Source organism: Notechis scutatus, chromosome 3 (genome assembly GCF_049901735.1).
Source record: "Notechis scutatus isolate UNSWTSFEM ecotype Mainland chromosome 3, rNotScu1.2, whole genome shotgun sequence".
NCBI lineage: Eukaryota > Metazoa > Chordata > Lepidosauria > Squamata > Elapidae > Notechis > Notechis scutatus.
Genome location: NC_142011.1, coordinates 75155450 through 75732165, shown reverse-complemented (window position 1 = coordinate 75732165; position 576716 = coordinate 75155450). Strand labels below are relative to the sequence as shown.

Genomic DNA, 576716 nt, shown 5'->3' with positions numbered 1-576716 from the left:
TAATGTACTCAGTATTAAAACTTGATTTTTAAACCTAGCATGGAATTACTCAATTATTTTTCCAATTAGTCATTTCAAGCTCAAAGATTAAAACAGTGGGTACTAATACCTTATTATATAAAACTGCATAGTTCTGCCTTACACAATATTAACTGGTTTCCAAAGAAAACTGTTTTTATAAAGCAGATATAATTTCTTAATTTATTAGGTAATTCTATTATAAGTGAAACTTCTATTGTAATTGTGACGTTTGTATTTCTGTCATTATGACCTCTCATTAGCCTCAATAAGAATAATTAAAGAACTGTAGTGTGATGATTTAAGAAGTTTAAGATTATCATGAAATACTGAACAATAAAATCCTTTATGTTCTCTTTAATCAAACAACTTGCCTATTTCCATATATGCTGGATATGGTTGCTCTTTCCAGTTAATTCATATCATAATAATGTTATGTGGATAGACTTGTAAAAAGTTTAACAGGACATTCTTTCCACTTGGTGCTATCAGGCAAATTCTTCTAAGCACAAACATATTGCTTCTTTTCATCACCCTTTTCTTGCTGAACATTCTTTAAAGACACTGTTTATGATGTACCCTCATCCACATGATGATAAAAAAAAAATACTGCTGACTTAGAGGATTTTTATTATTATCCAGTCCTCATTGATTCAGTGGTATTGAATTTCTAATGCACCTTATGGCTTAATATTTAAACACTGAATGTCAACATATAGTGCATTATTCTCCAATAATGTAAAACAGTGCTAGATTATTTTTACTTTAATTAAAATAAACAAGGGTGTGCAATTTATGATAATAACTTCTACAATCCCAATTTCCTAATGATTCCCAAATACCAGATGTTTTTCCATAACTTATGTAAGTAACATTAAACTGTATGCCTAATTTGTATCAAGCACCAATCCAAAATGTCTTTAAATATTCCATATCATACTTATTCAGGAAAAGCATGTGATTCCTCTTGGAATAAATAGAACAAAACCATTTAGCTGATGAAACTATAGTTTGTAGTCAGAAAACACTGCAGTGTTAAATAGTAAATGAGAATGAGAATCATTTATACATCTGAATTAAAATTAAATTTTATCACATATTTCATGGAATTTGAAAATAGTCATTATATTTACTTTTTAAAAATATTTATTTATATTTCATACTTCTTTGCCAATCATCTCCCTTGGTGTATATGTGTGTTTGTGTATACGCACAGAGCTCCTGACATGCTCCAGGTCAAACTATTCTCCATGGTATTCAGCCTAATGATTGGTAATGTTTATCCAGGATTTCAGAAAATAATCTTCCTCAGTTGTCTCTAACGGTGCAGAATATTGAATTTGGAACTTTCTTCATGTATAATGCTGCTAAATTACAGCCCTTCAATATTTAAGAAAATAATGGCCAAATATTATGCCAATCCATGGTTAGAGACTCATGGGGTGAATTAATTCCAAACATACACAGTTAACAAAGGATGACTTTAAATGTGCTTCCTGTGCATTTTTGCTTTTGCAGTTTTTAGGCTTTTATAATTCTGTAACCAAGTACAAAAAAGCAACAAATTTATAATAAAAACAGTGGGCTTGGGCTTGGGCTTGCCAAGCAGTTCATTAGGGTTGAAGGTCATGCCGTCATGGTTTCGTCTTGAATGAACCTTATATGCTTCTTAGATCATGCTAAGCCAGATCCAAATAAAACAAATTATGATTAGCACAATGTGTGGGTTTGAACCATTTTAAACATACAGTAGTTTGCTGGGGTATTTGAATCAAGCTAATAAAATGCTTTCTTCACAGAAGACTAGACTGAATCTCTGCCACATATTTTACAATTTGTTACCCATAAATAACAAATAACAGAGTTGGAAAGGATCTTGGAGGTCTGCTACTCCAACCTCCTACTTGAGCAAGTAACCTTATATCATTCTGGACAAATGGCTGTCCAAACTCTTCTTAAAAACCTCCAGTGATGGTGCACCCACAACTTCTGAAGACAATCGGTTTCACTAATTGTCAGGAAATTTCTTCTTAGTTCTACGTTGGTTCTCTCTTTGTAAATTTTCACCTTTAACCTCTTGTCTTGCCCTCAGATGCCTTGAGAATGGATTGGCTCCTGTCTTCTTTGTGACTGGTAGACTGATATCATGTGACTCCAGTCCTTCTCCTTCATAACACTAGACCAGGGGTGTCAAACTCGATTTCATTGAGGGCCACACTAGGGTTGTGTTTGACCTTGGGGGGACAGAGTGGGTGTAGCCAGGGTGGGCATGGCCAGCTGGGTATCACTCATGTCGGAGGTGCCTGTGGTGGCCCGAGTGTTCTGCCAGAGAAAACAGGCCCCCGAGTTCCATTTTTGGCTGCGATGACCTCCTGCAACCCTCTGCCATTTTTGCTGGCAGAGGCACTGTAGGCCAGTTCTTTGCTGTTTCCAGGGCAGCCCCATGGGCCAGGTCTAAGCACCCCATGGACTGGATCCAGCCCCGGGCCTTGAGTTCAACACCTTTGCACTAGACACACTCAGTTGTTGCAACCATTCCCGGTATTTTACTCTGTAGCCCTAGCCCTAGTTCATCTTATTTAAATATTGGGGAAGAAGCCATGTAATAAACACTTTAGTGGTAAGTGCAAACTTATAATATGGGTGGATTTACAGTCAAAACACAAAGTAGCCACTTGAATTTTGGTTTTGCTTTGATAGGAAAAAAAACTTTCCAACTGTTTCAAGAAACGTTGGGGGTCCCTTCATATTGCTATATCTTTGAAGGGGCACATTATTTCATTACAGCTTCAAATGGAACAGCCCTTCAAAGCAAAGTTGTGATGCAGTTCACGGTTCGCATCCACACTCTTCTCTGTGACACCCTAAGTCCCATTATCTAAGGAATTGGTTGTCAAGATTAAAAAGGAAAACAAAAGAAATCATAACTTCCATTAAACCATCCTGTGAAAGCTTGGCATATTAGTCAGCATCCACCCTCATCTTGAAAATGTATCATTATACTCAACCCAAGATCTTAAGATACTATCCCAGAACAAGATAAGCAATATATAACATGACAATGGAAGTGGCTGAATGGTTAAAATCTTACCAGGAAAGGAGTCCAGCAAATGCAAGAGACAAACATTATACCCAAGAGTTGAATGATCATTTCAAAATGATGAGATCTGCCCTGTCTATGTAGACTCTTAAATTTGACTCTTAAAAGTGTAATTCCTGTCACGGCGTTGCACAAAAGGGAAATAACAAGGGCCAGCAAACCCAAACATGAAAAAAGTAAGAGGTAAAATCTATCTTCCCAATTTTCAATACCCCATGTTCGATAGAAGCACCAGGTTCTTGATGCTTGAATTGTATACTTTGATGTCAGTATGGGCAGCAAGGCTATGAAAATAGCAAAAAGACACACCATAGTTAATATCATTTTTACATGGTTAAAAGTCACTTTTGTTGAATGAAATATTGGTTTTGTCACTCCAATGCAGCGTTCCACAGCCATCACACTGCCCAGAAAAAGAGGATAAAGTCCAAAAAACACCATGCAATTACCAAAAAAATTGCAAAATATATCTGATGGATCAAATTGTTTCCATTTTTTATCATTTGCATATACAAATACTGCAATAGTTCCAACAATGAAATGGCCCATCATGTCTGTGATAACCAAGCTACTGGCAAAAAACAAAAACAATGCTTTTGATTTCTGCCTAAACCTCGTATATGCTTTCATGAGAATTGCTATTGCGAGGCTGTTGGATAAAATCCCAGCAGTCATGAAGATGACAGAAAAGAATACATTGAAGCTTTTTTCTCCACCACAAGAAGTATTAGAAATTCCAGCCAAGGATGATGATTGTGAACCATTCATTGTTAGAAAGAAAATTTCAACATTCAAAATATCTCAGTAGCCAGGAAATCACCAGGCATCTGTAATACAGTAAAAAAAAAACCTGTGTAAATAAAATAAATAATATTATACATTTAATCTTATGTGCTTGCAATACAAAGATAAGCATAATGTAGATGAACATGCATAAACACCTGTACATGAGAATACAATTAACAAATTATAAAAATGATACTACAATAGATCAACTAAGTTAGTACAAAGTAGGAAAAAAGTAGAAAGGGGAATATTTAAAATTTGAAATACTTAAATGTTAGCATAAATACTAATGGGATATTAAATTATCAATATTCAAGAACATTTGTTCCAAAACACATATCCATTATCTGATACAGCTTTCTTTTTTAAATTATATAACTAAGAGCGTGTTATATGCATGCATGCATTTTTTCATGTTCTGGAATTTGATTGTCTAAGGTGTTTTTTTCAGCTTTTTCCATTTTATCTTTGCTATAATCTCACAAATCAATTTTCACTCACATACATTGTTGGCAATAACACAGGAGATAGATAGATAGATAGATAGATAGATAGATAGATAGATAGATAGATAGATAGATAGATAGATAGATAGATAGAGAGACAGACAGACAGACAGACAGTGCAATGAACAATCAGGTGACTAAAGATATCAGCTTTATATGTAAGAAAATAAGTTTAGTTTTAATAGTAATAATGATTTATTTTGCCTAACAATTGGTATAAGACAAAGACTAATAAAATGATTCTATTTACCTTCAATCTTAGGATCCCTTACAGAAGATAGCCTTTCCATTGCCCAAATTTAAGAGTTAATCAAGTAAAACAGAGTAAAGTGTGAGAAGACTCTTTTCCTCAATCTTTCCACAGAATCTTCTGGAAAATAACACGTTTTCTTCTATTGAGGTCTGCAGCACTCAGAGAACCAATAGGTGATATAAACTTGCCCTTCCTGGCTAATAGATGAGCACAGAAGTATCTCGGATAATTAGTATTCAACTGCTGGCAATGAACTGAATATATTTCTTTATACTCTCAGTTTGGTCTATTCTTCCTGAACAGTAGAATAAAGTAGTGTTTTCTATGCCCAGCACCCTGGTGCATATCTCCAGATTTCACTGGTCCATTATTTTGCTCAAATTGTCACACGTGTAACAAGAAGAAATTGGAAGTAGTAGGAGAGTAAATAACCACTGATTAAACTGACTGATCAATTTGCTTCACAAAAAATGTGAACCAGTCTCCTACATTAATTATATTGTTTCTTGTCCTGGAAATAAGTGTAACTTAGAACTTGAGGTAAAGATGAAATGCCTGTAGGAGTCTACAGTCTATATTTAGGTATATGCAAAGGAAGAGTTATGATATTTAACTGCACTTAGTAAAGCAGCAGAAAAATGGGCAAAACAACTTCAATGCCTGCTATTTTTCTTGAAGTAGGGATATTCTACGTATTATGCAGCCTCCAGATGCTGCTGTTCAAGATCTGACATAATATTCCTTCTATCAATGCAATATTACAGTTAGATTTTACCATATTTAATGCATAGATAGTAAATTCAGCACATATTATTTCTCTGTTATACTACATACCACATATACATTTACCACAATGTTCATGTACTCTTTACTATAGCACATGTTCTTATCTATGGCATCAGGAAAACAAACTGAGAATATAGAGCAGAAACACAATAGATCAAACTAAAAACTCAGCTTATTTCAGGTAATTGAGGAAATACTGAATAATATAGTTTTTTCAAATCTCCAAATTATAGGAGAAATGAACATCATATTCTACATTTGTTAGGAATTTGGAATTCTGTTCAGTGGATTTTATTCAGTATCCAAAACATTTTACTATATGAATCTGAATCCAACTGAAACTTTTTTATAGAAGAAATATGAATGTAAATATAAACAGGGAGGGGGAAATCACACACGAGCACATTTTTCTCCCATTTAAATGCTTACATTGATTTTTCTTTTATTGTCATTCTTTGTCCCAAATAGCATTTAATGATCAAGCAAAGTCTCTGCATGGGTTGGCTGGGACATTTCACTCAACCAGTCCTTCATTTATCAGCTCATATACACTATTTGATTCTCCCTTTTTTATTTCTTAGAAAACAAAGTTATACCTTCTGTATAGCCTTATGCTAGTAAAAGCTCAGCATAAAAACAAGGTGATCTTAGTAAACTTTGTAAAATTTGGTTACCTGTACACCCATGCCAAATATTTCAAAAATCAAGAGTCATAGTTTTAAAATAAAGACTATTCAATGGAGGAAGAATTCTATACAAATACACTTGAAATAAAAAAATAATATTTTGGCATTACACCAGACATGGTGATATAAATCTGAGCATCAATATACTATAGTCTAAGTTGTCTGATAAATAAATATTCCTGTAACTAATACTAAGCCAGTAGGAGATAATGTAAACAGATGAAAAGTACATTACGTAAATAGAGGAAAAGCAACATATATAAGTATGCATTTTCATAAGCTATTCCAGTTTTGCTTCTGTTTGAATAACTTTAAAAAATTAAAAGTATTCTGTATAAATGGCTAATTTTAAATGTAAATTCAATTTTTAATTTGAATTCAAAGCTGTATGCAACCTAATTAAAATGTCAAGCATTATCTTAGCAAATTTCATACTATTGCAAAAACTAATGCACAGAACAGCACGTTTAAGCAGACTATTTAAGTTGACAAGCATCTTTGGGGTAAAAATGACCACAGTTATCCATATATGTGAGCTACGGCATGCTCTTGAACAGACTTGTTTCATATAGTTCAGTAATATTGCAGCAACTAGTCCAAATCCCAGAGAACACTTATTTTGATGGTAAAAATAGGTAGTATGAAGTGATCAATAATTACAATGTAAGATGGACAGACATGGATAACAATGACTGCATGAACAAAATTGGAACCTATTCTAAATTGCTGGAATGGGTAAAAATGGAAATCACTGTTGGGAATACATCAATGAGGTACTTTTGAAGTGACAGTAAACATTGCCAAAGGGTGAAAGATTTCAGGATTCATTAGTCTGCATAATGAAGGTCTAGACTCTATATAGTCCTTAAGAATCAACACCAATCTGATAGCATATAATCGATCAATCAGCCATTATTGTAGAAGTCTATCACATTTAAAAAAAATATTAATGTGATATGAGAAAGTGAGGAGCTATTGAGCAAACGACAATCAGTTAGTCTAGCAAGCTAAGTGATGGAATAATGGTAGTAAAGGGATCAAAATTTAAAAAAAAATCTAGGAAATAAAGAAACAGGTCTGCAAAAGAAAAACAGAAAGGAAAAGTAGTAGGCAACCGAAGAATAAGTAACTGTGAACTCTGAGAAATAAAGTAGACTATAAGACGTTTGGATGGAGACAGGAGAAAATGAGATTCTCTTCTATAAGATAATTAATATTGTTCTGTATTCCTCCACTGGAACAATTGCCTGCACAGAAGCCACAGAATTCTATTAAATTCAGAAGCCACAGAATTCTATTAAATTCAGTGGGATTCTTTTCTTAGCAAGCGGAATTGGATTACAGTCTTGATTCAGCCAATTTGATTTGAACTTAGCCTTAATATTGGATCCTCTTATACCCTCAAGCGTCTGACCAGGTAGGGGCAGTTGTCTCTTTAGTCACCCAATCATCCAAGTCTGAAGAAGGTAAAAACAAAATAATGCACACTTACAGGCGGGATTCAAAGAGCCAGCCGGAGACTAAAATCATGCGAGCGCTTTCCACCGCACTGATTTTAACAGTAACGCAGCCACGTTTGATGTTGTACCGTCACAACCACTGCTAGATGATCTTACGAAGCCTTGGACGGGCTAAACTGGAGAGCCCGCAAGAGCTACGCAGAACTGCACAGTTATTCCTAAGTCTTCCCCACCCCAGGACGACGAAGGCGTCCGCTTTCTTCTCCAAAGCCGAACCTCACCTTCCTTTTCCCCTGAAAGTTTGGGACTGCGGAGCTTGGAGGACAACACGAGGAAGCTCTTTTTTACCTCAGGCTCTGGGGTCCCGCCAGCGGTCGCGCTCCTGCCTCGCTCTCCGGGCATCGCCGTCACCCACCAGATCGCCGCGGCGACAACTCCTTCCCACGCTTCCTGCCCACCCAACTAATAAAGACTGAGGTAGGCTGCAGCCCCGTTCGCTCAGACCGCCGGCCTCGCCCACGCTCCCGCCCTTTTCAGCTGACAAACAAAAAACACCCCGTCACATGTGCCACCGGCTGGCTCTTTTCCCTGACTTCGGTCTCTTTTAACAACCCACTGCAACTTTCCCGTGGGGAAAAGGGTAGCCCTTTCCAAGAAAGCTTCCGCCCTCCTTTGGCTCTGCCAAAGAACCAAGCCCTACACCTGCAAGAGGGAAGGAAAGAGGTTTTGTTTTTCTTCACCACCAAAATGAAAAGAAAAGGGGGGGAAAGCAACCAAGCATTCCTGTTCTTTTCCAGGGAGATTTAAAGCCTCGGTCCACAAATAAATCTCAGAATCCTGTTTTCTGCCACGTGGCATGTCTTAATCCATAGGTGTCTATGGAGGACGAGAGACAGCAAGAGAGGACAACACAAGGACTCATATATCTGCATCCAACATTAGGACACATGCACAAAAGGAGATGGGGAAGAGTTGTGTTATAATGTAATTGCACATTTGCATTGTGGTAGCTGGCTGTGGTCAGTTAGGGCTCAAACTATAACTGAGAATGAAGGTCAATTTAGCCATCCAATGTTAAAACAGTATTTTCCCCTTTAAGAGCCAAGATACAGTGGCAGCTTTGCCATGATATGCTTCATAACCTTTTAGTGGATGCCAACATTAAATGGGGATGTAGTTCTGGACTCATCCTTTATGAGTTGGCTGTTATAATTTGAGCGTTAGCGAGAATTTGTTCATTCAATCCTCGTGTGGCTAAAGTATCTGAGGAGAGGAGAAACATGTCATACGGAAGGGTTTCCTCTTTGAAGGGGAAAAGATAACTCACGACAGCCCAATGCTTCCAACTCCCCAGCTCACCAGAAGCCATGACAAAGCAGCTAAAAATGCATAGTTATCTACTGCCTGGAAGCTCTTCTATGAGTATGAGAAATCATTTTGAAATCCTAGCCCTAGATTACTGCTCCTACAAGCAGAGGAAGCTGATAGCTAAGGAACACAGCCAAGTGGACAGAGCTACTAAACTAGCAAAGCTCACCAAGCAAACAACAACAACAACAACAAAGGAAAGTCAACTGATCTCTAAGAGTTGGGATCAAGCTAATTGGGTACTTCAGATGAGAGTAGACAGACTTTCTCATATTCTGCCACCAAGAGTTGCTTTGCAGGGCCATTCTGCTTCCATCAATAGGGGAATTCAGCTCTTTAAAACCAACATGTCCTCCATACACATCTGGTTTCTGAGATGGTCTCCATTTTAATGACCTTGATCAGCAATTGCCTGTCAGAAACAGTAGGTGAGTGGGAATGAAGGTCTGTTGCAGTGTGAAGTTGGAAAAGAGAGATGCACCTAACACTGTACTTGTAAGCTGTTTGGGCTGGGAAGAGAACTGGAATTTGAATCCAAAAGTAGCCCATTACAGATGTTTTACCTGGTGCATTCAAAGGTATCAACCCAACAGCTGGGGGATTGGGGTTTTAGTGCTACTTCACAACAACATTAATCCTCAGCAAGTCACTTATTATGAGCGTATAGTTTGGCTACCTTTAAATATACCTGCACCAACACTTATTTCAAAGTGCATCCCAGGCCATGCTCATTATGTATTAAAGAGGCTGATTAATAGATCTTTTCCCATTTCTAGTAATGTTTAGAAGGGAGGGAACATAGTTAGAGAAGTATATTAACCCTTGTTCTTTAACATATCCTCTATGTTGGGATTGTGTCTATGGCACAGTAAAGATTGCCCCAATGCAACTACATCTTACAGTATAACTCTCTGATGAACTAACATAGTTCTCTTCACACAGAACACAACCTGAAAATCCAAACATCAAATATCACAGGAAACTGACCTTGATTTAACATTTCTATATAAACAATATATCAATAGCCTGGACAAACAAATCTAGTTTGCATGATACCTGTGTCTGATTAATAAGAGATTTTTGCCCTCAATGTGATACCAATGAAGAGGTATCTCACAGTCAATTATCTTGAAAGATTCTCAGCTACCCTAATTGCACTGAGAAAATAATTGTAAGGAGATTTTAAAAAGAGTAAGAAAGTTCCTTGAGCTGAGACAGTTTCTGTTGAAATAAACCCTACTTCCAGTTTTACCAAGCTGATTGTAAATTTAGCTGTTACACTGCAGTTGGTTTAATTCAACCCTGCTGGATTCAATGACAGTCCACTAACAATAAATTATGGGCTATAGTGTTTCAGAAAGCTTTTGCACTAGTAAATATGCAAATTAAAATCATCAGAATTTGAGTCAGTTTGCATGAATAAGTGCTGATAAAAAGGAAGTCATACTTAAATGGGTTAAATTCCCAAGGTGTATGATACACAGAATATAATACATGCAATTATGTCTGTTTTAATGCAATCCTAGCTTTAGCTTTGAAGATTACTCAATGCATTGTAAATTAAAATCGATCACTGAGCAAATGCTCACCATTCTTCTCTTTCAAATTATGAACTTTTCAAATGGATGATTAAAGTGTCTTTAAATAAAATTAATATATCAACACCCATTTTCACATACACAGATTCACATTCGAAAGGTTACATTCTTTATTTTTTCTCTTTTTCCTCCTCCTCCTTGAATGCATTCTGAATTTTGAATTGCATTTTAATTCTCCTTGAATTAATTAAAAGGAAAGGGGAATGAAATTACCATAAATGTATACTACAAACCACCCAAGGAAACAGAGAAAATAGATGAATTAATTAGCTAAGATGAGCAGGAAGCACACTACACTAGTAGCAGGGGACTTTAACTACCTGGGCATCAACTGGGAGACAAACTCTGCATCAAGTGGGTTCTTGACAAACCTAGCAGACAACTTTGTCATTCAAATGGTAGAGAAGGAAAGCAGAGGGTTAGCTATACTGGACTTAAGGGATGAAATGATAGAGGGGATTGAAGTTGCAGGAACTTTGGGGGAAAAGTGACCATGTCATATTGGAAGTCAACATAATACAGATAGAAGTAATGAGTGTCTTAGACTTTAAAAGAGCTAATTTCCACAAATTTAGAGCTTAAGAAGGATTTCATGGATGGAAATCTTAAATGTGAAAACAATTCAATAATCTTGGGGAACTCTGAAAAATGAAATTATAAAAGCCCAGTCTAACACAATACCACTGAAAAAGAAAAAAATAAGAGACCCAAGACCAGCATGATTCCATAAAGAGCTCTCTGATAAATTGAGAAACAAAAAGAACAAGTATAAAAAATGGAAAGAGGGACACATTACTATAGCAGATTTAGCAAATAGCCTGAATCTGCAAAGACCATTCAGGAATACTAAGGCGAGGAGGAGGAGGAGGAGGAGGAGGAGGAGGAGGAGGAGGAGGAGGAGGAGGAGGAGGAGGAGGAGGAGGAGGAGGAGGAGGAGGAGGAGGAGGAGGAGGAGGAAGAGAAAGATTATTATTCTTTCAATGTATAAAAAAACAAGAAAAAGTCATGGAAACAATAGTCCACTAATGAGAGAAGATGGCAATGAGATGATGGGTAGTAGGGAGAAAGTGGAACTGCTTAATTCTTTCTTTACATCTTTTTTGGCACAAAAGGAAAAAATAGTCCAACCTATCAAAAGCAGTACCATAAAAGACAGAATAGGAATTCAAATTAAAATAGGAAGAAAATGGTAAAAGATCTACTTTAGACAAGTTCAAATCACCAGGAGCATTTCAGGGTTCTGAAGGAGCTAGCAGATGTGTTCTTGGAACCATTGAACAATATCTTACAAAAATCCTGGAGCACTAGGGAATTACTAGAGGACTGGAAAAGAACTGATGTGGTTCCAGTCTTTAAAAAGGGGGGAATGGATTTAGAAAAATACAAACCAATAACTTGATATCAATACCTGGGAAAATCCTGGAAAGGCAACAGATCTGCAAACGCCTAGAAGCAAGCAAAGCTATACTGAAGGCTATACTATGGGTTTGTCCCAAATAGACCATGCCAGACAAACCTTATTGCATTCTTTTTTAAAAAAAATAATATTTTATTTCAATTTTCCACATTTAAAACAAAAGACAAAAACAAAAACATATTTTTTCAGTGAATAGCATGATTCAGGTTTTCACCTCTCCATACAGACATAGCTTTAATTACATATTCATATTTTATATTTAATTTCATATCTTACCACTACTTTAAGTATTCTCTATTATTTTTCTCAAATATTTCTCTCAGACTTATTTTATAAATTTTCCATACATTTCTTAACCTATCTTCTTTATTTTTAAATAATTCTCATATTTTCATGTTCATTATATTTATACTTTTATCTGTCATGTTTACAATTTTGTTGGATATTCATATTTCATTATTTCAAAAATTCTACCTCAGTTCAAACATTTCAAAACAAAGATTTCCCCCATAATTGCCAATTACAGTATGCCACCCTTATAGCTTATAATTAATTCCCTTTCAAATCCCATTAAGCATTCAACTTTTAATTATCCCCTTAAAAATTTATAACAATCATCTCTTAACAACTACATAACATATATACCTTTTCAATCAGATTCCACATAGTACTTTTCCCTTCAGTTACCTCAGATATATTTCTACTTTCAACAAGAAACATTAATTTATTCGATTTATCATAAAAATTGATATTAATCTAATTAGAACCATTCTTATAGTTCATTTCATATTCTGTAATTCATTAAACATAATTAATAAACATATCATAATTGTATTTACTTACTTTAGCATTTGACAAAGCAGATTATAGCCTACTTCATGATAAGATAGAAAAATGTGGGATACCTCACTGCATGCTTCACTCCATGTAGACGTAGTTCCATTGAGAACTATGTGTTGAGTGCAATTGGTCAGCCAGTTACAAATCCAGCTGGTGGTGACAAACATACAGTGGAGAATATGGACAAATATTGACAAATAATATATTCTTTTTTTTTTAAATAAAATCTTTGCTCCAGTAGATCAACATATCAACTTGAGGGGCATAGTTTTTCTTCATTTCAACATTATGGTGAAATATATTGTAGTTTCTTCTGCTATTACATAAATCTGTATCTGGTTAAATAAACAGTTGTATTACTCAGCAAATCTTTGTTAATAGCACTGTGTCAATTTCAACCAAGAACTTTTGAGAGGCAAACTGTGGACTTTGTTCTAGGCCCTCTTCATTTTTTTATAAACAATCTGGGAAAGCATCTGCTTCAAAACCACTTTTTTCATTTAATAAATGTGATGTCTTTACCATTTCACTTAGCTCCCACTGATAAAGTGACAGAAAAGAGACAGAATGAAAAGCACAGCATGTATGGACAGGAAAAACAATGAAGTTCCTTTGCATCCTGGTTCACATTTGTCATTTTAAATGGACCCTGAATTTCAACCAAACTCTGCCTCCTGCTAGCACTTTATTTAAAAGAGAAACTGATGATAAACCATAAAGTATTGATTTTCCAGCTATATGTCAACATTCCTTTTTTAATGTTGATAGGTTGGGAAATTTATATGGAGAATCTCAATCATCCAGGTCATGGTTATCCAAAAAGTGCTGTTTTTTCTCAAAAGGAAACAACTTCTTTTTTCTTTGAAAATATTACAACATATTTTTACTTGAAGTCAAAAGAGTCATCAAACTATATGTACCATTAACAACTCCCCAAACCAGAAAAAACAAATTACCCAAAACAATAGGGAAGCTTCAATCCAAAAAGAAATCACTTTGGCAGAAAAACAAATCTGGTCACGTTGCCAACTTCAAAAGCCGATACGAAAATTTATGCCACCAGATAAAAACTGTACCAATTATCACATTAAACAAGAAGAAAACCTTCTACGCACCAATTCCACCCACGCTTTCTACAATTTTGTAAACAACAAACTAAAAGACTCAAGGTCCATCCCACCCCTGAAAGGACCTAATGGTAAAGACTGCAACGATGACACTATTAAAGCCAACCTCTTTAACACATTCTTTGGCTCAGTATGTGTAAATAGCAATGGATCATGCCTAGTATTTCCTAGTCGAACCACAGACAGCTACAATGATCTAATACATATCGATTTTACAAAAGACAATGTTGAAAAAGCACTACGCAATCTAAACCATCTCTATCTATTGGACCGAATGGAATATGTGCCTACTTCTTAAAAAAGCTACCCACTGCCATAGCTGAACCTCTAAGCATAATCTTTGAAAAATCTTTCAGGATCAGCTCCTTGCCAAAACTATGGTCACAAGTCACGGTCATCCCCATCTTCAAAAAGGGAGATCCCAGCTTAGTTGAAAATTACAGACCAATCTCTTTATGCTGCGTCACCTGTAAAGTCATGGAATCAATTATTAACCAATCCATCATCCTCCACTTAGAAACAAACAACCTACTCTCTAATAAACAATTTGGTTATAGGAAAAAACTATCATGTAATCTGCAACTCTTACATTGCAAAAACATATGGACTACAAACTCGATCAGGGCAAAGCAATAGACACAATCTACATAGACTTCTGTAAAGCCTTTGGTTCAGTGGTACACGACAAACTACTCCTAAAACTAAAATCTTACGGTATCTCTGGACACCTGCATAACTGGATAGAAGCATTCCTGTCAAACAGACAACAAATGGTCAAAATTGGGAGCGTCCTATCAAATTCTGTACCTGCCAACAGTGGTGTCCCCCAAGACAGTGTTCTAGGACCAACTCTTTTCATACTCTACATAAATGATCTCTGTGATCATATCAAGATCAACTGCGTTCTCTTCGCTGATGATGTAAAGCTATTCAACACCACAGACAATACTGCTACCCTTCAAAAAGACCTTGACTATGTATCAGAATGGTCAAACTTCAAATCTCAACAAATAAATGCTCTGTCCTACATATTGGCAAAAAAAATCAGAAAATAAAATACAGGCTGAATAGTCAAGACCTTGTTGATGATCCAAATTCTGTCAAGGATCTTGGAGTACTCATCTCAAATGACCTAAGTGCTAGAGCCCACTGTAACTACATAGCCAAAAAGGTGTTAAGAGTTGTTAATCTAATCTTATGTAGCTTTTTCTCTGGTAATATTATACTAATAACTAGAGCATACAAAACATTTGCTAGACCAATACTCGAATACAGCTCATCAGTCTGGAGCCCACATTAGGTATCTGATATTAACACAGTTGAGAAAGTCCAGAAATATTTCACAAGAAGAGTTCTCCACTCCTCTACTCGTTGTAGAATACCTTATGCCACCAGACTTGAAATTCTAGACCTAGAAAATCTAGAACTACACCGCCTTTGGTCCGATCTAAGTATAGTGTATAAAATCATAAATTGCAATGTCCTACCTGTCAATGAATACTTCAGTTTCAACCATAACAACACAAGAGCAAACAATAGATACAAACTCAAGGTTAATCGCACCACACTTGATTGCAGGAAATACGACTTCAGCAACAGAGTGGTCAATGTCTGGAAAACTCTACCTGACTCTGTGGTTTTTTTCCCCAAACCCCAAAAACTTTAGCCTTAGACTGTCTACTATTGACCTCACCCCTTTCCTAAGAGGTCTGTAGGGAGCGTGCATAAGCGCACCAACGTGCCTACCATCCTATTGTTTCTTTATCCAAGAAATTTCTTCAATTCTAACTGATGGGGAATTCCTTTAGATTCTTTACTTTCTTCTCTCATCTTAAATATCTGTTTATTTAATACAGTATTTTTGTTGAATAATGACACGAAAGTTCATGATTATTTGTTGACCTGTTATGTAAGGGGAGGAAAACCTATCAGTTTTTTTACTTATTTATTTTTCAGCATATAGCTGGGATGGATTCTTTATGTTTAATGTTAGATATATTTGACTCTTGTGGTTTTCCCCCCTTTTCCTTTGTACACAAATATTTTTTCTCTTTTTCTTTGTTAATCTTGGATATTTCTGTTTTGTATTTTGCTCTCATTGATAAACAAAAATAAATACTTCTTGGATGAGAAGTAAAACATTTTCAAGGAAGAAAAAAAAACCAAGAATGTCCAGTTGCCTTTTAGAAAAGCACCATTGAGATAACCATGACCTCCCGGTCATGGTTATCTCAATGGTGCTTTTCTAAAAGGCAACTGGACATGATTGAGAATTTCCATAAATAATTTCCATTATTAAGCTTCTTGGATGAGAAGTGAAACATTTTCAAAAAAACAAAAAACAAAGAAAGTCCAGTAGCCTTTTGAGAAGAAAAAAAAAGCACCTTTGGTATGTTGGCAAAGTTTTTAGATAATAAAATATTTGAATTATAAGGCCCCCTACTTTGGAATAATCTTCCAAATTCTTCAAGGGTAATTTTTTTTTAACTCCCACACATCTCAAAGCTGCCAAATCTGGAATGCAAAAATCTGTATCTTTGTATTGCCATATTTTTTCATATTTTTGCAGTTCATAACTGGTGTATCTGATATATCCCAAATCAGAGAGAGAGAATTGTATCAATGTATTAACTTGCAGTTGTAGTTAATTGTGTATTTAGGATATTAACTTGCCATTATCTAATGGTATATTTGTTACTCAAGCTTTCATTTTGTAGAAAGTTTAGGCTTCTCCACCTTTGGCCATTTACTTTTTCACTCACCTTTTTGTTCCTTATGTCATCTGAATAATTGTTGCTTTTACTGTAGTAGTTTACTATAATTGTTGTTTTTACTGTAATAATTCTAACTACTACAAGGTAGGTAGAAAGTTTGAATTTTCAGATGTTCATGAGGAAGTTTCATTTAACTGTTCGTCCATTTGATTCATACTGAAATTCATGAGTACAGGAAGTAGTTGAGATGTTAGTAACCTAATGTCAACTTAAATGTGTAACTATAATAGTAAAAGCTGTAGTTCTTATAAAAATTTATAAGTTATTTAATTATAAAATGCAAGTGAGGCTTGGAAGTTGTAACCATAATTGGCTTCCTTAACACAATGAGGATTTTTTTTTTCTTTCCAGATAGGCTGGCCAATTCATTCCTATGTATTATTTGCACGGAACACTGCTTATTTAGTACAAGCCAAGGACTTCTGATAAGATGAAATGGTAGTTATTGAGCTATTCATGAAATGGATTGATATTATAATCAAGATCAGGTTCCTAGTGGTTTCAATAATTTTGAAAACAGAACACACCATAAAACACAGAATTAAACAATAATCAATAAAATATGACAGTACATAATTCTGGTGCCCACCTTACTAAAAACAGCAGCCATTAAACCTCAAGCCATGAGCTTCACTGTTACAGCTTTTCAACAATATGTAAGTATACGGAGCAAGCAAATCTTTCTTAGTCCAAACTTCTATTGGAGGATTGTCTGCTTTGGCAAACCTTTGAAATGTGGCACATCAGACACACTTTCAAAAGCAATGATTCTGGAAAGGAAAGGGTTTGGGGAAGAAACCACAGAGTCAGGTAGAGTATTCCAGACATTGACCACTCTGTTGCTGAAGTCGTATTTCCTGCAATCAAGTTTGGTGTGGTTAACCTTGAGTCTGTAACTATTATGTGCTCTTGTATTGTTATGGTTGAAGCTGAAGTATTCATTGACGGGTAAGTCATTGCAATGTATGTTTTTATTTACCATACTTAGATCAGACCGAAGATGGTGTAATTCAAGGTTTTCTAGGTCTAGAATTTCAAGTCTGGTGGCATAAGGTATTCTACAACAAGTAGAGGAGTGGAGAACTCTTCTTGTGAAATATTTCTGGACTTTCTCAACTGTGCTAATATCAGATACGTAATGTGGGTTCCAGACTGGTGAGCTGTATTTGAGTATTGGTCTAGCAAATGTTTTGTATGCTCTAGTTAGTAGTGTGATATTACCAGAGAAAAAGCTACATAGGATTAGGTTAACAACTCTTAATGCCTTTTTTTATTTGTGATATGAAATCAGAAGTCTAGTAATTCCCCATTTCCCCCCTCCCCTCTCTCTCTCACACACACATACCAAAACAAAAATCCCCCAAAACAACCTCCGTAACCCTCACACTTTGAATAACACTTTATGGCCTATAGCTTGTATTTACATGCTTGCTTGGAGAAGGCTGAACTCAAATAGAAACAAAATACTTTTGCTATTTCTCCATCTAACTTTATAGAAGCAGTTCTCTTATTTTTTTTATAGTTACTGTAGATGTTATATATTATTTTTATAGACATGAAAGTATAATTAATAGCAGGGCTTCAAAAATTTTAGCAAAGGGTTCTCTGCCCAATTGATGCATGGGTATGGCCATGGTGGGCGTGTCCTAGTCAGCCTCCTGCACCATGGCGGGGGGGCATTTCCCCCCCCAGCTCTGGAGGCTTTCCTTGAGCGTCCAGGAGATCAAAAACAGCCTCCCCGGGCTCCAGAGGCTCTCTGGAACTTCCCAAACTTCTGCGAGGCCCATTTTTTGCCCTCCCCAAGTCTCCCCACATGCCTCGCATTTACCTGCATACAAAATGGGCCGCATGTCAGGACTCCTGGCAGGGTCGGTGCAAGGTGGGCGGGACCAGCCAAGAGTAGGATTTGGGGGTTCTCTGAACTGTGCAGAATCTTAGCTAAGGGTTCTCCTGAAACCCCGCAAATCCCCAGCAGCCCACCCCTGATTAATAAACATCTCAATTATCAGATGTCATATGCAAAGGGGTCTCTTTCTATTCCAGAAAAATAATTTTATCATTATTATTTTAGACAATCTATATTATGAACTATCTTTTTAGTATTTTTGAAGAATGGTATATAAATGTCTTTTTTTTTTCAGAGAGTGACTTAGTGGCTAGGGCAGTAGGCTAGAAACCAGGAGACACTGAATTCTAGTCCCTTCTTAGGTATGAAAGCCAGCTGGGTGACTTTGAGCCAATTGCTTTCTTTCAGCCCACAACATCAGGCTCAGGTAACAAGCCAGTTGGTCAATTCTTGATACAACCAATGGGTCAAACTTGTGTGGTGAAAAAAAAGCAGACCCTGCATTTTGAGAAAAATTCTGGGAAGAGAGAGAGAGAGGAAAAGAGATAGGAAGGGAGGGAGGGAGGGAGGGAGGGAGGGAGGGAGGGAAGGAAGGAAGGAAGGAAGGAAGGAAGGAAGGAAGGAAGGAAGGAAGGAAGGAAGGAAGGAAGGAAGGAAGGAAGGATATAGAGAGGCCTAAGAAAAAAATGCTGAACCTTGATTCTGAATTTAAGGTTCACTTAGTTATGAAACTCAGAACCTCAATGCTGCCATCTTTTCTCTTTACTGTCTATTTTATGGAAGAGTAGGGGGGGAAATCACTAGTAAAAACCAGAATAATCTAGACACACGTTTTAGAATATATCCATTATCATGCATATGAGTACTTAATAAAAAGCTTTTCCATTAACATGATTATGAATACATAATAAAAAGCTTATGTGAAAACATTTTTGGGAGCAGAAGCTGTGAGATCCCTCAAAAATCTGCAAAGCTAGGAGACTCTCCAGGTCTATGCAGGAGTTGGTGCTAGAAATTACAGTGGGAACCTCATTCGTCAGCTGGAGTGTTTATTCTGTCCAAGTCACTTTCATGAATAGAAGGAGTTACACCATGCATGGAACAGCAGGTCCAGATATAATTCAATATATTCTTTATGTTTAATTAATGTTGGGTTTGTTCCTTCTCTGGAAGGAATGTACTCCACTCCTCTTTAGTTTAATATCTCGAATAGTACCAGCTATAATAATGCTAACACAAAAATATCTAGGCAATTGCCTTAATATCCATTCTGTCACATTTTATGAAAAATAAAACTCAGAATTGATCGATACATGTTGTCTGTTAGTAAACATTTTGTAACCTGTAGAAGTTATGTCCAATTTAATAAATGAATTATTCAATAATCAGTTCATTAAAACAGATGACAAGTCTGGCAAAAGAACATAATCTTGTCATAAACTATGAAGAAAGTGCAAAATGTCAAAACTGTATTAGATACCAATAAACTATAAGCTAAAATACTTTATTTCATTACTACTTAACCTTAAAGAATTAACACAAAAGGATATAAACCCACTCCCAAAATGTCAAAGAAGCTAACACTTGCCAGATAAAGAATGTAATGCAACACTATATTTGTGTTGATGAAAATTCCATTCATATAGGCATAAAACTGGATAGATAATTATATAGATAAAGATAATACTTATAGCTCAGGGTTGAAATAAGGGATCCTTAGTGCTCTCTGTTTTTGTTTTTGCAGATGTTTCATTACCCAAACTAGGTAACTTCATCAGTGTCAGTGTTGGTGAGAGTAGCCTTGGAAGTTCTTTGGTTGGGCTGTTTATTGTTAGCTTATTTCTTGATCGTTTCTCTGATGTTAATCTTGGTGTTATTAACATCAAGTGGTGTGAGGAAAGGAAAGGAAAGGAAAGGAACGGAAAGGAAAGGAACGGAAACGAAAAGATGATGTGTGTGTCCATCTGTGTGTATGTGCGCAAGTGTCCATGTGTAAAATAAAATAATATCCAAGCAGTCACCATTGACACAAAGATATACAAAAATATTAAACTTTGAAACTTGTCTCAAAGTCAAGTGAATATGTGTGATGTCCCCATATTAGAAATAACTATTCAAGGAAATTGCAAAATAGATATTAATGAATTACATTCATCTTGCTTTTTCTGTAGCAATATGCAAGGCCTTATTTATTTGTTTTTGTATGACCGTCTGTCTCCCAGCTGACTCTGGGAAGCTTGCAACAGTGAAATCCGACATAATATTCACCACGGCAATAAATACATAATTCGTAACGGAGATAAAAACATCCATCAACATCTCATGGCTCTGCCAAACCTTCTGACTGCCCCCTAGCCAATGACATAGTTACATCTTCAAAGGCTTACAAAAGGCCAACAGAGTCAGGGCCAAGCTAATATCTGGAACGATTATGTTCTGAATAGCAGGTGCCATAAGAAAAAAGGCTGTCTTCCTAGATCCTGCCAAATGGCACTCTTTAATAGATGGGACCAGTAGCATGGATCTGTTGGGATAGACAGATACAGTTGGAGAGAGGCAATCCCACAACACATCTATTACATCCTTCCCCAAATGTGTGTCTGACAGTTTATTGAATTTTATTGGACTGGCTCTCAAAATTCTGAGCCAACTAATCTGGGAGCAACAATTTAGAAGGACAGGTTTGTTGTTACAGTTAGAAATGGCTTTATAATTCAGATGTAATCATATTGCAATGGAAAAAGCATTTGGATGAAATAGGAGTCATATCAAGCTACGAGCAATCAAAATAAGGTCAAGGACAGAATCAAAATGGGCAGAAAAAGGATCAGATTATCCTTCTTGGGGAAAAAATCAACATAATTGATCACTTTTTCCTGTCCTTTTTTTGGTACACTGTTTTTTTTCTTTTTTGTTGTTGATGTTAGGGTTGGATGCATGTTTTTGTTTTGTTTCACTTTGTTTGTTTGCTTTACTGTTTTGTATTTCATTTTCTATGATAAAACAAGAAATAAAAGGAAATCAAGCAAATTCTTGTTTGTTTCTGTTCTTTATTCATCTTTATTTTTATTTTATCTTTTTTGTGTGCGTGTCTGGATTAGCTCACTTGCTTAACATACTGAGTTTGTGTGTGTGTGTTTGTGTATGTGTGTTAAAAATTGTTTCCTCAGAATTTTTATTCATTAGTTTTGTATTTTTCTTAAGTGTTATTTTTGAAGATACTCAGTTAACATTGGTGCTTTGCTTTGCTTTGCTTTGCTTTGCTTTGCTTTGCTTTGCTTTGCTTTGCTTTGCTTTGCTTTGCTTGCAGAGTCAGACAAAAGTTCTGTGTTCACTACTGTGGATTTCACTGTTTACCTTGTTGCAGCCAATTTGCCCAGTTGTAAAGGGGGACTGAGCAGATTCATTGAGCATCAGCTACAGGGAGTGTAAATATTTGTGGCTATTTAAAAGTTTCCTGATTCAAAAACCATGTCTTAATATTACTGGGAAACCTCAGATGAAGGGAGTTATCACGCTCTAATCCAACTTTGTCAGCTTCCCAATTACATCCACTTGCCTACTATGTATCATAAAAACCTTGATGAAATGGGCCAGAAGAAAACACTTTTCTTGTGTTTTCATGTTCTTATTCCCAGTTGTCTATTGATCTATCATGAGAATAATAGATACAGTCAGAGGTGGTGTTCAGCAGATTCTGACCAGTTTTGGAGGACCGGTAGCAGAAATTTTGAGTAGTTCAGAGAACCGGCAAATGCTACCTCTGACTGGCCCCGCCCCCATCTATTCTCTGCCTCTTGAGTTCCAGCTGATTGGCTGGGTCTTCTTTTGTTGCTTTGCACAGGAGAACGGAGCTGGAAAGCAGGTTAGTGGGGTGGGGAGGGAATGGGGATTTTGCAGTATCATTCTCCTGCCATGCTCACCAAGCCACACCCACAGAACCCACAGAACAGTAAAAAAAATGAATCCCACCACTGGATACAGTATATCTCAGGACAGCCAATTATATATTTTAACTAAGTATTATGTGACTCATTTTTTTCCATCAAGGTTTCCCACCTTTATGGGATGAACCAGTTTTAGGAAAGAGAGGACAACCCATTATTTTATTCATAATATATATAATTGTATAGTGTTCAACCATTTCTTGCTTTTAACTTTAAAGCTTCCAAATATTGTAACATTTATGAGAATTGTTTCAAGTTCTTGATACTTTTGCTTGGGTTTTTTTTAATTACCTTCCAGCTGTGCAATATTTCCTTAGAGACATGGTAAGCAGAACTGCCCACAAGCATAAATATGTATGAAGGAATGTGAGATGTGGGCAGCTTGATGTCTTTTCCTTGCTTAATAATTTCTAACCTTGAATTTTCATTTCTTTTACAGTAGCTCTTATACTTTCTGACAATTACTTCACCTTAGATGCCATTTGCCTTTTAATGGAGATAATTATTTTACTGAATATTGACGCATAATGAGCATGTTAATACTCATTCCTACATTTGGAGAAAACATTCTTAAATTTTGTTGTATTATTTTTGTTTTAATTTCCCCAAATAATTAGTATCATTCAACTTGATTATCATACATATCATGTCTAAATTACTTGTGAAAAAGTTTAAATCCATAAACCAAATACAAATCACAGAGGATGTTGTGGGCTCAGTACAAAGATGGTGACAAGGAATCAGGAATCAAGGCAATAAGTGTCATTAGGAATTGATAGTACATTGGGTTTCATGTAGAAAAAGGTTTTACTGATTGAAAGGGAGCTTTCCCTCATTGTTATTCCAAATAATTATCTACTGTAAATCCAACCTGGGTTCTTCTTTCTCTCTGTTACAACAACTATTCTAATTTCTATATAGCTGATTCTAATATATTTATTAGAGATTAGGCTATATGCTTTACTGTTTTGTTGCCTATTTAATTATTTTCTAATTCCTACTTTATAGTGTTACTGCATGCTGATTCCTATTACTTTGTTCCAGCTGACTTAGTTCCAACTTGTTATTGATCCTACAAATTATCCTATCATTCCTTATACTGTTGGAAGAAATGTCTATCTGGTTCAATTCCAAGTGGAGAAAAAAAACACTGGAAGCATGGAAGCTGATTGGAAAGATGGTTTATTGATGAACAGGACCACATGGGTTTGAGGTCCTGGGCAACTGAACATATGGAGTGAAGAGTGAGAGGTATTTGTACCTTCTCTGGGCTTTGAACTTGAGCTTCCTGTTCCTGTGGTAAGAGCATGTATTCTATTGGCTGCTGTCAGACTCCCATGGGGCTCTGCAGGGATCACGTTTGTCTTGGTCAAGTTCGGTTGAAACTTGGAGGTGATGATGTAATAAAGGGGCTTGGTTGTGCCATGTGGTGAGCTCTGCTGATAAATAATTCTATTATGTCCTGGAGGGTCATGTGTTAATCCCATCACCCTGGAGTTGAAGGTCTAATTGTCTTGTAGATAGTCTGGCCCAGTCCTGCTATTAACAAAGGGAGGGGCTGCTTTCCAAAACCATGTTTCTCCTTTAAGGAAATATAATATTCTGCCTCTTTAATATTTTTCAAAATATTTCATTCTTCTGGGAGGGGTGGGTGCTAACTTTCTACAATACTGTATATATATTTGAATACATGTGGATTGATAAGATGGACAGATAGATCTTTTGGAGATTCTAACCCCTCCATTTACTCTAACTCCCTCAGATTCCTCCAGCATCCTAGGCTTTCTTCCAACAGGTGCTACCAACCTGGGTTTTGATGGGATACCTGTCAGCATACCTTGAATTACGCCATCTTCGGTCTGACTTAAGCATGGTATATAAAATCATACATTGCAATGTCCTACCCGTCCAATGAATACTTCAGCTTCAACCATAACAACACAAGAGCACACAATAGATACAAACTCAAAGTAAACCGCACCAAACTTGATTGCAGGAAATACGACTTCAGCAATAGAGTGGTCAATGTCTGGAATACTCTACCCGACTCTGTAGTCTCTTCCCCAAACCCCAAAAACTTTAACCTTAGACTGTCTACTATTGACCTCACCCTTTCCTAAGAGGTCTGTAGGGGCGTGCATAAGCGCACCAACGTGCCTACCGTCCCTGTCCTATTGTTTCTCTTATTCTTTTATTTTTCTTATATGTACCCATTTCATGTATCCACAACTATGTATACACTTATACTTACTATCTTGTAAACAATTGGCAAATCAAATAATTAAATAAATAAATAAATAAAATAAAATAAATATATACTTGCTAATACTCTGTAAACATTTGCAAATATTTCAGACTCAGTGCAACCACTTGGGTTGTTCAGGCCAATTTGGTGTGGCTTTCATCATCTAAGGATGTCAGCACCACAAGCTCCTTTAAGGACTGCTACCACCCTAGATATTCATACTATTTGTTTGTTTATTGAAATGTAGAAGCCATCTAATTTCAGGACCTATTGATCACAAAGAGGAAATGAGGTTTAGATTAAAAGTTAAGGATTTGCCCTTATCCCCACTTCTATCTCTCTGCCGGCTCTTTGTCTATGAGATTGCTAATGCTAATATAAGGTCCTGTCTTGCTTTTCTTTCTAGGTACACAAGGACAGAGAATATGTGCAATGTACATTGTTTACACAAAGACAGTGTACCTTCTTCCTAAATATACAAGGACAGGGGACATGATCTTTTTACTACTCTCTTGAAGAATATAAGTAGTTGGGTAGCTATTCCTATAATGTATAATTCCATTTTCAGTTGTAGTTATAAAAACCCGCTTTACTATTTTTTTCTCAGATTAACTTCCTGTTCATACTCGGAGAGAGAATGCTTCAACCACTCCAACATTTAGGTAAGGAACAGAGCTGGGTGTTAATTGCTTGCTGAAGGCACTCCACACTCTGAAGCTCTAAATGACCTGGTAGTTCTCCAGTACTATGTTTCATGCTGATCCTGCCAGAAAGAACTGTATCTATTGTAAAACAATGCCCTCTCCCCAATCCTGCCAGATGGTCCAGAGGAATAACATGAGCAATGGTAGCAACAAGTGATTTATTCCAAAAAAAAAAAAAAAAAAAGAGCAAAGACATTTAAAATTAACAGTGTTCATAATTAGCAGAGCTAGCAAGTATTTATTTTTATAAAAGTGAATCTTCAATGCAGGATAACCCATTTTTCTATCAAATTTATGACAGAAATAGCTTAGTTCATGGAAATTCTAGGAATGTTACTGCCATTTGAGTAATAGGAGATTTGATTAGGTAGGAGGTAGGTAGGTAGGTAGGTAGGTAGAGACAGAGACAGAGAGAGAGAGAGAGAGAGAGAGACAGAGACAGAGACAGAGAGAGATATAAAATTTATTTAACAAACCATTCAGTAAGTTTGCTCAGTTAGATCTACAGATGTTTAGAATACTGGAGAATCTACAAACCTCAAAGTCCTCAAGGACCATTCTTGTGGTTATCTTGGTAACAAAACAATGCAAATAAAATTCTTTGATTAACTCAAGAGGTTGAACTGGGATTGTGTTTAATATTTTGCAAATGGTTTGCAAATAATATTTAAACGAATAGAGAATTGTTCATTTTCAGTTTGTCAGTATGGTTTAAAGTGTCACGTGTTATCATTTATTCCCAGTTCCATCTGAATTAATTTTGCTCATCCTTTGCATTTTCTGTTGGAACAAACTGAAATTGAGGCTCAAAAATGTTCCATAGACCTCACAATTTTTTTTTTTCTTTACCTGCAAAGGCAGGTTTGGGACAGGAGAAACAGTATATTAAATGGGCTAAACAGGGAATCATAGTAGGTTAAATTAAGTCCTCTTTTCCATCTTGAATAACCTGCTTTATATTACATGTCAACTATTCTTGTATTTCTGTGTTTAAGATATTTCAGCATTTCACTTTCCAATTTATACTGCTCTGGAAATCAACTTTGCAATAATATTACAGGTTTTGAAAAACAGCATAGTGGTTCTAATAAATATGGCCAGTTTCTTGTAGCTGCAGTGACTGCATGCCAACAAAACTCATAAATAAAATATGTGGATTAGGAGAATTTAACTCCTACCCATTCTATGAACTGTTGGTCTTATCACAGTTATTCTTTTCCTTCTTGTCTCCCCTGCATTCCATTTGTCAGATACATTTTGATGTTATAACATGGAGCAGAACAGATTTCCTAACAAGGAAAATTTGAACAGGTTAAAATGTTGCAGGTATCACACGCCTTTACAGGACAATTTTTTGGGGGGGGAAAACATGTAATATATCTTCTAGTGGACAGATACATGAAACATACCCCAATAATCAGAGTTGCATCTTGTTTATTCTGATAGTGTGACCTATTTTTCAGAATAGAATATCAGGCATGAAATTTAGAATTAACTGATTTTATACATACTGTAGCTGTTTTGCTGTGTGTGTGTTTTTTAATCTCCCTATATTACTCACTCCTAAATTTTCATCTTTTTATTCAATGGATATTAAACATTTCAGCATTATTCAGGCATTCTATTCAACAACATTAATGCTGAATATAAAAGAAGAACAAAAATTTGGTTTTGGTCCCTACATCTTCCAATTTAGCACTTCACATTACTTATGCACATATAAGGAGAGGCACACAAAGTGGCAAGACTATAGTAATTGCAGATATTCCTCCAATCCTGCATAATCCAGATTCAAAATGATGAAAATAACTTATATACAATCAGCAGACTTCCTGTCAGACTTTTCTCCAGTGAATGGAGTTTGTGCAACAACTGCCATCAACACATTTTAGCAAGAGTGAGTTGCTGACAGGTACAGTCCTATTTTCCTTCTCTGTAAAATGTTGAACATGTGGAATAAAATAGTCAAATAGAATCATCTTCAGGATCTAATCCAACATATGTAAACTTTTTGCCTTGGCGGAGTACAAAAGTTTAAAATTAAAAGCTGCATAGCCATTGTTTACATTTTGAAATCTTTGCCCAAACAAAACAGGAAATTAGTTGTTAAAAGGGATTTTCTTCTGAGAAAATACTCACAAGACTGAGCCATTTGTTTTTGTGATAAACAATGTGATTGGAAGTGACTTCTAACCCGGAGAAAGGCAGGAGATTATGCTATTGAATGCTGCAGTAATCTCTACACTATTACCATCTGCCCTAATATTACTGTATTTCTTTAATGATTAAATTCATAGTCTGTTCTGCTGCCTTTCTTCCAGCAGCTCCCCTTCCAGGTTTTCGCCACAATATATTTCTGAAGCAAGGCTGAAAAACAATGAATGACCAAACTCACCCAATGAGTTCCATACTCCCAGTCACAGTTCAAGACTTTAATCACTATTAGCTGTTGCAAGCAATCTTTTTATTTCTCCTTGTGGAAAGGGAACTTCATGAGGACAGTGGTGACACCCAAGCCGGAAAAGCCCAAAGGGAACATCAGGCCAGCCATAAAACAAACTTGCATAGGAAAAGAGATTTAATAAAAGGTATTGAAAGAAGGCCCCTAGACAAAAGCCAAGTAATTAAGAAAGCTAGGGAAACAAGAAAAAGAAATCCCTTACAAACAACAGGTCATGCCAAATCAGCAAAACAAATAGACAAAAGACACGAAATAAATTCCATAGCAGACAGGAGATTGCCACAAAACAAATATAAGAAAACATTAGGACAAAACTGATAATCCAATCAAAGCACCCCGCAGAGTTTACCCTCCGGCGGAAATGAAGACAACCCCTGACAGGATTTAAAACATTAAGAAATACAAACACAAGCACTCACACACAAAAGGAGAAAAAAAGTATAAAAATCAGGGGTTTTTATAATCAACCAACCCACCCCCCCCGAACCTCCCCCCCCCCGAAAATGAGACACCCTGACGGAAAAACAAAAAATACAACAAGCACTCACACACAAAAAGAAAAAAAATATAAAAAATCAGGTTTTATGCAAAGCTAGCTAGCCCTGATTCCTGAAAAATAAAAAGAACCAGCTTTCAAGCAGTTGTCTGTATCCTTGCACCGGAGCCCTCCCAGCAGGAAAATCGAATCCTCAGAAGAAAGGCATTTTCCAAGCCTTTCAACATCCTCTTTCAGAAAAAGAAAGTAGCATAGCTACCTTCTTATAACCTAAGACAAATTGACAGATCAGATATGGCTGATCCATTCTGAGCTGGCAATATGCATGCTGGATAAATATATTTCTGCTCATTTCTCCTAATCTTTCCTGTTCATTTGAGCAGTTTTTCATAAGACCCAAAAGATCAATATAATACACGGGTATACAAAATAGATGCACTTCATTCATTTTATGTGACATACTGTATGTAAATAACCCTGTTTGAGGAAGTCATAAATGTTTGTCATTATGAAATATATTATATAGCTTGAAGATGGAGATACAGACACAAACATTTTTCACATAATTGAGTGATTTGTGGGTGCTAATGCTAATTTCTAATAGCTAGGGTTTTTGCTTTATTTTAAAGAGCTTGGATGATGACTTTTGAGTTTTTCAAAGCCTAAATTATTTTGGGGGCTTAATTTTCAGCAATGCTTCTCAGAAGTACTCTAGAAGCTGGGGAGGGGAAGGAAGTTTAGGTGCAACGATTGTCTACGATTGCCTAAAACAATTTAAAACTAGGAATCAAAATTAGATATCCATAACAAGTAAAAACCACTTTTTATAAAATATATAATAATATTTGTGCCACTCATCAATGTTTGACTTCTTCCTGCTTCTTATTAGTGTTATTATTCTAGATTTTCATATTTCTCTACTGATCAATTTGCTAGTAAATCTCTTACACTCTTTTTTTTTTCAATCAGTCCATGCAATTAACCAATTCACTAGGTGAGAAAAGAAGGCAACATTTTTAATAGCTTGGTAAAAAATACAGTTGCATTTGGAAATTTTTCTTTTATATTTTCTCTTCTTTCCCAAAATGAATTTATAATAGATCATATTGAATCTGTCTCCAGGTCATGACTTGTAATGGGGAACTCACATTAACTCAAAAATTCCTGGCTGAAAATTCTGAAATCTAAAAAAAAATGCAACCATCGATTATGCTAGTTCAGTAGAAAGAAGATCTATGAACACATCAATGTATCATATATGATTTGGAGCACTTCATCCTACTACAATATAAATTTCTGGAAACAAAGTTAAAGGATTGAAGCTCAGAGCTAAACGCGTTTACCAGGAACACTAGATTTTTTATTAATGTTGGCCTGGAACTACTTCACATCAAAACTCATGTCACCATGCAATATCATGCCTCTGGGCTTATATGGAAGAAACTAGATTGTGAATAATGTCTCTGTGACCCAGCAGTGCAAATGTGAGAACACTTTTAAAAGATGAAGAATTGTGGTAATAAATGTTCCATTAGAAATTATATAAATGCCAATTCAGCAACAAAATAACGCATGAGAAATAATAGGTTACATAACTAATTTTATGGCTGTCATGAATGAAGATAACTTTTATAAGATTACCTTTAAGAAATACATTTCATTTCTAGACAAGAAGTAATGTTTGCATGCAACCTGAACCAAAGGGAAAAAAAGACTGTTATATTTAACTACGTAAACTCCACATTTCTGAAATTTATTTATGTATATTTCCTATTTCTCAGTGAAATAACACTAAATGTCAGTTTGCATGCTGTAAATAAATGTGTAATTAAAAGCAGTGCTAATTAGTGCTGAAAAACATTTTGGTTTGCATTAGATTCAGAAGAAAATGGACAAAAACACACTTTTGCTGAAGAACTCATGTTTTAAGTTCATTATTAACTTTTTTCTTTTGATTTGATTTTGACTCAGAAAAAAATAATATTGATAACAAAAGAGAATAAGGAGAAAAAGAATTTATAATTGAAATATGAATTTTAAGTAGCTTTTTCCATAGAATTAATTGTGATAGTTCTGAACAATGTTTTTTTTTTTTTTGTCTTTTAATGACCCCGTAATCCCTTGCATTGAGGTGGAGTCAGAGCAAATGAATGGAGTTGAGTGTTTACTGGCCGGATGCCCTTCCTGTTGCCAATTCAAAGTTCACAGCAGATATATACTCACTGTGGCCAGAGGGAGAGAGAAATATCTGCCGCTACCTAGGATCAAAGTCACAGCCTCCTGATTGTGATTTCTCAACAATGTACCTGAAAGTCAGTTCAAAGATTACCTAAAAGCAACACGAAGGGGGTTAAAAACAGTTCATACCTTTCTTCTTCCTTCCTTCCTATTTATTTATTTGTTGGTTGGTTTATTACATTGATATTACTGCCCATCTCACTTGCATGCAAATCTAGGCAGCCTGTAATATACATATTTCAGATTTAATCTTCCACATGACAAGAAATTCTATCTCATCTCTTTTTCATCAAAGTTCTAACTTTAGAAATTAGTTCAGTTTAGTCTCCAATTGTCCAAAGTCAGCAGACAAAATCTGCACCATTTTTTGCATAGTAAAGTTGCACTTACTTTCCATAGTGAACACACTTTAGTAATGTCTTTCTACTGTGAACATTTGTGCAAAATGATAATTCATTGATAATTTTTTTGTGGGTAATTTTCTGTGAAACATACATATATGCATATATGTTGCATACAAATGATCCAAATTGTCTTAAAGATATTCATTTTAGCATATGCCAAAATCCAGATCCAAAAATCCATAATAACTAAAAATCGTGATGTTAATTTTTATACAAATCTACCATCCCCACTCCAGCGATCACAGAAAAGATAGATTTCAATACTAGCAACCAACTAGAGATCAACAGCAGTTGAAAGACAACAAAAATAGCACAGGTTCAGGGATTTCCGGTTTGCTAGCCTTCGGCGGTGGCAGGGATTTGGGACCGCACAATCCCTGCTGCGTTCGCCGCCAAGTTTCCCCCGATCCATTTGGATCTGGGGGATATAGCTGCCCCGTAGAGGCAGCTGAAGACAGGGGGGATCCGGCAAGGGGTTTGGGGGTGCCGCAAACCCCCTCCCCAGCCGGCTAAACTCCCTTTTCCCGAGGCGGAGGAACGGCGGTCAGTAATGGCTGCCACGAAGAAAGCTGCAGCCAGGTAAGCAAGTGCAGGAGGGAGAAAGCTGGAGAAAGTGAAAGGTGCTTTTAACCGGGACAAGACGGGAGAAAGTGATTTGGAACCTTGAAAGCTGTTAAGGATATATTGTTCCTTGTGAGAGCCACAAGCTGCGAATACCCTAAAGGGGAAAGTTTTTTTTTCTTTGTTCTACTCTCCTTCCTAAAGTGACAGCGGGGGGGGGGGTTATCTTTTTGGCTGTGAGTGGGAAGGGAGAGTGAAAAAAAATCAGAGCAAAATTTGGAAATAAGGAGAAGATTGCCTAGAATTGCAAAGAGTTTAAAAACTTCCAAAAAATATATTTGAAAAGGATTTGTGATTACTTTAACCTCAGAAAGAAAAAGTGAAGAAGAAGAAGGTATTTAAAAGAAACAGTCTGTTTGGATTGTTTGGTGATTTTGGAACCTTTGGAAATTATTTCTGATTAAATCATCTGGGTGGTTGTTTGGAAAAACTTTTTCTCTACACAATGGCATCACCTGTGGATGGATTGGAACTTATATATCAAAAATATGAAAGAGAAAAACAAGGAGGGGAAGATGGACTTGGCACTATTTTTCAATACTTAGAAATGGCGGTTTATATTTATGCGAAGCAGAATGAGGATGATGGGGACAAAGAAGAAGAAGAAGCCATCTTTGATGAAAAAAGAACTTTGATTGGAGACGGGAAAAAGCAAGAGAAAAAGGAAAAGAGGTCTTTAAGATCTGAAAAAACAGCCCAAAAAGAGAAGAATAAGGTGAAAAAGGGACATTATATTAAGAAACAACAGAAAGGGGGAAAGCAGAATAAAAGGGAGGTGGAGAGACAAGGGGTTAAAGAGGACAAGGAGAAGAAGAAGCAAGGGAGAAAGGAAGGGATGAGAAGCTCTAATGGTGGGGAGCAAGATATTAAGAAGCAAAAGTTTTTCAGAGATAATGGATAGATCTTATTGTTAATGGGATTCTAGAAAGGTACATAAGATTGCATTTTTATATCTGTATTTAGAAGTAATTATAGAAAATTAGAAATAATATGTAACTTAAAATGTGATAAAATATCTAACATAAATAAGTGAAATTTTTGTTAAGAAAAAGAGAGTACTGTAATGAAATATGATTCAAGATTGTGATGTGGGGGGTAATAATCGTGGAAAGCATAAGTGTTCCCACAAAGGCATGATATTCAATTGAAATGGATAAAATGTTTAAGATATAAATGATTGTTAAAATTAATGATTAGAACATGGTATACTAGCAAAAAAAATTGTGAAATGAGATTTGAAGTAGAAGAAGGAGGAACATTTCAATGAAATATTGAGCTATAATATGTGATGTGGGGGGGATAATTATGGAAAATAGGGCTCTCATAAAAGTATGTGATTTAATTGAAAAGTAATGAGTTAAACGTCTAAGATATGAATGAATATCAATACTAATGAATAGATTTGTATTATTTTTGATAATATAGTATAATTTTAGAATGTACCAGACAGAATCCCAATGTATGTTATGTATTTTATATTAGGTACTATAAATATAAGGGAAAAAGATAGAGGCATCATACTCCATATAGTGTACAGGAGAAGTATTTCTTCTTTTTTTTAAAGAAGAAAAATAAATGATTGGCTGGAATAGAACAGACAAAGAATAATAAATATTAGGATATGAATTGAGAGGAGAAAAAAAAATTGAGAAAATTTAAAGGAGAGGAGAAGTTATATAGAAAATTGAAAATGTTAATAAGATATGAAATGGTATGTAAAATGAATATGAAACTGAACTTGTGTCTGTACCAAGAGTTTTAACCCGGGACTAAGCAACTTTCAGAAAAGAGATTTTTTATGCTTTTATGTTTTGTGTTTATGTGTATTTATGTATTGTTTGTCTTGAAAATAACACTTGTTTTTTAAAAAAATAGCACAGGTTCAAAAGAAATAACATTCTGATATAAAGCAGGACTTTGAAAGAGGGGAAAAATGATAAAAAAGAAAATGACAATCTCTTAGATTCATTAAATCTATTATCAATTCTGAAATATGAAAGGTAAAGGTTTCCTTCACACATATGTTCTAGTTTTTTCCAACTCTAGGGGATGGTGCTCATCTCCCTTACAAAGCCAAAGAGCCAGTGCTGTCTGAAGACATCTCTGTGGTCATGTGGCCAGCTTGACTAAACACTGAAGGCGCATGGAACACTGTTACTTTCCCACCAAAGTGGTCCCTATTTTTCTACTTGCATTTTTACATGCTTTCAAACTGCTAGGTTAGCAGAAGCTGAGACAAGTAACAGGAGCTCACTCCATTACGCAGCACTAGGGATTCGAACCGCCAAACTGCAGACCTTTCTGATCGACAAGCTCAGCCTCTGAGCCACCGCGTCCCTGAAATATTACATGAGTTCAAACATTAAGGAAACTCACACTATATAATGCATAGATTTCTTTTCTTTGGCGTAAGTTAGAGAATTCACAACAATAGTTTTGCTACAATATTTTTCTCATCATTTCAATGAATAATGTCATTTACATGCACAAATAGGCTCCTTTATTCAAATTTATGGTACTATTATGCACATGCACATACACACACAAATTTACCAAAACTATTGAAGTCCTCTGCATGAATTTACTGTACATTTGCATTAGACTCCATGCATTATTGCAACCTAAAACACTTTTATTTTTTGTGAGTGTATACTGAACTTCAGCAGAGGACTTAGGAAACTTTTTTTTATTAAGATTAAAAATGAGAATGAGTTATCCTTACTTGCTCCCTTTCCATCCTCACTACTAATTATGAATCTTGGTTCACTGTCTCCACTTAATGGTCTCTAATAAATTATTTAAGTCAAATGCCAGCACACTATGTACAAGTTCTTCTAAGGGAACTTAGGTTAATCTTCTGCAACATCAACTGAAACAAAAGTGAATATGTGTTTTGATGTGTTGGATGATAATTACCCTTCCCTTGATGTGGTCAAGAAATTGTTGGATATGTTAGATTACAGGTTCCTTGTTCTATATTATGATGCAATTGTGTTGATGTTACCAAGTCAGTGTTTACTACATTTAATTATAAGTTATAATGAGTTATACAAATAAATAATTAAATAATTCACATCCTTAGAGCTCCTTTCTTGCTTGCATTTGTCTACTGTCTCCAGGGATTAGGGAACAATTTGATATTCATTCATCCATCAATTTCTCCTATTAGAGTCCATAATTTGTACCTATGTCATGTTGTTTTTTAGAAATCATATTTGTATATAAGTATGCATTTATATCCCACCTTTGATTCACCTATGGTGAACATACCTAATAATTCTTTTTCTCCTATTTTCCACACAATAACAACCCTATGCAGTGGGTTGGGCTGGAAAAAAATGGCTAACCTACAGGCTTTCAGGCTTTAAGATGATACTCGAACGCACATTCTCCCAATTTCAGTCTTCATCCCTTAATCATTGGATCAAACTTTAATATGTTGTTTAACATATTTAACCCTTTAGTTCACATGTTTAACCCTTTGGCTGAACAGTACAGGTAAATTTGTAGCTCAAATGCTATATTTAGCAGGCAATATACAATATCAGCACATTCCTAGAAAATTGTTTGGAAGAAATTGAATTTTCAGATACAACAGAGTATGCAAAGAACTTTAAGCACTCTGCTTACCTCTTTCTTTCTTCAAAACCTTCTAGGCTTTTTTCTAATTCTATGTCAAAGTAAAATATCCTACATCTAATCTAACCAAAGATACACACACACACACACACACACATACACACACACACACACACACATACACATCTTAGACTGTAAGTTATCAAAAATATATTTATCACATGCCCAGGTTTGCAGCTTTCCTATTCATGTATGCAAATTTATGTTTACACACCAAGCTTCCTATAGTTGCTTAACTATTACAGTAATATTAAATGTTATTATAAATGGCTGTGTTTCTACACATAGAGATAGATGATAGTTCGATAGCTAAATAACTAGATAATTGGATAGGCAAACAGACAGGTAGATACATACATGTCAACTTTCAAATGGCTTCTTTGTAGTCCCCTCCCCCCCAAAAAATCCCAAATCCAGATGTTTGAGGAATTCACTGAAATATCTCAGCCTTTGAGAACTGTGGAGTTTGGCTTTGGTTTGTGTGAGGAAGTTTGGCCAAGTGTTTTCTCTCACACTGGAAATCATCAGCAGGCAGCCACATCTGGATGTTTCTCAGCCAAAGATGAGTAACTAAGCAGTAATGAAATGAGAAATATGTCTTTATTATGCAACTAAGAGTTGCTAGACAGAGAAATGGACAGCATATAAATTTAATAAATAAAGTAAGAATATCTTCCATAAGCATTGCCAATTTCTCTGTTCTTCACCTATTTTTGTTTCTTATTACATAAGTTGGTTAACAGCTCAACCTTAGCATACTATAAACTAGTCAACTTGTCTTCTCTAACATCAATAGAATACAACAAATGGTTTAGCCCTGAAGACACAATGAAACTTTTGGATCAACTGTTACAAGATCTGTTAAAACAATGAAATATAGCTTTTTTTAAAATGCTGAATGTTCCCATTAAACAACTAGTGCTGCTCTAACTATATTTAGCAACCCTGGTCAAAAAGAGAACATTTCGACAATGTAGAGATGTGCTGGAAAGGGATAGTGTCAATCTCACTTTCTAACTATTGCCAAAGTTTTCTTTTTCATCATGCACAAAAAAATACCAGTTGATATTTCTGATGGCTAGGAAGTTGAGAGAAATATAGCAAAGACCCATTCTGTTATTCTATATCAGCCTCCAGTGTGCATCCCCTTATCTATCATGCTGGAAAAACCCTTTATTTCTTCAGAATTTGTATTCAAACCAGAAATTCTATATTTAAATTTTATGCACCAGTCATGTCTCATAAAACACAGGTGGATGTTTCACTCAGCATGGTGGGAAAAGATACCTTTTAGGTCATTTCCTTCTTTGTAGCTCCAAACCAGCTCTGAAGAATCCTTGACTTCTTGGGGTACATTTTAAGACTAAAGGAGTCAATAAGGAATTATGAATTGCTGAAAATCACATTCTTCCCCATGCCTTTGATGAATACTCGTTATTCCCTTTTTTTCACTAATTTAATTTTGACAGTTAGGTTCACCAATAATAATAATAATAATAATAATAATAATAATAATAATAATAATGGAACAAAATTGCACAAAATGATTACAATGCGAGACATGACTGAGTTGCTAAATTAATCCACAGGTCATTATGTAAAAAATATTACTTACCTGTGTCCAAAAAGTCATGGGAACATAAAGAGGAAAACGTTATTGAAAATGACAAAGTGGGGCTTCTGGTTTGAGCTTCTTTGGTGACAGACCGAAACCTCGTCTCTGCGAGGCTTCGATCCGTGCTCGCCGCTGGAGCGCCCCGAGCCTGCTAGTTTGAGGACTAAGTCACCCTGTAGAGGTGGTGAAGAAGGGGGAGACTGCCTGCAGGGTTGTGGAGAGCTGCAGCTCTCCTCCCCAGCTGGCCATTACTCCCTTTCCCGAAGGCGGTTGTAGCGGTGGTCAGAAATGGCCACCACAAAGAAGAACTTGACCGGAAAAGAATGTCAAACAGCAAAAGCAACAAATAAGGTACCCTGGAATTTAAATTTAATAACATGGTTCCCAAAGAAGATTTTGAAGCTGCGAAGGAGAGAGAGAAGGGAAAGGATTAGGTGTTTTTTTTCTTCCCTTCCTTATACTGACAGCTAAGAGACTTAAGCAAGAAATTGAAAAGAAATCCACTTTGACATTAATAGGCATCTAAGCTGAAAATAAAAGTCAAAGGGATAATAAAGATTTCTGGATATTTAAAAGTTTTTAAAAACAGGAAAGGAGAAAAAAAAAGAATAAAAGGGCAGGATCTGGAAAAATGGAGGAGACTGCCTGGAACTAAGGAATGGAACTGTAACTAAAAGGAACTTACAGTGAAATTTCAACAAGATTCCTCAAAGATACATCTTAATTGAAACTTGGTAACAAAATAATAGAACCCCAGGAAGAGAAAGTGGAAAAAAGAAGCAGAAAGAAACAGCCTTGGATTATTTGGATTACTTGGTGATTTTTGGTTTTTGCATCTGGATGACTAAAATTAACCGGGTGGTTGTTTAAAAGTCTTTAAAATGGTATCATTCTTAGAAGAACTGAAAATGGAACTTTAAAAATGGAAAGAAGATGCACAAGAAGGGAGAGGTTCTTTTGGCTTCGTATTTCAATTCTTAGAAATGGAGATCTGGAATTATGAGAAACAACAAGAAACGCTTGCAGAACAAGAAGATTGGGACAAAGAAGAAGCCATCTTTAATGATCAAATAATTTTAAGTGGGGGGGGAAGAAAAGGGGGGAAAGAGAGTGAAAGGTTTAAGACTAGAAAAAACAACCAAAAAGAAGAAGAATTTGAAAGATAAGTATATTAGAAAGCAACAGAAGAGGGGATTACAGATGAGAGAGTTAGAAGTAGAAAGACGAGGGAGTAAAAAGGGGAGGGAGAAGAAGGGGGGGAAGAAGGCAAGGAAAAGAAGTTGTAAAAGACAGAAACAAGAAATGGCTAAACAGGGAAAAGATATAAGGATTGTAACCATAAGCTTGTTTAGAGATAATGGGTGAAAATTTAATTGCAAAAGGGATTCTGCAAAGGTACATAAGATAGCATTGTTATATTATAAACAGAAATAATTTTAGAAAATATGATTAAAATGATGGATAAAATGTTTACTGTAATGTAGTTGAATGTTTGGTAATAAATAAATGAATTAAAATGATTGAGAGAATTAAATGGGAACATTTTTAATTATTAGTAATGATTTATAAAAATATAAGTGAGAAATATGGGGAAAAAAGAATTAACTATGGAAAGTTTATAAGTGTTCCCAAGGAAGTATGATATTTAATTGAAAAGAAATGTTAAAGATGTTAAGATTTTAATGAATATTAATGATAGAATTGAATTGGAATGGAATGTGTGCTTTATTTACATATATATATATAATTTTTTCTTTTTAAGAATATAGTATGTATTCTAAGAATGTATCAAGCAGAATTCGATTGGAAGTTATGTATTTTATTGAATGCTATAATCTTAAAGGTATACATTGAAGCTTAAATAAGAGTTTGAATGGATAAAATTAAAAGATATAAAGGTGTCATACTCCAATTGGTAACTACGGGAAAAATTTGTTTAATAAGAAAAGATAATATGAAATTGAAACAGGACAGACAAAAGTATAAATATAATGATTTGATTGAGAGGAGATAATTAAAATAAAGTTGAGAAAATTAAAGGAGGGGAAAAATTATGTAGAAAATATAAAACGGTAATAAGATATGGAATAGAATATAAAAATGAGCATGAAATTGAGTTTGGTGTCTGTATGAAGAAGTGATAACCTGGGACCATGCTATTTTCAAAAAAGATGTTTTATTTGTATTTTGTTTTTGTGAAAACCTAAATAAAACTTTCAAAAAAAAAAGAAAATGAGAAAGTGGGACTTGTGAGACTTTCGAACACAGATGGATCATCATTTGGAACACAACACACCAGATATCACAGTTGCCGAAATGTACTATTTATTGATATTGGTACCAGGAGACACCAGAGTCAGAGAAAAGGAACTGGGGAAAAATCACAAAATATCGTGACCTGGCCATCGAAACTATGTGATTATGGATGAAAAATGTAACAGTGATACCCATTGTCATCAGAGCACTTGGTACCATGTCCAAGAATTTTATAAAATATATCAAGAAATTGCATCTTCCTGCAATAATACCAGCAGAACTGCAAAAAACTGTGCTGCTTGGAACATTGTACATCTTAACAAGGTACTTGGTTGATACCTAGGACGCTGGCAGCAACCCGAATCAACCATTAGCACCAGTCAATAGTATTTGTGATGCATTTTTGAATGTTCAGTTGACTGAGTTTCATATTTAATGAATAAAGTATATAATAATAATAACAAAAATAATAATAATAGCATATTCATTTTTTCTTATACATATTATAGGTTTCATGTTTAATGAATAAAGTATACAACAACAATAACAATAACAACAATAACAACAACAATAATAATACTATACATTTTTATACATATTATGAGTTTCATGTTTAATGAATAAAGTATATAATAATAACAACAATAATAATACTATTAGCGTATACATTTTTGTTATACATATTATATATTCAAAGACCACGTCCATATTATTTCTTTAACCTAATTTTTTAGATTTATTTATTTTTCAAAAATTCACATTTGTCCTTTATTTTGGTCATTTAACTTTTACCATGCATCTGGTACCAGTTATTGCACAGGAATTTTTTTGCAATGGTCTTTTAAAAATAAATTTACATGTATTGTTTGGTTTTAGATATTTTTGTTAAACAAAAACTAAAGTTTTTCTTGGTTTTTCCTTTGCAAAGAAAAGTTCTAAACATAAACAGTTAAAACTTTTTACTCTTAAGATCTTCTTTCAGATTTGCCCATTTTTTCAGGTTTGTCCTTTATATTTTTCCAAGAAAATATACTATATAGCAATTATTTTATATGTATACTAAGTAGCTTCTATCATTCTATTTCTAATCTTATAGTATGACCCATTCTCTCCTAAGTCAGGCCTTATATAGCTTACTTTTTGCTTCTATTCCTACAGCAGAAAAGTGCTATTTATACATATCTCACCGAATCTGTTTTTCTTCACTTCAGTTTCTGTAACTGAAACTCCATCCCGTTCCTACACTGCATGGAATTTATTTCTTGCCATTTTTTTATGTTTTTATTTATCCTTAAGCAACAGTTACTGGAACTTTAATTTGCAATGCTTGGCCTTGACTCATCTACCCTAAGTTGTAAATCAAGCTATATCATAACTATTTTCCGTCACCAATTACCAAGGCTAGGTATTCTGCCACAGAAGTAATACTACTGGGCATTTCTGTGTGCTCTTTCACAACTCCTAGAACTACATTCAGGAAAGACTAAATCACGGAATCCCGTGTCATAAATCCCCCAAGAGCAAACCTACACTTCAAGCAGATAGTTTAAGCTATGTAGTTGTTTTGATTTGTTTTTAAAAGATATTCTTGGCACACTCAGAACCCAGAAAATTAATTACAGCCTAGATGCATCCCATCATTCATGAGCAACTCTTTCCAATAAGGATAGTAACTATATGAATTAAGTCTGAATCTGTGCTGCCCCTGGGACAAGCTTTCAGGGTTTCAGTTCAGAAATCTGAATTTCTATCATTCCCTTCGATTTTTATTGTAATAAACAAAGAGTTTGGTTTGACAAGTTTTAGATGAATTAATCCAGAAATTTGTATGTAAAAGAAATCCTTAAGGAATTTAAAATAATGAAAAATAATGAAATAATGAAAAATAACATTTTTATTCATTACCCATGAATTTTGTGGGCAACATTTAAAATAACTTTTACCGTATAGACTGCCCTATTTGAGAAACTTGCAGCTTTGGCACAATTCTTTTTTAAAATAATCTTATTAAACTCTGCAAATATAAAGATTAAAAAAACTAATACAAGCTAGGAAAAATATAAAAAAGAAAAAATGTGCAAAGAGATAGAAAAAAAGAATAAGAAAATATATATAAAAGATAACTCTTACCCCTTCCTTCAGATAAGTATAAACAGTTTCAGTAATTTAACACTTTCTCTAATATTTCAATTAAAAAGAAAGAAAAGTTCTATTCTTCCCATATCTCAACCTGTATCAAAAATCAGATCAAAGCACGTCATTCAATCCTAATTAGCAAAGTCTATTAAGAACTACTAAAAATAATATACTGTATATATTTTAACTTTTGCAAATAAATCTGTATTGTATTCCAATTTATCGCTTTTTCCAAGAAATAAAACAAAAGTAATCTCTTCTCACTTATAAACAGAGCTTTACAATATTGTTATTCAGTCCTGTCAAAAAGAAACCCCATTAATGGGACTTCCGGTTTGAGCTTCTTTGGCGACAGACCGAAATCCGCGATCATGCATGGTTTCGATCCGTGCTCGCCGCTGGAGTGCCCCAAGCCGGCTGGGTTTGGGGCTAAGCCACCCCATAGAGGTGGTGAAGAGGGGGGAGACTGCCAGCATGGTCAAGGAGAGCCGCATCTCTTAATATACTGTATATTATATACTGTAATATACTGTATCTCTTAATATACTCTTAATATACTGTATACTGTATATTCCTGAAGGCAGTTGCAGCGATGGTCAGAAATGGCCACCTCAAAGAAGAACTCAACCGGAAAAGAATGTTTAGGAGGAAGATAAGAAGAGAAAGTTTTGGCTGACCAGGTCGAATAAAAAAAGCAACAACATAAGGTACCTTGGAATTTGAACTATAAAGAATAACATTGCTCCCAAAGAAGATTTTGAAGCGGCGAATGAGAGAGGGAAGGGAAAGGATTTGGTGTTTTTTTTCTTTCCTTCCCCATATTGACAACTAAGAGATTTAAGTAAGAAACTGATAAAAATCCACTATGACATTAACAGGTGTTTAAGCAAAAAATAAAATGTCAAAGGGATAATAAAGACTTCTGGATTTTCAAAAACCTTTAAAAGAAGGAAAGGAGAGAAAAGGAAAAAACAAAAAGGTGGGATCTGCAAAAATGGAGGAGACCACCTGGAAGTAAAAGGAATTACAAGTGAAACTTTAACAAGATTCCTAAAAGATACATTCCAACTGAAACTTTGTAACAAGATAATAGAACCCCAGGAAGAGAAAGTGGAAAAAAAGAAGCAAGAAGAAACAGCTTTGGATTATTTGGATTACTTGGTGATTTTTGGATTTTTGGTTATTGGATCTAAAAAACTAAAATCAATCGGGTGGTTGTTCAAAAGTTTTTAAAATGGTATCACTCTTGGGAGAACTGAAAATGGAACTTAAAAAACAGAAAGAAGATGCTCAAGAAGGAAGAGGGTTTTTTGGCTTTGTATTTCAATTTTTAGAAATGGAGATCCTGAATGATGAGAAACAACAAGAAATGCCTGTAGAACAAGAAGGGTGGGACAAAGAAGAAACCATCTTCAATGACCAAGTAATTCTATGTAGGGAAAGAAAAGGAAAGGGGGAGAAAGAGAGTGAAAAATTTAAGATCTGAAAAACAACCCAAAAAAAGAATAGTTTGAAAAGTAATTATAACATTAGGAAGAAACAGAAGAGAGGATTACAGAAGAGAGAATTAGAATTAGAGAAAGGGGTCAAAAAGGGAAGGGGGAAGAAGAGGGGGAAGAGGGAAAGGAAAAGAAGTTACAAAGGACAGAAACAGGATATAGAGAAACAGGGAAAACGTACAAAGATTAAAGGTATAAACCTATTTAGAAGACACAGAGATAATGGGTGAAAATTTAATTGAAAGAGGGATTCTGCATAAGATAGTATTGTTATATTAGAAATAGAAATGAACTTAGAAAATATGAAACAAGTGTGATTAAAATGATAGATAAAATACTCATTGTAATGCAATGGAATGTTTGTTAATAAATAAATGAAATAAAGAGAATGAGAGAATGAAATTAGGAAAGGATGGGAACATTTTAATTATTATTAATGAGTTATAAAAATTTAAGTGAAGAGGAATATGAAAGAAATATAGAAAAATTATGGAAATATTATAAGTGTTCCTAAAGAAGTATAATATCCCATTGAAAAGAAATGTTAAAGATGTTAAAGATTATAACTAACATTAATGATAGAGCTAAATTGGAATAGAATAAGTATTTTATTTATTATTGTTTTATATATATATACTTTCTCTTTAGGAACCTAGTGTGTATTTTAAGAATGTACCAAGCAGAATTCGACTGGAAGTTATGTGTTATATTGAATGTTATAATTGTAAAGGCATAAATTGAAGTTTAAATAAGAGTTGAATGGACAAAAATTAAAAGATACAAAGGTGTCATACTCCAATCAGTAACTACAGGGGAAAATATTGTTTAATGAGAAAAGAAAATATGAAATTGAAACAGGACAGACAAAAGTACAAATATAATGATTAGAAAGATATTGAAACTTAGAAAAAGATATGTATGTATAACTGAATTTAGAAAGGAATGAGATAATTAAAAGCAAGATTGAGGAAAACTAAGGGAAGGGAAAAATTATTGAGAAAATGTTAAAATAGTAATAAGATATGGAATAGAACACAAAGATGAATATGAAATTGAGTTTTTGTCTGTATGGAGAAGTGATAACCGGGAACCATGCTATTCTCAAAAAAAAATATTTTATTTGTATTATGTTTTGTGAAAATCCAAATAAAAATTTTACAAAAAGAAAAAAAGAAAGAAAACCCATTAATAACTATCAGAACACCAAAAACACACATATTTTTAACTCTGGTCAAATAAATTCACTTCATATTTATTCTGTTTGCTTTTAGAAAGCTTGATCTGTAATCCCACCAAATGATGTCCTACAAAATGATTTCTTATCATTTTCTCTTTTTGCTCCTTTCAGGAACAACTTTAGTTGTTACTTCCCACATGGGCTCCTACATGAATTTAAAAGCTCAAAACACTAAACCTTTGGTCCCAGTGACTGACCCAGATTGGATCCTGCAACGACTTGAGTAATTTGACATATACCCTTTGTAAATCCAAAATAATAAGCTTTCCAAATAATTGTTCTAATTTATTATTTATATGTTCTCTGCAGTTATTTAGTATCTGTACTGTTACGTTTGGAGAATAATGGAGACCAGACATCTGACCAGTGACTTCAACTCTTTAATAACAGTAAATAGAATAGAACAGAGCAAGGCTATGGGCAGCAGTAGCCCCTTTTATAGGTTGGCTGCTACCCTACTAACCAATACTAAGCGCATCAATTCAAACTAATAACCAATAAGAAGTGTCCTAAGCTTGGCCAATCAGAGGCTTGTTATGAACCAATCCTTGTTTGTTGTTTAAGGACCAATCAAATGTGCAAGTTTCCAAAACCTGCTTTGCATTTAGGTTTAGTAGTTTTTATTCATTCACAACACCCCTCCCCCTTGGGTTCCGTTTGAGGGGAGCTGTAACAAAATCTTCAAGGTAGACAGGCCGTTTGGTCTGTCTGGATGATTTCCGTGGCTCCACCAGGTTTGTTCTCAAGTCCGGTTCCGGTGGAGCATTTGGATGATCTTTATTAAGTTCCGTTTCGCTGCATGGTGATTCCGTGCTGCTTCCGTTGTTGTTGTCTCCGCCAATCAGTGTTCCTTCGGGGTTTCACAGTTCAGTTTCCCCCATGTTCAAGTCCCATGGAAAAGTCAACTCCCTCCCCGTTTCAATCCCCGGTACTTCGCTAGGGTTTCCGTTGGCCTGCTATCCGTCATATCGAAGTCAATTTCCTCGATATTTCCTCCCCCTCAGTTGGTGAACCCGGGAGCCATGGGCGCTGGGTAGTAATCTCGAACGGAGTTGGTCTATGTGGCGTTTCCACACCCTACCATCGTCTGTTAGCAGGCGGTAAGATTTAGGCCCAGTGAGGTGGGTAACGTTGCGGTATCCATAAAGGGTCGCCGGAGAAGTTTTTGGCAAAGATTAAATTGCCTACCTTAAATTCCCGGCATTTGCTGCTGGAGCCAAAAGGTTTTTCGGGGTGCGTATGCGGGGTGGAGCCGGTCGAGGTGCGATCGTAGTTTCCACCCCATAAGAAGTTCGGCGAGCGTTTTGTTGGTAACGCTGTGGGGAGTGATGTGCTGCAATAATAAAATTCGATTGATTTTCTCATCGATGTTTCCGAATTCCATTTTGTGGAGGGTCTTTTTACAAACTGTACCATGCGCTCTGCACGCCCGTCGCCGCAGGGTGCGCGGGCGAGGTTAGCGCATGGCGGATGCCCTGGTCAGCAAGATATTGTTCAAATGGTAATGCTGTGAACTGTGGGCCGTTATCCGAGACAAGGACGTCCGGAAAACCATGTGTGGCAAATAATCTGTTTAATTTGTTGATAACTGAGTCCGTTGTAGTTGTGCTCATTCGATGGATCTCGAGCCAATTTGAATAGGCATCGACTGTAATAAGGAAAGTGTGCCCTTTTGTAGGCCCCGCAAAGTCAATATGGATACGGGACCATGGTCCTCTAGGAGTTTCCCATTCGGTTGAGCTTGCTTTAGGTGGGGCGTTGCTGACGTCTTGGCAACGTTGACAAATAACGACCCAGGCCTCGATTCTTTTGTCGATTCCGGGCCACCAGGTGTAGCTCCGTGCGAGTGCTTTCATCCGCACGATGCCCAGATGTCCGTCGTGCAATACCGCTAAAACAGTTCGTTGCAGTTTGCCCGGAATTACGACTCTATCGCCCCACAAGATGCAGCCCTTTTGAGAAAACAGTTCGGTTTGGCGTGCTTTAAAAGGCGCCCATTCAGGTGATAGCTGTTCTGTTGGCCAACCACGCTCAACCCAGCGTAGGATGTGTTGCAGGACCGGATATCGTTTTGTCTCGAGAGCAATGTCTCTCGCCGTCAATGGCGGCGCGTGTAGAGTCTCAATTTGCAACGTTGTGATGGTTGGGGCTGGATCTTCAACCGATTCTGGAAGCGGTGTTCTGCTCAATGCATCAGCGTGGAGAATTGATTTCCCGGCGGTGTTGCAAGGTGTAGTTACGCCGCCAAGAATTCAGACCAGCGGGTCATTCTGGGGGACAATATATACGGGGTTGGTTTATTACCCGCAATAATCCCCAGTAGTGGTTTATGATCAGTAATTATTGTAAACGCACGCCCATACACATATTCATGAAACCTTTAACTGCCGCCACAATAGCTAAAGCTTCTTTATCCAGCTGACTATAATTTCTTTCAGCTTTAGCTAAAGTTCGTGAAAAAAATGCGACGGGAGCTTCTGCTCCGTTCGGTAATACGTGGGCCAGGATTGCTCCAACCCCAAAGGTGAGGCGTCACAAGTAATAGTTAACGGCAGAGTCTCGTTGTACTGCATAAGTACAGAATCAGAAGTTAGCAATTTCTTTACTTGTTGGAAAGCGTTTTGTTCACGTTGTCCCCAAACCCACGTTGCTTTTTTATCTAAGAGTCTATGTAATGGTTCAGCTACGGTTGCTTTACTGGGTAAGAAAACGTTATAAAAATTGATAAGTCCAAGGAACGCCTGTAGATCTGCCTTGTTCCTTGGAGTGGGGGCCTTCTTAATTGCCTTTAGTTTGTCCTCCTCAGTGGGATGGATTCCTTGACTGTCCAGGAGGTATCCCAAAACTCCACCCTTCGGTACATAGCTGGCATTTATTTTTTTAACTTTGAGGCCTGCGTTTTGGAACCTTTGTAAAACTATGCGGAGTCGTTTTCTAGAATGTCCCTGTTCGGGCGGCGATGAGCACATCGTCGAAACACGGTACGACCCTCTTATCCCTTGTAACAGCCTTTCCATTAAGCTCTGAAAATTCCTGGAGCAACGCCACCCCGAACTGGAGCCGGTTGCATTTAAAAGCGCCCCTATGCGTGACGATAGTTTGCGCCTCCGCGTGGCCGGATCTACAGGCAATTGTTGATATGCCTGTGCTAGGTCTAGTTTAGCGAAAACTTTCCCGCCGCCCAGGGAATGGAGCAGGTGTTGCACTACCGGCACTGGATATGCACTTTGCTGAAGTGCGTGGTTTAGGTGGCCCGGTAGTCTCCGCAAATTCTCAGTGACCCATCAGGCTTGATAGGCATCACTATTGGGGTTTCCCATCGGGCGTGGTCGGTGGGCTCCAGCATGCCCTGTTCTATTAGCTTATCGAGTTGTTCATCGATTTTAGGTTTCAGGGCAAACGGCACCCGACGCGGCTTAAGGTGGATGGGTGCTACCTCGGGGTTCAAGTTAAATGAGATCGGGGTCCCCTTGTACTTGCCTAGTCCGTTCGCGAAAACGTCTTGGAATTCTTGCACGAGGGCTTCCTCCCAATCATTGCTCTCGGCACGGTGGACTCCAGCTACAGTGATTCCAAGCGGTCTGAACCATTGAAGGCCTAAAAGACTAGGCCGGTCACGGTCCACGACAGTCAGTGGCAGTGCGACGGTGCGGTCCTTGAAAGAGACCTGGAATTGGCGGGGCCCGACAACGGGAATTCGGTTACCCTGGTAATCTTTGAGGATAACCCTTGAGGGTTTAGGACTTGGCGGCGAATCGTCGGGATGAGCTGTTGAAGCGTCTTCCAGGACACCATCGAGAGAGATGATCCTGAGTCCACCTCCATTACACAAGGTTTGTTTTCGATAGCGACCTCTTACTCGGATTTTCCGGCATCAAGGGATGTAGCGTGGCCTATGGTAATTGTTTGGTGGGTCTCTTCCGCCTGGTTTCTTCACGCCTGGTGGAAGTGGTGGACGGTTTGTTTCTGTAGGAGTGGCTTCCCCATTGGTGATTCAGTTTGTTTTGGGGTGTGCCGAAGAATTCTGAAGACTGGCATTCGCCTGTCGGGGTTTGGAGTTTTGTTTGCTTCTGCAAACCTTTGCGATGTGACCTCTTTTCCCGCAAATGCGGCAGAGTGCGTCGAGGAATTTGCAGCTGGATCGTGGGTGATTCGCCCACATCCTGCACACGGTCGAGATGAGGGTTGTGTGAACTGGTCTCGTTCCGTTCGGAGTCGGTTGACCTCTTCCTCATCGCTTTCTGATGGGGATTCTAGGTCTTTGTGGTGAGTCGATACCGGTGTCTCTCTGAGCGAGGCGAGGTATCTTTGGCGAGTTGACGTAGCGGTGTGTTGGTGCGGCGCATTCAGGCTGCCGACTTTTGGTCGCCTCCGCTGCAGTGGCTTCTTTAAGGGCATCGGTGAGGCTGATGTCCCCCTTAGCCATAATTTTGCTCTGGATCATGCCGTCTTCTAGGCCCAGAACCAGGCGGTCTCGGAGGGCTTCTTCTAAGTCAGAGAATCCGCAGAGGCTTCCAAGGTTGCGGAGGTCTGCGATGTAGTTGGCAAGGCTTTCGCCTTTCCGTTGGTCCCTCTGGTAATATTCGTGTCTTCTGACTAAGGTTGGCACGGTGGGCGCGTAGTGGGCCCGTAGTAAAGGCTCGAGGACGTCCCAGTCCATCTCTTTTACTTCGGCTGGCTTGGCAAGTGATTTTGCCATTTTAAACACGGTAGGCCCGCAGTGAGTTAGAAATATAGCTCTTTTTGCCGGTTGTTGCATCTTTCAAGTTGTTGGTCTCCAGAAACATCTGGAATCTATCCATGTACGACTCCCAGTCTTCGGTTTCTGGGTTGAATGGAGCGGGTGGTACAGCACCGCTGGCCATGTTGCCGTTGATGGTGCGTGTTCGACCACGTGCTCTGTTTGTTGCTCTGTAAATCAGTCAGCTCTTCGGTCTCCGGATCCCATCCTCGTCGCCAGTGTTACGTTTGGAGAATAATGGAGACCAGACATCTGACCAGTGACTTCAACTCTTTAATAACAGTAAATAGAATAGAACAGAGCAAGGCTATGGGCAGCAGTAGCCCCTTTTATAGGTTGGCTGCTACCCTATTAACCAATACTAAGCGCATCAATTCAAACTAATAACCAATAAGAAGTGTCCAAAGCTTGGCCAATCAGAGGCTTGTTATGAACCAATCCTTGTTTGTTGTTTAAGGACCAATCAAATGTGCAGGTTTCCAAAACCTGCTTTGCATTTAGGTTTAGTAGTTTTTATTCATTCACAACATGTACCAGGGGTGTCAAACTCAATTCCATTTCGGGTTGGGAGTGCCTGTGGAGGTCCTAAGCTCTTTGCCTGTGAAAACAGGCTCTCGAGTGCCACCCATGGCCCTCACGAGTTCCATTTTCAGCTGTGATGGCCTCCTACAACCCTCTGTCATGAAAACGGAGCTCTGAAGGGTCACATGCAGCCCTCCTGAGCTCCATTTTTGCTGGGAGAGGCACCACAGACCAATCCTTTTCTGTTTCCAGGGTGGCCCCATGGGCCAGATCTAAGCATCTCCCAGGCCGGATCCAGCCCCGGGCCTTGAGTTTGACACCCCTGATTTATACCCTGGATCTGTTTATATAATATTAGGCAAGTAATATCTTTTAAGTAATTTTTAAGTACACTATTCCCAAACAACTTTAATTAATTCTATAGTCAAATAATATTGCTCCACTATATGAATGGGTCTCTTCTTTACTATAATTCTTAGTTCTCTATTGTTCCCTCTGGTCAACCTTGAAAATCCCCTCTAATGAAATGTTGATTTTCCAATTAATAAAACATTTCCACGGAAAGATTTGTTACACTTGATTTCAAAACCTTCTTACATTGTTTTATAAAAATTTTAAAAACACACAAGAAATACTGTTTCAGGTCTTATAATTTAAAGCCTTTTAGTTTAGCCTTTAAATTTCCAAAATCAGCATTCTAGTTTGCCCTTTTTTTCTTTGCAAAAATTAAAGTTTTTCTTTTTAACCCTTAAACTTACAGAAAACTTCTTTCATTTGGGGTGGAAAGAAATTCTCCCAGTGTGATGATATTTGCTCTTTGGAAAGTCAATGACAAGCAGTTTCCTAAAATAATGAATAGAGGAAATGAGTAAACCCAATGTCCATTTAAAGGCACCAGGCAGGATGGTTTTCTTTCTACTTCCACAAATCCATTGGAGATAACTATTTTGTAGTCTATTCACAGGCAGTCTCTGTATAGAATAAACCTGTGAGTGATTCTAGTTCTCTCCTTGATCCAGAGAGGAGTTCTGAGGAGTTGATCTGTTCACCAGCTATTCACTGTCATTGGTTTTGCAGAACCATTTTCAGATCACCATTGCTTCCACAGAAGTCCAGAAGAATGACAGCTTTTGATCATAGATATAAATTTTGACGTTTGTTTTCTGCTCAGTTGGTACAAAAGTGTCCGAAAATGTAAGAAGGAAGCCATGAAACCTAAAATTTCTCCCCCTTCCCCCCATGCATTACCAATACACACAATCTCAACACTCAATACTGCCTTATGCTCCCATAGAGCATCTGCAGGATTCAATATTCTTTGTATTAGAAGAAAGAACTCACAACAATTGAAATCATTAACAGATCTGCATGTTTTATTCAACATCTCAAAGCACAGCTAGCATTGTCAATCACAAAAGTTAATTTTACAGTTAATCAGCTAGACAGAAAAGATGAAATTCCTGTTGTGTCTTGGGTAATGGCTGTAGAAAATCATTCTTAAATAGCATTGCTGGAAAGGAAGGAAAAAACTCATTTCCCACCCATCTTTCTTCCAATAAGCCTGTCCAAGATCATTGGTTCTTGTAGCAGGAAAAAAATTGGTCATTTGGAAAAAGGAGACCTTGTTCCTCCACCTATTGTCATAGCAGCTACATTCAACATAACTGAAAAGAAGGAGATTAATGAACTGAACACTGGTTTGTAGTGTAAGGTAATATTTTCAAGAAAGTGTATAACTATTGAGATGGCAGCCAAGAATATTGATAAGAAATATCTAATTATGCATGTTACTATCATCCATAAATGTAACTGATGATCTCAAATTGCTTATCAAAATCATCTTTCATATGAATGCTACTTGGAAAATTTCTCTCCTAATTTCAGCTTACACTTTGAACACCTTCTTGAGAAAAACTTCCAACTTGTTTATGGTATTGTGGAAATTAATTAATCCATTAAAAATTTTTATTAAAATTTTATTTAAATATTTATTTATTTAAATATTTCTTTTTAAAAAGGTTATTGAAAATAACATTTTTTTAAAAGACCACACCTGAAATACTGCATCCAGTTTTGGTCATCACACTACAAAAAAGATGTTGAGAGTTTGGAAAAAGTGCAGAGAGAAACAATCAAGATGATTAAAGGCCTGAGACTAAAACATATGAAGAACAGTTGCAGGATTTGGGTTTGGTTAATCTGGAGAAAAGAAGTACTAAGTGGCGACCTGATAGCAGTATACCAGTATTTGAGGGTCTGCCACAAAAAAAGAGGGGGTTAACTTGTTTTCCAAAGCACCAGAAGGCAGGACAAGAAACTAATCAAGGAGAGAAGCAATCTGGAATTAAGGAAAAATTTCCTAGCAGTGAGAACAATTAACCAGTGGAACAGCTTGTTGTCAGAGGTTGTAGTAGGTGCTTCATCACTGGAGGTTTTTAAGAAGAGACTAGACAGCCACTTGTCTGAAATGATAGAGGGTCTCTTGCTTGAGTAGTGGGATGGACTAGAAGATTTCCAATGTCCTTTTCAGCTCTATGCTGTTCTATTCTGTGTCTACTTCTCCATTTTCTTCGTATGGGAAATTAAGACAATGCCAAATGAATTCAGAAATATTTAGTATAGTTCTTTCTTGGTTATACAGAAAATATTTCTGTGAGTCCTGTGAAGTCTTCTGCCAGATTTCAGATGCAGAAGTCAAAGATACATACAAATTGTATAATTAAGCATATCTCCCAACAGAGATGAAATTCACCTACCACTATAAAGAAATAACCATGGGCCTGTCAAATGACATAGAAATAATCCTGTTTTTCTTATCTACATTAAAAATTTTAAACTATGAATCTATACAAACCTGGTAGTTCACTGCTGCACTCAGATTTTGCAAATTATCTACTGGACAATAAAAGAGAAAAAATATGTTCTGATTTGCTAATTGAAGCATAGTACTTCAAAATTCATTCTGGATTCTATCTGCTGAGTTCAACTCCAGATAGTGAGTACTGAAGTATTCTCACTCCATAAAATAAGCAAAATCGCATTGTTGATGGCCTAAGAATCCTAAGAAATTGTTGTGAATCAATAAAAGTGAATAACCTGAATGCAAATTAGGGGTTGAAAACCTGCACACTTGATTGGTCCTTGTACAACAACTTGGGATTGGGCCAGAACCAGTCCCTGATTGGCCACTTTGGGACTGTTCTTATTGGTTAGTGGTTTGAACTAGTGCACATGTTCATTGGTTAATAAGGCAGCAGCTAACCCTATAAAAGGGTTACTGCTGCCCATAGCATTGCTCTGTTCTATTCCTATTCCTGTTATTATTAAAGAGTTGAAGTCACTGGTCAGATGTCTGGTCTCCTTATTCTCCAAACTTAACAGAAATCCTCTTCCTTTGGATCTGGTTGTCTAGAATTTTCTTTTAGTAAGTTTTTCCCCCCATAAATCAGGTCCCTACTAATTCAGAACCCTCTTCCCCACAATTGGTGCCACAGCCCCTCAATATAATTCCATTACAGTTGATGAAATTATTGACATTCAGACTTAACTAAAGAAAAATTTAGGAAGTAAAAATTCAGCCAAAGTTTTACAAGATCAAGTCTGCTTAGGATATATCTAATGCTATCTAATGAGGTAAGGTGGACCAAGTAGTCCCCCAAAATGCCTGCTTCAGCCAGAATTTAAGTTGGCAGAGGCTTACTTGAACCTCCAAAGGAGATGCAACCTAACTGTAGCCAAATTAAAGCTTTAGACATTGATTGAGGGATATGCATGATAGTTTTTAGAAATACACATATTTAACTGGTAATTATGAACAAGTAAGCACCATATGGTGTTACACTCCAAATGTTGGCTTTAAATACTGTAGTTTGGTAACTGCCAATAAATAATTATTTCTGTATTGGCTTGCAAATTTAACAAATTAACAGATTGATCTGCTGAGTTATGTTGTATGATTTTTGTTCTTTAGAACATCAAGGAAAAGATTTATCGGAAAACAATTAAATTAAAGATGTAATGTGCTATTGTTTTGGTGAACCTGTGATAAATTAGTCACATCAAACAATTAAGCAACAAGCAATAGCTTGAATAGTTGAAGGATTTGATTCAGGGGTGATATTCAGCAGGTTCTGACCAATTCTGGAGAACCGGTAGCGGAAATTTTGGATAGTTCGGAGAATCGGCAAATACCACCCCTCTGACTGGAGATTTTACAGTATCCTTCCCCTGCCACACCCACCAAGCCCCGCCCACAGAACCAGTAGTAAAATAAGTTGAATCCCACCACTGATTTGATTCCTCATCCAATTATTAGGCAGCCCACCGGAGACCATATCTTCGTAATCCAGTGGCAATAAATCTTTTCTGACTTCTTAAAAATATGTCATATGTATGAGACACCCAAAGTTCAGATTCATCTCTGTAAAGGATAAATAATTTTCCTGTTGATTACATAATACATATTTATGTCACACAAAAAGTAGAAAAATTGGAATACATTGAAAGAGAATTGAAAATGAAAGCTTAACATGCCAGAGTTCTGTAAAAAAGAATTATTAATATGGGTTTCCTGCTTATCCAAAATGACTTTTATTATTAAAAATAATTTTGTTTGCAACAATTATGTTTCAACTGGATTGCTATTTAAGTACTAAATGCTCACTGGAAAATATGATTCGTATTCTACAATGGCAATCCATTGCAGGCTTACTCCATCAGTACACATTGCCAATATAATAAGATTTATTATAAAATAATAAATGACTATAGAACTACATGGATCTTCTTTGTGCCAGTAGTTCTCCACTTACGACTATAATGGAGCCCAACATTTCTGTTGAGACATTTGTTAAGTGAGTTTTGCCCATTTTACGACCTTTCTTGCCACAGTTGTTAAGTGAATCACTGCAATTGATAAGCTAGTAACTCAGTTGTTAAATGAATCTGGTTTCCCTATTGACTTTGCTTATCAGAAGGTTGCAAAGGGGAAAATCACAAGACCCCCGGGACCCAGCAAAGGTCATAAATATGAACCGGTTGCCAAGCACCCTGAATGTCGACCACATGATCATGGGGATACTGCAAAGATCCTAACTTTGAAAAATGGTCATAACTCCGTTTTTTTTTCAGTGCTGCTGTAACTTTGAACGGTCATTAAATGATCTGTTGTAAATCGAGGGCTACCTGTATTCTTTGCTTGTTTTATTGATGTTCCCTTATCTAAGGCTAGTTTTTTGCTCCCTTGCCTTCCTATTAATAATGACAGCAGGAATACCTCCAGTTCAGTGAGGGGATTCAAAAAATTTTTACTACCTGTTCTGTGGGCATGGCTTGGTGGGTGTGGTGTGGTTTGGTGGGCATGGCTTGGTGGGCGTGGCAGGGAAAGGATACTACAAAATCTCCATTCCCACCTTACTAATCTGCTTTCCAGCTCCGTTCTCCTGTGCAGGGCAACAAAAGAAGAGCCAGCCAATCAGCTGGGACTCGGGAGGCAGAGAATAGATGGGGGCGAGGCCAGTCAGAGGTGGTATCCTAAACTACTCAAAGTTTCCACTATCGGTTCTCCAGAACTGGTCAGAATTGTCCTAGAAGATTTTTCATCGAGCTAAAAAGACATATGCCAACAGTGTGGTAGGTAAAATTCTGTCGTATATGATGATAGAGATGTTTCAAATACTCTTTATAACCACATTGGATATTATATTACTGAAACAACTAAAATACTTGGAAGAGAAAATGATGGTTGAACAAAAACCTTAGAATTTCATCTTTAAATGCTTCTTGATAAAAGTAAATTACATGTGATATTATTAATCTCCAGTTTGTAGTTTCTCATGCAGATATATCTGGGGTATCATTATATTATACAAACCACACATGTGATAAAGTGGAAAGCTCATGAGTAGTTGTGGTGTATACTAACTTCAACTAGAATCTTATTGGTAATTGTAATCTGTGATGACGTTAAACAATCAAGAGCTGCAGATGTCACCACCCTTCCAGAAATGTTACCTAATTTCATCAGAGAGGGTTAAATAAGAGGCGTCAAACTGGTGGGCCGGATGCATCATGTGCAGGCCATGCCCAACCCAGCTCTGCAAAAGGAAAAAACATTGTGATACGTCATGTGACAGCAACGTGACACCCGTGAGCTAAACCTTCCATTTTATAGCATTGTCATCTGATAATCCTAGGGAGGGATTACATTGAAAACTTCCTATTGAAGCAAACACCATTTTAAGTACTTTTGACATGCTATGTTCTGACCTAGGCTTCTTTAGAAAACATAAAACACAATCTTAATCTTGACCAAACCTCTTTTATTTCCACAGCTGTGAATTATGTTTATTCACAGCAGCCAGGCTTCACAAAGAGTCTGTCAGGGGAATGTTTATAAACACGCACCTTATCACATTTGGAACGTGGCCAGAGAACTAATTGCCAGATGCAGGGCAAAGCCAAACTTGACACAGAGTCAAACAGAACTTTTCAAAGCTTGAACCGACCAAATGAATTAATTGCTTCCTGCAAAAGCTCATGTCCCGTTCGCTCCTCTTTTATGTCCTATGGGAGGGTCTAAGTTTCAAATGGACATGTGTATAAGTGCAGGCTTGTGCAAAACACTGCAAAACAAGGTATGTTTTATTGGCATGTCCAGCCCCATTGTATTTGGGTGAACAAGGCATGTTGTGTAAGACAAGTTTTTACAGATAGTCTTTGACTTATGAAGAGTCGCTTAGTGATTGTTAAGTTACAATGGGCTGCCTCAGGGCTACTTATGACCCAGATCCAATATTCTGAGAGCCACCCTCTCTGTTACGTGATTGCATTTGGGCAATCAGGCTATTTTATGGCCATTTGCACATGACTGCAATTTATGTCTTTGGCGGGGGGGGGGGGCGCACACCAGCATTTTCTCACAGTTTCCTGGCAAAAAAAGCCCATTCAGCATAATTGCTTCATTTAATGATTGTTGTGTTTACTTAACAACCATAGTGATTAAGTTAATGATCTCTGCAAAAAAAAGGTTGTAAAATGAGGCACAGTCACATGGGAACACATTTAATGACCAGCACAACTTGCAACCATAATTTCTGGCTCAATTACAGTCATATGTCAAGGATTACCTGTAGTTACATATACTATATGTAAACTTATGGAAAGCATACCCTGCAAGTGTAAACATCTGTCACTTATTTAAGGAGAAATGGGTTACATGCCCTAAAAAAAATCTGGCACTCCTGATATTGATTCTGCTTTAAGTTCTGTATGCTTTTGCAAAATGATAATAGTTTTGAAGCTGAACATCTTAGATCAAAAGGAGAGTTTAATTTTCTACAAATATTTTAACATCATTGGAGACACCTTCCAGCACCTGCAGCAACTCAGGATTGCCTTAGAACAGATTAACAGAGTTGGAAGCTCCGTTGTAGGTCATCTAGTCCAACCCCCTGCTCAAGTAAGAGACCCTACACCATTTCTGACAAATGGCAGTGCAATCTCTTCTTGAAAGCCTCCAGTGATGAAGCTCCCACAACTTCTAAAGGCAAGCTGTTCCATTGGTTGATTGTTCTCACTATCAGAAAAATTCTCCTTATTTCCTTTTTTTACCTTTGGGTGCCTTGGAAAATAGTTTGATCTCTTCCTCTCTGTGGCAAATATTCCCCTCCCTCAAATATTGGAACACTATCATCTCTCCCCTGGTCCATGCCCAGTTTGTGTAACCATTCTTCATATGTTTTAATCTCCAGTCCCCTAATCATCCTAGTTGCTCTTCTCTGCACTTTTTCTATAGTTTCAACCAGAAGTGGTATTCAGCAGGTTCTGGCCAGTTCTGGAGAACCAGTAGCGGAAATTTTGAGTAATTCGGAGAACCAGCAAATACCACCTCGGACTGGAGATTTTACAGTATTCTTCCCAGGGGTGGGATTCAAATTTTTAACAACTGGTTCTGTGGGTGTGGCTAAGTTGGTGGGCGTGGCTTGGTGGCCAAGTTTTTGGCTGGGCATGGCCAACTCAATATCACTCACATCGAGGCATATATCTCCTCTCCTGGCCTCTCATGGGGATGCTACAATAGTCGTAAGTGTGAAAAATGGTCATAAGTCACTTTTTTTCAGTACCATTGTAACTTTGAATGGTCACTCCACACAAGCAAAGTACCAGCAAAGGAGGGGAAAAAAACTCCAGAGAAGTTCCTGAGACAGGAAGTCTAGTCCTGCCAAGAACGTGATAACGTTAACAGAGAGGCAGTTTCTGTAAGCAATACCAGAATGTTTCCTTCCTGTCTTCCTTACAGGATTAGGCCTGTATTTTCTTCTAACAACCGGTTCTCCAAACTGCTTAAATGTTAACAAGCGGTTCTAGCAAATAGGTGTGAACTGGTAGAATCCCACCCCTGATCCTTCCCCTGCCCACCAAACAATGCCCACAGAACCAATAGTAAAAAAATTTGAATCCCACCACTAGTCTCAACTTCTTTTTTTATAGTGTGGTGACCAAAACTGGACGCAGTATTCTAGATGTGGTCTTACTAAGGTTTTATAGAGAGGTATTAGTATTTCACTTGATCTTGATTGATTTCCTCAACACTTGCTAAGATAGAGCCTTCATGGAAAGAGTAACAGCTGATTAAAAATTGTAATATCTGTTGTTGGAATTTTGATGGTGAAAATTATTTCTTCAGGTCAATCTTGTTTGGATGTCTTAAGTGGTGTTGAAATTCTAATGAAGATGAGGAGAAACAGAGGGAAGTGGAAACAATATCATGTAATAGTTACTAAGCAGCCTGTGAAATGATAAACAGCCCCATTTTGGGAAGGAGAGTAAGGAAACCTGGGAGATAAATAGGTTTTCATTTATTATTATGTAAAAACCACAAGCTAAATGTCACCATAAAGGATTTTAATTATATTTTGCAATTTTTAGAAAGCCAGCAAATCAAAAAAAGGCCACAATTACGTTATAGTGGTGAGTAAGAGAAGACTACGGCACAAATTCTCCATACTTCTAGCCCAATCAGTGCCATTAACCATTACAGTAAATTATGTCTTCTCTCCAACATCCTTCTTGTGACTGTGTCTTTAATTCATGGGATACAGAAAAGTGTGTGTATTATAAAATGATGTGTCACAATTTTTTTTTTAATAGGGTGGGAAGAGTTTGCAGCTGAGGACCTAGAAATGACCCTCTGAATATTATCTATAAAATTCTATTTTTATGTCAGTGTGGGATAATTTTCACAGTTTTTCAATAACTTGAAATGTTTAAAGTGTAAAGAGCATTTACATGTAGGAAGTTATGGATTTAAATTCCTTAGTTCAGGAATATAGAAAGCAGTCCAGGAAATGAGTCAAGACCTAACTTTCAGAGTAAGAGTTATGCTCTTCATAAACCAACAAAGGTCAATTTTCCTAGTAATAAAACAAGTAACATCTAGTCTAGAACAGCAATGACAAGCTAATGTCATAGATATTTCCTCATTTTTTTCAAAATAGTATTTGAAAACTATTCTCAAAAATCCTAGGGAAAAATTCCATTTTATTAGTGAAAATAAAATGCAGGAATGTAAAACATTCTACTAGCTTTTATTCTCCTTCAAAAATTAAGCTAGGTCCCAATGTTCACTTTTTTATCACTTGCTGGTGGAAGTGTGTATGTTTTGTCACATAAGCTTTGCAGAATTATGTGCATATTTAACTTTAAGAGAAGGCAAAAAACATATTCTCTTGCATTTAAGTTGCTGGGTTTGTTTTTTTAAAAAAAAAGCTCAACTCAAATAAAACCACATTAAAGCTTTATTTATTTCTAAAATAGTCAGAATGTTGGCTAAAAAATACACGTCCCAATGTTACCAGAGGCCAATGCAATCAAATGGAAGTTATATTAATCACTACTCATTAATCATTAGGATTGGCAAGTGGCCTTTCCCAATGAGATTAGGTAGTATATCATATCCAATATGGCTTCTGTTCTGTACAGTCAATTTACATACTGTAGCCCTGCCAAGATTGACACAAGCGCCGGGCAAGCATCGGATTGGTCGAGCGAAGTCAAGCACTGATTGGCTCAATAATCCCCGCGATTGGTGGAAACTAATCGCGGGAGATTCAAGCGTGCCATTGGTCGCGCGCCATGCGGCTCGGAAATAAAAGCCGCAGTCTTTCCCTTCAAGCTTAAGCTGTATCCGGAGCCAATAAAGAGCTGAAACCAAGTCACTGACTCCGAGCTTCCTTCCGCCGACGGACACGACACTGGCGACGAAGGTGGGATCCAGAGAATAACCACCGAGCATGTCCCGAGGAAGACAAAGACCGACGAGATGGCCAGCATGACCCCACCAGCACCCTTCAACCCAGCTACCGAGGACTGGGAATCGTACACGGATAGATTCCTAATGTTCCTCGAAAGTAGCAATTTGAAGGATGCGAACGGGCAAAAGAAAAGGGCCGTTTCTCACACACACGCGGGCCCGCAGTGTTTAAGATGGCCAAAGCCCTCGCGGCCCGAGGATGTGAAGGCAATGGACTGGGCCGATCTCGAGCCACTCCTTCGAACCACTACGCCCCGCTGTGCCCATCCTCATCCGGGCGGGATGAGTTCTATCGGGGAACCAGCGGCAGGACGAGAGCATCAGCGACTTCATAGCCGCCTTGCGGACCTAGGGGATGTGCGAGTTCAGGGACCTGGACGATGTCCTCCGAGACCGCGTGGTCCTAGGCCTCAGGGATCAGGCACTGAAAAGTTGACTGATGGCAAAAGGCAACATCGACCTCGGGACGCCCTGGCCGAAGCCACCCGGAAGTCAGCAGCCAGACTTCGAGGGCAGACAACGGGACCGCACTGAAACCCCGAGACAAGCCGACGAGAGACCACCACACACCACGGGACCTGGACTCCGCCTCCGATACCACAGACGAGGAGGAAGACGTCCACCGACTACAAACAGGACGGGACCGGCGAGATCAACGGGTCATAAGTCGGGAACCAGTGCGCCGGTGCGGGGAAATCACCTTCGATCAGAATGCCGGTTCATCGACGCGATCTGCCGGCATTGCAACAAGAAGGGCCACATCGCCCGAGTCTGCCGACCAGAAAGACACACAGCCCCGCCGGCAGAACCAAGCAACCGGGACGCAGACGACACTTCGAGGACCAGAGATCGCCAAGCCGACAATCGCTGGAACCGAGAAAACCGAGGACGACGGAACGGGAAGGCCGCCAGAGAGAAGAAACCCACCAGACGGTCACCATCGGCCATGCCAAAACCACGGATGCCCGGAAGGTCTACGTGGAGGTGAGCATCGAGGGCGAGCCATGCCGGATGGAGGTAGACTCCAGATCCTACCTCTCCATGGTCGCCTGGAAAGAACTCAAGCGACTGGTGCCAAACATCCAGAAAAGAGGACTGGAGAACCAGAAGCTGATCATCAAGGACTATCAGGGGAACCGCATCCCCGTCATTGGGACCGGACAGTTCGAGGTGACTTTCAAAACCGCACCGCGAAACTTCCCCTGACTATCGTGGACCGAACCGACCCAGCCTCTTAGGACTCCAATGGTTCGCGCCACTTGGGATCGAGGTCACGGGAATAAACCACACCACAGAGGCCGACTGGGAGCAGAAACTGGCGAGGGATTTCCAAGAAGTATTCGACGGCACCCTAGGCAAGTACAAAGGGCCCCCTATCTCTTTCAGCCTAGACCCAAATGTCGCCCCCATACGCTTAAAACCCAGACGGGTGCCTTTTGCACTGGAAGAAAATAGACGAGCAGATTGACAAGCTCGTCAAACAGGGGTTTTGCAGCCAATCGACCACGCCCGGTGGGAGACCCCTATAGTCACCCCAGTCAAGCCAGATGGGTCAGTAAGGATCTGCGGGGACTATAAGGCCACCCTCAATTGCGCCTGCAACAAAGCGCCTACCCCGTCCCAGTAGTGCAACACCTATTACACTCGCTGGGGGCAAGGTCTTGCGAGCTCGACCTGGCGCAAGCCTATCAGCAACTGCCGGTCGATGAAGAAACCGCCGAGGCGCAAACAATAGTCACCCACCGGGAGCTGCTGTAACCGACTCCAGTTTGGAGTCAGCGTAGCCCCAGGAATTTTCCAGAGCCTCATGGAGAGACTGCTGCGAGGAATCAAGGGGTGGTTCCCTATTTTGACGATGTATTAGTGTCGGCAGCCAACCAGGAGGAATTAGAGGGTCGCCTAAGGGAGGTACTAGAAAAATTCAAAGGGGCCGGGCTAAAGGTGAAGAAAGAGAAATGCCAGCTATGCACAGAGCAAGTCGAGTTCCTGGGGTACCTCCTAGACCGACATGGCATCCACCCAACCGGAAGCAAAATCAAAGCCATAAAGGAAGCCCCCACACCCAAGAACAAAACAGAGCTGCAGGCATTTCTGGGACTGCTAAATTTTTACAATGTGTTCTTGCCCCAAAAGGCGATCATGGCGGAGCCCTTGCATAGGCTCCTGGACAGGACGGCCAAATGGACCTGGGGGAAACGGGAGGACACCGCATTCAAGAACACCAAAGACCTGCTCACCTCGGATGCCGCCCTCATTCAGTATAATGAGACCCTACCCATCGCCGCCACATGCGACGCCTCACCATTTGGCGCCGGCGCCGCCCTCAGCCATACACTTCCGGACGGAAAAGAAGCACCCATCGCTTTTCGAGAACACTCAGCAAACCCGGAAAGAAACTACAGCCAATTAGACAAGGAGGCACTGGCCATCGCCGCAGCGGTAAAGAAGTTCCACGAGTACCTCTACGGCCACCGATTCACCCTCATCACGGACCACAAGCCACTGCTGGGCATCCTGGCGGGGAACAAGGCCACCCCGAACATCCTATCCCCCAGGATGACAAGGTGGTCCGAGTTCCTCGCCTCCACGACTACCGGCTCACACACAGACCCGGTAAGACGATCTCCCATGCAGACGCGCTGAGCCGCCGCCGCTTCCCGACCTAGACGACGACCCAGCTCCCACGACGACCACCTCAGCATAGAGACATTGCCCGATCTACCCATAACCGCGCCAGACATTGCCCGAGAGACTAATAAAGACAAGCGCCTGGCGCGGGTATTACATTGGGTAGAAAAGGGATGGCCAGAGAAAGACAACGATGAAGCATTCAGGACTTTCCGAAACCGCAAACAGAACTGTCACTACAGAAAGGTTGTTTGCTATGGGGGACAGGGTGGTCACCGGAAAAATTGCAAGGGAAAGTATTAAAATTATTACACGAAGGGCACCCGGGATTGTGAGGACTAAAGCTTTGGCCAGAAGCTATGCTTGGTGGCCAGGTATGGACAAGGAGATCGAGGCCTGGGTAGCCAAGTGCTCGCTGCCAAGAAACCAGACCAAATCCCCCGCAGCACCAATATTAGAATGGGAAACGCCCAGGGGGCCATGGTCGAGACTCCATATAGATTTTGCCGGGCCCACAAAAGGGAACACATTCCTCATCACGGTGGATGCTTACTCCAACTGGCTGGAGGTAAGCAACATGAAGATCACCACAACAGATGCGGTAACCAAGGTCTTAAACAAGCTTTTCAGCAACCCACGGCCTCCCGGATGTCATCGTGTCAGACAACGGACCTCAGTTCACCTCGCTGAATTCGAAAAATTCCTAGCGGAACGAGGCATACGACACGCACTGACAGCGACGGCGCATCCGGCGGCCAATGGTAGGGCAGAACGGATGGTTCAATTTACAAAGAGAACCTCCAAAAATCGAACACGGGACATACAAGAAAAATAAATAAAATGCTCCTAATACAACATATAACCCCAAACACAATGACAAACAAAAGCCCGGCAGAATTACTGATGGGGAGAAAACTAAGGTCACCACTCGACAGACTACACCCCACATACAACCCGGAAAAACCCCGGACTCATCAAGCAAGCACCGGTTTTTGCACCAGGCGACGCAGTCTATGCAAAAACCTTACCGGAGACCCACTATGGGTACCGCAACTATAACCCAACTGACAGGACCCCACTCCTACCGGCTACAGACAACCGATGGACAAACATGGAAACGCCACATCGATCAATTAAGATCAAGAACAAAAAACACAACCGACACGCAACCAAACACAGACAACCCCGAGGGGAGGGAAGATACAGGGGATCAAATAGAAAATAACCAGCAATACTCACCAGTCAACAGCCAGCCCGAAGTCTCACCAGGAAGAAACAGCCAGGCCAGCTCAACCAGCCCGGAAAGACCAGGCAGGAGCGGCGAAAGTCGCAGCTCGACCAACCCGGGTAGACCGGGAGGAGCTGCAACAAGAGGCCCAGCGACACCTTCCAAGGGGTTCCATCGACAAGGCCAAGAGAAACAGAGGTCCCGACCGAACCGGCCGGGAGCCAAACAACAACTAATCTGCGCAAGTCAAGTAGGCAAGCATCGGAAGCCCTGCCTACCTACGGGACTACGCTACGTAGGACCGAACCAAGAGGGGAGGGGTGTTCTGTACAGTCAATTTACATACTGTAGCCCGCGTCGCGATTGGCTAAAGCGCGCGGCGACCGGATTGGTCGAGCGAGCCGCACTGATTGGCCGTTACAGAATCCCCGCGATTGGTGGAAACTAATCGCGGGAGATTTGAAGTGGTGCCATTGGCCGCGGCCGCCGCGGCTCGGAAATAAAAGCCGCAGTCTTTCCCTTCAAGCTTAAGCTGTATCCGGAGCCAATAAAGAGCTGAAACCAAGTCACTGACTCCGAGCTTCCTTCCCGCAACGGACACGACAGCTTCTGACCTGGTATTATTAGCATCATGTTTATTTGGTTGATGTCACTGAATAAAACGAATGCTAAGCTTCCTAATATGCAACATTACATGCCATACCTGATCAGTTACTCTTTGAAGTACCTTAAAATATGATCTTTAATCCATTTGTTGTATCTGTATTCCAACTTTTCTCCAAGAGCTCAGGGACAGCAAACCATAATAATAGGTTCATAAATCTTTAGTAAATACTTAGTTAATAAACAATAATCATATGTCTGAATATGCTATTTGAATCCAGTCAATTGTAAACAATGTCCCGGCTCCCAAATTTCACTCCCAATTTATCCAATTTGTGATTCCCAACTTTCTTCAACAGTAATCCAATATGTCTTGCCAAGAATTTGATGTGTTCAGGCTTGCTCTTATTTGAAGGGAAAGAGGATACCATAGGCTAATTATTTCCATGCAAATATCAATCCCAAATAGTTTATGTATCATCAGGTCAGCTCTAACCTCTGGCAAATGAATGAATAAATATTGCCAACCCAACCACTCAGTCTTTAATAATAACCCATAACTTATCTGATTATATTCCAGTAATCTCTTTGAGTAATCACTTTGATTCTATCCATCCCTTTATGTCCAAAATATATGAATGTCATCATTGTTTCAAAGAAGGAGTCAAGCTTTATTTGATCCAGGACTGACTGGTTCTTCTTGCAGTCCATAATATTCCTAGAAATTGTCTCCAAAGCCATACTTCAATACAACTTTTTACTCTCGTTTTTTTTTCAACGACCAGCTTTTGCTACATGGAGATCACATGTGCCGAATGAACAATAGTCAACATGTTATACTTTAATGCAAAAAAAGCTTTACTACCATGTTAAAAACTATTTCATCCAAAATCCAATTAATATTTTCAATGCCTAAATAAGAACTCACAGCATTTAAAGGCAAAACAAAACAAAACAAAACTCTGGCTAAGATTGCTCAGTTTCTAGCTAAACAAAACCAGGAATTGGATCAAAACGAATAAAGACATTTTTGGCATCAACTATTAATTCTCATAATTGGCATCAATAATGGACTTTTCTTCTTCTTAGAAACAGTATTAAAAAACACAGACAAACAAATGGACTTACATAGAGGCATATCAACTATGCAAACTTTTAAAAGGTACTGAATGTCATTTGGAATGTACTAGACAAGTCACAGTCTGAATCTTTTCTTGGATCATTTTTATGTCATCCTATTAAAGAGTCTAGAGATTAAAAAGAGGGTAAACACTCAGTATCCAATCTACTTTGGCCCTACATCTACTTTAAATAAGCCAAAAATATATCTATCACATTTCATTTTTATTGCTTTCATGCTGTCTAGTTTCAGTGCAAACTGAACAGTAATAAACATCATATTCAAATGGAAAAGATTGTCTATTGAATTTGAAATCTATGATGGTAAAGTTCTCTGTTTCTGGCATCAAATGAAATATCATTTGTTGACTAATTAATAATGAAATGTAAAGGATGACTAATGCAAATGCATACATATAAGCCTGTGGATATACTTATATGGATACACTGACTGACTATTCAAGGCAACAGAAATTGTTTACTAGAATGCAAGCACATTAAAGAAGTGAGTAGATTAAGTCACCCTTTCAAAAAATATACAGTAGTTGGCTAATTACCTAGCAAGGATGCAGAATCTCCAGGCTGATCTGGCCTGCTGATTAAGCCCATTCTGTCAAAGACTAAACTAAAAACTTCCTTGAAGTTGAGTTGAGTGCAATTGCTGCTAGCTACATGGGAACACCGCTGTAATTTTCCTAGCATTATGTTTCTCCACAGTTTTTTTTTCAGTGCCCTACTCAGCTGCAGAAACATCTTTAGAATCAGAGGCTTTCATCCAAATGACGTAACCAGTGTTATACTGTCAGCTTTGACTCTGTACATGCAAATGACATTGTGACATACAAACCAAAGGGACAAATGTTGTATTGCTTCTGTCACTGCCCTTCTGCTAATCTCTCATTTCCTGAGGGCTTGTCATTTAAGAACTAAATTGTCTGCTTAATTTTTCAAGTTCAGCTAGATTGTTGTCTCCTACCTGGGCCCAACTAGTCAGCACTAATGCTAATCAGCACTAATGCTTTATCGCCCACTGTCAACTCTATTGTGGGTTATCTCTGCAAGTACCACAGTTATAGGTATCCCTAACCAAATGCTCTGAATCATTTTTCTTTCACTGAATTCATGTTTGTGAGTGCTCCAGTTAGGCTGAAAGGCAAAAACTGGATTGTGAAACCTGGGCTTTCAGGCCTTTCAGCTTTGCCTTGGCTATTTTGAGCTGTCTCTAATGCAATTGATGGCAAACCTTTTGGCCTTGTCTTTTGAAAAATTCAGAAAGTAACGGGAGAGGGCGGAGCTGGCATCCCGGCGGTTGGATGGGAGATCTTGATTCTCCAAAATCACCGTCGATATCTCAGCTGCTGATCAGTCCCCATGGACCTAAACCATCCCGTAGAGACAGTGATTGACAAGGGCACGTCCTGTTGATCCCAGGGACATCACAAAGTCCCTGGTTGATCCAGGGAAAGCCCTTTTTGCTAGAGGCGGAGAGGCAGCCTCCCAAGCTGTTGAAGCTGGGACAGCTCCGGAATGGAAGAGATTGGAAGAAAGTGTGTCAGCTTGGTGAGATGAACTTTTACTTATTATTTCTTGGAGAGAACACCCTGAAAAAATGAAAGTGGACTAAAAGTGGAGAGGAAAGAGTTTAAGTGGCGTGATTAATTGTCAAAGTGAAACTTTTTTCCTTTTTTCCCCCCTTTTTATTGGAATTTTGAACTTGGCAAAGCTGTTTTACTTTAAGCTGGACTGGTACTTTTTAATCTTTTTATTTCTGTTTGTATTTCTTTCTCTTTTTTTAACAATCCTTTTGAAAATTGTTTTTTGATTAAGACTCTTCTGCTTGATTTAAGATTTATTTTTCTCTCTTTAAAAAAAAGGGGGGGATTTTACTTCTTTTTTTTCTTTTAGTTCCTGGTTGTAGATTGAGGAGGGGGAAGTGAAAGTGAAGGAAAGTAATTGTAGCACTGCCGCCCAGAGGCTTGGATACATTGTTTCTTTTTCCTTTCACTAGTTTATATTATAATCAAGGACTCTGAGCTGTGTATTGGAAAAGATAGAAATGAGCATGGCAGTTTGTTTATTCAGGTGCTCATTTCTGAACAGATAGCTGGAGTTTGGAGTTGAAGTTGAAAGAAAGAAGATTGAAGTGACCTTGAAAAACTCTGAGCTGCTTTATCAAAGAGCCTTGGATATTTAGTGGCAGAGGCTTGTTTTATATTAGAATTGCTTTTTACCTTTTGCCTCCCTTTCTAAACCCCCCACTAGTGGTGCTCTTTTTTCTTTAATTGGATCTTAACTTTTTAAACCAGGAACTACAATGTAAACCTTTTATTTTGGTTTTGTTTTTGTTTATTAAGAGGAACATATGGAATATTTTTGTTTTTGCCTTTTTATTTTTTATTTTTTACATCTACCATTGCAAATAATTGGATTAAGGTATACAAGTGCCTGAAGAGTTTCTTTTTCCTTTTTTCCTTTGGAGTGGCAACTGTTTGCCCTCATTGTTTTTCCCCCCCCTTTTTCCTCTTTTTTTCCTTTTTTCTTTTTTCTCTCTCTTTCTTTACAGATAAGCATTACAAGATGAGTAGAAAGACAACAGCCCCAGCTTCTTCGATACCAACTCCCTCGTCATCTGGAGGACAACAATCTATACAGACAATATTACAACAGGAAAAAGAGAAAGAGAAGGAAGTGACATTACAGATGATCATGCAAGGAATTCAGAAAATTGAGCAAAAAATTGAAAAAACAGATGAAAAAGTGGAAAATATTCAACAGATGATGATGAAATATGAAGACAGATTCAAAAAAATTGAAGAAGATATACAAAGAGATAAGAAAATTGGAGATATTGATATTCGTTTGAGCGATATCGAAAAGGGCAGGGGTGAATCATTAGGATGGGAAATAGGCAAATCAGAATTTTACTTAAGATTTCAAAATATAGAAGAAGGGAAAGGTGAAAACCTTGCTGAAATAATGGCAGAAATATTGGCAGAAGCACTGGAAATAACTAAAGAAAAGATGATGGATGGGATGGATGAAGTGTTTTGTCTACACAAGATATACAATGAGGAATAGACTACCAAGAGAAGTTCACATCAGATTTACTAAGAAGATTAAGACACAGATACTCCAGGTGGCGAGAGAGAAAACACTAAAATATAAAAGTAAAGAAATTGTGGTGCTGAAACAGATACCAAGAAGAGTAAGAGAGATGAGAAGACAATATTTATTCTTGACTAAAGAGCTACTTAAAAGAGGAGTAAACTACAGATGGCTGATGCCAGAAGGCCTTTTGTTCACTTGGCAGGAACAAAGACACAGAATTGACACAGTTGGAAAAGCTGAGCTATTCTACTTAGAATACTTTAGAGAAAAGGAGGAAGAAAAAAGGAAGGAAGAGTCACTAATTGAATTCCAAGAGGAGTGTATAGCAGTAATTGAAAAAGAAAAAGAAGAAGGTGCAGTAGGTGGTGAACCCAGAGAACAACAAGAATTGAGATCTACTACAGCAATAAAACCCTCTTATAAAGCTTAATATGGATGAAAGAAAACTGATTACGATTAACATAAATGGATTTAATTCGGCTATTAAAAGAAGGAAAGTATTTCACAAATTAGATAAATTAAAATTTGATATAATCTGCTTACAAGAGGTACATATTAAAAAGCAACATGAATATACACTAAAACAAGGAAAATTAGGGAAATTATTTACATCGCTGGCACAATCGAAAAAAAAGAGGTGTGGCATTATATATTAAAGAAACAATTTTGGCAGAACTAATTTATACAGATGATGATGGAAGGATTTTGAAGGTGGAGATAATGGATAACACCGTTAAAACACTTTTAATTGCAATTTATGCCCCGAATGATAAACAAGAAGAATTCTATAGGAAATTACATACAAAAATAATTGATTTGGACTATGTTAATATCTTTATGATGGGTGATTTTAATGGAATAATTAATGACCGATTGGACTATAAAACACAGAAAACAACAAAGAAAGTTGGAAAGATACTACCAAAATCCTTCCTTCAAATAACAGAAGAATTTAATTTAAAAGATGCATGGAGAGAGAGAAATGTGGAAAGTAAGCAATATACTTTCTATTCAAATAGACACACATCCTGGTCGAAAATAGATATGATATGGATGTCAGCAGAATTATTGACTAATGTACAACAGATTGAAATAGAAACAAGTACATGGACAGATCATAATCCAGTATCAGTTATTTGGAAAGGATACAAGAGGAGATCTAGATGGACTCTAAATAATACGATTCTGAAAGAAAAAGACTTTAAACAGAAAATAGAGAAAGAACTTGTTTTCTTCTTCAAAGAAAATAGAAAAGAGGATACATCTTTACAGAATCTCTGGGACACGATGAAGGCCTACACAAGAGGCTTGATAATAGATTATACTAGGAAAAGAAACAGAAAACAGAAAAAGATATTTAAGACATTAGAGGATGACTATAAAAGACTGAAAAAAGTCTTACAGAAGTCCCCACCAAAAAAAGACATTAAAAATAAAATGGATATAATTAAACATAAAATGGGACTAATGGAAAAAGATTTTAAAAAATTAAAAGTGCGAAACAGAATTACTTTGAAGATGCAAATAAACCAGGCAGATGGCTAGCTTATAAATTGAGAAAGGAAAGGAAAGCAAAAAGAATTAGCCAATTGATAAATGAGGAGAAGAAAAAAATTATACAAGATTACTATGGAAAACTATACTTTCAAGAGAATATTCAAGAAGAAAAAAATCAAGCAATATCTTCAGAAAGCAAACTTTCCTCAGATACCCAAAAATATTGAAACAATGTTAGAAGGAAGTATAACAATGATGGAACTAACAGAAGTCTTAAAAATACAGAATGCTGGGAAAGCTCCAGGTCCAGATGGGTTGCCAGCGGAATTCTATAAGACTTTTCAGGCAATATTGAATTTTCATCTTCTAGAAGTTATGAATGAAGTTATATTAAAGAAAAGAATACTAAAAACATGGTCAGAAGCGTACATTACACTTATACCGAAGGAAGGTACAGACCTGCAGCAAGTTAAAAATTATAGACCTATTGAACTCAGACTATAAAATCTTTGCTTCAATTTTGGCAGAAAGACTAAAAAGATGCTTAAATAATTTTATTCATACTGATCAAAATGGATTTCTGCCAAAGAGACAAATCAAAGACAACGTGAGAATCATTTTGGATACTCTGGAATATTATGAAGCACACCCTGATTAATAGAAAAAATAGAAGAATATGGAAAACTAGCAGGTTTGAGAATAAATAAAGACAAAACAAAGATATTAACAAAGAATATGTTAACAAGACAAAAGAAAGAGTTGGAAGAACCTTTAAAAATGCAGGTCACGAACAAGGTTAAATACTTAGGGATTTATATTACACCAAGATGCAGTACCCTGAAGGAAGATAACTATGTTAAACTCAAACAGCAGATTGCGACAGACTTGATGAAATAGGAAAAATTGCAACTATCATCGATTGGGAGAATATCCACAATTAAGATGAATATATTACCTAGAGTTTTATATTTATTCCAGACAATTCTTATTTTATTAGGGAAAGAGTTTTTTGAACATTTAAATAGAATTGTGTTGAAATATATTTGGCAGGGTAAAAAAGTAAGAATAAAATTAAAGCTGTTACAAGATGCAAGAATAAGAGGAGGGTTTGCCTTGCCCAGTTGGGAACTGTATTACCAGGTGACAAGTCTGATGTAGGTAAAGGAATGGATAACACTATGGGACAGTAGATTATTGACTTTAGAAGGCCATGACTTGCTGCTGGGATGGCATGCCTTTCTCTGGTATGAGGGAACTAAAAGGTATTTTAGAAGACATTATATTCGTGAGGCATTGCTTTTGAGTTGGGACAAGATTAAAAGACAATATTACTTAAAAATTCCAACATGGATATCAACTATTGAAGCTTTTTCTCATCCAATAATATATAAAAAGGAATAAACAGTTAGATGTAGGGAGTTATTGAATGAAAAGGGTGAACTTAAATCTATGCAAACGTTGCAAGAACAAGGTGTAAAAATGAATTGGTTTTCTTATTTGCAAATACAATCTAGGTTTGATAAAGACTCCAAGGCAGAAGGTATTTATGATAAGTTGACTGACTTAGATAAAATTTTGATGGGTACCAATGAAAAGGTAATTTAAAAACTGTATGGACATCTATTAGAATTTAAATTGGAGGAGGAGCAAGTTAAAGAAACGATGATTGCTTGGGGGGGGGATTTTGGATATGGGATTGATTTGGAAAAATGGCAAAAATTGTGGTCTCAAAATTATAAAATGACAATGTTAACTGCATATAAAGAAAATTTGTATAAGATGTTTTACAGGTGGCACCTACCCCCGACAAGACTTGCGAGAATGTTTAAGAATAAATCAAATAAATGCTGGAAATGTCATCAGATACCTGGTTCATATTACCATATGTGGTGGACATGTTCAGACACAAAGAAATATTGGACTAAAATCCACACATGGTTAGAAAAAATGATAAAACAACATATAGACTTTAAACCAGAGATCTTTTTATTGGGAGTCATACCAGACATATACAATAAAGAACTGAAATATTTGATTGTAAATGTTTTAACAGTGGCTAGAATTGTATTTGCGACGAACTGGAAAAATGACAAAATACCTATGCAGGAGGAAATTATCAAAAAAATTATGGACTGTGCTGAAATGAGTAAACTGACATTTGAAATTAGAGAGCAAGAAGATAAGCAATTTTATATTGTATGGGATTCGTTTTATCAATGGTTGGATAAAAAGGCATATAATAGACTAGATAATTTTGTGATAGAAATCTAATAGATTGATATAAAACATAATATAGATATATATAACCACTGGTTGAAAGTATAACATAAATTTTAAGATAAAACTTGGAACATCTCATATAAAACTATGGAATAAATAGTTTAGTCATGGATGATTAATAACTGATAAATATATAAACATGTTAGTTTGACAATGTGAAGACTGATATAAATTGTGAGTAAATGACTAAAAAAGTATCGCACAAAAGATACATAACCAACTGACACACCGTATGTATATAAAATGGAAGAGGATTTTATGTTTTTATGTTTTTGTATGTGTATGTTTGTGTTTAAAAATAAAAAACTTTATTTAAAAAAAAATTCAGAAAGTAATTTGCCTCTGTGGTCACACACACCTACTCCAAGCAAAAGAGAAACAACTCTCTATCTTTCCACACATACACACCACCATTTTAGGCCAACCTGAATAGCAGCACTCTGCAAAAATGTTGAGGTTGGGCCTAACGTCGAGATCCAGGCCTTGACTTCAGCCCAGGTGCCACTACTGCCACTCAAAAAGCCCACCTTGTGCATTCCCCAAAGCATGCAACCCTTTAAGAATTGTGCAATGTTTTCTTTCTAGTAACAAGCCCCTGTAATCTACTCTAGGCTGCTCCAGGTCATATAAGGCCTTCGTTCTTGAACCAGCTTCAGAGAATGCTTTTCCGTGGCTGCTGTAGCCTCTGAAAACCACATGAAAGCATGCCACCTTCTCACACAATTTTTCAGAATCACACAAGAGCACAGTTCTCTTGCAGGACCTCCAGAAAGTCCAGAAGCCACAGAAGGGCACCTCATTTTCATGCAGTGTTCAAAAATTGTGCAAGAATATGACAAGCTTTCAAGAATAGTTGTAAGTTTTGGTGAAAACTGGCATAAATGCTATTTTGTCACCCAAAATGTCATGGCATGTTAGTTTTGACACCTGTGCCATAGGTTCACTATCAATGCCCTAGTGTGAAGAATTGATGATAACAGGTATCAGGCAAAGCTAGCCTTGTAGCTATTATACTTCAAATATCCACATAATTTTGTCTTATAAGTTTCCCTTATAGTTTCCCCTGATAGAACAAAACCTGAAGTAACAAGCTTAATTGAGGGTAAAAAAATTACATGTTTAAGTCCAAATAAGGGATCTGTGAAAGAGAATTCTAGAATCAAAATGTCACTGTTGAAAATACCTTATATTGTTGCTATATAATAAATGTCTTATAAATCTAATGTCATCGAGACATTACCCTATTGAATCTTCATATGTGGACTTACATATAAGGGAAAAAATGTCCTAAATTATTTCTTCTATGTTTGTCTCAACACTATAATAACAGAAAGCATAGCTTCTTTGGAACTGGTGTTATGTGCTTCTGTTAAACTTTCTTTAACTGAGCTATCAGTTCTGGTTTCATCTCAGTCCTATATGGCAGAGCACACAGAAATAATCCACTTTTCAGTTTATCAATGAATGTATCATTATGGCCAGCCTATCTCTATCTAGAAGCAACCGGAGCTGGTAAGCCAGACAGAGAAAAAAAAAACATATTTCTTTTTCTGGAGACTAGTTGGCCCTCCATTTATAAAAATGTACCCCGATTCCCTTCAAAGGGAAACTGTTGAGGTAATTCCACGTTAGGAAAATGAGCGCATACAGGGAGACGTATTTGAGAGTAGTGTTTGAATAATACACACACAGAACACAGATACACTGTACAGTAAATGTAAGTTTTTACTTCCAGAAACGTTAAGCAAAGTCCAAAATAGGCAGTCCAAAGTCATTCACAGGTAAATCAGTCCGTTTTTCAATCCAGGGATAATTCAAATATCAAAGTCCAGTGTCAAAAAACAGTTCAGTATCAGACTTACATCAAATCCAGAAATATCAGTCAATTAGAAGAAATGGAGGAACAGCAACATTTTCCAACAGAAGGAAACAGAGATACTCACTCAGACACACTCTCTTCTGAGACTAAGACTAAAACAATCCAGGTTTCTGGCTCCATCTTATGGCCATTTGAAAAACCACACCCAATTGCAGTTTTTGCAGTCTCTTAAAGATATAGTACTAAAATGTTTATCCTGGTTTATATATTTCTAACCCAAATACCTGTTAGGTGACTTATATTCCTAACAGAAACTAACCCTGTTCAGAAAACTGTTAGGAAGTAGAAAAGTTTATAGTTTTCTGATCAAGAAACTTTTCTATCCACAGGGATTTTATGATTTTGACATAGAATCACAACTTATAAATTCTCAGACAACCTGCCTTTGCATGCAATGTATAGTCAAAGATTTGAAAATAATGTAGGAATATGCCAACATGTTTCTGTGAACAGAAATATGTCAAATATGAGAAGATTTTAATTAGGAAAAGAAAACATGCTATTTTCTCATGCAAAACAGGATTATTGCTTAAGAATGATTGGGAAATACCTCTTCTTGCAAGGAAATTCTTGATTATGACCAGTCATTTCCTAACATTTTAAATATATGTTTTGTTGGATAAGCCTGTCAAATTGTAAAAAGCAACTGGAATCTTGCTTTTTTAAAAGAATCATTTAATTAACTTAGTGTATTTCTAACCCTGACCCAGAGATTTATAAAAGTCCCAAGCTATACCTAGTGAGAATCAAATTTCATTTTCATTAAATGTTGTGCTACATAAAGCAGTAACTCGTAGGTTTATTTTTTGCTAAATTCATATTTATGTTAGTTATTTAATGCAGCATTATGGCAGCTGGAGACCTTTAATTCATTTCAGTGACCTCATTTATTGACAGATTTCCATTGCAAAGAACAGCTTGTGAATGCTAGTCATGAGAAAGACTGGAAAACATCACATTGTTTAATTATACTGTAAGTTCTCTGCATTTAATTAAAACTGTTTTTCCTTGCATCTGAATCACATATCCATTAACAGAGTTTCATTATTTGATAATGTGAGCAATTATGAGCCAATATTGTTACACCCATGAAACAGTCCTGGTCTGCAGGCTGTATTGGTTACAACCAATAAGTTTCTTGGTGCAAGTAAAATGCTGCCTCTTCTCTCTGAAACCCTACATGGCACAAGTCCAGTTATCTGAAGGCTTAACTAGTGTTGTGACCCGACAGGAGCCATTAGAGCTGGCAGCAGATTTGGACAGTGAAGAAATTGGGGAGGAACATGGGCCAGTCCTGAAGTCTGGGGAAGGTTCTGACAAGCACTCTGTGTCAGAGGCAGAGATGGGGCCGGGGCCGTCTGACAGTTATAAGCTGTCTTCAGAGTTGGACATCAGTGAGGCAGAAGAACAGCTAGAGCCCGTTCCCAGTATGCGCATGCGCAGAGAAGAAGGAAACAGCTGAGCCACATGTGGATAGTGAACGGTCCCTCCCCTAGAGAATAAAAGAGGAGCGAAAGGGGAGTGGGGCTTTGCAGGAGACAATTAGTTCATTCTGGCATGCTTGCCAAGTATTGCGGTGTCTGAAAGATAGCAACCTGGCCACTCTCCAAGCCTGATAAAGGTCTGTAATTGGGAACTATCTTGATAGACTGTTGGCCGGGACTTTGCTGGAGAGGAATTCATTGTAAATTAAATAAAAGGGGTTTATCAGGATGAGGACTTGGCTTCATGCTGTTGGGGAAGCCTAGGTCAGAACAACTATCTCCCATGGTTTTTCTCTGCCCTGTGCAATCAGGACAGAGATGGCATGCTCCAAGTCCCATCAATTAAGCATTGTCATCTGGTAGAATTCAGAAACTGTGCCTTCTCCATCATAGTACCTGCCTTCTTGAACAGTATCCCCACATAAATTTAAACTGCCCCTACCCTGTCTACATTTAGTAAACCCTAACTCTTTCCTCAGGCCTTGAGTTAGGATGGTTTGGGACCCATTTGGGATGTTGTTTGAGGAAGAGATATTTTATTATATGCTCTGAGCAACTATTGTCCTTTGCTGAAATTCAACCAAATCAGCCATCAATATTCAAAAATTCAGACAAATCAGAATTTCAGACAAGATTCAAAAATTTAGACAAATTCAGATAAGTCAGCCATCAATAAATATATAGAGATAAGCCATATTCACCCATCTTTCAAAATAAAAAAACCTAAAAAGAAGGCAGCCTCTCCAGCAGCCAATACCAAGATAAGCAAGAATTAATACAAGATATTCAAGCAGAAAACAATCCCCTAATCCAGGAACTACCAAGCAGAAAACCAAACTTCCACAAACACTGACAGAGCAAGCTATTGTATATAAATGGGGAGCAAACCCTACCTGCCTTGCATCAATGATGTTACCAAGTTGGGTAATGAACCATCAGTAAGTAAATAAGCAAAGTCAGCATCAAGGGTGACACAGTTTGCTGAATCTGCTATGTTTCTTGCCTTTTTAAATTTGTAACATGTCCAAAGTCAATCTGGAGTCAGACAGTCCTAGAAATGTGCTAAATAAATAAATGTCTGCCTAGTGGATTAGAAGCAGGAATGATTGCAAAGCTAGAGAGAGTGAGAAACAGAATGCAAAACACATGGTCAGTCACTGCAGAGGCTGACAACAAACACTGATGAGCTTGTTCGAGAAGAATATTTGCCCAGTGCATTTAAGATGCTTAAATTGTAGTGAACAGAGACTTCCAAAAACAACTCTCTAAAGGGAGTTGAAGTGAACATGTATAACAAGTGGTGAGCTCTTAGTTCTCAGCATAAGCCTCTCTGATGTAAGAAAGAGAAGAGACAACAATGAATGTTGTAATGTTGCTTGAAATTATTTTCAACCTTAATACTTTTCTAATCTTTATATAATGGAAGCCTTTTGAATAACAGGGATAATGAATCTCTTACTCTTCACAACCCAGGCTTTACTTGATTTCTCATGAAGAAAATGAGTATTGTTATCAAACTCTTCACAATCAGGTGAAAGTATGCTCAACACTGGAAGAGCTGGAAGAGTCTATCTAGCAATCTTGGAAAACTCGGTTCTCAGTCCTAGGAGCACTTCTGCTTTAACGAATTCAAACCCACCATTTGGAGTGTAGTGTGGATTGGTTTTTATTCCAAGTTAAGGGCACTTTTTATGGTTGCTATTTTTATTTGTTTTTAGTCTGCTTTTCATTCTCAGTCAACCACCCAGAGTCGTCTGCAAATGGCAGCCTTAGAAACTGACTACATAAATAAGGCAGGGGTTATCCAGGTGTCAAGTTAGAGCACTGAAACAAATATATGAGCTAAATCATACAGTAGCACAATGACTGTTGTTCTAATTTAGAAGTGAGGAACCCTATAACCATTCATAACTATTGGCCATGCTGATATAAGCTATTGGTAATTGATCTAGTAACATTTGAACGCAACTTGTTCATCCCCAATTTAACATAGAAACAAAGGCAACCGGTATATTATTGTGAATTAGGCATGACACTATTTCCAATATAAACATCTTTGCTAAGCAGCAGAAAAGAATGTCATTTTTTTAAAAAAAGCAAATGCAGGAGAGGAAGCACCGGTAGTCAAAAATAAATGGACAGATTATTCTGTCCATTCAGGGGATCATAGCCGGTAGAAACAGAGAGGTTTTTAGTGTTCCTAACAAAGGACCTGCTATCCAAACCATCAGAATAATTGATGTCCTGGCACATTGTGAAGCATCTCCCCCTATTTGTTCTGACCATAAAAGAGAAAGTATTTGATTTCCATTTGTGACAATAGTTGAAAGCATCAACTGACTGTTGATATGAAGAATATCCATCTGGCAGCAGAGCACGCATATTATTCTTTTCCATTGGAAACGCCCAATGTATTCTCCAATATCTTCTGTAGAGAAGTTGGAAGACTCTTTTGGACACATTTAAAGAGCTTGGAAAATACAAAGATTAAAATACAGAATCCTACTGGGTGAAAAGCTAGTAATTTACACTTTCTTGGATGTTTTCTTACTTCAACATATCATATCAAAGAGTATACAACAGTACCCTATAGACTTTTGTGTAGAGTTATTGCTTTAATATTAGTTTTAGATCCAGACCCAAAATATTTGCTTTAAAATGTTGCTTCATTATCAAAGATAGTTTGTAGTTTATTCAACATTGACTAAATTAGTAGACCAGCAAAATACTGTGGACATAATATACTTAGACTTCAGCAAGGCATTTGACAAAGTAGACCACAACCTACTTCTTGGTAAGCTAGAAAAAAATGGGATAGATAGCATCACCATCAGATGAATTTGTAACTGGCCGACAAACCGTACTCAACAAGTAGTCCTTGATGGTACTACATCTACATGGAGGGAAGTAAGTAGTGGAACACCACAAGGTTCTGTCCTAAGCCCAGTATTTCTCAATATCTTCATAAATGATTTAGATCAGGGGTCCCCAACCACCGGGCCCCGGACCGGTACCGGTCCGTGGATCATTTTGTACCGGGCCGCAAAGAAAATAAAAATAAAAATAAAATAAAAATGGTGGCTTTCTTCGCCTTCAGTGAATGCTGCTGGGATCAGGGATCAAGCACACAAAGGAAAGAAGGGGAGGGAGGAAGCAACCAAAGCCTGTCCTGTTCTCCGGCTCAGTGGCTTCAGTTTCCTCCTGCCTCGTTCCTCTCTCAGTTGCTCTCTTGCTCCTCCACCAGCCCAGGAAGAAACTGCTTCAAAGAAGCTGGCAGGGTGGCTTTTCCTGTTGGCGCAGCTCCTCCGAAGCGCCTGTTCACCCCCACACAGCCGCCCGCAGTTCAATCCAGTGCTCCATTCTACCTGCCTGCCTGCCTGCCTTCGTTTCTGGTTGTTTCGGAGCAGCTTCGGCTGAGAAAAAGAGGCGAATAGTTATTAAAGGGAGGGACACACCTGAGGGATGAGGCTGAGGAAGGCAGGGCCAAGAGGCGGGGCTTCTCAGCCATCCTGCAGGGACTTGTCCTGAGCCGCGGAGACAGCCGTGGGCCGCCACCCAGTGCTCAGTTTTGAAGGCGCTCCTCAGCCAGGCGCAGTTCCTGAATCTGCAGCTGAAACCCTCCATTTTAAATGTCCCAATAGAAGAGAATATCTGTCGCTCAGGGTTGCAATGAGGAGGCCTTGGCGCTCCCTGAACTTGGTGGTTTGCTGGTGGACATTTTATTACCCGACTAGGTAACAACATCAGATGTTACCTAGTCAGGTAATGAAACGTCTGCAAGCAAACCACCAAACTAGGACTCCACCCCACCTACCCGGTCCTTGAAAAAGAGTTTCTGCGTGAAACTGGTCCCTGGTACAAAAAAGGTTGGGGACCACTGATTTAGATGATGGAATAGAAGGGGAACTTTTCAAATTTGTGGATAATACTAAACTGGTAGGAAGCCTTAGTAAGACCATACTTAGAGTACTGCATCCAGTTTTGGTCACCACACTATAAAAAAGATGTTGAGACTCTAGAAAGAGTGTAGAGAAGAGCAACCAAGATGATTAGAGGACTGGAGGCTAAAACATACATTGAACAGTTGCATGAACTGGGCATGGCTAGTCTAGTGAAGAGAAGGACCGGGGAGACATGATAGCAGTGCTCCAATAATTGAGGAGCTGCCAAAGAGAGGAGAGGGTCAAGCTATTTTCCAAAGCACCTGAAGGCCAGACAAGGAATAATGGATGGAAACTGAACAAGGAGAGATTCAACCTGGAAATAAGGAGGGCCAGGGGTTGGACTAGATGACCTACAAGGTCCCTTCCAACTCTGTTAATCTGTTAGCTGGTTGATTAGTTTGATGTAATACTTAAGGAATCAGGCTACAAACTAGGAGACCATGACTTCTAGGCCTGCCTTAGGCACAAAGCCAGCAGGGTGACCTTGGTCCAGTCACTTTCTCTCATCTCTGGAGGCAATGGCTAAACACTTATTAGAAGATCTTGCCAAGAAACAACAGAATTGGATATGATTGAACAGAAAAAAAAATAGATATAACTAATATATAACACTTCCTACTTTTATTTAATTCCAAAGAATTGTAAATAGTGTTCCACTGTACTAGAAAAAATTGGTATATCAAACTTAAATAGTCTAGATTTATACATTTACACATTAGGTATTTTTCATTATAGTTTGTTAAACAACTCATAGTGGCTTATAGCCTCCTATCCTGCTTGCTGGTACATAAACATTTATTTCCAATTGTTTTGAGGAACATAACATTTCATCCAATCCCGCCTAGAACCATTCAGTGAACCAGATGTAAAATTAACATCTAGTTTGTCTCAACTGGTAGCAGCTCACCCCTGGTTTTCCCACTGGTAAGTGATGCTTGGAGAAAATGTTAGGCAGTGATTCTTCAATCAGTCCCCTGTAAGTAGCCCAGTTAAATTGTATGAGAATAGTAAAACTACCCTATATGTAAGAGCAGCAACAGTATCCAGACTGATTGCTGAGGTGTGATGAAGAAAAAGTGAATTATCTTGAAATACTTTCCTTCTATCTCAAGAAAAGCATATTGGAATGACCATATTGGATTGGCCAGTGGGATGGCTTTGCTTCAGTCACTCCCTCTTAGGACAATTCACCTCACAGGGTTGTTGTTCTAGGAAAAATAGAAGGATGTTGTGTTGGATATGCTTGCTGCCTTAAGTTATTTGTAAAAGTGATAAACACAGGGAAAAAATAAACAAATAAAAAATAAAATAAAATAATCCCTATGTTCTAGTCTATGGTTTACACATGTTCATATATCATGCTAAGCTTAAAAAAAACACTAAAAAGCATAATCTAATGTGGGAATCTAAGTTTTATATCTACTTTATGCAGAACTATATAAAATTATTAAATAGAATAGAATAGAATAGAATAGAATAGAATAGAATAGAATAGAATAGAATAGAATAGAATAGAATTCTTTATTGGCCAAGTGTGATTGGACACACAAGGAATTTGTCTTTGGTGTATATGCTCTCAGTATACATAAAGGAAAAAAATAAAAAATACATTCATCAAGAATCATAGTCATAAGTTACTGATAAGCAATCAAATCATACTAGAAAACAAAAAATATAAATTGTAAAGATACAAGCAACACGGTTATAGTCATAAGTGGAAAAAGATAGGTACTAGGAAGGAAGAGAGGAATAATAGTAATACAGTCTTAGTAAATAAGTTGACGGTATTGTGGGAATTAGTTGTTTAGCAAAGTGATGGCATTCAGGGGGAAACTGTCCTTGTGTCTAGTTGTTCTGGTGTGCAGTGCCCTGTAGTGTCGTTTTGAGGGTAGAAGTTGAAACAATTTGTGTCCAGGATGTGAGGGGTCTGTAAATATTTTCACAGCCCTCTTTTCAACTCGTGCAGTATATAGGTCCTCAATGGAAGGCAGGTTGGTAGCAATTGTTTTTTCTGCACTTCTAATTATCTGTTGAAGTCTATGTCTGTCTTGTTTGGTTGCAGAGCCAAACCAGACCGTTACAGAGGTGCAGATGACAGACTCAATAATTCCTCTGTAATTACAAGATACACATAGAAATTATATAGAAAAACTAAGTTTTCAGATCTCTTTCAGATCTTTACTAAATAGAACTGCTTGCTTCCAATGATACTTTGGGAAAGAAAGAAATAGGAAATATTATAAAGATTGATGATTGATTTTAAATCTATTATTTCTCTCTTAAAAGCTACCAAGGCTAGCAAATACAAATAAAATCGTGTAAACTAAATTGAAAAGAAAGGCAGGTTAAATTTAAACTGCCATCTCTTTATTTTATAAATTCTCTGTTAGATCTGGGAGAGTGGGCGCAAGAACGGAGACGAGGCATCGAATAGTGACTCCAACTCTTTATTAGTGACTTCAGAACAGAGCGAAATACTCAGACAGCAGCAGCTCCTTTTATAGAGCTGGCTGCTGTCAAAACAGCCAATGATTTGAGTTTGCCGCGCTTGAGGCTTCCAATTGCGGCGACCCGTTAACTAGCCAATCGGATTAGTCTAAAACGACCAATCACGATCAGCTATTCACGGACCAATCAAAAGTGCAGGATTACGAACCTGCCGTGGAAGGAAAACAATTTAGAGTTTCAGGCTTACGAGGCTGCTAGTTCGGAACACCCCTCCCCTCTAGGTTCCGTCTCAAGGGTGGGGTGATGTATTCTCGCAGGTAGGCAGGCCGTCACACCTGTCTACCTGACTTGCGTTGCTCCACCAGTCTTTGTCCGGGCTCTGGTTCCGGTGGGCTGTTTGCTGAGTCCAGCTGTAAAGGCGACCTGACTTCTACGCTGGGCGACTCGGGGGTGCCACCAATACTCCCTTCAAGGCTGTCATCTGGATTCTCTGGGCTGGCTGATCCCGCCTTGCTGTTTCTCGGAAAGATGGCCATCTGCCATGGCTCCTCTTCAATTGGTGAATATTCTGGGTTTTGTTGTACTGACTGCGGGGTTTCGTGTACTGAACCAGGTGTTAGTTCATTTTCAACCCCCTCGATTTCCCTTCCCCCCCTGGTTTGGAGTTCAGGGTGTGTGAAAGGGGTAGGTGTCATCCTTGAGCGTAGTTGGTCAATGTGGCGTTTCCACAACCTCCCATCTGTGGTTTCTAATAGGTAGGAAAGGGGCCCGTAAGTTGTGTTATTTTAGCAGGGACCCACAATGGGTCACCGGTAAAGTTTTTTGCGAATACCAGGTCGCCTACCTTAAATGTGCGACATTTGCTGCTGGAACCCAGGGGCTTTTCTGGTGTGTAAGCAGGGTGCAGACAGTCGAGATGTGATCTAAGTCTCCTGCCCATCAGGAGTTTGGCTGGGCTTTTGTTCGTGGTGCTGTTTGGAGTAATATGTTGGAGGAGAAGCATCCTGGTGACTTATAAAATAAAGTAACTAAATTACAGTTATCTCGCTTAAGTATGAATTAGTAAAATTATAGTCAAATGATTGTTTAATAATGATATTAGGATATATAATTGTTGATCGATAATATGAGTTATTATGTAACATAATTATTATGATGACTATGAAATGGATGCACAAAAAGGAGTGGTAAACCAACCGATACACTGTCTGTAAATATATGAAGAATGATGATGTTTTTTATGTTATGTTTTATGTTTTTTGTGTTTTTGTTTGTCGTTAAAATCAATAAAAACTTTTATTTAAAAAAAAATGTGCAGGATTACGAATCTGCTGTGGAAGGAAAACAATTTAGAGTTTCAGGCTTACGAGCCTGCTAGTTCGGAACATTCTCCAGTGCATTTTCTGCAAGTTTTTCCTTTAAATCTGCACTGAAATAGTGTATGAATCTTTGTCACAATGTTGGCAATCTCTGTATACCATTGGAAGCTTATTTAAATTTGCTTCATCCTTGAAGGAAGTTCTGTATATCTTTAGCGGCTGTTTCTCTGGAGACAATTTCAAATACTGCCTTACATGTTAAATCTGCCTGTCTTAAGAGGATTTTCAAAATGCTTTTTGTCAGATTTCTAGATCCCTCAAAACATCATTTGACTCTTTAGCAAATTTGTAATGTTCAGCAGCTTGTTAAGATAAACTATTTATGCTACAATAGATTCTCACCTCTTTCTATTTGCACTTATCAAACCTGAAATGCCCTGAAATCAATATAATAATGATTTTGTGCCAAATGTTTCTGCATTATTTTTACTAATTCTGCAAAGCTGAACTATGAAGGCTTTTATGAAGCAATGATCCTTTGCCATCTATAACACTCAGTAAAACAGATACATTCTTTAAAAAAAGAAGTCACCATTACATTTGTCTCAAAAATCATTCAATTTTGTCTTTATACAATGTTTGCTTAGCTGTAACAATATCAAACATGTTAGACCACACAATATAGGCAGTAAGACAGGCCGCATCCTGAAGTTTCCTTTCCCTCCCCTTTGTCTTTATTCTCCATGAATGATTCAATATTGCTGTTTATTTGCTTGTTTCACTGTCCTTTGTTTTATTTTACTTATTCAATTTTGGGGCCATCTGAGTGTGCCAATACAACTATAATCCAATATACTACAAGCGGGGCACATACAGGATTCTCAGGAGTGACCACACCACTGAATCCATCATGTTGGAACTTGCTGTGTTTGACAACCTATAGTAGCAGAGAGCAACTCACCTCTGTTAAGGCTTTCAGACAGAGGTGGTATTCAGCAGGTTCTGACCAGTTCTAGAGAACCGATAGCACAAATTTTGAGTAGTTTGTAATACCACCTCTGACTGGCCCGCCCCCATCTATTCTCTACCTCCCGAGTCCCAGCTGATCGGCTGGGTCTTCTTTTGTTGCCCTGCACAGGAGAACGGAACTGGAAAGCAGGTTAGTGGTGTGGGGAGAGAATGGGAATTTTGCAGTATCACTCCCCTGGAGTGGGGTGGGAATGGAGATTTTTTAGTATCCTTCCTTTGCCACGCCCACCAAGCCATGCTCACAGAACCAGTAGTAAAAATAAGTGAATCCCACCACTGCTTTCAGACAGTGAGCAGATGTACTGCATTCTTCCTCATTCTCTCCATTGTGTAATTGGTTTATTCACAGCTTAGTTTCATCTCATAATGTTTATTACAATGCACTGCACATGACTTGACTTTGAAAAGTGCTTAGAAGCTCAAAATTCTACAAAAAGTAGTAGCTAGGTTACTAATCAACACATTATTATATTTTATTATATTAAAAGAAATCCACACTGGCTATCAGTTGTAAATAACTTAGGGCCTGCCTATCAAAAATGTTGTTTGTAATGTTCAGAATTCTTCTAATTATTATGATGTGTAGGAGAGGTCTTTCAAAAGCCTTATTCGTTACCAAATCCATTTTTTAGAGATAAGAAGTCCTAAGTTATGCAATGCATAGGGTAGAACATTGCACTTATTTATCAAATTTATATACACTGCTCAAAAAAATAAAGGGAACACAAAAATAAGACATCCTAGATCTAAATGAATGAAATATTCTTATTAAATACTTTGTTCATTACATAGTTGAATCTGCTGACAACAAAATCACCCAAAAATTATCAATGGAAATCAAATTTAGCAACCCATGGAGGTCTGGATTTGGAGTTACACTCAAAATTAAAGTGGAAAAAAACACTACAAGCTGATCCAACTTTGATGTAATGTCCTTAAAACAAGTCAAAATGAGGGTCAGTAGTGTGTGTGGCCTCCACGTGCCTGTATGACCTCCCTACAATGCCTGGGCATGCTCCTGATGAGGTGGCGGATGGTCTCCTGAGGGATCTCCTCCAATACCTGGACTAAAGTATCCCCCAACTCCTGGACAGTCTGTGGTGCAACGTGGCATTGGTGGATGGAGCATCCCAGACATGAGATGTCCCAGATGTGCTCAATTGGATTCAGGTCTGGGGAATGTGCGGGCCAGTCCATAGCATCAATGCCTTTGTCTTGCAGGAACTGCTGACACACTCCAGCCACATGAGGTCTAACATTGTCGTGCATTAGGAGGAACCCAGGGCCAACCGCACCAGCATATGGTCTCACAAGGGGTCTGAGGATCTCATCTCGGTACCTAATTGCAATCAGGCTACCTCTGGCGAGCACATGGAGAGCTTTGTGGCCCCCTAAATAAATGTCACCCCACACCATTACTGACCCACTGCCAAACCGGTCATGCTGGAGGATGTTGCAGGCAGCAGAATGTTCTCTACAGAGTCTCCACACTTTGTCACATCTGTCACATGTGCTCAGTGTGAACCTGCTTTCATCTGTGAAGAGCACAGGGTGCTAGTGGTGAATTTGCCAATCTTGGTATTCTTTGGCAAATGCCAAATGTCCTGCACGGTGTTGGGCTGTAAGAACAACCCCCACCTGTGGACGTCAGGCCCTCATAACACTCTCATGGAGTCTGTTTCTGACCGTTTGAGCAGCCACATGCACATTTGTGGCCCGCTGGAGGCCATTTTGCAGGGCTCTGGCAGTACTCCTCCTGTCCCTCCTTGCACAAAGGCGGAGGTAGCGGTCCTGATGCTGGGTTGTTGCCCTCCTATGGCCTCCTCCACATCTCCTGATGTACTGGCCTGTCTCCTGGTAGTGCCTCCATGCTCTGGACACTACGCTGACAGACACAGCAAACCTTCTTGCCACAGCTCGCATTGATGTGCCATCCTGGATGAGCTGCACTACCTGAGCCACTTGTGTGGGTTGTAGACTCCGTCTCATGCTACCACTAGAGTGAAAGCACCGCCAGCATTCAAAAGTGACCAAACCATCAGCCAGAAAGCATAGGAAGTGAGAAGTGGTCTGTGGTCACCACCTGCAGAACCACTCCTTTATTGGGGATGTCCTGGTAACTGCCTATGCTTTCCACCTGTTGCCTATTCCATTTGCACAACAGCATGTGAAATTGATTGCCAATCAGTGTTGCTACCTAAGTGGACAGTTTGATTTCACAGAAGTGTGATTGACTTGGAGTTACATTGTGTTGTTTAAGTGTTCCCTTTATTTTTTTGAGCAGTGTAGTATATTTATATACCTTATTTCTAATCTTCCTACCATTGGTGGGATGTAAGATATAAGATTTCTGCTATGTCTTTATTAGTTGTTATGGCTTACATCTTTGATTTTGTATTTTTGTAGTCTATATTTAAGTTGCTATTAATCACCTTAAGTATTGTGGAAATAGAAATTGAAACATAAATCAAATAAATGTTTTAGAAATAGAAAAATTATTAAAAAATTGTTAGTGGTTTTTGGAGGACAAAAAGAATGTAAGCAATACATTTAATAGTTCTAACAAAGTTCTGTAAAATTAGAGCCTGTCTTCAAAAAGAAAAAAAGAAAATCCTTGTCTTGTCTGCTCATGAGGCCCACTGCAAGCTTTATTTATTCTTTTTTTAATATATTGTTAAAGTGTGGCCCTCCTGACAAAATATCAGCCTCACAAGATAGACCGCTTAAGAACCATCAGCCTATAAACAACACTTAATAACCAAGGAACTGAATTTATAAGAGAGTATGAAACATGTTTTTATGAGGTTATAAGAAGTCAGGATTTAATTAAGGAAAGACATTCTTAAGAATATTTGTGGTTTAGGGAAGTTTTTTTCTTATTAAATATCATCTTGCATTGCAATAGCTTATAAATAAAGCCAGCTGATACTCATTTTTTTTCCTAGAATGTTTCTAGATTACTACAATATGCAAAATTTAAAAGACTTACTGTATCTCTGACATTTCAGGGAAGAAAATGAGTTTCTCACTAATGATACTCCATTTATTTGGCACCAATAAGCTTCAGTTCAATAAATCTTAGTATTATGTTTGGGGATAATATTTGTTATTGCTATAAAAAAGGAAAGGCAATGCTACAATAACCATGCAAGGCTATAACTAAATAGCTACTTCTGAAGGTGCACGTTGTAGAGCATACTCATATCTGTGTTAATTTTTAAAAAAAACCTATCCAAGGACCTTCTCCACCATCTTGGTAATTCCACCATGTCATGACACTTGGAAGTTATTTTTTGTTTAATTTATAAGAGTCTTCCCTCTTCCATTAAGAAGGAAGTTGTAGGCAACAAAATATTGCTAAGAGGTTGGGTTTCAACCGTTTCATTGTGTTGACACTTACTGGCTGATAGCCAAGCATCAGTTGGCTGAGACATCTCTGTTCACATATAAGCCAGAAAGCACAATATTCTACCTAATTATTAGTTCTCTGCAAGTGCTACTCCTCTGGATATAGAAAAGCCCATGCTGTTCTTGTAATTTTAGACAGCTCACTCAAGCTTCAATTGTGTTTCAAATGTGAAATCGCAAAATTTGGGCAGTACAAAGCCTTGTGGTTGGAAGTAACCTTTAGGGCACTAATGGCCCAGATGTAAAAAATACTGGACATGAAGTACAGAAGCAGCCTTAAAAAATAAAAATGTACTTTCTCTTGCCTTGTCCCGGTCGAAAGCCACTTTCATAATTCTTCCAACTTTCTCCCTCCTGCACCAGTTTGAGAAAGTGCCCTGGAATCTTGAAGGCTGCTAAGGATACATTGTTTCCAGAGAGAGTTACAAGCCGCGAATATCCTAAAAGGGAAAGTTTTTGGTTTTTTTTTCATTTCACTCTCCTTCCTAACGTGACAGCGGATGGAATCATAAGAGAAATCCGAAAATCTGCATTGGAGGTAATTGAATGCTGAAGGGATAAGGATTTCTGAACATTTAAAGGGGGGAAAAAATCTTTTTGGCTGTGAGTGGGAAGGGAGAGGGGGAAAAATTGGAGCAAAATTTGAAAATAAGGAGAAGATTGCCTAGAATTCTAAAGAGTTACTAAACATCAATAAGACTTCTAAAAGATATATTTTAAAGGGAACTTTGTGACTAAACTTTAACCCCAGAAAGAGAAAGTGAAGGAGAAAGTATTTAAAAGAAACAGCTTGTTTGGATTGTTTGGTGATTTTGGAACTTCTGAGAATTATTTCTGATTAAAAGCACTTGGGTAGTTGTTTGGAAAAACTTTTTCTCTATACAATGGCATCACTTGTGGATGGACTGAAACTTGTATACCAAAAATATGAAAAAGAAAAGCAAGAAGGGAAAGATGTCCTTGGCACTCTTTTTCAATTTTTAGAAATGGCGGTTTGTACTTATGTAAAGCTGAATGAGCAACAGGATGACTGGGACAAAGAAGAAGCCATCTTTGATGAACAAGTGACTTTGGTCGGGGAAGGAAAAAAGAAAGAGAAAAAGGAGAAGAAGACTTTAAGACCTGGAAAAACAATCCAAAAAGAGAAGAATAAGGTGAAAGGGGGATATTATGTTAGGAAACAACAGAAAGGAGGAAAGCAGAATAAAAGAGGGGTGGAGAGACAAGGGGATAAAGAGGACAAGGAGAAGAAGAAGCAAGGGAGAAAGGAAGGGATGAGAAGCCTTAATGGTGGGGAGCAAGATGCAAAGAAGCAAAAGTTTTTTAGAGATAATGGATAAATTTTAGTGAAAAAGGGATTCTAGAAAGGTACATAAGATTGTATTTCTACATTTGTACATAGAAATAACCATAGAAAATTGGAAATAATATGCAATTTAAAATGTGATAAAATATTTAGTATAATTTAGTGAAATTTTTGTTAAGAAAAGGGAGTACTTCAATGAAACAATGATTTAAGATATGTGATGTGGGGGGAATAATTTTGGAAAGCATAAGTGTTCCCACAAAGGCATGATATTTAACTGAAATGGGTAAAATGTTTAAGATATAAATGATTGTTAATATTAATGATTAGACTATGTTATCCTAGTGAAACTTTTTGTGAAATGAGAGATTTGAAGTAGGAGAGGGGGAACATCATAATGAAATAATGATCTATAATATGTGATGTGGGGGGGAATAACTATGGAAAATAGGTGCTCCCATAAAAGTATGTGATTTAACTAAAAAGTAATGTGCTAAATGTTTAATATATAAATGAATATCAATATTAATGAATAGATTTGTATCGGTTTTGATAATACTGTATAATTTTAGAACGTACCAGACAGAATCCCAATGTAAGCTATGCATTCTATATTAAGCATTATAAATATAGGGGAAAGAGATAAAGGCATCATACTCCAATTAGTGTACAGGAGAAGTTTTCTTCAAAGAAGAAAGATAAATGGATAGCTGGAAATAGAACAGACAAAGAATAATACATATTATGATTTGAATCGAGAGGAGATAAATAAAATAAAATTGAGAAAATTTAAAAGAGAGGAGAAGTTATATAGAAAATTGAAAATGCTAATAAGATATGGAATGGTATGTAAAATGAATATGAATTTGAATTTGTGTCTGTACCAAGAGTTTTAACCCGGGACTAAGCAACTTTCAGAAAAGAGATTTTTTATGCCTTTATGGTTTGTGTTTCTGTGTATTTATGTTTTGTATGTCTTTAAAAATTAATAAAATTTGTTCAAAAAAAATAAAAAAATAAAAATAAAAATGTAATATATTGCACTCTTTGGAAATGAGGGAGACTTGGAAAAGCACGGTATTTATAACAATACAGTCCCGTCTTGAATTCTGCATTCTATCAAGTCCCAAGCATCCCCTGAAACAATCAGCAACATTTATAGTTCATAGGTTACAGTCTTAGTCTCCATGCATAAACAATTAGTCCTTCTCATTGAGAATCCCCATATTTAGCAAAAAAAAAACATTCCAGAGGAGAATGTAAATTTCACTTGTTTTATTATGAAGGAAATACTGAGATGTTTAGAAAAATACCACCGCTGATAGCCTATAAATGTATACCAGATTAAGAAAGAAGAAAATGTGCTTCACTCAATTGCTTTATGTACTTGTTATTCAAGACAATTAAACAATATGTGATGAAAATCCCAGGTGTTCTTGACTCTTTAAATATGATTATAAATTCAAGCAGATTGCTATGTCATCTTAATAGGATAAGTAATCACTGTATCCTTTGCAAAATGTGATTAGGGACAACTAGGAGAAGAAAGAAAGATCCCAGTTCAGACAGCTGAGTTCCTTTGGACTGCAAGAGAAGTCATAGTGTGGTTTAGCCAAATTATTACTTAGAAGAAAACTAGGCAGTGCTTCTAGATCAGATCAAAAATCTATTTCCACTAGTATGTTTCCCAAAGTGGCTGATCAGAAAACTCCAGTAGGAAGACAAGTGTTCTGTCCTCTAAAAACACCTCTGGCAACCCAGGCTCCATCCAGATTTGAAGACTTTTTACACCTTTAGTGTAAAATAGCTGCAAAACTGAAAGGCCTTCAAACAAATATGTGATGTGGCCACATTAAAAAAAAGCGTATTTAGCTGTGGGTTTCGTATGTCGATAAAGGATATTAAGGATGTATTGCACATTGCTCTGTTTTTAAATGTTGCCTTTAGTTCTCTCTCTCTCCTCCTCCCTCTCCCTCAACCCCTCTCTCTCCCTCTCTTGCTCACTCTCACATACACACACACACACACACACACACACTGTTGATGTCACTTGAATCACCTAATGCATTTTTCCAAAATGTTAATTTGCCAAAGCAGGTGCCAACTAAATGTTAGAAAAAGCTTCCTAAAAGGGCAATTTGATAGAATAACCAATTATCCCATGAAGTGATGGGCTCCCCTTTTGCCGGAGGTGCTTAGGCAGAGGCTAAAAAGCCATCTGTCTAGAGCACTTTAATTTAAATTCCTGTAGTGAGCAAGTATGGTTGGGCTTTGTGTTAAATAAACTTGTCAATCCCTTGATTCTATAACATTTGATTGTTGACACATATAGCAGATGTAGCTAGTAAAACACTTAACCTCTCAGAATTGCTAAGCACAAAGACAGCCCAAATAGTATTACAGAGTAGGATACTTGAAATTGCCGCTAAGTAGAATTAGTTTGGATTGTTGTTGTTGTTTTACATTATTTGGTCAAACAGATAACAGATAATCAGAGTTGGAAGGGATCTTATAGGTCATCTAGTCCAACCCCCTGCCCAAGCAGGAGACCCTACACCATTTCTGACAGATGGCAGTCCAATCTCTTCTTGAAAGTCTCAAGTGATGGTGCTCCCACAACTTCCGAAGGCAAGCTGTTCCATTGGTTGATTGTTCTCACTGTCAGAAAGTTTCTCCTTATTTCCAGGTTAAATCTCTCCTTGTTCAGTTTCCATCCATTATTCGTTGTCTGGTCTTCAGGTGCTTTAGAAAATAGCTTGACCCCTTCCTCTCTGTGGCAGCTCCTCAAATATTGGAAGACCGCTATCATGTCTCCCCTGGTCCTTCTCTTCACTAGGCTAGCCAAGCCCAGTTCTTTGTATGACTTAGTCTCCAGTCCCCTAATCATCCTGTTTGTTCTTCTCTACTTTTTCTAGAGTCTCAACATCTTTTTTATAGTTTGGTGACCAAAACTGGATGCAGTACTCCAGGTGTGGTCTTACTAAGGCTTTAAGTCAATTTATATCTGACTATTAAATCCACATCTGAATTTAAGTGACTTCACAGAATAATAAATCTGGTCACAATTTGAGTCTTGTGTATTTGAGAGTCCATTTTTTCCATATGGATAAAAATATTTTAATGAAATATATGTTGATAAGAATTTTAATGTTGATTTTGTAAGCTTAATTTATTTGTATCTGTTTGCATCCAACTGTACCATTCAAAAGTTTATTATATTCTGGATGGTATAATTTCAACCCCATGTGCACCATGCGCACAAACAGGGGCAAAAGGAACAACAAAGAAACAAACATTGCAGCATCGTGACTCAAGTTTCTTCCTTTGTGTGCTTCACAGCATTGCAAGGAAGGACAAAGCAAACAGACATCTCAACATCCAATTCATCATTTTGAGAAAACCAGCAGATTCTGCTGAAGTTCTTTCTTTAACTTGCAGCACAGCAAAGTAGGAAAAAGTGCATTAAAAATTGTACCAATTTCAATATACATAAAAAGATCACAATCAAATTTCAGCCAAAAATAATAAAATTCAGTACAAAATGTCAATAAAACTAATATATCCCAATAAAAAATTAAAAATGTACAGATTAAACCCCCACCATTTGACTTCATAATAAGTAAACAGGAAAGTAAATTTTGCAGCTGGCAATTTTATTTCATGGTCTGTGACAGCCTCTACCAAAGAAATAGAAAAGGAAGCATATATGCCAGGATAATGTATAAGAATCAGCATGAAAAGTGATGAGTATGCATTCCTATAATATTGGCAGCTATTGGGACATAGCCAATTGACTGCACTTCTTCAGTCATATGGACAAAGCTATGAGGAAAAATAGAGCCTAAAACTATTGAAGATATTGCATTATATACCATATCAAGAAAATATATTGTTAGATATTCAATGGGGAAAAGTCAGCGATGTCAGACTTCCCCCATTGGTTTATTTTCCAGGCGGGAAAATGAACAGCCATCAGTGGCTGAAATTGTGGACAGCAGCCTGTAAAAAGAACACCAGGCACACCGGGCGGCAGTCTTTTGTTCAGAGCTAAATAAAGAAACCCTTTCCTTCTACCGTTGTCCTGCCTCTTCAACCCAGCCCATATCTAACACTGGCGACAAGGACCGCCTCTACAAAATGGCTAGAACCCTAGCTGCTCCCAAAGATGTGGAAATAATGGAATGGAAAGAATTACAGAAGATGTTAGAACATTATGCTCCCACTGCATCGTCACTGGCTCACCGACTTGACTTTTACCACAGAGAACAGAAACCAGATGAGACCATAAATGATTACCTTACAAACCTACGAGATATTGCTGCAGGCTGTGAGTTTGAAAATGTGGAAATAAATTTAAGAGATAGAATTGTAGTTGGAATGAGGGACCTGAGATTGCAAAGGAAGCTGATAACTAAAAAGAGCATCTCTTTAAAAGAAGTAATAGAGGAAGCCCGAGCAGCAGAAATCTCAGAAAAACCAGCAGCTAAAATTGAGAAATCCGAGAGCACTCACTCAGCATGGGGGATGACCAGCAAATATCAGGGAGAGGGGGAGATTGGAGAACTCTCCGAAGAAGAGGAGGAAGAAATATATAGAATAAAACCTGATAGAAGATCAGGGTCCCAAGGGATGAGCCAGAGACCCCTATGGTGTGCAGGCTGTAAAGGGAACCACCCCTGGGCAGTTTGCAAATTCAGGGATACAATCTGCCGCTGATGCGAGAGAAGGGGCCATATTGCTGAAGCATGCAGGGTAAATCTGCCAGCCTACCCCAGCCAAAGACAAGCAGGGTTCCCTAATCATCCACATGGCCCACAACAAAGGGGATTCCAGAGACCTCCTCATTCAAATTACAGGAGGGAAGAGAATAGAATGGAGAAGGACAGAGACTATGAACATACAATAGTGGGGCAGTCTGATCACCATAAATCAAAGAAATTCAACATCACAGTGATAATAGGAGAAAAACCTTGTGATATGGAAATTGACTCCAGATCCTACATATCTATGGTGTCCTGGACAACTATAAAAGAAGCAATCCCTGGCATAACTCAACAACAACTAAAACCACAATAACTCAACAACAACTAAACAACAACTCAACAACAACTAAAACCACAATGTTTAATACTAAAAGATTTCGAAGGGAACAGAATTCCCGTGTTAGGAAGAGGAATTTTTCCAGTAAAATTCAGAAACTTCACCGGTGAATTGCCTTTAACCATCATGGACAAAGAAGTATCAAGCCTCCTCGGAATAGAGCCATAGGAGTGGAGATGACCATCCACACCACGCAAGCGGAGGAGGAGGACAATCAAATGAGAGAGGACCTGCAGACTGAATTCAAGGATTTGTTCGATGGAACCCTAGGCAAATATAAGGGGACCCCTATTTCCCTCAACCTTGATCCAAAAGTTCCCCCTGTCAGAATAAAACCAAGGTGAGTCCCTTTCTCCTTGAGACCCAAAGTGGATGAACAATTAAATTAACTCATAGCCCAGGGAGTACTTAGAGCCAGTTGATCATGCTAAGTGGGAGACCCCTATAGTCACTCCAGTTAAGCCAGATGGGTCAATTAGAATCTGTGCTAATTATAAAATTTCACTTAATACTGCATTGCAACAGAGCGCATACCCAGTGCCAATTGTACAACATCTATTGCATTCAATAGGAAAGGGGAAATTTTTTGCCAAATTAGACTTGGCTCAAGCCTATCAGCAGTTACCTGTGGATGAAGAAACAGCAGAAGTTCAGACCATTGTAACACACAGGGGTGCTTTCAAATGCAAAAGACTGCAATTTGGGGGCAGTGTAGCCCCTGGACTATTTCAAAGCTTAATGGAATGCCTACTACAGTGTATTGTGGGGGTGGTACCTTATTTTGATGATGTACTCGTGGCAGCAGAGGACAACTAACAACTTAAAAAAAGACTAAGGCTAGTCTTGAGCAGATTTCAAGAAGCTGGCCTTAAACTCAAAAAAGAGAAATGTCACATAGCAGCACCAAGTGTTGAATTTCTGGGATATCTAATTGATGAGACAGGTATACACCCCACTAATAGTAAAATAAAAGCAACTAAGGAAGCTCCCACTCCAACAAACAAAACAGAATTACAAGCTTTCCTGGGACTTTTAAACTTTTACAGTATTTTTCTACCACAGAAAGCGACAGTTGCTGAACCACTTCACAGACTTCTTGATAAAAATGCAGAATGGACTTGGGGGCACAGAGAAGCAACTGCATTTGAATCCATAAAAGGACTCCTAACTTCTAAACAGTGTTCTAGTACAATATAATGAAGCATTACCTCTTTCACTAACATGTGATGCATCTCCTTTTGGGGTAGGGGCCGTTCTCAGCCATAAATTCCCAAATGGCAAAGAAGCACCCATTGCTTTCTACTCAAAAACTTTATCCAAAGCTGAACGGAATTACAGACAGATAGATAAAGAAGCACTGGCTGTAGCAGCAGGCATTAAACGTTTTCACGAATATCTTTATGGGAGACAATTTGAATTAGTCACAGACCACAAACAACTCCTAGGCATCATAGCAGGAAACAAACCAACACCAAACATATTGTCCTCTAGAATGACAAGATGGACTGTTTTCTTAGCTGCATATAACTATCGCCTTATACATCGACCGGGCAAGACCATAACTCATGCAGATGCACTCAGCTGTTGCCCACTTCCAGAATCTGTTGAAGACCCAGCTCCAGCCACATCCATACTCCTCATTGAAGACATCGCCACCGGCCCTATCACAGCATCAGAGATAGCCAAACACTCAGCCAAAGACAACACTCTGGCGCATATTTTAAACTGGGTGTTGAGGGGATGGCCAGAAGAACTGTCTGTAATTAAAGGGTATTTGTTGTGGGGGGATAGAGTTGTGATACCTGAGACGCTGAGAGAACAAGTCTTAAGAATGTTGCATGAGGGCCACCCAGGGATAGTAAGAATGAAAGCATTAGCCAGAAGTTATACTTGGTGGCTGGGAATGGATAAGGAGATTGAAAAATGGGTTGCAGGTTGTACGCTTTGTCAGGAATCTAGACCTGCACCCCTTTCAGCACCAACCCTAGAATGGGAATCACCAAAAGCACCTTGGTCTTCAGGCAGAATTTCAATTGATTGGATTCACAATGTAAAGCTCCCTACTTTACTAGGGCTTATCCCAAAATCTAAACTTAGATGCACAGTATCAAACTACAGTTTAGCATTATATCCTAGTATTTCCACTCATTTGAAATAAAATGGTTAATATCCTTTCACATCAGCTATATAGATCGGTATTAAAATTGGATTGTTTGCCTGATTTCTTTGTTTATTACAGATGCCACAGTTATAATTCCCATGACACTGCCCATATTCTGCAATGATTTTAATTGTGTGACAGCCTGTTTCTGTTACTCATAGAATAAGATCATTTAAAATATTTTTCAACATCTGTTAGACTGTCATTCCTGCAAAGAATACTGTTTTCCACAATGTTTTTTAATTTAAAATGAACTGCCCATCTTTTCCTATTCATAATAAGCTATTAATTAAAATGATTAAAATATAAAACATGTTCATCCCAGTAGTGAAGGCGAAATGCAGCCTGGAAGACAATAATCTTATTGTGAGAAAAATTACTATAATTATAGTGAGTTATAAGAACATTCCAAACAGTCAACTGTTTCATAGCCTGCCTTCCTGGCCTTCAGACATTTTTTAAGCATCTTCACTTATCCTCATAGCATAACAATTTCCTTTGATCTAACCAGCAGTCCTTCCATCCATGGCTAACAGTGATGGAGGGAACAAAACATACCAATCAGAAAACACCCAGACCCCACTTTTCTCCATAGCACATACAGGTATTTTTGCCAAGAGGTGAAATCAGCCATTTTGGACAACCCACACCAGCAATAAGTGATGGGAGAAGAAGGTGTCACAATGCCTTGGCATCTTTAGAAAGGGTCGATATCTCTCTAGATGCCAAGAAGTGAGACAAAATGGGTGTTTCGGACAATAGGCAATCACTTACTTCATGGGAAACATTACACAACTCGACCAGGGCAAAGCAATAGACGCAATCTACATAGACTTCTGTAAAGCCTTTGATTCAGTGGTACACGACAAACTACTCCTAAAAATAAAATCCTATGGTATCTCTGGACAACTGAATAACTGGATAGAAGCATTCCTGTCAAACAGACAACAAATGGTCAAAATCGGGAGCGTCCTATCAAATCCAGTACCTGTCAATAGTGGTGTCCCCCAGGGCAGTGTTCTAGGACCAACTCTCTTCATACTCTACATAAACGACCTCTGTGATCATATTAAGAGCAATTGCGTTCTCTTCGCTGATGATGTAAAGCTGTTCAATACCACAGACAATACTGCTACCCTACAAAAAGATCTTGACTATGTATCTGAATGGTCAAACAAATGGCAACTTCAAATCTCAACAAATAAATGCTCTGTCTTACATATTGGCAAAAAAAATCAGAAAATAAAATACAAGCTGAATAGTCAAGATCTTGTTGATGACCCAAGCTCTGTAAAGGACCTTGGAATACTCACCTCTAATGATCTAAGTGCTAGAGCCCACTGCAACTACATAGCCAAAAAGGCATTAAGAGTTGTTAACCTAATCCTACGTAGTTTTTCTCTGGTAATATCACACTACTAACCAGAGCATACAAAACATTTGCTAGACCAATACTCGAATACAGTTCATCAGTCTGGAACCCTCATTACGTATCTGATATTAGCACAATTGAGAAAGTCCAGAAATATTTCACAAGAAGAGTTCTCCACTCTTCTACTTGTTGTAGAATACCTTATGCCACCAGACTTGAAATTCTAAAACTAGAAAACCTTGAATTACGCCGTCTTCGGTCTGACTTAAGCATGGTATATAAAATCATACATTGCAATGTCCTACCTGTCAATGAATACTTCAGCTTCAACCATAACAACACAAGAGCACACAATAGATACAAACTCAAAGTAAACCGCACCAAACTTGATTGCAGGAAATACGACTTCAGCAATAGAGTGGTCAATGTCTGGAATACTCTACCCGACTCTGTAGTCTCTTCCCCAAACCCCAAAAACTTTAACCTTAGACTGTCTACTATTGACCTCACCCCTTTCCTAAGAGGTCTGTAGGGGGCGTGCATAAGCGCACCATCGTGCCTACCGTCCCTGTCCTATTGTTTCTCTTATTCTTTTATTTTTCTTATATGTACCCATTTCATGTATTCACAACTATGTATACACTTATACTTATTATCTTGTAAACAATTGGCAAATCAAATAAATAAATAAATATGCTCACAAAGAAATCATATATAAGTACAGTGGCCATATTTTCTTGGAACAAAAACAAAGGACAAATTTGAAAAGGAGGAAAATTTGAAAGAGGTTCATAAGGATAAAAATTGTTTGTTTATATATATATATATATATATATATATATATATATATATATATATATATATATATATATATATATATATATATATATATATATATATTCAGCTTTGTTTGGGTATTTTCCCACGTCATTATAGTTGTGCTTTTAAAGTTGTAGCAACGTTTCAGCAGAATCCCATCTGCCATCATCAGGCTTCTGTATTGTGTATTGTATTGTGTTGCTACAACTTTAAAAGCACAACTATAATGACGTGGGAAAATACCCGAACAAAGCTGAAGGCCATACATGTAAGTACCCGCGAAAACTTAAGAAAATATATATTAGAGACACCAATCAAGCAGAACACAGCAAACTCCGAGACCAATAAACACAGACCAAGACTCCCAACCAATCAGGATGAAGAAAAAACCATTCTGGCACAGCAATAGGCTGCCCCAAATTTAAATCTGAAACCACTGTAAAAGTCTGACTCACAGACGGACACAATACAGAAGCCTGATGATGGCAGATGAGATTCTGCTGAAACGTTGGTACAACTTTAAAAGCACAACTATAATGATGTGGGAAAATACCCAAACAAAGCTGAAGGCCATACATGTATATATACCATATAAAACTTAATATATAATATATATATATATATATATATATATATATATATATATATATATATATATATATATATATATATGTCTTAAGTTTTTGCGCTAGCAAGGCTATGCTAGGACATACGTTAAATGATCCATATATAACAAAGGAAAATTCAACAACTTTAGGAAAACATATAATAAAAATATTTAAAATCAAACAATATATGTACATTTATTTTAAAAGACCATTTCATTTCCACATTTTTCACGTTGAAGACTGTGCATTAAATGATATTATTAAATTTTACAATAAAAGTTAAATGACCAACTTAAGGGACTACAGATTATATAATCTGCAATGAAAACCAGAAACAAAGGAAACAATTTCTGTATGAAAGTGTAAAGTGGCTTTAGTAATTGACATTTTATAATATATTAAGAGCAAAAACATATTTTAAAATTTGTAATTTTTCATAAAAACATGGATGACTATTTTTTGAAAAAAAATGTTACGTCATGGACAGTATGATTATCTCATCAGAGCAGGACATGAAATAGTTACAGGCACAAATATATGGATATTACTAGAAAGAAATATCAGTTTTTTATGTATTTGGACAAACATTTGGAGTCTACATAGATTTTAAACTAAATGCATGTCAACAAGTTGATTTTTTAAAAAGGAGTCAGCTTATTATTAGAAAAATAAAAATAAAAAAGCAATTTGCTTTGGAAAATGAAAATCTCATCAAGACTGAATAATAAGAAGTAGATGAGGTTTGCTTTAGAGTACTCCTGTTAGACACATAATGGCACTAAACTACACTTGGCATATTGGCAATGGTTAATGCTGACCAGTGGTGGGATTCAAAAAATTTTATTACCGGTTCTGTGGGCATGGCTTGGAGGGTATAGCAGGGGAAGGATACTGTAAAATATCCAGTCAGAGGTGGTATTTGCTGGTTCTCTGAACGACTCAAAATTTCCGCTACCAGTTCTCCAGAACTGGTCAGAACTTGCTGAATACCACCTCTGATGCTGACGTTATTTTTTAATTCCTGGATTCTAATAAATAATTTCACGGGTCTCCATCAGTGTGTTTCTCATGCCCTAAATTTGTCATGTACCATTTAATTCAGAACACCCTGTCCTGACAACCAATTTTATGAGAAACCTCAGATTTTCTTACGCACACTTCTTTTCTGTCAAAAGTACTTTTGCTATCAAAAGTAAAGGCAGCTGAAAATAAACAATACTACTAGCCAAAAATATTAATGGTTGAACGAAAAACTACATCAAGCAGATATATTTCCCAAGCCAGTACGTACACGCCATTTTACTGGCTGAAAAATAAGTGAATAAGCAGAGTACAAATATAGTCTTCCACATGGAATTTATACATCATGCTTTATTGAAAGAATATACCAGAACAAACCACGCAAATTGCAAAGGTTAGAACTAAAAAAAAAAAAGAGAACTATTTTGATGTCCCTTTCTCTGATCTTTTTTCTTTTACATCACTTCCAGACAACTCCAAGGTAATTGCGCAGAATATTGATGTTTTTTAATTTAAAATGAACTGCCCATCTTTTCCTATTCCTAATAAGCTATTAATTAAAATTAGCAGTCATCAGCATCTATTCAATGATGTTGCAGAACATGTGCAATCACAGCAGGTTGCAGATTCCCCTTGCTCAGCTGTGAACTTTTTTGGAAACAAGAATGCCCATTTGCAAGGGGCAATTGTGATTGCAACTTTGGATCGATTTTTGCTTTGATCTGACTTATTGGGGCAATAGCTGAGTGCCATCTCTGCTCATCTATTGGCCAAGAATTCTGATAGACTGGCAGATCTCAGTAACTGATACAAATTTAGAGAATATGCACCCCAAACAACACGATACTATTCAGAACAGCCCAGTTAAGATCCACTCTCTTTCAAGGCTTTGTTAAGTGGAAGTACATCATCCACAAGAAAAGCTATTATTACAACACAGTGAAACTTTGGCCCTGTCATTTTTAAGAAATAAATCCTGCTTAACTCTTAGTTGTCTTTGAATGAAATACCTACCTCCTTCTACAAAAGCTAACATGAGCAATTAACCAGAACACTTTTAAGTATTTAATTTGTGTTTTATTGGACTAGAGAAGGCCTATCAAACTGGCAGAGCAAAGGCCAGATACAATCCGTGCGGGCCACGCCCACCCCGGCTCTGCAAAGGCCAAATAAATCCCAATAAGTCACGATATGGCCCGCAATCAGATTTGACACCCCTGGTCTAGAATAATACTTTTAAAATTATTAAAATTAAAATCAGCCTTTAGAAATACAGACACCTTTTCAAAATTCCACTTACTCCTGAAGGGTTCCACTGAAGTAAAGAATTAAAGAAATGGCAGCAATATTGTGTATAAAAAAGAAATGCTGAACTTCAGATCATTGTGATAGGCTTACAGCTCTCTCATATGTGAGACTTAAGGCTGATTTAGAGTTGACTGCAACCAGCGGTGGGATTTAGCTGGTATGGACCAGTTCGGACGAACCGGTAATTCTGGCGATCAGTTAGCCCTGCTCACCCTTCCTGAGCTAGTCAGTGCTATATTTCCTTTGTTTGAAGCCCAGCTGATAGATGCGGCAGAGAAGATTGCCTTACTCACCGGAGCTGAAGTAGAAGATAAGTTTTAGAGCTGTTTTCAAATGCAGTGCATGAAGTGCACGCTCACTGAACCGGTTGTTACACCAGTTGAATCCCGCCACTGCCCGCAACTGCCTGTAGCCATTGCTGCATAGCTATGATGCAAAGAGGTTGGTGTGTGGATCCCAACTGCACATTATGTGGAGATGAGCATCATGTTAATTGGTTCAGAATTCCTGCTGGGAGATAGAAGATAAGGCAAATTCAACAGCCAAAATGGTGCATCTAGAAGAGAGCCTCTGCCGAAGAAGTGATGAGATATAAACATTTATATGATGTGAGTCAGTGGTGGGATTCAAATTTTTTTACTACCATTTCTGTGGGCATGGCTTGGTGGGCGTGGCAGGAAGGATACTGTGAAATCTCCAGTCAGAGGAAGTATTTGTCGATTCTCTGAACTACTCAAAATTTCCACTACCGGTTCTCCAGAACTGGTCAGAACCTGCTGAATACCACATCTGATGTGAGTGATAAGCATTACAAAAACCAGGAATTAACAGCCAATGCATGGAGGAAAATTGGAAAAAGTTTGGAGGAAGATCCAGACAGATGCAAAGAAAAGTGGAAGCAATTCCAAAACAACTTAGTCAGGCTAAAAAAAATAATGAAAATGATGAGCAGAAACCCTGGGCCCTGAGGACAGATTCCTGTCTACTATATAATGCTGTTCTGACTGGAGGGATTTATAAAACTTCTGGAAACCCAAAACCAATTTCAATGTTGCTGTGCCATAGAGAATTATGTCAGTGGTCTCTTTTGACCTGTGAAAACACTCCTTTCATGTTTGGAGTTTTAGAGTCAACAATAAGCACCTTGGTTCTGAACAGATAGCTACACACCTTTAACAGATAGCTACACACCTTTATCTGGAAAGTAAAGAGGGGCAAACAACACCATATTATTAAAGTATTCTTAACATACTGTGAACAGTGCTATACAAATAAACTTCACTTATTCACATTACATTTTCATATTAGTTACATTGGTGGGTTTAAAAGGATTGTGTATCTAACCATGTATATGTCTGTTTGGATAATTATTTGGGCAAAGCCGCCAGGTCTTTATTCTCACTGTCTGGAGAGATTACGGGAGGCAATAAATGATAAAATGTGCACTGCAATGTTGCAACCCAAGCTCCACCATTTTGTACTTGTATTATAATGTAATCAAATATGTCAGAGACAAACCCTGAATTGCTGCAGACACGCTGGGTGCCTACTCTCAATTACTTCATGCTTATATATTGGTATACAGTGTGAGTTATTCTATCACTATCTCAGATAGATAATCCAAAATGTGGTACAACCAGTGGTGGTATTCTATGGGTTTGGCCCAGTTCTGGCATACCGATAGGGCCGAAGATCAGCGGAGACCAAACCTGTTCTCTCTGAGGAGCTACTGTTGGGCCATTGGCCTGCCCAGTCTCCCATACTGACCTTTATTCCCTGCTTTTGAAGCGCAGCTGCTTTGCGCAGCACAGCAGATTGCCGCACGCCAGCTGATGAAGTGACAGTGAGAGTGCAGGATTGCAGGAGGTGAGTCAGAAAGCCCCTGCGCCTGTGCAAAGTTCTTGTTTGGCACGCATGCCCGAACTGGTGGTAAACTATTTTGAAATGCACCACTGGGTACCAACCCTTATAACCACACACTTGCCTTTGACTTAACAGTTCTGACCACAAGCAGAGAAGCTTGGCTTTAGGGTCCAGCCACAACTTCTAAAATAGAGGTGCATGCAACCCAGACTGAGTGGTCATTTTATGTTTCAGTGTTGCAAACACCTAAAATACTTAGTCTGTTGAGTAAACAAATGTGGCCTTTCTTGTTTTCTTTTTATCTTGGATGTTATCCAGCCATGCTGTGACTTAAGTCTTCCCAAAACACAACAGGCTGTTAAACTCCCCAAGTTACATAGCTGGAAAGGACAGCCAAGCACATTGAGTTACCACATGCCTTATTTTAAGCAATAAATGGGCTGTCCTTTTCATCCACTGTTTGGCTTTTTTGTTGTTGTTAAATTAAACTGGGTCAGATTAAAGATCATTATTTCACTGCTTTGCTGATGAACTTTAAAACAATGAAGCATTTTTATCTCAAAAATCCAATACTTACTTTTAGTTTTACTAGTTAGAGAATTTAAGACCTAAAAAAATAGGAAAGAATTAAACGCTGTAAAATACTTTCCCTTAATTATTGAAGAATGGCAGCTACAGTAAGAATGTTAAACAATTATGAATCTGATATTCATTAAAGTTTGGTTTTCAGTTATGCATATAATCATAAAATAGAAAAACAAATGTGTGAATAATTTTATATGCATAGCTGAAAGCCAGATTTGAACTAAGAACAGGCCAGCAACTACACTATTTGCATTTTCACTTTTATGTACACTCAATTGTGAGGTTTGATTGTGTAACAGATTGAAATACAAACTAGCCAAGCATAGTTTGGCATAGACCACTGTCATGATACATTAGTAGAATCTAGCACTTTCATTTACACAGTAATCTACTTTCTGTGCATTAAATTATTTTAGTATCTTCCTAAAGGCACAAAAGAAATTATACTCAATGTACTGAAATGGAGAGTGTCTTTCTCTAAAAAAAATTAAATTATATAATTTTATAACACTTGCAAGACTATCTGATTCATGTTTCTTCTTACAGAGTTATGGAGTTAAGAAGAATGCACAGTATGTCAAGTTTCCACAACATTAACTTTAGAACTAAATTCTGCTATTTTTTTTTCTAATGTGAAATTTAATTTCCTGCAAGAGGCAAATGATTAAAAATAAAGGTTTCATTCACTGGTCTCAGAAACAAATAGTTATTGGAGATCCTGTCTCTAATTATTTCAATAAAATTTCAAACAATTGATATGAAACAGACAGATACAACATCTACTGAGTTTAGAAGAGATTTTCCCCTGAATTACATTAAGGATTAACCACTGAGAAGTTTTTTCTTATTTTTTTAAAAATATTTTTAATAATAATTTTACATAAAAAGCAAAGAGTAAACAAATTACCAATAGTAATAATAATAATTGGTACAAAAATATAATGTCTAAGAAAGCTTTGTAGTTCATGATTATGGGACAAACCTAATGATTTCACATATTTTATAGCTATCTTAGAATATCTTCTCTCCTAATTGGTCCAATACTAATAAATTCTCCTAATAAATTTCCTCAATTCCTTCCATTTAGCAATCATGTCAGCAAGCATTTGAGAGAAAGCCACAGATAAACAGAAGATCAAGCAGCACTCAAGAGAGCCATTTTGATGTAGTGATTAAAGGCATAGGATTAGAAGCTGGGAGACTATGAGTTCTAGTCCTGCCTTAGGCATTAAATTCAACTGAGGGTCTCAGGGCCAATCACTTTCTCAGCCATAAAAAGAAGGTCCTGATAAGCCAGCTCCAAAAATGTTGCCAATAAGCTGCATGCATTTGTTCTGTAGTAATCAGTCAGCAAAATAAGTATTAGTTCCATCCAGTATTATTTGTATTCTAGCCTTAGAAACACCCTGGTACTTCTTTAATTAGATCTGGATTGTCTATGCAAGTTGAAAATATATAATCAGGCTGAAGCTGAGTCTGTGATTGATTGTGGAGATTTTCCCCTGTGGGCTACCTGTCTGTTATTGATCATGCAGGATGTGTGTTTGTTGTGTAGTCAAGTATAACTCTAGTTATTTGTGGCTTTTTGTAGTCTTTCCATATGAGCAAGAGTGTTCTGACTGTCTTGTAAATAAAAAACAGTGGGAATAATGAGACAAAAAAAAGAAAAAGTACTAGTTAAGAGAAATTCTCTTTTATATGCATTTAATTCAACCTCACTATACCCACACATTCATCTCTTAATTGCATAAGAGCTCTGGTCATCACAGGAAGCAAATTACATCCAAAAATGTTTGAGATACACTGCATGAAAGACAAGATTTCCAGAAATTAAAAAAAAAAAGCTAATGAGGGTAGGAAAACCTCATGTCCACACAGCAGATGGTGTTTAATTACAGGGAAACCCAACAAGAAGAGTCAGAATAAACTATCCAAATAAAAGTGGGACATTCAGAAAAGGGTTGCACTGCAGAAAACTTTCACAGACTGTTCTAGTCAATCAGTTATATCTTCCTGACATGATATTCTATTCCTTCTTCTATCTAGTTTTTCTCTTGTAATGGTCAGTTGCAATGGTGGGATTCAAAAAAATTTACGACCAGTTCTGCGGGTGTGGTTTGGTGGGCATGGCAGGGGAAGGATACTATAAAATCTCCAGTCAGAGGTGGTATTTGCCAGTTCTCCCAACTACTCAAAATTTCTGCTATTGGTTCTCCAGAACTGGTCAGAACCTGCTGAATACCACCTCTGGTCAGTTGGTCCTCGTTACAATGTTTTGGGGTTTTTTTAAGTTTTTTTGTCCTGCTGCAAACCCTGGAGTTCTTTCAAGCATGTTTGATCCCATCTGTTGATGAGAAAACAAAACTGAGTGGATATAGGATTGTGCTTTAAAATCAGTGAAAGGTATGGCTTGTTCTAAATAATTCCAAATTGTAGAACACAGGGGAAAAGTTACAAAGGTTTTAGAAAGGCAAAAAAAAATTAAAATCCTAAATTTTAACAGGACTAGTTTGACAATGAAATCAGTTATCCCAGGGGAAAGACTCTTTTTCAAGGGTTCAAGTCAAAGCTAGATTGCAAAAGGAAGTTAGATTTGATAGCCTGAGTTTATGTCTTATAATTTTCTGAAATTATGAAACTTCTATCCTGCATGCTGTCAGCTTTGGAAACCTTATTCAACGCTGCCACATAGCTTGAGAAAGTGGGAGAGGGGTGATTTCAATTGAGTAGCTCTAAGTAGACAAAATAGAATTCTTTTGTTAGTTCAAGGTCATGAAGTGTGGAGCAGGAACAAAAAGGATCTTATTTTGGGATTGGTTCATGTGATGGGATGATGGGGGAAAGGGGGATGGGTTGTAAGTTGGGATATTGTGGAAAGTTCTGGGGAATTTAGTTCTGAGATTCCACAGATGTGCCAGGTGCTATTCTAATAAAGGTACTTTTGAGATGACATTTGTCTTGGAGTTACTGACTGGAATGGAGGTTTGTTGGAACGCTGACACATGCAAGGAATACTTTATGTATTTACGCTTGAAAATCATCAGTCTCAACATCAAATACCTACAGAATACTCAAAATACCTACATTTAAGAACAAATTACAAGAACATGTATTGAATGCCATAATTCTGCAGAAATACATGATTCTTCCAAACTAGGTAGTAAACCAGCTTCTCACAATGAAAAATCTTACAATGCTCATGATTTAAATTTTCAGTTAAACATCAGATTTTTCTAACCTGATGCTCTACTTTAATAGCAAATTATGAACTTCATCATCCCTATTCACCATAATATTTAGGACATATTTAACATGTTAGAAGAAAATGTTTTAATTCACTAAGGAAATTGTATTTCTTAGGTAAGTCTGCCTGTATTCAAAATTTACTAAAAGTAGTAAAATCAAGTTTAAAACATTTGACTAAAATGACAGCTTTTAAAGAAATAAGACAAAAATGATATATGATCATATCACTGCAAAGTAATATTATCATGGCATATGGTGGCAATGTATACTAGAAATTTTCCTAGGTTCATCATAGTAGCCAATATTACAGGACAAATAGATACTTTAAAAGTATGATATAAATGTAAATAATTTATAATAAACTAAAGTTATTTAGTAAAATAAATAGTAAAAAAGATGGGAAAAATGGTACCTTCAACACACAGGATAATCACTCAGAACCTAAATGTACTTACAGGTAGCCTTCATTTAGTGACAGCTTCCTTTAGCAACTGCTTGCAGTTATGATGGTGATGAAAAATGATCTTCATGACATCAGATAATCTTCACATTTACTACCTTTGCAGTTCTATAATGCAAAGCAAACCTGAAGAAAGATCATAAGCATAATTGTGGCTTCACATAGCGACCACTTCACTTAACAATCACATTTTCAGTTCCAATTGTGATTATTAAACAAGGACTACCTGTACTAAAGGGCCTTAGTTTTATATACCACAGAAGAATAAGCTAGGGTGAACTGTTACCATTTCAGAGTAGTAGGAGGAAATGACATTTTTTATGCTTCACTGTGCGCAAAACTACTTGCCAGATACATGTTGTTTTTTTCTTTAATCCTCAAACTCTTCCTGACTATTCCATATTTTTTTAACTAAACAGAACTTATAATTAAGGAGGAAATAGAAAAATATAATTATTCTCTGAGACCTGAAGTTGTGGCCCAACCCAAAGCTGGGTAGTTTGTTTCAGGTGGTATGAGTTAGACAATACTCTCACAAAAGTGGGTGGGAACATATTAAAAACTTTATTTGTGTGCAGAAGTAAAGAGCAGGAAGCATTTGCATCCCCTCACAACAAGTATTTATACATCTTATAGAGTTCATCATCAATTCTGATTGATTGTCCACATTTACCTCACAACACTTAATTTGGGGATGGTTTATTGAATAGTCATAAGACCTTATCAGTAACATAATATAAATATATAACAAGACAAAATACAGATAAGTTAGATATATAAGAATACAGTAATAAAAACTTATGTGGAAAACCAGGGAGTCAAAAATCGGATAATAGATCACTCTTGCAGGATACACCAATTTGTTCAATATATTGAGTTCTGAGGACCGTTGCCTTGATTATAAACTTAGCAGTCCTACAGACAATGTGTACATTAGAAGCACAGAGGAAATATAACAATCTGTTCTCATTTCTCCTAATAGCTGTGCATGTTCCTCCACAAGCCTGTGTAAACAAGGCATTACGAACTCTTGCTGATCAAATTATGAAGGCTGACACTCTGCATGATTCACCTTGTACCTGCCTACAAACAAAGACTTAAAACCATTAAACCAACAATTAAATCAGTGAAGACTTGGTTGGATGAGGCAAAGCTGAAATTCCAGGCCTGCCCTGATTGCACTGATTGGAATGTTTTTGAAGATGCCTCTGCAGACCTAGATGAGCTCACAGATCCTGTAATATCATATGTTAGCTTCTGCGAAGACTTATGTGTACCAACAAGGAACCTGCAATAACAATAAACCTTGGTTCACAGTAAACTTAAGCAGCTACATCGTTCCAAAGAGGAAGCCTACAGAAAAGGTGATACAACCAGGCCAGAAACATATTAACAAGAGAGATCAGAGCAGCAAAAAGAAGCTACTCTGAAAAGTTAAAGAATCAATTCTCAACAAATGAACCAACAAACATGTGGAAAACTCTTAAAAACATCACTGGCTTCAGCAAACCTCCTTCCCAGGTAGAAGGAAATCAACAACTAGCAGATGATCTGAATGTGTTTTACTGCAGGTTTGAAAAGAAACTACAGCCACCTATCTTCACAACCCACATCTCAAATACACCAACAACAGCCAAGCCTCCTACAACTAGCCCCAATCCATTGGGCTCACAACTTCTGGTGATCACAGAAAAAGAAGTGCAAGATCTATTACACAGTCAGAAGCCAGGAAAAGCACAGGGCCAGACAAGAAAAAGTCTGTGCTGACCAATTGGCCCCCATCTTTACCCAAATCTTCAATAGATCACTAGAAATGTGCTATGTTCCTTCCTGCTTCAAACATTCTACCATCATCCCAGTGCAAAGAAGCCCTCCATCAAGGAACTGAATGACTACAGACCAGTTGCTCTAACATCTGTAGTTATGAACATTTTGAAAGGCTTGTGCTGTCCCACCTGAAAACCATCACGGATCCACTGTTAGATCCCATGCAGTTTGCATACCGAGCAAATAGATTGACAGATGATGCTGTTAACATGGCTCTGCATTACATCCTACAACACCTTGAATCTCCAAATACCTATGCAAGGGTCCTCTTTGTAGACTTCAGTTCAGCATTCAATACCATCATTCCAGACACTCTTCTAAGTAAATTAAACCAACTAGCGGTACCTGAACACACTTGTAAGTGGATCATAAGCTTCCTCACAGACAGGAAGCAGCAAGTGAAGCTAGGCAGAATCACATCCGATACCTGTACAATCAGCACAGGGGCCCCGCAAGGCTGTGTGCTATCTCCACTTCTCTTCTCCCTATATACCAATGACTGCATCTCAAACGATCCATCTGTTAAAATACTGAAGTTTGCTGATGACACAACAGTGATTGGTCTCATTCGAGACAATGATGAATCTGCATACAGACAGGAGGTTATACAACTTGCCTCGTGGTGTAACTGGAACAATCTGGAACTGAACACACTCAAAACCGTACAAATGGTGGTAGACTTTAGAAGAAACCATCCCACACTACCACCTCTTACAATACTAGACAACACAGTATCAACTGTAGAGACCTTCAAATTTCTAGGTTCTACTATATCACATGACCTAAAATGGACACCTAACATCAAAAACAGCATCAAAAAAGCACAACAAAGAATGTTCTTTCTGTGCCAACTCAGAAAGCTCAAACTGCCCAAGGAGCTGGTGATACTGTTCTACGGATGAATTATTGAGTCTATCATCTGCACCTCTATAACTGTCTGGTTTGGTTCTGCAACCCAACAGGACAGACACAGACTTCAGAGGATAATTAGGACTGCAGAAAAAACAATTACTACCCACCTGCCTTCAATTGAGGACCTGTATACTGCATGAGTCAAAATGAGGGCTGTGAAAATATTTACAGACCCCTTACATCCCAGACATAAACTATTTCAACTCCTTCCCTCAAAACAACGCTATAGAGCACTGCGCACCAGAACAACTAGACACAAGAACAGTTTTTTCCCAAAAGCCATCACTCTGCTAAACAAATAATTCCCACAACACTGTTCAATTATTTACAAAGTGCACACTACTATTACTGTTAATCTTCTCATCACTCCTTATCACCCATCCCCTCCCACTTGTGATTGTAGGACTGTAACTTTGTTGCTTGTATCCTTACGATTTATATTGACTGTTTCCTAGTATGATTTGATTGTTGATTGTACCCTACGACTATCATTAAGTGTTGTACGTTATGATTCTTGATTCTTAATGAATGTACCTTTTCTTTATGTATACTGAGAGTATTTACACCAAGACAAATTCCTTGTGTGTCCAATCACACTTGGTCAATAAAGTATTCTATTCTATTCTATTCTATTCTATTCATTAAGCTACAGGAGCCTAACAGTTATGCATTGCATCACGGTAGCTGCAGAAAGTCCTTAATGGTTACTATTTATCATCTACAGTATGCATCTATAGCAACCAATTGGTTCAGTAATCAGACAATTTTCTAACTGCCATGAAGAAATTGCTCCATAACCCTAATTAGCATTTTTGGGTGAAGAGTTAATAAATCAGTTAATTAAGGTCATTTCAGGAGTGCCTTTTCCATTTTACTGAATACAGGCATGCTTATTGTACAATAGAGATCTGACATCTACATATTTTGTGCAAAGTGTAAAAGAAGTTTGGTATAATAGCAATAGGAATAGCACTTAAATACCGCTTTACAGTGCTTTACAGCCCTCTCTAAGCAGTTTACAGAGTCAGCATCTTGCCCCTAACAATCTGGCTCTTCATTTTACCCACATCAGAAGGATGGAAAGCTGAGTCAACCTTGAGCCAGTGAGAATTGAACTGCCAAACTGCTGGCAGCTGGCAGTTCGGCAGTTAAGCTAATGGTATAATAGTAATGGTTAAGGTACTAGGCTAGAAACCAGGAGACCATGAGTTCTAGTCTTGCCTTAGGCACAAAGCCAACTGGGTCATATGTACAATAATAAATGAGAGTAAACCTGTGAATACCTACCTATATTTGCCCCACAGTTGGGTATGCTCACATATTTTAACCTGATTACTCATTTATTTATTGTCCAGTTTGCACTACATAAACTAGTGTATTTGGTTCACTTCAACCTGAGCTATAAAAACAAACTGATGTTAATAGTATTCAAGTTTAGCATCAAAACCTAACAGATTTGATAAAATACATTGTGTAAACATGGTCTTTTCAGAGCAGGTTTCTGAGATTCTGCAGCATGTTTACAAATTACTGGCAACCTACTTTGGGAAGACAACTATGTTCATTCTGGTTGCTGGAAAAGGACTGTGGAACAATTTTAAGCAATTGGTCACTGGAAAAGAGAAGGAATAATACATACTTTCATCATTCCCGGTAATTCTCCTCAAAATTACTGGTTTATCGCTGCCAGGAAATTAATAATTTGGACATTTATTGAATGGTATGTAAAAACCTTGATTTCCACACAGAAAAGATGAAATACCTGTTGTACTATAAAATGCTAAAATTCCTTTATACTACTTTTGTCGGAAGCTAGTTGAATTGGGCTGTGAAATATACCAAATCTATATTAAACTATTACACATTCTCAGTTTCCCAAGCATTGCTAAAGAAAGAGAACTTCTCTATCTATACAGGAGGCAGCAAGCAGCCTAGGCAGCATGGGAAGATGACCTAGAAGAGTTATCAATTGCAGAGTTGATTTCTTTTGTGTGAAATTAGAGAATTAAATTATATACAGAGAAGCAGTTACAGTTTATATAGACACATACCCTATATATAGTTTCATTGTAGGATGAAGAGAGGCTCTGTTTTTGAGTACCTTAGCAATTTCAAGCTATGACTTCCTCAGTTTTTTCCTTCTTCTTGACCCATTCACTTTGCTTTCTCATTACTTTTCTTTCACTTTCATTTCATATATTTGTTTTACAAGTTAATTAATCCTTAATATGACCATATCACCTGAGATGACATTGCTGAAAATTAGCAAGGAGTTTGTGGTGTAGACTTGGTTTCCTCTTTGTACATCCAAGAAATATCTGTGCAGAAAACATTATTTAACTAGTGGAGGCTATTTGAATACATTTCCACATGGAGATTGTGTCATTGTTACAATTAATCCCTCTACCTTGCATCTTATCTGAGTAAATGAGATGATTATCTGAATGAGACAATTGAAGAATTTATAACACGCTTAAAATTAGAGTAAATCTTATGATAGAAATACAACCAGGTTTACATCCTTTGTTCATAAATAAACAACACAGTGTCATCTGCATACAAACCTACATGCATATTCATAGACCTGGCTGACACAACTGTAAAGTCAGTGCAAGTATTGTTTATGCATACATTCATAAATAAACAAATAGAGAGATATCACACAATTTTGACATTCCCTTCTTTCTATTGAACTATTCACAAACCATTATATTTATTCTAATGCCTATTCTTCAATCTATATTTGAGCAAAATGTTCTATAATTTAGTTTCTTCAAGGTCCTTCAGCTCACAAGTTTGCAATAAACTTTTTAAATATATTTATACATTTAGAGCCAAATTCTGATTTGCAACCATATTTTACTTCTCAAGCTAAGCCCACTGTTATGTTTCAAGATCTTTAAGTAAAAATTCTGACAAACAGTTTCCTATGCATGTTTAATAAACTAATCCCTCTATGGCTTTAGAATCCATGCTTGTTATCTTTCTTTCTAAATAAAGGAACAATAGTTGCATTCATTCAATCAACAGGCATTGTTTCAGTCTTCACACACATGTTAAACAAATCATTCAGCATTGCATAAGCAATCATATTTTAAATGTGTCTAGTTACACCATCTATACCTGCAGTGTTACAATTTTTTTAATACTCCACACTATTTATGATTTCCTTTTCATCATTTATTTTTCCTTGTAACTTTTCAGTTCCACTCTTCAATACAACACATTCTCATATAGATTTGTGAAATACTTCTTCCATCATTATCACCTTTTGTAATATAATTATTTTTACTCTGTTCTAAACAGTTTCCATATTCTCTTATGTCTAGTTTCATCCATTCTTTTGGAAGAATGAACTGGGGATTTTTTTATTTGCAAGACAAATGCTGTTCCCTATTCCCCAACAACTCAGAGGAATATGGTTGCAGTGGCATAACTATCATAAACCATGCATTCTGCCATTCAGTGCTGCCATTGTCCAACTGTAACAAGCAGCTTCAGATCCACCGCAATGTTCTTTATAACCACTGACAGTGCCAGTGGCACTGAAAATGGGACAGCTGACAGCCCAGAAATCTCTTGCAGCCATAGATATGACAGAGCAGAAAGGTTTTGGATCAGTGGCACAATGCATGCTGGGACAGTACAGGATGTACCAGAGGAATGCTGCCACCGTGTGGAGAAGAAAATGTCATCCTAGAGCAGAGGTCACCAAACCTTTGGACCTCAGGGACCACCAACTCATAATTTCAAATCCCGTGGACAGTTAATATGAATTTTGACTGACAGTAGCTTGCTGATATTGATGGGAAAGTCGGTCCCATATTCCAGAACTACAGTAGTCACAGGACTGGCCTGTGCACCGGCCTGCCATGGATAAGCTGCTCCGGGATGACCAAAGGGCCAGTCTTGTGACTACTGCAACTCTGGAATATGGAACCGACTTTCCTACCAACGTCAGCAAGCTACCCTGGGGTGGATTTCCCTCTCCCACCATTGGTCTTACCTTCCAGTTTCAGTTTGCGTAGCTCTACTCAAAGTAAGGTTTGCACTTGGGCAAGTGGGCGGGACAGTGGGCGGTGCAGCCTGGTGTTCCTGCGCAGCCTGTATTAATTGCTTTTGGGGGGTGCATTTCTCTGCAGATCACCAAGATTTTCTCGTGGACCACCAGTGGTCCCCAGCCCACCGGTTGGCACCCAAGCAGATAAATCGGGCTTTTCAGCACACATTGGGACAGAATCAAGACCTGACTCACTTTGGGTAGGAAGTGATTCTTCATTGGGCTGAGAGACATATCTGCCTCTTTCTGAGCAGACAGACAGGAGAATTTTTATGAATCTGTTATCATTTTTGTGACATGTAACAAATGCAAAAAATGTGTCACATCACAAAAGCTATGGTTTACTTAACCTTCACTGAAGAATAAGCATAATTGGTTGAAAATGCACAACATACTAACCCGTGAAACATGATGTATTAAATACTAGAACAGAGTAGCATGCATTTCAATCTCCTTTGAATAAACCCTCTGTTCTCAAGAATCATAAATCAGAATGATGTGATTAGCATTCTTTCTATCTCCATTTTTCACTGGGAGATGGGGATTTACCATGGATTTACAAACTCAATCCCTTGATTTGGGGTGAAGTCGGGGTGACTGAATGGAGCTGAGCATCACCAAGATTTTGGCTGGATGCCCTATGCAAGGTTCACAGTGGATATTTTCTCTTTTCACCTTAATAAACATATGTCATTGCCTAGGATTGAACTCTCAACCTCCTGAGTGGAAGGCAAACATCTTCACCTCTAAGTGCACTGCTCAATTGGTATTAAATGATTAAATAACATAAGAAACAAAAATAAAACACCAGAATGTGGTGTACTACAGGATAAACTGTGGCTAGCAACTGTTTAGGAGATAGTTACAAACAGAAAACAAATGAATACATCTGGAATGTGGGGGAATTATCTGCCAGAGAGTGATATTCATAAAAAGAAGACAAGCTAACATAAATTATGACATAATAAACACGAAAAATGACAGCAGTTTAATTGAAAAATAAATGTTCTGATTTACTACCTCTTTATTATGCTTTCTACCAATACTGCTGGCAAATGTCAATGAATACTGAAGGTGAAAAACAAGTTTTATAGAGGATAATATGCTGTGGAAATAGGATATGGGATTAAAATGGAAATGTGTTACCAAGAGTTAAGAAATCTACATCTTATTTATTTATTTATTTATTTATTTATTTATTTATTTATTTATTTGATTTGTCAATCGCTTACAAGATACAGGTATAAGAATAAACGTAGTTTTGAATACATGAGATGGATAAGAAAAATAAAAAGAAACAATAGGACTAGGGGTGCGCTTATGCACACCCACTACAGGCCTCTTAGGAAAGGGGTGAGGTCAATAGTAGACAGTCTAAGGTTAAAGTTTTTGGGGTTTGGGGAAGAAACCACAGAGTCAGGTAGAGTATTCCAAACATTGACCACTCTGTTGCTGAAGTTGTATTTTCTGCAATCAAGTTTGGTGCGGTTAACCTTGAGTTTGTATTTATTGTGTGCTCTTGTATTGTTATGATTGAAGCTGAAGTATTCATTTGCAGATAGGATATTGCAATGTATGATTTTATATACTATATTTAGATCGGACCGAAGGCGGTGTACTGCTAGGTTTTCTAGGTCTAGAGTTTCAAGTCTGGTGGTATAAAATATTCTGCAATGAGTAGAGGAGCGGAGAACTCTTCTTGTGAAATATTTCTGGACTTTCTCAATTGTGTTAATATCAGATACATGATATGGGCTCCAGACTAATGGAACCCCTCAGATTTAATCAAACCCTTCAGATTTGGAGCCTAAGTAATATTTCATTAAGTTGTATTGCCAGTTACCAAAAATAACAACAACAACAACAACAACAACAACAACAACAACAACAACAACCAAAACCAAAATCTGGTTGGGGGAGATTTGACTTATACAGCAAAGTGGATATAACGTTCCTATTGTTACAACACTGGTTCCCATTATATTTTATTCTTGGCCATGCACTTACAGCTGAACTGAGGTTGTACAACATTTGCAGTGTGTTTTACATTTTCTCTGCCTTATAATCTTTATCCGTAAGGCTTTTGGTATCTGATCTCATTTCCTGATGAAAAGCACTAGAGGTTTTCATGAGGTACGCAGCAACTAGAGTTTGGCTGCCTGCTCTCGGGAGATTCACTCCTCAGCTGAACATTTAAAACAGAGTCTCTGGCAGACCATGGGAAACTTGCTTGCAATATAAAGGTTTTCTTTTTGTCCTATCACAGTTCTGATTCTTTCCCAAACCTACTCTGAAGTTTTTGTGTGTGTGTGTATGCATGTGTACATGTGTGGGTTATTGTTTTGAAATTAAAATGGCTTGGGGTTATTAGATCCAGTCAATCATACAACTGTTGCACAAAACTGGTAATAATTACATAGCGTGCTTTGGCTTAATAAGCAGAAGGTATTACAAATGCCAGACCAAATTAAAATCATACTCAGAAGTTATCCTATTGATTGCAAGTATCTGGAGAGTAATGCTGCAACCTTTGTTAATCATGTTGGAAAATCAGCCAGGACCTAATGAAATATGAAAAGCCTGATTCAGTATTTATTGATTTGTTTGTGTTTTATGGCTCTCATTTCTAATGTGCAAAATTTTAACTGTAAGTTATTCCAACAATTAATGCAAAAAGATATATGAATACAATACTTCTATCTCTAACCCACAGAGGTAGGCAGGGCTCCCTCCTTGAAATAGTTGCATTGGTGCTTCCTAAGAATATATATAAGCACCCATATATAAACACATACAAAGACACATACATGTTGTTATGTTTGGAGAATAATGGAGACCAGACATCTGACCAGTGACTTCAACTCTTTAATAACAGTAGATAGAACAGAACAGAGCAAGGCTATGGGCAGCAGCAACCCTTTTATAGGGTTGGCTGCTACCCTATTAACCAATAATATGTGCAACAAGTTCAACTAATACCCAATAAGAAGTGTCCTAATATGGGCCAATCAGGGACTTGTTATGGACCAATCCTTGTTTGTTGTTTAAGGACCAATCAGGTGTGCAGGCTTTCAAAACCCGCTTTGCATTTGGGCTTAGTTACTTTTTTATTGATTCACAACACATGTATGTACCAAATGAACAATAAGAAGCATCTCAATTTCATTCTCAAAGAATGAGAATTGATATTTAGAACAAAAAAAACTACGTTTTTTGGGGGTATGATTAAAAATATAAGTTCCCATTATAGAGAATATGCATAGTTCAGGGCTGAGCTGTGGGGTTCTCGGTGTTCTTTGAGTTGGTTATTTTCCTACAGATGTTTCATTACCTAGTCTGGTAACAAAACATCTGCAAGAAATCAACCAATCACAGAGAACACCAAGAACCCATAAAAATGCATGAATTAACAGCTCAAGGATTCGAGAAGCAGCAAAATCTGTAATGATTCCAACATTATCCATCCCCATTTCTAATTCCTTTTAAAGTGCATTCCCAGACTAGCACCATCCTCATTATATCTCTACAGCTGGGCAGCATCACCTAACTGACCCCAGCTCCTCCTGAAAAGCAAAGCAGTTCAAGGCTTGAATGGAAAACCATCCAGAAATTCATGAGTAGTAAGATCAACTGGAATGTCAAAAAGATATCCTGAAAGAAAGTGTTGATAAGAAAACTTTTGTACAGTTGTCACGAAAACAGCATGAACTTCTGGGAAGTCACTAAGAGTTTGGTATGGAAGAGTTAATTAATTTTTTATTCTATTTAAATGCCTTTTCGGGAAATATTATACCACAATAACCAGGCAGGTTGTTGTAAAGGGCTATGTTGCAACAAAAAATGACTAATAAACTATTGTAGTGTCTGTTCTTTGAAACACCATACCCCTGAGATCTGGTTGGCCCCAAATCTTGCTAGTTTTCCAGAAAACCTTAAAAACATACGGTTGTTTTCCCAGGCATGGGGAATCAGAAGGTTAAGGGGCTTGTGGGATTATAGTTAGGGAGACAACTGCCATTTTCTCAGTTGCTATTAAATGATTATTATGATTCATTTCTTCTTGTGTTCTAATTCTGTTAGCTGATTAGAGTTGCTCTTGGGCAGCTGTTTAAATGGACTAAAATATATTCTTTCTTTAAAAAATATTCTAATTAGCTATTATGGAAATGTCGTGGTAGAGTGCATAAAATGGAGTATGGTGCACATAAAGAAGCAATGATGAATTTCTTCAGTCTAGGAGCCAAATCTTCTTTTAGCGTTTTCAAAAAGCTGAGCACACAAACTTTCAGTGATGATTTACTACTTGCCTCCCTGTCCCACATCTGCAAATAAAACTTGGGGCTCAAAGGGTGAAGAACCTTTCCAACAGAGAGCAGGAAACAAAAAGAAAACCCTGTTTTGTGGCAGAAAAAAAAAGAAAAGAAAAGGCATGATAACATGAGCTCTCTTTTTCCCCTTTCTTTGTCCAGGGTGGTGTGAGAAGGCAGGCTTCTTACTTAACCAGTTGGCATAAGTGACACATCTGTCTGCCAGTGAACTAATAGCTAGAACATTAAATGAGATAATCTGGTCTGGACCAAGCTGAAAGCAGGAGTGCAGGAACAGAGTTTATAGCTCTTCAAATCCTCTAAAGAACAAAGTGCAGCCACCAGATCTTTCCAAAGGTTGCTGCCAAAGGTTGTAATTCTTCTGATGGGAAGAGAAAGTCATTATATGTGTGAATAATCATATTAATTGTTTTTCACGTGACCAAATACATTTTCATAGGGAAGGATTCCAGATATTTGCCCTTTTTAAAGAGAGATCAGAGCGAAACCATTATCGATAAATGACTGTTTCAGCAACATTCACATACTTACTGACATAGGACAATCAGAACAAATGCAATTCAACAAACGCCTAGGATGAAACAGTGAAATTTGAAATCCACACATTTTTAATGGAATGACCAAGTGCCTTTGGCATGATTGATATTACATTGCATTTCCAAGTAACAGTCACGCTAGTCAGCTTAATTTAATTAGAAAAGAAGGAAAAGAAATCCATCTCCAAACAAATACTGTATGGGTCTTAAAGTGAATATTTTCCCAAAACAATATCAAAGATACTTTATTTCATTGAACTGCTACCAAATGTTTTGTACCCTATACAAAACATTTCAGGCATAAGATAATTGCAATACAGGTAGTCCTCAACTTATGACCACAATTGAGCCCAAAATTTCTGTTGTTGAGACATTTGTTAAGTGAGTTTTGCCCCATTTTACGACCTTTCTTGCCACAGTTGTTAAGTGAATCACTGCAGTTATTGTTAATAACACAGTTATTAACTAAATCTGGTTTCTCCATTGACTTTTTCTCAGAAGATCGCAAAAGATGATCACATGACCCCAAGACACTACAACTGCCATAAATACGAATCAGTTGTCAAGCAACAGAATTTTGATCATGTGACCATGGGGACGCTGCAACCATCCTTAGTGTGAAAAACAGTCATAAGTCACTTTTTTTCAGAGTTGTTGTAACTTTGAACAGTCACTAAATAAACTGTTGTAAATGAAGTACAACTTGTAGTGGGTAAAAAGTATTTCAGACTGGTTTTGTCTGCTACCTTGTTCCTCTTTCCAGATGCTCCATATATACATTGCTGAAAAATGAAGTTCTGGTAAAGCAAATATTCCAATACTGAAATAGATCTTGTCCTAATGAAATTAAGAAACAAAAATACCCCATGTTAAGTAAAGCAGTGTGCAGCAGCAGTATGCATATTGTGGGCAAAATTGTGTATACTGGAAAAATGCATAGCAGAATATATGATTTTTAAAAAAACTCAACCTTCTCTGGCAAACAGGAAGGTAACATTAAAAAGAAATATCAACATCAACGTATCTGTCTACCATCCTAGGCCTGGTGCATTGCTATAATAGGGAATCACATGTGCATCGGTGAAGATAAAAATTCTAATTTGTTGCCTAAAGTAGTTTCCTGTGGAATAGACTCCATATATTCATGCCATCTTCACAAAATATTTTTTAACCCTATGGCAGTCAGTTTTGTATATCCTTTATATAATTCCCAAAGGCAGATTCAAATTTTGATTCTTCCATTACCTTACTGGAGATGATAAATAAATAGGATAAACTTTATAACAAATCCTTGTGTTCCAGATGCTACTGGTAGATTTAAAAAAACATAATGATTCAAGTTGACCAATGACTCTGCAGACTTGCTGACTCCTTTTGTTGGACTGAAAAGTGCATTTTTTGTCCTGTAAACTTTCTTTAAACCACAACTGAATCAGCCTGTTAACATTGGTTCCCCCATTCCAGGCATTCCAGGCAAAAGTTGTTTACATGTAACTTTTTGCTCCTTCCTTCTTTGCCACAATCCACTAACTAAGATATGAGTCGCTCTTCGACCAGGGGTGGGATTCTACCAATTCACACCTATTTGCTAGAACCGGTTGTTAACATTCTAAGCAGTTCGGAGAACCGGTTGTTAGAAGAAATTACTGGCCTAATCCTGTAAGGAAGGCAGGAAGGAAACATTCTGGGGTTCCTTACAGAAACTGCCTTTCCGTTAATCCTTATTACATTCTTGGCAGGACTAGAATTCCTGTCTCAGGAACTTCTCTGGAGTTTTTTCCCCCTCCTTTACTGGTACGCTGCTTCTGTGGAGTGACCATTCAAAGTTACAATGGCACTGAAAAAAGTGACTTATGACCATTTTTCACACTTATGACTGTTGCAGCATCCCCACAGTCACAAGAGGCCAGGCAAGGAGATACGTGCCTCGATGTGAGTGATATTGAGTTGGCCACACCCAGCCAATAACATGACACCAAGCCATGCCTACCAACTAAGCCATGCCCACAGAACCAGTTGTTAAAAAATTTGAATCCCATCCCTGTCTTTGACTAATTAAAATCACTGAAAAAATTGTAATAGTATAATCTAATAGTATAAATGCGTATCTTATTTGTTTCATTTACTGAAGTAACTTTCCCTTGTGTCGTAGGATGAGAATGAGAACTGCATATTAAAAATCAAAGGGTTGAGAATAATGAACATATATACCGCTCTGGTGACATATCCAACTCTTTAAGCAATCTCTATAGCTGCCCTTCCTCTAAGAATTTATTAACAACTCTGCTGAAGCAAGCCCAGGCAGCATGTTGAAGCTATATTAATTATACCAGCCTTGGTCATGGCAAAGCTGATCAGCAATTGATCACCCAGAAATTCACACCTGTGACAAATTATTGCAGCACAAACATCCTCTCAATGACTACAGCAAACATGAGCCATCTTACCTTCTCTACTAGACCTCTAAATGTCCAGAAACTCTTTCAAAAAGAGTTGGCACAGGTCCCTTCCCCAAAGTACTGACACAACCGTACTATTGATTCTTACATTCTTGGTAAAGAGGAAACTGTCTCCATTAAATATCTTTTAATATCTTTTTAAAGTATTCTTTAGTATTCTTAAAATATCTCTTTTAAGAATACTTATTCTGTCCCAGTTTAGCTATAAATTTATATAACAACCTCTAAAACTGAAGGTAAAATATAGAAGTATCTGCTTCTGTTCCAAATATAAAGACTAATTCTTCTCAAGAGGACTGCAGATATGAGTAAAGCCATAGTATTGATAGCAGTATTTTTAACTAGGGTTCTCATCACATTGTTATTAGCTTATAATCCATACTGTGCTCTTCTTGGCCATGCTGTTAGCCCAGACTTTTGAATGTGAATTACTTCCCCCTTATTACTTCCCAGATGATTGTGATAAGTTGGCAGGTGCAGCTTGTCTGATGGATAGTCATAGAAAAAAATACTGAAGGATCACCAAAATAGTCTCATCACCTGGCTATTCTTCCCTCTTCTTCAGCAAAGTAAGGAAGAAATAATTTCAGTCAGAAGTTGTAGAACAGGACTGTCAAACTCTCAGCCCGTTAGTCAGATGCATCACATGCCGGCCACGCCCACACCCAGTTTAGCGAAGGGGGGAAAGTCCCGATATGTCATATGATGCCGTCGTGACAATGTGAGTTTGACACTCCTGTTGTAGAAGGAAAGAGGACAAAGCTTCCTCTTCCTCCTTCCATAAAAGAAGTCAATCAGCAGTATGCTTGAAAATCACTGAAAAGTTTTGCAACATCCCTTTCTTGGGTTTATTTGTTTTCATAGTTTTTCCCCCTCACAAACATATTTATAATTTGCATTTATTTGTGGAGTTTGTACATTTTGACCAACCAAGAACTGAGTCTGAACCTTGAGATTAGAGAAACATGGCTACCATTAAAGAAGTTTTCAACAGGCTTTATGATAACTGTTGTGGATGGAGTCATCCATCATGTTTTTTTGTAACTGTATTTTAGGGGCTCTTTCCATAACCCAGTTTTATATTCCCATGTAACTTTTGGTTCTTACATATTGGAGACTGCCAATGTAAATGGATTGTTCAGGGACTGATATGGCAACAAAAAATTGCCACATTCCTCAATTCCAGATGGCAATGTTTTTTAAGGAACAATATGAGGACTTCAGTCCCAAGAGAAATTCTTATTAATGTCAACCAATTTTTATTAGAATAATGCTGCATGAATAAAATATTTTTCAATGTCCTAAAAGTATTATATCCTGGAAAGAAGTAATTGCATATATTGATTTGATTTTGAAACAAAGTTTAATATTTCATTCTTCTGAATTGCATACCTTCTCTATAGAGATTGACAGCTGAATAATGGAAACAGAGCCTCTGCACTCTCATTATTGCCAAGGGATTAAAACAAATTTATGGCTTCAATTATCAAGACCTGATGTTACTTGGTACACATGAACAATTGCAATGAAACACAATTAATGTTACAGAAAGTTATGTTAAAAAATCATATATACATACAAGCACATATACATATCAAAAGCTCCTACATATACAATTGATTTTAGGGCATTTACATTTTTTTTCTTCCTTTTTAGTTTTTATACTTTTATTCGTATTTCAGAGACCCCCTTTCATGCAGGTACTTGATTAAGGTACAAGGCTAGAAACTAGGAGAACCTGAGTTCTGGTCCTGCCTTAGGCCCAAAGGCAGCTGGCTTGGTGATCTTGTGCCAGTCACTTGTTCTCAGCCCTTATAAGCAGGCAGTGGCAAACTGCTTTCAAACATCTTGTCATTAAAACTGCAGAGACTAATCCAATAGGTGTCAACACTGATCCAAAAAGAAATAGCTTCTCGTATTCAATATGTTCATGTTCACTATTGAACTGTAGGGAGGCTATTAGTTAACACTTGCCATGAATCTTTCCAAAAATAGTAAGGAAAACCGAAAAGCAGCCTGTAAAATAATTTCCTTGACCCAATATAACTGGCAAAAAGACCTTCCTTCTAGATATTTTCTTGAATAGGTATGATTCCATTCTTACCTAAACTCATGACCAATTAATGTATTTTTTAGAAGAAAAGACTTTTTATGGACTTTTAGGTTTATGTCCCTCCAATTTCTCCTCAGAGGTGTTTACCAGGCCTAATAAAAGCTAAGACATATGATTATTCAATGATTCACTTCTGAAAAAAAAAACCTATACTTCCCTGACATTATAAAAGCACCTGCTACAACTACCATTTCCTTATAAAGCAGATAAACAGCACCATTTCTTTCATGCACAGATCTCTCTTCTATGTATTTCCAGAATATCGATGGATTTGAACATCTGACAAAAAAAATTCTCACAAGTATTTATCACAGATTTTGTGATGAAAGATCAGCCACTTATTTACAATTCATTTTTGACTTTTGATTTTTTTTTCTGCTCATGGTACATGTAATTCTAGTGGCTTTTTTCACCAATTATACTATACGTTTTATTTTTTATTGCTTCACCATATAGAAAGAGACAAAAAGCAGAACAGATTAACGTTCCTTTCCCAATTGTAGATTCACATTTGGCCCAAACTTGCTCCAATAGAATCAACCTAATCCTAAATGTTAATTAATTAAATGTTGTAAATAAGTTTACATTTTAAAATATTAAATACTGTATCCCTAAATATTAATTAGTTAATATTAATTAACATAAGTTGTGGGAGCTTCATCACTTGAGATTTTCAAGAGATTTGACTGCCATTTGTCAGAAATGGTGTAGGGTCTCCTGCTTGGGCAGCAGGTTGGACTAGATGACCTACAAGGTCCCTTCCAACTCTGTTAATCTGTAATCTAACATTATTCACATTTTTCAACCGTTGTCTGCTTTATATAAAACCAGACTGAGCAGGATGGATGGTCAGAATTTTGGTATCAATATTTCACTTACTACTTTCTCGTTTAAAGAAACAAATCTGTCCTTCATTTAAAAAAAAATTCTGTTTCACCTTATCCATTGCAGATTTTATCTGCATAAATTCAGTCTTTATAAAAATATACAAAGGAGTTTTTTAGAGATATGAAATTCAACCTTGCTGTCTTCATATGTTATATCCTCAGCTACATTCTCTTGTGACACAGGACTTCAGCTGTTCAGCTACAGGAAATGTTTTCCTTGATATGAAGCAGAGTGATTCCTGCTTCCTCAACTTCAGATAATAAATTATCTCCACTGAGCACTAGTTAAATTAGGAAAGACAGTTTCTATTTATCATTTTAGCAAGTTAAGGATAGCTCTGGCAAAGAGCCAAAATCATAAATTCAGCACAACATTTTTAACAACCTGCAGTGAAACCCAGCCATGTTGTCACTACTTGTCTTCTTCATATATTAGGCATATAATATGGACAGACACCCTAAATTAATAGGGTTCTTTACAGCCAAAATGCCAATCAGTTTTGATCTGTAGATTTCTAATATGAATGAGAGCAAACAAAGAAGGTGAAATATCTTATGGAAAGGGCTTATTAGATCAGTAACAGTTTATGTCCTCAATCTGTTCAGAAATTGTTTAGTCAATCACCTCTTCCTCATAAATCACAAATCTGTGAATAAGCTTCTAGTTTGTTTCTACATCCAACTCCTGTTGCTGCTATGAACAGTTGAAGTTATAACTTGAGACCACAGCACCTTCCCTTGTTTTCCTATTTGAATGTTATTATTTAGGGCAGGGGTATTTAACTTTGGCTTTTCAGGAGGGCAGCAGAACTGAGGAAGTTCATTGTAAAGGAGATGGAATGTTGAGGTCCTTAGTAGATGGAGGATGGAATGTGGGGGTTTCTCTAGATTTGCAACACCATTGTTAGGGCTGTCCTTGGTTGGGCTTTTTGAGCTTATGACCAGGCTTCTATTTTTTGGTCTGATGGGATTGAATCTGGGAACAGGGAGGGTCACTCTGGGATTAGGCAAAGGGATGACCTGGTTCTGTCTAAAAGAGGAAGGAATTTTTTTTTCCCTAATGTCTTTGTTTTCTTCTCTACCATGACAAAGACAGCATTACAGACAGCCTTACTCAGGTCATCATCATTATATATATTTGTTTTTGTAGATTTTCACGGGTACAGGTATGCAGGTCTTGGTGTGTTTGGGTCTTTTCCCATGTAAGATTGAGAATATCTTGGCAACGTTTTGACGAGGTCACTTCATAGAAACAATAAAGAAACAAAACCTACAACCTGGCGACCTACTTGTGAGCTTCGATGTCATATACCTTTTCACCCAAGTACCTATGAAAGAAGCCTTGACAGCCATCCAAAACAAATACAACCTCCCTAAGCACATCCTAGATCTGACCAACCACTGCCTAACCAACACAAACTTCATCCACAATGGACAAAGATACAAACAGATAGAAGGAGCACCTATGGGATCACCCCTCTCACCCGTCATCGCTAACCTATACATGGAACACTTTGAAATCAATGCTCTAGACAAATCCAAACACAAATCCAAACTCTGGCTTTGATATGTAGATGACACTTTCGTAATTTGGCCATACAGGAAAGAAAAACTGGACAACTTCCTCACACACTTCAACAGCCTATACCCCAAAATATAATTCACCATGGAAACAGAAGCCAACAACCAACTTCCCTTCCTGGATGTCCTAATTTACAAAAAAAACAATGGCTTCCTAGGACACACCAACCGCTACTTAAACGCACAATCCCATCACCACCCTGCACAGATCGACTCCGTAGCCAACTCATCTCCAGAACCAAATGCCTAGCTGACAAAGACCACCTGAGAACAGAATTACACACCCTCACTAATGTATTAATTTCCAATGGATTCCAAAGAAACACAATTTCCAACCTAATCCTAAAGGAGACACCCCCCAGAAACTGAGACAGAACAGGACAACGGTATCGCCCTCCTCCCCTACATCAAAGGCACCACAGATAAAATCAGCAAAATCCTCCACAAACACAATATCAGGACAGCCTTCAGCACTGACCAAAAAATAGCCAACATCCTAAGAAACCGCAAAGACAAGATCCAACTAGAAAACCAAGGAGTTTATGAAATACCATGCAACAATTGCCCAGCCACATACATTGGACAAACCAACAGGAGAATAAATGCATGCATCGCAGAACACAAGAACACAGTCAGAAAAGAAGAAAATATTTCCTCCCTTTTCCAGCACCTTAAAGCCACAGAACATGAAATTAATTTTGAGGGAACCAAATTAATCTCCAATACTGAACACTTCAACAAGAGAATAATCAGGGAAGCCATCAAAATAGAGAAACACCCCCATAACATGAATAAACGGGATAATACCTCCTGCCTTCTAGACATCTAGAAACTAGCCCTTATCAACAAATGAGTCCCAGCCACGAAAACCAACACCAGACCCAAAACAACACATGGCACCACCACCAATCTCTCTCACCAGACTCAAACCCAAACCCACCCCATAGACAAAAGGCAACCACCATCCAGAAACCAGATCACGGCTGCATCACCAGCTGCCACATACCCCAACCCCCAAACCAAGCAAACTGACACATGCCATGAACACATAGCCAGGCCTCAAACTCGGAGCCAAACCAAAACCCAGAATGTCATCTCACAGCCACCCACTCAGGATATCACATCATGGAACTCAGGAGGTTACACCACAAAACTTCAGGATGTTACAACACAGCCCACAAGCCAGGAGATTACAGCACAAGACCCAGGATGTCACAACAATAGAACTCAGAAGGTCATCACACAGCCCATTACCCAGGTCAATACAACACAGGAGGCTGATAGACACACAGCCAATACCTCAGCCACACATGTTCTTATGAAAAAGCCAGCCAATCTGCAAACATCAACTCCATCAACCAATCAAGAAATGACAACACAGCCAATCTCCCCACCAGTATTTATAGAGAGACGGCAGCTCCAATCACGCTTTGCTCGCACAAGCATGAAGCCGAAAGCACTAGCCTGAAGATGGCAAGTGGGACCTCGTTGAAACTTTGCCAAGATACTCTCACTGCCAAGACCTGCATACCTGTACCCATGAAAATCTACAAATATATATATATAATCAAAATGAGCATACTTTCTTTCCTTCTCTTCCATTTTCTAAGTATTTTTTTTTCTTTAGCAGAAGGAGAAAAAATTCCTTAGATTCTTGGTCACATATAAGAACGTATCTTACTCTGAGAATCTTGGTAGATGTACAGTAGATGGAAAGCTGAATGCTACACTCATATTATTTTCCATCTGATGTAAGCAGCGTGGTATTTCATAGGAGCTTTCATTTAAGAATTGCATGTGGCTGGTGAAGTTCAAATCTATAAATAGTTTCTGTGTTTATACATGGACCAATGCACAGGAGTATTTAATATATTTAATCAGATGATTGTAATTAAAATGCCACAGACCAAACTGCCCTAGACATTTTTTACCATAGTGCCTAGATCCATATAATCCAATCTTAGCCATGGTACCTCACTGCATGGTTTACAATCAGTTACTGCCTCTCATCCTAACCCAATTCATTTGTTGGTGTCAGGAAAAATGGGAGGGAGTCTGTACATTTCCCTTGGATGAAAGTCAGGCTATAAATTTAATGAATAAATAAAGAAAATAAAAATAAAAGACACTGAAGTAAGAAAAGGCTACTTTGATAATATCTACCATTTGCTGTTTCTCTCAGAGAATAGATTCAGTTCGTGAATCATTTTATATTGTTATACTTTTACCTCCACATGAACCAGCAATATTTTACAGATCATGCACAGGGAGAAGGAGAGAGATCCAGAATTCCACAATTTGAACATTCTGTGCAATAATTATAACATTCAGGAATACTTTGGGAACAATTAGGGCATTTGGGAATAAGGACATCTGCTCGACAACAGCACACTGTAATTTTCCATGTCAACATCTGTACTTTTTCTTGTTCTGAAAAAATATTTAGTAAGCATTTTAAAGCAGTATTTTTATTAGTTTTCTCTGCTATTTTAATTCAAAGTAGTACTATTTCCAATTAGGTTTCTCCCTAATACCACGTTGAAAACTGAGCAAGTTTTTGAAAGCAAAGTAACTGGTATCAGTTTAGTTTGTAAGCAGTGTTTAAATTTACATATTAGAAAACAAGATTTGGTAAGAAGTACACAAGTAATTATGTGAAACAAGTAGGATAACATACTGCTGCTGATTTCATTTCATGATTTGGCTCAGAGATGGTAGTCAGCAGATTCTGACCAGTTCTTGGAGAACTGGTAGCAGAAATTTTGAGTAGTTTGGAGAACTGGCAAATACCACCTCTGACTGGCCCCGCCTCCATCTATTCTCTGCCTCCCGAGTCCCGGCTGGTTGGCTGGGTCTTCTTTTGTTGCCCTGCACAGAAGAACGGAGCTGGAAAGCAGGTTAGTAGGGTGGAGAGGGATAGGGATTTTGCAATAACCTTCCCCCAGGAGTGGGGAGGGAATGGAGATTTTGCAGTATCCTTCCCCTGCCAAGCCCACCAAGCCAAGCCCACCAAGACTATCACGCCCACCAAACCACACCACACCCACCAAGCCATGCCCACAGAACTGGTAGTAAAAAAAAAAAAATGAATCCCACCAGTGATTTGGCTGCATTATTATAGCTCTATTCATAATAATTAGTAATTGTTGCATTTTTGTGAGCTCTGTCATTAAAAGCAACAGCAAATGTATTGCCTAAACTCCAATGGGTGTAATTGCAGACATGAACTTTAAAAAAGTATTGTTCTCCCTGTAGTTCTTTCTGTAGTTGCAGACAAGCAGTAAGAACCTTATTAAAAGTTAATGCTTATTTGAAGGGTTCTAGATGTCCCTTCTCTCCACCATTTAAGCAATATTGAATTAATTTGCTGGAGAGAAAGAGCTTTTGAACAGATGACATGACCACTATTAAACCATCATAGGTCATACCACAGACTGTTAGTATTTAGTTCTTATCACATTGCAAGATACATAGGTTGGTTCAAGATTTGTGAAAAGTCCATGTGATGAGTTTTCTATAGGAACCAATTATTATAACTTACTCAGCAAGCCATGGGTTTAAAATCCAAGGTTATTCTGCTTAATTTAAACTCAAGTAATGAAGCAAATATAGACTCTAAAATCTGTTTATGTTTGTGAGCATCTGGACATCCTCATCTTAAAAGTAGCTCTAGTGTTTGGATTGCATGTCACGATGTAGAAAACCGTCATATGCACAAACTTTCCCACCAATGAAAATCCTAAAAGAAGATATAACATTTTTCATCTTATTTTTCTTCTTCCGTTTATAAAGGAAGTCAAATGGAGCTGGCATCCAACTTTGTAGAATTTATTTGTATATGGTTTTGATATTACTAATTTGCTCTCAATGAAGTAGGCATTTGTGAAATGAATTGTTTGGTTTGTCATAGAGGAAGGGTCAGAACTAATTCTTGCCTTCTGCTGAGTTTTTAAGCTAAATTTCTTGTCCTGTTGGTCTAAAACCAGATCCCCCTTGTTGTTTTTCATATTTCCTTTTTTTATATTAACCCAAGACATTAAATCACATATGGAAACCTACACCGTGGTGAATGATTCCACTGTGCAGTCTCTGTAAATAAAATATTTTATTTATTTTTATTTATTTATTTGATTTGCCAATTGTTTACAAGATAATAAGTATAAGTGTATACATAGTTGTGAATACATGAAATGGGTACATATAAGAAAAATAAAAGAATAAGAGAAACAATAGGACAGGGACGGTAGGCACGTTGGTGCGCTTATGCACGCCCCTACAGACCTCTTAGGAAAGGGGTGAGGTCAATAGTAGACAGTCTAAGGTTAAAGTTTTTGGGGTTTGGGGAAGAGACTACAGAGTCGGGTAGAATATTCCAGACATTGACCACTCTATTGCTGAAGTCGTATTTCCTGCAATCAAGTTTGGTGCGGTTTACTTTGAGTTTGTATCTATTGTGTGCTCTTGTGTTGTTATGGTTGAAGCTGAAGTATTCATTGACAGGTAGGACATTGCAATGTATGATTTTATATACCATGCTTAAGTCAGACCGAAGACGGCGTAATTCAAGGTTTTCTAGTTCTAGAATTTCAAGTTTGGTGGGATAAGGTATTCTACAACGAGTAGAAGAGTGGAGAACTCTTCTTGTGAAATATTTCTGGACTTTCTCAATTGTGTTAATATCAGATACGTAATGAGGGTTCCAGACTGATGAACTGTCGAGTATTGGTCTAGCAAATGTTTTGTATGCTCTGGTTAGTAGTGTGATATTACCAGAGAAAAAGCTACGTAGGATTAGGTTAACAACTCTTAATGCCTTTTTGGCTATGTAGTTGCAGTGGGCTCTAGCACTTAGATCATTAGAGGTGAGTATTCCAAGGTCCTTTACAGAGCTTGGGTAATCAACAAGATCTTGGCTATTCAGCTTGTATTTTATTTTCTGATTTTTTTTGCCAATATGTAGGACAGAGCATTTATTTGTTGAGATTTGAAGTTGCCATTTGTTTGACCATTCAGATACATAGTCAAGATCTTTTTGTAGGGTAGCAGTATTGTCTGTGGTATTGAACAGCTTTACATCATCAGCGAAGAGAACGCAATTGCTCTTAATATGATCACAGAGGTCGTTTATGTAGAGTATGAAGAGAGTTGGTCCTAGAACACTGCCCTGGGGGACACCACTATTGACAGGTACTGGATTTGATAGGACGCTCCCGATTTTGACCATTTGTTGTCTGTTTGACAGGAATGCTTCTATCCAGTTATTCAGTTGTCCAGAGATACCATAAGATTTTATTTTTAGGAGTAGTTTGTCGTGTACCACTGAATCAAAGGCTTTACAGAAGTCTATGTAGATTGCGTCTATTGCTTTGCCCTGGTCGAGTTGTGTCGTCCATATGTTTTTGCAGTGTAAGAGTTGCAGATTACAGGATAGTTTTTTCTGAAACCAAATTGTTTATTGGAGAGTAGGTTGTTTGTCTCTAAGTGGAGGATGATGGATTGGTTAATAATTGATTCCATGACTTTACAGGTGACGCAGCATAAGGAGATTGGCCTGTAATTTTCAACTAGGCTTGGGTCTCCCTTTTTGAAGATGGGGATGACTGTGGCTTGTGACCATAGGTTAGGCAAGGAGCTGGTCCTGAAAGATTTTTCAAAGATTATGCTTAGAGGTTTGGCTATGGCAGTGGATAGCTTTCTTAAGAAGTAGGCACATATTCCATCCGGTCCAATAGATAGAGATGGTTTTAGATTGCGTAGTGATTTTTTAACATTGTCTTCTGTGAAATCGGTATGTATTAGATCATTGTTATTATCTGTGGTACGGCTAGGAAATACTGGGCATGATCCATTGCTGTTTACAAATACTGAGCCGAAGAATGTGTTAAAGATGTTGGCTTTAATGGTGTCGTCGTTGCAGTCTTTACCATCAGGTCCTATCAAGGGAGGGATGGACCTTGAGTCTTTTAGTTTGTTGTTTACAAAATTGTAAAAAGCATGGGTGGAATTGGTGCTTAGAAGGTTTTCCTCTTGTTTAATGTGATAATTGGTGCATTCGGTCTTTATCTGGTGGCATAAATTTTTGTATCGGTTTTTGAAATTGGCAACGTGACCAGATTTGTTTTTTTTATATTTAATATTTATAATCCCTTTATGTACCTTGCCTGTGTTCTTTCACTTAAATTTTCTACTTCCACCAACCATTTCCGATGCAAATCTTTTTTCACAGTAAATAAAAGTTGGCCTGACACGAGGCATTCACAGTTTTACTTTAATATTAAATCAAATTATCGTAAGTTAATGTTATTCAAAATAATGAGTTACCAGTTCAATGGATGGCATTCAAATTAGCTTTCGTGCTATGGTTGCTTGCTGTCCATTTCCCTAAGCAATATCATTGGTCAATTGACATTAAGCAAACCTCTCTGTTCTGTTATTACTTTAAAGATATTAGTCTGATTCCCTCTGATGAGGATTCAGCAAAGAAAAGACCTTTTGTTGCTTGAAAGTCACTAAATTCTCATAGCTCAACTGTTTAGAATTGACAAATCTGTTCTGGAAGGCTCCATGCCCAACAGACCCCTTTAGCTTCTGCTTTTGGTGATTTCCATTCTTTATTGACATTCAGCTATTTCCTTCTGACACTTTTTTCTGGTTCAGCATGCTGGGGAATTCTGGGAATTGAAGTCCACACAGCTTAAAGTTGCCAAGGTTGTGAAACACAGGTGGAAACTCCCCTCTTTCATTCTTTTCGCTTTTTCCTGCCAGGCTCTAGCATCCTAAGATAATTTTGTTTAGAAAAAATTTTGTGCCCACCTGCCTTGATCTCACAGGTTACATTTTGTCATTTGGGTTGCCCTACAATTAAAACCCAAGCCTTTGGAGATAGGGCACTGCTCCTACTCCTTTTTCAACCTATGAATATCTGACCTGGCATGACTTTTTAATTTCATGAACAACTGTTATTACAAAATAATTGCAACAGGCCAAGAAGACTTTCTATTTGTGGTTTACTTTAAAAATACTATTATACAAAACATGGTTAGTGCATTGTGTGAATCCAGTTTTATTGTAGCAACATGGACTGCCTTTTTTATTTAGTCTTGGAAACCTATATGATAAAAGATAGTATTAAATCATATGGTTTAATGACATTTTGCACAATTTTTATTTCAGCATATTCTGATCTCCATAGACCAATTGATTAGCATAAAAAGAGCTATTAATGGTTTAGGGCAATTTCCCTTTTATTACCCACAATCTCAATTCAAAAATCTTTAATTTTCTACAGAAGATCTCAAAGGAGTGCCTCCAGACAGTCTGGAATAAAGATATTTTTGCCCTGGGAGATATTTAAATGCCCACATTTTTCACACTGAAGTATTCAGTTGGCAGCAATCTGACAATGACCTATTTTCATTGTTCACTGCTTATATTAAATACAATGTTCACAACATAGCTTTTCTGCTATAATATTGAAAAGTGCTTTGGAATCAACAATAAACTTCAGCAACTAGACAAAATCGTATTAGGCCCAGATTTTAAAAAAGTAACAAAATTTTATAATTACCTACTAGAGACAGAATTAGAGGAAGAAATTGTCAAAGGGAATATGATAGCCTGGAGTAGGAATATAGGACATAGTATCACCTTAACAGAAGGGGAGAAGGTCTGGAGTAGAAATAATAAAATCACAAAATCGGCAGCGTACAAGGAAAATGCCTATAAAACGTTTTATAGATGGCACCTTCCCCCCTCGAGACTAGCGAAGATGCATTCCAACATGAGTCTGAATTGCTGGGAATGCAAAAAAAAAGGAGGGAACATTCTTCCATATGTGCTGGTCTTGTACGGAGGCTCAAAAATATTGGCAGAAAATTAGAAAATGGTTGGAGGAAATGACAATAGAACAGATCAAATTCAAACCAGAATTCTTTCTATTAGGGATCTTTAATAAACAATTCCCAAAAAAAGTGAAGTATACAATAGTACATATTTTGACAGTGGCCAGATTGACTTTTGCACAATGTTGGAAACAACCTCATGTTCCATTAGAGGAAATGATTATTCAAAAAATTTCAAGTTGTGCAGAAATGGACAAATTAACTTTGGCATTAAAAGATAAAGAAACATCAGTGTATTACGACAGCTGGAACTGCTGGTACAAATGGATAGACCAAAGAGAGATTACACAATAAAGGGCAAAAGAAGATATGTTATAACTGTAGTAGGGAATATACATATACATACACACACACACACACACACACACATATATATTTATATATATATATATTCGCATCAAAGATTAATTGTGCATATGGCATAAAATAAGGTTAAATATAAGGTCCCACAAACTGTCGAGGATGAAAGTGTTTTTAATTGTTTTCTGATTTTTCTTTCTACTCTTTTTTCTTTCTTTCATTTTCCTTTGTCACATTTATGTACGTGTTATTTGTCTATTTTAATTGTAAAATTAATAAGGTTTATTAAAAAAAAAAAGTGTTTTGCAGCCATTATTCCTGCCTGCAGTAAATCACTGTGTGTTTGCTGTGTTTCTTATTGTTCCAGTTTACAAATGAGACATCTTAGTTAAACCAAGTGCACTTAACGCATTAATGGCTGTCTGAAATTTAACCAAATATGTTTCACCTACAAGTATTTCTTACTCTACAATTTTTCTTACTATGAAACCTTTACGTTTTAGTAGTCGAATTCCAACTTGTTGGTATATTTCATTCTTTGAACCATGTGATAGTTCAGTGACATCCAGTAAAATAATTTGTGACAACATCTGAAAGACCCAGAAGAGAATTTCAAAGAGATTGGGATGGGGGTGAGGTGGGGGTGGGGATATAGATGGGGGTGGGGGTGGAGGTGGAGATAGAGACTGTAGATATAGATACTGTGGATAGGATAGATAGATAGATAGATAGATAGATAGATAGATAGATAGATAGATAGATAGATAGATAGATAGAATACAGAGAGAGAGAAAGAGATGGAGCTATGGAAAAAGAGAATGAGAGACAGAAACAGAGAAAGACAGAGATATAATAGAGATAGTGATTTGGCAATGAAAAATAAAATAAGCAACTGAAACATAATTAAACAGGTATAAAAATAACAGTTGTGATTAAATAAATCTATACAGTTTATTATATTATATAACACTCTGGTGTGTATTTGTATGTTCAAAATTCAAAGTTTTGTATGAGAGCTGGTTCTCATAGTGTGAAAAGTAATACACATTTCCAAAACAAAAACAGATACGTAGTGCCTTGCCTTCACAGAAAAGACAAGCATCTTCTTCTGCTTTATTTCCTTAGGGATAAACAATGAAATAATACTTTGAAAGGACCTATTTTCTTGGACAGTACATCCATCAAGAACAAATGCACAAGTGCCTACCTTTTGTTGTACTTAATAGCTTAATATTATAATTTTTGAAGGTCGGATTAGGTGGGGGCAATAAATATGGAATAATAATTGGCATTTTAGTAATCGGTTCAGTCTACAGTTTTTTTATCTTTGTTGTTGTTGTTGTTTGTCAGGTACAAGGATCAGGGATGTAACAAAACAATTCCCAACATTTATTGAAGCCACTGATCATTATCCCCTTCCGCTCATTGATGTAAGAACAAACACTACTACAGAAAATCAATATGAACATTAAAGATCTAGAAATGAATTCAAGACCATATCAATTCAGTTGCGGTTTTGAGCTATCCTTCCAGTTCAGGGAATGTGACAGAAAGTGAAAGTGAATGATTAACTTAGCAATAGTGCTAATTGGAGCGATCTGGTTTCCAAAACACTCTGTTATATGGAAGATTGGAATTTACAACAAGATGCATTGAATTCTGAAGCTGGAGATAAAAGATCTACAGTGAGGATATTACATAAAGGTTGTGCACTCTGGAAGTATTATTATAATGAGCTCTCTAAAATCATTTAATGAAAATTTGAAAAAAATATTGGCCCATAAAGTTAACAGTCTTCATTGTCCCTTCCCAAATGTTCTGAGTATAAGAAATAAACAGAATGACATAAAATGCTAGTAAAAGAAATCAGATGTGATTTAACATATATAATAAAGATAGAGGTGGCCTTATTTTAGACCCTCTACTACCGTATTCAATGTATTTATAAATGATTGGGATGAAATGCTAAAAATATGGCAATCAGATCTTTAAATGAAAAATAACTAAAAGCAGGAGGACCTTAATGAGCTGGATCAATGCAATAAAAATATAATTTCAACAGTAAATGCAAAATCCTTCACTTGAATAAGAAAAAAAGAACCCGAGCAGGACTTCAGATTAGAGGAGATTATACTGGGAAGCAATACCTGAAAAAAGGAATGGGTTGCTAGTGGATCCGAAATTGAATGTCCACTACTAATATGATGCAGCTTCCAGTCTATCTGCAAAAGAAAATGTAATCCTAGGCTGTATCAAGAGAATTACAGAAGTCATTACTCCCCTCTATGCTGTATTAGTCAAATAATACATAGAATATTGTGTCAAGATCTGAGCACTATATTTTTAAAATGGCATTGATAAACTAAAATATGTCTTTAGAATACAGCAGCCAACCAATGCTAAGGGATCTGGAAGGAAAAAAATAATATGGGAAACAAGTAAAAACATTAGGAATGTTTGGCCTCTAAAAAACTGAGGAAAGCCTTCAAATACCTATCAAATGGATGACAAGTAGAAAATATGCCATCAGTTCTTTTATATTTGGCGCGCTTAGAAGAAGAGACGGAGGCAACATAAAGTTCTAATAGGCTTTATTGTTGACTTGTAGCTCAGCTGCGGCTAGCCGCGGCTCACAGCAGCAGCTGAGAGAGAGAGAGAGACAGCTGATTCTGTTTGACAGCTCCTTTTATACCAGAGCTGTCAAACGGTCCAGCCAATCAGGGACTTTCCCGGCTCCTGCTTAAACAGTGGACCAGAGTGAGGGCTTGCTGGCCGTAACACTCCTTCCCCCTGGCTCTGGAGCTTTTTCCCAGGGAATGAAGCAGGTGCTGAATGATAGGGACAGAATAAGTGTTTGGTTGGAGACCCTTGTTTATCATGGACTTGTAGTCTGAACAAATTCTTATGGAGCCATCTTTTTTTAAAGGTATTACAATGGGAGTTTCCCTTTTAGAAAAGTCAGTTGGTTCCAAAACCCCTTGCGAAATCAATTTGTCAAGCTGGGCATCCACCTTAGCCTGTAATGCCAATGGCACTCTGCAAGGTTTGAGGCATATAGGCGTAACATTAGGATCCAAGTTAAGGGAAATAGGAGTGCCATAGTAGCAGCCCAGTTTGTCATTGAAAACTTCTGAATAGTCAGCAAGAAGTTGCTGCACGTTGTGGGGGGGTAATAGCATGTACTCCAGTTACTTGGAGGCCCAGGGAATGGAACCAGTCCAACCCCAGTAAGGTAGGTAAGTCCCCAGTTATGATAACTAGTGGAAGGTGACCCTGAAAATTGTTGTATTGAATATGGAACTTGCCTGTTCCGAGGACAGGGATGGATTGTCCTTGGTAGTCTTTCAGTGTCAGATTGCAGGGGCTCAGCTGATCCTTGTGGAAGCCTGGTAGCAGGTTCTGTAGCGTCTTCCAGTAGATGAGGGATAGAGATGATCCAGTGTCTACCTCCATCTGACAGGGGTTACCTTCTAAGAGAAGATCAACATTAATTTTATTAATGTTAAAAGAATAAGTTAGTGACTCACTCTTGGGAATGCTTTGTTGATGGCATAGCATTCCTCTTTGGATTTGAGGTTTCTAGATTGTCTGAGATGTTGAGATGGGAGGATTGTGGTTTTAGGTGCCTGGCAGATTCTAGCTATGTGGCCTTTCCTCTGGCACTTTAGGCAGACAACGTTTCGGAAACAGCAAGTGGCTCTCAGATGGCTTCCTCCACAGCTGAGGCAAATCAGCTGTGGTGTAAGTTGTTTCTTGTCAGCAGGAAAACTTTTTCTCTGCATCGGCTGGGAAGTTTGGAGGTGATTGATTGCTTCTTCCTCTTCAAAGTCATCATCTTCACCATAGGTGTCTTCGTAGTGGACCGCAGTGCTGGGTTTTTACCCCAGGGAGGCTGCTTGGTTTTTTTATTTCGGCTGCCGATAAGTTGCTTAATTCAGCGGTTTGGGCTTCTTTGATGGCTTGCTTCAAGGTGAGGTTGCCTTTAGCCAGCAGCTGTTATTGAAGTCGAAGGTCTCTCACCCCACAGACGAGCTGGTCCAGCAGCATATCGTCTAGATGATCTCAGAAACTGCATTGCAGGGCAGCTGAATGAAGAGCCACCATGTATTCACTTATGGACTCACCTTCTGCTTGGCTTCTTCTCCTGAATGCATGGCACCGGGTGATACGTGATGGCTTTGGGGCATAGTGGTTACCGAGCACCTCTTGTAGTTCTTCCCAGGGGACCGCATTGACCGTCTGAGGAGCCAGCAGCGCAGTGGTGGTGTCGAAAATAGTGGCCCCACAGAAACTTAGGAAATATGCTTTCTTCCTATTAGGAGGGATGTCAGAAAGGTTCGCGGCGTCCATGACGCATTCGAACCTATTGATGTACGATGTCCATATCTCGGAGGTTGGCCGAAAAGGTGGAAAATTTGGCAGCGGCACCATCTCTTCATTCGATAGTGACTCTTAGTGACAGCTCTTTTGGTGACAGCTCTTTTTGAAGTGACTTCAGCCGTGTGGTGCTCTCTCTTTTGCCTCAAGAATTGCCTCAGTTCATCAGCATCCCACCTTCGTTGCCAGTTTTATATTTGGCGTGCTTAGAAGAAGAGGCGGAGGCAACATAACGCTCTAACAGGCTTTCTTGTTAACTTGTAGTTCAGTTGCGGCTAGCTGCGGCTCGCGGCAGCAGCTGAGAGAGAGAGACAGCTGATTCCGTTTGACAGCTCCTTTTGTACCAGAGCTGTCAAACAGTCCAGCCAATCAGGGACTTTCCCGGCTCCTGCTTAAACAGCGGACCGGAGTGTGGACTTGCTGGCCTAACAAGTTCCCAAAACAATAATTATTGAATAGCTATTATTATGAAATTCTGTGTGATTTTATTCAATCAAAATCTGCTTCTTTGTAATTTAAATAAGTTGTTGCCTGTTCTGATTTCTGGAACATCTACCTTGTCACCTACAATACTATAGTCCCCATCTTCAAAGGAATAGCAGGAAACAAAGAATCCCTGTAAATATAGACAAGACAATGCCAACTGATATCTAAGAAGTTTCTGGAACAGATAAGTAAATAATTTATATGTAGGCATTGAAAGCAATGAGAGAATTATCAGAAATCAGAGTGCATTTGTCAAGAATAAGTCTTTTAAAACACATTTCTGTGAGATTTTGATTGCATAATTTATAAATTGGAGGAATTATATAGCTATAATATATCTTGGTTTCTATACAGCACTTAACAAAATACAATATGACATTTAGATTGACAAACTAGTTAAGTGTGGGCTGGGTGGCATGATAACTAAACAGATACACAGCTGGAGGCAAAGTCATTCTTTTATCAAGTTCACCAATAATTATCCCTTTTTGCTCAGGATATGCTCATAATATCAAATTGGATGAGATGTAAAATGTTGAGAACTAAGATGATCATGGGATGAGAAACTAAGTCTTATTTTAAAAGTGTGTAATAATTGGAAATGTTTAGCCTCCGGAAAAGTAGTCTGAGGGAGATGTCATATTTTTCAAATAATAATTTTTTATTATTTGATAATTGAAAAATATTATCCAGCAGCAGGTCAAGATTAAGTCTCCATTGTTCCAGACAGCAGGCTCTGATATAATGTGTTTGGATTACAAGAAGTTCTTAATAATTTTTGGGGGGAGAAAAGATCTTCCTATCAGTAACAGTAGTTGGAAAGAAAGACTTGGGAAGCGATGAGTTTCCCTTTTCTGGTTCTTTTCAAGTGGACACAAGTTGGGTGATGAAGGATGATTAATTTTTGATTCCTGCATTAATTCCTGATTAGATCCAATAGCCTGTATAGCTACTGGCTATCTAATTCAATGATGGCTATGTCTTTAAATCCCAATTGAATTTTCTTATACCTAAATTAAGTCTTGGATCAAATCAAGGCATATTTATAAACAATTATTGATCTTTGCTTTCTTCCAGAACATCCTATTCTGCTATATTTTGAATGATGTAAGAGTTTGAGATTGTTGCCAAACATTTATATTCCTTCAGGTCACTGATGAGCAATTTATTATCTAACTTTTATGATGCATCAAGGGCTGTTCTTCATTAATTATTGAGAATGAAAACAATAAGTTTTTATTTACAAATTAAATTCATGGAAACTTTAAAACATGCTTTAAAAGAAAAATACTGGACAGGAATTTTTATTCTTTCTTTTATCCAGTCCATATCTAGACACTATGATTAACTTGAAATTATATATTTGCACATTGTAAACCAGGGGATTATTTGACTCTGAATTCATGGAACTTATTTGGATAGAACTTAACTGGATAGAAGCATTCCTGTCAAACAGACAACAAATGGTCAAAATTGGGAGCGTCCTATCAAATTCAGTACCTGTCAATAGTGGTGTCCCCCAAGGCAGTGTTCTAGGACCAACTCTCTTCATACTCTACATAAACGACCTCTGTGATCATATTAAGAGCAATTGCGTTCTCTTCGCTGATGATGTAAAGCTGTTCAATACCACAGACAATACTGCTACCCTACAAAAGATCTTGACTATGTATCAGAATGGTCAAACAAATGGCAACTTCAAATCTCAACAAATAAATGCTCTGTCTTACATATTGGCAAAAAAAATCAGAAAATAAAATACAAGCTGAATAGTCAAGATCTTGTTGATGACCCAAGCTCTGTAAAGGACCTTGGAATACTCACCTCTAATGATCTAAGTGCTAGAGCCCACTGCAACTACATAGCCATAGTTGTTAACCTAATTCTACGTAGCTTTTTCTCTGGTAATATCACACTACTAACCAGAGCATACAAAACATTTGCTAGACCAATACTCGAATACAGTTCATCAGTCTGGAACCCACATTACGTATCTGATATTAGCACAATTGAGAAAGTCCAGAAATATTTCACAAGAAGAGTTCTCCACTCCTCTACTCGTTGTAGAATACCTTATGCCACCAGACTTGAAATTCTAGAACTAGAAAACCTTGAACTATGCCGTCTTCGGTCTGATTTAAGCATGGTATATAAAATCATACATTGCAATGTCCTACCTGTCAATGAATACTTCAGCTTCAACCATAACAACACAAGAGCACACAATAGATACAAACTCAATGTTAACCGCACCAAACTTGATTGCAGGAAATATGACTTCAGCAATAGAGTGGTCAATGTCTGGAATACTCTACCCGACTCTGTAGTTTCTTCCCCAAACCCCAAAAACTTTAACCTTAGACTGTCTACTATTGACCTCACCCCTTTCCTAAGAGGTCTGTAGGGGCGTGCATCAGCGCACCAACGTGCCTACCGTCCCTGTCCTATTGTTTCTCTTATTCTTCTTTTATTTTTCTTATATGTACCCATTTCATGTATTCACAACTATGTATACACTTATACTTATCTTGTAAACAATTGGCAAATCAAATAAATAAATAAAAATAAAATAAATAAATAAATTTAGGGAGTGGAACATGGATGGCAGAGAGGGAGGAAAAAACCCAAAGATAAATTTTGACCATTTAGAAGTCTTATAATATAATGATAGGCATAGAATACAACTGTTTAGAAGTGTTACCAAATTGCCTAGCAACTGTATTAAGCTAAGGAAGCTTGTTCAGGGTTTCTTTTGTGGTTTAAGAAAAAGCCTCACCTGTTCTGTGCTAGGACTTAGAATTCTATGTTAAAGAAGTGTTATTGAGTGGGACAACAATTGGTCCCTTAGCAAGTGAGAGGTTGGGAAAGCTGAACAGCAGGAAACAGGGCTATTGAGATCAACACAGCTTGAAGTTGCTTCCTGCTGTGTGAAGCCACACTTCTTCCCCTCCATTGTGTGGGCAAGGGGATGCAGTGGCTAACCTGGGGCTTAGACTTGGTGCTTCTGGCTGACATGACAGGTTCCCTCATAGTAGGGCTCTAATATTTCTCTTTTCTAAGCCTATTGCCCACCCCACCCAAAGCTAAACAGATTTCCCATCCTAAACAGAAAAGAGAGGGAAACGAACAATTTAGACTCTTTCTTAAGTGCTGTTATTGTCTTACTTTCGTTCTGTTTTCTTAGTTTAATATGCCCAATATTTTTGCTAGTTTGTTTGCATTTTCAAAATGATCATTAGATTCTTAAAATGTAAAAAACTGCCACATCTGGACATCCCAAAGGTACTTTTTCAAAGAGGCAACTGGACTGTCTGTTTTTTCTTTGAAGACATTTCAGCTTCTTCAGCTTCTTGGATGAGAAGTGAAACGTCTTCAAAGAAAAAACAGAAAGTCCAGTTGCCTCTTGAAAAAGCACCTTTGGGACAACCATGATGTGCATGACTGAGAATCTCCATAGACTCTTATCTGGACAGTTATAGTTCCATTATTAATGCATCTTCCTTTCCATCTAACCTAAACTTTAAAGCTTAAAATCCTGTTTCGAAACCTGCTCTAAATACTCTACCTGAGAGAAAGCCTTCTTAGTATGGTTACCTAGTTGTGGGTCATCCTTCCTCAACATTCTTTACAATCATTTTGGCTGTAGATCTTTAATTCTCTGGAGACTAAAATTAAATTAAAATTAAAATTCAATTTAAAACATCAGGTATAATTCAGGCAGCCATATCATTATTCAGCTCATAATCTCTAGCTGTGTTTTGTTGTGGTTTGCTGTTGATTTTAATTTTTGCCCTTGCTTTGTAAACTGCCCACAGAACAACACTATTGAGTAGCTTATGTAAATGCCATCAATATACTGTATTTTCAAATTGACAGTTAGAATTTATTATATAGTTAACTTTTTTTTTTGCAAAATGAATACCATATTTATTGAAAAGAAATATGATCCTATAATTAAGATGCCCTTGTCTCTGAGAATAGTAGATTTTCAAAACCAACACAAAATCCAACAAATTGCTGTATTTTAATTTTCAGGGACAATATTGTTAATATATACATAGATTCCTATAACTAAATAATAAACTAGGAAACCTATTAAGAAAAGTCACTTCCGCAGTAGTACTGCAAAACAATAAGCCTGTGACTTAAACTGACGAGACAGCTTCATGATTTCTTTTATATTTTCCTTTTCAATATTTCAGAGGTAAGCTGTTTTAAAGATGCAATGTTCCTCTTAAGTGGTTTTTTTTGGGGGGGTGACTTGGACAGCATTGAAACTTTCCCTTTGTTCACTTTATCCAGTTCTGCTAGTAGTTTTCAATTTCTGGATCCACTGGCAGAAATATTTTCCCACTTTTAAAGGTTTAATTTTGTCCTGTTTTTAAACTTTGAAGTTGTCTCTTTCATTTATTACACCCTTATGATCTTCTCTTGCATTTTCCAGTTTGAAAAAAAAGGGGGTGCTGTTGCCTTCTATCTGCTCCTTGCATGTTTATGTAACAGTCATTGCATTATTAGTCTATTACACTTTTGCCCATAAGCTAGTTTGTTTTCTGTATATGTCATTTTGGATTCTAGAACAGGTGAAATACAGATATATTTAATACAGATATATTAAAAAATAGAAAATAAATAATTCTGATCCACAAGCAAAAGTTTAAGACTCTGGATTTCCCCTATATGCATGCTATTTTAGCTTATCAAACTATTTTCCCTCACTGACCAAAAGCATAATTATGTTCACTTTTATATGTACTGTTATGTCCTAGAGATTTTACAATGTCTTCTGTAAATACTCCTAGAGAAAGTATATAACCACTTTAGAAAAAAAAAAATAAACTTTTTCCTTTGCTGTTCTCTAAAATCAGCTTCAAAAGATTTGAAATATTATCCCATACAGAACATCCATTTCAGCACATTTATTGCACCAGAAAAGATTACATTGTGTGTATAATAGGACTCCTAAGAGTTTTTATTGCAACAGACAAATATGGTTAACCTTTTTATTTATTTATTACTTCCCACTTTCTTGATTGCTTGGCTGTTGTTTTATTTATTTATTTATTTATTTATTTGATTTGTCAATTGTTTACAAGATAGTAAGTATAAGTGTATACATAGTTGTGAATACATGAGATGGGTACATATAAGAAAAATAAAAGAATAAGAGAAACAATAGGACAGGGACGGTAGGCACGTTGGTGCGCTTATGCACGCCCCCTACAGACCTCTTAGGAAAGGGGTGAGGTCAATAGTAGACAGTCTAAGGTTAAAGTTTTTGGGGTTTGGGGAAGAGACTACAGAGTCGGGTAGAGTATTCCAGACATTGACTACTCTATTGCTGAAGTCGTATTTCCTGCAATCAAGTTTGGTGCGGTTTACTTTGAGTTTGTATCTATTGTGTGCTCTTGTGTTGTTATGGTTGAAGCTGAAGTATTCATTGACAGGTAGGACATTGCAATGTATGATTTTATATACCATGCTTAAATCAGAGCGAAGACGGCGTAATTCAAGGTTTTCTAGTTCTAGAATTTCAAGTCTGGTGGCATAAGGTATTCTACAACGAGTAGAAGAGTGGAGAACTCTTCTTGTGAAATATTTCTGGACTTTCTCAATTGTGCTAATATCAGATACGTAATGAGGGTTCCAGACTGATGAACTGTATTCGAGTATTGGTCTAGCAAATGTTTTGTATGCTCTGGTTAGTAGTGTGATATTGCCAGAGAAAAAGCTACGTAGGATTAGGTTTACAACTCTTAATGCCTTTTTGGCTATGAAGTTGCAGTGGGCTCTAGCACTCAGATCATTAGAGGTGAGTATTCCAAGGTCCTTTACAGAACTTGGGTCATCAACAAGGTCTTGACTATTCAGCTTGTATTTTATTTTCTGATTTTTTTTGCCAATATGTAAGACAGAGCATTTATTTGTTGAGATTTGAAGTTGCCATTTGTTTGACCATTCGGATACATAGTCAAGATCTTTTTGTAGGGTAGCAGTATTGTCTGTAGTATTGAACAGCTTTACATCATCAGCGAAGAGAACGCAATTGCTCTTAATATGATCACAGAGGTCGTTTATGTAGAGTATGAAGAGAGTTGGTCCTAGAACACTGCCCTGAGGGACACCACTATTGACAGGTACTGGATTTGATAGGACGCTCCCAATTTTGACCATTTGTTGTCTGTTTGCCAGGAATGCTTCTATCCAGTTATGCAGTTGTCCAGAGATACCATAGGATTTTTAGGAGTAGTTTGTCGTGTACCCCTGAATCAAAGGCTTTACAGAAGTCTATGTAGATTGCGTCTATTGCTTTGCCCTGGTTGAATTGTGTCGTCCATATGTTTTTGCAGTGTAAGAGTTGCAGATTACAGGATAGTTTTTTTCTGAAACCAAATTGTTTATTGGAGAGTAGGTTGTTTGTCTCTAAGTGGAGGATGATGGATTGGTTAATAATTGATTCCATGACTTTACAGGTGACGCAGCATAAGGAGATTGGTCTGTAATTTTCAACTAGGCTTGGGTCTCCCTTTTTGAAGATGGGGATGACTGTGGCTTGTGACCATAGGTTAGGCAAGGAGCTGGTCCTGAAAGATTTTTCAAAGATTATGCTTAGAGGTTTGGCTATGGCAGTGGATAGCTTTTTAAGAAGTAGGCACATATTCCATCCGGTCCAATAGATAGAGATGGTTTTAGATTGCGTAGTGCTTTTTCAACATTGTCTTCTGTAAAATCGATATGTATTAGATCATTGTTGTTATCTGTGGTACGGCTAGGAAATACTGGGCATGATCCATTGCTGTTTACAAATACTGAGCCGAAGAATGTGTTAAAGATGTTGGCTTTAATGGTGTCGTCGTTGCAGTCTTTACCATCAGGTCCTATCAAGGGTGGGATGGACCTTGAGTCTTTTAGTTTGTTGTTTACAAAATTGTAAAAAGCACGGGTGGAATTGGTGCTTAGAAGGTTTTCCTCTTGTTTAATGTGATAATTGGTGCATTCGGTCTTTATCTGGTGGCATAAATTTTTGTATCGGCTTTTGAAATTGGCAACGTGACCAGATTTGTTTTTCCGCCAGAGTGATCTCTTTTTGGATTGAAGTTTCCTTATTGTTATGGGTAATCTGCTTTTTGTTTTGTTTTGGGAGTTGTTGTTGGTACATATAGTTTGATGACTCTTTTGACTTCAAGTAAAAATATGTTGTAATGGTCTTCAACAGTATTGCATCCAGTGAATAGAGATTGCCAATCAAGGGATGAGAGATCGTTGTCTATAAGATCATAGTTGCCTTTTTGAAGTTACAATTGGGGATTACATCATTGTGGTGATTTTTGTGTGGGCGTATGTTGAGACAAAAGTCAATCATATTGTGGTCACTGCTGAAAAGGGTTCTTTAGTTTGTATTCCGTAAATTAAATTCAAACTATTGCAGAAGATGAGATCGAGGCAGTTGTTTAGTCTAGTGTTGTTGGTTACTAGTTGTTCCAGTCCCAGATTTGTAATAGCATTGTAGAAGGTTGTGTGTATGATTTCAGTTGTACATTCATTTAGGGTCCAGTCAATATGAGGTAGATTGAAATCACCAAGAAAGATAAAAGGGTATGGGCAGGATGCAGCCCATGTTAGTAATGTATTTAGCTTGTTTACATGTTCGATGTCATAATCAGGTGCTCTGTAACATAGTAAGAATCAAATTGTGATATTTAAGGATAGTTCACAGATGATGGTCTCAGGAAGAGCAAGCTCCTGGGTAACTTGGATATTTTTTAGATGTAAGGACTTTTTATAGAAGATACCAACACCACCTCCTCTACGAATTTCACGATCTGATCAGTAAACATGATAGTCTCTTACAGTGGTAATGGAGTCAGGGAGAGATGCATTGAGCCATGTTTCACAGACAAATATAATGTCGAATTTAGCCATATTTAGTAGGAGGAAAAATTCAGGTATTTTATTCACGAGGCTTCTTGCATTGAGTAGTTTGCATTTAAGGCCAGCAGTAGTTGGAATTGAGGTAGTTAGGGGCGTACATGCCTAGTCTTGGGTGATGGTGGATCGGTTGAGGTAGGGTTGTGGTTGAGGGTTAAAGCTGAGTTGCGGGTTGTGTGGCTTACTTTTGATACAGTCAGCATGGTAGTCAATGTACAGGTCCTTCTCTCCATTGTCTAGACGTTTTTTGAGTTCAGTGCGGAGTACACGGGAGCGGGCACGTTGCTGTATGGTTAGGTCAGGGCGACAACGGAGGTTCTTATGGTTGGTGTTGGTTTTGGCGAGTGAATTTATAGTGTAAATGAATTTACGTTTGCTTGCTTCATTTTTGCAAATGACCCTGCACAAGCGTGGGGCCACAGAGCCGTCTCTGTTTTTGAGCTCTCGGCCAATGCGGGAAATGTCAAGTATTTCATCAGCGGAGATGGTTGATGCTTGATAATCACTGATGATGTTTCGGACAGTTGTGATGTCATCATTGTCATTGATGTCCTCTAGACCAAATAAGATGGCGTTTGCACGTTTCCGTTCACGCTCAACAGCTTCTCTGATGAGGATTGGGATATCAATATTTGTCTGGGTTGTGTTTTTTTGTGGATTGGGTTTTGGATTGGGTTGTGGTTGTTGGGTAGAGATGTGGTTTGTAGCTATTGGATGTTCAGGTTTTTGCGTTGTGTCTTTTTTTTTCAAGGTTGGATATTCTTTCTTTTACGGCGTCCAGGGATGCTACTATGGTGTTAAGGGATGTTTCAATGGTTTCAATGGTATCAACTCTTTCCAACAGATCCAGTTTGGGTTTGCATGATTTGCAGAGATATGAAAACTCATTGGATGATTCCAGGTATTGAATAAATTGCTTGGTTAATCCCAAGCAGTCATGATGAGCGTATTTTTTACACAGAGAACATTTGATGGAGTTTTCATTATCCTTTAGATTTTTGTAGCATTTAAGGCATGTGCAGGAGTCTTGTGGTTCATTGGTGGGGATTATCTTCTCTTTAGGTTGTGGTTTGGCATTGGATTTTCTTTTTGGCATGGTAGGTTTGTTAAGATAGTACGTTGATTGAATTAATTAAAGGAACAATTTTGGGTAATCTATATAGCCAATATCACACCAATCAATCAATTGCAGTAATCTCTCTAGTCAGATAATATTCCTGAGCAACAATCAGCCTAATCAATTAATTACTCTAATCACTAATCAATTAATTACACTAATCATTAATCACACTGTTCATTTAAATTCACTAAATCATTGATTTTACTATTCAATTAAATTACATGAATCTTGATCTTTTAAACTAGTCAGTAATCACACTATTTGCACTAAACACTCTAATCACACTAATCAATTAAAACAATAAATCAATTAAACCATTAATAAAATATTTTATAGAAATTGATTATCTAATCGTTGATATAGGTGATGAGGTAGAAAAGTTGTAAGTTTTGAGGTAATGAATTAATCAGTGTTTGATTAAAGTAATGAGGTAGTATTAAGAGTCTGCAAGGAAAGGGTTAATTGTTTTACTAGCAGCTGTAGTTGACTGAATGAGAGGAATTTATTGCTCTTTGTAATAGCAGATTGCTATTACTCTGTAAACAAAAGGTTGTAACACGATGTTCAAAGGGTTTTTGAAATAGAGTAAAACTTGCTGAATTAAACACTTTGACTACAATCAATATGTCTCTGAATAAGATTGTTTTGCAATAGTTTCTTAAAGCTCTTCAAGTTGAGTAGTAGTAAAAATACAGTCCAGAAGTTTGGGTTAACCAATCCAATCTGTCCTTTACTTTTAACTAAATCTGACAGTAACTCCAGATCGTTAATCGCAGCTATTTTCCTCCTTAGAGTCCCACTTTCCAAGGAAAATTCCACTGCAGAAATTGGAGTGATTTTTTACCAAGATTAAGCACGCTGTTACAAGATCTTTCCTTTCTTTTTTACTTCTGTCACAGCTTTGATTTAGCCATGCTAAGTCTCTTTTTAGTTCGGATGGAGAGGTTTTCTTTGAGTCAGTCTCAAAAGCATTCCTCTGCCGTCCAGGGTGACTTTTGGCTACTAAGAGCCTCAGGGCTTTTTCCTCCCTTGTTTTTTTTCTGCCAGCTGACCGATGTGGCGGTGAAAACTGCGTGGGGGATATTAAAGGAAATGCATTGTCTGGCGTGGAAGATAACTTCTATCAGCTGTGTGAGGGATTTAAATGAAGGTAGGTTGTTAGCACTCCATGAGGCAGGCTCCGAGTGAAGGAAAGGGCTTCACTTCTCTGGGGAAGGAGAGGAGGGCTCCGGATCTGTTAGCAGGAATATTTGGGCTCCACAGCTTCAGAATCTAGCGTTTTTGGGCTTGTTTTTTGGACTCAGGTTTACTCACGGTTACTGGTGTAACAGCAGCTTTAAAAGTGGTTTCTGGTGCAGGTGATGGCTTTATAGGGAGATAGTGGTCCAGGAGCGAGAGCTTCACCTTCCTAGTTGGGCGTCGCCATCTTCATATGCCTTTGTTTAGCAGAGGTTATAAAGGCGAGCAATGATTACAGAAACAGTTTAAAGACAGAAGGTAACTTTATAGCAGGCCTGGCTGGATGATTTTTTAAGCTTAAGGCCACACATGTTATTAAAGTGTTACAGGAAAGTATGATTGCATATGCTTTGTGCATATATACCTGTATGACGAGAGCTGAAGAAAGTGAACATTTTTATTTATGTTATTTTGTCAAGCGATTATTAGATAACAGGTATAAGTATAAACATGGTTATGAATACATGAAATGGATACAAATAAAAAAAGAAACAAAAAAAGAATTTGTTAACCATAAGTTAACAAATTCTTAAACAAATTCAAAACATAGCAGAATTAAATCTAGTGTTACATAGTTCAAAAATCTCATATAATAAATTATACTACGGACCATTGATGTCCAAGAAATAAAACACACCACAATACAGTGGTCCTTTGGTACTCAATTGCTTTGAAACTCTGCACATTTGGCATTCAATGCATCTTGATGTGAACATTTTCTTCTGGAAGTCATCGCATAAGTTAGAATCTGTTGGCGTTTGCTGCCTTGTGATTCACTACACACTACATTATGGGAAAAAATTGTTTGGTACTCATCGTTTTTGTTCTTATTGCACCTTCTGGAACCAATTAACAGTGAGTACCAAGGTACCACTGTATATGGCACTTGGGTCCAATTGGTGCATGAATATGTTTCTGTAGCTTAAATTCTACTTTGTGTTTTATGTATTCCACCTGGACGTATATTTACTTAGCTTCAAGGCAACTTTTTGTCTTCATTTCTAAGTATTAAATGATACAGCTTGTAGTGACATGGCCAAGCTCATAGGATGAAAGGTTATCACTACCACCAGGGGCTTCCAGGGCACATTCTCACTAACCCATGTGTGAGAAGGATAGACCTCTCACATACTTTTTCAGACACATTAAAAGGAAATAAATGAAAAATAAATGAAATAAATTCTATAAATTCTCCCGGAGGTTAAGGTAATTATTCAACATGCATAATCCTAATGGCACACTTGAAATATTATCCATTATGCTTATTGTATAAATATGTCTTTCTTTTTTAAAAATCTGCTGACAGGCTAGGGGGAAGGTAAGGTTTGTGGAAGATAAGTTATATGAGAGTTGTTTGGGTTTGGTGTGCTTTGGAGGTTGTAAAAAAAATATTCACAACACACAGTGAGCAGCAAAGTGGCCCTTTTAAGACTCGCTCTAGATACAAATTACTTCTCAGGTTTTATTTAATAATGCTCATTTTCGTTGAAGACAGAGAGAGTAAGAGATGATAGATAGATAGATAGATAGATAGATAGATAGATAGATAGATAGATAGATAGATAGATAGATGATAGATTTAATCTGAAATTATTACAAAGTTATTCCTCAAACCAAGAAAGGAAACCTAACATTTTTGAGAAAATATTTTATTTACTTAACATTCAGGTATAAAGCAATTTGTAAAAATGTAGTACAAGTATGTTCAAAGTATTTTACTCTAATGACATATTTGGTGGGTTGTGAAACAAGCTTCACTTTACTGAGACTCAGCTCAACATTTGTAACTTCTTTCAGACCAACCCTGGGGAAAAAGGGGTTTTTTACGCTTTTTGAGCACAATCAAAACCTACTTGATTCATAATTGAATTAGAATCAGAATGAAAAAATTAAATATTTTATTTTAAGAGGGAGTAAGAATTTAATAGTATAATACAGAACAAGGCATCATATCTCTGTGTGGTATATATCTAAAACGTGTATATGAGAGAAAGAGACAAGAATTAAAGTTGGCAGCATGTTCTCATTTAAACAGATTTTCTACATCAGTCAATTCCAATCAGTTTAAAGCAAAATGATTAAAATAGTATCCTAATTTTACATTATATCAGATCTACTGCAATATAAACTTGCAGTGATCTTGCCAGTAAGTTTTTCTGTAAATGCATTTGGCAACAAACCAATAAGGACAAGAATATAAGAGGATAACTTTGAAATTAGCTTTAATAAATATCCATCCCTATTTCTAGATATTGTAAGATTATAAAAAAGACATAGTTCTATTATACAGTATTAGAGGTTCCAACTTTAGTAAGGTCACACAAAAACTATATTTATATAGGAAAGTCCACTAGAAATCTCAGCAATATCTCTATGTTCTCTTGACAAATGAGGATGTTTCATGGAATGTAGAAACAGGTTCATAGTTTAACGCAGGAAATTATAGGTGGAAGGTTTTTTTGTTTGCTATGGTTTGATTTTTTGATGCCTTCAAGATATCTTTTGATTCTGGCAAATGTCTGGACAAATCCATGCAGGTTTTTTTGGCAAGATTTTTGGAAGTGTTTTGCCATTGCCATCTGTCTAGGACTGAGAGACTTTGTTTAATAAATTTATAAGGCCACCTAACTCACACACAGCCACCCAGGTAGCTTTGGGGAACTGCAGTACAAAATTCTGTTCACTTCTCTGACATTGAACATACTTTAACCTCTCTTTGATGCTATTGGTCCAAATTTAAAACAATGAAAAAAGTACATTTTATCCCATGCAGCTGGTTAGTCATTTTGTATGTCTGTACAGGTAGTCCTTGACTTACAACCATTTTTTAGTGACCATCCAAAGTTACAACAATACTGAAAAAAATGACTTATCACCATTTTTCAAACTTATGACCATTGCATTATTCCCATGGTCACATAATCAAAATATGGGTGCTTGGCAACTGGCAGGTATTTATGTACATACAGAGAAATTACTTGAATTCGACAAAGATTTCAAGTGAATATGTCAAATTAACTGCAATATTGGGCTAAAAGCTTTGTAAAGATACATTCCTACATTCATGTAATTTGGTCAGATTTATAAATTTTAAATAGGTCTTTTTAGAATACTTAGGTCATACCCCATTCCATGTACATGATTACACAGTGATGTGTCCACACAGCTGTCACAGTACTCTAATACAATTAATGCCTCTCATTAACATCACCCTTTCAAATTATCTCCTATGGCTCCCCATACATCAAAGACAAATTCATCTGGAAATGCAAAATCTCCCAAAGCTTCATCAAGAGCTACTGCAAATTCATCAGGATTGCTCTTGCCTTTTCCGGCTTCTACCATTGTTGCAGCTAAATCAAGACAGGGAAAGAGGAAAAAAAGAGTTATCGATTATTTTTGTAGGCACATCAACATAAATTATAGTAGTTGTATTTTATATGAACAAACTTGGAATAATTGCATTTTATTTAAAAATGTAAATTAAAATCAAAAGATCTGTAAACTTCTTTACTTAATTATAAAATGAAAGTTTAATAAAAAAAATATGTAGAATTGATTTAAGGCCATTCCAACTAATCCTCTTAAGAGTTCTTATTTTCTTAAGGATTAAAAATTCAACCCTACTTAGGAGAAATATCATCATCAACTTCAGTTGGAGAATAACAAAACCTGAGAACACAAGTGCAAATTTGTTTTCTGCAAGAGGTCTATCATCTTCCTTACAGAAGAGATCACCAGAGTAGGGCTAAAATTGTGTGGTTGGCACTTAGTAGTGCCTTATGTTTGATTCTTCAAGAACCCAATTCAGATCCTCTTTCAATCACAGCTTAAACATCATGAACTTAGTGTTATTTAATTTACAGGATTACTCATATAACAAGAGACAAGAGGAACAGCAATATTTAAGCAGTCTTCTTCATTTTTATTATCCCCATGGGTACCATAAACCTCCTACTGGAGAACTGGGACTTTCTGGAATGTTTTTGTTTTTTGAATAAGGACTATTTGCCCATTGCATGTTATAATGAGTCAGAGGTGGAAGAGGGAGACAGAAGAAAGATAACTTTGTTTTAATTTAATTTAAACTTCAGAAATGCAGTGGTATATTTTATATTCTAATAACACAATAGCTTTCTTAAAAGCAAATGTCTTTAACAGCTTGGGCATGTGTGTGTGTGTGTGTTGGACTAGATGACCTATAAGGTCCTTTCCAACTCTGTTAATCTGTATCAAAAGGTGAATCCCACCGTAAATGTTAGTAGAACTGAAAACCTAAGCACTGTAGTAAGGTTTTCTAATCAAAGTCATTTATCAACAACAACAAAGTATTAATTATCACCATTGTCTTTATTGTAAAAATTGTTTTGTTATCATGCCCTTTCTCATCACATTGTCAAATTCTCTGTATTAACAAAAAATATTATTTTCAGCATTACAGTACACCAATATAGAACAGTCATATACTGGCCTCTAATGGCTGTTAAGAAGAACTACTAGAAAATATTACAAATTCCTATTACATATTCGGCTTTTTAAATTAAATACATATTTCATAATACAGATATCTATAATTACTCCAAATAAAAATATACTCACAATTATGCCTGATTGATTATTTTTACAATTGTGGTAAGGCATCACATAACAACTGATGCTATGTTAAATAACATATTTGAGATAACTATTTGTAATTAGGTGGGTCTAGGAGTTTATAACTATGCTTTACACAGAGAGGATTTACTTATAATTGTTAAAGATTCTTAATTATAACATTGTGATTTTATTGCTTTGATTTATATGCCTAATCTGTGCAGAGATGATTGCACAGATATACAACAAAATACTTTGAGTAATTGGTGTATGATTGCCCTCTGGTAAGAAATTGATCTTCAGAATTTCAATCATATACATACACACAGAGATTAAAAAATAAAAAAAGCAAGAGACAGAATTTGATCTTAATGTTTAATGACAGGCAACATATATGCTTCAAATTGCCAATAGAATTCAGGTTATTGGAAGGAGATGTATGCCTACAGTTCATAACCATTTGTTTGAAATGAAGCTCCATTAAACTGAATGAGGCTTATTTCCAAGTAGATATACACACAATTGCCTTAATAGGCGAACACATCGCTAAACAGGAGTTTATGCTTCTAAAGCCAATCATAGCAATCAACCTTTCTAGTCAACCATGCAGTCTGATATATTAAGATCTGTGCTTTACTATGCTAAGTAGTATAATGAGTATCCTAATATAATATATATACAGCCTGACATAAATAGATAATGGGTGCAAGTTTCAACACTGTACAACACTATTTTGCACATATAAGGTCAGATACGGCAATCTAAACTCTTCATGAAACAAGTTTTTCATTTCATAATCATTCTTGCTGGCTTGGAAGTCCTTATCTTCAATTGTTTAGAATAGGGTTTCTTTTGTTTTAGAACCAGCACTGTGAGCAAATATTGGAATCCTGTTGTCATATTTTATATGTTTAAGTGGATGTCAAATGGTTTAACATGGTTCCCAAACTATTAAGATGTTGTGGGTATCTATCACATCTTAATAGTTTGGGAACCATGGTACATTAAATCATTTGTCATAATACAAAATGTTTTAAATTCAAGTTAAAGCTACGGATATGTATCATAGTTCCACAGGCCTACCACACTGTTTTGGCTGGCAAAAAAAATAAGAAATAATATATTATATCACATTCAGAATATGTCTATACTGAAGTTCTGGCAGCCCCAGCAGAACTAGAAATGAAGGTTTGTTACCTAAATACTGACCTAGTTCAAGATCTCTTATTCCCATGTACATTTCCAGAAGATCATCCACTTTTTTGGTAGCCTTTTCTTCAACATCTGAAAGCTTCACCAAAAGGAAGGAAGATATATAAACTATAATAGAATATATAAACTATGCAATGAGTAATGCAAAACAGATTAATTATAGTACTTAAAAATCCAAGAAGCTTCTTCAGCTCTGAATGGATGGTGGGGAAATGGAAGGGTTTATTTTGTGACAACACAGTCTTTTCAGCAGTTCCAAGAAGGCTCTACACCCATTGGCACTACTCAGGTGATCCTGAGGATACAGATAAACCTCCAAGCAGCCTCAATGATTCTCTAAAACGGACATCTCAAACACAAAGCCGCGGGCCGGATCTGGCCCATGATATGCCCAGAGTTGTCCCGTGTGGCCATCCTGGAGACGGCAAGGGACAGGCCCCTACTGCCCCAGCCCCAGTCTACCCTGGCCATGCCCATCCTGGCCACAATGACCAGGCCATGCCCACCCCAGGCCGCCAAGGTAAACAAAATCCTGATACTGTCTGCAATGGGATCGAGTTTGACAACCCTGCTCTAAAAGAATGCAAATGATTAGCTGTCTGTAAGGAATATAAATCCTTCCATTTGCCACCAAGTCAGAGCTGAAGAAGCTTTTTGGATGATAAGTGAAATGTCTTTAAAGAAAAACAAGAAAGTCTGGTTGCCTCTTGAAAAAGCTCCTTTGGAAGGAACTAGGACGTTTTAGCCTTGAGAAAGGAACACTGAGGGAACAGATACCTGAAAGGATCTTACACAATTAACAATGCCAAGATCTTTCTGTAAATGCATTCCTTTTTTAAGAAGCATGGTATATTACAATGCCAAGGCAAAGGTATTTCTACCAATACGCTTCCAGTTTTCCAGTTTCAAACATGAAATACCATAAAGAAACCAAATTGAGTGCACGTATCACAGTAAAGAGCATCACAATCTTGTGACAAGAGATTTTTTATCTGCAAATAAATTCCTGTCTCCTTTCCACTTCCTTTTACTTTTTGCTTTAAATTTGTACTTCTTAAGCTATTATTTTTAGTCAAATCTCAACCTGAAATCAATGTTTTAAGGAAAATTGCTGTGCAACTTTCATTGCTGGAAAATGTACAGATGGCATAATAGGAGCAGCAACAGCACATGGCAGAGTGGGAACAGAAGAAATGAGGCAGATGCTAAATTCACCAGAGTAAAGGGAATATTTGTGGTTATAGCTGTAGTTTAAGGGCTTCATCCAAACAGAACAAAAATCTGCCTTCAGGACAAAGATGTATGAATTAAAAACTCACCATTTCTTCTACTGTAGCAGAACCTTTGGCTCTTAGTCGAAGAGTCTCTCTTCCTCGGCAGATTTTTTCCTCTGCAAAATATCCACTTTTTGACCTTGGTTCAATAATTTCTGGAATAAATATTATGTTTTCCTTTTTTTAAAATATATATATATATATATATATATATATATATATATATATATATATATATATATATATATATTGTTTAGAAATATAGATATCAAACACAGTGCGACCGTCCTGGCATTCCTCTGCCATACATACTAGAATAGAGCTGAACAACTAACATACATATTATTGATACAATATTGATTTTGTTACAATTCTTTTGACCACCCTATTCTTTTAGATCCTCTATAGTGTCACATTCAATGTATGCTTTCCTAATTCCAATTCAACTCCAAATATAGTTACCGTATATACTCGAGTATAAGTCGACCCGAATATAAGCCGAGGCACCTAATTTTACACAAAAAACTGGGAAAACTTATTGACTCGAGTATAAGCCGAGGGTGGGAAATGCAGCAGCTACTGGTAAATTTCAAAAATAAAAATAATTAATTTGGGAAACGATCTCACTATCATGAAAGGTTTAATTGATTCACTAACCCAAAAGAAGAAGATGATGATGACAGCGGGAGGCAGGAGTCACTCTCTTCCCCTCCCTCGGAGGCCCCTGAGTCAGGAGTTACTACCGCCGGAGCGGCCCCAGTCCCGCCGCCTCGGGAAGGGAAAGGCAAAGCGCTTTTGCCTTTCCCTTCCCGGCTTGGCTGTTGGGAGTCGCTGCCGCCGGAGGCTGCGACTCCACACCATTTTTTTTTCAGAGGGGAATCTGACTCGAGTATAAGCCGGGGGATTTTTTCAGCACAAAAATGGGCTGAAAAACTAGGCTTATACTCGAGTATATACAGTACTCTTCTTTTCAAGATGAACAACATCAAGCCCAAATTTAGGGTTCATAGAATGAAGTTTGGCAATCTATTAATTAAATTCAGAACTGGATTTAATCTGGAGATTACTTTAACAGAGTCATGAGTAGAGTAGAATAGAGCAGAGCAGAGCAGAGCAGAACAGAACAGAACAGAACAGAACAGAACAGAACAGAATAGAATAGAATAGAATAGAATTCTTTATTGGTCAAGTGTGATTGGACACACAAGGAATTTGTCTTCGATGCATAAGGTCTTAGATATTTTTGAAAAACTGAAAAAAGACATTTTTCATAAGTCCAAGACCCACACATTTTAAAAATGGGTAGATTGGGAAGTTTATGTTTCAATCAACAATGACTAATTTACAGTAATTTTAAGACAAAAATATTTTGCCAGCCAAGTGTCTATAAAAACCATCATATTAATCAATGTGTCTATCTCACTCATAACTGTTTAAAAATAATTTGTTTTGTTCTGAACTGTCCTATTATCTAACTAAACTGATTCAGTCTCAATACTCTTTTCAAGGACATCAAAGACTCAATAGAGTCCAATGCATATGATTTCACCACATCTGCTGTTAGCGAATACCAACTTAATTTCAATGTGCTATTTCATCACACTATAGCTTTGGGCTTGAAAATCTACCCCCAAAAATTAGTTGGCAAAGGCAAACTAGTGGAGATGCAGCTGCAATTCTCATTGAACCTCTCCTCTTAATTTTGTACTTCCACAAAATGTAAGGTGTGCTTCCAGATGTAAGACTGCCCAATTAACTGCACATCATTATAATTCTCATCCATCAACGCTTAGACCACAAAAGAGTTGTCATAGCAAAAAAATACCTGCATCTCCTGAAAAAAAAATGATGCTGCTCCATTCAAAAGAATCTAATTTCCCACATTGTCTAAACTCTAAAGTATATTTATATATTTATTGAAAATTTGAAATTTCCGCAACTCAGATCCAGTATGACTGTGTAATTGAATATTAACTAAATTACAAGAAATGGTAAAAAGTGAAACTTTCAATTCAATTCTCCTTAAAGGGCAGTAAAGATATACATAGTGGGGATTGATTGAAGTAGATTTGCAAATCTGAAAAATCATTACCAAGAGGGCCCTAATCAAATCAAACATTTATTGTCAATGCACAACATGTGTACAATGAAATTGAAATTATGAGGATTTGAAATTGAAAATGAAATTGATACATCTGAAACGAGATAAATTTGAAAGCATATTGCTTCATCATTTTCTTTAATTTGTGTCTTTATTTTAAATCAGGCTGCACAACAAAATTAAATTTAATACATCCCATGAACCATGTTGGGCTTGATAACCCCTTTTTGTATGTGCCTGAAAGAAATAAAGTTTTTGAGCTTCATGTGAAGTTGTCTGTGTAATAATTAGTGTAATAGAGTTTAAGGTATGGAAAGAAAAGCTTTAAACCTTATGATTAAGTAGCTTAATTATGATGATCATTGAGGATAGTTTTACTTTATTGCAATAAGATTATCAGTATGAGTTTTGGTGGATATATTCCACTCACCAAATGATTTCATAGGTTCTATCAGTTTTAATGTAAATGTCTGACCCTTCTTCAACTCCTTTAAATTCTTAGCAACTTCATAATGACGATAGCCTGCTACATTTTTTCCATTTATAGATTCTATGTGGTCACCAACACATATGACTTTTATTTGGTCAATAAGACTTCCTGCTTTTATTCTCTGCAGACAAAAACAATTTTACATATATCATGATGAATGCAAAAAAAAGGTCTGGTTCAGAAAATTATGAACTACAAATATGAACATGAACAGTCTCACATTTTTTGCCAAGATCCATCTATCCAAAATCCAATGGGAGATAGGCAAGAGAAGAGATTTTCATTCTCTTTATATCCAGGAAGTTAAAAAGAAGAAGACAGTAGTCTACTGTGTCCATCAACTTTACACTAATCTCCTCTAGTCTGCTCTTACTGTCTCGAAGAAATTTTTAGGAGATTTGGAAGTATCATTAGAAAGAAGGGCAGGAAAAACTAAATGATGAAACATATAGTTATAGTTAACATCTGCAAAACATACAAGGCAGTTCAGAATCCATATTCCATAATTTCAAACAGCTGTAATAATAAATGTACAGTACTCATCAAAATCTTATGTGAAGGCTTTGCTTTCATTTGACAAATTTAGAAAAGGAATAATACTGACTTGCCTCCATTTTCAGAATTCTGATTTTTTAAAAATTGTATCTTTTAAGACAAATGTTAACAATTTCCTTTGGCTTTTGTGTAAATTACTTCTGAGGATCAGAGAATATAATCTAATTTTCATTTCCTCCTCAAAGATAAAAATGACCATAAGGAGGTTGTAATCATCTAAATCTTATCAAAGCCAAAATTCTGGAATAGTTAATTCACTCTGTTTCGTTTTTCTGACCTACAAATACACATGATGCCCAATATCTGATCAAATTGTATAATATTAAAAAAAATGAGAAATTAACAAAAATCAGTATTAATCTATGAAGCTAGCAGACATATGATTGACAGGGAGATTTTTCCACTCTCCAGCCCTTATCAACTTCCCTCTCTTGGCTTCTATCCAAAGGAAGGTGACCAGGATAGGGATGCTCAGAGGAAAAATTGTTTGACAGCAAAATATAACTGACATGAGAAATGATGGACTTTTCCAGAACAAATAGTAGTGAAAAAATGCATATAACAGTTATTATGCAATAAAGGGGAAAAAGTATGCTATTTCTCCCTCGTCTCCCCTCTGAGTAATATATAACATATGTTTTTGCTGAAATTATGGGCTAGACTATGTAGATATGCATAATGTCCACGTGTGTTTGAAGGACAATTAAAAATGATCATGACAGAATAAGGATCAAATGCATACAAAATACAGCATACAAGCATATGGTTTGTCATATGCTGAAGTGCCTTGCTCATAACTTTTTAAAAAGAAATGGTTCTATCAGATATTCATTCTCCTCTAAGTGTTCACTCAAGAAATAGTATCAGTATTAGACTTTCAAGCCATTCATTTCAGGACTTAGTCAACAGTTTCAATGCTATCACCACAAATTAATAAAATAAATTGATATTCTGTTCATGTTTCTCATACAGGTAGTCCTCGACTTACAACAGTTCATTTAGTAACCGTTCAAAGCACTGAAAAAAATAACTTATGACCATTTTTCGCACTAATGACCACTACAGTATCCCTATGGTCATGTGAATTACATTCAGATGCTTGAAACTGGTTCATATTTATGACGGTTGCAGTGTCAAGGGTCATATGATCCCCTTTTGCAATTTTTTGACAAGCAAAGTCAATGGGAAAGCCAGATTCACTTAACAACATGTTACTAACTCAATAACTGCAGTGGTTCACTTAACAAATGTGGTAAAAGAAAATGAGGCAAAACTCATTTAACAAATTTCTCACTGAGAAACCTAAATTTTGGGCTCAATTGTGGCCGTAAGTTGAGGACTACCTCTATTCACTTCATCCCCAACCTACCTTTATGAAGGCACATCCATTTCCATTATCAGTAATGGTAAGTCCGAGTGAATCTTCTGATTTGAAAACCTCCACTTCTTTTTTTATTCCTTTGACATGAGCAAATATAAAATCTTCAAGACCAATTTGTACACCCAAAAGCTTGTTCATATCAATTTTGTGTGTATTCAATGTGCAAAACATGATCTAGAAAACCAAGAGGAAAATAGATGTGTTTTAATTACTTTAAAACAAATATTCTTTTATGAAATCATAGGAAACCTAAATAATTGTCCAATGGCAACAAGCACAAGTCACAATATTCTATAATAGTTACCATGCTATGTATTACTGTGATTTCTTAACTCAAATGTGTATTAATTATAAAATCCATTCAATGCCCAAAGCCAGTAACTTGTTGCCAAGGTTTATTTCAGGAAGCAGAATGATTGCCATTCGATATAAACAGAAATAATTCAATATAATGCTGCTGTAAAAATTGTAAACATTTCATAACGAGTCCCCAAATTCCTATAAGAAATACATCACAAAGTAAAAAACATGCTATTTGAAATAAGGTCCTTCTAGAGCACCAAAAGCCAACAATTTCTCAAATAATATGCTGCATGAGAGTTCCTAGTCTAGTACCATTGCTGAGTGACATGTCCCTTAGCCCACAGGAGCCAATGGTATGATTCCTATGGTATAGTATAGAATATATTGAGATATTTAGACTATATGCCTATTATAATTATTATAATTGTAATAACATACCATTGGGAAGGATCTGATAGGCAAACTAAAATGCCAAATTCATTCTGAACATCTGGCTGACTGGGTTGAACCAAAATAATATAATAATATTGTATAATTATTATACTTAGTATTTAAAGATACAACTTTGGAAAATATAGATGCATTTATAACTGCTATGTAGAAGAACGGAAGACACTTTCTATTTTTTTCCTTTTCTCTTTCTATTCTGTCTTTTCTATTTCTTTATTTACATCACCTTTCTTTAACTTGTTCACTTTTCCTTTTTTTAAAAAATGCATTGTTTTTATTCTGTACAAATTTTTAATTAATTAATAAAAATTAAAACTGTTTTGGATGTCTTTTTTAATAATATTTATTAATGATTACATTCTACAGATAAAATTAATACATGTTAAAAAAATAAAAAGTGCAAAGAAAAAGAGAAAAATTTTAAAGGAAAAGTAACTTCCTCCTTTGTCCCAGTAAGTATAAACAATTTTATTTGATTTGATTTATCATCCTCTTCCACCCAAAAAAGTTTCAAAAGTTTTAGTTGACAATAATTTAAGTTTCCTCTTCTGGCCAATTTTGTTTACCATAGTTATCAAAAAATGTCTGCCAGTTTCTATTTAAAGAAATAGCTTGTTTCTTACTCAATCCAATTTGAACTGGAAAATTTCCAGAATCCTAAGCCTACTGGAATTTTTCTAAATAAGCTTGTAATAATTCTGACAGTAATAATTCTTGTAATAAGTCCAGCTGCTCCTGTGGTGGGTGTCAGATGCTTTAAATTGTGCTAGCTTTTCATGTTGTTTTTGTATTCCAGAGTTTGCAGTCTATTTGTTTTTCTCAAAATAATGTCCATATGCTCCCTGTCAAATACCTGATCTGATAAACGTTCTTTCGCTACAATGTGAAGGATCTACAGGGGAGAGTGGCCACATGATCGTGGCTCTTCACTTCCACTCTGCTCCTCTTTGCCCATCCTCGGTGGACACGAGACAGGAATCAGGTAATCTTTATCTCTTCAGAAGGACCGGGGTGGCACATCAAGGAGGGGGGTGGAGGGCATTGTTTTTTAAAAACTATCATCTGGGTGACATGTCACTCAGCCCACAGCATCCAAAGTCCATCAGACAGGAATGGTTCTGCTCATGTTGCACTTGAGCTGCCCCTAGTAGTTGTTGATTGCTTTCTTCTCATGAAAGAAATACCTTATCCACTTCCCTGTATATAGTATAACCATTTCTCTACTGGACTGATATGTTTCCCTGCCCCACAACTGGACGATGAACTCCAACAGACTCTCTATGAGTGCGTTCTTCCTCTGTCTCGTTTTGTGTTCTCTCCCAGGGACTATCAGCTAGTGTTTATCTCCTGGCTGTTCAGTTGTTCACCTTCTTTGAAGATGTAGGAATGAAGGCACCCTTTGCCAGCTTTCACATGTTCCATGACTGATATGATCCATGAAGGGTGCCATGCTGCAGTCTTAGATGCACTCAAATAGTTGCCCATCAAACTCAGGTACCCAAGTTGACATGGAACTGGAAACAACTAAGACACTAAATTTTAAAAAATATCCAATACTGCCACAAGAACTTCAGGTAAAGCAAAAGGCAGTGCCAAGTTTTTATGTAGGGGGCAGAAACAAATCATATGATGCATTCTATATATGTGATATATCAGAAAGCAACAAATCAAACAGTGAAAGATATTGATTTGACATCAGAAAAGATAGACATCGTTAAAATATGATGCATCTCCTCCTTTCCCTTACAAATCTGTTGCTTTTGACACCTGTAACAATCAAGGACTTCAGAACACAACTCTAATGCGTGATCAGCAGTCCCTGAAAGGGCTAGTTTTTGCACATCAAAGGAAATGGCTTTGGCACAAGGGAAAAATATGGTTTCATGAACTTCAAAAGGAGACATGGACTGCCATGCTAAAATGCCAATATAGCCTTTATTAAAATGCTAATAATAAACCCAAAGTTCTATGTAATTTCTGATAATTAACTCCAACTTTTTATATGCCACATAGTATCAGCACTTAAGACACTTTTTAGTTCACAACTGTTACAATCTTACATACGATAGGTAATGAAAATCTTTAAGTAGTGGCTTCATAATTGTATTTATTTTTATTATTGAAAAGGAACAGAATAAAAATGCATTTAATTTAACTACATCACATTTCACTCCAAAGCTTCAATGTGTTACGTTTAAAAACAAGGTATTTCACCTGAAGTTATCCTTCAACTAGGGCTTTTAATCTGCATTAAACTTTGTACTTCCTGTAGTAAATCATAAAGTGTTGGAGTTGTTTATTTAAAAGGTTCTATCTTTTCAAAATGAATGACATACTGTACATTGATTTCAATATGAATCAAGGTGTGTACATACTTCAAAGGAAAAAAAGCCATCTTCCTGCCAATCCACAGCTCTACTGTATAAACGATAACCTTCATTGTGCATACCCTACATAGCTTGGATTTTGATAGGCTGCGTTATTTCTCCCATGCCACAGACAAAAATTGATTCATTCATTGCCATAAACCCCAAATCTTCATTATTTTATCAGTGGCATTATATGTACTAATTGCTTCTCTCCCCTTCATTTTTCTTAGTTTAACACTTATGTGTTTAAATTTACCAAGTTATAAATACACATTAAGGAATATTACTGGATTGGTGATTTCTGAGAAGACAGGAAGCACCCCAAATTTATTTTCAAATTTGCAAAGTATATTGGAAAAAAACCTCTAGAGTTATAGCAAACCCATTTAGTATTTAGTTATGGCATAACAAATTGTGAACTATAGTTCATCAGTTGCTTAAAGAGCAGTGTTATATCTATATCCATATCTACACTGCTCAAAAAAATCAAGGGAACACAAAAATAAGACATCCTAGATCTGAATGAATGAAATATTCTTATTAAATACTTTGTTCATTACATAGTTGAATGTGCTGACAACAAAATCACACAAAAATTATCAATGGAAACCAAATTTAGAAACCCATGGAGGTCTGAATTTGGAGTTACACTCAAAATTAAAGTGGAAAAAAACACTACAGGCTGATCCAACTTTGATGTAATGTCCTTAAAACAAGTCAAAATGAGGCTCAGTAGTGTGTGTGGCCTCCACGTGCCTTTATCACCTCCCTACAATGCCTGGGCATGCTCCTGATGAGGTGGCGGATGGTCTCCTGAGGGATCTCCTCCCACACCTGGACTAAAGTATCCCCCAAGTCCTGGACAGTCTGTGGTGCAATGTGGCATTGATGGAGGGAGCGAGACATGATGTCTCAGATGTGCTCAATTGGATTCAGGTCTGGGGAACAGGTGGGCCAGTCCATAGCATCAATGCCTTTGTCTTGCAGGAACTGCTGACACGCTCCAGCCACATGAGGTCTAACATTGTCGTGCATTAGGAGGAACCCAGGACCAACCGCATCAGCATATGGTCTCACAAGGGGTCTGAGGATCATCTCGGTACCTAATGGCAGTCAGGCTACCTCTGGCGAGCACATGGAGGGCTGTGCGGCCCTCTAAAGAAATGCCACCCCACACCATTACTGACCCACTGCCAAACTGGTCATGCTGGAGGATGTTGCAGGCAGAACAACGTTCTCCACAGTGTCTCCAGACCCTGTCACATCTGCTCAGTGTGAATCTGCTTTCATCTGTGAAGAGCACAGGGCACCAGTGGCAAATTTGCCAATCTTGGTGTTCTCTGGCAAATGCCAAATGTCCTACACGGTGTTGGGCTGTAAACTCAACCCCCACCTGTGAACGTCGGGCCTTCATACCACCGTCATGGAGTCTGTTTCTGACCGTTTGAGCAGCCACATACACATTTGTGGCCCACTGGAGGTCATTTTGCAGGGCTCTGGCAGTGCTCCTCCTGTCCCTCCTTGCACAAAGGTGGAGGTAGCGGTCCTGATGCTGCGTTGTTGCCCTCCTACGGCCTCCTCCACATCTCCTGATGTACTGGCCTGTCTCCTGGTAGTGCTTCCATGCTCTGGATACTACGCTGACAGACACAGCAAACCTTCTTGCCACAGCTCGCACTGATGTGCCATCCTGGGTGAGCTGCACTAACTGAGCCACTTGTGTGGGTTGTAGACTCCGTCTCATGCTACCACTAGAGTGAAAGCACCACCAGCGTTCAAAAGTGACCAAACCATCAGCCAGAAAGCATAGGAACTGAGAATTGGTCTGTGGTCACCACCTGCAGAACCACTCCTTTATTGGGGATGTCTTGATAACTGCCTAAGCTTTCCACTTGTTGTCTATTCCATTTGCACAACAGCATGTGAAATTGTCAATCAGTGTTGTTACCTAAGTGGACAGTTTGATTTCACAGAAGTGTGATTGACTTGGAGTTACATTGTGTTGTTTAAGTGTTCCCTTTATTTTTTTGAGCAGTGTAATTTGGAAAGTTTGAGTGGTATAGTCTTTAAAGTGCTGAACCAGAACCAGGGAAATTTCTATTTATTTATTAAATAGGTATATATGACCACCCAATTGACAAACAGGTCCCAGATAAAGTATAATCTTGAGCTTGGAAACTCCTAGTCACGCCTTCTCAGCTCAGCCTACTTTAGTTGGGGAAACCAGGAGGAATGTATGCCTTTAATCACAATGAATGACAAGCAGAGTATACATCTAATACATTTTTTAAAAAATCAAAGTAAAGGATGTATTATAAGGTAGTTTACCTTCTTAACAATGATAATCACCTTATTAACGGTAAAGGTTTCCCCTGTCATGTCCAACTCTAGGGGGCAGTACTCACCTCCATTTCTTAGCCAAAGGACTTAGCGTTGTCTGAAGACATTTCCGTGATTGTGTGGCCAGCATGACTATACTCCAATGACAATACACATGGAACGCTGTTATCTTCCCACTGAAGTGGTACCTATTTATCTACTCACATTTGCAGGCTTTCGAACTGCTAGGTGGGCAGGAGCTGGAGCAAATAATGGGAGCTCACCATGTTGCACGGTGCTTGGGCCTCAAACCTAGCTGTCAGCTGAAAAGCTCAATGTCTTTAATCACTGAGCCATCACACCCCCTTTAATCATTGCATTAACAGTCGCAATTATTAAAATTGTTAATAATGTTAATAGAGGAAACTCATCAAAATATTTAGAATAGGCTCAAGCATGGCGCAAAGCCGTAATCTTATTTTCATTTAGTATATCATGTGAATGGATGATTTATAAAATATAATTTATAGATTACTACACTGGATAAATATCAGGCATGTTAGGAGGCAAATCACAAAAGGACTTTTATTGCTCTAGAGCAGGGGTGTCAAATTCAAGGTCTGTGGGGTGCTTAGATCTGGCCTGTGGGGCTGTCCTGGAAATAGCAAAGGACCAACCCATAGTGCTTCTTCCAGTGAAAATGGAGCTTGGAAGGACCACGTGCTGCCTATCCTGGCTCCATTTTCAGTGGCAGGTTGCAGGAGGATACGCCCAGGCCACCAAAGGTATCCTGACAGGACTGACATCAAGCTGGCCATGGTCACCCTGGACAGGCCCACCCCAGCCATCCCCATCTGGGCCCCTGAGATCAAACTTAACTCTGATGCAACCCTCAATGAAATTGAGTTTGACACCCCTGCTCTAGAGCAGCAGCCCCTAACCTTTTGGGCACCGGGGTCCAATTCTGTAGAGAAAGGTTTTTCCATGGACCAGACAGGGTATGGTTTTGCATGCTGCCTGCATCCGGCAGATGGGGTTTTGCTTGTTTGCATGGACCAGTTGCTAGCATGCCAGCAACTGGTCCATAGACAGGGGGTTGGGGACCTCTGCTCTAGGGTATAATTGAATCTTGAAAGCCTGCCAGATTATTCCTCTGCTCCCTTTGCCCCCTTCTCTGCCCCCACTTATAACAAAGAGATTCAAAGTGGGATTATCTTGAGTTTCTTTCTCACCCCTTTTCCTTGTTCAGTGCCAAGTAATTGTTTATCCAGAGGTTCTTGCATTCCTTCTTTATAACATACTTTCTCTCGTGTTTATTGTTCTGAGCCAAAGGTATGGGCAAAAACCACACAGTGATATCCTAGTGTTTATAAGAAATACAACTGACCAAGATTTCAAATAAAATAAACGATATGAAAAGTTAAAAAGAAACAGAATATCTAAGTCCAGGTTATTCTCTGACAAAGAGAATAAACTAGATATCCCATTAGGATTCATTTATGGAGTCAGAAACAACAGACATCACTAAGTTTGATAAAGTTGTAATCATTAGAATTTTAACAAGACTTCTTCTGTTATTTATTTACTGATATGTAAGTTTCCCTTTCAACTCAACATGTAATAAATTGACTTAAAATGCTTGCTACAAACTTTCAGTGTGGGTCCTTTATGAAAATTAGGAGTTTCAAATTTAAAAACATAACAATATCATAGCATTAAAACACGGTGTCCATTTTAAAAAGAAGGCAATATTAATATTTTATTTTACACTGCTTTAGGGTTTTGCAATACAGATTGCAGAACATAGTACTGCCTAAATGGCTTTAAATAATACATTTCAAATTCATCATAACACCAAAGGGCTAAAAGTAAGAAAATATGGTTAAAAATTACTGTTTTAAAAATCAAAACTTTCAAAGGAATTCAATTTAAGGAGTTAATTTGAAAGATGCTTGGCTTATTCATTTTAATTGGAATATTTTGTTTTAAAATGCTATATTTTGCATATTATTTTGGGAAAATATTTTGAAAGGCAACTGAGATAATTTTATACTTATGATTACTATGCCCAATTAAAAAAGAAAAAAAAACTTTACAATTTATTTTTAAATACAAAATGTTTAAATATTTCCAGTATCATCCCAAATGAAAGGTAACAACTTTTCTTTTTCACTTGTTTTGCAGAGTTAAAAAGCAAGGTTCTCATGTAACTTGCATATTATACATACAGTACATATTAGATATATCCAGTATGCTAACTTGTAAATATTTTTGAACCGTGAATCTGAAAGATAGGGTGAAGCATCAAATACTACACTGATAAACTAATAGGAAGGATACAATATTCAGTTTCCAAGTTTCTCAAATGTTAGTGTTACAAAGCTCTAAAATCCTTATTAATATGATTATATTTCCAATATCTTTTTTTTAAAAGAGAAAAAAGCTTTCTCTGAATGTTGTCTTTGTCAACATGATAGTGTAAGTAATCATCTTCTAACTAGTTTGACCCTTATGATTAGATAAAACCAGCAATAGAACAGAAATGTGATATTTAGAAATCTGAGACGATGGAGCGCTATTTAAAACTGCAACAGAGCAACATAAACTGACTTCAGCCTCCGCATGAGCCAATTTTATATACTTTCCTCTTGGAAGGGTTTCAGTCAAACAAGAACTTTGATTAGTAGTTATATAATTGCTGCTGAGTTCCATTTTTATACAATAATGATAAATAAGCAAAATATTTTTCTCCACACTCATACCAAGTAATTTAAGTACAAATTGTTCTGAGAGTCAAGCTTTCAATCAATCAATGTTTTAAAACATAGTGATCAGTACATTCTCAGCCTAGCTGGCTGCTAAATTGCTGTCATGGCCCCGTCAGAGCTCGGGTCTGAGGAGGAGATGGAGCCAGGGCCAATGGAGGGGGTGGGGGCAGTCCCTACGGTCGTTGAGGAACAACCTGGGGATGAGGACGGGGCAGTCCTGAGACCCCTCAGGCCTCACAAGGGTAGGCAGGGAAGAAGAGAGGGCACAGTCTGACTGAGGAAGGGGGGAGGGAATGGAAAGGGCAGGTAGCAGAGGAGTGGCAGAGTTCCAGAGACTAGCAAATGCTTCTCCTGCCCGATCACCAAGTGCGAAGAATACAGAGGAAGCAGAATCAGCTCAGGACGACCCGACTACTCGGGAGGAGGGCAACCTGCTCGACCTCATGAGGATCACCTGGAGAGTAACGCTTAAGGAGATGCTGTGGGAAGGGGATTTTATCTGAGACAAGTGTCTTTCGCGGCAACACTCTCCACGGCTTCTGGAAGAACTTTGCTCCAGAATCCTTGCTGTTGTTCACTGAGGTTTGATCCTTTGCCTTGATGTCGGTGGACTTCCAGTGCCAAGAAGTTAATGGATAATCAGAGTTCGAAGGGACCTGTAGATCATCTAGTCCAAGGGTCCCCAACCACCAGGCCGCGGACCGTTACCGGTCCGTGGAGCACTCTGTACCGGGCTGCAAAGAAAATAAAATAAAATAAAAATGGCGGCTTTCTTCGCCTTCGGTGAATGCTGCTGGGATCAGGGATCAAGGACACAAATGAAAGAAGGGGAGGGAGGAAGCAACCAAAGCCTGTCCTGCTCTCCGGCTCAGCGGCTTCGGTTTCCTCCTGCCTTGTTCCTCTCTCAGTCGCTCTCTCGGCTCCACCAGCCCAGGAAGAAACTGCTTCAAAGAAGCCGGGGTGGCTTTTCCTGTCGCCGCAGCTCCTCCGAGCGCCCGTTCACCCCCACCCGCCGCCAGCCGCAGCGTTCAATCCAGTGCTCCGTTCTGCCTGCCTGCCTGCCTTCGTTTCTGGTTGATTCGGAGAAGCTTTGGCTGATAAAAGAGGTGAATAGTTATTATTCTCAGCCGAAGCTGCTCCCAAACAACCAGAAACCAAAGGCAGGCAGGCAGGCAGAACTGAGCACTGGATTGAATCCGCTGTGCGCAGCGGTGGGGTGAACGGGCGCTCGAGGAGTGCGGCGACAGGAAAAGCCACCACCACCACCGCTTCTTTGAGCAGTTTCTTCCTGGGCTGAGATGTTAGAGGTCCATCGTAGCTCTGAATGATCCCTAAACAAGGACTACAGGAGCTTCCTAGGGAAAACACACTGACTAAATGCTCCTCATTCAATTCCTGTTTTCACCAAACAGAGATAAGAGAAACATCTGCATGAAATTTTGTAGCTACACAGCTGGGCAAGACCTAGAACTAGAGAGACTGCAATCAGGTGTCTTTAATGCTAGTTGTAGGGTAAACATAAAGTTTTGGGAATGGAAAATAGAATCATCTCCCCCACCCCCGCCGGTCCTTGAAAAAGTGTTTCTGCTTGAAACTGGTCCCTGGTACAAAAAGGTTGGGGACCACTGATCTAGTCCAACCCCCGCCCAAGCAGGAGACCCTACACCATTTCTGACAGGTGGCAGTCCAATCTCTTCTTGAAATTCTCAAGTGATGAAGCTCCCACAACTTCCGAGGGCAAGCTGTTCCATTAGTTGATTGTTCTCACTGTCAGAAAGTTTCTCCTTATTTCCAGGTTGAATCTCTCCTTGTTCAGTTTCCATTCCTTGTCTGGCCTTTGGGTGCTTTAGAAAATAGCTTGACCCCTTCCTCCCTGTGGCAGCCTCTCAAATATTGGAAGACCGCTATCATGTCTCCCCTGGTCCTTCTCTTTACTAGATTAGCCATGCCCAGTTCCTGTAACCATTCTTCATATGTTTCAGTCTCCAGTCCCCTAAACATCCTATTGTACAAAGTTGCACAAAGCAAGTGCAGGAGTATGGATTTGAGCCTTGCCCTTGGACTGTAGATGTACCCTGTGGGCAGAGACTTTGGGGAATGGACAGGGAATTGCTGGATTGTGAAGATTTGGGGTGGGGGGGTTGAATAAAGGCTGACAAGCTTTTGCCAAGCTTTCGTTGTTTGCGTGCCAACCCTGGGTCATAACACTTGCATTGAATTATAGTGTGAGGGAATAACAGAATAAAAAAGTTGGAAGGGTCTTTGGAGATCTTAGTCCAAACCCCTGCTCAAGCAAGAAGCCCTATACCATTTCAGACAAATGTGGTTCAGTGTGGTTTTTATGGGTTTTGCTTTGCCTTTGTATGAACTCAACTGTTGTAGTTTGTTGGACAATGCATAGGTAAGATAAATCATAGCTTTTAGTCTCAAAATGTCAGTGTTGTTCTTAAGATGAGACTGCAAATTATTTTATAGATAGTATAATAAGAACATACAAAGTGAAGATATTTGAATAAGAAACTTTATATCTCTGAAATAGAAGTATGTGATATATCCTGCAAATATTTATACACAGAGCAGTCTTAATTCAGCTGGAAGTTCCAAAGCCTGAAATAGAATATCCCATTCACAAAAATGTTTAGCCCATTGACAAATCATTTACACTGGGCTCACAATATTCAGTAATTAAAGTACCGCTTCTAGAAGATTGACTTCTTCCTTCCTAACTTGAGCAGATAGTATATTTTACATCTGAACTGTTTTAAATGGCTAATTAATTCAAATTATATTCCCCCCTCTATTGTTGTAATATAAATCATGTCTCAAATTTTATTTATTTTATTTCATTCAGTGTAAGTACCTGAGTTATTCTGGTGATGCAATCTAGAGTCTTAGCTTGGTCTTTATTGAGCGAAATATTAAAAAAAATAAAACCTTTCCACTTGTAATTTGAACATAATAACCCAAAAGTGAACTGCTAATCAAATAAATCACAGAACAAAATGTACATGCATCAGTTGTTTGTGGTAAATTCAAGACTACTTCATATCAAACACAGAAAAATAATTATTGGAGGCTGAAGAAGTAAGAAGGTGAAGCAAGAAAGGAGAAGAGGAAAGACAGGTGTATTAAGGGAATGAAAGCAAGACTGTTTAATTAACTAATGGAACTGAGTAACTAGACAGATTGTTTTCCACAATACATCCACTCTTGCTTTTATAAAGAATTAGTAACATGTTAGTAAATGCAGTGATCCCTGCAGGATACACAGGAATCCTCATTTATAGTAGTAAAGAATTAAACCAGAGTTATTTGTACTTTGCCTTAGTAATAAAAGTTGCATGTAGCTACTGTATTTAAAAAAAGAAGTAAAATTATAAATGTGTCATGAAATCATATATGAAATAAACCATACATAAATCAACCTGAGCCTCCAATAGGATCATGTTAATTAAAACAGGTGACTGCATAAATCTTTCTAATTTATATTTATTTCCAATAAAAATAAGAACATTACATTAAAAAAATGAATCCTGTATTTGAATTAAAAAGTAAGCGCAATCTGCTTCATATACCAGGGATCTCCAACCTTGGCAACTTTAAGACTTGTGGACTTCAACTCCCAGAATTCCTCAGCCAGCTGGCTGAGGAATTCTGGGAGTTGAAGTCCACAAGTCTTAAAGTTGCCAAGGTTGGACACCCCTGTCATATACTGTTCTAAGCAATGGTTTGTTCATTAAGTCACAGTCAGTTGGTCTCACACATTACAATATTCCAAAACCAAGCAAATCCATGGTGACAATATATGGATCCAGCCTAATCACTCTGCTAAGTCTAACAATTCTCAAATGTGTACAGTGAAAATAGTACAGCACATTCTGACTAATATGTCTCATATTCATGCAACAATTGTCATTTGCACTAACATATTTAATACTATAAATGTAGCTTTAACATTTCTTCACATCATTTACTTTGAAAAAGTTGGAATTAGACCTTGCCTTATGTTTCAACATTCCTAAAACAAGATGGTGAATAAAGTAAATGGGATTATTTGCTTAATTCAGCATTCCAATGAAGGAGCGCTTGCTTCGGTAAGAATAAGTATTTTGAAAGAGAACTGTATTGTTTGTACATACAAACAGAGGAGGCTTGTTTTGTTTTACTGATAACATCAACATGACAATTATCCAAGATATGAAATTGTAGCTGAACAGATCTGAACATGGAACTATCCCAATCTGGTTCAGGAAACTAAATTAAATATTAAAAAGGAAATATATACACAAGGCATATAGCAGCACTTGCCTAACCTCCTCTTTTTTATTTTTTTATTTTTTTGCTGAGGTTAATCTCACAATGTTAATGTTCAGTAATGTCATGTGCCTGTTTTGCTGAAATTCAGATCCCTTTTCTCTTTCTATATGATTGAAAAAACATACCTCATCACGCATGTATTACATGTGACATACTCTTAGTTGTCTCAATTACCTATCTGCTGTAATCAAGTCTGTGTTCAGACCATCCAGCTATTTCCATTGGTCTTGCTTGTGCCTCTAGAAAGAACTGTGAGACTCAGGTGTCCCATTCACCGAACACAATTAACTGAGTCTATTTCTCTTTGTATTTAAGCAATTATGCAGCAATGGATGATCCAATGAGATATTTAGTTATCTTTGCATTGGTCATCATTTTCTTTGTAGTGTGCCATTTAATTCTTTTTTTTTTGAGGGGGGGGGGAGAAATAATAGAAAGTAAATAGCAATCAATTTGTTATGTACAAGCAAAAAGAAACAAATAGAAACAAACAATTTTAAAACATTTCTGCAGAGCCTCTAGTCGTCTCTAGGTCAGCCAACAAAGCCAGTGATTAACTGTGTATTAACATTCTCTAGAACATTCATAAACACAGAAGGGCCCAATCAAGGTAAAATCTACCATTGTTCATTATAAAATAAATCACTCCAAGAAAATTCTGGTTTTCTGTGTCTGCAAATTATGTTAAGCTTTACAAACATTGGTACCCACTCTGCTGATACAAGAACCAAACCCATTTATCACGATTTTGAACGTGCAAGCATTTACACCATCAAAAAGTTTCTTGCCTTGATGTGCTTAAGGAGTAAAACCTCCTATCAGTCAAGCTGAATTGCTAATGTTAATGTTTGCACATTTGTATGTTAAACATTAAAAAAAATGATTTAGCCCAGTCTTATACTCCAAAATAAATAATGTGTGACCAAGTACAAAATTTTTGTCAATCTCTAGTAAGTAGGAGAGAATATTTGTAGCTCAAGGGTGAACTGTGGGGTCCTTGGCCCTTTCTGAGCTCTCTGAAGAGCTAATCAAGGAACTAGCAAGAAGGCTCCCACCAATAATGACAGGCCAAGCCGTGTGCATATAAACTCTCTTTCTAGCATTGATTATATCCAGTTAGGTGATAAAATGTCTCCAAGAAAACAAGACAGAGAGTACCTGAGACCACATAAAAGAATTCATGTGGATATTCATATCTAAATTCTTGTACCCTTCTCATTTTGAATGTGGGGGGATAGATTTCTGTTCAAAACAAATGTTTCTGCCCAATAGTGCAACCCAAACAGTTTTATCTTGATCTCTCTCAACTGTCACAAATGAATGTTCAAAGAACAAAGCTTGGTATTGTTTTTCCCCCAAAAAATGTTTTATCTACATCTCATAAAAATATTAAGCATCAACTTATTGATTCCCTTTACTCTAGCTTACTAAGAATATCAAAGGAAGGGGCTATTTTCATTTTGTGTGCATGAAATTAGGTACAACAATGCCATGTTCCAAACTGGTGTGAAATACCTTCTGAACATTTTTATCAATAAAGAAACTTCTCTCTTTCAAAGCTTTATTGTTCTTCATGAGAATAAATAAGATACTATTGTAAGTGGAATGCCTAGGGTAAAATGATACTTGTATCTAGGAATATAATTACATGTGTTAAGAATTGCTTCTTTTACAGTGCTCTGAGCCACAAATATAAAACTACTGTAGTAATCTGAATAACTCAAGAAACAATTGTGTCTAACTTTTGCAACCATTATAGAAAACAGTTCTGTAAAATAAAATGCAAATCACTCAGCGAGATATTGAATAATACAATTGAGTATCTTTCTATTACAACAAAGCTACAAAGCTTTAGGCAGGATGAATCAGCTTATCAAAAGCAACAGATTCAACAGCACCATTAATAGTACACAAATTAATCAAAGTATTTATTACTGTATGGATTAACACCAGGAAACACTACAAGAGAACTGTTGTAGCACTTTTCCAACTAACACACTTTACAGAAAGAATAACTTTTGTGAACTATAGCTCACTTCATCAGATGCACAGAGCAGTTGAATTAATATATTACTTAATTTGAGACAATGTAGGATAGGTAGATGGAAGGGAGGGAAAAGAAGTTGTTGTGTTTTAATACGTAATTGTATTTACTGAAGTTTTGAGATTACAATATTCTTCAGATTTTCATAATAACTAGGCTTCAGTACTTCCATTCAATATATCAGGAGTGCGTGTGCATGTGTGTCCATATGTATGCCTTCAAATCAACCTTGAGTCCAGACAATTACATGGAGAGGTCCATGCAGTTTGCTAGGTAACATTTTGGAAATGGCTTGCCAGTACCTTCTTGGTACTGGCCCAAAGTGATGCACCTGGCTTCTGTGCCTAACTATAAACATAAAAACTCTGTTTCCCTCTCCTAGTAAGTCTTCAGTGCTAGATGTTATATTAAAAAAGGTGGAACAAAAAAACCCTAATAGACGGAAAACATATACATATACGACAGACAGAAATCTATATGGAGATGTTCGTAAATTACCAGGATTTAAACTCCACTTGAGGTAAACTTGACTTTGTGATTATAGTTGAAATCTGACGGACCCCTGGATTACGGTAATGCAGTAGAAAGGACTGGAAATTTAAGACCTGGGTGAGCCCCAGAGAAAAGCGGGAAGGGAAACCTTCCACCCCACACTCCGCCCCACCCGCGGCCACGTACCTCGGCTGGGGCAATGCGGAACGCCTCGGCGATTTTAGCGTAAAGCTCCTTCACACTGCCAAAGCCTTCTACGCGCCCGGTGGGGCTGCCGTGCGCCAGCTGCGTGTGGAAGACCAACCGGACGGGACCGCGCGAGGCTGCGGAACCCACCGCTCCGGCACGAACGCCGGCCCCGACCTCGTCGTCGCCGGGCCCTCGAGCTGGGGGAGCCTCTCCGTCCACCAAGGTGGAGGTCTCCTTGGACTTGCCTTTCTTCTTTCTCCTCAGCCCCAGAGGCATCTTCCCAGCCCGCCCACCGCAAACTAGCGGCCAGAAACACCTGTGCGGCGTGGCTGCTCTTTCCAACTTGGCTGAACTCTGCCCGCTCGGACTCCGAGCTCTCGCCGCACTTCCCGCTTTAGCCGTCGCCCGGCAGGTGGGACAAGCAGGTGGCAGCCAATGGGCGAAAGGGGCTTTGGGCCCGGGAGCAATTTCGCGCCCGACGCCCGCGGGCTTCTCTTTTCCTCTTCAGTGCTGTTTGTCAGCCGCTGAACTGTAGAGGGTCGTCGCGAAGACCCTGTGGCATAAGATTTATTCACAGGTGCGGGGTTTTTTCTTCTTCTTAATTGTGGCCGTCCATCTTCAGACTACAACTCTGGGCAACTAACCAAAGATTTTTAAAAATAATTTAAAAAATACAAGTACAGTGTTAAAAAATGTCGAGGCCAACCAAAACGCAAAGTTGGCTGCTGAAGACATCATGCTTGCCACAAGAATTGGGCTCAATTAGTCCCTCATCCCCAGGAAAACAGCCAGATTTTTAGGGTTTGTTGGCATGCTTCCTGGGTCTCCCCTAGATGGCAGTTCCTACTACAATGCAGATCTACAACACCCAGAGCCCCTTACTTGACCTAGTGGGATGGGCATAAGTAGATGGGGTAAGCCCTTCACAAATTCCCTAGGCAGTCTAGTGATGGCGAACCTTTTTGTTATGGTGTGTCAAAAGCGCGCATGTGCCAGCACTCACAATGCAATGCGCCCCGCCCCCACGCATGCGTGCACAACACCCCCCCCGCCCCATCACCTGCACTGCGCATGTGCATGCCTCCCAGCTGATTTTCCGCCCGCTTGAGGCCATTTTCGCTCTCCCAGAGGCTCAAGGAAAGCCTCTGCAGCTTCGGGAGGCCAAAAAACAAACCTTCCAAAAAATACTGGAAGTACCCATTTTCAGGCCTCCAGGGGGGCTCTGGAACTCGGGGGAGGCAGTTTTCACCCTCCCAGAAGCTCGAGGGAAGCCTCTGGAGGCTGAAAACAGGCCCGTTTCAGCACTTTCGGTATTTCCAGAAGGCCCGTTTTTCGGCCTCCCAAGCTGCAGAGGCCTCCAGGAGGGTGAAAACTGCCTCAAATCAGCTGGGAGACGCGCGCATGCTCAGTGCAGGTAAATCAGCTGGGAGACGCGTGCATGCTCAGTGCAGGTAACCCTAGGCTGGGGCTCACTTGCCTGCACAAATGACTCTGCATGCCACCTGTGGTTCACCATCACGGCCCTAGACCCATGTGACAAAGTGCCTTGAATTGAACCAATACCTTGAATTACACCCAGAAGTAAGGATAGGCAGCTACCTTTAATTTAAGCACACCTACATCGGCTTTATTTCAAAATCAATCATAGGAATTTATTTGGATGACTGCTTCCTCAGTTCTTTGGGGATTAAATTTCATAGAAATCAAAGTCTTAACCTTCTTAAAAACGATCATATTTGTAATAGCTTAAAACAGAAGGGTAGTTTTATACATGCGTTTTACTATGACTTTCAAAAAATATGTTTGAGATGTATTAAACCAAGCAAACTTATTTTACTATTTCTAATGCAAATCTGTGGGTGCCTCTTTTGCACTTTCTTCAAACAGAAGGCTTTTAGTTTGAATTGTTATTTTGCAATTGCCTTTTCTGTTGCATAAAATGGAGGGGAGAAGCAAAAGTGAAGTTGACCTTTCTAGGTTTTATTTAAACATCTGTTATGGAAGAGGTGGAATGATTGCACAATATAACTTGACCGTATTAACAAGTATTCAGAAGCAAACATTGAAGGCCAAAATTAATTTTCAGCAAAATGAGAAATTCTCTGAATCAGTAATAAAGAATGGTATAACTAAATTTATAATTAGCAGATCAGTGATGCATAACAACAACAAAAAATGCTCCCAAAAGCCTTGGCTACAGTTCTTAAAGCCTTCCAAAAATGTTTTGGGAAACATTGGAAGGTTCTATTTTTCCTTCTGAATTATACTGATCTAGCCTTTCTTGATTTAATCCAATATTAATCTTCCCAGCAATAGCTAGACTGGTGTGGTCTAAAAGAAACATCGAATATTCCAATGTTCTGTGGAACATTCCATTCCCGGAATTGTACATTTTACAGAATTCCCAAAATTTTTCATATGATTTGCATATTTCTGCTAGTTATTTTGCATCATTGCAGTTTTCTGTTCAATAGTTTTTTCATTTTAATAATGTCTTTATCATTTATTTATTTTCATTAATCAAACTTGTAAAGCCAGGTCACCATTACCTCATCTACTGCTAGAGTATGCTCATGCTGCCAGATCTGGTGAGATAGGCTGAAACCACTGGGGAGAGGCAGACCTGCCAGTAACGTAATCCCAGATCATCTAGGGCTTTAAAGGTGACAACTATACCTTGAATTGTACCCTAGAACTTGCAGGCTCATGTGGCAGTCATGTTATGTGCATGCACCACGATGTGGCCAATGCTGCTCAGCCTGCTGCATTCTAATCCAACAGAAGGTTTTTCAAGAACCACCCAATGAAAAGGGTGTTAGAATAGTCTGATAAGGAGGTAATTAAGGCATGAGGAAGCACAGGATTTAAATGCAATAAATAAAAATGTAGGCATTATATTCAGGACAAACCAGGAGCTTGTTATAGAATATTCACCTATCATATAAATTCTACTTCCACAAAACATTACCCTTTATTTAGATCAGATGATGACTGTGGGATTATCATATGGTCACTTTGATAGTTATACAGTCTCTTAATACTAAAATATATTAATGAATTTACATCTAGACAAAATAGTTTTTGCGAGAACACAACCACTGTAGTTTGCAAATCATGGATTATAGTCTAGTATTATGTGTAAATACAACTGATTTATGCAACAAAACAGGAAACTTTAAAATGGTCTTATTTTAGTATAACATATAAATACATTCATTTAATATACAATCTTGAACTTTCTTATCTTGTTAATACCATAGGTTTCGCTGGGATTTACTCTTAATAATAGAATAGAGCAGTGTTTCTCAACCTGGGAAGCTTGCAGATGTGTAGACTCCAACTCCCAGAATTCCCAGAATTGAGAAACACTGGTATGGTGCATTATGATTTCTGTACTGTAGGTACATGTTATGTTTCAAATGTCAAACACAATTTTCCATTTGCTCTCATGCATCAAATTGACAATTGGAGGAAAAAAATTAGAAATAATAGTTTAATGTTTAAAAATATGAAATGCAATACATTATCATAAAGTATATTTAAATACATTTGCAATATGACAAAGAAAAAGTAGTAGTTTTCTTGTTCTCATTTTTAGAATCATTAAAAATTGTTTCATAGATTCTTTCTAGTTTCAGAAAGGGGTGTTATAAGGTGCTCAAAAAAGGTTTTTTGCAGAACATTTTAGCATGAATAACATTTTGCTTCAAAGCATTAAAGTAACGTCCTTTGCAAGGCACATGCAACTGGTCTGAAAGCAGTCTTTGCTTACTCCACATGCTGGTGTCCCAGCAAAAATGTTCTGTGTATGAGCATGCAGACAACTGGGAAGTTTCTGAAGAAGCTATATGAGATTTGAAAAGAAGACAACTGTTTTAATACTTTGAAAACTGCTTTGTGAAATACCTTTTTCAAATGCTTTCCATAGCCCTGGTTTAAGGTTGCACATCTTGTCAGTTTACAGCCTTTGTACTAAATTCCATAAAAAAAATTCCCATTCATTCAGGAGTCATTTTTAAAGTGTGTCTTCCCACTATCAATTACTGCACCTGTTTTGGATTTTAGTATATTAGTTTTAGAAACTTGGCATCATTAACTTTTTACATAATTGTTAAACATCCTGTCACTTAGAAGTGCTATCTAGCACATTCTGACTTAAAAATATGAAGCTTTATTATAATTGAAGATAATTTCACGAATGTTTCCATTTGACCATATTACAAGATAAGTAGTGTTGTCTTAATTTTAATACTGCTCAAGAATACTAGTTGGGATATGTACATCTTTGCAAAAATAAAGTTTCCTTGCTTTTTCTTCAAATAATTAATTACATATTCATAAAAACTTCAGTTTCAATTTACAGTTCACAGAATTTGCAAGAATACTAAACTTGAGAAAGATTGCAATCCTGACTGAATTAGGCTAATTATTCAGTTGATGCTTATAAGTATGCCGCTTCATGAAATATAAGTTCCAGAGAGCATTAATGCATTTTCACAATTTCTACCTGGAAATCTATTAGGCCAAAAACAGTACGCCATCAAATTTTATTTTCTATTAGGTCACTATGTTTACCACCAGGATAATGGAGTAAAGGAATTCACAGACTAGTACAATGTAAAATTCACTTCTTCTTTGGGCTCATAAACATTTTAAGTGATATTACTTTCTTGCTGCTGTGCAAAAGGTAATGCAGCTTAGAGTATATACATAAAATAAATATTGCAAATGTTACACAGATTCATATAATGAATTCTAATACTGTGATGTTTTAACTCACAGAGATAATCAGGATTATCTGAACTAAAGTGCTTTGCAAAGTATGCACTTTATTAGAAATACAGATGGAGGTGTTCCCTTTTTACCCATGATTACATGGACACAGAATACTGGATAAAGTGTTTTGTAAAGAAAGATTCAACACACAGTAAGTATTATTAGCCTTATACTTGGTTGCAAGTCTTTTGTACTCCAATTCTCATGCAACACTGCATAATTCACTTTCCTACCTGCGCACACAAAAGAAACGTTCAACAGTTATAGACTGTACTTTTACAGCATTAACCTGAAAGTCCTTGATGTTCAGTATCTATTAGGAACAGTTCACTGACGTATGTTTCTTATGATACAGGAAGATTTCTCCTGAGTACTTCTTTTGAGGCTGGAGCTATATTATCTGGGAAAATTACTTCAAATTCTATAATTAAGTCACCTCGTTGTTCATTATTTTTAGGAAATGGTAAACCATATCCTATAATTCTTCTTCTCATTCCAGGCTTTACAACTTCATTTATTGTCATAGGTATTGTTCGGCCTTCTATAGTTGGTATATTGATTGAGGTGCCACATAAAGCCTGGAAAATAGTAAATTGAAACAATTAAGAGCAGCATATTTGTTATTTCTTCAGGCTTCATAACGATAAATAATATTTTTAAATAAATGTCAGCATAATTTATTCAAATGTAAATGCCACTATGTTGTATCTTTTTTTGTAAGTGGGGAGTTGCCATAAAACAGTTGAACAGTTCAGTATATAAATACCATTTGCAATAAAGAGAATATAGTACTTTACCATTTAGCAAAATGTGCAAAGGATGCCTAAATGTAAAGACAGGAGACAGAAACATTGCCAACAATATATTTTCTTTCATAGGTATATTCTGTGTACATGACACAAATTTCCACCTCTTACATTTTGATTAATGAAACAATAGTGGCAGCTATATTCATCCCATTTAATAGGAATATCCTGTATATTTAGCCTTGGAATGCAATTGATTGCTAGAACTGTTGGAATGTTCTAACCATGGAATATCCATTTTGATCGTGAACAGGTGTTCTGACAAAAGAAGACAATATTTTGAGGTCAGAATTTTTTAACCTTTAAATATTTGGCACGTATTTCCCTAAGCTTAGGGAAGCCAATTTTTCAAACTGATTTTAAAACATTTCTGACATAGTAAACAGCGTCAAAACTTATCAGTCAGTTATTCTTGCTGTGAAATAATATTCTAGAGGTGGAACACTTTATCTTTTTAAAATTCACAATATAGATGTAAATAATGTTCTCTAAGATGTCATTTGCTACCTCTGAATCCCTGCCCCTAGCTCCTTCTAACAGCCCAGCAAGGGAAACATTTCCTGGATCTAAGAGATTGTTAATGTCTCCTTGTGACATTAACCCTAATCTTAACACCAACTCTTGTGAAAAGAGACACATAGCAACTTTAAAGCTACAGGTACTGAACAATTAGTGCCTAGACTTCAATCTTACCATTTGTGGGAAAATTATAGAGACTATGGTGGGATCTCAGAGAAACTCCCAGAGCATTAGTCCAGGGTCTGCTAAGGGTGCACATTATATCTGTACTGCAAGTTCTGCATTGGTTGCCATCAAACTTATGGATGTAATTTTAAAGTTCCAGTGTTAATCTATAAAACCCTACATGCATATTTACTTGCAGGACCACAATTGTCTATCCAGTTTGACCTATCCTGGAAAAACTATTACCATATTTAGTAAGGTAAATTTAGGGAGGTCAGGAAGGCCAAGACTTGTTAGCAATATTGTTCTTCACTTAAAGTGCTGGTCCTTTGAAACAGCCTCCTTGTTAAGATCAAACAATGCTCCAACAGAACATTCTGATATGTGCATTAAGAGTAACTAAATGTGTATTCTGCTACCTTTATAAGGCAAGTGATTATTACAATGGATACATCCTAAATCTATTCATCTAGTTTGCATGCTCACAATAAAAAGTACCAATAAGCATACCTTCTGAGATGTTTTACTGATGGGATAAGAAATTCTATATAATTTTTTTTTAAAGATTTCAAAACATTTATACTGGGCTTATATTGGATAATTTGATGGCTTTGGTATCTTTTTAGATATAGATATACTTTTAGGTAAAGGTAAACATTTCCCTCGCACATACATGCTAGTTGTTTCCGGCTCTAGGAGGTGGTGCTCATCTCCATTACAAAGCCAAAGAGCCAGCGCTGTCCAAAGACGTCTCCATGGTCATGTGCTGGCATAATTAAACACCGAAGGCGCGAGGAACGCTGTTACCTTCCCACCAAAGTAGTCCCTATTTTTCTACTTGCATTTTTACATGCTTTCAAACTGCTAGGTTGGCAGAAACTGGGACAAGTAACAGGAGCTCACTCTGTTACATACTGCTAGGATTCGAACCGCCGAACCGTTGACCTTTCTGATCAACAAGCTCAGCATCTTAGCCACTAAGCCACCATGTGTCAACTATAAAAGGTGTATACAAACTGCCAAACTGAGTAACTGCTGGAACCCTGACATCATGTCCCCTTGGGATATACTTTTACTGTATAATTATTTTGTATCTGGTGACTGAAAACTAACAATATATTATTTTTTATTTTGACATAATGTTTGTCTATACTGAACTGACAATATAGACAAACATTATGTATTTGTTTGTTATTTATTTATTAAACTTATCTGCTGCCTATCTTGCTTGGAGACAACTTTAGTTGTCATATAAATATAATTATATCAACATTATATCAATGTTATGATAAAATATATTTGAAATCATTAAAAATAACGTGACAGATCAGCATAGATCAGCATGCTCACACAAGCAGAACACTGCTCCTTTGTTCTCACCATAGTGTTATTGTTTTTCTGTGAAAAACATTTCTAATACTTGATGATACATTTCCTTCTACTAGCATTCTGATTATTTTACTTCATAGTGAATTGTTTGCAATTCTATTTGAGGAATGTTCAAGGACAACATATTTAGTAGTACAACATCACATCCTGATATTGCAAATGCCATAAAAATGAAAAGTGCAAGAAAAAGCAGTCTGGAAAACTGGCAAAGTTGGATGATTTATGTGTATAATCGCAGGAGGAAAAAGCAAGGCAGGGTTCAGAGGTAAACCATTAATTGAATAGACAGCTAACAAGATTGGAGTTAACTTTGTGGGAGAAGGATAAAATGCTACAGACTATATTATTTACCATATTAAATTCTAAATTTACATGCCATATTTCCAAATTAAGCTATCAAGACTTCTTATACAAAGTCTTGTATTCTTAAAGAACGTTGATCTATGTCCCGCTGATATATGTCCAACTCAATTGAAAATATAAAACAATATAAATACAAATTGTATAAAGTATTAAAAATCCAATTTTAAACTTAAAAGGGTACTTACCTCCCGTAAACTAATCTTGACAGGGTAGATTATATTTGAACCATCTCTCTTGAAATGAGGATGTAATTTATCTTTAATAACAAACACAATATCAGCTGGGATGGTGTTGGGTGTTTCATCGCCCTCTTTGGGGAATGTAATTTTGGTACCTTCTTTCCATCCTCTTTTAATATCAATCGTAAGGATTTTATCTTCTGTTCTGACACTTCTACCATCTGGATTGAGTCTTTTTCGGGAAATTCTCATTCTTTTTGTACAGCCCTGATAAATCTCTTCCAATGATACTTTCAGTTCATGAATAACAGGAGGATCTTGTTTACGACGGGGTTGATTACCAACCGTGTTTCTTTCTCTTGGAAATCCATTCACACTAAAAGTGGTAAAGGAACCAAATGGATCGCCATCCACTTCCATATCTTCAGTGTCCCTGCCACTAGCCATCCTTCTACCAAAGAACATTTCAAAGGGGTTTGCGCCACCAAAAAATGCTGCAAATGTAGCATGTGGATCTCCATGAAAAGAATAACGGAAAGAACCTCCTTGACCATCTGGGCCACCAGCCCCTCCTTTCAAACCTACAGAAACGTAAGAAATAATAACCAGCTGAAATAATTATATTCATTAACAAAACAATATTGGGCTGAAATCCAGAAAATAGGAAATCAGAATGGCAAGATGAGGGGGGCAGATGACTCTGTCCTTTTTACTGGAGGGAATATTTTGTCTTTTATCAGCTTGAGAAAAAATAATTTATGTTTTTGTGACATCAGGTGGGAAAACCTTGTAACAATAATGCCCTTGTTTATATAGCTAAACTCTAATGAACATAGTTCTATTTCTATATAAACAAACATAGAAGCCTAGAATTAGTGCCATGTTAGTTTTACAGCAAACAGAGTCCTGTAGAATGTTAACAACTCATATAAACTTTTAGTTTAGTCCAAATCTTGTCCTGTCCTGCAAAAGACAAATTATATGCATACATAACTGCTTGGGAATGTGGGAGAAAGGAAAGGAAGTAAGTCTTGAAATACTGAGAGAAATGCTTTAAATATGATCAAACATAAAGTAGTTCGGTGGGTCATAGCCAAGGATGGGATTCAACTGGTGTAATAACCGGTTCGGTGAGTACACAACATTTGAAAATCATCTTCTGCCGCGCAAAGCAGCTGTGGTTGAAAAAGTGGGAAATAAAGGACAGCCTAGAGCAGGGGTGTCCAACCTTGGCAACTTTAAGACTTGTGGACTTCAACTCCCAGAATTCCTCAGCCAGCTTTGCTGGCTGAGGAATTCTGGGAGTTGAAGTCCACAAGTCTTAAAGTTGCCAAGGTTGGACACCCCTGGCCTAGAGCCTGGGTGGGCGGGTGAGCCAAACAGAAGAACAGAAGATTGTAGGAGCAAGCTGGTTCTCTCTCAGCTGATCTTCAGAGGTACCGAATCGGTAGAATCCCACGTCTGGTCATAGCTATTCTTTCACTAAGTTGTAATGTCTTAAGGAATTCTGAATCTTTGTTTAATCCACAAAGAAATTAAATCGCTGAAAAAATAAATAGGATTGGGCTGCTCATCAAATATATAAAACAGATTTACTGTTATCCCTACTTATTGGAAATAAATCCAACTGAATTTTAGAAATAAAATTATTGTGGAAAGGAGTCCACAAAATATTTATGTATTGCAAACCCAGTGAGTTTTATAATGAGATTTTACAAAGCTATGCTACTACAAAGTTATGTTACTTAACAGTAACTTCAATTATTTTAAGCTTGCTTATCTTCCTACATTATGACACCCACCTACATTCTGTGATTAATTTCTCCTACACATCCTTCCTAATTTTAACCAATTTCTCATCTTTTGCTATATCTTTAAATCACTTAAATAGATGGTTTGGATAAAAGGCATGTTAACTCTGCAATCTTTTTTTTAAAGCATTCTTAATAAGTTACCTGAGCTGTATATTTCAAACCAATAGTTGCCATACTAGGTATGAACGATCACAAAATATTAATTTACCAGAAAGCTTACGAGCTTCCAAAATCTTCTTTTTTTAACTAGTGGATAATTACTATTAATGTTTGCTTGATATTTTTAAATGTTCTTTTAGACACAGACATACTGTAATATGAACTCTGATGTATACTAAGAGGGCACTTGAAGGAACACTGCCTTTCATTGGCACCATATTCCTATTGTCATTCAAGATGGTAGTGCCTACTTCTTTGGGACAACATTACTGAGCAGTCATTATATTCTTTTTCTTTTACAAATTATTTACTGAAATCCAAACATTTCCATATTCAGAGAATTTGGATTCTGTAGAATTTAAAAATTACACGTATGTGAGATTAGACAGCAGATCAGAAAATGTATTTTACCAATCTCTGGGGGGAAATAGGCATTTAACATATAATATGTGTGTAAAGTCTCTTAAATATTTTTCTTTTAATATTGAAGCAACTTATTAAACCATCAATTTTCCTGATATAATTTAGAGAATTTTTAAAATTTACAATGGTGAATGTCCTATACCATTCACTTTGGTTATGAAATTAGACTTTCAGAATATCAAGGTTCACACATTGTGTTAATCTATTATTTCTTTTGTTGGATTGTACTTTACCATGATATAAAATCAAATATATAAATCATGGCTTCTTACTCAGTATCCTATGTGATGAACACCATTATGGCTTTGTTTACATATCATTATTAAAATAAATGAAAACATATCATCATGCGTGAACCCAGCTTACACTGTAAAACTTAACAGAACTACTATGAACACATAGGGCTATCTAAATTATAAATGAATTCAAATTACCAATCTTATTTTATGTTTATTTAGAACAGGAACATGAAATAAAGAGTACTTAATTTAAGTCCAATTGATTTAAGCCTAATCTTCATGGGTCTAATCTAAATATGACTAAATCTGGATCCATCCCAATGCTAAAAAGTTCAAAATATATTAAGAAATGTTCTTTACTATAAAATTGATATTTCGAAGACTAGTTTCAGCCATATTTTTGAATAAGTGTTTATTTATAAAAACAAGGTTATAAATATTCTAAATATTTTATTCCAATATTTATACCTCATGTTCTAGTGTCAGAATCATAAAACTTTAATTTTGAAGAGATAGAAAATTCAATATGTTGTCCTCGACTTACAGCCATTTGTTTAGTGACCATTCAAAGTTACAATGGCACTGAAAAAAGTGACGAGTTTTCACAATTATGACCACTGCAGCATCCCTACAGCCATGTGATCAAAATTTGGGCATTGACAACTGACATGTATTTATGAGGGTTGCACTCTCCTAAAATGGTCTGTCACCATTTTTAACCTTCCCAACTAACTTGATAAGCAAAGTCAATGGAGAAAGCCAGGTTTGCCTAACAACCACATGATTCACTCAGCAACTGAAGAGGTTTGCTTAACAACTGTGGCAAAAAGGTCATTAAGTGGGACATTTAACAATGGAAAGTTTGAGCTCAATTGTGGTTGTAAATCAAGGACTACATAAATTAATAATCTCTGATACAAATTTTGGGTAAAAGTATTTCTTGAAGCAGTGAGTTTACTGCCTTGCAAACTACTCCGGCATAAGCTACACATGATCACTACAGCATTTCAGCAGCTGATATGTTGATCACATGCTCCTTTTTTTCCTCTTTTTATTAACCTATGATGAGATCAATTTCGATAAAAGATAGTTTGGCTGCCTCTGTATATTATTGTACATTACGGTTAATATAATAACAGCTATTTTTCTGCTGGTTTTACCATGTTTGAATAGTGCAGCAAACAATATGTCAAAATGGTTTAAAATATGTATTCTGAAGTATGGCTTAAGTATGCATTATTGGCACTCTTCCTGCTTATTATATGCACTGTTTGTAAATTGAGTGTTTATTTACTAAGCCTTAGCAACTAAAGATGTAGAAGTAAAGGATGTCAGGTTTGATAAACTATACCATGTATTTGGCAGAATGCTTCCCAAAATAGATAATGGGTTGATTGTGCTCAAAACGTATCAATCTCATGTCTAATTAAAAGTCTATCCATGATCTGAACAACAATCTCGAACTATGACTAAATCAATTCATTAGATATTGTCCATAATGCTATACATTGACTCATGATTTAAAAATAAGATTCTATCAGCATATCAAGGTCTTATAAATTTCCCATGAATACAGAGAGGCAATACTTAAATTATAAATTACTACTTAATTTGAATTTTTACACAGACATATGCATTTATGAAAAACATGAATTTCTTACAAGATAATTATTAAATACTGATGCATTTTAACTCTTATATTTTCAGCCCATCATATTCAATATATGAATATTTCTATCGCATTGAGGGAACATAGGATTATAATGTAAATAACAACTTCATTAGCAGAACAAAAGCTTTTTCTAAATCTTAAATTAGATTTTGAAAGAAAAAGGCAGTAGCTGAATTCTAAAAACTAGGTCTTATTTCCTTGATACATTAATAGCTAGAAAGTAAGTTGAAAACTTGTCCTGGTATTTTCGTGACATTGGGCAAATTCTTTCCTTTTTAGACAAGATTCCAATGTAAGCCTAGTCTGGACACCTGGACTCTAGTTCAGAAATACCATCATTCTATTGCAATCTTTTTAACAAAAATAATGTATACATTTTAATTTTTGTTACTGTAAAAATAGGACAAAATAAAAATATTCAGCAACTATCACAGCCAAAAGCAACTTAATATTCCTGAAGTTCTTGCAAACCAAAATTAAGAATGCTGCCCTGCATAATAGAAAATAAAATTTCATAAGCAGGACTTGCCAATTTAATGAGTGTATAGGTACTGAAATACAATTTAGCTAAATTCTCAGATTAAGTTCTTACAGCCAAATGCTCATTCCTTCTTGATTTGAATTAATTATATTTAGCATGTTATTTCTATTAATAGCTAAAAGGAAACTACAGAAATTATATTACCTTCTTCTCCAAACTGATCATAAATTTCTCTTTTTTTGGGATCACTCAATACCTCATAGGCTTCTGCAATCTCTTTGAATTTTTCTTCTGCATGGGGAGATTTATTCTTATCTGGATGCCATTTAAGGGCTTGTTTTCTGTATGCTTTCTTGAGATCTTCATCAGATGCTCCTTTTTCAATTCCAAGAACAGAATAGTAATCCTTCCCCATTTCAATGTTTAAAAAGTATGCTTTCTTTTGTTATGAGTTCTGTGTCTCAGCTATGCAATGTTCCTAAAAAAAATTAACAAGAACTGTAGTTCTATTAAGCAGCCAGAAGACTGTTGCCACCTTCTCTTTGTCCTTGATCACTTTATACAAAGATTGAACTGGTAAAAACACTACCACCCAGAGCACTCCCAATTACACTATGTATCTCTGCTCTTTCTAGAACAGCAAATGTTATAAGACGTCATTTCCCAAGCTAGCTACTGCCAAAACTCTGTCGTGTTCTATCTTTGTACATTTAACTGTTTACTGACTAACTTCATATGAAAATATTTTTTTAAAACCTTAATTGTGGAATTATGTAGCCATTTAGTATTGTGTGGATAGTTAATTACAAATATAGGCTTGTTTTCTATATATATTGTAAAAAGATGTGCTACAGGAAACCATTTCTTTATATTTAAAATAAAACTGTTGCTTCTACTAGTAGTAAGAAATACTTTATAGAACTGAGGGTGAAAGGTTTAAGATTTCAGAAAATACACATTGTAAATTGTAATTGTAAATTTTTAACTTAGAATATTTGTTCTCCTACATTGAATATACAACCCTTAATTCAATTTATTTAAAAATGCATGAGTAGCAATAATAATTGCCAGAGGGACAATAGGGACAATCAGGTATGCTCTAGAATGATGTGCTTTGTGAGACAGCAGCTATGCTTGCATGTCATCAAGATCATTAGCTATCTGCAAGCACCTCTCACCGGGAAAGTAGTTTCTGAAAGTAGGGAGGTAGCACTGAGAAGTTATTCAACAGGAAAAAATGAAACTAGGAAGTGGGAGCTGTTAGTTGGAGAATGGGCTGTAGTTTGTGAGAGCAACCCAATAGTGAACTACAAATGGTTGTAAAGAAAATAAAAGGAGACAAGATATGGGAAAAACCACATAAACTTATTTCCTCAAGAAGCAAAAGGGCAAAATCATGAGCTGTGAAAGGGAGGATATTGCTAGAGGTATGGATGCGCATATGTATCAGCATTACAAGAATGGAAATCAGCAAACAGTAGATTCGAAGCTGAAATCAAATTGTGAGATTCTCTTGGAAATCACCCATCTGAACTCTGATATATGGGTACTGTTGTTTTAAGAGACATCTTGGGAGCGTCATTTTAAGAGTAGCAGAATTGTCTGATTTCAAGATTGTGACAGAAAGAACATTCATCATAGATTACCAGAATATTCTGCAAGTTAGAAATATAAATAATGTAGAAGTTAAAACCAGAGAAAAATTGCACCTACCCAACATGATGCTAAGTAAGGGTATGACCCTTCTGCAGGTATTTCAAATTCTGAGGATTCCTACATTGGATGAACCACTCCTTTTAAGAAATACCTCCATTGTTGGAACATGGCTTTTATTGATAGGTAGTCTATCTCAAACATCATAATCCCACCCAGCTGGGAGGAGTCTAGAATAAGATGTACAAGGCAACAGATCCTTAACCTTTGAAAAAAATCAGCAATCAAAACAGTTTGAACTATCAGTTTCCACAATAAGGCAGCTGGGATCAAGATAATAGAGTAGTTTGAGACAAGACACATTTCAAATCCTGAAAGGCTGCTGGTTCTCGAATAAAATTGTGAAAGTAACTCAATTTGTTGAATGGAATTGTCACAGGCAGTTCTAAATTTCTGCATAAAATTGTTACAGTTGACCAGGATGGCACATTGATTTCAGTCTGAGAGAACAGCCTACCTGACTGTTCCTTCATTCAAAAAGATCAGAAAAAAAAGGTCCAAATCTGTAGGAAACACTGCTGGGTTGCCAGTCATAAATAGTGAATGTTTGGGAATCTGTCCTGAGGACCCTCCCTGAACTTCTCCAGAAGGCTTCGCAGAGAACAAAATATCACCCATTGGAAAGCTGCCTATAGGGCTAATTCAAGTTGAGGCAAGCTTGACCAAAATGCTGTACTACATCATAACATTCTATAAGCTCATGATTTATGTATCTATCTACTGTCTATGCTGTAATAATGGCTCAACAACTTGTTCTGTAGATAGGAGGTATTTCAAGGATCTCTAGCCATGATTTAAGTCCAGAATTCAGAATCCAATCCTCATCTAATAAAAGAAAAACAAGGCTCTTAAGATTGTTGTAAAGCCCTTCAAGTTTGCTGGATTCAGTAAAGGAAGAACCATTTATTTTGGAAATATTTTTATTGCTAGCTGGATGTTGTAATATAATCTTAGAAGCTTGTCAAAAACAATTCTCGTTTATACTTAGTGTAATTAAGGCCAAAAATTAGATACCAAGGGTCATTGTGAATGCATCAATTGGGGAGAAAGAGATGCTAATATTTCTAAAAGGACACTGAGTGTGGCATCCTTACGGGCCTGATCAAGGACCAAGTTATATTGGACAACTATCATCTACTCAATAACCTTTCTTTTTGTATGCCAGTAATTACAAAGAGATCTGGAAGAAGGGGTAGTCTACCCTATTATAATTAAGTCTTGGTGTTTCTGGACACAGAACAAAAATTAGAGGGATTGTTCCATGGCAGTTCAATTTCTTCCTGAGTGGATACTTCCAATGAGTACAGGTAGTCCTTCACTTATAATTAACCTCAAAATTCCCATTGCTAAGCAAGACAGTAGTTAAGTGATTTTTGCCCCATTTTACAACCTTTCTTCCCAAAGTTGTTAATTGACTCACTGCAGTTATTAAATTAGTAAGTGAATCTGGCTTTCCTGTTGACTTTGCTAGGTTATAAAATGTGAACAAATGACCCTGGGACACTGCAACAAGCCTAACTACATGCCAGCTGCCAAGTGTCCAAATTTTGATCATGTGGCCATGAAGATGCTGCAACAATGGCAAATGTGAAAAATGGTCATAAGTCACTTCTTTCAGTGTCGTTCAGTGTTTAGTGTCCTTTGAAAGGTCACTAAACGAATGGTTGTAAGACTACCAGTACATGAGATGCCACAAGATTCAATCCCTTTCACATTTAACACCTACATGTTAAATGGGGGAGATAACCCAACAAATGGGGTTTGGTATTATCTCAGTTCTAGGCTGTCAAGATTGTCAGAAGGTTTTGTCATGAGTCTGTAAGAATCTGGAAGAAACAGATTTAACCCTATCAAAGTAGATTGTCATGTAATATCAATATTGTAGGATTTTCTTTATTGCTGGTTTGTTTCCAGAGTGCTAGTTATAGTCTTTGAAATCCTTCATAGCTTGAGCGCTGCAAGACTGCTTATTCCAAATAGAATTTGCTCATTTAAGATGTACTTGTACAGAGTGCTTTCCTAGAATTCTCACTTCCCATGAACTGTACCGGGAAGACCTGAGTGGATTATATTCTCAAGCAGTTCCTTTCCTGTTGAATGCCCCCCCCCCCCAAACATGTGATAATGTAATAAACTGGTATGGTATGGACAAAAGAAACTTTATCAGTACTATAATTTTTATATTCTATTTTTAAAAACAATATTCCCAAAGCAGTTCACAAACAACTTAAGTAACTATAAGTACAATGAATATTATTTTAAAAGAAATTAAATTTCTAGGATGTTTCCCACAGGGCAATTGAGGATAATAGAAATGTGGAGAAGAGAGTACAGCTAAGCAGATTTAAAAGGTAGTTGTTTGCTTTCCTTCCTCTCCCTTCTGGGACCCTTTCCACAAAGCTGTTGATGGTAATAATCTCTGGAGGGAGGGAAGAGATGAGTTCCAAGCAGAGTGGAAGAAAATTCATACTAACAATACTTTACCAAAAAAGGACCTATGTGCATTTCAGATGTGGACATGTGTTGTATTCCAGGGGGTGGAGTACGTTTCCAAGTATCCATGCCAGATATGCTCAGTCTTTTCTCCACTAACACATTAGAGTATGACTCACACTGCTAAAGTTAAAGTTAACAGCCAACCAACTCTCTTGCACCGTTCAATAACAGCTGGATTCAACAGCTTGAAACATATATATATATATATACATACATACTTATATATACACATGCACACACACACACACACATATATATATATATGCGCACATACATATATATACAGAGATAGATATAAAATAAAAAACTGATTATGTTCAAGTATTCGTATATTAAAAATAATTGATATGCAACATAGTTCTTTATTAATCCATTAAATCAATAACAAGACAATACTCTGTGTTTAAGGTTATTACAATTTTTGACAGTGACAGCCTTAGCAAAAAAAATGATTCTCTAAGCCTCAAGAGTTACTCTGCTGCCAATATTACTGAACGAAAAACTAAATTTCAGTTATGGTACATTAGTGAAATAAAGGTATAATTCTTTTTCATGGACACCATGAAATCTGCCCACATTAAGGATATCTGTAATAGAAAGTCCATAACATATTCAAGGTGATAGGTCAGATAATTAATATTGATACTCTAATCAGATTTTTTTGTCTTGCAAATGAGACAAAGATTGCTTACTAAATTGCTAGCTATTTAACTTCCACAAAGGGAGGAAAAAACCCCCAAAAGCAACCTCCCTCCATAATCTTAAACTAAAACATTTGCCTAGTCCTAACTGACTGCTATACAAGATCAGGAAATTTTATTTAGAATTTCAAAGGTTAACTCAAAACTCCTGCATTTTCTGAAATAAAGATATCATTACAAGGAATGATGCAGTATAGCTCTTAATATGCAAGCTGTATTGTAGCTTCTTCACCAAAGCAAACTGCTCTTAAAAACTTCAAAATATAAAATGCAACAAGCACTGAACAGTTCATTAACAAATTTAGTAGGAAATGCCTGATTTGGATGGGAGTTTTGTCAGGAAGTAACAAACTTGTAGGCTACATTAGGACACTAATACTTTCCTGAAAAAAGGCAATGAATATTACTTCCATTTTGTTGCCAGGAAAACTTCATGTCTCCTTGTCTATGAAGTCATCAAAAATGAAACTAGATTTCAAGAACATTTTAATACCCAGCTTATTATTTTCCACACAGAAAAGCTATAACCACTAGATGTCACTGACAACCTGTACAAATACAGATACTGTAACCCTGTTTTTTTAGCTGTAAACTCATAGCAAAAATACTATATAAAAATACTATAGAATTATTGCATCAAAGTATTTGATACTAAGCTTTATCCCCCAAATAATTAAGACTGGCAATAATTGTTTAATCCTTTCTTATATTAATCTCATAAATTAATGATGTACAGTAGTTAAATACTACAGGATTTCAACCTAAATCAATGACTTCACATTTTTATTAACTATTCTAGTTTTGTGTTTTTTTAACTATTAGTAATCTGAAGTGCTTCAAATGAGAAATGCTATCAGAGCCAGTATCCCAAGAAAAACCATTATAAATTATTTCAGCATCTTTTTTATGTTGATTTTATCAGCTTTGCTCAGAAACAGAAAAAAATCACACAAACAGTATCTAATTCTGGTATCAATCTGTGCAGCAACTGACATTTTCAAAAAGAACAGAAAATGAATAAATGTTTCTTTATCTGATTTGGATGACCACCACTATCTTTTTTTAATCCAACAAAATCTTTCAACAAAACAATGATGATATTGGCAACATGTAGCCTATCAAATTTCGAATGTAAATTTATTTTTTATTTATTTATTTATGTATTTTTATTTATTTTTATTTATTTGATTTGCCAATTGTTTACAAGATAATAAGTATAAGTGTATACATAGTTGTGAATACATGAAATGGGTACATATAAGAAAAATAAAAGAATAAGAGAAACAATAAATCCATCAAGAAAATTTACTGAAGAGGACAATGGGGGAGCAAGAGATGTTTGCTCGGCCAATTAACCTCTCTACCTTATATGAACTATACCACCAAGTGTTTCAAACAAAAACTACAAAAAAATGAAAGATAAAATTATAAGAACAGTGGGATTGTGTAGAGTGTTGCTGCAGCTCGTCTTCATACCTTGCAGTAAAAATTATACCCAGAAATATAAACGAAAGAAATTGTGCAGAAATGCTAATATAACGACAAATTACAGAAATAATTTTCTAATAATCCCAAAAGTCCATTTTGTAGGAAGCAAGCCCCGTTTATTTATGTTTTCATTCATCTACACCCTTAGTAACTCTTACAATGGGAAATGGCCATAATGAATTTGGAAATTCATCGTACCTACCGTGGATATTAGGACATGACGCCCTCCCCTCCAACTTTTTATAATTTTATTAACGCCTCAATGATAAAGCTTAATTCAAATTCCCAGTAAAATTCGCATCAGATTTTTGAGCCTTGCAAGGCCACCGACTTTATTGCTTTTATTATTCTACGTATATCGATTAAGGGGCGAATGCTTGTGTAAAAAGCACCTTGTTTTGAAGGGCGGGTGGTAAACTTGTTATATCGTTGAAATGTATTTGAATATAAGTATTATATTTGAATGTATTACCGTATATTCAAATATTGTCATATCGTTTCAATTATTTATTATATCGTTGTATTCAAATATTGTTAGATCGTTTTAAGAAGAAACCGGTACGAGATACATAAACGGGTCGTTAGATATGCTTTTCGCCGAAGCGGGTAGGCGGCATTTTGGAGGGTTTCCCTTCGCCTCAGCATACCCCCATCGAGAATCAACCCCGTTGCTTTTTCTGTGCCTTCGAGAATCAAAGGCTCCATTACAGACATCCCCTCAGATTTACCCGTCCTGAGAGACTCACTCGCTAGCCGGCAGGTTGTCGCCACCACTGACAGACGCTCCTGACAGGCGACAGCAAGTACAGTACCACAAATCACTTCCTTTCACAACTGTCCAAATATGTCGATTGGGGGGAAGGGGGAAATAGATATTACTTAACCAACTATCGCGAGATACACCCTCCCCGAGAGGCTATCGTCTTATCTAACCCAGGAAGAAATCCTGCGCGCGCCGCCCTTCGCGTATCCGTTTAACGATCTACAACACACACACCTTCCCTTTCGCACCCTAGAAAGCTCTAGTCTAGAGTATTCTACCTCCTGCATACTAAGACTCTTATCTCGCGAGAGTTAGCTTGAGGGTGGGGGAGGGGCGAAGGGAAACCTTTCTTCCCGCCTTCATCATCTCGGTTTGCTCTGCTCAAAGTCTCGCGTCTTTTGCCTAGATGTCTCGCGAGGGTATTAGTGGCCTCCCCTCCTCCTCTCGCGAAACACGATGCGACGCAAGAATGTGAAAGAGTCCCGCCCGCCGCCATTTTCTTTCTTTCTTGGCAGGCTGGGAGGACGGTAGGAAGTAGTGGAAGGAGACATGTCGGATTATTCTACGGTGCCTCCTCCTTCTTCGGGAGCACCCGGCGGAGGCGGAGGAGGTGGCGGGGCAGTCAATGATGCTTTTAAAGACGCGCTGCAACGGGCTAGGCAGGTGTGTATTACGAGCCCTGAAGGGATTTTTTCCCCCCTGACTGGCTCCTCAGACTTCCAAGTAGGCCGCTGGCTTCTCTCATTCACCTCTCGGCTTCTTTCACAAAGGGAAACAAACCTCCTCACATTGCGGAGGCGCTAGGAGCGACCACCCACTTCGAAGGGCTGGGGTGGCTTTTATTTCGGGAAGCTTTTTCAGAACTCGGCGCAGGTTTTTTGGTCCTACAAAAGCGCGGAAGGCCAAATCGCCTGGTATCCATTATGTTGCCACTAAGCGGTGGAAGGCGGAGAAGGAGGGGAGAAAAAGGATTAGGTTGAGATTCAAAAGAAATGGAATGAGTTGACTTTTTAAACTCGCGTTTGACGCAAAGTTATTTCCCTAACATCTTTCTACTTCGCCTTCTGGAAATGGCGGTGCCTTCGTTTCTTTAAGAAACAAAAATTAAAAGGCAGTCGGGTCTTTCCGATTGTCTGAAAACCCCCACGCCCCTGTCCATTCATCCTCTTCCACTGCAGAGGGGCTTACGTTGTGTGTGTGTCCCCCCTCCCCGCCTAATGCTGACGTGTTGTGCAATATTTTCCATTATATTCGCTTGCATGTGGCTCGCGGGAAAATATCGGTAACTGAACTGTCGGCGTTAGAGAGGATTCCTCGTAATCTGGCGCCCTCCGGTTCTGTTAAACTTCAACTTTTCCGTGCACAAACTTAAGCTGCACACTACCTGTAATAGTTTCTTTTGTTTCTGTAGGAAGGCCAAGGAGGCACACACACCCCCACCCCCACCCAGCTTTCATCTGGCCCACCCATTTTCCCAATTAACCAATAATGAAACGTTGTAGAGATGATGCTAGTTAGGGTTTCCAGGTAATCTTCAGTTTGGGCTTTCTATGACTAAAATAGGTGTTTAGCCTCTTGATGTTGAAGGTATTTGGTGCTGTTCTTCGTTATGGAAAGCAAAGGTAAAGGTTGATTAGAATTCTTTGCGTTTTTATTCAGAGAAAATTCACATAACAAAAAATGGGCTAAGCAGTCTTGCTGAAGCATTTTAGTGAAGATGGGCTCTTGGCTTCTGTGAGCTGTTATATTACTGAAGAGATAAATGATTTTAAAATAATGTAATGTGGGGGCTTTCTTTCCTGCTTCCCTTTAGGTTATAGTTAATGTTTTAAGAAAAAGCAATTTCACATTTTTAAAATGTGATCCATTATAGAAACAGAAAAGCATATATTTATGCAGTGGAAACCACATGCAGTACAGTTTTCCAAATACAGAATAACTTTCAGTTAGTGCATCTTAATCTTAAATGGGAATAAAATCACAGTTCCTTTAAAAAGAGATAAAATACATGGTTAGGCTTAGTGGAAGAAGGGAAGGGAATAGATGACAGTTTAAAACTATAATAGCAATACTGTTGGGAGTTAAATAATAGGACAAAAAACCTTAAAACGGATAGGGGTTAGGGTTCCCAGTGTTATATGCAGTCCCAGTGCCAAATCAAGTTTGATCTATTGGATAGACTTAAACATGGCAAGTACCTTCAATTTAATCAGTTCCTTATTTTACTCCTACTACTTTTGTTTGAATAGCAGAATAAGAGAGTTGGAAAATACTTTGGAAGTCTTCTAGTCCAAGTTCAATCCCCTGATCAAGCTGGAAACCCTGTATCATTTCAGTCAAATGATTGTTCAATCTCATCTTAAAGACTCCAGTGTTGGAACACCCCCAATTTTTGGAGGCAATTTGTTCCATTGATAAATAGTTTCCATCCATTACTTATTTGAATTGGAGTTGGATTGAATTTGAAATTGAGTCAATTTGGATTTCAACTCAAAATGTCATGTACTTAAAGGCAGAAATAATTGTTTCACATGGAACAGAAGGGGAAAATGAAACTCAAAGCTGAGCCACTGAAGAGTGAATTTCATACTATTTGAGAACAAAATATATATGCCTATAAAGTTGGGGATAAAAGAGTAGAAAATAGTGCAATCAAAGAGATGTAGTGGTAACAGTTATTTTTGAAGTTGTCTGACACTTCCACATTGATGAGCAAATTATTACCGTGTTTCTCATATAATAAGGCAGGGTCTTATTTTTTTTGAGCCGAAAAAATGGCTAGGCCGTAAAACATGCTGGGACTTCCTATTGGGGGAGGCCGTATTGTTGGAGAAACAGGGTACATTTTACCTTGGGGTAGGCATCAGGTTAGAAACCTGCAGACAAAGCCATTTGCATGACCTTGGGTCAGTCTCTTTCTCTTAGCCCTAGGAGGAAGGCAATGGCAAACCACTTCTGAACATCCTTGCCAAGAAAACTGCAGGCATTTGTCTAGGCATTCTGCGAGAATTGGAGATAGACTGAAGGGAGAAACCTTGTATCAACAAACAATTGTACTTTGATACTTCATCAAGATTATTTTAAATAGCAGTAAGTTCTGCTGAAGTACTCTGAAACAAATGGGATTGACTTAGGAAGCATAAATAAGATTGGAGTGGTGATAGAAACACATTCGGTGGTCATGTTTTAAAAAGAAGGGACTTATTCTAAAATTTAGAATATTGTAAATATGTAGTACACATTCCTAGTCTGTTAACTGCAAACAGTATAGCTCTGTATTCTTGGTAGTCTAGTGATATTTATTCAATTCATATCTCCCCTTTGACACTTATGGAGGATCTACACAGATTGATAGTTACTGAGATGTTCAGCCAAAGTTCTTTCAGTTGGTAGGCTCTAAAAGAAGTAAAAGGATTACGAGGATTTATATACCAAGGTATAGGTTCTTTCCCAGTTCCTTTTCCTTCAATAGTTTAGACAAAACAGACAAGCAGTTAACTAATAGTAATTAGTGTGTTAAGCAGTTTGATAAATAATATACACTAATGCCTGCAATAAGTATAAAACAATTATCAGTAATGATTTCTTTAATAAAAATACTTCTTGTATAGATGCGAGGTATGCTTTATTAACAATTCAGTAGTACGATGTAATTCTGTTGGTAAAAGTAAATATGTATCTTTTTTCCAGATTGCAGCAAAAATTGGAAATGAATCAGGGACATCTGTGAATTCAAATGATTACAGTTATGGGGGACAAAAAAGACCTCTTGAAGATGGAGGTATGCCGCAAGATGCTAATATATACTTTCTCAAAATTGTAAACTGATTGAAGAGTGTGTGTGAGAGCTTGTGCAGTTTCTGCTTAAAAGACGAAATAGTACATTTTAAGCATATACATGATCTTTAGATTTGACTAAAGCTAGCTAGGGTACTCGTAAAAGTAGACAGCAATGATGTTTACATTTTAAGAATCTGGGAAGGTAGGTAAATATTCTTTGAAAACTCATTGTTTTAAAACATTAACAAATTCTATAGTGAATTCAAAACACTCTTGAATTACTTTTTCAGATTTTGCATTGTGCAGGTGCAACATTTTAAAATGGAACTTAGTTTCACCAAAATTACAAATGTACAATTAGATTTTGGAGAAAATGTCTTCTAAATTGTTTGAACCCAGATAAGATGATGCTGTGACGTTTTTTTTCCTTCTACAATGTGTTAGCGAAATATATAGCAAGCTTAATTTTTAGGCTCATGGGCTTAAACAAGTTTACTGTGTTTATCTTTTAAAAGTGTGTAGTATTTTTTAAATTCATGACAGATTTCTGATCTTGGAAGAGATGTAGGCTTTGAAGGAATATAATTTTGTTTGCAGAACATTTTCAAGGCTCTTGACAAGGAGTACTTGTGTACTTTAATGAAGTGCCTTTTATTAATGGTGAGGCTTTTAATATTCAAGATTGAGCTAATGATGCTTCAAATGATGTATGTAATGTATTCTTTTTATTTTATGTGTAGATGGCTCTTGGACAAGTCCGAGCAGTACAACACACTGGGAGGGAATGCCCTCTCCTTTTAAAGGCAGGAATTTTTATTTATTACCTGTGTTTAGTATGTAAACGTGAAATGAACTAGTGAATCTTTTGCAATGGATGACACACACATTTCTTGGAATATGTGTCTGACTTTTACTGCACTTAATCATGGTGGTTCGTGTATTCCTTAATATGGGGTGGGAAGGAAACATTTAAAGTAATTTTTATCAGATTTTGGTTATCTACGACTTTCACTCATACTAAACGAATTTGGATAGTAGCTATGGTAGTGGTTTTGAATCTCCTGTTTGAAGTTTTATGCTGTGAAATTTTCAGTATTTGAAAAGGAAGCTTGAATGACAGTCCCCAGTTTGAGATTGTATTGCTATGTGTTGGTTAAATTTTAAACTTTGATTTTCTGTTCAATATTGTGGTTGTTGTCAGACTTAATTGTAGAATGATTATTTCTCACAATGGTGGTTGTTTCAGTTTTTGTTACAGAAGCATCATTAGCTTTAGTGTCAAATTACTAATAATATAGTTAAATGTTTGTTACATTTTAGTGCCTGGATATCCATGATACCGTTTTTAAACCTGTGTGTTTTTATTGAACATGATACGTGATAAATGAAAGTACTTTGCATTTTTCCCCAATTTCACTAACCAAATGTTAAACATGTAAGATTTTTCTTTGTTTAGATGATCTATTCCCTGAAAATTCAAAAACATGCTAAAATGCACTGGACAAGTTGCGTTCTGAACTTCTGGAACAGCCATTTATTTAAGTTATCTATATTTATGACCCAAAACATTTAAAAAATTCTTAATTTTGCAGATCAACCAGAACCTAAGAAAGTTGCTCCCCCAAACAATGATTGTAAGTATTTATGATTTGCTGTAACATTATCGTACTATTTAATATATACTGTACACAATGCTGCTGTTTTAAGTTGTGTATATCGATCTATTCTGATTCTCTCCATCTGTAAGAGCAAGCATTTCCAATTTTCTTGCTATGTACAGGATTCTGCTAGGTGGTACTAGCAGGAATATGAGCAGAGATCCTGTTAGTTTCTGATGATAAAAAATCAGGAATCTGTTACAGGTAATCGTCAATTTACTACCACAACTGGGCCCAAAATTTCTGTTGCTCAGCAAGGCAGTTGTTAAGTAAGTCATGTCCCATTTTATGATCTTTTTTGCAACGGTGAAGTGAATCACTACAGTTAAGTGAATAATACGGTTGTTAAGCAAATCTGGCTTCTTCCATTTACTTTGCTTATCAAGAAGCTCCCTAGGAAGATTGCAAATGACAATTCCAGGACCTTGGGACACTGCAACCATTGTAAATACCAGCCGGTTGCCAAGCACCCAAAGTTTGGTCATGTGACTGGATATGGTGCAATGGTCAAAAGTGAGAACTGGATATAAGTCACTTTTTTCAGTGCTGTTGTAACTTTGAATTGGCATTAAATGAATGGTTATAAGTCAAGGATTACCTATATCACTTTTTCCAACTAAGTTTTTATTAAAAGATATAAACTTTCATGAGCTATAGTTTATCAGCTACATAAAGTGGTTGTCCTGCACTGTAGACAGATTGCTGATTTTTGCTACTAAGTAGTAAGACATAAATAGGAAAATAACCTTAATGAATAACAAGTAATCAATGCCGTTTGATTTTAAAAATAACCAAAATTGAATTTGGTTTTGTGTTAGTGAAACGGAATAATAAAAAGTTGTTTATCACTTTTCCAAATAATGGGTTAATGTTAAACTTTCAACTGACATCTTTTTAGTCAGGAGTCTTTACTAATCTACTTGGGGATGATCTATATTCTAATAATGATACACAAGATTTCACCTACAGGAGAAAATAGAGTTAAAAGGATATTGCACAATTCAGTAGTTTAGATATTTTTTTAACACAGTTCCACTTTGAAAGTTATATTCTGGCAGGAGTAAGTATGTGCAGTTGTTTGGATTGAAAGAAAACAAAATGTTTTAAATTTAGCATGGGTCACTCACTTTTGCCATTGTCTAAGGTTGCATGGTCTTATTATGGAGTTTAGGGGGGACTACAGATGCAACTTTCTGAGTGGCTGTTTTTAAACCATAAGTATTTTCAGTTGTGGGGGGTACAGTGATCTTTGAGTCAATCTTGATTCCTATGTACCAAGGAATCCAGAATAACTATATTTTAACAAGGTTTTAATTAAAAGACATTGGCTAAAGTCACATCGGTTTAAAGCCGTAAAGCAAGATTTGTAATACTGGTTATAGAGTTTCCATACCACTCTAAGCCAAAACCTAACAAACATATATAGAATATGACTTTTATTTATAGTTGGTTTCTTAGATTAGAGTTGACCTTTCAAGATTCTGGTATAAAAAAACTTCCTTTTCGAATAGAATACAAGGTATTCTACAGCTGAAAATGTTTTAAATAGTCACAAAAGGTAATGAAACATTTCCTTGAATTTTTATACTAGTTAAATAGAAATAATGGAACCCTGTAGGTAGACTATTAAAAATAATAGACATTATTTTGTTTTTGTTTTTTTTACATAGTAAGATTATAAAGTTTAGCAATATAAGCTGTTTCTCTCCTGTAAGTTCTTAGTAGTGTTTATTTCCTTTTTATTATTGATGTACTGATTCCAAGCCATATTTTGGTAGTATACTGTGCTACCTCTGTAGAAATGTGCATGATACTGCCAACAGTTCCTTTTACCGTGTTAAATCATACTGTCCCAAATCTTTTTTTAATTCCTCATATCCAGAAGTAAGGTCTACTGACTTACAACCTAACCTAATGTAATTTAGGTAGTTAGATTTAGTATTGCAGCTGGAATAAAATTTAAGACTGGCTGTTTTTGTTAAATCTGTTCAGCAGTTACAATTACATTGAACCATATTGAAGTACAGAGTTATTAGGTTTAGTTGAATAATGTCTTTATTGTTATTCCTTCATACGTTTAGCTTTTTCCCTATAAAACTTGGTTTCATTTAAAAATATAAAAAGTTAAAAATGAAACGAAATTCAAAGTTTCAATTAACTTTGAACGCTAACCAACAATATTTTCTTGAAAAAACAGAATTTTTTTCCTTTTTATTAATTGTTGATAGTTTACAGTTCAAATGATTGCATGGTAGTATTGAACACAACTATCACTTCTTATGTTATGAATTTGCATTGTAATTTGTACATTATATGAATAAAAGCCCTAAATGCAGCGGCTATTTTTGCTTGAAAACCATATGTATGACAAGTAGGGCTTTGGTTTATGTGGTTCTTCCTGCTTCATATTCAGGTATACACTGAGTGTTTAGGGGAGTGGAAGCTCATTAAAGTATTGTGTGATGCAGGAAAACATGTGGAGTAAAAAGAAAGAACATGGGCGGGGAAATTTTAAGTGAAAAAGCCCTAGCCCTTTCCCAGAATCTAACAAATCTTGTTTGGCCTTAGAACTAAGCAGGATCGGGGCCTTTTAATAAATTGAATGGAAGCCCTATAGATGCTATCAAATTGCAGACTATAAACACTAGAAACTAGTTAAAAACAACTTCTAGGTGCTGGATATCAAACTTGATTTAAAGGAGACTTTGCCTTGGTATTATGTGTTTTTTTTCTTCCCTTTCACATTTTTATTTCCAATTTACATAAGCTTCCATTTGCCTTTACTTGCAAAATAGTAAATTATTTTTGCTTGCCAGGACTTGAAAATCATAGCTTGTCAGTTGATCTAGAAATAAACTAAAGAGAAGGAAATAACTAAACTAAGCATATCAGGTGGAATTGACCAAGCCAAATACTTCCTCTGTGCTTTTTTTTTAAATTAGTACCAATTTTGAGCTCCCTCATTAGTGATATATTTCTGAGTTAATGATATTTTGGCAAAATATGTAATGTTAGTCAAATGCAAATATATTGAAGTGAAGCTAGTCCTGCATGTTTTTGCAGTTGTGGGTTATATGCCATTGTAGATTATTTGGTGAAATTGTCAAAGTATGTAATATTTCATTTTAGCTTTTGGAAATCAGTTACCACCCATGCATCAGCAACAGAGGTAAGGTTTTATTTATCTTTAATTTGATCTTTATACAAGGTAATAACTTTTATTGGTTTGTTTTAGAAATTTAGAAATTGTTATATTATCAGTATCAGAAATGTGCTTTGGAAATTGTCCCTTGTGAGCAGACCAAAAAACTGTTGGTTGAAGGTAATGTTCATACAGTTATTTCAATCAGTAATTGAAATAATTATAGCTTCAACTGATTGGGGAATTTTTATTTACTGTTTGCCAGGTAATGTTCACCATAGGTGACATTGAAGCAGATGAGGTAATTAGTTGAGTAAGGGATAAAAGATTAGGTCTTTAAGTCACATGTTAAACAGTATGTAGTGAAAATGCTTGTTTTTATTATGCTACTTCAGTGAAAATTAATTGCATTTCTTTTAACACACATTTCCATTACACTCAACAAGATAGATCCACTTTTCTCCATTAGTTTGAGTTCATATTGCATAACTTGGGTTGTTTCTCACACTTTTTTGAAGTATGCCTATTCAGCATGATTCAGGCAAAGTATTTTCTCTTTGTTGCAACATTTGTTAAATATGTATGTTGTATATATCAAAAAAGTAAATGAAAAAGTAGGATGGGCTGCATTAGATTCCGCTGTCTCCTGAAATTTTGTAATTGTACTTTCTTTGAATTATTAGTATAAAACATTGCCATATATAACTTAGAATTAAGTGTGTTCATTTGAAAAAAAAAACTTAAGGTTCAAAATGTTATGAAATAGTTTTGGTGAAATTTCCTAGCATTTTATTTCCCATTTATGTTCTTGGTACATATTTTGCTTTGTGTGTGACTTTTAACTTTACTAAAAAAATGAAATAATATTATGATGCATCTTTGAAATGTATATAAATTGCAATACGTTTCCAGATTCATACATTATAAATGGCTTCAGCATTATTAGAATGTTGACATTTTAACTAATTGGCTAATGTTTGACTGCCTATGTTAAATTATTAATGGGCTATGTTATTTTTTAGGCATAGTGATTTAAACAAATACGGAAACCAAAGGACCTTAACTGAGTAGAAGTAAAATTAGCATACATATATATATAGAGAGAGATATATATTTATGATTTACCTCTTTATTTGGAGAAAATACTTTAGTTCTAACTAGGTACAAATACTAGCTTGTAATGTGTTTCTTTCTCCAGGTCTGTAATGACAGAAGAATACAAAGTTCCAGATGGAATGGTTGGATTCAGTGAGTATAAATATTTACTATAGTATATTTAAATCTGTTGGAGTACATGGTATTAATTCATTAACTGATTTGTTTGTCCATTTCTCAAGTAATTGGCAGAGGGGGAGAACAGATATCTCGCATACAGCAAGAATCTGGATGTAAAATACAGATTGCACCTGGTAATTATTTTATTTTCTCTATTTTACTAGGTTAACAGTTGGAACATAATTTATTGTTGCATGCAGACAAATTAATTTTATTATCTTAAATTGTCAGTTTATATCAGCAAAATTGAAACCATTATGAATTAGTTGAGTGATCTGTTGCTAAAAATCTTAAAAGCAAATTACTAATATCTGCTTGCTAATGTTCATTCTATGCTCTTTACATTTGTAGATAGTGGTGGGCTTCCTGAAAGATCTTGCATGTTGACTGGAACACCTGAATCAGTACAGTAAGTTTCTTCACAAATGCTTTCAGATCATGTTGAAATAGTTTTTGTTAAGAATTATCTTTCCAAATACGTGCACTATTCTAACTTTGCCTAATAAAAGTGTCCCAGGCTGTATGCTATTGCACATGAAATATATCTAGCTCTGACTGAAATATGAACAATCTGCAGTGCAAAAGTTTCTGATTTTCAATTAAGTGATTACTGGTCACTGGAAAATACTCTTCCAGGTTGTTTGGAAGATTCAGTAGCTCTACTGAGGCTAATTTACAGGTAGTCCTCAACTTAAAACCAGTTTCTTAACAACCATTTGAAATTATAACAGATCATGAAAGAAAGATAACCCAGATTTGAAATTTAAGTGTTTGCCGTTCTAATGTGGCCATATTTTGGGCACCAGCAACCAGGCCACATATGCACCACCCCATAATCAGATGACAGCAATTTACAATGTTTTTTTCCCCCAGAAACAAGTACATACTTCCAATTCCTGAAAAAAACATTGCGTAGCAAATAGTGAATTTGCTTAATAACCAGTGCAAAAATTATTACGAAATAAGGCACAATCACATGATGACCCACTTTATAATGCTATTATTTTAAGAAAAAGTGCAATAGGTACACAACATGTTTACTTTTGAAGCATGCATTCACAATGATTTGTTGAATAGTCTTTTAGCAATACTTGTACATTCATGATCAGCCAAGTATCAAAGTTTTGGCTAGAATTCAAGTTTTTTCAAGTTGCACACAGCAGGTGACATGTACTATTAGTTCAGTGTGGCTATTAGTAGTATGAAGAAATCATATGCATTCTCATTTTTTCTACTTTTCCCATTTAATGTTGCTGCAAATAACACATTTCAAAAGTTTATAAAATAGATGATTTCATGGTTTTTAGTTAGCAACCACCCTAAATATTCTGTCAATTGCTGATTATGTTATTTTTCATACATTTTTAATTGCAAATGCTTTTTATTCATTTTTTTTTTTTTGCAAGATCTGCAAAGAGATTGCTCGACCAGATAGTTGAAAAGGGAAGGCCTACACCAGGATTCCATCATGGTGATGGCCCAGGAAATGCTGTCCAGGAAATCATGATTCCAGCTAGCAAAGCAGGATTAGTTATTGGAAAGGGTGGAGAAACTATAAAGCAGCTTCAAGTAAGTTGACAGATTTTATTTTCTAAAAATATGTGTGAACATTTAATATTTTTATGATTTGAATGCATTAATTTTATTAAATAGGAGCGTGCAGGTGTTAAAATGGTGATGATTCAAGATGGACCACAGAACACTGGAGCAGATAAGCCTCTTAGGATCACAGGAGATCCTTACAAAGTCCAAGTAAGAACAGATTTTAAATGTTAAATTGTATTTCTCCAAGAGGAATGATTGTAAAATCATTGTATCTTATGTGTACTAATTTTTCTTTCAGCAAGCAAAGGAAATGGTTTTAGATCTAATTCGTGATCAAGGTGGCTTCAGAGAGGTACGAAATGAATACGGATCAAGAATAGGAGGCAATGAAGGCTTAGATGTGAGTATGATGAATTTTTTAGGCAAATTTGTACTTTAGGCCTGTGTTCATCCATATCTATGGACAAACATACATTTCCTATTCCTTTCACTAATTTAAATCATCTTGATTATGATGCTTTACTCCCTGTTAAATACTGATCATAAAATTGGCTTTAAAATGCTTAAAAATACTGCAGACTATCTAATTTCTCCTTTGAGTATTCCTGCTCAATTGATTACTGTTGAGTATAATGGTGTTTTTCATCAGTTACATATTGTATTGATTTGCTTTAAAGTTCTTATTTAATATTTGTTAAAATGTATTGTGTTTCTTAAGGTACCAATACCACGTTTTGCAGTTGGTATTGTAATTGGAAGAAATGGCGAAATGATAAAAAAGATACAGAATGATGCTGGTGTAAGGATTCAATTTAAACCAGGTAGAGTTCCTTCATCGGAAAATACACCAATTGCATGTTTTTATCTATAATACTTAAATACTTATAAAAATACTTATTGCTCTTGTAGATGATGGAACAACACCTGATAGAATAGCACAGATCACAGGACCACCAGACAGATGTCAGCATGCAGCTGAAATTATTACAGATCTTCTTCGAAGCGTTCAGGTTGGTTAATAGTCAGTTAACAGCCAAGTTTTTAATTATTCTTATAAAATACTGATACTCTTAACCTTTATGAGGAAAACATATGCATGAACATTTTTCTGTTAAAACTAATTGAGATGCCTGCAGCTTATAAATTTGTATTTCACTGGTTCTGTGCCTCTACTAGTGAGTTTTATTCTGCAGTAATGCATTGAAACAGGGCTGTCAAACTCAATTTCATTGAGGGCCGCATCAGAGTTGTGTTCGACTTCGGAGGATCAGAGAGTGGGGCGTGGCCAGGGGGAGTGGCCGTGGCCAGGGGTGGGTGTGGCCATGGTGGAAGTAACACGGGACTCATGTCAGAGGCACCTGTGTCCAAGTTCTAAGGCAGGACTTCCCTGAGACCTTCCCTCACTCTCATAATCTTCCTTCCTTCCTTCCTTTTCATTTTCTTTTCTTCTTCCTTCTCCTCTTTACTTATTTTTCCTTCCTTTTTCTTTCTTTCCTCTTTCCCTTTCTCCTTTCCTGTCCTTTCTTGCATGCTCAAATGCAAAAGGGGAAAAATTTCTCCTTTTCTCTTGTTTTTAATTTGCTTTGATAGCTCTCTGCCAGTGAAAATGGAGCTCCTGCAGCCCTCTGCCAGCGAAAATGGGATATGGGGGGTGGGCACATGCGCCTCCCCAAGCTCCATTTTTGCTGAAAGAAGCACCATGGGGCAGTCCTTTGTTGTTTCCAGGGCAGCCCCACGGACCGGATCCAGTCCTCGGGCCTTGAGTTTGACACCCTTGCTTTAAAAGCATAGCATTGATTATAAACACTGTAAGATTTTTGAAACAAAGCCAATTTCTTAAAGAAGAAAGATGCTTGGATATTCCAAAGGTGCTTTTTCAAGAGGCAACAGACTGACTTTGTTTTTCCTTGAAGACATTTAGCTTCTCATTCAAGAAGCTTCATCAGTTTTTTGATGAGAAGCAAAGGGTCTTCGAAAGTCCAGTTGCCTCTTGAAAAAAAGCACTTTTGGGATAACCATGACCTGGAGGACTGAGAATCTCCATAGACATAAAGCTATTTGGAAATTGATAGACATAATTTTCAGTTGAAAATGATGCTAAAATTATGTGCTGTGCCATGATCCTTACATTAAGAGTCATTGTGCTATACCTGCAGGTACCACAGTTATTTGTGGCTTTCCCAAATGTTTTTGCATATACCTCAAATTGTATGACTGAAATAATGTGGTACTGCCAATTAATTGGTGTTTTCACTTAATTTCCCCATGTCCCTTGCTCTTAGGAGTGAGATAGAAATCTTACAAGCGATAATGGCTTAGAATGATTTCATTTATATCCCACATTTTCTCTGGGAACTCAGACTGGTAAATTGTATTTGATTTTCATAGCATGAGCCTTCCCACAATAGGTTGAGCCAAGAGTTGATGAATATTCCAGAATTACCAAGTGATGTTCATAGTCAAGTGGGGGCTTGTACCTATGTTACTATAGAGTTAGTCCAGATCCAGATTGTAAGCGAGCCTACTAGGAAGAAGAAAAATCAAGATTGCATTGTTTTGTTTGGAAAAGTTTCTTGGTTGAAATGAAATAGTTTGGTTGTTTTCATTGGTTGTTCTGTGAAGAAAAATGACATACTGTTACTTTTACAAAAGTCTTATCTGTCCCTGTCTTTTAAGGCAATTGTATTTGCTATAAATGCAAAATAGAAATAATGGTCTCTGCAAAAAAACAATATTTTTTCAGTATTGCTAATTACAATTCTTTTCACAATTTAGGCTGGCAATCCTGGAGGTCCAGGGCCTGGTGGTCGTGGTAGAGGAAGAGGTCAGGGGAATTGGAATATGGGACCACCTGGTGGACTGCAAGAATTTAATTTTATTGTTCCCACTGGAAAAACTGGATTAATCATTGGGAAAGGTAAAAAGCTTGACTTGCTTTTCATGAGAGAACAATAAATAAACTTATTTTCTTGTTTGAAGGCAGGAGATGGCATATATCATTAAGTAGCTGACTTCCTGGTCCTTGTTGAAGTGTCTCCCTGATAATAAAATCTGGCTGCAGAACTTTTGTCCAACTAAATAACTAAGATACAGCAAATGAACTGTACCCAGTTATAGTGTTACTGTCTTTAGCCACCTAACACTGAAAGTTACTACTTCTGAAAATGGACTCCTCATTATAAATATATATCCTCATTATAAATAAGCCTCTTTCTATTCTACAAATCAAAACATTAGGATTTATGATACCTACATCCTAGGAAAAATATTGGCCCATACATAAAGTCTTACATATCTAGTAAGGAATTGAAGTTAGACCTCACAGCTAACTTTGTTCTTTGGCTTTTCTTCAGTGATTTCTAATTAGGTGTAATATCAATTGCAGTTAATTTATTTCCCTAAATGTTTCTTAGAAAGCAGTTTAAACTGCTTACTCACTATCCATTGCTATTCCTGAAATCTGTGCATTGTTTCCTGAATTACACTTAAACATTCTAATTCTTTTCCATTTTTTATAAAAGTGTTCCATTTAACCTAGTTCTTTAGGTAAGACATTAATCACATTGACTGTCCAGATGTCAACAAAATGTGTGAATCAGCTCAGAAATCCTTGGTTAATTCATTCACTAATAAAAACCTTATGTGATTATTTCAGTTGAAGCAATATTTGAAAATATATTCTATGTATTTTTCTCTTCGTTCCTGCTACTTTGTAAACTCATTTACTAGTTTATTGAATGCCTCATACAGAAGATGAAAGTGGAACTTTTGGGTTACATACTGTTCTGTTTTCAGATACATATGTTGCAAATGTATCTCTGGGCTTCTCTGATTTCTTAAAGCTATTCAAGGATTTCCAGAACCTCAGCTATGAATTGGAACTGTGGAACAGCTTGTGCAGTTGAAGACTACTGTATAGATGACGACACGAAATTACATGGTTCCTAATCTCCCAAGAAATAAAATTAACTACAATTACAACTACAACCAAAAAATGGGCTAAAAGTCATGCAGAAAATGTTTATAACTATACATGCTATATCAGTAGTAATGTCGTCAAGATAGTTCTGTTTGCACTTCAGCAACAAGCAAAGATGATTCTTATTGTTCTTTCAAATTAAAGGTATTAACTTATATAGATTACAGTATAATACCATTTCTTTGTAAATTCAGGTGGTGAAACTATCAAGAGCATTAGTCAGCAGTCTGGTGCAAGAATAGAACTTCAGAGAAATCCTCCACCAAATGCAGATCCCAACATGAAATTATTTACTATTCGAGGGACACCACAACAGATTGATTATGCTCGGCAGCTTATAGAAGAAAAGATTGGAGTGAGTTCTGGAAGCAGCTCTTTGTTAATGTTTTTGTTATACAAACAGCTGGTTAAGTACAGAAAAGGATTAGCTTTTTAAATTTTCTCTTTGTTCAGAATCCTTACGATATTGCTTATTAGTAGCTTTGAACAGTCCCATTTAAATGACAATTGTCAAATTTGTTGCCTATTCTTAAAGACTAATGAGATTTAAATGGAGGATTGTTTGTTTTGCACGGTCTACTGAATGCTGAGAATTTAACATATTCATTGAAAAGTATAATTAATATAAAATACAGAAAATTAATAATTATGGAAAGTGCATTTTGTGAAATGTCTGTATAGATACCGTGTTTCTCACATAATAAGGCCGGGCCTTATTTTTTTTGAGCCTCAAAAACGGCTAGGCCGTCTTTTCGGGGGTAACAATTTCCCCCTTTCATCTTCATCTAGAGCGCCCGCTGGCAGCCTCGCCACCAGCTGCTCCTAAGGGCGATCATGGCGGCGCAGAGAGCTCCCTACTCCCACCAAACACCTTTGCTGCAGACCCAAGACCTTTGGCACCTGCCTCTGTTGCTTTCCTTCTGCCCATTCCGCTGCCGTTTGGAGTGCCGTTGGAGCTGCTGCCGCCGTTTGGAGCTGCCTCTGCCGTTTGGAGCCGCCGCCGCCGTTTGAAGCTGCCGCTTCGCGTTTGGAGCACTACCGCTGTTTGAAGCACCACCGCCACTCCAAACACGGAGCGGCAGCTCCAAACGTGACGGCGGCACTCCAAACGGCAGAGGCAGCTCCAAACACGGAAGCGAGCCACCGCCGCCGTTTGGAGTGCCGCGTCACGTTTGGAGCTGCCGCTTCCGCGATTTGGAGCACTACCGCTGTTTGAAGCACCCCCGCCACTCCAAACACGGCGGCAGCTCCAAACGCGGAGCGGCAGCTCCAAACGACGGCGGCTCCAAACGGCGGCGGTGGCTCCGCTTCGTGTTTGGAGCTGCCTCTGCCGTTTGGAGCCGCCGCCGCCGTTTGGAGTGCCGCCGTCACGTTTGGAGCTGCCGCTTCTGTGTTTGGAGCTGCCGCCGTGTTTGGAGTGGCGGTGGTGCTCCAAACAGCGTAGTGCTCCAAGCGCGAAGCGGCAGCTTCAAACGGCGGCGGCGGCTCAAGCGGCGGCAGCAGCTCCAAGCGACAGAGGCAGCTCCAAGCGGCAGAGGCAGCTCAATGGTACTCCAAACAGCGGCGGCAGCTCCAAATGGCGGCGGTGGCTCCGCTTCCATGTTTGGAGCTGCCTCTGCCGTTTGGAGCCGCCGGCGCCGTTTGAGTGCGCCCGTCACGTTTGGAGCTGCTGCTTCCGTGTTGAGCTGCCGCCGTGTTTGGAGTGGCGGTGGTGCTCCAAACAGCGGTAGTGCTCCAAACGCGGAGCGGCAGCTTCAAACGGCGGCGGCTCCAAACGGCGGCAGCAGCTCCAAGCGACAGAGGCAGCTCCAAACGGCAGAGGCAGCTCCAATGGTACTCCAAACAGCGGCGGCAGCTCAAATGGCGGCGGTGGCTCCGCTTCCGTGTTTGGAGCTGCCTCTGCCGTTGAGGAGCCGCCGCCGTTGGAGTGCCGCCGTCCGTTTGGAGCTGCTGCTTCCGTGTTTGGAGCTGGCGCCGTGTTTGGAGTGGCGGTGGTGCTCCAAACAGCGGTAGTGCTCCAAACGCGGAGCGGCAGCTTCAAACGGCGGGCGGCTCCAAGCGGCGGCAGCAGCTCCAAACGGCAGAGGCAGCTCCAAACGGCGGCGGCGGCTCCAAACAGCAGAGGCAGCTCCAAACGGCGGCAGCAGCTCCAAGGGCACTCCAAATGGCGGTGGTAGCTCCAACGGCACTCCAAATGGCAAGTCCCCCCACCCTTCCCCTATTTTGCATGTTTTAAACTAGGCCTAAATTTGGGGGGAGGGGCTTAATTTGATTTTATGCCTAGAAAACATGCTGGGTCTTCCTATTGGTGGAGGCCGTATTGTTGGAGAAACACGGTAGTCCTCAAATAACACTGGCAATTGGGATTAAGAATTTCCATCAATAGATGAGACAATCAAAGTGTGATGCAAGTCCCAGGCAGCTTGCAAACACGCAGTAAGTAAGTGGCTGCTGCTAGGTGGAAAGGGAGCAAGGGGGTGCATGGGTGGTTGGGATTGCGTGATACAAGAGCAGCAGAATTTGAGGTGGCAACTGCTGCATGGGAATATATGCAAGAGTCTGGGAGATCGAAGGTCTGATTATGTTCACTCATTCAGCACAATCATAACTTTGAACTAGCGGTCATTAACCAAGAATTATCTGTAATTTAAATAAACTTTCCTTTGATCTCTTCTCTGCCCTCATCTGTTCTGATGTGAGGGGGGTTGCAAGCTAAGGAGATAACAGTTAGAGGTTGTCTTCAGGTTATGACCATTTGTTCAGTGACTAAAGTTATGATGGCACTGAATGAATGATACTTCAGACCAGTCCTTGAAATTCTGGCTGTCCTGATTTGCTTGTCATGTGGTTTGCACTTACAATGGTTGCAGCATTCCACATACACGTGACTGTAATTTGTGACCTTTCCTATCAACTTTCCACAAAGTTTTCCTTGTCAAGCACAGTGTTTTTAGGAACTGTTGAAAACAGGCTGTATATTAAAAATGTATATCTTTATTGGTTTATCAGTTTGAGAAAAGAACCCTTCTGCCAGTTTTAGTAATAGCCCGTTTGAACAGGTGAAACTCAAAAATTAGAATATTGTGCAAAAGTTCATTTATTTCAGTAATGCAACTTAAAAGGTGAACCTAATACATGAGATAGACTCATTACATGCAAAGCAAGATAGTTCGAGCCATGATGTGACATAATTGAGATGATTATGGCTTACACCTCATGAAAACCCCAAATCCACAATCTCAGAAAATTAGAATATTGTAAAAAGGTTCAATATTCTAGGCTCAAAGTATCCCACTCTAATCAGCTAATTAAGCCATAACACCTGCAAAGGGTTCCTGGGCCTTTAAATGGTCTCTCAGTCTGGTTCGGTAGGAATTACAATCATGGGAAATACTGCTGACCTGACAGTTGTGCAGAAAATCATCATTGACATCTCCATAAGGAGGGAAAACCTCAAAAGGTAATTGCAAAAGAAGTTGGATGTTCCCAAAGTGCTGTATCAAAGCACATTAATAGAAAGTTATGTGGAAGGGAAAAGTGTGGAAGGAAAAGGTGCACAAGCAGGAGGGATGACTGCAGCCTGGAGAGGATTGCCAGGAAAAGGCCATTCAAAAGTGTTGGGGACTTTCACAAGGAGCGGACTGAGGCTGGAGTCAGTGCATCAAGAGCCGCCACACACCGATGGATCCTGGACATGGGCTTCAAATGTCGTATTCCTCTTGTCAAGCCGCTCCTGAACAACAAACAACATCAACCTGGGCTAAAGAAAAACAGAACTGGTCTGTTGCTCAGTGGTCCAAAGTCCTCTTTTCTGATGAGAGCAACTTTTGCATCTCATTTGGAAACCAAGGACCCAGAGTCTGGAGGAAGAATGGAGAGGCACACACTGCAAGATGCTTGAAGTCCAGTGTGAAGTTTCCACAGTCTGTGTTGATTTGGGGAGCCATGTCATCTGCTGGTGTTGGTCCACTGTGCTTCATTAAGACCAGGGTCAACGCAGCCGTCTACCAGGAGATTTTGGAGCACTTCATGCTTCCTTCTGCAAACGAGCTTTATGGGGATGCTGACTTCATTTTCCAGCAGGACTTGGCACCTGTCCACACTGCCCAAAGCACCAAAACCTGGTTCAATGACCTTGGGATTACTGTGCTTGATTGGCCAGCAAACTTGCCTGACCTGAACCCCATAGAGAATCTATGGGGTATTGCCAAGAGAAAGATGAGAGACATGAGACCGAACAATGCATAAGAGCTGAAGGCCACTATTGAAGCATCCTGGTCTTCCATAACACCTCAGCAGTGCCACAGGCTGATAGCTTCCATGGCACGCTGCATTGAGGCAGTAACTGCTGCAAAAGGGCAAAACCAAGTACTGAGTACATATGCATGCTTATATTTTTCAGAGGTCCGATATTGTTCTATGTACAATCCTTGTTTTATTAATTGCATGTAATATTCTAATTTTCTGAGATTGTGGATTTGGGATTTTCATGAGCTGTAAGCCATAATCATCTCAATTATGACAAATCACGGCTTGAACTATCTTGCTTTGCATGTAATGAGTCTATCTCATCTATTAGTTTCACCTTTTAAGTTGCATTACTGAAATAAATGAACTTTTGCACGATATTCTAATTTTTTGAGTTTCACCTGTTTATAGGGGTTGCCCTTAAGTCCAGTGTTCTTAAATTGCAGCCTATCTGTACAGTGTAATATTATATTTGCTGTTGATGTAGAACAACTTAACTATTATAACTTATCTCAACAGGGTCCAGTAAATCCTTTGGGGCCTCCTGTACCTCATGGGCCTCATGGTGTTGTTCCTGGGCCACATGGACCCCCTGGGCCACCTCCTGGGGCTCCAATGGGACCTTACAATCCAGCTCCTTATACCCCTGGTCCTCCTGGTCCTGCACCTCAGTAAGTATTGTACACTTATAGATATGTTCGCAGAGTTGTGTGTTGATAGATTGGGATCTGGATTTCATCTGTGGATTCAATGCAATTTTTAAATGTGTTTATAACCAAATTCTTAGAAGCATTCATTTTAGAGATTTCTTTAAGTGAAATCTCTAAAATTTAACTGAATATTTATTCTCAATTAAAATGTATACTATAAACTGTTTAATTCATATTAGGTGTGCTGTAAATCATTAACTCTGAAACGTACATATGATGGGATTCTTGTAGGCTTTCCAGGCCAGTTCTCTTCTTTATGGAGGTAATCAGAACATTCCTAGATTGCAATCTAGCTTTTGCAGCAGACTTCAAGTCACCACTAGTTAAAAAAAATAGCTATTATAAATTATTTTACTACTTGATCTAATTATACATTACATTTTCATTTTAGTGGACCTCCAGCACCATACGCTCCACAAGGATGGGGTAATGCATATCCACATTGGCAACCACCAAATCCTCCAGACCCTGGTAAGTATAAGCAAATATATAAATGGCCCTAGTTTGCAATGAGATACACATTAATCATATATTTTACTAAAGAAAATGTGATGAAACTAAATCATTCATTAAGCCATATTCATTTCGCCAGTCTAATAGCAAATTAAAATTGAAATGCTATTTGTGGATAGGATCCTTCAAAAACATTAAGACACATTTAAACACAGATAGTTGTGAAAACCCATTCTGTAAGTTATGTTTACGCATAATCCTTGACTAACAACCACAATTGGGATGGGAATCTCAGTTATTGGGTAAAGTGGTCATTAAGCAAGACACCCATTTGACTGCCTATCTCAACTACTGCGATCTCAGCACTCCTACTTGTGGTTGATAAGCGATCTTGCAGGTTATTAAATGGAGAGGGTCCCAGATAAGGAGATTGGGGTGCCTCAGGAACAGAGTAGACCTTGAGAGTCTCGGGCTCAAAATCTAAGCTCCTGAACAGAGAGCCACACATGGCCTGCATCAAACTGCCCTGGGCCTCCCCTGCCTGCCTGAGACACCCCATACTCCTTACTTTACTGTGCTGCCCTCCACTCCACTTGGATTTTGGTTCCCTCTGTATGGAAGGGAACTCCTTCAACGGCTGCAGGAACAGAATTAAAATCTGGCACATAAGACTGCAAATGGTAAACACAGGATCTCAAGGCACTTACTACTGGTCTAAACTGAACAGTTGCCAAGCACCCAGTTCATGATCATGTGACCACAGGAGTGGTGGTGCGACATTTTGCAATTGGCAGAAGTTCTTTATGGGCCATAAAGTACCCTTTCCAATGCCTTGATATCTGGACTGTCATTATATGAACAATGAACCAATTACCTATATGTTGAATATTTCAGATAGCCAAAATTCAACCTGAATTAAATATGGAGTTAAACTTAGAACCGATACTTTTGATTTTAAAAATATGACTTCATACTTGATAATACAACTAGTGAAATTGGAATTGCTTTCTGAACCAACCATAAATGTATTTATTATTCAAGAGAATGTACCACAGGATTTATTGCATTTCCTCAAGCTTGCATAAGATGCAATCCAAATCTTAAATAATACCTCAATTCCAAAAGTGACATTCACATTGAACAAACAAAAATAATGCTACTTTGGCTGAAGAGGAATCCTAGGTACAGACCCCACTTTGTATTGCTTACCTTTAAAGGGTGGGTGGGTGGTGGGTGGATGGATAGATTAGATAGATAGATAGATAGATAGATAGATAGATAGATAGATAGATAGATAGATGATAGATAGATAGATAGATAGATAGATAGATAGATAGATAGATAGATAGAAGAAAGAGAAAAAAACGAAGTGGTTTGTTTCATTACTTACATGCTGTCATGAACAATTAATGTTCTGAGAGTTTATTTTATAGATCTTATCTTTCATAGGAATGAATGTAAATGGCAACTGATCTTAGTGATATCTTGAGATGTTGAACTAAATGTCATGGGTAATTTTCAGGTAAGCCAGCAGATCCTAATTCAGCAGCTTGGGCAGCCTATTACGCCCACTACTATCAACAGCAAGCACAGCCACCCCCTGCAGCTCCACCTAGTGCACCACCTGCCACTCAGACTAACGGACAAGGTACCGTGCTTGTATAAATATAAACAAATATACCAAAATAGCTTTTTTAACAGTTGAAGTATCTTATTCAAACCTTCGAATATTTTGAAAGTTTTTTATTATAGTTTCACCATTTAAATATTTGAAGCTTTGTATGTTGTAAGCTGGTTTCAGTACTAAAATCAGTTAGTAAGACAAACCTAAGAATGTTTGGGTCAGCTAAGTTAGGATAAGGCATTAGATTAATGAGAATTTTAACCAAAGTTGGGCTGGAATTTGGGCAACCATCTTTCCAGTAATCTCTATATCACTTACTAGTTTTCTTATATTGCAAGCAATTATGTTGATGAGCCAATTAAATACAACTCCCAGTATATCATCCTTTTCATAAAATGTGTCCAAAATTCAAGAATTTTTTTCCCTAAAGTTATTTGTCAGGAACAAAATCTGAATTCATACTATATGCCAAAATGTTTTGGTAATATGGGAATGAGCCCCAAGCAATGGTAGACTTGCCTTTTCACTACTGCAGTCTGGAGTTTTGTATACATTATCTTTGCTTTCAGTTTATGCTTTGCAAGAAAATTGGTTACTCCATTGAAATTGAGTTGATGTTAAATCAGGATATAAAATCCTGCACAGTGTAAAAGAGATGAGGGTAATAGGCTTGTGAAGGTAATACAATACAAGCTTGGTTTTTTAAAGAAATGTAGGATTCCAGTTTAATTTTCAAGTATATAAGAGGAAGATTACAATAATCAGCAGGAATTGTGAAAAATAATCCAGTAGAACATACTCTGATTGTAGACCATTAGGTGAAAACCAAAAACTGAATTTGAATTTAAAATTAATTAAGGTCAACATAATGACTTACAGGTTTATGTTTCCAGTGAAATGATTACACATGAATCAAACAAAAAATAGTGTTCTTAGCTTGAATTGTTTATTCTTCCAAGTATTCTTTTTGGTATAATGATGGTACAATGTGGACACATGCAACAGGAAATGTTGCCATTACAAGGATTTTGTGTACGTGGACCCCTAAGGGGCATGGATTTGTGCATGACTGGTTCCAATTAAATATAACTAGAACTAGTTGAATTATTGAAGAGGTCTGATTAATCTCCCCAGATAAAGAAATGTACATGTCTTGATGGTTAAAAGATGGGGCATCTGCAGCTAAGTTCTGTGCATGATACATGCAAATAAGGCATTTCTGAACTGAGACTTGCAAAATATTTGAAAACAAAAATGTTAGCTTTTAATGTAAGATTTTTACTCTTAATTAGAATAAAATGTAAGTGATTGGAACTGAATCTTTTTAGTTGTTTATTTTACTCACACTAATTTTTGTTCAATCAGGAGATCAACCAAATCCAGCACCAGCAGGGCAGGTAGATTATACCAAGGCTTGGGAAGAATACTATAAAAAAATGGGTATGTTTTATTTACTTTTGATTTTTAAATTTTACTTCTCAGAAGCTTTACTGATTCATACACAATTTTAATTTGAATAAGTTTAATAAGCTTTATTTGATGGACTTAAACTGGGCACGTTTCCAAAACTGCCAAAGCAATTTTTTTAGTGGAAACATCAATACTTGAGACTAAGAGCCACTAAATGAATCCAGTCCATTCATGTCTGAGAATGCTTCCAGCAGCTAACATGGGAACAAAAAGTCAAAAATGACATCAAAACTTTAATTTTTACTGTTCGATTATAGTAAAAAAAAAGATCAAATATATTTATTATAGTTTTTGACTAGTCTTTGTAATAAAAATGAGAAACAGCTTAACAAAAAAATGTTACTTGGAAAGAAAAAACAATAGGACAGTATAACATCTAATTTAAAGTTTTGCGCAGTTGTATGAATATTGGCCATCTGTTATGTGAGGGTGGGGTTAGCATCCCTTAAAAGGTAATTAATCTAAAATTTATCAGTGTGGTCCTCATACTTGGAAGTGATTGAGAGGATCAGAACATGTTTGAGCATCATAAAAAGGACGTATGAGGACACGAATAAGAGTTTGCCTCCCTGAATACACAAGGGCAAGGTCTCTGCAAATAAGGAGTCCCATGAACTCAGTAAAATAGACCTGATAGGAGGGCATCAAAACAGGCTCTAGATGAGGCCTATCTATACTTGCTTAGGGTTAGATTGTGTTGATACTATGCCGTAGGGCGATTCCATTATGATCTGTTTTCTGTTTCTCATATCAGATGCGTTAAGACAGGATTTTTGTGGCAAAATTAAATAATTAAGCAAACGGTTAAAATGGATCCAATCCCATTCATTTAAAAAACATATCTGCCCTTTAAAGTGCTTCTAGCAAGAAAAAATGACCCCAAATCTTCTGATACTATAAACCCTATTCTGGTGTTAGTGGTCATGAAAGCACATGTTAGTAAAATATATTCATAAAATGCTAGTCCTAGACTATTTCATTGTTTGTATTTTCCTGCCTTTCTCAAAAATGGCTCCACTACAAGCCTTCAGCATATCCCAGGACCCTGCAAGGCTTGTTGTAGCATTGTGTGTGCAAGCGGCGGCACTACCGCGAGTTTGGATACACTAGTGCAGTTGCTCACGGTAGGATGCCAGCTGCACCGGTTTGATGAAGCAGGGTCCTGCTCTAAGAGGAATGGATAACAGGCAAGAAAATTCCCCTCCCCATTTTCCTGCCTTTCACGAAAATGGCTCCACCCTGAGCCTTCAGTGTATCCCAGGATTGCAGCACAGAAGGCTCTATTCCAAATCTTCAGCGTTGCAATCCTGGGATATACTGAAGGCTCGGAATGCCTCTGCTTCAGCGCAGAATGACTTTTGCCCCTCTCTGCAGCTGACACTTGCCGCCCCCCATGCCCATGCCGCCACTCATGCTGGCCATGTCCATCCCCCGGACTTATTTTTGGGGAAGGGTTAATATTAGGTCCACCCTCAAAAAATTAGGATTGGGCTTATTATTGGGGTGGGTCATGTTTTCTGAGAAATACAGTAGATGTTAAAATTATGCCATCTTAATACTATCAGAATATTAATTGCCAAAGTGTTGTCAATCTAATTTTAATACATGCAAGAGATTTTAAGTGTAAATCACTTAAAGCACAATAAGAAAATATAACCACTCCTGGTTTTGTAAATCAGGTGAGAATGCTGTATACATTTCCATTTACCATATTGAGTTTTGCTAAAATTTGGCACTGGTTAATTTTTTTGAAGCACTTAATTGTATATCTTCTAATTTCCTTCTAACCTTGTAACACTGAATCTTAAATACTAATTATTTAAGGTTCAAATTAGCATATTATAATTTTTATTTTTATAAATAAAAGTTTATTTTTTTAGTTCAGTGTTTTTATCCTTTCTCCAATGAAATTAGTAGTTGGCAAATTATTTTGACAACATATGATGTTATGATATAGACAATGTTATAGAGGTGACATCCCCTCCTACATGTTAAATATACAAATGTAATCTAGTTACAATTAATGTATCTATCCCAATAAAATGTTGCTTGTAACTAGTTTTGATAGTTTCAGAATTGGAATTAAGAGGATTAGAAAATATTGTAATATCCGTTTTTTTTTCTTTTTGTGCCCTTCATTTTTCTCACAGTGACTGTTTTCACAATATAAATTGGCTTAGTTTTGAAGCATTGCAATCCACACATTTACATCACAATTCACTTCAAGCTAAATTTAAGTAGGTAGGGTAGGAAAATTCATGATCGTCAGATATTATGCCCTTTTAATGTTAAGCATGCTGCCTAAATTAGTTTTAGATATCAGTTTATATATAGTCTGAAGAACCAGAATGAACTAATAATGGAGAAACTGAAACCATAGAACTAAATAATGTATTCATATTAAGGTACCTATATGAGCTTTTGGACATTATCTTAACATGTTAATTAATATTCTTCACAAAATTTATTCTGAAAATAAATGCATAGCAATTTGACATATAAATGAGAATTGAGATATTAGTATTACTTTAAACCTCCACACTTACTTTCTTAAATACAAAATGACTCACCCATGTGTATCTTAACAGTTTCTCTTTATCCATTTTCTTTTATTGTTTATATTAAAATAGTTGGAAAACAATTTAAAATGTTTAATTAAAAATAAGAATCAGTAATAAGTTGATTTAAAAGCAGCTTTATGGTTGCTGAGCAATTTTTGCTATCCTGCATTCTTTTACTACATGCTAGTCCTCAAAAACAAAAGTCAACCTAAGTATTAAGCATATTTTGATTTTTAAAAAACTATGTTTTTTAATATTGGAAGATGTTTTCATAAATAGAAGAGGAAGAGAGCACATACTCTTGGGTATAGATTTCAGAGCAAGTTCACTTGGGGCACCCGGCCCCTTATATATTATAAACCATATAATAAGAATAGTTTTTCTACACACTTGCGTAGAATATGGATACATTTTGAAGCATTTTCAAACTAGCAAAAGTAGGTTGGATTATGAAAGCTGGTTTGGATGAATTATTGGCCTATCATATACCTATGTTGAGCAAACATATATAGCATACAACAGACTACGGTATAAAAATTGAACTCAATAAATTTTAAATCTGTTAAAAACTCTAGAACTAAAACTAAAATATTAGATTTTAATATTTTCTGATTTTCACGAAACATTAAAACAAAACAGCAAAGAACTCTTCCATTGTATTCTTGACTGTAATTGTGGTATACATGGGAGCTGTGTTTACATTAAAATGTGGGGGGTTTTGCAGGTCAACAAGGGCAGCCACAAGATTATTCAAAGGCTTGGGAGGAATATTACAAGAAGCAAGGTAATGTTCGTTAGAAATGAGATTATTTTGAGCTTCCTTCTGCCCCTTTTATGGCACCAGCGTTGTGTAATCTACATTTGTTCTAGGTCAAGCTGTTCCAGCTCCAACTGGAGCCCCACCAACAGGTCAGCCAGATTACAGTGCAGCATGGGCTGAGTACTACCGACAGCAGGCAGCTTATTATGCCCAGACAAGTCCACAAGGAATGCCACAACATCCTCCAGCACCACAGGTAAAACAGTCTTTAATTATTTAGCTAATATTTTAGTGAGATACTTCTTTCAATTTTTGTGGGGTGGAATTTTGTTTGTTTTTGCATGCCTCCCACATAGATACCTTTCTGAAGTATGCATTTTTCCTGATAAAACGTAACTGCAAATGAATTAATGCTTTTAACTGGAGATCTGTGTTTGTCTTTGCATACATTCAGTGTTTGTGATCTAAAAATTTCTCCTCAGGGTTTTTGAAAGCCATGCAGGAAGCCACCACCATTGCATTAACCAAATTTTCTTTCTTAAAGGCTTCACTCCTGAGTTAGCGCAATTTTTTTTAAAAATATTTTCTTTAACATTTTGTGTATTTCTTATGTATTTCTTCGCACAGGGCCAATAATAAGAAGTGGACAATACAGTATTTGCTTCATTATGTGGGGGAAAAAAACCTTTGTTAAATGTATGGATGCAGACGCCTTGATGAAGATCATAATTTTGTTTGGTTTAAAAATAGTGGTTTTTTTTTTGAAATGTACAAAATATCTATCACAACTGATAGGAGGTAATATTTCTGTGTAGAAATGGAAATTGGTTTGTTTTTAGTACATTAGTGTAGATGTACACATTCCAGCAAATGTATTTGCAACTATTATGTGGTCAATGCTTTGTGATATAAATGTACTTTTTCAATGTATACTTGATCACTTTTAAATGCTTGTTTTGTGCTTTGCAATAAATAATATGAAACCTCCTGTGTTGGTAAGTTGGATATGTGGGTACTCAAGAGAATTCAATGATTTTTTTTTTTAGTAATTCTGTACATGTACACAAGTAAGATTTTTCCCCTCTCTTTTAAGTTCAGGCTTGATGTTGGTATTTCCCCAGAATAGGTTTAGAGGGATCTCTTTTGTGATTGTATGTTACTATTTAGCATTCTGATATCTTCTTTCTACTTGTGTAAAAATTGCATGTATGTGAAGGTATTTCTTGACATACTTCTGCATTAACAGTTGAAATTTCTTTTTTTATTCATGACCACTGTCCCAGACCCGTATAGCTGCTATAGTTAACATTTGTTTTATGTATGATTTAATTCTTTAGTATATTTTCCAGACACATTATTAAAGTCAGTTATCTAGAAAAACAAAATGTGCTAAGCGGTTGGTTTCCAGCACTTTGCTATAGATTTTAGTGTAGTAAGGATGATTATGCTTTTTAGTTATAAAACTGCATTTGTTGTAGAAACATACTGTTTGAGTCTTGGAATGCTTAATGAAAAAAAGGTTTTTTCAGATAAGGTCTGTTTAAATGTTGAAAGACTAGCTTTTAAGTTATGTTTGAAAAGTCTCTGTCATACGTTTTACTTTTAATAATTATAATTGAAAATTGGTGTTCTGTTAAAAATCCACTGTTTGCTTTTTTGCATATATTAGATTACATGCAATACAGTTTGTCTTGCCATTGTCTGTTGAAGTGCAGGTTTGATCCAGCCAGTATAGAACTAGCTCTGTAGGGGTGAGGAGGACTGTGCTGTGTTATCATCCTTGATTGTTCCTTCAAGGAGCATTGCACTGTAAGTACATCAGAGTGACAAAATGATGAACTGCAACAGTATCTTTTTGTCAGTGTTCCACATAATGCAAATGCCATACCTGTGTGAATATTATGTTGGAATAAAATACAGTGCTGATATTTTAGAAAATTGCAATTGGTTGTTTAATCAGACAAAAATGTGTGTGTATGGGTAAGTATTTTGAGATATTTAGCTTTAGCTAAAGAATTCATCAATGAACTAACATTGTTCATTAGGGTTTCAGAAATGAGATATATTCAGATATCAACTTACAAATTGTTAACATTTAAAAATGCTTGTCAGGAGGAAGTTGTTTTTGTCTTCAGTTGTCTGCATATTAGTGATGCAGCTATATACTATTTTTCTAAATCTTTATTAGCCTTATCTTTAGAAAATCATTTTGTTGTTTTGGAGTGTTCATTTAGAGTGGCTGCAAGAGAAGAACTGAATGTGGTTTAAAATGAAGTAGTATTATTGCAAAAATAATTAGAAATGCATTTGTTCTACTGTAGAATCAGGAAGGATTTTTTTTTATCCCAGTTTAGTTTAGGATTTACATTTTGAAAAGACTACTAGAAGTTAATAAATATATAGAGAAGTAGGCTATGAAGTCTCTTAAATATTTTGCATGTTAAGTCTGTAGCTTATTGGAAAATGGTGTAGTTATTAACTAAACAGAACAAACATTCACCTGATTCTTTATCATTCACCAAATGGAGGCTGTTGATTTTGATTCATTTAAAGTATAAAATCTTTATTAATTGCAAACAGTGCAATTATTTATACTTCACAGTGCCTTCCCAGATCTTCCACCTTAGGTTCTGCTGCAAAAAGCACAGGTAAGCACAACCTAAGGAAGTGTATAAATACATATTTCAGTATATCAATGTTGTCCCTGTGAGATTTTTTTTGTGCTTGTGTATTCAAAAGCAATCTGCCAATATCTTTTCCCAAATGTATTCTGCTATTCATGGTTTCATTCCAATGAGAATTCTGAAACAATTATTTACATTTCTGGGTAAATGTGTATCTTTATTTTTTTAAAGATAAGTGGATTGCTGCAATAATTTTTGAGTAAGTCACTTTTACTATTTTCCCTCAATAGTTGTTACAAATGAATATAAAATATTTTTTCAAGATACAGGAAATATTGGTCAGAACTTCAACAGCCTTCACAAATGCTTCTATAATGTGGATGTTATACCCAAATACTACGTATTCAAATATACTGTATGTTTCTCTCAATCTTAAGATGATACACCATAAACCATAAATTAATATAGCTTGATTATTTTATGCAGAAGGAAAACAAGTGAGATTTTACTTTTGCAAAATAGTTCTAAAAATATTGTGCCAGTGATATGTTAACAAGTTTGGCAGATCTTTTCTTTTTATAGGAATTTCCTTCCTACTTTGCTATTTCAGCTGAATTGCTGTATATTTTTGCTAGTTTTAAAATGTTTTGTATATGACTTACCTAGGTAGCTTAATTTTCAGTTTAAATAGACAATTTTAAGGCAGTACCATCAGTTTTTGTTTGTCACTTAATAAAATGTTTTGATTTTATCGAAAGTCCTGCTTTTCTGTGCATGAAAGGAAAATATTCAAAAACCCTGCCTTCATTTTCACACACAGTGCTGAAGATGCTGCAAGCACCAAATCATAGCTCATAAAATCAGGTCCTGAGATAGTTACTTCCAATAAAGAGGATTCCTTTGAGTGTATGGCCCTGGTGAGCCGATGAGCATGGACCATAGAAGGGCTCCATGTAGAAGGTAAAATTGGCAAAAACAATACCGATTTTAAATGTATCCCATACTTAATGGTGTAGGGTATAATTTGCCTGTTTTTATCGCTTCTCATTCTTTTAAGTGCTATTTGCTTGACCATAAATGTTCCATAACTTGTTGTGTGATTATAAAAATTATTTATCAGTTTACACTTTGCTAAATAGTCAAGCACGGATATGTCTTGCGTTTACAACTAAATCAGTAGTTGTACTTGAATTCCCTCAAGCCACTTTATTTTATTTTGGGGGGGATATACTTTGATATGTCAGATAAATTTTTATATGAAAGCTAGCTACATGCTGAAGAGCTTCATCTTGGTTGAATTTTGTTTCAGCATTATAAAAGAAAACTTGTTTTTTCCTATTCATTTTTAACAAACAGCATAAATTGAAATTTAAGTCAAAGTCAGGAGATGTAACAGGAAAAAAAGTTGTTGATGTAGGAGGTGAAGATCTGTGTTAATATTTTTTGTTTCGGTGGACCTATAGGCATCTCTTGTACTATAGCTTTTATTTTTGGTTTGTCTGATTTCTTTCAGAAAGATAAGGTTGGATTGAAGTGTTCTACTCTCAATATGAACCTTTGAGCTGAATGCATAGATAGTTTTTTCCTTGTGCAGTTTGTGTGTTATAGCAGGAAAAAAAAATTCTAAATTCTAATTGAATCCCAGGATTAAATGAAAGTAATGAATGTTTTAAAACAGAGGAATATCTTAATTTCAGCTAATGTCTTTAGATTTATCTGTTGGTATGTGTTCTGTATAGGATATTTGCTAGTTAAAAAGCAATCTCTAACTAGAGTTTTGTAAATTACACCTCAGTGATCTTGATAGGTAGGCTGTATCATTCACTAATCCTTTCTTCTAAAAATATTGTCAATTGGGATACATTTCATAAGTTTGAGGGTAGAATTTTACATTTTTCTTTGTATTAGGATTTTTATAAAGTAAAACATTGGGTCCTACAGAATATGTACAATAGATCCATTTTTCTATTTGTAGTACCCTATCAAACTCTTACATTTATGCAACTTTATCTTAATATGCATGAAAGGCATTTTCGTCCTGAGAATAGTGTTCTCTGCAGAAACTACCCGTGTTAAAAAAGAAGACTGTCTTTTAAAGGCTACTGTGATGGGAAGTATCTTAGGCAGATGCAGCTTGGACGTGAGGTAAATCCAATGCTTTCCAATATGTTGTGTTGAGCTTGCCTATTGACAATGTATGTACTCATGCAAATACATGAATTGTACTGTTTTGTATGAATTCTCAATAAATGTAAACTAATGGATGAAAATTTGTCCTTTGCATTATTTAATTTTTGAATTGATTATTTTAAAAAATATTTGTACATCCAAAAACCTATAAAAGATGAGTGATAAAGAAGAAAACATTCAACTTTAGGAACAGAACATATTTATTATCCTTCCATTAAATACAGAATAAGTAATTTGGTACATACTTAAGAAAAAATCGCCTGCATAAAAATTATTCTGACTTGCTCTGACAACTAAAATACAAGCCCAAACCAACTGGAAGATTTGCAAATGCATGTGAAGTTCCAGTGCATATTTTAATATGTGATGGAATTTAGTTAACTACTTTTCATTTAGCACCCCCCCCCCCCAAAAAAAAATCATTATTAATATGTTCCAGATATATAACTATACTAATAATATATGTTATTTAATTTGGAAATAGTAGTGAGATGATTCATTAAGTTCTATATAAATGAGATGCAAATTGAAAAGCTATCCGGTATTGCGCTAACAAATTGAATATGATGCAGATTTGCCCAGCATCTTGTCTGGAATACTGAGCTGAAATCTACCATCTTAATACCATATAAAAAGCAAATACTTGATTTTAAAGAACTTAATTTATAGCTGAATGCATAATTTAATAGTACAAATTTGATTTCAGGCCGTTAATAGTCTTGGTTTTATTTTGTTCATACATTTTGAAATAAAAATGTTAAGCAAAGTGTAACTTAAACAGTACATTACCTTTTAGCTAATAGTGTAACAAAGGACATACTTTTTTGTCCTCAAAGTTGCCCTGATTGAAACATTTGTATAGATAAATTGGTCTTGGCTAAAAGATTAAAAATTACAAACTTGCCATGCTGTTTTGACATAAAATTAAAGTTGCAAACAATATAATTGAGATTTTCTGGTCAATTCTTCTTCCTATTTAGTGCATTCAAGAGTGCTTTGGTTGATCACATATTTTATGTTGTCATAATGAAAGGTTTTAGAACAATAGCAAACCGTTTCATGCAGTTTGATTTGCCTTGTGGAACATCATCAATGGACCAGTACAATGGCATAAATAAGCAGCCACCATTTGTAGATTGCACTGCTATATGTTAAATGAACCAAACTTTTATTGCCTGAATTTCAGTCTGAAAAGTATTCTACTTGAGGAATGATAGACAACTTCTTGGCCCCACCACAGGAGAAAAAGATAGATGTAGTGAATGAAGGGAAGGAAGGCTCCAGAAATGGTAGGATATTTAATAGTCATCAGCTAAGGGAGAGAAGAGAAGAAAGAGGAGTTAAGAGAATCAACAGAGAACAAGAACTGAAGACTTGATAACCTGTGAAATGCTATCTCTTACTTTCAATAGTGAGAATACAGGTGCTAGCAGCGGTTCCTCTACTGTTTACCGCTTTACACATATATTCTCCTTCATCTTCCGGGAAGGTCTCTGGTAAGTAAAGGCAGTATGTTTCTCCTCTTTCAATGTATTGGTAATCCTCACAGTCTTGCAACATTTCCCCTTCAAACCACCATGTAACTTCTGGCTTGGGTTCACCAGTTATTTTAACAGTAAACCGTACTGGTTCACTGTCCACAACAGATACATTTTTAAGAGGCTTTTTGAACCATGGAGCACCAGAACGGGCTTGCTGTTCTTCATCTTCATACACTGAGCCATTAACAATACTCCCTTCCTCATCTTCATCGTCCTCTCTTTTCTGCATTTAAACAGACATTGTGAATATTTTAACACAAGTTGTGAAGAAACAGAAACTAATATTGATAATTGGATTTTAAAAGGCTTGGGTTATATCTACCTAACACTGACACAAACAGGCAGTTATCTTCCAGGCTAGTGAGAATAAAATATGCCTGAGCATCTTTTTAAGAACAAGAATTAAAACAGTGGATTATAGCATAGCAGAACAGCAGTTTCATTAGGTTGCTTTTTTCACATGTGAATGTAATTTATTCAAGGCAAGTGAGGTTTGGTCAGTGAATGCTCTAATGTGGCCACTACAGAAAGATGTCAAAAGCAAAATAAATATGCAATAAAATATTTGTCCATATGTACACAGCCACTGCAAATAAGGATTCTATTAGCTTACAGTAAAAAAAACTTGTATATTATGGAGATCCAGTAGATGCTAATACCTTTTGTAATGCTGCATCTATTTCTTTCTGTTCAAATTGCATACGTAGCAGCTTTTGTTCTTCAATTCTCCTCTGTTCTTCCTCTTCTCTTGCTTTTGCCATTTGTTCAAATCGAGCTTTCATGTCAACTTTGTGTGTGAATGGAGCTTCACATTTTGCAGCAGGCTTCACATCAACTTCTTCGTCCTGCAAAACAAAGTAAACTTGTTTGGAAGAAACTACCTTCAATCTTCAAAACCCAACAACAATCAGGAATTTTGTATCAAAAGAATATACATATTATTGAATCTGTCAAAACTGAACAAAAAAGCATTCATTAGTTTCAGCAAATAAAGCTTTTGGAAGAGTCAATGGTTTAGATAAACTCAGTCCCTCATTAAACAAGTACAGAGCAGAAAGGTGGAAACTACATGCATTTGGGTGTACATAGTGTGCAAAATCTCACACAAAATAAATGGCCCTATAGACATTAACACTGGTTCATTCTATAGCTGAAAAGGTTATTATTGAAGAATTCAAGGAACAGAAAAAAGTTTTCAGGAATTTGGATTGAACAGTCGACCATCTTGAAAAAATGAACTGCAGATTTGTAAACAGTACAATCTTTCTCTTAAGCCTACACAATTCATATTTTGGAAATAACTAATTTTCAGAGTTCAAATACACACTAGTCATCTTAAACATTAAAAGGTTCTAATTTCATAAAGTTCACTATGACTGGCTCAATCATTTTTTTCTCGTATATATATTTCACACGATTAATTTCATCTTGAAAATTTCTACAATAAATTTACAGTGGTATCTTGCTACTCAATTGCTTTGAAACTCATCAAATTTGGTACTCAATACATTTTGATGCAAAAATTTTGTCCCAGTATTCATCATTTGGTACTTAACGCACAAGCTAGAACAGCTAGCAGGTGTCAGCTGCCTTGTGATTCATTACATTACATTATTACATTATTTTTATGGGAAAAAATGGTTTGGTACTCATTGTTATTGGTATTCATCGTGGCTCCCAGAACCAAATAATGATGAGTATCAAGATTGTTGTATTCATTAAACTGTATTTATTAAATATGCAATCCTTCCTATCTACTATATGGTGTTTTTTTCACCCACAGGCATTTATGTTACTATTTGTAGATTTGAATTTGTATTTTCTATATTGTAGGTAACTTACCAGTTACAATATAGAGCAGTGGTCGCCAACCAGTGGGCCGGGAACCACTGGTGGTCTGCAGAGAAATGTCACCCCCAAAGCACCCTGTAAAGCAATTAATCCAGGCTGCGCAGGAACACAAGGCTGTGCCACCCACATTGCCCACGGGAGGGGGGAAAGGGCGGTGGGGGGGAACTTGCCCCACGCGCCTCACCTGGCCACCAGGCTGCTGCTTTCCGCTTCTTCTGCTTTTGGCAGCACACAAGGAAAGCAGCAAAAGTCTTTCTCTCCCCCAAACTCCACCAAAAATGAGTCTTTGGGATCCTGCAAGGCATCCTGCTCCAAGAAGCTGTGCCAGCACGACAAGTCTCACAAAGACTCATTTCTGGCGGAGTTTAGGGGAGAGAAAGAAAGGCTTCTGCTGCTTTCCTTGCATGAAGCCAAAAGTCTCTCTCCCCCTGAGAATGGAGCTGGAGACAGTGTCCTGCGATCCCCCAAAAATAATGATCAGTAGGAAAATGGGGTGGGGAATTTTCCTGCAGACTTTTTTTTTGGGATTTTCCCAGAGTCTGGTCTGCGGGATTTAAAATTATGAGTTTGGTGGTCCCAGAGTTCCAAAAGGTTGGTGACCCCGATATAGAAAATAAATTGGCATTGCACCTTTCACTTAACTGGTAAGATGGGAGTATTTAATAAATAAAACAGGATTAAGTTGAGAGCCAGTTTGATCTAGTGATTAAGACTCCAAGCTAAAAAAAAGAAAACTAGGTTCTAGTCCTGTCTAAGGAATAAAAACCAGCTGTGTGATTTTGGGTCACATTTCCTCAGCCCAACTCACTTCACAGGTTTGTGGGGGGAAATTGAGAGGGAGAAGCATTGGGTATATTCATTGACTTATTTATTAAAAACAATAAAGGAGGGATAATAAATAAACCAGATGTATAAGATTATCAGAGATTGCATGCAGATCCAGAATCCTGTTTTCTTGAAAACGTTGCTATAATTTTCCTTTGAATGCTCATATTTTTTATAGCCACACCTGTTTTCTCCTAAGCTGACACATGATAATGATCAAACATTAAAAGGTCTTAAAATTATATTGGGAAGCCTCCAGTATCCAGATAGTCACAACTGCTTAAATGATGGCACAAATTATTTCTCTATATACTAAAAAAATAGCATACCTCTTGAAATTTCTCTGCTTCTCTTTCTTTTATTTCTTCGTCTATAGCTCTCCTCCTTGCTCTCTCTTCTTCAATTTTTTTTTGTGTTTCTTCCTCAGATAATTGTCCAATTTTTTCAAATTTTTTCTTTAGGTTCTTTGGTTGAATTGAACCACTTCTTTTTAACTTTATCAGTTCCTCATATTCCCTGCTTAGCTCAAAGGTTTCACATTCCTCCTCCTCCTATTAGAATAAAATGTTCGAAATTATTAGTTGAACAAAGAATACCTGAACAAAATCCAATTAAAAATAGCAGACATAGAGATAAACCACATTTATGCACCGTTCAAAAGAAACAATAAAAAAGCTGAGGAAGAAATAACACCAGAAAACATCTCCAGAGGCCTATATCCAGATAAGCAGGGATAGAAAACACTATCCTAATCAAGGAACTAATAAAAATACATCCCCATTCATACTGGCAAGGCACTACAGGGAGCAAACCCCAGACTCAATAGCACTGATAATGTTACCTAATCGAGTAATGAAATATCTGCAAGCAAAAAATCAAGCTCGGATAACATTCCTTAATTTTTACCGACTTTTAATTAAGTATTCCTTAATTAAAATTTAACCATAGAAGTTACCTATTTTATAAATTAAAAATGTGTTAGCCAAGTCTGCTATTGAGGTAAATATCTTGCAACCTAAAACAGACCTGTCCCATTTCTTGTCTGAGCAGTTCATATTCTTGCTTCTCTTGTTCCAGTTTTTGTCGGCGTTCTTCTTCTGTGCGTCTTTTTTCTTCTTCCATTTTTTGTCTCAGTAATTCTTCAAAATTAATTTCCAGTTTTCCAGGTGTCAGAGATTCTTGAGATGCAGTTTTTGACATTAGTGAAAGTTCATCATCTGGCCCCTATTAAAAATAATTTGTTCATTAACAATGGTTCAGTATAAACATTAAAATTACAGATTACATAATTATATGGACTAAAATATTTACCTTTATTAAAATAATAATAATAATAATAATAATAATAATAATAATAATAATAATAATAATAATAATAATAATAATAATAATAATAATAATAATAATAATAATAATAATAATATATTAATGTTTTGGTCAGATTTTGAGAGTTTGGATAATCATAACCTGAAATAAGCCACCAGGAGTCATTGGATACAAGATGGGCGGTAAATAAACTTTATAAATATCAGTGTAAAGACATTTACATGATCTACTTCATTCAAACTATAAACAAAAACATTATTTCCTCAAGTCTGAACTGAGATTTAAAAATTGGCACTAATTTTTTAAGTTATAATTTGCTTTTCCGGTTTTCTAAATTAACTTTCTATTTATTTTATTATATTATGTTTTTTTAAAAAAACTATATGACCTTGAGAATCTTTCTAACTCAAATGATGACCTAGAAATACCTTAATAAGTAAATCTATAGTATGAGAGCATTTCAATTAAATTGATTTTTTGTGTTTGGTTTTATTTTAGTCTGGCCAGTCTTGATGCTTCAGCAGATGGAAATAAACATCAATTGGTACTAGTTATTATGACTATGGGTTTCCCTAAAACACGGCTGTCAAACTCCCGGCCCATGGGCCAGATGCATCACATGCTGGCCATGTCCACAACGGCTTATACGTCAAGTCACACCGCCTTGACGACGTGAGTTTGACACCCCTATCCGAAAAGATTTGAGAATACTGAAAACCACAAGAAAACTATGTGTGGAGAGGGATGTATGTGAAAGAGACACCAGTAAAAATTATTTAACCCTCTCCCCATGGAAAACTCCACAGGATGATTCACAGAGAAGTCTAGCTCTGACGGCTTAAGTTTAGGATTTGTTTGGAGGGGGTTGTTTTGTTTTTTTCAGTGTTACAAGTTGATGTTAAATCATTTCTGTAATAACACTAATGGTTGATAAAAATCTAGCAAAAATGAACAACTGAAGCAAGCTGGAATAGCTAAGCAGATACCTACCATGCTTTTTCTCGCCTCAGCAAATGCTTTTTTCTCCTCTTCTATACGCCTCCGGGCCTCCTCTTCTGTTCTTCTTTTTTCCTCCTCTTGCCTTTGTTTTTCTATTTCCTCAAATGTTAGTCTCAGCTTTCCAGGACGGAACTCCTTGACAGAATTTTCAGCTTCTTCATTTTCTTCATTTCTCTTTGGGGAAAGAAGATATTTTAAAGAAGCTTTCGAAAGAATGTTCAAATATGCCATTAATTTACAAAATGCCTAATTACTTGATGTGGTAAGTGTAGAATATAATAGAATAAAAACTTTATTGTCACTTTAAATGTACCTAATCAGCATACATTAAAATGAAATTTTGTTGCATTCAGCTCTCAAAAGATAACCCTTATGCATATACACACGTATATGACGCAGAAAAACATCACAGTCTAGTTTGAATGTATAACAAGGAACAAAGCTGTTACAAAATCTAGTAGTCCTGCTATAGATACATTGAAACCTCCTCCCAGTGGGGACCAACAGAAACAGACCGTAAAGTGAATGTGTGGGATTTCTACAATGCTTTGAGCTCTAAGCACGTACTGCTTATAAGCAGTATCCTGAATAATGGGAAGTGAGCTTCCTATAATCTTCTCAGCTGTCCTTACCACTCTCTGTATGGACTTTCTATCTGAGGCACTGCTGCCACCAAATCAAACGATGTAGTTTCTTAAAACGCTCTCAATAGTGCCTTTGTAAAAAGTGACCAGGACAGAAGGAGAAAGATTTGTTCTCGTCATCCGACGCAGAAAATGCAAACGCTTCACTAAAGATAATGTATGAAGAGACCAAGTTAGATTGTTCGTTATCTGCACCCCCAGATACTTAATGCTATTGACCACCTCCACAGCTGCAGCCTTAATACAAAGTGGAGTACGACTATACCAGCTCTTTCTGAAATCAACAATGATCTCCTTTGTTTTTATTAACATTCAAAACCAGGTTATTTTTATTGCGCCAATCCACCAAAGCTTTCATCTTCTCCTCATAAGAGACTTCATTGTCATCCCAGATAAGACCCACAACTGCCGTGTCATCTACATAGTTCACAATATGATTCGTAGCAGACGTGGCACAGCAGACATGGGACCATCAAAGTGAACAATAACGGACTCAGGATACAACCCTGTGGGGAATCCATACTTAAGGAGATGGAATTGGAAACTTTCCTTCCAACTTGCACAAACTCGGGCCTATCAATAAGGAAATCAAGCTTTTTTTCTTAACTCTAAAAATAATGGTGGCTAAATTCAGTTCAATTCCAGTTTATTAAGTCTGGTATCAATAGAGATCTTTAATAATGTGTGTTACTAAACAGAATCATAATGACAAATACAGTGTTAAAGAAAAAAGTATAATATTTACTTTGCCCCAAAGTTAAAGAATAGCATTCCGCTAAACTGTATTAAGCAAATTACAGATTACTAATATTTTGATAGTTACACCTATAAACCTCACTATTAAAAAGAAGTTGGATTTTGATTTTTCCACCAAGAAAATAATGTGTTTTGCTTATGGAAATTTTGATCCAGCCAAAGGAATTCCAGCCAAAGATACAGATCCCAGAATACTTGTGCTCAGGAGAATACAAGATGCATATGGAGAATGGCAGAAATTTTCAAGTAGCAGGATTGTCCTCTGTAAAAATTCTATGTAAGAGATACTCTAGCCACCAGGAACAAAAAAAACAAAAAAAAACCCACGTACCCTTCAATAAGATTTTGCCCCCCCACCATATGCTGTGGAGGAGTGAAATAGGAGGAGGAGATGTTTGAAAAATGGGAAAACAAGGAACTTCAAGACCCTGTAAATCTTTGATCTTTTCTTAAATGGAATAAATCCTCCATTACATGCTAATAAAAATCATCCTGCAATATCCCATGTTACAAAAATCTCCTGGCTTTGTATGTTTGAACAAAATACAAAATACAAGCTGAATAGTCAAGATCTTGTTGAGGATCCAAACTTTGTCAAGGATCTTGGAGTACTCATCTCTAATGATCTAAGTGCTGGAGCCCACTGTAACTACATAGCCAAAAAGGCATTAAGAGTTGTTAACCTAATCCTATGTAGCTTTTTCTCTGGTAATATCACACTACTAACTAGAGCAGTGATCCCCAAACTTTTGACGCCCGCGCCCGGCCGGCATCAGCTGGGCGCCGCGGCCCGGTACCGGCATCAACTGGGCGCCGCCATCTTTTACGAAAAGTGCTTCCGGTGAGGTCACCGGAAGCACTTTTCGTCAAAAGATGGTGGCGCCAGCGCTGGTGAGCTTTTCGGTAGAAATGGCTTTCTACCCGGAAAAGCTCACCGAGCATGGCGCCGCCATCTTTTTGATGAAAAAGTGCTTCCGGTGAGCTTTCTACCGGAAAACCTCACTGGAAGCACTTTTTACCAAAAAGATGGCGGCGCCCAGCAACCAGCGGCCCGGTAAGACTTGTTCCGCGGACCGGTACCGGTCCGCGGACCGGCGGTTGGGGACCCCTGAACTAGAGCATACAAAACATTTGCTAGACCAATACTCGAATACAGCTCATCGGTCTGGAACCCACATTATGTATCTGATATTAGCACAGTTGAGAAAGTCCAGAAATATTTCACAAGAAGAGTTCTCCACTTTTCTACTCATTGTAGAATACCTTATGCCACCAGACTTGAAATTCTAGACCTAGAAAACCTAGAACTATGCCGCCTTCGGTCCGATCTAAGTATGGTATATAAAATCATACATTGCAATGTCCTACCTGTCAATGAATACTTCAGCTTCAACCATAACAACACAAGAGCACACAATAGATACAAACTCAAGGTTAACCGCACCAATCTTGATTGCAGGAAATACGACTTCAGCAACAGGGTGGTCAATGTCTGGAATACTCTACCTGACTCTGTGATTTCTTCCCCAAACCCCAAAAACTTTAACCTTAGACTGTCTACTATTGACCTCTCCCCTTTCCTAAGAGGTCCGTAGGGGGCGTGCATAAGCGCACCAACGTGCCTATCGTCCCTGTCCTATTGTTTCTTTTATTTTTCTGATATGTACCCATTTCATGTATTCATAACTATGTATATACTTATACCTATTATCTTGTAAGCGATTGACAAATAAAAATAAATAAAAATAAATAAATAAATAAAACATGTTTACCATTTGTTGCCTTGCTTCCTCATAGGCACGTTTTTCCTCTTCCAAACGGAGCCTTGCCTCCTCTTCTGCTTGCTTTTTCTCTTTCTCTTGTCTTTGTCTTTCCAATTCTTCAAATGTTAATTTAACTTTACCAGGAGAGAGAGCCTCATCAAAGCTTTCCTCTTCATCCTATGCAGAAGGTTCATTTCTCAGATTTGCACCCTTTTGACACATGCGGACTAAACCAATTTTCCCCATAGTTATGCTCTTACTTCCCTGGAAGAAACTTTCCCTTCATTCACAGAGGGAAGGCTATTTCTAAATAAATATGCTTTTGAGATCATGCAACAGTTTTACATGCTAATTAGCTTACCGCATCTGGTGAAAAATATTTGACTTCCTTTAGAGCTTCCTTTTCCTGCTCATATCTTAGTCGCTTTTCTTCTTCAATCTTCCTTCTTTCTTGTTCTTCTCTTTCTCTCTCTCGGTCCTCAAAACTTATTTTCATCCTTCCAGGTGATTTGCTAGCTTTTACAGGAACTACGGTCACTAGCAGTGACTCATCACCTTCCTATTGTTAAAAACAAAGATTGCCATGAACATTTGAATAGGGTCGTTGCTAATGCCTGTGAATAATTTGCTTTCTGTACAATGTTCAATTTTTAAAGAGTGAATGAACAAAGTCGGTGACTGCATAGAAATTCCAGTAACTGATAGATAACCTTTGGATAGCCAGACATCAAAGGAAGCTGCTCTTCCCATGTAGAAATTTGCACTATTCATGATTGGACTCAGAAAATCCAGTCTGTTGGATTGGATATCAGAAAGGATATCAATCCAATAGAAATTTCCCTTCCTCCCTAAAGCTCTTTGTGTCCCTTAAAAACTGCTTCAAAAACAAAACCACCTATGTGGAAGGGAATATCAATAAAATTCATCTGTTTTTGAGAAAACACGTGATCTATATGACAGTTTGGTCGTGATAGAAACTTTTTTATGAAGGGCTGAAAGGCAGAGTAGTTGATTAAAAGATACCCAATAAATTAACTTCAGATTAATCTACTAGCAATACTACATCACAACTACTGTAGTATCTACTGAATATTTAAAATACCATATACTGTATTATTCTCTGTGGGGTCCTCTGTGAGGTCTCCATATCAGTTTATGCCTTGCTTATTTGGAAAATAGGAATCATAATTACTTCAGGCCTTAAAGATTATGTTGTATACAAGAAAACTCTTATTTAAAATGAAATACTAGTTCCTATGCTCTTTTTTCAACATTGAGCTCTTTAAAAAGAATCTGAAAAAAATTGAATATGTAATTTAGCATTGAGATTACTTGATTGAGCCATCTTACAACAGATTTAACTGTACTGTTACAAGCATTAAAAGCAGAGCTAAATTTGAAGTATGAAATATGCACTTCAATTTAAAAAATAGCCAGTGCCCATCAACATGCTTAAGATTAAATATATGCTTTTAAACAAAATAATCGATAGAAATGCCGTATTAATTTGATATTATTTAGTAAGGTTACTTCTTGATTTATAGGGAATGCATATAGAATTATACCAGAATATGTATAAATATGTATACCAGAATATATATATTGCCAGAGCTCTATTGTACCAAAAATTCCTATTACAATATTATTGCTCAGGAGAAAAGATCATCCAACAACCCTATTTAATGCGTTATGCAAAATATTGTTATCAGTTCAGTCTTCCTTTTTGCCATCTCTGTTCTTGCTAAGATCTCTGTTCCCTGTAAACAAAACCAAAGCCATAATATGTTGTTTCATAAATACATACTGATGCCTAATAAATAAAAGGCATGGAAAACTCTTGTGTTGGATATCCCATTCATCTATAATGTAGAGAACACTGACATATGGAAGTTCCATTTGCTGCTACAGAAACGTGCTATCTTAAAACATTACTCTTTTAATCTAAATATTGTATAAATATTTCTGCTTTAAAGTATTACAGATCAAATTATTTACATTTTTGGATATTTAACAGTTCAACACAGCTATGTTTAAATACCGAAACCATAAATAATTTGATCCGTAATTATGTAAACTAAAGTACAATGTATATTTCAAATTATATCACACTATAACACCTGCAATCGGGTATTAAAAATTCAATAATAATTTGAAAGCTTCATTAGTTTTATAATCCATGTTATTTATACCATGTTGTTCAAAATACCCTCAAAAAAATCCCCCATTCAAGTATTGAATAATCTAAATGTTAATTATTAAAATAGTAGGCAATTGCTTGGATGAATTTACATTTTAAAAGACTCTGTTAAAGGCAAATTATAACGTAAGGATTTCAAGAATTATTGAAACTCAATTTGTAAATATTAAAAATTTCAGTTAAAAAAATGTACAGAAGTAGTTAACTTGTAACTTGTGTGGATTAGACTTTTGTCTCTTGAAAATCATGTGATTTTTTTTTTAAAATGTGCATGCTTTAAAGTTACATTGTATCATAATTATGCTACTCTAAGTAATCAAGCATGTATGCAACAGTGGATGTGACACTGAATCCATGCTGTTAAGAGATGACTAATAGCTGTATAATTTAAATTGGTAAATTGTCAGTAATACATGGTAGATGAGAATGATACTGTGCGTGTATATGCCAGCTAAAGCTACAATCAAGATAGTAGAAGAATAACTGTAACTAATAACAAGGATAACACTAATCCCCTATAATATGACTAATAGTAGTATCACATTAGCACATGCATTAAGTCTAATGCTGTTTTTTACTGATCACAGTTCAGCCATTCATCCATCTTATATTTAGATATAAATATTCTGTTTGTAAGGTAGAGTGGTTCATGGCTGTGTGGCTGTATCATACTTAGCCATCATTTGCTCTAGGTTATTAAAGTAGCTAGAATTGGTTGGGTTCACACATTATTCTGACGCATAAACTTTGATTTACAGAGTGGCTGTCATTGTACAACTTGCTATATCCAAACCCAGCAAATCACATTATAGTACTCAGTGTGAACCCAGTTAGTAAATGGTGGATATATACAGTAAATGAGTGAGAGATCACTTAAAGTCATATTTGCTTAATTTTAGCTTACTGATTGAATCAGACATTTTGAACATGAATCCACTACAGCCTATTTAAATGTGTATGTAACATAACTAAATGTGACTTTTCAGCAAGCCACAGTAAGCTTAGTATGAGATGTACATGAATAAATGTGTATACTGCGCATAATACACAATCTATATGGAACTTAGTGTCAAAAAGCTGCTCACATTTAGTTAAACCACACTGCAAAATTTGATCAAAGTAGATACAAAGAAGATAACATAAGTCAGAAAACAAATTTGATAAAACAATATACAAGTATTCACTAACTAATAAAAGAGAACCACAAAGGTCATTTTATAAAACTGAAACAAAATTAGGCCAAAAGTCATTGTGTTCATACTGTGTTTTCAGTTGTGATCTTGTGTGCCTTTCCCAAAATTTTACTTGACACAGGGTGCTTTTGAACAGATTCATTATGATGGTAATTACAGTGATTCAGAAATAGGTGAATTTTGTGTTGTAAAAAAGTCTGATTACCTCTGATGCCGATTCAGTTCCCGAATTGTTTAACTGTTCATCAATCTATTAAATAAGAATTTTACACAATATTGTTACTTTTGTTCTTTTCCCTTCACCTTTAAAAAAGCATAAGATATTCTTGAACCTGAATAAGCAATTTTCAAAATGTGATACTGAAAAGTGCTAATATAATGCACTTCTGCTTTCAATAAATATACATGATGTATGTTTGTTTATGTATCAATGTGTGCACAACTTACATTTTCAGAGAAAACTCAACAAGAAGATAATATTTTCATTCATCCTACTTCCATAAAACAAAAAGAACAGCTTGTAAACTATCAAGCTGAACAGAGTCTACCAGCTTTGGACTGTGGGCCCATTTTTAAAATCATAGTCAGTAGCAAAAAGAAAAAGATTGGCAAGCCACTGGTGCAGAGATTCCCAAACTTTCTTGATTCATGGCACTTCTAGTGATTCTTGGTATACCAGGGTACCTTGTGAGTTTGCTGCAGTGCCCCCCCACCCCCCCACCACATGCTGTAGTGCAGAGTTTGGAAATGGTGGCCAGGATGAATTTTCATAATCGTCGCTGAACTCTGAAAACCACATACTGCAGAAACTTAACAATAAATTTAACTGGGTTATTTTTATTGCAAAGGATAGCATCCCTTTTTTTCCTGCCCCTGTGACCTGAAAATGCCTTGTAGACTAGGAATGCATGGTTAGGGGTGTATTTTGTTCATACAAATTACAATATATATCCCAATTAATGTGTTTTCTCAGTACAATTTTTTTCCTTTGGATATTAATACCTAAAACCCTTATTTTCTTCATTTTGTTGAATTCCACCAGCAAATAATTTCAATGATGAAGTATCAGCTCAAATACAGGTGGATATTGCATATTATCTAAAGTGAACCATGTGTAAAACAAATTGGTCTTGTTCTCTTGTATTCTTCATCCGTTCTTCATCCTAACTTCTCAGTATCTTTGTGTTAAGTCTGAATCTAATGAACATAGCATTCTTTCTCTAAAGAAACTAGCATGTGATTTCAATGGCAACAACTATGAGCTATGCATTAAAGATGAATCTTGATGACATTCTTGGCTATATAACCAACATTTAGAACCCATTAAGCATTATACTTTAGGGGGACATGAAGGCTGGCTAAGAGAATGGTCATTCTACAGCGTTTTGTCTGATTTTAACTGATTTGTGACAGTGGACTGTTGATACATGTACTTTGTCAAATTTGAACTACTTCTCTGACTTTGGCAAAGGAGGAAAAAAACTTTTAAGCTAAATGATCAATTTTTTTGGAACTTTTATTTGTAATATAATTTTTCTAGACCTTTTTAATTTTAATCTGAATTATTATTTTAGAGTTACCTTTTGATACTCTTATATTCATTTACTCTTCTCTATTAATTAGTTTAGCATTAGTTGACATTTAATTTTGTCAACGTGAAACAATAACATATGATCTCTCTATTACAAATGAACTATCCTAGGTTTTAATTAGCAACAACTATGTGCTATTCTCATAAAACTACCACTGAAGTATACAACTGTTGATTTGCATCACTATATGTACAGCATCTTTATATCTACAGTAATAATATTAAAAACTATTAAATTTTAGTTTTGGTCTACTCTACAGCAATGAACACAAAATATACTATAAAACAAGTACATTCCAAGGGCAGAAACTTTGTTACACTATCTATCATGAAATGAAAATTCCAAATGATTGAAATTTAATGCATTGTCCTCCCCGTTTTATGTATATGTGAATCCTTAATGCTAATAACTAAGGTATGAAGGGTTACTTGCTAAGTTACATATACTTGGAACATTTTTGTGACTTCTTAGTAGCATTTAATTATACAATTATATAACTCAACAAATTGTTTGTTTGGAAGAAAAATGCAACGCACATATTATAAAGGTAATCTAAACATAACTTACTGAACCAATATGACAGAGTTTTTATCCTGATAAAGGATACTAAAATATCTAGTACTATTTAATGTCTAATCATCACATATGATTCCAGACACAATAATCATTCTCAGTATAAACATTAGTTTACAACATAATCATTTTGGTATATTTTATTCCATATTTTTAAAAAAGGAATTTTAGTACAAAACTTCAGTCTTGGGACAGTCTTTAAATTGAAAGTTGTTACTTTTTATAATTTAAAATAGTAATAATTTGCACAGATACTCCGAACACAAGTTTCATTTATAGTATTATGCAGGGGTGGGATTCAACCAGTGTTACTACCGGTTAGCTGTAACATTTTGTGCTTTGTGTGGATGTACAAAACACTTGAGCTGTGCTGTCCGGACAGCTGAAAAGCACTGCGCGCAAGTGTGCAGCATTTGGAAAGCAGCTTTTTCAACCTCAGCTGTGCTGCACAAAGCAGCTGAGGTTGAAAAAGCTGGAAATAAAGGTCAGGTAAGAGCCCGGGCAGGCGGGTGGGCCAAACAGCAGCAGACACAGAACCAGTTCAGTGTCTGCTGCTCTTCAGAGCTACCGGTTCTATAGAGCCAGGCAGTAGCATCCCACCCCTGGTATTATGTTTTGCTTCTTAATATCTGTATCCCAATAAAAAGCATGGTTATTTTTTGTTCAAAGAAAATGAGAAACATCTTACCTCATTTTTCTCAATGTCTGCATTCTCATGGTTTTAACGATAATTTATTGAATAAGCCATTATCAGTATAATCAACATAATTCACTAATGCAAAATTCAAATTACATTATGCTTTAGAGTAATATGTAAACCCAGCCTATGTAGCTCACTGGTAATTTTCAATTCAAGGAAAACTTATTTTGCTTTCCCAACATTGAATTTTAGATATTTGGCTCAGTAATATTGACGTTTTCTGTCTCTAATAATATTAAGTGCTGTATCTTATGTTAAGAGACATACAGTTAGTAACTATCAATTACCAGATTTATGTTTCTACTTATCTATCATATTTGGCATTCTGTTGAGAAGATAACAGCATTAGGAGTCTGATCCCAGGATAAAGATCTTTAAAAAAACATTTACCAGTTTAACATTACCCACAACATATCATGCAAAAGCATAACTCTAATAACATAAATTCACAAATACTATAAAAAAATCTGATGCCACTGAAAAAGCCAAAAGAATAAACTCCCACCCTCATACTGAAAACTACTGAAACCACAGGTGATTAGTAATTCAAGATCAGCTTGATTAACTTTATTTTTTGCTTCAGAAAAAAAAAATCTACTTCTGAGTGAAATTTGACCAACAGGGCTATTCTGCGAGAAGAATTTATGGAAGAGTCTGTGCTCTATGAAAATAAATATTGAACAGGTCGTGGATACAGCACCAGGAGTTGCAGTTGCAACTGGATAAAATTTAATTCCACTCCCTTCTTCCTGCAAGGATTTCCATAGTAGTTAAGTCCCTTCTGGAAATGAGCCATTTTATTGGCAAAAAGAAAGCACATCTATTAACTAGAAAAACTGCAGAAATATCAGATCAATAAAAGTAATTTGCCAACAACTTAAAATATTGTTACTTTTTAATATTTGCTTCCTGGATTCCGAGACATGGATAAGAAAAGAGACCACATATTATAACTAAGTGTTAAAAATATTTATTTACGCACACATACACATTAGTGCAACACTAATATTTAAAAAAAAAATTCATGAAGGCTTTGCCTTTGAAACTACAATTGAATACTACTGTCCTTATTCAAATTTGCATGGGTATTTTTTACATATGAAACATATTTTACCAAGATCATTAATCATACCTCATGAGCTTTTTTGGCCAGTTCCCTCTGAATTTTTCTTTTCTCTTTCGTATCTTGTTCAATTCTTCGCTGCCTCTCCTCTTCCATCCTTTTCTTTTCTTCTTCTTGCCTCTGCTTTTCCATTTCTGCAAACTTTCCTTTGACAGTTCCTATGAGCAAACAAAACAAAAGTAAATGCTTCCAATATACCTCTAGCTCTATTTTCTGATTCATGTAGGAAATATAAAATATTAATATTTTCTAATTTTCTGAACTACCCAAAAAGACATTTGAAGCAATAAAGCAATAATCCAGATTTCAAAGAAGAAATTATAATGCCTACAGTAAAAATTACACATGAATACATAAAATCTAGGAGCATTTTATGTATATTTTTCCTACAATGAAGTAGTTATCTAAACTCTATAGCTCAAATCTCACAATTAAGATTGGGCTATTGTGAATATGGGTTGGAGTAAAAACGCTGCCAAGATTTTGCAAAATAGGTGTGCTTAGGCTACCTTAACTAATTTTATTATTGAAAGGCATTTAAGAACTATGAAGTAATAGAGTTTCTACAGATACATAGATGCCGGCTTGTGGAGAGTAATTTTAAACATCAGCACTTTAAATTAGTTCTGAAACATGTAAACAACTAGTAGAGTTCAACTGAAGTAAAATACATTGTACAAATAGTCCTTGCTTACCAACTATTTCTTCAGCAACCATTTGAAGTTGCAATGGTGCTAAATGAGGGTACTTATGACCAATCACACCACCTGTGTAGTCACATGATTGCGATCTAGTGCTTGGCAACTGGCTTGCATTTATGACTGTTGCAGTGCTGCAAGATTATGTGATCACTATTTGCATCCTTCCCTGCCAGCTTCTTATAAGGACAATGGGGAAACCAGCAGTTGTCAAATTATACTACTTGTATCTTATATTTGTCAGCAGGGAAGTTGCAACCTTCTATGCCTGCTGTGGTAATCAAATCACTTGAAAAAACACCCTCAAGAATAAGGTGGCTCCAGACTGGTAGATTAGTTTGAAGCACTGAGACAGAAGCTAAGGGACTAAATTCTAATCCTGCTTTAGGCATGGAAGCCATCTGAATTACCTTGAGCCACCATTATCTTTTCATCCTAAAATGGGGCAGCATCAAGATAATTTGTCATAATATTATCTATCCATCCAAAATAGTATATTATATATATGTATATGTATCTATGTATATGGTATTCAGCTTTGTGTGGGTATTTTCCCACGTCATTTTTTATATATATATATATATATATATATATATATATATATATATATATATATATATATATATATATATATGTGTGTGTGTGTGTGTGTGTGTGTATGTGTGTGTATATGTGTGTGTGTGTGTGTATATATATATATATATATATATATATATATATATATATATATATATATTTTTTCTTAAGTTTTGCTGGTACTTACATGTATGGTGTTCGGCTTGGTTCGGGTATTTTCCCACGTCATTGTAGTTCTTTTAAAGTTGTAGCAACGTTTCAGCAGAATCTCATCTGCCATCATCAGGCTTCTGTATTGTGTCCGTCTGTGAGTCAGACTTTTACAGTAGTTTCAGATTTGAATTTGGGGCAGCCTATTGCTGTGCCAGAATGGTTTTTCTTCATCCTGATTGGTTGGGAGTCTTGGTCTGTGTTTATTGGTCTCGGAGTTTGCTGTGTTCTGCTTGATTGGTGTCTCTAATATCTTCTGTCTGTTTTTTGGCTCTTTTTGTATCTTGATTGGCTGGCAGCATTGTGTTGCTTTAATGGAGGCCTTTAGTGCAGCTTGGCTTCGGGTAAATGGACGGCTATCATTAGTTAGGAAGCTGGGTTTCATCTGGGTGCCTGGTTGGGGTGTGTTTGAGCTGGAGGTATCAGGGGGATCTGTTTGTGCCCAGGTGTTTGCCTGGCTTGTGGTGTGAGATTTTTTTTTTGTGAGTGCAGGCTTCCAAATGATTGACAGCCTGGTGGAATCATCTCTTCTGTTCATGCTTTCTGGTCTTTTTCAATCTCTATGGCTTCTCTGATGATTCTGTGATTAGGGTTTTCTATAGTGGCCAGGGTTTTGGTGCCATTGAAGTTGATGCTATGACCTGTGGCTTCCATGTGTTGGACTAGTGAGGAAGTGTGTTCCAGATTTTTGACTGCATTTTTGTGTTCATCCAGGCGGGTGCTTATTCTTCTATTGGTCTGTCCAATGTATGTGGCCGGGCATGATGCACAGGGGACTTCGTATATGCCTTGGTTTTCCAGGTCAATTTTATCTTTGGGGTTGCTAAGGATGGCTGCTATTTTTCTGTCTGTTTTGAAGGCAGTCCTGATGTGATGTCTGTGTAGTACCTTACTAATTTTGTCTGTAGTACCTCTTATGTAGGGCAGGACAGCTGTTCCACAGGTCTGTTCATCTTCTGGGTCTCTATTATGTTTCAGTGTGTTTTTGTGGATCAAGCTGGTGATTTTGCTTTTGTGGAAGCCGTTGGCTGTCAGTACTTTAGTCAGGGTGCATAGTTCAGTCTTAATGTGTGTCTTGTCTGCCAGGCGTTTGGTTCTGGTAATTAGTGTTTTAGCCACGGAGTTTATCTGTGCTGGGTGGTGGTGGGATTGGGCGTTGAGGTAGCGGTTGGTGTGGGTTTTCTTCTGGTATATGGTGTGTCCTAGTGTGCCATCTGTTTTTTTGTAGATTAGTACATCTAGGAATGGTAGCTGTTTGTTTGTTTCTGTTTCCATGGTGAACTTGATTTTGGGGTGTGCGCTGTTTAGGTGTGTTAGGAAATTGTTTAGGTTTTCTTGTCCATGGGGCCAAATCACGAATGTGTCATCGATGTATCTTAACCATAGTTTGGGTTTGAGGGTGGCATTGGCCAGGGCTCTGGATTCGAATTCTTCCATGAACAGGTTTGCAATGACAGGTGACAGTGGTGATCCCATGGGAGCTCCTTCTATTTGTTTGTATCTTTGTCCTTTGTATATGAAATATGTGTTGGTTAAGCAGTGTTCTGTTAGTTCCATGAGGTGTTTAGCTGGTTGGTATTTATTTTTGATGATTTCAAGGGTCTCTTTTATCGGGACTTGAGTGAATAGTGAAACCACGTCAAAACTTACAAGCAGATCTTCTTGCTCCACGTGTAGATCTTTGATCATTTCCAAGAAGTGGTATGAGTTTTTACATGAGAAGCTGCTGTTTCAGCATGGGGCTGTAGCTCTTTTGCTAGGTGTTTAGCTAGGTTTTGTAGTGGTGCTCCTCTGGAGCTGACTATGGGTCTGAGAGGTATGCCTTCTTTGTGTATTTTTGGGAGGCCGTATAGTTTGGGGCATCTGGAAGATTTCTCTCTGGGTATGATCATGTGTTGGATCTCTTTGCTTATGTGGCTGGTTATAATTTTCTTCTTGGTTAATTTTTCCAGATATGTGGTTGGGTCAGTGTTTATGGGTTTGTATGTGGAGTCTTGGAGTAGGTCTGTCAATTTTGTTTCGTAGTCTTTTCTGTCCATTACTACAGTGGCATTCCCTTTGTCTGCTGGGAGGATGATTATGCTGCTATCTCTTTTCAGGGTTTGTAGTGCTTTGATTTCATTTTCTGTAAGTTGCTTTTTGGTGGTTTGCTTGTGCATAAGATGTTGGTAACTTGGTGTCTTATTTTATCAGCTTCATCTGTATTTAATTTAGTTAGGCTGGATTCTACTGCACATATGATGGATTCTGTGGGGATTTTTTGGGGTGCTATAGCATAATTGAATCCTTTGGTTAGGACATCTGTTTCTGTTTTGGTGAGTTCTCTGTTGGAAACGTTGTGCACTAATTGTTTCAGGTGTTGTTGTGAGTTGTTGGGGGTTTTCTTGTCATGTTCTAATTTCTTTAATTTTTTCAATAATTTTTCCTGTTTGTAAATACCTTCAGAATCAGCTCTCCAAGTTGTAAGTTGTTTTATCTTGTCCCAAAGTAGAGGGTGGATTTTGCTGCTCAGTTCCAGGTGTAGTGCTAGCAAATCTTTTAAAGAAATTAGAACATGACAAGAAAACCCCCAACAACTCACAACAACACCTGAAACAATTAGTGCACAACGTTTCCAACAGAGAACTCACCAAAACAGAAACAGATGTCCTAACCAAAGGATTCAATTATGCTATAGCACCCCAAAAAATCCCCACAGAATCCATCATATGTGCAGTAGAATCCAGCCTAACTAAATTAAATACAGATGAAGCTGATAAAATAAGACACCAAGTTACCAACATCTTATGCACAAGCAAACCACCAAAAAGCAACTTACAGAAAAATGAAATCAAAGCACTACAAACCCTGAAAAGAGATAGCAGCATAATCATCCTCCCAGCAGACAAAGGGAATGCCACTGTAGTAATGGACAGAAAAGACTACGAAACAAAATTGACAGACCTACTCCAAGACTCCACATACAAACCCATAAACACTGACCCAACCACATATCTGGAAAAATTAACCAAGAAGAAAATTATAACCAGCCACATAAGCAAAGAGATCCAACACATGATCATACCCAGAGAGAAATCTTCCAGATGCCCCAAACTATACGGCCTCCCAAAAATACACAAAGAAGGCATACCTCTCAGACCCATAGTCAGCTCCAGAGGAGCACCACTACAAAACCTAGCTAAACACCTAGCAAAAGAGCTACAGCCCCATGCTGAAACAGCAGCTTCTCATGTAAAAACTCATACCACTTCTTGGAAATGATCAAAGATCTACACGTGGAGCAAGAAGATCTGCTTGTAAGTTTTGACGTGGTTTCACTATTCACTCAAGTCCCGATAAAAGAGACCCTTGAAATCATCAAAAATAAATACCAACCAGCTAAACACCTCATGGAACTAACAGAACACTGCTTAACCAACACATATTTCATATACAAAGGACAAAGATACAAACAAATAGAAGGAGCTCCCATGGGATCACCACTGTCACCTGTCATTGCAAACCTGTTCATGGAAGAATTCGAATCCAGAGCCCTGGCCAATGCCACCCTCAAACCCAAACTATGGTTAAGATACATCAATGACACATTCGTGATTTGGCCCCATGGACAAGAAAACCTAAACAATTTCCTAACACACCTAAACAGCGCACACCCCAAAATCAAGTTCACCATGGAAACAGAAACAAACAAACAACTACCATTCCTAGATGTACTAATCTACAAAAAACAGATGGCACACTAGGACACACCATATACCAGAAGAAAACCCACACCAACCGCTACCTCAACGCCCAATCCCACCACCACCCAGCACAGATAAACTCCGTGGCTAAAACACTAATTACCAGAACCAAACGCCTGGCAGACAAGACACACATTAAGACTGAACTATGCACCCTGACTAAAGTACTGACAGCCAACGGCTTCCACAAAAGCAAAATCACCAGCTTGATCCACAAAAACACACTGAAACATAATAGAGACCCAGAAGATGAACAGACCTGTGGAACAGCTGTCCTGCCCTACATAAGAGGTACTACAGACAAAATTAGTAAGGTACTACACAGACATCACATCAGGACTGCCTTCAAAACAGACAGAAAAATAGCAGCCATCCTTAGCAACCCCAAAGATAAAATTGACCTGGAAAACCAAGGCATATACGAAGTCCCCTGTGCATCATGCCCGCCACATACATTGGACAGACCAATAGAAGAATAAGCACCCGCCTGGATGAACACAAAAATGCAGTCAAAAATCTGGAACACACTTCCTCACTAGTCCAACACATGGAAGCCACAGGTCATAGCATCAACTTCAATGGCACCAAAACCCTGGCCACTATAGAAAACCCTAATCACAGAATCATCAGAGAAGCCATAGAGATTGAAAAAGACCAGAAAGCATGAACAGAAGAGATGATTCCACCAGGCTGTCAATCATTTGGAAGCCTGCACTCACAAACAAAAAATCTCCACACCACAAGCCAGGCAAACACCTGGGCACAAACAGATCCCCCTGATACCTCCAGCTCAAACACACCCCAACCAGGCACCCAGATGAAACCCAGCTTCCTAACTAATGATAGCCGTCCATTTACCCGAAGCCAAGCTGCACTAAAGGCCTCCATTAAAGCAACACAATGCTGCCAGCCAATCAAGATACAAAAAGAGCCAAAAACAGACAGAAGATATTAGAGACACCAATCAAGCAGAACACAGCAAACTCCGAGACCAATAAACACAGACCAAGACTCCCAACCAATCAGGATGAAGAAAAAACCATTCTGGCACAGCAATAGGCTGCCCCAAATTCAAATCTGAAACTACTGTAAAAGTCTGACTCACAGACGGACACAATACAGAAGCCTGATGATGGCAGATGAGATTCTGCTGAAACGTTGCTACAACTTTAAAAGAACTACAATGACGTGGGAAAATACCCGAACCAAGCCGAACACCATACATATATATATATATATATATATATATACATACATACATATATATATATACATACATACATACACACATACATACATACACACACGCGCACACACAACTTTAAAAGCACAACTATAACGACGTGGGAAAATATCCGAACAAAGCTGAATACCATACATACATATAGATTTTCACGGGTACAGGTATGTAGGTCTAGGTGTGTTCAGGTCTTTTCCCGTGTAAGTGAAATGTTTTAGACAATGTACAGTATGATACTAAAGCACTGATAATGGAGGTCAAGACGTTTATAAAATTTCCCTTACCTATCAGTTTTGGAACATAAGCTTTCTCTACTTTAGAAGAGTTTTCTTCTTCATCATCAGAAGCAAGAAGTTCTTTCATCTGAATAATGGATCAAAAATATTAATGTGGACAGTCTTAAAAACTCTGGTAAGTTTTTATATAAGTTTCAAATATATTTTCTATACCAGCATTGTAGTGTAACTGAAATCAAACCAAGAGAAACAAATAATAACAAAGGAAATGACCTCCTGCTTTCGCCTGTTCCATTCTTTCTCTCTAATATATTGTTCTCTTCTTCTTTGCTTTTCTTCTTTTGTTCGTCTCTGATTTTTTTCTTCCCTTGTTTTCTGCATGGCTTCAAATTTATCCTTTACATCACCTTTTCGAAGTTTGGGGACATAGCACTTTTGTACAGGTTTAGATGAAGAAAGCAGAATCTTAGTGAAGATGTAGAAAAAGCAAAGATCAGGAAAGGATGATAGAAGCAAATGAAGATACATTGCACAGTGTGTTAGATACATAGATGCATGCTGTATCTAGCACTTCCATTTTTATGAAAGCAATATTATGTAAATGAAAGAGAAGCAGAAATAGTGGGCAAAATAAATTAAAGATGTCAGATGAAAAAAATGTATAAATTTGCCTAAAGTAGGTTTACCAACATTGTTTGTTTCATTTCTCCATAGAGTTCTACAAACCATGCTTTGCTTCCACCATTCTCTACATTGTTTCATATGTTGCTTTTGATGTTTTAAAGTTCTTACTTCTTTTAGAGAATGCCATCCAACTTTCACCAAACATTCATTCCTTAAACAGATCTCACACTATCTGCCAAACTCTTAGCATTTCTACATTTTCGTCCATTTTCCAAATATTCTCACCTTACCATTTATGTATAACTTACAATTTACTCATTCAATTTTCCTTATCAAATCCAAATGTCTTAAGTATTCGATGATTATTAGATCAGTTCTCTTTGTTGCATCATATAGTCTAATATTCACTGCAAATCATTCAAATTCACAGCCAACAACAAAAGATTGACTTCATACTGTGGTATACACACATTCAAGGTCCCAGCCAACACACTTTTAAAGTTATGACAAGCATTTCTTGTACATTTATCTATAAATACATTAAATCCAGGCAAGGTACACTTATCTATCTTCAACTCAGTAACGAGCTATTTATTATCATCCACTTATTCTCATACATGTTTTACTTCCACATTTAGCAACTAGCCTTTAGTTTCATATTTTGCAAACTATTTCACAACTCCAGCATCTTTACTTGTATATTTTCTCTAAATCAAAAAAATACCTTTGAACATAGCATTCAGGCTTGTTCACACTAATACACTATAGATTAGGAACTGAATTAAAATTAAATTAATATTTTGTGAACAAATTTTATTCTATTAAGGCATTCATTTTTTGAAAAAAGAACATCCTGCTAGTTAAAAACATTTTAATTTTAATAAATCTGTTTGCACAAACATGACATTATCTCCCAGTATTGCCTAGTGAATTGTAATTTAAGCTTCTTTACATTATTTTGAGATTACAGAGAAACTGCAAAATTCCTTATAAGTAATTTCTTTTTGGATCTCATACGTACTTCTGTCTTCTGTGCGATGTCAGTCATGATTCCTTTCTGCAATCCAGTAAGAAATGTCTGCAAAAATGTCCGTCTTCCGTTTTACCTAGAGAAGACAAACAATATATATATACTTAAAAGTCTTCTAACATTTAAAGAATGGAACAATCAGAAGTCAAGCTAGAATGCAGTGTCCTGCAGATACAATAAATATAACATGGACTTGAGTTGGGCAAGCAAGACCTTCCTGTACCATTCCTCTCATGAAACTGCTTAGTAGAAAAATATTTTTCCTCATTTGTTTACAAAATCTGACTCTACATAGTTTACAGAAAGCTGAATGAAATCTTAAGCACAGGAAAGGCAAACCCACAACTCCAAAAGCAGCATCCAGTGAACAACTATCTTGGTGCTCATCAATTAAAAGCTCTGTGGAAGAGGAGAGAAACTTAAACCTTTATTTATATTTGTCTCCCATCTTTATTATTTTTACAAATAAATCAAAGCAGTAACATATTCAACACACCTTTCCTCTCTTATTTACCACAACAATCCTGTGAGATGGGTTGAGCTGAGAGCAGTCACTGTCCCACAGTCACCCAGCTGGCTCTCATGGCTAAAGCAGGACTTGAACTCACCATCTTCTATTTTCTATTCTACTATGCTTATAATTTCCCTTCCTTGATTTAATTAACTTTTTTATGCATAAAGTGTTACTTGTTAAACCTGTTTTAAGTTTTCTGGATGGGATGATAAAGACAAAATGTGAAGTCTTCCTTGAGCCAAACTCTATTCCTAGTGACTACATGTATATACTGTGGAGATATGTTACTCATAATACAGAATTAGTTTGCCATTAAATACTTCTGGATTTGTTTTTTACTTTCAGGTTTACTACAGAGCTGTTAATTCTCCACTGTCACCCATACAAATACTAAAAAATCTACATAGTTTTTGAGATCAGCCACGGTCTGAACCAGGGGTGGGATTCAACCGATGTTACTACCAGTTCGGTGAGAGTGCGTTTTGCATGTGTGTACAGCATTTGCAAAAAACCATTAGCTGTGCTGCCCAGACAGCTGATAAGCGCTGCACACGGTGCACAGCGTTTGAAAATCCTCTTCTTTCCTGCTTTTCCTGCGCTGCGCAAAGCAGCTGAGGTTGAAAAAGCAGGAAATAAAGGACAGCCAAGAGCCCAGGCAGGTGGGTGGGCCAAACAGATGACCAAAAGGTCATTGCAGCAAACCGGTTCAGTGTTTGCTGCTCTTCAGAGCTATCGGTTTATAGAACTGGGCCAAACAGGTAGCATCCCACCTGTGGTCTGAACAATATTCCTTCTGAACTCACAGATTTGCAATTTGTTGCTAGTCCTACATCCATCCCTACTGGTAGCTTGAATCTGGCTAGAATCACATTTTGCATGCTCCATTTTAGACCGTAAATGTCTTTTTCTTTTTTTTTAAGTGAAAATGTTATCTCTTCAAACAAGATGAGGTCAAGAAATAAGTGCATCAGGAATTCCAGAAATGTTTATTGTAGCCTAGAATAACAGAACCTTAAAACCTTGGTAGATTTTTTTTCTCTTCTTTAACTTATACTAAGCAAGTACAAGGCGGGAATATTTTGAGCTTCTTTCTCATGGTTTCCATTTTCAGAACTGAGCAATCTTTCCTGAAACTCCTGTCTTAAAAGTTCCCTTTCCAAGGCCAAATTTACATTCCTTCCCACTTGTACAGTTATTCAAACAGTTGCCATTTGGCAGAACTGGCCATTTCCAGTAGTCATTGCCATGTTAGACTATTGCAATATGAAGTACATAATAGATTAAATAAAATATCCAATTAAATCAAGTGCAAATAACTAAAGTCAGTCAGCTTGCAATTGTAAAAAAAAAAACATTTTTTTCTACACATGTGATCATCATGTCTTGAGCACCTTATATTTTGAATCTATTTTTTTTAATTAGAAGTTTGTATTTATTCATAATAAACTTCAAGATATTATTTTTAGCCCACTATCTATCTAATCCTGCCAAGATTATTTGGAATTTATATCTGCCTTCTGCCCCATCCAGTTTTGAGTCATCTGCTAATGAGATAACCATTCCTTCAATCAAGTAATTAATCTATATTAATATATGATTGAGGATCAAATCCTGTAGCAATTTAATACATCATTCCATCCTGATGAGGAATTTCTAAGTAGTTGATCCACCTCAAAGTCATATAATCTAACCTATATTTAAATGTTTTTTTAATCAGAACGTCATATATTACTTAATTAAATGCTTTGTTGAACGCAAGATATATTATGTCTGCAGCATTCCAATAATCTATTAAGAACTTCAAAAAAATAAATCTGACAAGACTTATTTTTGTCATATCCATGCCAACTTCTAGTAATCACTGCACTGCTTTCAAACTGCTTGCTGACTGATCACTTTATGATTTGCTGTCGGTTGCTCTGAGGGATTCATGTTAGCTTGACCAGCATGTACTGCCTTGGAGTCTCCTTCTCACAGTTTTTGAGCATAAGAATATTTGCTTTCCTCCCATCATTTAGAATTTCTCAGGGAATTCCTTTTCCATAGGTTTCTATTCTTTTTCTCCTCCTATAATGAACGTTCAAACTAATTTATTTTGTATACTTCTAAGAACCACTTTATAAATAAATGGAAGCCATGGACTTTATGAGCTAGTATTTTTTCTGATCTTGAAACTGTTTCATAGACTTTGATTTAGATATTCTTTCACTTATACCTGTGTTGCACATCCTTATCCTAATGTCTTGTTTTTAGTCATTTCCAGTCCATATCATATCTCTTTTTCAGAGCTCCAGTGGATCATTAAATCAAAGTGCTGAAATCAATGAATCATAGAATTTTACTGCTTGCCCATCTGCTTCCAAATAGAAGTGCTGATCTTTAAAATTCTTAGTGGCCTGGAATCCATCTATATATTACAGGTAGTCCTCGATTTACAACAGTTCATTTAGTGACTATTCAAAGTTACAATGGCACTGAATAAAGTGACATGACCATTTTTCACAATTACAACCTTTGCAGCATCCCCATGGTCAGGTGATACAAATTTAGATGCTTGGCACCGGGTTCATATTTATGACAGTTGCAGTGTCCTGGGATCATGTTTTGAGATTTGACAAGCAAAGTCAATGGGGAAGCCAGACTCACTTAACAACCAAGCTACTAACTTAACAACTTCAGTGATTCATTTAACATCTGTGGCAAGAAATGTCATAAAATGGGGCAAAATTCACTTAACATACATCTTACTTAATAACAGAAATTTGGGGCTCAATTGTCATAAGTCGAGGACTACCTCGACTTACCTTACTAAGTTTATTTGTTATATCTGTTTCTACTCTCAAGTTAGCCCAAGTGATGCAATGTACCGCAACAATTTTTTAATCAAGCTATCTAAATACCTGCTATCTTAAAGAATGCATAAAAATTCCATTATTCAACTGGAATTGAAATTTCCAGAATGTTCCGGTGAGTTTTATTTGCAAAGTTGTGGTCATCACAGCATCTCCACAGTCAGATAATCATGATTTCTGATGCTCCTTCCCAGTTTTTCACAAATAAAGTTAATGGGGAAGCTGGCAAGAAGTCAAAATTGTTCCTGCTCCCACTGCTTTTTTGTCCACTTGTGTAATAGCAATACAATTAAGTAATATTTAATGTTTATTCTGGTGACCTTACACTGCATTACCTTTCTCTTAAAGGATGGCCCAATGGCTCACAGGGTTATTTGTTTAGTAAAACTTCAAAAGGTTAAGGAGTTAAGAGTTTATTACTGCCTCTATAATTTCAGTAAGATTATTTCAAGAAAAACTTTTGGAGCCAACAGATGTTTGAGGGCTTGTAGACCTGGTAAACAATCTGCAGGGCACATACTAACAAAATTCTGCCATCATTTAGTAGCAAATGCCAGAAGACAATGAGAAACTAAAGGAAATAACAGTAATTATATTAAGCATCCAATATGTTTAATGTACCTTAAAAACTAAGTCTTACCATGAAGGAGAGGATAACAAACTAAAAACTCTGTTCCAATCCATGGCTAATGTGACCCACAGCAACCTCTTCAAACAAAAAAAAAAATGTAGCTTCAGGTTCAAAACCACCACCCATCCTTACATTTTTGGTACAGATACTTAATAAAATAGAGCTTTTCTGTTAATTCTCAATCATAGCACTTGACTTTCAAAAGAAAATACCTGCTCCTGGCTTGGGTTAAACACCTGATCCTGGCTTGGGTTAAAGCAGAGGTGTCCAACCTTGGCAACTTTAAGACTTGTGGACTTCAACTCCCAGAATTCCTCAGCCAGCAAAGCTGGCTGAGGAATTCTGGGAGTTGAAGTCCACAAATCTTAAAGTTGCCAAGGTTGGACACCTGGGTTAAAGCATCTATCTTCCAAACTGTACCATGGTTAGAGTTTTACTTAATTTATTATCCTTTCCTGCATTCTGGGGGAAGATAAGATTCCTTAATATCCCTTTCACAAAATTTACTATTTTTTAATGTGCACCACCTAGAACTATTGATAGTCCGGCAGCATACAGTCATGTGACAAAGAAAGTACACCCGCTTTTAAGTTCTATGATTTTATATATCGGGACATACCGGTAGTAAAAATCATTTGGTCCTTTGCAATTCTTAAAAGTAGACAAATACAACCTCAAATAAACAACAACATATGACATATTACACCGTATCATCTTCACATGGCTTCTTCATTTCGGCTTACTTTTTGTAAAATAAATGATGACATATATGTCATGTGTATTGTTCATCTGAGGTTGTATTTACCTACTTTTATGAACTGCTAAAGGACCAGATGATTTTTAATCTGTCTTGATATGTAAAATCATAGAACTCAAAGAGGGTATACTTCCTTTTTCACATGATTGTACAAGTTTAATTAATTATTCCTATTATTCCACTGATTGTTCGATACAATTGACAGAGTCACAAAAATCAATCTATTCAGGTGCTAACACACTCAGAAAAGCCATTAAGTATATTGAATGACCAAGCAGACAACAAAGTTGGCACCATTTTAATTTCCAAAGGTTTTCTGCCAAATTTCATTCCTTTGACCAGTTTCAAATATTTGCAGTGAGTGCCTAGAATGGACAAGACAGAAAGAGGTGAATCCCAATAACTGAACTGTTTTCTCACAGGAAGCCTCCTGCATCATTAGGTTGTGCTATTCCAGCAATGGAAGCAAATTTGGGTTAATGCAGTGGAATACATATGCATACAAACATACAGACACCCCAGATATTTTGCTGGTGCTGTATAGCTTATTATGAAGGACTGAATTATACTTTTTGATAGCTTGTAAAGGCCCTGTATCAGGGGTGGGATTCTACCAGTTTGCACCTATTTGCTAGAACCAGTTGTTAACATTCTAAGCAGTTCAGAGAACCAGTTGTTAGAAGAAATTACTGGCCTAATCCTGTAAGGAAGGCAGAAAGGAAACATCCTGGTGTTGCTTACAGAAACTGCCTATCCGTTAACCGTTATTACATTCTTGGCAGGACTAGACTTCCTGTCTCAGGAACTTCTCTGGAGTTTTCCCCCCCTCCTTTGCTGGCACTTTGCTTGTGTGGAGTGACCATTCAAAGTTACAATGGCACTGAAAAAGTGACTTCTGACCATTTTTCACACTTACGACTGTTGCAGCATCCTCACAGTCATGAGAGGCCAGGCGAGGAGATGCGTGCCTCGATGTGAGTGATAAGGCCACACCCAGCCAATAACATGACCACAAGCCATGTCCACCCAGTCACATGACCACCAAGCCACACCCACCACCTAAGCCATGCCCACAGAACTGTTTGTTAAAAATTTTGAATCCCACCCCTGCCCTGTATGCTTTAACATCTACCCACATGAGAAAAGCAATGGTGAACAATGTATAACTTCAAATTAGACAGATGCAGTTTGGGGAAACAGCAGAATATATAGTTAAAATTAAACACTAGATGTATAGGATACTGTGTGGCATTCAACTACGTTTCAATAAAAGTGCACGCTCACAGAAAGGATCAACATGGAAGGAAAATGTGCCAGTGCTTTTCTTTTAATACAAGTGGAAACAGGAATTTTTGGCAAATGTAACCTGAACACCAACATATGCAGATATTACAGGTTTTATAAAACCTGAATTGCAGGTTTAAAAAAAAGGTGGGGATATTTCTCTAATTAGGAACCCAGCCCATTTTGCTCTTTGATTTTTTTCCCTTTCCACTTTGAAATCATTACACTTAAAGCAATTTGAAGGGCCATCAGCTGGCCTCTTAAAAATGTTTTTAATATTAGTATATACTCTCTCTGTGTATTTGTGTTTTTAGAAACCACTTCTCAGACTTTTCCAAAACCCTTAAAAGTCGCAATTTGACTTCTCCCTGCTCTGCTATCTCCATTTTTCTGGCCACCAGAAAAATACCAATGACTTCATTCGTTTCACTTCTTCAATCACCCAAGACACTGTGTGACTGATGGCAGTTGGATGACTAAATTCACTCTTTATTTAAATAGATTGTCAGTTCCTAAATCCAGGGTTATTCCTTTCTTCCCTCCTCTCTATGGTGTTTTGTATAAGTGCTAAAAGTTTCCTTTTTGGCTATTTGCCCTGGTGCAATAGAATAGTGTTCTGAATGAATATTAGGTCTAAGCACTGGACTGTATTTTGTTGTTTATGTTTTTGTTGGTTCTATTGTTGTCTCTCAAAGGTCCTCCTAAGACTCTTGATTACTGCTGGATGACAAGTGGAATGTATGGCAAGGAGGGCCTTTGCCTAGTTGCAACTGGTATGCTAATAGAGACCCTTCCTGGAACAGGTGGGCCTGCCTATATTGACTCATATCTCTATCACTACTCTCTTGACTGTCTACATTAATTACCCTATGGTACTGTCTTTGAAGACCACTTGGAAACAGAATATTTAGGAAGAATGGGCCCTTAATAGGACCCATTGTTTAGATTGACACACTGCAAGTTTGAAAAAATTTCATTTCCAAACATCTAATATGGTGAACTAAACTTGTCACAAAATACTTATTTCACACAAGGCAAACTGGTAAAATCAAAAAGAAGTAAATTGTCCCAGTCCCAATTTATGGGAATGAATTAAAAAAAAACAGTTTTTTCAGCTACCCACAATCTTTATTTCTTAAGTATGTCTGAAGCTAGGTGGAATGCAGAAGTGGGAAACAAAGCATATAGAAACAAAATATGCTAGGGAGGCAAAAGCCAGTTTTGCATTGAAACTCTCTGAACATAAAATACACAAATACATAAAAGCAATTATAAAATTCACAAATGTCTGCAAATCCCAAGATGAAGCATAAGACAAGGTAACATCTGTGGATACTGCATTGCCTATCCTACTGCAGTCACAATCATCAAGGGGAATTAGAAGTGGAAGTAACCCTTCTACCTCCAGAATTGCATGCCCGATAGAAAGAAAATCCAATGCATCCAGACATACAAACAGAAAACAACCAGTAACTCTCGAGGCACACTACCCATTAGCTAGAGATTTGTAAAGATTTCTGGAACATCTCCCACCTTTGGGGTAGGAGCTACATGATGTCTGGAGTGATACCAATCCATGGGACAGGTGATGTGACAGGTGGGCCTATTGATTGCAAGGACCCAAATCATATTGGCTTTGCCTGATCTTACCAAATGGGAAGAAACCATGGGAGACAGACAATCCCTTAGAAAACTTCAGAGAAAGAATTCTACTTTAGTACTTCTGAAAGCAGAAAAATGAACATTGAATTAAGCAAATTAAATTAATTCAACAAACTTGTGCCCAGGTATTTTTATTTGAATTAGCACCTGGTGCCAGACTAAATAACATCAGAATAACTAACCTATATTTAAAAGAATACACGGTATTATTTATTATAGCTCAAGTAGATATATAATAATTAACAGGTTTAATAATTTACTTTTTCAGTGCATTATTTCAATACGTGTTACAATAATCCTGTAAGGCTGAATGCCATTTTTTAATACTGAAACTGTCAAGGTTCAGTTCAAAGTTGACAGAAACACTATAATGTTAAAAAAATAGTTTGTTTATTTCAGTTCAGAGAATAGAGATGAAGCATTGATAGAGGCATAGATACTTTGGAGATACTGCACAGCACTTACAGATGTACAGAATATCCAGTTATGAATATAGTTAAATATTGATATTTTAAGTGCCAGTATCATCAAAATTAAATAAAACACAACACTTTAGTTCCCATCTGTTTTATTTACATGCTACAAAGTAATATAAAACACTGAACATTTTAATATAATTCAGCATCAAAATGTAAAAGCTCATTTTTACATCCCACCAAACATTGCACAAAGATGTTTCACTAACTAACCATCTTTTTAAAAACCATATCCTCGTGTCATTGCCTTTATCTCATCCCCAGTCCAATGCAGAAGCTACTTAAATTCAGGTTCATCAGTTCTGGTTTTGGGGTTCTTCCTTACAGCCGTTAATGCACATTCCTCCAGGTCCTTAAGCTGACATAAAACTCAACCACTATGAATTATTCCTCCTCTCTAATCTTAGTAACAAGGCCAGTGAACGAGGCTGTCCTAAGAGTTTTGTTGTAGGGCCACTCAAGGACAGTAATTGGTGGATTCACTTGGCTGTATTTCTCTTGCCAGCCAGCCAGAAAACAACCACTAATCATTTTATTTAATTTGTAGTGGGGCACGTTTGAGATAAATGAATGGGATGTAGGTTTTAGCCACTTTCAAATTGTCCAATAGACAAGTTACTAATGGAGAAGTGTGCCACAGCTGTGACTTGTCACACTGTTTCTGTACAGGCATTTAGCACTCATCTGAAAAAGAAGAAAAAGCACTAAAGTCATAGCTGAAGAATAGTTCAGCAGAGAAATTTGTGATCCAGAAGGGAGCCAGATAAGACAGGAAATAATATTTCTGATGTAGTCATGGTCCCTTATGGTTCAACCCATGGTCTCCACTGAGTCAGTGGCTTGTCAGCCTGGCTATCTTTGGACATTGGTCTAATTCTCTTTCAGAAGATGGTTAGATGCATTTCAAAACAGTCTGACTGACAAGTCACAGCTGCATAGCAACTCTGCATTGGCAACTTATTATGTGGCTAAACACTCCATCTCAGACATATGACCACACTAACTCAACTTTGCCCCACCATATATTAAGGACAATATATGTGGGTTTTTTAACACTGGTCAGTAGTGGTGCCAAGGGGAATCAACTCATTTCTGTTCTTGACTTGTCGGATATCAAACCAGACTACCACTCATCAGCCTCATTACTGAAGCAAGTTAGAGTACAGACAAATGTTTCTGCCAACTCAAGATCTCAAGGAATGTACATTAACATGAATGTGAGGAAAAGCTCTCTGTCAACAAAAATCAAAGAACTAATCTGCCTACATATTTTTTGCACATCGGTTCTTTCACACATCCTGTTTGAAATATGAAAGGTGGTTGCTAAGTTTTTATTTTTTGCCATCTTTTGTCTGACTTTAAAAACACGTTCTATAAAACAAAAATATTGTTTCTTAGTTTAGATTTTTTTTAAAAAATCCACTTATAATGCAAGAATAGTAGCACCCTTTTGCGCCCTCCCCCCCCCCGACACACACACACACACACACACACAAGAGAGTAATGGCAAGAACAATAGTTCCGGCAGTTACTGTCTTCCCACTAACTACTGATACTGTCATTACTATTACCTTCCAACTGTCAATCACGACACCTTTCAGAGAAAGACTTCCTTTATTCTAACATTTGGGAAGGAAACATCCACACAGATGATGTGCCTGGAATGTGGGAAAATATTTGAATTCAACTGCAATGTGTTCCTATACAAAACGCGGGATTTGAGCGCAGAAAGGATCTCTCTTGCAGGAAATTCTAGATTCGGGGGCTTTGCCACATGTTTCAGGTTCAGAATAAGAAACCCCCGCTCGAATATAAGCGACATCTGGCTTTATTATCCCATTCAAGATGTCTTGAAAAGGAACATTTTCTTCCCGGGCTGTAATGCCATTGCACAATAGTTTGGCTATCGTACGATTTCCCCCCCTCCTCCCAGCTGAGATTTTTAAACGCGTTGGGGGCGTCTGGGATTTTCGTCCAAGTAAAACTGCCGGGAGAGACCGAGCCTGTTGCTATTCCTTTCCCGACGGCAGTCCAGGCGGGGCGAGCGGCCGCTTTTCGGAGGAGAGGCGAAGCGGCCGAACTAAGGCGCCGGAGGAAAAAGGCCAGTCTCGCCCACCAACCCACCCACCCGCACCGAAAACCGCAAAGACCGACGTCTCCGTCTTAAACCTACCCCGCGAACGCCTCGGCGAGGCCGAAATGGAACGCAGGGAGGAGCCCCCGTCGGGGGATATGCCAAAGGCAGAAAGCCGAAGCGCCGGCACAGCTCCCCGCCCCCGAAGTCCTTTCCCTCAAGACCGAGCCGCAGCCCGCTTGCCCCGCCGCGCGCCCCGTTTCCCCTCTGCCTTGTCATCTCCAGGCGCGTCAGAGACGACGAGCGCAGGCCGCCCTTTGTGTCCGAGTCGCTCCCACTTCCCCCCCCCACCGTCCCCGTCCCCGCAACAACAGGGAAAAAAAACAAAAACCATTTTGAGGTACCTGGGAGCGCCGCGCGGTGCGTTTTCGTTTAATCCCGAGCGGCTGGTTGGGCGTGAGAAGAGCCGAGCGAGCGTCTCTGCCGCTGCTACCCTTGGTGCTGCGCGCCCCTTGGCTGGCTGCGGCTCCAGCCTCGGGCTCTGCAAGTTTCCATAAAAGTCCCGGTGCGCAGCCCGTTCCTGCATTCCAAGCGCGCCCAGGCCGAGCTGCAGCTGTCCCGACGCACACGGCGGCCGCCCCCTCCTTTCTCCCCCTCCCCACTCAGCACCCTCGCCGCGCCTTCGGAGGCCCAGCCGGGTTATTTTGGGCTGAAAACGCCGTTAGGCTATAAATATCTGGCGACTGCAAAATTTCCCAACATCCCCACCCCAGAAACAATCTCCCCACGCATCGGGCAAGTTAAAAAAAATTGGACGGGGGGGGGGGCGGGTTATAATTGGTGTCCTGGCATCGATCGTTTAGCGTCTAAAAACTGGGAGAGGGGCTCTTGAGCATGTTCAGAGTGCATTTCTCACAGCACTGATCTTTTTTGGGGGGCGGGGCGGGGGTGGAGTGTCAAATAATGACAAAATAATCGGTTGTCGAACCAAATAAGAGAGCTTGTCCAAGTCACAGAAAATCAAGATGTTTCAAGATCGCCTATTCCCCACAAACTGCTTTGTTTTTAAATTCTCCACCAAATGGGAGCAGAAATTTGCCTTTTAAGCCATACTTTTTCTCACATTGGGACAGATAGTTGATTTAATTATTAATACGAAATTAAGTATGTCCTCAACCTCAACCTTGGAATGTCAAGCCACTAAATAGCTTATTTTCCCACTTCTCCTCTTCCAATTATTTGTGGTACAGTTTCCATTAATCCTAATAAGTGAAGAAGGGGAGTTTGGAGAGGGCACATAGATTTCTAAAGTATCTGATACCAATTAAGTAACTTGTATCAGCCCCTCTTACACAAATAACACAGAGTCACAAAGTCACCCCTGCTATTTTTCTTACTACGATTTTGTTGAAACAGATGCAGCTAGATCTAAACACATTGTGGAAAAGAATTACTTACTGTTAGTTTTAAGAGAGTATGTATTTTCCTTCCACGTATACAGAAATTCCAGATGGAGGGGATAAGTTCTTTAGGACAGTGATAAATCTCTTGCAAGCTTCACTTTTGTGAAGTGAAAGTGTTAGGAGGGTGAATGCTGGTGGCTTTTTTTATAGCCCTAACTTGCACAGAGCAAGCGACTAATAATAGAAACTTACCAGATAATTATGATAGCATGAAGTCCACTCAGCATCAGATTGATGAAACCATCCCAGTGTATGTAGTAGTCAAATTAGCTTATTGTCATATCAGCAGTTGCAATGATCTTGTAAGATAAATACATGAGCATCCCAGAGTGTAATTAACTTCTGAGTCAGTTTGTAGAGTATGGAGTAGGAAGAATTATTATTACTTTTTCTTGTGTCTGACTAGAGAATAAGATGAGATTAGTCCGTTCCCCACCTGGTTTCCATTTTCTTTCTCATATAAAATGAACAGTAGGCCAAATCCAACATAAAGTTTATTTACTAATAGCAATGTTTATTCATTCAAGAATTTACATAACCTGTTTTCCTGAGATCTGATATCTAATCAACATATTATATTTCTAATGCTGATATGTATTTTGGAATAACTAACCCTGTAGTTATTCCAGACACACACATTGGAATACACTTCATTTCCTCTTTCACTTTTATCCCCACAACACCTCTGTGAGGTAGGTTGGGCTAAGAAATAGTGATTAATCCCAAAACAGCTAGTAAACTTCCAAATGTGAATGAGAATTTGACTCTGCGTTTATTTAATCTAATCTAACATCATGCCAGTGTGTTTAGCCCTAAATGCATAGAACAGTACAGGGAGTCCTCATTTAGCAACTGCCTTGTTTAGCTCCCATTTGCAATTAATGACAGTGATGGAAAAAGTCACTCTGCAATCAGTTCTTACACTGATTACCTCTGTCGGTCTGTAAAGTGAAGTAAAGCTGAAGTCAACTTGTAAGCACACTTGTGGTTTCACTTAGTACAAGTCCTGACTGTGGTAGATAAATGAGGACTACCCTGTAATAAAAATAATCCAGGATTCAGTGAAAGTTACAAACTTCCACTGTTACATCTATTACTCCCTTATTATTGAGGTACTATGACCAGAGAAAGAATGGCGTGTCCTTCTTTGTGATAAGTTGACCATAAAATCATGGTACACAAAATGCATATATAAACAATGCCATAAATATATGCTATCATTCAACGACAGTCTCAGCTTCCCTTTCCTGCTTCTTGGAATTTGACCCATTTTCCTCTTCAGTGGCTTAACTTCCACAGATCCCTCTCTCTGGTTTGCTTTTAAACCAGGACCTCCTTTTTAATCTTGTTTTTCCTGCTGCTGCCTCCATTAGCTGCCCATTCACATTTTCACTTCACTTACTTTTCAGATACTAATCAAATATTAGAATTCTGTCAATTATCTATTTATTTGTTCAATTTATATGTCATTGTTATGTGACTCTTGGCAGCTTACAATAAATGCATATTTTACATTTTTGCAAAAGGAATGCTGTATATTGAATATTGAAAATATTAATATGTACAGTATTAACATAATATAAAGACTCAAATGATATTTTCCTGTATCATATTTTCACAATTTTTTGAAGGTACAGTACTTTAGAACTTTTACGTGCTGACTGGGTAGCATTAAATGTTTCTTCATGCAAGGGAATATCACTATCTGAGTTTATGTAATAAAATATATATAAAACAATAAATATACAGAACACACTCAACCAATAGGGTATTTCAATGCTTCATAAAATTCAAAACAACTGTTTAATTTTGTGACAGAGAATAGGCAGAGACTAGAAGTGCAAGGCAGAAATGGGCAAAGGATTTCTTGAAAATCCAATCCAACAATATAAAGGCTAAACACTTACAACTATGCACGTATGAAGCTAGAGCAAAACAGACAATATCTAGGCTTAAGTTTCCTGGCTGAAAGCTAAGATTAGTGCTGTTTCAAAGAGCAATCACAGCATCTGTTTAGGCCAGGGGTCCTCAAACTTTTTAAACGGGGTCAGTTCACAATCCCTCAGATTGTTGGGGGGACAGACCAACTGGGTGGGAATGACTAGGTGGTCATGTGGGTGTAGCCAATTCAGCAGTTCATTTTGCCAATTTAGCAGTCCATTAAACAATACACACACATTAAACTTTATTTTGTTTTGCTCCTGGGGATGTTTTATTTGCTTTTGTTTGCATGTTGCTCTTTTGATTGACTTTTCTTTTTACTAGATTGATTTTTAAGTTCTTTAGGAGTCTAGTGATCCACTTCAGGAAACTCAGTTTTGCAGCAATTCTTCTCAGACCCTTAGCTTAATGAACAAGTAGAACAAATCAGCGAAGGCATTGCATCTCCTTGTTTTGGTTGGGTGGGAGACAAGGGATTCAGCCCAAGAGCTGGGCTCATTCATCCTTCTAAATCTATATAAAAATGTGGCACGATTGAGGATTGATGTATTGTGTGAATCTGGCCATTGTGCTTAATAAACCATGCTTCATTCATATTCTCAATTGTGGATAATACAATAAACCATGATCAAACAAAACACATCTATGCACGACACAGAAACTAGACCTTAAAGGTATTAATTTGGCATCCCTGTTGTTTTAAAAAGAGACGAACACATATTTAAAATTGTAATGGAACATGTATTTATCCTTACACCATTTTCTTTTTAATATATATCTTTTCCCTTAAAAATATACTTTAAATAATAGATTCAATCAGACAAGAACTTATTTATAGTATGTATAAAATTTTAAAAGTTCTGCAGAGTTATCTATATATTAAGCAATCAATAAATTTACAAAATAAATAAATATGGTAGAGATTATTAACTACTCAAAACAACTGCTGAAGGTTCACACCAGACTCTGATTTTATGCAGTACAATCAACGTAAAACAACATGAGAAATAATTTACATAAAAACTTAATATTAACCCTTAAATTTTACAACAGTGCTCACAAAATATTGTCCCAAGGCCAAATGCATTGATACAGTTGCTACACTATAAATTATAGCTTATACACACAAAAACTATATAATTTGTCACCATATTTTTTTATTGCACATTAGTTAAGACAAAAAAAGTGCAAATCTTGGCAAACACATCACCAGGTGGAGTTTTGGAAAGCTTTGTACTACCTAATTTATACATTGTAAACTTGGGAGGAACTTATTTACTATAACATGTATTTTTGTATCACTTTCATCACAAAGAGACTGAATAACGTATTTATCTCCCACAAATAATATTTATGTATTAGTTTAAAAATATATGTCATGTATAAATCCAAGGACAATTGAAATATCATTTTTAAATAATATGTACAGCAATAATTTAAGCAATGATATGCATATTTTAAAACCTCCCTGAGGCCACATTTGACAATATCGTAGATTTTGGGGTCCTTGCTCAGAAAGAAACAATATTAAATTTCCTTGTCGGAGAAAAAGGCAAAAGTATGCTCATATGAAGAACAAAACAGAAAATTATTGTATTTTTGCCTCTGAAAGGTCACTGGCTGTTGGGTGTTGACATCCATTTACTCCAAAGTAGACCAATAAAAGATTAGTGTGCCGGATTAGCAATTGCAGAAGATCTTCAGCTAAATTATCCACTGATGAGTATCGCACTTTTTCAAAGTCAAAAATATCTTTCAGGAAATAAAGAATCTGATTCTAGCCAAAATAAATGAAAAAGATAAATAAAATGGTTCTAGTTAACATAGGATGTCTAATAAAACATTTACTAGTTCATCTCTATTTTCATTGATATTTAGTAAACCCTTGATAAAATAAAGCCATATACCTTGAAGTAGCTGCATAATTCATTCAGCGAATTTCTAGGACCTAAAAATCCCCATGCCAGAACAGGGCTAATATGTTCACAAACAGCATAGAAATGTGCAAAGAAACCATCAGGAACCTGAAGATGTAATTGGTAAAGAAAACGCAAATCATACCCTGCATCTTGAGTATAAACAATTGTGACATCTTTAAATCTTCAATCTCTTATAAACTTAAAATCATCTCCTGGCATCCAAACAACATGCCCATGAAGTGGGTTTGCCACTTCCTCGTGTGATTTTTTTTTAAAAAAAACTTTCTCATCTAGTCTACCGCCCCAGTAATCGTGTTTGATCTTTCTTAGTAGTTTTGGACAGACTATTGAGATTATTTTTTTTGCCTATAATTCAACTGTAACTTCAGATATGATAAATTATACTAAAAATGGTTCAAAAACATGCACTACTTTTTTATTCATAGTTCTGAAGTCAACAATTTACCACCTTCTTTAGTTATACACAAATGCTAAATAATCTACAAATTTTCTTAAATTAGCAATTGGCATTGCAAAACAAATGCATAGCATTGCACAGATATCTTCTAATGTAAAATGTCAGGCTACTTACTTACTTTCATTTGCTGCTTTTTTTGCTTCAGGACTGACCAACAACTTGAAGCCACAGCCTAAGTAAGATATTTGGGGGGGTGTTATTTACTTGCAAGCATGACACATTGTATATTTAGAAATAACAGCTAAAATAAAAAACAATTTGACATCTTAAAAATATATTGAATTTGCAATAATATAAACTTAAATAATTTTACAAAATGTATATTATTTATTGTTCAAAATATGGGACTTGCATCTTATTTTCCCTGTTCTCTTCATGCAGCTTAACATTTTTCTAAAAATGTAACATGTGATTAACAATCTATCTGTATTGTGATACCAGCAAATCTTTATAATCTGATCTAAAATTACAAAGGTGGATGATAGAGTGCACAAGCTGGAAGATATTTCTGCATCCGGAATAGAACATCTTAGGTACAGTCACCATCTAATAATATCCATGGCAAGGCTAGAAAGAGTAGATACCAAAAATCTGGTCATTCTGGTTAGCTAAGTGGAATGCATGCATTGACATCTTTCCAATGTGTAACATGGTTCTTTAACAACAATGACTTTCCTGTTGTTATCTTTCTTCATTGTTATCTGAATCTGGGGCTAGTCATTTCTAGTGTGTAGCAATCAAAGTTTGAAATCCAGATTACTTATTAGTTTGAAAGCTGGGTTTGTAGTTAACTTTATAAAAACGCATCAACCACGATTAAGAAGTCATAAAATTGGGATATATGGCATTGTTCATGTTAACCAGCAATCAGCCTGCCTCAATTAACATCGTGCAGACATGTTCATTATGTGTTTGAGTACTGTTGGTACACGGGAAAAGGTAATCATCTGGTTCTTTCACACATCCCTTTCAATAGCCATTGAACAGGAAAAAGCCATGCTATTTATGCAATAGAATCATATAGGTCATATTCTATGGGAAAGAATGCACACTGGAAAACACATGAGCAGCACTTAAAAAGGAGAAAACAATGCAATGCACCCTGAGCAGTATTTTTGTCATCTCTAATATTAGATTTGTTTATATTACTTAATTTTTTCTACCCACACATTTAATTCTGCACAGATCTATTTTAAATACTTTCCTCTGAACTCTTTTTTCCCCAAACATAAATTGAACACAAATCCAGAGAATATTTGTTTGACAAGCTTCCAAATATCTCTTCTTATAGGAAACCAGAAAAACATATTTGATAAATATACTCCATCAAAAGGAGGTTTTCAAGAAGAGACTGGACAGCCATTTGTCTGGAATGGTATACTATCTCCTGCCATGGGAAGGAAATTAGACTAGAGCAGGGGTCTCCAACCTTGGCAACTTTAAGACTTGTGGACTTCAACTCCCAGAATTCTGGGAGTTGAAGTCCACAAGTCTTAAAGTTATCAAGGTTGGAGACCCCTGGACTATAGAAGACCTCCAAGGTCTCTTTAAACCTTATTATTTTATGTTCTACGTTCCAAATGAAGTAATATTGCACATTATTTAATAAAAAGCAAGATAAAATAAAAGCAAGAAGAAAGGTAAAGGTATTCAAGTCAAATATGGAAAAAAGTACACTTCTATAACGAAGTATTTTAAGCTTTAAGCTTACAAAGCTTTTGTACAACAAAACATAATAGAACAAACAGAAATACGGACCCAAGCAGTGGCCTCAGGCTTATATTACTGTATTTGCAATGTGTCAAATAATTTCTGTTTGGGGATTGTGGAAAATGAAATCCTGATATATTCAAAAGAGCTCCCAGACAGGCAGGTTTTCTCAAATAAATATTATTTTCCTGTGCCATTAGGAGGAATTAAAGATAATATAAATGCAATATTACAACTATGCAATAGTTCTTTATTATCTCTCAGGTACCACAATCATTTTTCTTGTGGAAATATCCATTGCTTGCTAGGTTGCAGTATTTTGCAGCATCTAGATCTAAGCGTTTTAAAAAATAGGAGGCTGGTTAAAAGAAGTATGGTCCAACATGCGAAGTGCAACTATTCTAATGCCAGTTTTCCAATTTCACAGAAAGTTTCAGTGTGCCAAACAGGAATAATAGTTTATGAACTATGTACTGTAAAGAACATGCCCAAATACATCTGTCTTTCTATATATAAAAGAACTTTAATTTCTTTTAATTTAATTAAAATATTGCACAGTTTGTACATAATTTGCTTGTTAAACTCATTCTTTTAATCAGCATTAACTCATCAATATTGATAGCATTAATAATGCTTATTTAGAGCAATCTTAGCTGTTCCAACTGCAGATACCCAATCATGCTATGCTACTTCTTATTTAGAAAAACATTTTTTGGAAATATCTTTTGAAATATATGAATTTTAAAACTTTTAAACATATTTTATTAACCTCAGTGTTTAAAGAAAGCTTTATATTTATATGACACTATGTTTCAGAACAAGAACTATCTGCAACCATTAAAAAATATAACCAAATTCTTTTGTTTTGACTGCATTGTTAAAAAAAAACCTATTCTAAGAAAAGGCATAGCTTAAATAGTTTTTGATAAAGCTAAGCAGTTTTGTCCTAATAAGGACTGGAATCATACAGATGGCAAATCTAGACTTTTACTTCCCGTAGGATGTAGCAGAATTTTAATGGAATGTACTACAACATTCTAAGTACTAGGAAGCAAAATGAGACTCGCCAAAACCAGTTCAGACATAAACAAAACATATAATAAAAGAAAGTAAAACTATTCAAAACAGAATGAAAGCTTGCACTCTATAAGATGTATTACTTCCTCTCAGAGAATTCCAAATAGCCATTGTCTTCCAATTTTTTTTACTAGATCTTAGCCAGTCTGGTCAAATGAAACAGTCAAGGAAGAAAATATATGGCATATTTATTGTTCCTCTTCCTGGAATTGGAGCAATAATATGGTGAACTGCAGAGACATAAGATTCAATACAAATAACATAGAAAGAACTGAAGAGTAGAAGTCAGACTGAGGAGAGAAAAAAGGTGCATACACTGTGTATCTCTGAAAAAGAAGAAAGACAAAAAGGAAATAACAATGAGTAAGCTGTATTCTGTACGATCCAGCACCCTGGATGCTAGATTGGCACAGAAAGGAATGTAGGGATAACAATGACAGATCAAACTTGCTTCCAAGACAGAAGAAGAGGCCTCTGAGAAGCAAAGAGATATACTCTAGATTAAAAAATGGAGACAAAATAGAGAAGTTCAAATTCTAACCCAATCTAACATATGGCATATTTTTGAAGTTATTCTCCATTTGTTAGTACATTACAGCCTTTGGACCTCTGCTATTAGAGCTCAGATATATATGAAGATGCTGCAAAGGATTTTAAAAAAGAATTGAGAATTGGATCCAGAAATGGCCAAATGCCAATGATGATTCACTGTGACTGGAACATCAAGTTCTAGTCACAGTTCCTGATGCCACAACTTGTACATCTGCAGTTTGTGGGCAATCTCCAAAGGCAGCCTCGTGTACAATGCACTGTAAAAAGTGAAGTGAGATGTATTAAAGGATGGATCACTGAAGCCAAGCAATCTCTAGCCAAGTGGATTTGTTGCTGGGATACCAACCAGTAGGTTAAAAGGCAGAAAGTTGTACCCCTAGTGGGAAAAAAAGGGACTACGAAATGCCTTCAATCTATGAATGTGAAATATACCGTCCATACGTTAATACAGGTAGTCAATACTGTATATATTGTGGAATTTAAGCTATAGGGCCTATAAACAATTATTTTGTCAAATATGTCTTGCAAACATGTCACACAATATGCTACAAAAATTCTAGCAGCTCTTCTGTTTGAGCTAAAACCCAAACCAGTAACAATGTTAAGAGAACTGAAGATGGCTAAAGAATAAAAATTATTTTTTATTTCATCACTCCCACTGAATAGGTTCAATAGTGAGCTTAATGAAATTCAAAAGGAATTTTCTTTTAATATATTCTATCTGTTTCCCCCTTGAGCTACATATCAAAAGTTGAAACTACTCTAAAATACTTACATCCCTTAGTAGACTATTTACTGCATTCTTAAATCTCAAACAAACTGTTTTGATAAAACAATAATATCAAATGTAACATATTCATCATGCCTGTATTTTATTCCAATTTCATTTTAAATCATATTTTATTCCAATTTCATTTTAAATTGTTTTTATCAGATTTTAGTAATAATTTGTGTCTGGAACTCTGCACTTTGATATGGCCGAAAGGCTAATCAATAAAATAAACTAACTAACTAATATCATGCTGTCTTCCTGTCCAATTGGGAAAGTAAAATTTTAAGTGTGATTTGTTCTTATGTCACCTTGATATATATATAGAGAGAGGACCATGGTTGCCATGAAGGTAGTAACATGCCAGCCTTATAAGTTACACCAGACAGAGAATAGGAGCAGATGAGTTAATTCTTCTTTATTGTAATGCTGCATTAACAAAATCTTGTAGGTCTGAAAGTTATCTCTTCCCCATTTCCTTTAAAGAAACTAGGGAAAGTTTTTTTCTGAGTCTCTTGCCCTGCTGCAGGCTCAGCTTTTTTTTTTTTTAACTACTCCCTTGGCTGTGTCTGTCTCCCAAAGGCATTCTCAAATATCACTACATAGCATATCTGATCTATATCTAGTTAAAATATTGCTATCAACATCTAAATTTAAGATTCTCTCTATCATCCACAGGTGTTTGGGTGGGTGCTTAACCTGCCTAAGTCTATCCCTCACCCAACCCTTTAACCTGATCTGATGCTTAATAGAATATAGGGAAAGGCTGATTATACACAGTTCTGGTGTTGGTTTTATATACATCCTAACACACTTAAATCATGAACAAGGGACATATTAACTGACCTGGAGCTTAACAAAAAGTAGAAGAGAAACAGTTATTTAGACCATTATGTAAGATGTCTAATGGCATTTCTTCACATGTAGCATATCAAATTATTGAATCTTATACTCCTTCATACTTGGATATTACTATAAAATATGGCCTAAAGTATGAAAAAAATATCAGAGACTTAAATCAACTGAGAAAACATAACCATAGCAATTTTGAAAACATTACATAAGAAATGGAAAGTACTATAATAAGCTTTCATTCAAAGTATGACTCATCTTACTTGGAACCAATACACCCCAACCCTTTTCTCAGGGGATCCAAGAGAATCATATCTCAATATCTCTTTCTTTCTCAATGGAGTACCATCATCCTATTCATTCTGCTCAATGTGCTTTCTAAACTCTACAGAGACTGCTCTTATCCATAGTTTAAAAAGTTGAAAAATACTTCTCTCCACAAACTGGGTCCCAGCCTAATGTTAATATCTGTAGTTGATATCTCCTACCAGTTAACGGTTCTACGGAAGCATGGAATGAAACAAATATGGACTTACTGTTTCTTTGAAGGAGGAGTTCAACCAGTGGTTATTAACTATATTCTGTATAGACATGGGTGGGTTCTCTAAGTCTTCAAAAGAATCCATTAATATGAAGTCCAAAACAACATCATAAAAGTTTAAGTGTTTCACCTACATGAGGATCAAATTTTTTAAAAAGGTACTGAGCACATTTATAAAAAAGAAAAACCATTAACAAGTCCGTGCTATATAAATTACAATACAAATCCTAGTGATATTTTAAACAGTTTATTCAAACTTGGTAAATATAAAATAATAAATAAAATAAATAAAAATAGCAGAGTTCCTGAAATATAAACAAAATAAAGTTCAGTAAGGAAATTATAGCTATCTAGGGCCAAAAATGGGGGGAAATGTTAAAACAGTTAATTGAAAGCATACCCCATAAGCAGCCAACTCCATTTCAGTATGAATCCATTGATCTGCTTGTTCTAAAAAAGAGATCATTTCATCAAATACTTCCTCAAATTTCTTTGGGTTCTGTATAGGAAAACAGAAAATTCGGAAGAAATAACTTGCACGTTATATGGATTCTTTCATCCTTGCCTTAAAATTGATATCACTGTTTATTTGTAAGTCAAAGGATAATCTAGAAATAAAAAGAGTTATCTCCACTATACTATATTATGATATCTGACTTTGTACACGTTTTAGAAAATATAACGTAAAACAATACATTTTGGAAATATAAAATTATAGCCATAAACTCTTATGAACTATCACTGCCGTATGTAGACCAAATTTATAATCTTAAAAAGGGAATACTACTTTTCCAAAATAGGAATACTTGTTTCTTAACTCATGTTATAAGAGTGTTAAATGGTCAATCCTGTTACAATAGTTATTAAAACAACAAAAATTTACCTTTCTTGCTCTCAAAATTAAAGCACATAAAATTCTTCTGCCACTTTCAGCAAGAAATATTCGATTTGCAGAGTCTGAAAGAATTACCTGGTTGTTGTTGTTTTTTTTGTTAAAAAAAAAAGAAACCATTAAGATGTTAGAACTCAAAATTGAAACCAAATGCACAAATCCATTAAGTTTTGGGCCCTATTACTTAAAGAGATAAATTTAACTAAATATCTTCTTCTTGAGTAAACTTGTTTTATCAAAGAAAGGGAATAGAATCTATGGCTATATTCACACAATGCCTAAGCCCATGATGGCGAACTTATAGAACGTGTGCCACAGGTGGCATGCAGAGCCCTCTCTGTGGGCACGTGATTGGTTGGCCCAACTCAGCTCTACTACGCATGCACAACTACTGGTTTGTGGGTGTAGATCACACTGCCCTCCCCCATCCCATTTGCAAAAAAACCGGCCAAACTATTTAACTTTTTGCCCCACTGACTGGCCCCGCCCCACTCCAGCCCACCCCATCCTATCTGCCTCTCCTGCCTCCAGAGTCACATGCGCTGCCTAATGGTTCTTTGGCTGCTTTCTGGTTCCTGCTCCTTGCTTGTTGTCTTCGCTGCCGCTTGCTTGCTTGTCTGCCCTCCTCGCTTGCTGTGGCCTGCATAATTTTTGGTAAGTTGCTGACTTTGTGCCCCCCATCGCTTGCTTGCCGTGGCCCAGGCCCAACTGCTCACATTCCTGGCCCATTTGCTATCGCTGCCGTCAGTGCCCTCATGCAGCCCTGGGACATCCACCCCTTTGCTAGCCAGGTGTGCTGCCTCCAGTCACTCCCCTGTGCCTGCCTGCCTTGGAAAGGCCCAGAATCCATGTGGGCTGGGGGGCAGGGCAGGCATGGCTGGCTGGACACTGCCCCAAGCGTGATTCTGGCAGAGGAGGAGTGGGTATCCCTGCGCCCCTCCCCCACTCATGCCGCCACTGCCACCAGGAAAGGCCGATGGTCCACAGCGCACCCATGTTGGCAATGGGGTTGATAAATGGGGAGGGAGGGTACCGCGTGGGAGATTGCGGTATCAGAGCGCTTTCCAGGTGTTCCCTGGCCTGTGAGGGGAGGGTGTGATCTCCCTCACTCCCCCCCTCAGCAGCTGCAAAGTGCTCTCCTCACCTCTGGCACCTGCTAAGCTTCCTCCTGCCCCGCTTCTCTTCCTCACCAGAAGCGCTTGCACGTTCAGCGGGAAGGAGGCTTGGCAAGGGCCAGAGGGGCGGCAAGCACTTTGTGGCTCCTGGTGGGGTGAGCCTCGCAACATCTTCAGCATCTTCGGCATTGCTGGCAGCCACTTCCTGCGTCTCAGGAGTTCCGCGCTCTTCCCGCTGCTGCTCGGCCTCCTCGATGCACGGAGGCAGAAGGCAGCAGCCACAACGCGGGTTTGCTAGGCAGACTGCAGGATATAAATCACCCCTGCCCTGCTTGGCCCTGCCTACGCCCGCCCGGTCACCCCTGGGTCTCATTTAAAGTTCTCATTTAGCTTAGCTCCAAGACCAACAAAAAAAAATCCCTCTCAGCGAGACTTCTATCTCTAAGCAGGAGAGAAAGTCATGGTCATCTGAAGCGGCTCCCCTTCAGTGCGGAGAAAGGTTGCGATTTAATCCCCTTCACCCTCCGAAAGTCCTTTCCACCCTCCTGCCTGGACCCTCAGCGCCTCTTTTCTGCATACAGGAGGAGCCACATTCTCGCAGTGATTGGCTAGCCCTGTGGCTGAGGGAAAAACAAAAAGGCAGCGGCTGGGGGGAAAGTTGGGGAGACAGGAGGAGGGTTCCCCTTCCCAGCCAGCCAGGGCTGTCTGCGATTGCTGCTGTTCCCCTTTGTGGGGAGGAGCCCAACATCTTTTCTCTCGCCCCGGCAGTCGTGGCTAAGGAAGCACCGCCCACCGGGTACTTTAACACCTGCGATAATCCAAAGCTCGGTTTCCTGCTCTCGGTCTCCCTCTGTCACAGGTGTCAATTCAGGAGCTGTGTGGAGAGGGCTATAGAAGACTTCGCCCTCCTCCCTTCCTTGGTTCATCTCCAGGCAACAGTGTGTGTAGCCAGAGAACTTGGAGAAAGAGAGGGAGAAACGGAGAGAGAAAAGGAGAAAGAGGGAGATTGGGGGGGAGAGAGAAAGGGAGAAAGAGAGGCAGAGAGAGGGGGGGGATGAAAGGAGAAAGAGGGAGAAAGGGGGAAAGAGGGAGAAAAGGAAAATGAGAGACGGGGAGAAAGGGAGAAAGAGAGATGAAAGAAAAAGGGAGAGAGATGAAAGAAAGAGGGAGAAAGAGAAAGAGAGGGAGAAGGAGGGAAAAAGAGGGAGAAAGACAGAGAGGGGGAGAAAGGGAGACAGAGAGGGAGAGAGAGGGAGAAAGGGAGATGAAACAAAAAGGGAGAAAGAGAGAGAGAGATGAAAGAGGGAGATAGAGAAAGAGAGGGAGAAGGAGAGAAAGAGAAGAAGAGAGAGGGAGAAGGAGAGAAAGAGAGGAAGAAGAGAGAGGGAAAAAGGGAGAAAGAGATGAAAGAAAAAGAGGGAGAAAGACAGATCGAAAGAGAGAGAGATGAGATGTTGCTTCTTATGGGAAAGGGGAGTTATCTAAGCAAGAGCCTCCTCCTCGCTTTACCCTACCTGAAAGGGGGGAGGGGGTCTCTTTGTTGTTATTTGAATAAAATGAAACCCACTATTTGTACCTAGTGTGCTGTCCTTTATTTCCTGCTTTTTCAACCTCAGTTGCTTTGTGTGGCACAGCTGAAGTTGAAAAAGCAGGAAAGAGGATTTTCAAATCCTGCACACCTGCGCGCAGCACTTGTCAGCTGTCCAAGCGGCACAGCTGATGATTTCTTGCAAACACTATGCATGCACACACAGCGCTTGTCAGGTGTGGCTACGCACACAGCACATTGCCGCACGCAAAACGCACACTCACCGAACGGGTTGTAACACCAGTTGGATCCCACCCTTGCGTGTTGGCACTTCACAATAAATAAGTGGGTTTTGGGTTGCAGTCTGGGCACTCTTTACTGAAAAGGTTCGCCATCACTGCCCTAAGCCATTGTGTCATTTGCTTGGTTTTAGCTTAGCTTGTTGTGTGAACAAAACCACTGTGATATACATAATCCACAGATTATGTTTTAACATAGTGTATGACCCCAGCCAACTACAATTTTGTCAAGAATCATGAATAAGCATGTACCTAAATTATTATATGAACCATGGCAGAAAAAAAATGTCAATCAATAATGAAATTCTTGGAGATTTCGACCTGAAACAAAGTCTACATAAGTGCTTGGGAAATGGAATGAATGGTAGAGCTTTTCCCAAATATGCCATATTTTAAACTTCCTTGGAAATGGCTAAATTTAAACAACATTAACTGACTATAAATTGCATCTGATTACTGAACTAAGCCAGCTTTCTAAACACCCTAGTCAGTTTTCTTTGTAAACATTTTAAATTCTTTTTGTCAGAAACAGAAGTAAAAGCTGGTTTTCAGCAAAAACATTATAAATCATGGTCACATAATCATGTGGTGCTATTAGCGGTCATAAATGCAGACCAGTTGTCAAGCATCCCAAATGCAGTCATATGACCAGAGAGGGATCAAATGTCAGAACTTTGAATTCAGGTTGTAAGTTCAATTTTAAGGGTCTGTTGTAAACTTTGAATAGTTATTAAGCAACCAGTTGTCAATCAAAAGCTACATAATGCTGATTATGTAACTTGTTTGGTCCTGATTACAAATCTCTATGTAATAATTTAATAGAGATATGCCATAAGTAGCACAAAGATGAGTTAAAATGTGTCTCATATAGTTCTACCTGAAAAGCTTGCCGAATACAGTGGAGCTTAGCAAGGAAGTCACTGTCTCCCAAACATTCCAACATTTCAGTCCTACGCACAAAATAAAGAAAATTTCAAAGATTATCACAGACCGGCACTTTAATTTAGGCATATATCAATATAAGTTCTGATAACGTTTTAGAAATTCTGCCATAAGGATTTTTAGAAATGTAAAGACATTTTCACCTTAAGACACGTGAATAAATCTTGCCTTCTTCTGCCATGCACAAAGCTTCTTCATATAATGGGCAGTGACAAAGTGAATCCAGGTGATAATAGTTTCGGCTCTCTTTGTGTTCTGTAAGCTAAAAAAAATAGTTTTATTACCAAGTTACTTTTGCAAGCATAACACCTTGGTAGGCACCTGCTTTTTAATATCACTTTACATTGCAAATCATTATGAAAATCAAATATGTAAAAGAAAAGTTAGGGTAATACGTGGATAATAGACATGCTACTTTGTAAAAGCAGCAAAGCAAAGAGAAATTAAGAATAGGGAAATAAGCATCCACAGGAAATTACATTCTTGAACAGCAAAAAATAGCTTTCTCCCCAAAATAGGGATATCTATCCACAATAAATGCAGAAAAGAATTAGATATTTACACAAATGTATTTCAAAAGTCCGAAGTAATATAAGTGACTGAAGTGGTCTGTAAAAAGGGATGGGGCAAAGAAATAGGAAAGTAAAAAATTATAATTTTGTCTCATTAATTGCATAACTGGAAAGGGGGATTCTTTTGTTATAAAGAAAAGTATCAAAGTGTTTTAATAAATGAATTCCCAAAGTAAATTCCAGGACAAGAATGTAATGCAATAAAACCTAATAAAATCCAGCTATAAAAGTCCAAACCATAAAACATTACAACCATTATTAAACTTTGCAATTTGGTAGTCAAAAATAGCTAGATGAATAATTGCTTGATTTGAGAGAATCCCTTCATAATGGCATTCTGCAACTCTCCCATTCTACATAGAAAGCACTCCAGAGTGAATGTTTCTGCCACATCACTATTATAGACATATTATCAAACTATACTAACAACATTTGAAGGATATAATAAATAGATGGTCCTATAGAAGAAAGCAGTTTCCCAGATAATCTGGTTTAGGGCTATACAGATTAATAAATGAAGAATAACTTCCTGGACCCGGTTTAGTAGCTAACTGACAGCCAACGGAGAGCTTTCAATAATATTGCTTACTGAAGTTAGATGGCATTATTCTCTAGTAGGTAGTAGTTTGCAAGTCACTTTTAAGGGCAGAATATTAATTTTTTGACATTAAAAGTACAATATGTATCTGACCTACACCTACAAACAGAATTTTAACCAATGTTTATAGAACAATTTAAGATGAGCAATTAATACTGTAATTAACACTGTCCTTTAAAATCATCCCTTTCTCAATAATCTAGTAAGTAAATCTATACCTTGAAATTGTTGTTATATTGCAAAATAAATGACAAGATGAAATCTAATTTCCAGATGCCCCAGATTAAATGTCTTTCAGGGAAATAAACATTACAATTCCAACAGCATAACCATCTGAGAACTTGAAAACTATCATTTTTCTTGCAATGTTTTTATTAAAAAAAAAATGACCACTGGAATTCATTAGGCATCTTCCCATGAATTTATGGAAACATTCATATTCTGCCACCCTAGCCATAGACATATGCTTTTCCACATGGTAAACACGTGAAGAAGCATTCTAGTGATGCATCTATGAATATTTCATTGTATGTGTTCTTAATTGTTATGTTGTATGTTATATATTCATAATTATTATGAACCAGTTTGAGTAGTGCTTAAGGCATCAGGGTAGAAGGCATGATGAGACCATGAGTTCTAGTCCCATCTTAGGCACAAAACCAGATGGATGACCTTGAGCCAGTCACTTTCATAGCCAGTCTCAGCCTTAGGAAGGAAGCAATGCCAAATGAATTCTGGAAAAAAACAAAACCTTGCCAAGACAACTGCAGGTACTTGCCCAGGCAACCTGTGACACAATTGAATGGGGGAAAATTGTTATGTGTATTTGTAATATTTAAATTATAATTACTCTTTACATATCTGTGAATCTGTATACATATGTCAAGACATTTTGTTCTAGGAAACTTAATGAAAGACCAGCAGAAGCCATTAATTAATTGAGCATAAGCTCTCAGGTGCATGATAATTAACACAATAAGACAACAAATGTTGTTTCATTATACCTCAGCAACTGAAACAAATGAATCTGTGGATCCAATGCTTGTTGTATCTTGTAGACTGAATTCATCTGTAATGTCTTTCATAGTATTATCCATTTGATTACCTTTAAAAAAAGAGAAACATGTTGATTAAATTTTGAGTCTTCTTTAAATCCCAACAACTATGACTAATTTTATTTTATTTTTATCTTAATTTATTATCTGCTTTTTCCAAGATGGCTGTTTGAATATTGATGGGCTCAGATACAACGGTAATCCATAAATTATGCTACAGAAATAACATGGCTGGCATCACATATCACTTTTAGCCCAAACCTTCTGAATTGTATTGTTACAACAATATGAAATCCTAGGCTTTTAGAGGGAAATTTGTTAAAGAAAACTTCAGTATGACTCAGCTTAAATCTTAACTGATACATTTATATTAGATAGACACTAATCACACCAGAGAGCTTTTAAATTAACTCCTAAAGTAGCATGTCATATGCAACAGTATTTGTTCCGTTTCATATACTATTTTCGAAACCTTATTCTTTTGCCATTTTAAAAATAAATAAAGTATTTTACCAGGTTCTCAGCTGTTTGGACCCAAAGCATGCAAAGTAAAACCACATTATTAAAAAAATAATTTTATTTTTCCTTAATTTTTATAATAATCTTCCAAAAGTAAAATGCTTTCTTATTATGCATTTGGACAGTAGAAGTTATATATAAATAGGAACATTTAAATTTTCACCCATGTCTTGAAAACAGAAAAAAACCTTATTAATACAGACATTCATAATAACACTTTGGGGAATTAAATGTTTGAAACTACAGTATACCAGACCTCTTTGAAACCTATTGAATTTCTGCCATATAGCTGTGACCTACAACAGTAAGTTATAGAACCACTTTTGTTTTTCTCTTCTCTAAAAAATCATTAGATTGAAGACAGATGTTCACTGCTATAAATTGCAATGATTATCTTTAGTGTTCAGAATTAATTCTTTAGTCAAAGTTTCCAAAATGAAGTCTATGGAAGCATTGTTGTACTACAATTAGTACATAAAACAAAGGGACAAAAATAATACATAATCTGTCTTTTTGTACATAACAAATAAGAGACTTTAGAAAAATTATGTTTTTCTAATATACAGTACCTTTAAAGGACACTGAAATGGTTTTTAGGAAGAAAACAGAGAAAAACTATGTAGATTTCAATTATTTGGACTGTACATATATAGCACATTTAACAAGTTGAGATGGTATCTTGGATATTTTCTGAAAATTATTTTCATAGTATATTACAAGGGCAAATCTGTGAGACTGAAAAAAATAACTTGTTCAAGAAGAAAGAAACAAGTAGAAGAAATACTTATTTATTAGAAAACATAACTGGTGCTTAGAAATAAGTTATTAGGTTAACAAACGAAGTCATTTTCAGAAAAATACATATAAACATATATGAAATGCATTATATTTTTTTCTGACTGAATCCTTCAAAACAAATCCCTGGCTTATAACGACATATATCAATGTCATCACAGATTCAGATTTTTCACATATTTTACTCCAAAAATCTGTGAAATCTCATATATTAGTTATAGAAGACCTGAATAAGAACAGATCTTCAGGTCTTCTATGACTAATATATAAGATCTTGGAGGCCTTGGTAATCTCCTAGCTTATTTGCTTGGACATTTCATTACTTGACTAGATAATATTATCAGTGCAAGTGAATCTGGGGTTTGTTCCCTGTTTATTCACAATGGGTTGCCCAGTCAGTGTTGATGGAGATGTAGTTTTCTCCTTGGTAATTTAGGTTAGTTTAGATTAGATTAGGATATTGTTTTCTGCTTGCTTGATTGTTTGTCTGGTGTTAATTCCTGCATATCTGGGTATTGTTTGCTGGAGATGATGTGTTCTGGTCTTTCTGTTTCTTTTTTAGCATTTCAAATATGTTTTAATAGTATGTAAATGTGGTTTATCTCTCTGTGTCTGGGTTGTTACAGTGCATTTATACTCATCTGGGTATGAGAACTTGTCAACTAAATTTTGTGTCTACTATTTTCAGGTCATATTTATGTCAAAGAATACCTTGCTTTAGTTTCCACCATCCATTTCCAAAAAGTGAGTTACAACAATGCCAGAAAAAGCAGGGAGTGTCTTTGGGGACATATCATTTCATAGTTAAGATTTATAGAGAGCTTCAATTTGAAAATCCCATTTACAAATTCCTAACCATTGTAAGCAAATGCATAAAACTTCAAAAGTTCTACCCATCACAAAGCCTACTAGCCTCTATTCATAAATAATAAGCCAGCTGCATAAATTTCTGGCAGACTTCCCAACTTCTTAAACAAGGTAAAAGTCAACTACATGAAGGAGATTGCTTTATAGCTAACATTTTTCGGTTTTATTAAATAATAGCAGCAACATTAATGAATGTCATAGATTTCTCAAATTAGTGACTCCCTCCATTTGCTACTAATGTAACATATGGCTGTAGGTCCTATTTGGGGAAAACTTATGACATGAATAAATTATTTGATCATTTAAATAAAAAAGCAAGCTAGGAGATGCTGAATATTTCAAAACCGCTAGTAATTCCTCGTTACAATAATTTTTTTAAAAATTTAAAGACAAAACATTCAAGTGATTAATTTGATTAATTTTTGATTAATTTTTCCTAGACATCCATATGCTTAAATTTATAATGTACAAATGTTTAAGAGAGATTTAGATAGAGCCACTGGCAAATGAAAGCTCTAGGAATGCACAGCTGCTTGATCCACCCTGCCTTCATAGGCAGTCAGTCCCAGATTTCTCACAAAGTCCTGAGTCTGTGTTAGTTACCTTACATGCTATCACCCTATTTATTTCAGAAGACACAGTTCTCAAATGAATCCTCTTGTTTTTAAGTGTCACTGGATTTTCTAAAGCTTATTCTCCTTCTAAAGCAAACTTATGAAGTTGAAAATTGGAAAGTAACCTAAAATTAGATTACTTACATTATCAAAGAGAAACAACACATGGCTGACTAAATAAATACATAAAGCATTTTATATACAAAAAATTTAGCATTTAGAAGAAAAGACACAAGGATCTACTCATTTTGGGCAATTATTACTGATTACTATTATTATTTAATTTACATGCTACTTCTCTGGTCATCATGTTAACAAATCTAAAATATAAAGTAAGTCATTTCTATGGTAATATAACTGTGTGGAAGAGACAAAAATAATTCTACTTGGGTAGTTCTGCTATTTTCCTTGCAAAACTAAAGAAGTTGATAACTTTCTGAAATGTGTTTCTCATATAATTCCTCCTTTCTTGAACATTTCCTTCTTTCAATACTAATATTTAATTGTTCTAATATTTACACAGATCTTCTTTACATTACCTATTTTTTCAAAGGAGAGGTTACAATTATCCACAGAACTAAATGAATATTATATTACTAATGAAGGCAAATAAACGTGACCCAGGATCGTGCAAAATTTCATCACCTTTTAAATGAAATGGGCAAACAAAATAACAATCCTACTGATTATTATCAGATCTACTATTTAAAACTGGCCTTCTCTGGCTATCTAGCCATTGTTTGTCCTCCAAGTTTATTCTAGTATTAATTCTACTCTTTTTTTAACTTTCTGGGTCTGACTACTATCATCCCAAGTTTCTGTTTCTACTTCAAACATTTCAATACACATTTTTTTATCATTTTCACCACTATATAATTATTTGTGGTAAAATCAAAACAAGATTTTAAAAGGGGTTCTTGAGATACTATTAAAATGCATACATACACTGTGTCCAAAAGTAGGAACAGCTTCAGTTAATTTTCATTATTCAACTGCCTTGTCTGAAACATAGTTTATCAGGTTTACAAAATACAATATTATTTGCAACCTCGAGTTATTTTTTTTTCTACCATCTTATATCCATAACAGAATTTTTGTGATATGAAAATAGTAGAATAATGGCATGGTGCTTTTTGGCTGCTAATGGTCACGTGCTGTCTGTCTAGAAGAGCTTAAATGTCCAATTCAGAGTAAGCTCCATATCCCCAGACTCAAAGACACACTGCTCTCATTCCCAGCTTCCCTGACCTACTTCCTCTTTGCTAAATTATTTACTGTATAATCCCAGTGCATTAAATCCTCATACATATCTAAGGAACATTTTTGTTACATGCATTCTACTCAAGAGTATCATTGCCTATTTCCAAAAGCACTTCTGAAAAACACGCTTAACAGGACAGTATTCTCTTCCCTGTCGGCCTTGATTACAATTAAAAACAGCCAACTTGATCATTTGATCACAATTCTCAGCAGCAAGGCTGTCCTGTAGTAGGCCATCACTTTGGTCAGTATGCCAAGTCAAGTCTAACTCTTTATCTGGACAGTTCACAGTTCCCATTGCCTACCACCTCCTGAATTAAAGGGAAGGGCCAAGGCTCAAGGAAGAATGAAGTGGTATAAGAGTTTGCTCTATTTCTAGAGCAGGAGAAAAAAACTGTGATCAGTCTGACTGAAGATATATCTCATCCAGCATCATGTTCCCAGAAGAGAATGACAAACGGCTTCATAATAAACCTAGAAACATCGTGAGCTCTCTAGTAGGTAAAGGTAAAGGTTTCCCTCGCACATACATGCTAATTGTTCCTGACTCTAAGGGCGGTGCTCATCTCCATTACAAAGCCAAAGAGTCAGCGTTGTCCGAAAACATCTCCGTGGTCATGTGGCCAGCATGACTAAACACCGAAGGCGCATGGAATGCTGTTACCTTCCCACCAAAGGTGGTCCCTATTTTTCTACTTGCATTTTTACATGCTTTCGAACTGCTAGGTTGGCAGAAGCTGGGACAAGTAACGGGAGCTCACTCCGTTATGCAACGCTAGGTATTTGAACCGCTGAACTGCCAACCTTTCTGATTGACAAGGTCAGTGTCTTAGCCACTGAGTCACCACGTCCCCGTGTGCTTTCTAGGTACTGCCTTAAAACCTTGAAGAAACAGGTATCCAACGTACTCAAAACAAGCATGTTCTTTACCAGTTTCAGCTGATCAAAAAATTAAAATCCACACAGCTCAGCAAATAAAGCTTAGATTGTTCACAAAGAGATTTCAGGATGAACATCTCATAATATTGTTTTAGAATGCTTTAAAATTTCAGCAAAACAAAACGAGGCAACAAAGGTTTAGCAATGGCTTCAGTAGAGAGCCTTGGCGCAGTGTTTAGAGTGTAGTATTGCAAGTAACTTTTGCTGCAGTCAGCTGCCTACAATTTGGCAGATTGAATCTCACCAGGCTCAAGGTTGCCTTAGCCTTCCATCCTTCCAAGGTGGGTAAAATGAGGACCCAAATTGTTGGGGGCAATAAACCATTTAGAGAGGGCTGTAAAACACTTTAAACCATTTAGAGAGGGCTGTAAAACACGATAAAGCGGTATAAAAGTCTAAATGCTGTTGCTATTTGGCTTCTCCACTCTTATTAAACATGAATGAACCCCGAGAGATTTTTATTTACATTCCTTATGTGGGAGAGCAGGAAAACTAAAAGCCATATACATAAACATAATTTATACATAGTAAAATTCATAAACATACTGGGCTTCACTGCTAAAAAGGAAAAAGTTCATAATTATTTTGAACCCACTGAGTTGTTTAATCTAAGGCCTATTTAAGAGACCAGAAGGAACATCATATAGTGCAGTGGTTGCCAACTGGTGGGCCAGGGCCCACTGGTGGGCCAGGGCCCACTGGTGGGCCTTGAGAAAATTTTGATGGGCCGCAGAGAAATCTCACCCACAGACCCCCCCCCCCAAAGCAATTAATCCAGGCTGCGCAGAAGGCTGCGCCGCCCACATGGCCCACAGGAACGCTCCCCATCCACTCACTCCTTACCCAGCAAACTTGCCTGCTAAAATGGCTATTTTTTCCTTTTTTGACCATCATCTGTTCTGCTGTGCCAGGAGATTTAGATTAGCTAGGAAGCAGGAAATGGTTGGATTTCTTGCTTTCTAGCTAGTCTTTAGATCTTTGGCTCTGCTTTTAAGTACAGCCGAACTTCCCTTAGGACTGAAGGTTTGCTTGCAAGCAAATTCAGTGCAGACTCATGGCAAGCAAATTTGAGAGACTGAGCTAGCTGATGGCAGATAGATAGATCACTGAATGATTCTGTGAGCAACTCAATCGGCCTGCTTTGCCTGATTTTGGGTAAAAATTGCTCTTTTTTTAATAAAAAATTCAATATTTACATACATGGTGTATTGTGAGTTAATTTTGTGAGTTTGCTTGCTAGCAAATTTTATGTGACAGACTGAGCTAGCTAATGGCAGATAGATAGATCTCTGAATGAATCTGTGATTCTGTGAGCAACTCAATCTGCCTGCCTGCTTTGCCTGATTTTGGGTAAAAGTTGCTCTTTTTTAATAAAAATTTCAATATTTATATAAATATTTATAATATTTACATACAAGCCATGCTCAGCCAGTCACATGACCACCAAGCCACACCCACAAATTAGGCCACGCCACAGAACTGGTTAGTGGTCCCTGGGATCAAAAATTATGAATTTGATGGTCCCTGAGGTCCAAAAGGTTGGCAACCCCTGATATAGTGTACACATTTCAACATTTTCCTGATATTTCTTCTAAGATACTGTTCAAAGAAGAGCCTGGAAGAGTTCTTTTGGAAGATACCAATTCAAGCCACACACTGACTAGCTCCTATTTGGGACATTCTTTTTAAATTACAGAACTGTATTCAAAATATCCTTCAGCTTATTTAACTATTATATTGGCCTGTTGTTTTCCTTCCCATTTGTCAATTCCTTTCAGTTACATCCTTCCTTTAGGTATTGAAACTTCAACCCCTTTATTAATACTGGCATTTATTAATACCAGTGTTACCACTATGCTGCAGAGTTAATTTGAACATGGTGTTTTGCTAGATAACTCAGAGCAAAGAGCTATATTTTCCCCCTTCCCATGTGTCTGCTAATTCCCCTCACAGTCATTGTCCCCATTGGGCAGCTGTCCCTTCAGGCAACTGTTAAAGGGGAATCCAATCACCTAATTTAACTGCCTAACATTTTTCTGGTACCACCTTCTGTGCCACCCAGATATCTGGAGTGAGAAAACTTAAACATTTGACTGAAAGAGAACATTAGGAGGGTCTGATCTCTCCAGTATACTTGAAGAAGGAGGATCACTAAAAATTACAATAGAAGCCGGAATACAAACTGATCATGAGATAGTCTACAAACCAAATAAATTTTAATAGGGAAAACAAGGAAATAAAAAAATATCAGGGAAAAGAAGGCTCTTAAGCAGGTATAACAGTAGAGAATGAAAACTTTCAATCAAAACTTTTTTCCAAATAAAAGAATATTTTAGGTTTTCAGAAGCTACCAGAAGTACGACATCATTTAAAGAAAAACAGAGACAATAAGCTATTTCAGAATATTACAGAATAATAAGAAATATTTCAGAAAAATTAAAACAATTGTTTCTATCTGCAATTGCAACAGAAATTATAGGCTTATGCATTCAAAACCCAGTTAAATAAAGGTATAACTATCAAGGCCAACATTTGTAGTTCCTTATTTTCAGCTAAATTGACTTCTTTAGATGTTATTTTAATAAGATTACTAGAAACCTGTGAACCATTGGGTCATAATTTTAGAGACATTTCCCTACCAGATTCATTGAGGTCTTCAACAATTATAATACTGCAAAAGTTTTTAAAACTTCAGGGAGATATTCAGATATTCATTTTGAATTATGTCATAAAATGTTTTTTTAAATTTGCAAAATTATTATTCCACCGGAGTCATGGATCCCAGATAGTGGACACATTCTGTAAACTAGCCCATTTGAGGTAACTTGATTCAATTTTGCCTTATGATTCACTATTTTGCACAGTTAAAAATTACTGAAACAAGAATCTTAATAGATTAAAAAATCATAAATTTAAAAGCTGGCAATAACAATCTGGCATATGATTATGCATTGTCAAAATTTATTTATCCATTACTGATTTAATACCACATGACCTCTAAACAGGCCACTCCTGTTCCAATTTTTTTAAAAAAAATAGACCATACCAATTACCTTGCAGTAAGCCTATATGAAGGACCCAAGAGATGTATTAGTTCCTAGATAATATGTCAGTATAACTCTTTCTAGAAAGGCACTAAGAAGAATATAATCAAACATCTTAAGTAGAGACGTTTCCAAATTCTATTCATTGCATTTGCATTGGTTTAAAAAGCAGCTTGTGATGATAGCAAAACAAGTATTATGCATTAATAGGAAAATCTATCAAACAGCCCTTTTTAAGTAAAGTTGGCTGACACCGTGCCAGTTTTAAGGTAGGGACTTAAATGCTTTTAGTCTTGCAACCAGCAGCCTTAACAATACAAACATAATTTTATAATATAAAAGAAACATAAATAAGGACATAGGAATTTCCATCCTAGAAAAGGAAGGACACAGAATAAAAAATTGAAAAGACTCAATAAATAATCATGCTGGGATTTTTTCTGTTAAAATACTGAAGTTTGCTGATGACACAACAGTGATTGGTCTCATTCGAGACAATGATGAATCTGCATACAGACAGGAGGTTATACAACTTGCCTCGTGGTGTAACCGGAACAATCTGGAACTGAACACATTCAAAACTGTAGAAATGGTGGTAGACTTTAGAAGAAACCCTCCTATACTATCACCTCTTACAATACTAGACAACACAGTATCAACTGTAGAGACCTTCAAATTTCTAAGTTCTATCATATCACAAGACCTAAAATGGACACCTAACATCAAAAACGTCATCAAAAAAGCACAACAAAGAATGTTCTTTCTGCGCCAACTCAGAAAGCTCAAATTGCCCAAGGAGCTGCTGATACAGTTCTACGGAGAAATTATTGAGTCTATCATCTGCATCTCTATAACTGTCTGGTTTGGTTCTGCAACCCAATAGGACAGACACAGACTTCAGAGGATAATTAGGACTGCAGAAAAAACAATTACTACCCACCTGCCTTCAATTGAGGACCTGTATACTGCATGAGTCAAAAAGAGGGCTGTGAAAATATTTACAGACCCCTCACATCCCGGACATAAACTGTTTCAACTCCTTCCCTCAAAACGACACTATAGAGCACTGCACACCAGAACAACTAGACACAAGAACAGTTTTTTTTCCCCGAAAGCCATCACTCTGCTAAACAAATAATTCCCTCAACACTGTTCAACTATTTACAAAGTATACACTACTATTACTGTTAATCTTCTCATCACTCCTTATCACCCATCCCCTCCCACTTGTGATTGTAGGACTGTAACTTTGTCGCTTGTATCCTTACGATTTATATTGACTGTTTCCTGGTATGATTTGATTGATTGTACCCTATGACTATCATTAAGTGTTGTACATTATGATTCTTGATTCTTAACGAATGTACCTTTTCTTTATGTATACTGAGAGTATTTGCACCATGACAAATTCCTTGTGTGTCCAATCATACTTGGCCAATAAAGTATTCTATTCTATTCTATTCTATTCTATTCTATTCTATTCTATTCTATTCTATTCTATGCAAAAATATTAGTCTGGCAACAAACTAGTTGGAAACAGTTGTGTAAATTTCATGACAGGGTCTTAACACAGGGATTACTTAACATGTAACAATAATGTGACTGATGAAATTCTGGGCATTATCTATTATTGGGACTTGCTATAATTTACATTAGCACCTGTATTTTTAATTAGCCTTAAATACTGTGCATATTTCTGTTGTGATTAAATAAATATATCTAATTAACTTGCTTTTGGTGAATGCATGAAAAAGAAAAAATGAAGTGGAAGGAAAAGAAAACCTTCTGGGACTAGAATGTATTTTAATTCCTGTTCCAAATAACTGACTGATTAATTTGGCCTTCCTACCATCTGTATGGGGGCGAAAACCCAGTTTACATTCGACCAATGTGGAGTTCATAATTAATATTTTCTAGGAATAATTTCTAGGAATATTCCAGGAAACCCACATATGATATGAGAACTTTGATTGTGTGGCAGGGGAGGGGGAAATGAGTCATCTTTCAAATCTTAACTCATACACCTATCTTGAAGCTGTGACTAACACCAATGAATGATATGTGGTATATTACTTTGGAGCAGCTAAACTCTGAATCAGGGAATCCAAATAAAACTCAGCTGTAATTCAGGTCTAAGTAACCTACTTCTCACAGCTTGTGAATAGCAAAAGTATATTTATTTATTGAATTTATATTGCCACCTATTTGTCCATGGCGACTCACGATGGCTTACAGAATATAAAACCATATTTAAAACAATAAAAACTAACAAAAAGAATCAAATAAATTAATATAGTACAATATAACAAAATTACCCCCAACTCTCACCCCCTCCCACCCCGATGATATCAGATCACATTCCCCATTAAGTGTCATGTTCAATTTGGCTCAATCTTCAGACAGACGAGACTAAGAAAACAGAAAGTCTTAAATTTTTTTAGCCTTACTGACCCAATTCCTCCTAGTATTGTTACATTACTAAGTTTTTCCTGCCAAATTTTCTTTCCATTATTGTGCCTGAGTTATGCTGTTTTTGGCAGGATTCTGCTATTTTGCAATGCCAAAAAAAGTTGTTGCTAGATCTTACCTTGTGTTCTTCAACTTTTCAGTTAAATAAACTATACTTTGTGAAATATGGAACATAATAGATTGATGAACTTGATATTGTTTGTGATTCTTATTTAGTATAAATTGTGTATTCAAAATTTGAAGCCAAAGACAGAATTCTATCAGAGTTAGTCTGGTAATTCAAGTCTAAAATTTCACTTGATGAAGGAAAAAAATAAACTGATAGGGAAAAAAAGTTTACTGAAAACATATTATCTAATAAAACACCAGATTTTCCATATTAAATTGCTTTGAAAATCACATTGACCATACGGTGATAGTGAAGACAGAGATATGGATCCAAAAGTAAGTTAAAATAGATATTTAGCCCTGGCAACACATAACATGTTTTTAATTTCTAGGGAAATAGTATATAAATGTTTGCAATATTAAATACAGACATGATATTAGCATTCATACTACAAGGAACAAATGGTTAAGTAAGTAGAAATTGTAGGAACCTTGGGAGATTATGTAATTTTATAATTCACTATACTGCAGACAGGGAAAACTAAAGGCAGTCAGATTAGAGTTTGATTTCGGTTAGATCTGATTTCAATAAGCTAAAAAGGAAAAAGGAGAGATCCTGAAAAATGAAATAAAGGCAGCCCAACCACAAGAAAGAAACATGGAAGATACCTGGTGAATCTGGTATAGTTGCATAAAGTGCTTTTTGACCAAATGAGAAACAAAAAGAACCACTTTTAAAAATAGAAAGGGGCATATAACTAAAAGAGATTGTAAGGGAATAGGCCCAAATCAGTAGGATAAGTCAGGAAGGTTAAGGCTCAGAAAGATGGCAATGAACACCACATTTTTTTTTAAAAAAAAGCTTTGTATGAATATATGCAAACAAGAGGAAAGTAAAGGAAGGAATGCTGCGTGGAGAAGAGAGCAAGATGATGATGGCAAAAGGGACAAAGCGTAACTACTCCATTCCTATTTTGCAACTGTCTTGTCACAACAAGAAAAAGTGGTCCAACCTGTCAGAAGCTGCATCACTGTAGGGGAATAGGTGGCAGAAGACAGAAGATAGGCTTAAGGCAAGAAATGCAAGGTTCTGCATGTAGTAGCAACTTCAAGATAAGCAGCATTAAATAAGCTACTAAAGACAAAAAAAAATTGAAGCGCCTTCTCCTGATTTTATAATGCCATCTTAATTTTAATTGGTTTTCTAGATTTGATGTAAGCCATTGAGAGTTTTTTTTTAATGCAATGGGATAGAAATATATTAAATATCTGACTCAACATAATGTTTGTGAGAAGTATCTGGATGTCCTGAAAGAACACAAAGTAAACTTAAGTCAGAATTGTGCTAATCATATACTTCTATGAACTATTTTTAAACTTCTCTCCCACCTACATTAGATGATGAGATCTATTGGGGAATACTCTACTTGATAGAGGTTCTTTCTTGTAGTCTCACCAGAGACCCCACCCCACTAAGGAGAGCAGTAAACAATAAAATACCCAAGATCTCAAGAGAATGAAATATGAATATGTCCTCTTTGGAGCTTGGTGATAAATATGGAAGATCATAGATTTATCCCTATATTTTTTTTTAAAGGAGCAATAGTAGAAGCTAAAAAAGATGCCCTCTAGAGATTTGGAGAAGGGTGCCATCTGGGTTCATCCAAGACCTGTATTTGACAACTTTGTATGTCCACAGCAAATAGGAATAAATTAATTAAAAGATCAGTTATGGTAAGTATTACAAAAGGGCATGATAGATACAACCTATTTAAAAAGCCTTTAGCTTTTTTTCTATATGCTGTTTCAAGAAATTGAATTTTTCATACCTGGGACCACCAATATTATATAGCCATGATAAACATGGGTAAAAAAAATGCTATTTCTTCATAAAAGAAGATTCTTTTTTTAAACAATAATTTGTAATATTCTAATTATGGCTCAGACATACTGTGAAATTTATTCAAGCCTTTGAAAATAGTAGAAGCTACTGACTTGTCAGGAAAGAAAAATTAAAAAGGGAACTGACGTTGATCATGGGATATGTACATCAATTTCAACATGTTACAGTATGACTTATAGCATGGGATCACAAGCTCCTTCCTAAATTACTCTACAAGGTGCTAGAAAACTAAATTTAAAGGTGCCTTATCCAAGGAAATACATTCAAATGCAATATCAAAATAATAAGAATTCTGACCTCTGGTGGCTTTCTTACTTCAGAGTCATAATTTGGTATCAGAAAAAGCATGGCTTACATTTCAAAGGGATGAGTTGCTTGGTATATTTATAATCAATTCTACCTAAGTCTTTGGTTGCTAATTTGTCAAAGTTAAGAATTAGTAGTTTAAAGAGAAATTACCTATTGACTCTGATAAAGTCTTCATGCATTGGAATTCTACTAGTGGCGGCTTCATGAACATGCTCATACAGTTTTTTTGGCTGCAAAACAGAAGAGACTTGCTATTGGCTTCTTGTGGGATATTGGTTCAAATTCCCAATCTAATTTATATCCCAGATAATCCCTAATAATCTCTCACAGAAATACAAACCAGGTCCAATCCTACCAACTTTCCAAGTCCAGGTAAGATTAAAGAGGTGCTACCACCCTCAAACCTCTCTTGGTTTCAATCAAATAGGATGACTATTTGAAAAGCAAATTTCCTAGGGACAAACTGGGATCAATATAATTCATTTTTTTAAAAAGACAAGAGCAAGTCTTAACATGCTTTGCTAACCATACACTGCATCACTTAAGAATCCACCAAAGATTGTATACTCTTTTATTGAGATTGATTTTATATTTAATTGGCCACTACCTATATAGTTATATGTACCAAAGTAGATCATTGGCTAGCAAACATCTGTATTTTATTTGCATGTATCTATTTAAAAAATTGCTCCAAATATTTTTGATGCTTACTTTCATGATTATGGAAATAAATCCAACTCTGTGGGTCTTTTATGTAAAAGTAAGAAAGAAAAACACAAATAATGCATTTACCATTATTCCAGATCCTCCTTAATTATCAAGTATAATAATTAACTCAGCCTTCTCTAATTACGGGCCTCCCAATTTGTCGGATTGTAATAATGCTCAGTTAGCACAGGTCATTTCTAAAAAGAGTTACAATCATGCACATCTGGATAGCATTGAATTGAAAAAGTGAACTGTATTATGCCAGGAAATCTGGAAACTTGAAAAAAACAAACACCTCACCAGCCTCATTGGCAAAAGATGCTGGGTCAGACACTCCAAGGGAGGCTTCAAATTCTTCCTGAAGGCGGTAAGCTCTCTGGAGCAAAAGTTCAAGTTTATGTATAAACTCTGCACTAATGATATCCTGTAAATAGAAATTGCAAGATATAAACTGATATTTTAAGCAGCTAATGGAATTGCTGAAATGATTTGCTCATTTGATTAATTTACTATGATGATTAATTATTTATGCTACACCATATGCAAGAACAGCAGGATTGGAAGAATTAAATAAAGAAGCAGTTAGCTTATTTACCCAGTCAAATTAGTCAATACCAACATGTTTATTTCTAGGTATATCATACAGGACAAAATTTTTCATCTGAGGTCACAGAGCTTCCATAGATAATAAATGAGTTTATAATACGACACAAAAAACGTTATATGTATGTATATAACACACATACACATATGTACACACATATGTGTACACACACATATGAAATTTTTGTCCCTAATCAATGAAATGTTTACTTTTTTATCTCTGAGTTTATGGGTACTTATTTTTGATACCTCAAAACCATTATGGCAATCATCATATTAACACAAGATTTGACGCATAAAATGCTTAAAATATTTTTGATGCTAAAATTATAACAAATAGTACAATTTGATATTGAGGAAGAATGACAATATAAGCAACATATTCCTGGGAGAGCATTTATTTAAATTGCTGATACAATCTGCCTTTCTCAATGTCCTCAGTGGAAAATGGAATATACAGTTTCAATATTTGTACTCTCTCCTCAATTCATATAAAGCATGAAGTTACCTAGTAAGCAGCAAATGCTTACTATGTACTGATGTACTGACATCTTCTTACCTCTATATGTTCTTCTGCAATAGCATCACCTGCTCCAAGCTTGATACCACCACAGCTGGCTTCGTCCTCAACTTGTCTGTTACGAAAAGTCAATGCCTGTTCCCATCGTTGTAGTGCTTCTTCAAATAGCTCCATCCCTGCAAGTGTCAATCACCCTTCCATGAGCACACTGTACTAGATGTACCAGATAGGAAATCCTGAGAGAGTGTGTCAAAATCCCACAAGAGATTCAATTAGCTGTCTTCTCCTCCACAATTTATTTTTCTGAAGGTGTATTGGGAATACAGCTCTTAACATCCCAGCAAGTATAGTCAAAAGAGTTAATTAGATGGATTTAGGTTCTTAAACACTTCAGTTGATGGAATAAATACCTCATATTCTTAGAAGCATAAGATTGAGTGGGAACACTGAGCACAGAAGTCAATCTTCTGCTTTGTGCAATAGCCCATCCTAAACTAATTCAGGGATTTGAAGAATGCTATCACGACGCTTTTAAACATTGGTGTTGGAGAAGATTCCTGAGACAACCAATTAAATAAATAAATGGATCCCTAAACTAATCAAGCTAGCATTCTCAATTGAGACACAAATGACCAGGTTCACATTATCCTACTTGCAACGCAGTATGTGAATACCTAGCTCTCTGGAGAAATATCTAATGCTGGGAAAGGTGGAAGAAAAGAAAAGAGAACAACCAGCAGCTAGGTAAATGAACTCAGTTACAGTGGCAGTGGGTACACTATTAAAAGACCATAAAGACCAGGTTAGAGACAGATCACCATGGACAAAATCTACGTGGTTATACCGTACTTCTAATAATAATACCATAAATATTATATATTTACCCATCAAGTATAGATTTTCTGGAGTAGTTACTGGAATATTGACTAACTTCATATTATCTTCATCTGCTTTATCCCAGGAATTAGAATTCACACAAACACAACTAGGACAAGAGATGGCACTGTGGGCCTAATTTAAAAAGAAACGAACATGTGCATATAAGCTAAGAGAAATATAATAATATATTTCTAGTAGTTATATTTTATTCTTTGGTTTCATGAAAAATAAGTATAAAAATGAGGAAATCAGAAATAATTGTTGGCCTATAATAATTGATTTCCCTATTCTAGGAAAATAAGCAACAATTTCTTTGGAAATATTCATATACTATTTTTAGTGGAAATGCTTTCCACATATAGCAACAGTACTTGAAAGAGTTCCTTAAGCAAAGAAAACAACCATCTGTTTTTCATTCCTAAAATACACACAATAGTTCTCAATAAATCACACTTACTGAGGCCAAACTCTGCAGGGAACCAGAATATTTATTGAAGAGATCACCACTGGCATGGATGTAAGATTGAAAACCTTTTTCTTTGATGGAATTCAGTGAAAGTGTCAGATTTTGTTTGCTACTGGAACAACTAGAATCTGAGGAGGATGAATAATAGTGTTAGCTTATGTGCATCTTCTTTTCCATTAACTAAGGAAAAAGACTTTAGAAATACCTTAAAATAATTATTATTCTAGAAATACGTATATAATATTAATGCTACATAATGGATAATGAGATATTATCCTTCCACCCTTCCGAGGTTGATAAAATGAGGACCCTGATTGTTGGGGGCAATATGCTGACTCTGTAAACTGCTTAGAGAGAGCTCTAAAGCACTATAAAGCAGTATGTAAGTCTAAGTGCTATTGCTATTGTATACGTGAGCATTGATCATCATGTTTTTGTCTATTGTTTTCTGCAGGGAATTGTGCACATTTTATGGACAACATAATTTGAGACTGTGAAGGAAAACCACTATTTGGTGCATGGTTTATTAGTAAATATTATAGTGGAGCTAGAATTATATGGAGGCAAATCCAATTAAAAATGTGATTATGTGGAGGGCAAAGAGAAAAATAGAAGGAAACAGTTACCATGGCAATAGTCAGACAAGCAGGGCCTGAATGCAGGCAAAGTAACTTGAGAAAACATCTCAGTTAAGATACTCCATAGTTCAGAGACTTCCGGTTTGCAGGGCTTCGGCGTCAGGCAGGAATCCGCAATCGTGCACGGTTTCTGCCTGGGCTCGCCACTGGAGCGTCCCGAGCCAGCTGGCTTCGGGGCTAAGCCACCCCGTAGAGGTGGTAAAGAGGGGGGAGATTCCAGCAGGGTCGAGGAAACCTGCATCTTTCCTCCTCAGCTGGCTAAATTCCCTTTCCCGAAGGCGGTAAGAGTGGCAGTCAGAAATGGCCGCCTCAAAGAAGCACTCATCCGGAAAAGAAAGTGCAGGAGGAAGTTAAGAAGTGAAAGTTTTGGCTGACCGGGATAAGAAGCAACAACTAAGGTATCCTGGAATTTAAATTTCAAAAAAGATACATCGCTCCCAAAGAGGATTCGGAAGCAGCAAATGAAAGTGAAAAGGGAAAGTTTTTTTTTTCACTCTCCTTCCTTACGTTGACAGCAAACAGAGATGAATGAGAAGTCGGAAAAATCCGCTTTGACATCAATAGGTAATTAAACTGGAAAATTAAATGCCAAGGGGACAATAAAGATTTCTGAACACTAAAAAAAAATTTTTTTTTTTTTGCTGTAAGTGGGAAGGGAGAGGAAAATAATAAGAGTAAGATTTGGAAGGAGGAGGCTGCCTAGAATTCAAAGAATCTAAAGTTAAATCTTAACAAGACTTCTAAAAGATACATTCTAACTAGAACTTTGTAACTAAATAGTAACCCCAGGAAGAGAAAGTGAAAAAAGAAGAAAGTGTTAAAATAAACAGCTTGTGTGTATTTGGATTGCTTGGTGACTTTGGGACTTCTGGAAATTATATTTGAATGATTAAAAACACTTGGGTGGTTGTTTAAAATTTTTTTTTTACAATGGCATCACTTGTGGATGAACTGAAAATGGAATTTAAAAAATATAAAGAAGAGGAACAAGAAGGGAAGGGCTCTCTTGGCTCCGTTTTTCAATTCTTAGAAATGGCGATTTGTACCTACGAGAAACTACAAGAAAAGACTGCACAACAAGAAGATTGGGACAAAGAAGAAGCCATCTTTAATGAACAAGTAACTTTACTTGGGGAAGAAAGGGAGGGGGGAAAGAGAATGGAGAATTTAAGACCTAAAAAAACAACCCAAAAAGGGAAAAATAAGGTGAAAAGTGGATATAATGTTAGAAAGCAACAGAAAAGGGGAACACAGAAGAGGGAAATGGAGGTGGAGAGACAAGGGGGTAAAAAGGGCAGAGAGAAGAAGCAAGGGAGGAAGGATGGGAAGAGAAGCTACAAAGGTGTGGAGCAAGATATAAAGAAACAGGACTTATTCAGAGATAATGGGTAAAAATTTAATTGAAAAAGCGATTCTGCAAAGGTACATAAGATTGTATTGTTATATTCGTATTAGAAATAATGTTAGAAAATTGAAAACAACATATGATTAAAAAGTGGGATAAAATACTCAGTGTAATTCAGTGAAACTTTTGTGAACAAAATAAATGAAATGAAATAAATGAGAGAATTGAATTAGGAAGGAATGGGAACATTTTAATGACACAATGTTTTAAAATGTAAGTGAAGTTGGGGGGAAGTCAACTGGAAAGTTTACAAGTGTTCCCATAGAAGCATGATACCTATTTGAAAAGTAATGTGTAAAATGTTTAAGATTTAAATGAATATTAATATTAATGATAGAATTGAATTGGTATGGATTGTTGTTTTAATTATATTATATATTTATAATTTTTTCTCTTTTTAAAATATAGTGTGTAGCTTTAGAATGTACTAAGCAGAATCCAAATGGAAGTTATGTATTATATTAAGTGTTATAAATTTAGGGGAAAGATATAAAGGCATCATACTCCAATCAGTGATTACAGGAGAAATTTTGTTTAATGAGAAAAGATAATAGACAGCTGAAATAGGACAAAGAATATAAGTATAATGATCTGAATTGAGACGAAATAAATAAAATAAAATTAAGAAAGTTAAAAGAGGGGAGAAGCTATATAGAAAATGTAGAATGGTAATAAAATATGGAATGGTATATAAAAATGAGCATGAACTTGAATTTGTGTCTGTACGAAGAGATGTAACCCGGGATCAAGCTGCTTTCAAAAAAGATGTTTTATGTTTTCATGTTTTATGTTTTGTTTGTTTGTTTTTAAAAATCAATAAAAAAAATATTTTTTAAAAAAGATACTCCATAGTTCACATGAAATTAGACTGAGAAAAGGGAAACTTATTCAGACTTGCAAGATTTTTACAGGACTGGCAGAGACACGGGGATGAGTGAAAAGAGGGATCAGCCTAGAATCACTGCAGTCACAAATGAATTAAGACCATCCCTCCCTTGACTGCCGTTGACCCTTCTCTAACTCTAACTAGGTACTTACCATTAGCTGAGAAAATTCTTGTGCATTGGCTTTTAGCAATAAATCAATTAAAGTGAACCTTCACATGTGGACCTGGTCTTTCACACCTCACAATTGTGTTACAATAGCTGTTACAATAAAAGTATTCCTGATTTATATTGTATTGCTTTCTTAGTCTGGTCAATCTCATAGGTCTAGATAGGGGTGTCAAACTCATGTCGTCACATCGGCATCACGGGATATATCGGGACATTTTTCCCCCTCGCTAAACCGGGTGTGGCCAGCGCATGATGCATCCAGGCCACAGGCCGGGAATTTAAAAGCCCTGGTCTAAATTGTACAAGACTGAAAAAGAGCATTGTTTACATTTCATTTGAGTTGCATATGATCATTTGGGACCACGCTCTACTTATTCAGTTATACTTGTTTGTATGTAATTGTAAGCTATGCAGCATAGACCTCTGATGCTTCTTTGAAAGGAAGTCTCACTTCAGTAAGGCTTACTCCCAAATAAGTATGTATCAGGTAACTCTGAACATTAACTTTCCATAGAGAAAATGTCACCTACTTTTTTCTGACCCAGAAGCTTTTGCATAATTGAACATCAGATGGTCTGATTCCCATGGAGATATTTTCCTGGTTTTCTTCCCACGTTTTCTTTTGAAGTGATGGGCAAGAAAAAGCACAGTTATGGCACTTACTGCTGTTATTGCAAATAATTTCTTTAGCCCTGGTGAGATTTTAACCTTAAAAAAAGTTTTCAAAAAAGTTATATTACATTTGTGCAGAAATACAAATAATTTACTTTTATAAGCATGTTACATTCATGTATTAAATATGAATTCTGCATTCAATAATGTAAGCACTTCTATCAACACATGAACCTCAATTCACATTCTTCAGCATATTTTAAATTGAACTATAATTTAAAAAGAGTACAGATATTTTTAGAACCATAGTTGCCCAACTATATGGCGAGTACACTAATTCCACTTACCTTATATTTGAGACAAATGCATTTGTTTATAGTTATTTTGGTAAAGTAAATGTTTTATTTTTTGCAGTATATCCAGGAACTCCAAAAAGACAATTTCAGATGCCATGCCCTATTACTGGAGACCTCAAAATATGTGTTTGTGCATGGAAAGAAATGTGAAATTTGAAAATACCAAAATTTTCAACGAAGAATCTAATGGACTGCAAAAATCTGTATAGATAAATATGCTGATGGGAAGGAAAGAAGGAGGCTCAATGAAAATTAGCAGTGTGTGATAGGAAGATTGGGAAGTGGATGGAGCCCATGGGAGAATGGGAAGAAAAGAAATACTATGAAGATTGTAAGTGTTGAAGGGAAGGTCATGGTGTGCTGACTGATGGGAAAGAGGGAGGAAAGTGACTATAAATGTTATGGAGAGATGGACAAGAAGAAAACAGGCAACACATCCAATGTGCATCTGTGCTTATGCAGTGGAAATACTGCAAGGGAAAGGTGGCCTGTGGGAATATGGGAGGTAATGTAAATACATTTTATTTCTGCTCTTTTTATATTACATTGCATTCTCATTAATTTGCTGGTATAAGAAAAAAGCATTTCCCTTTTTTAATTAAAGGCCAAAATGAATATTTTTTGCTGTTTTAATTATGAATTGAGAGTTTTTACTAAATGACAGGGTTGGCTTAAGTGACAGGGATGAGAGTCCCTAAAATAAATCAAGATGGGGTACGATATCCAAAATTCGGAAACCCGCACTCAGTGCTCTGTCTGTAGTTTTATCCTGTAGAGATTATTCACTGAGAGTTCCCAGACTACATGAGATGCAGTGAGAAGAGCCAAGGAGGAGCTTCTTTCTTAAGAAATATCCTCCCATTAGATATAAGAACTGCATTATCACTCGTAATATTCTGGAAGTTTTTACAACACAGCTTTTAAAATATGTGTTAGGGGTCTGACGCAAGAATGGGAGATATATCTGCATTGGGATGAATCATATATAATGTACCTGTTCCTATATGTTATTCAAAGTTGCAGACTGGAAACAACATAGAAGGATTTGAAATCAGTCAATCCATAGAAACTGGTAATGTTCCCACTGTTAAACTTTTAGTGGTATGTAAAGTGAATAAATGGATCTAAACTACATGGGCAATATGTCACTGAATCAAATTTATTTATTCATCCCATCTGGACAGCTGCCTATCTGCCAAAGACATTCAGGATGACAATCAAAATTAAAAACAAATCAAATACACAATCCATTACATTACAACAAAAAGAGATCAAGGTCAAGGTTCTCTAAAAAAAAAATTCAATAGCAAACAACAATATCAGAGCTCCATCAATATTATAGTCCTAATTTCTAAGGGAATAACCAGGTGTTCTTGGCCTTCTGGAAGGTCATCAGCCTCAGGAATGTCCATTATCTCAGGCTGTTTCACAAGACAGGTGCCATGAAAGAGAGGGCACAACTCAGTGGTGGGATTCAATTTTTTTTACTACCAGTTTTGTGGGCGTGGCTTGGTGGGCATGGCAGAGGAAGGATACTGTAAAATCTCCAGTCAGAGGTGGTATTAGTCAGTTCTCCGAACTATTCAAAATTTCCACAACCGGTTCTCCAGAACTGGTCAGAACCTGCTGAATACCACCTCTGGCACAATACCTACCAAACACCAAATAATACGGTTTCACCTATGGGAACCAGGCCATGCTGACTCTGCCCAATCTGATGGGCTGAACAGAAATCAACAGCCAAAGATGCCCCCATAAGTAACCTTGTCCCGTACCAAGTAGAGCTTCAAAGATAACATTATGAATAGTACCCCAAAGCCTGCAGGAAGCCATTGCAGCTCACATAGCAGAGGTATTACATGTGTATGTATATGTATATGTATATGTATATGTATATGTATATGTATATGTGTATATATATATTGTGGAACATCCAATACCTCATATGCCACTGCATTCTGGACCAATTAAAGCTTCTAAATGTTTCCAAGGGCAGCCCACACATACAGCACATTTCAACAATCCAGTCAGGAAGTGACTAAGGGATGAGTGACACATCAACAATGACTTTGGATCTAGGATTTGGTGCAACTGACACACACAAGATGCAATTGTATGAAGACTCTTCTCACCATCAGCTGATACTTGCTCTCATGAAAAAACCCTGAGCCTATGACATCTCCCAGATTATATATCAACTCTGCCTGGGGTAGTGTTACTCCGTCCAGAATCAATGATGGAAAGCTACTAGATACAGGAGAGCCCTAAAACCCATAGCAACGTGATCTTGTAGGGTTGGGCAAAGCCAATTCTTCTTCATCCAGATCTGCATAGCTTCCAGGCATTGGGAAAAAAATCTCTCAGGCATCATCTGAGTGACCCAGGACAGAGATATATACCTGATTATCATCAGTATGCAGTATTAAATGACTTCATGCCACCCAGGTTGGAGAAAGACCATTCTGATCTGTATATGTCATAATTAAGACTGTGTATGGATTCCAAAGTACACCATCTATCAGTTATAGTATCAATACCATTAGTATTGATATGTAACCACTAGAAACTTTGTTAGGATATGACAGATCGCCAAACTGTTAATTATGAAATGGTTTCAATTTACTTTGTCTACCAGCTCCAAAAATGTAAGACGAGTAACTCTTTTGCTATGTTTTCTCCTTAGCTTTTTCTTCACCCCAGGGGGAAAGCCTATCTGACATCACCCAAAAGAATGGATTTGATCGCTAGGAAAATAGCTGTAAAAATGCATGTATACACACTGTACTTATGGATCAAGATCATTTCTGCAAAGCAAGTTAGGCTGCTGGATATAATATAGATTTTCAATCTTCTGAGTAGCAATTGTGCATGTAAATAATAATTCCACATAGCATTTTATTGCTGTGCGTGGTTTGCCTGGGACTGCAAAATAACATTGTGAATATTATTACTTGAAGGTTTTGCAAAAAAAGCTTTTCTGAATCATATTTCTAATCTGCATTTTGCACACCTGAAGTTTAAGTTAAGATTCCAGACATTCTTTTTTAATTTTTATTTTTCTCACTTTAAAATTTTACTGTGTCAAATAATATAAAACCTTCACTTTTCCATTGTAGCATAATGCACAAGCAAATCTACATTTTGTGTACCACTAACTTGCAGCAAATAATTAACTTTAACTCTATTTTTCTTTCTGTTTCTTCTTTTAGCTTAATCATTACCCTAATCTGTTTTAGATACAACTAGCCCTTCCTAACAAAACAAAACAAAATAACTGCAATGTATGTATTCCTAATTTCATAGACCACAATAAATAAGTCAACTTTCAAGAGTTTCATATCAATGTATCAATTAAAGCATAATCAGCAGAAAATCTGTAGGATATCAACACCACTGAATCTACAGAAAGAAACCAGAAAAAACTCTGGTTTTATTAGTCCATGAAATTCAGCAATTATTATAATAATAAAAACCTAAGGGAATACAAGAGAAGGAGGGTGTGGTTCTTAGTAAGTAGCATTGGAACGTATTTCCCATGCAATAATAATACAAACTAGTAACATAATACTTCTATGCATATAAACATTATACTTTAATAAAATACACATATTAAAAAGCACTCAAAGATATTTCAAACAGAGCTATAAAGAACAACAAAGGCAATCATTACCTGGATCAGTGAATTATACCAGGAGAGTGGAAGATCAAATACTCTTAAAGCTGCTTTCTTCAGAGGAAAACGTGTCTCGTTAGCCACGTCTTCTGACATTGCTCCTTCTTTCCTATATCATCATCTACTGATGCTAAGTCAGGATCATATTATTCGGGTTAGACAATCTGCCAAAGATAAATATTGGACTAGCTTTGAGACATTCCTTCAATGGTTTAATTTCAATCTAAAGGTACCACCCAAAAAAACCCTGCATGCAGTAATACACCATGAATGTTGCAGAGAGTACAATGTTTGAGCTTTTCAGTAAAGACTAATTCTAGCTGCCTTTCTATAGCTACAAGCCCAGGAATAAGCTTCGTTTAACTTAATGGATTTCTGAGTAAATTAAAGTAAATAAATCAACAGTTAAAATTTGAGGAACAAAATTGCTCAGTCACAGAAGGAGATTATTCTTAAAAATAGCATATGATTTCGGACATGCTCCTTATCAACTAGAAATATTCATGAGCTTGTAATGTATTTTTTAACTGCCAAAGCAGCTTCCCATAAAGATTTTAATTGGCCTCAAGACACAAAAATATATTAGACCAAATAATATTGCTGCACAGCCAAGATATACATGCATTAACTTTCCTTGATGTTGTTGGACTGCTAAATCTCTGATTTATTTGCCAGGAAATACAACTCCTAAACTCCAAATGAACATTTAGAATTAACAGGAAATTTAGCTCATCACTTCTACAACTATATTGAAAAGCATGAGGTTTTTTTTTAATAAATGGATGAGAGAAGAAGCGTAAAGAATCTTATAAGACTTCATTTCTTATTTCAAAGAGCTGTATAATTATATCCCCATGGGTGAGCAGAAGTATCCCTTGAGTCCAGGGTGATAAACAAGATAATGGATGCTTAGGATGATGTAAATATGAAATTGTGGCCATGGATGACAGGACCTTATAATTTTCTAAAAATCCAGTATATCGACCACAATATCTACATCATCTGCTAGACTGAAGACTTCCCTGTCCTGTTTGGGTGAGATGGGTAGCTCTTCTTATACAGAGGAAATCGATCTTTTGCCTTCGCTTAAAAAAAAGCATCATGAACTGATTAAGTTGGAAGGACTTCTGCCAGTTACCTCTGCAGGTACGTCAGCCAGCTCAGCTTTAGACTTTAGATTGTTTCTCCGTTGCACCAGTCCTTGCTCTTGCTAGCGGTTTCTGATGGAGCTGTCAGGAGGAGGAAGATGCAGGCAGAGAGAAAACCATAGAGATAGAAATGTAGAGCAACATGACTCTTGGATAAGAATTTGATTAGTGGTCTTTATAAATATCCAATATTGGCTGTACAAGACCTAACACGTCATACTTGTGTTAAAAGGGATTGCATGAGGAGATGGTGACATGAATTCAGGGAAATCTAACTGGATTTAATCTTGTCTCAATCTGAGGTATGTTTTGCAAGAAATAGTTGTCTTAAAGAGTATATACAAGTTAGATTGGAACAAAATAGAGGCTGTTATCTTGTGAGGCTGCTTCAGAAGATGAATGATTCATTACTGTTTTGCTCCATGACATAGGAGTAAGACAGCCACTTCAGGAATGGAGCTTAAATGCTTTAAAAAAAAGCTATGTTTGTCATTACATTAAGATAAATTCTCAACACCTGGAATTTCAGAATCAATATATTTTTTATTACTATTACTACAGTATTATTGCTTTTGTATCATTGCCTTTATTATTATTGCCATCATTATTACCATTTTGGAGAACTCCATTCTGTCCTGAAGAAGACACTGAGATAGAGACAGAGGACAAAGAGTTGTGGTTAACTTAAGAGTTTGGCACTTCCTTTTCCAGACCAGAGCCAATTAGATGTAGCACATTGAATTTGGGTTTTTCTTTTGCATTTCTTTCTTCCTCATAGGAGACCTTAAGATCCCTCATTTGAGATTCCTTTGGGTTGAAATTTTAGGCCTGATCATAGCTCTGAGTTAAGTTGGGCTTTCATCATTGATATATGTATCAATTGTTACTTATAGAGATTCTTGATTTTACTGAAGGAGTGGCCAAAATGTAGGGTATAAGGTAACTTCAGGATGGGCACATTCACATATTATCTTTTTTCACATTGCTACACTCATAGAACATAGAATAACAGGGATATTGGAAGTCTTCTAGTCCAATCCTCTACTTGAGCAGAAGATTCTATACCATTCTGAATAAATAGTTGTCCAATCTTTTTTTTGAAAATATCCATGAAGGAGCACCTGCAACTTCTGGAGGAAAGGCATTCCACTGATTAATTGTCCTTACTGTCAGGAAATTTCTCAATTCTAGGTTAGATCTCCTTTTAATAATCTTCCACCCATTACTTCTTGATCTGTCTTCAAGTGCTTTGGAAAAAAAATGTTGACCCCCTCTTCTCTGTGACAGCCCCTCAAGTTTTGGAAAATTAGTCCATCTTTTCATTAGACTAGACATAATTAATTCCCACAACTTTTCATTATATGGCTTAGCCCCCAGGCCCCTTATCATCTCTGTAGCTCTTCTCTAGTCTAGAAAAAGTCTCAGCATCTTTTTGTGTCACTTAGCAGAATTGGATGCAGTATTCCAAGTGTGGTCTTATCAGTGCAGTATAAAGTGGTACTACCACTTCATCTGACTTTGATATAGGTAGCCCTTGACTTACAACCACAATTGAGCCCAAAATTTATGTTGCTAAGTGAGGCCTTTGTTAAGTGAATTTTGACCCATTTTACAACTTTCTTGCCACAGTTCTTAAGTGAATCACTGCAGTTGTTAAATTAGTAACAGGGCTGTTAAATGCATCCCCCATTGACTTTGTTTGGCAGAAGGTTGCAAAAGGTGATCACATGACCTGGGACACTGCAACCATCATAAATATGAGTCAGTTGTCAAGAATCTGAATTTTGATGCTGAAATGGTCATACGTGTGAAAAATTGTTATTTTTTCAGTACCATTGTAACTTCAGTCATTAAATGAACTGTTGTACATTGATGTCTACCTGTACTATCCTTCTGTTGATGCAGCAACTTGTACATGACCCTTTTTTGTTACTATTGTCTACATGGTTTTTCTTAAAATTTAATCCATTCGGTATTTCTATTTTTCTACCAATATCATTAAGTTGAAGTTATATTTGCAGAAATTGCCAATTTCAATTTTATACATATTAAATCAGTTTTATCTCTACTGAACACAGTAGAGTTTGTGGTTTGGATTACCGAATTCTGGTTCCAAAAACCTAGTAACCACTAAATGGTAGAAAAGATGTGGAAAGCATTCTTTATTGTTCTATGGTCATCCAGAATCTTGCATTTCATATGAAGTAACCCTTGCCACTGTGCCTTGCAACTCCATGTACCTTGCTCGCTGCTGTTTTCTTCTCTTCTTTCCTTCCACCATTTCCATTGTTAAAGCCTTCTCCAATTCTTTGCATGTGTCCAGAGCATGAAAATTTCAGCCTGGAGGTTTCTTTTTCAAGTGTGAACTTTGAGTTGATTTATTTGACGATCCATTTGTTTCTTGGCTATCCTTGGTATTTTCAGAAATCTTCTCCAGCACCAAAGTTCAAAAGCTTCAATACTCTTCCTGTCCTGCTTCTTCAAAGTACAACTTTTGCTTCCTTAGAATATCACAGGGATTATTGTGACTTGAACATTTCTGACTGTTATAAATACAGCATCTGAATATCTTTTCAAGGACTTGATGGCTATTCTGCCAAGGGATACCTACACTATAATGATGATAGGGGATGTTTAATTTAGGTTGAATTATGTATTGGATTCCCTTTGTCAAGAACTGTCCAAAAAGATGGCCCTAAGTCTGCATTAAGAAAATTAATTAAAAATAAAAATAACTGTTTCCATATTAGGAAACTTATATGCAACTGCATTGAGTATTAGTGATCATGCTTGCATAAGAATAAAGTCCCATTGTAGTTCAATGGATATTGATCTCAAATTAGTTGAGAACTGTAGTTTAAGTTAAGAATTGTAGCTTGTCTAAAAATTACAGTGTAGTTTTAAAAGTCAATATTACAAATTAGAAGTGCTCCGCTTATTTGCCATCAGTTATTATGGAGAAATGGCACAAATGTAATCAGAATAAGATCCCAGCAAACCCACTTTTAGGGCTACCACCCGATCCTTGCTCCAAATAATCTGACGACCGGTAGAAAAGACCTCCAGAAAACTCTAACTCGATCCTGCCTTCTTGTGGTATCCGGATTTTGCAGTCCAGATCCGGTAACGCTATTTCTTTTTAATAGGAAATAGAGGCTAACCACGCACCACGGTAGGTTAACTTTGGGATAGCAGCCAAAACCGTGAAGACATCCTGGAGGATCTTGGTTCTTAATTTTTCTATATCTATGAGATAGTATTTCGCTGAAGGAAAACCCAGGCAGAAACGTGTTTCCGAGATCAAAGGAAATGAACGAATAAAAAGCAAGGCTCTCCACGTAAACTTCTCTTAGAACCGGCCGGTTGAAAGGCCGGCCTTTCGAAATTGGGTTCCTCCTCTTCCTCCTCCTCCTTTCCTGGCACAAGGGATCTAACGAGCCCTACCGTCAGCTTTATGCGCAGGCGCGCTCCTACCTGCGTGCTTGTCACCTCCAGAACGGACGGCGCGCCGGCTGAGGAATTCCATCGCTGCCATCTTTGCTTTGGGCACGCTCGCCTTCTACTCCAAGCCACCTCGAACCCCAGGAAAGCCAGCGACGCCATCTTTGTTGCGGGGATCTGGAGAGCTGAGGAGACGCCGGCGTTCGGGAACCCGCTGGAAAAAAATAAGGAGGGGAAAAGAGAAGAAAACGGAGGCGTCTCCTCGTCTTTTTCTCTCCTCCAGCGCTCTGGAGTTCCCGGACTAGCCTTAGGATACAGGTGAGGAGGAGGAGGAGGAGGACGAAGAAGGGAATGAGCGATGGCTTTGAGATGGAGAGATCGTTAAGGATGTGAGGAAAATCTTGAGGTTTTCGGATGAAATTCCACTCCTTGCCCTCAGGACCTTGAAGGGCGTATTCAGGGGACGAGATTACCTACTGCCGCCGGTAAGAAGCCCGTTTTCTTCCTTCAGAAACCAGTTTTAGGTTCTTCTCAGCTTTGTCTCTCTTTCTCTGAACCGTAGCTCGAGTCCGGCATCTAGTTTAGGATCGCTTTTTTAGATGTAAAATGTACGAGGCTGGTCCTTTTGAAGCCGAATACAGCCTCTGAACATGTGCAGAGTCCCTTCCTGAATGAAGCCTCTGCGTCTCTAAAGAGAACGAGACTTTTCCTTGGGGGAAACATTTCCCCCTTGGGTCCAAATATTTTTCTAAGTTTAAAAAAATAAATCCTGAAGGACAGATGCCAGCCCGCCTTAGATCCAGACATACATTAGATTTTTTTTTATTTATTTTTTTGGAAACCGTAATATAGCTGAATAATGTTTAATTTGTGAAGCGCGAAGACACACCGACCCGTATACTGTTTTGTACAGGAAGAATGGGTACAAGTCTTCAGGGAATGAAAATACGAGTATGTTCTGTTTCATAAGACAGCGCTATTATCATGGAAAGTAGGGTGTGTGTTTTTATCTCCACTAACCTGGGAAAAAAAGGAAGTGCAGGTCTCTCAAACCTGTGGGATTATATATATATTTGTTGGTGAGGACAGGGAGAGGAAAATTAGAGGATTAACTTTATGTCAGCGTATTGCTTCATTTAATGCTGCCACTTCATTTAAGAAACAGTTGGGAAATCTACTCTGTAATGCAGGACACAAATAAATATAAGGGATGGAAGAAAACTGGGTTGCAGCTTGCAGTAATGCTGGGGCAGCAGTTTTACTGCAAAAAGATCAATCAGCAGAATACACTGCAGAACAGCATACATGGGTTTGCTTGTTTTTAAATTCTCCCAAGAATGAAATCAAAATCCAGGCATCATGAAGTAGATTACATCTTTGAATTTAGTCATATTGCTTTGGATAATTGGATGTGTTAAAGTGCTTTGATTTAACCCAGTTGATTAGGCATATAATGAGCTGAGTTGTAGTTGTGAAATTGTTTCTATTATGATACTGAACTCTTGGGTAAGAATAGAAAGAAAAAAATAGTTAAATCGATTGGGCAACAGTCATCAGAAAAAAATATTTTCTAAATTCTTCTTAATGTTATTTAATGTTAATTCAGCTATTGGTTCTGTTTTTGTATTTTCAAAGTTAAAATTAATATTTCACAAATGATCCTTATAAATGTATCTCTGAACATACAGTATATAAGTAGGATTATCTATGTTTTAAAAAGCCATGAAAATATTCATGAAAACAACTATTAATTAGTCTCATTGAGTATAATTTTTCACATTGGATTAGAGGGTAAGGATTAGGGTTTTGAAAAAAAGGAAAGAAATTTAATTTGCTTAAATACAGGAAGACTTGGTCAGTAAAACAGGTAGGTACTGAAACCGTCTGTTTATTAAAGTATCACATTTACTTGCTGCAATTCTATATATACTTTTTGACACAATATAAAGAACAATAAAAGCAAAAAATTTAAAGAAAAATAAAAAAATAAATGCACCTACATTCCAGATGACATCTGGTCTCAGCCACCAAATGCCCTCTATAATAGTTATATTTTGAGAAACTTCTAGAAGGCAAAACTGTTGTTGGAACCAAATACACTTGTGGGAGATCATTCCGGAGGGGCAGCCCAACAACAGAAAAACTACACTTTTGAATCTTGGCCCTCTAACTTTTGAAAAATGGAGGACAGCTTGCTGTTTGTCCTGACATGATCAAAATGATTGGATTGATTCCAGTGGAGAGATGAGTGGTCCAAAGTAACCCAATGCCAACCTTAAAGGGTTTTATAATTTAAAACCACCATTTTAAATTGTACTTGAAAGCAGATAGGAAGCAGGGTCCACAAAATATGTGCAATATGTGCCCTAGCATCCAGGCCATGCATTTTGCACCAACTAAAGATTCACCATGGTATTTAAAGGCAGCCTCATATAGAACATGTTGTACAAGCTTGGTGATGAGGATGTAAGCTACCTTTCTGTCCCAAGTGAAGTGTAGCTGGGTAAAGTTCCCCCTGGCCACAACTTTGGGAATAGGGAGGTGAATTAGAAATAAACAAGTTATTCACAAATTGCTACCTTTGATGAGGCTTATATAGAAGCATGCTGATATTTATTAGCTTTATATCCTGCCCCAATCTAATACTAGTAACAGCTTCCTTAGGGAAAAAAAATGAAAACATAGTATGACTAAAAGAGAACATCATAAGGCCCAGAAATAAAAAAAACAGAAATAAAAATAACATTAACACATGTGAAAACAGAAAGAAAATAAATAAATAAAATACTACAGTATAGAGCAGTGCTTAAGCTAAAAGACTCTGAAATAACTCAATATTTAAACATTTTCCTGAAGGTTAACAAGGTGATAGCCAGCCTGATCTCTATGATAAGTTTATTCCAAGGCAGAAAAGCGCTGTCTTCTAACTTCACACTCTCTTCCCAACATATCTTGGAAAGGTGAGACTTATAAGTAGCTTCTTTCCAAAGAATCCAGTTAGTCAGATCAATTCCAAGGAAGTGTTCCCTCAGATACCAAGCCATAAAGGCCATTATAACTTAACATCAGCTCTTTAGACAGCTATCCGGCAGCCAATGGGCCTGAGGACTTTGTGCTACACACCTATCGGTCAGAGCTGGTACATATGTGGGCCCCTCTACTGTGTTGTAAAGCTGCATTGACAGAATCTTGCAAGCCTGAAAGTTCAATCCTCCACCCTGACTCTTTATGACTGAGAAACTAGGGAGGCTCTGTTCCAAGTCTGCCTGTTATCCAGTTGTGCAGCTGTGCTATCTGTTATCTAATTGTTCCCTTGATTGTATCTCTATGCCCATCTCTCAAGGCCTTTCCCACACATCATTACGTATATTCAGGTCTGAACCCTAACTGGAAGAAAAGTCCAAATAATTCGTTTCTTCTAAGGTACTATGAAGTTAGTTTACTATCACTATCTCAACAACCTTCCTTAAAAAGGGAGATTGAAGAATGGGCAATACTTATCTAAACCCCTTGGATCTGGGAATGGGTTTTTTTCCAAATGGTACACCTTTCTTCTTCAAAACTGCTATTTTTCAGATCCATGCATTTTTCATCTACTTCCCACAATAGCCAGGATGGCAAAGGATAGGTGGCAGGAGATAACCTAACTAGGATCTAATCCACTTCTTTGAAATAGACCAAAAGAATTCACAAAATAATAGGATATGTTGTCCTATTTGTTTGTCTTTTGGATTTACAGTATGTACCACCCATCTTCATAGATGACTTTAACTTTAGTAACATCAAGTACTTTGCCAATATGAAGTCAAGAATATGGAGAATTTGAGCAACTCTGGGTAAAATGCTGTGCAAAATGGCCACAGTGACCAGGTGAAAGTCATTTATTTGAAATGGCCAAGATTTCAAGAATACACCAATTTGTTAGTTGTGTACCTTAATTGGAAACACTATATTATCTGTTGTTCTTTTTTACATAATATTGTTTGTTCTGTTGTGAAGTACAACCACTATTTTAAAAACACTAGAAAATAAAGAAGTAGTTTCTCATTGTATCCTTTAGCTCAGCTATGTGTAAGTAAGTAGAACGATAATGTACATCCAAAAGTAACTTGGGTATATTTTTTAACAATAAAATATATTTAACATTGCAGCCAAAGGCACCAAATATTTTTTTCCAACAGTATGTTCAACTGCATATAGCATTAAAAAAAATTTTTTTGAGGTTTTAGCAAGGAACCTGGATGGGTGATGCTATTGAATATTCTCAGCCATTACAAGATCAAGAACTGTCATGAAGGTTAAAATTTAAATCTAGTTAAGCTTCTAGTAATAAAACCCATCTTTCTGATCTGGAAAAAGGCAACTGTGTGCTAAGTTCTAAGATCAAAGTCTCTCCATATCACTAATATATAGGACTACAAATTAGCATTTAATGTTTTATATTAGGTTCTGAAATATGAATCACCATTTACATAGAAATTTGAAAAATAAATAAATACTATATTGAATTATAGTCAGCCATGCAGGGGAGGGATGAAATGTACATTGCAACACAATTCTTCCCTTTACATGTTTGTGTGCAATGTCATGGTGCAAATTAAGGTGAAGCTCGTATTGTGATGTCAAAGTACGTTTCATCATTTTGGTATCATCATGATTTGGAATCAATGTCTATATTGTATTATATAGGGCATATTCAGTGTTTTTCTTATCAAGTGTTTAACAAATTTGATTTAGATATTCTAGCAAGTTTGTATATTTTTTTACAACAGGATGTTGTAAAAACAGTCCTATTGTAAAGCAAGCATTTGAATAGAATAGAATAGAATAGAAGAATAGAATAGAATAGAATAGAATACTTTATTGGCCAAGTGTGATTGGACACACAAGGAATTTGTCTTGGTGTAAATACTCTAAGTATACATAAAGAAAAGGTACATTCGTTAAGAATCAAGAATCATAACGTACAACACTTAATGATAGTCATAAGGTACAATCAACAATCAAATCATACTAGGAAACAGTCAATATAAATCGTAAGGATACAAGCAACAAAGTTACAGTCCTACAATCACAAGTGGGAGGGGATGGGTGATAAGGAGTGATGAGATTAACAACAATAGTAGTGTACATTCTCCATAGAGCTGCTGCGAGCATCCAGAGTGGGAGGTGCTCCAGTCTTCACTCTTACAGGCTGAGCTATAATTGAGGAACGCTCTTCCTCCTCCACGTGACTCCTCCGTAGCGTTCCCCAGTTTTAGCTCAGCCTCGCTAGAGACAGGCAGCTCTAACAGTTACTCCTTGGCCGATCCAGGTTTTTTCTCTCTACAAATTCAGGTTTGATCTCTCCTTTTCTTCCTTGATCCCTGCGCTTTTGGTTTGTCCCAAATTTAGCAAAGGAGCGATTTTTCGCCCCTCAGGGGGGAGATACGGGGGTTTTAGAGCCTTTTGCCCCCCCCCAACCCCCCTTTTTTCTGCCTCTGCCGCTTTTAAGCCGTGCTGCATTTAAGCAGCGGCTTCTGTTTGCGCTCTCTATAGCGCTCCGTTGCGCCTTCCCCCCACGAACGCCCTTGGAAGAAGGAAAGCTTTCTTCTTTGCAGTCCCTCGTTTCGCCTGCATTCAGGCTTGTTTTTGTTGTTGTTGAGGGGCTTGTGTCGTCTCTGAGTTCTTCGCGCCGGAGCCGGTGGCCATTTTGGGTGCACCTCGTGGCCGGCCGCCATTTTCTTTTTTGCACGATCTTGCTGCGACGCTTCTGAAGGCCCATAGCGGGACCGGCAGGCCGTGTGGAGCCTAGTTAATTAGAGGGTAGTGTGGTTCTGTGCCCTGTTGCCCCCTTTTTTAGTTTCTCGTTGGCTGATTTCCGCAGCTCACTCAGAGGCGAAGGCACCAACTTCCCATTTTGTTTGGGAGGCTGCCTCAGGAGGCCTTTTCGTTTTCTTTGCCTTTGTTGTTGTTGTTTGTTTCCTGGCCTCAGCGTTCATTTGGCCTATTGGATAATCAGAGATATTCCTTAATTTTTTGTTACTTATTTGAAAAGAATAAATAAATAAGAAGATAGAATAAATTATTATTAATTTTTTTGAATTCAATTGGCACCTTTTGGGTTCCTCCCTCAAATAAATAAATAAATAAATAAATAAATAAATAAATAAATAAATAAATAAATAAATAAATATAATAAAAATTATAAATAATTTACATTACCTCCAAAAAAATTTTTTTTCCAAAAGGGGGACGCGGCCCAACTATAAGACAGCTGGCCTACGTTGTAGGTCGAACTCCCAGGCGTGCCAACTGCCTTTTTGTTTCAATATCATTCTTTATTCCTTTTTTGTTATTATGGCAGAGAACAATCCCAGCGGACCTTCTTTGAAGGCTAAGTCAAAGACGCACCATTTGCGCAAACGGGACAAGGACTCATCCAAAGACTCTCAGAAGGACGCCCTAAGGCGCCCTAAGGCTTTGGAGAAGGAGTTTGACAAACGGTCCAAAGACTCTCATTCTGTAACCCTTACTCTTCCCACCCCCTCTACCTCTACCCAACCCCCCCTGCCAGAACAGCCTTCTCTTTCCAGGTGCAGTTCACCCGCCCGGAGTCGCCAGGCCACTCGAGCACCTGAAGCGACATTCACACCAACCGCTGCGGGCCTATGCCCAGAAGGTCCATCCACAACCATCATTCCAGACAGTATTAGAGAATGGATGCAACTGGCTATCCGTCAAGGAATAGCGGAAGGTATCCAACAGCTATCCAGACCAAGTTCACAAATGATGGCGCCCGAGGTCGAATCTGTTTCTGGAAGATCCCTCCTCAGGCCGGAATCACAACACGGTCAGGTACCTTCCCAAATGGAGCCCCCTTTCCCAGAAGGGGAGGAGGCACAGGAAGAGGAGGAAATGGGCTTTGAACCCTTCAGGGAAGAGGAAGGGTCAGATGGGGGGTCCCTACAATACTCCGAACCCTTTTTCGAGGTAGACCCAATGGAAGGAGAGATGTCAGAGGACGAAGGCATACCTCCTGACCAACCCGTCTTTGTAGGCCTGTTTAAGCCTCATTTGTTTAAGTCCTTGCTATTTAAGGCAAAAAATATTTCGGGCCTGACTTCCCAGTCACCCTCTGATCCATCTCCAGCGACCCCGGGAGGGCCAGAAGATTCTATATTCAAACAACCGGTCGTAGAAACCGAGGTCATTCCTACTCCACCAATTTTCTCCGACTTGGTAGCGAGACAATTGGCCTCTTCGGCCCCCCCACCCCCCCCGCTCCTTCCAGTCAGGACAAGAGATTGTTTAATCTCGATACGGAATTCTCTGTCATGTTAAACACTCCCGAGGTGGACGACCCCATAGTGAGACTAGCATCATCCTCTAACCCCACTGACGCTCTGGAAGCGCTGAAGCCAGAGGACAAGCAGGCAGAGATGGCGCTACGGCGGGCGCACCAATATGATGCTTGGGCCATTCGATCTGCCACGGCCGCATCATTTTTCACTCGATCTTCCATCAGATGGCTCAGACAGTTGAAACAGCATGTCCCCCCGTCAAACACCAGGGCCCATCAGGACATTGCCAAGCTCACGGCCGCAGCGGAATTTGCGGCCGACGCTACTTTTCACTCTGTGAAATTTTCTTCTCGGGCTATCTCCTCGCACGTTACTGCCCGACGACTGCTTTGGCTTAGACACTGGCAGGCCGACATTAAGAATAAAGCTAAATTGGCCTCTGCTCCCATCTCGGGAGGCAAATTGTTTGGCCCAGCCCTGGAACCATTGTTGATGGAGAGCCGGAATAAAAAGAAATTCCTCCCATCCCTTTTTCGCAGGCAAGAGTCCAGAGGGTCCCAGTCCTTTCAGAGGGGCTCCTTTCGTACCTCCTTTCAGACACCATTCACCCCCAGATATTAGAGCTCCCCGACATTTCGGACGGCCTATCAGGACCGGGGCGACACGGGAGACAGGAACAGGAGGGGGGGCAGCTACAGGAAGCCCTTCCAGGGTGCAGGAAGTAAAGTGTCCTGGCGTCCCAGATAGGCCTTCAGCCACTTATCCCATTAGCGGTCGCCTCAAATATTTTGCCGACCAGTGGGAATCATCCACTTCTGATTCCTGGGTTAGGGACACTGTAAAATTTGGCCTCTCCCTTCAGTTTCGGTCCCCCCCTCCGGAGCACTTCATGGTTTCTCCTCTTTCCAGAGACCGTACTAAGCGTGCTCTCATAGAAGCCGCTATCAAACACCTCTCTGAAATCAAGGCCATACAGCCCGTGCCACCTTCGCAGCGAGGAGAGGGGTTTTACTCCCTCCTCTTCTTAGTTCCTAAACACTCCGGGGGTTGGAGGCCCATTTTAGACTTGAAGAGGCTCAATCGCTACATTGTCCTTCATAAGTTCAAAATGCATACACTTCAGTCCATCTTGCAGGGCACCAGGAAGGGAGACTGGCTCACCTCCATTGACCTCTCTGAGGCATACCTTCACATCCCCATTCATCCTTCGTTTTTCAAATATTTGAGATTTTGCTACAACGGCCAGCATTTTCAATACGTGGCCCTTCCCTTTGGTCTAATCTAGGCTCCGAGGACCTTCACCAAGGTGTTGGCAGCTCTAGCGGCTCACCTCAGACAGTTCCCTATCCGCATTCACTGTTACCTTGACGACATCCTCATACTATATCCCCCACCCGACATCAAGCCGAGAGGGACACTAAGACCACCCTCTCGGTGCTTTCCTTTCCCCCGAAAGGTTCAGCAGTATCCAGAAATCGATCAGGGTCATTAGACGGGCAAGAAAGGCCTCATTGCTGGACTTATCCAAATTACTTGGCAAATTAGTTTCATGCATATCTATTGTTCCCTGGGCCCGCCTACATTCCAGATCCCTCCAGTGGTTCCTCCTGCCTTATCAGCGTTCCGGAAGGAGCAATTCAGGAGTCGTGGTGAAGGTTCCTCCAAGGGTTCTCGCCTCCCTCCTCTGGTGGACCAGACCCGCTACCAACAAGGGACATCTTTTCAAGGAGCCCCAAAGGGTCACTCTCACAACAGACGCCAGCCTATCCGAATGGGGGGCCCACATGCAGTCACTTTCAGCTCAGGGAACTTGGTCAGCAACCGAGCGACGCTGCAGCATCAACTGGCTGGAGCTTCACGCAGTATACCTGGCCTTACGCGCCTTCCTCCATCAAGTGCGAAGGCGCCACGTACTAGTCCTGACAGACAACACTACAACCAAGGCCCACATCAACCGTCAAGGGGGCACTCATTCCATCCGCCTCATGAGGGAGGCCGAGCGGCTCTGTCGGTGGGCAGAGGTCAACCTCTTATCCATCAGGGCAGAACATATCTCGGGGGTCTCAAATGTCCAAGCAGACTGGTTGAGCAGGGCCACCCTGGACCAGTCAGAATGGCGCCTGCACCCCTCCCTGTTCAAGGAGGCATCAGCGATATACAGTCAACCCCTGGTGGACCTGTTCGCGTCTCCGCTCAACGCCCAGACACCGAGATTCTTCTCACGATACCCCACCAAGGGGGCAGAGAACCACGATGCCCTGCGTTGCCCCTGGCCCACGGGGCTTCTATACGCATTTCCCCCCCTCCCGTTGATTCCCAAGGTCATTGGGATCCTCGAGAGGGCGGAAGTTCTCCTGGTGGCCCCATATTGGCCCAGGAGACCATGGTTTGCAGATCTTCGCAATCTGTCAGTGGCCCCCCCGTGGAGGATTCCGCCAGACAGGGTCTCGCTGTCCCAGGGACCTCTTCAGCACCCAAATCCACAGTGGCTTCAGTTAGCCGTCTGGAGGTTGAGCGGGAGCGTCTAAGAAATGAGGGCCTGTCGGCCCAGGTCATCAATACCATCCTGGCAGCAAGACGGCCTTCGACCACCCGCATTTATAACGCAACCTGGAACATCTTTTGTAAGTGGTGCCACAAGTCCTCCATCAATCCACTCTCCCCATCAATTGCACAAATCCTGGCCTTCCTACAAGACGGGCTGGATAGGGGCCTCTCCCCCAATACCCTGAGGAGGCAAGTCGCAGCCCTATCAACTGTGGTCTCTGGCAGCTCTTCTGGCTCGCTTTCACACCACCCTCGCATCCGAGCATTCCTTAGAGGTGCCTCCAATCTGCACCCTCCAGTAATTCACAGATACCCAACTTGGGATCTTAATAAGGTTCTTATGGCGCTGACTAAACCTCCCTTTGAGCCTCTCAGGGAGGCGCCACTTCAGTTTCTCACGTTGAAAGTGGTGTTTCTTGTAGCAGTAACATCTGCTCGACGGATATCTGAAATAGCAGCTCTATCCATTAGAAAGGATCTATGTGTTTTCCACACTGATCGGGTGGTTCTACGGCCAGACCCCTCCTTTATGCCTAAGATCAACTCGGCTTTTCACAGATCACAGGAACTGGTTCTTCCTAATTTTTGTCCCAGACCTTCTCGAGAAAGGGAAAGGCAGTGGCACACTCTCGATGTCTGAAGGGCACTTCGTATCTACATCTATCGCACACAGTCTATCAGGAAGTCAGAATCTTTGTTCCTGTCATTTCAGCCAAAGACACTGGGTTGCAAAGTATCCCCGTCTACTGTTGGCCATTGGATTAGAGCTACCATATCCAAGGCCTATTTGTCTCAGGCCCTTCCTGTTCCTAGTGGGATAACCGCTCACTCTACAAGGAGTGCAGCTACTTCAGCAGCCTGGGCTACTCAGGCATCGATTCAGGATATCTGTCGAGCGGCCACCTGGGCGTCTCCGTCTCCCTTTATATGCCACTATAAGATCGATGTTTACGCTTCAGCAGAAGCATCCTTTGGCAGGCAAGTCCTTCAACAGGTGGCGAGAGAACCAGAGGAGATTCCGGACCAGACGGAGTCCCTCCCGTAGGACAGGCCATGCTTTGGTATGTCCCACTCTGGATGCTCGCAGCAGCTCTATGGAGAATGGGCGTTGGTACTTACCTGACACGCCCTTTCTCGTCGAGCTGCGTAGAGCATCCAGCCCCACCCTAATTGGTCCGTCTAGTGGGGAATCCTGTTTCGGCCAATGATGTCCATAGTTTATAGTTGAGACTTGTATAATAGTTAAGATGAGAGGATAGTTGTTGTCATCTCGTCTTCGTAAAACTGGGGAACGCTACGGAGGAGTCACGTGGAGGAGGAGGAGCGTTCCTCAATTATAGCTCAGCCTGTAAGAGTGAAGACTGGAGCACCTCCCACTCTGGATGCTCTACGCAGCTCGACGAGAAAGGGCGTGTCAGGTAAGTACCAACGCCCACTTTGTAAATAGTTGAACAGTGTTGAGGGAATTATTTGTTTAGCAGAGTAATGGCTTTCAGGAAAAAAACTGTTCTTGTGTCTAGTTGTTCTGGTGTGCAGTGCTCTATAGTGTCGTTTTGAGGGAAGGAGTTGAAACAGTTTATGTCTGGGATGTGAGGGGTCTGTAAATATTTTCACAGCCCTCTTTTTGACTCGTGCAGTATACAGGTCCTCAGTTGAAGGCAGGTGGGTAGTAATTGTTTTTTCTGCAGTCCTAATTATCCTCTGAAGTCTGTGTCTGTCCTGTTGGGTTGCAGGACCAAACCAGACAGTTATAGAGATGCAGATGATAGACTCAATAATTCCTCTGTAGAACTGGATCAGCAGCTCCTTGGGCAGTTTGAGCTTTCTGCGTTGGCGCAGAAAGAACATTCTTTGTTGTGCTTTTTTGATGATGTTTTTGATTTAATTATGTTTTTGATTTAATTATGTATGAAAACATTTCTTACATAAATAGTATTTGAAAGCAGATTTTTGCAAAGCTTGTTGGCACTCCTGAAAGCAATACAGTGGCCATATCCTTTGAAAGACTGACACAACTGCTTTGAAAGTGATTTCCATGTACATACACAAAAATATTTTACTAGTATCTCTAGGCACATATGGCTGATGACAGCCTATAAAGCAGTTATATTTGGAGGAATGATGATTTGTGCTAACATGTTTCAGTGCTTTTCACAGCTCTAATCTTCATATTGTCCATTCTTTTTTTGCGTTATTTTATATCCATTCCATAATGTTAATATAAATGATATAAAAGTATATAATCTGTTTTCATTTTTAATAAACTTTGCTGCATATTGTATTTGTTGTACCAATTACATTTCATAATACTATAATAGTGTTTTGTTCTCAATATATAGATATTATTGTTTATAAATACTTGAACGTGACTGCTGTTAAAATGCCACAGCAAAACAATGATTGCTCACATTTGGAATCTGTTGGTGAGATAACCAAAGAAGATTTGATACACAAATCTCATGTGAGTTTCAGTTTAGTAATCTTTTTGTTGTATTCATCTTTGCTTCATTCTTAAATTCTCATCTTGTCATTTAACTAAAGTCAATGTATGTTAATTGTTAAAGTGTTATTAAATTAATGTTTAAGAAGTCATTAAGTTTTACTTAATTTATTAAGTGGAGAGTGTAGATATTATGTATTTATTGCCTAGATGTAATAATATACATTAAGAAAATATTTTGAATGTCATATTTTAGTAACATAGTTTTTATATGCCACTAGTTGAAAAATCAAAATAAGCATCTACTTTAAAATAATAGTTTTCTTAAGTTGTTATGTAATAAATATTTAGTATTTCTAGTAATAACAATAGAGTTTTTCTTCTTTGTTCCATATGAGCTAATTTTATTAACTAACTGCCTGATTCCTTGTTTTTAATAGGGGAGTTGTCAAGACTGCAAAGTAAAAGGACCAAATCTGTGGGCATGCTTAGAGGTAAGCAGAATTAACGTACAGGTAGTCCTCAGTTTGCAACAGTTCATTTAGTGACTGTTCAAAGTGACTTATAACTGTTTTTCATACTTGCGACATTTGTAGCAGCCCCATGATCACATGATCAAAGTTCAGATTCTTGCCAACTGATTCATACTTATGACCTTTGCTATGTCCTAAGGTCATGTGATCACCTTTTGCAGTCTTTTGATAAGCAAAATCAATGGGGAAGCCAAATTCACTTAACAACCTTGTTACTAACTTATCAACTGAAATGATTCACTTAACAACTGTGGCAAGAAAGGTCATAAAATAGGGCAAAACTCACTTAACAAATGTCTCACTTAACAACGTAAATTTTTGGCTCAATTGTGGTCTTAAGTCAAGGACTACCTGTATATAATATGCAATAACTAAGAATTTCTCTTTCTGAAAGTGCAACTTTGCCAGGCATTAACTCTGCAATCATTTATTCATGTATGACTTTTATTGATCTCTAGTCAGAACTAAGATTACTTGAAATTTCTGGGTGGTGTGATTGTATGCAAATTATGTATTGTTTCCTTAATGAAGGCTACATTTCAGATCCATTTTTGAGCTCTGCTTAGCATTTGCAAAGTTGGCAATCAAATCTAGTGCTCTAACGGTCAAACCACAGTAGATTTTAATTTCATCTGAAACTTACAGGTCAACATTCCATTTTTATTGGAAATGTAGGGTAAAATATATGTTAAGTTTCTATTATGTTGTTCCAGAGAATATTTTTAAGATGATTTAACAAAGCCATATATTTTTGTAAAGTCTCTTTTGTTGAAAAAATAGTTCCCTACATAAATGGAATGGCATATGAAAAACATTTTTAACATATGCCTGTGTATTTTTACTGAAAAGTCACTTTATATTTTAACTCAATTGTGTTAATCAGAAGAATTTAGTGTAACATACATATAAACTGCTTTATAATAATTCAACATTACTGTAAGAATTTGTATCAATTCAAATAAATTGATGTATTTCATTCTTTATGTTTTTGTTAGCTATTCAGTTGCATAACAGCTTTCTAGGGAGATACAATATTCGTGTTTATAAACATAGACATTCTATGTTATCATAGTCATTTATCTTTAGTCAGATAATGAATTGCAGTCGAAAAGCATTGATAGATGTTAAAGTTCATTATATAGTATTAGGAATTTTTTTTAATGATATATATTTTGGTTAAGTACTATAGGGTTACCGCTAAAGTTTGGCCATAAAAGAATAATTGCTGTTTAGGTTGCTTTAGAAGTTGAATTTATAATAAATATGCATCTTATATGATTTAAGTGATCATTGAAAAAATAATAGCTCTAAAGGATTAACTGCATATGCTATCCTTTTTAATATATAACTTTATTAAAATGCTTTTAAAAAGATTAAAAAGTAATATAAAATAAGTAGAAAAGGAAAAGAAAAAAACAGAAAACTAAAATGCAGGAAACGGGAGAAAAAGATGCAAAGAAGTGAACCACATGGTCATAAGTGTGACCTAACAATAAAATAAACATTTGGATTGTTTATTACAAAGGAAAAAATTAATTTGTAGGTTTTACATTTTTAATTCAGCTTCTAAAATAAGTACAAATCCTTTTAGCAGAATATAAGTTCCTTTATATAGTGGTTAAAGGGAATATCATTTCACTTCTGGTTTTGTACTTTTAATAGTGTTAGGATGGTTAATTATTTAGGCAAGCCTAAATAGAAAATGCTTTGCTGTTAATTAATTAAAATGGTCTCCAAAAGGTTGCATAACAGATTTGTTAATATTAAGTATGACCATTTTGGTCCATTCCATAAATCTTTTCCAACAATCCTATTCATCATGCCTCTTCAGAGGCTTTCTTTGGCACTGTCATTGTTCTATTTTTAAGGTGATTCTAGTAGCTGTTTGCTAAGAAAGCAAACTGCTCAATTTTTCTAAGAAGCAGTGGGTTTAATTGTTTATTATTGTAGTGGATTGCATCTTGTTAATGTTTACTTTGTTTGCTTTAACAGAATAGATGCTCCTATGTTGGTTGTGGGGAGTCCCATATAGATCATAGCACCATACATTCAGAGGTATGTTTGCATATTCTTTTGACAGTTTACACCAGGGTGTCCAACCTTGGCAACTTTAAGACTTGTGGACTTCAACTCCCAGAATTCCTCAGCCAGCCCAGCTGGCTGAGGAATTCTGGGAGTTGAAGTCCACAAGTCTTAAAGTTGCCAAGGTTGGACACCCCTGGTTTACACAGTCTTCACAGTTCAAATTTTCTTGGTGCTGTGTGCTCACATATGACATTCTGTCCTGCTACATTTCTCTAATAATAATTTATTAATATGCATGATTAACATAAATTTGAATAGCTTTATGTCAGAATCCCAGAATAATTCAATTTCATGTATAATTTATTCAGTATATCTATATCCTGTTTTTCTGAGAGGAATTCAGTGACCAAAAAAATGAAAACAAGCATATAAAACATATTAAAATATTAACCAACTAAGGAAATGAAGGCAAGTTAAAATTCTGAATTACTTAACTGTTCAAGAAAGGTTAGTTAATTCCATAGTCATATAAATTGATACTGATAATAGTGTTTATTTTGAACAATTGTGTGTGAATAATATATATTTGGAACAGGTAAAATAATCTTTGTAAGCTGCTTTTAAGCATTAAACTATTTGTCTTGTGTATTGTTTGCCAATATTTTGATGCTTTTGTTAGTAATTTGATAACTTAAGTAAATAGCTACTAGTGTTTACAGTATGCAATGAAGTAAAATGCTTTTGTTTGATAAATTTTTGTGAAAATTACAACATGTTATGATTGAACTTGTAATTCCCAAAATATTTCTGCTAAAGGGGGCTTTATGTAGAAACTTGATATTGGAAGAAAAATGATTACAAAACACCATTTCAATTCCAAACCAGTCAAACTGCATTCTTTTGCAGTCCTTAAGAGTCTTGAAGCAAGGGAAACACGCTCTAAATAACACTAAACTGGACAAGAAATGCACTGTTCCATGGGAAGTATACTAATAATTGTACAGGGTCAGGAGATTTGCTGCTTTTATTCTGTTTAGTATGGCATTACCTTGAAACTGTTGACCTTTTAGTGCATGTGGACTTAACCATCTCCTTCATCTTCCTTGTGCATGATTGCTAAAGACTATAAAGTACAAATTATCAGTTGATGGGTGGGTAAATGTATGAGTCAATATGTGAGATGCTATACTAGAAACAGGGAATCCCAGATTTTAGTTGTCTCTTAAGCAAATTGGCTAATTCACGATCACTCATTCTCTCTTAGACTCTAGATTGGGAAGTTAAAAAAAATGTATACCAAACAGCTTTGTACCATTGTACGGACAATTAGAGTCTATAATGATCAATAAAGAGATGTTCAAGCTGAAGTGGATTGATTTAGACTATGCATGAATGTGTGTACAGTGTATGTACAGTGTGTGTGTGTGTGTGTTGCACTTAATCTTCATATTGATTATAATATATAATTTAGTAATATTTTGTTTTCTAGGAAACAAAGCACTGTTTAACAGTTAATCTTACAACACTTCGTGTCTGGTGTTATGCATGCAGCAAAGAAGTATTTCTGGATAGAAAGCTAAGAACTCATTCTTCCTTACAAAATGTACGGTTATCTTCCCCTGGTCCAGAGCATATCATACAGGTAATCTGGCATACATTCTACTAGGATTTTATAGAGAGATAGCATTTCTTGCTGTTCCTGTTGGTATTTGTAATGTTGTAACTAAAAAGGGGAAAATTTATTCCTCTGTCTGATAGCATGAAGAAAAATATTTTAAAAGAAGCTTTAATATGAGAAATGTATGCCTTTATAAAAGAATTGTACTTAAAAATATTACAATATAAACATGAACAAAATATAACTGTTTTTGTAATCCTAAGTGATTTCCTTGAAAACCAAAATGTATATCAGTATTTATAGATGAGACTGTAATATATTTATTTTTGTATGTCATATTTGTGTTGTGGATTTGAACAAACAGCCCCTTGCCAAGGATTTTGTTGGCGAGTATTAAAAAATTAAATTAATTTTTATTTACATTAATTCTTTAAATATTAAATACTAAGTTACCTGCAGATTGACAAGAGAGAAATATCTCATTTAGATATATATATGTAGAAATATGCTTAAAAGTAATAAAATATTTTACTGCATTTTTGTAGCATACACATCTCAGTTCTTTTGTGAATAGACTGAATAGACTATTTATGCGCACAATAGTTGTTTACACTATGAGCCGTCTGATGACAGAACTATAAAATATCCCAAAGCTATATCAAAGCTATTGTTATATCAAAGTTATTGTGTCATTAATTTGTAATATGCAGGTATTCTGTAAAGCAGATGAAACCATTTCTATTGCCAGACAGTATGTTGTGGCAGATTTATGTTCCTATAGGAGAGGTTTTTTTAACTGAGTTACATTATTCAATAATGAAATATTATGATATGTATATATCAGTAGACTTTTGGCTTTGTACGGGAAGAAAACATATATTGGAAATTGATACAAATAATTTCATAGGCTCATTAGAAAAAAATAAAAATAAAATAAAGTCATAATCTTCATGAAGAATGCTGCTTAGAATTTTGCTTTTTTTAAATCTTCCATTAAGGATATTAAGTTACCCAGCATCCCTACACTGAAAATTCCTTTAATTGCAACATTTGATGACCTAGATGTACAAATTGACGAAGAAGATGAATTAAAGGCTAGAGGTAATAAAGTAGTGTAATTCACATGAATAAATTATTAATATGATAATTGCAATTGATTAATTTTTAAGGCTAAAACTGTTCTTTTGCTAGGATGTGCTTGGTTTCTCATGGGTGAACATTTTTTTACTTATTGGAACTTAACCTAAAAATGGGAATGCAGTTGGATGGTGAATGTCACACATTGTCATATTTGCAGATTTCTGTATGATAGCAATATAGTAACATTGTTTTCAGGGTAAAGGTACTCAGAAATTTTTTAAATACTACAAAAAGCTGCTTCTAAATTTCTACAGAATGAAGGCTTATTTATATCCTGTACACACTATAACTTTTTTTCATTGGCTTGCAGGTTTGACAGGCTTGAGAAATATTGGAAACACCTGTTACATGAATGCAGCTTTACAAGCACTTTCAAACTGGTAAAAAAAGGAATATAAAACTGTTTGCGTTTTCCTTTACTTTAGCCAGAAATTTCAATAATTTCTGGGGAAAAGATAAAAAATAAATAATTAGCCATGTAAGAGAATTCCTTATTGATGAGATTGGAAGCATATACATTTAATAAATGAATAAATAAATTTTAATCTATATTAAAAGCTCCTAGCTATACATTTTCCAGTTTCTGAAGAGTTCCATAAACAGGAAACAAAATTTTTGGAAAGAATTTTCTCCATGGAAATTTGGATATAATTTTCTCCTTGGATAAATAAAAGAATCTGAAATTTATTTTGATATAATACTAAAGTTCTGCCTCAGCAGATGTTCAATAATGAACTATACTGATTTCATTAATCCAGTATATTTCAGATGCCAATTCTGTAAGGTTGATTGTTACTTATTTTTTAGAGAAACAGGAGTGAAGACAGAAAAAAAGGGAAATTGGAGAAAAAGTAAATAAGATTCACAAACTACAAATTGCACAAAGAATTTGCATTTAAAAATTTTAAAAAAATTACAAGTCATATTTGAATGGAACAAACAGAATCATACAATAGTTTAACATTTGAACATTTTATACTAGAATCATTTCAGAAATTGGTCGTTGAAAAGATAAAGTCAAAATAATAAACAAGAATTTGGAACTAATCTGAAGCAGTAAATGTTAAAGTCTAGTGTTTTAAAATCTTACATTGGGAAAAAACCAACTTTAAATATGGCGGAAGACCATGTGAAGAGTTATAATCCATGAATTATTTCCAAATTTAAGTTATTAAACTTTTTAGATATTATTTTTTTGGACATTAATGCATATTCCCAAAACTTAATCTACCAGTTAGCTGGTGAAGGGATTGAATATAATTTCTAGTAGAAATTGTACAGTAGTCTAGCAGTGATTATTATATATATATATATAGCCAACTGAATATACATTGTGAGAATATAAGGCTTAATAGAAAAACAACTGGTAAAAAAGGAAAGTATATTTTAAAATACATCTTTGTAAAGTTGCATCAGATGTTGGAAGAATGATCCAACCTGATTGTGCAATACTTTTTAAAATATGAATTATTCATTTTAGCAGCCAGGGTTGAATTATTATACTACTAAAAACAAATTTATTCTAATATTCTGCAATATTCAGAGTAAATTTAATATTTACCTTCTTTTGATATTCCCATATATTACACATCAGTTATCCTGCTTAAATTATCCATCTCTTTAATTCCGCAGTCTTTGACTTGTTTAGTTCCTGAATCACATTCCAATAACAATTTATATATATGATCCAACTGATATTTGCTTAAGTATTGACTGTTGAAATGGTTATTTTGTAATCGATTATGACATACAAGATTTACTCTGAGCGTGCTGAAAAAATGTGGGAGGATTCAGCAATATTATTGACTACATTGAATATTTAATGCTTTTTTTAATTGTAAAGAATTCATAGACTTAAAAAAAACATGGATATATGTAACATTCCTTCAAAGTATTAGTTTGTGCTTGTTTTTTTTTCTTATCAGCCCCCCATTGACACAGTTTTTCCTTGACTGTGGGAGTTTAGCTCGGACCGATAAAAAACCAGCCATTTGCAGAAGTTATTACAAACTTATAACAGAACTTTGGCATAAAAGCAGGTATGGTATTACTTTCATTGTGATAATTTGTTTTCATAAATTAATCTGATATATAATATTGTTTTAGATGAGATGCATTCCAAATAATGGACTACATACAATCTTACATATTTCTGTTCATACAATGGATTTTGTCTATTTTATTCCTCAAATTCCATGATGTACCACCAACATCTAATCTGGAGGGTTGGAGTGTCATTTGAAACAACCTGAGTATATCAGAGATGGGGTGGGGGAAGATTTCCACATGTGGAAAATAACCTTCCACTTCACAATTCTATACGGTAGAAGGGAACACGCCATTAGGGAATGCTTGTTAATAGTACATGAACTAGAATTCTGGTTTGTAATTATGCAGTTATTACTATAGCTGCCTACTCCTTTTCTTAGGTTTAACCATAATAAACACTTTGATTTAATAAATAGCATTTTAAGCAAAAAGCAGCATCTAGTTCTGACTACTCACCAGAGGAACCATATCCATCCTTAGAGTAGATTCTGTATATATTTACATAGAAATAAATCCTGTTAGATTATGTATGATTTTGATATATTAAGACAGTAAAATTAAGAATTTCCTAGCTTTAATATTCCTGATTTGCTAAACTGAACATTGTTGCACTGATGTACTCCATTCAGTTTGAGAACGTGTAAACAAAATTAAATGTTTTTTGTTTCAGGCCTGGAGCTGTGGTCCCCACAAATTTGTTTCAAGGAATTAAAGCAGTTAATCCAACATTTCGAGGCTATTCACAACAAGTAAGCCTTTTCTATTTTTACACCACTAAAAATTATTGTTGCTAAACAGTTGCAAGATTCAAAGAAATAAAAACACAAGTAAAATATATATGCACAAAAAAGATACTCGGAGTAGTTATAATATAGTGAAACAGAAAGAATGGTTGTTTCTGGCAAACTGCTGGACTTTTTTGTGTATTTCTCCTTTATTCAATTAAGTTGATTAATTCAGACTTTATACCTACACTATGATGTAATATAAACACCTTACAATAGAAAGCTTAATTCTTTTCTATGCAGGGAATACTAGGAAGAGATCTAGAACTATAATTAAAAAAAAATTAAATGACATTCATTTCAGTCTTCAAAATGCCTATTAATATAACATTTAGATTTTATTATAGTGATAGACCTAGCATAAAGGAAATAGGCTTTGGGGATGTGGCTTTTCTTTTTCCCCATCTTCTGATGGCCAAGGGCCCTTTTGTATAAAATGGGCTCTGACATGAGGAACGAAAGCTAAAAAAAAATCAGCCAGGAGAAAAAAGTCAGACATTGTTCTGTCTGATGCTTTCATGCAATAGTGCAAGCTATCTAGAAAATAGACATTCCAGGGAGATTCTATGAACAAGAGGAGCTACAGAAAGAAATCCCATTCCATCTCTTCCCTGCATTCTCCTCTAAATCCAACGCTATACTTTTACAGAACACATTATAAAATGGAAGTAACTAAAAGCAGTACAGTATGTTACACCTATATCATGCTTCATATATATTTACTCTTAACTAATTAGCATTTTTAAATCTATCACATTAGATGTGTAATTTAAACCATGTACTTACCTGTTTTAAATTTTAGGATGCCCAGGAATTTCTACGTTGTTTAATGGATTTGCTTCATGAAGAGTTAAAAGAAACTGTTATTACAGTAGAGGATAGTAACACAACAAATGTTGAAGAGAGAATGGAAGAAGAAAAATGCCAATCAAATGCAGATTTTCAGTCATGTGTTAACAATGATAAGTTAGAAAATGATCCTTGGTCAAAACCTGTGACCGATGACCCGGCAGAAAATGCAATGTTAATTGAGGAGGATGAAAATACATCTAAAGATTATAGAAAAGAGAGATCCTTGTGTACCAAAATGAATAGAACAAATTCTATGGACGACACAGAAAAAGATATAAACAGTTTCCGTGAAACAGTTGAACTTTTGAATAATCAGGAAACAGTGAAGGTACAAATACACAGCAGATATTCAGGTGATTATATGAATATTATTTGAAAGTGATTAAAAGGCATACATGCATAACATTAGCTTGGGTTACATAGTGATGTCATGCTGATGGAACTAATTCCTAATTTCCTTTGTCTTCTGTTATGTGTACTCTTGAGGCTTGGGGGACAATCTCAGGTAGAGGTTAGGGAATGTTCAAAAGAACAACATAAATTTCTATTTCATGAACTTGCCTAAGATTTGCTTTCTCTGTTATGTGTTTTCCAAGCTTATGCAGCATCCTTTCTACTTTAAAATATGTTGACTACTACTGTGCCGTACTCTTAACATATGCATACATGTATGCATGCAAATGCACATGCACATACTTTTCATAGCAGAACCCATTTTTATTTTATTAAAAAATAGTGGAAATGAAAAGTTTCCATCATTTCCATTTTTAATCCTACCAGCTTCCTCAAACAATCCAAATCTGTTTTTTATTTGGCCAGTTTGCTGCCAAAGTTTGGGGTGTGAATTTAGGCCTGTGATGGCGAACCTATGCCACGTGTGCTGGAAATGGCACACAGAGCCATTTCTCTGGACACGCCAGCTGTCACCTGTTGCTTTTCTAGGTTCCAGCATGCACACACCAGGAAGCTAAGCTTCCTGTTTCCGGCACTCCCGCGCGTGTGTGTCAGGAGCTGCTCTTCTGGTTTCCGGCGCATGCGCACGCGCTACCATTTCGGCACTCAGTGCCAAAAAGGTTAGCCACCACTTTAGGCTATTTTCAGTCAGTTTGGAATACCTTTTGAAGAGTGGAAAATGGAAAGTTTAAGATGCTTCAACTAGTATAATTCCCCAACTGGCATGAAAATTCTGGGAGTTGAAGTCCACGTATCTTAAAGTTGCCAAAGTTGAGAGATTTGGTCTGTAGTCTACAGCTAGTCAGGGAAATGACCCCTGACTCAAGGGAAGTTGTCTTCTGTTGTATTAACAGCTTTAAGATTTTGTGTAATTGCCAGCTCTTTTTCCAATCCACATAAAAGTAAGGCAAGCATTCACAATTTATCTAGGGATTAAGCATTAGACTTGTAACTTCTGTTTATCTTGCTTGCCCTTTGGGAGTTGCATCATTTTACTAGGTTTGTCAAAGCACTGTTTAAATATAGTGCTATTTTCCAACATCACAGTCTTTTATTTTGCAGAGTTTTCAAACTTCTAGTGAGGTTCATTAAAAAAAATTCTTTTCTGATTTATTGCATTGTATTGAGCTGAAATAATTTTCTGATTTATTACATTGAATTTAATTGAAATAATTTTGTACATTTGTAAATTTATCTCCTGTTCCAAAGCTAACATTCAAGTGAGATTATCTGCTAGTATTCTAAGATGAAGTATACCCACTTCTGAGTCAAGTTAAATTCCTAGTGATTACATGGACAGCTTCTGTGTATATTCTTTGGTTTGCCATTGCTTTCTTCTGATTTTGTTTTAAATATCTCCAAATACTAGTTGGGCCTTGGTTAGCTTTTTCAACATCAAATAAGATAGATAAATCCCATCTAAAGCTTACTTGGCACAATGTATGCTAAATTAGCCTTGCAAATATTTTATGCTACTTTAGCTGCTAATAAATTGAGTAGTGGCTGCTTCTTTCTCCAAACCTGGCTGCATTGCCACTGACATTACTTTTGAGATTCTGTCTCAAAGAATCTATCCCTCCATGTCCTTTAGACCAGGCCTATCAAACTGGTGGCTCATGGGGCGGATATGGCCTGCACCTCCCCCCAGTTGTGGCTCCAGGCACGCTGGCAGAGCCAAGTCTTCAGGCCCTTATGGAAGGTCAAGAGGGTCAGTGCAGATCTCACCTCTGTGGATGTGATGTTCCAAAGGGCAGTGGCCATGGCAGAGAGAACTTTTCTCCTTGACCCCCCCTCCCACTGGAATTCCCTGACTGATTGAGCCCATAGCATGCTCTCTCTGCTGGCATTGGTGGGGTAGATAGATCCCATTGGGGTGAGATGGTATAAGTTCTCACCCTTTGGGGTGAGATGGACATGAATTATAATGAATGAGTAAAACAATGTTAGCTGCCTGCTCTCCCAAAATTCATGTAGAAATTACTGTTCATTAGCCCTGGACAGTTCAAATAATATTTTGTAATTATTTCTTTTTTTTTGCTCTTTTAGTTCCAACTGCGCCTTCCTCTAAAAAGAAGAAAAGCAAAAAATACCGAAGTGTTATATCAGACATATTTGATGGTTCTATTTTAAGTTCCGTACAATGTCTCACATGTGATCGGGTAAGTTTTACAGTGCTTATACAAAATTTCTCACTTTCTGTGTGGATGTTGTTTTTTAAAGTAATATATATAAATATTTTTGAATTATTTAAGCTAGACTTTCCAAACATGTCTTTCCTGTTCATAGTTCTTTAATTTTTTTATCCTCTGCACTTTATATTTTTATATTTATCAATATGTATGTACTTATTTATGTTCATACTTTACAGTGAATTTACCTTATATTCATGTATATTTTATAGTGAACTTAAATGGTATATGTTAGTTCCCATCAAGTGATGTAATAGCAGATAAGCAGTACTATGTTTTATGAAAAGTTTAAAACAAACAAATATAATTATAGAATTTGATTAAATATATTGACAAATAAGTGTTTATGTTTATTTTTCATAGGTTTCAGTTACACTGGAAACTTTCCAGGATTTGTCTTTACCTATTCCAGGTAAGGAAGATCTTGCTAAGCTGCATTCTGCAAATCATCAGACCTCTCTTGTCAAGGCAGGATCTTGTGGTGAAGCATATGCTCCTCAAGGCTGGATCGCATTTTTTGTGGAATATTTCAAAAGGTTAGTTGTTTTCTTTCTATTACTTCAGTAATTCTTCTGCACTGATGTTTCTGCTATAACAGCAGAACAATTGCTGTTTTTCTATCAATGATATTTCAGGTTTGTTGTCTCATGTGTCCCTAGCTGGTTTTGGGGTCCAACAGTAACCTTACAAGATTGTCTTGCTGCCTTTTTTGCTAGAGATGAATTGAAAGGTAAGAGATTCATATCGAATATCAAATTCTAATTTAGCTACTATGTGTAGCTTATTGTTTTGAATCAGGTTTCACATTTAACAGAGCAGAAAGCATATTAGAGTTTTCTCCACAATATCTTTGTTGAAATTGAATTGAGAAATATTTTCAAGGACAAACATTCAGAAAACATTGTTACAAAAGATTAACTTTTGATCCATAGTATGGATTTTCAATTAAAAACAATTTCCCAATTCACAAGGACAAGTATTTTATAAAATGCTAGGATCAATTTACTATATTGCAAAATCAAACATGTTTAGTGTGGGTTAAAGATAATTTTCTATATTTTTAAAATAATGTTTGTTCTTCTTTACAATGTCTGCAGGTGACAATATGTACAGTTGTGAAAAATGTAAAAAGTAAGTGATCTACATTTAAACTATCTATCTATCTATCTATCTATCTATCTATCTATCTGTCTGTATAATTTCTATATTTTTCTACCCTTTTTCATTAATAAAGCTATTGAAACCAGGAATATGATGTAATGTATGAAATATACACAGGCACAGTTCAGCTGGCAAAATAGGACTTTTGTATGAACCATTTTGACTTAATATTTGTTTAAAAATAGTTTTCAGTATTCATTGTCTTCTTAAGCTTGCTTGAAAAACTGCCTAACACCCTTGAAACCTAATGAAAGATGCTTAGGATTAATTTGCCTCCAGCAAACAGGAATAGTTTCATGCCAAATGCTACAGCCTTATCTGAGCTATGCATGTAACCATCTAGACTAAACATAGGCATCATTTAGACTTGCCACTTGTTTGAACATTAGCAGTTACTGTTTTATTTTATATTTCACCACTCGTATGGTGCCTCAACGTAATATGACTCTAACTACTAAGATTATTTTCTATTAAGCAAAAAATAATTAGTAAAAGTATAAAAGGGCGGGATCAGCAGTAAATACAAGATAAGCAACAGGGAAGAATAACTAAACAAACATTTTCCCAACCAAAACCCAATAGGATGCAACCGTGCAAAACTTGGGGGGAATGCTGTTCTGCAGGACAACCCAGCTACTTAGGTGTGTTTCTTAGGCTCCCAAGAAGATACCAGTTTACAACTGGGACTTATCAACTCACTCAAATCTAAGTGGTCAAGTGGAAACAACAGGAGAAAGACAGTCCTCTAGGAAACTAGACTAAACTGAACAGCTATACAGGTAACCTACAACACCAAGCCTACCAGAGCTATGTGAATAAAATAAGAAGTGCCCATAGTTGCATGGCTCATTCTGGACCAGTTGTAAATTCTGAGTGGTCTACAAAGATAACCTCATGAGTGATTGTGAGGACTCTTCACCAAGGTAGTGATACAATTGGCAAACAAGAAACCTTTGTGCAAAGGTGCTTCTGATTTCAGCTGCCATCTGCTGAATGAATAAGAACTGCATACCAGTTCTGTTTGGGCCACTGTAGAGCAGTAGAGAAATAACTTTTAAAAAATTGAATACAAGAGCAGTTATTTAAAAGCCAGGTAGCTTTTCAAAGAAGGAGGCATTAAGAAAGAAACTTAGGATTGCCTTGTCTGATTCTTTAAGGTGTAAGAGGAGAAGTGAGAGGAATTTTGTCAGACTTTCAAGAGCCTGTTATTATACCCTATCACTATAGAGGTCCAGTAGTGCTTGAGGAGCCTGTTTCTTAGCCTGTCCAAGCTTGAAAAAGGTACCAAATGACAAGAGTGGTACTGCATACTTACTTCTTGTTAATAAGTCAGAATTCAGTAAAATCTTAACAATACACTAAAAAAACCACTTTAGATTCCGGGTTAACACTTTTAATTCAGAGTTACAGCCATATATTCTCCATCAGAACTACTTTGGTTTAGTGATTTAGGCACTGGGCTAGAGAGCAGGACACTGAATTCAAGCCCTATTTCTGGCCATGAAAGCCAGGCAGGTGACCTCAGCCCAACCCATCTCACAGGGTTGTTGTGGGGAAAACAGGAGGAGGAAGGTATGTTGGATATGTTTGCTGCCTTCAGCTATTTGTAAAGGCGGGAAATAAATAGTTGGAAAGAAAAGGATTTCATTGTCATTATTATAATATAGATTATAGTTGGTTGCACAGTATTTTTATATTTGGTATATTTGTCCACCTTCAAACTAAGGACCTGGGATAGGCAGATGTTATTTAATGATATTGAAGGTATTGTTGCAGGATATAAACTGTTCCAATAAAGCTGCCTTGTGCAATAGACTGGTGGTGTCAAAGTGATGCTCCTGATGTTTTGGAATTGCACAACAATTATATTATTATTATTGAGTTTAGTACTTTATCAAAATATATGTTGGATTTTTATATATAAGTTATGTTTATTTTTTATATTGGTATGAAAACTGGAAAAAATGTAGATTTCTAATTCCATTCCATTTTTTTCTGGCCAGCATTTCTAAAATAGTAAAGCTAGAATTTTTGTAACATTGTGGTCAATATTTTTTACAATGTCATTAAATGTGAACTTTACTTCAGGTTAAGAAATGGAGTAAAATTCTGCAAAGTTCAACACTTCCCTGAGGTAATGTGCTTTGTTTTGCTGGATAAAAATGTCCTCTCCCCTCCTTTTTGTAATAAATCAGTGTTAACATAAGAACAAATTACTTCATGTAACATGACTTGTATTCAGTTCTATTTCTTCATTTTCCAAGATGAATCTTTTAACAATTTAACAGATAACAGTCAAACTAATCAATTTCTCCTGTATGTTGTCATGGTCCCTATCCTGAATTTCATTTTCTGTCAGAATGTGTAGCTGCTTCAATCTAAGGTTGTTTTTTTAGTCACAATTTTAAGAACTAACAAGATTCATGAAAGGTGATAACACAAGAATTCTAGCAAGTGTAGTATTTTTCTTTTATAGCTCAGGTGATGCTATGGCTAAGATTTTCTAGGTCTTTTTCTCATAACCTTAGGATGCACTGGAAAGGTGATTCATTGATAATGGGGAAGGGTGAAGCTGATTATTTACAAAAGTCACCTGAAGCTCTATCAGTCTTGAGAATCAATTGTTACATTCTACACAACTATTTTAGATAGTTAGGACTAGTGTGTTTTAAGCTGTTCACTTACAATGTTTAAATTTAATGAGACATTGCCTCAGCTCAGCTCCACCATGCATGCGTGTGTGCCTCCCGCCAGCCAGCTGGTCTTTGGGTCTCTGCCATGCATGTGCAGGGGGTGGGGTGCATGCTGGGGGTAGGGTGCATGCGTGGGGGTGCAGCACATGCACAGGATGCACGCACATGTGCGGGGCATACATTGCATTGGTGATGCGTGTAAGTGCACTTTGGGCACTCGGGGCCAAAAAGGTTAGCTATCACTGGTCTAGTCTAATTTGTTTCCTGGTCATTGCGCTCATATAATTTTCTTGGAAGTGTGCTTTTCCATTGCCAGACTGTCCCCCATCCAAATACTAATTAGGGCTGGTCCTACTTAGCTTCTAAGATCAGCAAAGGTCAGCTGAATATTTGCAGGCTCTTGAGCATTACCTAATAACTGAAATAATTCAGGATAAAATATTACCGATAATTAAGATCACTTGGGATCAGTATAATACTTTTTGGACAGATTCCACAATTTGAAAGTTATCTGGAAGATTAGAATTATTTTGGAGGTTTTTTTTAAACATATCTTTTCCTAAGGAAATATAAACAACAATATTATTCTGTAAATGATATATTTGAACTTCTGACATGCATACACATTAACAACATGTCATGTCAGTGTAGTTTCCCTTTAGCGATGTTTTTGTAGAAAAGTGCCAAGCGTAATAATAATTGTTGTTGCCATGTTGTTCACATTTTTTTTCAGATCACAACCTGCATTAGTGCTGAGTAACATGTCAGAGACCCCAACCAAATCAATATTCTTAAAAAGACATACTAGTAAAGAATATCTGCCAAAGAATTTGAGGCACAAATATAGATGATTGCTAGCTGTATCATATAGTAGCTATGGTGTAATTGTGATATCATAAATCACTTTCAAATGGAGCAGTAAAAACAACCTCACTACTAAGTACTGGGAGCAAAGGAGCAAAATTGGAGGTTGCAGAAATTTGTTTCATTATCCTCATTCCTAAAGAAATCACAGTGTGCTATAGAATAATGCGATTAAATAAAAGTTTCGGTGGTAATTTCATTTTCATTGAGGAAATAAAAAACTCATTAGCTGCTTAATAAGAAATCTGTTGCTTATATTAAAATAAAAGATAAACATCAGTTTTCAAATAAGCCTGTCGATTGTTTTACACAGATTTTATGTATTCATCTCAAAAGATTCAGACACGATCTTATGTTTTCTACAAAAATTGGAACTCATGTATCCTTTCCTTTGGAAGGACTTGATCTTCAACCTTTTCTTGCTAAAGACAGTCCTGCTCAAATAGCAGTTTATGACCTTTTGTCTGTCATCTGCCACCATGGAACTGCTATTAGTGAGTATACATAATCTGTTTTTGTAGTCTATGTTTATGGTATGTTACATCATTATGCAGCTGATGTAAAAATGTTATTACATTAATCTGTACCAATCTGCTTTTCCTGCAATTTTAAAACAAAAAAACTTCTTAATTTGTTCTTTAATTTAGATGGGCATTATACAGCTTATTGTCGAAATAATTTAAATAATCGATGGTATGAATTTGATGATCAAAGTGTCACAGAAGTAACAGAATCAACTATCCAAAATGCAGAAGCTTATGTCCTCTTCTACAGGTAAGAAAGCAAGTTTGAAGTTGCAAAACAATGGCTAGATGCAGAGGTTGTCGTTGTCAGCGAAAGTATTGTTTGAGCAGAGTTTTACTTAGTCAATGCTAAGGAAAGGGAAGAAAAAAAAGGAAAACACTACTGCAAATTTTCCTTCTGGACTTCCAACTTGTAAAATTCTTTCTGGCTTGTTGATGACAGAACTAAAGAAAGAGAGTATCTACAAAAACATTCTTCTCTCTTTTGCAAGGAAGCTTTTTTTAAAAAAACTGATACAAGTCTGTTATTCATAACAAACAGTTAAAAAAAACACCAGGATAGTCATTCCCAATTGTTAGAGGCTTTATTAGTTTTAATAAAAACTCAATATTGCTTTTTTCAAAGTGCTTCTTTGCAGGAATTAACATATTTTTCTGGTTCTAAAGAATAGCTGTGAGTTTATCTTACCATGAACTCAAATATTTTGAAGATATCAAGATTTGAAGTACCTTTGCTTTTTTAAATTGAAAATTAGCACATAGTATGCAATCTTAATATTTTTAGTCATACAGATTAATTAGTCATTAACTAATGTTAATATATTGCCTCTTTTCAAAAGAAAAAGTAACGAAGAAGCTAAAAAAAAGAGAGAGAGAGTGTCAAGCCTTAATGTTATGGAACCAAGCCTCCTTCAATTTTATATTTCACGCTTATGGCTGAATAAATTCAGAACTTTTGCTGAACCAGGACCTATTTCAAATAATGATTTTCTCTGCATCCATGGAGGTGAGACTGAGGTCATATAAAACTATTCTCCTATGAAGATAACATTTTATCTTATTATCTGGAACAATAAATCCTACTGTTTCCTGTAACTTTTGAGTTTTTGACCATTTTTGCCACCCTATGTATTTTTGTCCTTACATCTTTTAATTTGAATTTTTATTCAATTAAACGAGAATTTCACTCTGTAGTCAGTTAATTTCTTTTCTGATTATCCAGATCACAGCCTGAAATTTTCTTATGTAGAATCCATTTCTTCAAATGTAAAGCTAACGGGTTCATTATTAAAATTATAGATACAAACTTTGGATAACTTACTAGTTGAAAGTAAAAAATATGTATGTCCTTAATTACTACTCATGACTTGTTAGGCTACAGTTTAATTCTATAGTAAGATAAATTAGATTGCACCTATCTTTGGGGTAGAAACTAAGAAGCTTTAATATAAAACAGTAGGAAGTTGTTTCTTTCACAGATATTTTATATTTTTACTGCTGCTGAAAAACTGCATTACTTCAAGGTTTCTACTCTCTTTAACTAAATCATATTTAATTTTTTAAAACTATTTTTCCATAGGAGTTTCACCACACAAAGCTTCTTTTATAGAAGATCTCGTTGTAATGCTTCCTCAGAACATATGGGATAATTTGTACAGCAGGTAAACTTAATTGTGAAACATATTACATTTGATGTCTGATTTTATTATGCCAAAAAATAATTATCAAAGAGAAGGTAATTGGAAAATCTGCATATAATGTAGTACAGAACATAATACTGAATCCTGTGGTGGACTGGCACTTTCTAAGCCTCTTTAATCTCACAAAACATCTATAAACAGAAGGCAAAAATATTATTTTCATTTATTTTCTTGCATGCGTGCACCTCTACTACCTGACTGATAGTATGTGAACTGGCATGATACAAGAATGATTCAGGATTAGGGAAAGAAAAACCAATTAATTTCACTTTGTTTCTAAATACAAATGCATCTGCTGGCTCAAACAGCAATCTGTAAATAAATAATTAGGTATTATAGCTGCATTAGTTTTGTGTTGCTGTTTTCAATAGAACATTTCTGTCCCCAATAAGTGTTTAGATTTACTCCACTGTAGTTTAATTCAAGCTCTGATCTATGCATGGCTAGGTTTTCTTTAAAATGCACCTCTTAATTGCATTTGGAGAATTTATTTTAAAAATCAGAAATAACAGAAACTTTTAGTGTAGTAGAGTGCCTTAATATAGTACTTTTTTTAGTTTAGTTTACTTTATTGTCATTGCACCTTGTATAATGAAACCAAACACCATCTTCAGTGCACATCATGACCATAAAAATAAACACAAACACACATCCTTCAAACTCCACACATTGAATTGAAAACCTTCTACACCACACCAACACTGCACTATACAGTAGAATTCAAAAGAGCTACTGCCCTTCTCTATAATCAATTCTTTATAGGCACTAATTCAAACATACATACTCTTGCAGTATTTTAAAAGTACTATACTCTCCTCCAAAATGGATGTGATATTTATGTGTAGATAAAATAGGCATTACAAAGTAGAGGCTTAATATTATACTTGTTTTAAAGAATTAAATACTTTTTCTTGCTGACAGACTTTCAAACGTATAATTAAGCACTCTCACACACATTTTCCCAAGAATAAATGTATTAAATATTAAAATATTAAATACAATTCTGAGTATGTGAGGGATTGCTGTAAATCCTATATATAAATGTTAATGTGCACAGAGGGAAAAGTGATAAACTGTTTTCTGAAGAGGATAAAAGTTGTGTATTGTGAAAGTAACAATTCTGAATTGATATTTTTTTAATACTAATGAGTCTTGCATTTTCTGAATCCTTTAAAAAGTTTATAGATTTATCATGGCAGAAAAATAGTATATCAGCAAAAATTTTACATTGCAATTATTTCTTTCATTTCAATGAGTAGACAAAAATTATTATAAAATACTGTATGTTTCAAACTTTTTAAGTCAAAATATGTATAACAAAAGATTCTGTTATATCAAGCAACAAAGAAACAGTACAATGAAAAATGTATTAGAAAGCAGAATAAAAACAAAAATACTGTTTTATATGTGATCTCAGCAAAAGTGAATAGTAAGAACCACACTTATTTCTAAGTTAGGTGTAAAAAAGTTCACATTTTGATATATCAGAGTTTGAGAATAATAGATATACCATGTGCAATTAATTCAGATATGTGTTACTTATTTCTATTAAAAGTAAAAAAAATGTGAACAAAAAAAGAGTTGCTTCCTCAATAGAGTGTTTGATTCTATAAAACCTAATAAATGGGGATTTATTTAATAATTTATTATCACAGGTATGGTGGAGGACCAGCAGTTAATCATCTATATGTATGTTACACCTGTCAAATGGAAACAGAGAAAATAGAAAAAAGACGGAAGGCAGAACTGGAAATGTTTATTCGGGTAAGTATGTTCTTTCTATTTTGTTAAATTATGTATTTGTTTGAGTTACAAATATTTACAATCAATAGCTTTTAACTTGAGACATTGTGAGCTACATATAGAACATTTTTATTAATTTCACACATTTTCTTTGCCCCAAAGAGTCTGATTGGGGATCAGAGGTATTGAGAGCTTCTTCAAAACAATGTGGTGATATATGGACTTTAAAAGGGAAAATAAAATACATATGCTACCTCAGTTTTTCCACTAGTAAGACCCTTCAAGGACAAAGTTCCATTACAAATAGAAAAAACTGAATATCCAAACTAAGCTTAATATTTTGAAATTATTCAAATTATCCAAAATAATTCATAATTATTCTTGCTAATAAAAATATAAATTTAATATTTTCTTAGCATCCATTTTGGCATGTCATAATAGAGAATTTCAGAACTGAGAAAAAATAACAGAAAATTTCATTTATAATCTGTGAAGAACAACTTCTTACTGAAAAGGAAATGGTTATTACAGGACAAAGCATTACACAGGATGTGTAAAAAGCCACAATATGAAATTTTCAGGGGCTAGGAATGTTTTTAAAAAGATGTATATAAAAATAATTTACTTTCAATGATATATTTTCTAAGCATAATGAATATTATTAGAGCTTATACAGATAGTGGTGCTTAAATTTGTGAACTCTTGAATTTTAGGAAATCTGTTTAAAAAAAGATTTTAGGCCATATTTTGCAGAAATTCAAAAGGGTTCATGAACTTTTAAGCAACATTGTATTGCCTAAGTTTTAATGATAAATAGATAATCCCTTTAAAAAATATTTTTATTGTTTTTGTATCACAAATTCCATTTTTATATTGAACAGTGTGTTTTTTAGGTATCCAGTGTTGAAATATAAGCATCATCATAATCATTATAATCATGTACATACATATATTAGATGATATCAATCATTATTAAAAAATATACTATCTCCTATAACATGGATTAGATAGCCATCAATATATTTACAAGTCAGTTTTTCTTTCCCATGTAGTCTATATTTTGACATAAATCCATTCGTCTAACCTCTATATCTATCAACGAGCCATTTGTAAAAAAATTCCCATGTTATAAAATACTCAGTGTCTTGTGTTTCCTTAAATTTTAGAGTTAATCTATCCATTTCTGCGCATTATAGTATTTTTTTTATTATATTATAATCTGTAGGGGTTTCTTTGTTTTTCTAGTATTGTGCGTATACATTCCTGGCTGCTGTTAGAATATGTAGAAGTAAATATGTATTACCTTTATTATAATTTTCTGGTAGCATGCCCAGCAGGAATATCTCAGGTTTCAAATCTGTGTGTTATTTTGTCATAGTTTCCAGCCATATGCAAATTTTCTTCCAATACTTTTTGTTTTGCTTTTGGACACGTCCACCATATATGGTAATATGAACCTGGTATTTGGTTACATTCAGTGATGGGATTCAGATTTTTTTACTACCGGTTCTGTGGGCATGGCTTGGTGGGCGTGGTGTGGCTTGGTGGGCGTGGCAGGGGAAGGTTACTGCAAAATCCCATTCCCTCCCCACCCCACTAACCTGCATTCCAGCTCCATTCTCCTGTGCAGGGCAACAAAAGAAGACCCAGACGATCAGCTGGGACTCTGGAGGCAAAGAAGATGGGGGTGGGGCCAGACAGAGGTGGTATTTGCCAGTTCTTTGAACTACTCAAAATTTCCGCTACTGGTTCTCCAGAACTGGTCAGAACTTGCTGAATACCACCTCTGGTTACATTTCCAACATTTCAGATTTATTTCTATACATATTCGCTATTCTTGCAGGTGAAAAGTGCCATCTATAAAACATTTGATAGAGATTTTCTTTATACGCTGTTGATATTGTAAGCTTATAGTTTCTATTCCATAATTTCTGCCACTTGTCCAATTCTATTGCATAGCCAAAATTCTTAGCCAAAATTATCAAGGTTTTTTACTTGTTCTTTCTCCAATCTAATAGTTAATAAGTAATTATATATCCTCTTATTTAATTTTTCATCTGTTCCCATTAAAATCTGATCTAGCTCATTTGGTTCCTTATAAAACCCAAACTCCTTCCGATCTTTTTCATATCTGGATTGTATCTGTAATTGTAGCCACCAGGATGGGTCAATCCCTAGTCTATTTAGTTTTTGTTTTATTTTTAGTTTTCCCCTTTCATTTAGTATGTCCTTGTATCTTATGATTTTATCCATATTTGTAACATTAGGATATATCCATTCCTCCATTATAGATAACCAAACTGGCACTTTCAGGTAGTGTTGCTCTTTGATTTTGGTCCATACTAGCAATAATGCATTCCTAATGTAATGCCTCTGGAATTATCCTCATACCATAAAAAAGTTATGTCATCCCAATTGCAGATCATGAACCTCCAGTGCTAATAACCTTGTATTCCTCAAATTAATCCACTCTTTTGCCCATGTAAATGCCGATGTTTGATAGTATAGCTTCCAATCCGGAAGGCCAAAACCTCTTCTTCTTCTAGCATCTTATAGTATTTTTAATTTTATTCTTGCTTTTTTACCTTGCCATACAAATTTTAATATCATCTTTAGTTCTTCAAAATATTGTTTCCCCAGCTTTATTCGGATTGTCTGAAACAGGTACAGTAATCTCGGTAGGATATTCATCTTAATTGTAGCTATTCTACCTAATAGAGACAATTGTAGGTTTTTCCAATTTTCCAAATCTGTTTTGTGTTTTCAGTTTATCTGATTTGATAAAGATACATAGATAATCCTTGACCATTGGGTCATTGTTTCAGAGATTATTTCCTTCTTTAAAATTCAGGAGATATTCAAAGTATCTGCCTTGAAAGTAGCCCATGTGGAACTGAAATTAGCAAATTTTGAAAAACCGTTTTATGACATACAAATTATCCTAAAACATTTTGTGACATAATACATTCCATGTGGTCAACTCCTGATACAGTCAAGTAATTTCAGTTCCACGTGAGTTCCAGATTTTGGACACATTCTTTAAGGTAGGCCATTCAAGTTACCTTGATTAAAAAACTGTTGGTTTATGATGCACTGTGTCACCCAGCTAAAGATTACACATAGATGTTTAGTAGTGTAATTGACAAACCATGATTAGCTAGGTCATCCTTCCAGAAATATTTCCTTGAAAGGTTAATCAATGCCTTCAACAGTGACAGAACTCCTAATGTACTGCCTTTATTGGAAAAGTTGAGATTCCTTCAGAAATGTATCTGCCTAAAAATAGCCTGTGTTAAACTGTATAGCACAGCTAAACATCAACATAGGAAATGTTTTATGAGTTTGTATTATGCCAAAACTATTTTATTATTATGATGTCATAAAATATTTTATACAATTTGCAAAATTGCTTTTGTTTTATTCATGTCTTTTTAAAAATCATAATACTGAACATTGATCCAACACTTTTTAAGCATTTAATTTGTGAATAAGCACTATTTGTAATTTTGGAGAGTTGAGGACAGTAACAGTGAATCTGAGACAGTTATGTTAGGCTTGTTCACATCTGCTTTTAGAATTTTCTTTCTGTCTCTTAGTTGAACAGAGCATTCCAAGAGGAGGAATCTCCATCTATATTCTATTGCATCAGTATGCAATGGTTCAGAGAATGGGAAGCGTTTGTGAAGGGCAAGGATAACGGTGAGTATTTTCCTAATTCAGAGACTGCAAGAACATGCTATATTAAGATCACATGGTTTTAATTAGGTAGTAAATAACTGCAGTAAAATCATGGGGCAGTACAATGAATTCTGCAGATGTTAAATAAAATAGAACAGCACCCAATAAGAGTATATGACAACTATGCATATGGATAAAGTCCTATTGGATTTGCAGTTTAGGAAGCCTTGGTAAATGGTTTAATGGGTGGATTTCTTTCAATTACAAACATTTTTCAAATTTGTATGCAGCTGTTTCAAATTGTACACCCGATTGAAATATGCATTTTGCTACGTTTTATTATGTGGAGTTTTTAAATAATTTATAAAATATGAGAGGAATTTTCTTTGGGGCTTTTTTTTGTTTAAATAGTATTATCTCACATTGTAACATTTATTTCATTAGATCCTCCAGGTCCCATTGACAATACCAAGATTGGTGTCAGTAAATGTGGTTCGCTTGTTCTAAAACAAGGTATGAATACACTGATAATAGTTCTCTGCATGAAAATTTAACAGTGGTCATGTTCATTTATGGTTGTTTTGTGTATGATCTCTACATTTTTCCTATGTGATTAACAGTTCCATAAACAAATAAGCCCCATCTATTCTCAAAAGTATAGAATATAGAGAAAGCTCCACATTGGGGATGGGAAATTCAAACAAAATTCAAACAAAAAAAGGAAGATGTCAGCTTATTTTCCAAAGCACCAGAAGACAAGACAAGAAATAGTGGATGGAAACTAACCAAGGAGACAAGCAACCTGGAATTAAGGAGAAATCTAACAGTGAGAAAAATTAACCAGTAGAACAGCTTGCCTTTAGAAGTTGTGGTTGCTTCATCATTTGAGGTTTTTAAGGAAACACGTGACAGCCAATTGTCTGAAATCATATAGGGTCTTCTGCTTGAGCAGAGGGTTGGGCTAGAAACCTCCAAGGTCCCCTCCAGCTCTATTCTGACTGATTGATTGTATTTATTGCTTCTCCAGTTAGCTTCTCATATAGATTCACTATATCCCACTCCATAATATAATATAATATAATACATAATATAGAAAAAAGAAATTACATTATTCTCTAGCCTTCAGCTATAATTAAAATGTTTTTAAATACTGCTGCATCAACAAGCTTATATTGTAATCTAGTTGTATTAATTACTAAATAGGAGCAGTCCTTGAAATTTGTACGTGACAAAAATCTTGTATTTGACACTTGTTATTGCTGTTAAAAAGGAACTCTGAATTTGTTTCTAAAAGTCTATGTGGCTTTGTCATTTGTCGCTATAGTGATTTTCTGAACATACTTTTTTTTGTTTAAAAATATGGACATTTCTACCTTTATGGTGCAGAAACTAAACATTGAAAATCTGAACAGGTATTTTAAAATGTGTGAAAGAAATTAAGTTCCCTTTACATAATTACTCACAAAGACAAAATAACATCAAACGGTAGGTAATAGGTTGAGCTGTATCATCTATATCACATCAGTTACAGATCAATCCAGATAATACTAAACTTCTTAAACCTGAGTTTTTTATATTATTTATAAATACTGAAGTGCTTTCCAGATTTAATCTTTTAAAATGTCCGGTAAACTTTATGGAAATATGTGTGTCTTTTAGGAGCTGATTCTGGACAGATTTCAGAAGAAACATGGAATTTTCTACAGTCAATCTATGGAGGAGGCCCAGAAATCATACTGCGACCACCTGTTGCTCAAAGTGAATCTGAATCATTACAGACTGAAGATAAAGTAGAATTAGAAACACATAGACTGTAGCCATCAAATCAAGGAATGAATTCTTACAACATACCTTCCACTTAGCAACATACATTCCCAAGATTTTTCAAGTTGCTATTTTTATCTTTATTTTTTTCTGTGAAATGACAGAATGGTAGAAATTTTATCTATGGAAAGTGAATTGAAACACATATTGGCCAGTGACCGTAATCAAGAACTGAACTGAGATTGTAACCTCTAATATACACATTATAAATATTAGAACTTTTCAAAGAGACTTTGGAATTGTGATCTTATTCTACATCATTGTATATATATATATATGTAAAGTTTATGCATTATAAACATAATTGGTCTTTTCACTATAACTATAAACTAACAGGATGTCTCCAAGTTTTATCAAGACAAGTTGTCAAGTTGTCAACATTTGATGGAAAGGTGGCATTAGTTAGCAATTAATAGAAATTATAAATGTTGTATGAAAACTCAGGAATAGTAATGTTTTCCTTGTGTGTATCAGATATGTAAACAGTTCAGATGAATCACTGTTTCAGTCAACAAATATAAATAATCTATGTACTGTTTAAATTCTCTAATATGTTTTTGCTGTATATAAATTATTCTCAATAACATATGTAACTGAACAGATCTATAATCTCTAGGAATATGTGATTTTAAGAGCATGAAAGGTACATTAATTGCTCATGCAATTTAGGACATTTATAGTTTTTTTTTAAAATTCAATGCATTAAGAGTTCCACATGGAGAAAATTTATAGTAATGCAGTGCTCATTGGCATGATATATGATGTCAGATGTTGAATTGAATGCATTCAACAAGATTGCAAAACATTCTAGATTATTCATATTGAAATGTTGAATGTCATCCAGATGATTTTTTTTCTGAATATTGCCACGATATAGATAATATAAAATGCTAGTTTAATAAAGTCATTTTTAAAATCGCATAAAGTGTTTGAACTTCAAATCAAATAAAGATATGTATCACAGATTCATCCCACTGAAGAGAAATTAAAGAATGGAAGACAAAATTCGTTTTGACTGGAAAACCCTTTTAAAAAAAATCACCTTTGTATAGAAATTGTTCATAAGGTATAAAATCAGAAAAAGAGAAAAACTTGTTTTGTTAAATTGATCTTATGCATGAAAAGGAATGCTTTCATTTACAAATGATTACAGGAAAAATAGAGTGAAACATAAAAAGTTTACCAAATCTAATATTATTTTTCAATTTAAACTATTAACTTGTACTATTAGAGCTGAGATGCATAGTGGGTACAAATATTGTAAGGTTAGCTCTTACAATATTACTCTTACAGCAATACTATTCATCCCTGATAGGAACTAATGTTACATGTTCGCATATAAACTTTATTTCAGAAGTTACAAAAAGAAGAAAAAGTCTTGTGCTTTCATTCTTCTCCTTCCATTCCATAGACACCCATGTTTTAAACATAAATACAATCATTTTGAATGGGAAGAATAAAAATTATAGCATTTAATGTTGATTGTGGCAAAACAATCTTTGCTGAATATATCTTGCCATAACTGGTCATAATTTTAAACAAGTTTTACATGATGCAAATGCAATCATTTGTCCTTAAGTACATACAACTTTGCAAACAATATTAGTAATATTTTTGAAGACCTACAGTCATCAGGGCTGTGCTTTGGGTGCAAGCAAACAAATACAGCTTCTGCTTTCAATATTCAAACAGCTTTTCCGTAATGTAAATCCATTGCTGAGAATGGGTAAAGGGATACTCTGTGATGGACTGTGCCTACAAAGGAGGTGGTGGTGTGGTGGACTATAGTAAAGCAGAGTTTCCCAAGATAGAGTTCATTCCAAGGAGAGAGGTAAAGCGAGACAACACATCCCGCAACTGGATAGGAATCAAAGATAGCCACTCCTAGAATCTCTTGGTATATCCATTAGGGTAAGAAGAGTAAGGGTTCAGTCTGGCAAGATTCTGTTCATTTGATGTGAACAAATAAAGAAATGGACTTTGGCTGGATTGTTTTATGTTCTTGGGCTGGGCCTGATAAATGCTTTATTAGGAAAGAAAGGGAAGGAAGGATTTCTGATGCTCCCTGTCAGCTTCCCACAAGGAAACTCAATGGGGAAGCCATCGGGAAGTTAGAACTTGCTGCTAGTTCCACTGCTTTTTTGTCCATCACCCATATGACATATCCTGTTGGTTTGATAAGAAACTCAATGTTTATACTGAATATTATTTTTAAACCAATTATATATCCATTTAATTTTCTTGCCAACCAACCACTAGTTTACAAAGTAGAAAATCATGGAATACTTTGAAAAACACATAGCTGAAATTTAGATGCATTACACTAGTGTTCCTACAATCAATCAAGGAACTTAACTAGTTTAGAAAATGAAATAGTCTAGCAAAACTTCCCATAAAGGGTGGGAGACACTGTATTATTGCCATAAAGGAAGCCATGCCCAAACTATCTAACGGTTTCATTTAAGAAATTTAAAAGATAATGGAGAAAATAGAGATTTGATGAGGCCATGGCCTTAAAACTGAGTCTTCCAGCAGGCTCTTCTGTGTTTACTCAACCAGATAAGATTACAGTAGAATAATTACACAAGTACTTTTTCCAAACTACTCTAGCAAAATCCCCTATTGGCTCATTGCCTCAGAAAGATACAATAATCCATGGTAGTAACGCTACTGAAAGGACCAAAAGAACCAGTTGGAATCTGTACCTAATCCGGTTCCTGAAATGCACTATTCACCAAACAGCAAAGGGTTTTTTTGTCTTAAAATTTCTGGCCTAAGCCTATACTGGAAAATGTGGATGTTCTGTGCAAAAGGTAGGATGTTTATTGATGTCATATATTTTGCTAATTGGCAATATTAAAAACATCTTCAAAACAAAAGTATAAATGCGATGTACTATAGATAGCATTTTGCATCTACACTTCAACAAAGATTGTGATGCATACACTCTATTTGGCCAAAAACTTTTGCTTACAAAAACTAGGAGTCTGTTATAATAAATAATGTGGACTCCCATATTCAACTTCTTTCCCTTCCCTTCTCTCCCTCCTGTCAGTTGAGAATAGTAAAAAAAATCCTGCACAAAATATGGTTTTGTTGAACAATGCAGCCTGTATACAGATACAGATACACACTTTAATTTCATTCTAGGTATCTTTTTCATAATATGCTATATCAAAACTGGTTCCCATAGCAACATATCCTTCTCCCTGCTTTTCAAATAATAGATCAGAAAAAAAATGAAACCCTGGGTACACTGGCAGTTTTACACATGATTTCATCTTACTATTGCCTTCAAAACCATGTACATATTTTAAAATGAGATTCTCAGTCATTTTTAAAAAAATGAGATTTTCAACTATTTTCCCCCCGACCTAATCAGAAGTGGTCAGAACCTTTGAAGAATGGAACACTGCTTTCCCAGTTTGACAAGTTTCACCTTAGGGACAAATGGAATAGATAGAAGCACTCTGCCGCAGTCCTGGTTCCAAACCATTCAGCCCAAGGGTACCACAGATGCAAGGGAACAATTTGTTGACTTTAAGCATCTTTATAGGCTATCCCAGAAGATACTGTTACATTAATAAGTGACAACTTGGGCCTGAATCTGCTCAAAGTAGTACCACCATATACTGAAAACGTATCACTAATTTTTACATATGGCTATAACTGATGTCAGATTCAGTTCTGGATGCCCCTAGATTATATTGCCAGAGCCATGGAGAAAGAACTAAAATCAGCTGAAACCGAATCTAAAGATCCTGGCAATGAAGGCAATGAAGTGCACGAGGAAAGTCATACAAGTCTTTGCCCATCAACAAACTTGTTAGAATGAAATATGGTTGTCATCTGCTTTCCCCCTCAGCCACCAGAACTTGCTACACACCTGATGCAAAGTTTTAAACACATCCAGGAGTCCTATTCTTATGGCAAAATTGCCATATCCCTTCCTGAAAGAATATATAATTGGCCACTATGAAGCAACTATCCATTATTTATAGAAAAAGGAATCAGTTTGAAGCTTTTATCTATGCAGCAATCTAATCCAATTGAGCAGATCTAGTGCCTTCCTCCATGCCCTCAACCATTATGGGGTTCTAATGATTGAAGAGGGGCAAAGTTGCTTCGTTTGTTTAGTAGTAGAAGGAATGAGTATGGAAGATCATATCCAGGTTTATGTGATAGTGCATTTATTATAGTTTGTTCGGTGATATGTATGATATAAAGACTGAAACAGGAGAAAAAATGGTTCTAGTCGATCTAACCAGATGTGATGGATTGTGTTTTTACAAGTATTCCAAATTCTGCATACTTCCACTAGTAGATTTCTCTCTCTCTGACAAATGGCTCCTTTGTTGGAACTCCACTTTTATTGCAGTTTTTTTTTTGGGGGGGGGGAGGGGGGGGGAAATGCAAGAAGCACAAGGGTGGATGTACCAACCTATTCCAGATTGACAAATACAATCAAGGTAATCTCCATACTACACCCTGGTCTGAAACCAACTGAAATAGGTCTGGATAATCCAAGGGATTTTAAGTTACAAGGTAGTCAATATTGGTTGGATATCAGAAGAAAATTCCTAATAATGGAATGTGGAATGGAGTACTGTAATCTTTTTTTGCAAAAGTTATTTAAAGACAGGCAGAATTACCATATTTCAGAGATGCTGCAACATAGAATTTCTAAAACAGGTATATATATCTACATTACCTTCCAACATACTATGATTCTAAAAAAATATTTGTCTTATTCTTGGAAGTTTCTTAGAAGGCAATACTTGGGCAGGCATTCTCTATGAAGTAAAAGATTGGAGTTTCACAAAACAGATGGCTTGTAACTAAAAATAATTAACCAACACAGCACTTTTTGCATAATTTTCCTTTGTAGAGTTTGCATTAATGTCACATTGCTTTTCTTGAATTCACTTGGAAGCTTTGCTGAGTTCAGTAAATTCAAGTAAATATATATAGTTTCAAGTTTTTGGCTCAGTAAATATAACTCAAACATCAATATGAAATAACATGAATTTTTAATAGCCAAGAAGTAGACTATAAGTATATATAAAGCTTGGAAGGAAAGTATTTACTTTAGAATTATGTGCACTTTTTAATATTTTTATTCACTGTTCATGCAAGAAGATGAAAGTACAGAATCCTCCATGCTACATCTGATCATTTTGAGGCTGTGAAAAGTTAATGTTGGGTTTTCTTTTTTATAGGCCGAGACTGTAATCTTCTCCAACAGGATTTTTTCAGGTGTGCTGGAATACAACACAAAACTTTGCTCATGCTGGCTATGACTATTAAGCATTGTACTACAATATATCTACATTGCAACAACTGCTATCCCCTCCCCCCCAAATAAAACTATTTAAGCAGTTATACAACACAATATTGATTTTTATATAAATTATTAAAATGCTATACTCAAGCAAAGAAGTATATGATGTATGACATCATGATTTCCACTTTCCACTGTGCAGGAAAGAGGGATTGGAAAATCATTTTTTAGTTTAGGCAAAAAGCTTGTCTCTAAAACACTCTTAATATAGGTCTTGTGCAAAAAAGGATCTTCTAAAATTCAAGTACATAACTACATTTGTCAAAAATATGAAATTCCAAATTTGAAATATTTATATATAGATGTTGTTTTTATGCCTTCCATACTTTCCAGACTCATTCTGTGAGGAAGATGGGAAGTTTCTAAATGTGATAAATATCAGAAATGATTTATTTCATGAATCCAGAAAAGACTATGGGACAATTACCCAATTCAAAAGGTATTATGTATTCAAACTTGCCATACTATACTTGGAATCAAAAGCAGTTCAATACTGTATTCACGGTTTCTTTTTTAAGTGTATATTCTTGTATTCCAATATTATCTTGCAGAGATAAATATTCATGATTACATGAATAAATATTCAAAAGGTTTTGGGATGCCCGCAGTTTGCCAACTGGTGATCATACCAGCTTATTCTGCCCAAGTATTTTCTGCAAGTCAAATCATATCTATTTAGGATGGGTATTCCTTAATTTACCTACATTTGTTTTATTTTTCAAGAGTCCCTTCAATGTTACAATAAAAAACAAAACTTAAATTGTTATTTTGATATTTATATTAAACGCTACACCGAAAGAAGAGCCACAATAACATATATACAGGTAGTCCTCAACTTATGACAATGGAGGCCAAAATTTCTGCCCCATTTTAAGACATTGCTTGTCACAGTTGTTAAGTGAATCACTTAAGTTAGCAACCAGGTTGTTACGTGAATCCGGCTTTCCCATTTTTGCTTGTCAGGTCACAAAAGGTGATCGCATGATCCCGGCACCCCAGCAACCCTCATAAATTTGAACCAGTTGCCAAGCGGCTGAATTTTGATCACATACCGTGGGGGGGTTGGGGGGGGGGTTGTGTGCTGCAAAGAACGCAACTGTGTAAAACGGTCATTAAGTCACTTTACTCAGCACCGTTGTAACTTCGAACGGTCACTAAGTGAATTCTTGTAAGTCGAGGACTACCTGTATTGGCTACCTGGGTTCCCCGATCTGAAGCCATCCAGGCCCATAATTCCCAGCCAGGCTAGAAAAGGCTTTTAAGGCCGGCTGGTTTACAGCAGTATATAAATCTGAAAAGGGGGAGTCACTTAGCGAGAACTCGCCGGCAGAAACCCGGACTTCGGCTCCTCCATTCCCCACCAGGGCAAGGGACCGGACCTGCAGCGCTCTCCAGGCCGGTTGGTTCTCGCGCGGCTGTTCTCCGAGGAGAGAAGCGGAGCAGGGAAACCGGAGAGAAGACCCCGCCGCCTCTCCGCGGCTCCTCAAATTCTCCGTCCTCTTCAGGGCGGCCCCGTCACTTTCCTCAGTCAACCAGCAGGCGGAGCTGCAGGGAGTGCCCCCCCACCCTTCCGCGGGCTGCGCAGGGAATATGGGGAGGGAAGGAAGCGGAAGAGGAGCTGCCGCTGCCGCCGCCGCCGCTGAGGGGAGCTCAGCGGGTGCTGTAGTTGTTCGGGGGGGCGGGAAAACGCTGACGTGTGGCGCGGACGGCTGGCTCTGAGAACCGAGAGAAAAAAAGGTCCGTTACGACACCGACGGAATCTCCTTTTGATCTCACAGTAACCAGGTCAGCCCCCCCTCCCCCTTAGGGGCCGCGGGGAGGGGGGGCAAAAAGACCCGGATGGGGTCTCATTACAGGACGGGCAAGGGGGGGCGCTGAAGAACAGGCGGCGGGAGGATTATATTCCAGTGCGATCTGCGCGTGCGGAAAAGGAGGGGGGAGGAGGAGGGGGGGGAAGCCGCGACTCGCGCGCCTGTTCGAATCCGAAAGGAAAGGAGGGGGCATCTGCGCGTGACGTCAGGTAAGGTACTCTCCTTTCCCTCCCCTCCCCTCGACCCGGACCACTCCTCCGTGCACGGACGAGCACGTTACGGGGGCCGCTTGTTGTATCCGGGAGTCGACGGACACGTGCGCGCCGCCTCTGCCATGTTAATGCTCAAAAGGAGGCTGGGCGGGTGGAGATGGGAGTTCTCGCGAGGTCAGCCCTCGTTCCCGTGGGAGCTGACCGGAGGCAGGATGGCGGCGCTGCGCTGGGCGTCATGGGTAATAATGGTAACGGGCAACCGGGAGGTGGGGGGGGGGAAGGGAGGGAGGGCTAGGGGCGGTGCGGTATGTGTGTGTGCGTTACTTGAGCGTCTGCGTGTGGGGCGGGGCTGAACACTGCGGGGAGTTTGACCTGGCAAAGAGTTTTGCGCGTCTTCGTTGGGCTTTTCCCCTCCCCCCCCGCACCGCGCGGCGCCCCGCCGCTTTGCGGCGCCTCGTCCCCACATGGTGGCTGTGGCGCCCCCTGTCGGCCGTCTAGCCTTTGGACCCTGAGTTTCGCCAAAATTCGTACCTCAGGTCTCGAGCTGTTTAGTAACCACTTGTGAAGCTCTGCCCCCCCCACCAAGTAACAGGGATGCAAAATTGTCAGGACCATGGCTGTTCCTCTCGCTGCTACTTCTGAAGTGCCTGTGGCATTCCGTAGCTGCTGCATTGATTGATTGATAGGTGTGGATGACTTAATGTGGGATTGGGGAGATGACCTCGATACAACAAAGCACCACTAATGCTTCCTCTGTCAGAGCCGGGGCTTGCAGTCCTAATGACTTTTGTCAAGCATACTAAAGAGTTTATTCTGCAGTATTGTGCTTTTTTAAAATAAAACCCAACTGTATCAAAACAAGACAATTTTTTAATTGGAGGCAATATAAATTCAATAAATAACTAAATAAAAGAAGCCAAGGCAAGCATGTTAATAAATCGATTTTACAAATCAATACAGGTAGTCCTCAGTTCAAAGTTACAACTGTACTGGAAAAAAAAAAAAGATGACTGTTGACCGTTTTTTTCACAGTTGCAACCTTTGCAGCCCATGCTTGGCAACTGGTTCATATTTATAACTGTTGTGTCCCAAGATATGCGATCCCCTTCTGTGACCTGACAAGCAGAGTCAATGGGAAAGCCAGATCGCTTAACAACCGGGTTACTAATTTAACAACTGCAGTGATTCACTTAACAAACTGTGGTAAGAAAGGTGGTAAAATGGGGCAAAACTGACTGAACAGTCTCACTTAACAACATAGATTGTGGGCTCCATTGTGGTCATAAGTTGAGAACTACCTGTATTGTGTGAAGGCACATTTTGTGCTGCTTGCTGTTAGTCTTGCGTGAAGATGTCTTAATAGATTTTATGATGTAGCATAAAACCCGCTTGCTTAGTAGTCTTGTTGACTGCATCTAATGAAGCAACTTTTTTTGCAAATCACATATAACAAAACTACCTTGCAGAGACACCTAGTTTTACTTGGATGTCCAAACCAAACGTTTTTATTGTTCAGTTGGAACTTCTAGATTTTGGTTTTGAGGGGTGGGTGGGTTTGTTGTTAAAAGTAAAACTCACTTGATTGGCTTTTTTTAAACTTTGGATTTTATAAGTACATATTAAAATATTTTTTGTATATATGGCAAGTATGTAAAGGGAGGTTAAGGCTTGTAATAGGCATCATGCAAAGTTACTGTGTGGGTGCAATTACAAATGATTTCTTAGAAATCCCATGGAATTGAACAGGGAGGGTGAGATTAAAATGTAATATGGTAAGTATCTTCTTTCTGCTAAAGTGAATTTTCCTTCTGATCAAGTTGGATTCTTGGTACCTACATGAAAATATCTATGATGTTTTCTTGGCAACAGTCTCTTTTCCTGTTCTGCATTTCCATAGGAAAAATCAAGCCAAATGTCACCAGTATATATTCATGTACTGTAATAAAAGCTTCAGGGTTCTTTTTAAAAAAAAATCCATTTAATTATTGGATTGACTGTCAAACTGCTTCTCCTTTCATACTAAGAACACATTTCCATTGTGCAACTTGTACACAAAAATGTGGATTGATCTCTTTTATGAAGACTTGTGTTATGCAGAAATACTGCTGGAGAACATAAATGTATTTTATTTCTTGTGCTTTATCTTGAAGTAAATAGTGTTTTAATGAAATATTATTTAAACATATTTCAAACCACATTAATGTGTCTGTAGCATTTTCTAAATTTATTGAATATTGCTCCAAAGCTTGAGATTAGGATGCTTGTGGAGCCCTTGTTGAGATTTTAAAATTATTTTGTCCAGGCAGTTGTTTTTCATTATGTTGTTTTTTTAATTGGGTTTCAATTATATCTTTGATATTTTGTAAACTGCTCAGAGTCCTTTTGCAATTGGGTGGCCTTAACAAGTTAGATAAATGAATAAAATAAAATGTTATTCTGATAGAGCACAATTAATGCTTTGTCTTCAGTAGTTACATGATGGTTCAACAAGTTCTAGAATAGCGATGCTGCTGTTTCCCACTCCAGCTTAATTGTACAGTTGTGTGTGTGTGTGTGTACACACACACACACATCCATACACATACTGAAAACTAAGTCACACTGAAATTAATGGGATTGATTCCCAAATAGATATGCTCTGAGTGGATTTAATCAATATATGCTTACCAGAGTCTTAATATCAACAGTCAGGAAAATCAATATTATAATATTTCAAATGTCACATGGGAGCTTTGGATATTTCCTTTAACTTTCTTTACTGATTGCAGTATGGTAAGTAATGAATGCATGTGTGCTTCATTTTATAAAATACCAACACAAAATTTCCCTTCTTATACTCTAGTCTAAGAGAGTGGTGTTTTGGTAAATGCATGATTTTTATCTCTTAGGAAAGTGAACATGTACAAGGGGTCATAAGAGAAGTCCTTTTTATCATGAAAGATGAATTTTAATATTGCTGAATGAGTGTTCGGATTTAATTCCCTTACTAGGTATTATGAGTAGGCAGTATACAAGTTGTCCATACAATAAATAAAGGTTATTATGAATTAACAATGTTGAGCTGAGTCCAACTTTATGCAAGCAAAAGTCAGTTTGGGTAACAGAGCTTTGTTCTTTTTTAGAATTAGAAGAACTTTATTGTCATTGTACAACGAACTGGATGCACCCCAGCAACTGTTCGCAATACAATAAAACCAAAGCACTTAAAAATCAAGGTAATAGAGTACCCACCTCTCCATTTGCAATTTGAGAGTACAATATCTACAAATATACACAAAATATACATCCTCTTAGAGCTTCTGTCATATCTTCCACATCCAGAAATTTAGAACAGATTGGAAGGATATAAGCTTGGAAGAGTTTCATTTAAAAAAATTCATTTAATTCTGCCTGCTTGTTTTAATTTATGTATATTTAACTGAACTGAACTGATAATTGAGCAGGTGTGGAGAAACTTGATTTATTTGATCAGTAATTGCATAATTCATTCTCTATTTATTTGGGGGATAAATAATTGTATTTTGTACTTGCTACCACCATCCAAAAATGATAATACCAACCTAAAAATCCCAAGGTTATCTCTTTTCTATCTGGCAACATAGAAACAGACACAAAACTGGATAGAATACTTCTACATTCTGACTCATTTTTCAGAAGTGAAGTTTATATAAATTTCATCTGTCAAATTTAAAAGGCCATCAAATTGTATAAAGGCTCTTGACAGCTATACAACATTAATTAATTATGAATATTTATTTAAAAACATACATAACCACTCAACACTAAATCTTGATGCTATGCAGTAAATAAGTACAATTGAAAACTAAAATTCCAGAAGAAAAAAACAATTACTAAAAAATAAATACCCACTATCACAGCCTGGAGGAAGAGCCAAGTTTTCAAGATTTTTTTTAACGTGGTCAGGGTGGGGCCAGTTGTAGTTTATGTAACAGTTGCATTGTATTATCGGATAGTGTTGGAAATGTATTTATTTGATTTGATTTTGGTGCCACCCATTTCCAAATGAATCTTTATCTTTAAAGGTACATCAACAAAATGTCTTCTCTATACAACAGTATTACTGAACTGTAGAATGATTGTCACAAAAGATGTCAATATTTCCATTCTTTTTATATATACACCAGTTATTGCTCTTCTGTCTTCTCTCCCTCACTCTTCAAACTGACTCAACATTCTACCTCTGTCTTACAAGAATTGCCCAGCTGTAATAATAGTCTACCATTTCATCGCATATTTATAATGAAAGCTTACCTCTGCTATCCTTGTAGGGTAAAAGTTTTAAGAAAAATGGAATTTTCCCCATAACAAAATAAATACATTCTTTTTATATATCCTGTCTTGGTAAACAATCAGCTATCACAATTTTATCTCCTGCCAGTTATTCGTATATATAGCTGTTGCTTTTTTTTTTTTTGCTTCTAGTTTTACACAACCATATTTCCATTGAGGAAAGCATCGTATCACCATTAATAGCTGTTTCTCGTTTAGATTTCCTAATTTTCTTGCCTCCCTGTTGAAATTTTCCCCATTTTCATTTTTCCAAGTGAAATACCTGAAATGGTGTTAGTTGTTGTCCATTATGGAATTGTAAAAAATACTTTTTCAGTCTTGTGAAAAAATAGGAAAAATGATATTTTACTAGAGTAGGCTTTAGGATTTATTCATCCAATCTTGTAGTTTTCAAATCTCCTTTAAATTATGTGGTGTTTTTTTTCTTATTTCAATGTCCTTTTCATCATCATCTTATCTTACCAATTTGACCTTTTTCTTCCGTGTATACTTAATGTGATTGCTTGATATTATCTGGAGAAACAATTTATTTTAGTATTAAATGTAATGCTTCTCCTTAAAGCCAAGGAATCTTTCAATTTTTTTTCTCCTTCAAAGTCATATGCTCCATTTTATACTACTTTCTGTATTCTCAATAACTAATGTACTTCACTGTTCTGTCTTTTTCCCTGGCATTTCCCTTTTTTAACAGCAGTCATTTAGTTTCTTCTGCTGTCTCACCTGAAGCTTTTATTACTGCTTCTGTTTTCTGTTGTACAGATAATCCTTGACTTAAAACCGTGACAGACCCAATTTTACAACCTCTTTTTGTTGTGGTCATTAAGCTAATTACCATCCTTGTTAAATGAATCTGTGGTTGTTAAGTGAACCCATTATTTACCCTGGGGCATTTTTTGCCAAAACCTAGAAGTGAATGCTAGTTTTTGGCAAAAATGCCATAAATCATAGTCATGTGACCACAGGAGAGTATAAATGGGCATAAATATTGGGGGTGTGCACGTCTGGAACTTTGGAACCTGATCTTAAGTACCTTTTTGGAAGAAGACAATATAACTTTGAACCAGTCAGGTCTACCCGTTTCTGCATGCTTTTTACCAAGCAAATCGATATATATATATTTTCTTCCTATTCCATATTTTTTATTTTGTTTTTTCTTCTTCAGCCATTTGTTCTAAAATGTCTCTTCTACTTTCCTATAACCTGCTTTTTAAAACTTTGTTTCTCATATACAGCCTTAGCTTTCTGCCTTAGCTGCTTCTATTGTCATTTGTTTTTCTACAGTTGTCATATGTCCAAAACATATTTTCCATTCTTTGTGAACATCAGACACAATTGTTTTCCAAATCTATTCATCGTTGGCTTTATTTCCTGTTCTACAAAACATGGGTATAAAAATCCACAATGTATTTTAATGTAGTAAATTATACAACTTCAGTACCACTATATCAGAATTATGGTAGATGTAGAAAGTCTACAGTTTATATGTTGTATTAACGGCGGAATGCCTGGCTTTTGAGATGTAAAAAAAAATCAGACCAAGATTTCAGATTTTTTTTCCCATCTTTAATATAGCATATAAGCTGTTCTATTCAACAACAAAAAAACAAATTGAAATCTTTTTTGGGGAAGGGCAAATAATTTAAAAAAACTTAAAATAACATGGTTGCATAAAGTTGCACACCGTTAAACTAATACTTTATAGAAATACCTTTTGATTTTATTGACAGGATTCAGTCTTTTGGAGTAGGAGCCTATCAACAAGGCACATCTTGCTTTGAGAATCGTTGCCCGTTCTTCCTCGCAAAAGTACCCCAAATCTGTCAGATAGACAGATAACCCTCTTCAGATCATCACACAGATTTTCATTCCTGGGCTGTGGGCTTTGGCTGGGCCATTCCAAAACTTTGATCTTCTGGTAAAGCCATTCTTTTCTTGATTTGGAAGTATGCTCTCGGTCATTGTCATCTTGAAAGAAGAAATTCCTCTTCATTTTTATCATTTTAGTAGGGGCCTGAAGGTTTTGTACCAAAATCGATATTTGGAACTGTTCATAATTCTGTCCACCTTAACTAAAGCCCCAGTTACAGCTGAAGAAAAGCAGCCTCAAAGCATATTGCTGCAGCACCCTACTTCACTGTAGGTATGGTGTATTTTTGGTGATGTGCGGTGTTGTTTCTATGCCAAACATACTTTTTGGAATTACCAGACATGATATTCTTCTGATTAAAATCGGAATTCTGATTTTTTGGGGAATCGCCCCCCCCACCCTTCCCCCCCTTCTTCTCCTCCTTCCCCTCCCCTCGGAGGCCCCCTGAGTCAGGAGTTGCTACCGCCGGCGCGGTTCCAGTCCCGCGTTGCCTCTGGAAGGGAAAGGCAAAAAGGAAGAGCTGCGGCGGCGCTTTGCAACGGCAGCGGCGGCACCGGAGCAGGCCAGCTGTCTCTCCGTCTGACGGCCTCGGCCGAATCTCTGCCTCCCAGCGTGCTTGGTCCTCCGCCCGCAGGCTTCCCTGGCCCCATGCCAAGCAGGTTTTCCGCCCCAGCCCAGCAGGGCCATCGCTGCCTTCCCCTCGCCTGGCCGGCCGGGCTCCTTGAGCAACCCGGCTGCCTCGTGCCAAGAAGCGCGCTGCCAGGCAGGGGCCATGCGGCGCAGGGCAACACGCCACAGCCCGGCCCTGGTGAGGGAAAGTAGCGGGCGCTCCCCGGGCGGCGTCCTCGGCCCCGCCACCAGGGAAGCGGCTGCCCAGCTCCAAAGCTGATCCACACTTGACCGGCTGGAAAGGAAGGGTGTGTAGCGTTGGTGTTGTGTGTGCAATTTCTTGGCGCGCGGCGCGGGGTCTCTTTTGGCCGGCCCTGATTTTTTTTTCAGAGGGGAATATCATGCCTGAATTATGGCCAACAATGGAAATAAGTTCCAGCTTGGTGTCATCAAACCATAACATACTCTCCCACATGCTTTTGTCAGACTTGATCTACCGGGTAGCTTTTTGTAAATGTAGCTGGATTTGAATGTTTTTCTTTGTAACAAAAGGCCACCCTACCCCACAGCCTAGAAGTATGAGATTATTGTCACATGTAATACACAACCAGTACTTGCCAGAAATTCCCACAGGTCCTTTGATGTGGCTGTAGGCCTCTTGGCAGCCTCTCACCAGACTTCTTGTTTCTTATCAATTTGGGAGGGACAACCAGTTCTTAGTAATGTCACTGTTGTCTCATATTTTCTAATCTTGAAGATGATGACTGTTTTCACTGTGTTCCATGGCATATCCAGTGCCTTTGAAATTTTTTTGTACCCTTCTCTAATGGATACCTTCCAAGAATGAGATACCTTGGATGCTTTTTAAGCTGTTGGCAGACCATGACTTCTGTTGTAAGAGGCACCTAAGTAAATGTCAGAAAAATCCTACTACAACAACTGAACTCTATATGGATCAGAGTCACTTGGCAGATGTGTAATGACTACTATTTAACATCAGTTGGAATGTGATTGGTTAATTCTGAACAAAGCCATATCTCTACCTATAAATTGATATGAACGCTTATGCAGCCATGTTGTTCTAGGTTTTTATTATTTTTTTCTCCCTAAAATATTTCAGATTGTTTTTCAATTGAATTGTTTAGCTTATAAGTTACATTAAAAGTGAAAACATTCTCAAGTGATTTATCTTACCGTGTTTCTCACAAAATAAGGCCGGGACTTTTTTTTTGTGTGTGTGTGTTTTTTTTTTGAGCCCCGAAAAAACGGCTAGGACGTCTTTTCGGGGGTGCATTAATTTCTTCCCCGCGCACCAGCGCCATCTCCAACAACAGCGTCTGAGTCGCTCCCGCTTTCCCCCCGTCCCCATAACAACAGGAAAAAAAAGATTTTGAGGTACCTGGGAACGTGCGCGCTGCATTTTGGTTTAATCCCGAGCGGCTGGGTGGGCGTAAGAAGAGCCGAGTGAGCGTCTCTGCTGCTGCTACCCTTGGTGCTCCAGCCTCGGGCTCTGCAAGTTTGCAAAAGTCCTGGTGCGCAGCCCGTTCCTGCATTCCAAGCGCCCAGACCGAGCTGTAACTGTTCCTCTCTTGCCAGTGCCATCTCCAACAACAGCGGCAGCAGCGGAACCATGGAAGCGTTTCAGCTGCTTCTCGGGTGGGGGAGCTGCCTCCGTAACTTCCACGGTTCCCGCTGCTGCTGCTGCTGCTGTTATTGGAGACAGCGCTGGCGAGAGAGGGACAGCTGCAGCTCGGCCGGGGTGCTTGGAATGCAGGAACGGGCTGCGCACTGAGACTTTTGCAAACTTGCAGAGCCCGAGGCTGGAGCACCAAGGGTAGCAGCAGCAGAGACGCTCGCTCGGCTCTTCTCACGCCCACCCAGCCGCTCGGGATTAAACCAAAACGCAGCGCGCTCCCAGGTACCTCAAAATGTTTTTTTTTCCCTGTTGTTACGGGGATGGGGGAAAAGCGGGAGCGACTCAGATGCTGTTGTTGGAGACGGCGCTAACGAGAGAGGCGCCAGCACTGGTGGGAACTGTGGAAGCTACGGAGGCCTGAGAAGTGGCTGAAACGCTGCCGGACATCCACGCTGACACCGCCCACCTGCTGACCCGGGTAAGGGAGCCCTCCGTGGTCCACCATGGTGTTAGGAGCGGCTGATGGTGAAGTGTAGCTGCCCGCGGGGCACTCCTAATGGCAAGTTCCTCCCCCGCCTTCCCCCCCCCCAATTTCACATGTTTTAAACTAGGCCTAAATTTGGGGGGAGGGGCTTAATTTCATTTTATGCCTAGAAAACATGCTGGGTCTTCCTATTGGGGGGGGCGTATTGTTGGAGAAACACGGTAGTCTGATTTCTTTTATATCTCAAAAACCTGGCATTTTAACAGGGGATACACTTTCTATATCCACTGTAGATGAAATCTTAGTAGTCTTCACTTGGATTTCTAGAGAAAACTTAAGAAAAATCCATTTTAAGAATTCCTGACAAATGGAAAACAATTGAAAATAAAATTTTAAAAAATATACCGTAGATCATAAACAAGGTATACCAGTCAGCCTCTTATTTAATGGAAATAGATCTTAAAGATAGATCACACTTGCAAACTCTACAGCAGGGGTGTCCAACCATGGCAACTTTAAGACTTATGGACTTCAACTCCCAGAATTCCTCAGCCAGCAAAGCTGGCTGAGGAATTCTGGGAGTTGAAGTCCACAAGTCTTAAAGATGCCAAGGTTGGACACCCCTGCTCTACAGCATACAATAATGAATGTATTGTTTATCCTAGTAATTTTTTTTAAATAATGTGATGATTGATTGTGGATTTAATTAAGATCCTGCATGCAAAGTTGACAGGAATATTTTTTCTTTCGTTCATCTTATTTTTTTTAATCTTGCAGTGCACTATAGCGTATACTGTATATATTCTGATTAAATACTGGGCAAATGTGGTTGAGAAATAACAATATAACATATTTTTTTCTGAGGAAATAAACTAGGGATCTCTAGCTTATTCATAGTTTATATATTCCTATGAATGAGAAATAAAAAGATATAAACATTAATTTGGGTTATTACATTTGTGTTGTAATAAGTTAGGGTTAGGTTTACTTTTGCTAATAAAAGCCCTTTTTACATATGATCAGGATTAGATTCAGTGTATTGTGTAAATATGTAAACAAGATATGTGTAAGGTTAACATATCTACAATTTTGACAAATTATAACTTTTAAATCTTAAAAACTTAATAAAGAATGAGCCTTCAAATAGCAATGTTGTTAAGTGAATCCATTGTTTGCAATAAAAATAAAATCAGCCATGTGACCATGGGGCACTGCAAGTGGCTGTAAATGCAGGCCAGTTGCCAAGCACCCAAAATGCAGTCACATGATCACAAGAGTATCCCGGATGTCAGAACTTCGAAACTTGATTATAAGTAGCTTTTTGGTGGGCTGGTCATAACTGTGACAGGTTGTAAGAACAACTTGTAGTCTTGAAAAGCTGTAGGCTTGAAAGGTTTTTCTCCATTGCCTCCACTGTTTCTCTTCACTATCCCTTCCTTGTACTTTTTTAGCATTTTAAGCTTCACAACCAAGTCTGTGTTTATTTTCTTTAAAACAGATATGAGCTATTTTAAAGGACAATTACCTAAAAACAATGTTAGTTTACGGTAGCTTGAACTGAATATAAAGATCTATTTTCCCTTCAGTTCAGTGTTTCTGTTATGTCTATAATGGTTGCAATGGCATCATTTCAAGTGATGTATTGGCTGGGTTCATAAATTAAGCACAAGGCAGTTGGTTGCTTTTTGGCATGATGCAGTATGTTAGTGGTCCTCAGCCTTTATGGCTTGGCAGCCCAGCGGGGGAGGAGAGGGAACCAGTCTGTGCAAGCAGTGGGCTGGTGTGTGCAAGTCAAGCTGCTTGTGTACATTGACCCGCTGCTTGTGCAAGTCAAGCTCCACATAGCCAGGTTCCAAATTGGGCCATGGCCTGGTAGTGGGCTGTTACTTGGGGATTGGGGGCCCTGCAGTATGTGAGCCCAGGTCTTATTATTTATAAATATTATTTATAGCTTTGTATATTGTTCAAAGCTGCCACTTGTGGCTTAATTAGCAGATCATACTTAGAAAATATGAGTTAATAGAATGTATAAGTACTTACTGAATTCTACCTAAATTACATGCAGTGTGAATTGATGTTTCAATAAGCCTTAGTGAAAGAAAAGGTCTGTTTATAAATGTCGATGAAGAAATGTCTAGAATTGAGTCCTAGCAACTGGACTTATTTTTGTCAGTTTGAGATGTTACTGTTTATAAACCTTGATCAATATGCAGCATATTGCAGGTCAGATGAGGGTACTGAAAATTTCAAGTAGAGCTCTGCTTTATATGTGACAAGAATGAGAATGAATATATATTTTCAGTATACTCCAAGATCAGAACAATCAAATTCTTTAGTCACTAGAATTTTTGGCATATTAACTATAGTAGATAAGAAGATTAATATCAGATTATTAAAAACTAATCATAAAAATTGTGCTAGAATATATTCCAAAAATAAAGGTATTACCAAGAACTGAGCAGTATAGTTGACAAGTATTATCAAAGCAATCATTAATGGCGAAGTTGTGGGGAGGGGAGTAATCAGAAAATTAACCAGAGGCTATTTACAAAAAGACATGTAGCGCCCAGTTTTCCTACTTAAAGTTGCTAATTAATTAAAACCAATCCTGGAGTTTTCCCCCCCAAATAAATGTGACATCATTATATAGATGCATATATTTTCAGACACATGTACACACTAGCCAGAGGGTTATTGCAAAACAAACACTCAAATTGAAGGATGTAAAGAAATCAGCCCATTTATACAATTAGTTGGAGTCTTATCTTTATGTGTAACATGCCTTTTTTTCATACATACAACTGTATTTTTATTCTCTCATGAGTAAAAACAAAAAAGGGATGAAGTAAGATTAGAGGAGTTGTATATTAGGAATGGGGTAAAGAAAGAAGCAAAACAATATAAAATTCAATGTTTTGCTGGGTTCAGTGGTCACGACCCCATATACAGGTGAAACTCGAAAAATTAGAATATCATGCAAAAGTTCATTTATTTCAGTAATGCAACTTAAAAGGTGAAACTAATATATGAGATAGACTCATTACATGCAAAGCAAGATAGTTCAAGCCGTGTTTTGTCATAATTGAGATGATTATGGCTTACAGCTCATGAAAATCCCAAATCCACAATCTCAGAAAATTAGAATATTACATGCAATCAATAAAATAAGGATTGTACATCGAACAATATCGGACCTCTGAAAAGTATAAGCATGCGTATGTACTCAGTACTTGGTTTGGGCCCCTTTTGCAGCAGTGTCTGCCTCAATGCAACATGGCATGGAAGCTATCAGCCTGTGGCACTGCTGAGGTGTTATGGAAGACCAGGATGCTTCAATAGCGGCCTTCAGCTCTTCTGCATTGTTCGGTCTCATGTCTCTCATCTTTCTCTTGGCAATGCCCCATAAATTCTCTATGGGGTACAGGTCAGGCAAGTTTGCTGGCCAATCAAGCACTGTAATCCCACGGTCATTGAACCAGGTTTTGGTGCTTTTGGCAGTGTGGGCAGGTGCCAAGTCCTGCTGGAAAATGAAGTCAGCATCCCCATAAAGCTTGTCTGCGGAAGGAAGCATGAAGTGCTCCAAAATCTCCTGGTAGACGGCTGCGTTTTCCCTGGACTTAATGAAGCACGGTGGACCAACACCAGCAGATGACGCAGCTCCCCAAATCAACACAGACTGTGGAAACTTCACACTGGACTTCAAGCATCTTGCAGTGTGTGCCTCTCCATTCTTCCTCCAGACTCTGGGTCCTTGGTTTCCAAATGAGATGCAAAAGTTGCTCTCATCAGAAAAGAGGACTTTGGACCACTGAGCAACAGACCAGTTCTGTTTTTCTTTAGCCCAGGTAAGACGCTTCTGACGTTTTTGTTGTTGTTCAGGAGTGGCTTGACAAGAGGAATACAACATTTGAAGCCCATGTCCAGGATCCGTCTGTGTGCGGTGGCTCTTGATGCACTGACTCCAGCCCAGTCCGCTCCTTGTGAAAGTCCCCAACACTTTTGAATGGCCTTTTCCTGACAATCCTCTCCAGGCTGCAGTCATCCCTGCTGCTTGTGCATGTTTTTCTTCCACACATTTCCCTTCCACATAACTTTCTATTAATGTGCTTTGATACAGCACTTTGGGAACATCCAACTTCTTTTGCAATTACCTTTTGAGGTTTTCCCTCCTTATGGAGGGTGTCAATGATGATTTTCTGCACAACTGTCAGGTCAGCAGTCTTTCCCATGATTGTGCTTCCTACTGAACCAGACTGAGAGACCATTTAAAGGCTCAGGAACCCTTGGCAGGTGTTATATGATTAAAGTGGGACACTTTGAGCCTAGGACATTGAACCTTTTCACAATATTCTAATTTTCTGAGATTGTGGATTTGGGGTTTTCATGAGCTGTAAGCCATAATCATCTCAATTTTGTCACACCACAGCTTGAACTATCTTGCTCTGCATGTAATGAGTCTATCTCATATATTGGGTTCACCTTTTAAGTTGCATTACTGAAATAAATGAACTTTTGCACGATATTCTAATTTTTCGAGTTTCACCTGTATGTTTACTGTAATAAGTTCCATTGTGTTATTTCTAAGTAAATTTTGTTAAGTAATCTTGTTTAATCAATATGAAATCCTACAATAATAAATTATTTGGGGGGGGGGTGGGAGGGAATTGGATAACTTTCTATCCTTCTCTGTAACGGTTGAATGTCTAGTGAATAGAGAAGTCATTGTCATTGTTTCTTTCTCAATGACAGTTTGGACTTGACAAATACATGGAGTCCAAGATACAGCCAAATCTCCTTCTGTAAAACATGCATATTTTAGTTATTAATTGATTTGGAAAACTTATTTTAAATATGAAGGAAGCAATGATGGTTAGCCTTTCAGTTCTCTTAGATTACAATGTATTATTAGCTCTACCATCTGGATTAAAAATTGCCAACAAAAATATGTATCTCCAGCACCCCTTCTATCGTTTAGTGACCACATTCCATTCCAACAACTTGGTTGTTAAGTGAAACATTTGTTAAGTAACACAAGACCAAAATAGATGCTTCGAGGATCACTGGTTGCTCCATGCTATTCAGATATAAGTTCTCTTGTACAGTGCCCCATGTCTGAAACCCCCCCCCCCTTTTTTTGTCCCTTCACAGAGCAGAGAGATTGCTTAAACTACAGTATCTGAATTCCTGAGCTGCTTTTCTCCAGTGTAATATTTCTAAAAAAAATGCTAACTGCAATTTACAAGTCCAGTCCTTAATTAGTTGATTAGAATTTTCTAGCCTTTTCTAGCCTTCCTGCAACTGACCAGCCCATAATTAGTTTCACATGAAGAACTTTTGCTCAGGGACATGAAATTTGGTTGTAAATTGATTTACTGCTGAATTTGGGAAGACTGCTAGGTAAGATAGCCCCTAAATGTGATGCCTCACCACAGGGACTGCAACTGGCTGTAATGGCTGCAACTTTGAAGACCCCTACATTTAGCACCGTTGTAACTGGTCACTGAATGGGTGGTCGCAAAGCAAGGACTACCTGTAATATGAATTGATCTGTATTAATTGACGTTTCCTATAGAACTGCGACCATGGTGTGAACATAGATACTTCTATTCCAACTGAGTGCCTTCTATGTGGTATTCACTACAATATTCAACTTTCTAGCTATTTTGCTGGTTTTGATTTGGAATAAGTAGGAGTTGTGGATATCTGAAGGTTTGCAAATTGATTCAGGGTGTTGTTGAAATAATTCCCTTTCATTTTGGTGCAGTGTAAATATTTGGAAGGGTATAGATAATACATTCTTGGGAGAGAACAACAAACAATCTGATATCAAAGCTTCCAAAATCATAGTTGTGCACAATATGTATGACATTGAAAATTAAACTATCTTTGTCATAAAGATTTCTCAGAATATTGTAGTTAATGTGGTACTGTTACCAAGCCATGTAGGATACGTTTCTGTATAGAGCAAGAGAATCTAAATGTATTTTTGTGTGTCTGTGACAACAGTGTAATAAAAAAATGCAATTGGAGTAAAATTATTGAAATTGTCAAAGAAGAAAAATGTCATTATGCATTTTTAACATTTCCTAAAACAGTTGAACTTTACTATTTGAGACTACCTGGAGTTTTTATTCAATCAAGGAGCATAATTCAACAGTTTTGATCATTTAGCATGCACACAGTTCTGTAGTGCATTTTTTTTACAGTACATTTCTGCTTTTGAACATATTGAATAGGCAATAAGTAAAGGTTAAGTCTGTCATTCTGTTTTATGTTCACGTACTTCCAAGCGTCTTAAGAAACTGGCATTCTCAGCTATGTGAACATGCTCAAGATATTATTTTTGGAGCTTTTCATAAGCTGATACTGAAAAAAAATATTATTTATAAAATATGTTCTATAAATATTCAAAATTTGAGAACAGAGCCTTACCCTTACTAATAGAAGGAAAAATATTACTGTATAAATTTTATACAACTAGTAGTTCTAATATATTTGTGTTAAATTTTCTTTTAAGGCTATTTTTAAAGAGATGGTATAAACTTAAGAAAATATTCAGAATTCAGTTTAAGCAATAGTTTCATTAAGAAGTACTTATGAGTGGCCTTACACTATTTATTCACTTTTCATAATTCTGTTGTCTTTTCTGTACAGTTTCGATATTAAAGGAAACATAAAAATGATCAGATAAAATGCATGGAATGCATCCTGGACTTTAAGAGTGATGACTAATAAAATTAGTGGAGCAACATTGGAATTCCTCAGATCCAAGAAAAAGCACTCATATTCCATTCATTTTGCAATGGTAGGAACCATTTAACATATTTGCACAAAATTATATTGTTTTTTGTATCATTCAGTGTTAAAAACTGTTGTTCTAATGACTGTTTAAACATACTTTTCATCATACAGTAATATTAATAAATCAATAGGATATTTTTGGTAACTTATTTCTGTGCATGTTTTGTTTATTTTATTCCTTTTATTGCTGACATTTTCTATGTCAGTCCACTGCCAATGGAATGGTATTTATGTATCTTAAGGCTACCTATCTTGAAGATATAGAAATATTTCTATCTAGCAGAGTTACATGACCTTCTAGAGTCCGTGTTTAAGTTCTATTACCATGCTGCTCCAAACTGTGTTGCTCAGGATATTGTTTGATCTGATTCATCCCGGGAGCTTTATTCTTGCTACAGGGTTCCTTCTTCTCCTGTTAAAACACTTTATCACCTTCTACAATGTTCTTGTGTGTTCTGTTCTTACACTGTAAATATAATTGGCAATGCCACCAAGCCCTTTTTAAAAAATATATTCGTAGACTTTCAGTAGAAATCTACATTTAAAGAATTTTCTGCATCCATCTCTCAGGTATTTAAGCAGTCCTTGTTGTCCTAACTCCTCATAAATTAGAAACAATATGATCCTGGGCATATTGAAGGAAGAATGAAATTTTTCTCACATTTTCAACCTTGACTTTCTTCTTGCCAGTCCTCCTGACAGTATTGACTCTGCTATTCTTCAAGATAAGAGTGTGATTTCTTAAGTTCAGCAAAATACACAATAATAATCTTACGATGTACTTTTTTTGTCTCTGAATCCTAAAACTATTGAATCTATTCTTTGCTTTTCATATCACAGCCTAACCTGGAAAAAAATAAGTTGTATAGGCCAGTTAGAGATATCTGCTCCTCTTGAGTTGATTATATTCTGTTCTGACTTTCTTTAATTTGCCTTGGAGTTCATTTGAATTTGGAATATAGTCTCACTAAATATCACACAGTATTTATTTTTAGTTCTATTCCAAAGAACATATGCACAAAAAAATGGAATGCATACCATAACTACACCGTTTATTCAGAATGACATGCCTTCATTAAAGGACTGAAATCCCTGTACAATCATTTATAACTCAGCTTGCCTTTGAGTTAGCTAAATGGCTAAATTGGATTTACTTTTGTGATCTTTGTTTTTACTAATGTTGGAAGTAATTATATTGTATTTTCTTATTTTAATATACCATTTTTAAAAAATTGTATTTCACCCAAAAGTATTTTTCCATACCAGAAATAACTTAAATAATTGCACAATATTCAAGCCAATTCCAGTATAATTGCTTGTTTAGTGCATTATAGAAACATATGAACCAATCTGAAAGCTACAGATTTTACATGTCACTTTACATAAATAAAACAGTTAATTATTTTTTGCTAATTATTTGTTGAATCTTATCTGTTTAAAAAAATCTGAGTACAATTATTTAATGGAAATATAAATTTGTACTAATATTGCAATCTTAAACATTTTAATTAAAAAGATGTGGTTTTAATGTGACTAAGTTATTCCGTAAATTTTTCCTTGAAGCCTTAAATCTGACCAGACGATATAGAGCAGGGGTGTCAAAGTCAAGGTCCATGATCCGGCTGTGCCCCACAGGGTGCCTAAATCTGGCCCATGGGGATGGCCTGGAAATAGCAAAGGATTGGCAGTACCTCTGATGCGCAGCCCTCTGTGCCCTGTTTTCAGTCTTGACAGCCTCCTGTAGCACTCTGCTGGCGAAAACGGGATGTCGGGGGATGGGCATGCGCAGAGCATTGGGATGACTGATGAATATATATATCAATTATATATTAACCATTGAAGGAAAAAAAAAACCACAGCATCACTTGTCTTGAGAATATTTTGCTACAGCAAGGAACCCCAACCTATGAGTTGTGGCCCACTAGTGGGCCGTGAGGGGATTGCAACCGGGCCTCACTTGTGCAAGCAGCGGGCAAGCACTTGCATGCGCTCTCCTTTTGGGAGAGCAGCAGGCAAGTGTGCATGCCACGCATGCCAATGGAAGCTGCATACACACAGGCCTGCCTATCGCTTATGCAAAGCTATCCCCTCTCCCCCCACTGCCAGTCCGCAAAGCTGGAAACGTTGGGGAACTCTGTGCTTCAAGTTTCCATAGCTAGATTATTTATGCAGCTGGTAATAAATACAGATTTTCCAGAATTGAAACAAATTTATAACTTCATGGCATAGATCTTGTTGCTCGTGAATAACTTAGAGCAGGGGTCCCCAACCACCGGTCCGCGGACCGGTCCCGGTCCGTGGAACAAGTCCTACCGGGCCGCTGGTTTGCTGGGCGCCGCCATCTTTTTGATGAAAAAGTGCTTCCGGTGAGTTTTCCGGGTGAAAGCTCACCAGAAGCACTTTTCATCAAAAAGATGGCGGATCAGCGCTTCGATGAGCTTTTCCGGGTGAAAGTCATTTCTACAGAAAAGCTCACCGAGCTGCGCGCCGCCATCTTTTTGATGAAAAAGTGCTTCCGGTGAGGTCACCGGAAGCACTTTTTCATCAAAAAGATGGCAGCGCCTAGCTAATGCTCGGTACCGGGCCGCGCCATAAAAAAGGTTGGGGATACCGGGCCGCGGCATAAGAAAGGTTGGGGATCACTGACTTAGAGGACACTTAACACATTTTATTTTATAACAATTTAATTTAATGGACAATTAAGTGGTAATATTAAATTTACATTTTTAATAATTTCAGTACATGAAAACTAAGACTAGTTCAAACAGTCCTTTTCCTCATTTAATTATGTTGTTTTAGTTAATTTTTCTGTAATGTACTCCTATTACATTACACTAATTAGATCGGATACTTAATACTTAATCGTGTAGTTCTGTCTTAACAACATAACATTGTTGATATTGTATCTTTCCTCTAACAATCTTGATTGAATTTGTAATAGAAATAATGAAATAGTTGTTTATTTCTTGAAATAGTTCTTGAATTCAGTTTTTCAGCTATTAATTCTGGCTTTAGTCCACTTTTGGGAGATAAAGATTCAGATCTATTGCCGCCATCCCCTGTTTCCCCTGGTCCCCTAAGAGCTGGAAGAAGGAGCTTAAAGTTCTCCTGAAAGCTGCAAACATCAAGTCCAGCACCACAATTGCTCATTCAGAAGTGGTAGACATATAACCTTGAACAATACAGGCAAGAAGTAGGATGAGAGTTTTCTGGAAAGGGGGGGTGTCCTATGGCTTAGGAGTGGGCCAAATGGTCAGGCCAATAAGAAGTAACAACATACCTCTAGCAACCAAAACCACTAAATGCTGCAAATGCTACCATCTCATCAACTGGTACTACAAATAGGAATTGAGTGAAATGATAGATTCAGACATAGGGATGAAAACTTGTGCATGGGCAACTTTTAAGTAATACTCAAATAGCAGACCTAGGCATCTTACAGCCTATGGGCTGCATCTGGCTCACATGCAGTCCCAGTTCGACCAGCGGCATTAGTTGGGGTGAGGGTGGAGAGGGGGGGGGGCAGCAGTTCAGCTTGACTTTGGGGGCAGGGCAGCAGCAGTGGGGGCAGGGCGGCAATGGCCCTCCACAATGGTCCCAGTTTTTTATCTGTCCCCCTGGGCAAATTAATTGCCCACTCCTCCCCTATAGGATAATGTAGGGGAGAGAACTTTACAGCAGAGAGTGCAATCCTCTCTAAGAGGTCAAAGGGAAATGGAGAAGGAAATAGGAAATAACAGCTCCTCCATGAGCAGGATGGAAATGTGTTTACTAAAACACCTCTTATCTGAAAAATTGGATAACAGAGTAGAGCCTGATTTGCAGACATAGAAGACCCCTCCCTACTCCTGTGATGTTAAAGAAATAGACTGTTAGTTCTCGCTCCAACTCATTTTGAAGCCTCAACCTTGACCTCTACCCCCACACCCACTCAATAATGGGAAAGAAAACAAAGCCATAAGATAACAGACAAAAGAAAAACCGAATTCCAGCCACAATAGAGCCTATAAGCTTCTATAGCATTAAAATAATTTCTGTATCTAGTTTTTTTTTTAAATGTGACCAGATGGACCTCTCTAAGAACCCCATTGGGCTCACTTCCATCAGATATGCTTCAGACAAACAGAAAAAACGGCAGCTGGATTGCTGAGAAATTAAGGAGGAAATCCAGGAATAACTGAACCAAGTACATTTGTTTCAGGCAACAATGACCTTAATAAAAATTGAAAGAAACATTTCTCTCCTTAGCTTCTGATTTATGGTTGCAATTTACAAAGAATAATTAAGAAAATCAAGGAGGAAATGTTTGCTGAAGAGCGTCTTTATTTCTCAAGATACAGATAACATTTTTTCAAAGATTGTAGGATAAGATCTTTATAACCAACACACACACTAAATAAATTAATCTGATGATTGTATCTGAAATGTTTTGTGTGCTCAATTATTCTCAGAGCTTTGGGGGCAAGGAAGTGGCATTATTTATTTTATCTTCATACAAGCTACAGGAATCCTATCTTTTTCATACACTGATTAAGGAGTAGCACACCTAGGTAAAGGTATCCACCAGAAAGATAGATGTTGGTAACAGTAATTATGAAATAGGTATATCAATGTAGGCAGGGAAATGGGCCAAGGTGTGTAAAACCTAGAGGAAATTGTTGAGATCCTCCAACTTCTATGGAATCAGCATTGCTACTATAGTTCCGTAACCAAATTTGTGAGTCTTGCATATCCTTTAGTTGCCTGGTTAAATTAAACATAATTAAAAGCACTTTGGAAGCTCCACAAGAATCAAAACACAGTCCACAAAATCATCTTTAGGAAGTCTTTTAAAGGGCATTAGAGGGTGATTGCACTTTGAGCATACTACTGTGCCTTAGTGATGTTAAACTTGCAAAACGCTCTTGAAAAGGAAAATTCATTAATTTTTTTAAACATTTCTTCAGCAGCAGTGTCAATAAACAGGATGCATAGTGTGCGTCATGCTTTAAAAAAGCATTGGGCTATAGACATTATTATTGGCATGGCATATCCCAATCTTCACTACTTGACTGATATTGAGATTATTTTGATAAATTATATATATGGGAATTCCTTTTAAATATCTATTTCCATTATTTATATATTTACTGTTTAAGTTTTCCGCATCAAATAGGAACAAATGCATGCTTGCTTGCATCCTTATAATTTTAAAAAACGGGGAGAGAAGAAAGTGAAAAGTAAAGTACTAAGCTCAAGAAACAGTTTAATAACAAAATGTTCTTATTTATCTTGCAATAACTGTGGAATTACCTCTAAAAATTGTGTGATTTGCCTTTTTATTTAAATTCCGTTGACAACTTCATTTTTTTTCTATAATATTTCTGAGTAGCTATATAGTTTCAATATTCTACAGGAAGTAGATTTGTATAAACTTGGCAGCAACTATTTATAATTGTTTATTTCCCCATCCCCTGCCTTTTGCACCCACTATTTACACTTCCTCTATGCTTCTTATATATTAGAGGATAAGGTTAATTTAAAAGATACATGCAGGTAACTGTTCAGAGGATTATCATTACTTGTCTAAACAAGGTAGTCCTTGTTTAGTGACTACAATTCAACCTGCAACATTGCCATTCAGTGAAGTAATTGCTAGGTTAACCCACACCTCTGCCTTTGTTTTACAGATCAGCAAAGATCTTAAATGCAAGGAATGGTCACAAAGTTATTTTTTATTATTACTACTACCACCACTATATTCATGTCAGGAGCACCAAAGCTTGATTGAATGGTGACACCACCACCATTTAGAGTTCCTTTCATGTCCCCATTAGGTTGCCCACTAAAATGCTACCCATCTATCTACTTATGGTTGCCCACTTTTGAACTGCTAGGTCAGCAGGAGCATGTGACGGGAGCTCACCCCTCTCACCCTAATTTTATGTGCCCTCACACTTCTTTTTATTCCTGCAAAAGGTACCTGTCTCGGGCAGTCACTAAACAAAGACTATCTGTATTTGTTCACAGAAGTACCACCTTTCTTAATGAATTTGAATTTTGCAAAAGTTAAAAAATATATATTTAAAAATGGAACTAAAAGGACAGCAAAATAATTCCTTTCAATTAAAATTTAGTTTTAGTTGGAAAATAAAATGGGGCATGAATATAGAATGCACTGATTCCACTTACCTAATATCTCATAGAAGTTCAGGACTTTAATATCCTGTCTAGCAGGGCCTGGCTTGGAAAACATTGAAAATTATCTTGAAAAAAAGCTTTCTTGAGAGTTTAATCATTTAGTAATGCCTAAACTGGCTCTTTCTCTCTCCCTTAATGTTCTTCCTATGTACCTTCATCTGCTTTTGTTCCCCACTTCTTTTCCTTTCCTAATGCTGTTACTTCTCACACCTTGTCCATCCCATTTTATTGTTTATATTTCTAATTTTCTAATTATTTCTTGTAGAAGGCAGTATTGGAGTGTATGTATTGTGTATATATTTTTCTTGTCTGGACAAGCCTCTACAGTTTTCTTGGCAAGGTTTTTCAGTGGTTTGCCATTGGCTGAAAGTGGCCAATTTGGGGCTGAAAGTGCTGGCCCAAGGTCACTCTCTCTCTAAGGCGGGATTAGAACTCACTTTCCTCCTTTTCTCATCTTATGTCTTAACCACTACACCAAACTGGCTTTCATGTCTATATATGTGTGGTTAGATATGTAAGAGAGAATGGCTGATATATATACAGAGGAGATCAATTACTTCTATAAAAGGGATAATGTTGTGGCCAATTCATTAATTATTCATTTTTATTGAGTTCTTGGTTTTTGATCTTGCTTCTCTTCCCATATGCATTTTTTACCAGTCTAGGTAACATAATCAGTGCATGGAGGAATGGAGCTTGTTGGCAGTTAATATGTGATAGACTATCCTAACAATTTTGATTAGTTTATTGTTTCTTCCTTGATTGGTCTTGTTTATCAAGTGCTGGTTCCTGCTTATCTAAATATTGATTGATAGGTAAGCTTATTGTGGAATATCTCAATCCTTGACCTTTGGTTGTTTTCTGTCAAACAGTTTGTGCTTGGACCCTTTCTCAATGTGCTTGTTAGCAGCTGAACAACAATACATGTATTTAAGCTTTATAATTTTATAAAGCTGTAGCTTAGTTTCCTGCAGATACCATAGAGATTCTACTCCTGGATTGTCTAGGGAACAACACTGGCTGCATAGAGCTGATGCCACTGTTGGGAACTAAAAAAATTAATGACTGCCTGCATCATTTTATGTTGCATTTTCTTATGTAAAGATAATTGGAAACTTGTTAATCGGACAACTGGTTTTGAGCAGCTAAATTAACTAATTAAGAAAATCACGATATTAGCATCACAGACAAGTGTATGTATAGTTAGATATGCATTCTCTCTCCCTCCCTCTCCCTCTCTGTCTCTCTCTCTCTCTCTCTGATTCACCATACTCTCTCAGTTCCATGTACGTAGTATTTAGTATTCATTAAACCGGCACATTAGTAATTAGTAAAAGCTAACACTTTTTTCTGGGCTATCCTTTATTTAAAAATCTTGGGCATTCTATTTTATCAACAGGAAATAATACAAGCTTTGGAAAGTATTTCAAAAAGAGAATTGAAGCACAGACAACCACTAGTTCTGTCTTTTGTATAATGTTAGTGGACTTGAGTACAAATCTTTAATAATGCTTTTATTATCAGCCATTATCAACTGGGGAATATGGATTATTGCTCATTTTTGCTTGAAACTGATATGTTATTCATATCTTGCTGTCACAAACTCTGTCAGTTTCTCTGTCTTCGCCCTTGAGGCACATCTGGTTGAAATACACAAATACTGTGAAATAACATTTTATTTTGTAGCCAGAAATAATTGTAAAATCAAGAACCAAGCAGAGTCAGCATTGATTAAATTCTCAATTTACTCATCTGAGAGTCTCCCCATTTCTATTCCATATTACCTTTTTAAAAAGTTCTGTAACATATCTTCTGTCCAATTTTTTTTGGCAATTCTTTTGATATTTTAAAAATTGGCTTAGGCTATCCTATGTAAATGGTACTCCATTTTATTAGAAAACAATACAAAATGATATGTCGATTTTGGAGACATTATTGTTCATAGTAAACTACTGAATATTAGTAGTTTAAATAAATAAAATCAGTATTATATTTTATATCACTCTTGAATTTCCTGGAAAATCTTCATCAAAAATAAAATAAAAGACCATTTCAGTTTAGCAAAAATTAGATTCTTTTGTCTGTATATCTTTTTTAAAAGATGAGATGATCATAAAGTGAATCATTACTGGAGTGTATACTTGAATATGTATAAACTATCTAAGATCATAAAAATACTTTGCAAATAATCTTAGGGAAAATTCTTGAATTCTGGTTTAGTAACTTTCAGTGATTGTGTTCTAACTATATAGGAGGAGCTGTGAGATACATATTCAGACAGGAAAATAAGTACAGGTAGTCCTCGAGTTATGAATGTAATGGAGCCTGCCAATTACATTCGTACTCGATGATTCGTTGAAGTGAATCACTTAAAATGAACATGAAAACTTGCTTTTGCCCATGCATTCACTAATCGAATGTGCGGATCGTTAAGTCCACAAGGTATCTCAGGGTGGGGAAGGCCATGGGGAGGGGGCCTAGTGCTTCCGACAACCCAAGGCCTCCCGTGACCCACTGAGAGATCCCATACTCCTTCCCACCCTTTGGGGTCCCAAGCTGCTTGGGCCTTACCTACCCAACCAGTCATCAACCACTAACTTACTTTTGGTGCCACGTTTCAGAACCCCACGCTGGCCACACTTGTCTCCTGTGTGGCCTTGGCTTCCAGAGCCCTTGTCCAGCCAGATGGAGAAGCGCTGGGCTGGCCTTTCATTCCCTGCTGAGCCCCAGCCTCTTTCACAAATGGGTATGGCCCTGCCCCGCCACTTGCTGGAGTGCAGAACCTGCCCAAATTTCACAAATTGCGCTATTGCGGAGCTAGAGATCTTGGTGTGCATCCCCACACTCCATGGAGTTTGCTATATAGTATCAGCAGTCCTTCTTTTCCCTTTTCTGTTTTGAAAGATAAACATCTTATAGAGATAAACAAGATTAAAATCTATTAAAAAGAAAAACATTGCAATGTATTTTTTAATAGAGTATATTAAAATAATATTAAGAGAAAAGATCATTTAGCTATCCAATTTCAAATGTAGGAAAACATTCCAGATAAATGAAGATAAAAAAGAACATAATATCTAATGCTTTGCCCACCATCACAAGATGGTGCTAGCACAATAATAGCACGACACGATTTAGATTCCCAAATAATATATATATATATTTTAAAAACCCTGTAACTGCAGTATAAGATACTTTCTGCAGTCCGGACTTGATTTAGTAATTAAAGTTACAAGTTGATTGCCAAATTTTCATAAATTTATAAAGTGACAATATTAACTGACATCCACAGTGCACAACAATTAAACTTAACACAGTTTTTATATAACTCTTGACTTGTTCTTCAGAGATTGTGGAATCCAGTTCCCTTTCTGCTCCAGTTGTAATCCGGAAATTCTGCTTTTCCAGAAAATTAATTAAAGGCTTGAGAATGTTGATAGCTCTCTTGCTTTCCAATCCTTGTAAGACTTTTTTGCCAGTTTTCTTTCAAGAGTTTTCTCTGCAGTCTACCCCACCAAAAAAACAAAGTTTTTTTTCCTATCTGGGATAAGTGTGATTGGAGAATTTGATGTAGTATGTGACACAGATCGTCACATACATAATTAATTCAAACTCATGTGCTAGTTGTTTCTCATTTAAGTTGGTTGACTGTCAAAATTGCATTTCACAATAAAACCTGAAGTCTTTAGTTATGTTTTGAGCTTATTTGGTTATTTAGATATTTCCTCCTCTCATATAAAACACCGGAGCCTGCTTTCAAAAATGTTCTTGTTGAACTGATCTCTCTGAAAAGAATCATTTAAAACAAAATTGTGTTCCTTTTATCTGCAAGGAATTTAATTAAATTTAATTCCTTTTCCTCGACTTTTTTGCTATTGTTTTTCTTTGTCTCTTAGAGATAGATACAGTCCAATTTTATATTTTGTTAAATGCTGCAAGTACTAACCCCATTACAGAAATATTATGCATTTTAAATTTCCACTAGCCTGTCTTTTTCATTAAAAAGTGGAAAACAATTTTAAATATGCTTTTTAAAAAATCTCTGACTGCTTTCCCAGTTCCAGCTTTATTTGTGCCTGATCAGCAAAACCCCACAAATTTAGTATCCAGTAAGTATAATACATATCTTCTATTTTAGTTCCAAAGTGCTTAAAATTCTTACTGGTGAATTGATAATAATCTGATCCATTATTCAATGTGTTTATACTAGTTTCCTCTTACAGTTTGTGAAAGAAAACTTTCTACTGCAGTATTTGTTAATTAAAATCATAGTACCAGTGATAATTGCTTTTAGTTTTGTTCATAAATCATATTTCTCTTCAAGATCTGTGTTTTTCATAAATATGTAAAGCAATTTTTGTTTATTAAAAAGAATAGTACTGATAACAGTATAACTGCAAATAAAAAAATACAAATAAAATTATTGACTAACATGATCTGTATAAATAACCTTTAGTCAATATAAAATTGGATTAGACAAATCAATCCCAGATTAATATGAAGCCTTTCACCTTGTCTTTTTCAGAATAAGATTAATTAAAATATTGATGGTTATCATTGTTACATTAACAATGCACTGCTGAAAATTAGATGAGGATTTATCCTTTCATTTTAGTCTATCAGACCTTTGAGATTTCCAGATTTTAATGTTTTAGAATGTATAAATTATTGATATCATAGCTTGATAGGACATTGCACCATTTCTTAAATGCAATTGTACTGGGTTATTCAATGATAGCAGAATTGTTTTATCTTTTATTTCAGAACTACCATATAGAAATCATGACTCACTATGAAATATATTGCCAGATGTTGCTTCTGCAGCTAAACTGTTATGTATAAATATGAGTGCTAAACACAGAACTTTTTAGTACTGCAAAACTATATATGATGTGTCATGTTATCGGAATAAGGAAACTATTATGCTAGATAGAAGTGCAGTTATACTGTACAGTTACTATATGATTTCTATAATGCTTTTCTCATTGTTTTGTTCACTTTTCTTTGAAGGTTTTCGAATGAGTGGATCATGAGGAACATACTTTAGGGACTTGCCATAGTATGGCTGCTTCTCGATCTACTCGTGTTACAAGATCAACAGTGGGGTTAAATGGTTTGGATGAAAACTTTTGTGGCCGAACGTTAAGAAACCGTAGCATAGCTCATCCAGAGGAGGTTCCTTCTCTTCCACAAGTAAGATCAAGATCACCAAAGAAGAAATCAGAATCTCTGCAAACACAGAAGGGAAATAGTAATGGGAAAGCTAATGATGTCAAGCAGCAGAGTTCTAAAGAATCATGGGTAAGCCCTAGAAAGAGAGGCCTCTCAACTTCAGAAAAGGATAATGCTGAGAAACAAATTGTAGAAAATTGTGAGAAGAAACAAGTGGAACCTCTTTCACCAGTTTTAAAGCGTAAGCGTTGTTTACGTTCAGAGCCGCAACATAGTTCAGAAGAAGTGCTACCTTCTAAAACAGGGAAAGATCGGTTGGAACATAAAAATTCAGTATCAGACAATGTCACGGTCAATCCAGGGCCTAAACGAGCTTGCCGATGTCTTATTTTGGACGATAGTGATAAAAGGGAGGTTAAAAAGGTAACTGTTTGTGCAGAAAAATTAAATCATTCTTCAGTAACCGAAGAACTCATAACTTGTCAATCTGTCAATGGGGTTAATGGGAATGGTTCAAGTGCTACAAAGTGTGGTGACTGTCCACTGGATGGAGCCAGTGCACAGAATAATGCTGATTCCTGTTCATCTGAGGAAAAAAGTATAGCAAAAAATGGAAATACATCATTTTTTCATAGCAGAAATAAGGAGGACAGTTTTATAGACCACAGTGTGCCTTGCACAAATTCACAAGAACAGTTAACCTGCGAGGACCATAAACAAGTAAAGAACTGTTTATCTGAGGAAACTGTTAACCAGATACATGAGTCAGGTACGGGTACGGGGTCCTTTTATGAAACCCAGTCATCTTTGCTAAGGGATTCTGAAGAGGAAGTAGATGTGGTAGGTTATAGCACTGCCACAAAAGAGCAATCTGAAAACACCAACAGCAACCTGGAAAGTTACGATAATGCAACTGCTTCAAATGAACCCGAACCACCGGTTTTGGACTGTGTTTCAGCTCCAATTTCATCAACATCAGAATCTCAAGAACATAGATACACTTTGAGAACATCACCATGGAGGGCAGGCTCAACAAAAAATAGCCCTATTAAACATAACTCTCCATGTAAAGAGAATGGACAGTTTGAGGAGAACAGTCATACTGTTCCTGAAAAGAATGTAGAATCAAATGTTACCAATATCAATGGATCTTGTGCAAACACAGAAATTGCTCCAAGTGAAAGGGAAAGTTACTGTGATTCCAGAGAACACCCAAAGGAAGGACTAAGTAAATCAGCTTCAGAAAATAGACTTGTTACTCCACCCCTGCCATCTGCCAAAGAAAGTGCCAGTCTTCATTCTGTAGAAGAAGAGGAAGAAGAACCCGATGTGTATTACTTTGAATCAGATCATGTGGCATTGAAACACAACAAAGAGTATGTGTAAATATGGTTACCATGGATTCTGCTTTTTTTTTTTTTTTGTTAATCAGATTTCTAGTTTTCAAAATTTCTAGGACTAATTTTTTAAAACTGCTTTTTTATAAGACATTTAAATTTTATCTAGTGCAAAGTAGCAATTTTTAATCTATCATCATAGTTAAGGAGCTTTATGTGAATCTGGTTTAATATAAATTTTGTAGCAGGAAATTCTTTTTAAAGGGCACTTTCCTGTTTGGAGATTTATTTGGAAATAGACTTTGTACACCACAAGTTTCATTTTAACATTTTAATGTTTTTTTAATTTAATATAGAAACATATTTTAGAAACCCATCTATTATCTTACACATTTATTTGATTAATAAAATCTTTCAATTTGTGAATTAGGAGTAACGTAGATCAGCTGTACAAATATAATGTCATATTGATAGGTGCAGACCGGAAAGCATTGATTATTAAATTGAGCTCATTCTTGCTCCAATTTTGTTATTTGGTGCACAGGCTCTAGATCAGTAATGCAGATAGATATATGAAGTTGGTCTAGAAGGAAAATTATTTTTCCTTAATTAGTTAACCTCTGTAAAAGATATTGAAGTGACAGGAGTTCAACCCTTTCTACTTCCTAATTCTTTTATTGAAAAAACAAATTAGTCACACTCATGCTTACCTTGATGCCACTGTGTTAGTAACTGGTGAATGTGGCTATTAACACTCACACTCATCTTTGGGACTACTTTGTATGGTAGGAAAGGCAAAATGATTTTTAGAATTTATGATTGTACTAGTTTAATTCTGCAGTTTACATATGTAATCCAAGACCATGTTTATCTAGCAAGAAACAAGTTTATATTAAATTCTGTAATTCAGATATGTTTAAAGTTATAATTATTCTTATATAAGTGTTACTACTATTGAGCAGTTTACAAGATTTTAAATAGATAAGGCAACGGTTATCAGCTGAGAGATCCACTCACCAGAGGGCTGGTGAGTGATTGATTTTAAAAGCAAAAATTCATTTTAACACTTAAATTGAAGCAAACATCCTAAAAGTCATGCTATCAAATCACTTTTTTTTGCCTTTCGGGCTGTAAATTTGGTTGAAAATTTGTGCATTTTGTCTTGGCTTTGAAAAGAAAAGATGCAGATTGTTTTTATATTTAGAACAAGATCATTTAGGAAAGTCTCAGTATTATTTCAAAAACGTGTTTTATATAAAATATATGTTTTTATATTACATATTGATTTTATCTTTTAAAGTCTGAAACATTTTTGGCTTGTGATTTTAACCCAACATATTCAGTAGATTTTTAAAAAAATTTATGATGGTTTGAATTTATAGTTTAAGTTATGTTCAGTCAAGTTTAAGTTAAGATTTAGTTAACCACTTGGTGAAAACCATGTACTGCTTTTATTTCCAAGTGAAAGACTGCTTTTTTTGTATCAGTACTATTTTAATAGATAATAGATAATGTTGATCAACTGCATGAATAACTCTTTTCTAAAAAGAAATTCATGATTTAGTCAAGCAATTTCATTTGGCGCTTGCTGAACTGGCAACTAAAATTGAAGAGTGGTTTCAATTTGAAAAGTTGCCTTGGACTTGCATAGATTGATTATTATATTATTTGAATATATTTTCAGCACACTTGAAAGCAGATGAGCGTTTATTGTTCATAGGTACAAGAATATCACAGCTGTGACTGATTTGCAGAAAACTGTTAAATGCTTGAGAAGAAAAAAATAGTTCTTTCAATGACCAAATCAACAAACCATCTAATTTCTGATCCTTGAGAAGAACATAGATGAAAAATTGTATGAAAACTGCAATTATTGGTAAATGTCAACAGCTTGATTTGATACTACATTTTCTTTTCAGGATAATTTCAAATATGCAATTTCTTTTTCTCTCCCACCCTATCCTGGAAAATCTTCTCTGGAATTACTTCTGTAGGCCAGAAATCATTTTTAATTTCATAAACTAATTAAAATTACTTCATGGGAATTCATTAAAATTAGGTGCCTGACTACATTACCACATACGACCTAATCGCTATGAGGAATTGTATTCTGTTGCTTTTTCCTACTTGCTGCAGATATGTCTCAATTCCTTTTCCAGTGTTGTATTTACACCATATTAAGTTTATATCACATTTCTAACTTTGAATTAGTCTGTTTGAGATAAATTATAGTGTCAAATTGGCACAGCTGTGCAGTGCATTGGTTTTTATTTTTTTCTAAAACAATAATTTAGGGAAGAGGAAGATAAAAGAAATTAAAAACCTATGAATCAGGGTTACAGAATCAAGGACATTATCATTCTGTTTACCTGATCATGATTAACTGCATTTATTTAGTATTCTAGCTTATCATGCCCAAGCAAGTTGGAATCATAGATCAGTTTTTGCTTTGAAGTTTTGAATAAACCAGAAGCCTGTGTTTATATATAAGGCAAAACAAACTATAAACATAACCATCTGAGTTTGATTAGTTGCTTAGGCTGTCAGGTACAGAGAAGTCAGGATGATCAAATAGTGTACACAAGAGTCTTGCTTCTTCATGATAAGCCATGCTTCTGAAACAAATATGATCTCTATAACCTTTTCATTTAGCCACTCTTGGGTTAGGTTTTGCTGTAACTTGGATTTTAGCAGATTTTATCTGAATTTTTAAAATTTACCAGATAACCCAATGACTATATGCTCATACGCAATTTCACAGCAGAATATGCAAGAATAATTCTCAGGGAAATTAAATACTGATATTTCCTTTAGGAAATGGACTGTATCTTGCCTATAATTCAGCAATTTTACACTACAAGTAGTTTTCGGCTTATGAGCAGTCGCTTACGACAATTCAAAGTTATGATGGACTTCCCAAGAACTACTTATGACCTGGTTTTGATGTTTTGACCACCACCCTTATCACCTGCAGCCACGTGATTGTATTTTGGCTGTTTTACAACTGGCCTAGTGTGTGGCTGTTTGCAGCCTCCTGTGGTCACATGACCATGGTTTTTCTTAATATCTTTTTATTATTTTGTAAGCCACTCAGTCACTTCAGCAGTGAGATGGGTAGCATATAAAATAAATAAATTTGCAAGCTTTTTTTGCAGTTGGTGCTTACTTCTGATTTCTGGCAAAAAAAAGCCTGTTGCCTAAAATTTGCTTAATAACTGTGGCATTCGCTTAGCAACCACAATATTTCTTTAATGACCACCACAAAAACTCGTAAAATGAAGTGTGGTCAAATGGCAACCTGTTTAGTGACCAGCATGACTTACAGCTGTAATTGTAGACTTGATTTTAGTCATAAATGGAGGACTACCTGCATATGTTATGTAAACAGCTGTTGCATGAGGGTCCACATCATTTATAGTAACAGTTAGCAGTTCTTTTTTAAAAAGTATTGTGAAAAAATATCCATTTGAACAGATGAAGATAAATTGGTGCACTGCAGTTTCTTTGGATTCCAACATCTATAAACTGAAACTAATAAAGGAGTATGAAATTGTAGATGAAAACTTGGCACATGTGACATGTCTTTACTCTAGAGTATGGCAATGTGTGGCGATATGTGTTCTGGGATTAATTTCTTGCCTCAGTGTTTGGGGATGATGAGAGTTCAACAATGCTTGAGGTGCCACAGTTTGTCCACACTTTGTTTAGAATTTCCAGAGAGGTGTTTTTTGTTTTTTTTTTACATCTTTTAAATTGTAATTCAGCATTAGAATAAACTCATACATTTTGGTCATATACTATATTCAATTTTGAATCATAATATCTTTCCTGGTTTCTAGGGAATTTTGTCTGAGAAAAATACAGTAGCTAGAAAAAGTCAACATTTGTTATTTAAATAAGGAAAGGTTCACTATAGATCTGACTTAGATTTCAAAGTAATATTATGAAGAAATACAAGCGCTCTTTTTTCTAGTTTACTATTAGCATTCTTTTCAGGATTTCTATTTTGTTATCACAGACAGAAAATTAAAATAATAGAGAACATAGTTGGAAGAGAAATCTGATAACAGATATTGGGCATCGGCAGCTTGGCACATTCTTTGAATATTTACATAAGGGAGTCAAGAGTGTCAGTTAATTGAGAAAATAACTTTACCTGGGAAAATAAAATATTGTGTTTCCTCAAAAATAAGACTGGGTCTTACTTTAACTTTTGCTCCAAAAGACACATTAGGGCTTATTTTTCAGTGAGCGCTTATTTTGGAGGAAATACGGTACTAAATGAATCTGTCTGGCTCAGGGGTCTGCAAATTTAAACACTCAAAGAGCCATTTGAAAAGACCCATAGAAGACCCATAGAAAAGAAAACACCAGGAGCCAATAATTTAACAATTGGTGTGACTAGGTGGGTGTGGCCAACTCAACATCACTCACTCCCACTCAGTCACCTCCTGCTCTGTAATATGGAGTGAGTCTCCATCCCCCACCATCACTCTTCTCAGGCCAGGCAAGGAGTGATGGGGAGGGGAGGGGCCAGCCAGTGATGGGATCAGCTGACAGGGAGCCGCAGCAGAGGCCCGAAAGAGCCACAGGTTGCAGAGCCCTGGTCTAGCTGATGATCTTAACTGGGGCTTAATTTTTGGGTAGGGCTTATACTATGAACATCCTGAAAAATCATACTAAGGCGTATTTTCTGATTGGGTACTATTTTCAGGGAAACATGTTAAAAACATTCAATACTGCCCTTAGTGTAGCTTAGGGTTTTTTATATTTTGTGTATCGTTTTACTATGTAGCTTGATTATATTTTATGTTTGTGTTATATCTGAATTGCAGAATTTTGTTCCATATTGCAGAAGAAAAATAATTATATGAATAAAGATAATGCCTGAAACCTACATGAGCAGAGCAACTATTAATCTGAGCAATCCTGGAAAAAAAAAGATTTGGCCGTCTGCAAACAGTTTGAAAACCTATAAAACAACAGTTTTTTTAAGCAAACCAAAGGCTCATGTGGGATCAAATGCACTTTTTCAAAATCATTTTCACAATGTGTACTCTACTTTATAGTTTATATTTATTTTTATTTGGATTGCTTCTCTAAGATACTTACATTTTTAAATTAAGTGTTTTTTGGTTTTTAAATTTTAGTATAAAGGTTTATAATGTCATTGTGCAATATGCAATGAAACGTGTAATACCTTTAATTAGTTGCATGAAAAAGTTTGAGTAATCCGCTGTATATATTTCTATGAATTCCTAAATGAATGGAAGTTAGCATAACCTTTATTCTTTTTTGTCAAACATAAATTGAGCATGATATCTTTCTGTAAATTTGAATATGCATGTACTATTTAAATGTCAAATTTACAGATGTTAAGATAACGAAAGCAGTGAATAAAACTGGTGTAGAAGTTTGGGTGTTCTTTCAGTTGATTCATTGCTCTTTTTTAATTGTGAAGTTCTTAATAAAGCCCCAAAGGATGATTAGCCTTCAATTAGCTTTGTGAAGAAGTTCCATTGGTGAGAAAATATTCTGATTTTACAACTGCTCAGATTGTGATAGTTTTGTCTTTTTGCAACAATAAGGAGCCTCTTTCTGCTTCAGTAACTGTCAAGTATTGGAAATGAAGATACTCTTACAAAGCAGAAAAAGACTATTTAAAGAAATCCAATCTTAAACTGAGCAATTCCAATGCAAAAGCATGGCTAAGAAATACAAGTTATTTGGAATTGCTGAGACAAGATCTGGGTGACAAAAATCTCTGTTAAAACCATCGCCAGATTTACAAAACAGTTTACTGCAGGTCTTCAAAAAATTGATTTGTTAACATTGATAATATATGTAACTTAACAATGTTAACAGATTGTGATGCAGTTATTTTGACAGTTCAGAGTGTAAAAATAATAATTAGGTATTGTTACCTTAAGTTACTTTCCAATGTCAGAACAAATGTCAGGAAGTGGGTTGGATTTTATTTGTTTGTTTGTTTGTAACATTTATTGGCTACCCATTTTACCTTAAGGTAACTTGGCAGTGAACAAAATATCTATGCACTATAACAATGTGGAAAAAAAGATTTTCAAAAGAAATCAAACATACTGCTTTTTGCAGTTTGTCACTGAACAGTTATTATTGTTAGGTTATGTGATGAGCTGATGTCTATGATTGAAAATTCTTGTGTTAATGCATAATTTTTATTGAATATCCTGTTTGATAACTTCAGTTTTAGTAATATGAAATTTTTGTTTTAAGTTCCACAATATTTTTTCTGATCAATTAGACATTATCCGATTTATTAATTTCTGAGTAGAATTCATTATCTCAGGCTGTTTACTTTAATAATAAGTTTGTGTTCATCTGTGTACCTATATATCTGATAAAGAATTGAAAAATAATTTTATGCAAAAATTTTAAAATATAACATTCTGCTAATGATAGCAGCACTGGAACTTCTATGTGATATAAAGTATTTCTTCATCATAAGGCACTTGCTCTAATCTACCATAAAAGCCCTGTAATTTATAATCAGTTCAAAATTGTGCATATTTTATTCTCAGGTTTTGTCTTAAAATGTAACTCTCTATTGTGATTGGTTTTGAGAATATAAAAAGGTAATGGTTTGCCCTGTCCAGTCGTGTGTGACTCAAGGGGACAGTGCTCATCTCAGTTTCTTAGCCGAGGAAGCCAGCATTGTCCAAAGATACTTCCATGGTCATAGGCCCAGCACGATTATACACCAAGCATGCAACCTTCAATTGCAGTAAGGAAATTCTGCCATGCATTCAGTTAAGGTATCAGTCAACAAAACCAAGATGTTCATGATTTCAGGTTGCTGTGTTTCCCTGAAAATAGGTCTTATTTTCTTTTGGGCTTGAAAATAAGCACTTGGGCTTATTTGGGGGGAAGTCTTTTTTTTTTTAAGTGCAGGAGGTGGCAAATACAGGGGCTGACAGGAGTGGGAGCACAGTTACCACTGGCCCCACCCCCTCCATCCCACTATCTGCTTGCCCATGGCTGCAATGGGCTAAGCTCTGGCATGCCTCAGCCTTCTTGGTACAGTGCAAATACCATTAATTCGGAGTGGGAAAGCAGAAGTGGGGAAGAAGGCAATCAGGACGTGTTGCCTGGCTCACAGGAGGCTCGTGGGAGACTTGTGCAGTGGCACTGGCAGGAGGCAGAGGCAAGGGGGAAGACACATAATCCAGACGTGCTGCACATCCCTGGCTTGTGGGATGCTTGTGCAGCTCCAATGGCAGCAGGCGGAGGCAGAGACAGGATCTCCTGTCTCCTCCCCCTGTGCCTCTGCCTCCATCTGCTGGTGGTGGTGCCACACAAGTCTCCCATGAGCCAGGCGGCCACACAGCACGTCCAGATCACCTCTCTATTCCCACCCCCCTCCGATGCCTCTGCCTCTGCGCTCAGACTCATAACTATCTGCTCTGCACCCAGCGGTCGGTGGGACATGTCCCTCCTCCCCGGGCTTATTTTCGGGGTAGGGCTTATATTAGGTCCACCCCAAAAATCAGGCTATGGCTTGTTTTCAGAATAAGTCTCATTTTCGGGGAAACGGTACAAATCAATTTTATGTTATATGTGATTGTCAAGAATATGACTTGTTGCTTAAATTATACTCATATTGCTGATACAGTCACTGATTCTAAACACTTCATGTATCTGGTTCTTCATTTTACGAACGCAGACTGGTCTACTTCTAAACAACTAAAGAAATCAGTATATCCATTTATAATTAAAGTAGCATTATACTATGTTTATTAAGAGCCTTGGTGGCGCAGTGGTTAGAGTGCAGTACTGCAGGCTATTTCTGCTGCAGCCAGCCGCCTGCAATTTGGCAGATCGAATCTCACCAGGCTCAAGGTTGACTCAGCCTTCCATCCTTCTGAGGTGGGTAAAATGAGGACCCAAATTGTTGGGGGCAATATGCTGACTCTGTAAACTGTTTAGAGAGAGCTCTAAAGCACTATAAAGCGGTATATAAGTCTAAGTGCTATTGTTATTGCTATTTGTTGCAACATATGTACAATAGTGCCATGAGACCCAAATAATTTACATGACAGTTTATATGTATTTCCAGTTTTTCTTCTTTAGGACAGTATTGTATTTATGTATGAAAGACAGGAAGAAGCTGAAAGAGGTATAAGCCTTTGAAAGACATTGAAAACATTCACTGTAATGTTGATTTTTATAAAGGATTCCCACAAATATTTATTAAATGTAAGAGAATCCCTAAACTCTTTAATATAACTTCACTGCCATCCAGAAACAAGATGTTTAGGTATAGAGCTTGAAATACATTTATTAATATTTTATGTAACTGGAAGTTGAGCTAAAATTACTGTGGGGTCCTTGGTAGTCTTTGAGCTTAGTTGTTCTCTTGCAAATGTTTCATTACCTAACTAGATAACATCATCAATGCCAGAAGGGAGTGGGATTTGTAAATATTTACAAGAGAATAACCAAGCTCAGAGATCACCAAGGACTTCAAAGTTTAAGCCTGAACTACAAGTACTCTCTTCTATTGCTAAAATTACTTTATTGACTGAGCATTAGAATGTTCTCTGCAATAATTATTTCAGTAGTCTCTAGAATTAAATATTTGATTGACTTGACCCAATTACATGTTTTATATTAATTTATAGAGACATCTTTCTAAGCATGCACTTACACAATATTCTTTCTCCAAAGAAGCTTGCCTCAGTTGCCATCTTTTAGGAAATAGTGGTATATTGAAATAATATATTCAGCTTCAAAATATTAAGCAATTTGTTTCTTTATTATTGAGTACTTGCATTTGGGCAATATTTTGCACAATCAAAATTTGGGTTGATCTTAAAAAGTTTTCATTCTTCACATACCTCTGGGTTAATTTATCTAGTTAATTTACTTCCCGGGTATTTAAAATGATACCAACATCGGAGTGTAATGTAGTTTAATACTCCTCCCCCAACTTGGTCCTCTCTAGTTGTTTATGAATTATAATGTTCACCCTGTTTTTTTATATTGAAGTTATAACCAAACCTTCAGAGATGATATATGTATTTCATTCTTCAAGCATTTTTAGAAGGCATGCAATGAAGTTTAAAATCATCTTAAGCAATATTTATAAATGTATTAGTTGCACTTTTCTGTTGTGTAAATATCAGACTGATACTGATTCAGGATATTGGAGTTGTTTGATGGCGGCAGGTGTTTTGGTGGTACAGTATAGGTAGCTAGAAGCTTAAACTGAAGTTACAAAAAGCTTATTCTGTGCAGCATCTAGTTTTTTGTACCTGCAACATTTGTTGATTTTCAAAAATGTTGCTTGCACTACTATTGTTGAATATTAAAGAATTTCTGACTTTAAAAAAATACTTGTAATATTCATGGTTCTGTTAATATTTTTTGCTTGAGTCTATCAGATAAATGTGCTGGGTGCTAAGGTTTTTGCTTTCATTTCTACTCCCAGTTTGGTTTGTTTGTGCATAGAAGTCTATAGTGAGCTGTTTCCCTTTATCTCTGTAGTTATCAGAGACTGTTACAAACGATTGCAGTACTCGAGGCTCAGCGCACTCAAGCAGTCCAAGATCTTGAGAGTTTAGGCAGACATCAGAGAGAAGCACTGAAAGATCCCATTGGATTTGTGGAAAGTCTCCAGAAGAAGGTATAACAGTGGGAATCTTCTCATAAGTGATGTTTGAGAACTGATACTTCATCTCCTGCAGTTAGTGAGACTCAATAGTAATAGTAGGAGAGTTGGTGATCTCTGCTGAGGACCCCTTGAATCTATTGTTCTAAAATCATTTCTCCAAAGCTGTGTTTATTTAAAATTGAATTAGTCATTTGTTCATAAAATTGGATGAATAATGGTGGCAACAATTTTTTTCTGCCTTCAGTATTTTTTGTATTCAGTATTGCACCAATGTTCTTGCTTCATTACATTACCGGGAACTAACAGCTAAATATGTCATTGGTAATTTTATCAGCTTATTGATTTTGTGAATGTATTTTATTAAAGAACAATAATAAAGCAAATGTACTTAAAGGGATGTACTTAAAGTAAATGTACTTAAAGGGATATATATATATATATATTGAACATTGTTCAGCTTTAGGTTTTTTGTTTCTATTTTTTGGTCTCTTTGTAACCGCTCAGGATATAATTGTTCAAAAACTTAAGTGAACCAATAATTTAATGAAAAAAGTCAACAAATGGTGAGGAAATTTTAAGCATCTGTTTATAACAATTTTAACTGAGCCATCATTTTCTGCTTCTTCTATATTTTATGTACCGTGCTTTTATTACTCTTGGAAGAATTCCTTAAATGTGTGGCAGTATAGTAATACAGAGCTCGAGATCTAGCATTGCCTTAACATTGGTCCAAGTATATGTAACCTTATATCATATTACTTGGTGGTTTTTCTGTGTAAATTTTTCACCTTTTTTTTTCCACCTGTCAGGTTGATGTAGGGCTTCCATTTCCACAAAGAGTTGTCAAGCTGCCAGAGATATCCTGGGACCAATATACCACAAGCCTTGGGAATTTTGAAAGAGAATTCAGAAACCGAAAGCGTAACAGTAGACGAGCCAAGCTTATTTTTGATAAAGGTAAGTATAAAATGATGGTGCTTTACAGAAGAAAAGTCAACTGCACTATATTAATTCTTTTTTTTTTTTTTTTGTAGGTTTACCTACAAGACCAAAAAGCCCTTTGGATCCAAGAAAGGATGGAGAGGCTACTTCATACTCCGTTTTGCCTTTCAGTGATTGTCCAGAAGCTTCAATGAACAACCGTCCACAAGTAAATATGAACAGAACTAAAGTAATGCCCATATTTTCCAAAGAAGCTCTTTGAAAAGTGTAGATAATTTTATTTGAAAGAATTGTAGACTTTCCCTTTTGATCAAATTATTCTTAAACATCAGACGAATGCTACAATGCCGTATTCACTTGTCAAAGCCACAATATCCACTTCCCATTAGGTCAGTAGATGATGGTTAGGTCAATATATCATAATGTATGGACTATAAGAAACACTGGAAATAAGACGCACCTTGGTTTAGAGGAGGAAAACAAGAAAAAAATAGTTTTTTGCCTCCGTGAATCCCATTTTTGCCCTCCCCAGCATCCAGAAGCACTCTGCAGATCAAAAACAAGTCCAGTTTTCAGCCACCCCAGGATCCAGAAGCACTCTGCCAGCCACAAACGTGTCCATTTTTGGCCTACCAAGCCCTCTGTGTGCCCCATTTTTGCCCTCCCCGGCGCCCAGAAGCACTCAACATGGGCATATTTTTGGCCTCCAGACACTTCCTCGGATCCCATTTTCGGCCTCCCCAGCATCCAGAAGCACTCGAGGCCAAAAATGTGCCCGTATTCCTGTTTTCTGCCTCCCGGTGTTTTTTGCCAGGAGAGTGCTTCTGGATGCATGGGAGGGCAAAAATGGGATGTGTGGAGGGTTTGGGAGGCCAAAAATGGGCCCGTATTCGCTCTATGAGACACACAGACATTTCCACCCACTTTTTTGGGGGGAGAAAGTGCATCTTATAGTCTGAAAAATACGATATGCTTTTATCTCTGTATGGTCTTTAGTTTTGTTAGTGAATTACCAGTTACTGTTTGCAGGTCTGCTGTTCTTCCTTTTTTGGTCAGTAAATGAAGCCAGGTTTTCCTGCTTGAAAGGCAAGGAATGCAACCATCTAGTAATTTACCATTCTCTGCTCAGTAGTACAAACCAGACAGTATTTTCCTTCAGAATGTGCTATTTTGGTTATGGTGTCAGACTGGGACTAGAAAACCTCAATCTAATCAACTTTGTGGTCATTGCTCAGCTATGACGTTTATGTATAACTTGACTCTATAGTAGCGAATGAGGACCAAAGACTTTAAAAATCTCTCCATATCAGAAACGGAGGACAAAAAGTATTTTTTGGGGAGGGGGGGAAACAGCTGGTGGTTGGCTGTTACAAGTTTGGTTATGATTAATAGTAATTGATGAAGAGCAAAGAGTTGCTAGTTCAGCTCCAGTAGAAAGAATGGGTTTTGTGGTTGCTATCAGTAGAATTTTTAGTTTTGATATACTGTGGTGCGATTATTTTGGTAACCCTATGATAACCCTTTTTATTTGACTGAAATTCAGTTATGCATATTTTCTAAATTCCTTTCTTGTTATGTACTGTATTTCAGCAGATGATAAGGGGGCGACTTTGTGATGAGACCAAACCTGAATCTTTTAATCAGCTGTGGACAGTAGAAGAACAGGTAATGTAATAACTGTAATTTTAAAGTGAGATTATCCTATAGTATTAATCTTGTTTTTCTATTTTGTCTCTATTCCTCTTTCCTAAGGAGGACTAGAGATTTTTTTGTGTGTGAAAAATCAAATTGTATTCACAATTATCATTGTTCATCATTACAGAAAAAACTTGAACAATTACTTTTGAAGTATCCTCCAGAGGAAGTAGAATCTCGGCGATGGCAAAAAATTGCGGATGAGTTGGGTAATAGAACTGCAAAGCAGGTAATGAACTGCATTATTGTTAATTTTTAGCCAACTAATAAATAGTTTCTTTTATTTGGTAAAACAGATTTTTAAAACAATTTTTTTAAAATTGTGTTTGTTCTAAGCGAATATAGTTAAAATACAATAGATGGCTTTCCATATATGTCATTCCCCTCATTCCACCTCCAAAGCCTGAGAAAAAAGCCAATGGTTTTTACTGCCTTTCTGAAGGCCAACAAGGTTGGGCCAAGCCACTTACATATCAGGTTTGGAGGTAGTGATCATTCTACAAGGCAGATGCCAAAATGTGAAAGACATATCTCCTGGGTCCCAATCAAATGACATTGTTTTAAAGAAGTGTGCCTGCCTGTTAGAATGTGTGGGGCAGGCAGATATCATTGGGTAGAGGCAGTTCTGCAAATAACAGTCATGTTTATAGATGGTATCCAGCACCTTGAACATCCAAAAGCTTAAAGGAAGCCAGTTTACCTAGCTACATAATGATGTTACATGGGCATATGCCCATAACTACCCAGGGTGCTGCATTTTTTGCCCATCCATTGGCTTCCAGATGGCTTTCAAGGACAATCCAGGTATAGCACATATAAGGCAGGAAGTGACTAGGGCAAAGAGAACCAGATATGTCTTGCATACAAGACAAATTTGTGCAAATATCTTTCTGCCACAGCTGCCACCTGCTCTTCAAGCAAGAACTGAGAGTCCAAGAGGATCCTAAATTTGTGCATTAAGTCTGAGCAGGGGAGTTCAACCCTAAAGCTAAAATAGAAAGTTTCCCATTCTGGGATCCAACATCCAAAACCACCCAGTTTGGCAGAGTTGAGTCAAAGACTTTTCCGATCTTGATCTCCACAACTTCCAAATACTGGGACAGAACCTTGACAGCCTCAATTGATTGGCTGAAGGACAGAGATACATGGTCCCATGCTGACAAATAACCTTCCTTAATAGCCTCATTAAATCTTAAAAAGAAAAATGAATTAGTGAAATAAGGATATGTATTTTTTTTAAAAGGTGAATATCCAATCTATATCAAGAGACATTGCTTCATAAGGGACAGCTTTTGTAACATATGTCATCCTGTTGTTCCGTAGTAGACTCCTTTGCTAAGGTTATCTCGGGAGTAATGCTACAGAACTGAGAACATTTTGTGATGTGTGATTGGTTGGGAAATAGCATATATTAAATTAAATAAATATTTTTAATATCTCTTAGTTCAGATTACATTCTAAGTTTGCAAAAGGCACTTTTATTCTAAATACACCAAGAAAAATACTTTATCCTAATTGAAAATTGAGAATTTTTTAATGAAAAAAATGATGAGAGATTGAAGATGAGAGTGGAGAGTCTTAGGAGTGGAATCGAATGCATTGCTCTTATCTTTTCATAATATAGAAAACAGTGTGGTAGCAGGAGGAGTCATTCATATTTTTTAAAATTAAGTCTTAGTGTACATTTAGTGTTTGAGAATTATATCTTTATATATTTTCTAATAGTTTCCCCCCTCCCCCTTTCTTTAGGTTGCCAGCAGAGTGCAGAAATATTTCATAAAACTGACTAAAGCTGGTATTCCAGTTCCAGGAAGAACACCAAACTTGTATTTATACTCTAAAAAGGTAAATCACAAGACTTTGGATTAATTCTTGAGACTTCCTTCAGTCCATAATAAGAGCCATTGCTCATGAAACCATCCAGTGATGCAAACAAAAAATAATAATTTCTTTTTTTTAGTGACAGTTAATGTGATAACTGGGTTTCCAAAGAAAAAATAAAATAAAAAATGCCTCTTTGCCGAGCCCATTTTATTTAGCTCTATATTCTCATCATATATTCCTTTTCTTTCTTTCTATTTGCTGGTATAAGGGGGTAGGGTTTCAGGCTCACTACATTCTTAAAGTGGGAGGAGTGGTTAGATAGTGAGGATTGTTTTGGCTAGGTGACTTTCCTTCCCATGGGAACAGAAACTGTCCCTCCCGAGACCTGGAGGTGAAGATTGAAGATACCAGGCAAGGTTGATTTAATTCTATTGAGGAATGTAATTTTTGTAGGTTGTTTCTAATTTACAATATTATATGACGTAATTCTGGTTTGTGTCAGGTCCAGAATTACAACAGACTTTGCCAATTTGATGCTTACCTAAATAAAAGAAATTTGTTTTGGAAGAGGGACTTTGCTGATTTCTTTTTGAATGGGTTTCATCACTTGGAAACCTGACATTATTCCGTATCTCTACAACCTAATCCCGAGTAGGGATTGCTATTCAGAGTCTTGAGCCCTGGCTGTTTACCCAGAGCATTGGGCAATAGCAAAGACTCAGGGAAGATGGCAGAGTGGAAACCAGGGGTTTCTCTATGCCTTTATTGCTATGCTTAGAATTGCCTCCGTGCTAAGTGTAAAGTCTTTAAAAACTCAAAGTGGCCTGCCAGTTTGCCGTTGTGGCTCCTCTGGAGCAGGGGTCCTAACCACTGGTCCGGGGACCTGCACCGTCCGTGGAACAAGTCCTACCGGGCCGCTGGTTTGCTGGGCGCCGCCATCTTTTTGATGAAAAGCGCTTCCGGTGAGCTTTTCTGGGTAGAAAGCTCACCGGAAGCACTTTTCATCAAAAAAGATGGCGAGTCGCTTCGATGAGCTTTTCCGGGTAGAAAGCCATTTCTACCCGGAAAAGCTCACGAAGCATGCCCGCTCTTTTTTGATGAAAAGTGCTTCCGGTGAGGTCACCGGAAGCACTTTTTCATCAATAAAGATGGCGGCGCCCAGCTGATGCCGGTACCGGGCGCGGCGCCCAGCTGATGCCGGTACCGGGCGCGGCATAAAAAGGTTGGGGATCACTGCTCTGGAGGACTAGTGTGTGGTGGGATTCTGGGATGTAGAGTTTTGTCCCCTTCCACGCTAGGTCATCTCTTTTTTTCAAGATGTGTTGATTGTCCCGGAACCAGGAGTCTGCTAGTAGTTCGCTTTTGAGTTTCGTTGGTTAGGTCACTTGTGGATTGGTCTTGCCAGTCACGGCGTTGTCGTCTGCTGGTTACTTGGGCAGCTATTTGGGCTGGGGGGATGATGGCATTTATGACCTCCTCCCATTCGCATTTGTACTGGGGCATACGGGAGAGGGCGTCAGCCAGAAAGTTCCTCCCCCCAGGATGTGTTTACTCCTAAAAGCTTGATTGTGAATGTTTTGCATGGCCTTGATCTAAATAATTATGGGTTCTTGCTATCTAATTGGGCAAGCATATTAAAGGAAGTAGCTTCTTATCAGGTTTCTGTAAATACATCTACAGAGCCTGATTAATCTTAAGATTGCCATCAGGTGTTTTTTTTAATGCTACCATGAAACTTAAGTCCATATATTCCTTTGTTCTGAAATATCCTTGTTTTTATAATATTGAAAGTAATGGGAATTTCTCAGCACTTTTGCCATCTGAGTGCAGATGAGATGTAATTATACCTAATTCCAAGTGACAGAACTCCTTTGTGAAAGCAACTATCCATCTATACTACGGATATCTATCTATGTGACTTTTCTTGATCTCAGATTTCCATAAATATGTAAGATCTCTGGGAGTTAGACATTTGAGTGACTTCCAAACACATTGACTAACTCTCAAGATTCTTAGCAATAGCCATACTTGCTAGGAAAATTTGGAAGTTCCTGGAGCAGGTGACCCTCATTTATGGGCAGTAATTGTTTTGACTACCATCTTGTTCTCCTGTTGTAATCAATTGCTAAACCTGATTTGGAGATATATTTCTAGGAGAGGATTCAGAGCAGAGGAAGAGGTATTTATGAGACTGTGGGCTAGGTTTTCTTTCTAAAAGAAGCTACACTCTTCATCTGGTTGCTTCATTAAATCAACCCATATATTTTTACCACAATCATTCTTCCTACAATTATTTTCTTGCATTTTCTCTCCAGCAATTAGTTATGAGCTATATGCAGATTCAACACTCTACAGGAAAGCGAAGGCAAATTTATTGTGTGCCCGTGTATGACTAATTGTGCAGACTTTTCTTTAAAATGCACATGTTTTACAGGATATTAGCAGAACAGTAGCTATATGCCAAAAAGGTTTCATTACTAGCTCTGCACTATTGATTTTCTTTCTGTAGAGGACGAACAAGTAAAAAGAAACCACTTAGTCACCTGGAAAAAAAGCTTGTTTTGTTTTAAATCAATAAGCAATATAGATATAAGGGTGACAAAGTAGATATGGAGATTGAAAGGAAGGAGGAAGAGAAAGGGAAGGAAAAACAACAGCAGCACAATAACACTACCTAAAGGGAGTCTAGTGGTTGAGAAGCTTGAGTTGAGGGTTCTTGTGACTCTGTAGTAGACATTTTACTTTGTCAGAAAGTGGGCTGTGCACAAAATTCTTAAGACTAGTTGTACAAATCTGTTAATACAATTTTCCTACCCCTCTCATTTTCAGAAAGGGAGCAGACTACATTTTACAATAGCTACAAACAAGAACATGTATTTTCATGAGGTATATAACTCAAAGTTTGTTTAAGACATTTCACATTAAATTTCCCCTTACCAAAACTCATATTGTTTTCCGTTCGTTTGTCAAGTCTTCATATGGGGCTTCTTAGAAATACTTAATTAGTGCTGTTTGACTGGTTTTCCTTCATCTCATGTGTCAGTTTTGAAATTGGTCACATGGTATATAAAGTGAAAATTAGGCATTTAATGTGAAGGTTTTATTTGCCCAATAGAGGTAACAAAACCGTACATTAATCTGTTTTGGTGCATGTAATCCAATCTTATTTGCCTGGGACACTACACACCCTTTTCATGAGCTGTTTTCCTTGTTACCTTCTGGGAGGAGGCTTCATGGTATCGAAATCAGAACATTTAGATTCAGTCACAGTTTTGTGCCATATAGTATCAACTTTGTGAACTCTCAAGTTTCCTCTTTCTTCTATGTATTCAAAATGGACAGTGATGTGTGTGTGATACAGGTATATATTTATAAAGCTTGTGTGTGTTATGTATGTGTTTGGGTAGATACACACTTTCTCTTTAGAGCAGACAACAGAATTTCATTTTTAATGTGGGCGGGTGTGCTCGCAGTAAAAAAAAAAAGACAATAAAATTATCTTATTCTGCCTTCCTACTTGATGGTCATATGTTAGTTGTTTTTGGAGAAAATTCTATCTTTTATATTTTCATGCTACATAATACTAATTCAAATTATCATGTCTGCATCTTGAGCAAAGGATGCACTGGGAAGATTTAAATATGTGGAGGGTTAGCTGTGAAAACCTGGGTTTGATTATCTCTGCCTTTCTTCGGAAGGAGGGAGAACCAATGATTGGAAATATCCATTGTGCCAAGAGATTCCTTGTGAGAATTAGGTATTGAAATGCATTGTTGCAGAATATGTTGGGGTTGTTGTTGTTTTTCTTTGTGACAAGAAAAGCTTTAGCTGAAAATTAGAAATTTTTCTCTCTGTAGCAATATGTGAAGCTTCCTGTTTGAAGTGGTGCTATAAAAATTATTTACAAAATTAATTTTAAAAGTATTTACACAAACTCTTATTTTAATTGCAGTCCTCTAGTAGACGGCAACATCCTTTGAATAAACATCTCTTCAAGCCTTCAACTTTCATGACCTCCCATGAACCTCCTGTGTTTATGGATGAAGATGAAGAAAGATCCTGTTTTCACAGTCACATGGCCAATGCAGCAGAGGAAGAACCATCAGTAGGTTTTGCATTTAAACTAAATTTTAAAAATGTTATGTAAAAGTTCTATAAATTAATATAAAGGACCCAGAAATGGCTGTATAAATAAAAGGTCAGTGAACATGTATGTATGTATGTATATATGTATGTATGTAAAACATACAACGAACGGTTGCAGGAACTGGGCTTGGCTAGTCCAGTAAAGAGAAGGACCAGGGGAGACATGATAGAGGTCTTCCAATATTTGAGGGGCTGCCACAGAGAGGAAGGATTCAAGCTATTTTCTAAAGCGCCTGTAGGCCAGACAAGGAATAATGGATGGAAACTGAACAAGGAGAGATTTAACCTGGAAATAAGGAGAAACTTTCTGACAGTGAGAACAATCAACCAATGGAACAGCTTGCCTTTGGACGTTGTAGGAACGCCATCACTTGAGACTTTCAAGAAGAGATTGGACTGCCATTTGTCAGAAATGGTGTAGGGTCTCCCACTTGGGCGGGGGGTTGGACTAGATGACCTACAAGGTCCCTTCCAACTCTGATTATCTGTTATTTGTTAACACCTACCTGTGTCTGTTTAATGCAATAGAAACCCAAGTGGTATAGCTAGATAGATCAGAGACAGATTAAGGATAGGTAATTATTAAATATAGAATATAGATAGAATAAGAATATAATTATGTACAAATTAATATCTGTAAATATTGCACAAATGATTGTTATATGATAAGCACCACAAATAGCTGTTATTGAGTGATATATTTTTTGTTTTTAATGTAATAAAAATTCAATCAAGTTTATTAAAAGAAACCCAAGTGTTTCAGATTTGAAGGAGAGAAAATTAAAACAGTACAGGTATTCCTTGATTTACAACCATTCGTTTAGTGACCTTTCAAAGTTAAAGCAGCACTTTAACAATCAAATGACAACTGATTTATATTTATGACGGTTTGTTGTGCCCCAGAGTCATGTGATCATTTTTTGCAACCTGACAAGCAAAGTCAGTGGAAAAGCCAGATTTACTTAACAACTGTGGCAGGAAAGGTTGCAAAATGGGGCAAAATTCACTCAACAAATTTTTTGCTTAGCAACATACATTTGGGGCTCAGTTGTGGTTGTAAGTTGAGGACTATCTGTTGTATTCCTTTTTCAAATTAATAGATGATGTCCCAAACAGATATATATATATAGTAGTATGCATTCTACTTGGCCAAACCTGATCAGGGAAGGGCCAGGCCAGTTTCTTCTAATTTGTCTGAGATATAGCAGACAGGTTTTTTTTTATAAGATCACACGTGCATGCATGCACGCGCACAAACACACACATGCCTTGGCCCTTCCCCCATTACAAGAAAACATAAGACAATTCCTGGTTTTATTTTTATTTTTTTGCTATTTTACAAAGTCTTTCGGCATTTTGTTCTTCCGCTTTTAAATCTCCTGTTTCAATGTTCTGGTTTATAAGGAAACAATAAAATGTAAAAATAAAAGCTGCTTTAAAAGTTATACTAGAAGTTGTATTTCAATAGTATTTAGAATTTTGGGTCAATTTAATTCCAAATTATGTGGAACTTTGGTACTAATGCTTTTGGGGTTTTTAGGGCAATTTTAAACTATCTTGAGCTTTTTAAAACTATCTTAAACTATTTTCCAATATACCAGCCATGAGCATCATAGATTGCTATTTATTGTGGAGTTTGTTTAGCAGGTATGGTTTTTTTTTTTACTTTAATCCTGTAACTTTAAAAGTTGCAATTCTTTCTTTCTCTGAAATAGGATGAAGAAAGTATCCCTGTAGCATATCGTGAATTACCAGAATATAAAGAGCTGCTGAAATATAAAAAGCTGAGGAAGCAGAAGGTGCAGCAAATGCATGCAGAAAGTGGCTTTGTCCAGCACATTGGCTTTAAGGTTGGTAAAAATGCCCAAGGCCTCATATTTCCTCAGTTATCAAGTGGTGGTTTCCTTGGAAAATAAGATCCTACTCTGGGTTCATCATTAAGTTCCCTAAGCAACTTAGGAAGACTAAGTTAGAGTTAGGCTATTATGATTACCTTGATCTAATGGAAGATGTATTTGAGGTCTGTAAAGGTAATACACCAAATTTTTTCACATACAATTATTATGTTGTATAATCAAACTATATATATTCAAACCTGTAGTCTACCAACTGTTTGGGAGTAAACCCTACTGAAATTGCTAGGGCTTCTGAACAGATTAGTGATAAAATCCTTATGAAATTATCACCTTGAATGTTTACAAGTTATTTTAATATATTAATAGATCATCATAAGAAGTATGTAGAGGTCTTCCTTTTAAAATTTCTGAAAAGCGATGTTATACCAGAGCATCATTGCTTGGAAAGTAGTGGTACGTTTTTTAAAAAAAAATTAGGTAATTTGCTTTGTCTACCTCCCTAATCCAGTAACTTCTGATTTATTAGGCAAAATCTCTCATCATTCCAGGCTTTTAGCCATGATGGCTAATTGAACGTCTTAAATTTCCTTTGAAGTTTTTTGTCTTCGATAATATGGCTATCTGAAAATCAGAGAAAAGAATATGCTATTTGCTTATATCACAGTGATAATTAAATTTGAATCTGAAATCACTGGCCACTCTCAGTGAAACTTAAATTAGAAGATAATAGAAACATTTTCTTTTTTTTCTTCCTTAGTCATTAAATGAATTTAATACAGGAGGAATGGGAGAGATGAAAGCAAATTTGTAGCACAGTGGAGTAAAATATAGGAATTTGCAGGGGAATGAAAAGAGGAAGAGTTTAGTTGGAGGAGGCAGAAAAAATTGTGAATGACAAAAAAATTGAAAAAGCTGAGAAGAGTCAAAACCAAGAAACTGCTTGCAAACTAAGTTTGAAATATTGACGTATAAGCTTATAGGTGGCTGTTTTGTCATAAAGTTGAGAAAGGGGGGAAACTTAAAAGGATAATAATTTTATTTTGCAGTAATGTTAGCTATGTGGTAAAAGTATTAATCTGGCAAGCTGTTTATTTTTTGGAGGGGAATCCCTAAGATCACTTTGCTAAATTTCTTTTCAGTGTGATAACTGTGGAACTGATCCAATTCAAGGCATTCGGTGGCACTGCCAAGACTGCCCTCCAGAACTGTCTTTGGATTTTTGTGATTCTTGTTCTGACTGGTAAGCAGCATGCACTGAAGATCAGGATTGACCAATAACATGACCTTTATTTTTAAATGTTCATTTTAAAACACATATTGTAGAGTTCATAACCTCTTTGGAATATATAAGGATACTTGTGATAATTTTAAATACATGTTTGTAGGGGATATAATTGTGCATATTCTTGGTGTGCATGCTTATTGGCTGAATAAATCCTAAGTTTTTGTATTAGATATATTGTGTGATGCAATCACAAGTTTGGACCTAAAAAGTAACATATTGAAGGTCCAAGGAGAAATGTACGTTGGGGGGAACTATTGCAACTTAACTGTAAATATGTAAAAAGCAGGTACTGGGAAAAGTAGATAAATGTGTGCAAAATATATTAAAAATGGGAATGTATGTAGGATATTTACAAAAAATTAGAAAATCAATAGAGAAATGTTAAGATGTGCAGATGCTGGGAGAAAGATACTGGAAGTTATTGGTTGAAAGAGATGAATGTCAAGAAAAAGAAAAAGTTATATATGAGAATATGTTTCCATGATATTATATCTTGGGAGAAGAATAAAACCAAGCTGAATGCAGTAGAATCGAGTACAAAAAATGTGTGGGCTAAACAGGAAAAGGTAGAAGCCTGTATGGATGCTGAATGAATTTGGATTAAAGACAGAAGTGAGTGACAGGTACAAAAGAAACATTTTGAAGTGGTTGGTAGTAAAAGAGAATGAATGTGAATTGACTTGCAAAACAAATACATAAAAGAAAAATGAATGAGCTGAGAGGAAGGAAATGACTAAGACTGATGTAGTTAGATGAAGTTGATGAGGTCTTCAAATAAAGAGATGAGAAGTTCAAAGAAACAAAAAGTGATGTACGAAGCAAGTACACAAACATGGAAAAAGGAGGGTTTGCAAGGATAGAAAAGTATGGAAAAGTACAGTTAGGTACTGGCTTTTTCTTATCCCATATCTTAATTTCTTTGGATCCCTGCTTCTTTCTTCCTTTCCACAGTAGGAATATTATTTTTCTAAAAGCGATTAGCACCATGGATAGAAATCCATGTTGAAAAACATACCTTCCTGATTTATACAATTCATTCTGAGAAGAATTTAAATATATCCAGTTTAAAATAGTGAGTAGATTATGAACAGTGTCATGCTTCACAAATAATGGTTTTTCTTTTTCTTTCAGTCTGCATGAAACAGATATTCACAAGGAAAATCACCGATTGGAGCCTATTTACAGAGCAGAAATGTTCTTAGATAGAGACTACTGCATGTCCCAAGGCCCCAGCTATAATTATCTTGACCCCAACTACTTTCCTGCCAATAGATGACAAGGAAAGCAGATGTGCAACCTGAAACATAGTGTCACTTCTGAAAACCCAACAGCGGCACAGTCATTGATTCTGTGCCCACTTTGGAAAGACATGTACTTTCCCAGGAATGTCATCCACTGCATGAGAGCTTCCCAGGTGCCCTTCTCAAAATACAGCTCTCTGATCCGTCTTGTTACTAAATCACTAAATAGAGGTTGAACATTCCTAGTGTGCAGGTGGCTGTACCGGGCAGATTTTCTTCACTCCATTAGTCCTTTTTTTAAAAAAGAAAAAGAAAAGTCCAAGAGATGAGTTACAAAAGTGTGGCCAGAAAAGAAAGCACACATTAAACATAGTCCAGAGGCTTAAAGAACTTGGCTATTGTGCGATGAACAGGTGATGAAATACTTAACATTGAAACAGTTTAATAGTTTGCAGTTTTGTTGTGGAAAATAGTCTCCAGCACAAAAACTGATTTCTTTCAGCAAAGTTTTAGCCTGTGGCAGTGTTTGCTTCTAGGAACCTACTCATAAAACAATCACTGTCCCAGGGGTGGTCATGATCGGCCTTGGAGCTGCTTAATTACGTAGATGTTTCTTTTACCTCTTTTATTTTCCTTTTTACCACAAACTTATTTACCGAGAGTGAAGCACTACAGGAGGCAACTGTGGCACTGCTTCCTTAACCAGCTCATGGTGTGTGAATATTATAAATTGTCATGCAGATATATTTTTAAATGTAATGTTATATAAAATGACCATGTGTTGTGTACAAAGCTATGGTGAAAAGTGCCAGTGGTAGTAACTGTGTAAAGTTTCTAAATCCCCATTAACTCTTACGGAATACACAGTCTTCTGCCTCTGTATTTAGAGTTGTTAATGCAACTCATCAAAGAAAACTGCCTAATATAAATCATATATGGTAATAATTTTCCTCTTTTTGTAGTATGCACAAGGTCCATGAAAGATTGTATTTTTATTACTATTTAAACAAGGTGATTAAATTTAGCCTGAACAGTGAGCAAGACTTCACATGCATTCTTTTATACTGCTGGATTTTGTTGTGCATCATTTAAAACATTTTGTATGTTTCTTCTTATCTGTGTATACAGTCTGTTCTTAAATAATGTTCAGTTGTCAGGAGAACTGTGAGAAATAAACTGTGGCTACCGTCTGTTTATATATAGAATGGTTACCGTGACTTTTTTTTCTGAAGAAGGTGAGAACATGAATTAGGCCGTAGAGAGAAGGGGTGCCTCACCTTCATCTTTTGCCTTGCTGCTTTTCGTCACCTTTCCCAGGATAATGCTCCAGCACCCTGTTTTGAACACGTCCACTAAATTCTGTACACAACTTTATCTATGCTCTAACTCGCAGATGCACCACTTGTGTGGGAGCAGATTTGCACAGCCAAAGGAATGCTCTTTTCAAAGCTCTTTCCGTTGTTGAAACAAATGGGGAATCAATTACGTGGAAGAAGATCATCTCAAAAATGCCCATAAGACTTCTCTGTAACCTGTTTTATTATTTTTATTTCTGTGTACTTCCGTGTCCTTGTTCTGCATATCCATCTCCCTTCTCCGTTGTCTTTATGAAATAAAGAAGACATTTTGGTACGCTTTACTAGGTGGAGAATAGCAATGACTGAAAAAGCTTCGTAGCATTTACTATATATTTTTAGTTAATATATCATTTCAACATGTGTAAGTTGTGATCCGGAAATGCGACTTATTTTAACTGTATTAGATTTCCACTTGCTTTAAAAAAAAAAACTTGAATTTTGGAAGTAATTTAGTATATGTGTTTAAATTAAACTACAGCAGTAACTAACAAGGAGTTGGCTGGCTCGTTTAATAACAGCATTAATTTGAGCTTAATTTCAGTATTAATTTTCACATTTTGTTTAGGTATACTCACTTTCTGTTAGAGGAGTTGAAGCATTTTTAATGAATAGATGATGCAGTATCATTTCTTAATGACATCGTCTGTAAACATATCTCATTCTTGAGAAATTTAATAAATCAGAATATATATAATATAAAACCATATACCTGATGTATTTCACTTTTCTCATTAATGGTAGCAAAATTGTAATGCTTTGGAAAATGAGTATCTAATGCAGATCTATTTCAAATTATCAGTTTATATATTCTCTGCACCCAGATGCTACTTTCTGATACAGCATTAGGTTTGTTAACATATTCCAGGTTTGTCATATGGGCATGTTCTAAGTACTCATTTTCTATCTCCTTTAGATAGAAGATTGGTTCAGGTGATCATACTGAGTTTAGGTTTTTCTATAAACAAGCCTCTAGAGGTGAAAAATGTTCTAAAGTTAAAACTTTCCAATGTGGAAAGCATTTCCTTTTGGAAAATAATCAACTTTCAATGAAATGGCCCATTCTAACCTCTATCTTGCAGTCTTTCCCTGAAATAGGATATTTGGGGACATAATTTTAGCTTCAGAGTGTTTTGCACAGCTCCTTAAGGCAAACACTGATTCCAGAGTAAGCCATATAAATTCCAAGCAAATTTATGTGGCAAGCCAATGATAATTATCTCATTCCTTCATTCTCATTTGTTCAAAACATGTTTTCCTGGCTTTACAGATCTAAATTCATACTGGAAAAAGCAGATGGTTGTCTCCGAAATTTTCATTGATAAAAGCTGTTTTTCCAGACAGACTTCTGACTATACATTGCTTTTCAGAAGTAAGAAACTATATGTTACACGTTTTCAGCAATTGACTGTACCCTATCCTCCTTATGCTGGTCTATGACCATAATAAAGATTGTTTTGATACGTTTTCAGCAAAGTTTCAACTGCCCTTTGAATTTAAAATCTTGTTTCCCACTGCCCTTTACTTAGTGTAGAGATTTTAGAGTTCTTGCTCAAAGTGCAAACCTGATTTTTATATGGTTCTTGTCAAACAGTTCAAATTTGTAGTTTTAAATGTTAATGATATTTTTTGAGATTTCTGTCGAATTTTGTCTTTAAATACAACACTCTTGTTTTGAAAGTGCTGCCACACCAGTTTCTTAGTGGACGACTATCATCTAAAAGACCTGAAAGGGATGCTCATAACCACACAACTATAAAAGTTTTCGAAATTCAAAACTCTGCACCCAATTAAGTGAAAATGTTTTTATGTGCCTTTGGATTGGATACCTATTTGTTTTGCAGGAGCCTTAAATACGAAGAGTAAATCTGATTACCCTTAACATTTGTCCATACATTTTATTTTTATTACCTTTTCATACAAGAGTAGTAGGTTGAAAAATACAAATTTGCTGAATTGCTTGTCGATAATGCAACTGTTGATAGGATCTAGCATGCAAGAAAAAATAGTGGACAGCCAAAGAAAAGGAGGCAGCTGTACAGACTGTAAGTTTTTCTTGTCTGTTGATCAACATTCCAAAAAAACCTTGGTTATTTCAGTCATCAAGAAGTGGGTGTGTCTGCGTACACACATGTGGAAATTGAAAATCTGAATTTAACACTGCTCATTTATGTCTTAAATTTCCCATCATGTTAAATGCCAAGCAAATTAAAAGATTTAAAGCTGATAATTGCTATATGTAGCTGTCACAGCAATCAGTTCATAGAGACAATTATTGCCTGTAGTCTTTTGAAATGCACGTTAATTTTTTATATTCAGACACTGCCATGATTAACTCTAAATCAATCCATCTTAAGGATATAAGCAATATTTGGCACTTTTTTTCCTTTTCTGCAGACACTATCCCTCTGTTAGCATTGTAAATCAAAAATCTTTCAAACCATAACTAGATAGGATATTTGTATGATGGATACAGCAGCTGGTCTTGCAATCACAGTTATTTCACATTTGGTTCATGTATTGCAAATCACGCTTTTTGTGAGTCTCAATTCCACTATCTGGTGTGTAAATGATTGCAAACTAAATTGCAGACATGTTCTCCTTGTAAAAGAAAATGACAGAAAACAGACTGTTCAAGCACTACAAAAAAAGAGCAAGCTTAAATAGCCTCAAAAATTGATTTGGGTTCAGCAGCAAATTCACTGTTACAGCACTTCTACTGACAGGGAATACTGTGCTTGACTATAGTATGTCTTGTGAAATGAAGAATGTGTGTGTTCTATAAAACTCAGCTGCTGTTTATATCATGCTGGCTTTTTTAAACCTGTGAACTGCAAACTCATAGGCCATATAAAGTACACATGTATCATTACGGTACCATTTAAGTTACAAAGATTTTTACAATGTTTACAACATGCATTAATCTTTCAAGGCAGCAGCTCTTTCTTTGAACAGCATTTGTAAAGGATACTATGCATGTATGTGTTACAGCACTGCCATTACATTAAATTTTGAAAGTGATGCTATTCCTTCTTCAGAAAAGTATTGACTGAAGTGCATATCTCAAGAAAAACTTCCTCTGGTGTTCCTTCTGCATTTATCTGTTTAAACAAAAACATACATAGAAGTTAATTTCTCCTTTAAGATTCATCTCACATAGTAAAGGACAACAGCAGCCTTACATAATTAGATGCTTCCCAAACTTCCCAGACTCAATAACCATTGTAGCCAAGGCTGAAGAATTAAAAACAATAGCATTCTTGAAGAAACAAATGCAATACTCAAAACAAGGACTTTTATGGTGTCCTTGATGTTCTCTGAGCTTGGTGGATTTTCTTGCAGACGTTTCATTTCAGGTAAGACTAGTGCACTGATGATGTTACCTAATTTGGTAATGAAATGTTGGCAAGAAAGCCTATAAGCTCAGAGCACTGAGGATCTCGCAGCTTAACTCCGAATTGCAGATACTCTCTTCTATCAGATCCCATTATGCCTAAGTAAATTCAGCCATTAATTTGAATATTGGATGGAAAAGGAGTGGAAAACCAGGAAGAGAAGTTAGAATCCTTGCTTAGAAACAATATTGGCTCATGTCTAGGAAAGCATGCAGTTGAATATTTTGTTAGGTTGCATCTCTCGTCAGAAAAGAAATAAAACTGACCACAAGTAAAATTCAAGCAATGTGCACCAGCCAAGTCTTTATAATATTACAGTAAAAAAAATCTTAAAAGAGAAAGTGGCTTAGGATCGGTTTGTTGAAGGCCAACCTGCTAATTTTTGGGATGTACAAAATATTTAACACATGCTATAGCATGAACAAACCTTTGCAGGCAACCAGAAAATCGGTGTGAGCATCTAGGGCAGTAAAATGTGTTGCAAAATATCCACAGGTATGCTATATCAGCCAGAACCCCACTTCCCATGACTTCCTCTATTTCTCTTTATGCAACCTCTGACACCACAGAATTTCTGTTCTGTGGGCCAAAAGTTCTACCTATGAGGAGATCTGTATCTTGAAATGAAACAGGTTGAGAACCTCTGTTCTAGGCCATAGTTTATAAGTTCCTGCAGTGGCAACAAGAACTGAGATGATTACTCCCATTTCTTCCCAGTATGTGTTTTTCTTCTTAGATTTTAATTTGCTTTGGGGGGGAAAAACCCAGCTCTTCATATAAAACATCCAAAGTGAAAAACATACTGGGGAGGAAGAAGTGTGAATCTTAAGCAATCAGTTCTTAAGTGTTTTGGCAGCCAATGCTTTCTATGTTTCACGCTGAGCATTTTCAAGTGAGAACCACTAAATCTCAATATGGAGATAATCTTTCAATATCTGAAGGCATTCTGACTTTGCTATTCTATATGAAAGGCCTGAGTACACAAATTATTTCAGTAAGCAAAAAAGAAAAAGGCAATAGAGGCAATTTACTATTCTTTTTTTTTTTTTGCTATTTATAATAGAATTGCATAATATAGCCTAAATAAGAACCAGCAATAAGTATAGTAAGTAGCTATGTTCCTAATCTTCTATTAAATACATGCCAGAGTTGGGGATTTTGGTGTAAGTGTGAGAAAATTTGCAAAAGGGCATATTTAAAAACTTTAATTAAAGAAATTATTCTAATTAAGAGTTTTAAATAGTAGAAGAGGAAAATAAAGGGAGACTGAATTGCCAAATCATTTATAATCTAAAATAAATGCCAAGTAAATTTCACTCAAATGTATTGGAACAACAGGTAGCATGTGCTATGTTTTACAGAAATGTATTTCAAACCCAAAGGCTGGACTTATTCTAGATTATATCACACTTCATAATGAAAACAATGAGTGTTACACTCATGATTAAGGTTTTTTTTCAATTTCAATGTATTTAAATTTAGTGAAATGGCAAATCATCTGCCATTTCTCAAGTTTTCACAGCATATGTGAGTCAGGCTGATCCAGAGAATATTCTATTTTCATGGTACAACATTCTTGTTTTTCTATCCTCCCTTATGGGTTGTAATTATTGCATTAATTCCAGAGAATTATACGGGAGAATTTTGAATCTGTCCTTTCCAGATGACAAGGGAACCTGACATGTCCAAGATCCAGAAGTCTTGCTTGAAATTAAACTAGCCACTCTGGACAACCAGTACAGCCGCACTGCCACACATTTAGATGAACTATTTCCTTGAAGTTAACTGACCCTTCTCAGATTCACCATAAAGAAAAAATCCTAGAGAGGCTCCCCAGAAACCAGAACAACGCTTTAGCTCTGTGGTCTTTTCTGCTTTTAACTTGCCACATATATTTTTGTGGGGGGGAAGACGGTTGAAAAGCAGACACCTGGGGGCAGATATAAATCCTATTTCTCCACCATGACATCAACTCCAAGACTGGAAAGCAGAGAGGAATGTAAGAACCTTTCTGCTCTTTTATGATATTTGAGGAATAAAAATATGGCTACTAGCCAACTAATCAGTCATCCCAAAACATGACCTGTCAACATATGAAGGTGAAAACACTGACTAAAGAAAAGGATCTAAGTCAAACATAGTTTATCTGACAAATGAAGCAAATATATGTGTCCCAGGATAATGTTGCAAAAGATTTCTTCTGTGGTTTTTGGAATCATGGTGGAGCCCATCCTCAGGGAATTTCTCTCTACCAGAATATAGTTTATCTGTGACATGTTTTTTTCCTTAGATTTTTTTTTCTCCTTGTTTCTGGCCACTTTATACATAACAATCAGACAAAATATAATTCACTTTAATTTTTAGTCTTTTCTAGATTTCCCCGTGATATTTACAGGAATATGCTAACGTGCATTTGCGACTCAAAAAAAATTATATCTTTCTTCTCAATGGTAGAAATTGAGTGAGAGGACTTACTACGTCAGAACATTTATGACACAAGTGAATTATCTCTTTAAAACATTACCACATAAATAGAAGATAGATCAAGTAGAAAATCAAGGCAATCTACCTTAAAAAGTGGGGTTGTGTTTTCATAATATGCAATTAATGGCTCAGCTGTTTTATAGTAAGCTTCGATGCATTTCATGATAGCTTCACCATTATCCTCAAGGCACTGACTTTTTTGCAGAAGGCGAGTACTCATAGTCTTAGAAGAACAATCCATGCAGAGTACCAGAGAGGGCTCACCAATCTGAAGAGATGGAGAAAATAAATGACATAAGTTTTTCACTTTTTTTAAACTGTCCCCTTTCTGATTAAATTAGTTCAGTATAATTTTCTTCCTTGTAGGAATAAGGTAACTGAATACATGGGTCTGTACATAAGATATAGACTTATTGCCTGTGCCCTTATCCACAGCTTTTTTTAAGGAGCAAGAAAACTATAGGCTCCAGGATGGTTTATTCATGATTGCATGAGTCTTAAAGTCATTGCTTCAATCCCATTGCTTCAAAATAAACTTACGTTGCAGGGTAGGCTGATATATGGTAATAATAATGATTGCTTTACCATCCTGTAATTATTTTATTAAATAATAGAATAGAATAACATAGTTGGAAGTTGGAGGTCTTCTAGTCCAACCCCCTGCTTAGCAGGATATCCTACACCACTTCAGACACATGTAAATATTTATGTGCATCTCTAGGTGCCACATAAAAGTATTTACACAGAAGTATAGGATACAAAGAAAAGTTTTTTCGAGGAAGTAGAACTAATCCCAGTCATTCAGTTTAATTCTAGTTTCATGAAGCTCAAAGGAAGCTTCTCCTGTTTATACAAGTTATATAAACAAAAACTTCTATACTTATAATTGTATGTTTAAAACCCTTTAAGGGTTTTAAGCCTTTTTCCTTTTTCACAGTTTTATTCCTGTGTGTCACACCAAAAGTTAGGTTGCAAATGTTAAAAATCTTTTAAAACTGACATGAAACTCCCATTGTATAGGTTTGTTATGCCTCAAAAATATTTCATATACACACAACAATAATAACAGAGAAAGTCTTTTAAGTGCTGTTTGTAAAGCTGATTCTGGTGTCTATTTAACATGTGAATCATGACAAAACAAAGAAGTATTTTCATGATGAGATTATAAACTTTCTTTGAAAAACAGTTCACCCACGGCTGCATTGTTCTTCGAGTTAAGAGTTTTTTAAAAAACCAACCTCTCTGGATTTTGTCTCTCTGGAAGGAGACATTCACTTTGCTTAAGATATGTTGTCATGAGCAAATACCTTTGTTAAATTTTTAGTATCATTAGTTTAAACATGTATCTCCCCAAATTATATCTATCCAAACAAAAAAAGGTGGGCGGTGGAGAAAAAAAGGTAAGTACTACAAGGTGATATTGGAGAGGAGAACTTAATGCTGTTCATACACGACACAAGGTGGCACCACTATACCAGAAATTAAAACTACACATTCTATCTTAGCAGGGAAATTATTTTACTGAAACACATGGATCTGTTTTTGTTCTCCAGAGTTCCCACAATGCAACCATTGATTGAAAAAGCAATTAAATGTTTGCAGCATTACAATGTCTGGGCTTAGAAAAGAAATCTATTTCACAATCTAAAATAACAATATAAAATTAATGATCCCAGGGGTCATTCAATGTTGGAAATATCTCCAAAGCAGTTCAGTTTTTCTGGTAGAATTCTTGCATTGCAATGAAGGATGTTGGGATGGTTTTTTTTTTTTTTCCAACCTCTTCAAACAGTTTTCCTCTTTCCTCTACTGGGCATTCTCCTTGTTTTTTTTCCTTTCCATTTCCTAATTCCAGTTAATTTGTGGTAGTGAAAGGAGCAGAAAAATTTACATTGCATTACAGCCCCAGGTTTGTTGACAATTTTAGGAAGGCAGGAGAAGTTAGATCCAGAACTACTTTGGGGAGGCAACTGTTTTAAATGACCTTTAATTATTCTCTTTTATTTCATAAATTGCAAATTAAATTCATGAAACACAAGAGTAGAAATTTATGTTGAAGATACAGTATAGTCACACTTACCATAGATCGGAGTTGCCAGATAATCCCTAAAATTATTCATTCTTTTGGGACTGTCCATAAAATTCAGTTTGGGCTAAGAAAGATGACTATCTCCATTTATTTGTAGAATGGTTATACATGAATTAAGCTTCAACTTTCTGTGCCTAGGGACAACTCAATGAGGGCTTCTGATAAATCATGGCTTAGTGAAAATGTCTCTGTGAATGAGCAGAAATTGCAACCACTATGTCCAATGAAAGAATGGTGAGTATAGAAATTGTTCAGAGGTCTCCAGAGAAGAGAATAGGAGATGGCCCATGAGTGTTTTGAATGGCAGCTCTTCATGAGGAGCCTGTAAATTAGTGGTCTCCAGTGGGTTTGAGCGCCAAGAGCCATTTGCTCTTATTTTAATATCCTATGAAATGCATCCTCATAACTAGAGGCAATTTGTAGAAACAAATCCAGGCAATTATTATTCAGCCTGAGAAAGAATGAAGGAGGACTCATAAGGTAATCTTCCACTTCTTAAGACTTTTCTCTCTACAAGAGAAAAAGAACCATCTAGACCAGGGCTCGCCAACCTTTTGGACCTCAGGGACCACCAAACTCATAATTTTAGATCCCAGGGACCACTAACGGGTTCTGTGGGCGTGGCCTAGTTTATGGGTGTGGCTTGGTGGTCATGTGACTGGCTGGGCATGGCTTGTATGTAAATATTATAAATATTTATATAAATATTGGATTTTTTTTATAAAAAAGAGCAACTTTTACCCAAAATCAGGCAAAGCAGGCAGGCAGATTGAGTTGCTCACAGAATCACAGATTCATTCAGAAATCTATCTGCCATTGGCTAGCTCAGTCTGTCCCATAAAAATCAGTCTGTCCCATAACTCATAAAATTTGCTAGCAAGCAAACTCACAAAATTAACTCACAACACACCATGTATGTAAATATTTAATTTTTTATTAAAAAAAGCAACTTTTACCCAAAATCAGGCAAAGCAGGCAGATTGAGTTGCTCACAGAATCATTCAGTGATCTATCTATCTGCCATCGGCTACCTCAGTCTCTCAAATTTGCTTGCCATGAGTCTGCACTGAATTTGCTTGCAAGCAAACCTTCAGTCCTAAGGGAGGTTCGGCTGTGCTTAGCTAGAAAGCAAGAAATCCAACCATTTCCTGCTTCCTAACTAATCTAAATCTTCCGGCACAGCAGAACAGATGATGGTCGGAAAAAGGAAAAATAGCAACTTAGCAGACAAGTTTGCCAGGTAAGGAGTGAGCGGGCGGGGAGCGTTCCCGCAGGCCATGTGGGCTGCGCAGCCTTGTGTTTCTGCGCAGCCTGGATTAATTGCTTTGGAGGGGGTGCTCTGGGGGTGAGATTTCTCTGCAGCCCACCAAAATTTTCTCATGGCCCACCAGTGGGCCACAGCCCACCGGTTGGCAACCACTGATCTAGACAGCAGCTAGGTTCAACATATGTGGGGATTTAAAAAATAGATCTTTGAACGTCATTCTTTAAGTTGAACCTAATTTCCACTTTGACTGATCCAAACAACAAAAACATTTGAGACCATCTGTCTAATTTGATTGTATTCACTTGAGATTCCATGTCAAAGTTTATATGCACAGCAAGTCTATTTATAGTTAGTAACAAATATGTCTGAAGCTTAATCCCAAGAGACATTTTGAAAGTTAAGCCTCTGTCATGACAATAAAATTATATAAGGAAATACAGTAGGCAAAAATAATTAAAAAAAACATGTTAGAAATTGTCTAAATTACACATCCATTTACAGTTGAATGTTTTCCAGAAGCAAAAATTAAATAGGTTCTTTTTTAAAAGCTCAAGGTGATTGTCTAGGTATAATCTATTATTTAAATTCATACCTTGTATTGTATTTGAACTTCAGAATAGTGTGATATAAATTATAGTAATGTAGATTTTATAGGTTTAATGAATGATCTTTATTTGTAATCTGTGGTAATCTAAATATGATTTACTTTTGACCTAGCATTTTCTGCAACTCAGACAACTGTTGCTTTATGCTTAAATAAACCATGGATTGGCAGGATGCATAAACACCAACCAGTATTAAATTAATGTATAGATTTCCATTTCAAATGAAGTAGCTTTGCTAGTTTCATATATGCACACACCAGTGGTGGTATTCAGCGGGTTCGCACCAGATCAGGCGAACCAGTAGCAAGGATTTGGCGTGGGTCGCTGAACCGGTAGTAAGTTCTGGCTGGCCACGCTCCCGACCCGGTCACCCGGTTGCCTCTGGCTTGCTTGCCCCGCACACCCAATGCTCACTCATCCCGCCTGCCTGACGCTAGCCCCTTAAAGTATTTCTCTTTTTTCCCCTCCTGACAATCAGCTGTTCATACGATCAGCTGTGCCAGGATTCCCCTTGCTGAGGCCCAGGAAGGCAAAAAATGGAGGGAGGGGCTCAGGCCCCCTCCATTTTTTGCTTTCCTGAGCCCCAGAGGAGCCTTCGGGGAGCAAACTCCCCCGAGGCTCTTGTGAGGCCAGGAAAGTCCCAGAACGGAGCGTGTCCCCCCCATGCTCCATTTGTTTTCTTCCTGAGCCCCAGAGGATCCTTCTGGGAGCAAAATGCCCCCGAGCTCCTCTGAGGCCCAGAAGGTCTAAAAAACAGGTTGAAAGGTGACTGCAAAAAAGGAAAGAAAAAAAAGTCACACCCACCTAACCACGCCCACAGAGCCAGTAGTAAAAATATTTGAATCCCACCACTGGTACACACCCATACTATATACACATATACATACATACATACATACATACATACATACATACATACATACACACACACCCTTTAGTAAACATCATATTTATAGAAATGAAAGATTGTGCAAGAAAGAAATGAAAGACAATTAAGTGCTGTTAAATTAGTAGGAAATTGGGGTTTAGGATTAGGGTTCAGTCTCTCCTATATGGAACTGCATTTCCTTTAAAGGGCAAATTCACAGAATGGAATTCCTCCCTGACCACTAGCTATTTCTGGATTTAGTTGATAACCCTGATAAGAAATGTGTTTTGCAAAACTATGTTTAGGCTGTCATCTGTGACCATTTCTGAAGTCATCAGATATGACAAGGGTTACCCATCCCTTGATTACATCCTGACTACTATGATGCACTTCGTATGGATCTACCCATGAAGAGTGATTGGAGTCCTTGATTAGGTCAAAGTACTGCAGCTAAGCTATTAATAAAGTAAAGGGATCATGTCAATACTGAGAATTTACGCTGGTTTAAAGTATTGATATTACCGTTTAAAACCCTAAATGGCTCAGGATTTGAGGAACTACATCCTCCACTTGTTACAATCATTGACATTGATTCTCTAGATACATGAGGGAGGAGCCTAACCCAATCCTAATCCTATGATGTTCCTGAGCCACTGAAAGTTGTGCTCATAAGTCACATTTAGCCCACATACTTCTGCCTTTAGGAAATGGGAGAAAACCCTACTTTCCACTTAGGCCATTTTAGCTCCAAATACTTCACGGTGACTTTAGCTCTTGTTTATGATCACATTGTTTGTTTGTTAGACTTAGATCCCACTGTTCAACTTCATTGTTTTGGGTGTCCCGCGGGGATAATATAAGCTGAAATAGTGATGCTGTTCTAACCTATTAATTGCTCTCACGCTTTCATTTATTCAGAGAGAATTAGAAATATGCTCTCTATTCTATCTTCCTAGCAATTATCGCTCCAGAGCATCTCGAACACCCTTTTACAGGGAAGAGTAATATGCCAATACTTTAATAAGCAATGTGAAAGCGTAGTTACTGAAAGTGTGTGCGAAGTAGAGATGTCATTTTCACCCAGTAGCTTTGGCACTTCTGATGTTTCTAAGACAACAGATAATGTGTGGAAATTATGTTGCATGTTAAAATTGTTTCTGCCTTAGGGCATTCTTAAACTGGTCCTTTGTGTAGTTCGAGTGTACATCACCTTTGCACATATTGCATCAAAAGGTAGAAATGCTGCAAATGCAGCTTTTTAAGTCCTGCAAGTTGACAACAACGTAACTAAGTAATATTTGTTGACTATGAAGTTCAGGGGAAAAGTCAGCCTTTCAATAGACAATACTGGACAGGAGAAAATAGAATTAGATGAGGAAAATGTCTTATAATTAGGGAGATTATCCATCTGATTCAGTCTTGCCAACATTACTCGGCAATAGATTCAAGATTTCAAACAAACATTTTTTTAGGGTTCCCTGGAGAAGGAAAGGACATCTTGCATTCAAGCAACCGCTCAGCAATTTCTTTTGCATGATGTGATTGCTCACCTCATTCTCAAACTGTTCTCCTTGTTGAATCTCTTGGGGATAGCCATCAATCAAGAATCCCTTCGCGCTTTCCATATTGGCAAGTATAGCTTCTTTTAAGAGCTCCGTGACAATATCCTTAATTGAAGAATACAAAGTAGTTTAGTTTAACATCTGGTCTGCAAGCTGAAGTGCCTTGGAATGAGACATAACCTAATATGTTCTTATTCCAAGTATCTTGTGCATTTATGTTCATGCACTATTTTACCAAATTTACCTATTGAAGACATTCCAAAATCCCTTTCATTACTGAGTCTTAACCTAGACATTTTACAACCAGGGAAAAACTAGAAAATGGGGGGGGGGGAAGGCAGTACTCCCTTGAGAGCTAATTATTTTAAATACTGGAGCACATTATCAAGCATATCTCTTACAAATATATTCAGTTGAAGCAGCCTTTTTTTGAAAATGTCTCAATGAGAGCAGCAAAGATACCTAAGTTATTGGGCTTCACTTATTACCTTGCTTTCTTTAAAACACAACAGGTTTTGAGTTAATACATATTGTTCTTCAAACAAATTTCTGGAGAAAGAACCTATCTACCGTGTTTCTCATATAATAAGGCCGGGTCTTATTTTTTTTTGAGCCCCGAAAAAACGGCTAGGCCCTGGCGGGATGAGTGGAGGGCCCAGCAGGGAGGCGCCCACTGCCTTGGCCAGAGCTCTGCTGCCGGGCAGGAAGGCCCGTCTGTCAGCTGCACAGGGCGTCCCAGGTGAGGGTCTTTGTGCTCTGCCCGGTGCCAGGCAGGGATGGCGGCTGGGCACTTCTCCCAGGGTGGGCCGGTCCTGTGCTGCGGCCCCGGGAGATTCGCCTCCCCATGTGGAGTTGGGCTGCCCTCTCGGGCAGAGGAGGCTTTGTCGTAGTAGGGCATCGTTTATAAAAGAATGGGCTTTGCCTTCAAACGATGCCCTGGAAGGCGGCGACAGGAGCTCCTGAAGCCAAGTGGCTCTGGTGGGGCTCCAGTTGCAGGGAGGAGCCCTCACCGGCCCGGTGCCAAATGCCACAGCGACACTCCAAATGCCATGGAGGCACAGGCAGAAAGGAAAGCAATGGTGGCAGAAGGTCTCCCAATACGAAGTGTCCCACCGACGTCAAGGCTGACATCCACACCGATACTGCACGCCCGCTGAACTAGCCTGCAGCAAAAGTACTTGGCGAGAGTAGGGAGGTTGGTGGCAAGGCATGGTGGCTGCCTGCGGGGCGCTCCTAATGGCAAGCCCCCTGCCCTTCCGCCTCATTTTGCATGTTTTAAAATAGGCCTAAATTTGGGGGAGGGGCTTAATTTCATTTTATGCCTATAAAACATGCTGGGACTTCCTATTGGGGGGCCGTATTGTTGGAGAAACACAGTAGTTTTGATATCATCCAATCAAGTTTCTTCCTTCTCTCCTCCCATACACACCCCCATTGAAGAGATTACATTAACTTTGGAATCACATCTTACCCCTGGTATAAATTCACCACTCTCGGTTATATCTCTGACATTCTTACTCCTTCCAGATACTGTCTCATTTTGGATCAGATCTTCTATGGACAGATGCATGAATCCATACTTTTGTGCTAATTTCTCACACTGGGTTCCTTTGCCAGAGCCTGGGCCACCTTTATAAGTAAATATAAATTTATAAATTTGAGAGAGAATAATTGACTCATCGTAGACAAAAATGATCATAGGAGTATACCAATTAAACATCACAGAAGCATACCATTAAATGGTGGTAGTAGATAATAAAGGCCTCTTCTAGATTCAGCATTGCAGAATCCATAATGAAATCTCTTTCATTTCTAAACTATTATTATACCAATGTTTTTTTCACATACAACTGCCCAGTCATTGATTGAGATGGGCGGCCATGAGAATTGAACAGATAGATCAGGGATTTAAAACTCGCAATGACATGCTGTCGTCACGTGATGTATTTCCACTTTTCCCCCCTTCGTTAAACTGGGGTTAGGCATGGCCAGCACGTGATGCATCTGGCCCTGGTCCACGAGTTTAACACCCCTGATAGATAGATAGATAGATAGATAGATAGATAGATAGATAGATAGATAGATAGACAGATAGATAGACAGATAGAAAAACAGACAGACAGACAGAGACAGAGAGAGAGAGACAGTTGATAGAGATCTAGATAGCTAGATATAAATTTATAATGTTGTTAAGCACAAAAGGATGCCGCTGCAATTGTGACAGAAAAGAGAGGGATTTGATAGGTCTCATTTAGCTTATTTCATTCATATCTTATATTTTGTCAAACGATCAATCATAAATGAAGATGGTAGATTATTTTGAGAACTGATCAAGTGAGATTGTGAATCTGGTACTTCCCATTGCTGCAGCATTAGCTGTAGTAAAAGGTCATGGAAGCCATTTCAGATTATGCAGATATATAAAAACATATGTTTTAAAATGGAAATATTGCCCAGCTATTCTTATCTGCAGTGTTTTAAGGGGTCTTGTTAAAAATTAATTCCCAAGCAAATCACAATGACTTATCAACTATCCATGTAATAAAAAGGCAGGAGAAGAAAGAAAATGACCAATTTCCTAAAAGAAAATTCTTCTTCCAGCCTAATCCAACCTTAACTGAAAGTGAAGGTAGAAAACAAAATGTACAAAGATTTTTTACAAAGTATATTACCATCAATCCAAATTACCATTCTATATGGAATACAGGTACCCTTAAATTTTCAACCATAATTGAGTCCAAAATTTCTGTTGCTAAGCAAGACAGTTGAGAGAGTTTTGCCCCATTTTATGACTTTTATTGCTACAGTTAAGTGAATCACTGCAGCTGTTAAGTTAGTTAAGTGAATCTAGCTTCCCCATTGACTTGGCTTGTCAGAATGTTGCATAAGGTGATCACATGACCCCAGGACACGGCAGCCATCATAAATATGAATCAGTTGCCAAGCATCCAAATTTTGATCACGTGTCCATGGATATGTTACAACAGTCATAAGTGTGAAAAACAGACATGTTCACTTTCTTCAATGGCGGTGTTAACTTTGACCGGACACTAAATGAATGATTGTGAGATTACCCATATTTATCCATCCATCCATTTATTTTTAAACCACCAACTCTCTGTGTGATTTACAAGAGACCACACCTAAAGTATGACTACAATAAAGTATGGGACACGATGGCTCGCCTGTTAAAGACCCTCAAATGGACAGCTGACAGCCTGGGTTCGACACCCGAGCTCCACACAATGCAGGGGTGTTAAACTCAAGGCCCGGAGGCCGAATCCAGCCCAGGGAGTGCTTAGATCTGTCCTGCAGGGCCACCCTGGAAACAGCGAAGGACCTGCCCGCTGTGCTTCTGCTATTAAAAATAGAGCTCTGGAGGTCCACATGTGCCCCCCTCCCCAAACTCCGTTTTCACAGGCAAAGGGTTGCAGGAGGCCATCACAGATGAAAATGGAGCTCAGGAGCATGTTTTCTTTAGCAGAGTGCTCAGGCCACCACAGGCACCCCCAACACAAGTGACATCAAGCCCATCCCGGCCCCCCAAGAACAAACACAACCCTGATGTGGCCCTCAATAAAATCGAGTTTGACATCCCTGACAAAATGGGATGAGCTCCCATTATTTGCCCCAGTATCTGCCCACCTAGCAGTTTGAAACCACGCAAATGCAAATAGATTAATAGGTACCACTTTGGTGGGAAGGTAATACACTATGCCTCTGACTTATAGTCATGATGGCCACATGACCACGGAAATTGTCTTCAGACAAAGCTGGCTCCCTCAGCCAAGAAATGGAGATGAATGTAAATTTCCTTTCAAGAGATAAATCAGCAGGCATAGGCATATCTTTTCTCTAGGTTGTATCAAATAGTGCCATTCTATCCAAAGATGCCATTATGAATGCTAATATTCCAGTAAAATTGCAAAATTAAACAATACAAGTTAAACTTTTGTAGTTAAAGGCTTTACTGAAATCCACCAGGATCCAGTTCCAAATATGCACGAAGGGGATCAGAGGACACATAAGCAGAGAAGGGATTATTCTAAAAAGAAAATTGTCCCTCCTCAATATATATATATATGTAACAGGATATCTGAAATTCTGTATTATTATTGCAGCTTGTCGCATGGTCAGCCACAGGATTAGACTGGATTTGGCATTTTTTTTTTTTTGTCCATCTATTGAGTCCTTCCCAAGGTCCTGGGATAGGCAGATGTTGTTCTTTGATGTTTTATCATATTATTATAGGAGTGGAAGGAATGGCAGATCCTGGGGGATGGAATTCAAAGAGGGATCAGCCTAGGGGTGTCAAACTTAAGGCCCGCAGGCCAGATCCAGGGGGCTGACTTGGAAACTGCAAAGGACCAGCCCGCAGTGCCTCTGCCAGCAAAAATGGAATTTGGAGGGGCAGTGCGCCCTCCCGAGCTCCATTTTCTCTGGCAGAGGGTTGCAGGACGCCATTGCAGCTGAAAATGGGGCATGGGAGGGCCGTGCGTGGGCCCCCCAGGCTCCATTTTTCCTGGCAGATGGCTAGCAAAACAAACTAAAAACAAAAGAAAAGGAGAAATGTTTTCCCTTTTGCATTTGATTTGAGCATGCAAGAAGGGACAGGAAAGGAGAAAGGGAAAGAGGAAAGATAAAGAAAAAGAAGGGAAGATGGGCAGACAGCAAGGAAGGAAAAATAAGGAAAGAACGAAGGAAGGAAGGAAGATTATAATGAGAGTGAGCAAGGGTCTCAGGGAAGTCCTGCCTTAGCACTTGGACACCACAGGTGCCCCCGACATGAGTGACATCAATCTGGCCATGCTTACCATGGCCATGCCCACTCCCCAGTCATGCATACACCTAGCCCTCCAAGGTCAAACACAACCCTGATGCAGCTCTCAATGAAATCGAGTTTGACACCCCTGGCTTAGAATCTCCACATAGCCACAAAGGAGCTAAGCTGAACCCCTCTTGAATTCTGTTGACTCTTACATAACTGCTAGCAGGTGCTAACTGTTAGTTGAGAATATTCCTATGCACAGATGTGAGTAGCAATAAATCACTTTAATTTAACCTTCATGTGTGGATCTGATCTTTCACAACTGACAATTACCAAATTATGTCTTAACAACTACCACATTGATATCATTAAAAATAGCCTTCTCATAACAACTTTCCACATTATGGATCATTTGCAAACAAGTGAGAATTTCTCTACTACTGAATGTTTCTGACAGGTACCCAAGCAAGTGAGAAATTCCATCAACAGTTTTGAAAATTCACATTAGTATATATACAAAGACAATAATTTTGTAGCTATCCGAAATAGAAACCACTATTTACAAAGGTTGTGGTGGAACTACATGGCCTTGCCTTATATGAGATTAACAAGCAAATGTGTTTCCTATAAAAACCATGGTAAGCTGATGCCTTTCTGGCATTCAGTCAGGCCCCCAAAATCAAGAAAGACATGGAGAGTTACTTCCGAGAAGTTTCCTTTATTTTTCTTCACCTATAGACAGAAATCTTCCTTAACTAAATAGAATATATATTTTTTTTATTGGCCAAGTGTGATTGGACACACACAAGGTAGTCCTTGACTTACAACCAGTCGTTTAGTGCCTGTTTGGACTTGGCACTGAAAAAAGTGACCTATGACTGTTTTTCACACTTATGACCATTGCAGCATCCCCATAGTCACATGATCAAAATTCAAACGCTTGGCAACTGATTCAAATTTTGGATGGTTGCAATGTCTTGGAGTCCCTTTTGCGACTTTCTGACAAGAAAAATCAATGAGGAAGCCACATTTACTTAACCACCGTGTTATTAACTAAACAACTGTAGTGATTCACTTAACAACTGTGTCAAGAAAGGTTGTAAAATTGAGCAAAATTCCTTTAACAACTGCCTCACTTAGCAACAGAAATGTTGGGCTCACTTATGATTGTAAGTTGAAGATCTTAACTCTCTCCCAACCAAATTACCTAAGCTTTGCTATCTTCCTGGGCCTCTGAAATCTAGCCCCTCCTTCCTGGGAATACAACTACATTCTACCATATTTTCATTGGTTAGCAAGATACCTTTTGCGAGGGGCCTTTCCAGCCTCTGAATGCTGGATCCAAGCCGGTGTTTTTCCAGATCAAAGACAATATTCATCATCCACTTAATTTTGGATAGGCACTCCTTATGAGTAAGCAGGGAAAACTACTGTTTTATTTATTTATTTATTTTTATTTATTTATTTGATTTGCCAATTGTTTACAAGATAATAAGTATAAATGTATACATAGTTGTGAATACATGAAATGGGTACATATAAGAAAAATAAAAGAATAAGAGAAACAATAGGACAGGGACGGTAGGCACGTTGGTGCGCTTATGCACGCCCCCTACAGACCTCTTAGGAAAGGGGTGAGGTCAATAGTAGACAGTCTAAGGTTAAAGTTTTTGGGGTTTGGGGAAGAAACTACAGAGTCGGGTAGAGTATTCCAGACATTGACCACTCTATTGCTGAAGTCGTATTTCCTGCAATCAAGTTTGGTGCGGTTTACTTTGAGTTTGTATCTATTGTGTGCTCTTGTGTTGTTATGGTTGAAGCTGAAGTATTCATTGACAGGTAGGACATTGCAATGTATGATTTTATATACCATGCTTAAGTCAGACCGAAGACGGCGTAATTCAAGGTTTTCAAGTTCTAGAATTTCAAGTCTGGTGGCATAAGGTATTCTACAACGAGTATACTGTTTTACAATCAATTTATGACGAAGTGGCTGAGTTTGGGATTATATCAGGCTCACACTCCCAAAACATCCTTTACAAATGTTAAGCTTCACATATCTTAAATGTAAATTTTTTTTTACTGTATTCATCTGGTGAGTTTTCACCTCCTTAAAAGATGACAGTGTACATTTGTTTTGAAAACATTTTCATATACTTGATTTTTGGGGGGATTATGCAGCAAAAGAGTATGGATTGTATAGTTAATTATGGAATAGGTGCCAGATGGATTTAGAATGATAGTAATTTAGTTATTATTAGTTATTAGTTATTTAGTTATTAGTTATTAGTACTTATTAGTTATTTATATATTTTACTTAGAATTATTTAGAAGATATTTTCTCAGGGGAAAATGGAGATTGCTTTCCTTTATGTTATGATAAGGAAACCTTGAAGGCTGGATACTCGATCCCGAAAATAAAGAAAATAGAGCAGAAATCCTTACCATAAACTTTTGGATATCTATCAGTGAGGTTTCTCAACAGAATGGATAACACGCTTGCTAACATTGTCAGAGCAAAGTTTTTCTAACAAAGTCATAAGCAATAAATATGCTAGAATGAATACCTATGAAATTAATTTGAAGGGGAATTTAAATATAATACAAATAAATCTGAGGGGATGACTCATTCCCTAACGGAGATGAATTAAATCAGAAAATTGATTTGGATTTTTTTTTCCTCTTCTGAACAAACAAAACAGCTCTGCTAAGATTTTGAAGGACCTTTTTAGAAGTGACAAACAAATGGATAAATTTTACATTGATAAAAAGAAATCCATTCACTTTCTGAAGGATTTTCACTTTGAAATACAGATGAGTAGAAAAATGCTTCTGAGACATTTTTAACAGGTTTAAGAATAATTTTAATCTTAATTTTAATTTTAAAATTAAAATTATTTTTTTGTTTTTTCAACCAGGGTTAAAAGAAAAAAAAGTGTATTTGGTTATTCTTAGTAGACTTTTTTGATGACAGACAATGATTGATGTAGCATTTGGACCTTGTTTTACTTACCTAAGAGACGAATATTGTGGGAGATTGTGGTTTATTTAGAGAGAGCAATAAACTATTAAAATTATTTTACCTTCTGGAATGAAAGGGAAAGTTACTTTTTTCCCCTCCTCCCTTTTTTTCTGTTTTACCCCAATTCTTTCTATAAATGTTATCTGTAGCTTCTGTTGTTTCCATTGACTTTTATTCTCAGATAACAGAGACAACAGATAACAGATAATCAGAGTTAGAAGGGATCTTGTAGGTCATCTAGTCCAACCCCCCGCCCAAGTGGGAGACCCTACACCAGTGGTGGGATTCTTTTTTTTTTTTTACTATGAGTTCTGTGGGCATGGCTTGGTGGGCATGGCAGGAAGGATACTGTAAAATCTCCAGTTAGAGGTGGTATTTGCCGGTTCTCTGAACTACTCAAAATTTCTGCTACCGGTTCTCCAGAACTGGTCAGAACCTGCTGAATACCACCTCTGCCCTATACCATTTCTGACAAATGGCAATCCAATCTCTTCTTGAAAGTCTCTTATAATGTTTAGCAAAGTTATTTGGGGTGGGGGGAAACCAAGTGTGTGCATTGCTGTTGTCAGTCTGAATCTGGACTCTTTCAGCTCTTTAGAAATTAACTTGTTTGCCCTTAACTTGTCACAGTCATATCAAATCGATTTTTTTTTATTATGGTGATAGACCATCATAGAAAGAATAAAATGCAAATAGTAATTTTAAAACTGAAAAAAATACCTTGCTACAGTAAAACTTCTAAGAATTCCTAAAACCTAGACAATAAATACTTTACTTTCAAATAGGCTGAAAAAAATACTGCCTGGGCATGAAGAAGAAAAAAATACTGAGATGTATTCTTAAACAGTAAAGAAAGTTCAGTTTAGATTTGTATCCCATCCAAATTCTTGACAGCAAACACTGGTTAACAATAAATTAAAACATACATTCTACTTTTTTTTAAAAGGGAAAATTAAATTTCTTCTTTCTCTTGTACCAGCAGGCAGTGATTGCTACACCAATATAATTTCATAGTGGATCACATAATACTATTTGCATAGATCCCCGCTGTAGTTGCTCCTTATTGCTAGGGACACTTGGACGATGGCTATCTGACAGGCCTTCACAGTATATTCATCTTGGTTGCCAATACCTTCTCTTGTCTTCACTCTTTGGGACCTTCAATTAGGACTTGAACTGGTTTTGATTTAGTGTGAATTATTTTTCTGTATCTCTGAACAGGAAGAAACCCTTTTGGATCAAGACCTTCACTAATGTTACTACCATATGCTTTTTTAGCCTATTACCCCAGTAATGGGATTCATTTTTTTACTAACTGTTCTGCGGGCATGGCTTGGTGGTCATGGCGTGACTTGGTGGGCGTGGCTTGGTGGGTGTGGCAGGGGAAGGATACTGTAAAATCTCCATTCCCTCCCCACTCCACTAACCTGCTTTCCAGCTCCGTTCTCCTGTGCAGGGCAACAAAAGACGACCCAGCCAATCAGCTGGGACTCGGGAGGCAGAGAATAGAAGAGGGTGGGGCCAGTCAGAGGTGGCATTTGCTGGTTCTGCAAACTACTCAAAATTCCCACTACCGATTCTCCAGAACTGCTCAGAACCTGCTGAATACCACCTCTGTATTACCCTGAATAAGAGGAATTGCAGCCACGTGAAAAAGTGGGTGTGGATTCAGAATTCTATATATTTGGTCACTTAAAAATAGGCAGGATAGGGAAGGAGAACTGCATGCATGTTTTCCCTCTGTCACTCTATTCATTTTTTTTATCACCCTTACAGAAAAGTTGCCTTTTCTGACTGGCGAATAAAGGCAAATTCAAAGACTAAATATCCCAATGCTTTTTTTAAAAACCCAAGTCATCTTTCAAAGCATATGCTGCGATCAATAGAGCAAATATAAAGACATGATTCTGGCAGATATCTCTATGATGGAAATAGGGATAGTTTTCACATAACTTCATTAACCAAATAAAGTTCTATTTGTTCACCATCCACCTGCCCTTTTCATATGAGTGAGAAAAAGCTATCTGTGCAAAAAAAAATAATCCAGTTTCCTATTATCATTTGACATTATTTTTCTTTCCACCTGACAGTCCTTGAATTTAAGACTAAATGAGCATAAACACCTTGAGGATAGATGCAAAAAACTAAAGAAGTATTAACAAATCCTATGCTATGCAAAAGGTTTGTCTTGGCATTTTTGTAACCCAGATAAATACATTTAGAGACATTTTTTTTCCTTACATTTGTTTAGAAAGTACGGTGGGGAAAGATTATCTTTATGCTAAATAAATAAATACGATAGTGTCTAAAAATAACATTTCCAACTAGTATTGTATTCTGCTCACATTTCTTGGCTTGAACGCAACCAAGAACTGTGTTTAGATGAGTAGGGTTTTCACTTAGAGTTAAAGTGATGCTATCTTTTACCTGAATTTTCTTGGCATAGTACTAAAATTCCTGGCACTCCACTGAAGAAGAAAGATGGAATTAATTACAAAAGTTGATTTTCATTTTGTACACTCATCTGATATCTTCCTGTGGGAGTGTGACTTTATTACTATTACAACCATTTTATTTAGGGATGAGGACAAAGCACCAACATTTTTCTCTTTGATATAGTACCTTTTTTATATACAGGTAAAATTTTTTATCTTGTAACCTCTTTCTTTCTTTCTTCCCCCTTTCTTTTTCTTTCTTTTCTCAAAATTCTTTCCCTCTCTTCCTCTTCTCTCTTCTTTCTTTTTCTTTCTTTTGCTTATTTGTGTATGTATTGTGACTGGTTTTAATTGTAAAAATTAATAAACTATATTTATAAAAAAAAAAAACCAGAGAGAGGAAGAGTATTCGATATCTTTTCCGGTATCTTGAGTTATTTATAAAAAAACAGTAAAGGAGGGATATCAATAAAATATAATAAAATAAACTACATTAATGGAGGTCTGAATCTTCATGTTTTCTTGTGTGCTAGGTATTGTGAGGTATTGTCATTTATAGACGACTTTTTTAAAGCACAGCTGTTGCCTCTGAGTCATTATTGACTGCTTCAGTTCCCAATCTTTTAAGAGTTGGAAAAGCAGCAGCAGAAAGAAGGGAATATTTTCTGAACAGACTTGTGCACAGCAACCTGTTCTTTCAAAAAAAAAAAGGACCAGTCAAACAAACCACTTCAGAGTTACCAAATACTCTGCTGGTTATTTCCAAAGCATCATGGAAACCTCTCAGGAATGATCTGGAAAAAAATTTCTTTGCATTTGGTATAACAGATTAATTTCTCTGGAGAATTATAAAATCATGATGTTGCAAGCATAGCTGCATATGAAAGGGGCAGAGCTCATGTCATTTTTATTTAAAAAAAAAAAACTGGTCCTGGAGCTGTTTCTGATGCCACTTATTTAAGAAGTTAACATTAAACTTAATACAACATTTCTATCTAAGGAATGATTTTTTTTTTCAGGATTGTGCAGAAGTCTGAAAGCATCTGGGCTATTTTAGTAACAAAAGATGAAGTCTGAAGCACTTGTTCCAATCCTTTCTGAAGTATGCACGGCCCTATCCTCCTCTGTATGCTTCCAGCAAATTGTTGTAGCAAAACACAACATGTATCCATCAGGGGATCTAGCTGAAGGAAGAAATTGGATTGGGAAGCTATTCAGTCTGAGATATTGGCCAAAATATACTGGCTATCTGTGCAAAAATAAAAACCTGTTTCCTGTTATCATTTGACATTATTACTTATTACTCCATCCGCCAGTCTTCGAATTAAAGACTAAATGGGCATAAATACTTTCAGGGTAGATTTATGCATCTGAAAAGCTAGATTTTTTTTTTTAAACAACTCTCTCTAATTCAGCCTCAATCCAATGATGTCACAATCATTGCTTTGTTTTCTGTGTCTCCTCACTTGCTTCTCTGTCTCTAATCCCACCCTTTGGTAATATTAGTTAAAGAAATCAGATAAATCAAGTGTTTCTCCATTGTTGAATTCCAGGGCAATTCCAGGGACAACATCAAAGTGTGGGGTCCTGCACCTGTGTCCGTAGGCTGACCCCTTTTGCTTTAAGCAGCTGGAGAAGAACGCCTCCATGGGCCCTTCAGAGGACAGTAAGAAAGGAGCAGCTTCTGGCAATGTGTTTCTTTTTTGCATCGGCATTTATCAGACAGTTGCCAGCAGCAGATGAACAATGGAGGGAAATATTCAGTGCCATACAAAAGAGAGGGCAAACATATCCAATTACAGGCTGATCTGTCTGTGGTATATTGTCAGATTCAGAGATTTCCTTGCTCACAGAAGATCAGGGAAATTATCAGAAGGTTTGGTTCGTTCCCTTGTGGATCAGCAACAGTATTTTGTGCATGTCCTTCTATAGTTTCTCTTGCTTGCCTGGGCAGGTCAGGCAGGAGGGATATGTTGAGGGCCCCATCTCCAAAAAAGTTGCATCTAATGGGACCCAGGTGGCTCTGCATCTTCTCTGCTATGGACCCTGCCATCTGGAATATTATTCTTTCAGAAGGCCTTCTCACCAGTTTTTTGGGATCTCAGGGATAACCTATAAGGTAGCTAGCTATATGAGATTAAAGAGATGCCCTTCTACTTCCTTGGGTTTATCTGTTTATTCATTTTTGATTGTTATAGATCAGGGGTGTCAAACTGGCGGACTGCAGGCCAGATGCATCACACACACAGGCCACGCCCACCCCCAGCTCTGCAAAGGGGGGAAACGTAGCAAAATGTCGCGTGACAGCAATGTGACGCTGTGAGTTTGACGCCCGTGTTATAGATTGATATGGAGTTTTGAACTGTTGCTGTGCTGTAAGCTTCCCAGTCACATGTTTGTGAGATGGATAGCTATATAAATATGCTAGTATATATAAATAAATTAATTAAAAAGCCCATTGTCATGTGTTAACAGAATTATGAATGAAATTGTTACTTCCTGAAGAAGAAGAATCTTCTCCCACCAGAAATGAGGTTAGCTACCTCTCTTTCCATATTCTGCAAGATCTGGCTTTGCTATCGGGACTGGGATTGTTCCCTTACTTGGATTAACAACATCCTCTCCTGCTCATATGTTTTTTATGGTTTTGTAGTTTTTAGTGGTAACTTTTCATCTAGTTATTGGTTTTCTTTTTAATTAATTGTTGCACCCTGAATCATACTTTTGTGAGATGGGTAGCTGTATAGATGATTAATAGGTAGAGATATATAGATGATATAGATATAGATGATAGATGGATGGATACAGATAGATGAGCAATCATGTAACCATGTGGTGCTGCAACCATCATAAATGCAAGCTGGGTGCCAAGAGCCTGAATCACGATCATGGAACTGCAGCACTACTGTCATGGGCACAATTCAGAGAAACAGTTCCCTCATTCAGGTTTAGTCTACCTTCAAAGTCACTGAATGAGTGGTTGCTGAATGAGAACCATCTGTGTATCCTTCCAAATATTGAGAGTTTGAACCTTGAACATCGGTCTCCAATAAAATAATTTATGTTGTTCCAGTCAATGATTAAAAAACATTTTGGCAGATGTTTATTAGCTCTTCTTTTGGAAGCATTATTATTTTTAAAATGCTGCACATCTCTTTTGTGTTATGTACCTAATTGCCATAGCAACTTCTCCACATTTTTAGGAGTTTGCATGAATTCTAGAATTGCAAAAAGCTTAATTAGCTCCAAACTATGATTAACAACTGAGAAGAATTCAACATTGATACTGGTGGGCTGTATTTTCATCATGTTCTATCGCTTCAAATTGAGAATGAAGCTTCTCAGGATTCCCCTGGTTATATATTGAAGGTTTATTCATTTTCTCCCAAGGAGGATTATTTGTGTTACTAATGACTTTCAGGATCAAGTGATTCTATCCATCTGTGACTAAATCACTACAGAGAACACAGAGTTGTAATGTTCCTATGCATGTTACCAGATGATGAATAATGAACAAGAGTCCTATATTCTTAACTGCCAAGAGCTCTTCCTTTCTTGGTTTAAATGAGTAATGAAGCTAAAAGCCAACTTATATTCACAATGTTTCCCCCCCCCCTCAGTAATATAATAATATGCTTCTCTCATTTTGCCCCACTCTTTTATGATTCACAAGCAATCTCAACTGCACTATTTGCTTAGTACTACAGGTAACACAATGTAGAAAGGAAAAGAGCTCTTTAAGGAAAGGTTGCTTACACATGCTCAAATACTGACATACATATGTTTGTGGATAAGTATGTATACATATATTATTACCAATCTAAATCATTCCATGTCAGGATTAAAGCTTCATCGTTGAAGATTTTGGACCTTAATGTACCATACTGGCTAGAGTAGGTTGGTTGAAATATGCATCATGTACATTATGTTCCAAAGTCTTCAATGAAGAGGCTTTAATTCTGACGTGGAATGATTTAGATTGGTAATAATAATACCAATTATTCATCCACAATCATATATTATTTTATGTCAGTACTTTTTAAACTCCCCAGTCTAGGAATGAAACAAAATGATTGGCCCAAAGTCAGACAGGTAGTTTCGGTTTGAAAAGGAGGACTCAAAATGTTTCCCCACTCCTAGTTCAGCACCGTACTCACAGCACTATACTGCTTGTCATGTATATATACATCTTGTGCAGGAAAAAAACTACTCTAAACATCTACTAATTTGGATATTAATTAAATACCCCTATTGGTAATTATGAAGTTTCTTCTTTATAGTGTTATGTGATGTTTTATTCTCAATGGTTCTGATCCTGGAGAATCTAAAAAAGACACCACATGTAGACAAATTTATGCAATTAATTAGTACTTGTCCAAAGATTTATTGCATGTATAAAACAAATATGTCTGGACATGTCTTTTGTTACTCACCAAGTACAAAAATTATGTTTGATTTCCTCAGGTCTTCTGTAAAATCTAAATTAAAATGAAAATAGTTTTAAATGATAGTCATAAGCAAAACATACATAATACTGTAAAATCTATCACAATGATTCTCAACCTGTGGTCTGTGGACCCCTGGGGAGTATACAACTCCATCACAGGGAGTCCGTGAAGGCTTGAAGAAATATTATGATTTAAATCTTGGGTTAAGTCTTGGAGGTCTGTGCCCATGATCCATGGCCACAAAAGGTATTTAAAGAGGGTCCGTGGTGAAGAAAAGGTTGAGAACCACCATATCATATTAAACTTACAATGTGACCTTGTGTGTCTCTACAAGGAAAGAATACTGAAAATTGTGTTCCTGAAATTTGTGGAGTACTTGATATTCTCTGAGCTTGGTTGTTTTTTTGCAGATGTTTCATTACCCAACTACTGTATGTAATATCGTAAGCGTGGGATTCATTCCCTGTCTATATACAGTAGCTTGCCCTGCCAGTTTTGATGGGAACATGAGTTTCTTGTTGGGAGTTCCTTGATTAAGATGTTTTCTGCTTTGCTTCTTACACAGCTCCTTTTGTAGGAGGTAGGATTGTTACTTTGGTAATGGAGCACTTGGTTAGTGTGGGTTGTTTTTCAAAAGACTTGTGTTTTTAATTTGCCATCATTTCCTTTGAATAAGAACATTATTCAGAACAGTACAAATCACTGCAGCAATCCAGAACACAAGAAAAAGGAAATAAATTGCCTATCTTCCAACATCTTCCAACAAAATAGATACCCACGCAACTATCAAAAAGGGCCTGACTACTCAATCCACTACAACACAATCAAAACAAGCTATGAAAAAGTTAACACAACCAGTCACCAAAACATATCAAAAACAACCAGCAGACTATTACAACCATACAAACAAATCATCATAGCAAAGAAACCAACAAAAGCCCTTGAAGAAACATGACTCACTAAACTCCTTGAGTTAATGCATGGACAGACTCAACCACAGTTTCAACTGGGAAGAATCAACAATCAAGTAGAAAACAATACCTTAATCAGGGAACTATCGAGGAGAAAATCATATCCCCACCAAAAGTGGCAAGGCAAGTTACCATATATAAATAGGGAGCAAACCTCACAGTTACTCATTCTGATGATGTTAGTTAGTTGGGTAATGAAACATCTCCAAACAAACATCCAAGCGTAGAAAGCACCAATGACTCCATAATTCAACCCATGAGCTACATATATTCTCTTCTATGGGAATCACTGAAATTTACTCTCAAATACAGGCTGCAGTCTATTTTTTTCTTAAAATAAGTTTATATTGTCAAGTGGATGAATCAGAATAGCAACTAATAAGCAATCTAATTGCTCATTGCTATTACAGTTCCTTATAGTCATGGTTCAAAATATTTAATGCAAGACACATGGAGGAATATTTTATGCTACCCTTGTTAAAACTTAATTTAAATTTTGTCAAACGTTCATGTATGCCATTTTCTTCTGTAAGCTTCAAGTTCAATCTGAAATCTATTCCATCAATTCATACTTTTAACCTGAACACCAAACAATTGCAATGATTTCTTTTCTTGAACAATGATCTCTTTTCTCGCTCAAGGACAACTAGAGTTAATTGCTGCTTTGTTGGGAGCATGTCTTACTGAATGCAAGCCTACACATGATGAAAGACTTACAATATTATCATTGTTCAATACTATGAATGTTGTTTCATTCATAAAAATCTGAAAAACAATCTGTCAGTCATCATTTTTGAATATTTCATTACCAGAAGTACAAGGGTTTTGAACCCTGCTGAATGTAGCTATTTTGAACCTTGTGAGTACTGAGTTAATAAAAGGTTGCTATTATACTTCCATTCCTATACTAAAGGATAAAAGCTGCTCTATGGCCACTTTATTCCATACAATATGAACACTCCTAGAACATCTGCAAGGATACCCATTCATATTTCCAACTTCTTTGGACAGTGGAATATTGCAGAGCTGATCAAAAATTGCAATGTAGATCACCATGAATCTCCAAATGAAAAAAACAAACACCCAATGTTCAGCCATTCTATGCCCATAGCCTTCCAAATTAAAATAATTTGTATTATTATTGTTATCCTCATTAAACATAATTGCCAAACCTGAAACATTTTGATTTTTGAATATGACAGATTTCTCATAATGTTGGGGATCCTTTGTTAAACATTCTGAATTTCTCATAGCACCATGAGGAGAGATTCAATGGCTTTCTGTATCATAATTGCAATGTGAAAACCAAATGCTGCTACACAGGCCAATGCATATATTTATCCTATAACTTCTTATAAGCATCTTCTTTTAACGACCCCATAGTCTCTTACGGAGTGGAGTCTGGGCAACTGAATGGAGCTAGAAGAGTGTTTACTGGCCGGATGCCCTTCCTTGTCACCAATGCAGAGTTTTGTTCAGCAAATATATTTTCATTGTGCTCAGACAAAGAAATATCTGCCTCTACCTAGGATCGAACTCACAGCCTCCTGATTGTGAGGTGTGAGCTCCACCTCTAGGCCACCACACCACTCCCTTTATCCTATAATTTCTTATGAGACTAGCAGACTTGAAACACCTTAGAAACACTGCTACATCTCTGAACAAGAAGTTAGCAATTATCTTTATAAATGAAATCATTGAAGATGATATATACTTAATTTCTAAGGGCACAATGGTATTCATGAGACGCTGGAGTCAGTTGCATGCTGTTTCACATATATGGGGCTGTGAACATTTGAAACTAATTCATATGAGTACTGCTCTTTGATATCAATTAAACAAGCCATCTTTTTCCATTGTCTTTCAGAGCAGCATTATAAGCTGATTCCTTAAAGCAGCAGCATTTTTTTTCCAAGCTCAAGTTAAAGTCTATAAAAAGGATGCTGCTACTTTAATGCGCAGCAAGAAGGTAAGAAAGTCCAAAATGCTTTGAAAATAAAACATGCATGGCCCCAACATATACATTAAGAGGATTCATTTAATACTGTATATATTATAATAATTTATACTAAAATTATAAAAACTCACCTGCATTTTCAGGCCTGCAAACACATGATTGTTCATATGCCTGTTATATTATAAATTAATATGGAAAAAAATTAGCTTATATGTTATCATTACTAAATCTAATAATATGAAAACAAATTTGTCCATAATTCTAATTCCATATGTATAGGGTTTTTTCTGTTTGTTTATTGGGTTTTTTTCCATCAACCACTTTAGTGCACCTTATCATCAAATTAATTTGGGGCATAGTCATATTTTCAGTACTCAGTGTACAGTATGTTTTATGTTTGAAATTTCAGCATTCCTTTTTAAATGCACTTAACATATGCTGAGGAGCCAATATACCCAATGTTAAGGTTTTCAGATACAAAAAAAATACTATATTCTAGGTAAGTCAGGATAAAAGGAATAATAAAGGATTCAGTGTATCTGAAAGTTGTAGAATTTTCTGAATAGGTATTGACTTACATAAACATGAGCAGGTAAGAGAACTCTCTATCCAAGCAGAAGCCCCTATATCATTTTGGACAAAGGACTGTACAATCTCTCCTTAAAAACCTCCAGTGATGGAGCACCCACAACTTCTGAAGGCAAGCTGGTTCACTGATTAATTGTTCCCACTGTGGAAAGTTCTTCTTAGTTCTAGATTGGATCTCTCTTTGATACGTTTTCATCCGTTACTTCTTGTCTCAGGTGCTTTGGAGAATAAGCGATCCTCCTCTTCTTTGTAACAGCTTCTCAGATATCCAGAAACTGATATTATATCACCCCAATCCTTCATGTTAGACTAGATATATCAAATTCCTGCAACTATTCTTCCTATGTTTTACCTTCCAGACCCCTAATCATCTTTGTTGCACTTCTCTGCACTCTTACTAGACTTGAGTCTCAACATATTTTTGGATTGTGGTGACCAGAACCGGATGCAGTATTCCAAGTGTAGTCTCACCAAGGCAGTATATAGCAGTACAAATACTTCATGTGATCTTGATGCCATCCCTCTATTGATCCAGACTAGGGCTACATTGGCCTTTTGGGTAGCTGAAGCACAGTGCTGGCTCATACTTAAGTGATTGTCCATTATGACTCCCTCTCACAATTACTGCTGTTGAGCCATGTATCATCTATTCTATACCTCTGCATTTGATTTTTCTTGCCTAAGTGTAAAACTTTACTTTTCTCACCACTGAATTGCATTCTCTGAAATGCTATGTTCTCTTCTCTTGATACATTGGCCTACTTCCACTGGTGGCTCTCACTTCAATTCACTTCTATTTGTATGCACTTATATGCTAAATGAAATAGTTGATAGGTTTTAACCACTTCTAAATCTACGCTCTTCTGATTCATTGCTTCTTGCAATTGTTTCCTTCCTGTTACACAGTAATATAATTCTAAACAATATTATAATATATACACATCAGAAACCAGACAATTGCTTTTCCTTTTCCTCTTTTCAGTCTTTAAGTGGATACAAGTGCATATAAGTGCATTGTATGACTTCTTTCTGAGTTTTTGCCATTTTATCTACTTCTTGCTCATTTTTCTGGCTTACCAATATTACCTTGGGTAACAAGGCTAAACAAATATATTACCTTTAAAGAGTAATAGAAAATTCCAAAATTAGGTGTTATTAATATCTGGGATTTTAGAAGTTATACAGACAAGCTTCTGCCATATTCCCCCAGACTTAACAACTATTGATATGAAAGATTAAAAAAATCTGGACAGTAGAAGTTTCAGTACTTGGAGACAGCAGAAGAGAAGAAGAAAAAACTGGAGAAAAATAACAAAACACAAAGATTTGCAGGTAGACATAGAAATGATGTAGCAAAATAAAGAGACAGGCTTTGAAGACAACGGATTACACAATTTGAAGGGTATAAACATCTGTGTCAAATGATTAATGAATGCCTTCTTCACACTGTTTAGATGGTTTTGACTATCTAAAAATGATGTCTTCTCCTGCCACATGACTGTCTACTTTTATCTTTTAAAATGGAGACATCCTGGAGAGATGGACAGATTGAACATCCTTATCGCAAAAGAATAAAATGAGCCACCCACATAATTTGCTAATCTTTTCCTATTGTCTGCTATCCCTTCTGTGTTCTTCATGTTATTCTTATCTACAACTGTTTGGTCTTTTTTATTTATTTATTTATTTATTTAATTTTTCAATATGTTTGCTTTCTGTTCGAGACCTAACGTGATAGATCATACGAAAGATCAGCTTTGGCACAGCAACCATGTCACAATAATTATTCAGAGGTTAAATCTGTAGCTAAATTGTTTTCTTTTTGACTTTTCTATCATTTTAGCAATAACAGGAATGTTATGAAGTAGATCATGCCATGACACTATCATTGCTGAAGTGCAGAGTGAAAATAGTACATGAACTGTATCAGGGATTCTCAAACTGTGGGATGGGAGGGAACGTCTGAGAAGATCAACCAAACTTTGGAGGAGCAATGGCTAACTGCTAGAGCCAGGCTAATTCACCTTCTGTCAACTATTGGCTAAGTGCCCTTGTCTCCACCCATGAAAACAATATTGGGTCTTGTCAGTAGTTACAGCTTCTGTTTTGTCTCCCCCCCCCACTTGTCTGAGTTAAGATTAAAAATAGCATTGGCAACTTGTCAAGAAAAGGACAATACGCAACTGTGCTGACCTCAATCTGAAGATGAAACTGTGTAGGCTTCTATTTTGTGCTCAGGTTACAACACCTATATCACCTTTCCTCCATACCATTTTTACTGCTTGAATGGGAGAACATTGGCTTTCCCAGAAGGAACTAATGGGCTTCAGGATAGTACATAATTTAAAAACAATTACAGGTTTCTAAATGAAAAAGTGGCACACGCTTATCTTTGTTCTGGGTTTCTTTGTTACAATACATTCTCTACTACCCAAGAAATTTTTAAAAAGTAAGGTGATGGTGATAATAATAAACAAGAAACTCTCAAGAACCAGGAGGAAAAAAAGAATTGTGGATTGATGCTGAAGACTTTTTCTAACCCTTCAGATCTTTCACTAGGGTCTGCATAAAGATTATTTGGTGGAAGGGTTGTGTTGGTAAGGGAAAATGCCATCACTATCTGAGAATACATAGTCCTCAACTTATGACCGCAATGCAGTCCAAAACCGCCGTTGCTAAGCAATACAGTTGTTAAGTGAGTTTTGCCTCATTTTATGACCTTTCTTGCCACAGTTGCTAAGTGAATCATTGCAGTTGTTAGTAACCCAGTTGTTAAGTCAATTGACTTTGCTTGTCAGAAAGTCCCACAAAATGATCAGATGATCCCAGGATCCTGCAACAGTCATAAATACAGGTCAGTTGCTAACTGACCAAATTTTGATCACATGACCAAGGGGATGCTACAATGGTCGTAATTGTGAAAAATGGTCATAAGTCACTTTTTTCAGTGTCGTTGTAACTCTGGCTAGTCTCTAAACATGGTTGAATGTTGAGGACTATCATGTATCATGAATACGGACACATCAACTCCAACATATCATCCCTAATTGTTTACCAATTATTTTAATAGCATTTCTTTGATTATTATCATTGTTCTTTGTATACATTTTAATGTGCCTCTTATGGAAATATATATTTCTGTGTCTGAGCAAACACTTTTGCTCATCCGTGCTGGATTATTCTTGATTTGGTGCCAGTTTGGCACCTTAGTATCCCTGATTGACAGCCAAGCTGGTTTTCTTCCAGCTCTGTTCTCAAGCAACAAATTTTTCATTTTCTCAGTTGAACTACATGAACTTCACAGAAGCAGCAGATGGGGTGTTGGAAACCTCACCTTTTTTTTTTTTTTTTAGTTTGGATTTTGCAAATGTATCATCTGTTTAATATTACTGGGTGAATAGAAATCTCCAGGACTGGACTGGCAACTCGAGGCTGATCATTTATGAAGGTGAACAGGGCAACAAATTGTTTTCATTAATGGAAACAAACTGTGTCCGTAGTTTTGTTCCATCAACTTTCCCACTGGGATAGTGAATCATCTTACATTTACCAGTGTCATGCAATTGGTGGCTTTGAATGTAGCAGTAGTATATCAGCCAATTTTATTGGGGGGAGGATGGCATCACAGAAATTCATTCATTATTAGAGGCAGTCCCCAGGAGCACAAAGTTTGCGACCCACTGAATTATGTGATCTTGCCTAGCATCAAAACATCAACACAGTACTGCACTAATGTCATCTTGAACCCAGACAGACCGATTTGATAAGCAATAACATCTCTATATAAATAGAACTCCAAATGCCTGTACAGAAGTTATGCCTCTCACTGTTTTCTCATTGCAAGTGAGAAATATCTTAATCCAAATGGCAATTATTTACTACTGAATTCTCCAATAGGAAATTGCTTTATGCAATTAGACTCTACAAAAAAAAGCACTAATACCAGTACTAATTCCCAAAATAGTATTTTAAATAATATTAAAACCAGCACTTTCCACTAAGCAAGATAGGGATCTTTGCAACTAAAACTATTTTTTTAAGCTCTTGAATACACCAGTTCCCATGGTAACTTAAGATGAACAGATTGTTCCTGGATGAAAAAAAAAAGTTAAACGTCTTTTAACATTCTAAGACAAGGAGTATTTTGCACATTCCTATGGTATATTTTTACCTATACTGTCATGAGTAAATGTCCCAGTATCTGTTTTCTATCTGAAATGGTTATCTGTTCATCAATATTTACATAGTAAAAAAATTATGTACTTCAGTTTTGAAATCTAGATATCTTTCTCTACATGATTAATTCATGTAAACTCCTAGTAGTTAGGAGCTCACATGCCTATAACTATTAAAATTACAACCAAAAAACTGAGCACTTCATAGCAAGGGCATCTCTGTGAGGAGTGTCAAAAAGTCTAGAGAATGGCCACAACTACATGATTGAAGTTCTACCCCTTTCTATGCATTCTACACATGCAACACATTTACAAAGTGAAGTAGACCCTTTACTTTTCTAAAACCCTTACCTTCACCCCTGGATGCTCCTAAATAACAACATAACTTGTTTGGAATAGTTACCAACCAAAAGTCAATGCAGTGATTTTATGTATGTTATGTTGAGCTAAACATATATATGAAAAATCAGGAATCAGCTCCAATAACTAAAAAAGAGTGGTATTCTAAGAACAAATAAACAAATCTTAATCCACATCTAAATCCTTTGTTTTCTTTCTTTACCTTGGGCTCCTATGTTGTGAAAATGTTTACATACATGTATATATATCTGAAACATTTTACTGCTGGCTGACTAGTTTCAAGTGACTAATTTATGATTGTTCAGGTATGCATGTACCTTTAAATTTTCTAATCACGTTTCATTAAATAAATCCTCAGGTTTTCAAAAATGGATTATGTTTTTCTGCAACAGATTATAAAATAAAATAGATTTTACATGACAGTAATAATAGCAATTTACTATGGTAATTTGCTTCCCTTTATATCCTCAATTAATCCATAATTCTTCCTAGAATGTAAGTTCAAAGATTTTGCTGTATATTAAAAAAAAATTTACATCTTTAAATTATAATGATCTTTATAAGGTCATATTAACCAACATGTGTGGGATGTCTTTTAAACCAATAATACCCATAATCTTAGCTTTTATATAGTAAGAGAAATGTTCTTTATCGATTCATCTTATTTTTGCTAAATATTTTGGTATTGATACAACTACGGTTATATTATAGTACTGATATATAATCGATAGGTTTTGCATTTCTATCTAAAAATCATTGTTCATATTTCATGGAATAGACAATGCACTAATTGTTCCTTTGAGTCTGTATTTTTAAGGAGAAATAGGTTTTAGCCAACAATATACATCTTCTGGCAAAAATGTAAAAATCTTTGTGGAAGTGCATCATTTCCTTAGTTTTCACAGTTTCAATTATTTACTGACTTCTTCCCTAGTAACCTATGACTCATTTTAATAATTCAACACTTACAACTGCTATGAGAACAAATGATTATTCTTGACTGGAAGAAATCACGTCAACACTGAAGTATGAAATGTTCTGTTCGATGCTTGCCCAATCCAGATAACTTTATGATGATTCTCTTTATGATGGTCATACTTTTTGGGAGAAGATGTAGGTAGTCCCATGGATCTAAGACGCACCAGGTTGAGGGAACATAATTTTATTCCTTTACAGTTTGCAACTATTAACTACCAGGAGTTTATATGAATTACTCATGTTGAGAATTCTGGCATTACTAGATCTACTTGAATTATATTTTTATTGCCAATTAACAGAATACCAGAATAACAGAGTTGGAAGGGTCCCTAGAGGTCTTCTAGTCCAAATCCCTGCTCAAGTAGGACAGTTTATACTATTTCAGACAAATGGTTGTCCAATGTCTCCTTAAAAACCTCCAGTGATGAAGAATCCACATTCATGCATATATTGTACTCCATTCCCATGAACATTCTTTTACATTTATGAAGGTGGTTCTTACTCTGCAAATGCACAATAGCCTAATTATTAGTGTAAGTCTACTTGATTAGATTTTGATGAGAATGCTGATGATTGTGGAAAAGTTGGGGAACAAGTCAGCTTGAAGATTATCCCAGAATGTTAACCCAATGCAGGTGATAACTACAAAAAAAGCACCTCAAATAAACTCTATCTTACTACCTTAATTGACTTAATTGTCCAAGAATCTGCATTTATCATATGCTAGGCTTAAACTCCCTTATTTAAATCCATATTATTCTTAGTCCCTCAGGCCTGCGCTCACTCCCATGGGCATATATGGGCCCTGACATATATTGTCAAATAAACAGTATTTCCTCATCTTATGTTTTACTAATTGTAAACTAGGGATAGGGAACCAGATACTCTCCAGATGTTTTAGACTTCAACTTGTCCATCCCAGGAAACATTCGGGGGTGGGGAGTGACAGTTACAGTGCAAAACATGTAGAAGTTGTCATTCAAGTAACAAGCACTTGTGATTGCAATTCGCTGAACACAAACATAGGCAGTAATATCTGCCTATGTTTGTGTTCAGTGCTTGTTATTTGAATGTTACTTTTAAAATGGTAAATTCTGCTGTAGTATTTAAGGGCAGTTGCAGTGGGAGAACCCGTGGGAAAAGGCTGTTTATACATTTTCTACTTTGTCCAGAAGCAATTTCTTTTCCTCTATGCTTCTTAGTGCATCCTGAGAGTAAAATCTCTTCAGCACTCATATCAAGGAGCCGATGGGTTATGAGAATTTTCTACTCTTTCTTTTTCATGACTGGAAATTGCTTTTTTTATTTAAAAAGAGTAATACCATGTGAATTTGTACTGTGTAACACAGGGGTTCCCAACCCCCAGGCCGTGGCCCGCTACTGAGCCATGCCCTGTTCAGACCTGGGCCAGGGAAGTGGAAGGTGAGTGTTCACGCATGCACAGCTCCATTTGTGCAGCACACATGCCCACCGCTTACACAGATCATCCCCTCTCCACCCCCCACCGCTGGTCCGCAAAGCCGGAAAGGTTGGAGACCACTGGTGTAACACATAGATTGGAACTAAGTACTACAGTCCCAAACAGAATTATACAAAAAAAAAAAATAATAATAATTGGGAATTACTCATTTCCCAAATATCATGATTAGATTTATTCATTCATTAGATTTACACCCTGCCTTTCAGTCAGGATCCCAAAACATATGTATTATGCTTCTTACCTCTTATCATTCCATAACTACTATCTGTGAAGTAGACTGTGCTGAGAGTGAATGGCTGGCCCCAAATCATACTGTAAGTAGTCCATTTATCATTTCTGTCTTAAAGACATATTCCAAATACCATGGATATTTAATTGCTTTTTTTAATGAATTGCAAAACCTGTTATCTTCTGGGCACTAACAGAAACTGAATTGTTCTATGACATCTGTTGTTCTGTGATTATCTTCAGCACAGGTGGCCCTCCCACATTTTAGCTCTTTTTTTTAACTGAAAAAAACTGCATATAAAGGTGTAGAAAGATTTATAGTGAGTAACCTAGAAGTCATTCAATTATAATGCAAAATATGACTTTGGGTCTTTTATCACTTGATTTGCAGACTGTACTGAACAATTAATGAAATGTCCTTGATTTTGGTTTAACCTGATCCATTAACACATATCTTGTGACCGGTAAATTATGGCTTATGGCTATCATGTGTAATTCTAGACAACCATGGTTTATTCAATGAGCCATAATTAACCAAATCACATATAAATCCATCCATTGTCTTTCAACATACTGTGTGAAGTATTATTAGAATAGAATATAATTCTTTATTGCCCAAGTGTGATTGGACACAAAGAATTTGATATTATAACAATGCATAGAACTGTTGATTCTTAAAATTAAACAGTTAAATATTCTCTTAATAGCATTCTTAGGGCAAAATCAATGTAGGGAAAGTGGAAACACGACATATAACAGATCTTTTTTTTTTGCTCTGCTCTAGATCATCTTGAAATTCCAAATTTTACCGAGATAGGGTGCAATATTCCTAGCTTTTCTTTTTCTTTATTTTTTCTAGCACTTTTCATTCTTTCTTACTATTCTTTTTTAAATTTAGTTTGTATTAGTTTTTACCTCTGTAATCAAAATCCCTAATAAAAATTATAGACTTAAAGCAATAGAAAAAATTATAATCAGTCTTTGCCTCATGCCAACTAGGTAGTAAGGTAGGCACCAATACAACCTACTTCAAAAGAGCATTACATATACCAGGTACTCCCACAAAGAAGTTCCTCTTTATTTATTTTACTGAACTGTTTATCTCCCCATACCTGGAACTTCTGCTTTTCTGTGTAGCTTTTAATCTTTCCTTTGAAATCAGAGAAATCTAGAAAGATAATATAGTGCAGGGGTGTCAAACTCAAGGCCCGCGGGCTGGATCCAGCCCACGGGGTGCTTAGATCTGGCCCATGGGGCCACCCTGGCAACAGCGAACGACCAGCCCACAGTGTCTCTGCTAGTGAAAATGCAGCGGCCCTCCTGAGCTCCGTTTTCGCTGGCAGAGTGCTTGGGCCGCCCAGGCAGCCCGACGCGACATTGAGCTGACCATACTCACACTGGTCATTCCCCCTGGTCCCCTGAGGTCAAACATGACCCTGATACGACCCTCAATGAAATTGAGGGTATAATGGGAAGTATATGATTACTGGCAATAATCCTGCTGAGGAGATTCACAGAGCTCCATCTTTCTCATAATTATAAATTAATGGATTGCAACACTAAATAATACAAAAGTGATTGGCCAACAACTTTGCAATGTAAAGAAATCTAGCAGATAGAAGTCTGGTATGTCAACCAACACTGATCTATTTTACTGTCCACATATTATAAACCTCTGAAAAAATTTACTTTGTGGTTCTCATTCTTCAGGAACATGCTTCCAAGAGGTATACATTTTTGAATCAGTTTTAATTTGGAAAACTTACAAGAGGCCTCAAGATATGATAAATGGTCAGCAACCAAAATTAATGGACTACCCTCGAAGTTAAGAACCACTTATTGAATATTACAGTGCAGGCTTAATGGATACTTTCAGCATCAGAGAACCATCAAAGAGTTCTGCAAAATATTTGCCAGCTGTCAACTCCTTAGTTGCACATGGTTGCCTGGAAACTAACCCTCTTGGCCCCATCTTTCTGACAGGCACTTTATTTCCTTCCAGATACACATGACCTGCTGATATCTAGATGCACATCTTTTCTTTATTTGATATTCTCAGCAGAGAAATGCTTGGGCCAATTTACAATTTGAAGACAGCATGGGTAGTAAAAACATTATTCAGTGAAGCATAAGAGTTCTTCCACAGTCCCATATTTTCAGATATCAAAGGCATATTTTTAAGATGACTTTTTTGGCCCTTAAAAAGCATTTCCCCCCTCTCTTTTGGCTTAGCTGAATTTTGCAGAGGTCAATGCTGAGATTGACTTCAACACACATAGAATGCTGTGCTATGATTTACAATGGCTATTTCCATTTTGTTATTTTCCAATTTCATAGCATGTGCTTTCAGTCAATCAGCATATAAATCTTTTGCTGGTTCAAAGAAACAGACATATGAAAAGCAATTAACAGAATAGTGCGTCTGAGTGCAGGTGCCAATTTGTTCTCTAAATCTATGGATCTCTGAGCAATTTTGGTAGCTTTCCAAATGAGTCTATTTAAAAAAATTATACCAGGCAATTCTACTCTCTAAAGTCCATATAAAATATATTTTAATATGTTAATTAAAGATATTTTAATTTCTTTTAATAGCTCAGGAGGATCTTCAGCCAACACAAGATACATGCACATTTCAAACCCAAGAATACACTAAGGCAGAAGCTTGTCCACCCCAAGGATAAAACACACAGACACAAACTGAGCAACATGGCATAGGCAGTACAATGCAGTGAGCCATGTGCATGTACATTGGGAAACAAAACACGGGTGGGATTCTATCAGTTCTGATCAGTTCTATAGAACCGCTTGTTACTTTCTAAGCAGTGTGGAGAACTGGTTGTTAGAAGAAATCTCCTTTTGTTTTTTTCCACCCTTATTACATTCTTGGCAGTATGCCTAGACTTACTGTCTCCGAAGGAGATTTTTTTCTTTCCTGATACTTTCTTAAAGGGGAAGGGTTGTTTTAAGCTTTTTACACTGCTGTGGGAAGGAAATACTCCCCCGGAAATACTTCCAGCCAGCATGCAATGATCAGCACTTTGAAGAAATAATTGAATAACGAAGCAGAGCTGCGAAAGAAGCTTTTTAATGACAAGGAACCAAGATGAGTGACATTCATCAAGGGTTCTTGGCTAGCTAGAAAGATCGACATTCAAACGTGGGTTTACATACCCTTTCTGAGTTTTGGTCTAAAACTGGTTTTTGGTGAAGTTTAATTCTGTCCTTGGTGACGTTTAATCCTGTGTTTATTGATGGGATAATTTTCCCTATTCAGCTTTGTTTGGAAGAAAAAAGATTAATCTCTGTTCCTGAAAAGAAACTGGGTTGGGAAATCTGGCTAGTTCCTGTGTCTATTTGTTCTGGTAATTGGTTTAACGAGCAACAGCTACTGTTGTGATTTAATTATTTGTATTATGTTTGAATTGGTCATGGTTTCTTTTTCTATTTGGGGAGGGGGGTCTTCCTTTACTGCTTTAGTGATATCTGGCATTGTCTTTTTGGGGTGTACTTCCAAGAGGCAGGATGCAAGCTTGGCACTGATTTTTTTACTGCCTTTCTGGGGGGCATGTGACCTTTCCTTAAATCTGGATGATTTCCTTAGGATATCTTGTGAGGTAAGTGAGACCAGCTGGTATCTTTAAATGGTGCAAATGGATTGCTTTTCCTGGGTGTGCTCTTTCTGGAGAGCTTAAATGACCTCTCTGCTAAAGGGTTTCACTTTATGAGCAAGAGTTGGCTGCTGTTATCATTACATTTTAACTATTTTAATTCCTCAAGGTGTTCTGGCACCTTGACTGACTTGTAACTCTGGCTTGCACGTATTTTTAATCTAATGATTGGTATTTACAACAGTTTATTTAGTGACAATTCAAAGTTACAATGGCACTGAAAAAAGTGACTTATGACCGTTTTTCACACTTACGACCGTTGCAGCATTCCCACTGTCATGAGAGGCCAGGTGAGAAGAAGCACCCCTTGACGTGAGTGACGTTGAATTGGTCACGCCCACCCAGTCACGTGACCACCAAGCCACACCCACCAACTAAGCCACACCCATAGAACTGGTTGTTAAAAAATTTGAATCTCACCCCTGAAACAAAACAACCACTTCATGGCACAACATAGGACATTAGGACAAAACTCAGCAGTCTATCTGCATTTAAAAGACAAAAGCCACTCTTTTGAAGCCACATTTTGGACAGAGGGGACCGCTGGTTTGAAAGAGGGGTCAAAAAGGCCATCTATGTCAAAATTGAACAGCCCTCTCTCAACAGAGGAGGAGGGATACGACATCATACACCTCCAATCTACAACACATTCCTTTCAACAGTTCCAAGAAAGCTCCATTTGCACTACCGAGGTGACCCTGATGACACAGAGAAACCTCCAAGTAGCCTCAATGACTCTCTAAAAGAATGCAAATGACTAGCTGTTTGCAAGGAATATAAATCCTTCAATTCCCCACTATCCAGTCAGAGTTGAAAAAGCTGTTTGCGAAATATCTTCAGAGAAAAACAAGGAAGTCCATTTGCCTCTTGAAAAAGCACATTTTGGACGTCTATGTTAAAAAGACAGTGAGATTCCATTCTTTTCCACTTTATAAGTTGCAGCTGTGTAAAAAGATGACAGTCCAATATCAAGGCTGAGTATTTTCTGGTTCATCTAATATAGTAAATGACTTGTAACTGACAAAAACGGATCAAAACTCAACAATTTACTATACTAAGAACAAAAATACCACCATCAAAAACACTGAAAACTATATCCACCACCATGTTGCCATGCTGACAGCAATACACCATTTTTGCTCCTATAAAAGATCAATAGGTAAACTCTCTGTGTCTCTCATGATGTCTTTCTCAAAATGTGAAATTTAAGCTCATAAGAAGAGCGGAGCATACTATTGTAAGGTCTTTGCTGAATGAAGAGGGATTTGTCTGGTTGTTTTTTTTTAAATCCAAAAACAAACAATTTCTGTAATATCTAGAAGCTACTTATGACAAAATGCCCATCCTTATCCTGAAGCTGTAGAAGAACTCAGCTAGGACAAAAAAGGAAATATTCTTAACCCTGGTTTTATTTTAATGATGAAAATAAACTCTTCCATTTGAAGACGTCTTTTAATCTATGCAGAAATAGGAATCCATACTTTTTTGAATGGAGGATGAATTGAGAAAGAAGAAAGATTTAGTTAGATTACCAGAAAAGAAGTTTAACATTTCAGAGTCCCACATTCTCATTTAGGTCATCGACTGCTCAGCTTCTGGGTAGCCATTTTTAAAACAAAACAAAAGAGCTCCTAGTTAATGCGGTGTAATTTATAATTCTGAGCTGCATCCTAAGGCGGACTATTACAATAGCTTGCTTTTATTTTAAAGCTGTTTTAACAGATCACAAAATGTATGTTTTGGATGGGGAGATTACCTTCTTTGGGTGAAAGTTAATCTTCACTATGTCTAAAAAACATTGCCAAGAGATAACATTATATATTTGCAGTGAATCTCTTTCGTGTAAGAGGTAAGAGATATTTTTTTCTTTATAGTACAATGAGTGTTAATATGTTTGCAGTCCTTGACTCTAAAAATTGTCATTTTTACTTACAGTAAAATGATGCCACTGCATACAGTAAACCTAAAACACATTAAATAGAAAGCAACATGCACCCTGTGTCCTATCAGACATTCCATGTGCTCTGAATTCCTTAAAATTAGCAAGTTTTTTTCAGTTGAGGGCTGCATTCCCTATAGGCATTCCCATAGGTTAAACAACTTTTTCGGAAAATGGCTTTCTTACCCGAAAAAGCTCACCTGAAGCTATGCGCCGCCATCTTTTTGATGAAAAAGTGCTTCGGTGAGCTTTCACCCGGAAAAGCTCACCGGAAGCACTTTTTACCAAAAAAGATGGCAGCGCCCAGCAACCAGCGGCCCGGTAAGACTTGTTGCGCGAACCGGTACCGTCCGCGGACCGCGGTTGGGGACCCTGGGTTAAACAACTGAAGGAGACAAGGTAAATGGAGTAGCAACAAGTGACTGAGTAAAGCTGGAACAAAAATAGGATAAAAGCTGCATTCTTTTTCTGCCTCTTCTTATACAGTCTGTTTTTTTCCCAATTATGAAGTTGCAAGAAATGACCAAACCTTTCCTGTCACCCTACTTATTTAACACAACAGATCTTCTTGAACTAGGTTGCTCACCCTTGTTATCAGATAGTAAGACTGAAACATACCCCCGTTTCAAAAGATGTGCCCCAATATATTTCCAGGAAATCCTCGACCTACGACTGCAATTGAGCCCAAAATTTATGTTGCTACAGTAAGAGAGTTTTGTTAAATGAGTTTTGTTAAATGTGTTTTGCCCTAATAGGTCCAATTATCACAAAGTTCCAGAATAACAACAAAATTAATTAGTCCTTAATTATTAAAAAGTCCCATTAATCTAGTTCCTTTTTTGGTGAAGCTAGGGCATGAAAATAAGTGGACTTTGACTGCCAGAATTCCTCAGTCAGCATGGATGGCTGGGGAATTCTGGGAATTGAAGTCCATATATCTTAAATTTCCCAAGACTGGGAAACACTGAGCTAGGAGACAGCTATAATAACCTTACATTCTCACTCTCTTATTGGTGCAATGTTTGGGGACAAAATTATAGTCTAAGCTTTAGTTGCATGTTTCAGCTTCACATAAACTCTTTCTTGTCCCTTGAATTAAGCTTCCGACTGCTTTCAGCCTAGTATCTTTTTTCCTAGATAAGGCTACAATATTTTATTTAATCTTTCTGCTCACTGATTAATACTTTGGAGAGTCATAGTTACTCTTCAGCTTTTTTTGCTATATTCAGGTAGAATCAGCTAATATTCCTCCTCATCACTGAACGAAGTTTTAAAGAGGAATCTGTTGGTGCTCTCTGAGCTTAGTGGTTTGTTTTCTTGCAGACGTTTCATTACCAAATACCATCAGTGCTAGGAAGAGGTGGGATTTGCTCTTATTTTTCTATACTAATGAGAAATCTACAGCGTGCAGTGTGTTCTACATTTTCTTTCAACTAAATAAAACAAAAATTACAGGGTTTTACATTCATTCAAACCCATTTGACAAAGATGAGAATGGAACAAAAGTACATTTGTGTTGACTTGGTGAAATAAGATTGATTTCAAACTATCTTCGTAGCTGTCCTTTCAGATTGTCTTCTAGCTGTGTGTTTGATCTTCAAAGGGCTAAGTAAGAATAGATCCGGTATGTACTTGGGTAGGAAATCACCTTCAAATCTTAAGGAGATCATATGCAAGGCTTTACTGATCATTTTTTGACTGCATTAAGTGTGAACTTTTATTTTGAAAATTCGCAATCAGATTGATTTTTCTTCTTCTTCTGGGTACTGAAACATGTATGAATTTCTTTCTAGAATGTACAGAAGCCTGCAACAGAAAAGAGCATAAAAAACACAAAAAGGAAGCACTGAAAAGCATGCTCAGAATAAGAAAAGAGATGGGATAACAAGGAGGATTTTAAAATGTGACAGACATCCTTTGAACATGCATTTGTTATATTGGATTGCAGAAAAGCTGTCTTATTATGGCATTCAGAAAGGAACAGAAACTCTCATAATAAACTCTACCCCGCTAATCAATTCCCTCACTTATGCAGTAACCAAGGCATTTATAAATGCAAATACAAGGATTTTTTTTCACCATTACCTGATCTTCAAAGTTAAATTCATGATCAGGAATCTCTCCTGGGTCCACGATGAGACTAAGGTCAACTTCACATGGACCTAAAAATAAGAAAGGGGATTTCTCAAGTAGAATAGACAGGTTTCATGATGATACAATCTCATAATTAATGGGAAAGGTCTAAGTTGATATTTTTACTCCCAAACAAGAGAAGATTCCCTTTTAAAGTAAGCAATGGTTTTGTTTTGATTCCTCATGGCAATTTCCTGACATAATTATGTAAACCGTTACTAAAATCTAAAATAAAAACATCTAAAAGTAATTCTCATTGAACTCATAGAATTAACTTTGAATAAAGACCTACGTGGTTCAAGATCTAGCTGTATAGAGAAGGCATTAAGGCTGAAAAGGACGAAGGGAACGAGAAGGGAATGACCAGCAACAAGGCAATGGAATCAGTTACTGTAAGTGACAATGAGTATACAACAGGAAGACTTGAAGGACCCATTAAGGGCCAGATCATGATGAAGAAAACCCATTTATGTGGTCACTAAGAATTAATACTGACTTGATGGCACATAATCCCTCCATCAAACATAATCAGAATTGTGCTCTTAATACTGGAATATTAAACATGCTTATAGTAAGTAAATCTCACTGAGCAAAATGTGAGTGCCTTTTTTTTTTAAACAAATTTTATTAATTTTAAAGACAAACAAACCATCATTAACCATTAAATACATAAACCTTTTTCCATTATAAATTTTACAAGTCAAATAAAACATTATTTAATACAACATAATTCTATTTTAGACCATTTCCATATGAACATACAAATATCTCTTATCAAATTTCAAGGTATTTCTCTTTACTCTTATTCAATTTCATTATTATTATTATTTTTCTCTATATTTATCCAGTTTATAATTATCATCTATTTCTCTCTGACTTGATTACCATTATTCTCATCCTACATTCCTGCAAGGTTTTATTAATTCTCCCACATACATAAACACACAAAACACAAAAATATAAAACATCTTTTAGGAAAGTAACTTGGCCCCAGATACCTTTCTCTATATGGACTTCAATTAAGTTCATGCTCATCTTACATGCCATTACCTATTTTATTTACCATTCTATATCTTCTATATTAATTTCTCCACACATTTCACTCTTCTTGATTCTATCTTATTTAATTCATTTTAATTTAAGTCATTATATTTGTATCTTTTGTCCATTCTTTATTATCCATTTGTCTCATTCCCTATAGTAAAAAAGAAAAAGAATTTCTCCTGAAATCACTAATCGGAGTATGATGCCTTTCTATCATCACCCTAAATTAACATTTAAAATAACACCTAATACCCAATCTGATTCTGCTTGGTACATTCTATCTACTAACTTTTAAAAAGAAAAATAATAAATCCAAAATGATTAAATACATAGTTAAATAATAAATCTAAATATTGAATCTGATAACATTCCAATTATCTTTTCCAAAAACAAATGCTACAATAATAAGTTTATAATAGCATCAACACCATAGTCAATTAAACTCTTTAATTAAACTCAATATTCTAAACATTCCCTTTAATATTTTATTAGGTTTTAAAATCAATCATTACTAAACATTTCAATATTTTAATCTCTTATTAATTCTTATAACATTCTAATTTTCTATTTCTAATACAAATGCTACAGTACCATCTTATGTACCTTGCAGAATCTTTTTTAAAGAAATTATACATTACCCTTTGTCCCTAAAAAAAATTCCTCTTTTCCCATCTTGTTTCAAAGCTTTGTGGCTTTTTTCTGCCTTCTCCCTTCCTTTCTTCTCCCACCAAGCCCTCTTACCCCCCCCTCTCCTAGCCTCTGCCATGGTAGCTTCCCTTCTCTGTTGTATTCCTTTTTTCTTTTGTTTTCTAACATTATATTGATTTTGCATCTTATTTTTCTCTTTCTTGGGTGTTTTTTTAAGTCTTAAGTTCTTCATTTTCCTTCCTCTCTTTCTCCTTTCTTTCTTAATTAAATTTTGAGATTCATTAAAGATGGCATCATCTTCTTCTTCTTCTTCTTCTTCTTCTTCTTCTTCTTCTTCTTCTTCTTCTTCTTCTTCTTCTTCTTCTTCTTCTTCTTCTCCTCTTCATCTGTTGTTGTGTTTGTTGATAGATAGCAAGCGCCATTTCTAAAAAGAGAAAAGCTTCTTTCACAGCGTCCTTGCCTTCTTTTTTATTTTTTCATATTCTTTTCTCAATTCATCAACAGATAAAGCCATTATAAATCTTTTCTTTTCTTTTTTTCCTCTTTCTTCTTAAAACAACCAAGATGTTTCAAGAGTTAGAACAGTCCCAAAGTCCCAAAGTCATCAATCAGTCCAAGCCAAAACAAAGTTCTCACTTTCTCTTCCCGGGGTAATATCAATTAAAAAGAAAAAGAAAAACCCAATCTGTATTTTAAAGCCTTATTGCAATAAATTTCAGTCTTCAAATCCTTAAGGCATCTCCTCCAACAAAATCTTTATATATATATATATATATATATATATATATATATATATATATATATATATATATATATATATATATATATATATATATATATTTATATATACATATATAATATATATATGAAACGTTGCTACAACTTTAAAAGAACAACTACAATGACGTGGGAAAATACCCGAACCAAGCCGAACACCATACATGTAAGTACCCTGAAAACTTAAGAAAACAAATATATATATATATATATATATATATATATATATATATATATATATATATATATATATATATATATATATATATATTTGTCCTCTCCTTCCCACTTATCACAAAAGCAAGTTTTTACCTTCTATAAAAGACAGGTTTCTCAATATCCATTTGTTGATTCCATAGGGAAGGAGAGTAAACTTTCCTTTCAGCACCTCAAAATTGCCGCTTATAATTCTCTTCTGGAAAGTATCATTCAAAAAGCCATAGTTTTCAGGATGTTAAATGTGTCTTAAAGTCCTGGGTCAGCCAAGAAAAACTTTCACTTCAAAAACTTTCTCCTCTTCCTCCTGCACATTCTTACCCAGCTGCCGGCTTCTTTGTGGCGGCCATTACAGACCGCCGCTGCACCGTCTTGAGAAAAGGGGTTTTGCTGGCCGGGAGGGAGTCTGCAACACCCCAAACCCCTCTCCGGATCCCCCTATCTTCAGCCACCCCTGCAGGGCAGCCTTAGCCTCCAAACCCATCCGGATCGGAGGCACCAAACGCGCTAGCGCCGCAGGGATCGCGCAGTATCGCGAATCCCTGCTGCTAGCAAAGCCGACAAACCGGAAGTCCCGAGTGCCTTTTTTTTATATATCAACTTTTCTTTCATGTGTAAAAAACAAGAATCAAGTAATGCAAAAAAACTCTCACTAATATGATATTGGAAAGAATCGAAACAGCAATCATACCAAAATATTGTATAACAGACTTATTGTAATTTTTAGTTTTCAAATGTTCACTGTTTTACCATGGTGATAATAAAATGGGATGGTTCTTTCCATTGTTATTATACTGCCTTGAGGTCTTCAGATTTAAGAAGAGAAATTGCAACAGCTGTGAGCTGCAGGAGTCTATGTTTTATGTTAAAGAATTGGAGTAATTTTTTCAGAAGTACCAGAAAAAAATTCTCCATTTTTGCACATTGAATTTGAATTCATGTTTTTGTTTAAGTTTTTTCTTACTTTTTGCCAAGGGCCTGAACATTTCAGTGTCTCATCTTTGAATACAGAGAAATAGTGTGTGGGGATAAAAATAAATATATGACTATTATAATTCATACAGAAGGAACAAATTGCTGCCACTGAGTCCTAGAAATCTGATTTGTTGGATATCATAGTTACATGATGAGGAATTTAATTACATTGCAACACAGCTCTTTTCTATAGGCTTAGATTTTTTTTAACTTAATTGATATTAAAGCTGAGATAGGGAAATGAATTTGATTTACAGATTGAATTCTGTTCCCCACTTACCCTGAGAATGGGGTAATATTAATAGAAATTGTTCAATACATATAATATTCTGATCATTCATTCATTCATTCATTCATTCATTCAATGTATGTGCTGCTCATTCCACCCAAAGCAGCTTTGGGGTTGCTTGTATTGTCATGTATAGAAAAAAAACAAACACTGAATGCTTGCACTGAGAGGTCCATCTGATGCATGTTTTCTCCAATCATGAATGAAATACTCTAGATCTGAAGTCTCCAAACTTGGCAACTTTAAGACTTGTGGACTTCAACTCCCATTGTTATTTCGCAATTAGTATATTAGAAGAGAAGTTTGAAGCACTGAGAGATTTTGTTGGGGACTCTGGCAGACATGCAAACAGGACCAGCTTCTACCAGCATCACCCATGTCCTGCTTTTCTCTTCTAAAGGAAGAAAAAGAGAAGAACTGATCTACTTAGTGTTGCTACAGAAGGTCAATGAGAGGACCTTTGGCCAACTTCCAGCTCCCTGGAAGAAGAGGGACCAGGGGCAGAAATGGAGAGATAATACTGAGTAAAGGCTTCATTTGATGCTCAGCAGATGAGATAGGTCAGCTTAGCGTGCCCGATGAAGCTCCTGGACCAAAAATTATCCATTTCTGTATTAAAGGATATTACAAACTATGCTGGAACATTTGTAATACTGACAAAAGACCCTACAGAAATTCCAATATATGACTAGAAGTTCTTGCTATTAGAAAACAAAGAGCTTCCAATAAAACAGCTTAAATTAATAAATTAATTCTGAACCCTGTTTACTCCTAGATTTGTTTTGACAAAACTCTAATAATCTACCAAAGGAAGAAAGAAAGGAAGAATGGTTAGGATTTATTGTGATCTTGAAGTCAAAGGAGCTTTTTCTAAAAGATACCTAATGTTTCTATAACATTATGCCTTGCACAGTTAGTGTTGGAAAAGAAGATTAAAAAGATTTAACCCATAAAAACATCTACTAGATCCGTGATGGCCACAGGTGGCACACAGAGCCATTTGTGCAGGCATGCAAGCTCCAGCCAAACTTACCTGCACTGTGCATGTGTGCGCCTCCTAGCTGATTTTTGGCCCGTTTGAGGCCGTTTTTGCCCACCTGGAGGCTCAAGGGAAGCCTCTGTAGCCTCAGAAGGCCAAAAAATGGGCCTTCTGGAAATACCGGAAGTGCCCATTTTCACCCTTCGGAGGGCCTCTGGAGCCAGGGGGAGGTCATTTTCGCCCTCCAGGAGGCTCAAGGGAAGCCTCTGGAGCCTCAGGATGCTGAAAACGGGCCCATTTTTCGGCCTCCCGAGGCTGCAGAGGCTTACCTCAAGCCTCTGGGAGAGCGAAAACAGCCTCAAACAGGCTGAAAATCAGTTGGGAGGTGCACATGTGTGCAGTGCAGGTAAGGGGGTGGGGGTGGTGTTGCGTGCACATGGGCAAGGGGGTGGGGCACATGCATTGTGGGTGTCAGCATGCACACGTGCGCTATTGCGCACACGCTTTCGGCACATCACAACAAAAAGGTTTGCCATCACTATACTAGATTATTCCCTAGCCTAGCCTATGTCTTAATTGTTCCACTAGAGAAAAAAGTGTTATTTAATTTCAAGTACTGGAATTTAAAACTGAATTCCAAGTCATGACTTTGTGCCTTCTAATTCTACATAGCCAAATGCTTTCGGCATACTTCAGCATCTGGCACTCTACTTAACCAGTGGTTATATTGTTGAAAGCTACCAGACAAATATCTGAATTTGAATAATCAGGAAAAGCTATAACTTTAGTGTGTATGTTGCGTGTGACCCCTCTCCCCAGCCACATTTTTATTGTGTATTGGCAAATATTCTCTTTTAGGACTAGGTTTCTCCTTCATATTATATTTGAAATAAAGTTACGTTTCTCATCTATACTAAACTAAGAGTGTGTTCATTTGGCAGAGTGGCTTTTTCATAAATATACATAGGATTGCAATATTCATTTCATAACCAGACTCTTACATGACTCTACTTTTATTAAAAAGAGAGAAATCATTTTTCAAGTCCTCCTACTTTTGACTCAGATTTTCTCGTTTGTTCAATTTGTATGCGGCCCTTCTCACTGTGGAGTGACTTTGGGTGGCTATTGCCACAATCTGGACATCTCAAAAAGCTGGCCATTTAATTTTCTATAAAAGTTAAAATAATTGGGTCCTTCTGAAGTCATCTCAGGCTTCATGCAGCCATAATTTCCAATCCCTGATGATTGATCTCCAAAATGTTCAAGTGAAAGATTAGAAAACACAGCATTGGAACATTTTGTTGTTTTACCCTCTCCATTGACTTCAGTAGGGTACTGATTGTGTTGCTAAAGACACAAAGGTCTCTCTGAGAATTTTACTCTACAAAAATAGTCTGTACAGCTGATGCATTCATAACTCAAGGGCTAAGAGAAGAAATCTCAGCCATTTTCAATGGTGAGCATTGCTTTCCATGTTGGGCATCTTTTTCAGACTGATTACTTTCTTTTCAAGCAGTTGCATTTACTGAAATTGTTAATTCCTTAAAAAAAAAAGAGCAGGCATGGAAACAAACCACTTGAAAAAGAACCCCTCTAATGTTATGGTGAATAATTTGAATCATTTATTTCCATCCTTCTGTTGTTCTCCTATTTGAGAAACCATCACCAGCAGAGACCTTCTTCTAACCTACTGCTATGTGTCATTCTTGTGGTTGCAGCATGCTTGGAGTTGGTTCTCTGTACTGCAGAATGTTTGCAATCCAAGAATAGGCCAATATAAAGACATAAGACATAAGAATTTATTTGTCATTACACTCGCAAGCGAGTGCAACGAAATGAGGTGCTCTTCCACAAGTAAAACTGGACAAACACCACTAAAAAAGAAAAAAAAATTAAACTAAACACAACCAACCATACAATAATCTCTATACAATTTAAAAATGTAAATACCCCACTACTCTCAGCCATTAGACTCCACAAAAATCTTATGACCCTGCATTCAGACTCAAAACTGCACTTGGATAAAAACTGTTCTTAAATCTGGTCGTCCTTGTTCTTAATACCCTAAATCTCCTTCTCGATGGTAATAGTTCAAAGAGCTGATGTCCCGGATGAGAGGAGTCATTCAATATGTTAAGTATCTTCCTCTTACATCTATTCCTATACAGTTCTTCCAAAGAGGGGAGTGAGCAGCCAATGATGTTTTGGGCCGTCTTGATCACCCTCTGAATTGCCTTTTTCTCTGCCACTGTGCAGCTCGAGAACCATACACAGAGACAGTAGGATAATATACTCTCAAATAGATATTTGTTTCAGAATTTCAGAAAATTTCAGAAAAAAAGGACTCCTTGAGACCATGTCAGAGAAAGAGGTAGAGGTTCCATTCAGCCTTTCTTGATCAGAAGTTTATAACTTGTGGGTTACATCTGGTCTATTAACTGAAGTCTCCCTATCTCTGTCATTAAGTTTGCTCTTTGAAATCCCAAGCAACACAAAACTTTGTTGAGGATCAGGTCTACATACATTCTTTCTCAAGTTAATATTCCTATGTTTAAGGTTTTACCAGCCTTTAACAGGCATATCCATAGCTTTGCAGACTGCTATTCTTTATGAGTTTAGTCCCGTGAGGCTCAGTGGAACATCTGGGCAGAAATGTGTTCATAGGTACCGTATTTGCCGGCGTATAAGACGACTGGGCGTATAAGACGACCCCCAACATTTCCACTCAAAATATGGAGTTTGTTATATACTCGCCGTATAAGACTACCCCCTCTTCCACACACCTTCCACTTTTGCACTTTTTTTTTTTTTTGACGCACTTTTCTGCTTTGGACAATTTTGAAATGAGCTAATCCAATTTTGAACCAAGAATATGCAAATAGCTATGGAGTTTAGAAATGAGTTTTAAAAATATTTTTCATTGCTTACCATTAAGCGTAAAATATGTTGTAAATAAAATGAGAACACAGGAAACGTTCTCTTCTCAATACAGCTGATCTCTCTCTCTCTCTCTCTCTCTCTCACACACACACACACCAAAACCCGGACACTGAAAAGGCTGCCAAGGAACAGTATATTCAATGCCTTCTCTTTAATCAAGAAACAAGGAATTCCTTAGAATCTTTTTTTTTCCCCAAGTGGCCCTCTTTAAAAAAAAAATGGAGGTAACACTTTCATTCAAAAGTCTTCCAGTATCTGGAGTCGCTCAGACATATTGAAGTGAGGCAGGAGAGTAAGTGAAATTTGAAATGATCCAGCTACCGTTTTCTTCCCTCCCGCCCGAAGGCCATTATCTCCACGTCAAAACGAACGAGGGAGGCAAAGAAGCCAAACACGCTAAAAGGATCTCTTTATTTTCCTACACAAGGTCACACCTACTTTTCCGCATTCAAAGGACAACCTCTCCTCACCACCACCACACACACACACACACCCCAATACCCGCAAACAATGTTCTGGGCATTAATCACCATTGCTACATTAACCTGGTAAATTTATACCCTGCCTCCCCCAGTGTTGCTTTGACGGCAGGATTTCACACAGCGGGCGCTCGCTCGCTCTCTTCTCCGCTCTCCCACCGTTCGCACATGTTGGAAGCACCATAAAACCTGATAACCCACCCGGGGCTCCCCATCCTTAACCTACAGCCGCCCGCATGCAAAACCTGCGTGCAAAAAGAAAAAGAAAAGTACGCCGCACGTGAGGATCTTCGAATCCTCTCCTCCCCACACCGCTAAGGAAGGAAGAGGGGGAAAGGTTGCAGCGCGTGGCGAGTGACACCCGCCACACACACACACACACACACACACACACACACACACACACACACACACCGCTCCCCCAGCCTCCCTCCCGGCTGCAACTCAAGCTCGAAGTGGGAGTCGGAGTCCTCCCGGCGTATAAGACGACCCCCACTTGGAGGCATGTTTTTCAGGGCAAAAAAGTCGTCTTATACGCCGGCAAATACGGTATCTTTTTTACTAACTGTCTGGTTTCCCTGTTCTAATTTTTTATTTAATTTTAAAAATATTATAGAGTTTGTAGCTGAAAAAAATCTCATACATTTTCTTCTGATAATATGGTGAATGTGACTAGATATAATCCTCTGGCAGCTACTTTCTAGAAATTAGAGTTGACCAGTGTCATTTGTGTGCCCATGTAAAAGTTAAAAGCTTCTTGCATGTAATGTCCCACCAGATGGACTGGGGGGGTAAGAAAAACTCTGCACCACAGCCAAACATTATACACCTCCTTACAATTAATCTTGCTGTATCTTGCCCTTGCTACAAAACTTGTTCAGAAATATCAACTTTTGCTTGACCCCAAAAATAAATGTATTAAATAATTCCAATAAGAATTTTCTTTGAATCTGATAATGACAAAGAGAAGTGATTGTGTCAAAGACAAGTGGAAAAAAAATAAGATAGTAAGATTGGTGCATTGAACTGATGAAATGTCACATCTCTGAATTGGATGTGGGAGTTTTATTGGGTCATGTGCTATTTTGTGTAGTTTAATTTGGTATAAACCAACTAGGATCTAATCAGTGACAGAAGTTTATAACTAAGGAAATGAATTATGACTATATTTTTGCTGACTGGTATTCTATCTAAAATTAAAAATTGAAAGATTCCAACCTGAGCAGATCAGGGTACAAAAGTATGCACTGGCTAAAAAGGGTTGGGGCTACTTAATTTAGTCTAATTCTCAAAAGGAGTGGAGATGACAGCAAAACCAATGATTGCCAAAGTAACAATTGAGTATTCATGAACTGCTTAGTGAGATATCACAAATCATGGCAGAGAAACCTCCTGGCTAAGCTTTGCGTAGTACTGAATTGTCCTTTTACGGAAGGCTTCTGTCCTTAATTACATGTGTTAAAGGTAGCCTGGATTTTACTCATTCAGCCCAACTCTCTTGCTTTCATTCTTCTAACATAGATCCAGTCCTTTAAGATGCTATTGCATTATCCTGGGAACTTTAGATAACTTGATCAGAAGGCAATATCCAGGATTTAAAGATATCATTTTTCTTAGGCTGCCTGTCTTCAGAATACTAGAGGACCAATACACATCAACTTCAACTAGTGTCCATTTGAAGCTGTGTTTCAAAAATGACGGCTAAGATTCACACTGGTCACATTGTCTGGGTGATGATGCCATTGCTACCATTTCTGTTTCTACTTCTCTTCAAAGACAGAGATGGAAATGAGAAGCATAGTTGAGTGGAGATTTCACAGAATCTTTTTTTCTAGTTCTCTAGAGATTCCTCCCGTCACCACAATGCCAATGCTTCTATGAATGACAGGATCAATACATTCTGAATTTCTAATATTTTTATTTCTAAATCTTTTTCATGTCCAGCAATATTCCCTTGGTATCATCCTGTTGCTTTTGCTATAGTTGCTAAAGGTTTTGCTACTATAAACCTAAAAGCAGACTAGAGGTTTGTGAAGGCTGGTGTACTTTGGGTCTGGTGATGATATTTAAAGAAAGGCTTCAATTATCCCTTATTTTTCATTGTGAAGTAATCTCTGAGAAAAGGCTGTTTCTTCATATATCAATTTTATGAATTAAGACCCACAGAAACAGTTTGAAAAGTTTTGTGTTATTTGTAAGCACAGCATGCTGAGAAGAGTCACTTAAAAGGAGAGTAAACCATTTCTTTTTAAAGTAAACAATTGGTTAAAGGCAGCCTTGAATATTGCTTTTGCTTTCCATTATTTCTTCTATAAAAAAAGCCTCAAGACTCTGAAGTACAGAATTTAAAGGCAAGTTGTTGCTCTTAGCAACAAGTAGGAAGCAACCATGCATACAACTATATAGCTGTCCACAAAGGCTGAAAATTGCCTCTGTTCTTGCTTCTTTTTTAAACCATTACTGGAATGTAAGTTGAAGAGACTTTAATAATCCAGTCTTATGCTCGTCTGTTAGAAATAAATCCCATTGAATCCAGCATTTCTTTGTCCTGTGAGAATACAGGATGAAAGACTTACAAGTATAGATAGACGTATGTGTGAATATTATATTTGTCTGAAAATAGGAGTTTGGTTCTGATTGAAAAGACTACAAAAACACTATCGTCACTCTTTAGCTGATAATTGAGAATGTTTGGTTAAAATACTGACATTATTCCTACTCATGGACAGTGCGCAGGAATTTTGGAGACTTTTACAGGTGGACTTGCGAGAGCACAGTAGAGTATGGGATTGTAATTTGTGCATGCAACGTTTGCTTCTGTAAATCTCATGTGCATTTTTCTCAACTATGTGTTATTTTGTTTTTCGGCAACACCATCTTTTCCACAAACTTTATGATGTCATTTAAGGCAGGGGTCCCCAACCACTGGGCCGCGGACCGGTCCCGGTCCGTGGAGCACTCTGTACCGGGCCACAAATAATTTTTTTTTTAAAAAAATGGCGGCTTTCTTCGCCTTCGGTGAATGCTGCTGGGATCAGGGATCAAGGACACAAATGAAAGAAGGGGAGGGAGGAAGCAACCAAAGCCTGTCCTGCTCTCTGGCTCAGAGGCTTCGGTTTCCTCCCGCCTCGTTCCTCTCTCAGTCGCTCTCTCGCTCCTCCACTAGCCCAGGAAGAAACTGCTTCAAAGGAGCCGGCAGGGTGGCTTTTCCTGTCGGCGCAGCTCCCCGAAGCGCCCGTTCACCCCCACCCCGCCGTCAATCAATCCAGGTTCAATCCAGTGCTCCGTTCTGCCTGCCTGCCTGCCTTCGTTTGTTTCGGAGCAGCTTCGGCTGAGAATAATAACTATTCGCCTCTTTTTATCAGCCGAAGCTGCTCCGAAACAACCAGAAACGCAGGCAGGCAGGCAGGCAGGCAGAATGGAGCACTGGATTGAACTGCGCGGGCGGGCGGGGTGGGGTGGGGGTGAACGGGCACTTCGGAGGAGCTGCGGCGACAGGAAAAGCCACCCCCGGCTTCTTTGAAGCAGTTTCTTCCTGGGCTGGATGTTAGAGGTCCATCGTAGCTCTGAATGATCCCTAAACAAGGACTACAGGAGCTTCCTAGGGAAAACACACTGACTAAATGCTCCTCATTCAATTCCTGTTTTCACCAAACAGAGATAAGAGAAACATCTGCATGAAATTTTGTAGCTACACAGCTGGGCAAGACCTAGAACTAGAGAGACTGCAGTCAGGTGTCTTTAATGCTAGTTGTAGGGTAAACATAAAGTTTTGGGAATGGAAAATAGAATCCCCCCCCCGCCGGTCCTTGAAAAAGTGTTTCTGCTTGAAACTGGTCCCTGGTACAAAAAAGGTTGGGGACCACTGATTTAAGGTATCCAGAAAAGGGTCCTATGCTGTAGAATGGGAACAGAGGACACTGTCTTTATGCTGAAACAGATCCTTGTCCATCTAACTCAATGTGCTGAATAACATCAGCTCAGTTTGAGGCACTCCTAACTCTCTCTGAAGAAGTTAAGGACTACTTCTTTCATAGACAAAGCAAAAGCTCTTTTAGTGAACAAGGGCTCCTCCTCTCACCTGTTGTGTATTCTGCTGAGGTAGCAATGGAGTCTGGGTACATTGTCTTTTGCAATGGGAAATGGGAAGAAATGGACTTACTTGGCATTTTTAATACAACTTTTGCATGATTTTACTTTTTATTGCACCATTATGTGCTTGTTCCCTGCACCTTCCACATCTGGTTGCACATGTGATCCCAAATGGGCTGCTTTTCTGAAGTAATCTTCAGAAAAGGTAAGGGGACCGAGGTGTAATAGGGAGGGGCAAGGGCATGTGACCAAGCGGGGTGGGAAGCAGAGGCAAAAGCCCTGTGAGGCCCAGGGCAGGCTATATGTATGCTCCATTTAATCACCCATGCAGTCACTTAACGATCACAATAGAGAGAGCAGGGATTGTGGTTGTTAAGCAAGGGGATTATATGGGTGCCTCATTTAATGACTGCCATGATTTACAACCATAATTCTGGACTCAGTTGAGATCATAATTCAAGGACTACCTTCATAACAGCCATGGTGACACAGAGGTTAGAATGCAGTATTGCCGGCTAATTCTGCTGACTGCCAGCAGTTCTATTCCAACCAGCTCAAGGCTGACTCAGCCTTCCATCCTTCTGAGATCGATAACATGAGGACTCAGATTATTGGGGGCAATATGCTGACTCTGTAAACCACTTAGAGTGGGCTGTAAAATACTATGAAGCGATATATAAGTCTAAGTGCTATTATTATTGTAAGTGCTATTATTATTGTTATAAGGAAAACCAAATATCTAGAGGGAGATGATTGGATAGCCTGGCAAGTCTATCAAGAGAAGTAGCTCTAACTTTGAAAAAGTAATATATGGTGCATGTTTCTTCTTTTTCAGAGGATAAATCTGGGATCTAAAAGATTGAAACCTAAGGGAATTTCTGTAGTTCCAAAGTGCTAATTGCTATCAATCAAGGAATTGGATAAAAAAAACCTTATCAATGAGATTATAAAAAAATATTCTTGGGCAGCCAAAAGGAGATTTAAGAAATGCTTAACCACAATTATTATGGAAAGAAAGACAGGATATTAATCTAAATAATGTACTTTACTTTTTCCAGGAAGCTGGAATGAAATGGAACAAAACATTGCATAAGATCATTTAATTTTGCTTTCAACCTCTCATCTCTAGAAAACACACAGTAAAATCTCAATTTAAGGGAAGAATGTTTGTTGTTCCTGAATGTTGGCCAAATCACAAATTATGTCATTTACAGTTATTTAATATATGCAATGTTGTAATTTCAAAAATGATGCAAATTACATCGTTTGCAGCAAATTGAGTCATTGCACAATTAATAGCACCCTCATGCAAATGACATAAGTCAATAACGATGGCTTAATTTATGTAATGACATCAAGAATGGGAAATAAGGCAAGCAAGAGAATTGCTTAATGTTGGCACACGTTTGAGTATTCATTTAAACACTGGAAATCTTCCCAATAAATCCCAGCTTTAAATTAATGTAAACAAAGATTCACCCGGGATTAATGGTGTTGCTAAAGTGGTTATATTCTTGCAGAACATATTCTAATATTTGCAACCATAATGGATTTTATTGGCATGTACTGACAGAGTAACTACTTATAATCATTCTTCTTCTTTTTTTAAAAAAAGTCTTGAATTAGAGACTTGAATATTTCAGGTTCCTGTAATTGCTCATTTCTTTTGCTTTGGGATGGACATCTGGCTGCCCAATCAGAGATATATTTAAATTCTGAGTTTTTGTACTTTTTTTTAAGGCAAGAGCAATCATACTTCCCATTAGCAAAGACTTACTAAAAGGCCTTTCTTCTCCAATTTGTCAGTCATCGCTACAACTGCTCATTCATTGGCTAAAAACATTGAAAAGCAGGAACAAAATAGAACAAAACATTCTTACAAAATGAGCAGACTGACAAAATGATTATACTCTTTGGTTCATAGAGACTCATGTCATGTTTTTTGTTTTTTTAAATGAACACTGAGAATTGGGCAAGTGTGGTTTTTCAGGGACCATATGTCACTTCTGTCCCTTGGAGACAACATTAATGCCTCTTCTCTCTCAGCCTGTTTAGATGGAAAGAGATGGAGGGACCCTCAAAAGATATTCATGGAATAACTAGGGGCTGAAAGATTCCAAGCTTACTTAGAAGCAGAAGAACTTGGTCTCCGCATCTTTTCAAATAGTTGTTAAATTTTACTCACCCTAATATACCAATGCATTGCTTATTTTTTTTATACACACAGACACAGACACAGACACAGACACACACACACCTTAAAATAATTCCGGTGCAGAATACAACATTTAAAAAGGTAGCAATCAGAAATATTTTTTTAAACCCAAATAAGCATTTCTCTGTGGTTATTTATTTATACTCAGGCAATATTAGTAAATGGATGAAAATGTATACCACATTCTACACATTAAATTTGTTACTCGAAAGGGAGAAAAGAAGTTTGAAGGGATGCCCCATGATGACAGAACAAGGGTTACCTGCACATCCTCAACAGAGAAACAATTTACACTATTATCACCACCCTTATGGATCGTATCTGCGATGATCACTGATATGTGGAATTATTGCATAATACTATTGCATAACATAGCTTTGGTTCATCTTTTCCTAGTTACATCTATCAGACCCATCAGAGCAAGGAGACAAGGTATGTCTCTTCTCTTAAGAAGATCCATCTAGTGGGACCAACTAGAAGAGTCTTCTCCATGATGGCTCCTCCTGTGGAACATCATCCTCATGAAGATACGACTGGCTCCCATTCTGATACTCTTTTAAAAGGCCCTGAAGAAATGGTTTTGCCAGAGAGCCTGGCAAACCCCAGGGTGACACTGATCCCATCAAGTTGTTTGTTTGATCACTGTCACTAACGGTGTGTGGCAGTGGTGGGATTCAAATTTTTTTACTACCAATTCTGTGGGCGTGGCTTGGTGGGCGTGGCAGGGGAAGGATACTGTAAAAATCTCCAGTCAGAGGTGGTATTTGCCGGTTCTCCGAAGTACTCAAAATTTCTGCTACTAGTTCTCCAGAACTGATCAGAATCTGCTGAATACCACCTCTGGTGTGTGGGTTTATTGGATTTTGTATTGGGGGGCGTATTTCTTTAAGCTAGATGAAATCACCATCGGTGAGTTGGATGGTGATATAAATTTTCTCAGTAAATAAATAAACATTATTACACATTATCACTACATACTTTATAAATTGCTCTCTTCATACAGTTCATTAACTCTCATTTAAACATTTTAAACCATGTGAAATATCCTGAAACACCACATATAGATGTTCTGTATATGAAATAAGTACAAAACAATACATGCTCCAAGCCTATATTACAGACAGTCCTCGTTTAGCAGCCACAACTGGGGCTGGCAACTCAGTGGTTAAGCAAAGTGGTTGCTTATGATCTTACTTCAGCTTTCCTTTGTTTACAGATCTGCAAAGGTTGTAAATGCAAGCATTGGTTGTAGTTACTTTTTCATCACCATCATAACTGTGAATAGTTGCTAGACAAGGCAGTCACTAAACAAGGACTACATGTATATTTTCACTATCATATTTAAGATTTAATACTCACTTGGCCCTGGTTCTTGAGTGGGAAACAGCTTATTGTCAACAGCCAAGCTTATGTTACGGAACACTTCTTCCTCATCTTTGTCAGCATCCAACTAAGAACAAAAAAAGAAGATAATCAGACACCTGGAAGAAGACAAAGTAGGCAAAACAAGCCCAATGGATGGAGCCAGGGGTTCTCATTTTATGTTGTAGAATGTTTGTGCTGCAGAGAACAATTTGGGATGACAGTGGGCTAAAGAATGCTGTTAAAAATATCCGATATAGCAACAATGGTTTCTGAAAAGCTAATAATATTGACAACATTTATAAGGGGTGCAGCATTTCAGAATGTAAGTGTCAAAGGTGCTTCAGAGCGCTGGAAGAAGACAGATACAGATTGTCCTTGATTTACAACAGTTCATTGAGTGAAAAAAGTGATTTATGACCATTTTTCACACTTATGACCATTGTAGCATCCCCATGGTCACGTGATTTACATTCAGATGTTTGACAACTGGTTCATATTTATGATGGTTGCAGTGTCCTGGAATCATGCGATCACCTTTTATAACCTTCCGACAAGCAAAGTCAATGAGAAATTCAATTAACAACTGTGTTACTCATTTAACAAATACTTAACAAATTTGCTTAACAAATGAAAAGAAATTCACTTAACAAATGAGGCAAGACAGAAAATGGGGCAAAACTCACTTAACAAATTTTTCACGTAGCAACATAAATTTTGCACTCAATTTTGATCATAAGTCGAGGGCCACCTGTAGTTCCTACCTGTAATTCCTTAAATAAGGAAGGAAGTATTGGAGACAGAAAAGGGGAGGAGGAAATTAAAAAGTCCTGGTGAGCCAGTAACAATATTATAGCATCTAAAAACCTGGTGCCTTTTGCACAGGTTCTTTTGTTAATCATACTTATGGAAATGTTCTTTTTGTATAAGATCTAGTTATTTTATATCAATTTCAGCACTGAAGAGAGAAAACAAGTATTGTAAGATGCTCTTTACTGCAAATTGAGGTTGAATGCTTTGAATTTTATTTTTCACATTTTACAAGGATACACAGTAATTCTACAGGCTGCTCATCTAATTTTGTTATTTGGTAGGACTCTTATATATAAAAAAAGATCTATCAGCTGAAATGAACAGTTTGTGAGAAAACCACAGCAAGAACTAACAGTTTAGAGACTCTCAATACCAACCAGACACTAGTTGCAGCAGTGTAGATGGATTGGTCAGTGAGGTCCCTAAAATAACAACAAAATACTTATTCTAAGTACCTACATTAAAAGACAACCTTTCCTGCACCTCAGGGCTGAAAAGGAAGAATAGAATGATGAAGTCTTGGACAAACTTAAGGGGCATGCATAAGTGCACCATCGTGCCTGTCTATCCCTGTCCTATTGCCCCCATTTATTCATACCTATTTCTTGTATTCTTACTTATGTTTATATTTATACCTATTATCTTGCAAGCGATTGACAAATCAAATAAATAAAAAAATATAAATAAATAAATAATAAACTGCAACACAGAGATGACTCAAAGTGTTTTGTTCCCTCCCGCAGTGTTAAATTAGCTTGGCTTACTAGCGGGGCTGAGAGAAATGAACTGCATAGGGAGAGCCTTAGCCCAGAAGTGTTAGTATTTTCAGGAAGAATTAGAACAGCGTCCATCTTTGAAGCAAAATGGGTTTCTTCCCCCAGCAATGCTGTTTTTGTACTGTGTTGCATCTCCTTCAACAGTTGGAGCAGTTCAGTTGGAGGCTCACATTGCTCTTTGCAAAATTGATCAGATTCATCTGATGATGGATACTATTTCAGTCAAGGGATGGCATCGTACAGGGATAAACTACTTGTCCTGTTCATGTGGATGTTATTCAATTTCTAATCTCAAGGATGTGGAGCAGGTAACTGGTGAAAGCATGACCACCAGCTGTTTGTGCCTGACTGCTTTAAATTGGCCAAGCTGACTGGCTCTGTGTTTAAGGAAGATAAGCCTCCCTTGATCAGGAGAGGAAGAAATTGTAAGAATTTTACTAAAGCAGATCTTCCTTGACTCAGAAGATTTCTGGAATTGTAGACCACTTTCAAATAGTTCATTCATAGCTATATTTATCAGGAAAGTGGTGGTTCTTAGGTTCCAATCGCATTTTTTAAATAAACTGATTATTTAGATCAATTCCAATCAATGTTTCATAATATGATACAGAAACCTCAATGGTCACCTTTGTGAGTGACCTGCATTAGAAATTAAATAGGGGGATACAACTACCTGGTCCTCCTCTTAGCAGCTTCCGTTATCATTAAGTATGATGTCTTCCTTGGTTGTTTAATGAGGGTAGGTCTTTGGAGGCTTTGGTCCTTTGCATAATGTAGGTCAGAGCTCTCAAACTCGCAACCCTGCGTCTGCGCTGGCCACACCCATGAAATCGCAATACGTAATGTGACAACGCTGTACCAATGTGAGTTTGACACCCCTGATGTAGGTTTTTGAGTATTATCATTAGTGGACTCCTGAAAACTTTCCTGAGCCAAATCCTAGGTTACATTTACTCAAGATTTACTAACAGCTTGATTTGACTGTTGCTATGAAATTTTCAATTGCTATAAAAACTGTTTCAAAAGTGTATGCCATGTAAAATGCAGCAGCCATTTTGCAAGATGTTTTCACTGCCAAAGGTAAGCAGGAGAAAACGTTCACCTGTATTAGTCTTTTATTATGCCATGGTCTCTTCAGGGAGGTATTCTTGACTATTTACTCTCAGTATTCAGGAGAAAGGCAACGTCACATACATAATCTCTTCCAAAGTTTTGATTGACTTTAATAATTATTTTAATTTTAATTGCATCAACTTCAAAAGTTACATTTTATATTTTGTATTTTGTTTAAAATTCATACGAGGTGCCCAAAGAGTATTTAAATATGCAAAATGATAGGAGTCCACATTTAATTACTAAATAGAACTAGAAATAGAACTAGTAGCTCTTATATTTCTAAAGAAAAATCAAATGTAATGCAGGAAACTATAAAACTTAGAAACAAAATGAACCCAGTACAAGAAAACCTCTATTTCACAGTTCGTAGTTCCTATAATTAATGTCTGCGAAATATTATAAAAACTAGTCCTCTCAAAGATGTGATGACATTTTAATGAAGTGAAAAATTCTTTTGAAAATTGTAGATTAGATCTGATTCAAAGTGATAAGACACGTTTCTTTGCTTTTATCACTCCTTCATTATCCTGCTTAGCTGAAGTCATCATCACATCTCATGTCAAAAGTTCTGTACATTAATTAGACAAAAAGTATTTTCTAGATATTTAATAAACTGGGGAACATCACATCAGATTATAAAATTGCCTTTATATTCTTGGTTCAAATCAGTAGGATAAGAGTCATCACAGCATACTGAACTGATTGTAGGGTTGTTTTTGCTCGATTTGTATTGATTATAGGGAAGATTCACTCATCTACCTTTGTGGCTAAGGCAGGTAGTGGTAGGAAATTGGTGCCTTTACCTACTACTCCAAACTGCACAGATGACACTACACGTAAAATGCAGTTATATTCTGATGGTGAGAAAGTACATTTGCTTTTCTTATAAGAAGTGCACTTGATGCAAATATAGAAATACTTCTGTTCACAGCACTCAAACATATTCATCGCTCATTACTTACCTACTCACCATAATGATAACATATTTTAATTCTGGGTATCTAACCAAATAAAAGGTCCTAGAAAAATAATCCTCTACCAAGTAGACAGGTAAAATTTGAAGGTAGTATGCTGAACAAGATGTGATCCTTGCATTTGAAAGCATGAAAGACAGGGAAACACATACCAGTTGCTAAAATGAATATCTCAGTTTACTGAAAAATATTATTTTAATATTAGTTAATGTAATGCCAAGGACTTATATTTACCCACTTGTAAACAAATGGGTATATTACCAAAAAAAATGAATATTAAGTTCAATGGAGGCAATGTTGAAAAGGAGTATAAAATACATTCTATTTTTACACTTTTCATGTTTACATTTTAATGACAACATAAGTCATTAAAATGTCAGTACATAAATCTGAGTCTATTTTACTATCAAGCAAGTAAGTGAGTTAGGAATGAATAAACTTCAGGATGGATAAATTCAATCTTTTCACTACTAATATCATCCTAGCCAATATTTTCTATTTCAAAGATGATTAGAGTAAGAAAGATCTGATTAAATATGCTGAGAGGATACATCTGGAGACAAATGTAGACTAAAAACACAAGAACTGCTTAATAAAGGAAGAAATCCACCATGGCTAATGTTCTGCAAAAAAATGAGAAAGATTTAAAAAATATAACTATGCATTAGATAAGATAACATTAATATATAAATATTTAGAATTAAGTTGTACTGAATGTGGGATTTTGGTTTTAGGGAAGTATAAGTCAGCAGAAATCTGGTCTGGGCTAATATAGGAAGTCAGGCACGGAACTTGACAATGCTGCTTCAGCTGATTATACCTATTAATATTCATTAAAACAACAAAAATGCAATTGCTCCTTTTTAAAACTAGCCGCTGAATAAAGCCTACTTATACATACTTTTTAAAAAAAACCTTTCTGAGAAAAAAATTCTGTGTTTAATTGGAAGTTTGTTCGCTGTGAGGTAAAAATGTGACTAAGGAGAAGGTATGCATTATGATGAGGGGATGACTAATTAGTAGGATGTACAAACTGAGACAGAAGCAGCTTACGATTGCATTTTAATTGCTTTTTAATGTAATTTCAGATCTGCTGAGTTCTTCTAACTTATTCTGTGCACAAGAGCGCATGCACACACACACACACACACACACACACACTTTTCACATCTAAGAATTCCTAACTGCAAAGTAGCTTTTTTTAGGGTAAAAAAAATATGCCTGGTGTACATCCTGTTTCCACTACTGTTGATCATTTAATACAGAAATTGCTCTCTTTCTCTATCTTAACCAGGAACCATAGTAAAATTAACAGGCATATGACAGAGATTTGGGACAGGAATATCTACAGGTAGTCCTCGACTTATGGCCATAATTGAGCCCAAAATTTATGTTGCTAAGAGAAACATTTTAAAGTGAGTTTCGCCCCATTTTACGACCTTTCTTGCCCCATTTCTTAAATGAATCACTACAGCTGTTAAATTACTAACACGATTGTTAAGTGAATGAGGTTTCCCCACTGAACTGCTTGTAAGAAGGACACACTGCAACTGTCCTAAGTATGAGTCAGTTGCCAAGCGTCTGGATTTTGATCATGTGTCCATGGGGATGCTGCAACGGTCATAAGTGTGAAAAACGGTCATAAGTCAATTTTTCAGTGCCTTTGTAACTTTGGTCACTAAATGAATTGTTGTTAAGTTGAGGACTATCTGTACTGTTAAGATTAGCCCACCTAATATGTGACAATATCACTAATTACCTTGTACCATTACCTCAATTTTGTTGCAGACCCACAACAGCACCAGTAGCCACAGGCAGTTCCTCCCCACGCATTACTGTCATTCAATGCTGTATCTGCTCTGTTCCAATTTTTTACTCTGCTCCTACAAGGGTAGCTTTGAGGTTTTTTTCCGGGACAACAAACCTCCCCTCTTCTTTTTTTACTCCTCTTTCTGTTTTTTATCCTAAACTCCACAAATCCTAACTCATCTGCTTTAATTCACTCATGTTTTTCATTGCACTAGTGATGCTCTTAGCCAGGTTACTATAATAGAGGGAGGAAATGGAGCTCAAGATGATGGATAACGGAACTAGAAAAAGCTCTTTTAAGCTTTATTTAGAAATGTGCCAACTAGTTTGGTTCTGTCTGTGATTTATACGCTGTTATTTATTTTTATATGTTATTATTTTAATAACATATATAACATAACATAATTTTATGTTTAATAACATAAAATTATAATAATATAATTTTTCTTTATACTCTGCATGAGATAACTTCTTCCAGTTTAAAATCCAACTGCTAATTTCCCTGAATAATTAGAATTTTATATTTCCTCACATCAAAAATAATTAGAACTCCTTTGTGTTTTATGTTATATCAATGAAAGTTATATTTTAGGATAATTCCTGGATAAGTTAACCACTTGTTAATTTTTAAATATGCCTTAATGTATATGCCTCAGGAGGTCATTTTGAATTCAAGTCATATTCCTCAGGATTTTTTTTTTAAGAAATATTGCCTCAAGGCAGTCTATGTCCATGCAAAAATATTCCTCTGCCAGCAGAATTTGTTCATTTAAGCATATTAATGCAACCTTCTGATATGAAAATACTTGTGGGAAAGGTGCATATGTTGAATTATGACAGCAAAATCTAACTTTCAATTAAAGTTCTTTTAGTTAAGTTACTAAAAGTTACAATATTTAAAAGTCAAACGATGCTATAATACATTTTTAAATCTTGCAGGTTAACTGATGTCAGAACTAAACAACCATTATTCTTTGTTCACTTTTATACCCTGAAACATATCAGATGTAATTTAGTTACTTCCATTTTCATTTTATATTTCCTGGATCATGCACTCAATTTAAACGGTTTCCCATGCTGCCTTTTTGCCTTGGAAATAAAATTAAATTAATGGGCATTTTAAAAGTTAATGGAGTCTGAAAATGGGATTAGAAGTTAACTTGTTTTTGTATTTAGCCAGTTTATTTCTTTTTTCTTTAATGCAGACAGTTGAGCCTCAAGAGTCCTTATCTTCTCTAAGATTGCGCTATGTGGTTGGCTTTGCTTCTATTCGCTCTTTTGAAAGAAAAGGGTTTTGATGGATTCACTCCCAGCAAAATGTTCAAATATCTGGATGTCCAATTCTCAAAAGGCCTACAGCTGTGCAAGTGTCACATGATTGGCTTCAACATAATACAACCCTGCTATTTCTAAAAAGGGCTTCTGCCAGATTTTTCCGGAGATTTCCAGTACTCATTTTGTTTTAATTTGAAAGTTTCTAAGGATGGCTATTTTCCCAGATAAAAACTACACCTGGACAGGTAGTTATGCTGACAAAGTTTTGTTACAACCGTAACCACCAAGGTAATAGACAAAAGGGAAGTTTATTTAATCTTGATGATCCTTGCTATTTTCACTTACAAATGTTCCTTAGCCACAATTCACTCCTTACTGCTTTCAAAACTGTGTTGGATACACAAAAGGAAAAAAGGAGGAAAATCTACAGAGCTTTAGTTTCTAATGCAGTTCCTTCTAGATTTTAAGCCACAAAGCAAAATCATATGTTCAAAATTCTTAATTCTTAATCTAAACTACCAATATTTTTCATTCTTAGCTACCTAGTTCATACAGAATCATGGTCCTTTTTAAACAATATATAACAAGTGATATTTGCCAAATGTATGTAATGCACTAAAAAAGCCAAAAGTGTGCACACTGAATTCCCACCAATTTAACACATTCAGAACATGTTTTTCATTAAAATCTATGCTTAACTTGTCTAAGGCATTCCTGTTGCTTTTTCTCATCAATTTCAGTTATTTATTTCATTCCTAACAGCTCAATAAAATGATCTTATAAGTATAGAAATTAAAAAATAAGACACAACTTAGGTAAATAATTTTTCTTTAATATTACTTTGATTAGAAAATAAAGTACATAGCAAGAATAAAATACTGAGAAAGTTCAAAGTAACCTGGTGCCAAAAATAACTTGGGGTTAATATTAGGAAAGTAATATAGAAAAGGATCTATGTTTTGAGATACTCTCCTTTCTCATTTAAAAGATGTCCAAAATTACAGGTAATCCTCATTAAGTGACTGCCTCATTTAATGACTGTTTTCAATTACAATGGTGGTGAAACAGTAATGTTAACACCAATCCTTGCATTTATGACCTTCACAGGTCTGTAAAGCAAAGGAAAGCTGAATAAAATCATAAGCACAGACATGTTTTTACTTAACAACTGCTTCACTTAACAACTAAACTTCCAGTCCCAAATATGATCGCCAAATAAGGACTGCCTATAATATATAATATTATAATAGGATTGGAATGGGTAAATTTGGAAGGATATATTTGTTCAGATAACATGCAGTATACCTAAATCAATATGGCTTGGAAAATTGAAACTAGCATTGTAAAGACTCTCAGAGTCGCTTGGTGGAGAGATGGGAGGCATATAAATTTAATAAATAAATTATAAATTGAGTCCAGCAGTCAGTCAGCACTTTGGGGTAGGCCAGACTAGGAAACCAAAGTTACAAATGATAATACTACTTTTATTATAAAATTAGCCTCACAAAACCTTGCATGTCTGAATGTGGCTCCCCCCCCCCCTTCTTCTCTTTACCTTTAGGAGAATTAGATAAGGTCATCCCTGGACATTTTCCAAATTACATCTCTGCTTCAGATTCATTTTTTTTCTTTTTGCCTGACTGTTGTCTTGGTTGCCGCTCTTCCTGCTGTTTCTCAAGATTACTCTTACTGCTCATCACACAGCCAGTGCAGATGGGAAAATGCTAGCATACTGTGAGCGCATCAACCAGTCCCCATTAATAATCTAGCATTCTACTTTGATCTAATTGAAGTTCCTAGAATTTTACACAGAACATGTTGCAATTATTTAAGTGGGAGATTATCAGAAAATGAACACCTGTTACAGAAGTACTTCTGAGTTAGCACCATAATTGGTTACATCAAATTAAGCAGATAAAAGATTTGTTGGCTATTGGGAGAGCATCTATTGTACTTTTAATTACCATAAGGTAACCCTTAGTCTAACCATCCTTTAGTGGAAAATATCCTTATGCAAAAGAATAACATTGTCATATGCATCCGCAAACAGTATCTCTTATTTTCATTGAATCTAAGTTATTTTGGCTGGTTTTCCATTTCCTTCTCTAACTCTGCTTCAGAATGTCTGTCAGTCCTTCAAGACAGATCATCAGGCCAGAAAACCCAAATTATTAAAACAAATACTAATTTAATTGTAATGTGACAGTAAGAAAATCTTATAAACTTGTAAATCTTATATACTTCTACTTTCCTTGCCTTTACATTCCAGAAAACTAGGAAGGGTCAAATTATGAAATGCTTTTTCAAATTACATTTGAGGTTTGGATTCAAGATTTTATCAGATCGACATCTAGGCTTGGTTCTTCCTCCTGTCTCAAAAGATTATTCATTCCTACCAACTCATTCCAGTATCAAATAGATTAGATGAAAAGTAGACTGTGTGTTAGTTATGGTCTAATATGTTAATGGACATATTAGTTTAATAGCTCCCACCCATCCCTACTGAGAAACATGCTTATAAAATTGTTTCTTCTGGAAATCATTAGACTATTAGCAATAGCAATAGCACTTAGACTTATATACCACTTCATAGTGCTTTACAGCCCTCTCTAAGTGATTTACAGAGTCAGCATACTGCTCCCAACTATTTGGGTTCTCATTTTACCCACCTCGGAAGGATAGAAGGCTGAGTCAACCTGGAGCCTGGTGGGATTTGAACTGCCAAATTGTAGGTAGCTGGTTGCAGAAGTAGCTTGCACTCTAACCACTGCATCACAGAGGCTCCAATATTACCTGCCGCTGCATCAATGTTTGGAATTAGCCACCAAATTTGGAAAGAAATTGTTGTCATATAATATCCCTACTACTAAATTCAGAAACCTTATCCAGAAGGACCCCATTATCAATGATATTAACAGTTGTTGTGAGTGCAAACAAATCCAATAATTTATCCCATAAATTTCAAAGCCATGTCTAAATATAAGTTGAACAAAAATTGCCTGGTGTTGATCAGTGAAGACACACACATCATGTTAAATCATAATATGGCCTTGAGTGACCTTAGAAAATTGTGAAAATGGGGGCATGGTAAATTTTAAACCTTGGTTTATGTATAGTACAATGTGTGAATCCAGCCAATCAGTTACACGAGCCATAATTTACTATAATATCTAATCCCAACCAGTTTATCAACCAGTTTCTCAGTGCAAATCTTAATGTCACACTGCATACTAGTTGTTAATATGCATTCTTTCTAATTCTCATCAATAGCCTCTCTTCCTCCCTTCATTCTACTTCTAGCCCTCTTTAAGGTTGTGTTTAAATACTGTTCAGTCAGTAAATCTCTCTCTATTAATTACTCTCATGAACCCCTGGCCCAAGAGCTAATCCTGTTAATTGATCTATAGTTGCTTTTAACTCCCTGGTCCACAATCATTTTCTTCAGACATGATCCAAACAAGTATAGCTTCTTTAAAAGAGAGCAGTATCACTTCCTTTCTTAAAGAAAAAAAAATACAACCATGATGTAAATCTCATGAGTGGGGGAAAAACTGTGGGAAGGCTGCAGATCTCTACATACGTAGTTGTTAAGTATCAAAGGCAGGAGCAATGTGATTGGATTAAGTCACTACATTCTTAGAATTGTTTTGTGGAGGTGGAAAACTGCATTCATTTCCGGCAGCTTGACAGCAGTATAATGTGGCTCTTAATAAAAGTTTAGAAACCAAAGGCAATGCAGATCTGTATTTCTCACTTGGAGACTTGGGAATTTATTTATAAAATGGCCACAGAATACAAATTTATCAGCTGGCCTTGTTTTTCTACTGCCTTTGTTGCATGCAATTTGTGTATTGAACATAAAAATAGAGAGATATTTAATGGTAGAGTGGTAAATTTTGAAGTGAAGGAGCACTTGATCTACACACACCATGAACATTATACAAATCATCAAACACAGAAACAAAATATATGATAGCCTGAACATTTTTGTTTATGACTTTTTTTCAACTAGCTAAGTCTAAATTTCTAAAATAACAATTGCATTAACCTCGTTTGTATTAATCCTTTCTTTTCTTAGTATTGAATTTGGTTCATTTGTTTTTAGTTGCCAAGGCTTATTTTATTCCCCTACACTGTTCATTCCCCTAGACTGTGCAGAGAATCTTATATTTACTTGACAGATAAGTCTTATCTTTAGGAAAGGAGACCGACCAATTTACTGATTCATACTTCCTTTTTTGATTCTAGAATTCTAATGAGTTAGAATTATATTGATTCAAATAATAGAGAAATAATAATAGAAAAAACTAGAACTTACTTTGCAGGGGAGAAGATTCCTTACAGGCTGGATCAATAAACCTTTTTTGGGAAAAACAATAAATGAGATGTCCATTGTTTTCCTGCAGATGTTTCATTACCCAAACCAGGTAACTTAATCATAGCACTGATGTTACCTTGCTTGGGCAATGAAACATCTCAAGAAAATAACCAAGCTCAGAGAGCACCAAGGACCATTCATTTCAACCCTGAGCTACAAATATATACCAAAGCATATTAAAGCTGATGAATTGGTAATCAGAATTTATGATACAACTACAGATTTCAGACATAAGCATCTCCATTTACATTCCTCAGAATACTGATTAATTTCCTTGTTCAACAAACTTCATGGTGTTTTTTAAAAAAATATCCACAATCCATAAATGGACAACCAAATGCCACAAATGCTAAATGTTGAAATCACCAGAAGTTCAAAGTTATTGAAGAGGTAATTCAAGGAATAAGAGGCAGGAGCAGAAAAATCCAAAAATCTGGTTCAGTTTTGTGGCTATAATTTTAATGTTATGGCACAATATGGTTTCATATTTTTCTTCTGGTTCATCCAAATCAGCAACTCTAAATTCATGGAAGATACCTGGTTAAAAAACAGAACAGATGAATTCCTATGGCATGCCATGGCATAAACAAATCCTAATATGATTTAACCTGTTGGGTGAATCTAGACTTTCACTTAAAATTGAAACTACCAACTTTATTAATATGCTGCAAATATCATGTTTTTTCCCTGGCATTCTGAAAATTTAAGATACATAATTGAATGATGCTGAAACCCTGAATAGGATTCAGTAACAAACTAGAAAAACAAAACAGATAAACATTTTTCTGATATGTAAGGGGGAAATTCATAATCAAACTTATAAGAAAGTAACAAGTACATGATCACTGGAGCAAAGCTTTGCTGAAAAGGTGAACAAGCATGTTAAAAGAATGAAAAGCATGGCATTTACACAAAATGTAACTACATCAGCCCATAAAATTTACTCTGAGATTCAGTGTTCATTGGGGCTTCTTCCTTTTACTCATTGAATTTGACTACAACACTAAACGAAGTGCTAGAAAAAGGAATCCAGAAAAACATTCAGCTGACAGCAAGCATGACATTATAATGGTCTGTTAAATATTAGAAAATTTAATTCCCATTATCCCAATAGGCTCTACCATGTAGAAATCCAGATTTGCATCAAGAACAGTTTATTGTTTGATTTGGTGATCTCTCCGCCTGATGACCGATCATTCATATGCAAAGGCACAGCCACACCCATGAGACAAGTAACTGCAGCGATGAACCCTGTTGCAACTCTCTTGGTGGATGAACTTGTTATGACTGTCCAAACAACATTAAGTATAAGATAAACAGAATCTCCAAATCATACGGGCACAAAAGCTTTATTGTAACAACAATTGGCCAATTTCACTAATTTCATAAGAATATTAAAAGCCTTTTGTTATCTCATGTTGTACTTTCCTGCTGCTGACCTTGGTTGCACTGTGAGTGATGTCTGGGTTCTTATCTGTTTCTTAACAATCTATAATAACCATCTAGGCGGATGTCTATGCAGATTCTCAATCATCCAATTCATGGTTGTCCCAAATGTGCTTTTCAAAAGGCAACCGGACTTTCTTTCTTTCTTTGTTTGTTTGTTTTCCTTGAAAAAGTTTCAGTTCTCATCCAAGAAGTGAAGAAGCTCCAGTTGCCTTTTGAAAAGCAGTTTTGGAACATCTGGGTGTATGGTTTCATAAGAATGACAACATTAGTTTATACCCCATGTTCCTAAATAATTTACTGAGACATGATGCCGTGTTTTGACAACATCTGACTAGCAGGGTCATGTACATTCCTTGTAGTTGAAACTGCCAAATGCAGATACAGATACAGATAATCAGAGTTGGAAGGGACCTTGTAGGTCATCTAGTCCAACCCCCGCCCAAGCAGGAGATCCTACACCATTTCTGACAAATGGCAGTCCAATCTCTTCTTGAAAGTCTCAAGTGCTGGCATTCCCACAACTTCCGAGGGCAAGCTGTTCCATTGGTTGATTGTTCTCACTGTCAGAAAGTTTCTCCTTGTTTCCAGATTAAATCTCTCCTTGTTCAGTTTCCATCCATTATTCCTTGTCTGGCCTACAGAAGCTTTAGAAAATAGCTTGATCCCTTCCTCCCTGTGGCAGTCCCTCAAATATTGGAAGACCTCTATCATGTATCCCCTGGTCCTTCTCTTTACTAGACTTGCCAAGCCCAGTTCCTGCAACCTTTCGTTGTATGTTTTAGCCTTCAGTCCCCTAATCATCCTGGTTGCTCTTCTCTGTACTTTTTCTAGAGTCTCAACATCTTTTTTATAATGTGGTGACCAAAACTGGATGCAGTACTCTCAGTGTGGTCTTACTAAGGCTTTATAGAGTGGTATTAGTACTTCCCTTGATCTTGACTGTATCCCTCTGTTAATACAACTTAGGTTTGCATTAGCTTTTTGGGCGGCGGCTGCACACTGCTGGCTCATATTTAGCTGCTTGTCCACTAAGACTCCAAGATCCCTCTCACAGTTACTGCTATTGAGCCTGGTTTCACCCAATCTATATGTGTGCTTTTGGTTCTTCTTGCCTAAGTGTAGGACTTTACTTTTCTCTATATTGAATTTCATTTTATTAGATATAGCCCAGTGTTCTAGTCTGTCAAGATCCATCTGGATCTTGAGCCTATCTTCTTGGGTGTTAGCTATTCCTGCCAGGTTAGTATCATGTGCAAATTTTATTTTTATTTTATTTATTTATTTATTTATTTGATTTGCCAATTGTTTACAAGATAATAAGTATAAATGTATACATAGTTGTGAATACATGAAATGGTTACATACAAGAAAAATAAAAGAATAGGAGAAACAATAGGACAGGGACGGTAGGCACGTTGGTGCGCTTATGCACGCCCCTACAGACCTCTTAGGAAAGGGGTGAGGTCAATAGTAGACAGTCTAAGGTTAAAGTTTTTGGGGTTTGGGGAAGAAACTACAGAGTCGGGTAGAGTATTCCAGACATTGACCACTCTATTGCTGAAGTCGTATTTCCTGCAATCAAGTTTGGTGCGGTTTACTTTGAGTTTGTATCTATTGTGTGCTCTTGTGTTGTTATGGTTGAAGCTGAAGTATTCATTGACAGGTAGGACATTGCAATGTATGATTTTGTATACCATGCTTAAGTCAGACCGAAGGCAGGCGTAATTCAAGGTTTTCTAGTTCTAGAATTTCAAGTCTGGTGGCATAAGGTATTCTACAGCGAGTAGAGGAGTGGAGAACTCTTCTTGTGAAATATTTCTGGACTTTCTCAATTGTGCTAATATCAGATACGTAGTGTGGATTCCAGACTGATGAACTGTATTCGAGTATTGGTCTAGCAAATGTTTTGTATGCTCTGGTTAGTAGTGTGATATTACCAGTGTGATATTTGGTTAAGTTCCCCTTCTATTCCCTCATCTAAGTCGTTAATGAAGATATTGAAGAGTATTGGAACCTTGTGGCACCCCACTGCTTACTTCCCTCCATGTAGACTTAGACCCATTAAGGACTACTCGTTGAGTACGGTTTGCCAGCCAGTTGCGAATCCATCTAGTGGTGGTGCTATCTATTCCACTTTTTTCTAGCTTACTAAGAAGTAGGTTGTGGTCTACTTTATTGAATGCCTTGCTGAAATTTAAATATATTATGTCCACAGTATTTTGCTGGTCTACTAATTTAGTCACTGTGTTGAAGAATGAAATAAGATTGGTTTGGCATGATCTGTTTTTAATAAACCTGTGCTGACTGCTAGTTATTACTTTACTTGTTTCTAGATGTTGGTGGGATCTGTTTTTTTTTTTTTTTTATCTTTTCCAGTATCTTCCCGGGTATTGATGTTAGGCTGATTGGTCTATAGTTTCCTGGGTCTGTTTTTTTTCCTTTTTTGAAGATGGGAACCACATCAGCTCTTTTCCAGTCCTCTGATAGTTCCCCGGTGGTCCAGGATTTTCGAAAGATATGCTGCAGTGGTTCTGAGATGACCTCTGCCAGCTCCTTTAAAACTCTGGGATGAAACCCATCAGGGCCCGGTGATTTGTTATCATCAAGATCAGACAGGTGTTCTCTTACTATTTTTTTGCTTATTTTAACTTTTATTTCTGGTCTGTCTTTTTCAGTTATGTTTTTGGTGGGTTGAGCTACAGTTTCTTTTTGTGTGAAGACAGAGGCAAAGAATGAGTTAAGCAGTTCTGCTTTCTCTCTATTGCCTGTTACTTCCTTGCCATCTTCTCTCTTTAGTGGACCAACTGTTTCCTTGCATTTTTTTCTTGTTGGTCTCTCCAAAAAAAGCTGATGTTGGTACATTAAAGTGGGCTCAGGAGAGATCTCTGCAATGTCTAGGTCCAGGCAATTCCAAAAAATGAGGTTGTTAGAAGGCTACATAATGCTACTCAATCTACAAGACTCAAAGTTTAAATTTAGAGCATGGGAATTCATTGTCTACAAAACTCATTCATTTGCTCAGATGACAACAATACAGTACCTTGGAACTCAACTACTCATAGAATTTGGTACTCAGCACATTTTGATGTGAAAATTTTGTCCTAGTACTCACTGTTTGTTTAGTACTCAACACTCAGGATGGAACATGTCAGTATCGGTTCCCTTGTAATTCACATTATGCCTTATGGGAAAAATTTGTTTGGTTCTTTTTGTTTTTGGTACTCATCGTGCCTCCTGGAACCAATTAACTATGAGTACCAAGTACTCCTGTAGCTCTGATGAAAGGCATATATGACAGCAATGAAAGATGATTAGGGCCAGCCCATGGGACATACATTGACCTGGATCTCAAGGATCTCAAACATTTTGATTAACTTAATTCCAGAAAAGTGAAATCAGAGTAAGAGCTTGATTTCCATACAAAAGTTGCACCTGTTCCTACATAAATTGACAGCAGCAGTTTTCTCTGTCTTTGAGCAGAACTGATTCTGAAAACATTCCTTCTCCATATTCTCAGCACAGCCAATACAATCTGAGCTGACCTGTTCAGTATTATTACTCTATTCAGTATTATTTACCATTCATCATGTTATTTGCTCAGCTGATAGTTTATCTCTCCAGAAACGTTTCCGAACTAGGATTTGCAAAACAGGCATATAGATGTATATTCTTTGCACACCTGTCAGACATGATAGTGAGATTGGTAGCTGTATAAATTACATAAATAAATAATAACTCCAAAAATATAAAACTAGACCTTGGTTGGAGATTATAAGACAATGCCAATACAACAAAAAATGTACATTAGTAGGCATGGAATATCTAGAGCATTTTATTATAATATGCTTATTTATTCATCAACCCCAAAAAGGTTTTTTTCCCTTCACTAAGGAAAGAATCCTTTAGTGACAAACTACATATCGCATAAATTGGTCCTTCCTAATTGGGAGTCAGAAACATCAGCAAGAAACCAGAATGTGATTGTGCTCATACCAAAGGACATTTTAAATTTAGTATTGATTTACTGCTGTTTTATTTGCTACAACCAATTGCTAGAAAAGTACAATTTAGTAGATGATATATTTTATACCAATTACAAGACTAAATGCAATTGCTACCCTTTAAATATTAGACATCTCACTATGCATGAAATCATTACCATTACCAAAGGTACAGAGACAGCATAGTAACAACATGTACAGGAAATTAAAACAGTCTGATAAGTTGACAGTCCTCCCAGAACAATCTAATGTGACAGAGAGCAACTCAGAATAAGGAAAGAAGTGGAATACACCTACATATTTCTGTATGTATGGTTAGGAGACAGACTGTATCTGTCCTCAGTGTGGAAGGGATTGCCACTCTCGAATTGGCCTTTTTAGCCACACTAGATGCTATTTTAGGACCTCTTTTCAGAATATGATACCACAGTCTCTTGAGACTGAAGGATGCCAATTCAATTTCTGTATATATGACCATGTATTTAGCATACAGGTGATCGTTAACCAATGGCCACAACTGAGCCCAGAATTATGCTTATAAGTCATGGTAGTTGTAAAATGAGGTGCCCACCTGATCTTCTTGTTTATTGACCACAATTCCTGCTCTCTGAGTTGCAGTCATTATGTGACCAATGGGGTCATTAGAGTCTCAGGGGATGGGGGGAGGCCCCAAGAGGCCTGGTATAGGTTCAGGCACACAATGCAACACCTCCCCAGCTTACATAGGGTCTCCCATATCTCCTGAGGCACCCTGTGCTCCACTTCCCATCCCACTGGGTCCCAAAACCTTGAACTTCCTCCCTATTCCATCACACCTCACTTCACTCACTTTTTCTACAGATCCCTTTTAAGAAAGAGAACCGCTGATTTGCCACATGGTCTTCCTATATAGTGGCCATGTGGTGATATCCCAGAAATGGACGTCATTGTGTGAACGACCGCAACTGCAATCTGAGAATTGCAGCTACACCCCAAATGGTGTCCACCTCTGGGACAACATCACACAACCTCTGTATAAGAAGGCCAACTGGTGGATCAGACAGTTCTTTTCCCTGAAAAGATAAGTGAAGTGAATCATGACAGAGAGAGAGAAAAAAGGCCTACGGGTGTGGGACCCAATTAAGTGGGAAGCAGGACCAAGGCCTGTGGGGACCCCAGTGGGGAGAAGGTAGGACCAAGAAAGCCAATGAGGGAGGATGGGTGGGAAAATAGGCAGGTCCCTGCAATTGGTCATAAAGGCGAGTGGATTGCCAGGCACCTGAATTTTGTTCACATCACTGCAAGGTTGCTGCGTAGCCATAACTTCAGATCATCAGTCCCTTTTTTCAGTGTTGCTGTAATTTCAAACAGTCATTGAATGAATAGTGGTAAGCTGAGGACTACTTATATCTCTCATCACATGGCAGCTGTCATACCAGGACACATCTGAAATTATTTACAGATCTACAGCTCCTTCAAAACAGAACTTGACTCCTGGCCATACGTGTATATCCAAGTAATTTATAGCAACACCATGAAAGTGATTTGCTATTTCCTTCTCCTGTTTTTTTTTTTTTGCTTTCCACTCTTATTTAACTTTTTTCAGATTCATCAGGTAAAGACATTCAGCTTGCTCCTAGGAGCATGAAACTAATCCAAAATGTGAAAACACCAAACAGGGCTCTTTCAGTACAATATGCAGCCATTAAACTAATAAATAATGTAGCCAACATAATATTTATTTAACCATACAAAAACTGTCAATTTGATATGCTAAATATTTATATTTCAGGAGAAAAAAGTGAGGGGAGACACAGAAACCAATCTAAATTCTGAATTCAAGATCCTTAATAACTTTTAAAAACTTTTAAAGTAAGATAATTCTAAAAACAAGAAAATATACACAGTTATCATCCAATTTTATCCAATTTAATAATCATGATTAACAAATCAAAGGAAAATAGAAGTAATCATGTGTACAAGATTTAAAAATCAGATTCTGAATAAAATATGAAAAAATTGCCTCACCTGAATAAGTCTAATAGCTCAATAATGAAAGAGCAACTTTGAATAAATTCTGTTCACTGTTTTTCAAGAATTTATATTTAAATAGATACTGTAATTACAAGCAAAAAAATTCATTTTCATTTTCCACATTTTTAATGGTTAAACAAATAGAGGTGAAATCATCTTTTAAATGTTCAAAATATTTTCCAATCGCTCCAGAGTACTGCAAAGAAAATGGCAAAACTCTCTATTGACCAAGTGATAAGAAATACACCTCAGAAATTAGCTTTGTTTCTTGCATAAAGTTTTGTAGATGTCATGGCAACAGAAGCCACTCATTTTCCTAGAATTCCTATCCTTATGTGGAATTCAAATGATTTATCATAAAAATGATTATGAGCACAACTAGAAAGTTACTATTTTTGAAATCCTGACAGGGGCTTATTTCCTCATTTAGCTAAAAGCCAGAGTTTTCTCCAACATTAAACACTGCAAGACATTAGGGTTGGAAGTGTAAATTTGACCTCTATTCATGTGAAAAATTGACCGCAGATAACCATAATTTGAAAATTTCTGGTAAATCTTGTTTGGGGAGCACTCAAGCAGAAATTTAATATTCTAGATCAGCCTATTTAAATTATTATGTCATAAAGATCAAAATATTTTAAGGATAATTGGTTATATTTAAGCTTTGGTTGCTTAAAGCTATCCAGTTAAAGCATATTTTGGTCTTAGAGCTTAGACTGCTTGTATTAGCAGCTACGACAACTAAAGAATATAATTGAAATGCATTTTAGATAAGTGTACATCTACAGATTATTTTCATAGAAAGTTTACCAGTATAGTCAAAATAGAAAATGGTAACAACTTTGGAACAAATAATGGAATAGCCTATTTTAATAAATTAATGTTCTTGTGTTTTAAAGAAGATTAAATACAAATCTGACTATCATTAAAAAAAACCAAACCCAATTAAAAAAAATGTTTATTGCACTCCACGGTAGATGTTCAAGAACTCAATTCTTAATGCCAGAAATGTTGAAAGAAACCCTGTCATCAGGGGTGGGATTCTACCAGTTTGCACCTATTCGCTAGAACCGGTTGTTAACATTCTAAGCAGTTCAGAGAACCAGTTGTTAGAAAAAATTACTGGCCTAATCCTGTAAGGAAGGCAGGAAGGAAACATTCTGGTGTTGCTTACAGAAACTGCCTCTCTGTTAACCCTTATTACATTCTTGGCAGGATTAGACTTCCTGTCTCAGAAATGTCTCTGGAGTTTTTTTCCCCTCCTTTGCTGGTAGTTTGCTTGTGTGGAGTGACCATTTAAAGTTACAATGGCACTGGAAAAAGTGACTTATGACCATTTTTCACACTTACGACTGTTGCAGCATCCCCACAGTCATGAGAGGCCAGGCGAGTAGATGCATGCCTCGATGTGAGTGATATTGAGTTGGCCACACCCAGCCAATAACATGACCACCAAGCCATGTACACCCAGCCATACCCACCAACTAAGCCACGCCCACAGAACCGATTGTTAAAAAATTTGAAACCCACCTCTGCCTGTCATGTATGATTGGACTTGTTCTATAGTTATCCTGCTTTGGTTTATTGTTCACATCATACTTCTCATTATTATTTGAGGAAGAGAAATACATGGTTAGATTTTAAAACATAAAAGTAGATTTTATATACTGAAAACTTGCAATTTACTGATTTATGAACAACTTTGCATTATGGGAACAAAGCATCATGAAAAATTATTTTGCTTTATTTTAAAGATACAGCTAGCTACTCCAGATTTAAAATCTTGAATTGAATATACATGTTTACAATCTGATTTTGAATGGGTTCGTTACCGATATAATGACAAGCATGGCTTAAATGATTCTGGGTAGTGAAGGTTTAATTTGTTTAAAACTCAAGTTACTTTTTAATTTTTTTTTTAATTCTTCCTCTTTATTTTCTGTTTCTTGCAAGTCTATAATATAACTTAAAAAGTCAAGTAATAGCAGTCCTACCTCTGTTGCTTCTATCCTACAATTCTCTCCTAGCTTTATAGTATAGACAGGGGTAGGCTTCAAAAATGTTAGCAAAGGGTTCTCTGCCCGGTCGCTGGGTGTGTGTGGCCATGGTGGGCATGGACTAGTTGGCCTCCTGCACCATTGTGGAGGGGCATTTTTGCCCTCCCTGGGCTCCGGAAGCTTTCCTCAAGCCTCCGGGAGGGCAAAAACAGCCTCCCCGGGCTCCGAAGGCCCATTTCCAGCCTTCCTGAACTTCTGGGAGGCCCATTTTTCACCCTCCCCGAGTGTCCATACACAGCCTGCAATTACCTGCATCCAAAACGGGCCGTGTGGGGACTACTGGGAGAGGACGGGCCAGCCAGGAGTGGGATTTGTAGGTTCTCTGAAATGCATTTTAGAGCATGGAACTACAGGATATATTGACAGAAAAATTAGAAATGGCAATGCAATTCACAGAAGAACAAAGAAAGACCAAGGAGGAGGAGTTAAAGAAAGAGGAAATCAACCCAAAAAAAGCCAAAAGAACAATGGACATTGCAAAAAGACAAGAAAGAAACTAAAATTAAGACATTGATGATAGATGTGATAAATAAAAGGGAAAATACTTCCAAGATTAAACAAAAGAAGAAGCTGTGCAAGAAGAAATTGCAAAAGAGAGATCAGGAAAGGGAGGGGAAAAAACAAGTGAATGGGAGATGAAAATAAAAATAATACGGAGGTGGGGGGAAAGGAGCTAAGAGAAAGGACCGGAAAACTTAGAAAAGAGAAAATTTAGATTTAGAGATGAGGGTAAAAGATAAAACAAAGGGGGGATACCACATGGAAATGTATTTTGGTGTTGTTTTTTTAGACATATAGATTAGGGGAGTTTTGAAGTTTAAAATTTATTGATAATCATTTTTAAAAATAAAGAAATAAGCTTAATTGGAATTAAAGGGAAAAAGATCTCACTGTAAAATTGATGATGATAGAGTAAGAGAAATTAAGATGGTTTTATTATTAATTTTTTTTAAACATATGTTATATTTAATGGGAAATGGAAATGTAACTGATTACACAAATGATATTAGAAATGATTATATTATAATTTGTTTGCAATGAGATTGTTATGATTAAAAAGTGAGGAATGAAAATTAAATATAATTAAATATAATTTCATAGGCTAAATAATGATTAAAAAGTGAGGATGAAAATTAAATATAATTAAATATAATTTCATAGGCTAAATTTGGTTAAATGTAAACAAAAAGGAAATGTTAATTTTTTTCCTTATTTTTATTGTATACATATTATACTAGATATGAAATAGAAAATGCAGTTGATTATACAAAGGATATTAGAAAAACAGAGAATATGGTAAACTAGAAATGATTATATTGTAAAGTATTTGTAATGAGATTATTATATTATGATTAAAAAAAGTGAGGAATGAAAATTTAATAAAATTCCATAGGTAAAATTTGACTAAATGGAAACAAAGAGGATATATGAAATGGTTATATGAATATCTCTGGAATAAATATAAGATTTATTGTAAACTGGGGGGAAATACCATGTGGATCCTGAATATATTAGTTTTATTTTATTCTTGTTTTAAAATAGGTGGTAAGCTTGAAATGAAAATAATAGGGGATATAGGGTGGAAAATATGTTTGACGATAAAATATTTTTGTTACTGGATTAATGAACTGAAAAAACAAAGCGAAAATTTATTTAAAGATCAATGGAATAGATCATGATTTGATATGAAACTAGGTTAAAAAAGCTAGAAATGTAATTATGATTATGTAGGTATGTTGTAACCTGGAATCACAGTGCTCACTTTAAGAGATGTATAAAAAATAAAAAAATTTCTTAAAAAAATGAAATGCATTTTAGATAAGTGTACATCTACATATTATTTTCATAGAAAGTTTACCAGTACAGGCAAGATAGAAATCTTAGCTAGGGGATCTCACGAACCCCTGCAAACCCCCAGCAGCCCACCCGTGAGTGTAGATTCAGCTTTGCTATTGAATGATTAATTTTACTTGCAAAAAGGAACATCTTTTAAAAGTTTTTACAGATAAAGATGAAACTGAATAGATGTGTTCGACATATCAATGTGTCAATAATAAACTTCACTAGCAACCTTGAAACCAATTTTTTTTTCTGAGTAAAGGAAGGCACTGTTGAGCTCTACAAAAAGTATATGGAGGTCCACTATCTGAATGAAAAAAGCTGGCAATCCTTCATCTCTGTATTTATACAAAGACTGGACAAATGTTTGGAAGCTTCAACACATTTTCCAAGGAATCCATGTTTATGGCTAGAAGCAACAATAAAGTTTTTACGAGCTGAAACTGAGGAATCACAGAACAGTTATCAGCAAACCCTGGAGGCCAAAGAATCTTGAATACCAATTTATCATGGCAAGCCGTTCCGGGACAAGGTCTGAGCTCCTAAGCAATCAGGTCCAGGCGATCAGGAAACATTTTGTTGAAATTAGATCCAAATAAAAAATAAAGGAACTAGAGTTGTCAGCAATACTGAAAAGCTACATGTGGACATTTAAATCCCTTGAGAACCAGTTTGCACAAGTCAAGTCAGGCAGCAGACGGGAAATGCCAACATTCTGTGCATCTTTCATCTGCATTTGTCAACATTCTCTAGGGCAGGGGTGGACAATTATGGCAACTTGATGCCCTATGGACTTCAATGCCCAGAATTCCTGGGCTTGTTCAGGAATTCTGGGATTTGGAAGTCCACAGGTCATAAAGTTTCCATAGTGGGCCACCCCTACTCTAGGGCTTAGTAGAAGAGACAGTTTGTCGTTATCCACTATCTTTTTTTCAGGTGTATTGCTTGGTTTTGACTTGTCCCTATCTAGCCACTGAGAATCTGCAGTTTCTTCTGGTCTTGATTTCACAGCAATTCCAGTTCCTTCTCATCATAGAATCATTGATTATAAGAGATAAGAAATACTTGTGAGATCATTTATTCCAGCCCATGCTCCATGTAGGAATCCACTACTACTGCATCAAAAACAGATTAGCCATTCACCTTCTGTTCAAATCCTCACAGAGAAAGAGAATCCACCCTCTGCCAAGGGAATCTGTTTTATTGTTGAACAGCTCTTGGGGTTTTTCCTCCACTGCGTAGTCAAAATTTACTCTCTTGTAATTTAAACTCATTGCTTCTTGCCTTGTCTTCTGAAATAGCTTCATCCTGTCTTGTACATGACAGCAACCCTGTCTTACCACAGCATGCTCATCACAATTCTCTCACAAATTCCCTACTCTTAATTAAGCCTGAAACAGGCACGAGGACTACCAGGAGCACATGTAAGAGAAACCCTTGAGATCATTCTTGGACATTTGTATCCAACTCATCCATTCAATTGTTACGCCACACTTTGCTAACCAGAATGTCATGGGCCATTTTATCAAGTGTTTTGGTAAAATTAAGATCTATTAATTACATTTGAAAGATTCCCACAATCTACTGAAGAAATGATTGTTAAAAATAGAACTGATTAGTATGATAATGCATTTTTCCTTTAAAAAACAATCTATGCTGATTCCTAATAATTATTACATTGGTTTCAAGATTCTTCAGATCAATCTCTTTGTGAACTGGTGGACAATTTTCCCAATTATTAATGGCAGACTTATTAGTCTGTAAGGAAACACATTTTCCTTCTCAGACATTAAAGTCATTTAATGTCTAGTCATTTGTGCTCTAAGGTTCTTAAATTTATCAGGTTAGTACCTTATGATGCAATTAATTTAGACTTCAAAATAAATGCTTATTTCTTAATGTGCTTCAATTGATTCATCCCTGAATCTTCGTTATACCATGGATTCTTGCACTATATTGGATTTTGGGATTGATGATCTAAATGATCCCTTTCAATTTTGCCAACCTAATATTTAAGAACATAATAAAGGAAATAGCCAGAATATAATGTTATTTCAGGTTCTTTTTTGAATGATCAAAGGGGAACAAAATACTATAATAATATCAAATGTTTCTGTACTCATCTTAGAAGTCATAGTATCATAAAGATCTAACACTATGGAACTTAAAATAGTTATATCAGGGTTAATCAAGTGGGGAAAAAAATTCTGAAATTTTTTGAAAAAAAATATGAAATCCAAAAAAGAAGATAATCACAAAGCATTTTTTGCAACATGAGCCAGTGATATACCCTTCTCTTTCTTCTGAAGGAATAAAATTGGACAGATAAAAATTTTGTTTACTTATTTATTTACCACCCATCACAATCACAAGATGACACTGGGTGGAAATTTTATCTTAAGGCGAATCTTTTCTTCTGTGAAAGGCACTTATTTCTGTAAGCTTTTTTGTTTTTATTTTATTGCTGGAAATAGTTCCACTTTCTAAATTTCCACTAGAAAAGAGATGTGACAATTATGGAAAGATACAACCATGTAAAGCAGTGTTAGGAATATAAAATAAACAACCAATCAATTAATAATGGTCTGTTTGTAAAGGATATTTGGGGCAGTAGGCCTTGTGTCTATTTTACACATCTGTTTTCTGACACATACAGTAATTAAACATTATTATTATTATACATTATTAAACATTATACATTTCATGTATTTCTTTTCTTCATATTCATTCATTGTCATTTTATATCTTGTAAGTTGACTTGCCTTTTTATGCTTAACTAGAGATTATTTCTCTATTGCTGTTTAAAAGGATAAATATGATTCAGAAAGTTTACAAGTCAGAGCTAAAGCATATTCTGTTTAAAGGATTCATCTTTCTCTAACACACAAAACCCCCTCTAAAAATATAACTAAAGAGAAGAGAAACAGGCTATATATCTCTTTGATAGATGAAACAATATTTCAAGATCTGATTACTATTTTGCATCACCCAGAAATGGCTAGCAAAAAAACATCATCAACATCAGAAAACATACTCTTCTTCAACAGTATTAAAATTATTTCCAAGAGGTATAATTCCCTTATTTTTCTAAAAGAATTTTACAAAGAAAACATGAAGAGTACTAAAAGTAATTGGCAAACCTAATACCATTTCCATCATTTTCACTTGGCAAACTGAAACTTATAACTGCCAGAGAAATATTCCTAGATGTAACGCCTCCTGAATCTACTCTACAATATAATGCTATCTTTTGAGTTTCACAAACACAATTTCTATCTTTTCTGTGCAAAGAAAAGAGTTTCTTTATTTGAAACATCCTTAGAAAAGCTGTAATACCTGATCTTTATCTTTAAAATGCATAGTATAGTTGTTTTATAACATTCCCCAAACTAGTGCCTGACAGTTGTTTTAGACTGCAATGCTCAGTCTTTTTATATTAAATAAATAGCAATAAGACTGATATTCCACTTTATGGTGCTTTACAGCTCTCTCTTAGAGGTTTACAGAGTCAGCATCTTGCCCCCAACAATCTGGGTCCTCATTTTACCCACCTCGGAAAGATGGAAGGCTGAGTTAACTTTGAGCCTGATGAGATTTGATCTGCCAAATTGCATGCAGCTGGCTACAGAAGACATAGCTTGCAATACTGCACTTTAACCACTGCACCACTGAGGCTCTTTATAATTTATAATAAATAAATCTTCCTTGCTGAAAGTCTAAGGAAAATCTGTAGTTCAAACTATTCAAAAAGCTATACAGTATTCTTGGAAAATTGGAAGTTTTGCCTCTGGCTTCTTGACACCAAATTCTTAACATGAGGAAAGGAGATGTAACTTCCCAAATGAAATCGGTAGATCTGCCATCATTCAGCCCTGCTTTATTTTTAAAGTAACTAATGGCTGAGACTATAGCGTCCAATAATAGTTGATAAAACCTTACTAGGGCTGTAGCATTGAGCAAAATATTAAAAACAACCAAGAATGTCTTCAACTGGCCCTAGATAAAACACTCAACAGAAGGCCAGTCTAACAATTGTGTTGCCACAGCACCCAGCTGGATGGCTGTTAGTAGTGAACAGACAGGACAAAACTGAAATAATAGCCTCTTGTTTATGTTCTGCACAATTGGTATTGAAAGTCATACTTTTGATATCAAAGGTAACTTATAGCTGCTATTACTAATCATTACTGATTTTTTTCTCTGTGGTCTATTTTTAATGTTATCAATTGCTTGAAAAAAATGAAAGGTTTTTCCCCCTTAATCAAGGAAGAACGCTACTTTCAAAATCTGTACCTTTGCAACTCAAAGAGGAGTTGCAAAGATGCAGGTTTTGTTTGTTGGTTTATCTGAGCATGTTTGTTTATAAACAGATTCTTCAGGAACAATACTTTGCATATCCTGGGTTTATGAATCCCAATGTACTGTAGTTAGCTTCTTCTTTTTAAAAAAAACTTTAATTACATGGTTGAACAACTTTCATTTTTCATTTTTGTTGCTATAGCTGGAACAGGAAAGCAAATGGTTGCCATAACATCATAGTGCTCCAAGATACAGTTAACTAATCATTTAATAGATTATTCCTCTTGATTTTACAATGGAATTAGGGCATTATTCCTTTTATTGGTATTATCTTCTTGGAAAATGCTATTGTAAATATTTCAGCAGAATTAAAGAACACTTTTAAGGTATCTGGCACACGCACATAGAGAGAGGGGGAGAGAGGGAGAGAAAGATGGGAGGGAGGGAGGGAGAGAGGGAGAGGGGAAGGAGGGGGAGAGAGAGAGAAAGAAAGAGAACAAGAACTCCTTTAAACTTTTGGTGTTGTTAGTTGCAAAGTCATGTCCAACCCATCGTGACCCCATGGACAATGTTCCTCCGGGCCTTCCTGTCCTCTCCCTTCTTCTGGAGTCCATTTAAGCTCACACCTACTGCTTCAGTGACCCCATCCAGCCACCTCAGTCTCTGTCATCCCCTTCTTCTTTTGCCCTCAATCTTTCCCAGCATTGGGCTCTTCTCCAGTGAGTCCTTCCTTCTCATTAGGTGGCCAAAGTATTTGAGTTTCATCTTCAGCATCTGGCCTTCTAAAGAGCAGTCAGGGTTGATCTCTTCTAGGACTGACTGGTTTGATCGCCTTGCAGTCCAAGGGACTCACAGGAGTCTTCTCCAGTACCATAGTTCAAAGGGCTCAATTCTTTGGCACTCAGCCTTTCTTATGGTCCAACTTTCACAGCCATACATTGCAACTGGGAAAACCATAGCCTTGACTTTTGTTGGCAGGGTGACGTCTCTGCTTTTTAGTATGATTACTAGATTTGCCATAGTTTTCCTCCCCAGGAACAAATGTTGTTTAATTTCTTTAATTTCTTGTAATCCAGTGGTGGGATTCAAAACTTTTTACTACCGGTTCTGGGGTGTGGCTTGGTGGGAGTGGCCATGTGACTGGCTGGGTGTGGCTTTTTTGTTTGCTTTTTTGCTGCCCCCACCCATTTTTGGGAGCTTCCTAGCCTCAGAGGAGCCTCTGGGGAGGTGTTTTTGCTCCCCTAAGGCTCAGGAAGGAAAAAAATCAAAGCATGGGAGGGGCACGCAACACCCCTCCAAGCTCCATTTTGGGAGCTCCCTAGCCTCAGAGGAGCCTCTGGGGGGCATTTTTGCTCCCCTAAGGTTCCTCTGGGGCTCTGAAAGGCAAAAAATGGAGGGGAGGCGCTGAGCTCCTCCCTCCATTTTTTGCCTTCCTGGCCCTCAGCAAGGGGAATCCCAGCACCGTTGATTGTCAGGAGGGAAAAAAAAAAAAGAATTACCTTAGGCGAATGTCAGGTGGGCGGGTAAGCGAGCATCGGGCGGGAGGGCGACCGGATCGGGGGCGTGGCCAGCCAGAACTTACTACCGGTTCGGCAACCCATGCCAAATTCTTGCTACTGGTTCGCTCGATCCGGTGCAAACCGGCTGAATACCACCACTGCTGTAATCTCCATCTGCTGTGATCTTTGAGCCCAGGAAAATAATACATGTCACTACCTCCACTTCTTCCCCATCTATTTACCAGGAATTGAGAGGGCCAGATGGCATGATCTTAGTTTTCTTAATGTTGAGTTTCAAGCCAACTTTTGCACTCTCCTTTACCTGCATCAAAAGGCTCTTTAGTTCCTCTTCACTTTCTGCCATTAGAGTGGTATGATCTGCATATCTAAGGTTGTTCATATTTCTCCCAGCAATCTTAATTCCAACTTTTGATTCATCTAGCTCTGCCTTTCTCATGATGTGCTCTGCATATAAGTTAAATAGGCAGGACGACAGTACACAGCCTTGCCGAACTCCTTTCCCAATTTTGAACCAATCAGTGGTTCCATGTCCAGTTCTCACTGTTGCTTCTTGATCTGCATGTAGGTTTCTCAAACGACAAATAAGATGGTCTGGTACTCCCGGACCTCCGGTTTGGGCTTCTTCGGCAATGGACTGAAATCCACGATCGTGAGCGGTTTCGATCCGTGCTCGCCACCAGACCACCCCAGCTGCTTGGATTTGAGGCTATAGCCACCCTATAGAGGTGGTGAAGAATGGGGAGATTGCCAGCGGGGTTGAGGAGAGCCGCATCTCTTCTCCTCAGCTGGCCATTACTCCCTTTCCCGAAGACGGTTGAAGCGGTGGTCAGAAATGGCCACCTCAAAAAAGATTCCTGACTGGACAAGATTATGCAGGAGGAAGATGAAGGATAAAGTTTTGACTAACCAGGTCGAATTGAGAAAGCAACTATACAAGGTACCCTGGGTTTTGAACTATAAAGAATAATACTGTCCCCAAAGAAGATTTTTGAAGCAGCAAAAGAGAGAGGAAAGGGAAAAGATTTGGTGTTTTTTTTTCTCATATTGACAGCTGTAATTGGCTTTAAAAGCTAAGAAGAGATCTGGGGACTTCCGGTTTGTCGGCTTCGCGGCGGCAGGGATTTGCGAAGCTGCGCGATCCTGCCGCGCTAGCCGTTTTTGGGGCTCCGACCCAGCCGGGTGCGGAGCTAGGCTGCCCTGCAGGGGCAGCTGAAGGTAGGGGATCCGGAGAAGGGTTTGGGGGTGCTGCAGACCCCCTCCTGGCCGGCAGAACCCCTTTTCCCAGGACGGTGCAGCGGCGGTCCGTAATGGCCGCCACAAAGCTGGCAGCCGGGTAAGAATGCGCAGGAGGAAGTGGAGAAAGTGATTGAGAGGAGAAAGTTTTTCTTGGCTCCTAGGACTCTAAGACATATTTAATAAAATTCCTGAAAAGTATGACTTTCTGAATAATACCTGCCAGAAGAGGAAAAAAGCGGCTGCTGGAAGGTGCTGAAAGGATAGCTTTCCCTCTTTCCTACGGAATAAATAACTGGATATTAAGAAACCTATTTTTTTAGGTGGAAATTGGTTTTAAGCGATGAGTGGGAAGAGAGAGGATTAAAAAGAAAATATTTGTATGCTAAGATTTGTTGGAGCAGATGCCTTAAGGATTTGAAGACTAGAATATATTGTAACAAGACTTTAAACAGATTTGGACTTTCTTTCTCTTTGATTGATATCACCCCAGAAGGAGAAAGTGAGAACTCTGCCTTGGTTTGGACTGATTGATAACTTTGGGACTGTTTTATCTTTTTTATTTTCTTTTGAATATTCTGGTTGTTGTAAGAAGAAAGAAGGAGAAAAGAAAAGAAAAGATTTATAATGGCTCTTTCTGTTGAGGAACTAAGAAATGGTGTGGAAGAAGCTTTCCTTTTCTTAGAAATGGCGCTTACTAATTATCAACAAAAATTACAACAGATGAAGACAGCAGAGGAACAAGAAAGAAAGGAAGGAGCCATCTTTAATGAATCTCAGAATTTGATCCAGAAAAAAGGAAGAGAGAAAGAAAAGAAAAGAAGAGAAAAGAAGAAAACTAAAGGATTTAAGGACTTAAGATCTAAAAAACATTTAAGAAAGGGAAAATAAAGTGCAAAACCAATATGATGATTGTAAACAAAGGGGAAAAGAAATACGACAGAGAAGGAAGCCGGTAAGGCAGAGGCTAGAAGAAGGGGGTAGAAAGGTTTGTTGGGAAAAGAAAGAAAGGGAAAAGGTGGAGAAAAGCTACAACGTTTTGAAATTAAATGGAAAAAAGAATTTTTATGGATAATGGATAAAGTATAATTTAAAAAAAAAAAAAGATTTTGCAAGGTACATAAGATGAGATGGTAGTATTGCAATGGTTTAAGAGTTGATAAGAGATTAAAATGTTAAAATGTTTAAAAATGATTGGTTTTAAAACTTAATAATAGGAGAGGTTTAGAATATTGTTTTAATTAAAGAGTTTAATAAAATTATGGTATTGATGTTATTATAAAATTTTTATTATAGTATTTCTTTTTAATATTTGGATTTATTCTCTAATTATGCATTAATTGTGTTGGATGTATTAGTTAGATAGAATGTACCAAGCAAAATCTGATTGGGTATTAGATATTACTTTAAAGATTAATTTGATTAACTTAGGGGGAGATAGAAAGGCATCATACTCTGATTAATGATTTCAGGAGAAACTGATTTTCTTTTTTTTCATAAGGGATGAGACAAAGGGATGATAAAAAATGGACAAAAGATACAAATATAATGATTTAAACTAAGATGATTAATTAAGGTAGAATTAAGAAGTGTGAAATATGTGGAGAAGTTAATATAGAAGGCTTAGAATGGTAAATAAAATAAGTAATGATATGTAAGATGAGCATGAATATAATTGAAGTCCATGAAGAGAGAGACACCTGGGTCCAAGTTACTTTCAAAAAGATATTTTTATGTTTTGTGTGTTGTGTGTATATGTCTTTTTTGGGGAGAATTGGTAAAAACTTGTAGAAATATAGAATGAGAATAATGGTAACTAAGTCAGAAAGAAACAGATGAAATAATAATAATGATATTGAATAAGAGTAAAGAGAAGTAAAGAGAAATTGAATAAGAGGTTTTGGTATATTATATGGAAATGGTTTAAAACAGAATCATAATTTATCTGACTTGTTAAATTTACAAGGGAAAAAGGTTTAAACATGTAATGAATAATGATAATTTGTGTGTTTTAAAAATTAATAAAACTTGTTTTAAAAAAAAAAAAAAAAGCTAAGAAGAGATCTAAGCACGAAATTGATATAAATCCACTTTGACAATAATAGGCAATTTTAAGATGAAAATAAAATGTCAAAGGGATAATGAAGACTTTTGGATATTTTAAATCCTTTAAAAGGAGGAAAGGAGAGAGAAAAAAAAGAAAAGGGTGGGATCTGGAAAAAATGGAGAAGACCACCTGAAATTAAAAAGAATTAACAGTGAAATTTTAACAAGACTCCTAAAAGATACATTGTAATTGAAACTTTGCTAAAAGATAACAGAACAGGAAAGAGAAAGTGGAAAAAAGAAGCAAGAAGAAACAGCTTTGGATTATTTGAATTACTTGGTGATCTTTGGAATTTTGGTTGTTGGATTTTAATGACTAAAATTAATCGGGTGGTTGTTTAAAAGTGTTTAAAATGGCATCACTCCGTGAAGAGCTAAAAATGGAACTTAAAAAGCAGAAAGAAGATACACAAGAGGGAAGAGGTTCTTTTGGCTTCATATTTCAATTTTTAGAAATGGAGATTTTGAACTATGAAAAACAACAAGAAATGCTTGCAGAACAAGAAGGGCGGGACAAAGAAGAAGCCATCTTTAATGATCAAGCAATTCTATGTGGGGTTAAAAAGGAAAAGGGTGGGAAGAGAGTGAAAAACTTAAGATCTGAAAAAACAACCAAAAAAAGAATAGCTTGAAAAGTAATTACAATACTAGGAAGAAGCAGAAGAGAGGATTACAGAAGGGAGAATTAGAATTAGAGAGAAAGGGGGTCAAAAAGGCGAGGGAGAAGAAGAGGGGGAAAATGGAAAGGAGAAGAAGTTATAAAGGACAGAAACAGGAAATAGAGAAGCAGGGAAAACGTACAAGGATTCACAGAGATAATGGGTGAAAACTTAATTGAAAGAGAGGATTCTGCAAGGGTACATTAGATAGTATTGTTATATTAGAAATAGTAATGGGTATAGAAAATATGAAATATAGGTGATTAAAGTGATAGATAAAATTGGTACTGTTATATAATGGAATGTAACTAAATGAAATAAAGAGAATAAGAGAATGAAAGTGGGAAAGGATGGTAATATTTAACTGTTATTAATGATTTATTAAAATATAATTGAAAAGAAATATGAATATCAGATGTTAAGATGAATTTGAATAGAATAACAACTCTATTAATTACTTTACTTTCTTTTCTGTTTAGAATTTATTGATTTTTAAGGGAATGTACCAAATAGAACTTGGTTGATAAATTATATGAAATGGGATGTTATAACTGTATATTTTAGAACCTAGTGTGTATTTCTAAGGGAATGTACCAAGAAGAATTCGGTTGATAAGAGTTATATGTTATAAAATAGAGGTTAGAAATTGAATGTTATAATTGTCAAGATATAAATTAAATCTTAAATGAAATTTGAATGGACAGTAATTTAAAGATATAAAGTTGTTACACTCCAGTTAGTAATTACAGGGGAAATCTTGTTTTATGAGAAAAGAAAATACGAAATTGTAAATAGGACAGACAAAAGTATAAATATAATGATTAGAAAGAAAAGATGAATATGTAATCAAGTTTTTGTCTGTATAGAGGAATGATAACCTGGAATCATGCTGTTCTCAAAAAGATATTTTAATTGTATGTTTTATGAAAACCCAAATAAAATTTTTACAAAAAAAAAAAAAAGATGGTCTGGTACTCCATCTCTTTAAGGATTTGCCACAATTTGTTGTGATCCACACAATCAAAGGCTTTACCATAGCCAATAAAGCAGAAGTAGATGTTTTCTGGAACTCACTAGCTTTCTCCATGATCCAGCATATGTTGGCAATTTGATTTCTAGTTCCTCTGCCTCTTTGACTGACTGTACTTCTGGTAGTTCTAGATCCACATACTGCTGGAGTCTAGCTTGTAGGATTTTGAGCATAATTTTACTAGCATGTGAAATGAGTGCAATGGTGCGGTAGTTTGAACTTTCGTTGCATTGCCCTTCTTTGGAATTGGATCTTTAATCTTTTAATACTTCAAGCTTTAGGATCCTTCAAATATATAATTTAATTTACACCTCACCATTCACTCATCCTAGCAAGTTTGCATTTGTTTGTATATATGCTGAGCAGTTTAGCATTTAGTAAGCAAGTTTTTAGTATTTTAAAGCAGTTTTACAGTCTTGCTATTTTTACTATTTCTTGAAATTGTTTAAAAATTAAGATTCTATTTATATAGGATTATTATGAATAATTTATTATTCTTTTTATTGGTTTTAGAAATGCTTGTGCTTTTTCATTTGAACTTTGTAACTTTTTATAACAATTCTACAAATACTGGTCAGTAACTATAACAATAACAATTATAGATAGTCTTTGACTTACAACAGTTCATTTAGTGACCATTCAAAGTTACAATGGCACTAAAAAAAGTGACTTATGACCGTTTTGCACACTTATGACCATTGCATCATTCCTATGGTCATGTGATCAAAATTTGGATGCTTGGCAACCGACTCGTATTAATAACCACATTACTATCTTAAAAACTGCAGTTATTCAATTAACAACTGTGGCAGGAAAAATGGTAAAATGTGGCAAAATTCACTTAACAAATAATTTCGCTTAGCAACAGAAAATTTAGGTTCAATTGAGGTCGAAACTCAAGGACTGCCTATATATAGCCCATAAAATATAAATGTCCAAGCAGAGAATCACCTATTTCAAACTGTATTATGTTATACTGTATTACTTTGTCTAGTATCTGAACTTTTGATGTCGGCATGACCATATTTAATTCTTATTTATTTATTTGAGCCTGCTCTGCTGCTTGGGTTAAAGAAGGAGCTTTTGAAAAACTATTTTCCAATACAATAATTAAATAGTGGGGCAATCAAATATTTTCAAAAGAATCACAAGACATTGTATTGTCTCTTTCAGTGTTATATTTGGGGATTTTGTTTTGTTTGTTTTGGTATGGTCTCAAAAACATAAGCGCACCAATGTGCCTACCGTCCCTGTCCTATTGTTTCTTTTATTTTTCTTATATGTATTCATTTCATGTATTCATAACTAAGTTTATCCTTATACTTATTATCTTGTAAGCGATTGACAAATCAAATACCGTATTTATCGGCGTATAACACGCACTTTTTTCCCCCTGAAAATAGGGGGCAAATGATGTATGCGTGTTATACGCCGATCTAACGTTAAGAAGCCTTCGGTGAATGCTGCTGGGATCGGGGATCAAGGACACAAATGAAAGAAGGGGAGGGAGGAAGCAACCGAAGCCTGTCCTTCTCTCTGGGTCAGCTCTCTCAGTCGCTCTCTCGCTCCTCCACCAGCACAGGAAGAAACTGCTTCAAAGAAGCGGGGGCTTTTCCTGTCGCCTCTCCCCACACCCCCACCCCGTCCGCCCGCCCGCCCGCCCGCCCGCAGTGCTCCGTTCTGCCTGCCTGCCTGCCTTCGTTAATGGTTGAATCGGAACAGCTTCGGCTGAGTAAAAGAGGCGAATAGTTATTATTCTCAGCCGAAGCTGCTCCCAAACAACCAGAAACTAAGGCAGGCAGGCAGAATTTTTAAAATTTTTTCCTGAAATTTCCCCCTTAAAATGAAGATGCGTGTTATACGCCTGTGCGTGTTATACGCCGATAAATACGGTAAATAAAATAAATAAATAAAACAAAGTAAAATCCATTGAGGCTGTTAACTCAGTATAGACATGGGTTTTTGTCTAAAGCCAGGATTTTTTAAAAAGAAAACATTATAACTGCTTTCTAATTTGCTCTTTGATTTGCAGGAAGAGAGAAAAAAACCCCAGCATTAGTGTAGCCTTTCAGCTGTTGTCGGCAACTCATCGTTTCCAACCAATATGACCAATTGTTAGAGATATTGAGAAGAGGTAATTTGGGAATAACAGAAGTTTCCCATCCATGCTAGATGAATTTTTCACTAGGTTCAACTGTAATTATCAAAGAAAAGAGATAAAAGGGTTTGATTTGTTTGTTAATTAACTGAACTGTCTAAGCAATGCAAAATTGGGATACAGCTTTAAGTCAGAACCGTCATGGTTTTCTTCCCCCTTTTCACAGAGCTGAAGAGATCCAGTTTGAGCTTCTTCGGTGACAGACCGAAATCTGCAATTGTGCGCAGGACATAGAGAAACAGGGAAAATGTACAAGACACAGAGATATTGGGTGAAAACTTAATTGAAAGGGGGATTCTGCAAGGGTACATAAGGTAGTATTGTTATATTAGAAATAGAAATGAACTTTGAAAATATGAAACAAGTGTGATTAAAATGATAGATAAAATACTCATTGTAATGGAATTGATTTTTAATAAATATATGAAATAAAGAGAGTGAGAGAATGAAATTAGGAAAGGAGGGGAACATTTTAATTATTATAAATGTGTTATAAAAATTTAAGTGAAGAGGAATATGAAAGAAACATGAAAAATTATGGAAATATTATAAGTGTTCCTAGAAGTATGATATCCTATTGAAAAGGAATGTTAAAGATGTCAAAGATTATAACTAACATTAATGTTAGAACTGAATTGGAATAGAATAAGTATTTTATTTATTATTGTTATATATATTTTCTCTTTAAGAACTTAGTGCGTATTTTAAGAATGTACCAAGCAGAATTGAACTGGAAGTTATGTGTTATATTGAATGTTATAGTTGTAAAGGCATAAATTGAAGTTTAAATAAGAGTTGAATGGATAAAAATTAAAAGATACAAAGGTGTCATACTCCAATTAGTAACTACAGAGGGAAATTTTGTTTAATGAGAAAAGAAAATATGAAATTGAAACAGGACAGACAAAAGTATAAATATGACTAGAAAGGTATTGAAACTTAGAAAAAGATATATATAATTGAACTTAGAAAGGAATGAGATAATTAAAAGTAAGATTGAGAAAACTAAGGGAAGGGAAAAATTATTGAGAAAATGTTAAAATAGTAATAAGGGAAGGGAAGGGAAGGGAAAACTAAGGGAAGGGAAAAATTATTGAGAAAATGTTAAAATAGTAATAAGATATGGAATAGAACACAAAGATGAATATGAAATTGAATTTGTGTCTGTATGGAGAAGTGATAATCCGGGACCATGCTATTCTCAAAAAAAGAAATTTTACTTGTATTATGTTTTGTGAAAACCCAAATAAATTTTTTATTAAAAAAAAAAAAAACTTTCTGCAGACTCCTACAGATATTCCAGCCTTTTGATAGATCTCTTTCTGGACAAAATTTCATTTTTGCTGCTCTCAGCCTGTTCTCCTATAATATTTCACCGAGCTGCTTGCTTGGCACTTCTAGTTTCTTTTCTAAAGAAGCATTGATTTGAAAGAGCTACAGAATTCATCTTATAGCAATCCATTCTTTTACAAACAAGATCAACATTATGACTTATTTCCAGTTCTACATCTAAGGATATATTTATTGCTTACAAGAATATTTAAAATTAAACAAGAGCCATATTATCATTCCAATGCTTTGTCTTGTGCTATATAGCAAGTATGAAACATTAGTTTTTCCAGACTTACTGACTCTTGCTTTTGAGTTCTGGACAGTATTATAACTGCGGCATAAAAGTACTGTAATGCCAAACAGAATTTGAAAATAAGCTGTACTATACATTCAACATACAGTCTTTATTTAGTGACAAGAATTGGGACCAGCAAATCAATCATAAAATGAAATAGTTGCTAATTGAAACTACGACTGGGCTTATGATTTTACTTCAGTTTTCCCCTGTTTTACATATCTCTGAGGGTCATAAATGTGAAGACTGGCCATATATGGGGAAAAAAAATATAGCTTGCTGCAGCCATTTAATAAGGACTAGCTGTAATTCATATTACCAGAATGGCTGTATTTATTCAAATTAATGTCCAGCTCAAAATGTATTCTATAACTCAGCGTTTCCCAGCCTCAGACGTGTGGACCTCAGCTGCCAGAATTCTCCAGCAAGGATGAATGAAGTGTACACATCTTAAAGCTGATGAGGTTGAGAAATACTGAGCTAGCTTATAGCATCTCTAAATTTGGCCACAATTTTACTTCTGTTGATCCCAAACGCAAAAATGGATTGACACAGACCATTTCTATATGACGCCACTCTTCATCAAATGACTTACCAGATTCTCTGAGAGGAACTTTTGTAAGTGTTGTAAGGCAACAGTGATGGCTCAAAAACATTTATATTCTAATAGAAAGGGCTTTGATCAAAAAAGCAATTGCTGTATAAATTATACATCCAGGTGAGCATGAAACAGCTACAAAATCAACTGGGGTCTCTCAGTCTGTGAGAGTTTGACTGCAGAAGTCCTCAATCAAACATGAAAAAAATGTTTAATGATTTAAACAGTTATTCTCAAAATTAGACAATCTTTTTCTAGGTCATTGCCTGAATTTTGCTAGCCAAAATTGATTTATCAAACATATAGATTAAAAAACTTACAGTCACAATCAGACCCTTTTCCTGGAAATATTTCACCAGCGGAACAGCATTCTGCTTGAAATTAGTCAGGCGTCTTTGTGTGGCTTTCAGATTATCATCTGGCCTCCCCTGCTGTTCAGCGCGCTTCATTAGGCGTTCTTGGAGCCGTTGATTTGAGCAGGACAAGAACACCACCAAATCTGGGGTACAGATCTGCAAAGAAGATAATCCAAATGATGAAAAGATCAACATAGAGAAATGTATTCAGGTTACTGTCACTTATCCATCTGTGAGTCACTTGGTTGAGTTGAGGGGCTATAGAAATTGAATGAATGAATGAATGTTGTTGTAAACCACCAACTTTTGCCATTTTTTCAAGAGCTTTAGCATTGAACCTATGCATATTTTTGTGAGAAGAGAAATATGATCTCTGTTAACATCCCAAGAGAAATTATTTCCTTCTTTTAAATTACGTTGAGGATAACTGATACATCCAACAGGTAGTCTGTGTAGACTACACTGTAGATTATACTGTATCTAACACTGTGTAGACTAAGAAGAAAGAAGACTCTCTTTTCTCCCTTCTTGCACCCCAACGCCCATAGCTACAACTTGATGAGAAAGAGCAATTTGTCACCCCCTTTTTTGATTTGAAAGAAAGGTAACTCCAGCTGGTAAGGAAGATGCAGGAAATGATACCAGCTGGCATCTAGAAGTGCCTGTATAAGCATGGTATGAAAACACTAGAAACAGAAAAGATAGTGCCACCCCACACGATTTTAGCACACCCATTCCTGCTGTTCAGGCCAAAGGCACTTGTCACAGACTGTGATGGCCATGTTCTCGGTAATAAGGGCTCTTTATAATAACATAGCATAAATAAATAATCCTAATTGAACTGAACGCCTTTTACCAAAGAGTTTGTTGGGTTCAAGTCTTAATGCTGATATTTATGTTTCAGCACACATGATGGAGATAATTATGTTCTTTGAAAATAATTGAGCGGAATGAAACTGTCACAAATAATTGGCCTGATGATTAGAGTCCATATAAAATAACAGGATAACCTAAGCAGCCATACAATTAAAAGATACAGAGGGAATTTATTTTAAGTTGTTTACTTAAGGAAGACAAATATTCAAGACAGTTTGTCATTTCGTAAGGAGTGTACTGTCAATGCCAATTGCATTTGGAAAGGAAATTTTTAAAAATAGGGTGGTTTGCCTATTAAACCTTGGAAAAATTAGCTAATGTTATAAAAGAGAATGCAGTCAGAACCGATGTGTGTAATTATCTAAAGAGAAACTTGTATCTCATGTCTGTGTTCTTCTTGTACAAACTAGTCTGCTGTCTACAGCTTATATATCACACTCCTACCACAAATCTTGGAAGTTTGGTACATATATTATTAAATATACAGCTAATTAACTAAGCTTTACAATTACAATCATTATGTGACCAAATATGACATCATCTCTTCACAGTAGTGCTTGCAGGATCTACAAGTTTATCAAAATGGAAAAAAAAACCTTTATTAAAAAAAAATAAACATTTGATAGTGATAGCAAATCCTCAAAACTGGAAATGCTCAAAGGCCATAAAGGCAGAACATCACATTACAGCCACCCGCTCAGGATATCACATCACGAAACTTAGGAGGTTACACCACAAAACCTCAGGATGTTACAACACAGCCAACAATCCAGGAGATTACAGCACAAGACCCAGGATGTCACAACAATAGAACTCAAAAGGTCATCACACAGCCCATTACCCAGGTCATTACAACACAGGAGGCTGATAGACACACAGCCAATACCTCAGCCACACATGTTCTTACGAAAAAGCCAACCAATCTGCAAACATCAACTCCATCAACCAATCAAGAAATAACAACACAGCCAACCTCCCCACCAGTATTTAAAGAGAGACGGCAGCTCCGATCACGCTTTGCTCGCACAAGCACAAAGCCGAAAGCACCAGCCTGAAGATGGCGAGTGGGACCTCGTCGAAATGTCACCAAGATACTCTCAATCTTACACGGGAAAAGACCCGAACACACCAAGACCTGCATACACACACACACACACACACACACACACACAAAGTGAAATACCACTTATGCATTGTCACAAAATCTCCAGAACCGTAAAGCCTACAAACTTGAAATTTGGCACGTATGTTCCTCTTGGCTTCTATGTGCTCGCTAAGAAAGGATTTTTTGAAATGACCATCAGAGCATTAGTATTTCGTATATTACTATTAACTTGCTCTGATGCTAAGGAGTTCTACTCCCTCTCCCCCCCTGCAAAACACAAGCAGAAGAGTTTCAGTTTCACAGCAGCAAGCATCTTTAGTACAGAACAGTTGAACTAAGCCACGCCCAGGCTCCTTGCTGTCTCCTTGCTCACACAGCAAATACTGTTTCAGTTTCCAAAGAGCCCTCAACTCTCTCACACACTGACAGGACGCTAGCCAGATGAATACCCATGGATGCTGGTAGGCAGAGGCAGAATTCCCCCCCCCCTTATTTTCCTCCCCAAAAATTAAGCCCGACCACATAATTTCGTAGCAAAGCATGGGTATCGAGCTAGTATAGTTATATATATATAGTTATATATGTGTGTGTGTACACACATGTTCATATATATACCGTGCATATATGTATATGTGTATGTATACATATACACACAAACATGTGTGTATATATATACACACACACACAGAGTATACACACATGCACACATATATAAATACATGCATAGAAATATGCATATATACAGTATATTTGTTCACAGCAAAGGATTTCACATAACAATTTCAAATTTAGCACATATGCAAAACAGACACTAAAAGGCAGCTCAAATATTGCAAAACTACTTTTTGTCTTTAAAAGATTTATAGGAAATGTACAGAAAAAGGTATCCTGTACCCCATCTCCCTCTCGAGAGGAATCAGGTGTTCTCCAAAAGTCTCTTTAAAGTTTCTCTCAATTGAAGGCTGACTGAGGAATTAGTTAAGTTTCATTATAAAATAAAATACAGAAGAAAAAAAAGAGAAAGAGAGAAAAAAGTGCAAAGACAAAAAAAAAGAAAAAGTGATGACTTCCAACTGTTTTCAGTGCCGTAAAATACAGAAGAAATGTAACCTCAACCTTTTGCTTTACATGAAATTCTTAAAGCAGTTTTTATGGAAAATCCACGATTGTTCAAAAGAAGATTCTTGGAGGAAGTGAAGAAGAAAGAATCAGAGGATGTATTTTTGCGTAAGAGAAGCACACTGGTAAAAACAGAAGCTAACTTGAAACAAGGAACAAAGAGAAATAAAGATGAAGGGCACAGACATAAGGTGGTATGATCTTCCCTCAAAACAGTTACTCAACTAATCTTAGGCTGGCTCATCTGTTATTTTCTAGTTGGACACAACAAAAAGCCTTTCCATCTTTTAATTCTTGGAAAAGGAAATAGAATATGACTGCTTGAGATATATATATATATCAGCAATTATGTAATTTGTTATAATACGTACATCCCTTCTTTTCCTCACTATAATAGAGATAAAGATGGAGACTTGGTTACAATGAAAAGGGGAAAACACTTGGATTTCATGAATATGTCCACAGTAAATATAAAGGTGAAATTTGATTCCTGCTAGAATTACAGACAAGTCCAAAAACAATGCACAGAGGCCAAGAATATGTATAAATACCTCAGAAAATGTGTGGCATCTGGTTTGCCTATCATGCTAAGTCCTGCAAAGAAATAATTTTACAGCTTCTTTTGATACATTAATCCATGTTTGATGTTTATTAGATCAAAACTGAGCCTTGTTTCATGTCTTTCTCACATAACAATTGTAGTGATCATATTTTCTTGGAAAAAATAAAGGACAAATTTGAAAAAGGGGCTTATTTAGAAAAGATTCATAAGAATAAAAAATTATTTATTGTTATAACACAAAACAAAGAAAATCTTTAAAAAAAGCTATCATAAAAATATCTCATTTCAAATAGTGTATGTAAATCTGTTTTAAAAAGAAATTTCAAATTTTATATTTTTCACAGGAATGTGAAAGACTGTATTAAATGGTACAATTTGCATGGTAAAAGTTAAATGGGTAAAATAAAGGACAGAAGTGAGTTTCTGAAAAATAAATAAATCTAAAGGACAGCTTTTTAAAATAAAGGACATATTTTTATCTAATTATAATATAATATTTTAGTGATTTCTTAAACCAATTTGTCATTACATGAAAACCATGAAATTGTACTTTTAAACCAGAGGAGGTAACAGGCCAAGTTGGCACATTCTGGTTTATGACGAGAAATGGAATTACAGGTTCCCATTGTGGGATAATTTATAGCAAATTATAATTATCAAACTACAATGAAATATTAAACTATAAGATAAAGTTACAGTACAAATATTACAGTAGGCAAAGGTTTCCTCGTGTATAGCATCTGCAAGGTAGAGGACCAAGGACTAAACATATTTGATGACTTTATCATGTAAATGCCACAACTTACATATTTTAGTCAGATGTTCGGAAACAAGGAAATAATGGCAGCATTTTTATGTTGATGAGTTATTTTGATGTTGTGACAGTTTGTTGTCGATACCACTGCTCTTCAGGCTGTTAAATTGTAATCTTGCTAGTACAGAAAAGCTCACCCATAGCTCATGTGGGACATAATGAATAGTACAACCCTTAGTAATCATTACAGTCCTATCAGCTCAGTGCCCTTATATGGAACAATTGAAAAATAAAAATAAACTTGGACTCCCTTGAATTGAGCTTAATTCCTAATAACTTTATGGATATCCTATGCAGGTTTTCAAATAACAAAATGGAAGTAGTAAAATGCTTGAGAAAACTAAGAACAATTAAAAAAAATTAGCCTAATTCAGCATCAACTGCTGCTTCTTTTTTACCACTCCTCAAATGATTAGTGAAAACAGAAGTCCAATATCAACGCATAGTCTTCTGTCTTTGGCTAACACAAGCTGAATGCGTGCTCTGAGAGAAAAAAATAATCAGAAAATCAGTCTTTAGGTGTCAACCTCTAGCCACCCCTCAATAATTGCCAATCTATAATTTTCAATGTGCTACAATATAAGGTTGCTTTTCAAGGTACCAAGCACTATTAATGGAAAATTTGTATGAGAAGAAAGTAGGGATAATTAAATTGTAGGCAAGCTCTCTAAATCTATATTTAGAGACATTAACAAGAGTAAATGTTCATGCATACACTTTCTACAGTCTATTCTTGCGTTATAACTAACAGTATATTACCTGCCAATTTAGGGAAACAGTTGGCAGGTAGAAAAAGAAGTAGACCTAATCATAATAATGTATTATGCTGTCATAAAGCATACATTCAATTGTTGTTATTCAATGTAACCAGAGACATCTTTAGTATTTCTACTCTTTTACTAATAAAATCATTATGAACAGCTGCAAAATTCATGTGTGACAGTCTAAAACATTTTTTTTTAAAAACCAGACATTATCATCACCAGATGTCTTTTGAATTATCAAAAAAAGCCCCTGGGAAGGAAAAATGTGTTTCATAGGACAAATTCTGCTGCCATTTGACAGGATCTTATTTTTCACAGGATAAAAGTCACCTTTACTTGTACATTTAAAAAAGTATGCAACTCAGCACTACTTAAAGTAGGATAGATCTTGACAATGACATTATTCAGATAAAGTCCCAATGGCTCTTCCAACTGAAGAGAAAAACAACAACAACTGATCCTTCAGCAGATTTAGTAAGTGTTCCTTTTATAGGTACCTATTTTTAAAAATGAAAGGCTGATATTGACATTATTAGATGGGAGCATCACATTTCCATAACAACAAACAATACTCAAGACAAAACTTTGTTTTCATATGCGGTCCTACAGCCATTGCATCAGTTAACAATTTTTCATTCAGAAATCTATATCCTTTAAGATCCCATTATGGTGGCTATTATGAGAAAAAGAACACAAATCAAGTAACACTTGACAGTCCATTAGTTCTAGTATTTTATGCTTCTCTTATACAATATTCCTCATGTGCTTGAGTTATTGTCTGGTTTCTAAAGGAGATAGCTTAAATTCACTGAACACAAATTAATATTTATTACATCACAGGAATATTTTTAAAAACCCACTTACGATCTTGTTTTTAAGTTTCCTGGGCTCAAAATTTCCAAGTCCTTCCTTCCTTCCTTCCTTTCTCCCTCCCCCTTCTTTCTTTCTCTTTTGAGCCAATCTGGACTCTGAGTGATTGCCTGGATAATTCCTCCTGCAGTTTTCTTGGCAACATTTTCAGAAAACGTTTGTCAAAGGCAGGACTAGAACTCAAAGCATCACAGTTTGTGACTCAGGGCCTTTAACATCTACACCAAATCAGCTCTTTAGCACTTTCCTTAGAAAGCTCAAATGTCTTTCAAAGTGTAAAGAGTCAAGCCACTTCAATAAGCTGTTAGGGTAATAAATAAAGGAAAGAAATAAAAAATATTATATAGAGAGTAAAGAGTTACTCTATAACAGGGGTGGGCAAACTTTTTGGCTCGGGGGCCGCATTGACTTTTAAAATTTGACAGACGGGCCGGGTCAGCACAAGATTTTTTGGGAATCGCCCCCCACCCTTCCGCCCCTCTTCTCCTCCTTCCCCTCCCCTCGGAGGCCCCCTGAGTCAGGAGTTGCTACCGCCGGCGCGCTCGCGCGGCTCCAGTCCCGTTGCCTTGGGAAGGAAGGCAAAGAGCCGTGGCGGTGCTTTGCAACGGGAGCAGCAGCACCGGAGGCTCAGGCTCAGCGGCTCCTGGTTTTGCCTTTTCCTTCCCAAGGCAACGCGGGACTGGAACCGCGCGGAGCTGCGCCAGCGATAGCAACTCCTGACAGCCCCAGCCGGACACCTGAGTGGAGCCCGGGCGAAACTGCCTGTTGCTGCTGCCGGAGCACCGCCGGTCGCTCTCCCAAGCAGCCCGCCCACCCGCCGGGCTTCCCTCTGCCACGCGGCTCGGGCCAGGCGCCGCCGCGAGTTAAAGGAAGCGAAGTTGCTGGGAAGTTGCTCGGTGCTGGGAGCAGGCTTTAAGTGCCGCCGAGCAAAGTTTAAGCAGCCCGCCTGCCCACCGGGCGGAACCCTTCCCGCTCCTCGGCGGAAGACGCTCCAGCCTGCAAACTTTGCCTTTGCAAAGCCCTGGAAACCCGGAAACCGAGCAACTGCCCAGCAACTTTGGCTTCCTTTAACTCGTGCTCGCGCCTGGCGAGGGGCCCGGAGCCTCCTCCAAGCAGCCTGCCCGCCCGCCCGCCGGCTTCCTTCGCCACGCGGCTCAGGGCCAGCGCGCGCCCGAGTTAAAGGAAGCCGAAAGTTGCTGGAAGTTGCTCGGGTGCTGGGAGCAGGCTTTAAAGTGCTGCCCGAGCAAAGTTTAAGCCTGGAAGCCCCGGAAATCTGAGCAACTTCCCAGCAACTTTCAGCTTCCTTTTAACTCGCGGGCGCTCACGACTCGCCCCAAGCCGCACGGCAGCCCGCTCCAAGCAGCCCGCCCCGCCCGCCGGGCGGAACCCTTCCCGCTCCTCGGTGGGAAGACGCTCCAGCCTGCAAACTTTGCCTTTGCAAAGCCCTGGAAGCCCCGGAAAACTGAGCAACTTCCCAGCAACTTTTGGCTTCGTTTTAACTTGCGGGTGCTCGCGCCTTGCCCCGAGCCACACGGCGGAGGGAAGCCCGGAGCGCCGCCGGTCGCCTCCTCCAAGCAGCCCGCCTGCCCGCCCGCCCGCCGGCTTTCCCTCTGCCACGTGGCTCAGGGCCAGGCACGAGCGCCCGCGAGTTAAAACGAAGCGGAAAGTTGCTGGGAAGTTGCTCGGGTGCTGGGAGCAGGCTTTTAAAGTGCCGCCCAAGCAGGACCGCCGAGCCGGGAAACGGGGCACCAAGGCAGGGCAAAGCTCCACCAGCAGCGGCCTAGCTTTAGGTGGCTCCAAGCAGCCCGCCCCGCCCGCCGGGTGGAATCCTTCCTGCTCCTCGGCGGAAAGACGCTCCAGCTTGCAAGCTTTGCCTTTGCAAAGTTTAAGCCTGGAAGCCCTGGAAAAAAAAGGGGGATCGGCGGGGACTCACCTTCGGAGAGGTCGCACTCGAAGGTGATTTCGAACTCCCAGCCGAGGCCTTTGCAAATTTCTTTTCTTTCCTACCCCTAGAAACAGTCCTCCGCACTGTTTTGCAGCTTTGGGGGCCACGCGGCACAGGGCAATACGCCACGCCCAATGATTTTTTTTCAGGGGTGGGCCGGATTGGACAGACCAATGGGAGCGATTTTTTTTCAGGGGCGGGCCGCATTGGACAGACCAACGGGCTGGATGTGGCCCGCGGGCCGTAGTTTGCCCACCCCTGCTCTATAAGCATGTCTTATTTTGATGTTAGGCAGTTGTTTTCCTATGTATATAGAAGTATTTATCTCTATAGGCATTTCTTATCTTGCTGTTATGGAAAATATTTCTCTTTGTGTTGTAAAACTAGCCTGCAATTAATTACATCTCTCATATGAAGACACATGATTATCCCATCTAAATCAATCTGAATGGACCGTACTCCCTGGGAACATCACTCCCTACATTTGGAGCAATATACACCTTTTGAAGTATGCTGTTAATAGCCCTCTTAAATGGTCAGTTGTGATCGATTAACAGACAATAGGAGAAAGGATACTGAAAGATAAACAAGTGCCAGGAGGCCATTTGTCTTTTTGCAGGAAAGATGCAAATCTAACTTAGAGTGTTTTACAATGCAATTACTCAACTTCTAAAAGAATCTTAAGGTATAAGAAGAGTCAGTTTCGCCTACATGCTTTGTAACTTTCCGCATATATCTGTGTGTGTGAGAGGAGAGGTCTTACCCTTTTATTGATCAATAAAAGTTAGCTTTTGTTCTTCAAAGCCTCTGCTTAAGTTCATTTTTGTCACATCATGATCTTAAGTTATAGCTGAACCTTACAAAGCAACTGAAACTGTACAGCTTTCTAAGCTTTGCAATATTATATACAGTGGCTGAATTAGTACATAATTAAACTATAGCTTGGTGTCATGAAGCTGTGCTTCTGAGTCTTTTCTTATTTTCCTCCAGCAATTTCATTTCCACTGTTAATAATACAAATAAACATGATATTTGAACCAAGATAAAACATGCTTAATCTTAGTATGGTTTATCAAAGTCAGACTGTTTCAAACTATGATTTATGAGGCTACATAATTTAGTAAACTGGTTAATATAAGCCACAATTGAGAGTGCAGATATTATCATTATCTGAGATTAATCAAAAACAGATGGAAGTTTATGAACTCTAGGACAGAAAAATGGTTGGAAAATCCATAACTATAGTTCATGGTCATAACTCAGCACTATTAGCAGTAAAAATTGTGCAGCATTACATATAATTAATTACTTCTAGAACTGACATTTCTCCTTCCTCCTAGTTGCCAAGTTGGATGAGAAACTATAGGCATAGTTCCATTGCCTTTAGGACATTCTATTCCAAAATGACAAATTAAAGTAATATTTGGTTACATTGATCTGCAAAGGTGATTGGAATTCAACCTAAAGTAAGTGTTGTGGGATTCACCTTTATGTACAGTTCACCTGATTTAGCATTTGATTCTGCGCTTAAAAACTGGGATCTGAACCACGGACAGTTGTTCCGAGCTATACTAATGCCAATTTTCATCATGATTCCAATGCAAACTCTGCCCTTTTGAACTCACATAAGGTTACGCACAAGTATAGAGGTGGAATTGCTATCACAGTATCTTAACACGTATGTTCTCTTGCTTGCTTTTCGCCACCCTTGAAGAAAATGATAAACTGAACCTATTTGTGAACCTATTACATTGAAAATACTGCTGGAGATGAAATCAATGTTCTCCATCATTTCTGCATGCAAGTTCAACTGCAATGCAGTCATTAAGGGATCACATCATATTATGAATCAACCCAGTCACTGATTGATCAGTGATCTCTTTCATGCTTGGTATTCTGATGAAGACAGCACCGAGGAACAAAAACTTACACCTGCAACCTCTCAAAAAATGTGAATAGAGAAATAATATTGCAAGAAATCCATGGACTTGGATTCAAACAGATTCAGAGTAAATGTACCAGGACTTAAGTATGCCATGACTAACCTTATTCACGAATACATTTAAGTAAAACTAAGTCACCATGTCCAGTGAAGTGGGAGATAAATGAAATTATTTATAGATTATTCAAACCAGTGTGATTCTCTTCAAAGACCTGAACTAAGATTGCAGTCTTGCTCTGGCTAGTGATTTTGTCCATATATTGTCACACTGTACATTATAAGACATGTTGACTAGAAAAATTCATTTACCTTACCAAAAAGGGTCTCAACACTTACAATTTATCTACAAATAAATTATGATTAATTATGATAAACAAAACTATTAGCCTAGTTTACAAAGGTTGAAAATTGCACAGGAATGTAAATGGTATTCAGCAATTAAAGAGTACATGAAAACATTTTCTGTCTGAAGGAGAGTATTAAACACACTAGTCTTGCAGATCTTTCTGCCTGAATTACAAGTTAGTATAAAGCCAGCATTTATGTGCCTAGAATGTAAAGAGCTTGGAATGTTAAGTGCCTGGAATGTAAAGAGCTTTCAGATATTTGTCAATTCTCTGAAGCTGTAATGTGGGGGGAAACTGTGTTTCTTTATGTCAGGGGTGTCAAAGGCCCATAGGCCAGATGTGTTATGTGCTGGCCTTGGCCCCGCCAGTTTAGTGAAGGGAGGAAAAGTCCCAGTATGTCACATGATGATGCTGTGACTACGTGAGTTTGACATCCCTGCTTTATGTAAAAGATGTATTGGAAGTTCAGCAAAAGACCAAGAAGCCAGAGTAGACAACTTTCCAAGGGTGCTCATTTTAGGCCAATATAATTGACTGGAAGAGATCAAGAGATCTTATTAGATGAAAATATTTCCGATTTCACAGCAATGTCATTCTATCATAATACGAACTGAAAAAGACCAAGGAGGTCTTCTAGTCCAATCTCCTGCCCAAGCAGGAGACCTATATCATTCCAATCAAATGGCTGTCCAATTTCTTCTTAAAAACCTCAAATGATGGAGAACTCACAACTTCTGAAAGCAAGCTGTTCCACTGGTTAATTGTTCTCACTACCACCAAATTTCTCCTTAGTTTTAAGTTGGATCTCTTCTTGATAAATTTCCATCCATTACTTCTTGTCTTATCCTCATATGCTTTGGAGAATAGGTTGTCCCCTTCTTCTCTGTGACATCTTCTCAAATATTGTATTGCTGCTAATGTGTCACCCAGTCCTTCTCTTTGTTATATTAGACATGCCAAGTTCCTGCAACTGGTCATCAAATGTTTGTTTCCCCACCCCAATCCTTTTTGTTGCTCTTCTCTGTATCTTTTCTAGAGTCTCAACATCTTTTTTGTACTGTGGTGACCAATATTGTAAGCTTGGGTTACAATAGGAAGCCCAATACAAGGAATTTGGAAACTCAGAGGAAGGGCTCTAGAACAGAATGATGCAGCTAAGCACTATTTGCTATCCTGTCATGTGATTTTTCTAGACAGACAACTCAATGTCAAGGTGATAAGTTTAGTTTGAAAAAACAGGATGAAATAGAAGATAAAGTTTTCACAACCAAAAAGTTTCTCCCATGTGGGGAAAAGGAAATGAAAAATGAACTGAGTTGGTGGCAGGAAAATTGGACTGAGAGTTTTAAGAAAAATAGTCCAGAGTTACTTGGTGGTTAAGATGGGTGGCCAATAAATTTTAAGAATGAATGAATGAATGAATGAATGAATGAATGAATGAATGAATGAATGAAGACTAGCAAGAGATCTCAGGCAGAACAGCCAGAGGTCAAGAATGCAAATGAGTGATGTCATATCACCTCTCATTTTGTCCAATTTGCTATACTTCCCATGTAAAACTATGCTTTGCTTTATCCATTCCAATGGCTGAATCGTAGAAACTCTGTAAATAGTTTTGCTAACCAACTCTGCATGGAAAAAAAAATGGCAGAGTAATAAGATGTCAACCGCAGCTGAAATGGATTCTAATCTATTTGTCAACTTATAAATCATTCCTATGCCTGTTTTAGTAGTTGCGATAAAAAGGGGGAAAGTGAAAGTACGTTCCAACTCTTATCTTTAAAAGATCGTAACTAAAATATCAGAGTTTTTGCCCGGGGAATATATTTAATTGGAGAATGTGAACGATGATACCCAGCCTGTGAACATGCTCAATTGGAGAATCTGGTTTATGAGACACTCAGGAGGGAGAGGGGAAACAGGGTCATAGGTGACTGTAAATTACATATGCCAGAGTTGGCTTCATACAGGGCAGTGCTAGTAGGTTGCCTCTAATGAATCCTTTGAAGTTTATTGAAGTTTGGCTGGAGAATCACAATTTAATTAGAGCGATTGCTGGAATCCTGACACTATGCTTCATTGAACCTGGCACTATTTTTTTCAGTATCATTATTACTCTATCTTCTGAGCTTATTCACTGCATTCAATCCTTGAGAAGAGCAGAGATATTTAATATGCGAGAAAGGAGCTCTGGAACTGTTTCAACATTTCCATATTCCAAAGTTGGCTACGCTTACGTAGAACCATCAACTCCTCAACTTCTGAAGTGTCAGGTTTAATTCTATTTCTAACATAATATAATAGTAAAAGCTCAAGTTAATAGATTATTTGGAAAGAAGGAGTTTTTATAAAACCTAAATATCTGCTAAACCTCAAAATATATAATCGACATATTTACTTCATTAGTATAATGGCATAATTGGTCATATTATTTGCACCAATTCATGTAATTGACTAATTGAACTTTAACATTTGCATGCATTTATGTCATGCAAATTATGTAAATGCATGCAAAAAACATAAAAATGTCAATACATCATTACACAAATTATACATATCCAGCAAATGTTATGGACAAACTTTAGAAACAATGGAATTTTCCTTCCTTTGGGTGTAGGGGAAGTCCAAATACAAATTTGATTGGTTGCAGTTGAAGATCTGTTAAAAGAAAGTTTCACGTAGGGGTGTTATCTAACAGTTTTGCTCTTGTTTGTGAAACAATTTTTTCTAAGTTACAATTTAAGTTTTGTCTGATATTATTTTTTCCCAGAGGAATGGAGGAAGCAAATATTAAGCATACCCACAATAATGAAATGAGAAAAGGAAGGTGAATACTAGAGATTTAGATTTTATGAGCTAACTCCCTAATACAAGACAGGGTCTGAGACAAACCTGATTGTTTGAGAATTCATTGATTTGAAACCCTGAAAGCTGAAATGCCTATGTGGTGGCATGGCCATGTTGATATCTGATGCCAGTGCAATTATCTTGTTATTTTTATGTAACATATTTAGAAAAAAGAGAGAAAGGACTGTACAATTTCTTCATGATGTAAACAAGGGCCAATCTAGATAATGAGTACAAATTATCTTCATGTCATCTCTTTTGGCAGATGAAATCATTTAAGCCTTCCTAGACTCAATGAGTAAAGAACTTACTTCTATATAAACATGCTTTGTGTTAAGTTTGGGAAATAATGGAGACCAGACATCTGACCAGTGACTTCAACTCTTTAATAATCGTAAATAGAACAGAACAGAACAAGGCTATGGGCAACAGCAACCCTTTTATAGGGTTATCTGCTACCTTATTAACCAATGACATGTGCCATAAGTTCAAACTTATAACCAATGAGAAGTGTCCAAATAGTGGCCAATCAGGGACTACTTATGGACCAATCCCTAGTTGTTGTATAAGGGCCAATCAGGTGTGCAGGTTTCCAAACCCTGATTTGCATTTATGTTAGTAACTTTTATTGATTCACAACACCCCTCCCCTTGGGTTCCGTTTGAGGGGAGCTGTAATAAAATCCTCAAGATAGACAGGCCGCTTGGTCTGTCTGGATGATTTCCGTGGCTCCACTGGTTTTGGTCTAAGGTCCGGTTCGGTGGAGCGCTTGTATGATCTTTATTAAATTAGTTTCGCTGCACGGTGATTCCGTGCTGCTTCCACTGTGGTTGTCTCTGCTACTCCGTGTTTCTTCGGGTTTTGCAGTTCGGTTTCCCCGTATTAAAGTTCCCTGAAAAATTCAACTCCTCCCCGCTTCAAGTTCCGGTGTTCCGCTGGGCCGTAGGGTTTCCTGGCCCGCTATTTGTCATATCAAAGTCAATTTCTCGATATTTCCTCCCTTGAGTTGGTGAACCCGGGAGTCATGGGTGCTGGGTGGTAATCTCGATCGAGTTGGTCTATGTGGTGTTTCCACACCCTCCCATCGTCCGTTAGCAGGCGGTAAGATCTAGGCCCGGTAAGGTGGGTAACGGTTGCGGGTATCCATAACGGGTCGCTGAAAAGTTTTTGGCAAAGATTAAATCGCCTACCTTAAATTCCCGGCATTTGCTGCTGGAGCCAAAAGGCTTTTCCGGTGCGAATGCGGGTGGAGCCGGTCAAGGTGCGATCGTAGTTTCCGCCCCATAAGAAGTTCAGCAGGCGTTTTGTTGGTCACGCTGTGGGCGTGATGTGCAGCAACAAGAGAATTCGATTGATTTTCTCGTCGATGTTGCCAAATTCCATTTTGTGAAGGGTCTTTTTACAAATTGTACCATGCGTTCTGCACGTCCATTCGCCGCAGGGTGCGCGGCGAGGTTAGCGCATGGCGGATGCCTCGATCAGCAAGAAATTGTTCAAAGGGTAATGCAGTAAACTGTGGGCCGTTGTCCGAGACCAACACGTCCGGAAACCCGTGTGTGGCAAATAGTCTGTTTAATTTATTGATGACTGAGTCCGTTGTAGTTGTATTAATTCGATGAATCTCGAGCCAGTTTGAATAGGCGCCGACAGTAATAAGGAAAGTGTGTCCTTTGGTAGGCCCCGCAAAGTCAATATGAATACGGGACCAAGGTCCCCTCGGAGTTTCCCATTCGGTTGGGCTTGCTTTAGGCGGGCGTTGCTGACGTCCTGGCAACGTTGACAAGTAGCGACCCAGGCCTCGATTCTTTTGTCGATTCCCGCCACCAAGCGTAGCTGCGTGCGAGTGCTTTCATCTGCACAATACCCGGATGTCCCTCATGCAATACCGCCAAAACAGTTTGTTGCAATTTGCCAGGGATTACGACTGATCGCCCCACAAGATACAGCCTTTTTGGGAAAACAGTTCGGTTTGGCGGGCTTTGAAAGGCGCCCATTCCGGTGCTATTTGGTCCGTCGGCCACCCCGTTCAACCCAGCGCAGGATGTGTTGCAGAACTGGGTCGCGTTTCGCTTTCAAAGGCAATGTCTCTAGCCGTCAATGGTGGTGCATGTAGAGCTTCGATCTGTAGTGTTGAGATGGTTGGGGCTGGATCTACAACAGAGTCTGGGAGCGGTGTTCTGCTCAATGCATCAGCGTGAGAATTGATTTCCCTGGGCGATGTTGCAAGGTGTAGTTGTAGGCCGCCAAGAATTCAGACCAACGGGTCATTCTGGGGGACAATATATACGGGGTTGGTTTATTACCCGCAATGATCCCCAGTAGCGGTTTATGATCAGTAATTATCGTAACGCACGGCCATAAACATATTCATGAAATCTTTTTAACTGCAGCCACAATAGCTAAAGCTTCCTTGTCCAGCTGACTATAATTTCTTTCAGCTTTAGCTAGGGTTCGCAAAAACGCGATGGGGCTTCCGCTCCATTTGGTAATACGTGGGCCAGAATTGCCCCCACCCCAAAAAGGTGATGCGTCACACGTGATAGTGAGCGGAAGAGTCTCGTTGTACTGCATAAGTACAGAATCAGAAGTTAGCAATTTCTTTACTTGTTGGAAAGCACATTGTTCCCGTTGTCCCCAAACCCACGTTGCTTTTTGTCTAATAGTCTATGCAATGGTTCTGCTACCGTTGCTTTGTGGGGTAAAAGACATTATAGAAATTGATAAGTCCAAGGAACGCCTGTAGGTCTGCCTTGTTCCTTGGAGTGGGGGCCTTTTAATCGGCCTTAATTTGTCTTCGTGGGATGGATTCCTTGGCTGTCCAGGAGGTATCCCCAAAATTCTACTTTTTCGGTACATAACTGGCATTTATCTTTTTTAACTCTGAGGCCTGCGTTTTGGAATCTTCGTAAAACCTCTCTGAGTCGCTTTTCTAGGATGTCTTTGTTAGGGCGGCGATGAGTACATCGTCGAAATATGGTACGACCCTCTGATCCCTTGTAACAACCTTTCCATTAAACTCTGAAAGATTCCGGGGCAACGCTTACCCCGAACTGGAGCCGGTTGCATTTAAATGCGCCCTATGCATTACGATAGTTTGCGCTTCTGCCGTGGTAGGATCTACAGGCAATTGCTGATACGCCTGGGCTAGATCTAGTTTAGCGAAAACTTTCCCGCCACCCAGGGAATGGAGCAAGTGTTGCACTACCAGCACTGGATATGCACTTTGCTGTAGTGCGTGGTTTAAGGTGGCCCGGTAGTCTCCGCAAATTCTCAGTGACTCATCAGGCTTGATAGGCGTCACTATAGGGGTTTCCCAGCGGGCGTGGTCGGTGGGTTCCAGCACACCCTGCGCTATTAGCTTATTGAGTTGTTCGTCGATTTTAGGCTTCAAGGCGAATGGCACCCGACGTGGCTTAAGGCGGATGGGTGCTATCTCAGGGTTCAAGTTAAATGAGATCGGGGTCCCCTTGTACTTGCCTCAGTCCGTTCGGCAAACGTCTTGGAATTCTTGCATGAGTGCTTCCTCCCAATCGTTGTCTCGGCTCGGTGGACTCCGGCTACAGTAATTCCGAGCGGCCTGAACCATTGAAGGCCTAAAGACTAGGCCTGTCGCGGTCCACAACAGTCAGTGGCAGAGCGACAGTACAGTCCTTGAAAGAGATCTGGAATTTGCGGGACCCGACGACGGGAATTGGTTGCCCTGATAGTCTTTGAGTATAACCCTTTGAGGGTTAAGGTCTTGGCGGCGAATCGTTGGAATGAGCTGTTGGAGCGTTTCCACGACACCATCGAGAGGGAAGATCCTGAGTCTACCTCCATCACGCAAGGTTTGTTTTCGATGGCGACCTTTACCGGATTTTCCCGGCATCAAGGGATGTAGCGTGGCCAATGGTGATTGTTTGGTGGGTCTCTTCCCGCCTGGTCTCTTCACGCCTGGTGGAAGTGGTGGACGTCTTGTTTCTGTAGGAGTGGTTTCCCCATTGGTGGTTCAGTTTTTCTCGGTGTGTGCTGAAGAATCCTGAAGATTGGCATTCGGCCTGTCGGGGTTTGGAGTTTTGTTTGCTTCTGCAAACCTTTGCGATGTGACCTCGTCTCCCGCACTTCGGCAGAGTGTGTCGAGGAATTTGCAGTTGGATTGTGGGTGATTCGCCCCACATCCTGCACACGGTCGGAATGAGGGTTGTGTGAACTGGTCTCGTTCCGTTCGGAGTCGGTTGACCTCTTCCTCATCGCTTTCTGATGGGGATTCTAGGTCTTCGTGGTGAGTCGATACCGGGTATCTCTCTGAGCGAGGCGAGTATCATTGGCGAGTTTACGTAGCGGTGCGTTGGTGCGGCGCATTCGGGCTGCCGACTTCTTGGTCGCCTCCGCTGCCGAGGCTTCTTTAAGGGCATCGTTGAGGCTGATGTCCCCTTAGCCATAATTTTGCTCTGGATCGTGCCGTCTTTCTAGGCCCAGAACCAGGCGGTCCCGGAGGGCTTCTTCTAAGTCGGCGAATCCGCAGAGGCCTCCAAGGTTGCGGAGGTCCGCGATGTAATTGGCAAGGCTTTCGCCCTTCCGTTGGTCCCTCTGGTAATATTCATGTCTTCTGACTAAGGTTGGCACGGTGGGCGCGTAGTGAGCCCGTAGTAAGGGCTCGAGGACGTCCCAGTCCATCTCTTTACCTCTGCTGGCTTGACAAGTGACTTTGCCATTTTAAACACGGTAGGCCCGCAGTGAGTTAGAAAGATAGCTCTTTTTTGCCGGTTGTTGCATCTTTCAAATTGTTGGTCTCCAGAAACATCTGGAACCGGTCCATGTATGCCTCCCAGTCTTCGGTTTCTGGGTTGAATGGAGCGGGTGGTACGGCACCGCTGGCCATGTTGCCGTTGATGGTGCGTGTTCGACCACGTGCTCTGTTGGTTGCTCTGTAACTCAGTCAGCTCTTCTGTCTCCGTATCCCACCTTCGCCGCCAGTGTTAAGTTTGGGAAATAATGGAGACCAGACATCTGACCAGTGACTTCAACTCTTTAATAATCGTAAATAGAACAGAACAGAACAAGGCTATGGGCAACAGCAACCCTTTTATAGGGTTATCTGCTACCTTATTAACCAATGACATGTGCCATAAGTTCAAACTTATAACCAATGAGAAGTGTCCAAATAGTGGTCAATCAGGGACTACTTATGGACCAATCCCTAGTTGCTGTATAAGGGCCAATCAGGTGTGCAGGTTTCCAAACCCTGATTTGCATTTATGTTAGTAACTTTTATTGATTCACAACACTTTGGCTAGAATAAGGGTGTCAAATTCAAGGCCCAAGGGCCAGATCCAGCCCATGAGGTGTTTAGATCTGGCCCACAGGGCCACCCTGGAAACAGTGAAGGATTGGTCTGTGGTGCCTCTGTCAGCAAAAATAGAGCTTGGGAGGACCACATGCAGAGGACTACTGGCAGAGGGTGCAGGAGGCCATTGCAGCCGAAAATGGAGTTTGGGAGCCTGTTTTCGCTGGCAGAGAGCTTGAGCCACCATAGGTGCCCACAACACAAGTAATGTTGAGCTGGCCACGCCCACCCCATCCCCCCAGGGCAAACACAACCCTGATGTGGCCCTCAATGAAATCAAGTTTGACACCCCTGGGCTAGAAAGATCCTCTTCCTCCAGTGCACTTCCTTGAACAATTAAATCAAATTGAGGGAAGCAATCATAATTCTTACCAGAATGCTAATAAGTGGAGTGGAAGATCCACCCACAATTCTGACAGAACGATCTCTGAATAATTTGTTTTCAATTGTCCTATCTTGATCTTCTAAATAAGGATTCGGCACCTTCTGAGCATTCTAGTCTAAGGTAGACTCTCAAGAGTTTGTAACTATTCTCAAATGCTTATTAAGAAATGGAAGATTTCCATCCCATAGCCCTAGGCATGACAAGATCTGTGATTCTGACATCATCAATCATCTGACAGGGAAAGAAGGAGAGATAACCTAAAATCACTCATCTTTTATCTTCAAGGTTAGAATGTTGCCCTTTTAAAAAAAAATGTGGACAAAAATTAAGGGTCTGCTTCAGATGTCAATGTCTATGTGTTAGAAACTACAGAGTTTTTACAAAAGTTTTGGAAAGATTTAATAATGGAAAAAATTATGCGGAGAAGACAGGGAGGATGATAGGAGAAAAGAATGGGAAAACTATGCCTTTAAAGGGATTTTGCTTAAGGAGCTGTTCCAAGTATATGGATAGGAAATGGTTTGGTTAATTCATGGCATCCTTCCAAACAAAGTAAGGTTTGTTCCCTTGCTGGGAATGATCTGCCTTCAAGCAGCGGATGCAATGGTTAAGTACTCATCCTGATAAGGGAAGGTTATACAAATAGCCAACTACATTAGTGAAGAGAGCAGCCACATGTTACTATTCTCAATAAGGTAGTTAGGAAGAAATAAGGCAGTCTCCAACCTGGTGCGAAGAATATATTGATTTTTAGATGGGGAATAGTTCAGTTGCCAGAACCTTTGTGCCCTTGTCTTTTTCTTCTCAATAAGTTTTATTAAAGAGACTCTTTGAGAATCATGTCTGGAAAATAATTAGTTTTGGTTGAGGCAGATGCAGGAGAATCCGACAGCAAGGGAGTTTGGAAGTTCAAAAGGGAACTAGTATTTGATGAAGCGCATGCATGTTTGAAAAGGCCCATGTGAAAAAGAATATAAAGCTCTGAAGGAGCTGCGTACTATGGGGAATTATCCCTGGAGCTGGCCTTTGCCTAATTTAGTTTCACTGTATTTTGCAAAAACTGAAGAGGAAATAAATTCCAAACACATGAATGGTACAGTATGATTTAATTTGAAATAAATTCTAATGAAACTCTCATCTTGTAAATTAACTGAAAAGAACGGAAAGGTTGGCTTCTAGACAAACACTAAATAAATACTGGTGTCCTGATTCACTCAGATACTAAGGCTATAAACTAGAAGCAAGCAATGTATAACCCACAGGGAAAACATTTGAATCTTTCAAATCCTTACAAAACTGCCTCATCGTTTCAGTAAAGAAGATGTTAAGAAGAAACACCACTATTTCAACTGTTTTAAAAATTGAAGTAACATCACAATTGTAATATAAACCCCAAATTTAACAATTTTTAAAAGCTTTTCAACCTGAAGTGGGGAGGAATGGAGATTGGAGATAACATTCCTTCTCACTTCTGCCATAAATCACTACTCCCAAAACATAACTGGCTTTATCATATCAACCTTAAACGAAAGAAATTAAATGCATGATTAGTAGGATGTAAAACCCTTTTATATCTTTAAAATGATCATAAGAATTTATTTCATATACAAGCCATTTTCTCTACCCAAGCATCTTGCAATGATTTGCAGTATAAATCAATGGCAAGAATTAAGGTCATGTGTTGAAGAATCTTAATTTTATAGGGCAGAAAATGCACTGCTGGTTTTTTTAAATAGTTGTGTCTCAGAATCTGGCTTTTGTACTATATTTTTATTGTATTTTTAAAAAGAATCTTGTGATAATATAAACTATGATTTTTTTATGAAAAAAAGAGATTACCTAATGTGCATATTTTAAAAGGTAAACGTGTCACCTGACTAGTCTTGTCCAACTCTAAGAGCTTATCTCTTGTACTTATCTCTGTTTCCTAGCCAAGGGATCCAGAGTTGTCTGAAGTCTGTTCCATGGTCATGACTAAATGCCAAGGTGCACAGAATGCTGTTACCTTCCACCAAAGTGGTACCTATTTATCCACTTGCATTTGCATCACATTTCCATAACAACAAAAAACGCTCAAGACAAAACTTTGTTTTCATATGCTGTCCTACAGCTATTGCATCAATTAACAATTTTTCTTTCAGAAATCTATATCCTTTAAGATCCCATTATGGTTGGCTATTATGAGAAGAAGAACACAAATCAAGTAACATCTGACAGTTCATTAGTTCTAGTATTTTATACTTCTCTTATACAATACTCCTCGTGTGCTTGAGTTATTGTCTGATTTCTGAAGGAAATAGATTAAGTACATCGAGCACAAATTAATATTTACTACATCACAGGAATATTTTTAAAAACCCACTTGTGATCTTGTTTTTAGGTTTCCTGGGCTTTTGAACTGCTAGGTTGGCAGGAGCTGGGGCAAGAAGAGGAGCTCACCTCATCACAGGTGCTTGGGTTTCAAACTACCAGCCTCCTGGTGGATAAAACCAGTGCCTAAACCGCTAGGCCCTCTTGCCCACTCTAGGCCCCCTCTCCCCCTCTAGTGGGGGGGGCCCTCTAATGCATGTATTACTGAAAGCAGATTCAGACTTGCATTCTGAGTTAGCAGCTTGCAATACCTTCCAGGATGTGGCTTCTTGTGAAAACAATGTGCTGCTGCACTCTAATGAATATTGAAAATCCTCAATTAAAGAATAACCTTTCCTTGTTGCTTTTCCAATTATTGATGTATGAAAAATATGATTTGTTCACTTAGATGGTTTTTTTTTTCTAATTTAATTACACAGCCAAGATTATTGCCATTGTTAGCTGCCTTTCTGGCTGCTTCTGGAATCATGGAATCAGATTTCCCAAATGTGTGCCCACAAAACGCTCTCTTATCAGCCTATAATTAGGAATTTATAAATAACCTAGGTCGATGCTCATTAATTTGAAAGAGGCAGCTACTGCAAAATGTAGCATCTGGACACTGTATGTTACACTAATGGTGAATCAATTACACTAGTTTCTCATCAGCAAAGTCAGGTTCCGAGTATTGGAAGTTTTGCTTCTGATATATAGGCTGTGAATAGACTGATAGATTGCCATATCTTCATGATCACTGTAGACCAATGATGGAGAACCTTTTAGAGACCGAGTGCCCAAACTGCAACCCAAAACCCACTTATTTATCACAAAGTGCTAACATAGCAATTTAACCTGAATAACGAGGTTTTACTATCTAAAATAACGATAAACAATGAAGAGTTCAGCTACTTGGTCTAAGAAAAATGTGATAAATGCACTTTTATGCCCCTTCATTTTTTTCCTGCTTTTGAAATATTACGTTTAGCAACAATAAAAAAGAAAAAAAATGTAATATCATTTCTCTCTTTCCCTCCCTCTTTCCTCCTGTCTTTCTCTTTCTCCCCTCTCTCTCTTTCCCTCCATCCCCTCTTTCCCTCCTTCTCTTTTCCTCTCTCTCTCTCTCTCTCTCTCTCTCTCTCTCTCTCTTTCCCTCTCTCCATCTCTTTATCTCTCTCTCTCTCTGTCTGTCTCATCTATCTATCCTGTCCAGCTTCATGTGTTGTGTGGATCCAACCACTTGGGCTGGGGAGGGGGAGCAAAGGCAAGAGTTAGAGATCCACACAAAAGAAGGCAACTCCAACCTGGATCCTGTTGTGGAGACACCCCCACATCCCTCTCCCTCTCTCCCCCTGTGGTGGGGACCCGAGCAGCCTGAGCGCAGCTCCCTCCTCGGAGGCGACCAGCAAATGGAAGGATTTAGTTTAGTTTAGTTTATTGTCACTCCACCTCATACAATGAAATCAAACACCATCTTCAGTGCATATCATGACCACGACCATGAAAATAAACACAAACACACATCCTTCACCCTTCACACATTGAACCGGAAACCCCCGGCACCACACCAACACTGCACTATACAGCAGAATTCAAAAGAGCTACTGCCCTGGGATAGAAGCTGTTATTCAGCCTATTATTCCTTGTTTTTATTATTCTGTACCATCTGCCAGATGGTAATAGTTCAAAAAAGGGTTTCCAGGATGAGATGGATCTTTGAGAATGTTTTGAACTTTCTTAAGGCAGCGGAAGCTATAAAGCTCTTCCAAAAAGGGGAGAGGGCAACCAATGATCTTCTGGGCAATGACATTAACCCTCTGGAATGCTTTCCTATCTGCCACTGTGCAATTGGCAAACCCTACAGAGGTGCAGTATGTTAAAATGCTCTCTATGGTCCAGCGGTAGAAGGTCACCAGCAGTTTCTCATTCAAATGTTGTTTTCTGAGAAGTCTCAGGTAGTATAATCTCTGCTGGGCCCTTTTGATCAGTGCTGCAATGTGGGCACCCCAAGTCAGGTCCTCTTTTAGGGTAACACCCAAAAACTTAAAACTGGCCACTTGCTCCACTCAGTCTCCATTGATAAGCAAGGGCTGGATGTCTGATCTGTTCCTTCTATAATCCACTATAAGCTCCTTGGTCTTATTGGTGTTGAGGACCAAGTTGTTGTCTCCACACCATGAAAACAACTGGTCCACCTCATCTCGGTAGGCAGACTCATCCCCCCCGGAGATAAGTCCCACCACTGTATATCATCTGCAAATTTAGCAATAGTATTACTAATGTGAGTGGGAATGCAGTCATGCACATAAAGAGTACAGAGTACATAAAGAGTATAGAGTAAGGGACTCAACACGCAACCCTGTGGTGTACCATGTTAAGAATAAGGGCTGAAGAGGTATGATTACCTAATCTGACCCTCTGTGAGTGGCCAGACAAGAAATCCATAATCCAAAGGCAGATTGAATTAGAAAGCCCAAGGTCCAGAAGTTTAGACAATAGTCTATGTGAAAGAATAGTGTTAAACACAGAACTAAAATCCACAAAAAGCATCCTCACATCGCCCTCCTGCTGTTCTAGATGAGTCAGAGCAGTGTGAAGAGTGACAGCTATAGCGTCCTCTGTAGATCTATTTTTTCTGTATGCAAACTGGTGTTTATCAAATGTATGCGGAAGACCAGAAATGATGTGCCAGCAGACCAATTTCTCAAAGCACTTCATGATGATAGGAGTGAGTGCCACTGGTCTGTAATCATTGAGGCTACTGATAGGGAACTTCTTTGGCAGCGGAACAATGGTGGAAGCCTTCAAACAAGAACGAATAGTGGACTGGGATAAAGACCGATTGAAGATCCTGGTAAAGACTCCAGCCAACTGATCAGCACAGTCTTTAAGCACTCGGCCAGAGGTACTGTCAGGACCGTCAGCCTTTCTAGGGTCCATAGCCCTCAGAATGCTCCTCACCTCCTGCTCCTCCACAATGAGGTGGGGGCTACAATTGACTGGTAGTTGTGTTTTATCTGTCTCTGATGTCTTCACTTCAAAGCGAGCAAAGAAATGATTCAGTTCCTCTGCCAATGAAGCATCCCCCTCAGCAGGGATGACATTGGTCAGTTGATGGTTTGTAATTTGTTGAATCCCTCGCCACACCTGCCTCATGTTATTGCTATAAAAATTATCCTCAATCTTCCTCTTATAATCAATAAATAAACAAATGTGGCGCTCTGGCTGGAAGGCAAGGGCATGGAGCCCCACTTCTGGCCAGCGAGAGAGCAGAGCAGGCAGGGTGTTATGTTCCCCGCCACTGTCACTGAGGCGCTGGCCAGGAGGGATGCACAAGCTGAATATTTGGAGCCATGTTCAGCGAAGTTTGCAAATGGGCTCAGAGGGGCCGCTTAGCAGGAGACCCCAGCCTGTTTGGTTTGCTTCAGCATGGGGTGGGGACCCAGAAGGCAGAGGAAATCCGTGCCTCTTGGCATTCAGCCCTTAAAGACTCCTTTGGGGCTTTTTCTGCTTTTGAAACATTACATTTAGCAACAATAAAAAAAAGAAAAACTTTTGTAATGTCATTTCTCTTTCCCTCCCTCTCTCTTTCCCTCCTTCTCTCTCTCTTTCCCTCCCTCCCTCTCTTTCCCTCCCTCCCTTCCTCTCTGTCTCTCTCTCTTTGCCTCCCCGTTTCTCTCTCTCTTTTCCTCCCTATTCCCCTCTGCCTCCCTCTGTTTTCTCTCCCCCCCCATGCAGGGGGGAGAGGAACCCCTGAACTTGTGCTAGGTGGTGGGAATCTGATGTCTGTAGGCCGATAAGCCCAGGAGCAGCATGCCAAAGCTCCGCTGGTGGGTGGGGAGGCAGGGCATCCCAACACAGGCAGCTCTGCAGGAAAAAAAAAACACCTGTTGTTTTTTTCTTGCTGAGCCGAGCAAACGCACGGTTGCATTGTGGCTCCACATTGTAATGGGCTTCAAGAAGAGGACGGGACCCCATCTCTCCCATTGTGAAGCACACAAGTGAAAAAGTTCACTCAATCAATTCCCAACTTTGTGAGATCTTTTTCTCTTGTGAGAAGTTGGAATCGATTGACAGAAATGCAATGGAGAAATGTAATTAGAGTTGGGCTGGGGGTGACCCATGCTCACAGACAGAGCTCTGCGTGCCACCGGTTTGCCATGATGGCCGTAGACTTTCTTAAGTGATTGTGTGGATGATAAAAATGTGATTTGTGATGTTTGCAAACTCTGTGACTTACGCATTTGGGCCTAACATTGGATTAGAGGTTGCCAATCATGGCATGTGCCATGAAATCACAATGCAAATGTCACTTTTTAAAAAATCACTGTGTGTATTAGCACAGGGTTCCCCAACCACCGGAGCCGCAGAACCCCGGTACCGGGCCGTGGAGCACTCTCTACCGGAGCCGCAAAGAATTTTTTTAAAAAAATGGCGGCTTTCTTCACCTTCGGGTGAATGCTGCTGGGATCGGGATCAAGGACACAAATGAAAGAAGGGGAGGGAGGAAGCAACCGAAGCCTGTCCTTCTCTCTGGGTCAGCTCTCTCAGTCGCTCTCTCGCTCCTCCACCAGCCCAGGAAGAAACTGCTTCAAAAGCGGGGGAGGCAGCTTTTCCTGTCGCCGCCCAGCGCCTCCGAGCGCCTGTTTCTCCCCACCCCACCCTGTCTGCCCACTTCGCCCGCCGCGCGCGCGCTGTGCGGTTCAGCCCAGTGCTCCGTTCTGCCTGCCTGCCTGCCTTCGTTAATGGTTGAATCGGAACAGCTTGACCTGAGTAAAAGAGAAGCGAATAGTTATTATTCTCAGCCGAAGCTGCTCCCAAACAACCAGAAGCTAAGGCGCGAGGCAGGCAGGCTAAGCTGGACCACTGTGTGGATTGAAAAGCGGCGGGCGACAGTAGTGGGGATGGGGGTGAAACGGAGCGCTTGAGGCTCAGCTGCGGTGACAGCAGTTTCTGCCTGGGCAGGTGCTTACATTGGATTAGAGGTTGCCAATCATGGCATGTCCCCCGGTCCTTGAAATCACAATTGCAAATGTCACTTTACAAAAAATTGGGGACCACTGTGTGTATTAGCAGATATATCTGGTGGTGCAGTGGTGAAGTGCAGTATTGCAGGCAAACTCTACCTACAGCCTAGAATTTGATCCTAACGGGGCTCATGTTTGACTCAGCCTTCCATCCTTCTGAGGCTGGCAAAATGAGGGAGAGGATAGTAGGAAGGGAGTATCTGCCTTGAGAAAGAAGATATGAAAAAAATTGCCACCATTGCTTTTTCTAATCCATTGTTTTTGCCATGCCATTGCTTTTGCCATTCCAAACCCAATTTTGCTTTCTTTTCAATGTCTCTTCCCTTTAAATATTTTTTATATCAAGTCTGCAAATTATTCAAATATAATTATGGGATGAGGTGGACAGAATCATCTCTTTGTTTAAGTAAATATATTACATTTCTTAGACACTTATTGAAGACCTGTCTTATGAACCTTACTTCCCCATGTGAATACTGGGTGAATTACTTTGCTTGGATTGGCTTTCTTGCTTCTGTTCATATTCTGTTTGTTAATAAAAAGATTTTTATTAAATTTCAAAAAAACAAAAAAGATAAAATACAAAATTACAACAAAAATGAAAAGATGGAGGTGAGGAACAATAGGGAAAATTTAAAAATCAAACATCAAAAAGATAATTAAAAAGATTACCTCCAATCCTCTTCAATATGGATATGGTTATATTTAAAAATGTACTCTTGTTTTAGTACATATTCCTATTTTTCTACTGTTTTAATTTATTACTTCCTTCCTAGTGTTTGAGATACAAATTTGCTATGCAAAACAGTACAGAAATACTTTAAATACATTTATTCTGGTATAAAAAGCAGGATATATTCAAAATAGCTGCAGCCAAAAGAATAAACAGCTTACTTGGTCCTCAAAGGAAAGAGCTTGGGCAACATCTCGTGGAAATCCATCAATAACAATACCTTCCTCATCAGGAATTTGCATTAATCTTTGCTTTATCTCAGTAATTGTGGTTTCCTTGAACAGATAAACAATAAAAAGATATATATATATATATTTCTGTTTCAAGAGTACATTCTCAAATGTTGCTGGAAAAAAAACCACATACACATATGACTGTGAAGGCTTGTTGTTGTTTTTACCTGTGGGGCTAATTCCCCAGTTGTAATTATCTTAGCGATCAGACTCCATTTTCGATTGCTACTTGTGCTATGGATCTTCTTTCTTAACAATTCACCCACAGAGATATACTCAAATCCATAGCGTTCTGCTATTTTTAAACTTTGGGTTCCTTTACCACTGCCGGGTCCGCCTATAAGGAAAAACAAAGGCCTTACCAAGTTTTCTTAGATGCATTGCCTGATTATCCTCCTCGTACCATCCTTAAACGAGCCTCAAAGTCAAGCTTCTAGCAATCTTTCAATCATGAATAACTCGAATTAGAATCTAGGCCAGTTTTTCCCAAACCAAGGGCCTTCAAGATATACTAGAAGTCAACACAATAGAAGTTGATTGGAAAAAATAGCTTTCAATATCAATGAATGTATGAAATGAGTTTATTAGTTTTTGTGGAGCCACACAGAAGGAGTTCATTAGTCTATCAACTCCTATGGTGTTTTTCATTGTAAACACCACAGAGCAGAAATGAGACCACCTGTTACCCTCTAGCTCCTCAGTTCTCTACTGATCTAACTATTGGCAACTGTTGGTGTCATAGTGCCCCAAACAGTAAGGAACTTTAGTGTGGTGGTTTATAAATGGATATGACAACAGTGCATTCCATCTGCTTGGAGTTCTTCCCGAATTGTAACTCCCAGCCATCACAACCATTATCTCATCATTTTGACGAAATGGCCACATTTTGAAGAATCTTCTCCCATTGCCTATGTTTGCTCAGAATGATGGTGCTTGGGACACTGACAGAAGATTATCCAGCTAGCAGAACAGAATCACAAGCATGATTCCTCTAAACCAGCATAAACCAGACACACAAAAGGAAGAGTAATAAGGAACAGATTCCCAGCAATGGTGTCAGTGTCCTTAGTGTGTTTCTTTATCCTATTAGTTTTAACTACCAGATTAGATTTTATCTTTCTTACAGTTCAATGCAGAGGTGGTATTCAGCTGGTTTGGACTGGTTCTGGTGTTCTGGTATCAAAAATTTGGACCAGTTCAGAGAACTGGCAAATACCATCTCTGACTGGCCCCACCCACCCACCCCTGCCCTTTCCCATCCTGTATTCCGCTGATTTTTAGCTCATCTTATTCAGCTTATTTTAGCTCAGCAGAGCGGATTGCTGCGCCTCAGCTGAGCTAGAAAACAGCTCGCCTCACCAAGGGTGATCTTGAGCGCTCTTTGAAGCACGCAGAACCGGTAGCGTGCAATTTGGAATCCCACCACTGGTTCAATCTACAGGGATTCGGCTCTATTTGCAACTATGTGTTTCAGGTAAAGTTTACATACAACATTTAAGCAGCAGGTTGGAGCCCTCTACAACAAAAACTCTGACATTCATTGACCCAGCAGCTCCAGTGTTAAAAGCCATTGACAATCTAAGATTTATTTTTTTACTGGTTTTGTTGTGGTCAGCCTCATTTTTTTGCTTTCCCACCTATGACTAGGATGATTTTGGGTCGAGGCCTGGTCGGATCGAACACATCATATTCCTCAATAAGTTCAGCTGTTTCTGAGAGATCCGTGTCGCTCTCGATGGAGAACTGGTGGATTGGAGGAAGTCGATCATATCTCCGGTATGGAAAGTTGGGGTTGTCAGGCATCACTGTAAAATATGAAATGGTAATGTCAGAAATGAGGATCCCTTTGATGGTCATATAAGATTATGCCAGGAGACCTAAGCTCTAGGCCTGCCTTAGGCATGAAGCCAGGTGGGTGACTTAGGGCCAGTCCTTCTCTCTTTCAATCTTAGAAAGAAGACAATGGCAAACCACTTCTGAAATCTTGCCAAGAAAATAGAATTGACTTTTCCAGGCTGTGGTCAGGAATCAAGACTGACTCAAGAGCATAAAAAAGAAAAAAAGAAAAGACAAAACATCAAAATATGTATTTTTATGTTCATCAGTAATGAATAGCAGAAACAATGTTTTTATAAAAGGCCTAACTGTTACCATGAGATCCTGTTTAAGCAATCTCTTTACAGATCCTTCAATACACTCAACAAATCTATTAGAGAAAAACATTTACACACTCAAGTCAAGTTGGACTCTTGACAATTACTTCCACGGTACTTCCATGTAGTTTTCTTGTAAATCATAGAGATGTTAAAAAACATTTTTCAAAAATTGTTGCTGATGACACTAGTACCTAGTTTAATGTCACAGAGAATGGTTCATCCAAGTTAAGCTAAATTGTGGGATTTAGAATGAGATTCAGTACATTATACAGCTGGCTGTAGAATTCTGGGAATTGAAGTCCACAAGTTTTAAAGATGCCAAGGCTGGACATCCCCCTGATTTAATATATTGTAGATATCTGTGCAGCTTTGTTAATGCAATAAACTATATTTAAATAAGCCATAAATAAGTTATGGGCTTGCATGTTGAGTAAATACAAGGAAAACATTCTATAATGTTCATGCAATGAGAAAACAGGTTGCCTCTATAAGAACAGCTCATACTCTGAAGTTTATTCACAGAACTAGTTTCAATCAATGATAGCCAGCAGAAGATCAAACATCAGACTGCTGTACTGAACTTATACCATAGTCTAAAACTTACTTCAATAAGATGTTCCCAGCAAGCTTTAATCATAATTCAGCTAGATCTCATTCCCTTCTTGAAGAAGACAGCTGTTCCATACTTATGAGACATCACAGGAAATTGAAATGGGACAAATATCAAAGAGTTCCTTTCAAGAAAGTTTTCGTCTGCTGCTTCTATATTCCTTCAGATTCAGTCATGCTGAGTTTCCTGACTTTCCCCCCCATCACTAAACTCCCTAGAAACCTGACAAAGATGACCTTGATGGGAGTTTTGGACTAAGAAAAGAGAGCTAGAGGATTGCTTGGCCCTAACAACTAGAGAATCCTATCATGAAGGGATTGTTTGCAAAAAGAGATCTCCCGAAGAGAAGTTATGCCTTATAAATTGTCTGTTATATGATTAAAGAGCATCACAGAATTCAATGTGTTTCAGATAAACTTCTAAGTGAATGATTTCTTCTACACTTTTGGTTCACAAATAGATGACCCCAGGAAGATTTCTGCACTATGTTAAGACAGCATTTTGGCTTCCTTTACTTAGAAAGATGACCTCTAAAAACTTAACTATATAGTTTGGAACGTGTCCATTTTTAGATAAATCTTGTCATTTAGCCTGAAGGACACAAAAAAGTTTTATAATAATCTGTTATTTAGAATTTCAAATGAGTTGCAGTGCCTTTCACAATGATAGGTAGAGCTAAAAGTGCAATTTTAATTTGATTTTAATGCATCTTTTTAGAGTCATTTGTTAAAATATTACATAGCTCATTTAATCTAATTATTGACTGTAATTCACACAAAACCTGAAAATAGCTCAATTGCTTTAAAAAAAATAAAATACTTTCTGGGTACAGTCATAAAAATTAAACAATTATTTTTCTCATAATACATGATTTTGGCATGGTTTTAAATAATGGAAAATCTAGAGACTGTTCTCTAGATGATTTAACTAATCAATATTAATTGTATCCTCAGCATGATTATGTTGGCATTACTTCTCTGCAAGCAAGTTTTCCATTGTTGTTTTTTTTAAACAAATTTTATTCAGTTTTTCACATTAAAAACAAAAATCTCTTTTTAGTGGACAACATATTTCCGGGTCATCACCTTTACATACAAATATGACAGCAATTATACATTCATATATGCATACTTAATTCTATTATTACCTTTTCCATTCCAAATTTTCAGTTAGGAGAGAAACAAACACATTAATTCTAGCCTCTTTCATTAATCTCAATCGAAACATCTTTTTGTTTCATTTCAATTATTTCAAATATAATCCTTTAATATTTATTTTAAAAATAAAGATAAACAATATGTGTTTGCCTAATAATAATAATAATAGTTACCAATGTCTCTCCTTGCTTTTAATAGTCTATATTAACTTATTAATTTAGTTGGTTCTTTAGTCTGTCATATTCCCTTTCCATTACACATTCTTTTTATAAATTCTAGATTAATACAAATTTTAACACTAAAAAAAAAACAAGTATAGGTTTCCCCCCTTTTACTGTTTTCAGTGTGACACCTCAATGATTAAAATATATCTTTATTCCCTCATCTTGATTCCCAATAAACCATTATTTTTTAAGTTACAATAATAATCATTACATCTTTTCATTTGGATTCTGCAGCATATTTTCCCCCCTTGATTTTTAATAAGAGTTATCAGTATCTATATTACCCTATTTTCTAAATATTTTTAATTGCAGAAATATTCTTATTACCCCTTGACACCCTGCAGAATCCCCTTTTTAATTCATCAACCATTATCTCTGAAAAAACAATTTCTTTTCAACATTTTGCTATTTCCATATTTCTTTATTTCATGCACCTGTTTCTTACTGCTTCTCCTCTCCCTCTTTTCCCCATATCTTTTCTCATTCCAGTTTATATCCCTCTCTTTCTTAATATCTTCCTTTCCCCTTTTCTGCTGGGTCTTTCTGCCTTTCCTGACTTCACAGGTATTCCCCCTTTTGATTGCCTTCTTAAATTTCAACTTTTTAACCTTCCTTCTTTCCCCACTTCTTTGTAGTGTTCTTGTGTTAATTGTCTATTTAAAATGTATTCTCCTTGAATCGACTCCTCCTCCTCTGAAGTTCTTTCTTCTTGTTCTTCAATCACCATTTCCATTTTTTCTAACACAGAGCAAAGTGATTTGCCTCTTTCCTGTAGTAATTCTCTCATATTTTTAAGTTCCATTTTTAATTCCGGAAGAGATATCATCATTACACACTCTTATGTTTTATGATCGTTAAAGTCCACACACAAAAAAAAAAACACTTTTACTTTCCTTCTTTCTTCTTTCAATTTTCTAAAGTTCTCAGTTATTCCAGCCGAGGGTCTATACCAAAAACATCAATCAATCCCACAGTCAGTCTTTCCTTGCTTTTTTCTTTATTCTGGTTCTGCTTTCACTTTCTAAGATTCTTACTTTGTTTCAATATTTCTTTAATGTTATATCAACACAAGTTCATTCAGAAACAGGATGCTTTCCCTTTTGTTTGAGCTCAAGTTTTTGTCAAAAGGTGGCACTCTCCATTATACAAAGTCTTCACCTTCCCCCCCTATTTTTTTATTTAGGGTTTTTCGAACTTCAATATTCCAGCACAGTCCAGTCTCCAATTTGTAAACTTTATTATTATTATTTTTTGACAATCTTAAGTCCAGCTTTATTTTATGCCTGTTTATTCCCAAAATATTTTAGTCCAATTTAATTAAATCTTTAGTTCCAGCTTCTTCCTTTCCTGGTTTGAAGCCCCGCTTAGTCGTCAAAACTATTTTCTTTTTTTCCCCCTGTCCCTTTGTAATTTCGCCGCTCACTTTTCTTTTCTTAAAAATTCCATGTTACCTTAATCCCGGGGTACTTTTGTTTAGTTGTATTGCCCAGTTGTCCCAGTTCAGATGTTATCCACCTCTTTCTTCCCTCCTGCACAACTCTTAATCCAGCTGAGTCCTCCTCTTCGGGGTGGCCATTTTAAACCACCGCTGCAGTCGTCTTCGGGGAGGAAAAAGACCAAGCCCAGGGGGGGAGATGCGGCTCCCCTCAACCTGGCTTGCGGCTTCCCCTTACTCCGCCGCCCCTCCAAGGCAGCTTCAGCCCCTAATCGTAATAATCGGGGCTCTCCAACGAAAGAGCATGGACCATAGCCGCAGAGAGTTGCAATCTATGGTCCGTCAGTGAGGAGGCTCCGCCTTCTTTCAGCAAGCAAGTTTTCCATTGTTGCTTGGCCTAAATACAGTATATTCTTTAAAATGCTACAGTGGCAAAGTTAGAAACTATATGGCATTATGCCATTATTCGGTTGCTGATGTTCAGTGGATGCATTACAAAACTATTTAAACATTAAAAAGAATAAAATATATTTATTTTCATCATAAATACTATCAAAGAGGAGGAAATGATAATAATCACTATCCCAATGTCAGAGGCCACCTCAAAATAAACATTAACTGTAAATAGTCTTGGATAAAGAGGAATATCTTAGTGCTACCATGGTTCCCTTCCCTTCCCCATGTAATCATTTATCAGGCCTATGAATCTCCTTACTGCAAGCTAAAATGTAAAATTTAAAATTATCTTACCATTCCTGAAAAATGCTCTTCTTGACTGGTTGCCGTTTAGGGGAGGCAGTGACCTTTTTTCTGGACTGACAAAAGTGTCCCATTTGACTTTTTCTGCTCCCCCCAGTTCTTTTACTTTTTGTAAACAGCTTTCCAGATACTCCACGGGATCATCGGGTTTACAGCACATTAATCCATTCAGCAAACTCTGAAACATAAGAGATTGATCGACCAATGCAATTTAATGAAGTCAAAAATAAATTTATAGTCTGGGGCCCAAGAATTCCGGAGCAGCACTACACGGCAGCAAAAAACTAGAATTTTCTACTTCTCTGGAGAGTATACCCTATTCTAGACTAAAATTATAAAATCCCTGTCTGTTTCGTATCTAATCATGTGCCATCATGCCATTCCTTTTTGAAGTAAGCAATATTATACAAACCACAGAGGGAAAGCAAGAAGGAGAAAAGATCTTTAGACCAGAAAGGAAAGGAAATGAGCTAAATCCAATTTACTGTAACTCTATTTACAATGCCTCTCCATATTTTCAGATTCTCGGGAGCTTTCTTGCTTCCATATCACTTATGTCCCACTCCATACATTGTTTTCATTTTTACTCTTTTTTCCAATTTTGTATTATGCCACTGGCTAAGAGATACGATAAGCACAAACTCTAAATTAAAGTGTGGTTTATTAAGCCTATACATTCTTAGTCATAAAGCTGTAATATGGAGTCTGTGATTGTTTTCATAATAATGTAAACCATCAACTTTTCTGTAAAATAGCTAACTGTTTCATACTATGGAAGATGCAGTCAAAAGGGGGAGGGGATCAATATTTCCATTTCAACAACTTGTGAACTGACATATAATGAGGCTAACAGAGATATAAACCCCTACTTTCAATTTATTTGCAAGTGCTTCCATTTTCAAAGCAAATCAGTGAGAGTGAGTTATTTTAATTCCACATTACGTATAGATTATATACCGTAAGTATCCTACATCTCAAGATTCATATGCTACACATTGTAAATTGCACTGCCAAATTCCCTAGTAGCAAAATGATGCGTAGACTTTGGGATATTGTTAAAAGTAAATGTGGTTGCTGTTTTTGGTGATAAATGTAAAGTCTTACCAATAATACATTCCAAGTTCTATCTTGTTCTGGAACATATTTTAGGTCAGGGTAAGAAAATCAAATACTGTACTCTCCAAATGGTTTGGTTTTCAGTTTATCACCAGCAGTTATACTGGCTGTGGTAGAACTTCTGAAGATGGCCTGATTCCACAGAGTTTTACTTTATTTTGTGACACACTTATTTTAAATGGCATTGTTATATAAACTTTCATCAATCACGGTCTATTTCAGCAGAAAGGTCACTTAGGAAAAATTATATGCACCTAATGGCCACCAAAAATCTTGCAGAATGTGAAACAGAGTCAAGTGGCATTAATGAACTGATTAACAAATACCGTGTTGAATCAGAACATCTCCCTTTTATTTTAGGCTGCTTTCTCCTTCACTTTCTACAGGTGGTCCTCAACTTAAAACAGTTTATTTAGTGACCATTAAAAGTTACAATGACACTGAAAAAAGTGACACAACCACTTTTCACACTTATGACAGTTATAGCATCCCCATGGCCATGTGATTTACATTCAAATGCTTGACAACTGACTCACATTTATGACAGCTGCAGTGTCCCGGAGTCATATGATCCCTTTTGCGACCTTCTGACTAGCAAAGTCAATGAGGAAAGTAGATTCACTTAACAACCATGTCACTAATATAACAACTGCAGTGATTCACTTAACAAGTGTGGCAAGAAAAGTCATAAAATAGGGCGAAACTCACTTTAAAAATTTCTCACTTAACAACATAAATTTTGGGCTCAATTGCGGTCATAGGTTGAAGACTCCCTGTATTTTATTTCTGCAGTAGCATGCTACACTTACTAAATATGAACTCATAAATATAAGCAACTTCTGTCTCTGATGTCACTAGAGGTAGTACTCCACTTACAACCATTCATTTAGTGACCGGCACAGAGAAAAGTTACCTACAACCAGTCCTCATGCTTACAATTATCGCAGGATCTGCATAAGTCACATGGTCAAAATCCAGATATTTGGCAACTGGTATGTGTTTACGATCATTGCAGTGTCCCAGGGTAATTTGATCGCCACTTGTGACCTGCCCAGCTGGCTTCTGACAAGCAAAGTCGGTGGGGAAGCTGTATTTTTTAAATGACCATGTGATTCACTTAACAACTTCAGTGATTTGCTTAACAACCATGGCAAAAAAAGATTGTACAATTGTCTTGCTTAGCAGTGGAACTTCTGGTCCCAATTGTTCTAAGTTGAGGAGTCCCTGTATGTTCCTGCACTATCCTTGAAGACGTGTTTTCTATCGATGACAATCATAAGGTATTCCCTGTTTGCTTATCTAAGTTTTAGAGTACACAACACTATGGCTCATGGAAATATGGTATAACCATTTCTCCACAAGAAGGGGAGGAAGGCTTTGGAGAGAAACTTATTGTTCTGAACTGAGTTTAGGAACATTGGAAACAGACATGAAGTGATACTTCAAAATTACTATTCTGATACATGATACACATCACTTTATTACGAATTAGCACTTAAATATTCTAAAAGTAAAATAAGCATGACAGCACAGGATACAATTGCCAAGATCTGCAGTATTCAGAAAACAGTAGGGATTACAGCTATGGGTCTAAATTATTCTGAATTTAGATACTTAAATTAGATACTTATTTTCTGTGGGCTGCTGCAACTGAAAAGATGATCATTTCTAAGGTCTTCATAGTGATATAAATTTTCTATTTATAGGATTTTAATTGGAAGAGAAAATTCAGTCATCCATATTTGCATTCCAAAACAATAATACTTCTGAATAATTGGATAGTTTCAAAACACATTCAGAATTATGGATAAGAAAACTTCTTAAAAGTTATAAAGTCTCCCTATGTATGTTACATAGCCAGAAATAATTGATAAGGCTAGAGGTTCCCCACCCACAACAGTTATTATTAATTTGATGAAACTAAACAATATAAAAATTATCAGTAACCACTATTGAAAAAAAATGTTTGGTATTTTTAAAAAATATTTTTAAAAATAAAAAATATTACTAAACATTTTTACATGATCAGAGTTTCTTAACCTCAGTTAAGTCAGATAAAGAAGGGATCAACAATCCATGCCGTGGATCAGTACCAGTCTGTGGCCTGTTGGGAACCAGGGCATATAATTGGGGGTGAGGTGCAATGCTCCATTTGCACATATGAAACCATAGCATCCCCCTGCTGCCATGGCCCGCCACTGCCGCTTCCAGTCCACAGAGCCAAAAAGGGTGGGGACCACGGAGATAAAGTACAGATAGTCCTTGTTTAGCAACCATTGGCAGTTACAACAGTGATCAAAAACTTTGCCACCAATCCTTGCAGTTACAATCTTTCCAGGTCTACAAAGCGAAGAAAGCTAAAGTAAAATCACTTTCATTTAGCTACCGCTTCACTTAACAACCAAGTTGGTGGTCCCAATTGTGGTCAGTAAATAAGGACTACTATCTCTACTTTGTAGATAACATTATCAGATTAAGTATTTGGGTCCAAGGCAATCTAGGGCTATAAATTAAACTATAGATTAATCCAGCTGAAAAACATCCAACTATGTATCAATTCCATACCTCTGTCAAGAAAACAATATGGGCCTCAGAAAGTGAATCCTATTTAAGCAATATTTTATTTAGGAATACTTATTTGGAAGGAAGCCTTATGAAACCCAGTGATAATTGTTTCCAATCACCAAGGATTAGAATGTAGCCCTACTTTCATGATAAATGCATGTGCTTAGAATTTCACACCCCAAGAATATATAAAAGAATTATGTCTGAAGAACCATTGTGCTGAAAATGACAATTGGGACAATTTTATTAGCAGCTGTTTGGTTTAGCAAAAAAAAAAAAAAAAAAAGCTTGTAAATAAATGTTATAAATGAAACACAGCATTGCATTGTCCAGGACTAACTTGCTTGCAGGCATTCTACTTTTTATATTCAGATAGGAAGGGTAAAAGATTACAATGTTGTACTATATTTTAATAATACAGCAACATTTGTAAAGCATCTACTTTACGTAACTGTTACTTCACTCTTGAGGCTTGCAACAATTTGCCTGTAACACAGCTAAAAAAAAACCTACAACCTTGGAAACATGTGGATCACATATTCTTACAGTACTGTTCAGAAATGTTAAAAAAAGCTTTTTAATTTTAAGGTTTGCAATTTTCTAAGTTTCAAAATTATACCAAGAACAACACTGCTATATCACTGCTGCATAAATTAACTATTGCATGGTTATGACTTGGGAAGAGACAGGCTGGATCTCTGTCACAAGCATTTTTCTCCTCTCCTCTGCCTGGAGAAGACAGGGAATTTTAATTCAGGAATGCACAAAGCTCAGACAGATTGAAGATCATCCAGAATGTTCGTCTCAGCCTATTTCAATCAGGTTTTGAAGTCTTTTTATCATTTCTTTTGAACTGGGGTTTTGAATGGGAATTTATTTATGTATTTATTTATCAAATGTACATAGCTACCCATTTTGCATTTGAGGCATTTCAGTTGCCCCACAAACATCCAGACAGGAGGTTTTCACCTACCCAGATCATCAGTAAAGTTGGGACACACATAAACGGAAGTCTGCAAAGTAACAATTACACAACTGTGCAGCAAATAATTGGCATCCACTTATTCCCTACCGCTTTCTTTGTGTAATGCCTGCACAACCTGCTTTAAATTTATTTGTAAACTATGTTAGCAATAAGAGAAGGACCCATTGTTGCTCTACTCCTAATAGACTTTCCAAAGTAAAAAAAAATCTCTTGTTAGCATCTGAAGAGTGTCACAGGATTATCCTAATCTTAGCTAAATTTAAATTTTTATGATAAAAGATTTATTTATCCTTTTGACCTTCATTGTATTTTTCTCTTCTTCTTTTCCTTTTTCCCTCACGTGTTCTAGAAATCTAATTTTTCTCTTAATATTATTCCCATTTCTTGGGACCTCATTTTATTTTCAGATGAAATTTTATCTTCTTACCATATTCAAACATAGGCTGTCGTAACTTTGTAGTCTAGAATGGAATTCCCTTGCCTTTTGAATCTTCTAAAACAAACTACCAATCAAAACCTGAACAGTAATTTCTACCCAGAGAGCCTGACAAGTCTGAATAAGACTTTAAATGTGAGGATTTTACAGACTGTATACCAGTTACATAATAGTCTTCCTAAACTATGAAGTGAAATGGTTTTATTGCCCTTAAAGGACACCTTCTGATAATCTGATCTCAGATACAGTGGCAAACAGGGGGAAAAATTAAATGCGCACACATTAAAACATATACAGGTAGTTCTCAACTTACGACCACAATTGAGCCCAAAATTATATTGTTAACAACATATCCCATGTGTTGTTAAGTGAGAAATTTATTAAATGAGTTTTGCCTCATTTTACAAGTTTGCTTGCCATATTTGTTAAGTGAATCATTGCAATTGTTAAATTAGTAACATGGTTGTTAAGTGAATCTGGTTTTCCCATTAACTTTGCTTGTCAGAAGGTCACAAAAGGGGATCCTGGTATGACCCTGGTACTGTGCAAAGGTCATAAATGTGAGTCAATCGTCAAGCATCCAAATGTAAGTCATGTGATCACAGGGATGCTACAATGGTCATAAATGGTCATTTATAAATTTGTCTATAAATGGACAAAAATTGTCATGTCACGTTTTTCAGTGCTGTTTTAACTTCGAATGGTCACTAAATGTTCTGTTGTAAGTCGAGGACTACCCATACTTTATAGAAATTATAACAACGCCCCCAATTCCATTAGGGAGCCCACAAAATATACTAAGCAGTGAGTGTATTGTAAAGAACAGAGACCCAGAGGACTGAAAAAATCAAAAAATACTCATATGCATATATCTCAAGCAAAATTCTCTGACTGTTGAAATATAGCTTGTCAAATTATTGTGTCAGGCCTATCCGACAATTCTAATAACTATTCCAAGCAACCCTCTGCATGTTCTGAGTTGCAATGCAAATACCGTCTTTCAAAATCCTTGTTTTTATTTGTTGGGGAAAGTGATTCTAATCCTTGCAAAGACCTACTGAAATGCTTGCCCCTTGCATGGTCAAGCCAGATATGTCAATATACAGTGTATAAGATATTCCTCATGTGCAAAAATGAATAAATGAAGCAAAATTCACTGTTTAAATGGAAACAGAAATTGTCCTTCTCACAGAAGATTTACATCGGTGTATTTGTCTTTCTCACAGAAGACTTACTTAACCTTCCATCCTTCCGAGGTGGATAAAATGAGGAGCCAGATTGTTGGGGGCAATATAAACTGCTCGGTAAACTGCTTAGAGGGGGCTGTAAACAATGTGAAGTGGTATATAAGTCTAGGTGCTATTGCTATTTATATTGGTTTATTTATCTACTGCATGGTTGTCCAACCTTTTGAGCTGCCTGGGCTGCATTGAATGAAGAGGAATTTGTTTTGGGCCATATATAAAATATATAATATAGTTAATGTATATAAATGACAAACTTTCCTTATTTTTTAATTATCTTGCTGTTCAAAATAATTATAGTATCTAGCTGATAATTATCTACCTGTTCAAAACCACAGGAAGCCTATGTGCTGGGAGGTTGGTCTCAGTGTGGGATTCATTTTTTTTTTTTTTTTTACTAACAGTTCTGTGGGCATGGCTTGGTGGGCAAGGGAAGGGAAGGATACTGTAAAATCTCCAGTCAGAGGTGGTATTTGCCGGTTCTCCGAACTACTCAAAATTTTCACTACCAGTTCTTAAGAATTGGTCAGAACCTGCTAAATACCACCTCTGGTTGGTCTACTATATATAACTCATTAAACACCCCAGAATTATAACTCAACATCAGAGGTGGTACTCAGCAGGTTCTGACCAGTTCTGGAGAACCGGAAGCAGAAATTTTGAGTAGTTCAGAGAACCGGCAAATACCACCTCTGACTGGTCCCGCCCCCATCTCTTCTCTGCCTCCTGAGTCCCAGCTGATTGGCTGGGTCTTCTTTTGTTGCCCTGCACAGGAGAAAGGAGCTGGAAAGCAGGTTAGTGGGGTGGGGTAAGAATGGAGATTTTACAGTATCCTTCCCCTGCCACACCCACCAAGCCACGCCCACAGAACCAGTAGTAAAAAAAATTGAATCCCACCACTGCCCAACTGCCTCGCAGTTCTATCTCTAAAGTGGGAATAAGGGGATAATAGGGTTTAGAATATACAACAAACACAATGGAAAAGTCATCTGAATATTAAATAGGCTGCCTAATGACATATAAGAGAACAACTTTGAAATGTTTGGTAATGATTGAAATTATAGATGTTATTGTTTATATAGATGGAGATCCCTCCTGAGATCCATGTGGTTCCCATATTGATGGCATTTTGGATGGCATTGAAGATCTAGCCCTCCTCCGAAGCCTTGGGGGTAAGAAAGCTGTTTCTTGGTTATGGTTGTTTTATATCCGTTTTTACACCGAGTATCCAGATTCTATCTTCTCTATCTATTTTGCAGTCTGTTTTAATCTTGGTTTGCTAAATGATAAGCCATCCAGAGATGGCACCTAAATCAAGCCAAATAAATAAATAAATATTGCTACCATCTGCGTGTATAAGTTATACTCTCTCTGGAGAAATGGCTTGAGTCTCTAAGAGGGCAGTTAAAAAGAAGTTCTTTGATCCCATCTGAAAATGTTAAGAATGCTTTTAAAATTTCATGTGATAATTCTGTGGATCTTAATTATGTGTATCATTTTGTTTATATCTATTTGTATATTATAAACTACCTAGATTGTCCATTGGGCAGAGTATAAATGAATGAATTGACAAATAATATTATTTAGCTGAGAATATGTTCTAATCAATTCAACTAGAGTTTAAGTAAATGAATAGGATTATATGGTAAGGATACATTCATATACATTTATGAAAAAAGAACTCTATTGTACTCAGTGGGGCTTTCTGGACTTTTTTTGTGGGGGAATGATGAAGACAGCTCTGCTAGAAAAGCTGAAGATTAACCAAAATGAAAAACCCAATGAGTAGACCGACTCTTCACAATTCCTCCCCAGAAAAAGAGAGCACTTGAGATCACTCACAAGTGCTTCATACAGTTGATTCTCCCAAAGATTACAGAATAGAAATCTCCAATGGGTTTAGAGAATAGCTATCTGGCTTACCCCATGGTTGGCACCTTTAAGACCACTGACTTCATATAATTCCTTTTTCTAATCACTTTCAGAAATAGTTTAACTGCTTTTTAAGCTATTGGGAACCTTTGATTGACAAGTTGGAAAAATCAGCTGTAAGTTTCATTTAATCCTTATTGAAAGAAATTTTAAATGCAAGTTTAAGGATCTTTAAAAAATTCTGGAATAAATAGCAAAAGGGTAATTACAGTTTTGATTTTAGTTGTAAAGTCCAGATAAATTTGAACTAAGATTCTGAACTAAGATTCTGGAATTATAAAAATCTTTTCTGTAGGGAAATACTGCTTTGATTTAAAAAAACAAAACAGGATAGATTGGGACTTTAAAGGTTAAATTCTTGAGGAAGCACAAGGAAGTAATGATTACAATTAAAGAGGAATACTTACATTTGATTTACTAATACAGAATGGAGCAAAATGTTTTAACATTCAACCTACTGAAGGGTATTTTTAAACAATGGACCCAGAAATTAATTTTAATGATGTCTACCTGCATAAATAGACTGCATTTATATGTAAGAGCAACAAAATACTAAAGGTGGGATAAAAAATAAATAAATACATTTTACCAGACAAGACTGAGACTGATTTGAAAGTGGATTTTAACATGACAAGCTGCAAGAGTGATATGGGAAAAGATGCTACACTGCACATACAAAAGAAACCAACTGATGGCTTAATAATTAAAAGGGATATACAAATAAACCAAGACAGGGATCTGGATGATCTTCCTCTATTGGATTTATAAAAGAAGCTTGTTAAACATTTGAAGAACTTTGTGAAAAGGGACAAAAAAAAAATGAAAAGAAATAAACTTTTAGGCCACTATCAAGATTGTTACAAATAAAAGGGAGGAATATAAAATCAGTTTAGTTGATCAAGGTTAAAACAGATACATTGTTATCACTGGTAACCCTTAGTGGGCTTTTGCAGATCAGGACTGATATGACTAGGTTTTAAATTATTAGTTTATAAATAAGAGATGCAAAATGAGAGAAAGATATCATGTGTTGCATTTTAAGGTGATGATTACGAACACTGTTTATACTTGTGATAAAAGGGAAAGTTATTTATTTATATATTTCTTTTATTGTTCTTTAATATGTTGTTATTTTTCTCTTTTCTCTTTCCTTTTTCTTCTCTGCATCTTCTATTTTTTGTCTTCATTTTTTAGTTTGTATTCAGTTTTTATTACTGTAATTATGTTTAATCACATATTTGAAAAAGAAATTGGGATTTTTCTACAAGAACATTACACTGCTAAAATCTAGCCTAGAATTTGCTGTTTATGTTCTAATAATTAAATAATGCAAATTGAATGATTTGAGTTGCCCTATTTAAGATCCATATTATTTAGTAAATCACAAATGTATTTTTTTTCTTAGAACAGTCATTTAGAATAAAAATATTTAAAGTCTCCCATAATGTCACATGACACATAAAAATCTTTAGCATTTTTATTACTAAAAACAAACAGTGATAGCGGAAATAATCTTTCTGAAGCTTTTTTTTTTAACATTCAGGTAATTGTGTTTCAGACAAAATGTTTTGGATCACCTAATATTGCACTGCAAAAGGAAACAATGCATAAAGGACAGCTGTGACTACAAGCCATGCTCCTATGAAGTCACAAGGAAAGCCACCTGAATGAAATGCCACCTAGTATGAATGAAATAGCACACTGGAGCGTTTCCCATAGGCCTCCTTTGCTTTGGCTTCATGGATGCAAAATGGGCAAAGTTTTCCAACCCATCTAAAAATATCAAGGAAAATGGCACCGTTCAACCCACTAATGAGCAGATTCTACACACATTTCTAGATGACAAGGTTAGAAACAAAGGCTGGAAACGAAGTCAATGGTGAAGCCAAGGCAACCAGAAGTAAGGTTGCTGCTTCACAGAAGGGCAGAACAGGATGAGTGAGAAAAAGCCAGAAAAGGGGGAGGGAGGGAGGGCTGTTGAGAAAGATCTACACTACAGCGACCATCTGGAAGTCAAGGACATCTACTGAGGAACCTCAAGACGATACCTTGGCAGTTAGCACACCAGCTGTTCCAGCTGTTTCAAGCCCTTTCTCAGTGCCTCCTAAGAACCAAGAGTTCTAAAGCTGCCAGCTAGAAATCTTTTAGGGGGGTGGGGGGAACCCTAACCTCTATTACAGATCATCTGCATCCAGCTTTAAGGGGTTAAGGACGCCTGAAGCTCGGCATGGAAAAAGCCGCTCACGTCCTCTTCGACCGACTCAGTTCCACCGCCACTTCTCCCCGCAATCCTTGCCCTCTTTCCTCCCGCCTCGCCCGGTCCCTCCTTCGTCTTTGACATCCCGGGATCCCTGCAACCTTTTTTTGTTTGTTTGTTTGTTTGTCCCCCCCCCCCCTTTAGACGCCCCTGGGATCTCTGCATCCTTTTCCTTCCCTCCGCATATCCCTGACTTTGGGGAAACTTCCTCCACTCGCCCAGGCGACGACCACACCGCGGTCTGCGAGGTTCACCTGCCGCCGAGGTGCGCTCGAGTCCGTACCTCGAAAAGCTGCGGGATCTCCCTCCTGGTCAGGTAGTCTTTGGCGTCGCAGCTGCTCATGCCGCCTGGCGGAGAAAAAGGCGATGGCGCGCGATTTGGGGGCTCGGGTTGCTTTGGCTGGCGCTTTAAGAGCCCGGCTCTTGTCCTCCTTTCCTCTTTCGCCTCAGCGCTACGGTCTTCGTCCCTGGCAAGAACCTGCTCGCTCTTGGAAGGTGAGGCGAACCGAGAGAGCAGCAGCAGCAGCGCCTCCGCTTCCTCGCCCGAGCTGCCGTTACCCACCCAGCCCAACCCGCCCTCCGCCAGTCAAGCTGGGGCTGCTGGAGTGGGTGGGAGTGGGTGGCTGCTCTGGAAAGGCGCCGGGGAGGGGAGGAGACTGGCTCCAAATCGCACGATCCGCGCTTTTCTATACACACAGGCGCGCGCGCAAACACACACACACATGCATACACTACATACATACACACGCGCCGGCACGTGGCGCTCCTTTAGAAAGAGAGGCGGCGATCGAGGGGAAGCCGGGTACGCCCGTGGCTTTCCACGGGGTGTGTGCGCCCCTCAGAGAGTGGACACGATCCCGTCCCCCGAAAGCCTTCCCTCAGGCGGTTTCCCCAGTCGGCGCCCACGATCGCCGGCCCTTTTGTAAAGTTTACGCGCTACGAAGCCAAGATTTCTGCCACCTCACGCTCGGCCGTTTCACCCCCCCAGCGGCTGATCTCCACTCGCGCGGGGAGTACAGGAACGCGGGGGGTGCGTGGACAACTAGATTGAAGGCGAGGGTGGGGTGAAGATTCTTTGAAACGGCGTCCCTTCATTTTTTTGGGGGGATTAGTGCCCGCAGGATTACCAAGGGGAAGATCCACTTATGGGCCAAGTTAAATATTTAGACAAAAACAAATGCCCATATTATTGAAGGAAATCTCAACATCTCAAGTTTAGCTGCTTATTTATCGAATTTAGCCAACCACATCGCAGACCTGACCCTGGTTGGCATCAACCACTTTAAACCAACACAAAACGAGGAAAAAAATATTTTTTTTAACACAAATATAGACTACAGGAGAATAGACGTCGTGGGCCCCCTTTTTCTCTGGCATCCCCAATGTTGGAAGAACTATTTTTTGAAGGATTTCCTAAATGTCAACATCTGTTCACCAGACTCAGCCTTCCATTCTTCTGAGATGGTTAAATGAGGACCCAGATTGTTGGGGGGAATATGCTGACTGTGTAAACTGCTTAGAGAGGGCTGTCAAGCACTGTGAAGTGGTATATAAGTCCAAGTGCTATTGCTATTCCTATCTGGCTACTCTCACCTGGGGTGGAGAATGATGCTGCACAGTGCCACAGCAGAAAAGGTCCATCTCTTGATCTTGTCAGATGGAATTTTAGCATGCAGGACTCACTCATATGCCCTTCCTTGCTAGACCTGATGGGACAGCTAATCCTACGTAGCTTTTTCTCTGGCAATATCACACTACTAACTAGAGCATACAAAACATTTGCTAGACCAATACTTGAATACAGCTCATCAGTCTGGAACCCGCATTACGTATCTGATATTAATACAGTTGAGAAAGTCCAGAAATATTTCACAAGAAGAGTTCTACGCTCCTCTACTCGTTGCAGAATACCTTATGCCACCAGAGTTGAAATTCTAGACCTAGAAAACCTAGAACTACTCCGCCTTCGGTCCGATCTAAGTATAGTATATAAAATCATACATTGCAATGTCCTACCTGTCAATGAATACTTCAGCTTCAACCATAACAATACAAGAGCACACAATAGATACAAACTCAAGGCTAACCGCACCAAACTTGATTGCAGGAAATACGACTTCAGCAACAGAGTGGTCAATGTCTGGAATACTCTACCTGACTCTGGTTTCTTCCCCAAACCCCAAAAATTTTAATCTTAGACTGTTTACCATTGACCTCACCCCTTTCCTAAGAGGTCTATAGAGGGCATGCATAAGCACACCAATGTGCCAACCGTTCCTGTCCTATTGTTTCTTTTTATTTTTCTTATATGTATCCATTTCATGTATTCATAACTATGTTTATACTTATACCTGTTATAATCGCTTTACTAAATAAAGAAAGAAAGAAATAATGCTGCAGAGTGCCACAGCAGAAAAGGTCCATCTCTTGATCTTGTCAGATGGAATTTTAGCATGCAGGACTCCTAACATGCCCTTCCTTGCTGGACCTGATGGGACAGATCCCTCATATAAACTGATTCCATATCATATATGACTTTATAGGTCAAAAACAGCACCTTGAGTTGAACGCGGAAGCAAAATAATGCAGCAGTAGACCTAAATAACTAAATAATGCAGCAATGGAACAAAGGTATAACATGTGCTATTTTAAGGGACACATAAGTACTCCACACTGCCACATTTTGTACCAGTTGTAGCTTTAGGATGCTCTTCAAGCAACAGTATGTAGCACATTTTACACTACAGGTAGTCCCCAATATACAACAGTTCATTAGTGACTGGAGTTACAACGGCACTGAAATGTAATCTGAGCCTTTTTCACATTGATGAGCATTGTGTTGTGGTCTGCTGGTGGCCTCTGCTGGCAGCAGAGTGAGACAGTAGGGAGGAACATGGGCCAGTTCTGGAGTCTGGGGAAGAATCGGAAGAGGGATGTCCATCTGACACAGAGATAGGGCCAGGGAGTTATGTGCTAACTCCGGAGCCTCCAGAATCTGACATCAGCAAGACAGAGGAACAGGGAGAGCTTATTCCCAGTGCACACTTGCTAAGCTTCCAGAAGGCAAGAACAGTTAAGACAAAAGGGGAGACTCGGGAGTAAGGCTTGGAGATGATTGGCCCCTGCCATAAGACATAAAGGAGCAAAGGGACATGAGCCTTTGCAGGAAGCAACTTTATTCGTTCTGGTTGGTTTAAAATCTAAAGCTCTGTGTTGACTTTGTGCTCCGTACAGCTAATTGGCAATTTAGTGTTGGCAGCATTTCAAGGGAGATAACGGTGGGTGCTTATCAGTCTTATCCCGAAAGACTGTGGCAGACTTCTGTTGGACTATTCATAAACTGTTTGGGACTCATTACAGGTTGTGAATGCATATCATTCACAGCCATTGAAATATGAAAAAAAAGGGAACAGCGTGTGCTTGTTACGGTCTCGGGAAGCCTTGGTCAGAACACATTGCAGTGTTCCCATGGTCATGTGATTTACATTTGGATGCTTGATATCTGGTTCATATTTATGATTGTGCGCAGTGTTGCACAGTCATGTGATAGCCTTTGGTGACCTTCTGACAAGCCAAGTCAATGGGAAAGCCAGATTCATGTAACTTACTAATTTTAACAACTGCTGCAGTGAGTCCCTTAACAAATGGGGCAAGAAAAGTCATAAAATAGGCAAAACTCAAAGTGAACAAACTTCTCACTTAGCAACATACATTTTGGACTCAAATGTTGAAGACTACCTGCAGTCCATTTGGGAGGGGACCTCAGCATCTATAACTGTGAGCTGGAATATATGCAACTTGGTAGTACACAACATGAAGCTTCCAACAGTTAGGAAGGGGCTGGATTTTGTCGGTCTATGGCAATTTGCAGCAGCTAACTCGCCATGGCCAGTTCACCATGGCCAACTTGCTATGGCCAACTCGCTGTAGGACAACTCACCATCCCGCAGGACGACTCACTGCAAGACAGGAGTATCAAAGAAATGCTGTAATAGAATCATTACAGAAAGGATGCAAAAGGAAGGACAGAATGAAATGTGAATCGCAAAAATTAAAATAACTTTTTATTTATTTTTAATAATTAAATAGAACTGTTAAATTATCCCTTGCAGAGTTGGCTGTGGAAAGTTGGCTGTGGAAAGTTGTCCCGTTCCTGGATTTTGATGTCATCCTACAGTTATGGAAAGGAAAGAGGGTCATTAAATCCACCCTGTCTTGCTTCTGGACAGATAATAGAATTAACGCTTGTCCTTCCGCCCCATTGATCTCTGCTTTTCCTTGAACTTTTCTTTCAGAATGATTAATTTCAGATTGCTCCCCTGCTTTGGCTTTTAAATCATATCCAACCGTTCTTGCATACAGAACATCTTTAGTCCTTCGTTCATAGGCAATTTTCAGCAATAGCAGAATGCTGGCCATCAAAGTGTTCCCCTTAATCATCAATTTCAATAGTTTTATACTGATCCTTCATGCTCTGGAAAGCATCACTTTTTCTGTCTCCTGCTGACATGGTCTTGCCACAAAAAAAGGGAAGGAGAGGGGAAAAAACCATAATGTATCACCATTTTTTTTTTCAGATAAGTGACTTAGAGATGTGGCAAATTGTAGTCGCTCATCCTTTCTTCTGATTTCCTGATACTTTGCAGTTTAGTTATCCTCCTGTGCTAGTCATGGCAGAAGACCCGCTGGTATGGCTCAACTAGGTTAGAATCTTGATTATAGGCAAGACTGAATCCATGCACAGCTCTTGATTTTCTCACTGAATTTGCAGGGAGGAAATGAAAAAAAAAAAAAGAGTTACAGCCATGGAGTTTAAACTTGTTGCTTCTTTCTCCTATCTTTCTAAGTCAACGTCAGAGGTGGTATTCAGCAGGTTCTGACCAGTTCTGGAGAACCAGTAGCAGAAATTTTGAGTAGTTTGGAGAACTGGCAAATACCACCTCTGACTGCAGATTTTACAGTATCCTTCCCCTGCCATGCCCACCAAGCCATACCCACAGAATCAGTAGTAAAAAAAATTGGTCAATGTGTATTTGGCATGGTGCTTGGTAGACAAATGCTGTAGTTGTCCATTTTGGAGTAATCTTTGACTAATGGTTCTTCTCACAATATGTTAACTACACATTAACTAATCACTGGCCTAAAAATATTTGCAACCAAGGCAGTGGTGGGTTGCAAAGTAGGTTCCCACCGGTTTGGTGGGCGTGGCTTGGTGGGCGCACTTTGCGTGCATGCACGCACTTTGCGCACGCGCAGAGGCTTTCCTACTCACCTCCTGCAATCCTGCACTCTCCCTGTACCTTCAAAAGCAGGGAATAAAGATCAGTGTGGGAGCCCAGGCTGGCGGGTGGGCCCAACAGCCCAACTTCCTTTGTCAACCATCGCTTATTAGTCTAAGGAAGGACCCAGATTCGTATTTCTTTGATTCATCACTACTCTCTGTGCCCTTCTCCCCAAGTCTTCCTTTCCAAAGAGATTTCCATTCAGATGCCTATTGTGTACTTTGTAATTCTCACTTGCTATATAAAAGGTAAAAGTAAAGGTTCCCCTCGCACATACATACTGGTCATTTCTGGCTCTAGGAGCAGTGCTCATCTCTATTACAAAGCCAAGGAGCCAGTGCTGTCCAAAGACATCTCCGTGGTCATGTGATCACTAAATGCCGAAGGCGCACGGAACGCTGTTACCGTCCCACCAAAGTGTTCCCTATTTTTCTACTTGCATTTTTACATGCTTTCAAACTGCTAGGTTGGCAGAAGCTGGGACAAGTAACGGGAGCTCACTCTGTTACGCGGTGCTAGGGATTCAAACCGCCGAACTGCTGACCTTTCTGATCGACAAGCTCAGTCTTAGCCACTGAGCCACCACGTCCGTCCACTTGCTATATACAGAGCAGTAAAGCAGAGGTGTCCTTCTCCTTTTCTGCTTTTTTTAAGTACCTTTTTGGAAAAGCAAAACCATACAGTGCAGCTGTTCAGTTGTTCTATCATTCCTCTTCATATGTACTTGCTCCTTTTCCCTTTCACAGAAAATAGCTTAACTGCTGTTGTATTTTACTAAATGGAATATATTTCTCAAAATCGTTCTGATCTCATCTCCAATCTATCACCTCTCTGTGACAGACAGGCTCTTAGGAAGGCAGTCAAAATTTACAGTTCCAAACTGTAAATTATCCTAACTGTGCATTTTCAGAACCTAAGTATAACTTTTTGAGAACAAGGCACTAGCTTGGAAAAGCCTTAGTAAACAAGTAGAGTGCTTTTATCAATACGCTAGCATAATATCCCTTAATAATCCTAATCTTTCCCATTAAACCTCATTGTTCTCATATTCTGTTCATAACACCATAAGAGGAAACTTACATTAGCATATGGTAGCCAAAAATCAGAGAGAAACTGGTTATCTTTTTTTCAGACTAACAAATTTTACTACAAGGTATCACTGTCTTTGAGCTACAGCTGCCTTCATCAAATGGAAAGGAATGGCTAGTGATATAAGATTTAATTTTGAGATGAGGCAGGATGATTGACAATCATCTGCCAACAAGTCCTCTCTGGATTCTGTGCATGACAAACAAGCCAAACTGTGCACAAAATAATCAATGGGCACACACATGATATCAGGATTTTAACAAGGACAAGGAAGAGCAATTCCACCTTCTGGGATATTTCTGTACAGATTTCCAAGTAACCATCTTGGGAGGAGAAAAATTGCCAATACAATTAATTGACAGATTGTTGGATTCACATTTTAAAAAAACTCCTTCCCTTTTCCCAAGGTCACCATCACCACTGAAGTTTTATAACTTGAAAACAGCAAATGTCATCCCCATGTAATTCCTACATTGTTCATCATAATAGAAGAGCTTTGTTCTACATATTATGATATTCTTTCAATGCTATTACCTTCTATGTTGCCTGGCCATCTGGATACATGAAATTGTATTATGTTAAAAGGTAAAGGTTCCCCTCGCACATATGTGCTAGTCATTTCTGGCTCTAGGGGGAGGTGCTCATTTCCATTACAAAGCTGAAGAGCCAGCGCTGTCCAAAGATGTTTCCGTGTCATGTGGCCAGTATGACGAAACAACGAAGGCGCACGGAACGCTGTTATCATCCCACCAAAGTGGTCCCTATTTTTCTATTGCATTTTTACATGCTTTCGAACTGCTAGGTTGGCATAAGTAATGGGACAGGACTAAGTCACAGAATCTTACTACTATTTAGACTTTCAACAGAGGTGGTATTCAGCCAGTTCTGACAGGTTCTGGAGATCTGGTAGCAGAAATTTTGAGTAGTTCGGAGTACCAGCAAATACCACTTCTAACTGGTCCCGCCCCATCTATTCTCTGCCTCCCGAGTCCCAGCTGATCGGCTCTATTACGAGGCACTAGGGATTCGAACCGCCAAACTGCCAACCTCTTAGCCACTGAGCCACTGCATCCCTGTTAGCTTATTATGTTATTATGTCCCTTAATTAATATTATGTCCCTTAATTAATATTATGTCCCTGTTAGCTTATTATGTTAGCTTAGAGCTAATAATATTGAATTATTGCTTTCTCATTATATTGCCCTTGGCAGAGAGTTTTGGACTGGGCACTAGACAGGGTGAGGAAATTTGCAGTCTCTGTTCGTGTGTATGTATGTACGTGTGTGAAATAGAACAACGTTTGAAAATATAAAGCATCTCAATATTGTTACAAATGCCTATTCCAGGCTTGTCTGCTGACTTTGCGAAGGTGCAGAGATCTGCTCAAGGAAGAATTGAGGAATTAATGCAGAAAGCCCTAAAAACAACAGTTGCCCCAAAGTCCCAAAAGATTAAAAATGGCAAAATCATTCCTAATGGAGATCCTGGCTATGGATAAAGAAAGTTGCAATCCAACTCATCTGGACAGCAACCACTTGGTTGCTACAGGAAGATGATGGGGCAGCACCCAAAACAGATGATTGATGACTGCAGAGAATGAAAAGGAGAAGAGAACAGGACACATACTTTTTCTACTGAAATTTTGTTGTTTGGTTTTTATCATAATGAATCCCAGGAAATGAAATAAGCTGGTTGGATATATAACAAAAAAGAAAGTAAGATGAAGAATGCAAAAAGATTGGTCCAAATAATATATTAATCTTGGGAGGACAGGACTAAGTCACAGAATCTTACTACTATTTAGACTTTCAACAGAGGTGGTATTCAGCCAGTTCTGACAGGTTCTGGAGAACTGGTAGCGGAAAATTTGAGTAGTGCCAGCAAATACCACTTCTGACTGGCCCCGCCATCTATTCTCTGCCTTCCCAGCCCCAGCTGATTGGCTGGGTCATCTTTTGTTGCCCTGCATAGGAGAATGGGGCTGGAAAGCAGGTTAGTGGGGTGGGAGGGAATGGGATTTTGCAGTAACCTTCCTCCAGGAGTGGGGAGGGAATGGAGATTTTGCAGTATCCTTCCCCTGCCACCAAGCCACACCACATTGACTAAGCCACACCATGCCCACCAAGCCTCGTCCACAGAACTGGTAGTAAAAAAAAAATGTGAATACCACCACTGACTTTCAACCCCACACAGCTAGATGGATGGAATCTTGAGAGCAAATACCAAGGCATCTTCTCCCTAGTATCCAACAGAATGGCTCCAGAACCATGGTGGAAAGAGTGAAAGGGTAGACTGGGATGTGTCTGTCCCTCCTTTCCCATTTCCCAGTATGAAAGCACTCAGTCTAAGGTGCCACCATTCTTACAGTCTTCTCCTTTTTAAATGTTTTGTTTGCCTTACTATTTATTAAACACAAATATTTTGTTTCTTTGCCCATTGGCTATAAACATTTGCACAGTTTTTCTTGTAAATTTGTTTTCTTTGGCAAAAAGAAAAATGTTGACAACTCTCTATTTTGTAGACATTTTCTTGTAAGTTAAATGTAATAGTTTCTTCCATAATTTTGTTGTTTTGCTCCTTGTTTGTAATATAAACTATGCTTGTTCATTTTTGGACTTGCAGTTTGGCTGCTGCTTTTTTCTGACTGTTTCTTTTAATGACATATTGATGACATTCTTCACTCCTCCAACATACATTCTGTTCATTTGTCATCCTCCCTACTCCACCCGCAAAATGGTCTCTTTACATGGTTGCTAAGCTTCCTATGGCTCTTTACCTTGTCATGGTCATGTGTGTATCTCTTCTATATCTTTGTGTCTTGCTGTAGAATTACTCTTAATCAAGATTGTACAATGAGCAGAGTCAAGAGGGCTATTTCTATCCAGCTTCATTGAAGCTGCTGAACATAGTGAACTGCTCTTGTATGGACATCATTCCTACATTATACTTTTTCCTCCACAACCATTTGAAGTTTTTTGCTGTAGTTGTAAAGCCTTTGTACCAAGCATTGCAACTAAACTTTGCATCCACACCAGAGGTGGTATTCAGCAGGTTCTGACCAGTTCTGGAGAACCGGAAGCAGAAATTTTGAGTAGTTCAGAGAACCAGCAAATACCACCTCTGATTGGTCCCGCCCCCATCTATTCTCTGCCTCCTGAGTCCCAGCTAATTGGCTGGGTCTTCTTTTATTGCCCTGCACTGGAGAAAGGAGCTGGAAAGCAGGTTAGTGGGGATGGGAAGGGAATGGGATTTTGCAGTATCCTTCCCAGAGGTGGTATTCAGCAAGTTCTGACCAGTTCTGGAGAACCGGTAACAGAAATTTTGAGTAGTTCAGAGAACCGGCAAATACCACCTCTGACTAGAGATTTTAAGTATCCTTCCCCTGCCACGCCCACCAAGCCACGCCCACAGAAACAGTAATAAAAAAAATTGAATCCCACCACTGATCCTTCCCCTGGAGTGGAGTGGGAATGGAGATTTTATGGTATCCTTCCCCTGCCATGCCCACCAAGTCATACCCACCAAGCCACACCATGCCCACAGAACCGGTAGTAAAAAAAATTTGAATCCCACCACTGATCCACACCATCTTCTCAAACAGGCACAAGAAGGTTAGATCAGTAGATATGAACCAGAGAATTAAGAAGGCACATACACAAATAACTTTTCTGTCTAACATCAACCTGGAATTTTGCACTCCGTATATAAGCTGCCTGGTTTAAGTTCTGGTACATTCCTCTTAATTTTTTGAGTCCAACTGCTGATTTCCCAGACTTGAAGTTTTCTGCCTTTAGTCTGTAGTTTACAAAATGGCAGCCGCTGGTGCCCACAGTGTGTATGTGTCAAAATCAGCAAGATGGTGGACAGAGCATCACAATGCAAGTGTCCTTTTCCTGAATATGAATATGTGACAATAATTAGTGACAATAATTATAAAAAGGTACCAGATGGGAAGGTGCCCACAAGGAATTTTATAATTTTCATGTGTGGCATTTATCTTAGTTGCATTATAGCTGAAGGTGCGTATCAGCCAATCCCACATTGTTTTTGGAAATGCCAGTCCATAAACTTTACTTCTTTTGTGTTTCTTCTGCTGTACAATAATTGAAAATCTCCATCTGGCTATTATGCAATCAGATAGCTGGAGAAAGCACAAGTTTGCTTCTGTGAAAAATATTATTAACTGAAATCTTTTCCAAAAATCCTAATGAATCATATTCGCTTATTCCAAAATAATGTCTTCAAGTAATGCTACACAACTTATTTTGGAATAGGTGAATTTTGAAAAATGGATCTAATTGGCATATTTTCCTAGTTCTTGAATTTGATTGAGACAATGAAGATTGAAGAGTGAGTTTGCCAGTTTTACTTCTTATTCAGGCTTAAGAGATAGAAAGAACAATCTTGAAGAAATGTTATCTTCTGAAACAAACAGTGTGTCAAAGGGATATATATTTGTCTTTGATAATTAAAATGAATCAAATGTATCTTTCCTATTTCTTTTCTTATAAACTTAATTAAAAAATAAATATTCCAGTTGGGAAAGAGAAGAGATTTTAATAGAAAATGAGTGATGCAGGAAAGGAATCTAATTAGTGCTCTGGGATCAATTAATAGATTCTATATTTCTTTAATTCTCTCTCTCTCTACTTCAGAGTCTCAGCCTTTCTGAATGGCTTTTCTGAGGTAAACAGAAAAGAAGAACTCAGAAACATCTGCAACAGGACTCGGGGGAGGCCAATATAGTGGCTACAATCATGGTGATCAAAACCTTCCCCTTGATTAATAGCTCTTTTCCTTAGGCTGAATGTGAGAACTTCTATTCCCCCATTTGTAACACAGGGATAATTGTGATGAACTGATAAAATTATTCAAAAAATTTCTTTAAAAGAGAATAGCTTAGATCCAAAGATCTTATAACTGATTGAAAGACCATTTGCTATCTATCCTCCCTTCCTGAAATCATAGAATGCTTTTTAGAGCAGCGAATAGAAGTTCTTGGTTCCTGTAAAACAAAAAGTTTGTATATGTACTGTTGCCTCAACCTTCTTACGTTACTTTTCAAAGTCCTCTACATCCCATTTGGCTTCAGTACCACAAAACTTTCAAGTTCACCTATAATTTCAAAAGGAGGCTTTTTACTGAATCAGGCAGAATTCCCGAAATATGTGGGATGAGTTGTGGTGGTGGGGGACACAGAGAAGCAGAGGGATGGACACCTTTCTGTGGACATCCTCAAATTAATATATTGAAGCCAATATATATATATACACATACAGTAGAATGGTTTGATTACTTTGTACTGTTATATCATTAATGTCCCTTAGGAAAATGGCAATTATGGTAAGAATGATGATGAAAATCAGAACCATGTTAAAGAGTTAGATTAATTGTGCAGGAACTTCTTGTGGAACACAACCAGCAGCCATATGTATTTCTGCCTGTCAAGTGCGGGATTGATGAAGTGATAAAACAGGAACATCAGAAAGGTTTTTTTAAAGCTTTCTGAAAAATAAGACTTTTTTTGTCCTTAGGAACACAGAGCATTAGCATCCACAGACTAGTTTTCCATTTTAGAGCAAAGTGTTGGACTCAGTGGTGCCTACCAAAATCCAGATAATTAGAGGAAATAAATAATTTAAATTATATTTTATTTGGTATCAGAAACCATTTCTGAACTAAAGCAATTGAGCAGATATGGCAATACATCCTTATTTTTCCCTTGAAATCTGTGTATCATTTTAATATTGTTAACCATGTCATTATTATTGTTATAATAGTCTCAGGAATTGGTGCTAAAATAGCTCCTCCTCTAATATATCAAATATACTTTATAGAATAGAATTCTTTATTGGCCAAGTGGGATTGGACACACAAGGAATTTGTTTTGGTGCAAATGTTCTCAGTGTACATAAAAGAAAAGATACATTTGTCAAGAGTCAGAATCATATGGTACAACACTTAATAATAGTCATAGGGTACAATAAGCAATCAAATCATACTAGGAAACAGTCAATATAGATCATAAGGATACAAGCGACAAAGTTACAGTCATACAGTCACAAGTGGGAGGGTGGGTGGGTGATAAGGAGTGATGAGAAGATTAATAGTAATAGTAGTGCAGACTTTTAAATAGTTGGACAGTGTTGAGGGAATTATTTGTTTAGCAGAGTGATGGAGTTCAGGAAAAAAATGTCCTTGTGTCTAGTTGTTCTGGTGTGCAGTGCTTTATAGCGTTGTTTTGAGGGTAGGAGTTGAAACAGTTTACATCCAGGATGTGAGAGGTCTGTAAATATTTTCACAGCCCTCTTTTTGACTTGTGCAGTATACAGGTTCTCGATTGAAGGCAGGTTGGTAGTAATTGTTTTTTCTGCAGTCCTAATTACCCTCTGGAGTCTGTGTCTGTCTTGTTGGGTTGTAGAACCAAACCAGACAGTTATAGAGGTGCAGATGACAGACTCAATAATTCCTCTGTAGAACTGTATCAGTAGCTTCCTGGGCAGTTTGAGCTTTCTGAGTTGGCGCAGAAAGAACATTCTTTGTTGTGCTTTTTTTATGATGTTTTTGATGTTAGGTGTCCATTTTAGGTCTTGTGATATGATAGAATCTAGATATATCACATACATATAGAGTAGTATGTAGTGTGGCATACCTTCTGACTGAGACTTCTTGACAACTCCGACTTTTCACAACTAGGTAAACAGATGGCAGTTTAAAGCATAGCAAACTGATGAGAAAAGATGCCACATTGAACTGCAATCATGTACCAGCAGGTTATCTGTGAAAATTATTTTCTGAATCATGACTGTTTATAAATTTAGAATGCTACCTTTAGTAGATATTAGTTTTGGCACTGGAGGTGGGATATCCCGCAATAACAGTTTCTGCAAAGGATGGCAGGATTACTTGGTATTCAATAGATATTTGGACTACATTTTTAATTTAGTTTGAAAATTCAATCAAATTAAATCAGAAAATGCTGACCTGGAATTCTCTCATCACATTTTATTAAAAATGTTGTATTTGGCTAAAAAACAATGTTGGTTTTATAAGTTGGCTGCATTGAGAACAAAGACTCTTTCTAGTTCATCAATCTACTTTATGTTTGTTTTCTTATTCTTATGGTTGGTGGCACAGACAGCCAAGTGTTTAAACTGGATAGGGCATTTTTATCCACCTGAGTTCTTCCTAGATAGCTGCTAACATTTGTGCCCGGTTGATACAAAGCACAAGGAAGATTGATTTCCCCAGCTTTCTAGCTAAACCTCCTCTCAGTTGGGAACACCTGTCAACTTCAAAGAAAGGGAAAAGTAAGTGGATTGGTGTGATGGGACAGGCAGAAGACCCAGACTTCTTGGGATGATGGAGCGGGACAGAGATGGCCCATGCACTGGTGAGCCTAGCCAGCTAGGACTTCAGACTCTTGGCAGGTTTTCACATGTCTAGTTGGTTAAGACCTTCTGGGCAAGGTGAGGCAGGAAGGAAGCTTAGACCTCTCGGGAGTAGCAGAGAAGGCAGTGGTGGGCCTAGTCAGGTGAGGCTTCTCGACCTACAGCAGATTTCTGTGTGCCATTGTGTGCCCCCGAAATGTTCCCCGACTCCCTGAGGCACCCCTATATGGTTGTTTAAAAACCTCAATGGGGAGAACTGGGATTGTGGTCATTAGCAAGGTGGTCACATCAGTGGTGGGATTCAAATTTTTTTACTACCGGTTCTGTAAGCGTGGCTTGGTGGGCATGGCATGGCTTGGTGGGTATAGCTTGGTGGGCATGGAAGGGGAAGGATACTGTATAATCTCCATTCCCACCCCACTCCTTGGGGAAAGGTTACTGCAAAATCCCATTCCCTCCCCACCCCACTAACCTGCTTTCCAGCTCCGTTCTCCTGTGCAAGACAACAAAAGAAGACCCAGCCGATCAGCTGGGACTCAGGAGGCAGGGAATAAATGCGGGTGGGGCTAGTCAGAGGTGGTATTTGCTGATTTTCCGAACTATCCAAAATTTCTGCTACTGGTTCTCCAGAACTGGTCATAACCTGCTAAATACCGCCTCTGGGTCACATAGGTATCTCTATTAATGACCACAGCATACAACCGATATTCCAGCCTCTCCAATATGCCAAAAAAAAATATTTTTTTAAAATTCCCAAATGTGATTGATATAAGGCTCGATGGAGCTTAATACCTGTAGCCTTTAAGTTGTTTATTATCAAAAAGTCCAGAATAATTATAAATGTTTTGAATGGCTAGACCTACAGAGAAAACACTATTAATTGTTGACGGCAATAATAACTCCATTTATCTTATCAGTTTTTGCAGGCGACTGTTCTTTGATTCCATACTGTACATTTATGCTGGGTAAGAGAAGTGACTATTATTTTCTTTATACAAAGGTCTCTTTAATGGTAGTATCCTAGTTATGGAATACCATTCGGCAAAAATGTGGCTGGCACCTAATTATTTTTCCCAGCTTTTTCAGTTTACAGATGTTTATTGCTTTTCAAGCTATTTGCTCTTGTATGTTTTATTCATACTTGCTTTGTCATGGCTTATTCTGTGACTTTTTATATTGTAGATTTATGCTTACAATATACTTATGTAGCTTTATTTTTTTCCTTTGTGTTGTTTAGAACTAAGTTTTGAATTGAAAAACATATAACTCTTGTGATGAAATAAATAATAAACAAATGTTTGTCTGAGTTGATTTTTCAGATATCTACATGGAGAGAAAAACAATTGTTCCTCAAAAAAAGGAATAGGTTGTTTTAATCTTGTAGTTCAGAGTTTTGCTTCCCCTCTCCCCTGGATCTTGTTTCTATTCTTGTACAACCTGTTGTGTTAATGGCTTGCAATAGTAATTGGTGGCATATAAATTTAATAAATTATAAATAAATAAATGAACCTGCATCAAATGACCAATAAAGTCAATGATCTCAATAGGAAATTATTTCTCCAATTTTAACAAAGTTCCTTTCCCCTAACTTTTTTAATGGGAAGCAAGAAGCTTGTTAAACAGTGAACTGTAATATTTAGGTCAAAAAAAGCCTGCTTTTAACTTTGAATCTTGTTTTAAGTCTGACAGTACATGACTTTTAGCAACTAAACCACGATGTGTTCAGAATGCTGGAACAGGCTGCAAATGCTACAAATATCTAAGCTTTTATTTTATTTTTTTTAAGTTACATCTAAGATGTGAGCAAGCAACCGAGTAAACAAACATAACAACAAGACAGCAAGAGATTTGACTCAAGGACAAAAGGTGGAAGAAGCTTTTCTTAATTTATTATGGGCAGACATTAGCTAACCATGTGGACAATAAAGAAATATTTTTGCCAAAAGCATCTAATGAAGGCAGATCCTTCCCTAACACATTAAGGAGCAACTGGCACAGACAAAAACCATGTTTTTAGCATTTGTAGTTTAACAAAGGAAAAGGGTGACAAACATTCAGGGTTGTTCAAGGCAGTACCTCCAGTAACTGCATTCAACTAGAATTATTCACTCTAAAATATTTAATAAATATTTCACTCTAAAATAGGTCATTTTGTGTCAGAGTGAAGAGAATAAGTTGGCTCATAATTATCTGTTTCAGTGATAGCTTCATACTTTAGCCTTGTACAACAATAGTGCCGAAGAAAATAAATTTTGTAATGACCAAATATGATGCCTGCTGTGCAGTATAACCTGTACCATGAAATCGTATTTCTTAAATGTTCTTGATCTTACTAGAAAAGAATTCAAAGGGAATGAGTTTTTGATACTTTTCTTTTTTTCTTTGTAATTAAAGGGAACAGAGAAATCTTTTCCAAGGGATGAATCACCTTTATCGAGGGATGAATAATTCATACTGAAATGATAGATGTGAAGTACAGAAATCCATTAGAGCCTAAGGCAAGCAAATTTTTAATGGCTAGGAGGAATATATATTTAAAATCAATTAATTTAGAAAATAAGAGGCATGGAAGAGAATAATTGTAACATGATGACATAACTGAAGTCACAGAGTTGGAAGACTTGGCCCATTCTGTGCATTTTTGGGAATTGATGGGGTATAGCCTCTGTTGGAATTTGTGACTGCTTATGTGCCATCAAGTCAGTACTAACTTTTAGTGATCACATAAAAGATGAACTGTTCCAAACCTGGCACTTCAATCTTCCAAAAGTTGCATCAATTACTACTGTAGTTCAGTGGTCCCCAACCTTTTTTGTACCAGGGACCAGTTTCACGCAGAAACACTTTTTCAAGGACCGGGGAGGAGTCCGAGTTTGCAGGTTTGCTTGCAGACGTTTCATTACCTGACTAGGTAACATCTGATGTTGTTACCTAGTCGGGTAATAAAACGCCTGCCAGCAAACCACCAAGTTCAGGGAGTGCCAATGCCTCCTCATTGCAACCCTGAGTGACAGATATTCTCTTCTATTGGGACATTTAAAACGGAGGGTTTCAGCTGCAGATTCAGGAACTGCGCCGGGCTGAGGAGTGCCTTCAAAACTGAGCGCTGGGCGGCGGCGGCCCATGGCTGTCTCCGCGGCTCAGGACAAGTCCCTGCAGGACGGCTGAGAAGCCCCGCCTCTCAGCCCTGCCTCCCTCAGCCTCATCCCTCAGGTGTCTGCCTCGTTCCTGTCTCAGTCGCTCTCTCGCTCCTCCACTAGCCCAGGAAGAAACTGCTTCAAAGAAGCCGGCAGGGTGGCTTTTCCTGTCAGCGCAGCTCCTCCAAAGCGCCCGTTCACCCCCACCCCGCCGCCCGCGGTTCAATCCAGTGCTCCGTTCTGCCTGCCTGCCTTCGTTTCTGGTTGTTTCGGAGCAGCTTCGGCTGAGAAAAAGAGGCGAATAGTTATTATTCTCAGCCGAAGCTGCTCCGAAACAACCAGAAACGAAGGCAGGCAGGCAGGCAGAACGGAGCACTGGATTGAACCTGGATTGATTGGCGGCGGGGTGGGGGTGAACGGGCACTTCGGGAGAGCTGCGCCGACAGGAAAAGCCACCCTGCCAGCTTCTTTGAAGCAGTTTCTTCCTGGGCTGGTGGAGGAGCGAGAGGGCGACTGAGAGAGGAACGAGGCGGGAGGAAACCGAAGCCACTGAGCCGGAGAGCAGGACAGGCTTTGGTTGCTTCCTCCCTCCCCTTCTTTCATTTGTGTCCTTGATCCCTGATCCCAGCAGCATTCACCGAAGGCGAAGAAAGCCGCCATTTTTATTTTATTTTTAATTTTTATTTTCTTTGCGGCCTGGTGCAAAGTGATCCACAGACCGGTACCGGTCCGCAGCCCAGTGGTTGGGGACCCCTGCTGTAGTTGAATTCATCTGCCTTGCTCCGACTGGTCATCCTCTTCTTTTCTTTACATACTATGTAAAATACAATAACTCAGGCCTCAACTCTGAATTGATTTGTTCTATGATCAATTTGTGTGCTTTTTGGCTATCCATGATCTCTGGGTAGAACATGACCATTTGTATCTTATGTGATAAATCATGGAAGCTTAGCCCACACCTATTTTGCTTGATTTCTTGCTTAGGTTTCTGGTTATTTATTTTCTTCTGTGTACAGGTAATACTCGACTAACACCTGCAATTGAGCCCAAAATTTCGGTTCGTGAGAGAAGTGAATTTTGCCCCATTTTACAATCTTCCTCACAGTTGTTAAATGAATCACTGTAGTTGTTAAATTAGCAACATGGTTGTTAAGTGAATCTGGTTTGCCCATTGACTTTGCTGGTCCGAAACTCACAAAGGGTGATAATATGATCCCTGGACACTGCAACTGTCATAAATATGAGTCAGTTGCCAAGTATCTGAATTCTGATCACTCGACCCTGCAGGGGTCGAAAGTGTGAAAATTGGTCATGTCACTTTTTTCAGTGCCATTGTAACTTCAAACGGTCACTAAATGAACGGTTGTAAGTCAAGGACTACTTATATTGTTCACATATATACAAGAGCTTAGGGACGCGGTGGCTCAGTGGCTAAGAGGCTGAGCTTGTCGATCAGAAAGGTCGGCAGTTTGGCGGTTCAAAATCCTAGCACCGCATAACAGAGTGAGCTCCCTTTACTTGTCTCAGCTTCTGCCAACCTAATATTTCAAAAGCATGTAAAAATGCAAGTAGAAAAATAGGGACCACTTTGGGGGAAGGTAACAGCCTTCCGTGTATCTTCGGCATTTAGTCATGCCGGCCACATGACCATGGAGACATCTTCGGACAGCGCTGGCTCTTCAGCTTTGTAATGGAGATGGGCACTGCCCCCTAGAGCTGGAAACAACTAGCACATATGTGCAAGGGGAACCTTTACCTTTACTATACAAGAGATTATATTATGAGGCTGTTTCTACTGTTTTATCTCTTTTGATTCCTGAAGAGACACTGGAGAAAAGACTTCCTTTCCTCTACATTATTGTGTATAATAAACGCCAGAGATAAACCTAGTTTACAAATGGAAGCCATGTTTTGGGAATCCCAGTAATCCTGTTTGGATTATACTTTCTCTACTTTTCCAGTGCAAATTTTAAAACTAAACAGCTTTAGAAGACCGAACAAAGCCTTGGTGATTCTCTCAAAGGTGTTTTTTCTCAAAAAAAGCCTTTATGGTCTTCCATTGGTAGTCAACACCAATGCAGAAGACTAAAGCTACATTCAGACAATCACAATCATGGTTATTTGACTCAATAATACCCATGTTCTTTGGTTCAGATTATTGTTGTGTGTGCCACATGGATATACCGTATTTGCCGGTGTATAAGACGACTGGGCGTATAAGACGAGCCCCCAACATTTCCACTCAAAATATAGTTTTTGTTATATACTCGCAGTATAAGACGACCCCCCACTTGGAGGCATGCTTTTCAAGGCAAAAAGTCGTCTCATACGCCGGCAAATACGGTAAGTTGTAACACTTGGGGTATTCTGGATATAATTCTTGATTGACACCCCCAACCCCTTTCCCCCAAACTTACAAAGCCACCAAAATGCTTTAGAGAGGCAGCTTCGCCTTTCTCAGGCTGGCACTCAATTCCTCTCCCTTTGTGACAGCCCCGCGTGCGTGCCATCGGGACTCCAAGGGTGGGGGATGGACAGCTGCCAACTCTCTCTCTCTCTCTCTCTCTGTGTGTGTGTGTGTGTGTGTGTGGAGGGTAATTCCGGCTATCTCTGGCCTCCGCTCGGTTTTAAAGTCGCTTGGCCGGTTCCCAAGTCGCAGCGCGCGCTGGCCGGGAGACGCGCGGGTGGAAGCTCGGTGCAGGGAGGCAGATCTTTCTCTCTTAAGCGGGGAGGGGAGGAGGGGACAAGAGGAGGGACGGGACGGGACAGGGGCGGGAGGAGGGCTCGCCTTCTTCCACCGCCCACCGGACCCTTTTCTTCCCAAGGGGACCCTGGAAAGCAGCTCGGGAGCCGGGTGGCCCTGCCCAGCGGGGTCCCATCAGGAACTTCCTGAGGACACCCCCGCCCCAAGCACAGCCCTCCCGGTCTTTCAAAGAGGGAGGGAGAAGCGGAGGAGCAAATTGCCGCCCCCGCCCGCTGCCCAGAAGGAGGGGCGCCACAGTCCACCCCCACCACCTTCTCCCCCCCAATCCCGGGCCATTACGCGGCTCGGGGCTGGCTGGGCGAAGCGGCCCGCCAGAGACCCTCCCGCTCCACCCCACCCCACCTCCAGATTGGCCTCTGCAGCGCCCGAGCCGGGCGGAGGGTGGGTGGGTGGGTGGGAGGAGGAGGAAGAGAGACTTCGGCTGGGCTTGAAGGGGTTTCGCAAGTTGCGGAGCTCCGCCCGTCACTCTTGCACCGAGTGACAATGTATTTACCGGCGTATAAGACGACCCCCACTTGGAGGCATGTTTTTAGGGCAAAAAGTCGTCTTATACGCCGGCAAATACGGTAGCTTAAGTAGGCCAAGAGCTCACTTGGTGGTAATTTTAATAAATATAGAATGATCATATTTGTATTTAAAACATGGCCATATGGCTGAGCCTGCCTCTTTCTATATAAATCAGCACACAATACAGTATGCATATTTTATGTAAATCTGTATTTTCTACTGACCTATTTTTGGGCGACATATTTCCTATTTCTGGATGACACTTAAATATGAAAGGGAGAGGTTTGCATCCAGTAGCTTCTCAAATGTCCAAATCAAGCAAATCTAAGTTAAAACCATGACTTCTATCCAGCTCTAAACTGGATCAGCGATTATCTTTTCACCATTCATATCACTTTAGTTAAAAAAATAATCAAGACTAGCTGTTCCTTCTTTCCCCTCCCTAGAAACAGAAAAGAATTTATGAAAAGTCCCATTGCCAATTTCCCAAAATGCCTTTTTTGTTTCCTTACTTTTTAAATTTTTCTTCATTTAAAATAAAATGTAGATTCACAGAAACAAAGGCATGTTTGCTCCATTGAGAAGAATTTGCATATTTAAAATGATGAATGGTTCCAATTAAAAGTAAGATTCATAAATTGAATAAGAATCTGTTGCAAGAAAACTCCTCCAATGAACCAGTCATAGCAGTTGTTTTAATGCAGGTACAAATTGAGCTATTTTATTTAAATGATTAGTATTATGCTCGGTTCTTTCTTTAAAAAAAATGTTTTCTAAAAGAAACATTACAAGTGGTCAACTTATGACCACAGTTGAATCCAAAATTTCTATTGCTAAGTGAGAGTTGTTACTTGAGTTTTGCCCCCATTTTACACTTTCTTGCCATGGTTGTTAAATGAATGCAGTTGTTAAGTTAGTGACATGGTTGTTAAGAGGATCTGGCTTCCCCATTGATTTTGCTTGTCAGAAGGTTGCAAAAAGTGATCACAATGAAACCAGGACATTGCAACCATCATAAATATGAACCAGTTGCCAAGCATCCCAATTTTGATTATATGAGCATGGGGGATGCTGCAATTTTCAGAATTGTGAAAAATGGCCAGTGCTGTTGTAACTTTGAATGGCCACTAACAAACAATAAGTTGAGAAGTACCTTTAATTTATTGAAAGCTTAATAGAAAAATAATAGCTTCATATTTTAAAAATAAATCCATCTATATTGTTTCTCAGCCTGGTGTACTGTACATCCCTATTTCCCAACCGCAGCAACTAGCTGGGGAATTCTGAAGTCAGCACATCTTAAAACTACCATGATTGGGAAATGCTACTCTAAATGGATGAGATGTTTTCATCCCTGACTAGGGATTATAACATTTGAAGCCCAAGATATCTGGGGGAAACAATATGTAGAGGGTTAATGTGCCCTAGAGCTGATTTACAGAGAAATGGCTTTATTCATTTAAATTCAATTTTCTTACTCATACTATCTAGTTTATGTGCTAAACTCTTTACTCTACACATTGCATGGGAAAGATGCTGCTGAAAAGATCAATTAAAAATTGGCCCGCAGTAATTTCTCAATTCAGCTCTTGGGTAGCTAGTCAAATTGAGATATTCTACAGGAATTTTAATCTAAAATAAATCCAAGTAGCCTCTTGTACTAGCCTTGAAGTGGTACACATTCTCCCCTTTTTCCATGGAACCATTGGAAGCAAATGTTTAAAAAAAAAGTCCAGAATGAAAAGAATAGGAATATATAAATTCTATATATGCGTGTGTTTGTATGCATATGTGTTTATATGTGCATGCAAGTATGTGTGTCAGCCTTCAAGGTAGTCCAGAGAGAAAACAAAAAACATGAGTACTAATACTGTCTTGTAAAGTTACAGTTATAGAATCATGCAAGTCTGATATCACTACTTCCCTCCCTTACCTTTGCTTTTCAGAAGGGTCCCTTCCAGAGGTGGCATTCAGCAGGTTCTGACCAGTTCTGGAGAACTGGTAGTGGAAATTTTGGGTAGTTCAGAGAACCGTCAAATACCACTTCTGATTGTCCCCGCCCCTGAGTGCCAGCTTATCGGCTGGGTCTTCTTTTGTTGCCCTGCACAGGAGAACAGAGGTGGAAAGCAGGTTAGTGGGGTGGGGAGGGAATGGACATTTTGCACTATCCTTCCCTTACCATGCCCACCAAGCCATGCCCACCAAGCCACAGAACTAGTAGTAAAAAAATTTGAATCCCACCACTGGTCCCTTCTAAAATGCTTTATTCCCCCCCTCCCAATCTTTGGACTCAGATTTCTCTTATCAGATCATTGTCTCTCCCTTTTCCTTTGTCTCCAAAAGTTATTCTCACAGCCAATAATAATAATACTGTATGTACCAAACATAGGCAACTATAATCCTCCATATGTTGCTTTCAACAGTTTTTGCCAGAGTGAGTGATGGGTGCTGGAGTTTTAGTGTAAAAGCATCTGAAAGATCACAAAATTCCCAAAATTATTATTTTTGGAATTACTTTTCAGTAGATGCACAAAGTGTATGCTTTAAAGCTATTTCTGTGAACAATCATTTCAAATTTCAAACCAACTGAGGAAAGTATCATTATTTATTTATCTGCATACTTGAAAGCAATATTATTCATAATACTATAATATTAAATAGAAGTGCCCTCTGCATATGGCTCATGTTCTATTGTGGTACATTAGTTCCAAGTAAAATAAAATAATAATAAAAAGTACAGAAAGCTTTTATTGCTACTTTTTGTTTTCTAGCTCCTTAATTGCTCTATTTTAAAATAAATACTTTTTTGTGTGTTCATTTGATGGAAGATGAGAAGGAACAAATGTAATTGTTAGTTTGAAAGCTTTCAATAAAATGCATGGAACCAGGAAAGAGAATCAGGATATATATATATATGAAACAAAATAATAAGCTTTTAGTAATGCTTTTTAATTAGATTTAAAAAATAATAAAGCCAAAGGAAGTCTCTTAGAACAAAATAGCTTTTAGGAAGCTTTGAAAGCCCCGAAATTCTATCTAACAAATGTTACATTATTTACAGTCTTCCAGTACATACAATTCACCAAAGTAATTTGCCTGTATGAAAGCATAATTGCTTTTTAGTTACCATATAGTATGTTTAAAATACAGCTTCCTAAAAAAGAAAGCACTATCTAAAAGCATAAAAGTTTATTCAACTTCAGAAAGTAAAAGCCAAAACCTATTTTTAGAAAAATAATAAATTTTCTTTAATCTACCTAAGAACTACTAGCTGAATTTATTTTGTTTTTAATTTCACCTTGAATTTAATCTTATATACTCGGGCATTACAATAAGTACTGTACCTTACCAGAAGCCACTGAATGCTATGTAGACGGAAAGGCTGGATGTGACATTCAGATTTAATTTAGCTAAATTTATATTTAGTTGTATATTTTAATTAACATGAACAATAGATTTGCATTTTAGTTAGTTATTTTTGTCTCCTTTTGTTACCATAAAAACTATCTTTTTTGTTGCAAAGTTTGGATGGGGAAAAATTGTGTGTTCCCTTGAGCAAAAAGCACATCAATTAATCTCCCAGAGAATTACTGCATATTTCCTATGTCCTAAGACTATGCTTTGGAAAATATGGCCCGTGCTCTCTTTGATCTATAAGAAATTCTCAGAAAGTTGCTATGAGGTTTATTTGCCTTATTTATAAATCACCAAAGGCCTTTCGTATCTTTTAAAAAACAATTTTATTTGCAAGTAAATAAACTGCACACTAAAGTTGAAACCAAGACAGTTCATGATAGAAAGCAATATTTAAAGTCATTATATTTATGTTTTCTAGGCTATATTAATGCATTGTTCTTTCCTACAATGTTGTTCTTGAAGATACTGAAACTCTTGAAGAAATTTAACCTGACAATGTAAAATGTCAACTAAGCAATTTATAATATCAGTACCCATGAACGTTTTATTTTAGAAGTGCCTGGAAAAGAAGTAAAAAGGCTTTTCAAAATGAAACCTCATACATTTGGAATAACTTCTCCTTTAACACAGTGACTTGAGGATTTCAGATTAACGGAGTAATTTGATTCCACCCCCCACCCCAATCTTTTTAAAAATTCAACACAATATGAGAAAACAGTAGTCAAACCCATGCCAATAGACCTTTTTCCCTGTTTCATTTTTAAAATAGCC

The 576716-nt window shown here is 37.2% G+C and overlaps 10 protein-coding genes across 37 annotated transcripts in view; 4 read left to right on the top strand and 6 right to left on the bottom strand.

Annotated features, from left to right (window-relative positions):
- Positions 1-8103, bottom strand: part of PTGFR (prostaglandin F receptor) — a 17169-nt gene extending 9066 nt beyond the window's left edge. The window contains exons 1-2 of one of the 2 annotated variants that reach the window (XM_087960495.1): positions 7628-8103; positions 3110-3945 (exon numbers count right to left, since the gene is read on the bottom strand). In XM_087960495.1, the coding sequence (XP_087816621.1) occupies positions 3110-3886 (777 nt within the window). In that variant the 5' untranslated portion in view covers positions 3887-3945; positions 7628-8103. The remainder of the gene's footprint in view (positions 1-3109; positions 3946-7627) is intronic. The other variant, XM_026678452.2, reaches the window with a different exon arrangement.
- A 143045-nt stretch (positions 8104-151148) lies between these two features.
- On the bottom strand, positions 151149-176875 carry GIPC2 (GIPC PDZ domain containing family member 2). The gene is made up of 6 exons (XM_087960519.1): positions 176370-176875; positions 161110-161295; positions 159126-159306; positions 156640-156749; positions 155318-155399; positions 151149-152868 (listed from the first exon to the last, which is right to left on the bottom strand). The coding sequence occupies exons 1-6, from the start codon at positions 176646-176648 to the stop codon at positions 152723-152725; spliced, it is 984 nt and encodes a 327-aa protein (XP_087816645.1). The 5' UTR covers positions 176649-176875; the 3' UTR covers positions 151149-152722.
- Positions 176876-179851: 2976 nt separating this feature from the next.
- On the bottom strand, positions 179852-196608 carry DNAJB4 (DnaJ heat shock protein family (Hsp40) member B4). 4 transcript variants are annotated; one of them, XM_087960517.1, is made up of 5 exons: positions 196502-196608; positions 189562-189855; positions 184576-185150; positions 181585-181726; positions 179852-180216 (listed from the first exon to the last, which is right to left on the bottom strand). In XM_087960517.1, the coding sequence occupies exons 2-5, from the start codon at positions 189770-189772 to the stop codon at positions 180020-180022; spliced, it is 1125 nt and encodes a 374-aa protein (XP_087816643.1). In that variant the 5' UTR covers positions 189773-189855; positions 196502-196608; the 3' UTR covers positions 179852-180019. The 4 variants fall into 4 exon arrangements, with proteins under 4 accessions (XP_087816643.1, XP_026535090.2, XP_087816644.1 ...); XM_026679305.2 differs by having other exon boundaries at positions 189562-189835; XM_087960518.1 differs by lacking the exon at positions 179852-180216 and having other exon boundaries at positions 181348-181726.
- A 368-nt stretch (positions 196609-196976) lies between these two features.
- FUBP1 (far upstream element binding protein 1) lies at positions 196977-228617 on the top strand. Of its 12 annotated transcripts, none has more exons than XR_015748616.1 (23): positions 196977-197181; positions 200209-200299; positions 201039-201101; positions 201891-201932; positions 205086-205125; positions 206297-206346; positions 206436-206507; positions 206725-206782; positions 207780-207942; positions 208027-208125; positions 208217-208318; positions 208637-208739; positions 208828-208928; positions 210694-210835; positions 212092-212252; positions 216665-216816; positions 217247-217326; positions 218831-218956; positions 220298-220372; positions 223688-223747; positions 223834-223979; positions 224351-226371; positions 227168-228617. XR_015748616.1 is itself a non-coding variant. In XM_087960501.1 (23 exons), the coding sequence occupies exons 1-23, from the start codon at positions 197068-197070 to the stop codon at positions 227203-227205; spliced, it is 2124 nt and encodes a 707-aa protein (XP_087816627.1). In that variant the 5' UTR covers positions 196977-197067; the 3' UTR covers positions 227206-228617. The 12 variants fall into 12 exon arrangements, 11 of the variants coding, with proteins under 11 accessions (XP_087816627.1, XP_087816631.1, XP_087816630.1 ...); XM_087960501.1 differs by having other exon boundaries at positions 226326-226371; XM_087960505.1 differs by lacking the exon at positions 201039-201101 and having other exon boundaries at positions 226326-226371.
- Positions 228618-228719: 102 nt separating this feature from the next.
- NEXN (nexilin F-actin binding protein) lies at positions 228720-265844 on the bottom strand. Of its 8 annotated transcripts, none has more exons than XM_087960509.1 (14): positions 265686-265822; positions 253969-254053; positions 252597-252788; positions 252372-252450; positions 245630-245778; positions 241838-241882; positions 238604-238801; positions 238252-238419; positions 235071-235253; positions 233781-233978; positions 233084-233305; positions 230738-230923; positions 229941-230301; positions 228720-229849 (listed from the first exon to the last, which is right to left on the bottom strand). In XM_087960509.1, exons 2-14 carry the CDS (start codon positions 253993-253995, stop codon positions 229836-229838), a joined length of 2022 nt encoding a protein of 673 aa, XP_087816635.1. In that variant the 5' UTR covers positions 253996-254053; positions 265686-265822; the 3' UTR covers positions 228720-229835. The 8 variants fall into 8 exon arrangements, with proteins under 8 accessions (XP_087816635.1, XP_087816636.1, XP_087816637.1 ...); XM_087960510.1 differs by lacking the exon at positions 265686-265822 and adding an exon at positions 264327-264347; XM_087960511.1 differs by lacking the exon at positions 241838-241882 and having other exon boundaries at positions 265686-265844.
- Positions 265845-268578: 2734 nt separating this feature from the next.
- MIGA1 (mitoguardin 1) lies at positions 268579-307536 on the bottom strand. The gene is made up of 16 exons (XM_026679317.2): positions 307411-307536; positions 306270-306436; positions 302162-302339; positions 298525-298661; positions 298073-298199; positions 297228-297364; positions 296366-296489; positions 282480-282580; positions 280449-280567; positions 280241-280313; positions 276413-276499; positions 275930-276028; positions 275525-275659; positions 270147-270200; positions 269539-269655; positions 268579-269408 (listed from the first exon to the last, which is right to left on the bottom strand). Exons 2-16 carry the CDS (start codon positions 306366-306368, stop codon positions 269220-269222), a joined length of 1776 nt encoding a protein of 591 aa, XP_026535102.1. The 5' UTR covers positions 306369-306436; positions 307411-307536; the 3' UTR covers positions 268579-269219.
- USP33 (ubiquitin specific peptidase 33) lies at positions 307300-350323 on the top strand. 4 transcript variants are annotated; one of them, XM_087960498.1, is made up of 23 exons: positions 307300-307418; positions 323031-323152; positions 323572-323625; positions 325657-325719; positions 327179-327331; positions 328306-328408; positions 328758-328827; positions 330373-330486; positions 331167-331245; positions 332084-332486; positions 334633-334745; positions 335139-335311; positions 335411-335505; positions 335873-335906; positions 338025-338070; positions 339807-339987; positions 340141-340267; positions 340857-341023; positions 341597-341678; positions 343373-343481; positions 347057-347159; positions 347583-347651; positions 348798-350146. In XM_087960498.1, exons 1-23 carry the CDS (start codon positions 307313-307315, stop codon positions 348953-348955), a joined length of 2724 nt encoding a protein of 907 aa, XP_087816624.1. In that variant the 5' UTR covers positions 307300-307312; the 3' UTR covers positions 348956-350146. The 4 variants fall into 4 exon arrangements, with proteins under 4 accessions (XP_087816624.1, XP_087816625.1, XP_026535105.2 ...); XM_087960499.1 differs by having other exon boundaries at positions 307301-307418; positions 335435-335505; positions 348798-350323; XM_026679320.2 differs by lacking the exon at positions 307300-307418 and adding an exon at positions 311022-311346 and having other exon boundaries at positions 335435-335505; positions 348798-350323.
- LOC113419749 (uncharacterized) lies at positions 320258-321439 on the top strand. The gene has a single exon (XM_087958983.1). The coding sequence runs from the start codon at positions 320258-320260 to the stop codon at positions 321329-321331; it is 1074 nt and encodes a 357-aa protein (XP_087815109.1). The 3' UTR covers positions 321332-321439.
- A 5653-nt stretch (positions 350324-355976) lies between the features above and the next one.
- ZZZ3 (zinc finger ZZ-type containing 3) lies at positions 355977-408562 on the top strand. 3 transcript variants are annotated; one of them, XM_026679323.2, is made up of 13 exons: positions 355977-356088; positions 371888-372038; positions 383225-384762; positions 394249-394387; positions 395185-395332; positions 395410-395525; positions 396911-396982; positions 397140-397241; positions 398762-398857; positions 402789-402941; positions 404698-404832; positions 405978-406078; positions 407255-408562. In XM_026679323.2, exons 3-13 carry the CDS (start codon positions 383276-383278, stop codon positions 407397-407399), a joined length of 2694 nt encoding a protein of 897 aa, XP_026535108.2. In that variant the 5' UTR covers positions 355977-356088; positions 371888-372038; positions 383225-383275; the 3' UTR covers positions 407400-408562. The 3 variants fall into 3 exon arrangements, with proteins under 3 accessions (XP_026535108.2, XP_026535106.2, XP_026535107.2); XM_026679321.2 differs by having other exon boundaries at positions 396908-396982; XM_026679322.2 differs by lacking the exon at positions 355977-356088 and adding an exon at positions 356511-356565 and having other exon boundaries at positions 396908-396982.
- A 2035-nt stretch (positions 408563-410597) lies between these two features.
- AK5 (adenylate kinase 5) lies at positions 410598-552926 on the bottom strand. Its single transcript, XM_026679324.2, has 14 exons — positions 552642-552926; positions 541815-542001; positions 537120-537287; positions 535650-535819; positions 535411-535524; positions 508206-508397; positions 470153-470243; positions 454092-454168; positions 438722-438761; positions 435648-435692; positions 422461-422618; positions 420978-421094; positions 414684-414866; positions 410598-411820 (listed from the first exon to the last, which is right to left on the bottom strand). Exons 1-14 carry the CDS (start codon positions 552699-552701, stop codon positions 411743-411745), a joined length of 1680 nt encoding a protein of 559 aa, XP_026535109.1. The 5' UTR covers positions 552702-552926; the 3' UTR covers positions 410598-411742.
- Positions 552927-576716: the final 23790 nt, after the last annotated feature.

What these genes read in the sequence shown, in the direction of transcription:
- NEXN (XM_087960509.1), bottom strand. Translation starts at nt 253,995, where the DNA reads ATGACTGACATCGCACAGAAGACAGAA. An exon ending in AGGAAGCAAGGCAACAAATG is followed by an intron (nt 235,254 to 238,251) that starts GTAAACATGTTT and finishes CTTTCCCCAAAG; the next exon opens with AGAAATGAAGAAAATGAAGA. An exon ending in CTGAGGCGAGAAAAAGCATG is followed by an intron (nt 233,979 to 235,070) that starts GTAGGTATCTGC and finishes TATTTTTAATAG; the next exon opens with GGGCCAGATGATGAACTTTC.
- GIPC2 (XM_087960519.1), bottom strand. Translation starts at nt 176,648, where the DNA reads ATGCCTCTGGGGCTGAGGAGAAAGAAGAAAGGCAAGTCCAAGGAGACC. An exon ending in TCCGCATTGCCCCAGCCGAG is followed by an intron (nt 161,296 to 176,369) that starts GTACGTGGCCGC and finishes TTGGTTTTCTAG; the next exon opens with ATCATGTTTTGCACATTGAA. An exon ending in CTGCTACAGTAGAAGAAATG is followed by an intron (nt 155,400 to 156,639) that starts GTGAGTTTTTAA and finishes CTTTTGGTGAAG; the next exon opens with CTTTCAGATGTTGAAGAAAA.
- ZZZ3 (XM_026679321.2), top strand. Translation starts at nt 383,276, where the DNA reads ATGGCTGCTTCTCGATCTACTCGTGTTACAAGATCAACAGTGGGGTTA. An exon ending in GCATTGAAACACAACAAAGA is followed by an intron (nt 384,763 to 394,248) that starts GTATGTGTAAAT and finishes TTATCTCTGTAG; the next exon opens with TTATCAGAGACTGTTACAAA. An exon ending in CAAGCTTATTTTTGATAAAG is followed by an intron (nt 395,333 to 395,409) that starts GTAAGTATAAAA and finishes TTTTTTTTGTAG; the next exon opens with GTTTACCTACAAGACCAAAA.
- MIGA1 (XM_026679317.2), bottom strand. Translation starts at nt 306,368, where the DNA reads ATGTCAGAAGACGTGGCTAACGAGACACGTTTTCCTCTGAAGAAAGCA. An exon ending in GTATTCGGCAAGCTTTTCAG is followed by an intron (nt 276,500 to 280,240) that starts GTAGAACTATAT and finishes AACAACAACCAG; the next exon opens with GTAATTCTTTCAGACTCTGC. An exon ending in AATTATGCAGCTACTTCAAG is followed by an intron (nt 269,409 to 269,538) that starts GTATATGGCTTT and finishes TATTTTGGCTAG; the next exon opens with AATCAGATTCTTTATTTCCT.
- AK5 (XM_026679324.2), bottom strand. Translation starts at nt 552,701, where the DNA reads ATGAGCAGCTGCGACGCCAAAGACTACCTGACCAGGAGGGAGATCCCG. An exon ending in AAGAGCATTTTTCAGGAATG is followed by an intron (nt 537,288 to 541,814) that starts GTAAGATAATTT and finishes CATATTTTACAG; the next exon opens with TGATGCCTGACAACCCCAAC. An exon ending in CTGGGGAATTAGCCCCACAG is followed by an intron (nt 535,525 to 535,649) that starts GTAAAAACAACA and finishes TATCTGTTCAAG; the next exon opens with GAAACCACAATTACTGAGAT.
- USP33 (XM_087960498.1), top strand. Translation starts at nt 307,313, where the DNA reads ATGGGTAGCTCTTCTTATACAGAGGAAATCGATCTTTTGCCTTCGCTT. An exon ending in AGATGAATTAAAGGCTAGAG is followed by an intron (nt 328,409 to 328,757) that starts GTAATAAAGTAG and finishes ATTGGCTTGCAG; the next exon opens with GTTTGACAGGCTTGAGAAAT. An exon ending in AAGTTCAACACTTCCCTGAG is followed by an intron (nt 338,071 to 339,806) that starts GTAATGTGCTTT and finishes TGTTTTACACAG; the next exon opens with ATTTTATGTATTCATCTCAA.
- FUBP1 (XM_087960500.1), top strand. Translation starts at nt 197,068, where the DNA reads ATGTCGGATTATTCTACGGTGCCTCCTCCTTCTTCGGGAGCACCCGGC. An exon ending in AATGCCCTCTCCTTTTAAAG is followed by an intron (nt 201,102 to 201,890) that starts GCAGGAATTTTT and finishes TTAATTTTGCAG; the next exon opens with ATCAACCAGAACCTAAGAAA. An exon ending in AACATCCTCCAGCACCACAG is followed by an intron (nt 223,980 to 226,325) that starts GTAAAACAGTCT and finishes TATACTTCACAG; the next exon opens with TGCCTTCCCAGATCTTCCAC.
- DNAJB4 (XM_087960517.1), bottom strand. Translation starts at nt 189,772, where the DNA reads ATGGGGAAGGATTACTATTCTGTTCTTGGAATTGAAAAAGGAGCATCT. An exon ending in TGATCAGTTTGGAGAAGAAG is followed by an intron (nt 185,151 to 189,561) that starts GTAATATAATTT and finishes ACGTTTCTGTAG; the next exon opens with GTTTGAAAGGAGGGGCTGGT. An exon ending in TCAAGATTAGTTTACGGGAG is followed by an intron (nt 181,727 to 184,575) that starts GTAAGTACCCTT and finishes ACTATTTTCCAG; the next exon opens with GCTTTATGTGGCACCTCAAT.
- LOC113419749 (XM_087958983.1), top strand. Translation starts at nt 320,258, where the DNA reads ATGGCGCCTGCACCCCTCCCTGTTCAAGGAGGCATCAGCGATATACAG.